Genomic DNA, 555,555 nt, shown 5'->3' on the forward strand with positions numbered 1-555,555 from the left:
ACCAATGAATCTGAACGTATGAATGGCTGATTGTAAGTTTGTGTTACCCGCATAGCAAGGGAATTTGGGAGTGCCTTTTCTTGTGAATTAATAAATAATCTAACAGTAGCTTACAATTGTAATAAACACAATAAAACATACATCTGTTTCTGTATTCTGTAGGGGGAGGGGATGGGAGGGCATATTACAGGGGTGTGTAGGTACAGGGTTTAAATCTAAATAACATACAGGTTTGGTATGTTAGACTTACAGTAATCCGTTACAGTGCTAAACAATAACATTTAAAGTACATTTAATTATCATTATGAACCAAATTTTCTCCTTCATATTGTGTGAAATGCTTCAGATGTCACATGCTGAGTGTTTAGACAAACAGAGCAGCGACAAGAACACACTGGTCTTCACCATGAGAGTGGATAACAACATTTTAGGCTGTCATAAATACTATACACATTGTACATGTGTGTGCCAACACAGTCACAAGTACAATGTGTGTAACATATCCCAAAAGGCAACATAACAGGCATGGGATATCACACGTACTGCAACATTACTGTTACACCATAAAGTACATGTTGGTGTATGAAGCACCTTTCTACCCCACAACTATAATCCTCTCATATCCCCCACTGCTAAATACCTGTTACTGTGTTATCCAGTGAGGCTCACAAGGGTGGGGGGAAGGGGTGACCCAGCAAAATACACATACATGTTTTAGAGAACAGGCATGTATGCATGATGTCTGCATATAGAGTTAGATAGAAAGTTACTTTGCTTCTCAAATACTGTGCATAAAACGTGTGCAATATAACTTGGCTTATTACGCATTGTACCTGTCAAATGGCAATAAAATGTTCTGTTAAACAGACTACATGTAACCATTGACACATATGTATATATACACATACACAAACATGACATTTGTTCAACCTACATACAAATACTCACCAGAATTGCATCTCTAATATTCTTTTTGATATCATCTATTTTCTGTCTTTTTTCACTGCAAAGAGAGAAAAAGATAATTATTCAACAGTTTCAAGATCTAATTTTACTTAAGTTGCATACATACATGGAGATCAACACGTTAGTAAAGCACGGAGGGCATTTCAGAGGTCTTGGGAGTTCAGGCACATTTAGGCAAGGTGGGGGCTCTCACAAACTACTGTGGCTAGAAGACATGATGTTCTGTTAGATGCCAACGGCATCATTCAGTTGACAGAATAATGTATATTCAATCTAGCAACTACTGCAAAATCACTCGCTTTACCTAGGTTAGTTCGCAATAGCCCCCACCACTTGTCTCCCATATCTGCATGGGACCTGGACCTGCCGACTACCCTTATTCACCATGGTCAAGCCAACTACAGAAATCAACATGTCGTACATGTATCTGCAGTAGTTTGGAGATCAAAACCTATGCATTTGCAGTGGTCAAGCCCAAAAGAAGGTGACCATGCGGGCTTTCGCAGTGGTCAAACCAGATACAAAGATGCCCATGTAGGTATTAGCAATAGTCAAGGCAGCTACTGCGATCAATATGTAGATCTTCACAGTGGTAAAATCAACCACTGACATCATCACGTAAGTATTTCCACTGACCACACCAACTAATTTAGGCAATCTAGACATCATAACTTTGACATTGCCAAACTTTTAATTACCAGAAATGATACACTTTCAACAGGTCAGCAGCATTTTGGAATCCTAATAATATAGATACAGACCACAAATATTCAGATTACACTTTCTGGCTTCTTATGCTCAATAATATGGTGTGTGTAACTTTTCATGTGCATTAATTCATTTGCAGAGCACACAGTCGGTTCATGGGATAGCAGATAGTCTACTACAGACAAGACCTGGTGTGCTTTGGTTCTAACATTCTACACATACAATTACCATACACAGTGCAGCCCTAAAGAGGAAGTTAGTGGAGAGTTAACTCACTCAGGACCGAAGCCATTGACGTGTAATATTCTCATCTGTTTAACAATCGTCGACTTGCCCGACTCTCCGGCCCCTAAAACAAGAAATTACACATAAATATGCATGCATAAAACAACACATGTATTAGATAAACTATAACAAACTAATTACAGTAAAATAATGCCCCACATGAAACGATGCAAAATATTTCCTGATCCTGACTCAAAGTAACCATATTAAGATGACAGTTATTCCCTGGTATGGACATAAATCGCTGACATCAGTACAGATCCTAATGGGTTATGATCGCTTGTCCGCCTTGAAGATATGTTGTTAACAATTTCTCGCAGTATAACCTCTGATGACATCAGGTTGACATGTGCGATCACACGCAATGTACATATATACAAACATGTATGTATACATATATATAGGCCCAGTGATATACATCGACACACAATATAGATATCATGTAGATACAGGCACACATGTAATGAATGACCAGTGCAGTGACCAAAGATTATTATAATTAATGTACATGCTATGTACAGCAGAGTCATTACTAACCCAATAGTAACAACCTATGAGTTGCTCTGTACAATTGTTTGTCTTTTTGCAACTGTTTTTCGATCTTCTTATTTGCCTCTTTTTTCGCCTTATCATCTTCGTCCTCACGGCTCGTTCCCCAACACCCCATGGCACCGTCCGGCCGCTCTGTTGAGTCTCCACAAGGCTACCTACTGATCAAACCCTGGTGGCTGCGAGCTTCACACCACCGCCACACCACAAGTCACAACGTTGTACGAGAACACATTCACACCAGCCAAGCCTGTTTCTACCTTTAGGATAGACCTCGGCCTTGACGAAAACAGGCCGACATAACCTAAGTGTATAGGCCAACAAGGTATCTCCAACCCGAACGGCGTTTCTTCCTTAACCACGGCCTATATGTTCACACACACACACGCAAGCCGGTGTTACACTCCCGTATAATCCTCTACCCTCGACATGTACACCGACACCCTGCGAGCGGCACCAGAATTTCAACAATATATCCCCCACACTCGTTAAAATCCTGTCAGATTCAAACTGTAAATCCTTGGTCTTCGAAGGACCGGGGGTTCTTCCGCCGGCATCATAACATCGAGCCCGTGGGAGGCATATAATAGACTAACCCCACATTCAACATGACAGGCCAGACTTTGGGAGGGTTGAAAAGCTGCGAGCATCATGGGAAATGATAATTAGCATATCCGTGTGCACTCGGCCTGCACTCGGCAATTTCCGACCAACTCTGCAAAGTCTGGATGACAACGCACTCATCGCGAGCACACTTCGTGCAGTTCTATGGAAGCGTTATGTGTGTGTTTAATCGACAGAGAAGAAAAAAAATGCTACAAAGATTGTTTTGCAGTATGATGTTGCTGGAGTGGCTAAATACATTACATGTATAAAGAAACTAAATATTATTTTTTTGCAGAAAATTGTAAACTTCATATGTGGTCTAGCCTATAGCTGTACATATAGGCCTATATTAGACTCCGTAGCTGTTATTTTATATAAAGTAAAATAAAATACCATTTAAAAAATCATTTAAAAGTAAATGTAGGAAACAAAACATTTATAGTCATCATTTTCAACATTCTTATATCTGTATATGTGGTGTGGTGTGTGTGTGTTTTCATGTTTCATGTAAACCATCATCCATCGTCGGGTACATTCTCCTGACAAACCTGACAGACAGATTTACAGACATAGGCCTAGTCGAAACAACTACACATGGATTCGAATGCCGAGTCATCGTCTTAACCATGCATCTCCGCCAGACGGGCCAAGATGTAAAATCAAAATTGTTATTTACACTATACTGTGTAGTTACTGACAAAGTATCAATAGTGAGCGTGTTATTACAGGCCCTAGTTCTCACCAATAATTATACAAAGGCACTTTCAGCGTTAGATGCGACTCTCAAGCTGCATGCTGTTTAACACAATATTTGTAAAGATATAATTTTTACTAAAATGACATCAGTCCGGTTTATAAGTGGAGGAAAACGGACTCCATGCATATAAGACATTACATGATCGTGTCTATACTGATATGTTTACGAGTATAAACCTTGTACAAACACGTCATTATATTTACTAGTTATTTCCAAGTTTGTTTATTTATATCAACTAGTAACCGAATCCCAAAGATGACTAAGTTTGGAAAGATACTGTGTATCTGTATAAACAGATACAAGACACCAGGTATTTGTCAACCCCATAAAACTTCCGCTTAGCAAAAAAAAAAAAAAAAAAAAAGAACAGAAATAAGACGCAGCTTTAAGCAGAATAGAAATGACATATTTTCCCCCAGGACAGAATGTTATTTATTTATTAATTTTATTCGAGCTTTTAACCCGTACTAAAGAATATTTCACTGATACACACTGTTAAATTTTCCCGTGAACGCTTTACTGAAAAATGCGCTGTTGAGCTGCACCCGATTCAGTAAGGTTTCATTTCGCATAAAAGTATACGTTTATTTTTGTAATGTAAAGATTAACATTTATCTTGGTAAACTTTTGCTAGTTGGTCAAGAGTAAACATGTGGTGAAACACTTACCCAAGAAGATGCAGCCTAGATCTATAGTCCTCATTTATGCAAGCTGCAAAAGGTCTTTATGCCGATTTGTTTCAGGAAAGTACTGATTTAATACACATAATTTACAAAAACGTAACCGTCTTCCTGACTGTTGCTTACACGGTGTAAAAGATTACTATTTCAAGTAATAATACCTTAGTTCATCTTGTACACATGTGGAATGTTTACTGTAAAAGGTAAACATGCACACAATATGTGTAAAACATATACATTAATCGTTGAACGTTTACTGGAGATACTGTGCAGGACAGCGGTCCGCACTATGGTAAGAGGATACCGGGTATAGAGCCCTGGGGAATCCTACGACCATCTGAAGGTTGATGGAAGACCTGCGAGTATACGTACTGATGTGAATGCTATGAAAGGAGTTCATTATGTTCAGTGGTTTTGGTAAAGAGAATATAGATTTGTAAATATATGCAGTAGTGAATTCTGAACGTTTGTTGTTCCCTCCGCATTTATGAGAAAATGTCTGTTTATGGTCAGATATATAACCTCAACTTGTTTCTCAAAGGGGGGAATTGGTATCTTGATATATATGTATTGTTACTGAAACTGCCGGTATAAAAGTTGATAAAATTATTTACTCTTGGCTAGAAATTACTAAATTACTTATATTGATATGCAAATTGAGTATTTTTGCAGGCAAGAAAAATGAATAATACTAATTACAGCTAATTTTAAGTCATGATACAAATACATGCATATAGATCAAAAAGGAGCGGTGACATGTTGGGTAAGTTCGTCAGTAACGTGCCGTAGCCTGAGGGATAACGACGACCACTCCAGTTGCCTCCATGCATGAATATGGCTGTCGTGAAAAACTCTTGAGTGTAGTATGAAAAAAAACAAACAATGAAAATATATAATAAATAAATAAACAAATAAATGAAAACCTCGAAAGTCTTTTGTTATTGTTAGTAAACAATAGTACATGATTGTCTGGTATACTTTATCACTTTATGGACCAGTGAGGGTTTGTTTTAGCCAGTCTGCCTATATAGATGACCTTTACAACGAGGTGCAATATGGTGGGCTTCATGCAGAGTCAGGACTTACCTTTATAGCTTTATTTCTGTACGTCTGTATTTCTCAACTATGGTATAATATATGAGGCCTTTTTTTTTAGTGTGGAACAAGTTTAGGGCAATGCCAAGGCTTGTCAAAAGAGTAGCTGGTGATGGGTCAGTAGGCCTAAAGGGCACACCATGACCGAAATGTTGGACTTTCAGAGACATTTGTATACCCCTGTACTGATAATGAGTCACGGCATTGGAGGGGATGTATAATTCAGTCGTGAGGTTTTTTTGTTTTTTTTTTGTCCTAGTAAATAAAGCCGCATGCCGCTATGGTTAATTTAGCCGAGTACTTATATGTGCATAAGTACACTATTTATTTACCATTGCCATGGAAACGGAGATAAAAAGTGCTATGTAAATATTGCTTAGTCCATGTCCTTATCGACTGCCAAACAAACACCCCGTTATGGTTACAGCAAACCTGAAACCATGCTCGTTACAGCTGCCAGTTCTACTGCTCCCAAAAGTGTCCTGATTTATTTCACGTATATTGTACATTTATTAATCATAATCAAGTCCTCATCCGCAAACGTAACCCTGACAACAGGCCGACAGGAGTTGTCTACCTTTGACATATTTTCGTGACTTAGTGTTATTTATATAGATTGTCAGTTCTCCGAGGATTGAATTTGCAAGTAAACAGCCACATCAAAGGAGGACGATTTCATAGACATACATGCCTGGAAATTCTGGGTATTATGCACTGTATAGTGCATAACACTATGTTCAAACACTATGTTCAAATAATAACACTATGTTCAAATAATATTGATTGCTACAAATATTTTCGACGTTGGCGTAACTCTGTGCAGAGTTGCTTTAGAGTTATCCCCCCTGGAATGTTATAGCCACCCCCACACTACGGTAACAACGTAAGTAAAACACGTATGCGACAGGCATTTGTGGCTACCAGATTTCACATCAAAAATATATTTAAAAATCAGATAAAATACGTGTGTACAGCGTGACACCATCCCTCCCCTCTCCACGCTTTTCTCACGTGACAAAATTATACTTGCATGGCTATATCAATCCGCTTTTCATTTTGTATATTGACCATTTATATGCAGATATTAAAAAAAAATTGCCAAAATATTTTTAAATAGTAAGACAACATTAGGAAACTACATGCAACATTACGCGGAAATTAAAGACACATGGTATTAGGCAGACAAATAAGTGTTTATATCTTTTTATCCTATTAGGAATAATTTTACAACTCATATTTTCAAGAAACTTTTAAAATCATGGCTTCCATGGCAACATGTCACTCAAAGATATATAGAAAAGTTCTTACTGTTTTACCTATCGATTAAAACATTTTTTAACGCCTGATATTTGAAATTTAAATTAAAGGTCCTGACAGAAAAAAAAATGAAATATTTATTTATTTATTTGATTGTTGCACAAGTGAATATTTCACTTATACAACGGTGGTCAGCATTGTGGTGGGAATTTAATACAACTTGAATGTAATAAGCACTTTAATAGGTCAATATTGTTGTAATATAGCTATATAAAGACAGATTAAAACATATAGATGTATTCCTGCCCCCCCCCCCCCTCACCAATCTCCACACACACACACACCAATGTATAACGTGTATTATTACCCTTGTACTATAAACCTGCTGTCTAAGCCATTCCTGTGATTCGCTCTAAGGGGATTCGTTCTGGTTCGTGCATATATGGGGGTGTAAATAGCGGTCATATATAATGGATGGGATTACAAACACAAGGGTCTGTGCTTCTGTCCTCGTACACAAAAACGTTTTGTGTTATATACCACACATCGACCATACAGGCAGGACTTTATTTCGTCCGTTCACTTTGACATACGGTGCATTTTTATGAGCCGTTGGTGGCCGAGTGATTAAGACGTATGTCAAACCGCGATATATATCCAACACACGGGTTGCAAGTTCAATCCCGTCCTTGGACAGGGCATTTGTAGATTCCTCCGCTCTCAGTTTTCCTGGAGCTTTGATGACAAAGCATTTCACGACGTGTGACAGTTTGTACAGGCTATCGTTCTTTGAAAATCACTTACTTATCTGCCACCAGTATAGTGTATGTGTATCTGTACATCACACATGGGGAAGTTCAGCAGTAACATGTCAAAGGTGGCTGGTACATGGTTAAATTTTTCCTTTGGCATTCCCCTTTCCTTAACTCGTAATTCTAACCACCATCGAATAAAGGAAACATTCTAGAGTACGCTTTTGAACAATAATTTAATGAAAAAACAACCAAAATAAATAGATCAATAAATAAATAGATCAATAAATAAATAAATAAATAATAAACAAATAACGTCTTGCTCGAATACTGTATTGGTCATATCGCGATACAGTGCCTCTTCGTATGAGGCTATTGCCCGTGGCAATATAGCTAAAAAAAAGACATTAGACCAAATGTATATGCAACGATAAAGTAGCCTACATAAAGTTTTAAAATCACACCTTGTCAATTTTGTAATTTGCATAAATGAGACATCACAATTCAGAGTAAGTGACGTAAGTGATTTGTCATATAGCTGTGTAGTGAGATCGTTGGTTTGTCAGATATAGCTCAGTGTAGTAAGATCGGTGGTTTGTCTGATAGCTGTGTAGTGAGATCGTTGGTTTGTCAGATATAGCTCAGTGTAGTGAGATCAGTGATCTGTCATACAGCTGTGTAGTGAGATCGGTGGTTTGTCAGATATAGCTCGGTGTAGTGAGATCAGTGGTTTGTCAGATAGCTGTGTATTAAGGTCAGTGGTTTGTCAGATAACTCAGTGTAGTAAGATCGTTGGTTTGTCAGATATAGCTCGTTGTAGTGGTTTGTCAGATAGCTATGTAGTGAGGTCGGTGGTTTGTCAGATAGCTGTGTAGTGAGATCGGTGGTTTGTCAGACAGCTGTGTAGTGAGGCCGGTGGTTTGTCAGATAGCTGTTTAGTTAGGCCAGTGGTTTGTCAGATAGCTGTGTAGTGAGATCGGTGGTTTGTCGGATAGCTGTGTAGTGAGGTCGATGATGTGTCAGATATAGCTCAGTGTAGTAAGGTCAGTGGTTTGTCAGATAGCTGTGTAGTGAGGCCGGTGGTTTGTCAGATAGCTGTGTAGTGTGATCGGTGGTTTGTCAGATAGCTGTGTAGTGAGGCCGGTGGTTTGTCAGATAGCTGTTTAGTTAGGCCAGTGGTTTGTCAGATAGCTGTGTAGTGAGATCGGTGGTTTGTCGGATAGCTGTGTAGTGAGGTCGATGATGTGTCAGATATAGCTCAGTGTAGTAAGGTCAGTGGTTTGTCAGATAGCTGTGTAGTGAGGCCGGTGGTTTGTCAGATAGCTGTGTAGTGTGATCGGTGGTTTGTCAGATAGCTGTGTAGTGAGGCCGGTGGTTTGTCAGATAGCTGTGTAGTGTGACAGGTGGTTTGTCAGACAGCTGTTTAGTTAGGTCAGTGGTTTGTCAGATAGTTGTAAAGTGAGGTCGGTGGTTTGTCAGATAGCTGTGTAGTGAGGTCGATGATGTGTCAGATATAGCTCAGTGTAGTTAGGTCAGTGGTTTGTCAGATAGCTGTGTAGTGAGGTCGGTGGTTTGTCAGATATAGCTCAGTGTAGTAAGGTCAGTGGCTTGTCAGATATAGCTCTGTGTACTAAGGCCGGTGGTTTGTCAAATTGCTTTGTAGTGAGGTCGGTAGTTTGTCAGTGAGCTGAGTAGTAAGATCGTTGGTTTGTCAGATATAGCTCAATGTAGTGAGATCGTTGATTTCTCTGATATATCTCAGTGTAGTGAGGTCGGTGGTTTGTCAGATAGCTGTGCAGTGAGGTCGGTGGCTAGTCAGATAGCAATGTAGTGAGGTCGGTGGTTTGTCAGATAGCTGTGTAGAAAAATCGGTGATGTATCAGATAGGTGTGTAGTGAGGTTGATGGTTTGTCAGAGAGGTATGTAGTGAGATCGGTGATGTGTCAGATAGCTGTGTAGTTAGGTCAGTGGTTTGTCAGAGAGCTGTGTAGTGAGATCGGAATTGTGTCAGATATAGCTCAGTGTAGTGAGGTCAGTTATTTGTCAGACAGCTGTGCATTGAGATCGTTGGTTTGTCAGATAGCTCAGTGTAGTAGGATCGATGGTTTGTCAGATACCTCAGGTGTCAGGTGCATGGTTAAATTTTTCCTTTGGCATTCCCCTTTCCTTAACTCGTAATTCTAACCACCATCGAATAAAGGAAACATTCTAGAGTACGCTTTTGAACAATAATTTAATGAAAAAACAACCAAAATAAATAGATCAATAAATAAATAGATCAATAAATAAATAAATAAATAATAAACAAATAACGTCTTGCTCGAATACTGTATTGGTCATATCGCGATACAGTGCCTCTTCGTATGAGGCCATTGCCCGTGGCAATATAGCTAAAAAAAAGACATTAGACCAAATGTATATGCAACGATAAAGTAGCCTACATAAAGTTTTAAAATCACACCTTGTCAATTTTGTAATTTGCATAAATGAGACATCACAATTCAGAGTAAGTGACGTAAGTGATTTGTCATATAGCTGTGTAGTGAGATCGTTGGTTTGTCAGATATAGCTCAGTGTAGTAAGATCGGTGGTTTGTCTGATAGCTGTGTAGTGAGATCGTTGGTTTGTCAGATATAGCTCAGTGTAGTGAGATCAGTGATTTGTCATACAGCTGTGTAGTGAGGTCGGTGGTTTGTCAGATATAGCTCGGTGTAGTGAGATCAGTGGTTTGTCAGATAGCTGTGTATTAAGGTCAGTGGTTTGTCAGATAACTCAGTGTAGTAAGATAGCTGTGGTTTGTCAGATAGCTATGTAGTGAGGCCGGTGGTTTGTCAGATAGCTGTGTAGTGTGATAGGTGGTTTGTCAGACAGCTGTTTAGTTAGGTGGTTTGTCAGATACCTGTGTAGTGAGATCGGTGGTTTGTCAGATAACTGTGTAGTGAGGTCGGTGATGTATAAGAAAGCTGTGTAGTGGGGTAGGTAGTTTGTCAGAGAGCTGTGTAGTGAGTTCCGTGGGTTGTCAGAGAGTTGTGTAGTGAGATCGGTGGTTTGTCAGATAGCTGTGTAGTGAGGTTGGTGATGTGTTAGATATCTGTGTAGTGAGGTTGGTGGTTTGTCAGAGAGGTATGCAGTGACTTCGATGATGTGTCAGATAGCTGTGTAGTGAGGTCGGTTGATTGTCAGGTAGCAGTGTAGTGAGATAGGTGTGTCAGATATAGCTCAGTGTTGTGAGGTCAGTTATTTGTCAGACAGCTGTGCATTGAGATCGTTGGTTTGTCAGATAGCTCAGTGTAGTGGGATCGACGGTGGGTCAGATAGCTGTGTAGTGAGATCAGTGGTTTGTCAGATAACTGTGTAGTGAGGTCGGTGATGTGTGAGAAAGCTGTGTAGTGAGGTCGGTGGTTTGTCAGAGAGCTGTGTAGTGAGTTCGGTGGTTTGTCAGAGAGCTGTGTAGTGAGATCGGTGGTTTGTCAGATAGCTGTGTAGTGAGGTCAGTGATGTGTCAGATATAGCTCATTGTGGTAAGGTCGGTGGTTTGTCACATAGCTGTGTAGTGAGGTCGGTAGTTTGTTAGATAGCTGTGTAGTGAGGTCGGTGGTTTGTCAGATATAGCTCAGTGTAGTGAGGTCGGTGGTTTGTCAGATATAGCTCAGTGTAGTGAGGTCGGTGGTTTGTCAGATAGATGTGTAGTGAGGTCGGTGGTTTGTCTGATAGCTGTGTAGTGAGGTCGGTGATGTGTTAGATATAGCTCAGTGTGGTAAGGTCAGTGGTTTGTTAGATAGCTGTGTAGTGAGGTCGGTGATGTGTCAGATATAGCTCAGTGTAGTGAGGTCGGTGGTTTGTCAGATAGCTGTGTAGTGAGGTTGGTGGTTTGTCAGATAGATGTGTAGTAAGGTCGGTGGTTTGTCTGATAGCTGTGTAGTGAGGTCGGTGATGTGTTAGATATAGCTCAGTGTAGTAAGGTCAGTGGTTTGTTAGATAGCTGTGTAGTGAGGTCGGTGATGTGTCAGATATAGCTCAGTGTAGTGAGGTCGGTGGTTTGTCAGATAGCTGTGTAGTGAGGTTGGTGGTTTGTCAGATAGATGTGTAGTAAGGTCGGTGGTTTGTCTGATAGCTGTGTAGTGAGGTCGGTGATGTGTTAGATATAGCTCAGTGTAGTAAGGTCAGTGGTTTGTTAGATAGCTGTGTAGTGAGGTCGGTGATGTGTCAGATATAGCTCAGTGTAGTGAGGTCGGTGGTTTGTCAGATAGCTGTGTAGTGAGGTTGGTGGTTTGTCAGATAGATGTGTAGTAAGGTCGGTGGTTTGTCTGATAGCTGTGTAGTGAGGTCGGTGATGTGTTAGATATAGCTCAGTGTAGTAAGGTCAGTGGTTTGTTAGATAGCTGTGTAGTGAGGTCGGTGATGTGTCAGATATAGCTCATTGTGGTAAAGTCGGTGGTTTGTCAGATAGATGTGTGGTAAGGTCAGTGGTTTGTCAGGCAGTCGTGCAGTGAGGTCGGTAGTTTGTCAGACAATTGTGTAGTGAGGTCAGTGATGTGTCAGATAGCTGTGTAATGATGTCGGTGGTTTGTCAGATAGCTTAGTGTACTGAGATGGGTAGTTTGTCAGATATAGCTCATTGTAGTGAGATCGGTGGTTTATCGGATAGCTGCATGGTGAGGTTCGTGGTTTGTCAGATTGATGGTGATGTCAGTGTTTTGTGAGATAGCTGGTGAGTTCGATGGTTTGTCAGACAACACGTGAGGTCAATTGTTTCTCCCGAGAAATGTTTGTGTCATGAAGTTTGTCAAATGCCTATATATATGTCGGTGATTTGTGAGGTAGTAGCTGAGGTCGGAGGTTTCTCCCGGGGTAATTGTCCGAACCTCATGTCAGAAAGTTTGCCAGATAGCTGCACAGTGAGATCGGTGGTTCGTCAGACAGCTTGTAAAGTCAATGATTTCTCTCGAGCTATCACGCGAAACTTCTGTCAGAAAGTTTATCAAATAGCTGTATATTTACGTAAGTGGTTTGTCAGGTAGCTGGCGAGGTCGGTGTTTTGTCAGGTATGTCATGAGGTCACTGGTTTCTCCCGGGCTATCTCGGGAAATTTGTCAGACGGCGGTAAAGTGAATTCGGTGGTTTGTCAGATAGTTGGTGAGGTGGGTGGTTTGTCTGATAGTTGATGAGGTAGGTGGTTTGTCAGATAGTTGATGAGGTGGGTGGTTTGTCAGATAGTTGATGAGATGGGTGGTTTGTCAGACAGTTGGTGAGGTGGGTGGTTTGTCAGATAGTTGGTGAGGTAGGTGGTTTGTCTGATAGTTGGTGAGGTAGGTGGTTTGTCAGATAGTTGGTGAGGTGGGTGGTTTGTCAGACAGTTGGTGAGGTGGGTGGTTTGTCAGATAGTTGGTGAGGTGGGTGGTTTGTCAGGTAACTGGTGAGATCGGCGGTTTTTCACATAGCTGGTGAGGTCGGAGGTTTGCCAGATAGCTTGTGAGGTCGGTGGTTAGTCAGATAGGTGGTGAGGTCGATTGTTTATCAGATAACTGGTGAGATTGGCGGTTTTTCACATAGCTGTTGAGGTCAGGGGTTTGCCAGATAGCTGGTTAGGTCGGTGGTTAGTCAGATAACTGGTGAGGTCGATTGTTAATCAGATAACTAGTGAGACCAGCGGTTTTTCACATAACTGGTGAGGTGCGAGGTTTGCCAGATACAGTAGCTGGTTAGGTCGGTGGTTAGTCAGATAGGTGGTGAGGTCGATTGCTTATCAGATAACTGGTGAGGTGGGTGGTTTGTCAGATAACTGGTGAGGTGGGTGGTTTGTCGGATAACTGGTGAGGTCGGTTGTTTGTCAGATAACTGGTGAGGTTGATGGTTAGTCAGGTAACTGGTGAGGTCGGTGATTAGTAAGATAGCTGTTGAGGTCGGTGGTTTGTCAGATAACCGGTGAGGTCGGTGGTTAGTCAGATAGCTGGTGAGGTCGGTGGTTTGTCAGATAACTGGTGAGGTCGGTGGTTTGTTAGATAACTGGTGAGGTCGGTGGTTTGTCAGATAACTGGTGAGGTCGGTGGTTTGTCAGATAACTGGTGAGGTCGGTGGTTTGTTAGATAACTGGTGAGGCCGGTGGTTTGTCAGATAACTGGTGAGGCCGGTGGTTTATCAGATAACTGGTGAGGTCGGGTGTTTGTCAGATAACTGGTGAGGTCGGTGGTTTGTCAGATAGCAGGGGAGGTTATTGGGTTATTGGGTTGTTTATCCTGAAATATGACGCGATTTCCATCCGTAATCTGAAACATTCTTATAAGATCGAAAGAAACCCCAATGAAATTCATACCGTCAAGTAATAAATGGAAATATCTCGGAAGACCGCCACACTAGTTGTTGTCTAAAATAAGGAATGTCACAAATGCATCTTCCGTCATGTACAAAAAATGTTACGAGACAGTAAACCGTATAAAGAAATAAGGAATTCCGATCAGACAATTATCGCAGTGTTGTGCCGCGATACCATTGTAGTATGGGCGATGCATGCATGACCCTATCAGGCTTCCATCGCATATCTACACCTACTTTCTAGAGCACATTTGAAGTGATGCTGCTTTAAATCGTCTTACCCAAAATGGAGCAGCCTGTAAGTCTGTTTGTAATTTTCCCGGTCCTTCTCCAGCTGCCTTTCGATCTCCTTAGATTTCTTCTTCTGTGTTGAATCCTCAAGTTTTCCAGATCTGCCGCTAAAGCAACCCATCTCTTCTCAATACACCAGATATAGGTAAAGAGCGCAACAGAATGGAGCAACTTGGGGCGGCTACACAGATTACAAGATGTATAGGTAAGATGGGCGTCTTTTTGTTTTGTGACACCTCTGTAAACGTGCAAGCCTTTGGCTCCGTGCGCCACGATTTTATGGGGCAGATACTTATAAGGTTCACTTTGTTTTAGACGTATTTTATGGAATAGCCCTTGCTATTATGCGCCCACTTTTGTCACAGTGGAAACACGGACTGGCTTTGCTCGGGTAGACAAACTTATAAAGCCTGGACCAGTATGAGAGACAACTAATTACTCGCATTCTACTTGTCCATTTGTGCCCACACACACTACCAACATCATCGACCACGCCTTTGTAATTCTGCCTGCGGTATCTGGGGCAACATCCAGCCAGCAGGCTGTCGGAATTCTCACAGCCCGCCACGCAAGGCAGCAATGGGTCACTGCTTTACGAACAGAGTTCAGATTTATAGCTAATGGCCTTATTACAAAGGTTATAAGCGGCTTAAACCGTGCATTATCCGAAAAGCTTCTAAGAAACACAAGAATAACTTTAAATCCACTAAAAACAATAGATTTTCTGCTCTAGAGCGCGTTTCTCGCGGGCCGCCAGTGCCTCCCGGTACAGTGATGACATCAAAATATGCAGGTTTTAACAAGAGAATTTGTATCTAAGTGATGTCCATTTCGAGATGGATCCTAGCTATAGACAGGCAGACACACTGAAGTATCAGTTTGAATCAGTAGTGGACAGTGTTCCAAGTTGTGACACTGACAGCACTGGCCAGACTTTATGTTCTGAATTTCCATGCGATGAATTTTATATGCTTGTTGAGGCATTTTCAGCCCACTGGCTATACGGACTAGTATAAACTTTGGCTTTGTACTGTGTTATATTTCCTGCGTTTAGCTCAAAATTTAATATTTATTTAATAATTTTTTACCTCTTGACACTTCACGTGCAGTAAATCCCATTCTTTTCACTGACGCTAACTGTTATTTCTGAATTATCTCTTAATCGGGCGGGGGCCGTGGCTCAGTCCGTTAGCACGCTAGCGCAGCGTAATGACCCAGGAGTCTCTTACCAGTTCGGTCGCTGTGCGTTCAAGTCCCGCTCATGCTGCCTTCCTCTCCGGCCGTGCGTGGGAAGGTCTGCCAGCAACCTGTGGATGGTCGTGGTTTCCCCCCGGGCTCTGCCTGGTTTCCTCCCACCTCCCACCATTACGCTGGCCGCCGTTGTATAAGTGAAATATTCTTGAGTACGGCGTAAAACACCAATCAAATAAATAAATAAATCTTAATCGGGCAATGCAGATGTGAGGTGTGTATACACGGAGAGACATGCCTACCAACGCAGGGAGGTACCTTTTCCAGCGCAATGGCGATTCGCGTCCAAGCCGGATCGTGACTGTTGTTCTCTTACCCAAATCTATGTGTTCAAACAGACATTCGTATACCAGCCGTCAACCTATAAGGACGTTCCAGGTCAATAATCGCAAGGCCAAAACGGCGTATAACACAAATAACCAAAGAACTAAGAAAGTATGGAAATAGGACGGAATCATGCAAAGAGAAGCAGTCAACAGTTTTCAGTGATGCTGGAAAGACGCAATTCAATACGATCTAATTCAACACGATGAATATACAGACCCTAGCCGTATACGTTACGTACAATTGCTATGTTACCAGTTTGCCCACAAGTCTCATCGCACAGCAGGCTACACGTCTGGCACGAAATACTTTAGGATGGGGCTGGACTTATATATATATTTATTTAAGTGACTGCTATTTAGCAGTTTAAGAAAACTGGTGTCGTCGGAGTAAGACCTTCGCTAGGTACTTGACAAACCAGAGTGCTTGGAGGAAACCGCTAACATTTACTGCAATCCTGACAAACCAGAGTGCTTGGAGGAAACCGCTAACATTTACTGCAATCCTGACAAACCAGAGTGCTTGGAGGAAACCACTTACCTTCATTACATACCTGACAAACTAGAGTTCTCGGAGTAAATTACCGACCTTCGCTACGTACTTGACAAACCAGAGTGCTTGGAGGAAACCATTAACCTGTACTGCAATTCTGACAAACCAGAGTGCTTGGAGGAAACCACTAACCTTTACTGCATACCTAACAAACCAGAGTTCTCAGAGTAAATCACCGACCTTCGCGAGGTACATGACAACCTCCTGATTTACGGCCGCACCGAAACAGCAAAGGGTGGGATTTAAGCATTCGACCCTACTGGTCAAGAGCCTAGTTTTACTCCTTACAGCACATGCGCCGCTGATAAGCGCTACAAGGCGTATGGGGTCTTATTGCAGCGTGCTAGCCAGGCCATCCGAAAAATCATCTGATGCATCAAATGGGTGTCATTGTTAGGTTCAGTTTAAAACTTTTTATTTTGAAAGTTAAAATATATCACAATAACCCTTAAATAAACTTGCCAGCGAGTTGCTGTAAATCTAGTAGAGATTATAGGACGACATCGCCACATCATCGCGTCTTCAACAATATTCAGTCGAGAATCTGGTGCAAGTCTCGCCCCCTTGTCTAAATCTGAGACAATCTCATGTGTTCGTTCAAATCTTGCGTCCTCGCTAAATTCTTGACCCACTCTCCTCTGAATTTCGACTAAATCTTGCTTCAGAATGTCTCCTGATTTCTTAATCTCGTCATAATGTTGTCATCAGACGACATATGGCTCAGGATTGTTGCCTTCTGGACAATTAAATTTCTACTTACTTTTCATTGTTAAGATGCCGCGACAGCCCTGACACGGCCAGGTGGGATTCGGATGAAGGATTCTAGCTTGACGTCTTTGTTTATAGACTCTAGTCAAAGACATGGGATCAAACCCGGGCAGGGTCATACCAAAGGCTGTAAATATGGTACTTCAAACGGAGACAACTTAACAGGTTAATACATGTACATCAAAGTGGTCAGCTTTATGTAGGCAGGAAACTTAATAGAACCGTGAGGAAACCGAATAGAGTCGAAAGGAAACCAAACAGAGCCTCAAGGAAACCGAACAGTCGCTAGAAAACCAAATCAACCCGCGAGGAAACCGAACAGAGCCGCGAGGAAACACCTGGCCTCACAACACACGTGGTACAGATCTGCACTAACATGAGGTATTACAAAACTCGGCCAGTAAGGCTCAGCACCACAATTACCTTTACATTAGTAGAACCTGAGGTATGTCCAGTCCGGACCTTTGTGAAAAGCCACCGAATGTAAAACCACGTGCAGTCATGGTCACTCACTGCTGTCTCTTCATAATGTGTTTTGCAATAATAATTGTTCATAATATACAGACAAGTTGTTTTATTTTAGAAATTAACATGTTTTTATTCCGTGTATACCATGTTTAAACCACGGCTTACACCAACTCAGCACCCAAGAAGCCATAGCAACCACGCGCGTACACAACAACAAAAGTCCAAACCAAACTTGATACAAACCTTTTTTATATTGTGACGGAAATTAGACGAGCGGAACTTCGATCTTGCATGGGGATCTTGTCTGGACATGTGATTAATCCCCGGCTGTGTCTCACGAGTCACATCCCGGTATGTATAAAAACTGGTAGGTACAATACATCTCATTATCGAAATGGTTCACATATCTCCAGTTATTTCTGTTTTCCGAGAAGCCACATGTTTGTATATGCGTACAGTCGTAGTGATTATCAGTCCCGGGGTATAATGTATCGAACCGCCCCTTAGTGAGAGGTATAACATCACATATCCATTACAGCCATAACCTGACCGAAAGAAGAATAGAGAGCACGGACGAGTATCACAACATCGTGTCACTGGGTTGCAATTAATTAACGCAACGGGATTAACGTTATCTATTGTTGATGTTGGATCTAATTAACCGTAAACTTCTATATACAGGTAACACCTAAACATCTTGGATTTTAGCTGGGTGTCATTTACTTGCTGGCATGGGGTTTTTACGTTATTTTCAAAGTTATTTTGGTTGGGTTGTATATCACGAATGAGTCCACTTGTACACGACCCAGTTCTTCAAAAGCCTATTAGCAGTTAAGCCCAGAATTAACTTTAGCCTGGACTAAAATGCGGTCGGTTTTGTATTAAGCCAAGTCAGGTATTACGATTTAAGCCGATTTTACTACACTTTTGAACATCCCGTCCCTGTCTTCTCATGGACCGGAGCGCCGTGTCAAAGACATCAGTCATAACGTCACATCCAATCCCGCCCTGTCAAAGACATCAGTCATAACGTCACATCCAATCCCGCCCTGTCAAAGACATCAGTCATAACGTCACATCCAATCCCGCCCTGTCAAAGACATCAGTCATAAAGTCACATCCAATCCCGCCCTGTCAAAGACATCAGTCATAACGTCACATCCAATCCCGCCCTGTCAAAGACATCAGTCATAACGTCACATCCAATCCCGCCCTGTCAAAGACATCAGTCATAACGTCACATCCAATCCCGCCCTGTCAAAGACATCAGTCATAACGTCACATCCAATCCCGCCCTGTCAAAGACATCAGTCATAACGTCACATCCAATCCCGCCCTGTCAAAGACATCAGTCATAACGTCACATCCAATCCCGCCCTGTCAAAGACATCAGTCATAAAGTCACATCCAATCCCGCCCTGTCAAAGACATCAGTCATAACGTCACATCCAATCCCGCCCTGTCAAAGACATCAGTCATAACGTCACATCCAATCCCACTTCATGCAGGACACACGCCTACCATGCACGTTATGCCAAGCGTCGACAAACCAAAAAAGCTAAGGTATATACATGTTTGAAATCTTGAGTCTGGACATATTGCGAACTGAACCCGGGTGTTCAGCTTATAAGGTGAATGCACTAGAAAACACCATGAAACATAATCCTAAGAAAGCCTATAGATCAAACAAGTTGATGAAGTTAGGTAAAAATTAACTGAAAAGTTATCAATATAGATCAATCAGCATTTTAGAACAAAAACACTCTACATATCAAATGTAACTCGCATTTGGCTGAGAAATGAAAAGTGCCCCTCTGTCCTACTCTTCATTGTGTCAGTGACATCATTGCAGATTTCCTTTCGTCACAAGTCACGACCCAACAATATGTGTTAGTGTTACGTACCTCGTTGTCTCCAGTCTTCGCAGCTGTCAGAGTTAGCAGACATTGCCTTCATTCGTGATTCTGTAAAAGATCCAGTATTTAACTTTCTGACATTCTGCTGATGGCATATCAAATCTTACAGATGTACATTCAACTGACTGACATTTATAGTTCCATACTTGAAATGTCTTGGGGGAGCGTTTAACGAAAATTGATTTACCCAAAACTAAGAACAAAGATTAACCTTCTTTACAGTCAATGCACATGACCCTCTCTTGTTAGTGTTTTTGAAAACGGGAAAGACACACTGAACTGCCCATACTGTCACGATAAACCTTGTAGATGTATTCCCCAGTCTCACTGCTTGTGTGACCTTCATGTACACTGTTGACCATAAAGTTGGAATAAAATATTTTAGCCACAATCCCAGAAGTTTAATATTATTTTTCGCCTCAAAAATAATATAAGCCGACACGAATTGATGCATAATCTCTGTCTACTATGTGTACAAAAATGTTTTATTCTATGCTAATATGAGAATTACATAAGAGGCTCTGATGGTAGTGATAAAAAACCCTGTGCCTGGTGCTTCTCCAGTGATCTTCATTCAGAGAGAGGTCAAATTACCTCGCGCATAACGGAGTTCTCGGTTTCGCATGGAACAAAAAGTGTAGCGGGGATTCCGGCTATGCCTCGTGCTACTCCAATGCCAATACGCCGGAGAGTGATTGCCCTCCATCAAGAAGGCTACAAACAGTCCGATGTTGCCGATTTTGTAGGCATATCGCAAAGTACAGTCAGCAAAATCATCAGACGTCATCGAGACGTGGGTCATTTGCGGCCACGTCAAACTCCAGGACGACCACGACTGACTACGAGACGGGATGACCGCCGACTGCTCAATCTCTCTCGCACAAACCGGAAAATGTCTGCGAACCATCTTCGCCGTTTGTGGCGTAGGCATTACGGAATCAATGTCTCCCGAACAACGGTGAATCGCAGATTACTTCAGCATGGTTATCGAGCAAGACGTATGACCAAATGTCCCCGCCTAACCGCTCAACATAGAGTCCAAAGGTTTCGCTGGGCTAGGGAGCAGACAATTGCAGTTAGGGCATTGGCGACATGTGCTCTTCACGAATGAGAGTCGCTTCTTCCTGAAACCTGTGGACGGAAGGCAAAGGGTTCGTCGTTTGCGAGGAGAAAGCCTTCGAGATAACTGTGTGCAGGAAAACAATCAAGGGGGTGGCGGTTCAGTAATGGTTTGGGCCGGTATTCACTATGGTGGAAAAACGCCGTTGGTGGTGCCCGACGAAAACGTCAACGCCGTCGTGTACATTGATATCCATGAAAACCATTTCCTTCCATACGCACGAAGGGTTTATGGAGACAATTTTCGTTTGCAAGACGACAACGCTACACCACACAGGGCCGCTGCAACACGAGAATTTCTTCGGGCACAAGGGGTGGAGCAGTTACCTTGGCCATCGTGTTCCCCTGATATGAACCCAATAGAACATGCCTGGGACAAGTTAGGGCGAGCCATCAACGCACGTGACAATATTGCTGAAAATCTGCAAGAACTGGCACAGGCTCTGATCAATGAGTGGAACGTTCTGCCCATTGAATTTTAACAATTTTAACATTAACAATCTGGTCGACAGCATGCAACGACGTCTTGACGCATTGATTCGTGTCAGGCGTGGTCATACGAGATATTAATGACTGTTTCTCTTACAAACTGTATTGTCTGTAACTTATAATACGAAGGGAACAAATACGTTTATGTTTGTGATATGGAGACATTGCAGTAAAGCCTTCAATCCTTTCGTCTTGAAATGCCAGTTTTTGTTTTTACGCCGTTCTACAGCCTATAATCGATCCATTAAAGATTACAATAGGCTGATATGTGTAGAAAAGACCAACATTTGGTGTTATGCTGATATCTACGCCATAATCAGGCATTCAATACCGCGTACAATCAGAATAACTCCGAATTCAGTCGTCGAATTAATTTATTCCAACTTTATGGTCAACAGTGTATTTCCCACTCTCACTACTTGTGGGACCTTCATGTATTCCCCAGTCTCACTTCTTGTGGGACCTTCATGTATTCCCCAGTCTCACTTCTTGTGTGACCGTCATGCATTCCCCAGTCTCACTACTTGTGTGACCTTCATATATTCCCCAGTCTCACTACTTGTGTGACCTTCATGTATTTCCCACTCTCACTACTTGTGGGACCTTCATGTATTCCCCAGACTCACTACTTGTGGGACGTTCATGTATGTTCCATTCTCACTGCTTGTGTGACCTTCATATATTCACTACTCTCACTGCTTGTGTGACCTTCATGTATTTCCCACTCTCACAGATTGTGTGACTTTCATGTATTCCCCAGTCTCACTGCTTGTGGGACCTTCATTTATTCCCCAGTCTCACTACTTGTGTGACCTTCATGTATTTCCCACTCTCACTACTTGTGTGACCTTCATGTATTTCCCACTCTCACTACTTGTGGGGCCTTCATGCATTCCCCAGTCTCACTACTTGTGTGACCTTCATGCATTCCCCAGTCTCACTACTTGTGGGACCTTCATGTATGTTCCATTCTCACTGCTTGTGTGACCTTCATGCATTCCCCAGTTTCACTACTTGTGTGACCTTCATGTATGTTCCATTCTCACTGCTTGTGGGACCTTCATGTATTTCCCACTCTCACTACTTGTGTGACCTTCATGTATTTCCCACTCTCACTACTTGTGGGGCCTTCATGCATTCCCCAGTCTCACTACTTGTGTGACCTTCATGCATTCCCCATTCTCACTACTTGTGGGACGTTCATGTATGTTCCATTCTCACTGCTTGTGTGACCTTCATGCATTCCCCAGTCTCACTACTTGTGGGACGTTCATGTATGTTCCATTCTCACTGCTTGTGGGACCTTCATGTATTCCCCAGTCTCACTACTTGTGTGACCTTCATGCATTCCCCAGTCTCACTACTTGTGTGACCTTCATGTATGTTCCATTCTCACAGCTTGTGTGACCTTCATGCATTCCCCAGTCTCACTACTTGTGTGACCTTCATGTATTCCCCAGTCTCACTACTTGTGGGACCTTCATGTATTCCCCATTCTCACTGCTTGTGAGACCTTTATGTATACCTTAGTCTCTCTACTTGTGGGACCTTCATGCATTCCCCAGTCTCACTACTTGTGTGACCTTCATGCATTCCCCAGTCTCACTACTTGTGTGACCTTCATGTATTCCCCAGTCTCACTGCTTGTGGGACCTTCATGTATTCCCCAGTCTCACTACTTGTGTGACCTTCATGTATTCCCCAGTCTCACTGCTTGTGTGACCTTCATGTATTCCCCAGTCTCACTGCTTGTGTGACCTTCATGCATTCCCCAGTCTCACTACTTGTGTGACCTTCATGCATTCCCCAGTCTCACTACTTGTGTGACCTTCATGTATGTTCCATTCTCACTGCTTGTGTGACCTTCATGCATTCCCCAGTCTCACTACTTGTGTGACCTTCATGTATTCCCCAGTCTCACTTCTTGTGAGACCTTTATGTATACCTTAGTCTCTCTACTTGTGGGACCTTCAAGCATTCCCCAGTCTCACTACTTGTGTGACCTTCATGCATTCCCCAGTCTCACTACTTGTGTGACCTTCATGTATGTTCCATTTTCACTGCTTGTGTGACCTTCATGCATTCCCCAGTTTCACTACTTGTGTGACCTTCATGCATTCCCCAGTCTCACTACTTGAGTGACCTTCATGCATTCCCCAGTCTCACTACTTGTGTGACCTTCATGTATTCCCCATTCTCACTGCTTGTGAGACCTTCATGTATTCCTCAGTCTCACTACTTGTGTGACCTTCATGTATGTTCCATTCTCACTGCTTGTGGGACCTTCATGCATTCCCCAGTCTCACTACTTGTGGGACCTTCATGCATTCCCCAGTCTCAGTGCTTGTGTGACCTTCATGCATTCCCGGTCTCACTACTTGTGGGACCTTCATGCATTCCCCAGTCTCAGTGCTTGTGTGACCTTCATGTATTCCCCAGTCTCACTACTTGTGGGACCTCCATGCAGCACTTTCCGCACTCTAACGTTTGCTAAGAGCACTTGTCTTCCACCAATATATAAATAAATAAATAAATATATATATATGTATATGTGTGTGTGCGCGTGTGCGCGTGCATATATGCGTGCTACCTAATACAGAAATATTGAAACGTTACATTCTACGGAGGCCGGGTGGTCTTATAGACTAGTAAGTGGGAAGGTCTATCAGCAACCTGCGGATGGTCGTGGGTTTCCCCCGGGCTGTGCCCGGTTTCCACCCACCATAATGCTGGCCGCCGTCGTATAAGTGAAATATTCTTGAGTACGGCGTAAAACACCAATCAAAAAAAAAAAAAATCTTATAGACTAAGTGACTAAGTGATGTTTTTGTCAACTGAGCGTTGCGTTGCTAAGTATCTACATTTCACGTCCACGTGCAGGCCCTTTGGGTGTAATGTGCCCACTACACATCACTTATGATTCGTACAATAACAATTATGGAGTTATTGCTTTCCATACCAGCTTGAGCCCTGTCAGGACCATGTCTATCTTTGAGTCTACTTACAGCACAAAATCAGTCATAATCATGTGTAAAGTGGATGAAACTACCAAAACTCTAACTTGAACTGAAACCTGTCTCTGAAATGTCATGAACTGCACTTTCGTGAAGCCGCATACCGAGTCTCTACTCCATATGAGAAAGACTATTTTCACCTCGAATTCCAAACTCCTCTGTTCAGTAAAATGAAGCGTTATGGAAAAGGTCCGGAAAGCTCACGGACTGACAAGAGGTAAGCCCATTTTATTTCTGTCCGCGTACCAACAGGGGACTAAACAGAAACAATTCCTATGATATCAATATATTTTAAATGATTGTGTAACTCATTTTGAAATAAACTTAAAAAAATAAAACAAATTATTTTTTGGAACTGTCTTTAATGCCCTATTTGACGTGTACTTTTTGCATTTACCATTCTTTCAATATGGGGTTTCCCCCGGGCTGTGCCCGGTTTCCACCCACCATAATGCTGGCCGCCGTCGTATAAGTGAAATATTCTTGAGTACGGCGTAAAACACCAATCAAAAAAAAAAAATCTTTCAATATGTTGTTCGATGTATATTTCTCATGTAGATTTCCATTAATAATGATAAAGTGGTATTTTCACCCTTGATCAACACTTGGTGCAAGCCTTCTTCGGGCATGTATCAATCTTGGAAAGTTAAATACCTTGGGGTTTGTTAGGAAATGTCATCAATCTTGCATGTCATTAATTCCTGTCAGGCATGTACGTTAAGAAGTATATTCACTTCTTCGATGACATGTGAATTAAGTACACGTCGATATGACCCATACACTAAATGCCAAATAAACCATGCGCATGTCCTATAAAAGTGGCCAGTAAAATAGACACACACAAGAACGCAAACAGCTTCAGTTAAGTTGCATGCGTATACTCTCTCCACGACAGACCATCAGAATAATCCAACAATTCGATATTCCGTCCAAAGACAACAAAAAACAATGGGATTAGTGTCCTATACCATACTTTATTTCTGTTTTGCGAAGTGTCCAAGATATTTCATTTATACGAGGAGGCGATCTATCAGGGCTCACTGAACTGGAATGCTTTATTATTCACCAGATGTGCAGGTTCAATCCCAGCCAAGAACAGGACATTTGTATAAATCAGCCCCCCCCCCTTCCCCCGCTGTCACTGTTCCCCTCTTTGAAAATTTCGGTCAAATAATTAAATGAATACGCACACGCTTAAACTACAACTGTTGTGACGAAAAGAAGTAAAGTATAGTAATAAACTTAAAGAAAAGAAGAAAAGAAAAACAACCCCAGCAATCGTGCATATGGTTCCTGATTTTGAAACATACCTCAGCCTTTCAGCTCTTATGAGAGTAGGTTACTGAGCGACACACCTGTGGAATATTGTCTGGGCTATTGTTCTATGAAAACGTTTTTCACCCAATTGGAAACCTAAGAAAAAGTTACAAAAGAAAAAGGGAAAATGTCGTATATGGGTATACACCGTATAAACCTGCGCCACTACTATAAATACAGAAAATTTCCCTACCTATGAAAATTCATATTTGTCAGCGGTGTAGACTCCAAATCACCACCACATTCTAGATGAACTTGCCCTTAATGTACAGCCCAATACGAACCGTATTTCCCCTAAAGTTGCTCAGAGGGTTAGATATAGACAAGTATAAAGGCTGGCAAAAACATGGATTTGTTGGGGGGTTAATAAACCATATATAGTTAGAATATGTGCTTACCACAGGGGTACAGACTACACATGCCATCTTCTGCACAAACCTTGTAGTCATCGGGACATTTCTCACATAAACTCACTTTGTACACGAGATGTACCGATTGCTGGTAAACACTTGAGGACAACACTTGAGGACAAAACCTTATGATCTTTGGAAGTTTTTTTTATGATGTCGGTCAAATTTTATTTCTTCCAGCAATAAACCTGATTGCATGCAGTTGTACATGTAAATATATACATGTGTTCATTCAAGTGAACCAGTCTGCAGTATACGGCGAAACATCACATAAACAAATGAACGTACTTGGACATTCGTTAACTTAATCTTATACGGCTATCGGTTTCCTCCAGGGGCATCTATTTCAAACCTGAAAGCCTTTTCATGCATCTGAAACTAATTTTAAGATATTATCAAGAACAAATTTTTGCTCCACATCATATTAGGAAAAGCAGACCGCCATCCCCCCCAGAAATATTGAAATGATTTCAAGATATGTGGAAATGTATATATATATATATATATATATATATATATATATATATATATATATATATATATATATATATATATATATAATGTAATGTAGGCCGCCGTTGTTTAAGTGAAATATTTTTGGTAAGTCGTAGAACACAAATCAAATAAATAAAAAATAAATAATTCAGTATATAGTATATAAAACATCACTTTTGCTCAGGGATATACGGTGGCCCCATAAACGCCATTTTCCTTTCTTCTTCGTTTTATAACTTTTTGTCTTAGCTTTCACCCAGGGGAAACCGTTTTCCAGGGGAAAATGGAAGATGAAATCATTTTGACTACAGATAAAATTTTGGGGACTCTATGGGGAGGTCATGTGGAATTCCATATGACTTGCCTCATCCACGCCTTTCTCCGTTATGCTGAAGTTCTTACATGTTGTAATTCATCATCATTCTGTCCACGGAAACGAGAACAAGGCCTCTTGCATCATGTGATTTTCCACCTGGGTGCAAAGGTTCTCACCTGGGTGAAAACGTTTCCACTTGGGTGTTTTCACCCAGGTGAGAAAGTTTTCACCCAAACGGAAACCTAAGAAAAGGTTACAAAAGGTAAGAAAAAAGGAAAATGTCGCATAAGGGCCACCGTAGCGATCGGTTCTACAACACGGCACAGTCTATGCTGCGCTATCTTATCTATATGTTAACCGAGAATGTTTTCGAGATATTCTGTGTTAAGAATTAGAAGAATTTCAGATGTGGCAAAATGATCTGCACATACAAGTAAATCCATTTGTCAATAAAAATCTGCTATATTCGATATATGAAAACCATTTGAAGATATCCGGAAATGTGTTCTGGATGTAGGAATGTTTTCGCAATATATATCCAGACAAAGCTGGAGCTCATCAATATGGGCCAAAACGGCTTGCCATAAGAACAGGTGGCTTCCTCTGTCAGTAACTCGCGGGCAGTCGTGGGTTCCCCCAGCCTATATCTGGTTTACTTCGATATAAGTGAAAATTCTTCAGTAGGGCGGTAAAAACAATCAAATCAGTCAAATATAAGAATTTTTTTCCCGAGAATACAAAGCAATAACAATTTACCTTGGCCGATGACATTATCAAGAGATCCGATCAGAGAATCAGCATACACACTGAATAGAATCAAAATTAAAAATAATGCCTCATGTTTTGGTAGAACTGAGCCCCGCCAGTAGTATTACTACAAATGGTAGACCAACGTGACTGTCAGCTTGTGGGAGCAAACTCACTAGACGAACTCGGCCGGCCAGAGTTCATGCAGTATCATACAGCAAAACTATATAAAAATTACTAACACTGGACTACTACTTCCTGTGTGACAGCAAACCCAGTGATATTCGAACCTTTCTCATCGCCATCGACTGCATGCCACGGTTACACAAGCTGATAGGTACTGCTATCAGTTTTGTAGACCTACACCATGTGCTTGTTCGGTGTTTATTGCTTACAATGCAAGCTAAGAAAATACATTTCATTTTTTTATGGAAATGGACATGTTTTTATTGTCGTGTTTCAAACAAGAGGACATGTGCACAACATTTGACCGACCCAAAATATTGAATGTCAAGTTGTAAAATCTCGAGCCTCACTGGCCCTACGCGGGGATTGAACCTGAGTCCCCAGTTAACAGGGGCATACGCTTCAAAAACACCGTGAACGTAAACCAGAAGAGAGTCCTTGCCTCAAATAAGATTGTGAACTTCAGTAAACAGTAAGCCAATGTATATGTAGCAATAACTACGCAGGCGTAGTTATTTATAAGATAAGCACATTGTTTGCCTTGCGTAATAAATCAAATGTACATGTAGCTCGAAAAGGGCTTTCAATTAAGGTGACGCATGTGCCTCAGGTCTGGTTCCCTAACGTATTCTGCGTGATTCGATATAGTACAACTAAAGGTATTAGCGCCACCAGACGTCAAGGGGAGAGAACCAGCCAGTTGGTTAATGTCCTACTCTTCAATTAGCCTGGAACCCCTCTCCGCTGACGTCACAAGCCACGATCCACGAATCTGTATCTGTGTGACGTAGCTCGTGGTCTCCAGACTATGTAGCGCTGTTGGGGTTAGCCTCGTAGCTCGATGTCTCTGTTTCGCAGACTTTTCCTCATTCGTCTCGCCGTCATCTGCAATACCACAGAGGATCAAATATTCAACTGTTTTTCAAGCTGACCTTTCCGAACTGTCAGTCAAGAATGGGCACTTGACCAATCATATTCGATATTGCTGCAAAAGAGAAAATGAGCGTGCCACATTCTGGTTCAATCTTTATGCGACTTTATCTAGAATGAAATGAAAAGAATAACGGTGGTGGGACAATGGGCGTGTAGTGATCATCCATTCAACAAAGATCAAATGCTATACTTGTAAGCATACGACCTATATATATTTATTGTCCTTATATTTATTGACATTTAGCGTTTGAAAATTGAAACCGTTTGAGTCTTCAAAATCTGATGTTTGTTCGAATAAGATCTTGCCATTAATAAATGTTAGGCTCTTTGGTTAAGGATTAAATTCAATTCTTCAATGGCGTCTGAATTAAGTACATGGTTATACTGCTTGTCGCTAAGACCCACCATTCGCCCACCGGTGAATAGTCCCACGCTTAAAACCCGACCTCCATCCATGGATTGGTAAACCAATTCAGTCACAGTGAGCAGCAGCAAGGTGCGGTCTACAATGTTCGGCCATTAGCACTGGCCATTCTGAAAGCTGTTGATCAGCCATCTGTATCAGATTTGTGTGGTCTATCAGCAGAGGTAGCACACGGAAAGATATAGACCTCTGCATGCAATACGCAATAACTTTCACATCTACAAGCATATCCGGTTTCGCAATCGTGAAGAATCAATTAACGAAACTTTACCTATAGACCCAGATCGGGATTACCACCAAAATGTAATTTATTTATTTATTTATTTATTTGATTGGTGTTTTACGCCGTACTCAAGAATATTTCACTTATACGACGGCGGCCAGCATTATGGTGGGTGGAAACCCATCCGCAGGTTCCAAAATGTAATTGATTAGTAAATAAAAGACTCAACGTACATTGCACCAAATTTCATCCAAATCAATTCATAAATCTTCTTTAAAATTGGTGTAGGTAACAAACAGACAAATAAACGCCGACAAAAAACATAGCCTTTGGCGGAGGTAATGAATACCACAACTCTAAAATCGCTTTCAAGAAGAGAGAATATAGGCCTAGGTCCATGTTCTAAAGTGCAAGGTGTCTCTCGCCAGGATACCATCTGCATCGTGATGATGACAGAAAATAGGTAATGAGACCAGACTGCATGCTGGGCAAGTGGTTCCCGATATATCGACTCGGTTCCCATGCAGGCAAACATTCATGGCCGAAAATAGCTTTCTACATTTTTAATTACATCCGTGTATTTGCATCTCTTACCAGACTGCTGTTTCGCCTGCCTTATTCTGTGAATGGCATTAGTGACGATGAAGATGACGAAACACAGAAACACAGCTGATATGATCACCGCCATCTCAATGTTGACACGAGTCGGTTCGCTCCTTGGATCTACACAACAACAACAATCATAGACTGTCAAGTGTTTTGTACCCCGCCCAGCTCAAAGCTACTCACGTCGCACCCAACTTTGAAGTGATATCGTCGTATTTAACAATTTTCATATGACGACGAGCAGTCATTAGGTGTTTGTACACCAGTGCTGAAGACACCTGCCATGACACTCACCCAGTCATATTTGTCCAGTCTCCTTCCTCTAACCTTTCAGTGCTGAGCACCAAGAGAGGGCAGCAGCAAGTAGAATTTTTAAAGTCTTTTATATGACTAATTCTGGCTATAATCTCGGGTCTCCCAACTTCGAGGCGGACGTATTAGCCATTAGGCCACCGGAGTAGGCCATTGTTCAGTCATCGGTTAATATGATGCAGAAAATAGGTTGTCAGCCAGAGACACCTCAGTGACAAGTGCCTTGGCGTGTCCAATTACCCTACTACCTATAGCATATCATCCGTATAGCATGCATGTGGATGATGAGCAGTGCCTTCAGTGGATATAACCATATCAATGTCTAACCGAATTGCATGCCGTTCGAACTGATAATTCATAACGACAGGAAATAAAATGCTCCCTTATGCCATCCATTATATTTCACGCACATATACGTGTAGATGGCAAGTAATGGCAGCTTTCTGGACAAAGTTTGAGAACTGTGCCGTATTGATTCACGAACATGTCTGACATTCCTTTGCAGGCGTTTTCTCATTTATGTGATAGCTTCAATGATATAAACTAAAAGCAATTGGCAAATGAAGGCGTTCTTGAGTTATTGTCCGGAAAAAGACAAGCAAAACAAAGATAGTCGTGGAGGCCATAACGCTCGAGGCGCATTACTCAGAACCAGTCACAGTTTGCGCGATAGAATAGGCACATCCGGGAGTTTTCAGTACAGGGTTGGGTTACAAGTAAAATCCTGTTTGTTGTAATTACCTGTTTCAGTGGTGTAAAGAAGAACATAATGAAACTTACTTCAACCCGGATGTCTTAAATTTCCATCTTTACACACAGGCTCGCTATCGCATGCCAGTGACACGGGTCATATATAATCGCCACCCCAGCATATGGAGGTAGGCGTGTCATACTTTCATGCAACATGTAAATCACAACAACAAAATATGCACAAGTACATTACTTATCGTATATAAAACGAAAAAAACTTTATTCATTTCTGTTCTTTGTCGCTAGCGTTCATGTTCACTGGCCACTTAGCTTACTTTTCACTTTTTTAATGAGATTCAATCAGAAACTGTGGTGACAGACGACGTCAAATGAGTATTACATGCATCTTCCAAATAACACAATTAGTCTGTTCCACGATCTATATTTATTTGTCTATGACTCTGAAGAAGTTCACCACCATTCACTATATGTATAGGCCTAAACTGCACGTTTCATTTAAGAACAGTGCAGTGCAGGAAACAGGTGCAGGGGAACCCTAGGTTCACACAGGATCTCCCTGAGCAAAAAGTCCGTCGGAAGGAATGCATCTCATGAAAAATATTTGACAAAAAAGGAGCAGTTGAACCAATGGAGTATTGCTTGAAACAAGCGATCTCTTTGGTCAAAATCTGGGGGGGAGCGGGGGGGGGGGGGGGGGGGGGTGGGGGGGGGGGGGGAATCCACCCTATCTGGTCAACATCCGAGGGAATCCACCCTATCTGGTCAAATATCAAGTGTAACTTAACTTAATGAAGAAGTCGCCGAGACCTGGTGCCGGACACACGAGCTCACTGGCTACAGTCGTTTTCTGTGTTAAGCAATTACATGTATTAAGCCATTGTTAAGAGTACTTACCACACGGCGCTACGTACAGTCTACACGTGCTATCATTCTGACAAAACTTGTAGTCCTCGGGATAGTTCTCACATAAACTCATGTTGTACACCTGATCCGCCGGAAGCTGGTAAAACGAATGAGGGAATTCATTAGAACATAGCTTTATTAGTCAAATTTTCTATATTTCAGTTTATCAAACTTTTCTTAAACTTGGACAGGTTGCATGCATAGCTTTAAAAATCAGAAGGTTTGTACTTGAAGAAGAGTCGTGTTTTACTTAAGTTTCCTCACTCATACGACTGACTCCGATTGGATGCATTCTTGAGTAGGATGTTAAACAACATTCAAATGAATAAATAAAGATATAAGCAAGCTTTAAAATACCTTTCTAAAATCAACAGAACTCTGAAAATCAGCAAAATTGGGCCACTAGTCATGGACAATTTTGGGTCATTTAGGGTATTTCCACAAAAAAGAGTTATAATTGTTTACCTTGATCGACGACATATTTAAAAGATGTGAACCGGAGCCTCAGGAAGTCAATATACAAAGTGAACAGAACTACAGATAATGTCTCCAGCTGGTGAAAAATGATTTTCGCACTGACAGTGGCAGGTTTGTGTGGACAAAAGCCACGTTCCGAAGACCATGTTAGTTACACGGCAGACAGTGTCGTCTATCCCGCATGGCTATGGTTCAAATCCAACTCTAGTCCTTGCGCCAAGGACACAATGCAGTAATTATTTTTAAAATGTAGGTTCTTCAAGGCCCTGAGTTATGAGGTATACTAGTATGCGTGAGTCTGTGTGCATACGCTGCTCGTACACTCGAATATAGACACCGTTTAAATACTATTTTTCACAGATAGTACACAGTCCCTATATCGGAAGAGAAACTCCAGCCAGATCGCCTGAGACAGCTATAACATGGAATTCAGGATCATAAATGTCTAAAATGTGCATGCTTCTACAAGTGGTCTCTTCAAATTCGAAACGGGTAGCAAACTACATCTGCTGATATATAATATATTTTCATAAACATTGGCCTGAGCCCGCGTAAACATTAAGCAAATACACATGTCCTCAAATAAATGAGTCTTCTGATAATGGTGTGGTGTGTAATTTTCATCTGTAAAAAGACTACACTTATCTCTTTGAGTTTTCAACGTTTGAATTACGCCGTCTAAAATTAGCTCGCCAAAGTACAGAAAGATCCTTGTCTGAATTCACAGTTTCCTTCACAACCGTAAACTAACTAACATTCATATATGTATACTTCTGTTCGTCACCGTCAGATGGCGTTACACGCGCTCTTATCTTACCGGTTTGTATTTCATCTTTTACTGACGAAAACACCGCTGTATGTTTATAGTTCATGTGTCTGGCCGTCGGATTACTCACCTCAGCATATCTTACCCTCAGCCAGTAAAGGAATGTTTTACTGTGCAGCGAAAAATTTTAATACACCGCCACTGAGAATTTTGGCCAATCTATACAGATATTCTAAGAAAAAAAATCCATTAGTTTTAGCAGAAAGTCTGTTGTCTGAGTGATATGTCTGAGAATGTATGCTGTCACTGTAGCATGATATCGTATCATATTCAATACGTAATATCCTGTAATTCTACAGTACAACCTTTGTGTTAAATTAAAGAAACCTGTGGACTGTATTTAAAGACAAAGGAAACACCACAATGAAGTATTTATCAGATGAAAGACCATTATAGACTGTTTGATTTATTGTTTTAGAAATTTTCTAACCGAGTAATATGTATATAAAACATAGGATTCTATGTTGGTCTGTTGGGGCCCTGAGGGTATCACTGACGTCATAACAATGGTTTTGGCTTGAAATAATTCGTTTGAAGGTCCATTTGTTGAATACATTTAAGCTCTAAATGTAGATGCATTTTGAATTTCTTTTCTAGTTCCGATGGTTCATAGCCCTATCATCTATAAGCCAACAAATCAAGTTCGTGGTTTTATTTCCTTGAAGAAACAGGAATTCTTAACGATACAACTGAATGTAACTTTATACGAATCTCGAAAAGGGCGGTTGTTGGAGAACGCAGGGAAAAACCCTAAACTCCGAATAAAAAGGATAATGTTTCGAAATTGCTTTGAAATCATGGGTTCCTTTAATATCTACCTGCTGTGATTTGGTGTGTCTTTGCACACAAGGTCAAATTCCAAGTGTCCAGTGACCCATTGGTGCCATTATCAGAAAATTCAGAAGACCAGGAAGTCAAATCTCGAATTACCTGCGACTTACCGTCTGTACAAATGTATGACAAATAGTCTATGCCTGTACCAAAGAGTACAGTGGTTTAGCCAACTGGTGATTTCAGTTGAATGATCACTTTGTCACGAGGGAAATGAGGACATTGGTTAACTTTTCTTGCAGCCAACAAAACATGCCATGTTTTGAGTTGATATTTCTGTTTACTATTATTCCGTTTACTTTCCCGTCGATAAACGAGTATTAGGTCACTTTTAGGAAGGCTTTCGTAGATATGACTGTTACCGATTGTGCTCATAGACAGACTAGTAGTCGTGTGCATGCATGATATACGTGCATGACGTACCCTGTATGCCTTGCGTAAAGTATCGTGCACTGGAGCAACACAATATAGATGCCTTGTATGGAATTTCAATCCTTTTTCTTTGTGGAATACAACTGAATAAAACGTAACGTGCTGTTTCGTGTAGACCTTTCAGTAGAGTGTCTGACGTAACATAAATTCAATTCTAAAAATAAGTGTCCTGTAATATAAATATTGTGAACACGGGCAGATTGGCGCGGATCAGGGTAAACCTAACTACAAGCCTCACCTGGCATGAGGACGGTGTAAAACTTCAAAATGGCCGTTTTCCTGCACATTATACGGTTACTTTTTTGTTTTCTCATATTTCCCTCGTTCGGTAAGTTTTTGTTTTCTCATATTCTCCTCATTCGGAAAGTTTTTGTTTTCTCATATTTCCCTTATTCGGAAAGTTTTTGTTTTCTCATATTCCCCCCATTCGATAAGTATTTTTCCTACACGTTTTCTCCATTTATTATCACAAGCAACAAAATCTTTTGTTTTCTGAAAATGCCGCTTTTGTTGAATTCTAGTTACGGAAGTATTGTACATTGGCGAAGTAAATGAAAATCAAAAGTGAAAATAAAAACTTGATTGTGACCGTGTATTTAGGTGTGTATTCCATTTATGGCATTGTTATAACTCTTATTTAAATAAATTACACTTTAAAACCGCCACACTGTAACTCCTAATTAAATAATTATTTCAATAAGCGCTACAATGACAAGCCTTTTTGAAATGTTACACTTACAATTATTGAAATATTATTACTATGATTATGTAAACAATTACCTACATTAAATCATTCCATGATGTCATAACAAACAGTGTCACGAAAGGCATAACTTAATCAGTTTTTGCATGCATAACTTTCACTTGATTTCACTTTCCCTGAATGTATTGATTGGATGTATTTGTGAGTGTGTCGCTGAATGTATTGATGTATTTTTTTTATTACCCTGCGCTTTATTTATTAGCCCCAAACCGGTACCTGGGAGATTATATGTTTGTTAAAAATGTCTCATCGTGCTGAACTTAAATTTTGTTCCTGACATGTCACCGTGACATGTTATAGATCAAGTTCGAGTTTTTCGGACCACAGTGACTATGCAGTTTTGGGAAACATAATGGCCGTTATTGCCCACTCCCTACTGCGTCCAATTTGAACGGCGTTATGTTGTCATTTTGTCCAAACAGTTTTCCCGACGATGCATTAAACTGAATTTGACTGGATTGCAACTTGCATGACATTACCATAAGGAGTTCAAGTTTTCCTGTCCTATCCTAATGTTGGACAAGATTATAATTGCTTTGGTTCAATTGGTTTTCCTAATCGGCTTTAAAAATGGGTTATCGTAACGAATTCAAACAAGATATGACGTTTCAACATATCTAGTTTCAACTCATTTTCGAGTTTCGGACCCCTTCGTCCAAGTTGAACGCAGTTATGGCCGTTTTTGTCCAAACACTTTACGGGACATGTTTTTCAAAACGATTCATCCTATTGCTGTCTTTGATCGTATAAGTTACCAATGGTTTCAGGTTAGGCAGGTTTGAGTAACAGGGAGAATTCAGTATTATGTCAAACGTGAAAGACAAGAGATAAGGATAAAGGAAGCTGGAATAAACTTCAAAGTCATAAGAATGAACAACCGAGCTACAGTCTCCGCCTCCCGCACCTACCTCACCCAAGTTAACCACCCACCTATCTGAACATCCCATCCAGTCAACCAAATAACCCACACATGAACATTACCCCCGACCCACACATCCCTTCGCTCCGTTAATTAATATAAAAAAAAGTTGCTAAGATTAGAAATTACATCCGCGGGTATTTCAATAAGCCATTTTATGTGTCATGCCAGAATTTATTGATTGGCCTTATTGAAATGGATGTTTCAGTTAGCGACGCAAATGTAGCCTAACCCATACTGATATATTAGCTCTGTAAGAGTTACCCTTACAACGCTTATTGGAATAATTGTTTCATTATGGGCTACAATGCAACGCTAAATGAAATAGTTGTTTGATAATTGAGGAATATTTTATATTTCTTAATAACCCCTTAAATGACATATTTTCCTTGAATGGTCGGAAATATCCGGAAATGACGTCATGGGTAAACATACTATAGGAACGCGGGACCAGCTTGACGTCTCCAGTTGAGGCTCATCCCCCGACAAACCGTTGAGGTCATCATAGCAGGCTACTTAATTTCCGGACTGACCAGAGCCTTAGGAAAACAGTACACGATAGCTATCTTTTTTATGCCCCAAGAAGAAATCCGAGAAGCTCATTTGTACTTTTATGTATTAGGCCACATCATATACTCCGAACAGGGAAAAAGAAAACCCGTGCGTTCCAAGTATGTTTTAATGGGCATATACAACCGACAGTAGACTAGAAATAGACGGAACGAAAAATGTTGATATACCACATATGTTGAGTTTCAATGCACCTGAAATTAAAAGGATGATATTGCTAGGTGGATGTGGCCGGCTTGATCCTCCGCTTATTACAGGCATACTGACGGTATATGAGTCGAGGCTATGTTTTCAAACAGAAAAGGCAGAAATAACATGTCAAGAATTCCAGGCCAATATAAATGTGAGAAGCCCAAAAACTTCACGGTAACATACATGTAACATTGTTTAACAGGACAGAACTTTTACGCCCCTCAAAGAGACGTACGAAAATTCGGTTTTATATTTTTTGCGCAGAATTAAAAGCCTTCATAACGCTAAATTATAAAATCGGTTGTAAGCATCACACTGAGAATTATGGTAACCATGACACCACGAGCTTTTCTTCCCAGATCTAAATCATATGTGTATATATATACATATAAGTGACACAGTTACAGGATGCCCGCTTATAGCATTTAAAAGTCTTTATATTTAGGCATTTTTGTACACATATATGTAAAGGCCCCTTCTGCCCTCTCTTGCATTGTACAAGCATATGGTATAATAGACGAATGCTGATCAAGTTTACGTATAGTCAGGGCATATAAATACCACATAAATACCGTTTGTACACGGTGAAGTGGAGCTCGGTGTTTAATATATAGCCTCACGTCCGACGATGAATTTAATTCTCACACCTGACACTGAATTGAGGTCTCACACCCGGCAATGAATTTAAGTTGCACACTCGACAATTAATTTAAGACTAATATGTGACAGTTCATTTAAGCCTCACAGCTAACAATGAATTTAGGTCTTACGCCCGACAAATGAATTTAATCCTTACACCCGACGATGAATTTGAGAATCACACCCGACAATGAATTTAAGCCTTACACCTGACACTGATTCTAAAACTCACACTCGACTTTGACTCTAAGAGCCACACCGGACAATGAATTTAAGCCTTACACCCGACACTAAATATAAGCTTCACACCCGACAACGAATTTAAGCCTTACACCCGACACTAAATGTAAGCCTCGCATCCGAAACTGAATACAAGCCTCACATCCGACAATGAATTTCAGCCTCACAACCGACAATGAATGTAAGTCTTACACCCAACATTGAATTTAAGCCTAACACACGATATGTTAAGGCTCACTCCCGACATTGAATTTAAACCTCACATCCGACATCGAATTTAAGTCTCAAACCCAACAATGAATTTAACCCCCACAGACGACATTAAATTTAAGCCTAACATCAAACAACGAATTTAAACCTCCCACCTGACAATAAATTTAAGCCTTACACCCGAAATTGAATTTAAGACCCACATCTGAGAGATGATTTAAGCATCACACCTGACTGTGAATTTAAGCCTCACATCCGACAATAAATTTAAGCCTCACATCCGACAATAAATTTACGCCTTACACCAGACAGTGACTCTAAGTTTCACACCCGACTCTGACTGTAAGTCTGACATCCGACAGTGAATACAAGCTTGACACCCTACACTGAATACAAGTCTGACGTCCGACACTGAATACAAGTCTGACATCCGACACTGAATACAAGTCTGACATCTGATACTGAATACAAGCCTGACATCCGACACTGAATACAAGTCTGACATCCGACACTGAATACAAGTCTGACATCTGACACTGAATACAAGTCTGACATCCGACACTGAATACAAGTCTGACATCCGACACTGAACACAAGCATGATATCCGACACTGAATACAAGTCTGACATCCGACACTGAACACAAGCATGATATCCGACACTGAATACAAGTGTAACATCTGACACTGAATACAAGTCTGACATCCGACACTGAACACAAGCATGATATCCGACACTGAATACAAGTGTAACATCTGACACTGAATACAAGTCTGACATCCGACACTGAACACAAGCATGATATCCGACACTGAATACAAGTGTAACATCTGACACTGAATACAAGTGTAACATCTGACACTGAATACAAGTGTAACATCTGACACTGAATACAAGTCTGACATCCGACAGTGAATACAAGCATGATATCCGACACTGAATACAAGTGTAACATCTGACACTGAATACAAGTCTGACATCCAACACTGAACACAAGCATGATATCCGACACTGAATACAAGTGTAACATCTGACACTGATTACAAGTCTGACATCCGACACTGAATACAAGTGTAACATCTGACACTGAATACAAGTCTGATATCCGACACTGAATACAAGTGTAACATCTGACACTGAATACAAGTGTAACATCTGACACTGAATACAAGTGTAACATCTGACACTGAATACAAGTGTGGCGAAGACCATACGGATTTTTATGTTATATATTTCGATTAAACCGATCACTCCTTTGTGTAACTTTTTGTGGATAGATTTAACGCTAAAAGCAGGAGATATTATTTCTGGTTAGGCTCATTCATATTATGGTCAGATATTATGTTTGCCGAAGCTCTTACTTGTGTTGATGAATTTTAGAATCAAATGAGGTTAAGGCCTATAGCAGAGGTAAGGGTCTGCGGTTGCATACATGTCGCTGTTAACATCATCTATATGTGGCGGAATTAGGCACCAAGTTTAAATACATCTGATGGTTCCTCGCGTAGTATTTTATGCTTTCTTACACTTCAATACTTTTTAAAGCTATCAAACGCTTCAAATCTCTTAATTTTTCATAGCGATGGTCCGTTTTGACTGTGTTAATGTGATTGTATGTTAAATGTCATGACAACACATTATTCCGAGTAATTTTAGACCTGTAACGTCTAATAAATTGCAATTAACATCACTGCATTTTTTTTTATCTAATTCTGCTTAAGCCATGGTGCTAGGGGACGTGTAAAAGGTTACAGTTTACATGAACAGTCAGATTATAACCCGAACTGAGGTAAATTGACAAGAGGCCGTCTTTTTCACCGGTAATATGTGATAATTTGCCAGCTATCACACCGGTATCACACTGTCGTCGCTGCTCAGGTTTTACCTTAAGCACTGTAAGTCTTTAATTATATTTACAGGAACATCTAGCGACCTTTACCGTTGTCCAAATATCAGTGGGGGAATAATGAGGGCGTTTAATGAGAAGTGCTACCGATTTGTTTCCAACGGCAAGACCTGGGATGAAGCCCAATGCGATTGTCAAAGAACGGGAGGTAATCTCGTCCACATCAAGGACCGTGCAACACAGAACTTCATTTATAACAGTATCAAAAACGACCTCGGCTGGAGGGTGAACGGGATGTGGATTGGTGCGCATGACCGGACCATGTCAAATAGTTATGAGTGGGTTAATGGTAAGTGCATGCGTGTTTCCGAACACCTTAGCCTTTGTAGGCAGCGAGAAACTTACAGATTCACTGGACCTGTGTTACTCGTGTGGCTTACAACAACCACTTGAGTTTAGTTATCATTCGGCTGACAAAATTTTTCAATCCTGAAATCCGTTTACCGCTGATTAAGATGCATCTTGACGTCAGGGAGTTTGTCAGGTATACCATGCACGTGTCAATTTCATACATTCGGTCACTAATGTCCGTTGGCATTTGCTTCCGTATGTGGCGTCATTTAATGTCCTCGAATGAAATCCCTATAGAAATTGAATCCCCATGGGATGACCCGTGGCCTAGAGGCCTTTGCCTTTCAATCGCCAAGGTGCATGAGGTATGAGCGGTAGATCCAGGATCAATCCTGGATCAAGTCACAACTAAGACGCTTGGTGTTCAGCATGAAGGGGATAGCGCAACGACTGGTTGTCCCGCATCGGTATAATTGCTCGGACAGTGCGGCTTACTTGTCTTGGTAAGGCGCCTCAGTGAAGCAGCTCTAGATAAAAGAGCGGTGGAAATCCGCCCTGCAACAAGAAGGCACATTACATGTACTCTAAGGATTCCTTCGTCGTCATATGACAGAAAAATTGGTGAGTACAACGTTAAACCCCAAGCACTCCCTCACTCACTCACTCACTCACTCACTCAAGCCATGCCGAATGTTTGCTAATAGGGTGTGCATATCTGTCTGTCACACGTGGGAAAGTTTGCCCTTTGCGCGGTTTCCCCGACTACTCATTGTACAAGTGAAAAAGTCTTGAGTATAGCGTTACCGAGCCATCAAAAAATGGAGAAAAATAAATAAGAATTTTTCATTAATATGACGGTCAAATTTGTATGTATAAGAAGCCCGGCTGCACGGTAAACCACGTTTTCCTCCCCACCAGGTATCTGGTATCGGTTGACCGAGAACTGGATTACAACACCTGACCTCATTGTTAAAGGGCAAGTCAGTCGCCGCGAACCAGCACTTTCAACCACCAGGGCCGACGATTGATCTTGTGTTCCATGTATATAAAATATGAAAGCTAGGAGATAGTATATGTTTAATTGTTTGCCGAAATAAGCTCTGTGTAGAGTCTTGGGACATAAAAGAAGCTGCAGGCCCTTCGTGGTTTCCTTCCACCAAAATGCTAACCCCCATCGTTCAAGTGAAATATTCTTTAGTACGGCGTGAACCACGAATCAAATAAGTAAATAAATTTCTGAGCCAAGTAAATTTCAAACGTCTTACTATTTACCCAGGTGACCGACAAAGTCGAGGGACTCCCGTGACGTGGAACTATTGGGCCCCCGGTCAGCCATCATGTGGGCTTTGGTTTTGTAGCGAGTTTTGCAGCCAAATGCGATTAGACGACGGAGGACGGTGGCACGATTACCGCTGTGGACTATGGTTTACGACTTACTATTACTGCTGCATGTACGGTAAGTATAACTTGGCAAGATGGGAGCCTGTAAAGCAAAGATGCTTTCAATCTTTTCACTCCCTGGCCGAAAGTAGCCTGAGGGTATCGGAATAACGTCCGATGTTAATCTGTCAATTTCTTTGTGAAAACAAAACTATCTCTTGGGAGGGTGTTCACCACGTTCACCAAACTTATACCACACATGCGCTATGGCATTGGGAAGTTCATTCATTCTCGGTGGACAATTTGTTCATGTATTTTGTAGCGGTTGTTAGATCCTGTTTGTGTCACTCAACGCCACTAGTTACTACTACAAAAACGAGTATGTCTAAGTGATTCCATCAAACACCTTCACCATATAAGCTTCTGAAGTTTTACTATAACAATGAGTGTTATTCTCTTGTCAGTAAATATAGATAGAGTGAAGGCCTACCGGGTCTCCGGCAGTCCAAGCACTTCATAACTGTGCGTAACTCCGCTTAGCCAGGGGCCAGGTTCTGTATATTCATTGCGCTGAATTAAATAGGCACGTTGGATACATGAACAGTTGCAATCCAAGCGCAACTGAGAGACACATACTTTGATTATGGACACCTAATAAACTGGCATGGTGCACGATATGGATACTGATTTAATTCATTGGCGTTTCCATCATCTTTGAAAACTGTTGACTGCTTCTCCTTTCATGAGTCCCAATTCCGTACATTATATACTTTCTTAGCTCTTTGGTGGTTTGTTTTGAACGCTGGTTTGGAAATTGTTCTTTCCATTTTTTATCCGGGACGTCCAGTTTAGTTGACAGATGATATATGAATGTCTGCTTCGACGCCTAGGTTTTGCAAACCAACTTTATTATGCACATATCTTTCAGATATGCTTCCTAGGGCAACAAAACCAACAACAACAGCAGTGACAACAACAACAACAAAACCAACAACTACAACGACAACAAGAACAACAACATCAATGACAACGAAAACAACAATGAAGACAACAGGAAGGACAAAAGCGATGACAACAGTAAATTCCGGTAAATCCACTTTCTCGTACTTCAGGGGTATAATTAAGATGAGGTAAACCGGGGAAAAGTTACTGAGATATCATCATATTGGGGACATGTACAAAGCGTGTCGCTTTGTATTCGGTGGCATGCATAGTTAGTCAGTTTTGATGCGGCCACCATGTTAGAATGTGACATTTATTATGTAGTGTGTGTAAGCAACAGCGTCACTCATCTGTACATTTGAACAGCTGTGAAAGATGGCAAAACACCTTCAGGAAAATTTTATATTCAGATTATTCACGGCCAAAATCTGTACGTCGTTTTATACACCTACATGTGTATATGCAAATGAGTTTGCAAAAGCAAACGCTTCCAAACTCTCAGTTGTATTTAAGGATTCACTTTCTTTTCTTCCATCACAGAAACAACGGTAAGTGACCTTTACCGTTGTCCAAATATCAGCGGGGGAATAATGATGGCATTTAGAAATAAGTGCTACCGATTTGTTTCCAACGGCAAGACCTGGGATGAAGCCCAATACGATTGTCAAAGAAGGGGAGGTAATCTTGTCCACATCAAGAACCTGGCAACGCAAAACTTCATTTATAACAGTATCAAACACGACCTCGGCTGGAGGGTGAACGGGATGTGGATTGGTGCGCATAACCGGACGGAGTCCAAACGTTACGAGTGGGTTAATGGTGGGTATAAGTCTGCTTGAGAAACTCCCAGAGTCAATGGGTCTGGGTTCATGAGGTTTACAAGAACCACTTGAGATGTCCACGGTGAAATGTTCGAATGGCACACTTATAATTCCGCTGAAGCAGACACAATTTTTTAATCCTGAAATCTGTTTACCAATGATTGGGATGTTCTGGATGACGGACATGTCGTCCGAGAATGTATCGGGTATACCACGCAGGTTTCCGTTGCTTCCACTCAGTAATTAATATCCGTTGTACATTTCCCATTTTCTTCTGTATTTGGCGTAAATTGAAAGTGCACCAATGAAATCCCTAAAGAACTTGAACTCACGTGCCACCAGTTGGGATGACCCTCTTCGCCATGAGAGCTTTAGGTACGGTACAAGCGTGACAGTTTCATTGACTTCAAGCAGAAGTGTTGAAACTGTTTTCCAACTGAACTTCGCATATTCATCACAAATGCTGCTTGTACCCAAGCATGCATGTATAGTTGAATTTGATGAGTGTCTGTAAACAAGACTATATTATCAGGTTTGTGTGCCAAGGAAGCATCTACCGCTCTCTCTTTCTGTTATCTGACAAACCTCTTGCCCTAACATTTTAGCCGGGCACTCCGGCTTCCTTCTCTCTGAAAGCTAATCTTCATCATCTAAGTGAAAAAGCCTTGAGCGTGGCGATACAGAACAATCAAATAAATAAAGAAACCGGAACAAGAATTTTTCACTCCTAAGACTAGGGTCAGGTTTATGTATATTAGAAGCCAAAGTGCTCGAAGTAAACCACGTACTCCTCTCCGCCTGGTAACTTTCGACATAGACTCTTGCCCGAAGGAGCGCAAACTGGATCCGAACACACTTCATTGGTCAAGCATCTGTCAGTGGCAGCGAACAAGCACTAATGCCTCTTTGCAGAGAAACAAGAAATTAACAAGCCAGGCTGTCCATGAGGTGATATCCCTTTCACCAGAATCTGCTCCTTACCTTTATTTTCAAAGAGGGTTTGAGGGATTTAATTTGACAACACTTAATTGATTTGTCTGGCATTTTGAACTGAATAAGATGTCAATTTGACATGAAGATTTAATGAATATTGTGTGAAATTTTGAATACGTTAATTGTGGTTAAGGGAAGTTTGGACAATAGTAGCCTTAGTCAGTGGAACAGCACTGAATTCAGTAAATTTCTAACGTCTGGCTATTTACCAGGTGACCGACAAACTAGTGGGGCACGGGTGAGGTGGAACTATTGGGCCTCCGGTCAGCCATCTTGTAGTCCCGGGAATTGTCATGAACTTTGCGGCCAAATGCGTTTATTTGAAGGAGGACAGTGGCACAATTATCGTTGTGGGCCAGGTTGCAGTATTTACCACTATTGCTGCATGTATGGTAAGTATAATGTGGCATGATGGGATCATTCAAAGCAAAACATGTGGATTTGGCTCTTCATTTTCATGTTTTTTAACCCTTTCCTCATGTAAACATATCATCGTGATATCGTAATTTTTGGTGGTGGTGGGTGGAGGGGGGTGTAGTTGGAATGGAGGGGAGAGGGAGTATTTTCAGGGACTGAATTCTGGGATGAACTTTTTGGATCATACTGATGATTTTTGATACTATAGCCATTCTAAACGAGTGTTTTTTTTTACTTGTATTTTAACCTTTGGATGAAATTGCTGTCATGTTTACTATAGTATGCTGCTTGTGCACAAAAAAGAACTTCTTCAACATGAAATCAGGTATTTCGGATGAATGACAAATGTGTGGTATCATTTACACCCAAAGTTTAAACCTCCAACCTACATTTGTCTGCAACTTCCCGTAAAACAACTCAATGATGCAAATAACTTCCAGATATGAGTCCTTAGACAACAAAACCGACATTCGCAACAACACAGCCGTCAACAAGAAGGGCGGAGGCAACAACAAGGGTGAAGAAAATGACAAGGATGAAGAAAACAACAAGAATGGAGGCAACGACAATGAATTCCATCAAGCTCACTCCCTCCCTCTACACTAGGGAACACCTAGTAACATGGCTTGAGAGAAAAAATTGTTTTATTTACAACAAATTTATGCATTATATGCTCTATACAATTATATTGCACTTTGCTTATTCACATGATATGCATTTTCATTTACAAATAACAAAATATTTGTTTTAAGATAACCTTGTTTACTAACATTTTATTATTAAAGCTGGTGATAAATGGTAATAAATGTGTATTGATGTATGGCTGACAAAAACATTCATACCTGTCTAAAATTTGAACAAAATGCCACTCTGGTAAAAATATGTGAATTACAAATTTGCACAAGTTGAATTGTTGTATTATTATAATTTCTGCATTATCCTTAGGAGACCAGAATGAATCCTGAACACCGATTTTTTGAATAGGAAGTCTTCATTTTGAATTTTTCATTATTTGCTCAAGTCTCTTTTAGGATTAATTCTCCACCATGGACAACTTACTAAAGGTCGTAGACATGCGAAACGTTCCTGAAATCATGTTATTTGCACATTTCTTAGTGGTTTAAGAATGTTTTCCTTGAAATATAAACTAAGTAATAACTACCTAGTAAAGCGTTGGTGTTATGATCATGGTATATGCCTTTAAAGTTTTTCGGTGTTGAGATATCATATCGTCATGTGTAGATGACTTGCCGTTTATGTCACGGTGTCACTTTGCATTTTGGGTAGTCGGGTTTTACGTGACCTCCCGGTGAATTGGAAGGTCACAATGCGTGCGACCATTCCACATTTCCCGTCAATGCTCATTTATTTATTTGATTGGTGTTTTACGCCGTACTCAATAATATTTCAATTATACGACGTCGGACAGCATTATGGTGGGAAAAGACCGGGCAGAGCCCGGGCAAAAACCACGACCGTCCGCAGATTGCTGAAAGACCTTCCCACTTACGGCCAGAGACGCATGAGCTGGACTTGAATAGCTATCACATGCATGGGTCATTTCGTCGCGCCGCACCGTGCTCAATCCCCTGGGCCAGAAATGCACCCTTTTTATCCCCGTCAGTATAAGCCGGTTCCAGATTGTGCCAAAACACACCATTCCATGCTGTTGCGTTGGCGTGCTAGTGAACCGTCTCTTTGCATAATATAAGTAGGCCTATAAAGATTTACTGAAATCAAGAAAGGAGAGTCGAAGAGTTGAGGACCTTATATGAGACGGGGTTTGGACCAGGAAGCCAAATGCTGCCTAAATCTGGGCTAAATGAAATATGCAACGTCTCTAGGTTATACTTTAGCATGTAGGATAGAACGTCAATGAAAGAATTTTCTTTGAGTCAGTCTGGTTTGACAGAGAATCCATACAAATAAACGGAATCTAAGAATACGCGCGCGGGGTTGTAAGGAACTGTCAAATGAACATACAAAAAGAAACAAAACACAGTAATTCAAAAGTAATTTATCGGCATGATAACGATTTTGATATATGCACGCGCCTGTCGTCGTGCTGTGTCATAATTACTTCCGTAGTTAAAGGTGGAGAAAACATAAAAATGACATACAGTTCAGATGAAAGAGTGCGAAAAGTTATTCCTGAATATGGTCTTCAATATTTTTTCCGATTTTTCCTTAAGGAGAAAAAAAGACACTTGAAAATAATTTTTGTATGGTGGGTATTTAGGGCAAACTTTTGGTATTTATAATGTTTGTTTAATAATGCCATAAATGAGGAAGTAACACAGGTTTAATAAATATTTTTTCACTAGAATTTGTTCTTTTCAGCTTCGTGACACAAACAGGCCCCTTCGCCGAATGAAACATCACACTATTGCAAATATATTTTTTCGGTAAACTAAACATGATAAACTGCAATTTTCCCAGTGCACATTATTATTAATATAGGGCCTACATGTTTTTCCCGTCCTTGGACCTACATATTTAGATATGTTTATGAGTTAGCTCCCTTTGATGGGACTTGTCAGTCGATTGAAATGGAGCAGCCTGACAAACTTCGTCGAGTTCAACCCTAAAAAATCGAACCACCTGGACATTTTTCATGGAGTTTGACATATAGTTCATTTTATTGTTTTCCTTTCTTTTTATAAGAGTTACTTAGCGTAGGCGGTTTTTAAAGTACAAAACTTCATGCAACATGTACTATAATAACGTCCTTTTTTTATTAACAATTTTTCTGCAAGCATGGCTGCAACTGTCGTAAGGTTGTGAATTTTGATTATTTCTCAAAGATTTTGCTTTTCCAGATCACATGATATAGTGTCACGAAGTTATATATACCTGTTTTTCCAAACTGATAATGTGCCAAAATTACATTGGTTTATGTAGGTTTGCTTGTTTTAACGTTCAGTACACATAGAAGTAGCAATTCTCCCATGGAAGGAGAAATCATCTACAGTGTAATCTGACCAAAAAATGGACTCATTTGTCTCCAAGAACAATCTTTTTTTTTTTAATTTAGTGATTGCGTTTCAATGCGATGACGTTGCAGTTCTATCCAGCCCAAAAAGCAGAATAATTAATATATTTGTACAATATATGCACTCATCGGTGTTGAGTTATTTATTTCATTATGGTTGGTCATCATTCCAAGATCATTTCACTTAGGACGGGTTGCAAGATTCATCAGTGAAGGAAAGATAAGTAACCATTGTGACCACCGATTTTGGCGCGTTACTAACAATTGCCCTAAATCAGAGGCGCGCCCTTTTTCTGAGCCAAAGGCCTGATCAAAAAGTGTATGTATACATGTGAATGATATTGATTTCAGTCGAAAGCAAGCCAGCGCGAATAGACCGGCAAGTTTACCAACAAGGCCCAGTAAAAACATAGATATTTCTTTCCACCGATTCTCTTCCATACGAGTTAAATGCTTGTATTAGTCAATCTACACCAACCTTTCTCCGACATGCATAAATTTAATGTTGATATTTGGGAAAATTGTTACAATGTTCTTTATTGACCCGTGGTTCTCCGGGCAAAAGCGTGAACAATTGAGCTAAAGTCTGTTTCAATTTTTTCAGGCAGGCTTAAATAGTCAATAACACTTCAATTGGCATATCTAAGATACGGCAAATCGTCTCTAAGGCGATATAAATATAGGACCCTCGCCTCTTTTGCTGCCCCCTCCGCCTCCATCCCAAAAACCACTTTGAAATTGCTTCCTACGCCCCTGTAAATAGTAAGGAAATGAATGCGCTCGTGTAAACCTACAGGCCCTACATTTGAAACCGGTAACTTGTTGCTAACAGGGGAGGCTACTCTGGCATGACACAGCACTTTCAACTGGGTTGAAAATCTGGGTTAACACTGGCATTCCCCAGATTATCTAACATCATTTGGCGGCTTAGGCCGCAGATGACAGTCACAACTTGTCTTCGGAAATGTAGCTTATCCAAGCACCTGAAAGAGACAGAAACTATGGCCATGCCGACAGAGAAATCGTTTGCGAAAGGTAGAGTTAAATGTTTTGTGTTACGGTACGTAGATGAAATAACCTAGTTTTCGCGTCAGCTTCAAAACTACTCACACTGGCCAGGTCTACACGGCAGTAACCCTGTGATAACCGTACGCCATGTTTATGCTATGTACGCTTAAAGTCTTTTTCAATCGCTATAACAACAATAGGGCTGTGGTTATTTAAACACCTGCATGGTGCACTAAAATTTAAAAAGTAATCTGAAGTAATCAACTGAATACCAATTACGGTGTAGAGTTGCTCCCACTCTCACACGGTGTTGTACAAACCGTGTTTTAGTTCTATAAGCGTTTGAGAAATTTTGACCAGAGATTAATTTCAAATTTAATGACCAGTCTACGAAGCTATTTCATCCTGTTTTCAAAATCACGGCGAGGTCCAGACGTCGATGAATGGAGGCGCCGTTTCGAAACCAGTTGTACTATAATGGTTTTTTTATAGATGACCATCGCCGTACCACCGGTGAATGTAACTACAGTCATATAAGGGTACAATGTGATGTGATAAAAGATGTATATTAGTTTATTTATTTGTTTGATTGGTGTTTTACGCCGTACTCAAGAATATTTCACTTATACGACAGCGGCCAGCATTATGGTGGGTGGAAACCGGGCACAGCCCGGGGGAAACCCACAACCATCCGCAGGTTGCTGACAAACCTTCCCACGTATGGCCGGAGAGGAAGCCAGCATGAGCTGGACTTGAACTCACAGCGACTGCATTGGTGAGAGGCTCCTGGGTCATTATGCTGCGCTAGCGCGCTAACCGACTGAGCCACGGAGGCCCCTGTATATTAGGGAGTATACAGTTAAAATACCAGTCAAATAAATAATTAGGCTAAGTGTAACAAAAAGTATTGTGTTGATAAAGTATGTTGATATGCATATCATTAGCTTAAAAACCTACTTCCCTCTTCTCACAGGTACTAAGTTCCCGCCACTCAAACCGGGCTCTTTACGACTATACAGCATGCGGTTCTGTCCTTTTGCCCAAAGAACTCGTTTATTATTGGAGCACAAAAATATCCCGTAAGTTAATACGTGGAATGCTCAGGTCAAGCTTGCAGATATTTCACTAAGTGATTTCAGCAGTGGCTTTATGCTGTTTTGAGGATATATATTTGAAGAAAGACGGTACACATTCATCAAGTTAACGGAAGTGGTTCATCCGTGAGGCAGTTTCAGTTATAATTGGGGGCTTCCCTGGCCGAGGTGGTTAGCATGCCAGCGCGGCGCTATAACTCAGAGCCTCTTACCAGTACGATCGCTGCGAGTTCATGGTGGATCATGGTGGCTTCCTCACCGGCCGTACGTGACAGCAGCCTGTGCATGGTCGTGGGTTTCCTTCGGGCTCTGCCCGGTTTCATCCCACCATAAAGCTGGCCGCCATCGTAATAAGATAAGTCAAATATTCTTGAGTGCGACATAAAAGACCAATCAAATAAATAAATTAATCGGAAATGGCATTTCCGTAGATCATAAATATCATACTTACAGACATGTTGTGTGGTCCCGTTAGACGGTATGGCATGAACGGAAAACGTTGCCCGTCATATTACACACAGACGTGTTGTGTGGTCCCGTTAGACGGTATGTCCTGAACGGAAAACGTTGCCCGCTATATTACACACAGATATGTTGTGTGGTCCCGTTAGACGGTATGTCCTGAATGGAAAACGTTTCCCGTCATATTACACACAGACATGTTGTGTGGTCCCGTCAGACGGTATGTCCTGAACGGAAAACGTTTCCCGTCATATTACACACAGACATGTTGTGTGGTCCCGTCAGACGGTATGTCCTGAATGGAAAACGTTGCCCGTCATATTACACACAGACATGTTGTGTGGCCCCGTTAGACGGTATGTCCTGAACGGAAAACGTTTCCCGTCATATTACACACAGACATGTTGTGTGGTCCCGTCAGATGGTATGTCCTGAATGGAAAACGTTGCCCGTCATATTACACTCAGACATGTTGTGTGGCCCCGTTAGACGGTATGTCCTGAACGGAAAACGTTTCCCGTCATATTACACACAGACATGTTGTGTGGTCCCGTCAGACGGTATGTCCTGAATGGAAAACGTTGCCCGTCATATTACACACAGACATGTTGTGTGGCCCCGTTAGACGGTATGTCCTGAACGGAAAACGTTTCCCGTCATATTACACACAGACATGTTGTGTGGTCCCGTCAGACGGTATGTCCTGAATGGAAAACGTTGCCCGTCATATTACACACAGACATGTTGTGTGGCCCTGTTAGACGGTATGTCCTGAACGGAAAACGTTGCCCGCTATATTACACACAGACATGTTGTGTGGCCCCGTTAGACGGTATGTCCTGAATGGAAAACGTTGCCCGTCATATTACACACAGACATGTTGTGTGGCCCCGTTAGACGGTATGTCCTGAACGGAAAACGTTGCCCGCTATATTACACACAGATATTTTGTGTGGTCCCGTTAGACGGTATGTCCTGAATGAAAAACGTTGCCCGTCACATTACACACAGACATGTTGTGTGGCCCCGTTAGACTGTATGTCCTGAACGGAAAACGTTGCCCGCTATATTACACACAGACATGTTGTGTGGCCCCGTTAGACGGTATGTCCTGAACGGAAAACGTTGCCCGTCATATTACACACAGACATGTTGTGTGGCCCCGTTAGACGGTATGTCCTGAACGGAAAACGTTGCCCGCTATATTACACACAGATATGTTGTGTGGTCCCGTTAGACGGTATGTCCTGAATGGAAAACGTTGCCCGTCATATTACACACAGACATGTTGTGTGGCCCCGTTAGACGGTATGTCCTGAACGGAAAACGTTGCCCGCTATATTGCACACAGACATGTTGTGTGGTCCCGTTAGACAGTATGTCCTGAAAGGAAAACGTTGCCCGCTATATTGCACACAGACATGTTGTGTGGTCCCGTTAGACGGTATGTCCTGAACGGAAAACGTTTCCCGTCGTATTACACACAGATATGTTGTGTGGTCCCGTTAGACGGTATGTCCTGAATGGAAAACGTTGCCCGTCATATTACACACAGACATGTTGTGTGGCCCCGTTAGACGGTATGTCCTGAACGGAAAACGTTGCCCGCTATATTACACACAGACATGTTGTGTGGTCCCGTTAGACGGTATGTCCTGAATGGAAAACGTTTCCCGTCATATTACACACAGACATGTTGTGTGGCCCCGTTAGACGGTATGTCCTGAACGGAAAACGTTGCCCGCTATATTACACACAGACATGTTGTGTGGCCCCGTTAGACTGTATGTCCTGAACGGAAAATGTTGCCCGCTATATTACACACAGACATGTTGTGTGGTCCCGTTAGACGGTATGTCCTGAACGGAAAACGTTTCCCGTCATATTACACACAGACATGTTGTGTGGCCCCGTTAGACTGTATGTCCTGAACGGAAAACGTTGCCCGCTATATTACACACAGACATGTTGTGTGGTCCCGTCAGACGGTATGTCCTGAATGAAAAACGTTTCATTCATATTACACACAGACATGTTGTGTGGCCCCGTTAGAGGGTATGTCCTAAACGGAAAACATTCCCCATCATATTACACACAGACATGTTGTGTGGTCCCGTTAGACGGTATGTGCTGAAAGGAAAACGTTCCCGGCCATATTACACACAGACATGTTGCATGGTTCCGTCAGACGGTATGTGCTGAAAGGAAAACGTTCCCGGCCATATTACACACAGACATGTTGTGTGGTCCCTTTAGACCGTATGTCCTAAACGGAAAACGTTGCCTGCCATATTACACACAGACATGTTGTGTGGTCCCGTCAGACGGTATGTGCTGAAAGGAAAACGTTCCCCGTCATATTACACTCAGACATGTTGTGTGGTTCCGTTAGTCGGTATGTCCTGAATGAAAAATGTTGCCTGCCATATGACACACAGACATGTTGTGTGGTCCCGTTAGACCGTATGTCCTGAATGGAAAACGTTGCCTGCAATATTACACACAGACATGTTGTGTGGTCCCGTCAGACGGTATGTGCTGAAAGGAAAACGTTGCCCGCTATATTACACTCAGACATGTTGTGTGGTCCCGTTAGTCGGTATGTCCTGAATGAAAAACGTTGCTCGTCATATTACACTCAGGCATGTTGTGTGGTCCTGTTAGTCAGTATGTCCTGAATGAAAAACGTTGCCCGCCATATTACACACAGACATATTGTGTGGTCCCGTCAGACGGTATGTGGTGAAAGGAAAACGTTGCCCGTCATATTACACTCAGACATCTTTTGTGGTCCCGTTAGACGGTATGTCCTGAACGGAAAACGTTGCCTGCCATATTACACTCAGACATGTTGTGTGGTCCCGTTAGTCGGTATGTCCTGAATGAAAAACGTTGCCTGCCATATTACACACAGACATGTTGTGTGGTCCCGTTAGTCGGTATGTCCTGAATGAAAAACGTTGCCTGCCATATTACACACAAACATATTGTGTGGTCCCGTCAGACGGTATGTCCTGAATGAAAAACGTTCCCCGTCATATTACACACAGACATGTTGTGTGGTCCCGTTAGAGAGTATGTCCTGAATGAAAAACGTTGCCTGCCATATTGCACACAGACATGTTGAGTGGTCCCGTTAGTCGGTATGTCCTGAATGAAAAACGTTCCCCGTCATATTACACACAGACATGTTGTGTGGTCCCGTTAGACAGTATGGCATGAATGGAAAACGTTCATCGTAACATTACACACAGAAATGTTGTGTGGTCCCGTTAGACGGTATGTCCTGAACGGAAAACGTTGCCCGCCATATTACACACAGACATGTTGTGTGGTCCCGTTAGACGGTATATGCTGAATGGAAAACGGTTCCCGCCATATAACACACAGACTTCTTGTGTGGTCCCGTCAGACGGTATGTTCTGAAGGGAAAATGTTCTACGCCATGTTACACAGACTTAATTTGTTAATGGTCTTCCATTGTCAATGTCTTTAAAGGAAGATGTTCCGCATTGGGAATACTGCATTTTTGTGAAATTTGCTCCTGTCATGTAGAAACAGGATAATGACGGTTTCACTTGTGTAATTAACCTACAGGTACGAAACAGTGAACATCAACCTGAAACAGAAACCAGACTGGTTTCTTCAGCGCAACCCACTGGGCTTAGTTCCAGTCCTCGAGCATGATGAGAAGGTAGTTTACGAGTCTTTGGTGTGCAACGAATACTTGGAGGACATTTACCCCAAGTTCAGATGCTCTCCGAGGGATCCGTACCTGCTCGCCTTGGACAGAATGGTTGTCGAACGATCTAACTGGGTGAGCTTACAAGAACATGTACTGGTATATTTCATCAGTATTATATATCTGTTACACGATTTTTTGTTGTCTCTAGATAGTTAACAAGCATGTTCTTGCTATATTTTCTTATTGCGCATAAATCAGATCGCACATCCATACTGACACATTAGCCAAATGATATTTCCTGACGTAAGCGAACTGATCTAGGTGTAGATCAGTTTGAGTCGTAGAATACATGCATTGGATTTATTTTTGACATTACTTCATGAAAGCTGTTCACTGCTTGTCTTTCACGTCGACGTTCAGATGGCACTCAATTGAATAAATGAAACTGCGAGAGTTTTACAAAATTGACCCAATTAAAAATTGACCCGAATTTTAATGGCTGACGCTCTGAATAATTGTAGGAGAACTTCGTATATAAAGTTGTCCTGTTTACGGCACAATACTTTTTTATATGGTGCCTCCTTAATTCTTGCAGTTCATATCACGATTCTACAAAGTGTTGTTAAAAGACCAACAAAAAAACGAGACTCTGGACCAGTTGGAGAAAGCGTTAGACGTATTAGAGAAAGACCTATCTGGCAGGGGGAAGTTTTTAGCAGGTAAGTGAAAACATAGCCCTTTATGTCGTATAATATGCTTCATGTGGTGAAGTTTGCAAAATCACTTTGGATTCTTCTCTGAAAGCGGTTTTCTCATTGCCCTTATGAATGAGGTTACAGATTCGAATCCATCTCTCTCTGGTCAGGCTTCGGAAAGTTTGTTAGGTACCTGGAGAAAGGTGGTAGTTTATTCAAGTCAGCATTTAATCAAAATCATATTATACATCTCTGAAGGTTTCTTTCAGTACCCGATTGCTCTTAGAACAATGAAGTCGATGCTTCGGATTTAGCTTTCTAGTAGTCAAAATGAGCGGTGGTCAATTCCGGGAATTACCGTTTTCTCTGTGCCATTCACATGACTGCCGTCGTATGGTTGAAAATTAGTCGATGTTAAATCATCAGTTAACTAAGTAAATAAATGAATAAATAAAATCGTTCTCGAGACCGCCAGAATAGCTATAAAAGAACAACGTTTTTACATTTCACAACATAAAAAAATCACTGGGTTGATAAGTTAAGTATAACGGGCATTTCTCTCAAATTCCTGTGATCTTGTCATGCGCGGTTTGTCACGACGCCCATGGAGATCCAGAGCTTAACAGACACAACTTCACGAGTGGCCGTAATCGTCTTCCATACATATTGCGTACATTGCGTCCTTTTTTTGCCTTGCAGGCAATGCGGTTGGCAATCTGGACTTCCTGCTTTGGCCTTGGTTTGAGCGACTCTGTGTTGTGGAGGTCATCAGTGGGTTCAAGTTCACCGAAGAGAGGTTCCCGAAGCTTTTCTCCTGGATGAAGAACATGAACAACTTACCAGCGGTCCAGAAAACCGCCTTTGATGTAGCATCTCACTTGGTCTTCGTCAAATCGCTGAAGGACAGAAATCCTAACTACGATTATGGACTTCCGGTCTCCTCAAAGTTATGAGGCGTTTTGTATGAAAGTTTCTGAGGTTCGCATGTGACGTCGTGATCCCAGAAGACCAATGAACTGACAGCCATATTAGAGCATTATTAAAATGAAATGGCGGAAGAGCATACGTTACAATACAAAAGCATTAAGTACGAAATGCAAACCCTCTATATATTACCAGTGATAAATTGTGATTTGACATGATATCGAACTGATGTACGAATAACCACAAATCACTGAGATGGCGAGTATCCAGATATATTTGACTTATTTCTCTTGCCAGGCTTAACATGGTGTACTTCCAACAATATTCAGTATTAAAAGATAAAATATTTCGAATAATTCGAATTAAATAATAATTTACACACACACACACATATATATATCTATCTATCTATATATATATATATATATATATATATATATATAAATGTTCTAAATATTTCACGGCTACATGCCTTAAATTGAAAAATCTTTATCTCTCACACTTCATAACCGGTGTTAACAATATAGCAATTCATCATAATATCAAATCAAAAATAGTGTCGATAAAAATTTATATGTAACACTTTTAAAAAGGCATGCCAAAATTAAAAACGATGTGCACTAAACTGCTGAGGATTTCTTCAAGAGCACTTTCAATATTTCTTGAATACTACAGCGAAAATATGTGACCAGCCATATGAACATGTTTTATTTTTATTTATTTATTCATTTGGGAGTAATATTAAATATTAATCAGTAAGTCAGTAATATTAAATCGGTGGTCAATTTTAGAGTGGAGAAAACTGTAGTGACCGGAGTAAACCACAAGCTTGTATGGCAAGTAACTGACGAACTCTACCACATGTAGTGCACAGAGATTTACTGGCCTGCAGAGCAAGTGTATGTGTCATATGGGTGTATGGGTGGAATGCCACTTAGATGACGAGCTTAATATAATATGTATGTATGTACGCTTGGGGTTTAACGTCGTACTTAACAATTTTTCAGTCATATGACGACGAGGAGTCATTAGGTGTGTGTACATATACTATGTCTTCTAGTGGCAGGGTGATTCCACGCCGCCAAAGTGTCACGCCGAAGACACAAGACATGTCATACTGACATCATGACAAACAGTCCTGTTTCCTTGCTCTAGCCTCTCAGTGCTGGACGCCAAACGAGGTAACAACAAGTGCCATTACTGAAGTCTTTGTTATAACCCGACCCGGGTTTGATCCGGGATCACCCGACTTCAAGACGCACGCTTTAACCATTAGGCCACCGAAGCTGTCATGGGTGGGGGTGGGGGTGGGGGGGGGGAGGATAGATTATATAATGCAACCTTAATTATGACATACTTATAACAAAATATACCAATAAAACCAGGACATATTTTCGCATCACCTCGACACAAGTTTACAATCTAACAGTAACAGGCGAAAATGCAGATAGCACAATCACTTATTCAATGCACCATTACGTTTAAACTATATATGAATAATGCCAGTGTGACCAGCACGAAGCAAGCACCCATCAATAATAAGACGTAAAGCACTATTGAGGACCATTCTTCTATTAAATATAGTCCAGCTAGGAACAGAATTCCTATTTGCCCTGATGAAAATTATTTCTGCGATAGCGATTTATTTGCGTCTTTTTCCATGACCCATTTGGACTCTGGTTCCGCCTCGGATTTTAGAATATAGGTACCCCGTGCTTTCATTTCTGGACACATTTCCAGTATTCGTTCTATAAGGTCCTTAGGAAGTACACAATACACCAGCAATGTCCTTAGATTTCGGCATTCCTTGGCTACAAATTCTAGAGCTGTGTAAAATTTCTGATTGGCCATTGGATGGAGAATCAAGGTCTCCACGGTTTCCTTGTAATACACGGGAATGTAAAACATGCTGTCTTCCACGGGTGCGTACACGGCCAGCTTTATTCTGTACACGGGGATTTCAGGTTTGAGAACAAGGGCGATGACGTCCATGGGGCACGTGGAGTCGAACCCCAAAGACACACGGAGTCCCGGTAAATGAGCTCGAACAACGGACCAGCACTCTGAGGAAATGGGCACCGCGAATTTTTGCTCACGGCGCACCATGAGGGACAAGTGTTGCAATTGTCCCCTGCCGTCTTCCGTGAACAGTTTGAAGACGTCTTCTGTGAGACTACAAGATATGAGCCTGACGTCTCTGAGATTCCGGCAGCGCTGAATCGTGCGCTTCATACAGTCTGGGCTAACTTTACATATCAAGGCATCGCACTGGATGTTCAGTTTTTCTATGCCCGGGTTATTTTCCGCTATGATGTTCATAACGTCTTCGTTAATGGAAAACTTGACATTGCTTAGATCCAAGGATACGAATTGTGGACGATCGCCGACAACGAAGAGCTCTTTAAAACATTCCACAAACTCTGCCCCCGAATAAAACATGGGATTGACCCCAATAAATGTCATGGTGAACGAGTTCAGCCGTCTTTGCCTCAGTTTGCTCAGGCATCGTAGCACTTTGCAGGCGGCCTCGCGGTTTTGCGAGTCAAACTGATCTACGTCTACGGAAAGATGTTTAATGAGATGACCCCACCGGGTGACATATTCCGTCAGCCTCTCATCTTGAGGTTCCCTGAAAGTTAGCAGCGTTCTCTCCCAGACGCTTGGCGAGAGGAAACTCTCGTACCATCTAATGCAGACTGTGGACGCCTTACATCGCTCTGAGAAGGACAAGAAAGAGAAAATCCTGATCACCCCAGGTTCCGGCAAATTCGACCAATCCATTAAACGTGTAAGGCATCTGAAAATATCAAAACAGTGTATGTTTTATAATCTTACTGAGGAGGTCTTCCAGTAGGCATATATCCACGTCATCAGAAAAGTTCGGGACTGCATGAAAATCATTTATTAATATATTTATTTACACCTTACCATATATCCATACAAATTGACATTCACGTGGAGAAAAATACCACATCCACATTGATTACAATACATGCTTTTCAGCAATCAACAATCAAAGTGTTCAATCAATGTGCGAAAATGAAAAATGTCCTTGTCTTGTAATGATTAAAATTGTGGTAGAGATGGCATTAAGTAACCAGGTATAGGTATCAGTATAATAAGACTACAGCACAGGGAGCAAAACCTGAGCAGCCACGACAGTGTTATAGCTGCCGAATAGTCGCACACACATAACCTTTGAGGCGCTCGCGCTGACCTCTAAACTGTAACATCGGAGGAAACTTAATGGCATATAGCTTATGAAAGGCCCTGTTACAAAACCTGATGTCCTTGGCTTAATGCACCGTCTAATTCATGCCTCGTAAGTAAGACATTGAATGACGTTTGGTTCGAACGATCGAGGTTCGAATCCAGCTGTGTGCAGAAAAGCGGCGTTTCTGAGGTAGGCCTGCGCGACCTGGTGTGTCGCTTTCCTCCGGGCTGTGCTAGGTTTCCTCCAGGCTCTTTTGCTACGTTATCCTTCTCTCGGGGAAGGCCTAAGGCGAGTAACAGACGAATTTCCCACGTGCGACGAACAGCTAACGGGAAAATTAACAAATATCCCTGCTTACGACCGGGTTTGAAGTCACTCTCCATGTGTCCTAGCACCTTTAAGAGCCTCCCACACAAACCTCACCCCATCAAAATCCCTCCATTGTAACCAAATGATTAGGCCTACCAACAGGTGTTGCCCCACTGCGTCTTTGATAAATACATGTGGCTCGCCTCGGGCAGTTAACATGAGGCTGAAAGACTGTTTGTCTTAAACGCTTATCTAAGGAAGCAATTTAAACTGACATGTATACCTCATATAACAATTCAAAACTATTAAATACAGTCAACTATAGGCAAACATGCAGGATCGTGCCCCCTGAGTTTATGATGCGAGCCCACAACGTCGTGTAGTTCCGAAAACCGTATAGGCTGTCGGCCAATTTTTGCGAGACACGCAGTGCGCATAGGCGCTATCTATTATTAGCTCGGGACTTGCATCTTGATCAAACCCTGAGCCTACTACCGTTCACATACATGCAGTAAGCATACACACGCTGTGGAAGGGGAAACGTGGGGAGAATAAGTCCCTCTCGGCTTGGTGGGGCGTTTTACGGACTGTCACAGGAGCGTAAGTGTACATATGTGTTAAATCCACGGTTACTCACCTGCAGTGAATAGGCCCACGCCTATTGACCACAGTATCCTCGCACAGAAAGACGCTGCGGAAACTGTCCCACCGGCATAAGGTGGTATGCACCTTTAGCCCCTCACGGCCACCTTAAAACGTTACCCTGACTGAGTGGAGAACTGTCAAGTTGACCACACCAGCTGCTGTCTTTAAAAAGGCTTATGTTTTCCCTCCGTTGTTTAGGTTTAGATTGCCTGTTGTCATTGTGGCGGGGTGCTCGCAGATTCTTTTTTGAGGCTCTGGTGGGACCATTGTGTGAGTCAGCGCTCTGCAGTCTGTCTGTATGAGCCATTGATTTCTTCGAATCGCAACATCCCTATAAGGACATGAGAGGAGGGTTGTGTCCCTTTATGCGTGTATCATAGCTATACCTGGCCATGTATGGTTGAACAACTTGAAGATATATATTTAAGATCGGCTTAGTGGGGTGTTATTGCAACTATATTATATGTTAGCCACAGGCAGATTGTATGCACTGGATGTCAGTACTGACCGTATATAGACCGTCTCAGTTCAGGTAAGACTATCAAAAAAATCTGCATGTACAGTCACTTCTGTGATGTATGTCAAACTGTAACACTTACTAAATGTGGAACAGTATAGTACTTACTCGGATTAACCTAATACCGCACATACAGCAGGTACCTATTGATGGACAGTGGTTTACTCAGGTGGTTTTGTCAGGTATCTATTGATGGACAATGGTTTAGAGGTGGTTTTGTCAGGTATCCTATTGATGGGCAGTGGTTTACCACCTGGTTTACTCAGGTGGTTTTGTCAGGTATCTATTGATGGACAGTGGTTTACACAGGTGGTTTTGTCAGGTATCTATTGATGGACAGTGGTTTACTCAGGTGGTTTTGTCAGGTATCTATTGATGGACAGTGGTTTACTCAGGTGGTTTTGTCAGGTATCTGTTGATGGACAGTGGTTTACACAGGTGGTTTTGTCAGGTATCTATTGATGGGCAGTGGTTTACTCAGGTGGTTTGTCAGGTATCTATTGATGGGCAGTGGTTTACTCAGGTGGTTTGTCAGGTATCTATTGATGGGCAGTGGTTTACACAGGTGGTTTTGTCAGGTACCTATTGATGGACAGTGGTTTACACAGGTGGTTTTGTCAGGTACCTATTGATGGACAGTGGTTTACTCAGGTGGTTTTGTCAGGTATCTATTGATGGACAATGGTTTAGTGGTGGTTTTGTCAGGTATCCTATTGATGGGCAGTGGTTTACTCAGGTGGTTTTGTCAGGTATCTATTGATGGACAGTGGTTTACACAGGTGGTTTTGTCAGGTATCTATTGATGGACAGTGGTTTACTCAGGTGGTTTTGTCAGGTATCTGTTGATGGACAGTGGTTTACACAGGTGGTTTTGTCAGGTATCTATTGATGGGCAGTGTTTTACTCAGGTGGTTTGTCAGGTATCTATTGATGGGCAGTGGTTTACTCAGGTATCTATTGATGGACAGTGGTTTACACAGGTGGTTTTGTCAGGTATCTATTGATGGACAGTGGTTTACACTGATGGTTTTGTCAGGTATCTATTGATGGGCAGTGGTTTACTCAGGTGGTTTGTCAGGTATCTATTGATGGTCAGTGGTTTACTCAGGTGGTTTGTCAGGTATCTATTGATGGACAGTGGTTCACTCAGGTGGTTTATCAGGTATCTGTTGATGGACAGTGGTTTACTCAGGTGGTTTTGTCAGGTATCTATTGATGGACAGTGGTTTACTCAGGTGGTTTGTCAGGTACCTATTGATGGACAGTGGATTGTCCAGTAACTCCAATTTCTTCCACCCATGCAAATATTATGTTGGAACTTTATAAAGTGTTTCTTCTGAAATCTTTTCACGCGCACTTTCGTTATTTATTGCTCATTTGTTTCTTTTTTTTATTACATTCAGATGGCGACGGAAACGAAATGCTGGAGCTCCCTGCCGGAGCACATCATTGTGCATATCTTCTCCTACTTGCCACTGTCAGCCAAGTACAAGGCTTCCATGGTATGTTCCTTCTGGAACCAGTGCTTTAAATCCCAATACTTATGGCAAAGATTTTGTTTCCAGTTTTTCGTTCCTGCAGATACAAGGTATCTTCATTGCGTGAAGCGTTTCGGTCAGTACTTACGTCACGTGTCCATCGACCTTGACCAATCGGATGAGGAGAACAGAGAGAACGCATGCGCGGTGATACACTGTCTGGCACGAGAAACTGACAAGCGTCGCGTAAATTCTATCCGGGTTAGGTTTAGGGGAGAAAACCCTCTGTTTTACGCCGGAGCCGAGTTCATAGCCAACTTGAAAATTTTGTTTGGTCCTCCTCCTGAAACCGTCCAACCGCTGTCTCAAATCAGGTGCGTTGACCTCAGTGGGCTAATGGCGGCCCTCAGCGAAGAGGTGCTAGATTTACTGTCAACACACAACCCGGAATTAGAACGGCTGAACATACAAAATAAGACGCTGGTCTGTAACATATTTCCTGAGTGTATGGTACGCGTGACAAGAAGATGCCAGGGTCTCAAAGATTTAAGACTTTATCATTTTAGTTGCTCGGAAGAAGTTCTGCTGTCTTTCACCGAGGAAGGCAGGACGCCTTTGGAACACTTAGCAATAACATGTCGAAGAGAAGAGAAATACGGCAAAGACTTATCCTCTGCAGCGTGGTCGAGCCTGGTGAAAAAGCTGCCTGACTTACGTGTTACACTAGGGTTTGACCCAACTTGCCCTCTGCATAAAGTGTCCACCATTATGAAACCGGAAATCCCTGTTTCTGTAATGCTTTTAGAGACTTATACTCGGATTTTTGACGAGGTGAATCTAGTGACGGATTATTACCAGGACAAACTTGAGAAAATCGTCATCAACACGCGAACATCTCCGGAATTTGAAGCTGCCCTAGTGAAGATGAGCAGACTTTGTACAAACCTTCACATAATGAAAGTATATAACTGCGTCCTTCCAGTGAAAGTGGTAGAGGAAATACTGCGAAACCGTTCTGAAATGTGCGCACGGGGAAGTTACAGCTTTCAGTCTGACAGCATGCCAGACTGGGCGGTGGTGGGTGTGGAAAGTGGTGACTGACGCGCGTCTCGAGAAACGTCAAACAAGTAAAGCATTACGCGTATATAAGTATACTATTTAGGAATAACATTTGGATTCTTGCCGTTCAAAAATTCCTTACTCAGACGACCACATTTAAAGTGACAGTCGTTGGTTATTACAATAACAAGGTCAACTGCATATATATGCAATTGATGTGTATAGACCACAAAACGATGACCGCTTTAACGGTTAATTCTAGGGAGACCCAGAATCAAAGACTTTAAAATGGTACTTGTCGCTGCCTCGCTTGGTCCTCAGCAGTGACAGGATAGAACAAGGAAACAGGAGTGGATGGCCGGGTGTCAGTATAAAATAACAGGGTTGTGTGTCATATCAGGTGACATACATGCATACACGCATACACGCACACACACAGACACACAGACACACGCAGACACAGACACACACACACACACACAAACACACACGTCTCACCCGATGCCTTACGTTAGGCCAGTCATATTAGTTCCCCAGTTTTCAACTATGCTGAGCATAAAATTAAGTGTTCAATATACTTTTACTTTACTGTTGTAATATAACCATGCAGAGATGACCCCTTGTCTGTAACTCACTCAATATCGTGGCTACCCCCATAACTTCACACGACTTGGGATTTCGTTAACGAGCATGATACTTATATTTTAGGCACAAAAACTGATATGGAGAACTATGAGAATGGAAGTTGATTGAGGTTAATCCAATTTGGTAGCATATCGAATACCTTCTGGCGTCACTATGGCATTTGAAATTAAACCCTTTAAGCTGGATGATTTTGGAAAACTCCCAGTGGTGCCATATTGTGATATTGGACTGTTGTTGGCTCCTTGAAACTTTAAAGAAAATATTACGTTTGGAAGCATAGAGTATATGTGCCCAAACATTGTTAATGGTGGTTCTTAACTACCAAATCAAAGTTCTTTGTGAAGACATACGATCTTTATTGACATGTTTTTTTCTACATTGTGTTTTGAGATTAATTCTTACATGGTTATAAGTGATTATCCGCTGTGCTTGGCGGTTGGTCTGTGAGCGACGCTCGTCGCACATGGTAAAGCTCGGACATTTAAATCTTTCCAGCTGCTTTTGCAATTCATTTGTTCTCTCAAAACAGCTTCCTACCTCACAGCATGCAGTATAATTGTGTAAGGTTTCATGAATGAACACGGGTATATATAGCCCTATATATGCACACATACATGTAGATTATTTGCTTCATATATACGACCTTGCATTTGTATGTTTCGGATTTTGCAAAACATATAACTCATTGCAATAATTAAGATATTGTCCTTAATTTCATACTTATGGAATTCTTAGTTGTACATATATTTACATATGCACGCTATAATATAATTTAGCGATTAGTTAAAATTTATGCATTCATTTGTCTCGAAAAGAATTACGAGCTTGCTTTATTGAATGCGCAGTTCTTACTAATAAACCCTTTTTATATTTTCTATAAAATACGGAGATTTCGTTTAGTTGTTGGTATATTCCATAGGTACCCTGCAGGCAGGTCAGTATTCAATTATAGCATCTATAACAAAATGACACGACCAATCCTACAATCGTTCAAAATGTCACATAATGAATGAACAGTTCTGGAGTATGTAGTGGCGGGCGGACGATATATGCAGAATAAAGTTGTATTTTGGCTTGCGAACGGTGCATGGACCTTGAGGTGCTGTACTATTGCGATTTGTCCAGTCGACTAGTCGAATTCGACACTGCATGAGTGGAATGGAAATAGTAGCAGTTTATTCTGTACGCGCCGCACTATTTCAGACGACGGGAAGTGCCGAATACTACAATTGCATGAGACAGGACATGTCTATATTTCCTGTAGGCTATAGACGTATTCGACGGGTCGATTGGATATTCGCTCCTTGTGAACGCGGCTTTGTAAGAATGAGTGTATACAGAGTGTGGACATTGAGTGAGTGCTTGGGGTTTAACGTCGTACTCAACAAGTTTTCAGTCATATGACGATGAAGGAATCCTTAGGGTGTATATAATGTGCCTCCTTATCGCAGGGCGGATTTCCATCGCTCTTTTATCTAGTGCTGGTATTCTGAGACGACTTACCAAAGGCAAGTAAGCGCCCCCGCCCGAGCCATTGTACTGATACGGATCAACCAGTCATTGCACTATCTCCTTCATGCTGAACGTCAAGCGAGGAAGTTACAATTTCCACTTTTAAAGTCTTAGGTGTGACTCGACCCAGGATTGATCCTGGATCTACCGCTCCCGAAGCGGACGGAGGACATTGAGGTCCGTCATATAATTCAGTCAGGTTATATATTGTCGTGCTATGGTAAATGAGCTAAAATTTCGCCCTAGAAAGTGCATTTTTAGACAAATACTTTTGATGATGTTCTTTACGGATAATATTCTATACCTTCCAAAAGAACCTCAAAACCCCCTTTTTAAGATCTACTGTTTGAAGATATATCATGGATCTGTTTCCACAGAACCAGATTTGATTGCATGAGGTCATAATGTAAAATGTGATGTATAGTTTTATTTTTGCATCCCAGGAGTTAAAATTGAGAACATTGTGTGTTACGTTACGATATATGTACCACAATTTGATCTCATTATAAGAGGCCGTGAATTATGAAGCATATTGTGGCCTCCGTAGTTCAGCTGGTTAGCGTGCTAGCGCAGCACACTAACCCAGGAGCATCTCACCAATGCGGTGACTTTGAGTTCAAATCCAGCTCATGCTGGCTTCCTCTCCGGCCGTAAGTGGGATGGTCTTCCAGCAACCTGCGGATGGTCATGGGTTTCCCCCGGGCTCTGCTCGATTTCCTCCCACCATAATGCTGGCCGCCGTCTTATAAGTAAAATATTCTTGAGTACGGCGAAAAACACCAATCAAATAAATAAATAAAAGAAGTATGTTGGACTTTAAAATTCCAATTTAAGTCAGAAAATGCTTCATGGGATCAGCCCCATCAGGTGCTCATGCATAGTCAGTGCAATCCCCTCTGACGTGCAAGTACATAGCTTTGTATTTGTGAGGACTACATCTGTATACAGCTCTGCTGGATTAAATATCAGTTTTCCAAAACCTAATTTTTAAATTGTGAAAGGACTAACGCGCCGATAGCTGGTGTCTCTCTTTGATTCCGTGCCCGCAACATTGCCCCCATAGTTTCTGATGGCAATACGATTTATTTATTTATTTGTTTAGCACTCAAGAATATTTTACTTATATTGAGCCTGGGGGAAACCCACGACCATCCGCAGGTTGCTGGTAGATCTTTCCATGTACTGCCGGAGAGGAAGCCAGCATTAGCCGACTTGAGCTTACAGTGACCTCATTGGTGAGAGGCTGGCGCGCTAACTCTTCGGCCATGGGGGCCTCCTCATGGCAGTAGGATGACTTTATACTGCAAACACCTCGCTCGACCGATTTAAACATTCTGTCACCATCATGTCTGTGTATCATCTTTCTTTTGTTTTTAGTGCCGAAACGCATGGAAACGACAAATAATATATATGGTCTTGAGGGCTTTTGGCGAATGTATACCTTTTCCTGCGCGGTGACCACCCCAGTCTATACAGATTATTCTTTCAAGAGTAAACGTTACCAGTTTAGCAGTCACCAAAACACAAAGGCAAGAATGATCAATATTCACGAGACAGCTTGGACAAGAATTGGTTTGGCGAGAAACGTTATCCATTGAACCCTATATCGCATGTATTCATCTGTAAGCCACCCGTGTACAATGTATTTTTTGATTGGTGTTGATTTATTTATTTATTTATGTTATTGGTGTTTTACGCCATACTCAAGAATGTTTCACTCATACAATAACGACCTACATTATGATGGGAGGAAACGGGGAAAGGACTTCAGGAAACCCACGACCTTATGGAGGTTGCTTAGATAAACTTCCAATACGGCGAAGCAACGAGAGCGAACTCAGTCGAATGGCATAATTCAAGGGTCTGTCACAGGGAATCCGCCTGAGCAAGCGATATATATGAACTGCTTGTTGTAGAATTACGATCGAACTGTACACACTTCAAACGGATTGTACGGATTAAAGCCATGCTCACAAAACTGTACCGGGCGGGTGTGTCCAAGAACACTGTTGGGCATGCGTTGAGCAAAAACCACCAGTTTTTGGCAAGCAACTAGCGATTTTTCCAACTGACGCAGAAATTTCCGCGCTCACAGCAAGTGTATGCCATTAAAGGGTGGAAGACAAGTGGTCTTCAATGATCCTCAGTTAAGATGACCTGAACACGGGTACCATAAATAATAGCGGCGTTGCCGACTGCATTTAGTCATCAAGACCTTGGGAGAACACAGGCTGGGTTGAAACCCGTACTTCGCGTGTCTTACAATCCAAAGGCAATCACCTTAACCGCTCGGCCATGCTCTAATCGATCCTGTTGGCCAGTTCTAAACATGGAGATGACTTTTACATCCTTGTGATCCATTGGAAAGTCAAATGCACTCCATCCAAATTTTATTAAGCTGTCTACATCCAGGAATGACCGATTGAGTGAAATGACTGATTTTGTTTCACACTTGGGCGATTTGACCTGTATCCCATCACACAATCAAGTGGCTCAGGTAAGGTTTTTTTTTCACACTTGGGCGATTTGACCTGTATCCCATCACACAATCAAGTGGCTCAGGTAAGGTTTTTTTTTCACAGCTGCCATATCAAAATGAAAAATGCTTGTGTAGGCATATTACATTGAAAAATAGCCACATCATAAATACAATACAAACTAAAACTGTTCAAGCGCTCCCATTCCTGGCCATCGCAGTCTATATCACCTCCTCCATGAGAAAACTGTCCCTTTAGCCGTTTTAGGCCATGGACTTCGTGTTCGAATTCGAATCCTTAGCGTCGTAGCATAACTGAATGATATTTTCCCATAAAATGTAAAAAGAACAACCAAATAAATACATACAATAAACACAAGCAAGTTGATCACAGCTGAATATATCAGTATACTATTTATTTGTTCATTCGCTTGTTATTTAACTCCCTAAGCTATACTCGGCACGAATTTTCGATCGAATAATATGGAGATATACTTTGTCGTAGCTAAAAATCAGTTTAGCTACTTCTGATTTTACTTCTGCTCTTTTGAAACAAACATATAAAAATATCCACTCTTTGTGTTACATGCATATTGTATATATATATATGTAATGCGAAACACAACTGTTAAAAACACCAATTTCTAATTTTGAAATGTGTTCATTTTCCACCACCTCCAGCACCACTGTCAACATTTTATTGAAGTTATGTACACATGTAACATTAAGACAATTAAAACATCAAGAGAATTAAATCAGTCTTTCTTAAATCCTCTCTGCTATTTTAAAAAGACTTATTTTATCTAGGGCGGAACTGGTGGGTGGACACTCGAGTCAGTTATGTGTTGTACACTCAAAATATACACTTGGGTGAATAAACGATGTTTACAAGTTTCATGGTAACCGACACCCTCTTGTTGACCCTCTTCTTGTTTTGATCCGTAGTAAGCCTGCGCAGTAGCAATACCCGGCAGCATGGCTGGACTCCGAAACCGAACAACGTAGATTGGAAACTTTGTGCAGGTACAGTGATCAGATCACGATAGTGAAAACGATTAAGTCTTTTTGAATGGTAGTGGGTTTATAATTATGTGTATGTTTTGAGCTGTCGGATTTAAAACCAGAAGAGCTGTCAACATTTCAAATAGTTTCGCCACCTGTGTTGTGCACAGCGGTACGCCGGTAGGGTAGGCTTATGACAGTAAGCGTCAAGTCTATGTTGACTAAGTAATCCGAGCACAAGACTGAGCAGGAGGATGAGAAATACAGGGTAGGCCTGCTCAGCATCTGGGCACAGACCTCAAAACTTACATAAATGACGGAAAACAAAAGCTGAACTGAACTGAAAGAAATCTGGACATCTGGACAAAATGACTTTGGCCCAACCCGGTGTCAACTTTGGCCCAACCCGGTGTCAACTTTGGCCTAACCCGGTGTCAACTTTGGCCCCTTAATAGCTCTTTTTTTCGCCCGCACATGCAACAACCCAGGTATATTCCATTCAGTGAGGATACACGAGACCCAAATTCACCACCTCACAGTCATCGCTAAGGCAGCAGCCATTTTGCCTTCACCACAGTTACAGGTCTTGGAAAAGTTATTGTTCCTAGATGTCGCATGCGCGTTAAATTTGAAGTGACGAGCATAATGGATACCTTGTTTAGAAATGTTCTGCCATGTCAGGGCTGGTGTGCCATTACCGAATGGAATATACCTGGGATATGGCGTGAGCGGGCAATCTGAGAGGTAAGACCCAAAGCTGACACCAGTTTTGGGCCGCAGACATTGTTTAAATAGCACTTATCGGACATGACGTGAATCGGTGAATGATTTGCCATTGGTTACCCCTGTAACTACGATACCCGTCAGCCCAGTAAAAGGTGAGGAGTTGAAGTTGCCACCTGGGGCTACTTTTGGTCTGTACATAACCACTAATAAAAGACAAATATGATTAAAATATTTACTGCAGACTGGTATACATGTAACTTTCAACGCTCAAACATTCATTTACACATGCAGACTGATCTAACGCTATTAAACATTGCAAGTATCAAAGCAGAGCCTTGTTATAATCACAAAGATTTTTCATTGTGAACTTCATCCGCTGTAGATGACTGATTGGCTGTTAATCCTTCATTCATTCAAATCTTTAACTTGACGTTTTCCTCCACCCAATGACTTTGTTTGACATTTTTCTACTCTGGGAAAAACATTGAATTCTACCCCCACCACACCAGCAACAAATGTCAACTGTTGATTCTATACCATACTGGACTGTAGCAATCGGAATTTTATGGAAGATCATGATGGACTGTGAAACTCGCTACTGTCATGTGGACTGTAGCAATCGGAATTCTATGGAAGATCATGATGGACTGTGAAACTCGCTACTGTCATGTGGACTGTAGCAATCGGAATTCTATGGAAGATCTCGATGGACTGTGAAACTTGCTACTGTCACGTGGACTGTAGTAATCGGAATTTTATGGAAGATCATGATGGACTGTGAAACTCGCTACTGTCATGTGGACTGTAGCAATCGGAATTCTATGGAAGATCACAATGGACTGTGAAACTCGCTACTGTCATGTGGGCTGTAGCGATCGGAATTCTATGGAAGATCATGATGGACTGTGAAACTCGCTGCTATTAGTTATGCCATCTGTTTGAGACTTTTGTTCTAGGGCATAGGATTCAGAGTTTTCCTGTAGCAGATTTAACATTGCTTTCAACATTATTTCAGTCATATCGTGGCGGTGTAACCTTGTAACAGGCATGGGGCCTGAGTTGGCCTCGGACCCCCATTAATTTTCCATAAGCGACAATGTTAACGTCTAGCGCTGTAGCTCAGTCCCAAACATTCCGTGGCCATTAAGCTTTGGTGCATACCTGGCCCAGCCTGTGAGAAAGAAGCCATAAAAATCTTGACATAGGTTGACCGTCAAAAGCTGGACCTTTCCATGCCGGCAGCTGGGAGGCGTGCCTAGCAACGCCAAGGGGACGTCACTCGTAGCCTCATCACTACCTCACACCTTGTGTCCTCTCGCCCATAATTTCAAACTTTCATCAATAAAGCTCATACCTCCTCAAAGTTTAGACAGTTTCCAGCATTTTAATACCAAGCATGCACCTGTGCACAAAAAATGGACGCCTGGGAGCAAAAAAGACTTTATACCCTAAAATTCACAGAACTACAATCGTCCCTACCGAAAAACGGAAGTTGTAATGGGGGTCTGTGTCCAGTTGGCAAGCTTGCCAGCACAGCACGATGACCCAGGTGTCCCTGTGGCCAAGGTGGCAAGCGTGCCTGACTGGGCACATTGACCCAGGTGCCTATGTGGCTGAGGAGGTAAGCGAGCGTGCCTGGACACAATGACCCAGGTGCCCGTGTGGCCGAGGAGGTAAGCGTGCCTGGCTGGGCACAATGACCCAGGAGCCTCTGTACCTAGGTGTTAAGCCTGCCTGTCTGGGCACAATGACCCAGATGCCTCTGTGACCGAGGTGTTCAGCCTGCCTGTCTGGGCACAATGACCCAGGTGCCTCTGTGGTTAAGGAGGTAAGCGTGCCTGGCTGGGCACAATGACTCAGGTGCCTCTGTGGCCGAGGTGGTTAAGCGTGTCTGCCTGGGTACAATGACCCAGGTGCCTCTGTGACCGAGGTGGCAATCCTGCCTGGCTGGGCACAATGACCCAAATGCGTCTGTGGCTGAGGTTGTAAGCCTGCCTGTCTGGGCACAATGACCCAGATGCCTCTGTGACCGAGTTGGTTAGCCTGCCTGGCTGGGCACAATGACCCAGGTGCCTCTGTGGTTGAGGAGGTAAGCGTGCCTAGCTGGGCACAATGACCCAGGTGCCTCTTTGGCCGAGGTGGTAAGCATGTCTGCCTGGGCACAATGACCCAGGTGCCTCTGTGGCCGAGGTGGCAAGCCTGCCTGCCTGGGCACATTGACCCAGGTGCCTATGTGGCTGAGGAGGTAAGCATGATTGCTTGGGCACAATGACCCAGGTGCCTCTGTGGCCAAGGAGGTAAGCGTGCCTGTCTGGGCACAATGACCCAGGGGCTCAGTGACCGAGTTGGTTAGCCTGCCTGTCTGGGCATAATGACCCAGGGGCTCAGTGGCTGAGTTGGTTAGCCTGCCAGTGCGGCTTAGTGAACCAGGAGCATCTCATCAGTGCAGTCACTGTGAGTTCAAGCCATGCTCAAACTGGCTTCCTGTCTGGCCATACGTGGGAAGGTCTGTCAGTAGCTTGCGAATGGGCATGGGTTTCCTACTGGGCTCTGCCCAGTTTCCTCCCCCAATATAATGTTGGCCGCAAAACACAAATCAGATAATAAATAAATTGTGGCAGGCAGGGCCAAATGTCAAAATATTTATAGATATCCTCTTAGATATAAGGTTTTGAACTACTGACTGGTGTTTGTGTCAGACAAAGGAACAAGAGTTTTTATGATTTTAAACTCCAAATTCTTCACTCAGCGTTTATATATTTATATATATATATTTATATATTCACATCCAACTTTCTGCAGTATTGGATGCAATAAGTAAATACATGTGTTAAAAAGTTGCGATATTATTAACAGATGTATGGGCACATTTGTTTTCAATTCTATTAACAAGTGAAATAAAAGTTCAACCAATGGGAAGTAACTTTTGAGCTAGAAACGGAGGGAATGTCTTGAGTCTGATTATCTCCCTTGGTTTAGACTCTCAGCTTTGTACAATAGACAGAAGCATATGTTCAGTGAATGTATAATAAATCTTTGAATATAAGAAAATTAGAGGAAGATTTTCGTGAAGGTTTAACCAGGTTGCTCAGGTTAATCTACTGATCCATATACCACGCATCCACATACAAGAGGAAAAGGAAAATAATAAAAATAATTAAGAACGCAATTTTATTATATAATTGAGTAAACAATAGCACGAGGTCAGAAGTAACGAAAACTATTTTTGATGTTTTTCAAAAGGTTTAATAAACTATGTAAAACATTTTTGTTTATGGCCAATATAATTAACCTAACAATCATGTGTTTAGGCCTACAGTGTACGTTGACTTGCCGTCAGTTTTCCTCCGGATTCTGCCCAGTTTCCTCCCACCATAATGTGGCTATACACCGTGGAGTATACCTTATGGGTTGCTCTATTTTCTGTTGTGTGAAATAAGGAACAAACTGTTCCTGGTTTCCACATACTAGTAATTGTTTTTTTTTTGTGCTTCTATTCTTCAGCAGGGTACCTGATTTGTGAAGACTTGTGACAATGGTTGTGGCTATAGGGTTTGAAGGCAGTGCCAACAAACTGGGGATAGGCATAGTGAAGGATGGTGTGGTATTATCTAACCCTCGTCACACCTACATTACCCCACCTGGGGAAGGTGAGTGACAATGGTTATGACTGTAGGGTGTGAGGGTAGTGCCAAGAAGCTGGGGATAGGCATAGTAAAGGATGGTGTGGTATTATCTAACCCTCGTCACACCTACATTACCCCACGTGGGGAAGGTGAGTGACAATGGTTGAGACTGTAGGGTGTGAGGGTAGAACCAACAAGCCGGGGATAGGCATAGTGAAGGATGGTGTGGTATTATCTAACCCTCGTCACACCTACATTACCCCACCTGGGGAAGGTAAGTGACAATGGTTGTGACTGTAGGGTGTGAGGGTAGTGCCAACAAGCTGGGGATAGGCATAGTAAAGGATGGTGTGGTATTATCTAACCCTCGTCACACCTACATTACCCCACGTGGGGAAGGTGAGTGACAATGGTTGAGACTGTAGGGGTGTAAGGGTAGTGCCAACAAGCTGGTGATAGCATAGTGAAGGATGTGTGGTATTATCTAACCCTTGTCACACCTACATTACTCCACCTGGGGAAGGTGAGTGACAATGGTTATGACTGTAGGGTGTGAGGGTAGTGCCAACAAACTGGTGATAGGCATAGTGAAGGATGGTGTGGTATTATCTAACCCTCGTCACACCTACATTACCCCACGTGGGGAAGGTGAGTGACAATGGTTGTGACTGTAGGGTGTGAGGGTAGTGCCAACAAACTGGTGATAGGCATAGTGAAGGATGGTGTGGTATTATCTAACCCTCGTCACACCTACATTACCCCACGTGGGGAAGGTGAGTGACAATGGTTGTGACTGTAGGGTGTGAGGGTAGAACCAACAAGCTGGTGATAGGCATAGTGAAGGATGGTGTGGTATTATCTAACCCTCGTCACACCTACATTACCCCACGTGGGGAGGGTGAGTGACAATGGTTGAGACTGTAGGGTGTGAGGGTAGTGCCAAGAAGCTGGGGATAGGCATAGTGAAGGATGGTGTGGTATTATCTAACCCTCGTCACACCTACATTACCCCACGTGGGGAGGGTGAGTGACAATGGTTGAGACTGTAGAGTGTGAGGGTAGTGCCAACAAGCTGGTGATAGGCATAGTGAAGGATGGTGTGGTATTATCTAACCCTCGTCACACCTACATTACCCCACCTGTGATAGGTGAGTGACAATGGTTATGACTGTAGGGTGTGAGGGTAGTGCCAACAAACTGGTGATGGGCATAGTGAAGGATGGTGTGGTATTATCTAACCCTCGTCACACCTACATTACCCCACCTGGGGAAGGTGAGTGACAATGGTTGTTGACTGTAGGGTGTGAGGGTAGTGCCAACAAAACTGGTGATAGGCATAGTGAAGGATGGTGTGGTATTATCTAACCCTCGTCACACCTACATTACCCCACCTGTGATAGGTGAGTGACACTGGTTATGACTACAGGGTGTGAGGGTAGTGCGAACAAGCTGGGGATAGGCATAGTGAAGGATGGTGTGGTATTATCTAACCCTCGTCACACCTACATTACCCCACCTGGGGAAGGTGAGTGACAATGGTTGTGACTGTAGGGTGTGAGGGTAGTGCCAACAAGCCGGGGATAGGCATAATGAAGGATGGTGTGTTATTATCTAACCCTCGTCACACCTACATTACCCCACCTGGGGAAGGTGAGTGACAATGGTTGTGACTGTAGGGTGTGAGGGTAGTGCCAACAAGCTGGGGATAGGCATAGTAAAGGATGGTGTGGTATTATCTAACCCTCGTCACACCTACATTACCCGACCTGTGATAGGTGAGTGACAATGGTTATGACTACAGGGTGTGAGGGTAGTGCCAACAAGCTGGGGACAGGCATAGTGAAGGATGGTGTGGTATTATCTAACCCTCGTCACACCTACATTACCCGACCTGTGATAGGTGAGTGACAATGGTTGTGACTATAGGGTGTGAGGGTAGTGCCAAGAAGCTGGGGATAGCAATATTGAAGGATGGTGTGGTATTATCTAACCCTCGTCACACCTACATTACTCCACCTGGGGAAGGTGAGTGACAGTGGTTGAGACTGTAGGGCGTGAGGGTAGTGCCAACAAGCTGGGGATAGGCATAGTGAAGGATGGTGTGGTATTATCTAACCCTCGTCACACCTACATTACTCCACCTGTGATAGGTGAGTGACAATGGTTATGACTGTAGGGTGTGAGGGTAGTGCCAACAAGCTGAGTATTCACCAGCACCTCCATGTAGAACTGCTGTGAACGAGGAATCTGCTGGAGTTACCAGCTTTGCGAGTGAATTCTGAAGGAGTGAATTCTTTAGGTGCTAGTAAATGATGAGTGGGGCTAAGAGTATCGGGGCATCTTGATGTTATTGTAAAACAGCAGTGGGAAACTTTTATGTACAAACTGGTAGCGTATAACTGATTGAAGAGAACATACATCAGTTCAGCTTGAACCCGAGGCACCATTACATCATTGGGATGCGGGCCTTAGCCATGGAAGTTTGCCAATGATTTCTCAAGGGTTTCAGATTTAATCTAACCATTCCTGTTGAAAATTGGTATAAATGAAAAATCTCAAATGTATACATAGAACATCTATAAAATAAGTAAATAAACAGAGTGAGTGAAGAATTTGAGGCATATGGATGATTTGTTTGCATAGGCTTTTTGCCCCGTGACACAGCCAACCATCACCGTCAGCATGCCCTGAGCATCCTGAGACAGGCGCTAACCGAGGCCAACATTACCCCACAGGACATAGATGTGGTTTGTTACACTAAAGGTAGGAACACGTATATGTAGTTTTGTTACACTAAAGGTAGGAACACTTATACTTAGTTTTGTAACACTAAATGTAGGAACACTTACACTTAGCATCCTGAGACAGGTGCTAACTGAGGCCAACATTACCCCACAGGACATAGATGTGGTTTGTAACACTAAATGTAGGAACACTTACACTTAGTTTTGTTACACAACAGGTAGGAACATTTATCCCTTCTTTTTGTTTGAGCCCATTAAGTCTGTGTGTCCCAAATATTTCATCTTTTATATAAAAATCTTGTCTGTTGCCACCATCAGAATCTTGTCTTTTGCCGTCATCAAAATCTTGTCTGTTGCCACCATCAGAATCTTGTCTGTTGCCATCATCAAATCTTGTCTGTTGCCATCATCAAAATCTTGTCTGTTGCCACCATCAAAATCTTGTCTGTTGCCATCATCACAATCTTGTTTGTTGCCATCATCACATTCTTGTCTGTTGCCATCATCGAAATCTTGTTCATGTTGCTAGGTTGTCAGTTCTAGTTGTGAGAAATTTGTTTTCTCAAGAGTCTGAGGAAAACAATGTTTGCTTAGAGACAATGCACAATTTGAATAAAAATGATAGCCATGTTCATCAGCCTTGTGACTTATACCCTGTAGCTCTTTGAGAATTTATATGCACTTGAGGCCTGTTCATTGATTGAAAGTTTGGGATGAAAATGTTTTTGACAGCTAAACACAGTTATCAAAGTCTATCCATTCAGTATATTGCAAAATTTCACCTACATGTAAGTAACAGCTGACATGCAATTGATCAGCAATATAAAATGTAAACTAAAAGCAGCATTTAGAATACATTTACTTGTATGTATGTATGTATGCACCACTGGATTTGTTAAAAAATATTTGATTGTATTTTGAGAATCCCTTCATATATAATTAACTCGATAAGTGATATTGTCTGAAGTTGTAAATGTTAATGGTTTTGAAGGCCCAGGGATGGGGGCGCCACTTGTGTCAACTGCCATTGTGGCCAGGACTGTGGCTCAGCTGTGGAGCAAACCTATGGTAGCTGTCAACCATTGCATTGGACATATCCTTTCTTGTAAAATATTACTTTGTAAGTTTGCTTTCAACCATCACATTGTTCATATCCATCTTGTAAAATATAAGCGTATCATTTGAATTTGCCTCTCAGTCATTGCAGTGAAGGGTCATTTAATCATTGCATAAGACACATCATATTAAGTAACATATTAGAGCCTTGTGTTAAATTGGTTCTCAAAAAGTGCATTGGACATATCCTTTGTTGTAAAATATCACTGAAAGCCTTGTGTGGAACTGGATCCCAACCATTGCATTGTTCATATCCATCTTGTGAAATATTGGTGTGTCACTTTAATTTGACTGTCAGAACCTTGTGTTAAATTGGTTCTCAACCAATGCATTGGACATATCCTTTGTTGTAAAATATCACTGAAAGCCTTGTGTGGAACTGGATCCCAACCATTGCATTGTTCATATCCATCTTGTGAAATATTGGTGTGTCACTTTAATTTGACTGTCAGAACCTTGTGTTAAATTGGTTCTCAACCAATGCATTGGACATATCCTTTGTTGTAAAATATCACTGAAAGCCTTGTGTGGAACTGGATCCCAACCATTGCATTGTTCATATCCATCTTGTGAAATATTGGTGTGTCACTTTAATTTGACTGTCAGAACCTTGTGTTAAATTGGTTCTCAACCAATGCATTGGACATATCCTTTGTTGTAAAATATTGAGTGTATTTTTTGAATTTAGCATTGGACATCACATCAAATTTTTTGTAAAATATTACAGCATTGTGTATGTTTAGCTCTCAGCCATCATCTTGTTCATATCCTTTTCTGTAAAATATTAGTTATATGGTTTGAATGCGTCTGTCAGCCAGTGTATTGGACATATCTTTTTATGCAAAATATTGAGAACATTGTGTGAATTTGACACTGGACCTACACAAGTACTTGTAGTGTTCACCCACATGGTTTCCTCCCAACATGATGCTGGCTGCCGTCATATAAGTGAAATCTTCTTCAGTACGGCGTAAAACACCAATCATGGCTGCCGTCATATAAGTGAAATCTTCTTCAGTATGGCGTAAAACACCAATCATGGCTGCCGTCATATAAGTGAAATCTTCTTCAGTGCGGCGTAAAACACCAATCATGGCTGCCATCATATAAGTGAAATTTTCTTCAGTGCGGCGTAAAACATCAATCATGGCCGCCATCATATAAGTGAAATTTTCTTCAGTATGGCGTAAAACACCAATCATGGCTGCCGTCATATAAGTGAAATCTTCTTCAGTACGGCGTAAAACACCAATCATGGCTGCCGCCATATAAGTGAAATCTTCTTCAGTATGGCATAAAACACCAATCATGGCTGCCGTCATATAAGTGAAATCTTCTTCAGTACGGCGTAAAACACCAATCATGGCTGCCGTCATATAAGTGAAATCTTCTTCAGTACGGCATAAAACACCAATCATGGCTGCCGTCATAGAAGTGAAATCTTCTTCAGTATGGCGTAAAACACCAGTCATGGCATGCCGTCATATAAGTGAAATCTTCTTCAGTACGGCATAAAACACCAATCATGGCTGCCATCATATAAGTGAAATCTTTTTCAGTATGGCGTAAAACACCAATCATGGCTGCCGTCATAGAAGTGAAATCTTCTTCAGTACGGCGTAAAACACCAATCATGGCTGCCGTCATAGAAGTGAAATATTCTTCTTCAGTATGGCGTAAAACATCAGTCATGGCTGCCATCATATAAGTGAAATCTTCTTCAGTATGGCGTAGAACACCAGTCATGGCTGCCGTCATATAATTGAAATTTTCTTCAGTATGGCGTAAAACATCAATCATGGCTGCCGTCATATAAGTGAAATCTTCTTCAGTACGGCGTAAAAAAACCAATCATGGCTGCCGTCATATAAGTGAAATCTTCTTCAGTATGGCATAAAACACCAATCATGGCCGCCGTCATATAAGTGAAAACTTCTTCAGTACGGCATAAAACACCAATCATGGCTGCCGTCATATAAGTGAAATCTTCTTCAGTATGGCATAAAACACCAATCATGGCCGCCGTCATATAAGTGTTCTCTGATTGATATATGGTCATCGTGTACATTTATTGCTTTGTACATCTTCTTTCTTTTCAGGTTTGATGTTAGGTTTTAATTTCTTTTGGGGAAATATGTTCTGATTGCGCTGTATAGTGTTTGACATCATTCACCAGCCAGCGACTTGACCTTGTCCTTACAATATTTCCAGAACTAAAGTGTGGATCTATTCAGCCAATTTATCTTGAAGCTTCCTGACAGGGGCCTTGAGAATTGAATAACTTTTTGTTTGTTCGCCTCCTAGCTCATCCCTTCATTAATACTTTTGAGATTTTGTCAGGCACTGTTAACCCTTGTCCTTGCCATTTCTCCTGAGTTAATGAGGCAATTTAATCAAGGGCCTTGCCTTGTCAATTGTCAGTTATTTGTGGATTGTCCGTTCACTTGATCACCATTTTCATGAGTATTTTTGACATTATTGAAACTTGATTCTAACTTTGTCCTTGCTGTATCTCCAGAACTGATGGGCCAGTATTTTGACATTGTGGCAAGCAATAACCTTGTCAGTTTGATATCTCAAGTGGAGGTGGGACAGATTGAATTAATATTGGATTGAAGCTTAATAATGAGATAATTAGACCCCTACATCACAAGGTAAGAACTGATCACGTTTAGGAACATGTCTTCATACTTGATTTCTTCAATAGTCTGATTGTCCGTTACGGCCTTTATAATAAGAACAACTTTTGGAAGCAGGGAGACATACACATAGGTTTTGGCTCCAAAACTTTTTTCTAGTTCATTCTTTCACTTTGTTGTGAAATCGATGACATCGCATGTTTTTGGTTATGGTATCTGCTACTGCTTTGACATGCTAGAAACCTTTAAAATGCTCATTGTAAAACTGACAATGTCTGTCTTAACACATTGTATTAGACTTAACCTTGAACACACATAGAGATGGGACGCTTGATCACAGGGGCAAAGAATCCAACAGTTCTGTATGTGAGTGGAGGTAACACCCAGGTAAGCACAGGTACCCTGTTCCTTACCATCTGCTACTGTGCCTTAAGGATACCCAACTGGAACAAATCCCGTAAACCTTTTTTGGCTAAAGTCATGATGTGCAAAATGACTTTGACCTTTAGTTTGGGATCCTACAAGTTAATAGTGATAAATTCCTCTGAAATGTTTTACAGTCAGACAAATTTGTCACAGTTTGAACCTCTCTAATTATGAACTGTATGTTATAATGTATTAGATTTTACTTGTTCAAATTTAGCTATTTCTGTTCCTTTATACCTACATTTATTTTTTTTAGAAAGGTTTTACCTCATTTGACCAGTTACGAACCTAATGATGTAATACGGCAGCTGAAATAGCAGATCTGGATTTGAACTCTCAACCCCCTGTTTGAGAGTCTATTGTCTGCTATTAAAACAACACCTTTTTACACGACAGGATACAGTTGATAGAAGCATTAATCATTGGTATAATTCGTACAAGTTGATTTCATGGCAGATTTTCCACAGGTAATAGCCTACCTGGAGAGACGGTATCGAATATTTGGGGAGACGATTGATATTGCTGTGGGTAACTGTCTTGATAGATTTGCCCGAGTCCTCAAGGTAAAGTAAGCTTATGTTAGTACACGTTGCATGGACACAGGTGTGTATGGTGACCATTTGTTGGCTGTGAAAGAGACATGGTGTTCTTTATATGATATTCAAAATGTTCAAAACCAGAAGGAAATGAATGCAAGTAAAATTTTCAGGTCAGAAAGGTAAATGGCAGTGTATTTTATTGATATTTCTTGCTGATTGAATATTATTATTCCTAAATGATATAAACATAAATCAGAGACAAAATTGATTGAAAAACCAGTGTATGCCATGATGGTGTCATTTTGAATGAAATAGATTCAAAAGTGATTGAAAAACATAAATGTTATGTGACACTGTAGGAAATTTGAATAAAGAGGTGTGAATTGCGAGTACAAACTATGGAATCATGTTGCTTTTCCAGCTGTCTAATGATCCCAGCCCTGGATACAACATTGAACAACTGGCCAAAAAGTGAGTCAGGTTCAACGGAATATTATTCAGTTTTGTTTGCTGGCAAAATATATTTCAGCCATTATTTTAGCAATTTTAGTTCCATGCTTCTTTGGCGATACTCTTTTATCATTTGAAACTAGATGCTAATGCTCCCCTGTGATTTACTAGATGGTATATGTCGTGTATAGATATATTCACAGAGGGTAGTTGTGTATTTTAAAGGTAAATGATGTAAAATGTCCTCTTTGACTAAAAATATTTTTTGTTGATGCTGAGAGTTTTTAGAAAGGTGTTTTGAGGTTTCTTTGGAAAGTAACTTAATATTGTACTAAAAGTGTTGAGGATTAATATTGCATAGACGCTGTATAAAAATTTCCCAAAATGAGCCTGGATTGGCCCAAATCTGTCAAAGTATCAGCTTCTATTCGTACACCTCTCACTGACGGCGTTATGAGGTGTGCTAATCTTTAATCGAAGTAGCCTGGAAACTCTTTAAAGCTATTGTACTTGTAGTCCTGTAGCAGAACTTACTGGTCTGCCAGAAGGCAGCATTAGCCTTATTTGACCCACATAGATTTTAATGAAAGCAATGTTAAACCCCAAGTATAAATAAGCAAACTTGAATTTTCCAGGGGAGAGAAGCTGGTTGAGCTGCCATATGTGGTAAAGGGGATGGATGTGTCATTCTCTGGACTACTTTCCTACATCGAGGTAGGTTGATTTTCTAAGCTATTGCAGATTATTTGGACTACATCTTGTATTCATACACCATTGTACAGTTATGTATTTGTTGAATTCTGTAACGTTCCACAACAAGTGAGGTTGTGTAAGCAGGCCTGTAGGGATTGTGTAAACAAGCCTGTAGGGATTGTGTTAACAGGCCAGTAGGGGTTGTGTAAACAGGCCAGTAGGGATTATGTAAACAGGCCTGTGGGGATTGTGTACACAGACCTGTAGGGATTGTGTAAACAGGCCTGTAGGGATTGTGTGAACAGGCCGGTAGGGATCGTGTGAACAGGCCTGTAAGGACTGTGTAAAGTGGTCTGTAGTGATTGTGTAAACAGGCCTGTAGAGATTGTGTAAACAGGCCAGTAGGGATCGTGTGAACAGGCCTGTGGGGATTGTGTACACAGACCTGTAGGGATTGTGTAAACAGGCCTGTAGGGATTGTGTAAACAGGCCAGTAGGGATCGTGTGAACAGTCCTGTAGGAATCATGTAAACAGGCCTGTAAGGATTGTGTAAAGTGGCCTGTAGTGATTGTGTAAACAGGCCTGTAGAGATTGTGTAAACAGGCCTGTAGGGATCGTGTGAACAGGCCTGTAGGGATCATGTAAACAGGCCTGTAAGGATTGTGTAAAATGGTCTGTAGTGATTGTGTAAACAGGCCTGTAAGGATTGTGTAAACAGGCCTGTAGAGATTGTGTAAACAGACCTGTAGAGATTGTGAAAACAGGCCTGTAGGGATTGTGTAAACAGGCCTGTAGAGATTGTGTAAACAGGCCTGTAAGGATTGTGTAAACAAGCCTGTAGGGATTGTGTAAACAGGCCTGTAGGGATTGTGTAAACAGGCCTGTAGAGACTGTGTAAACAGGCCTGTAAAGCCTCATAGTTTAGATTCACTGTAAAAAGCAATCCTGCCTGTGGGCAGCTCAAAACAGTGGATTATTCTGTGTGCTTATTTTATTTTTGCCACCCTTAGTTAATATGTTGGTGATTTGTACCCAGAACTTAGCAGACTTCACAGGGCATTCCTGACAAAAACTACCATGGTTAAATATGTCATTCAATTAATTAATTAACTTTGCAGGCTTCATTGCATGGTTTTGTGGAGAACTCGGTCAGAATTTGGCTTCCATGTTGAGACAGACAATTTTTGGTTGAATAGTTACGCGGTATTTTGTTTTACTCTGTGAGACAATTGCATCCTGAACTTAGCAGACTTCACGTTGCCATTTCAGAAAATAAAAAGCACCTCAAATTTTCTTAACATCACTTTATAATCTGTGACAAATTATTGCTGCTATTGGCCAAAGTTTTAAACCCAGAGATTTTACAATGAACTTTCCATAAATTTCAGTTATATAAAATTGTGAATATTTATGTACATCATTATAGTGAACAAAACGACCTTGTAAGTGGTGTTTAGCTTTGGTTCAGCACTATGGCTGAGCGTACCACAAACTCACTGTTGATTTTTTTTTTCAAATCAGTTCCTGACAAATGTGATCCAAATTTCCCATTTCTGCCCTTGACACAGTAAATTTTTTTGTCACTATAATCAGACAAGCATGATCTGATTTGCACAGCTCTCTGAGGAAGGTCAGATATAAAACAATTTGATGGTAATCTTGACAGCAATGGCTTTGGCCATTCCCTGGTTGGACTCTTTCCACGCCCTCTGGTGAAGGCTGCAATTGTATATGTCCCATGGCATGGTGAGAGGAGGGGAAAGCACTGTTCATGTCTGTGTGCCAGGAAAACAACGTGTCAATGTAGTGTAACTGGCAAGCTTTCCGAAACTAAAAGTAACCTTGACTAGCTGCATTACTAGACATACAGCACCATATTTTGTAAGTTTCACAGGAAAACTAAAGGTTTCAAAGCTTTTCATATCATTTCAGGTAAACTGCCTTACTTATGTAATATCTGTCAGAATTAATGTCTGTCTTGGAATATACTTACCTCATCAGGCAAATTGAACAGAAACTGACAAAGATTGTATGTCATGTACATTGAATAATGTTATTCATTAATTCTAAACCTCCAGTCATGCACATTGAATAGTGTTATTCATTAATTCTAAACCTCCAGTCATGCACATTGAATAGTGTTATTCATTAATTCTAAACCTCCAATCATGCACATTGAATAGCGTTATTCATTAATTCTAAACCTCCAGTCATGCACATTGAATAGTGTTATTCATTAATTCTAAACCTCCAGTCATGCACATTGAATAGTGTTATTCATTAATTCTAAACCTCCAGTCATGCACATTGAATAGTGTTATTCACTGATGATATAGCTCCAGCCATGCACATTGAATCGTGTTATTCATTGATGATATACCTCCAGTCGTGCACATTGAATCGTGTTATTCATTGATGATATAGCTCCAGTCATGCACATTGAATAGTGTTGTTTATTGATGATATACCTCCAGTCATGCACATTGAATAGTGTTGTTTATTGATGATATACCTTTAGTCATGCACATTGAATAGTGTTATTCATCGATGATATACCTCCAGTCATGCACATTGAATAGTGTTGTTTATTGATTATATACCTCCAGTCATGCACATTGAATAGTGTTGTTTATTGATTATATACCTTCAGTCATGCACATTGAATAGTGTTGTTTATTGATTATATACCTTCAGTCATGAACATTGAATAGTGTTGTTTATTGATGATATACCTTCATTCATGCACATTGAATAGTGTTATTCATTGATTGCTCTTTGCCCTTTGCTTTCATTGCTAGGTTTCAGCCTAGTCTCTCTTAGATAAGGATTAACTTTTTGTTAGCAAGCAGACAGTTTAATGTTCCCATCAGTTGTTTCTAGAAACTTTAGGATTTGCTGGCAGTAACTGTAATTTTGACTAGCCTGAAGACTCCATCATTGACAAAATCTGTAATTTTGACTAGTCTGAAGACTCCATCATTGACAAAATCTGTAATTTTGGCTAGTCTGAAGACTCCATCATTGACAAAATCTGTAATTTTGACTAGTCTGAAGACTCCATCATTGACAAAATCTGTAATTTTGGCTAGTCTGAAGACTCCATCATTGACAAAATCTGTAATTTTGACTAGTCTGAAGACTCCATCATTGACAAAATGCATGCAAAGAGAGCAAGCCGAATGTGTGGTAATAATTTGAAGGGGTCATTCCTTGGGGGATCGGGGGTTATTTCTGGTCAGTTTCTGCCCTAATATCTTTCACCTTTAGCATGGGTTAGGGTTGGCTAGTATTCCTAACCCTGCTGTTTTCCCACAGCCGCTGCTGTAAACAAGCACCTGTTGAGGCACATTATTATTTTACTGCCCAGAAATGCTGATTGAGTCACCCGCCATCTGATTATAAACTGAATCATAACCCCCATGATTTCATCATGTGGCCAGAGAAAAAGAGTCTTTAGGCTTAAAGCTGCCAGTTTTGGTTTTCATTGTTTTTATAATGACACTCAGTTCATTGACGAACGTGGTCATTTTTTTTATAAAGGATACCAAATTTATAACTTTAAAGATAATGTCATGCCTGATGTTTGAATATTGATTTCCATTTCAGATTTTTTTTCCAGGTTGGGTGCTTTGGTGAACAAAATAAAATGAAATTAGCACAAAATATGTAAATATCTTAACTTTGTGGATAGTATTAGGTATTTATTAAAAAAAGACATGCTGGAAACTAACATGTGTATTGTTTAACTTGACTGAGATATGTAAGCCTACATCAGAAGAGCCTTAGGCATGGACAATGACATGATAAAGATAAAAATGTAAAACCATGATTAAAACAGATTAACCATATTTTGTACCCTCAAAACCAGAAAAAGGACAAAAAGAAAAAGAAATATGTTCCCTGGGGCATTTCCCAAGAATCTGATCATTATTATTGAGGCAAATGACACTGTAATTACTCTCAGATACAATGATAAGATGAGCTTCCTGTTAAATAAATGACTACTTGACATTTTGTTTGAGGAAATTAACTGTGTTTTCATGGTTTCCAGCTGTTCTCAAGGTGATATGAAGGCAGTGTAGGCCATGACCTAGTTCTCAGCACATTCTCATTCGATATCTCCAGTTAGCAAGAAGCCTCAAGAAATTGGATGAGTACATTCATCATCACTTGTCAAGATTGAAAACCAGATCACTGTTGTGGATAATTTGATATTCTTCTGGTTTCTCTTGTTATGACATTAAGCAATCAGGCAGAAGATATCCAAAGACTGGCCTTGTAAAATAATACTAAATATTAAAAAGTCAACATAAAACTCATGTTTTCAAAAACCTGCGTTTTTTGGGGGGTGTACAAACAGAAGAAAAGAACAAGATTACAATGTTACAGGGGAGGGAAAGTGTTCAGTATGTTTCTGAATAGCTGTCATCTTATTGTAAAAAAACCACCATAATGTGTATTAATCTGTATGAAATGTTTTTTGTACACTGCTTCAGCATGACAGGAGAATCACGCACACATTTCAGACCACATGTGTACACAGTATTTATACATGTATTTGTATAACGAGAAAAACGAGGAAAAAAAAGATGTCATTTAAAATTTTAGTTTGAGTTTTCATGCGTTCTTTACATGTGGGAAGGCCTTGCAGCAACCTAGTGATGGTCATGGGTTCCCAGTACTCTACTTCCCCCCACTATAATGCTGGCCGCCATCCTGTGAGTGAAATACTCTGATCAAATAAATAAGTAAAATACCAAGACAGTGCAGCACTTAATATAAAGGAGTGCTGCTTCGTAAAAAACGTAGAAAGCCAGCTGGCCTCTGCGTCTGCATCATCCCTCTCATAGCAGTGGTAAACCAAAGTCAAAATGCAACGGACAGAGCAATTTCACTGAAACACCATAAACTATCATATTTTGGTAAAAAGCCAAAATTAAACATGCGTATTCAAAAGGCTTATTACCTGAGCGAAGACTTCTCAGAACACGCTGATATACGTTGTTATGAATGACGAGGCTCTGACCATCACTGATGTTTGTTCAGTACTTCAGCATTCACATTGGTGAGTTTATGCATTGCTTTTACTCATGCTGCTTAGTTCAGGAGAAATTTCTATGATAACACATCCTGAAAATGAAGTTGCCATGGTAGTGGTGGTTGCGGTGATTTTAGTTTTCACTAAAAAGGCCCCTTTTTGTTTACCTTTTTAGGACATTGCCCCTAAACTGATTGCCTCAGGAGATTACACACCAGAAGACTTGTGCTTTTCTCTCCAGGAGACTGTGTTTGCCATGTTGGTGGAGACAACTGGTAGGCTTAATTTTACCAGGAGTATACATACATGAGTGTGTCTTCAGATGACAACTGCGTGTTTGCTTGTGGCTAATCAAGACAAAAAAAGAAATTGCCTTTCTCAAATATCAGCATCTTCTGTGCACGTTCCGAAAATTGGGAAAGTGGGTTGCATGATAAGCTTTCAAACTTTAGAATCATTTTAACACCATAAATATTACAGGTACGACTATGATGTTGACTGAAAGGCAATCATATGAGCTATTCTGGGTCACCACAGGACATTTTTTGATGAACTGACCTTAATATACTTTGTCAAGCTAGGTTGACTGGCTTTTAACTCTTGTGGCGATAACTGAATCAGTGCTCTGTGTCAGGTGAGTGCCTTTTTGTGATGATAACTGAATCATTGCTCTGTGACATTTGACTGGTATTTAACTCTTGTGGTGATGATAACTGAATCATTGCTCTGTGTCAGGTGAGTGCCTTTTGGCATTGATAACTGAATCAGTGCTCTGTGTCAGGAGAGTGCCTTTTGGCAGTGATAACTGAATCAGTGCTCTGTGTCAGGTGAGTGCCTTTTGGCAATGATAACTGAATCAGTGCTCTGTGAGTGCCTTTTGGCAATGATAACTGAATCAGTGCTCTGTGTCAGGTGAGTACCTTTTTGTGATGATTACTGAATCAGTGCTCTGTGACATTTGACTGGTATTTAACTCTTGTGGCGATGATAACTGAATCAGTGCTCTGTGTCAGGTGAGTGCCTTTTGGCATTGATAACTGAATCAGTGCTCTGTGTCAGGTGAGTGCATTTTGGCGATGATAACTGAATCATTGCTCTGTGTCAGATGAGTGCCTTTTGGCGATGACCAAATGGGTTATGTTTACAGCAGTATAAGATTTCATTGTTGATGGGGATTTTTTGTGAAAAAAATTAACAGTAGATTAAACTGTACAATTTCTTATTTCTGTGTAATACCAAAACCGATTTTACGTTCCAGAGCGAGCTATGGCCCATTGTGGCTCTGATGAGGTGCTAATTGTAGGTGGAGTGGGATGTAAGTTCTAATTTCTCATTTGTGTTTTCTGTTTAACAATGGAATACGTGCAGTGCATTATGAGCTCTATTACTTGCCATGCTTTATCACAAACATGAGAAAACTTGGTAATTCAGTGACTTTTTTGTGTTTTATTAACGTGAATATAATTAATAGATATAAATATAAACAGAGGTAAGCAGTTTTGTGTTTTTATGTTGTCCTCTCAAAGGTAATAAAAGATTACAGGAAATGATGGCAATAATGGCAAAGGAAAGGAGAGCAACTCTTTATGCTACTGATGAGAGGTAAATGTTTATTTATTTTTTTTATTTAATTGTTGCTTTACGCCGTACTCAAGAATATTTCACTTATACCATGGCGGGGACCAGCATTAGAGTGGGAGGAAACCAGGCAGAGCCCAGGGAAACCCACAACCATCCGCAGGTTGCTGACAGACCTTCCCGCTTACGGCCGGAGAGAGAGGTAAATGTTGATTTTTAAACGGTGTAAACATATTTTTTCATTTTATTATGGTAAGGCATACTTATGCAGGCGTCGATGACAAAATGCTTCTGTATTTTCTGCAATAGATATGACCATGTTTGGACTAAAGTGTTTCCGTTGTCATTACGTGATAGCATATTTTATTACACTGGTCTCACCTTAACCATCCATCAGTCTGTTTTTCCCTCTTTCGCCCCATTGTTCACTTCAGTTTTTGTTTCGGTACATTAATGCATTCTTCATGCATATGATCTTAGTTTGGTATGCGATTGAGTTATGTAACTGTTCCTTCTCCTGATTGTCCATTTGCTTTCTGGTCAGTTTGGTTCATTCCTCTACGTGTATGGACTGCGGATTCCTGCGTTTGATCTCAGGTTTGGTTGCGGTATTCTTTGTCATGAGACCTTGTCTGGGATGATGTTCTGAGAAAAAGGATACCCAAAGCTTATAAGGGGGTGTACACGCACGCCATAGGGTATTAGAGTATAGAGGTATCTTACCAGCATACTTGTATGCAATCTTCATTTCTGAAAAAACGTTAAATACCTGGCGCTATGCTCCAGTTAATTTAATACATGTAACAACAGTCATGAAAACAGTGAACAGGAGATTGAAGTAGCTCTCTTGTCTGATATCAGACTGATAGGTCTGTTTGTCTTGAGCTGACATATCATTGCAGATCACGCAATGTTGCACTAATTTTTGTATTTATATTTATTTTTATGTTATTAGCGATCATTGTTTTTCAAGGTTTTGCATTGATAATGGTGCGATGATTGCACAGGCCGGCTGGGAGATGTTCAGGTCAGGTCAGGTGACAGCGCTTAACCAGACAACCTGTACACAAAGGTGGGTCAAATGTTCACTTAGCGGTTTGATAAGACATGAATGTGACCAGAATACTACTACATATACTTACATGGACACTCAATGAAAGGATACGGAAGTATCCCATCAGTATAGTACAGGAGGTCAATGTATCGACAAATCACATCAGTGGAATGCTCTGCTGAAGCTTCAAGTTGAATGGTTTGTCAGGTGCTTGCTGACAGATGGTGGGTTTTTTTTCCTGAGCTCTACCCAGTGTTTGTCTGACATTCTTTGTTACTCAGTTATAGGATACGCAAATATATATAAGCGTATAAAAATATACAGGCCGACGTCCAGCCCAATATGAAGATTATTCATACCATATAGTTGCGTATTTAACGTATTTAACCATTTAACGAATTTATCTTGCAAAGACCCATCAATTCAATGCAGAAGACCGATGTATAGATGAATCGCTACAGCGATGTGACCATTGTATTCACAACCCAACGAAGGCAGATGACCGACTCATTTGACGTCGTCTGAGGAATTTGAAAATATATTTGTACCCCCACGTGATCGTTGTTGTCCAATGAAAAGCGAAGTATTTTGTCTGAGGCGGGATAAAAACCTGATTTCCACAATATATAAGTGAAACCTCGTTGAATACGGCCTTAACCACAATACGACCTTGACCACAATCAATTACACTTGTCAGAATATGTGTAAACACATATGCCTTTTGCTTCTTTTCCTAAGATTTCGTACCGATGAAGTTGAAGTCACTTGGAGAGGATGACTCCCATAGTCAAGGTCATACAGTCCATGGAACCATTGTTCTGTATTCATTAACATCAGTTGATCATAATCAGCTCATCAATAAAATATTTAAAATTTTTCTATCAAGATGATTGTCTTGGGGACATTGTTTCCAGCCTTCTGTCAAGTGTGTTCACATTATAAAATATCAAATATACTAATACATCTGGCCTTTAGGTCAACATTTCCAGTGAATGACTCGTTCATTCTTTGACATTTATTGGGAAATCACCCAAAAGGGTTCCGCAGAGAACAGTGAGGTGGGATATTTAAACACATGATGTATGTGCGCCCCCCAAATTAAGAAGGGTTAAAAACATGTTTATTTTGAAGATTTTAAGATTACTTCTTAAGATTACTCCTTGTTAAGTCGCTTATGTATCATTTGTTACCCACTGTGCTTACCTTTGAGTAAGATCTAGGTATCGCTAAACTGTGCAGATTGTTCACAAAGTTTTGGGTGGTAGGAACTTTCGAGCCCGTAAACCTGTACACGTAGATTTCTTTGGACATGTGAGCCGCAAATTTGTAAAAATTTGAGCATGCTTTGATAGGAGAGAAATCTAGAATAAATACAAAACTAGAGCGCCCATTGCATTGCGTGGTCCCCAACTGACCAATGAATTGCAGGATCGTGCCAGAGCATTGAGTATTTGACTTAACTGATCACCTGGATTCCTTATACGAATAAGTAAGACCAAGGTTTTAGGATCGCCGTCTCAAGTAACGCTATTTTAGGATGCCGGCGAACTTCACTCCAAAGTGAAAGAATCCTGGAAACAGAAGTTGTATTTTGCTGACGATGGTGACAAATTAAGAGTATATGATGGATGCAAAACGCCTGGAGGTAGGGTCTGCCAGTTATGGGCCACCGAAGAGCGGGTTTATATTACAGGTGGTGCCAGACATCGCTCCAGCCCTATTCTCGCACAGGAAATCTTCTGTGGCCTGTTACACATGCAGTTTTAGGTTGAAGTTCAAAACTTAATCTTCTTTTCATAACACTTTATTTGGAGCTATACATCCTCAAACTTTTGCTCAAAATTTTACTACCACAACATAGAAGCAGTGGTAAATTTTTTTTTACTAATTTCAGTCATATATTTAACACTTAAATTTGGCTTAAACGTTGTAGGGTAAAGTTCGCTCGCCTGTCGATATGGCCCCTTACTCGCATTCTTATCCGGGCCTTGGTGGCAGTAAGTGACCGATCCTGCTTTCTTGTGTTGTCTTGCATAGAGTTTTCAGGAAGCCACGCGCCTCCAATAAGAGCCTGTAGGGCATGGGTCACACTGCTGATTTACTCCGGGCACTCCGCGCACTCCGCTTTCCTACATCCATGAAAATGACCGCCATAATAGAGGTGAAAAATACGTAAGCAATCAAATCAAAAAAATGTCACCCGTATGGAGAAATATATATGCGTTAAGGCCGTGGCTTGACTGACGTTAAAATTACGCCGGGTGATGTTGATTTTGCGAAGTGTAGCCGCAAATGGCGCCTGTGATAGTTTCCATGACACATGTACATGTAGTGAAAGATACGTCACCATGGTAAATGCGTTTAACCTGGTATTAACTCTATCTTAACTTAGTGCTGCGATAGCTTTATAAAATGGGCCCCATGTCCTGAGCTTTTCAGCTGCATGTTGAAGACTTGTTTAATACGTGCTTCCTATAGATAACTAAAGCTAGGATGTCCTCCCAATAGTTACTTTATCTGTGGACTGTGTGATGTTTGTGATCAGGATATAGTTTTCACAAGTGAAATAGTCGATCTTAATCGAGTGAAACCGCAATGGAATAAATGGAAAAGATGCCTGTTACCGCATGTCAACCGATAGCTACAAAGAGTCAGCAGGGGTAAATAAGCCTCAGATACTGACCTTGTACGAGAAATAGCCATCTCTTCCGGTTATACAGCCAATCTCTTCCGATTATACAGCCACATGGGACATTATGCATGTCTGGGCTGTTAAATGGACGGGCGTCATTTATCAGGCCGTACAGCCTTGGCGGGTGGTGCTACATTACGCTCTTTATGACAGATGCACACCGTATTATTCTGTCGTGAGTGTCGGGTTTAATTAGACCCAAACCAAAGGTAGACATGAATTATAGGTGTGGTAATGATATGTACAAGTTTGAGCAACGCGGAAATTGCTGGAATCTACTCGAGTCCAAAAAGGTACAAAGGTATATATAGTCACTTGGCCCGAAGACCCCAACGCGATGAGGACGTAGTGGAGATGTAACGTGCTGACTTGGGCTAATTTTCCACCGGACTGAGATTCCCCGGTGTGGTTACGAATGCCGAGAAGGCCACTCTCGGAGCAGAGTCCTTTTCACTTCTTTCGATCGATTTGCGAGGAGATCAGATCTCAAGCAGGAACCCTAGCTGACCCTTGAAATTAATCCATTTTAGTACGGCGAGATGTTCTCCGATCGCCACACCTTGAGTTGTCGACCTAAAGGGCATATTTGAGGCCACTCGTTACCATAGCTATTGATCGCTTCTGTCATCCGTGCCCATATTAACCCCTTGCATCTGAATGACTTTAACATGAAACGTCCCAAGTATATTTGCCATCAGATATGATTGTCGGAGAATTAGGCATCTGGTTCTTGCGCTCTAAGTGAATCTGGGTTCATAGCAGACATTCGTATACCAGCCGTTCACCAAACTAGATTGATACTGATCAACCTTCATTTGATTGAATGGTTTTATTTCATTAAACTGAAACGCTGCCATTGTTCTAAATAGGACGCAATGTTGTGTGCTCGAACCAATCACTCCCTGGTTGGGCGGTGGCTTTAATTCAGGAAGTCTATCCGGTACACCTGTGGACATTTACCCATGCGTTACTGATTGTCCAATGGCGATAGTTTACTTCGAGCACTCCCAATTCCTAAAGTCATAAGTGAAATAGTCCTGAGTATGGTGTTCACCTCCAATCGTATGAAGCTTGCTATATTCCTGTCAAGGATCATATTTCCTCGGGGTGCGTGTCCCAGACAGGCGTCTGTTTTTCATTAAGTAGGAATCGTATTTAGTGCATATAGGCCTACAAATTGATCGTTTCTTACATTCCCAGTGGTGTTCATTCAACTAATTTTTGACTCCTTGCATTTTCTTACACTACTTTGTGTGTTCTCGTTTGAAACCTTCATACTTCCCATGTAGCCTCATGCGCAGAAACAGTACGCCGAAGACACCGGGCAGAACACTCCATCCAATCACGATTCTGGCACCAGTGAGGTGTATGTGTTATTCTCTTTTTCATGAGTTATCACACAATCTACAGCTGGACACATAATACATATTTCCTGTCTAGTGTTTTATTCAGAAACAGAGAGAAATATATTATCATGCAGCCTTTTGCATCGTGAAAATTCAGTCTTTTCTCTGAATTTTGTCTCCACCTTAGAAGGTGTACTACCTACACATGTCGCCCCCTGTTTGTGTCCTCATCGGCCATTCTGCGTTGCTCAGGCTGATGAGTCAGACGACTAAACCAGGGCTATTCCGCAGAGAGCCTGTGAAAAACGGAGACAGAAAGAAAATTAGACATTTAATCTATTTGCTGGTCTTTAAATTTACAGTCAACGGCCGGGCGCTTCTTTTCCATTTTAGCAATTATCCCCAAGAGAGGTTAAAGAGAGTGGAACGTCTCAAACACACTTTGAGCGAAAATACTTCAAAACACGGCAAACCCCATAGTAGCTGCTGTTGAAGTTTAGCTGGCAGTGTGCTCTGACCAATCTGCTGTTCACCTACATAATACATGGTGTGTGTGTGTATTATTATTGTGTGAAAGCAGTATATTAACATCGGTTTCTATGAACAGGTATACATGTATGTATTAGAATTCAATGAAACGGCGATAGTTTTTTTCTTTTCAATGTTTTTGCTTAAACGGTTAAACACTTAATAAGGTTGAAACCCAATAAATGCGCACGTGCCATATTGATATCATATCTTCAGGTGGTTTAATAGAATACGTGCAGGTGTGTACAAGCAATTTGTTATGGTATTCACATGTATATCTTCAAGGTTATTTAGGGACATCTCCGGCCTGAAATCTTATTGCACGCCCTTTTAGGTCCCCATCAGCACATTACGAAAAGGGTCCATGTTCTCGTTCTACATGGCTGACTTGGCGTTTACCATTATGATGGGTCACTTTGCTGATAGCAATCGCGATTCCATTCTCCTGGACACAACAATAACTTAAGGAAATAAGGTCTCTGCTCACATTGGACGACACGAGAGCTGCCAGAAACCACTCTCACCGTCGGACACTTCGCATCACTTTTATAGTTCACTACATTTCTTCTGTCAACTTTTCCACTTCCAAGCACAGCGTGGCTGCAGACACATCTGTTGTACAGACGAATTCCCACCAATACCCACTTCTCTGGTCCTTGTCGATATTAGTCCGAAATTTAGCTCCTCCGACCGAAAGTGGTGCGTTTCTAATTGCTGCTCTTTCATACCGAACGTATTCCAGCATTGGTCAGACGTCTGGAAGCTAGGTCCCCTCCATCACTATTCAGTGCACTGAGGTCATCCGTTTTACTCGGTACATTCGTCGAGGCCGTGATTTTGTTAGGACCCTGACTTGAGCGTAGTATGTGTGACCCCTTAGTACCACGGATATACACCCAATTTATCCTCGCTTACGATGGACTCCCGAGGGGTAAACTAGCAAATAGAAGTAGGGGGAAAGTGAAGAGCTGAGGTACAGAGGCGGAAACACGATCCCGGAGTGTGAAGAGGAATGATCTTATTATTAGCTCAGCATATTACAGGCCTAGACTACTACATGAAGTGTAAAACCTGGGGAGCGACGAGGTGTGAAAACTGGTAACTGATCACATGTAAAAGGAGAAATCTGGCCTCTTGTTAATTTACCTTGGTTAGGGTTTTATTCTAACTTCATGTAAATGCTTATATACTAGATACTTAAACCTCCCCCCACCCATCCCCATATCTCGACCCACGCAGAATTAGGTAAAAGGAATGCAATGATGTAAATGGGGAGGTCGCATAAATTTTAGTTCCGTAAGATGATGGCGTCAAGCCAACCTCAAGAAACAATGCAGTGCTGGAAGGGAGATTTTACTTATTATGGCAGTAAAGCTTGTGTATATTTCTGCTTCTTAAAAAAAGACCCTTGTGATTTAATATCCGGGATAGTATGAGAACACCCCTATATAGCCGGATACCTATATACAGAAGGGTCCTGTGTACACATCTCACCTTGTAACATTTGTTAGATCCGGTGTGTTATGTGTCGATTTCAGTCAACGTCACAAGTTATTACTGCAAAGATTTGTCCATACTCATCGTGTTGAATTAGCTCGCCACGTTGGATATATGAACAGTTGGAATCAAAGCGCAACTGGGATACATATCTGGTTTATCGACAACAAATATGCTAGCATGGTGCACGATTTAAATACTGATTTCACTCATTCGCCTAAAGAATTCCATGCGTCTTTCCAACATCACTGAGAACTGTTGACTGCTTCTGTTTGCACGCTTCTGTTTGCACGATTCCACCCTAATTTCATACTTTACATACTTTCTTAGTTTTTTGGTGGTTTGTGCTGAACCTTGTTTCGGAAATGGCCATGCGATTATTGACCTGGAACGTCCATTTCGGTTGTCCTCTGGTATACGAATGGCTGTTTCGACACATAGATAGTTAACAAGAACTCCTGCATTGTCATCATATATTTGACAGCTCACTCTGTTCTAGTTCCTGGATAAGGCTAAGTATATAATGCATTCAATGATTTGTAGATTCGGTTCACACACATTTTTTGTTTGGCATAAGTGGATTAGAAGGTCAGCTATAAATGAATTACGCCTATAGATATACCTGTGGTGAGAATGGAGAAATGACATTTTCTGTCTGATCTGGTATTTAAAATAGAAAAACGTGTCAATTCTTATAAACGTCCATTGGTAAGCCTAACAGTACTCTTCGTGGAGGCCTGTGACTGACTCACGTAGTTCAGTGCGATTCCCTGAAGACATTTCCTGACGCCTCGACTGTTTGATAACCCCACACCATCTCATGAAGACCCGAAGGGCGTTTCTCCGCTCGCCGTTCTTTGAAGTTGCAAATGTCGGAGGCTATACGTGTTGTCCCGGACCGGAAATGCAACACATTGACTGCGAACTGGCTGTGGGGTTACATGTCGTTTAATCGAAGCCTGCTGAACTTTTCCGTAAGGCACTCTGCCACAAGTATCGTTGTACTATATAAGGCATTTGTCAGTCGAGATGTAGCTCTTTTTCGAAGCTGTCACTCCAGGGCAGTTTGTCAGCTGTGTATTTTATCTCTAAACACCGAATGATACAAGGGTATCATACCACGTAACGCCATCTTGACTTTATTTCCGCCATGATATCAATGTCTATGGTTCCTGATTTTTTTGTCTAAAAAGAAAAAAAAACGACGCACAAAGGAAAGCTGAGCGCTTCACAGTCAGTTTTGACTAGTATGAAAACAATATAACCAAACGCAGACACGTGATATTCCTAGTTAAAGATATCTTTATATTAATTCAATACGCTTTGAAATTCTTTGAAATATTCTCGTTGCTGTGGCTACGAACATGCAGGACACAGTGAGAATGTCTTTCAGGGCACCTTTGTGATAATACTCCCGACCGGAAGGCACAATCAATATGATCGAGGTTCAGGGTTAACCAATAAAATTGTCGAAAACGTTACTTTATCTGACAGCTATTCGGAGTAGATATTAGTTTCTTCGTCAGACAATGGCCAAAAGGTGTGCGTTGGAATCTTCAGTTAAGAAAATAAATTGGACAAAATAGTGAAATGAGAGCTGACTTCATTTCTAGTGATGGGAAGTGACCCCACCCCCAAATTCTCCTTTTCTCACCCCATTCTGTTCTCTACCGGTTCCTCCCATCGGAAACCAGATAGGTCAAATAAATCTTTACCGTAAGGAATCTTTGATGAATGCGTGAGGTCACAGACCGATATCTACCACATTATGCTGACCAATTTATTGTTATTTAAGTGAAGTAGTCGACCGCGAAATTCCGATTATGGATCATATATGACAGGCGTTAAGCCGATCACCGCCATGTTAGCTAAGCACTCTCCGCGTCGACTGCCGGAGATGCAATTTGCCGATAAGCTAAGCATTATTAAGAAGAGACACAGAACCTGTGTCTATCGGACCTGACCACGTACCCTCTTCAAGACAAACCAACACAGATGCTATACACAAACAATGTAGATATATCTCTTCACAGAGGTCGTTTTCTTGGGCAAAGCTGGTCTAAAGGCAAAATTTCTTGACATCTTCATTGTTAATTGAAGTTAAATAGGGAAGTATTAATTATTCAGTATATTCAGGAAAAAATTCTTTGTATTAAGACTCAGCTGTAGCAGTAAGTGTCGAGGTTATTCTGAAGGACAAACCAATCCCTCCAAGACAATCCCGTCAGCTGAGATTTCCCATCGATCATAAATTTTAACTGAGAACAGATTTGTTTTTAACCGGGTGGACAGATGTTTCACGGCGTGCAACGGTTTATCATCGCCATAATCCTTGTGGTGCTGGCTGGGTGATTGACCACTTCGAATGTTATTACACTGACCAAGTTATGGGAATGGCCCTATAGGTGCATTCATATATTGTCATTAAGTACAAGGTGGTAGTCTGATCAGTTCAAGAACCCCCGCTCCTCCTTATCGAGAACTGCTGCTCCCATGTTACAGGATCAGTATGTCAGCGTTCACCGGAGGGAAAATCTCTGCTGATTTAAGAATCTATAAAAAAAACGGTCTTGTCATGATGTGTGACTAAGAATCACCTTGCTGGAAGGCTTGGACCTATCGTTGTCGTGGCGCTCTCTTTCTGCAGCATTTTTCATTGTCCACACAGCAGATGTCACCTGCGCCCTAAACCATTTCGTGTTACATGCTGTCAACTATCGTCACACTCCTCCGCTGTCCCCGGGATAACTTGGAAGAAAGCATCTCCTCGCTTTATGCAAAGTTTACGTAACATCGAATGGTGCCCAAGAACACGTGTTCGGAAGTTGTCGAGTTTTCCATTTAAGGTGAGTCTATGCTTTACTTTCATTCGGTTGGTACTTTTGAGACGTGGATCCTTTTATTTGCTCTTGGGGTTCTTCTACACAAATTTATTCAATTAGGATGTTATATAAGAGTGGTTAGAGAATTGGTAAAGAGAATTGGTAGAGAATTGGTAAAGATGTCCCATAAGAATATATATGAATGGCATACAAGTTTTCAAAAGTGCAGTGAAAGAAAGCATTACAAATATTCCTATATGTGCATTATTTCCATGTTATGGTTATTAAATGGAATGGCAAAGCAGCATTCTGAGTTATGCTAGACCAGTGACGTCTACTGGATTGCTGTGAACATCACTACATTTTTTACCTACTTCTAGCTGCTTGTAAACTGTGGTCTTTGTGAGCATTTAAGTGGCTGCTAAATCTAAACATTCGCATGAACAGTTATAGAATGAAACCGAAGACAGAGTGACAATAGGCTAAATTTCACACGATTGCATGGGCGCATATAATCCTTCCACGATTGCACAGGCGTATATATAAGCCTCCAACGATTGCACCGGGGTATAAGCCTCCCACGATGACAGACGTAGGCTCAGGGAGGGGCCAAAGTCACATTTTATCGTGGAAATAAACCTATTGTACAATACAGGGAGTCCATTTAAAGAAAACACAGTATACTTGTGTTCAGCAAGTTTTAATTTTCATCAGATAATGACCTTTTTTTTCTTTTTTCGTATTTGGTATTTGGCATTGTATATCGGTGATTTCCATTTTCCCATTGATGTATTACCTATACAAATTGCGCCCTCATTACCGTTTCTGCTCTGTAACGTTATCCTCTTTTTGTCTCATTAGCTGTTATACTCCCACCCAAATGTACAGAGAATTTGTAAATTGAGTCTGCAAATGTCACAGTTAAAGTTGATTTCTTCCACATGGATGTGGCAATGGCGACCTCGTAAACAACTTAAAGCGGGGAACTTTCGCGTGGGAAGGACATTCCCTACTGAAGGTCCTCTTTGCAGTTATGTTTACGTTTCTGTCAAAAGCCCAGTATATTAATGGAGATAGGGAATTCATAACAGGTTACTGCTGTACTAAATATTTTTTACGGTATTTATTATTTTTATGGTGGTTGATGGCGGCCGTCTAGATCGCGACCTTCCGCGACCTTCGTCTCTTTCATTCAGATAACCAAAGACCCCAAACTACTTACCCATTCACTATCAGATGTTATGTACACCACGCACAGCATCAAAATTAGAAGACTGTCGTAAAATCAACTTTGTCTACACTTCACACGACATCCAAAAATATGGCGGAAATACGGCCGATGTGTCTTTAAGCAATAAACATTTATCATTCAAAAAAAGAAGAATATTGTAAAATCAGGGGATTTGAAGCACATTAACTGACTTAACAAAGAAATTGTGTCTGAAAGGTTTACATTTTCACAAGGTGCATGCAATTTTATTCGCATCAGTACAATCCCAATCAAGATCAAGGTTTGTTAATTCACACACAACATCCAAGGCCGGCAATGGGCAAATCTGATCCATTTATGCAGATCAAGAATATTTGACTAACAAGTCGGCGGTCCTGGCATCAGTTTGATGTATATTATATCTGTATATAAATATCTTTCTTTGATGGAGACGGGCTCGATCAGAAATACATGTATGGGGCTTAATCCTTTAAGCAACGTCAGAAAACAGCATAAATGGGCACAACTGCAGACGGTGTTGATGTGCATTTATCGCCACCAACCAGCAGTGGAGAACGCAACCCTGCAATACCAGAGATAGGGATAGTGAAACAATTCGGTCAACCAACACCTGCTATTGTTAACGGTCTTATCTGTAATTTCCGTCATACTTATTTTGCTTTAAAATTACTGTCCTCAGATACTCTTTTTAATAAATCAATGAGTCACTAACACTTTTTCCACATCTACTGAGCATTTATTCCACATGCCGCATACTTGTCACTACCCACACTTTCCGACACCATTTTCTGAACTCCTACCAGTACCAGTAACAAAACTGAAAATGGAGCCTTATGGGACTCTGCCTCATGCATATTTATGAACCAAAGTTCTTAATGAACACATCCGAACTCTCGTGAATAAATGAAGATGATGATCTCCTTGGCAGACACAAAGTATTAATATCGACCAATTCTTTCTCTTCCACCCTTATAACTTCTATAACGCAACAAAAAGGAGAAAAGGTGTTTGCGTTTGCACATAATTTCGAAATTAACTGCCTCTATATCTTACATAATCACACAGAACCCCAGAAGCATGTTTATGGAAAAATTTGTCATCAGCAGGACAATACTGTCATTAGTGTGTAGACGTCCTGACACCCTACATTAAAGTATGGGGAACATTTCCATAAGTGCCCTAAAATGACCCCATGCAGGCCGGGTTCCAGGGATCCGGAATCTTGAATATAGACAGTATAGTATAAAATGTTTTCGGCGTAGACAGTCCTGACATGTATATAGCCGTTGATGAAATATTTATGGAGGCTCTCCATTATCATGAAAAGGACGGGTAACCTGCTGAATCAGCAATTTGTGCAGCTATACATCGCTTGGGAATTCACAAGCGCGCTGATCGACACGATGCCGACTTTACCAACATGTTATGTATAAGATATAAGATCGTGTAGAAACTCGACTGTAACCTTACTTAGCTCAATGAGCGTCAAGTAATTCAGTTCAAGCATTGCCAATTGCAATGTCATCACTTAGTTCGGGATCGAACCCAAGTTTTCTGGTGTAAGGTAAGCGCTTTATAACTTGATCGCCTCCCACTTGTGCTTGTGCACATGATGTATGAGTTTCCGCAATATACCTTTTAGTTCGTTCGAAATTCTACAGGTCGTTTCAGAAGTGTTCATGTGTCAGTGGAATGGTCCTTTATTCATCCTTACTCTGTTGTAATTATGAGAATGAATAAATGAATGCTTGCATTTTAACGTCGCACTTGACAATTTTTCAGTCATATGACGACGAGGAGTCATCAGGTGTATGGACATTTACTGTGTCTCCTTACCATGCCGAGTCCAAGCCACAGAAGTGCTGCCGCCACTGGACTATCATGCCAAAAACACCAGACATAACACCCCACCCAGTCACATAACACCCCAGCCAGTCGCGTAACACTGACACGGGGCAAACCAGTCCTGTTTTAATCCCTCAGTTCTGAGGGCCAAGCAAGGCAGCAACAAGTGCCATTTTTAAAGTCTTTGGTGTGATCCGACCCGGGTTTGATCCCGGATCTCCCGACTTCGAGGCGGACATTAGGCCAACGAAGTGGTCGTTCAGGTAAAGATAACCTAAACTAATAACTGATATTTTTATGACAAGCTCTTGGCAAGTTTTACGAGTCTATTTTTCACGAACAATTTGGTTGATACTAGAAGCGTCCGAAACACGCGTTGTATAGACAGAGGAGAAAACTTACGTTGAAATTAAATTTCATGACGGCTTAGAGAGTGTATACTTAAAGACCCTAAATCTCCCGTGCTGATGAATACGTTCTGTGTAGGGATTTACATATATCGATTAGACAAAAGACATATTGTCAGAAAGTGGTTAAATTGTATGCAGGACGTGTTGACACAGTCATACCTATGCTTTTCTTTTTTCCATTGGTGCGAGTCTTAAATACATAAAAAGTGAGGATGTCTGTATATATATGCAACAAGAATATGCGATAATCCGTTTGAGATCGCTCTTACTGGCATGCACGCGATGCAGGTTTGTCTCACGGTTGATAGAACAACCGCTCAACACGTAAAATTGGTTCAGCTACCAGATGCAGATTGTTTTGGCTGTTTTACTGAAGATACTTCCTCGTACTAGAAATCTACTCTGAAAGGTAAAGGGAAAGTCAAAAAATTGAGAATGGAAACAAAACTGGTCCCAACTTTACAATTTATGACACATCCAGCATATATTCTGAAATCGTATATAAGGCCTGTAAAAATTGATTTTCTCTCTTTATCACCATCTTGAATTACCTGATTGGACTGCGCATATTCTTGGGAGGATTAATGGAGGAATGTTTCTGGCATTACGGCAATATTGCAGCCGTAACGTGGAAGCTCTGAGGAGGAAGTAAAATAGAACAGTTTTCCGGTTATACTATCCCAACAGCTTTCTTCTGTTCCCTATCCGTCATTCATCAACGTTTATTATTGGGGAATATTTCACTTTTACGACGACGGTGAGTGTAACGGCAGGAAGAAACTGATGCACTTGCAGGCTACTAAAAGCAGTTAAACACATTGTTTCGATTATAGTATCCTGCCGATTCCTGTGGCGACATATTTGTAGTTTTGCTTCACCGCTCCGAAAACACCAGCCCTGAGGCCTATTCCATAGAATACTGACACTCGGCCAACTCCTCGGAGCGCCATGCGAAGACGTGCCAGCGCTGCAAATTTTAAAGTCTTAGCCATTTCTCAACTCGAAAGTGAACTCGGGATGTTCCTTTATTAATTATTGCTCCTCTGTAAAGATGAAAGGACGTAAAATTGTAATTTCATATTTTGTGTATTCTCTAGCAAATTGGCTTTTACTGACATGACCATTGAAATCTTGGATTATAATGGATTTGGCAACAATATAAAAAGTGTTGGTCATGAATAATTTTATTATTTGCTGGACAAAAGACTAGAAAATTGTATGTTGATGTATCAGAACTTGGAATTGTTTGAATAAGTTTGAAAGAAAAGGGTTTTGGTGTCACTTAACGGGTGTTCTAAAAGTGCGGAAGACCCAATTCCATGCCCGACTGGGAGTTTCCAACTTAAATATAATCACGCTCTGACCGCTGTCGTTTTCCATCAGTCGATATCACGTGACAGTGAAATTGCATTTCGTCCGCCCATTTGTAATGGCGACAGTCAATTTACTACAGCATTGTCCATGAATGATATTACCATTGTCCACCTTGACCGCCGGAAATGCCCTACGGCAGCGATCGACGGAGAAGGGTCACCATCTGGTTCCTTAAATGCCAACAGCTTTTTCTTCCATTTGCTTCATCCTTTCGCCATTTCCCACGGCCTAAATTGGGTAAATGTCGATTTTCAACAGCCATAAAGAATCCTTCTATAGAAAGTGCTTTTGTGACCTTGACACTTCCAAGCCACTAATCAGCCAATTCCAGCAATTAATTTGCCAAAATAGTAAACACGTACTTGAGACCCCCGTCGAGGACCCATTACTTGGGCACTGTACCGATGTCACGTATTAAACAATCAGCTGAAGTGATTAGCGGGTGGAGTAACGCTATCTCCGACCATTACAGTCTGGTAAATCGTCTGAAACTCTCCTAATATTCAGCAAAAGATAGCCGATAAAACCACCACTGGACCTTTTTATATGAAAAGTGATTTAGAGCGGCTTTTTTGGATTGTGGCTGTCTGGACCAATATATTTCCTGTAATTTAGGGCCACAAGTTTCAAATAAATTCGTTTCCAGCTTATTCGATCCCAGCAGATTAATGATTATTCCGTCATATAATGATCCATAAAATACGACATTTTTGCTAATCTGATTCCAGAATACTGATATGTTGTGTTGTGTTTGGGTTTTAAGACATTTCTGGAACCACTTTTTGTTTAGCAACACTTTCGTCCCTAAATGATAGGAATGTAAGAAACGTCAGAATAGTTTCGTAAAAGTTGTCTCTGGACTGTATACTCGAAACTCCGCGTGCAGGTGAATATATTCCGTGTTGGACAAAATCATTGCTCTGATGGAATTTACATGTATCGATTAGCCAGTGGCTACATTTACATGAGCAGTCAGAAAGTAGTTAGTCGATACCATAGAAATTACTCTACCTGCTACAGCTCAGACTCGTCAAACCATGTGCTGGGATTCTCTCCCTGTCGCTTTCTATTCCATTATGAACTTGCTTGCTTTTTTCACGGCGCAAGTCAAGAGATATATTCCCATGTGTCAAGTGTGACCACTATAATTCAGCCAAACAACTTTCTGGTAAACGTATGGCGCGAAGTCTCAACTGACCCCGATCTACATTGAAGAACGCGACTGTTCGACTTTTAAAATCATGGCATTAGTTGAGAAACTGTTCTGTGTGCAAATGTCTCTACACGTTTCAAAGTATTCATTACTTTCCACTTTCCGTAAATGACGGTCAGTTTTAAAAGTGGAGAAAAGCCGAGTATTCTGGTTTACAACCGACCTTTGGGAAGTCTCTGGGGAACTTTTCCACTCACGACGTCAAACCTGCACGCCATATTGGTGGAAGAGGGGCGATCTTAGCAAACGTAAGCCCTGCTAAAGCCACCAACCGTTTACTGTCTCTAAGCTTCATTTAGGCGGTTGCTTTAACTCTGTGGTGATAATGTTTATAACTCATGATTATCAAAATGTTATTTGAAATCAGTTATGTCATGCAGCTAATTCACATTCTGATTAAAAAAGAACCGGGCGCTAAATTTGTTTAAATGTTGATAGCCCGTTGCGCCGTGCAGACTGAAGGGTGCTTCAAATGAATTACACATGATGAACAGAGCTGCCTGGAGCGGTATTTATAGCTCTGATGCAGTGGAAATGACAAGATTTATATACAACTTCATCTATGACCAAATTAATGCGGCGGATGATGATTTCCACAGCTCTTCCCCTTGAGCAATCTGTTCCCATTAGTACTGGAGTATATCGGGAATTTCTTCGCTCCATATAATAGGGAGGAGAATTATAAATTAGATGGCAATGGAAATTCTCCCATTACATATACGCCGGCTGTTGATTAGAAAGCCAATCTCCGTTCAACAACTGTCGACGCTGCCACAGGCCGCTCAATTGCCAACGTGGTTATCTTACTTTTGTCACATACACGTAAGAGTCTGGTGTATTAAGTGTCAGAGGAACTCTGTAGTAATTAGTACATTGCGTACCTACCAGTAAACCCAGCCGCAAGTTTTGTGTGGAAGCGCCGCCAGGTGGCCGTATACTAGCTCAAGTGATTTAAACTGCACGAGGGTTTCAGAGGAGAGAAGAGCATAATTAGCCTTGGGATGTTAGAGACTGTCAAACGTCCATTTATTTAACACCCATGAAAATGAGCAGGTAGCCGTATGCCAAGAGGATTTATGCAAAACATTGTCTTCTGTCAAAAGTACTTTTGTCTCACAAGGAAACCTCAAAGACAATTAATCCTAACTCAAACTATCAATACGTAGGCCGTACGTTTGATCTGACAAATGTCTGAATTGAATTGTTATAAAAATACTTTTTTCCTGTATTGTAAAAAGATAAGATTTAAAACAGGAGTCTGGCAACAGTGCTGTTCTAGTGGTCCAAAAGATAGCATAACACTTTACGCTGTACGAAGGGCAAAAGCTGTGAAGTGGAAAACGTGTTTAAGATCAACAAATATGTTAATGCCTATTTTCGGGAAGAGTTTTTTTTTTTACGACCAATCAGTACATTATACATGCATTCACTTAAAACATGTATTATCAGCGCATGAGATGCATTTATCCACGTCCTTTATAACTATTAGATCTTAACATCATTTTCGGTAATTTAAGGCCAGTACATGTCGCCTTGCAGTTGAGCCATGGTGTCAGTTCTGCCTCGATTCAGAACTCGATTCAGTTCTGCTCGTGATCAACGTGGTCACATGATCGAATGTCACTTCCTTTGGGTTGTATGCAGTCTTACGTCACGAGGTTTAGTAAAAGAAATGCGACGGTTTCCTCCATGGGCTCTGTGTGGAATCTTCCACAGTTAAACCACAGTTGTGACGTCACGCTATTGTCTGTGCAGTTGATTAGTTTTCAAGTATCCACTCCTGCGAGTTTGTGGTGTGCGTGGTGATGAGATGAGCGATAACTTGTACTACCTGAGTGCGCATTTGATTGGTATATGGTAGATTGGGATTCGAGCTCACGAACACAAGGCTTTAAACACATCCCAATATCCAACTGAGCTATCCGGGAAAACCATACAACCTTTTCCTTTTAGACGACTTTAAACTTCTGTTGTGACGTCAATCCTTTGACATAAGAATGTTATTTATGAGCGTCGAATCCTCCATGGCACTCTGGTGGCGTGAAAATCGGTTTTGTGTTTGAAAAATATCATCATCCTTTGAGCTCGCAATGTTTCGAATGAAGTGTCTAAACTCATTCGCTGGGCTTATATACAGCGTTGCCTTCTTCGCACAGCCATGCATTATCCCAGCACTTCAAGTGAATGGAGGTCGGTATTTCTGCAGATGTTCTTTATATGAAGCGACACGAACTAAGTGTTCCCTTGTAGCATCGAGGTGAGTCCAAGTATTGCCAGGGTTAGAAAGTGAATGAATTTTTGACCGGTAAATCGTTCCAGAGGACAAAAGAACAATAGCTGTTGATTCATGAAAAATAGTCCACAGCTGTGACTGTGGTTTAAGTTGGATAAAGCACGAGGCAAAGAATCCACTGCTTCTCATGCTTTATCCACTACATAAAGAATTGTACGTGGCTGTAGATAAAACGCCAGACAATTGAAGTCATAAATTACCAATGCAGCCATGTGTATTTTGCTGTGTTAGTGGATAACCGTGAGTGGATGCACCCATGACATACTAACCTGTCGTGACGCCTTGCGCTCAGTCAGTGTTGGGGCCTCCGTGGCTCCGTTGGTTAGCGCGCTAGCGCAGCGTAATGACCCAGGAGACTCTCACCAATGCGGTCGCTGTGAGTTCAAGTCCAGCTCATGCTGGCTTTCTCTCCGGCCGTACGTGGGAAGGTCTTGCAGCAACCTGCGGATGGTCGTGGGTTTCCCCGGGTTCTGCCCGCTTTCCTCCCACCATAATGCTGGCCGACGTCGCATAAGTAAAATATTCTTGAGTACGGCGTAAAACACCAATCAAATAAATAAATATTTAAATCAGTCAGTGTATTTATCTTTATTTATTTACTTGATTGGTGTTTTACGCCGTACTCAAGAATATTTCTCTTATGCGACGGCGGCCAGCATTATGGTGGGAGGAACCGGGCAGAGCCTGGGTGAAAGACTGTCAGACCTTCCCACTTACGGCCGCAGAGGGAGCCAGCATGAGCTGGACTTGAGCTCACAGCGACCGCAGTGTATTTATAATGCTACCACCCGGCTGTTTACCACAACTTACGACCTTATAATGAATTACGTAAGATCCAGAAGTACTAAGATTGCCAGTTGTTGTGATTCAATCTGAGTCAAGGTGGACCCTGAAACATAGAACTGCAGTCTCAAGCAAATAAGCGATTAATCAAAAACAGACTGTACAAAAATCAGCATATTTTGTACACGGCTACGTACGAACACATGGAACATTCACTCTGACAAGGAACTGGGTCACAAGGTCACAAAACTCAAATGAGCGGACAATCAAATAGGCGAACAGACACCCTGCAAAAGCCGACGCGAGAATTTGCATCAACTGTCAACTTATCTGAGGAAAAAGAAGAGAAAGAAATGATGAACATGCATCAAAATCTAAACTCACTGAATCGATGGTCAAGCATGTAAATAATAAAAACAAGTTTAAACTTGATTACCGAGCAGCCAGGCAATGGAATGGCAAAGATTCCACACTAGCCATATTAACAATACAGTCCAACAAATTCGCCCAATATTTTACTTGCAGCCTATATACTAAGGCAAGCCCGTTACAAACAAATAAGCGTAAAAAGTGATTTATCAGTACCATTTGAGATAAAAACTTAAGCAGCCTTGCAATTAAGAACCCCAGTTAGCATGTAAGCACAAAAGTCAGATAATACAACAGAGAAATAATATGAACCACTAACATCGGGCAAGGCCAATTATCTTATCCATTTATGGTATTATCTGACAGAGGTGTTTTTATTTGCCGGAGTGAAATCGATGCACGTACTTATTATATAGACGTTGGCATAATTGAACAACTGCAAGGCGTTTTGCAAGGCATTGATCGAGCTCTTTGGACATGGCTTATCTACAAGCTTAGATCCCCTTGTGAATAATATATAGCTAGCCCTTCCTCTTAGTGCCATTCCCATTTGTCCAGACTGCTAGTGCCATTCCCATTTGTCCAGACTGCTGGTGCCATTCCCATTTGTCCAGACTGCTTGTAATGGGTTAATTTTCAAACTTTGGGAGGGGTGAATTAATTATATATGATGAGAACATGCCAAGGTAGAGAAGTGGGCGAAAGATTAGAGAATTTGGATCGGCAAAACGTTAGTGATCTATTAAAGATGATGAAAAGAAATAGATACTTGAAGTTTAACGTCGAAAAACAAACAGAACTTACTGTCTATTTTTAATTGAGTAGAGTAAATAATTCTCAAACCAAGGGAAGCATTCGGGGCCACCAAAGTGCACATTAATTAGAAGGACTTTGAATGACCCAAATGCATGGTAAATAGTGGCTATTAAGGAATAGATCTATATTTAGGAGCCTGAGTGCCCAATGGGCCCCGTTTACTGATCACCACTCCTATTAGAGTCATATACGACCGTGTATCTAGAGGGTTTGATAGGTTCCTTGTCAGGTGAAGTCATTTCATCCTGGCTCTCTCCAGCTAGCTCGTTTTTACCATACACTGATTCCATACAAAACCAGTGTTATATGTTCAGCATATACCATTTATAACAAACGTATGAACATTGTACTTGTACCCATCATGGTCTTTTTTTCCGATTACCAAAAAAAAAAAAAAAATCAAAAGAACATTAATTCCTCCCCTGTCACTTTCAGTATAAACCACAAGAGCTAAGTTTCTCTTCGGGCTTGGTAACCAAGTTCGTTGAATATTTGCGCTATATAAGGCTGGTGCCTACCGAGACCGTTTCTGTATTGCCAGTCATTAATTATGGCACTGCGTATTCAGTGTTAATGTCAGTACAGCATATTTGCGGTCCCCTCAAAGACGTTTGTACTGTATGGTACTGATAAACCAAAGAGAATCACTCTGCACAGAGCTGCGTGGAACAGATGTCCTTGGAGATCAGATGCTGAAGATTATTAGATTTACATGATCAGCTAAACACAGATTCCATAAAGACCTTTAATGCCATTGCCATTATAGAAGGTAAAGTGATGCCAATTCGACATGAAATCCAAAGCTCTCCGCTGCATGTTCTACTACAGAGAAACCCTGGAGACAACAACCTTTAACGCGCTCCAAAAAAGGCTCACTAAAATTTTGAATAAATCATGAAGGTATGAACAGTAACGTAACCATAAAGGCCCACCAACATCTCAATGTTCCTCTTCGCTTTCAGTCAGATTCTGGCTGCGGACGTGGGAATGGACAACAAAAACAACTATCGCAGCAGTCAACATGACAAGTTGGATCCTGGGTATTATTTTTTCCTCCAATGATCCCATCAAAAACCACTTCGTTCGCGTATTGCACAGCAGATTGGCAGCTCAGAAGAATATCATTCCTTCTAATCTATCAATGTTATACCCTTTCCCTGTCCAAGTCTCACTTTCAGCCGTATGCACAGATATAAATATGCCATCCATTCTCCTAAAAAAACCCAGCTCCTGTAACATCCTTTGACTGGTACTGGAGAGATTGAGTGACAATCGTCCTCTCCGGCCTTTTTGATCTGACAGTTTCTCACGAAAAATATCTGACAACGGCAGTAAAACGGAAGGATCTTGAGATGGTGGACATGAAGAGGTAACGATGTTTTATTCTTAAGGAAGCCATTTATTCCATTAACTCATCCCTGGCAAATGACTTTGAAGTCAGAGAAATCAAATAGCCCCTACGTCGTTTTGTATGCTCTGGTCAAGTAGATTGCTGTGGCTGAGAGCTTAGAACGTTCGCGCATAAGCGAGAGACCCGGAGTATATTGTGAGTGGCAATGGCCTAAAATTCAAAACTGACAGTCGTGAAAATCATAAGGAGATAAGCAAGTGTTGGACGGTGCAGTGTCTGGCACATCATTTCTTGGGCATGGCAGTCCATTAAGGCAGGATTGTAAATGTGTTGGCTTTGGGACTGACCCGCTTTGTTGGGATACCTTCTTGATCCAAATGATGTTGAAATTGACCTTTAACTCCAAAACAAGACACAAATCTTTTACGATCGTCATATTTTCCATACTGTTGCTTTTCAATTGTAAACCGGCACAAACCAGGATTATTCTGGTGCACCATTAGTCCTCAAGGCCTGGTCCCTTGCTATTGTTTTCGTGCAAATGTCTATTAATATGATGACGACACAGAATTTTGAGTAATCCTAGACCAGCGATGTCTCATAAATTGCCTTTAACATCACTGCATGTTTTTTTTTACATAATTCATGATGTTATTGGGGAGTGTAAGTTTCTTCTTTGTGAGCAATTATATGAACGGTTAGCATATAACCCTAACTCTAGTAAATTAATAGAGGGCCGGGTTTCGCCGTGACACTGTTGTCGGTTATCTAGTTTTACTCTCCAAGCTGATGCTATTCTATCGGTAAGGAAGATGCGGCATTTTGTTCATGTCTTATAATTACGCTCAAGTTAAGCTGGCGTTAATTTAAGCATCATTAAAAACAGTCAAAATGGCAGTCTGATCACATAAGGTAAAAAAGCTGCGTTGCCATGATGCCGTGGTTGCTTGGATTTGGCTTCCTTTGATATGGATTTAATTTGACCTGATTTTATTAAACTTGCTTATTTGGTTGCTTCATGTGATTGCTTTTGATATGGATATACTTTGAGCCGTTTTTTGTTTAACATGCTTGGACATGATTTTTGCGTTGATTTGGCTTACTTTGGTTTGACCGGCTTTGGTTATTTATTTAATTGTTGTTTCATATGTTTTTTTATGGCCGTATTTACGAATGTATCACTAACACGGCAGTTTCCAACTCCGTAGGTCGAGGAAACCGGACTTACTGCAGTAAAGCACGAACAAATAATTAACATATTTTCCCACATTTGACGTACAGATGTATATTGGGGACTACGTGAGACCAGGTAAACGCTCAAATCTTCAATGATTCCCTGACCGAAACTGAGCTGTAATCGACACCTTCGTTCTAGCTTACAAAAACCAGGCAGCTTAACCACTGGACAGTGGCCCTCTTTCCGACTTAGGTTAGTTTACTACGTTGTTCATGCTCAGCATATGGCGCCGTGTTAAATTATGAGATATGAGAAATACTTTTCTTTCATTCGTTTTTTATTTGTTGTTTAACATCATATACTCAAGATTTTTTTCACATTTGACCTTCTCTGTATTCATTTATTTAAGGCAATCGGCCTCCAGCATACTTCACATAAGGTCACACAAGAGAACACTGTCGACCGCTGCTTGCCACCAAATCAAAGTCCCGAGATCAATGGATTCGGAGGAACGTTGAAAATTTCCAGTCTAAGAATGGACCTGAACCAACTTCTCGGTGACCCATAGCAGTCAGAAAGAAGGTATCGTATTTTAGATAAGCGGTCATGGGATCCTTAACCACGGTTCTTGTTCCTTTTGCATTTGAGTATTTACAGACTAGTGAAAATGTCGACAAGAAGACCACTAACTGAGGTAAATAGACAATAGGCCGGATTTCACAGCTTATCTGTATAGGCAATTGACGGCTAATGCACTGTCGCCGCTGCTCTGGTTTTACTCTCCATGCTGTAGTCTTGTATATTGCATAGATGCTTTAAATACTGGATTGAAAGTTCTGGCTTCTCATCCAAACGAGGAGCTTCCGCGTTGCATATATGAACAGTTACAATCAAACAGCAACATATGAAATACATATTTAGATTAACGACAACTTCTAAGCCATAGTTTGGTACACAACTTGGATACTGGTTTAAATTCGCCTAAAACATCGATGGCGTCTTTCCGTCATCATTTAAACCCGAACGAAAGCTTCCCTTTGTACGAATCTGTCCTAATTTCTTACTTAATAATCTTTTGGGTCTTTGGTGGTTTGTGTTGAAGATTGTTTTGGAAATTGTTCATGTGATTAAATAATTTAGTCGAGTTTCAACTCCAGTCAAACAATAAACAAACAAACAAGCGAAGCGTTTTAATCTTGCAGTTTAGTAAGGCGTGATCTGCTTTGAAATGCTACGTTTTCATTACCATTCCACATATGCAGCATTTGGTGAGAATGCCGTTATTCTTCTTCGCACAATGGCATCATATGGCATGACTGTCACAAGACTTGCGTCGGCATTGCGGTTTTGGTCCTATATAGATTATATATACATTTGCAATTTTTCTTCTTCTTACCATAGTGACTACCTTTGGGAAGATTAAAACTTGGCTTACATGGGCATTACTCTTGTGTTCGTGTATCGGTCTATACACAGCTTTTGTTCTTTACACAATATGTATTTTTTCTTCTTCGCGCTGCCATCTACCGGCAGATGGTCGAGGGTTTCCCCAGGGCTCTCTCCGGTTTCACCCCACCATAATGCTGGTCACCATCGCGTATGTTAAATATTCTTGAGTATAAGGCGTAAGGCACAAATGAAATAATAAATAAAAAAAATCTTCTTCACATGCACAGTGGCAACGCAAGGCAAGATTGTCACTAGACCTAAATTACGGTGTACAGATCGATGCATATTGACATTGCAGTGTGTAGACCTAAATATGAGTACATATGTGGAGCTATTCTTTATTCTGCGCACATTGGCAGCATTTGGCAACTATTAACATATACACACACACACACACACACACATACACACACACACACACACACACACACACACACATATATATATATATATATATATATATATATATATATATATATATATATATATATATATATATATATTCGTTAGGAATATATTGCTAACGGTTGTCTATTCGTCTACAGTTCTTGTCCTCAGTCATATAACCTGTCAAGCGCGTGTTATTAGCCATTTGTTTACATGCCGGTAAAGTTAATGAAGTGCAAAGGCCGTAAATATCGAGACGATGAGCACATAAATGTATATACGGTGCCTTCCGTTCTGTGGGTATAACGTCTACCCAAGTCACCTATCGCACTGCATAATTCCTCCCTCCTTTCAGTATTATGTAACAAATCAATACAATACTCTCCATTTACACGTTTTCCAGAGAAAGCCGAGTTCATGCAAACAGACAAGTGACCGATTAGGAATTCCATTAACCAGGCGTCGTCCCCTCACTTAGAGCCGTTGGGGGGATTCGCTTTGTTCTCCCTTTGTACTCGCGTCCTACATCTTCTAGCAACATATTCTTGTGAGGGCTGGCTCTGTGTGGCTCTATGTTGGCTCGTTTTTATACAGACTGTGTATATTCGTTGTTTAATAGGCATTATTTCGAGCCTTTAGATCATACGTAAAATGTGTTTGTTTCACAAGTCATTGATTTATAAAAAAAAGACACTAATGTGTCATGGATATGCCGACAAACACATTTACTGTAAGTTTCTAAATTTTACAATAAGTATAACTCTCATGTTGGACGGAGCATTCAGGATTTCTGACGATCTGTTGTCAGAATTGTGTAAAATTCCGTATAACACAAATCCACAGGGGCAGCACGTGAGTATCCACATGATGCCACATGAACAGTTGTAATCAAAGCACGACTGAAACACCTAGAATTTCTTTGGACCTTTTGAAATGGATTTCATGCTTAGTAAATCGACTGTCTTGCTTGCATCATCGAAACCAGATGGCTACTTCTCTCTTACGTCTTACCAGCTTTATTTACTGTTTATGTATTATTTCTTACACATACCTTTGGGAACTGGTGATATATACTTTTTGAAATGGTTCTTATCGGAGATCATCAGTTTGGAACGCCCCTTTATGGTTTACTAATGGTATACGAGCCATTACAAACAAACCTCAACTGAGAAGCCTGTACTTGTAGTCCACTGCGGGTTTCCATTAGCATGTCATACCTGGAAATATAAGCTCTTCTCTGCACCATTGAAAACTGAAGACTGCTTGCCACTTACATGTGCTTTTATTATTAGTATTTAGTATTTATGTAATCATTTGTCACATATTCCTTCAGGAAATGGTCTTTTGGGTTGGTTTGGAAAAGGTTGAAGAGTTGTATATGAATGTCGGCGGTTAGATTTTATAACCAATCACAGCAGACGGGCAATCTCACTGGAAAATGGTATGAGAAAGCCATACATACAGACATACAGGGGGACGCTACCAGGCTCAGTCGTACTTGCATAAAGCTTGTTGAATAAGCAGGTCACATGTTTTGTAAGTTTGGATGTGCTTACAAGTAGGCCGCTACTGATGTCCTAGACAAATGGATAAACCGGCTCAAACTATGTTTCCATGCACGACTCTATTCCGGTTGCTGTCAATTTTATTTCCTTTTCTTCATCAATGAAATGTATTTATGGGAGAAACACCTCACAAAAATTGCTTTACAACAAATCGTTACCATTTTAAGCTCACCACGTTCGATGCATGTCGATTCTTTTTCGGGGCAAAATATTCAAGCAGCGTTGTGGAGATATGAATTACCGTAAAGAAGTTCAGGAAGGGCTTGGGGATAAATCAACAAATCTCTGACAAGGATGTAAAGCAAATGGAATATCCGGATCTAGCACGCTGGACAGGACGTTCTCTGCGCGGAAATAACGCTCCATTTCCATGCGCCAGCACGGATAATGGAAGCAGAACAGAATAAGGCAACACCTTCTCCTGGACCAGTACATGGGGGCGAAGGTGGTTTCCGTTGTTATTAAAGAACACCTGCTCGACATAATACTGCGGTGTTCTCAATAGAACATTCTTGGCTATATTGATTCACTGGTAACACAGAAACTCAAATTTCGACATCGATATATGGTGTGTATACCATATAAAATACGGCCTATGTTCCTCAGAGATAGTACAGAGATACAGTTAATCCTTGTCCTTGGATATTTAACATTATACCGGAGTTATTTTGGTTTTTGGGGGGTTTCTTTGTTGGGAGATACGCTTGTGCAATAACGTGACTTTCTGGAACCGAAGTGCTTTCCTCTGGGCTTTACAAGTTTCCTTTGACCCATAGATTTAGCCAGAATTTGAAATCAGGTTGTCGCTTTTCCAAATATTCCTATTATTTTCCGTATGCTAATTTTGCCAGAATAGGACATGTACTCCACAACCCTCTTGGCTAAACCTAGGCTTTTAGCTAACAGGCCTCAAACACCTACATTTGTACAGGCATCAAACACCTACATTTGTACAGGCATCAAACACCTAAATTCTATATGGAAAGACTGTCCAGAATCTCTGGCACTCTGCTTCACAAACATTATTTATTTGTTTGGTGTTTACGCCTTAACTCAAGAATATCTGAATTATACAACGGCGGTCATCGTTGAGGTGATAGGAAACCAGGCGGAATCTGTTTTTCGAAATATACCACCCGTCAACTAAGATGGACGCTCCAGGCCAATAATCGAAACGCCAATTTCCAAACGACGTTTAACACAAAGTACCAAAGAACTAAGAAAGTATATAGAATAAGAAAATAGGCGGAAGAAAGCCGCGGCCATTCACAGGTTGCTGAAAGGCCTGCCCACGTGTACTACTACTTTATCTCCTTCAGTACTACTGAACTTGTTGTTCTTATACAGCTTAGTTTGTTTCACGCATTTAGTAAAATAATTAAAGTTCGCTGCAGTTGTCTCTACCAACCTATTAGAAAATGTTATTTCCGTGCAGTTCCAAGAAATAACCAAATACTTAAAATGGCGTTATTGGTTTTTTATTGGCCCCAAATGTGAGAACAGTATTTGCATGAGCTACAGGCTTCCCATTTGTCAGGACAGTATTTGAACGAGCTACAGGCGTCCCATTTGTCAGGACAGTATTTGCATGAGCTACAGGCTTCCCATTTGTCAGGACAGTATTTGCATGGGCTACAGGCTTCCCATTTGTCAGGACAGTATTTACACGAGCAACAGGGGCCCCATTTTTCAGGACAGTATTTGCATGAGCTACAGGCTTCCCAATTGTCAGGACAGTATTTGCATGAGCTACAGGCTTCCCATTTGTCAGGACAGTATTTGCACGAGCAACAGGCGCCCCATTTTTCAGGACAGTATTTGCACGTACTGAAAGTTGTTCATATAGTGTAATCTCTATAGTACCAACCCATACCCTACACTTTCATTCTTGCAAATAGTTTAAGCATTATCACTTAGGCTATGTGTCGAGCTCATGAATCAAGCCAGTAATTAACATTTAAATGAATACATAACCTATATATATATATATATATATATATATATATATATATATATATATATAATCACAAGAAATTGGTGCAAGGAATCTATCGATTCATGCCGAAAAGCAGCAAGAAATCCAACAAAATATTTCAAGACATGCACTGGCTCATTTGTGCCCTTCGGTCTATAATCCCGTTATTTCTAAATGATGTTTTATAAACGCATGGCAATCTTCCAGATCTATGATTAAGTTACTGGTGCTTTATCCGTGGCATACATGTGCGCTTCATGAATTCTGAACGGCTTTTTGTCAGATGAATGACCTAAGACAGACAGAATCCATTATATATAAAAAAAAGGAGAAAATAAAAGGCACACAAAAAGGGGAAAGAAATAAATGCCATTTCACTTTATTGTATGTGTACATTACACCATTGTCCACTGGACATTAGGGGACATTGTCGTCTTTTTGTTCATCGGAATTACCATGTTTTGCCGTGTATAATGCGTATAGTTGTGATTATCAAAGACAATGTCAATCCATTAAAAGGTAGGAATCACAGAAAGGGGTAGTCACAAAAAGGGGGAAAAGAGTATCCCTTTTAAAGACAGTGCATTAAATCACAGTCCACTGGACATTAGGGGACACTGCCTTCTCTTTGTTTATTGTCTTGTCATGCTTTGTACTGATTAAAGTACTGATTATCGTTCTTTAAAAAAATCGTTCTTATCGTTCTTTAAAAAAAAAAGGGAACCTGTTATGCAAGAGTAATATATGGTCCACATGAATGTATATTCCAGAGCTTAGATATTCAATCATATCTTGCGCCCAGTTCTGAAAGAAACAAATTGGAATATTAAACTGATTTGAAAGAGTTTCGTACATTATTTAAACGGATTTGCGATGAGTACCCGTAAAATTATTTAATCTCTGTCACCGGAGAGTCCTCAAAAGCAAAATCTTCGCAGTTGTAAAATTTGCCAGATGTGATCTAGCTGATCACATGGCGGGAAAGATGAAAGCCAGTGCGCGCGAGGTTATTTACGAGGGTAGGCCTACATCAGACTTTACATCAGCGGCCAAAATTCAGGCATTTTTTTTCTTCTTTTACAATTAAGGACTATCTTGAGGACGATCCTAAGCCTGCTTTCATGACGCACATCGAGATTTTGGCTTTGGCCAGTTCTCGTGCGTAGGGGTATATATCGGTATCCAAACAAATCTTTAAGTTGGCACCGGTATATTACATTAGCTGGTGTCAACTAAAATAAAATTTTTATAAAGATTTGCAAAGTACCATTACATATAAGCATATGTACTTAAACGCTGTCCATTTTGAATTTCGAGAAATAATAACCGTGGCGTGTGGGCCCACCGGTAGGCCTAACTTAATTATTTGCTCGTACGACAGAAATCTATTTGAAAGTCGTGCATGTCATGGACATTGGTCAACCCGGTACCCGTAATTGAAAACATTCTGATAATGCGATTGGTATGTATTCATGATGCTAATTAAGTGCATTACAGGGTTTGGTTCAGATTACTATATGTTTGATACGCTTCAGCTTGATCCGGCCAGTAAACGAGTCAAAACAAGCTCGCTCACCTGTGTCACATGACAGGCGGAACACAGCCCGCCAGCGCCCCCTGGCGTAAGAACACTTGTGCGGTGCAAAGTCGTGTTCGCAGGAATTCAGCACAGGTAAATCAAAACACCACTTATCACTTCGCGATTCTAGCATTGTTGTCTGATACTTAACATTGTGTTTACCGCCGAAAATATCTTGTGAGGTCTTGCTGATTGTCAGTTTTGTTGGATTTCTCGATCATCCTAAACTCTATGAAGTACAGTGATGTCACTTGTCCCACAAGTGCAGTGTAGCACATCACGACTCGATTTTAGTTCCTCCCTGCTCGATGTTTTCTGTAGTACCGGTACGCCAATGGGCGGGCCAGACAGGCAAGACTGCCTTCACATCTGTGTGAATCGTGTGACTACCTTTGCTAGTATTGGCGTGAGGCCCAGTGAAGACAGGGAAATACTGGAGAATGCCTGTCGTAACTTTTTCGTTTAAGCATTAGGCTAACTCATTAAGAAAAGTTGTTTCAGGCTGCTCATCCTACACTGTTCGTCATCATAACGGAATTTTCATACTAAAGGTAACTAGTCAAATCGTCTAACTGCCAAATTCGTCAGATCCTCAGTACCTAGGTCGAATCGTCCAAAGTTTGATTCAGGTCTTCCAATGTTCCCAAGAAACTACATGTGGAGTACTGCCTCCATATTATTAATGATTGGTGGAATTTAGGCAGGTTTGATAAGAAATTTGAAAAGAATTTTGCAGGGCTCTGCAAATGATTAACATGTCACGTATACGCCAAGTTGTCTTCCTAAAGTATTGCATGATCCTGCAAGTTTCTTTGAGAAAAACATTACCCGGTATATAAACTTGTGTTCACACTCTTATCATAACTTCTTACTACCTATTGTGAAACTATAGTCCATATAGGCCTATTTATTGGCACTACTCCGTTCATCACAGATATTGAAATTTTACTTCCATACCAACAGTCTACTCGAAGCCTATGATATCACTTTATTCACCATGTGCCAATCTACCATTTGAAGAAAGTCTGACCTCTCAGGGTTGATTTAGATACTGAAGGAAATGGCCTGTTGAATACAAAAAGCCTTGACCTTGGATTTACACTCTAATAGAGATCGCCAAACTTATTTTTACGAAATATGAAGTCAAATTTAGTGGCAAATTCTGACGACTTACTGGGAGCAGCCAGAAATCCATATAGGCCTACATATATTCTTGGGCTCTCTGACTCCGACATTAGAGTGAGTGAGTGCTTGGGGTTTAACGTCGTACCCGACATTAGAGGATTTCAACTAATGTATTAGACGATTTTACTTGGACGACTGGGCTGTTAGACGATATGACCTGTATTTGTATAGTTTGACCCATAGACTAACTAACAATACAGTATGCATGATCAATGAAGCCTCCCTGCCTCCACTCCCACCCTCTTTCTAAAGGACTAAAAAAGTTGTAGACCAACAAAACGTCTTTAGTATATTACATTTTATTTCTTTTTTGTTCATTTACCCCGGTAGAAGAAGATGTAGGCTGCATATATGCATGTATAGGAAGAGACAATTTTCAGCTAAGTTTCAGCATTTTTATTGAAAGATGTTTTAGGCACTGGTACCTACTTATTGGGTGAATAGTTAATATGACTGTCCACCTGATGCCTACTTGCCTAGATCAAATATTGTCACGTCATTCAGTCAGCATAAGTAAAGCACGTTTTGACATCATGGAAACATCAGGGTTGGTGAAGTGAATGTTCCGATTATTCATGCAGTCAGTCATTTAGGCTGACGTTCTTTCCCTCTACAAACCACTGAGCTTAATAATAGCAATGCAACCCGGGTCAGTGATGTGAAAGGGATCAAATAATTTCTGGTTCGAAGTGCCTTTCCACTTGACGGCAGTTACTTTTGTCCAACTGTGGCAGCTTTTACAAAGTTGTTACGCTAAATCCACTGCTCAGCAGGGTGCCAGTGTTGATTGTTTATAGCTGAGTTTTTTTTTCAAGTAAATTGAAAGAAACTATTACGTGCCAGACAATTATCTAATTAAAGCAAACTTTTACAGCATGATATGCTCATGGAATGGTAGAGCTTTATTTTGTGTTCGCGTTTGATTGTGCATTTGGTGGGGGTGGAGTGGGGTGTGTGGGGGTCAGGGATAGAACAAAATATGGTGTACATGCATAAACGTGTATCTTACGATGTTGTTGCAATTAATCTGAAAATGTTTGGACCAGTTTATTTATACCTCTATCAAATAACCAGAACATGTATAAAGTGTACAAATACAGTTGTTTTTATTGTACTGTGGTACTGTATGTGGGTTTTGTTTCATCAGTAGAGTTAAATCAAATTTAAATTCTGGTAGCATTGTAATAAAGATTGCTAATGTCGCAAATTTGTAATACATGTAGCTGCGAACCTGCAAGAAGAAGATGTCCTGTTTTCGTGCCTCTTTAAATGATTGATCCATATTAAAAGATGAGATGTCAACATGTTGACAAGCCGGCAGACAGGGAGACAGACAGGACAACTTGTTACATCCGAAAACCATTGGCCCATTTTATGTGGCTGCACGGATTTTACTAGAAAGGGACAGATTAGCTCCTGAAAATCAAGAGTTATGACTTATTCACTGAAGCATGTCAGGTATGAGAATTCTATGAAAAGTTGTTTGCCAACAGAGTAAAATGGGAAAGTTTCCTTTGTTTATCTGAGTTTGGATTGCACCTCAGTACAAGTGTACTATTTTAATGGTCTGACATGAACCGGTGTCATACGTATCTCTTACTGAAAACACTTATAAGCTACCAGGACTATGAAAAGCTAACTTAGTGCATTAAAACCAACTTTCTCTAGGCAGAAAAGGATTTCAGATGCTGTGTGAATATTTTATGTTAGCTTTGTTCTGTTACCATTGAAACATTCATGGAGAGACAAGTACATTTATGATTATGTGGTATTACCTGTGTAGAGCTGTATACGTGAGTCCCTGTAGCAATAAAAGGTGATAAAACACGGCAGGTGCCCACATACAGGTATTGCTGCCTTTCAGCTTTTTCTCAGTGTCAAGTGGATGTACCTCTTGAAGGCAGAGAGAATGTCAGGTAACTTTTATTATTCTATACTGCACACACTCAGTAAGAGATGGTATGGAAAACAGATTAAAAATTCCAAGCATATACAATGACACTGAATTGTTTTGCTCAGCCATCCTACGTCCTGGAACATGCAATTTTGGCAACTTAGTTGGAGGATAATTTGTATTTTTGAATTATGTTTTTGGTATTTCATGATAACACTACATGTATAAGTAATGCAGCATATTTTATCTGAAAAAATATGTTGATATTTAGGACTAATACATTGTATATACTTGTAGATATTTATTTCATGTAACTATAGACTTACCTGACATATAGGTGTGTAAGTTGTATAGTAGTTGTTTCTATCTGAGTGTTGTATTTAATTTCACATACTTTTTGGTGTCTATTTTTGGCAGCTGTTTAAGGTAAATAAAATTACCAACACAAACAATGCTTTAAGATAAGTAGGAAAATGTAAATATTCAGAAAAATGTTTGTACGTGTACACAGTGGTCTGTAGTGCTAATAATAGCACAGTAGTCAGCCAATGATGGCTGTGATTAGACTACATTTTCTTTTCTGGGTAAGCATGTGAATTTCTTTCTGTTGCCTGGGACAGGTAAAATGTTTGTAGTTGTTGTCAAAATCTGCTATGTATAATGAAGTGGGAAGTACTTGTATCAAAACTACTTGTATCAAAACTGATAAAAATGGTGGAATGTGGATGTCTTTTGGTCTTGATGTTTATTTTGCCGTCACTCATGAGAAAAATTGAACGGGTTGCATTTACTTTTAGTATATGAATAGATTTCTGTGGAAGATTTCAACAGCAAAGCTGGGCACTTCCTTTATTCAACTGGTCGTTGAATTATTAGAGTGTAACGGTTGTTGCATACTTCATGTTATAAATATGAAAATGTCCAGAAATAAGAAATAATGATAAGTACAAGCCATATTGCTAGGCTTTGGTGCCTGCTCTCTCAAACACATTTCACCATACAAGATAGGTAATTAACATACATACAACTGTCAGCCTGTAGGTGCACAGGTGACAAACCTTGTTAATAGTGGTATGGGCTGAGTAAGGACAGTCTGTGTGGGTATAGGTGATATAATGTGAGCAGAAATGTTACTAAGAATGAATTAGCGGTAAGGCAAAGCAGCCCTCGTGCTGGCTGGGATAGTATGTCACCATGAATCAAGGCCACCTGGTCTCTTTCTCGTGGATTTATGAGTCTGGAGCAACATGCAGATGGTCGTATATTCAGATCCAGTTACATGCACTTTCATACATCAGAGTCTAAAACATCATCTGGAACGTGTGTTTGGTTAAAATGGTAGCTGTTCATACGTGTGTTACTTAAGTGAACATGTGTAATTTAAACATATAGATACATGTATCCCATATTTATTTAGGTTTTTTGCACGCATGTGAATATTTGACATGTTGATCGAGATCTTTGGCAGTTTCAGTAAATTGATAATGAATTGAATATTATAAAATCTGGTGTTAAGTTTTCAATTCACTTAGACATTTGTCAACATGTGTATTCTCATCACGTCTGGGTGATGGCAGCACTTTGTGGGGATGGACTTGCCGTGCCACAAGAAGTATGATGTAAAACCCCACTTATGGTTGCTTCCAAATCAACCATTGCTCTTGGGTTTGCTGATTGTCATTGTCACTGGTTACTAGATGTGTTGAGTGTTACACGACTATGCTGGGAATCTGTCTAGTCAGGTGTACATGTATGTAATCAGGCTGCCGTATTTGATTTAGAATTTAGTCCATAAGCCACTTCTGTTGCTGAGTTCTGTTGATATTAAAAAAGCGTTTTGGGGTTTGTTTGCAAGGTAGACTGATATTCTAACCAAAAGTAGCCATTATTTGCCTGTAAAACTCACTTATTTGTGGGAATTTTTAGGGCACATAAAGTACCTGTAGTTGCCTTTGATTGACGACTATGGCTGCTGTCTCCTTTGTCTGCTATCTGTTCCTTGAGATTTACCTTCTGCCCGGAACTCACCTTCACGAGATGTACCAGAGTACTGTATCCTTGTTCCATTCTAAGCTCATCTGACTTCCATGACGGAGTCTGTTTGGCAATCACTGGAAAGCAAGAGATGAGAACAGAATCCAGCTCCCATGTATTGATCCCTTTCCCCTAATTAGCCCTTCTCACAGCTCCTTATCTCCACCGTTCCTTACTGGGAATTCCACTTAGATCTGTTACCTCATCCATCGGCAGAGTATGTGTTTGCTGAGAGTGGCTGCAAACTTTTTCGCTGCCGAACCACAATATGTAAAATTAACATCAACTCAAGTGGTTGTTGTCCTCTGATCGTCTCCAGAGTTGTATTGTTGTCACGAAATCAATTGCTGTGTCAGAAAAGGGGAACAGCCATGTAATCCCTTGAGAGGTATCTAAGTTCTCTGTGCCTTCCGAGCTTCATGGCATTGGTGCTCAGTGGCATCAGGCCAATTGCTTAATCCAGAGAGACAGATGAACACAAGCACTAATTACCTGAAAAGTGATGATGAGTACGTCTCGCACAATTCTTTATGTAGCGTGGCTCACTTTGCAGTGTCCCATTTTGCCAAGGTTTAGGTGAGCTCAGCTCAGTTCCTATTAGAACATGTGTAAAGGTTCAAGATAAAGTCGTCAGTTCATTTCTTCATAAGAGTTCAGTTGTGTTTTTTGCAGAGCAAAGTAGTAATGTTACTGTTCAACGAAGCTCTGTAGGATTTAGTTCTAATTAGGTCTAATTCCCCACCTATATGCACTTATAGTCATTTACTAGGGCATGCAGATATGTACCTGTATAAATGTCTAATGGAGAGGAAATTGTTTTTGGCTCAACAAGAATTGACAAAAGATTATTGGATAGTAGAGATACTAGTAGGTTGCCAGCTCCATTTTGAGATGGTCAGTCAGTAGTGAAAACCGTGGATGGCTCTTCAGGATTGGTCTGACGGCAAGAAAATGCCTTTTTGACTTGGGTTATTGGTCTGAGAACGACCATGATTCATTAGACTGAACCAACCAAACGAGGAGAGAATGAGGAGTTATTTGTCGCAAATAAATTGCTGGCTCTATTAGAGGCCTCTGAGGTGTAGAACTATTTCCGCTTGAGCTTTGCTGCCAAGGAAGACGTCTAAACAAATTATCTGAAATGTTTCCGTTCTGGGTGTAATAGTACAGCTTGATAGGAGTAGGAGCACGACAAGGACCCTAGGTTTGTGCTCATACTCTGTATTAGATTTGGACCACTTCGTGGGGATGAGGATGAAGTGTGTATTGTAATCAAGGATTGGACTCTCTGGGCTCTTCATGGACTAACGGTTACTATGATGGGGTCTGTGATGTGATATTGGATGCATCTTCATTGCCAGTGTCTGCGGCTCTTACTACAAAATGTAAGTTTCTCAATTTTTTGGCAGCTTACGATGTGTAGTCATTGCCTCCTTAGTAATATACAGTTTATAGTCAAATGCCCAGGTCTTAATATTTAAAACGTTTTAATATGGATATTCTTGTTTCATGAATGAAGCTACACATGGCAAAGGCTTTGGAAGCTCTAATCATTGTAAGCTAATTTTGTAGTAAATGGTTTGTAACCATTTTTTACGTTGAGCCTATATAAAGAGATGCTAACTGTAAGCTCTTTCTTTTAAACACATATTACTTTACATGCTTTGTATATATTTTCATATGCATACACCTTTTACGCTTTTTAAAAATTAAAAGTGTCCTCCATGCCAAAATTTTGAGCCAAACTGTCCTGTCAAATTTTAAATTCTTTTTAATGTGAATGATTAGGGCTTCACACCACATAGTCGGAATTTTAGCCAGTGGTGGTGACTTCTTTTGAATGTGGGGGGTAGATTTCATAAGATTTGAATTTAATCAGGCTGTCTGTTTTTATGGTTGGTTTCCTGTTGGATTTCTTGCTGTAACTGATGCACACTTGTATTCAACTGCACTTAGCTCAAGTCTACCAGGAATTGATCGAAATTTCTTCACAGCAAGGGAGCTGTAAACTTGTCAGTAGTTGTGGGAAAGCTTTATTAAGCAATCAATTCTAAGGCGACTTTTTTTGCTCAGGAGTTACAGATCTGATAAAAGCTTTCTTTTGGGTTGTAACAAGAAATGTTGCTGTGGAAATGGCCATTGCTCGCTCTGTAAACGTTGTACCAGCCGGTGAGAGGGTTTTGGTACTATGAGTTCATTATCTATTGTGATATGGAATAGTACACCCTCCCTCATTACATCACACTTCATCACAAGATGTAATTCAATGCGGTCATGTACAAATGCATGTGTTCTTGAAAATTTTGTCAGAGCTGTTGTTGCGCATATAAATACATAGATCTATTTTCTAAAATTTCAGTGAAGAAAATGTTCAAAATTTATATCTTCTTTCAGTTTGAGTCAAGAGGATTGGCTTTTTTCACAGCTGTTCAAAAAATAATACATGTACATGTATGTTGATTTTGTCTGGTGTGTAGTATCCACAATCACAATGTGTTCAACCCTCTATCACAGGCTATAAATGGCTATAAAGAACTTCATACCTATCTTACACAATAGCGTAACGAGCGATAGTGGTGGTACAATAAACTTTAAAATAAGGAAGTCTTCAACATCCACCATTCTCGGTGCCATAGTAGAGTTTGCTCTGTGGTTGAATTTCTGCTCATCACTTGTGGAAAGTTTCCTCAGTTCCTTTGCCAAAGTAGGTGGATTATTCTGAATATGGTGAATTTTCAACCTTTTCAGCCACTAAAGCTTTTTTTTCACTAGAATTTAAGTCTACAATTTTTATCAAAATTATGCTTGAAGTGATTCATTTGTGTCGCTAAAGACGTAAGATTCATAAAACTTGTTTAAATGAATTCTCTACACCCCATAGCTCTCTCGGGATGTTTCAGAATATTGGTTAGTGAGGCGGTTGAAATCATTGAAGAATAAAGTACTTCCTGGTTTACCGATAGGAGTGCTGAAATATATTTTAAGGTATCGTTCTTTACTAATTCTTTGTACCTTCTAAATGCTGCTGTCTAAACAGTATCCTTTGACCTCTGGCCTACGGGTACATGTAAGCCAAGTTCACACAGTCTGAGGTAGCGCCATTCTCTCTTCTCCTTATACATGTACATGCCATGGGTAATAGGTTTCATTTCTGTCTTTTTTTTTATTCCCCTCATTTAGGTGTTGTAGCAGGGCTGTAGCTGACTGTGTATGTACCTGTTTTCACCATGGTTTAGGAAAATGCAGGTGTTAATTACAGGTATGAAATCTCACGGCATACCTGTGGTGGAGTTAAGTGCTGAGCTTGTGATCTGTCTCTCTTGCTCATATTAACCCTCTAAATCTACCTCACCAGGCCACGCTAACTCTTTTTTTATCCTTTGTAAAACTAACCAGGAAAAATCTATTTTTGTGCTTTCATTAAACAAGCGAGATAGAGGATGTTTTTTTAAGCGTCTGTGTGATCCAGGGTAAGGTTTACCTTGTGCAGCTTCAATCAGTGGCAGGTAAGCTTGGTCAGACAGGGCCGGGTTATGCCTTACCTTGACCTAATTACACCATTACCTCTTCAGGTGAACCAGCCACTAGAGTCACTGTTTCATTTCCAGAAATTTTGTTTTTATTAATGTAAAAATATATCATTAGCCGGTAGTCTGTTGAATGAATGATGAATTGTATGCTTTATTAAAATGTCACATTGGCAATATTGCTACCACACCTGTATCTTGGTGAGTATGCTTTATGGTACATGTAGCTACAGTTTTACTAATGCTAGCAGTGTTTATCTGGACTGATTCAGGTGCTTGGTGTAGATTACCCTAATCTTTACAGTGTAAAAAGACCTACATGTAAAATTTCGCCCCATAAAGATATCGTTTTTGGAGGCGAATGTTAGAAGATATTACTTTTGGTGCTGGATCTTACATTTTTCCAGCCGTACAATCCAAACAAACCTCAAAAAGCTTTATATGATCAGTAAAACACTCATAATGAGGCAAAACTAGAAAGTTAGCCATAGATGAAGTTTTAGGTCAAAATTCCCTCATGTATATATGTGTACAAGAAATAAAGTTTAATGGGTTATCTTATGGCACTTCAAATTTTCAAAGTTGAAAGCAAAGTTTAAAATGTTTTTTTTCCTGACAACAAGAGCCAGCTCAAAGCTGTGTAAAAACACACCTTTATCTGCTGTTATGGTATTTTTCATGCAAAGTTTAATACACAAGCATGTAAATGATGAGAACTAAAAGAGATCTTGTATTAATGGATGGGCTTCAGCGTACATGTAGACTAGTATTTATGTGCTTGTATATGACATGTAGTTTGAAATACGTGTATGTATATGCTGTCAACAAGGTACAGCAGCATTTTCACCCAAGATTTCAGCAAGATTTCACCCATAGTGGGCTTTCATCTGTTCATTTTACAAATGGTTTGTCTGTCTGCCTGCCTCTCTGCCTCTCTGTTTGCCTGTCTGTCTGCCTCTCTGCCTTCCTGTCTGTCTTCCTCTCTGCCTGCCTGTCTGTCTGCCTCTCTGTCTGTCCACCTCTCTGTCTGCCTTTCTGCCTGTCTGTCTGTCTGCCTCTCTGCCCAACTATTGCCTTTTGTGGGATTTAACTGTTGCTAAGCTGTTTCTGCATGTATATGGTTGTGGTGAAATTTTAATAGCTGAAGTATAAATCAGTGTTTATTCTCCTACAGAGTTTATACCTAGATCTATATATGTGTAGTAGCAATTTTTTTCATATTGTCTGTTACATTGGAGTGTTTATGTAGGTCATCTGAGATGGAATATAAGCTAGTGTATACATACATGTATCTGGGTTGGTGTGTGTGTGCCTGCTAAACATATGTACACACAATATCATTCTTACAGAAGTGTGTATGTACTGTGTATCTTGTACTGACATACACTCTACAAGTGAACACTGTCAAGCTGTTGTTGTACAAAACCTGTAGTATTCATACATGTGCAGATCCTATTACTTTTTACCTGTACTTTAATACCACTAGCCATCATATGTTATACATGTAGGTTGTATATTAATGAAAAATATCAACGTATTGTGTTAAAACCTCAGTCCAATAAATATATTCCACTAGTTACAATGTATGTATGTAAGAAAGCCTTCATGGAATTTAACTGTAAATCCCCCACCCCTCCCCCATACCCCTCTAAACTTGTTCTTTCCATTTCGTTGGTATTAAAGTTATAGGTCATGAAACCGATTGCTACACTTGCTATTACATGGATAATAAGAATAGGTGATAACAAAAGTTTTTAGATTAGGCTGTTGATCTACATGTACAGAAGCATGTGTGCAAGCATGTGCACGTGTTGTTGTTGTCAGGGTACAGCCATCTTTTATGTGTACAATACTAAGGTGTGTGCATTTACCTGTACACGGTATATCCCGACGTCACCTATATAGGTGGTGTGCTGACTGTGAAGATGCTGTGCTCCAGTATGTGTGAGTGTGAATTGTTACAGTGGTTGTCTTAGTTATGTCCATACTGGTGAGTAACTACTTGACACTGTCACGAATATTTAACACGGGGAATCCAGACACAGATGTTATAGATAGTCATGTAGATATACACTGTATCAGAGGACAAGTCTCTGTATATAAGGCCTGTATGTGTCTCTCATTAAGCTTGTCTCGGCAGTCCTATTTAATCTTCTTATAAAGCTAGTGCAAGTGGCTCAGTCTACTACAGTGGAAAGGGAAAGTTGACAAGAGGGTGCCTCTGCCCCCTGCAGTGTTTTATTAGACTATAGACTAGTGTACCCTACATGTACAGTGTATGCATAGATCAGCACCTCTATAAAGCCTGCACTGGTTGAGCAGTGTGACCAGTCAGCTGTGAAGGGCCGTCAACCCTTCACCACACAAGGCCTGGCTTGGGGCCTCTTTGGGCATGGAAGACTCTTACTGTCTCTTGCCATCCATGACGTGCTCTGAACCTGACCTGAATCACACGGGCCAATTATGAAGGTGTAAAGGCAGCTAGTTTTGCATATGGAATTGTCATTTGGTAGATAGCATACCATGCAGCTATGAAGGCTGAATAGCACATGCCGGCATGAGAGTCTATAGGCTGGCCGATGCAGCCGGTGAGACACTTCCTAGTGGAGCACAGTGTACTTGTATATAGTCCTGGTTAGTTTTGTGTGTAACCTTCACATAGGCCTGCGCTTGTGGGGCAGCACTACATACCTGTTTACATTGGGAGAAGCATTACTAGTCTGGTTGTGTTGTTACCTGGTTGGATAGGTACTACCTGAGCTCAGGTGTGCAGTTAAGGTGTGAACATGGGAAACTACATCAACATTCCTCTACAGATCTAGGGATGTGGAATTTTCTTTACTTATCAGATGATCACAGTTTTGTTTTGCTGATCTCGGGTACTAACGGATATTTCTTAACGGCTCTAGGGGTCCGTTGGACTGCGTGTGTTGACTGTTAGGGAGACATACCTGGAGGTATTAACACTCAAGTCCAATATTGATCAGCACTGCTATGTATATGGGTATTGTTTGATGGATTACACCTACAAGTATATCCATCTATAGGCGGCCAGACTTGTGACAACTCAGGGTAAGTTCTTCTGGTGTTGATATGATTTATGGTGGCACTTCCAAACTGTAGCAAATCAAGGCACATTTATCATACGTTCAAGGTCTTTACAATTGTATTTAAAGCAATACGCACTTGTATGTAGGCTTTACATTTATACTTGTTACTATTTAAAACAGTACGTACTTGTATGTAGTCTTTTCATTTATACTTTGTTACTATTTAAAACAGTACGTACTTGTATGTAGTCTTTTCATTTATACTTTGTTACTATTTAAAACAGTACGTACTTGTATGTAGTCTTTTCATTTATACTTGTTACTATTTAAAACAGTACGTACTTGTATGTAGTCTTTTCATTTATACTTTGTTACCTGTTACTGTATGTTTGTGTGAAAGTCGAACAGTTCCTTACCAAAACCCAGTGGTTTATTCTGGGTATCTCAGGTTTCCATTGGCAGTATACTGACTAAGGTGAAATATTCAATGCTTTTTATATATTTACAGAAATACAAGATACAATAATATATCGATATAAATCATTAGTGGAGTTGGACTTTAATGTAATTAAATTAATTGCACGTACTTACAACAGGGTCCATCCCTCGGGGCTCACTCCCATTCCTGTCAGGTTAATAATGGTTTCAGAATCTGGTGTTATTAGTTTGTGTTCGGATGGGGATGTCATTATTGTCTGATGTCTTCCTCTTGTCACTTAGTTGTTCATGTAGTACTTGGTGCTGCATTCACTGCTTTGACTATGTTCTTGCCACAGTATGGCTGGAATATTGCCGAGGTGATGTGAAGCCATAATCCTATATTCATTTTATACATACATGTATACATAAATAAAGCAGCACTCTGTGCATGTACATGTCTGTTCTAGGGCAGCACCAGGACTCAGGAGCCTCACGCTAGTGTGGCTGTTGTGAGTTCAAATCAGGCTCATGCTGACTTCCCCTCTTGTTGAACATGGGAAGGTCTGCCAGTAATCTGGTAATGGTCATGGGTTTTCCCTGCTCGAATTAATCCCACCATATTGCTGCCGTCTTTGAGTGAAATATTCTTGTGTACATACGTAAATGGAATGAAATAGGTAACTTAATCTCTAGAGTGTAAGTCTCGAAGCATTGGGACTGCATCCTCTTGCATGCAGACCTTGTTTTGATATGACTGAAATGATTTTCAGTCATAAAATGACGAGCCATAATGAAATGATGAGCCATAATCCTATATTCATTTTATACATACATGTATACATAAATAAAGCAGCACTCTGTGCATGTACATGTCTGTTCTAGGGCAGCACCAGGACTCAGGAGCCTCACGCTAGTGTGGCTGTTGTGAGTTCAAATCAGGCTCATGCTGACTTCCCCTCTTGTTGAACATGGGAAGGTCTGCCAGTAATCTGGTAATGGTCATGGGTTTTCCCTGCTCGAATTAATCCCACCATATTGCTGCCGTCTTTGAGTGAAATATTCTTGTGTACATACGTAAATGGAATGAAATAGGTAACTTAATCTCTAGAGTGTAAGTCTCGAAGCATTGGGACTGCATCCTCTTGCATGCAGACCTTGTTTTGATATGACTGAAATGATTTTAAATTAAAAACTATAAAAACTGCTCCTTACCAAGAAAATAAAGCAAGCCGATTTTTCATAGCATCTCTGTTTTATACATGTTGAGTATATGTCCATGTGCTGGCAGACATTGGCACTCATCTCTATATATAAACAAATGTATATATGTTTAGTGGTGAGTTTTTGGTGCATACAGTTGACTGGTGTGGACAGACATATAATGTGTTAATAACATGCAATAACCTGCTGCCTCAGTAGGCTTGGCATTGTATGTGTACGATAGGCGGGAGGAAGTAGGGTATCGTTGGACATTATCGAATCGGGAATGGGTAATTTGAAGGTTAATTAATGAGTCACGGATACACCGCTGTTATCTTTATAGCCAAGTTATACCCGGGATTATGACTCTGGATTCGATGTTTGTCATCATCCATTTGCTAAACAGGGTTTACATTTCAGTATTTATTGGCAGTGTATACCTTATTGTCTCTTTAGGGATCTATGACATTAAATTCTGTAAGGTTTTACTTCGCCATTTGTCCTCCTTCTAGACTTGTACATGTGAGCTCAGCACCCAGATTGGATGTTGTTGGTTTATGAAGTACATATGTGAGGCACTGTCACTTTGCTGACATTACCTTTTTTATAGTCGCCCTCTATAAGCAGTGATTACTCTGTGAAACCCGACAATGTTTTGCGAGCAGATATAAACATCAGTGCACATTTCACGTAATGAGTAGTTGCTTGTGGATGGAGCTAACTTTGATCTTCTATAGGTGATTCCTGGTACACACTCTACATTGGGTATGAAGGAGAGAGAATCATGGGGTGCACATTGGGATGGTGGTGGTGGTGGAACACAGAGTGATACTCTGGGATGCGGAGAGAAAGCAAAAAAGGAAGAAAGGCAAAAAAATGTGTTTCATTTCAGTTGAAATACTTGACGAGCTGAAATGGCTTGGCGCTGTGTAAGATTTTCACTTTTTACCGTTATCCCTGGTTGTGACCTATTTGTGTTTGTCGGTGTGTGTGAAATCGATAGGTTTGTTGTTTGTTTCCACGGAAACATGCTCTTCACTGGCTCCATGTAATCGCTTCCTGTGATCAGTTTGATATTTGACAATGGTGAAATAATCATTATTCAGTACTTTTATGGATGGCTTGCCTCTGTAAATGTACACATCTCTCACACTTACAAAGCCATTTGTTCAAGCGTCAGTAATTCTTAGATAATCAAGTAGGAACAGGATTTCTTGGGGTGGGGTGGGGTGGGAGGGGGTAGAGTAGGAGATGATTTTACAAGGAAAAGCTAAACCCGAAGGGCCATTAGTCTTGCGGATTTTTGTCAGTAACGCGAGATCTCGCAGAAAATGGGTGACAATATGATGCCATTTGGTACATGTAAATCCCAAAGGTGAGAGCAAGCAGCAACAACTTTTTGGGGTTTGGAAAAATTTTGAACCAGGTGATGAATTGCTGTGAAGGCATTTTATTTGAATGTTAAGGGATGTAAGCTTGAATAGCACTGAAGACCAGAGAGCATGAAAATGAAAATCAATTGGCAGTATCTGTCTGCCATTCATGTCCTCCTCCTGTCGTTAATGTTTTTGTCGCCGGTTTTCATCATTACTAGATGCTTCAGGTCATTTTGGTTCTTATATGTATAACGGACTGTTGTCATATTTTTCACTGATGAATGCTCCACTGCTTAATAATTATAAACACAACATGTTCCTGTAATTTAGTGGCATGTGTAAACCTGTTAATTATGACTGTTCGAACCTGGCCTTGAACATAGAATGTCTAGATACCCCAGTTCTCCTTGTTTGTGTCGCCAAAGTTGACAATTGACAATGAGCCAGTGTGTCCAGTAAGCCAGTGATGGTCCATTTTGTTTTATTACGTTATCTAGCATACATTTGTGCCCTGAGTTGTCTGATGAAAATATGTGTTTTCCTTGTCCAAAGCTTTCATCAGAGTAGACCATAATATATTGCTACCAGCAGGTCACAATGTGTTTCCTATAAAGAGGCCATCTTGCATACATGTATGTCTCCAGTTTACTGCAGAGTGCCCCAAAGCTCCATATTTGGACCCCTACTGTTTTTAGTCTATATAAATGACACAATCAATTCCTTATCTCTTCTCAACTTCATTCTTTTGGCCAATGACACCAGCCTTCATTTTTCTGGTTATTATATTCAGGAAATTATTGATATTATGACAGGTGAGCTGGAGTCATTTCAACACTGGTTCCATGCTGGCAAGCTTGTACTAAATATTAATAAAACCAAATGAATGATAATTAAACCATACAAGAAATTACTCCCTCCAAATATCCCGAAAATAAAACTAGGTAGCTATGAAATAGAATTTGTTGATGATTTCAAGTTTCTTGGCATTGTTTTCAGCGCAAACCTGTCATGAACATCACATATTACATATATTTCAAATAAAATTTCACGCAACATAGGAATTATAAAACATGTAACGAAATTAATTAACAAAAGACGTTTCCGATACTGTAAAATCTCAATGGTTTGAAATCATTTCTTGGATTAAAGTTGGATCAAAGTCAGTATTAGAGTATTAGGAGTACATTCCCAGATAAAGCTGGTTTAAGAATATTTAAGAATAATTTTGGGACAGAAATTGGTTGCATTGAAAGTAGAATATTATATTTCTTTACCAGCCTTTTGGAAAAGTAAAGATATGAGTACATTGTTCATTAGATGGTCTAACTATGCGAGAAAAAAGAAACTAGGATTACATATACAAATGCTAAAACGAGCAGACCAGGTGTTCCAAAAATTAGAAGAAAAATAGGGTAGGAACATTCAGAGGATTTATAGACATTGATCCAAGAAAACCTTCCTCTTTATTGAGAACTGCTGCAGTGTGCTGACATGGGTCTGCAGGAACAGTGTGTAACTGGCACAGCTTTTTTTTGTTTTCTTTTCCAAGTCCTAGATCACCAAAGTGTCGGTTATTAGTATAGTATACGTACCTGTATACTATGTCATTCCTTATCCATTCTGGTTTTAGTTAAAATTAATCAGGCTATTTTGTATGATTATGGAACAGAATTAGCGAGGCGATTCTAGGTTAAGCTGGACATAGAGTGTGGACATGTACATTAGGTACACCGGGTTACAGGGCCATTCAGGTCAGAGCTGGAATTTCAGGCCCTAGATGGGTCAAGTGGTCATCTTCCACCACCCCCCACCCAAGCCCCAACACCCACCAACCCCACCCCCACCACCACCATGCCTTGCAATGAAATTCTAAAGGGCTGAATATATGAATATGTTTGTAACCTGGGGCTTTAGTCTGTGGCATAGTTCAGAGATGTGGTGAATGGTGATCTGACGACTCTACAGACAGACCACAGCTGCTTGTCTGATGCTCATCCCTCGGGATCTGCTTGGACACCTACATATGTATGTGTGAGTTTGTGGACAAATGGGAGGGTCATAGAGGTGAGAATGCAGGCAATGATCAAGGCTGTCAGGGTATTTTGGGCACATCCTGAAGAGTCTTCTTCAAAATGTGCTGTATGATACGACGCCATACATACATGACTGCTTAGGCTGAACTTTTTAAATGTTATAAACTTTGGATGTTCAGTCACCTGTCATTCAGGTTGTTAGATCATTCTCTTCTGCAGGTAGAGTACTGGTAATTAACAGGTGTTTTCTGGTTATGGGTTAATAGCTAAAACAGGGATTATTTATAGGCTTCAAATAACATGACTCCTTATTTTCAGCCTTACTTAGCTTTTATTGGATGGATGCTGATGTGCCTTTAAAGGCATATGATATGTTAAAAATGATGTCTTCTTTGAGCAGTAATACATGGCTGGGAGGTAACCTTGTTTGTGATCTATTGTACAACATTTATAAGAGATACATGTACATGTAAACTGATATTGTCATTCTTTAGCAGGTGTCATAGTTCATTGTGTCACCAGAGGAAATGACTGTTATGTTTTGCAATAGCAAGCTCTTGAACACAGGTGTGTCCAAGTTAAAGGTGCACTGTATGCTTATGTGAGGGTGGAGTGGGTGGAAACTTTTGAGCGCATAAACATATGTCAATAGGTTTACTTTATAGCTGATTTTCATTTGTTAACCGTCATGACTGCAGGGAAAATAGAAGACGTCTAAAAACTTTCACGTTTATGACAAGTGATGCACAGATTGATACAGATTTTTTCTTCTGTTTAGAGGCTTCACCGACATGTAAAAGACAGATTTGTTAAAAATTTTCTATTTCTTCCTCTTTTACACTGTATTGGAAGTATCATTTATGTTTATACAATGACATACTTGTATATTTACAGTATCAAGGATATACATGTATACAAAAAATTAACTTTAATAAAATACAATCTAGCCATTTAATTGGTAATTAGTATCCTACACTAGTTTATACACTTACATGTAGCTTTAATTTGGGTAGTCTCTACTGAACAGTGCATGCAGTTAAAATCAGCAAAATATAAATCATGATGTAGATATTTGAATATAGGCTGAAGATTAACAGTATAAAGTCTGACTGCTGTTTCTTCGCTATTCTTAACTTCCAGACTGTTTATCATCAGGTTCTAGTGATCTGTAGTGAGAAGAATGTCAGCATGGTGTGTGATGTACACATCATCATATCATAAAAAAAAACACTCCAAAAATTGGTAAGCCGGTTTTCTACAGATGATAGTTTAACAGGTATTATTATTTGTGGTGTAAGCCTGCTGATCATCTGTGTGACTGCTGATCATCTGTGTGACCGCTGATCATCTGTGTGACTGCTCATCCTCTGTGTGAATGCTCATAACCTGTGTGACTGCTGATCACCTGTGTGACTGCTGTGTGTCTGCTGATCATCTGTGTGACGGCTCATCCTCTGTGTGACTGCTGATCATCTGTGTGACTGCTGATCACCTGTGTGACTGCTAATCACCTGTGTGACTGCTGATCACCTGTGTGACTGCTGATCACCTGTGTCACCGCTCATCCTCTGTGTGACTGCTGATCATCTGTGTGACTGCTGATCACCTGTGTGACTGCTGATCATCTGTGTGACTGCTGATCACCTGTGTGACAGCTGATCATCAGTGTGACTGCTGATCATCTTTGTGACTGCTGATCATCTTTGTGACCGCTTATCACCTGTGTGACCGCTCATCACCTGTGCAACTGCTGATCATCTGTGTGACTGCTGATCATCTGTGTGACCGCTGATCATCTGTGTGACTGCTCATCCTCTGTGTGAATGCTCATAACCTGTGTGACTGCTGATCACCTGTGTGACTGCTGTGTGTCTGCTGATCATCTGTGTGACGGCTCATCCTCTGTGTGACTGCTGATCATCTGTGTGACTGCTGATCACCTGTGTGACTGCTAATCACCTGTGTGACTGCTGATCACCTGTGTGACTGCTGATCACCTGTGTCACCGCTCATCCTCTGTGTGACTGCTGATCATCTGTGTGACTACTGATCATCGGTGTGACTGCTGATCATCTGTGTGACTCCTGATCATCTGTGTGACCACTGATTATCTGTGTGACTACTGATCATCTGTGTGACTGCTGATCATCTGTGTGACTGCTCATTGCCTGTGTGACTGATCATCACCTGTGTGACTGCTCATCCTCTGTGTGACTGCTGATCACCTGTGTGACTGCTCATTGCCTGTGTGACTGATCACTATAATCTGAACCTATTAAGTGTAGAAGGGTGTGTTTATAGATGTTATATATGCATGGCAAATGACCCAAAATTTTTTACATTTTTACATTTTGCCTGATTCTATGAGTTCAGTTGATCTCATAAAGGCGTTTTGAGGTTTGTTTGATATGTGTGATAATGTCCTGGAATATTGTACATGTAAGTTTCAGCAAGAAAAGCACATGTAATATTTATGACATTTGTTTGTCTGAAAAGTTGTTTAAGCAAATTTACTGTCGTTGCTGTAGTTAAGGATTAGCGTGATGCCTGCGTGACTGCTATCATTAAGCGGCATTAGGTGACCTGTGATGACCTGTATTTGACAGTATAAGAATCCTCAGTGGTAGGTGTCTGCTCTAATCTGCCAGAACACTGGATCAGCCATCCCATAAATCTTCGGGGATCTGCATGGACAGCGTACAACATAGCATACAAATAACACCTACATGTACATGTGTATGTACTGGCAATTTAGCTTGACACTTCTGCTGTTAATTTGGCATTAGTCCAGCAGCAAATACATGAAGCTGTGTTGTCAGCTCTGACCATGTAGATTCACAACTGAGTCTGATTCAGCTGGTGAAGTCATTCTCCTGAAAATCATGGCCATTTCAATCACATTTTACAAGCCATTTATAAATACCAGTTACTGCGGACACCTGAGCTTTCTCCACACATAAATGGGGCTACTGTCCTGTATTTTGTGGTAAAACCTTCTTCAGTATGGTGTTAATGGGGCTACTGTCCTATAAAACCTTCTTCAGGATGGCATTAAACACCAGTCCAAATCTGTAGTAAATGCTCTCGGCTGTTTGTGTACAATCAAAGTGTTGCAGCATGTAAACTTTCAAGAGTTTGGACATGGAAATGTTCTCACTGGATGACTGACGTTGAGGCATTCATGGGTTGGCGTACGCAGCAGTTCACCAGTAAACATGATTATTTCATCAGAAAGCCTTAAAATAAACAATCTGACAGTCTTCAGAATATTGAGAAGATAGAGGTGTGAATGGTATTAGCACCCTTTTACTCTACATTAAGTACATGTATGTTTATGTACGGTGTCACTGGCAGCATTTGCTGTGTTCATCTTCTCATTTATTAAGTGTTTTCCAAACCACAGTCGTCATATGAAAGAAAAATTGTTAAGTTCGACGTTAAACCCCAAGCACCCACTCACTCACTCACTCACTCTCTCACACCACAGCATACAGAAGTCATGTGCGGCATTATTACAGGCATTAAACGCAAATAACATTTGAAGTGTGGGAAGATTTGTTAAGTTCGTTGTCAAGGTATGGTACATGTAGCTAGTTCAGAGTCAGGCTATGGTACATGTAGTTAGTTAAGTGTCAAGGTATGGTACATGTAGCTAGATAAGTGTCAAGGTATGGTACATGTAGCTAGTTCAGTGTCAAGGTATAGTACATGTAGCTAGTTAAGTGTCAAGGTATAGTACATGTAGCTAGTTCAGTGTCAAGGTATGGTACGTGTAGCTAGTTCAGTGTCAAGGTATGGTATATGTAGCTAGTTCAGTGTCAAGGTATGGTACATGTAGATAGTTCAGTGTCAAGTTATGGTACATGTAGCTGGTTCATTGTCGAGGTATGGCACATGTAGCTAGTTCAGTGTCAAGGTATGTTATGTGTAGCTAGTTAAGTGTCAAGGTATGGCACATGTAGCTAGTTCAGTGTCAAGGTATGGTACATGTAGATAGTTCAGTGTCAAGGTATGGTACATGTAGATAGTTCAGTGTCAAGGTATGGCACATGTAGCTAGTTCAGTGTCAAGGTATGGTACATGTAGATATTTCATTGTCAAGGTATGGCACATGTAGATAGTTCATTGTCAAGGTATGGTACATGTAGCTAGTTCATTGTCAAGGTATGGAACATGTAGATAGTTCATTGTCAGGGTATGGTATGTGTAGCTAGTTAAGTGTCAAGGTATGGTACATGTAGCTAGTTCAGTGTCAAGGTATGGTACATGTAGATAGTTCAGTGTCAAGTTATGGTACATGTAGCTGGTTCATTGTCGAGGTATGGCACATGTAGCTAGTTCAGTGTCAAGGTATGTTACGTGTAGCTAGTTAAGTGTCAAGGTGTGGTACATGTAGCTAGTTCATTGTCAAGGTATGTTACATGTAGCTAGTTAAGTGTCAACGTATGGCACATGTAGCTAGTTAAGTGTCAAGGTATGGCACATGTAGCTAGTTCATTGTCAAGGTATGGCACATGTAGCTAGTTCAGTGTCAAGGTATGTTACGTGTAGCTAGTTAAGTGTCAAGGTATGGCACATGTAGCTAGTAGTTAAGTGTCAAGGTATGGCACATGTAGCTAGTTCATTGTCGAGGTATGGTACATGTAGCTAGTTCAGTGTCAAGGTATGGTATCTTGAACCTTGTTTGATTTCAAGGTATGCTTAGTTTCCACCCTGCTCAAATTTCCTTATATTACATATTGTATCAAGTCATTCACCCAGGGTACTTGCCTTACAAGTGATATTTACACATGCTACCATAAAGGTGCCCGTATTATATCAACCTGTGGCCCAACTGTGTTTAGTTCCCAGGTGTGGCCACACTAGCCAGGCGTATAATGTATGATCTCTACATCTGACCAAAAGGCCTATGTCAGATAGGTCACCTGTTATCCATATATGATAGAGAAGTCGCCTCCTCCCTGCTTGCTCTATATTTAACCCACTTGTAGTCTTTCATATTAAATATAGTCAGGGATGAGCTTACATAGTATGCTGACCCCTCAGGTAGTTTCTATTAGTACTAACAGCATAGACTTTCTGAACATGGAGATGTGCCAATGGGATTCATGGATCTGCATAATAGTGTTGTTACATTTATTAATGCTGGCTTTAGCTGATGTACTGAAGTTCTGCATACATACATGTACAGGTAATGTATGAAGGTGGAGTTCATGTGCTATGTAGGTTAGAAGCTCTAGGATCCCACGTGCATCAAACTTGACAATATCAGTGTGTAAATATCAGATCCCAATAAATCCCTTGGTACTGTTTGATCTTGGTCTTCTATTTGAGCACACAACAACAGACATACCCCATGTGACTTCATTGTTGACGAAGAACGCCTGGAATTCAGCACCAGGTATAAGTTTGAGACTGTAGTCCTTGTACACTGGCTTCCGTATCCTGTAGTCAGAGATAGTAACGAGGACCAACTCTCAGAGAAGATGCGCATACCTGCAGGTTCAAGACATTTAAATGTTTAATTACACACTGTGGCAGCTTGTTACCTGCCAGATTAGATCAGAGGACGTGTGAGCTGTGCAGTCTAACGGACATGAGCTGTAAGCAGGTGTATGTCGTAATCTCGTCTGCTACACAGGGTCGTTGCGTACAGGTCTGTTGTTAGCAGCAGACAGAGGACATGGGTACCTCAGTCAGCCATCCATCTACCTACCTGTGACATTTACCTGTCTGAGGTCCCTCCAGTCCGTATTGTTTTTAACATGCACTTACACATGTACATGCTGTTAACTCCTCAGGGCAGGCAGGCTGTGTTCTAGGAGGCCTGGTGTGTAAGTTCAAACCTGGCCTTTTAATATGAATGTGTATCATCAGTGGCTGAGGTGGTTAGCATATCAGCACAGCACAAAGACCCAGGAGCCTTTCACCAATGTGGTCACTATGAGTTCATGTCCAACTCATGCTGATTTCCTCTCCATTCGTACATGGGAAAGTCTGTTGGCAACCTGTGGATGGTCGTGGGTTCCCCCCGGGGCTCTACCCGGTTTCCTCTGACCATAATGCTGGCCGTCGTTGTATAAGTGAAATATTCTACTGCATAAAACATCAATCAAATAAATAAATAAATATGGGAAAGTTTGTCACTAGGTGGGTGTTTGAGCCAGTCACTCTGGTTTCATCGCCCACAAAATTGACCGTCTTTATAAGTGAGAATTCTTGAGTATGCCATTAGTTAGATAGATCTAAATATTTACAGTATATCCCAGTCCATGTGAAATGCTTTAATAGCTATACGGAAATGCTTTGACAGTGTATAGCCGATAAATAATCAGTGGAACTGAAAGGTGTTAATTAAAGGTAACCAGGAGTATCAGTGGACAAATCACGGGAGAATATTTCCCTGACCAGCATATGTCTTTGCCACTTACAAATGTTATGTTTGTTTTTTTTTTGTTGCTTCAATTCTGTAAAAATTTCACGGACTTCTATGTTATCTGTTTTCAAGGTGTGTCAGTATACAAGTACATGTATGTGTAATTTGTACAGTATGTGTAAGATCTACTGTGTTTTTTACATTTCTCTTGCATGTCTTTTTCTTAATCAGTATAACTTGTGATAAAGGTTACAGTATCCTCAGATTACCTGTTGTGTTTATTAGCGTTCACATGTATGTATTCAGAGAGGACTCGTTCTCAGAAGAGCTGCAGGTCAAGGTTTGTGTGCTGTATGTGACAGGGATTAGGTCCTGAGATGGTCACAACCAATTGTGTGGCTGCGGACAAATGCTCCAATTAGGCACACCTATTACATTCTGATGTCCACAGTATTCCTCGTGGGATGGATGTGGCAAACTTGATTTAACAGGGGAAATTGAGCCTGACAATTCAGTTGATGGTCTACATACCCTGAAGGGTAATGGCCAATTCCATCAAGTTGGAACATCGATTTTCAGCAGAACTGAGACCCTTTGTTCATGACCTGTCTCCTATGTACCTTTGTAAGTAATTGTAATTACAGGTGTGTACAGGTACAGCTGTATAATGAGGCTGTACATGTCTGTAAACTGTCACCTACAGCTGTATGCTGGAAGATCCTGTCACTGTTTGATGCTGTCGCACATCCATGATTTAAGTTCCATGATATTATCAGTGTCTGAGACACTCTGTGTCACGTGCACATATAGATCAGGCTAATTGTACATGCAAAATTTATTATTTGTATTGATTTTTGCTAGGGGGATCAATTTTTTCTATGCTCTCATACCTGTATTTGGGTATAAAAATTTAAACTTGTAACACTTGGTTTAATATTTCAAGTAGGCAAGTCAGATTATTATTAAACGCCATTAAAGGTATTTGAATGCGTTAATTCAATGAAAAAGTTTTTAACTCAGTAGGTGGGAACACTCTATTAAGTGTCACATAATTGTACATGGGCAAAATGTGCATCATGTCAACCAAGGATATAGATTTTCAGGATGTGCAGTTTATACATCCATATACATATAAGCATTGATCACCTCCACTGACTGGGCACTGACTGTATTACATGTAAGCGTTGATCACCTCCACTGACTGGGCACTGACTGTATTACAAGTAAGCGTTGATCACCTCCACTGACTGGGCACTGACTGTATTACATGTAAGCGTTGATCACCTCCACTGACTGGGCACTGACTGTATTACATGTAAGCATTGATCACCTCCACTGACTGGGCACTGACTGTATTACAAGTAAGCGTTGATCACCTCCACTGACTGGGCACTGACTATTACATGTAAGCGTTGATCACCTCCACTGACTGGGCACTGACTGTATTACATGTAAGCGTTGATCACCTCCACTGACTGGGCACTGACTGTATTACAAGTAAGCGTTGATCACCTCCACTGACTGGGCACTGACTGTATTACATGTAAGCGTTGATCACCTCCACTGACTGGGCACTGACTGTATTACAAGTAAGCGTTGATCACCTCCACTGACTGGGCACTGACTGTATTACATGTAAGCGTTGATCACCTCCACTGACTGGGCACTGACTGTATTACATGTAAGCGTTGATCACCTCCACTGACTGGGCACTGACTGTATTACATGTAAGCGTTGATCACCTCCACTGACTGGGCACTGACTGTATTACAAGTAAGCGTTGATCACCTCCACTGACTGGGCACTGACTGTATTACAAGTAAGCGTTGATCACCTCCACTGACTGGGCACTGACTATTACATGTAAGCGTTGATCACCTCCACTGACTGGGCACTGACTGTATTACATGTAAGCGTTGATCACCTCCACTGACTGGGCACTGACTGTATTACAAGTAAGCGTTGATCACCTCCACTGACTGGGCACTGACTGTATTACATGTAAGCGTTGATCACCTCCACTGACTGGGCACTGACTGTATTACATGTAAGCGTTGATCACCTCCACTGACTGGGCACTGACTGTATTACATGTAAGCGTTGATCACCTCCACTGACTGGGCACTGACTATTACATGTAAGCGTTGATCACCTCCACTGACTGGGCATTGACTGTATTACATGTAAGCGTTGATCACCTCCACTGACTGGGCACTGACTATTACATGCATGCACATGTAAGCATTCCCTGCCTTATTCAGATGCACTGGCAGCATATCTAGTGTAACGTGAACTAGATTTGTTTTTGAAATATGCATGTACGTACGAATGTTAAATTTAGAAAAGCAAGTGGCTATATGTTAATGAAGGAATTTCGAGATTCAACATTACAACATCTTGATGATGTCCCTTTATGCCATGACATCAGAATCATTTCATTTGCAACTGTCCTAAAATGTACGGCATGCATGTACATGTAGGATGTGCGTGTACATGTAGGATGTGCGTGTACATGTAGGATGTGCGTGTACATGTAGGATGTGTGTGTACATGTAGGATGTGCGTGTACATGTAGGATGTGCGTGTACATGCAGACATGAATAGGGAATTGGGGTACTGTATACATTGTATGGTTAGTATATATAATGTGCTGTCTGTCTGTCTGCCTGCCTGCCTGCCTGCCTGCCTGCCTGCCTGCCTGCCTGCCTCCTTGTGTCATCTGCTCTGTGTTGCAGCCCTCATGGTAAACAGTTCTAAGTTAGAGTTTGTTTTAGTCTAGACTGTAACCTTTCTCTCTACCTGTTCCATGTTTACAGTGCTACTCTTTATTTTGCCTATGAGGATTGGGGTAAGCATCTGTGTTGTAAAGCAGCTCAGGGTGTGTTTGTATTAATACCAGTATGCACTAGCCTAGATGTATCCTGTCTGCTAGGCTAGAATATACAGCTAAACCCAAACACTCTCAGCATATACCGTAATGTAATTCCTGAGTTTACCAAAGTGACAAGATGCAATTACCTGCGGAGGTGTACTTCAAAAGGCTTGACCTGTCAGTAATCACATTATAGGTGTTATCATGCCTGGGGCTTTAATTGCCAGATAAGTACCTCAACTCAGCCCATGTGTGCCCCTTTTGAGGCCCCACTTAGCCGTGGTCAGTAGAGCTATACACAGAGGTTCTCAAGAGGAGCTTTGCCTTTTGAGTCCAAGGCTTGCTATTTTCGACCTGCCAAGATTGTCTGTCTATATATGTTCTTCATACTTCCTACACTTCACTCATTCCTAGACTTCAAACACTGTCAGGGAAGATAGTCCATCTCATTTCCTCCTGGAGAGACTTAACAGTCTTTTGTTGAATAATGAATGCCCTCTTTCAGGCTGAGGTATTGGAATTTAATATCAATACGTTTGCTCTTATTAACAGCCATTCTTGACTATCCACAGGTGGGAAACTGTTCACCATTTATCACTTTGGTTTATGATTTTCATAATTTACAGATCTGCTGTGCAAAATCATGGACAGATGTGCATGGTAGAGTTATGTTCTCTAGTGCTTGCGCTCCAGGGCAAATACGATACAAATAATATATGTGTGGTACAAAATCGTGGACAGTTATGCATGGTAGATTTATATTCTCTGGTGCTTGTGCAGACCAAGGCGCTCTACGCTCAAGGGCAAATACGATACAAATAATATATGTGTGGTACAAAATCGTGGACAGTTGTGCATGGTAGATTTATATTCTCTGGTGCTTGTGCAGACCAAGGCTCTCTACGCTCAAGGACAAATAGGATACAAATAATATATGTGTGGTACAAAATCGTGGACAGTTGTGCATGGTAGATTTATATTCTCTGGTGCTTGTGCAGACCAAGGCTCTCTACGCTCAAGGACAAATAGGATACAAATAATATATGTGTGGTACAATAACGTGGACAGTTGTGCATGGTAGATTGATGATCTCTGGTGCTTGTGCAGACCAAGGCTCTCTACGCTCAAGGACAAATACGATCGTGTGTATTGTGCAAAATCGTGGATAATGAAGTTTGGATTTATGACGTCTGTGCTCAAGGGAAAGTACAGTCAGGTGTATGATGCTACAGAATGGGGCTTGATGTTACAGTCAGGTGTATGATTCTACACAATGGCACTTGGTGTTACGGTCAGGTGTATGATGCTACAGAATGGGGCTTGATGTTACAGTCAGGTGTATGATGCTACAGAATGGGGCTTGGTGTTACGGTCAGGTGTATGATGTTACAGTCAGGTGTATGATGTTACAGTCAGGTGTATGATGCTACAGTCAGGTGTATGATGCTACAGTCAGAAGTATGATGTTACAGTCCGGTGTATGATGTTACAGTCAGGTGTATGATGCTGCAGTCAGGTGTATGATGTTACAGTCAGGTGTATGATGCTACACAATGGCGCTTGATGTTACGGTCAGGTGTATGATGTTACAGTCAGGTGTATGATGTTACAGAGTGGTGCACGATGCTACAGAATGGTGCATAGTGAACTGAAGTATTGAAGATTTGTAATGTTTTGATGCTTGTAGAGAGGTTCTTCACTTTTCTGTGGGGTTTGAGTACATGTATGTATGTTGTACGTCTGTGTTTACATAGAATTTCAATACTGATCAAATTTTTCACTGATCAGTGAGGCTAATGAATGTGGTTTCTCCTGCTAGTTGCATCCAACCGTACAATACTTCTGGGTAAAAATACAGTATGTACATGTATCCATAAAGGACTCTCAAATCGGCATACTTGCATTGAGACCATATATACATACAATCCATGGCCAAGCTCTTGCTATAAAAGTGTTATTTAAAGCCTGCCCACTTTTGAACTTTTGATACATGTTCATGCATGCACGGAGAACTATACTTAATGGTTACTGTGGCTTCTTGGGATAAGCAGTTAATAGCAAAACATCACATTTCCTGGGAGATAAGCCAGAAATTGATGAGCATTTAACCCCTGAAATGCCTTTAAGCCCTGTTTGATCACTGAATGTACCCATTTAATTGTATGTATGATGCCATATCATGATTATGTCTCACACAGCACTCAGGGGAAAATATAAGCGAAGCTCTGCTGTAGCCAGGGATGCATGGCCTCAATTGATTACTGGTGCCAGATGATTTCTAGATAATCTGTCAACACAGAGCTCATGTATGTGATTTATAGATTATGGTAAATAAGATAACATATTGACACACTGAACGGAGCAATTATGAGTAATGGATGCCAACAGGGTACAGACATGTAGGTTGACTAAGGCATACTTGTTTACATAGCACATTATAACGCATGTACAGGGTGTCTGTAGGCAGGATTATGCAGTAGGCCCAAAATTATGAGGGTGCATGTGTATAGTGTGTTTTTACAGACCATGTCTAAATGACATATGCAAGCAGGAAGTTTGTTACATTCAGTTGTTTCTCTTCCGTACCATATGAGCTCATCTGAAAACAAATTTGTGCCCTTTAACTTTAGATACATGTAAGTGACCTTTTATGTTAGTAAGGCTGTTGATGACTTGACATTGTGTTTACATATACATGTATACACATGTGTATATACCAGTGCTGTACACACGCTGGGTGTAGGTACATGTAAATGCAGACATGTATTTGTCACATGCTTACTCTTCAGCAGCTTTTGCAATTGTCACATCTACAATTGTCACATCTACAGTTGTCACATCTACAATTGTCACATCTACATGTACGTGGAGAAGCTAGGGTATGATTACGTGTGGGTCTATGTTAACCCAATTTAATAACTGCTAATATAACTGGAGACTTGTAAAGCAGTTCTATTTAAGACTAATGTAGTAATGATGCGTAGATGTATGTTATGTCACATGTGCCAGAGATTATCATAATTGTGCATGTAACAGTACTATACATGTATGTAGCTGTCATATATGTGAATGTATCGGGATTTGACCTACTTTTCACTTTATTTGTGGCTGCACTACTTGTATATTATGTATACATGTATATCCAAATAGAGGATGAATCAGTTTTGGAGCTTGAGCACAGGTGTCAGATTTCCTACTTGTGAACTATCTGGTTTTCCACCTGTGTTTACCTGTGATTGCCAGGAACTACCTGGTCACTGCTTACCTGTAAACCCGTTTGTTGTGACAGTACCTGAGCATACCTGTGGTCATCCTCTCTAACCACCTCTCTTCTCTCTCTCTTTACAGGCTCTACCTGATGGATCTTCGTTAAGACAATGGGTTGTGGTGGAGGTGTTACAGGTGCTCTGGCTGGACTAGCCCCTCCATCGCCGTCTTGACCCAATGCTTGGAATAGCAGCTCCCTGCCTCTGAACCAGCCTCTATCTACTGTACATGTATATCCCTAGGCTTAAGTCTGGGCAACGAGCAGAGGATAGCCTGGATGATATTTTAACTTTCATAGCTGATAAATACTGGGTTTTTTTATAAGGTTGACCAGAGCACCAGTGCTGTACCTGTCAGCCTGCGTCATTATCTCACCTGTACAGTATAGGTGTAACTGTGTTTGGTGGAGTATTTACATGTGCACCATCAGTTGGCTGGAAGGATCCTTACGAGTTTTACCTGTGCTCGCCTGGCTGCTCCGTCAGGTGGAGAACTTAGCATGACCATGTCGGAGCACACAGAGCTGGTGGCAGAGATTGCCTATGTGGAAAAACTGACACCTCAAGAGAGGCTGAAACACGCGAAAAAACGACGCCAACAGCAGCTGAAAAAATTTGGCCAGTATGAAAAACATTTATTGAAAGAGCAAGCAAAAAAGCAGAAGGCAGGATTAGCAGTTTCACCTCAGCCGAAGTCATCTCGATCAGTGGAGTTTGTCAGTCATGTGGTACTTTTGGAGGCGGCCAGTAGGAATGACTTGGAGGAAGGTAAGAGTTTGGGGTACACAGGGTTAACGCAGTTGACAGCATTAGTGATATTAGATATTGCATGTAGATGTGTACTAAGGCAAGGGGGCATATAAGTGAAATATTCTTGAGTGTGGCATAAAACATGAACGGAATAAATAAAATAAATGAATCATCAAGTGTATGCTTTTTTAGGTTATTTAAAGGTTTGCATGTATTTCAAATGAAACAACTTTGCATTGGACATGAAATAGCTAATTTCGCATATGTATATTATTGAAGTTATATATGTAAAATGAGAGTAATTGTCAGTGAAAATGTGAGGGCATAATTTACATGTAGAAGAGTGCAGCTTGCATAAACATTTGTACTTAAGGTACATGTAAGGTCCTAGTCTCACAATCCAGATTACTATAGAATGATCTTGTGTAAATTAACTGTTGATTTACATCTGTGGACATCCTGGTGTGATCTACAACACAATCTGACCAGTATCCCAGGGCTCATTGTCACCAAGCTTTGTGGACACCAGAAGCTCTGTACTGTAAAGCTCTGCATGGCGTCTTGTTAAATGACAGTTGGAACAGAATAGTGCAGTAGCATGTGTGTGTGCACAGGGAAATGAGAACGGGGTTACCATTATCTCACAGTGTTTGTTCTTCTGATTGCATTAATATCAGCATGTGGCCAAGAGGCTTCTGTAAGTCTGTTATACTGTAAGATTTCCTCACTAGAAACCATTTGTATTGAGCAAATATTCTAGAAGATTTGGTTTTTATTTACAAGCCATTTAAGTCTTACTTAGTGTCACAAGTCCCAGTTATAGTAGAACTTTTTTCAAGAAAATGGAATCTGCAGTCATGGATAACCCCAAGATTAAGACAGATTAATGGATTAACGGATTAATGGGGAGTAAAATACGCTGCAAAACACGATAATGAGATGAGGATGCAATTAAATCTGCTAGATGGTGTGACAAGAATGCCACTGTGCCTATAAAATACGTTTTATATTGTACTGAAGGACTGTTATAGTATACATGTGGGAAATGTCCACGGTCCATCCAGAGGACCAGTGTTATCTCTGAGCCCTGAATATGGTAGACTTTGTACAGCATCATTAATAAATCAATGTACATGGATCATTAATTCACTGTGAGTAAAGCAGGCACACACTCCAGCAATCTAACAAGACTTCTTTGTTTGATGTCTGTACAAATGTAGGTGTTTGATGCCTGTACAAATGTTGGTGTTTGATGCCTGTACAAATGTAGGTGTTTGATGCCTGTACAAATGTAGGTGTTTGATGCCTGTACAAATGTTGGTGTTTGATGTCTGTACAAATGTAGGTGTTTGATGCCTGTACAAATGTAGGTGTTTGAGGCCTGTTAGCTAAAAGCCTAGGTTTAGCCAAGAGGGTTGTGGAGTACATGTCCTATTCTGGCAAAATTAGCGTAGGGAAAATAATAGGAATATTTGGAAAAGAGACAACCTGATTTCAAATTCTGGCTAAATCTATGTGTCAAAGGAAACTTGTAAAGCCCAGAGGAAGCACTTTGGTTCCAGAAATTAACACCTAAAAGTTGATGAGCGTAAAGCATTGGATTAATGGAATGATTTTAGCAGCATTAGGCCATTAAGCAGCTCTAACAGCAGTTGTTATGATTAGAATGCTTTCATCTGAGGAGCCAGATAAAAGAGCTATGTACACTTTGTTCAGGTTATACACTGATTGCATTATGCTACACTTACCTGCACATGTACACTGTATGTTGTTTTTATCGAGCCTTCCATTAACCTTTAAACATCTAAATATACATGTATCATCTAATGTACTTGATTGTTTATGTAATATCCTCTCTGTAGCTGAACTGATATTTTTTCCGTGACTTGTACATGTACATGTGTATTGCTTCCTCCGTGACTTGTACATGTACATGTGTATTACTTCCTCCATGACTTGTACATGTACATGTGTATTACTTCCTCCGTGACTTGTACATGTACATGTGTATTACTTCCTCCGTGACTTGTACATGTACATGTGTATTACACAGTTTACCTGATTCTGATATTCTTCTAGAAATCTCTGTAAGTTATATATATATATATATATATATATACACATGATATTTCAGCACCTGGGGCCTCTGTGGCTCAGTCGGTTAGCGCGCTAGCGCAGCGTAATGACCCAGAAGCCTCTCACCAATGCGGTCGCTGTGAGTTCAAGTCCAGCTCATGCTGGCTTTCTCGCCGGCCGTACGTGGGAAGGTCTGCCAGCAACCTGCGGATGGTCGTGGGTTTCCCCCAGGCTGTGCCTGGTTTCCACCCACCATAATGCTGGCCGCCGTCGTATAAGTGAAATATTCTTGAGAACGGCATAAAACACCAATCAAAAAAAAAAAAAAAAAAAAAAAAATATTTCAGCACCTTAGAGCGCGGTAGGCTTTTTACACGTACCAGTAACTTAAACTGATGAAAAATAGCTTAAAATCAAGCCTGACAGTCATCATCTGATGAAGTGAAAAATTCTTGAGTGATACCTTAAAAAACTGCAAATGACACATTCTACTCCCAGAAACTTTTAGAGGCATTACTTAGACCTCACCTGTATTTATTTAATTTTTTACTTTTATCAGCTAGGAGTATGTGTACATGTACATTATTTGACCTCACCTGTATTTGTGTTGCAGTGAAGATGCTGTTACAGCAGAATGTGAGCCCTGATGTCACTAACGAGGATGGACTCACAGCTCTGCATCAGGTAAGAATAAACCAGCAGAGCTTGTCTAACAAAGCTGATTCCGACCTTCCCCTTGTCCCCTGAATCTGTCATTTTAGGTCTGTGGTAAATTCACACTCTCTAAGTACATGTAGGCTTTGTGCATTTACGTGACAAGTTTACAAAGAGGATACCAGGCCAGCCCAGTGATCAGAGAGTTGGTATGTGGGTGGCTGGGCTGTAATCTTATGTTTGGTTTTACATGTACCTGGAACATCTTATTGGTTCCATTGTGGATGTGTGCAATATGAGGATAGACCAAGCATTGAGTGACCTTGTATGTGTGAATATACAGGGTTATTTTCAGCATGGTATTTAAGTGAAGCAGCGGTGTGAATATTTAGCATTTGAGACCTGGGGTCAATTCCACAAAGCCAGTCCTGACTTCATTCAATATTTGAAACACAATTTTACAACATATTTTTGAACACTGAAATCTTAAATTTTGCCCAAATTTTGTCTAAAAATTTTTACTTCCAGTACCAAAAACTAAATTTACTTTAGTCAGAACATAGCATTCTGTATTTCCAGCAAGTGAATCTGCAAGGTTGAAATGCATTTCAGAATTTGCATTCAAAATTAGCAGTTTCCATACATTTGAAAATTAAGACGTAAAATTTACTCACATAACATTTTCTTGATTCGATATCTTGGTGTTGTTTGATAAGTTGTCTTATCACCCCCCCCCCCCACTCCGATCACCCCCCGATCACCCCTGACCCCTAACTTTATTACAAACCACTCCATGGATTAGCTCAGTTTGTGCTTATTTCTGTTGATATATAATATGACTTAACTACAAGATCTGGCCAAGGCAGATTGGATAGTTTTTTTTTTATGTTGGCATTAATGTTGATTGTTGTCTCTGTTTTCAGTGTTGTATTGACAACAGTGAGGAGATGCTACAAGTGCTGCTGCAGTATGGGGCTAATGTTAATGCCAGAGACACAGAGTTATGGACCCCATTACACGCTGCTGCCACCTGCGGACATATCAACCTATGCAAATACTTGATTGATGCGTAAGTCGGCTTGTTAGTAAACCCTATGGATGGAAGGAAAACCTTTTCTACTCATTTTGATATGGACATTAAGTGGTGGTTACATAACAAAATGTCAAGATACAATTTCATAAGGTTTTAACTCACTGCTTAGACGTTAAATGAGTTTTCTAACTTTCTCAAAGTTTTCAGTTTGAATCAGAGTATTTTAAGATACACAGAATTTTCAAATAAGAAAGAATTTAGTGAAAAAAATATTGTTAAGATTATTTATTAAATAGGTTATACTGCAAGTGGTGTGTTGAATTCTACAAACTTGCGTAAATAGATACCTGGGGTAGTAAACTAGAGTTCATGTGATATTTAGGTGTTTGTATTAGTTCGGATGTTCTGGTCCAGGGAACCAGGAAGAAGTGATGCATCATGGGAGGGTTTTGTTAGGGACAAACACTTATTATCAGCCTAGGACATGTGTAGAAGCTTGGCATTGTGTAGGGGCATGCGTGAGAGGACAGGGAGGTAAATTAAGGGGCATGGAGAGGCTAACAAAATGTCTACACTTAACCCCTGAGGATATGATTCATTCCAAAATAATGTGTAGTATAGGAAAGTGTGTGTGTGGGGTGGGGGGGGGGGGGAGGGGAGGGGGGTGGTGGTCCTGATATACTGAAACCCTGTGGCAATGGGAATGCCCTATCAATAGTACTGTTCAATTGTTTGTTCAAGCAAATAATCCACAAAAAAACAATTCAGTCCATTTTGTGCAGTGCCGGTGAACTCGTCCATGTCATGGTTGAGCGACTTTCTTGTAAAAAAATGGGCATGTCTGCGTCACAGTGAGTCAGTCTTTGGGAACAGGGGAATCAGCCACAGTAAATGTCAGGTAAACTTGTGAAAAGTCCCCAGAATGTGTGAAGTAATATATGAGGTTTATAATGGAGAGGAACTTGGATGTGCAGAATGATTCAATAACAGATGTTTTAATTGCATTACCTGTCATAGTTACGGCTCTGAGCATGCTCTGACAGTATTATTCTCCGTGTTTGTCAAAGCTAGTAAAAAAAAACAGAAATCGTGAAAAGAAACCTAAAGAAAAAAACCGACATAAAATAGGAATCTGTGATGAAAACACAACTTTTTGTGGAGAAATTTTGGCCATTTATTGTAACTTATTTCTCTGGGCAGTTGCTCCGAAAGTACAATAGATGTGAAGGATATTAACACTACGCTCAATAACCAAAATATGAGCCCTTGTGATAAATCGGAGTCTAATGACCATCTGCTCTGTGTAGAATGAGGTCGTGTCTGGGGACGGACAAGTTTCAGATGGGGTGGTATCACTTGGCAAGTATTATGATGAACCAAGACTGATGTGAACTGCTCAATAATTTGCTTGGAATGGACACAAGAGTAGCATCTACGTCAATACGGGCATTATTTTGTCTATTAATCATCGATGAGTGGAAGGTTTTCACCAAATTGACCCATCCAATGAATCCGAACAGAGTCTTGAATGTACCTGACAGTCTACGAACATTTTAATAAACTGGTAGGATATTATTACAGTATAGTAAACTATACCGATGGGAGCCGTAGCCTCCGCTTGAACCGTATCATGATTACAAAGCGTTTGTTGATGATATTGCCAAGTGTTTCCCCATATTTCCTGGTATTGACTAGCCATGACACCTGGTTATTATTGTCACATTCATCATGTATGGACCACATCAAGATTACTTCTGCTCAAACTGTCCTCCAGTGGCGTAGACTGACCTGCCCTTAGCCAGATCACTCGTCTTTACCTGACTGTTGTTCACTCAGTTTGGCCCAGCTAAAACCCATGGTAGCCACAGGGCAGATTAGGAAGCGGTATCCCTGTTCTGAAATCTCTAATGGCATTTGTATTCTGGGTCCTATCACAGAGGTCTGTCAGTTGTTTCTATATGGCCTAAAATTTTGCCCAGAAAAGTGCAAAAGGCAAGTGTCAGGAAATATTATTTTTGGAGCTGAAACTTATAATTTTCCAGAAGAATACCATCCCATGTTCCAAGCAAACCTCCAAACATCTTTCTAAAATCAGTAGAACTCTCAAAATCAGGAGAATGGGCAAGTTAGTCATGGACGAAGTTTCTGGTCATGTAAGGTGTGTGTATAAACATGGCTACTTATGTGTGGATTTCTAGGGACACTGTCACGAAACTTTTTAAAATCCCTTTCCTGGTAACTGTTTTCAGAAAGGAGGTTTAGACTTTAGAGCCAAATTTAAACCTGGTAATTTATGGGCTTCAGAAAGTCATGAAAAATCTATGTACAAAATTAATAAAAAAAATGTGTAATTTGAATTTTTTTCCTCGGTCTCAAGATGTGTTTTAACGTTAAAGTGAAAGACAGCACCTGACTAATGTTTATGTCCTCTGAAAGACTACCATTAAAGTATCTTGAACCGGCATTAAATATTTTTAAACATTTTTTTTCAACCCAGTAAAAGTTTAGTGAAACTTGACACAGCTTCAGCGCGTCTCCGGTATCAAGAACAAGGTGACCTCATGTTTAGTCTAGCTGTCTAACGTCTAAGGTACTTTGCGTATAATAATCTAAGCAGTAGCCTATCGCAGATAAAAGCTATGGACTTTGCTGATGATGGCCCAAGCTCAGAGAAAAAAATTCAAAAGATTTAATTAATTTTAAGAGTTGTCTGGTGAGATGTGGTCTTCTCATTTCCAAAAACCTTGGGCATCTCTAATGAACTTTGCACTGACTAAATGCAAAAATGAATGACAAAAAATTTATTCAGGGCAATGAATGCTGTTTGGGCTGAGATGGTACGCTACTGCCTAACATTATTTGTGATAGCGTCGTTGAGTATTACACGGCTTGTAAATGAACTGATTTTATGTTGGTGGTGGTCCGTAAATGATGCAGACCTGCCCCACAACAGATTGTAAAATGGGCCTTCGGCAGCAGGTAACTAAATCATTGTAAACGATCTCAAAATGATGTCTTATGCAGTAGTTCTGTGTTGTTATGTCACTTCATGGAGTAGATGGGTAAAGGCTACATCACAGCTTAGGCCGCACAATATGAAAGCAAGGTGTTTGATTAAATAAAACTCATAAAATGGCCTCGACTCACACCAGCAGGTTGTTTCATATTGTTATTGGTGAAATCTTATTGAAATAGTAAGGTATGATACTTTTTAGACAGCTTTAGTATCCTGCTTTTGATGGAAATGTGTTTTAGCTATCTGCTGCCTTGTCCTTTAAGAGGAAACAGTTTTATTTTGATCTTAGTTGGATTTGAAGCTGTGCAGGAACTACAAGTAGATTTGAATGTATAGGTATTTACATACCCTATTATAAAGAAAGAGTGAAAAATTACTGCATTGAACTATGGAAGATTTGTGTATCATATGAAAAGGTTGAAGAGATACAATAGTACATACATGTCTTAACTTGTTTGTCTGTACCACAAAATATGACAGCAAACCGTGTTTTTTTTTCAAAAGCATAAGGCAGTAATTAAATTCAGATCAACCTCTGTGGTGTGACCTTGCATATTATTATGGCTCAGGGTGTCCTGTGTGTTGTGAAGCTCCTGACATAACAAGTTTCTTATATTTTATAAAACAAAATCCACCACATTCCTGTGAAAGTCTCCATCTGCAGCCCCATAGTATACGGTTAGTTGTGTGCATTCAATTTACAAAAAAAGCTATTTTTGCTTGAATGGGACAGCTTTTTTATGCGTGGCTGAATTCATGCTGCCCAAGTTTTTTCTCGTGTGTAATTCATACAATTTTAATCTCTGTTTATTTGTGCCGTGACAGCCAGGGTGTGGGAAAATGTGAGTGGTTGGACTGGTTTACAGTCAGCCCCATGTTACCTTTGCAGTTTGCGGAGACTGTGGACTTTGATGTCACACCGAGTCATAATCAGTCGTCATATTAGTGCATAAACGCTCGGCGTCTGTAAATGTCTACATATCCAAGCTGTTAAGCAAGGCTTGGGGTGTTAAGTAAACGCTGTTTAGCCCATCGTTTATTCCACATAACCGTTTGCTTAACAGAAATTTGATTATGCTATTGAATCTTCATTGAGAAAGTAGGAAATGTTGGCATTAAATGTGCAGTGTGATAGCCGTGTGGATAGAAGGTCTACATGCACCCCATAGTCAGTACTTCGGATGTTAGCACACATGTACTTTGATAAAGCAGTATTGATGCCTATGTTCCAGTTAGGCAGGGATACAAACAGTTCATTCTGAAATAGTGTTTCATACAGTAATTACTTGATATTTGTACATATAGGTGTGGAAGTCCAGTATATGGTGTTACATGGAGATTTCATACCTGTGAAATGGTGGATGACATTAGTTTATAATAATTTGATATTGAGCAAACTAAAAAAGTATAAAAATCCGGAATACATCATACTTGTTCGGAAGTTTCTGTTTATTTGAGCTATTCATGCAGTGTCCTGAAGTCCAGTGAACAAAACTTAGTAGCTATATCCTTGTGATCATACTCCTCTGCCTTCATAACATTGCATACAGATGAAGGCCTTTTGAGCTATTAACTGTGCAACAACAGCAGAGAGATCAAGACTGATGTTGCATACTGCACACATCAGCTAATTGGATACATTTACCGTTTTAATGCACACAACTTGACATTTTGACAAGTCACATCATGTGAACTGACCGTCACCTGATCTGTTGTCTGACTCTGAGGATCTGTTGGCCTGCACATTTGCATTTTGTTGGGCTTGTCTGTTGTCATGTCTTAATTGGTGGATATTGTATGCATAATGGACATTTGAAATTTAGTTTGATGACACCCTTTGCCACTATGTAGCTAAAGTGCTGCCAATTTGGCGTCAAACCCCAATCATCCGTTCTTATCACACATACTTACGTTCGACATGCTTAGATTTTGATAAATGATAAAGTTCTAAGCTCATAATTCAGCTATTTGCTGACTGGTTGAAACCTGAAGTTTGAGTTTTATTGGACATTTGCATAGTTATTGGCTTGTTTTACTTGCAGAGGAGCAGAACTGCTGGCGGTGAATGCCGATGGGAACATGCCCTACGACATCTGTGAAGATGAGGTCACTCTCGATTACATAGAGACAGAGATGGCAAAGAAAGGTATGCACTCAGTGTGACATGTATCTTAACTCTTGCGCTCATATTATATCTGGAAGGAAAAAAAAAGAGAACTATCAAGATGCAGTTTGCGAGGATGATTATGGGGCCTAATGGTACCTGACATGACTGAGCAGTCTTGGCTACATCTGTTCAGACCATTGCAGCGAGGAATGAGGTCATGTCTCCAGTCCCAGCATATGCTGACTCCCTTGTGACCTCACCTAACAGTTGTAAGGTACCTAGTAATAGACGTGTTTCCTGCTGATGGCTAGTTTCCTACAACCATAAAACGGCATCCAAAATTAACACATTAAATATGTTTCAGGGAAGTGTAAAACACCAACATAATGAATAAATGTTCAAGATTGACACAGATCGAGGATAATTGCCATTTTATAAAGTTAATATGCATTTGCTTGTTATTGTTCACTAGGGAATAGGGATTAAGTCAGGTGTAAGTGCATGTCACGTGCATTTGTTTACCACTCATGTCACGCTGCGAGATACTGAATAACGCTCCTCTGGCATGTGATAAACCCTTAACCTTGTTGGACACCTGCTGGAGCTCGCAGGATTATCATTGGAAGGTGTGAATATAGTTCCGTCTACAGATTTATCCTAGTTTGCAAGTCAAAGTGTCAATTTAGTTTTGTAAATCACTGAGTTGCAGATAATTTTTCACTGGCAAATGACTTCCATAACAAGGAAAACCTTCTATGGAAGAAACAAAAGGTATTTGCCCATCTTTTAGCTTGTTATGGGAGATGAAGAATGAGCTAGGTATAGCAGTCGTGGTGATCCATTACAAACCTTGCATGGACTCGCTCGAAAATCACTACCTAAAAGAAGATTGCTACTTTGCGATCAAAAACACACACATCAGATATTTTACTTCATTTTCATGTATTGTTTTGTCTTTCAAAAATCTTTTTAAATCATTCTAACAAAGAACTATATTTTCGGGCATGAACTTCCTAGAGCCGGCACGTAGGCCTACCAGTGCTTAGCCACATGTGTGTGATCAGTCACAGTGGATGGATCACTGGCTCTGCAGGTGCCTGTCTGTCTACAAGCTCTCTACAAACTCTTTACAAAACTCTCCACAACACCACTAGGATCATGCTAATCTGCCGCCTGGGTTTGACTTTTAGCCTGAACTGTACTGTACATCTACTGTTAGTGTCAAGAAAGAAAAAATGAAAGTCTTGTAATAGGAAGTAGTTTTGTAATTTATAATTGCTGTCAAGTGTTTATTTCCTGTTACAGCACATCACAATTTTCAGCTTTCTTCCTCTCTGGAACCTATGTGAACAATTATCTCTTAATCATATGATGTATGTGTTAGGTGCATTTAAGCTAATCGTTGAAAGATGGTGCCCCAAAGGGTGTCAACCAATAGCTGTAATAAGCAAAAACTATTAATGTAGTAAGATAATAGTGACGGCCACATAATGTGTACATGTATTGTGCAAAATGATTTTTAAAGATAGATTATACATGCGTACATTTGGTAAAATGTTATAATGTGATATTTTGCACTGCTATGATACATGTAAGTCAATACCAGATTTACAGATCTAATAACAATCTTCAGAATATAGTAATGGTAATTCTGCTATCTTGGGCAAGACTTTCTGATTTACCCCTGTTGAAAAAGCTCCAATGTATTCACACCATGCATTTTGTGATTATAGTAAGATTACATCGTAAGCATTACAGTAATCATTTGACTGTGTGGGATATTTGAAACAGAAGTCTTAGAAGATGCAAGATATAATTAAGTTTAATGAAAATAAACTTCAGCTCACTAGCTGAATAGGTCTCAAGTGGCTCTGTGTATCAGTTTTGCAAGTTTCCTGTAAGGCTTTGGAGTAAATTATAGTCAATGCTGTTATTTCAAAACAATTATCCTGATCTGTAGATATTAAAACTGTCTAATATCTTTCTTCTCTGCAAATTTTGGAGGTCATGTGAAGTGGAGAGGAAACTTGTGTAATGTTGCACTGTTTTGATAACTGGTGTAAAATTAACGGGAATGATGGCGGACAAACTGGCTAACTTCCAGTAACTCAGAGATAACACCCGCTGTGGATACACCAGATGTCTGGTGAATGTTAAGTTAATGTACAGCTGCATCCAAACTGCCAGACTGTTACAAGCCATTATCTGGCATGCGGGAGGATAAATGATGCCTTGTGAGATATAGAATGTCAGCTTCCCTGTGGAAAATTGCTCTCATGATCTAACCTTTTGAACTGGGAATGCTTTGTAAAACCTTTGAGTTATCCAGCAAGACCTGATTTGGAGACATTGGTCACCGTTGTAGATGTGCATTTGTCGTTTGCTTTGCTAATGGAGAAAATTGTTAGTCTGTGAGATTATAGGAGCAAACATTGAATTATTTGTTCTCTACTGAATTATAACTTGTTGTCAGTGAAACATACAAGTGTTTATTTCTTGGCTTTTTAAGGAATGGAATATTGCTGCCAACATTACATTATTATTTTGGCAGATATTCAGAATTGTGTTGTGCATGTATCGTTGTAACTTTGTGAAGAACAAATTGACTGTGTGCTAGTTTATACTGAGTTACGTTCAGAAAAGCTCCAAACTTAATTGGCACTAGATATATTACCCAGAATTCATATTGCATGGATCTGCTCAGCTGCTACATGTGGCCCCCAGAACATTGCTGTTGTGTCTAGTGTACCCGGGTCTCCCACACTTGTTGCCACTAAAAAACATCAGCTCAAACATATAACTCCAGAACAAATTCTCACAGCATCACCAATCTGGTGTAAACAGGAAGGAGCCTAGGGAATAGGGAGAAGTCTTGTCGAAGTGAGATTTTTCTCTGATTGTAATTTTGCAGAGGCCCTGTTCAACATTGGCAGATTATGTACAGTTTTGTGGACCAGTGTTTACAGAATTGTTTTGTCCCAGTCATTTGCGACACGGCTTTATGCTTATAGTAATGTCATAGGAAATTAGAAAAAATCACTGTCGGCTTTGAGAAAGCATGGACAAATTAACTAAGAAGTTCAAGAGAATATAAATAACCAGTTGCTCCTCCAAGACTGTGTTAAATGGGCTTGAATTTCTATTTCTGAAAGAGTCTGATGTCATTTAAACACTTTCAGCACAAAAACTATTAATTATAATTCAAATTTGTGCTCAGAAAGTGCATACCTTGAGCTACACATTGTAGCTCTCATTATTTTAGATTAACAGGCCATTGAAATTACAAAATTTGGTAACCCCAAAAATGAGTTTGACCAGTTTGGCTGATTGGCTGGCTGGTTTCCTCCACTCACATATGGACACCTCCTCACCTTGTGTCATTTAAGTGGGGGGAAAAAACATGTTCATTAATGCTCAAATTAAAAAAGCAGATAGATCACGATAAAATGATGAAGAGTCAGTCCAGGACATGCATTACATTGGTGATATGTCTGAGATAAATGCACACCTGAATTTAGAACAGAATTTCGTCACATTTAATTTCGAAATGATTGAATGTTTATTTTGCTTTTTCCTCCGCCACGGTGTTCAGGAGTGACCCAGGAGGAGATTGATGAGACTAGGATAAGCACAGAGAAGCAGATGTTAAGAGATTTGAAAGAGCTCTTCGCTCAAGGTGGAAATCTTGAGTTCACTGACAGAAGTAATGCCACTCCAGTGAGTACTAGACGTTCATCATTATTTACGAAATTCGAGAAATCCCTGGCAAGAAGCTGTCAACAAGAAGTAATGTTGGTTGGCATCGGAAGCGGGGTAATGGGGGGTTTGGAAATCCACACATGTCAGATCTGGTTCTTAAATCTTGCTGTTTCTGCCAACTACTGATTGGCAAAACTAATGAGGTAATTTTAGTCCGTGGTTAAAAGGAGAAAAACAAAATTCGATACCTTTGACCGGCTGATAATTATTAAGCCTGCCCTGGCTGAGATTGTATAAATTTGATTTTAGATGTCATACATCATAAAAAAATTCTTTCAGAAAAGTGTTATCTTCATTTGTAAAGGAAGTAACTGTAGCCATTTTCAATTATTGTTTGTAATGAAAATTAGTTTCCTCGTCAGTGCACGTTTATGATTTATTGTTTTGGCTTTTATTAGGTTTTTTTATTTCACATTTCACTGGTAGCTAGTAAATTGAATTGTGCTTTCTGAGTGACATAGCTAATAGGTTTTCTTCCGTAACAAGTGATCATTAATGTGAATTTGTTGACACATTAATGTTGTCAGTGATGTACATGTATGAATTGCTGAGAGATGTTGGGTAACAGATGTTAATAGATCGTCAGTGAAGTATATTGTTTGGGTTGTTTTGATGGCAGTTACATATAGCAGCAGCCAATGGTTACATAGACGTAGCAGAGTTTCTTGTGGAGAACCATGTGGCCCTGGATGCCCGAGATGAGGATTCCTGGCAACCCATCCATGCCGCAGCTTGCTGGTGTCAGGTAAATCAACACACCGCTTATCGCTTTCAGAGGTTCACATAGAGTGTAATTTTATCAGTCTACACAGGCTGATCCCTTCAGAATATGCTTAAATGAACACTTTGCAAACATGGACGAGGTTGACAGGTAGCTAGTGGCCGCCTGGGGTTTCCAGGTAGCTAGTGGCCGCCTGGGGTTTCCAGGTGGTTTCCAGGTAGCTAGTGGCCACCTGGGGTTTCCAGGTGGTTTCCAGGTAGCTAGTGGCCGCCTGGGGTTTCCAGGTGGTTTCCAGGTAGCTAGTGGCCGCCTGGGGTTTCCAGGTGGTTTCCAGGTAGCTAGTGGCCGCCTGGGGTTTCCAGGTGGTTTCCAGGTAGCTAGTGGCTGCCTAGTTGTACCCATATGCGTGGAATATTGTTGCATACTATGTAAAACCTAAATCAAGTAAAAAAAATAAATATACTGGTACCTCACTATATATGTATTATATTTCACTTTTATGCGAAGCATATAAGATATTTTGTATTTGTTAATATCTGAATGATTAATTCTTAAAGCTATGATGATTGGAACCCATGTCTGTGAATATCAGTTAAACAATATATTTATTTAATCAATTTTTTTTATTTAACCAATAAAAAGAGAAAAGATATCCTAGTGTTCATTGTCAGTTGTTGACCAAGAGTTTTAGTCAACTGTTGTCTTTCGCCAGCCTGAAATTCTGGAGCTGCTAGTTCATCATGGTGCTGACATTGATGCAAAAACCAAAAATGGGGAAACACCATTTGGTATGTATGGTTTTTACAACTCAACTCATTAGGGCTATTGAATATTGTCATGACCCTGTTTGTATGTCTTTGTATTCTTTCTCATCCTTGTGACGGTCATATCAGTGGAGTTATTCAGGTTTAGAGGCCTGTCCTATCCTGTCCTATCCTGTCCTGCCCTAAATGGTGTCACTTACACCAGCTGCCGTGTTATCAGTGTCATTGAAGCTTTTTCTATAAGCCGAGAATATAGCTGTTTCTGCTGACATCACAAGAACAATGCTAGCCAGATGTGCCGGGGGTACCAATGATGCCAGGTTGTGTTTTTGGTTGATCTGACAAGGTACATGTTAAGGCTTTGGAATAATTCAGGACTAGTTACCAAGTTGGTCAGAAAAAAATGGCTGTGGCCATGTAAGGTGTGTTTCTTCCACAACAACTACCTAGACTTTGTACATGTGTCTTTCCTGTACAGTACAAGTTGTAGTAAGCCATAATGAGAGTTAAGAGCCAGGAAAACAGGAGGCCAGCTTTGTTATGTGAAGCATCTCCTGAACTTATAATCTTCATGTATACATATCACATTTGCTCTAAACAACAGTAATTTGGGTGTATTTTTGTACCAGGAGGACTTGTGGTCAACCTGTGGCTGCTTTGACTGGGGGGTAAGGGAGAGAGGAGAGGAATTGTAGAGCAGGTGGTGTAATGTGGGGTATGGGAGAGAATGACTACTTTCTCCACTAATATCACTACCCAGCTTGAACCACTCAGCCCACTAGTCAGTCATTATGAAGAGAAAATGTGAAATTACCACTGAGGCTGGCTGTCAGCACAGGGAGAGAGAGAGAGAGAGAGAGAGAGAGAGAGAGAGATGAAGTTCACAGCTGAGCTGAGTGTAGCCTTCCATATATCCCTGGTCTGATTTACATTAAATCCTCTCTGTATGGGTCCAATATTACTGTGATCTAGCTGTGGGAGCTGTCAGGATGTGGTGTTAAGGGTGACACGCTCTTACTGTAATCCTTAATGATGCTTGCCTCTCAGGTGCATGTCTTTGCCCACAAGAAGCTAGGCGGTGGCTGTGGGAGGTGGCTGTAGGAGGATGATTATGTGGTACACTCTGACAATTTTTACATCACTTACAGGTTTTACACTCAAAATGTTCCTCCTTCTCTCCCCATGGCACTGAGGGGATGTCAATTAAAGCTGTTAAAATGACAGTCTCATGGTCATGTTGGAGTAATAAGACAGTATTTTCAGACCATGGTCGCTCTTTTGAAGATGTGCTGACATTTACAGGACTACATTGAACACACACACACATTAGAGGATAATTTAGCAAGCAATTGACCAAAAGTGTAAGAAAAATAAAGCTGTGCCATGCCTGTGTACCTTAGGGTGTTGTGGTTTCATGAAATGTGGGAAATAGTCACTTTATCTATTAGATTCTATGATTTTAGGTTTACCTCGTCTCTCAGTCTGTTATGAAATGCTGTCCAATTTTGACAAGACTATAGCATACATACATTAGGTTTTAGAGATTCTTGTTTTTTTGTTTTTGCTGCTTTTTAGGGATCCTGTTCTTCCCGAACGGGATCCCTATTGTAATCGTTCTGTTTTTCTTATTATTATTATTATTTTTTTTTTCACCGACTTTGTTAGTAAGGAAACTCCTACAGCGTTCAACATAGGTCAACAAAACCAATTGTTTTCAAATTTGACATGCAGCTAGGTCACGAGTTACAAAAAGGTTGCAAAAATGGTTCACTTCCGGTCAAAACTCTGGAAGCTCGCCATTGGTCGAAGTTGTGACATCACAAAAAGTTCTGAAATGTCATTTGTTCTCAACGTATTCTGATGTATCTTGAGCTGCTGATTCCGAATCTGCTTTTGTTTTTTTGCATATCTGTGTAACTTTTTGAGATGTAAGCAAAAAACTAAAAAAAGTTACGTAATTTCAATGACCTGTAACTCGAGAACTATGGGAGATAGAAATGTGCAACCTGCACCAAATTGTAGCCCAAGACATGCTCTTTCAGGCACTCGCCAACGGATTTGAGCTACGATCAATAGTTTTCTAGCTAGAAATGTTTAAATGACAACACCGTTTTTTGTTCAGAAAAAGATGGGAATCCTATTGCTTTAACATGGAGTTAGATGGAGACAGGACTGGGTTTATAGTATTTGACCTGATACTTTCGGCTACACTGTCCGTGATCTCCCGAAACGGTTGTAGGATGACATTCAGCTATACAGTACTCCATTAGATGGCGTAGAATTCTAACTACAACAGCAAACGACGTGGACCTGTAAAAGTTAGCTTTGTTTTGCGCAGGCCTTGTCTTCTTTACTATACACTAACCAAGCCAGTGTGCCGTGGTCCAGGTGTTGACTTTCTAACGATGGCCGAGATATCAGTAGAGCAGTGAGTCTTTTCATGGCAGGTTGTGGATTGAGACATGAAAGTACAAACTTTGATTTTTCTTCTTTCTTTCTGACGCCTGTCATTCATGTCAGAGTTCGATCCCAGCTTAACCAATTTGTCAGGCGATAAAAATGTTGTGAATTTCAAGGTTTTAAGTAGGCTGCTAGGCGTAGTTGGATGTTCTGATGACGAATCTGGTGGTTTTTTTCCGTTCTCCGACGCACGGTTTTGTCGCCAATTGCTATGAAAGTGCGAAAAAGTGCAATTTTCGCCCATATTTGGAGGTCACGTGACACAAAATTGCTGCAGCTGTGGAGCTGAAAATGACTGAGTACAAAGGGCTATATGGGTACTGTAGGCGTGCGGAAAATCATGGAAGTGTGTCAATAAATGTGGGTGTTGCAGTGCTTCAAATATTGCCCAAAGGCCGATTTGCTGTATTTGGCACTTTGACGTCCCCATGTTATGTGATGCATTTTAAATGCATTTGCGACTAGGATGAAGGCACGAACATTGTAAGCATGCTACCCGACATAGTTTGACGTCCTGATCCTAAATCTAGACTTATTTCTTTCCGGCGACGTATAGTTTTGCCGCAAATTGCTATCAAAACACGAAAAAGCGCTAATCCCACCATATTTGGAGGTCTGGTGAGAGAAAACGGTTACAGCTGTAAAGCTGAACATCACTGAGTGGAAAGCGCTACACACGTACTCTATGTGTGCTGAAAGTCTTCGATCTGTGTCAACATCCACAGGACATGAAGGGGAAAACGTCATCTATCTGATCCGGGATCCCGGCCTAGGATCTGCTGTTCGCAGATCCATTCTAGTTGTTACTGTTTTTGGCCTGGAAATACATGTCAAAGTGCATGTATTCAGCCCTTGATGTTTATCTGCATTTTACTGTTTGCAGAGGTTTTCTTTCCAAGTGGCATGTTTTATACGCGTACGTGTGTGAAGGAAGAAAATGCCTGCCTCTGTTGATATCTGTATCCTTATTTTTATCTTGGATCTTTGTTACAGATATATGCGAAGATCCTGATCTTAAACAGCGGATCCTTGACATGAAGGATGAGCTAGAGACGAAAGCGGCAAACAAACAACGAGAACATGATCAAATGCGGCGACGATCGCGTAACCGCAGGAGGTAAGCTGCTGATCTTACAATGCTTACCAAACTGTTATTATACGGCAGCTTCTGCGCGAGGAACAAATCCACTTATAGAGATGGATTATCTGTTGTTTAAATAAGTGAAATTCAGATTTAAAGGATGTGTACACAAAATGTAAAATTATTCTATTTGTCTAAATTAAATAAAATGATATGGTGAACATGTAGTTGCTTCTCGGAGCTTTTTTTCTCTGTATTATTGCACACCTGTAGATTCCCCCCCCCAAATAACCGATGGACTGATTGACCTCGTAATCACCTGTGCGGTAGATACAGCAGCTTGTTCAGTGCATCTCTAAAGGCCTGTTGATAACACACCTATCTAGAGACACTGGAATATAACAAAAGCCTACGTATATCATATGATCCTGCTTTTAATTTTTGTAAATATTTTAAAACACCTCAGCTTGTAAAGATGCTTATCTGTTTCCTTTTGTTATTTGTTTTCGTTCCCATGGGATCTGTGCTGACATTTTCTTGATTTTTATTTCAGGTTTTAATTTTTGATTTGACCTTTTCTTATATCCTATCGTTCAGTTTCTTGTTTCATGGTCCAGCAGCTGTCATTATTGTTATTATCATTACCTGTCATTTGTTTTACTTGTGGGGAGGTGGGGAACCTTAATACTATGTTTGGTCTTCATTTCATGTGAGTATGTGGGCACCCTCAGGGTAATATTAAAGCAGTTGTTTTGATTTGCCTTCTCTTTGAAGGGAAGAGAGAAGGAGGGAGTGAGGGAGAAATAACTGTATTGGGTTGATCAAGTTTACCTTGATTGTGCCACACTTTGACAAAACAATAACTGAACTACATGCAGATCTCTCCAGCAGTTTATGTTTGCACAATTATTAAATGGGTTTCAAGATAATGCTTATATTTGAGAATTACATACTAAAAAACGATGGCGTGCCATGAAACTCACCTGGTGTCACATTGTTGCCTGCATTGGGGAAAGTTTATCAGTTAATTGCCCATGGCTAATGGTTTCCTCCACCCATGAAGATTTCCTACACAGTCAAATGTTTGGCTGTGAACACCATTCAGATAAAGTAAGATAAAACTCATTTTCCCCATGCATGAAGCTCAGCTCACCAGGAAGGTGATGTGCATGTGCAGATAAAAAAAATGTTCTCAGAATCATCAATCTTCAAGAAAATGTCCTGACCTGTGTCTGCGCCTTGTCTTTGATGTAGGTTTGAGCACATATTTGGATTTCCTAATGGCTATTTGTACAGGTAATGTTAAGTGGGTGATGTTTCACAACAATTCTGGCCTCCCTGTAATTGCATTCCCCCAGATCAGTTCTGTTTACTAGGTTGATGTCGTTAAACTATTCCTCACAGGTGTGGTGATCCCCTCTTATTGGTAGCCATGATGTCTTCCTTTTAATGCTGGACTGCTGTACACTGTGTGTTGTCAGGTTTTGTTGTTGTGGCACACGATTCTGTAGTTGCTGGGACCAGGCAAATATGTGCATCACTTTTCAGAGGCATTGGGAAAAGTCACTGGCCATCTAGGGAATGATGGTAATTTGACCTTAGATAGCAGTGGGGTAAATTGGGTATGGTGGAAACAGAATTTTCTTGATTTATGTTTGAAAATTGGCCTGATTGGCCCGAAAACAAATGCTTTCGGCTTTTGTGATATTATTCAATCAAAAGTGCATTGCTGGAGCAATACGCTTTTGAGTCACGGAACATTTTTTTTTTTTATTGCACAACGAAAGTTCAACTGCAAACATGGTGCTGTGTAGTTGAGTATGCCGTACTTGTGGTACTGCAAAGCATCTTTACAGTAACGGTGTGGTACAAAGTGCTCACACAGGACTGATGGAAGTGCTCGCACAGGACTGATGGAAGTGCTTACACAGGACTGATGCAAGTGCTCACACAGGACTGATGGAAGTGCTCACAAAGGACTGATGGAAGTGCTTACACAGGACTGATGCAAGTGTTCACACAGGACTGATGAAAGTGCTCACACAAAACTGATGGAAGTGCTCACACAGGACTGATGGAAGTGTTCACACAGGACTGATGGAAGTGCTCACACAAGACTGATGGAAGTGCTTACACAGGACTGATGGAAGTGTTCACACAGGACTGATGGAAGTGCTCACACAGGACTGATGGAAGTGCTCACACAGGACTGATGGAAGTGCTTACACAGGACTGATGGAAGTGCTCACACAGGGCTGATGGAAGTGCTCACACAGGACTGATGGAAGTGTTCACACAGGACTGTGGTACTGCATAACATCTTCACAGTAACAGTGTGGTACAAAGTGTTCACACAGGACTGATGGGAGTGTTCACACAGGACTGATGCAAGTGCTCACACAAAACTGATGGAAGTGCTCACACAGGACTGATGGAAGTGTTCACACAGGACTGATGGAAGTGCTCACACAAGACTGATGGAAGTGCTTACACAGGACTGATGGAAGTGTTCACACAGGACTGATGGAAGTGCTCACACAGGACTGATGGAAGTGCTCACACAAGACTGATGGAAGTGCTTACACAGGACTGATGCAAGTATTCACACAGGAGTGATAGAAGTGTTCACACAGGACTGATGCAAGTGCTCACACAAGACTGATGGAAGTGCTTACACAGGACTGATGCAAGTATTCACACAGGACTGATGGAAGTGTTCACACAGGACTGATGGAAGTGCTTACACAGGACTGATGCAAGTGTTCACACAGGACTGATGCAAGTGCTCACACAAGACTGATGGAAGTGCTTACACAGGACTGATGGAAGTGTTCGCACAGGACTGATGGAAGTGCTCACACAGGACTGATGGAAGTGCTCACACAGGACTGATGGAAGCGCTTTTACAGGACTGATGAAAGTGCTTACACAGGACTGATGCAAGTGTTCACACAGGACTGATGAAAGTGCTCACACAAGACTGATGGAAGTGCTCACATAGGACTGATGCAAGTGCTCACACAAGACTGATGCAAGTGCTCACACAGGACTGATGCAAGTGTTCACACAGGACTGATGGCAGTGTTCACACAGGGCTGATGGAAGTGCTCACACAGGACTGATGGAAGTGTTCACACAGGACTGTGGTACTGCATAACATCTTCACAGTAACAGTGTGGTACAAAGTGTTCACACAGGACTGATGGGAGTGTTCACACAGGACTGATGCAAGTGCTCACACAGGACTGATGCAAGTGCTTACACAGGACTGATGGAAGTGCTCACACAGGACTGATGCAAGTGCTCACACAAGACTGATGCAAGTGCTCACACAGGACTGATGCAAGTGTTCACACAGGACTGATGGAAGTGCTTACACAGGACTGATGCAAGTGTTCACACAGAACTGATGGAAGTGTTCACACAGGACTGATGGAAGTGCTCACACAAGACTGATGGAAGTGCTCACACAAGACTGATGGAAGTGCTTACACAGGACTGATGCAAGTATTCACACAGGAGTGATAGAAGTGTTCACACAGGACTGATGCAAGTGCTCACACAAGACTGATGGAAGAGCTCACACAGGACTGATGGAAGTGCTTACACAGGACTGATGCAAGTGTTCACACAGAACTGATGGAAGTGTTCACACAGGACTGATGGAAGAGCTCACACAGGACTGATGCAAGTGTTCACACAGGACTGATGCAAGTGCTCACACAAGACTGATGGATGTGCTTACACAGGACTGATGGAAGTGTTCACACAGGACTGATGGAAGTGTTCACACAGGACTGATGGAAGTGCTCACACAGGACTGATGCAAGTGCTCACAAAGGACTGATGGGAAGTGCTTAAACAGGACTGATGAAAGTGCTCACACAAGACTGATGCAAGTGCTCACATAGGACTGATGCAAGTGCTCACAAAAGACTGATGCAAGTGCTCACACAGGACTGATGCAAGTGCTCACACAGGACTGATGGAAGTGTTCACACAGGACTGATGGAAGTGCTCACACAGGACTGATGGAAGTGCTCACACAGGACTGATGCAAGTGTTCACACAGGACTGTGGTACTGCATAACATCTTCACGGTAACAGTGTGGTACAAAGTGTTCACACAGGACTGATGGGAGTGTTCACACAGGACTGATGCAAGTGCTCACACAGGACTGATGGAAGTGCTCACACAGGACTGATGCAAGTGCTCACACAGGACTGTGGTACTGCATAACATCTTCACAGTAACAGTGTGGTACAAAGTGTTCACACAGGACTGATGGGAGTGTTCACACAGGACTGATGGAAGTGCTCACACAGGACTGATGCAAGTGCTTACACAGGACTGATGCAAGTGCTCAAACAGGACTGATGGAAGTGCTCACACAGGACTGATGCAAGTGTTCACACAGGACTGATGGAAGTGCTCGCACAGGACTGGTGCAAGTGCTCACACAGGACTGATGCAAGTGCTCACACAGGACTGATGGAAGTGTTCACACAGGACTGATGGAAGTGCTTACACAGGACTGATGCAAGTGCTCACACAGGACTGATGCAAGTGTTCACACAGGACTGATGCAAGTGCTCACACAGGACTGATGCAAGTGCTTACACAGGACTGATGTAAGTGCTCACACAGGACTGATGGAAGTGCTTACACAGGACTGATGCAAGTGCTCACACAAGACTGATGCAAGTGCTCACACAGGACTGATAGAAGTGCTCACACAGGACTGATGGAAGTGCTTACACAGGACTGATGCAAGTGTTCACACAGGACTGATGCAAGTGCTCACACAAGACTGATGAAAGTGCTTACACAGGACTGATGCAAGTGCTCACACAGGACTGGACTGATGCAAGTGCTCACACAGGACTGATGAAAGTGCTTACACAGGACTGATGCAAGTGCTCACACAGGACTGGACTGATGCAAGTGCTCACACAGGACTAATGCAAGTGCTCACACAGGACTGATGCAAATGTTCACACAGGACTGATGCAAGTGTTCACACAGGACTGATGCAAGTGTTCACACAGGACTGATGCAAGTGCTCACACAGGACTGATACAAGTGCTTACACAGGACTGATGGAAGTGCTCATTTTTGTTTGGTACATTTCAGTTTGTTGCTTTTGATACAACATTTTCTTCGGTTTCCAAGAACAGCACAAGGATGTTAGGTTCATATAGATAGGATAATTGCGGATATTTATTTATATATTTGGGTCTTTTTTTTTTTCTTTTGTTTGGCACAAAGCACAATCTGCACTTGGTGTAGGGGTATTTGACATGTTATTGGTTGGTATTGGCATTTCACAGTTTTTACAGTGTGTTGAGGCTTACTTTGTACCTTGTACCAGTTTAATGTTCGGATTTAAAATGGAGAAATCATTAATATAAGTGTGCATGATGTACACTTTTGTCTGAAAAAAATGCATCACTTGGTTTGCCATGATTTATGTCTGTGCGAAAACTCATGATTTGGTTTGACATGATTCATGTCTGTGTGAAACCCATGATTTGGTTTGTCATGATTCATGTCTGTAGGAAATCCGTGATTTGGTTTGTCATGATTCATGTCTGTAGGAAACCCGTGATTTGGTTTGTCATGATTCATGTCTGTGGGGAAACCCGTGATTTGGTTTGTCATGATTCATGTCTGTAGGAAACCCGTGATTTGGTTTGTCATGATTCATGTCTGTGGGATACCCATAACTTGGTCTACCAGGATGACATACATGTATGTTGGCTTACATATCATTTTGATTGAAGGGAATCAATAGATTGTTCTTTGCAGGATGAAATTTATGATGCATGGTCTACTTTTGGAAAGAAATGTCTTGTGTGATAAAAAATCTCTGGTTTGTGCTGTTTAACAAGAGATCTCTCTGTATAATAAAGTGGAGCAAAAGATCCCTGGGTGATGCAACTGAACCAAATCTGAACGAAGGGTGCAGTTGGTCAAGAGGCCTCTTTGGGTGGCGAAGGTCTCCCACACCCACCCCCGAATCTCCCTAGTCTGACAGCTGAGATCTGTACAATTTGTTCATTCATGGAATGTATCTTCAGATCCATCTGCCTGGGTGGTTTAGTTTGCCAAGAATAGTTCGTTTGATTTTGTGAGAAAGTCCGTACATAATTTGTTTGAAAGACTTTCTGGGCACCTGGGAAGTCAATGCGCAATCACAATGTGGAATTTCAGGTGGAATCCTGGGTACTACTTTTCTCCCAGTAAAGCATACCTTGTGACTTCCATCCAGCTGTTGTTAACATTAGATTTTACTTTGCCTCTCTATTTTCAGTTGGGGCAGTACAACAGGTTCTCTGTATAGCTCAAACACCTCTCTAGGGGATAAACACCCTCTCAGGTTAGATGGAAACTCGCATACCCTGACTTACATGTATACTCAGTTGTCTGCCCTCTGCTAAACTCATTCCTAGCCATCCTACAGTTATCTCCCCTTAGATCTCCCTCGCTGCCTTGCATCGGGAGCAGTATATATTATATACATATGCATTTATATGAATGAATGTCTATGGACTAACTGTGTCATGTCCAGTCTGCTTTGCAAATTATCTATCAGTGTAATAGTTGTTCAGATCTAACCACTAAGCAGTGCCAGCCTACTTATTATTGTCCATCTAGTGTAATCTAGTGGACAGTAACGTACTTGTGTAATTAGTATGTGTCTTGACATGTAGAAGCAAATGTAGTGTTTTCTTATACATGTAACTTCAATATTAGACAATCACAGATGTATGTTGATGTTCTTTATTTTGGTATAAAAACTTTATCTCACATCATTTATTGCAGCCACACATGCACTTCTGTTTAATTCATTCACTGTTTTTGAATAGGTAAAAATCATGTTGTAAAAATCAAGACTGCTCATTTAAAAAGAAATCATTTCAAATTAGCACACTCTTTAGCCAAAAAAATTAAACATTTGCAACTAAATATATGAACTCATTGTCCTACAAATGGTTGACCTTCACTATATATCGAGTTATCCTCCCAGATCAGACCCATACATGTACGGTATATCTACCTGTCAGATTAGTTACCGTTATCTAGTCTGTTATCATGCCTTTCATATGTACAGCATTATTGAATCACATATATGTCATTATTCCATATATTTCCTCTAATCTGATATTAGTGATATGCTCAAAACATCCATGTACATTTCCACTGCTATGCCATCTAATCTGCTTCTAATGACTTCTAACCATGTACTGATGCCCTCTAATTTCAACATGCTTTGAGCCATGTGTTAAACCTTGCCCTGTAACCATTACATATCCCATTGCTTCTATGTTACACTATTAATGGGAAGGTGGGGTTATTTTTTACATGAGATAGTTTTATTTGTAACCATGTATGTTGATGGGGATGGGTTACATTGAAGAGCTTTCTGTGTTGAGGCTCACGGTCATTGAGGAGAACAACCACAACCATATTACTGTGAACCACAACCATATTACTGTGAACCACAACCATATTACTGTGAACCACAATCATATTACTGTGAACCACAACCAGATTAATGTGCACCACAACCATATTACTGTGAACCACAACCATATTACTGTGAACCACAATCATATTACTGTGAACCACAACCAGATTAATGTGCACCACAACCATATTACTGTGAACCACAACCATATTACTGTGAACCACAATCATATTACTGTGAACCACAACCAGATTAATGTGCACCACAACCATATTACTGTGAACCACAACCATATTACTGTGAACCACAACCATATTACTGTGAACCACAATCATATTACTGTGAACTACAACCATATTACTGTGAACCACAACCAGATTAATGTGCACCACAATCATATTACTGTGAACCACAACCAGATTAATGTGCACCACAACCATATTAGTGAACCACAACCAGATTACTGTGCACCACAACCAGATTACTGTGAACCACAAACAGATTACTGTGAACCACAACCAGATTACTGTGAACCATATTACTGTGCACCACAACCAGATTACTGTGAACCACAATCAGATTACTGTGAACCACAACCACATTTGAGGAGGTTACATTTCATTTGGTATAGTTCCGGTGGATAAGAGGAAATGTCATCTGGTGCTACATGTTATTGTACTGCAGCACAGATGAGGCTCTATTCAGAATGTCAATGTGGTTGCAGTTTCCAGTGATTATTGTGGATGTTGTGCTCAGTAGATATTGGATTTTACCAACAAAAGGATTTTACCAACAAACATATATACATGTAATGGGACTAGTGTTTTTTTTTTTATCCAAAACACTCATATATCTTCCTCATACACCATATAGACATTTTAAAAATGTTGTTCACTGACTGAGATGATGACTGGAAGTGATATAGTTCAGTGTAAAAAAATGAATTAATCTCTTTGGCTGATTTGGCTAGAGGGTGACTCGGGCTGGCTGATTCGGCTAGAGGGTGACTCAGGCTGGCTGATTCGGCTAGAGGGTGACTCGGGCTGGCTGATTCGGCTAGAGGGTGACACGGGCTGGCTGATTCGGCTAGAGGGTGACTCAGGCTGGCTGATTCGGCTAGAGGGTGACTCGCTCGTTGATTCGGCAGAGAGTGTCACTATTACTGCCTAATTCTGCTAGAAAGTCACTTTGGTTGACTGATTTGGCTGGAGAGTCATTTTGGCTGGAGAGTCATTTTGGCTGACTGATTCGGCTGGAGAGTCACTTTGGCTGACTGATTCAGCTAGAGAGTCATTTTGGCTGACTGATTCAGCTGGAGAGTCACTTTGGCTGACTGATTCAGCTAGAGAGTCATTTTGGCTGACTGATTCAGCTAGAGAGTCACTTAAGTTGACGGATTTGGCTAAAGGGTCACATTAGCTTCTGACTTAGCTAGAGGATTACTCTTGCTGCAGCCCGTCAGCCTCTGATAAATGGGAATCCAGGTCTCACGAGTTTAAAAGCAACTGTAAGTCCAAAAATTTACTCTAGGTAGAGAGGTTTCAGCACACTGGACAAACAAATCTGCCATCATATTTGTGCAAAGTTATTTAATCCAGTCTGAAGACACTATAATCAAATACATATAAATTATCAGGGCAAAACAGTTCAGTTGTGATATTTGAAAAATGATTAGTACAAATGCATTATTTGGGTAAATTTCATAGACAAAATTAGATCTGTACATATTTTAATGTCAGTCTAGAATATTTTCACTCCCAGTTTCGTATTCTCGTTTCTCAAAAGTGAGTATCTGAAACTGAGAGAAAATATTAAATAGTTTTATGACCATTTCTGGTCATATCAGATGTCTAAGTCATATGCTCACAGTTTTGCTATCAGTTAACAAGAATTACCCCCTAATTCGTCAACCTTTTCCACCTGTGCAACCAATATTTTTAAACTTTCTGTGAGAGAACTATGGAGTGTAGGGATTTTTTTGCATTGTTTTATCAAGCCTGCATGTTTAGTGACACAACTGAATCCATTTAGCATCATTTTGATAATAAATGCATACTTAAATTCCACTGGAGAAAAGGTGCTTCAGTGGTTGAAACGGTCAAAGATTTACACTAAAGTACCAGTTTTACATCCATTTTTCACAGTGTCGCAGTAGACTGAGGGCTAATGTAGGCTTCTTGTTATGAAGAATGTATTTTACATATGTATGTTGTGTAACATGTGGTACACTCAAGGTGGGGGTGATGTACACTCAAGGTGGGGATGATGTACACTCAAGGTGGGGGTGATGTACACAAGGTTGGGGTGATGTACACTCATGGTGGGGGTGATGTACACTCAAGGTGGGGATGATGTACACTCAAGGTGGGGATGATGTACACTCAAGGTGGGGGTGATGTACACTCAAGGTGGGGGTGATGTACACTCAAGGTGGGGATGATGTACACTCAAGGTGGGGGTGATGTACACAAGGTTGGGGTGATGTACACTCATGGTGGGGGTGATGTACACTCAAGGTGGGGGTGATGTACACAAGGTTGGGGTGATGTACACTCAAGGTGGGGGTGATGTACACTCAAGGTGGGGGTGATGTACACTAAAGGTGGGGGTGATGTACACTCAAGGTCTATGTATATATAACACAACTGGTTATGGCTATACGCATTAACCCTGGAGGTAGAGGATCTCTGTAGCCTATTGCTGGGGAATATCTGACTAACATACAAACAGATCACCTGTCCCACAAACATTATTTAATGCAAATATTTTTTTACATATTTTGTACATGTTTTTTATGTAATATTTGGCATATTCATTTTTTTCTATTGACTTTCTTAACTTTGATGTAATGATTATGATTTTATAGTTGTTAATATACTGCTATGTTAAATTCATATACATGTATTGTATTTTATCTAACTGCATTTCTGTATGAGTATGTACTATATTGAGTTTGTGGAGATCCATCATCCAAGTGTAGTGAGCCTTGATATAAGCCCCCTCATGTCCGCATATATGTGATATACACTTGTAATAATCTCTTTGATGTACTACTGACCTGAGTGGCTGTTTAGACATGGAAAGTTCTCACAAAGTAGTCAGCTTTTTTTTTTTTTGTCAAATTTCCTTATAAATGTAAATTAAATGTGAGATAACCATATACATACATGTATAAGTATCTGTCTGCATGAGATTATTAGGCAGATTTCACAGGTCGATTTCTGTAATGTTACTTACATGTAACTATAACCAACATTGGGGTATCATATTATGAAGGAGGTTTTTGGGAGTAAAAGTCAAAAATATTCACAACGTAGTGGTGAAAAGTTTCATTGTGAAAATTCCAGAACAATGGCTAAAGTTGGATATGTGTACCTAAATATTTGTACAATTTTAAGCACTCTGTAGCTTTTTAAAACTTGTGCAATGAAAGACAGCATGCCCTGTTTAGTGTGCATACTTTGCTAGGCTTTGCTTGTTATATGTTTTCTCTGTGTGTTTGAGCAGTGCATCAATTAGACGTACAAGCATGAGAGAGAAGACAATGTTGTCACTGAAGGAGGCTCGAGAAGAGGCCGCCCATTTTGGGTTTGTGTCACAACCAGATGAGGATGAAAATACCCAGGACAGAACGGTCAATGTAAGCAACCACAGCAGCTTTTTCATTGTGACATTTTTGTGACATTTTGAATGGAAAATCTTGTACAGCAAGTTTAGGTTTCTTAGCGACATGCCACTAGCATTTATAGCAGTACATATAACTTTGATGTGCTGAGGGCATAGGTTGTACATACAAGTTGGGCTCACTACTGGCAGACTAGTGGCATGCTACTGGCGTGCTAACAGAGAGTTTTAATCATAACTCGCACCACACTTACCAAGTAAAGCATATAATGGTACATGTACTTTTTTGTGAGTCATGTGACCTAGAATAAAGCTGACAATCTTCAAATGACTTCTGCCATGTAATCAAACATTTCTTCATTATATTTGATATAAAATGCTATCTAATAAGTCAAGATAATGTGTACATTGGATAGATTGAGTGAAATATTACTTACAAGTCCTGACTAATACCCTCAAGTCAAAAAATGTGACCAATAAATTTGGAAAATATGTCTGAAATTTTTTTTTTTTTTGCTGAACCAATTTCTGTTGCAGTAGTTTGTGTTTGATGCAGTTGCAGATAAGGTGATTATAAGGGCAGGGTTGCCAGTTGGCAGTCAGTTGTTCATAGGCCAGAGTTGTAGAACAAAATATCAAATAGAAAAAGTTAGAGATGTTGCTCACCAATTGTATAAAGTACATTGTATGTTACTTGTTTGTAAAGCTAATTGCTTTCACTGGATTTCTAAACATATAACACACCATCAGCCCATACAGTAGAGTGCAGGGTAATCTAAGAATCTTGAACAAAACTTCATTAGTTGGATTGGGCAATTTCAGGGCTCACAAAACGTATAATATTATCAGTCTACAGTGAAAATGCCTCAGAATATTGTTGCAAATATGGGAAAGGGTTGAGGAATTACTCTAATCCATTGAGAACAAGAGTTTTATGGCCTGGATGTTTGTATAAGTTTGCACTCATAGGCTCTATAAGAACCATTGTGCTCCATTGCCTTGGTTTCTTTCTCTTTTAAAGATCAAAGCTTAAAGTTCTGCTAAGTTTATTAAAAGACATCTGTGATAGGATGAAAGCTAGCAAATGTTTGAGAGAGTGACATGAAGCTTACAGTCAGATGGATAAGAGTGCATTGAACATAATAGCTGCTTGGATGCAAGAGGAGCCACACATGCATTAAAATTTGTAAAATGATTTTGTAATTATTCTGTGGCACTGCGGTCTCCTCCATGCATAAAACTCACTGCCATCATGAAAAGTAAAAAATTCTTGTGTATGAAGTTGTGTGACAGGGGCCTGATACGTTTCAAGAAGCGGTTTAATTAATTGGGCTTTCAGTTTCACTAATATTGAAGTGATCAGCTCATGTTGTTGTTGTTGTTTTCAGGGTGATGATGAGAAGTCTGTACCTAACTCAAACATAGACGACATTGTGGTTACCATTGGTGAAGACGACAAACCAGAGCCAATCACCGATACCCGTGCCTCTTTGCACAATGGGGAGTCCGAATACATGAGTGAAGAGTCCCGCCATGTGCCACAGGACTCCCTGTACAGGAATGGGACACCCCAACGCAGACATCAGGATGTTGTTGTGACTAATGATGATATTGCTCCCAGTCTCCCAGCCAAACAACCGCGGCAGTCACAGGTCATAAATGATGCACGGCAATCCCTTCCTAGAGATCCCCAGCGCAAACCCCCGCCACCGAATCCCAAACCTTCCTACTTGAACGGAGATGCAGATTCTCTCAGTGACACTCACTCCTTAAATCGTCGCAGCCAGATTCACAACCCGCCGAATAATGTGCACGAATCAGACTTTAATCACCCAGGTAATGTGAATCGGCCTGGAGCGGCCACTGTGCGATATCCATCTGGGGTTCCCATGGGAACACTGGCCGATCTGAAGAAGTACCGCGCGGAGAAGAGTGGGACGTTGAGGCTGCGGGACAGTGCTAATCTGGACACTCAGGTGCAAAACATGTTTTTACAAACCGTGTCTTATTCCGAACATCCTCGGGACGGTTACTCTGCCTCACCCAAAACAAAGCCGGACAACCGTAACGGTCATAACAACAGTCCGTCGTCACGTTCTTCTATAACAGACAGACCCCTGCGGCGCTTCACTGCGCCAGGAAACGCGCAGATTATAGGTGGTGATGATGAACGGAAACAGAGATGTTGCATCATTATGTGAACAGTTTATACACTTCATGGCTACCATGACTGCATCATAGACTTGACAGGGTTGTCTGCCCCTTCCTGAGGAACACCATAGTTTGTTTGCTCAACTCCTTAATGCTACACTTGATAAGGCTTCCAGATTATGTTTGATGCCTTTAACCCGGTCAGAGGCGTTTTAATATACAGGGGACTGATTCTCTGGGGTATTGGGCCCTCGTTGGCAAATCAGATCTGTACATACAAAGGAATATATATATATATATATATACACATATATGACAGCATGTGAATAATTCATGTATATATATATATGTGTGTGTGTGTATGTAGATATATATATATATATATATATATATATGGGATAGCATGTTTGTTAAATTTTTACATTTTGTTAATGTTTCATAGCCTAACCTATCCACATTCCATTTTCGCCAAGTCTTGTGACCGTGCTTACAGAATAGACTTCTGGGATCAGACAAAAACTAATGCAAGGTCACATAAAAATGTAGATTCAGGAGTTTTAGAAAATAATGCAAAATGTGTGGCTGCAAATGTTCTTTTGATGACTTAAATTGTGTGACAGAATTAAAAATCGGAGCTGTTAAAAACTTCTAGGAAGTGTGTGTTTAGATGCCTCAGAATCTGAAGATGTTTCAGTGTATGAAGTTTAGCTGTTAGAGCGGACAGGTTTGCCAGTGAGCTCAGATTAATACTCAGGTTGAAATCTGACAGTGATCAAGTTCTACAGGAGAAGTGAAGGAAGGAAAGAAAAGACAAGACAAATTAATGACAATTTTTTTTCCAGTTATGTGTAAAATGATGTCTTCATCAAAACATTGTTCACTGAAGAAGTTTACATAATGCTTTCACTGACTTCCATGCAAGACTCATGATCATTAAAACTATTACTACATATAGTCCACATCGTAGGCCACTTCGCACCAGTAGGGTATTTCAGTTTGCTAGAAATCGCTGTCAAACCAGTAAACCATGTTTTAAATGTCACTTTCTTAACTTTTCTTAACTTTCACATTCAATTTTTGCCACAAATGATTGAGTGATGAATATTTTTAAAAAAATATTTAGCATACCATAAGTGAACTTAGTGGATAGAAATTTTGAATGAAGCTAAGCTCAGGTATTAGTGCAGGAAAAAGTGACTAGGCTTTGTGCACTTTTCCTTTTGTTAATTCACAGGGCATACATTCTCTTTGATTCACATTATTAACATAAATAGCTCTATTTCAGCAGACACATAAACGTTTTCAGTTAACATTGAACAAGATAACACACAATTAGAAACCAACCAAGACCCTTTGACCAGTTCAAAGATCAACCATCTATATACAGTATGGCAGTGCCTAAATCTAGTCTTGGAAGTAAAGCTTTCACGATCAAGAGACAAATGACTCATTGATGCTGATACCTGAAATGTTGTTGTGAAAAGTTGAAATCTTTCCGACGCAGTGTCTGTTCAAAACAGCTTTCATCCATCACATTTACTTCTGACATGTTAATTTTGATTGGATTCACCCTGCAATGACTAATGTACAACTCTAATTTTGCCACTGTACCTGGAAGCATGAGAAGCATTTTATGTGAACTTTTTCAAAGTTTTTTTTCTTATTACATTGATATAAGGTGTTGAATTTCAACTGTTTTTTATTTTATTTTATGGCATAACGCAATTGAAAAACATTTGAAATCTTTTAGACCAGAATGAACTGTTTTTGCTCATTTTATTGTTCTTTTTTTTTTTTTTTTGCTATTTTTTGCTGTTTTTGTGCTTCTTGTTCCAAGCAGTTACGTGTATGTTTCTTGCACTGTTTCTGCCGCAACATTGACCTCCACTTAAATTTTATATTCGTATTTAGACTGATTTTTTTTGTGTGCTTATTTTTTTTTTTTTACCTTTATTAAACCCAACATTCCACATTTTAGTCAGGCCTCATTGAATTTCTCTTCACCCTTGTATCTTGTTTTTGTAGCAGATTTAGGAATTTATGAATGCAAATGTCTCCTAGTAACATATTATTACTTTATTGAATCAAGACTAAAGTACACTCATACAGTCACCAGGAAGTGCGTGGTGGGCATCCAACTGCAGGGTTCATACAGGCCATGAAATCAAGAAGAGCCTGAAGTTCAAAGTGACTTTTTTCAGGCCTTGAAAACCCTGGATAAAGTTTTTGTGGAAATTCAAAGTGACTTTTTCAGGCCTTGAAACCATGGATAAAGTTTTTGTGGTTGGGTGTGGAAAAACCCTGGAATTAAGGATCAGCAGGGCGTACATCCTGTGGGCTGGTCTGTAGACAGACCACACAACCAACCTGGACTTACAATGTATATACATGTAATATGCTGGCTTTCTCTATGAGAAATTTGTTTTCCAGCATCTATGAAATTTCTTGATGCAGTATTGTGTCTGTAACAAAAAGCTCAACTAGTAACACCATTTTACATCACTTGAAGCTTGTAGAACTAATAGAATATTTATTTCAAGCAGCCTGGAAAATATAAACTTGTGGCCTGGAAAAGGGTGGAAAATCATAAAGGTGTAGGAATCCTGCAGCTGGTACCCTATTCTCCTGGATTGATCACCTGTGTGAGATATTTGTACAGGTGCTCCAGGTTACTGACTGCCTGTGGACATCCCCCCCCCCCCCCCGACTCTCACCTTCAGCTTGTTATTATATGTAGGTGCTGTTTCTAGTAACCTTGTATGTATATTTATGCTGTCAGTTTGGCTTTAACAACGAGACAAAAGATGATCAGTTCATAATGACTAAACCTTATTAAACCAGATTCATCCAGATTTCATGAGAACAGACTGGCATGGTGTGGCATTGTCCACCAGTACATATTAAGTATAATGTCACGTTTTTTTTCCAACCTCAGAAATGAGTTTCCTCCCTTGGATTTTCAGTCTGTGACATGTGATGTACAACTGGTTGTACTGTACATTCTGCATGTATTACCAGACCACTAATGTTTGTCCTTAATTTGCTGCAATTCTTTAACACTGAATTTGTTTTTAGAATAGTGCTGGTATAAACAGATATGTTTTATTCACTGTTAAATTTTAAGAGATGTATGTAACAGGATTGTTCGTCTTCCTACATATTGTAAAGTTGGCACAGAGTATATTTTTCCCTAGTGCCTGATAAACTGTTGAGTATTGTTAATGTAATGTGATACAAATTTAACCAGATCTTGATGAAAAAGAACCTCACCCCTGATCAGTTTAGAGTGATTGTTATAAAATGATGTGATATGACGTTATATAATGTATAGTTTTTACTTGAAAAGCACTATTGCTCGTGTGGAAAATATAATTTTTAATTGCAAACTTGCATGTTAAGATAGCAAATATGACTTCATCAGAGAAAGTTTTAATGTTGTGGAACAAACTATGTGTAGTGTCAAGCTTTTGCACATGTTAAGGACAACATGGTTTCTAAATTCCACTCATGCATTAATATGAACTATGATACATTATTAAACCAATGTGTGGAAAAGCTAGTATTCATGCATGTAACTTAGTATTCAACCAGAAAAAGAGGTAGGAGCTTGGAAAATGGCTGCATCAGATGTACCCCCAAAACTTCTGTAATTAATTATGCCTTGGATGTTATGTTCATGTAGGCCTATAGCTGGTCTGCTCTTTAATGGGCACAGTCCTTTTCTAATCACGAAGAAAAAAAACAAGCATGCCAAATTCCTGATATTACAGAATTATTTTCAAATACTGTCTTAGTTGAAGATTTGACCTTTACTCCTGTATGCTACATGTACAAGCCATTCCAACCACATGGTTACTTGTAGCTACACTGCTCCAAATCTGAACAAATAGCTGTCACACATTGCAGTCAATGTTTTGATCCTAGCTTCAGATAGTCTGATTTGCTCAATCTGAAGATAAACTATGAATTCTGCTATTATAGCTGTGAAATAGGGTTGATTAATATATCATATTTGTACTTGGTCTGCTTACGGTTGCATTTCTGTGAACACCAACATTTCTGTACAAAGTTCATTATCATCTGCTTACATATATAGTAAGCATTCAGCTGGCACCAGAATAATCGGTTGATCAGACTAATGGTACCAGTGTAAATTATTACGATGGGGCCTACTTTCTGCCTGGTTCACAAGGCCCCAGTTATGTTGTAAGAGGCCTTTTTGCTGCAAAAGCCTTAAGGCTTTTTACTTCTCGTCTCAGAGAATTCTTGCTGGCAGGAAATATGATATTTTAATCAGTTTGACATATGCTACTTCTGTATAATTTGTTTTTGAGGTTGAAGTCTGAGAGTGTTTGTAGGCAAACAGTGCCTGCCCAACAGGTTGAGGCAACGTTTGAGTGTATATAAAGACAGGAGCTGTTAGCGAGTGTTGATGAAGTACTTGAGCCACGGACTGTCATTTTACCCTTCATACTTGACAAATTGGAAAGGTTTGCGACAAGATTATATTTTGTGACTTTACTGTTCATTGTTGATGTATTTATCATGTCATTGTACTTAATACAAAGTGTATTCATTTTAATAAAGAATTTTGTACAAAGAGTTCAGACTTTTCCAATGCTATCACACCTGTTACTTGTAACTGTAATCTGCCTGAGGGTGGGGCTGGGGATTAACCCATGACCTATTAAATCAATTTTGCTCTCATGGATTGGTCTTCGGTTTGTATTGCATAAGGGAAGGGTTCTTGGAGGAGTGAGTGAGTGAGTGCTTGGGGTTTAACGTCATACTCAACAATTTTTCAGTCATATGACGACGAAGGAATCATTAGGGTGCATGTACGTGTGATGTGCCTCCTTGTAGCAGGACGGATTTCCACCGCTCTTTTATTTAGTGCTGCTTCACTGAGACGACTTACCGAAGGCAAGTAAGCCGCCCCGCCTGAGCCATTATACTGATACGGGCCAACCAGTCGTTGCACTATCCCCTTCATGCTGAACGCCAAGGTTCTTGGAGGAAGTCTGCTAGTGACCTGTGGTTGGACGAGTTTCCTCAGGGCTCTGCCTGGATTCCTCCACCATAATGCTGGGTGCTGTTGTATGAAATAAAGAAATAAGATATTCCATGAGTTTTCCAAGTTAAAGGCACTAATCTTCCAATCATTAGGATGCACAAGGTGTGGGTTCAAACCTGACCATGGCACTTATTTCCTCCACCTGTAAAACTGACTGCAACATCATATAAGTGAAATATTGTGAAGTATCACATTAAAATAACAAAAAAATGAAGATTCTGGAGGTGTGGCACCTTGTAGGTTCCTGTTTACTCTAGGCTCCTGGGACCATGAAGCTGTCTAATAGCCTTGATTTCAAAACAACCCTTAGCACTAAGGGCAAGACTTCGCCTAGTAAAGGAACATTCATTAGTCACCTAACAGTACAGGAAGTGAGTATTGGTTTCAAGGATGTTGGGGCATTTTTGTTGTGATATTGAACTTTTTGCCAAACTTTTTCAAAACAGGTTGGTTGTTCGGAATTGAAACTTGGTACAAAGTCACAGATCAAGTTTGAATTTGAGCCAATTCGTCCCTTAATCTTCTGTGCATTTTATTTTACTGTGGACTTTGATGGACCAAATCAGTAGAAGATATTTATTTATTTGATTGGTGTTTGACACCATACCCAAGAATATTTCACTTATACAACAGCGGCCAGCATTATGTTGGGGTTAACCGAGCAGAGCCTGGGGGAAACCCACGACTATCTGCAGGTTGCTGACAGACCTTCCCACATATGGCCAGGGAGGAAGCCAGCATGAGTTGGACTTGAACTCAAATCGACCGCATTGGTGAGAGAGGCTCCTGTGTCATTACGCTGCATTAGCGCCCTAACCAACTGAGCCTGAGTCCCAGTAGATGGTAATGTTGCTACTTCCAGCGTACTAGTTTTAATACTAAGAGATACAGTTTATAGTTTTTCATGACAAACTGAACACCAAATCTGCATGTAAGTTCATGAAAAATTATTGAGCCTAGCATTTAACATCAATCAGATAAATGAATGTAATCTTCAGTGGGCCCTTGCTGGCATCACTCTTAGATCTCGTCCTCCATTTGTTATTCAGAAAACTCCTAAGTACTGCTCACATGGTCAGTACTAGTCTACTGTAGTGTTTCTTTGCGTTGCTCACAAGGCCAGTACTACTGGAGAGTTTCTTTGCGTTGCTCACATGGCCAATACTACTGTAGAGTTTCTTTGCGTTGCTCACATGGTCAGTACTAGTCTACTGTAGTGTTTCTTTGCATTGCTCACATGGCCAGTACTAGTCTACTGTAGTGTTTCTTTGCGTTGCTCACCTGGCCAGTACTACTGTAGAGTTTCTTTGCGTTGCTCACATGGCCAGTACTAGTCTACTCTAGTGTTTCTTTGCGTTGCTCACATGGCCAGTACTACTGTAGAGTTTCTTTGCGTTGCTCACATGGTCAGTACTAGTCTACTGTAGTGTTTCTTTGCATTGCTCACATGGCCAGTACTAGTTTACAGTAGTGTTTCTTTGCGTTGCTCACCTGGCCAGTACTACTGTAGAGTTTCTTTGCGTTGCTCACATGGCCAGTACTAGTCTACTCTAGTGTTTCTTTGCGTTGCTCACATGGCCAGTACTACTGTAGAGTTTCTTTGCGTTGCTCACATGGTCAGTACTAGTCTACTCTAGTGTTTCTTTGTGTTGCTCACATGGCCAGTACTACTGGAGAGTTTCTTTGCGTTGCTTACATGGCCAGTACTACTGTAGTGTTTCTTTGTGTTGCTCACATGGCCAGTACTACTGTAGAGTTTCTTTGCGTTGCTCGCATGGTCAGTACTAGTCTACTGTAGTGTTTCTTTGCGTTGCTCATATGGCCAGTACTACTGTAGAGTTTCTTTATATTGCTCACATGGTCAGTACTAGTCTACTGTAGTGTTTCTTTGCATTCCTCACATGGCCAGTACTAGTCTACTCTATTGTTTCTTTGCGTTGCTTACATGGCCAGTACTGCTGGAGAGTTTCTTTGCGTTGCTCACATGGCCAGAACTACTGTAGTGTTTCTTTGCATTGTTCCCATGGCCAGTACTAGTCTACTCTAGTGTTTCTTTGCGTTGCTCACATGGCCAGTACTACTGGAGAGTTTCTTTGCGTTGCTCACATGGCCAGTACTACTGGAGAGTTTCTTTGCGTTGCTCACATGGTCAGTACTAGTATACTGTAGTGTTTCTTTGCGTTGCTCACCTGGCCAGTACTGGTCTACTCTAGTGTTTCTTTGCGTTGCTCACCTGGCCAGTACTAGTCTACTGTAGTGTTTCTTTGCGTTTCTCACATGGCCAGTACTACTGGAGAGTTTTTTTGGCATTGCTCACATGGTCAGTACTAGTCTACTGTAGTGTTTCTTTGCGTTGCTCACATGGTCAGTACTAGTCTACTGTAGTGTTTCTTTGCGTTGCTCACATGGCCAGTACTAGTCTACAGTAGTGTTTCTTTGTGTTGCTCACATGGTCAGTACTAGTCTACTGTAGTGTTTCTTTGTGTTGCTCACATGGTCAGTACTAGTCTACTGTAGTGTTTTTTTGCGTTGCTCACATGGCCAGCACTACTGTAGAGTTTCTTTGCGTTGCTCACATGGCCAGTACTAGTCTACTCTAGTGTTTCTTTGCGTTGCTCACATGGCCAGTACTGCTGTAGAGTTTCTTTGCGCTGCTCCACATGGCCAGTACTAGTCTACTCTAGTGTTTGTTTGTGTTGCTCACATGGCCAGTACTAGTCTACTGTAGTGTTTCTTTGCGTTGCTCACATGGCCAGTATTAGTTTACTCTAGTGTTTCTTTGCGTTGCTCACATGGCCAGTACTGCTGGAGAGTTTCTTTGTGTTGCTCACGTGGCCAGTACTACTGTACTGTTTCTTTGCATTTCAGTATAATGATATTCAGTTATGTAATCTACAATTTTAAAGACATAGAATAGGTAGCAAGGCTAATAAAGAGCTTACGCCTGTATGAGACACATGAATGCAAAACTTCAGCTAAATGCATGAAGAGCTGAAATCGTGACTGTGGTAACTTACAGAATTAATATGCTCACAGAGCATCAACTTCTGGTCAATACATACAATACTTTTTAAAATACCAATTCTCTCAGGCCGTAAGTGGGAAGGTCTGCCAGCAACCTGCGGATGGCCTTGGGTTTCCACCGGGCTGTGCCCGGTTTCCACCCACCATAATGCTGGCAGCCATTGTATAAGTGAAATATTCTTGAGTACGGCGTAAAACACCAATCAAAAAAATAAATAAATAAATAAATAAAATACCAACTCCAAAAATTTGTTTAACATTGATTCTAACAGATAATGCACTAAGTCAGGAATTCAGTAATTTATGGTACAGGTACTTAATACATACACACGGAATCAACAAATCAACGTACACACGGAATATCCCCCAGCGTTATCCTGCTTTACATGTGTGCAGTACTTTTTGAGAAACCACCCCTAACACTTTGTTGAACATTGATTCTTATGCACAATCCTGAGCTCAATACCTGCAGTCCATTTTAAGATACCTCCCATAACGTTTTGTTGAACATTGATTCTTATGCACAGTCCTGAGCTCAGTACCTGCAGTCCATTTTAAGATACCATACCTAAAACTTTATTGAACATTGCTTCTTATGCACAATCCTGAGCTCAGTACCTGCAGTCCATTTTAAGATACCATCCCTAACACTTTGTTGAACATTGATTCTTATGTACAATCCTGAGCTCAATACCTGCAGTCCATTTTAAGATACCACCCCTAACACTTTGTTGAACATTGATTCTTATGCACAATCCTGAGCTCAATACCTGCAGTCCATTTTAAGATACCATCCCTAACGCTTTGTTGAACATTGATTCTTATGCACAATCCTGAGCTCAGTACCTGCAGTCCATTTTAAGATACCATCCCTAACACTTTGTTGAACATTGATTCTTATGTACAATCCTGAGCTCAATACCTGCAGTCCATTTTAAGATACCACCCATAACACTTTGTTGAACATTGATTCTTATGCACAATCCTGAGCTCAGTACCTGCAGTCCATTTTAAGATACCATCCCTAACACTTTGTTGAACATTGCTTCTTATGCACAATCCTGAGCTCAGTACCTGCAGTCCATTTTAAGATACCATCCCTAACACTTTGTTGAACATTGCTTCTTATGCACAATCCTGAGCTCAGTACCTGCAGTCCATTTTAAGATACCATCCCTAACACTTTGTTGAACATTGATTCTTATGTACAATCCTGAGCTCAATACCTGCAGTCCATTTTAAGATACCACCCATAACACTTTGTTGAACATTGATTCTTATGCACAATCCTGAGCTCAGTACCTGCAGTCCATTTTAAGATACCATCCCTAACACTTTGTTGAACATTGCTTCTTATGCACAATCCTGAGCTCAGTACCTGCAGTCCATTTTAAGATACCATCCCTAACACTTTGTTGAACATTGCTTCTTATGCACAATCCTGAGCTCAGTACCTGCAGTCCATTTTAAGATACCATCCCTAACACTTTGTTGAACATTGATTGTTATGCACAATCCTGAGCTCAGTACCTGCAGTCCATTTTAAGATACCATCCCTAACACTTTGTTGAACAATGATTCTTATGCACAATCCTGAGCTCAATACCTGCAGTCCATTTTAAGATACCACCCCTAACGCTTTGTTGAACATTGATTCTTATGCACAATCCTGAGCTCAGTACCTGCAGTCCAATTTAAGATACCATCCCTAACATTTGTTGAACATTGATTCTTATGCACAATCCTGAGCTCAATACCTGCAGCCCATTTTAAGATACCACCCATAACGCTTTGTTGAACATTGATTGTTATGCACAATCCTGAGCTCAGTACCTGCAGTCCATTTTAAGATACCACCCCTAAAGCTTTGTTGAACATTGATTCTTATGCACAATCCTGAGCTCAATACCTGCAGTCCATTTTAAGATACCACCCCTAATGCTTTGTTGAACATTGATTCTTATGCACAATCCTGAGTTCAATACCTGCAGCCCATTTTAAGATACCATCCCTAACGCTTTGTTGAACATTGATTCTTATGCACAATCCTGAGCTCAGTACCTGCAGTCCATTTTAAGATACCATCCCTAACACTTTGTTGAACATTGATTCTTATGCACAGTCCTGAGCTCAGTACCTGCAGTCCATTTTAAGATACCACCCGTAACACTTTGTTGAACATTGATTCTTATGCACAGTCCTGAGCTCAATACCTGCAGTCCATTTTAAGATACCACCCCTAACACTTTGTTGAACATTGATTCTTATGCACAGTCCTGAGCTCAGTACCTGCAGTCCATTTTAAGATACCACCCCTAACACTTTGTTGAACATTGATTGTTATGCACAATCCTGAGCTCAGTACCTGCAGTCCATTTTAAGATACCACCCCTAACACTTTGTTGAACATTGATTGTTATGCACAATCCTGAGCTCAATACCTGCAGTCCATTTTAAGATACCATCCCTAACACTTTGTTGAACATTGATTCTTATGCACAGTCCTGAGCTCAGTACCTGCAGTCCATTTTAAGATACCACCCGTAACACTTTGTTGAACATTGATTCTTATGCACAATCCTGAGCTCAGTACCTGCAGTCCATTTTAAGATACCACCCCTAACACTTTGTTGAACATTGATTCTTATGCACAGTCCTGAGCTCAGTACATGCAGTCCATTTTAAGATACCACCCCTAACACTTTGTTGAACATTGATTCTTATGCACAATCCTAAGCTCAGTACCTGCAGTCCATTTTAAGATACCATCCCTAACATTTTGTTGAACATTGATTCTTATGCACAATCCTAAGCTCAATACCTGCAGTCCATTTTAAGATACCATCCCTAACACTTTGTTGAACATTGATTCTTATGCACAATCCTGAGCTCAATACCTGCAGTCCATTTTAAGATACCATCCCTAACGCTTTGTTGAACATTGATTCTTATGCACAATCCTGAGCTCAATACCTGCAGTCCATTTTAAGGTACCACCCTTAACGCTTTGTTGATCATTGATTCTTATGTACAATCCTGAGCTCAATACCTGCAGTCCATTTTAAGATACCATCCCTAACACTTTGTTGAACATTGATTGTTATGCACAATCCTGAGCTCAATACCTGCAGCCCATTTTAAGATACCATCCCTAAAGCTTTGTTGAACATTGATTCTTATGCACAATCCTGAGCTCAATACCTGCAGCCCATTTTAAGATACCACCCATAACGCTTTGTTGAACATTGATTCTTATGTACAATCCTGAGCTCAGTACCTGCAGTCCATTTTAAGATACCATCCCTAACGCTTTGTTGAAAATTGATTTTTATGCACAATCCTGAGCTCAGTACCTGCAGTCCATTTTAAGATACCATCCCTAACGCTTTGTTGAACATTGATTCTTATGCACAATCCTGAGCTCAGTACCTGCAGTCCATTTTAAGATACCACCCCTAACACTTTGTTGAACATTGATTCTTATGCACTGTCCTGAGCTCAGTACCTGCAGTCCATTTTAAGATACCACCCATAACACTTTGTTGAACATTGATTCTTATGCACAATCCTGAGTTCAATACCTGCAGTCCATTTTAAGATACCATCCCTAATACTTTGTTGAACATTAATTGTTATGCACAATCCTGAGCTCAATACCTGCAGTCCATTTTAAGATACCATCCCTAACGGTTTGTTGAACAATGATTCTTATGGACAATCCTGAGCTCAGTACCTGCAGTCCATTTTAAGATACCACCCCTAACGCTTTGTTGAACATTGCTTCTTATGCACAGTCCTGAGCTCAGTACTGCAGTCCATTTTAAAATACCACCCGTAACACTTTGTTGAACATTGATTTTTATGCACAATCCTGAGCTCAATACCTGCAGTCCATTTTAAGATACCACCCTTAACGCTTTGTTGAACATTGATTCTTATGCACAATCCTGAGCTCAATACCTGCAGTCCATTTTAAGATACCACCCTTAACACTTTGTTGAACATTGATTCTTATGCACAATCCTGAGCTCAGTACCTGCAGTCCATTTTAAGATACCATCCCTAACACTTTGTTGAACATTGATTCTTATGCACAATCCTGAGCTCAATGCCTGCAGCCCATTTTTAAGATACCACCCCTAACGCTTTGTTGAACATTGATTCTTATGCACAATCCTGAGTTCAGTACCTGCAGTCCATTTTAAGATACCACCCCTAACACTTTGTTGAACATTGATTCTTATGTACAATCCTGAGCTCAGTACCTGCAGTCCATTTTAAGATACCATCCCTAATGCTTTGTTGAACATTGATTCTTATGCACAATCCTGAGCTCAATACCTGCAGTCCATTTTAAGATACCATCCCTAACACTTTGTTGAACATTGATTCTTATGCACAATCCTGAGCTCAATACCTGCAGTCCATTTTAAGATACCATCCCTAACACTTTGTTGAACATTGATTCTTATGCACAATCCTGAGCTCAATACCTGCAGTCCATTTTAAGATACCACCCCTAACATTTTGTTGAACATTGATTCTTATGCACAATCCTGAGCTCAGTACCTGCAGTCCATTTTAAGATACCATCCCTAACACTTTGTTGAACATTGATTCTTATGCACAATCCTGAGCTCAATACCTGCAGTCCATTTTAAGATACCATCCCTAACGCTTTGTTGAACATTGATTCTTATGCACAATCCTGAGCTCAGTACCTGCAGTCCATTTTAAGATACCATCCCTAACGCTTTGTTGAACATTGATTCTTATGCACAATCCTGAGCTCAGTACCTGCAGTCCATTTTAAGATACCACCCCTAATGCTTTGTTGAACATTGATTGTTATGCACAATCCTGAGCTCAGTACCTGCAGCCCATTTTAAGATACCATCCCTAACATTTTGTTGAACATTGATTCTTATGCACAGTCCTGAGCTCAGTACCTGCAGTCCATTTTAAGATACCACCCATAACGCTTTGTTGAAAATTGATTTTTATGCACAATCCTGAGCTCAATACCTGCAGTCCATTTTAAGATACCACCCTTAACGCTTTGTTGAACATTGATTCTTATGCACAATCCTGAGCTCAATACCTGCAGTCCATTTTAAGATACCACCCTTAACACTTTGTTGAACATTGATTCTTATGCACAATCCTGAGCTCAGTACCTGCAGTCCATTTTAAGATACCATCCCTAACACTTTGTTGAACATTGATTCTTATGCACAATCCTGAGCTCAATGCCTGCAGTCCATTTTTAAGATACCACCCCTAACGCTTTGTTGAACATTGATTCTTATGCACAATCCTGAGTTCAGTACCTGCAGTCCATTTTAAGATACCACCCCTAACACTTTGTTGAACATTGATTGTTATGCACAATCCTGAGCTCAGTACCTGCAGTCCATTTTAAGATACCATCCCTAATGCTTTGTTGAACATTGATTCTTATGCACAATCCTGAGCTCAATACCTGCAGTCCATTTTAAGATACCATCCCTAACGCTTTGTTGAACATTGATTCTTATGCACAATCCTGAGCTCAGTACCTGCAGTCCATTTTAAGATACCATCCCTAATGCTTTGTTGAACATTGCTTCTTATGCACAATCCTGAGCTCAATACCTGCAGTCCATTTTAAGATACCATCCCTAACACTTTGTTGAACATTGATTCTTATGCACAATCCTGAGCTCAATACCTGCAGTCCATTTTAAGATACCACCCCTAACATTTTGTTGAACATTGATTCTTATGCACAATCCTGAGCTCAGTACCTGCAGTCCATTTTAAGATACCATCCCTAACACTTTGTTGAACATTGATTCTTATGCACAATCCTGAGCTCAATACCTGCAGTCCATTTTAAGATACCATCCCTAACGCTTTGTTGAACATTGATTCTTATGCACAATCCTGAGCTCAGTACCTGCAGTCCATTTTAAGATACCATCCCTAACGCTTTGTTGAACATTGATTCTTATGCACAATCCTGAGCTCAGTACCTGCAGTCCATTTTAAGATACCATCCCTAACACTTTGTTGAACATTGATTGTTATGCACAATCCTGAGCTCAGTACCTGCAGTCCATTTTAAGATACCATCCCTAACGCTTTGTTGAACATTGATTCTTATGCACAATCCTGAGCTCAGTACCTGCAGTCCATTTTAAGATACCACCCCTAATGCTTTGTTGAACATTGATTCTTATGCACAATCCTGAGCTCAGTACCTGCAGTCCATTTTAAGATACCATCCCTAACACTTTGTTGAACATTGATTCTTATGTACAATCCTGAGCTCAATACCTGCAGTCCATTTTAAGATACCACCCCTAACATTTTATCAACATTACTTTCTGTATTATTGGATGTTGATGGTAACGCCCAGGGTTACGACATAAGCCAGGCCTGTATTATATACAGGTGAGCTAAAAAGGGCTTTGTTCTTCTCTGCCTTGATGTGCCTTCCATTTACCTTATTAAATTCACCCTGGATCTTGACTTCATCACGTTTATACAGTTTACTTCTTTAGGTTGAGAGCTCCATGCCACACGTTTAAATAAACAAGTCAGAATGACATATTGTGAAACACAAACAATGCATTTATTCATTATCAGAATCACAATATTGCGGGTGCTTTGGAAGAAAAAATAAGTATGATAATCATGAGGGTTGTGAATAAAAATCAAAATTTTTATCAAATGAAATCTGATGAAAATAAAAATCCTGCACTATTCTTAGTTGCAATTCTCTACACAATGCTTTAACAATATTAAACAAAACCTTTCTCATTTTCAATACTTTACATCAGTTTTCAACAAAGGAACTAATCCCAGACATGACAATCCTCTCTGGTCATTAAAAACAATAAAGATATTGTTTAACAACAATTACAAAAACACAATAAACCATGTTGACTTTTGGCATTAAAACAGACTCTTGAATACCAATGATCAACCATAATGGGTACTCTGGGTGTCATCAATATAATGTGATTGAAATACTGCCGATGTGACATTATTTGTTCATTTCAAAGGAGTTATATATATTTACAGAACACCGAGATTAATTCATGTGCACGTAGGTATATATGATTGGATTGATGTAGGTGTTGTTGGCACATGTCCTTGACCCTTTGTTGTTTCATATACATGTATGTAGCCCTGACTATAGTCCATACCTCAACAGAAATTGGACTACATTAGTTCATTTCTTCATGAGCACACATATTTGTGAATCCTTCACCAGATTTCTTGTTTAAAGAAATAATGTTTATGCTATAACACCATATTTAGGAGATGTGATTTATCAATACTCAAATGATATAGATTATATATGAAAATTTATAATGTAGACCCCGATCTCTGAGATAATTAACAGATTTTCTCTGTTTATTTATTTAATCGTTGTTTAAGGTCATACTCAATGAATTTTAAAAGAAATGGTTGGTGTCCACAATAAACCACTCACCTTCAGGCAAGACTGTGACAAACTTTCCCATGTGTGACATACAGATAAGCACACCATATTGGCGCAAGACAAGTGAAGTTATCAATGTGATAGACTTACAGCATAGGGCATAAAACAAAAACGACAAAGACAGTGTGATAGACGTACAGCACAGAGAGTAAGGCCAGAGCAGCGACAACAGTGTGATAGACGTACAGCACAGAGAGTAATGCCAGAGCAGCGACGACAGTGTGAAAAAAGGTACAGCACAGAGAGTAAGACCAGTGCAGCGACGACAGTGTGATAAACGTACAGCATAGAGAGTAACACCGGAGCAGCGATGACAATGTAATAGACGTACAGCATAGAGATTAAGGCCAGAATGACAACGACAGGGTGACAGACGTACAGCACAGACAGTAAAAGCGGTCAAGCGAAGACAGTGTGATAGATGTAGAGCATAGGGGATAAAACCAGAGCAGTGACAACAGTGTGATAGACGCACAGCGTTGAGAGTAAAACCAGAGCCATGACAACAGTGTGATAGACATACAGCATAGAGGGTAAAACCAGAACAACAACGACAGTGTGATAGACATACAGCATAGGGATTAAGGCCAGAGCAGTGACGACTGTGCTGGATGTACAGCATTGAGAGTATTATCAGAACGACAACAGTGTGATAGATGTACAGCATAGAAAGTAAGACCAGAACAGTGACGACAGTGTGATAGACGTACAGACTTGAGAGTAAGACCAGAACAGTGACGACAGTGTGACAGACGTACAGCATAGAAAGTAAGACCAGAACAGTGACGACAGTGTGATAGACGTACAGACTTGAGAGTAAGACCAGAACAGTGACGACAGTGTGACAGACGTACAGCGTAGAAGGTAAGACCAGAACAGTGACGACAGTGTGATAGACGTACAGCACAGAAGGTAAGACAAGAACAGTGACGACTGTGTGATAGACGTACAGCGTAGAAGGTAAGACCAGAACAGTGACGACAGTGTGATAGATGTACTGCACAGAAGGTAAGACCAGAACAGTGATGACAGTGTGACAGACGTACAGCACAGAAGGTAAGACCAGAACAGTGACGACAGTGTGACAGACGTACAGCGTAGAAGGTAAGACCAGAACAGTGATGACAGTGTGATAGACGTACAGCACAGAGGAATGACCAGAACAGTGACAACTGGTGAATCAGGTCTTGACCTTGTCAATTTACCTCACTGGGGGTTTTATAGTATCAACTTAAATGCCCCTAGCATCATGAATTAAGCAGAATGATTACATTAAAACAGATGCAGTGATGTTAATTGCAATTTACTGACTTCACTCGCCTAGAATTATTCAAATCTATACCGATATGTGAAGATACAACTACACTGGGTAATGTTTTCTCCTCCTAGCTGTGTTGTCATCACAATAACTGAACAATAAGATGAAAACAATGCAAAGGGACCAGGCCTCTAGCTCACGCATCAGCAACATTCACACCACTAAACAACAGTCAACAAAAAAACAATTCTTCCTCTAGGCCACACACTATGGGCGACATAGTCGTTCTGGTAAATGCAGATGAAGTGTGAGGCCAAGTATTATCATACAGATAGTCAGGATTTCATACACAAAAATAGTCCCTCAATACAAATACAGTTTTCCCCCATGGGTTCTCCATGGGGAAAAAAACGTAGGGGAGAAATGACGTTTACCCTAGAGTTTCTCTCCCCCAGAGAACAGAATGAATCCTTCTAAATTATATTTTACACTTATTACTGTTCATTTGAGCCTGTTTCATATGTCCTTGAGTGTTTTTTTATTTTTTCAAATATTTTACTGATTTTTAGCAGGTTTTAAAAATGATTTGTTTCCTTTTTGTTGTTATTTTGAATGTTACCAATTTCATGTTGACAGCCATGACTAATTGCTCATTCTATATGCACATGTTCTCGCCACAATATGGCTACAATACAGCCACAATATGGCTACAATACAGCCACAATATGGCTGCAATACAGCCACAATATGGCTACAATACAGCCATACAGCCATAATATGGCTGCAATACAGCCACAATATGGCTGCAATACGGCTACAATACAGCCACAATATGGCTGCAATACAGCCACAAAATGGCTGCAATACGGCTACAATACAGCCACAATATGGCTGCAATATGGCTACAATACAGCCATAATATCGCTGCAATACAGCCACAATACGGCTGCAATACGGCTACAATACAGCCACAATATGGCTGCAATATGGCTACAATACAGCCACAATATGGCTACAATATGGCTGAAATACCGCCAATGTGGCATTAAACCCATCATTCATTCATTAAAATACAGTTGCAACAAACTATACTACTACCATAATTCTTAATCTTTTCAACTGCCTCTGCAAACAATATTTTCAAACATTCTGAGAGAACTATGGGGTGCATCTTAATGACACTAAGAAAAAAGGGGTTGAGTGGCTGAAAAAACTCTACAGCACTAAGCACTTGATCACTTGCTGCTATCACAAAACAGCTCTACAGGACTAAAAACTCTTGATCACCTGCTGCTATCAGAAAACAGCTCTACAGCAGTAAACACTCTTGATCACTTGCTGCTATCAAGCCCACACTCTCTGAGGAAGGTAAGAAATTCCCAGCTGAGGCTGAACAAACACCATGTGTGTCTGAGTTGTTGACAGACAAGATTCTTATCCAGTTTCTTTTACAGAATTCACAATTTTAACAATTGTTCAAACACTGCAAGATATAAAAAGTTATCAACAAATTCATGTTTACCAAATACAATACTCAATACAACCATGCTTACATGTCAATGAAAAACAAAAATCTTCAGAACAAAAAATCTGTCTTTAAATCTAAAACATCAATTGTTTTTTAGCGATCTTTCACTTTCAAACTGAAACATTACAACACGCTTAGGAGCTCAGAACTGGATAATCAAAAACTAATGGGAAATCATTTGAAATGTGACATCTTTTGTCATGAACGGAAAGAAATAAAGCAGTTTCTTATCATGCTAGCTGCATATAATTTTGAAACAGAAATGAAAGATAAAATGCTCAAAATCTCATCATTTAAGTCATTATAACGCTTCATGGAAAGAAAAACACTTAAAACAAGTCCATAACTCAGGCAGTCACCATTATGTACATGAAAATAAACCATGTGGCTAAGTTCCAGTTTCATTAAGACCAAGAATGAGGTTCACATTTTCAAATCCAGCTCCCAACTCACTTTTTATTCACATTTTACATGATCATTCCCATAGATTTTGCCAATAATGGCTCCCTCCAGGCACTGCTCAAAGTTTGTGAAAAATTTCCAAGTTTGGCATTAAAAGATACCAACTGGACAAAAGAAGTAAAAACAAACTGCATAATTATGGATGGATCCATCACTTCTATGGATCCAACACTTTCACGGTTCCACCACCCCTTCTGTTGACAACGTTACTTTTCATTCCATTCCTGGTGAAAGCAATTGTGACGTGATGTCATGAAGGTTTGAACATTTGTAACAAAAAATGTGGGACATTCGGATGACCTATTGGCAACACTACTACTTATGATTGGTCAATTATGTATTCTTGATTGACAGTTTGGGAAGGTCTATTCTGTTTGACAACAAACTATGAACACTGTAGGTAAGAAACAATCCAACCATATGCTTTCACGTTTTTATATAACATGACAAAATGACATGAATCTCAAACCCTCTTCAAACATAAAGGGCACAATAATGACAGCACATGTTCCATCTAAATCATTTCATAGGAGACTAATTCATATTGGACAGGCTGCTCATATTGGACAGGCTGCTCATATTGGACAGGCCGATCATATTGGACAGGCGGCTCATATTGGACAGGCTGCTCATATTGGACAGGCTGCTCATATTGGACAGGCTGCTCATATTGGACAGGCCGATCATATTGGACAGGCGGCTCATATTGGACAGGCTGCTCATATTGGACAGGCTGCTCATATTGGACAGGCCGATCATATTGGACAGGCCGCTCATATTGGACAGGCTGATCATATTGGACAGGCTGATCATATTGGACAGGCCGATCATATTGGACAGGCGGCTCATATTGGACAGGCTGATCATATTGGACAGGCTGATCATATTGGACAGGCCGATCATATTGGACAGGCGGCTCATATTGGACAGGCTGCTCATATTGGACAGGCTGCTCATATTGGACAGGCCGATCATATTGGACAGGCGGCTCATATTGGACAGGCTGCTCATATTGGACAGGCTGCTCATATTGGACAGGCCGATCATATTGGACAGGCCGATCATATTGGACAGGCCGATCATATTGGACAGGCGGCTCATATTGGACAGGCTGCTCATATTGGACAGGCTGCTCATATTGGACAGGCTGATCATATTGGACAGGCGGCTCATATTGGACAGGCTGCTCATATTGGACAGGCTGCTCATATTGGACAGGCTGCTCATATTGGACAGGCCGATCATATTGGACAGGCCGATCATATTGGACAGGCGGCTCATATTGGACAGGCTGATCATATTGGACAGGCTGCTCATATTAGACAGGCCGATCATATTGGACAGGCGGCTCATATTGGACAGGCTGCTCATATTGGACAGGCTGCTCATATTGGACAGGCTGCTCATATTGGACAGGCGGCTCATATTGGACAAACTGCTCATATTGGACAGGCTGCTCATATTGGACAGGCGGCTCATATTGGACAGGCGGCTCATATTGGACAGGCTGATCATATTGGACAGGCTGCTCATATTGGACAGGCTGCTCATATTGGACAGGCTGATCATATTGGACAGGCTGCTCATATTGGACAGGCTGCTCATATTGGACAGGCCGATCATATTGGACAGGCTGCTCATATTGGACAGGCTGATCATATTGGACAGGCTGCTCATCTTTTAACAAGGTCTTAACTGAACAAAAAATTTTTATAGCTTTGGACCAAGGTAGACAATGAAATATGTCAATAATACTACCGTGTGAACATGTAAAAAGTTAAATTTGAGTACCTTCTGAAAGAAAATTCTAAATGATTCATCCCGATATAGAAACAGGCCAGAGTGTAACATGTTTGCTCACTTGGTCAGTACATGTGTGTGAATTTAACACACATATCCACAGATGCAAAAACAAACACCGAGAGAATGGTTTTGTTTACATCAAGATTTGCATAGATTTCAACATTATTTTCGTGATATTAGAACAGTCTCCTTCTACACTCCTGTCCAAATGCCCACATATTTATAGTGCTGCTCTACTTGACCACATGGTTAAGATATCCACCATGATATCCTACTGATCAGGGTGTATTAAAAGCAATCAAGACATAGTAAAGATCAAAGTGTTAGGCCACCTGCTGAAATGTTAGGTGGTCTCCTATGCTATGCTGATGGACAGAGACCTACATGTGCTGGGCAAATTAAGGTAATAAAATTGGATGGCTAACTTGGTTGCTTAAGACCTGGATCCTGGATTAAACATTACAGAGAAAAACCAGAAAGCCTACCTTTCACTAACATTGCCTGCTTTCAATTTATTCAAGAATATTTCACTTATACGACGGCAGCCAGCATTGTGGTGGGAGGAAACCGGGCAAAGCCCAGGGTAAACCCACAACGATCTGCAGGTTGCTGCCAGACCCTCCCACCAAGAACCGGAAAGGAAGGCAACATGCCGTTACTTGAACTCATAGTAACCGTATGAGTGAGAGGCTCCAGAGTTATTGTGGCATGCTGGCACACTAACCACTCCGTAACTGAGCCCCCTTCCTCCCTCCCACCAACATGCTTTTAAAAAAAAAAAAAAAAACATGCCCAGTGCTGCCTTTCTTGCTAAGATTTATGCTCCATGCCAGGCACTGTCACGCCAACTCCAAGTCTGCCTCCGTATTGCCTCGTATCTACTGTAACAGATTCAGAGTTGAATTCTCTTAACAGTATGTGGTTCCATGTTTATAATGCTGAATGTGTTATATAGGTCAAAATAGGCTGATAAAACCTTTCCTGGCGTCAAACAAGTATGAAATAAATAAATATAAAACCCTATTGGCCAGCAGGAACTGGAGTTGAACTCTGAACTTCACAGAACACAAGGACCAGGTTGGTGCCAAAATCCAACGATGATATAAGGTCACGGTATCATGTAACTACATGTATCATCAAACTTGACAAAGACATCTCTCTCAGCTTTTAAATATGCATCTTGTTAAAACGGTGACATTAAAAAATGTGGGTACATGCATACATCTAAAAACAACCATTTCTTACAAATTCCAGGAAAGTAATTCACAATATTGCCACAACACACAAAAAATACTGTTAAAGCATAAGACAGCACTTGGTTAGAGTTTATTTCAAGGGGAAGACTACTATTGAAAGTAGCTTAAACTGGAACTAAATATTTTGGAGGACTTTTTTTATTGGGATTTTTAACCCAATAAAAGATTATAGTGAAAGGGCAGGACAGTCTCGGTAGCCTAATGGTTAAAGCATCCACCTTTAAGCCTGTTGATCCCAGATCAATCCCAGCTCTGGTTATACCTACGACTTTAAAATTTTACTTCTTGCTGCCTCGCTTGGCGCTCATCACTGAGAGGTTAAAGCAAAGGAAACATGACTGGCTGGCCCGGTGTCAATTTAATGTGACTGAGTATGGGTGTCATGTCTGGTGTCTTCGGCATGATACTTCAGTGGCGGCAGAACGTCAGCACAACAAGAGTATATGTACACACACCTAATGATTCATCGTCATATAAGTGATGAACTGTTAAGTACAACCAAAAAGCCCATGCATACACATGTACATACATCCCTGCATACAAATCTGCAGATTTCACGATTGTAATTTACAGTACTTAGAATATAAGACCACAGCAGCAAGGTTCTGCTAGTCAGCTCCCCCAGTGACCCAGTTCACATGCACAGGACTGAGACTCCGGAGCGTGCCTCCGTGGCCAAGTGGTCAACATGCCAGCATGGTGCAGAAACCTCTCACCAATGTGGTCACGGTCATTTCTAGTCCAGCTCATGCTGGCTTCTTTTCCAGCCCCAATTGGGAAGGTCTTCTGGCAACCTGCGGATGATCATGGGTTTCCCCTAGCCTCTGTTTTGTTCTTATTGCAAGCAGTAGCTTTCCAACAGTGCAATGAAATCAGTGATAGAGTTGGTGGCTGGGCAAATTTGGTCATTCACGGTAATTAATATGTTCACAGAGCATGAGCAATGGAATGTCCCCCTTGTGTCATTACATGTCAGGAATTCAGTAACTTCTGGTATTTAACATGCACACACCCAATCAACGATGGAATATCCTGCTCCTGCTATTGTGCTCTACATGTGAGCAAACCCGGAGCTCAACACATGCAGTGCTCTACATGCGAGCAAACCCGGAGCTCAACACATGCAGTGCTCTACATGTGAGCAAACCCGGAGCTCAACACATGCAGTGCTCTACATGCGAGCAAACCCGGAGCTCAACGCATGCAGTACTTCTTGAGACACCACCCCCACATTCTGTTTAACATTGATTCTAATACGTGTAATACACATCAGGAATTTGGTAATTCCAGTACTTAATATTTACATATCGAATCGACGACAGAATATCCCCCTCATGTTATTTTCCTCTACATGTGAGCAAACCCGGAGCTCAACACATGCAGTACTTCTTGAGACACCCCCCCCCCAACATTCTGTTTAACATTGATTCTAATACGTGTAATACACATCAGGAATTTGGTAATTCCAGTACTTAATATTTACATATTGAATCGACGACAGAATATCCCCCTCATGTTATTTTCCTCTACATGTGAGCAAACCCGGAGCTCAATACCTGCAGTCCATTTTAAGATAACACCCCCATTTTGTTTAACCTTGCTCTCTCTATTATTGGATGCCAATACCCCTGCTCAGGGTACGACGATAGCTTCGCCTGCACTTTATATAGGCGAGCTTAAAATACAACCAAGGTCTGCACAAAAAAGGCACATGAGTCAAATTAAAATTCTTTACCTAGGATAAAATGAGAAAATTGTTTTGAATATTTTTAAAATTTTATATCACACGATAAAGGCGAAATTTGGTTTTATTGAATTCTTAATACTAGTATTCAGTTCAAGAAGTGTTCTGAAAATTTTCAACAAGTGAAGGAGTATGCACATAAAAATTTTATTTTTGGCGTAACTTTCTTGGTTTCCCTCAAAACCATAATCTTTGTTTCAGGGTTTCTTTTCTTGCATACCTTAATTTTTGTGTGTTTTAAGTGCTGTCTTCTTTGACATAAGGGGCCTCCATGGCTCAGTTGGTTAGCGCGCAGGCGTAGAAGCCTCTCACCAATGCGGTCGATGTGAGTTCAAGTCCAGCTCATGCTGGCTTCCTCTCCGGCCATATGTGGGAAGGTCTGCCAGCAACCTGCGGATGGTTGTGGGTTTCCTCCGGGCTTTGCCCAGTTTCCTCCCACCATAATGCTGGCCACTGTCGCATAAGTGAAATATTCTTGAGTACGGCGTAAAACATGAATCAAATAAATAAATAAATCATTCACATAAACCTTCAGCCTTCCCAAGGGATTTTTCACTGGCTTACACATTTGTTATTTATGAACTACTTGTGGTACACTTTAAATGAATAACAACATTTATATTTGTGTGTATTCTGAACAGCATGACTAAGTAGAGCCTATATTGAGCAGAATACAGTTCGGGCCAAGACATCATGCTACAGTCCAACAGGATTAGTGACATTGTCACTGAATGTTACACCGCTCATAAATTAACTGCTTTTGCATCTGTGGTAGAAATGGCCTCTCCATTACACACGACTAAACGAAGTGAAAATGATCTGGAATTGACATCTGACAGCAACATGTTTGATTGGCTAAAATGGGTACCTCTATACACAACAGCCAATGGCTCAGCATTGTTGTTTCATTTTACATCGGACTAGGTGAATTCACATCAAAACAAAGAAATTTGATACTTTTTAGAGATTTTGAACATCCTGCTTTCACCTGAAATATGTCTTAACCAGGTGCTGTCTCATCCTTCATATGTTACAGTATGAAAATGTGATTATCAACTCCATTTAATCCCAGGTAGAAAGATGACAAAATTATGGTGTGGAAAGATGGCACAAGAATGCATCACTACTCAAACACAGAAGATGACCACCTTTTATGTGCTTTTATGACCACCATGGTTTCATGATTACATACAAAATAAAAACACTTTCTTCTCATTTAAAGCACAATGAGTAATGTAAATATCTTAAAACATATGGGTATTTTTATTGTATTTTAACTGAGTACAAAACATACATGTGACACTTTGGCATATAACACATAAAATATATTTTGTATGTGTTACTTTCACTCATTACATGATGAATACTCTGCAAAAACTGTCCATTATCTGACTGGTTAAACAGTCAATAGTTTTAAAGTTCAAATCTAAAATGCAGTCACAAAACATTAAAAAAATCTATTCACCTGTTACATTTTAACATACATGTATCATTATGCATTTTTACAATAAATACATACTGATAAAAGATATTAAACAAACTGCCTTTATAAGCATGTACAGGTATTAACAGATTTTGCAATAATGGAGGAGATCTAGATATCGAAGAAATCAAACTCATCACCGTCGTAATTCTGATTGCCCAAGCTGTCATCAGAGTCAGAACTAGCTGATGTGTTTAAACCAGGATTTTCTTCGACACTCTTTGCCGTGGCACTTCTCGTGGAACTTTTCCGCGGTAATGGTTTTCCTCTTGTAGCTGTAGTTATAAAACCAAGTAATAGGGAGTCCAATATATGACCTAGGACAATTAGTTTTTTTTACAGAACATGAAATGCAACATAGTTTTACAACACGTAACACTTTTACATCATTTAAAGAGACACCCATGTACATTTACAAATACGTAACATGTATGCAAACATGCCTACTAACAGAAGCATACATTGCAGTAGGTCTGATAATATGTTTATTTTCAACATATTTTCTCCTTAGTTATTTTTTTAACTAGCTGAACAGACCTCTCACGGCTGAACACTTTTTTCATCAAATATGTGAACACTATGATTAATATTTGCTACAGTTTTTTCCACAATGTGTTGTTTCTCCATTAACTGGATAAAAATATTTCCATTTTATCAAGCATTCACAAACTTGCTATTTATATATCTATTTTGCTGCAAAAAGTATAATGAAATTTATTAAATATTCATGTCAGCCCCAAACTGATATTATTTTTGAGACTTTTTACACAGTCCTACAGCATTTTCTACTCAATTTCGCAAAAAAATAAATAGGCCCTCCATGGTTTTTATTTGCCAATAACTAAAGTTCTCTCTTCTATTTGTAAAACACACAAGTTCGGCACAAAGGCAAAGATGCAGATATGGTGTAGCTTGTAAATTTCTCAGTTTCGATTCTATGGTACAAGAGTGAATACTCCTGTTAAAACGATCTAGGATATTTTATTTGAACTATCTTTTTCCACTCACTTACACACTGTAATTGTTCAGTTACCCTTTGTCTTGTAAAATATTTCAAAAATATAGCCAAAATTCTTTTTTCTTGATTTATATGCATTCTTTTCTTGCCACTATATTAAGGGCAATATAGTTCAGAAATAATACCAGAAGATAATCTAGGACAAGTATAGCTGATAATAAAGCTGTAGGCACACACCAGCAAATGGAAACACAAATCCCTAGGACAAGTACAGCTTATAATACAGCTGTACGCACATGCCAGCAAAAGGAAACACAAATCCCTAGGACAAGTACAGCTGATAACAAAGCTGTAGGTACACACCAGCAAAAGGAAATACAAATCCTAAGACAAGTATAGCTGATAACAAAGCTGTACACACACGCCAGCAAAACGAAATAGAAATCCCTAGGACAAGTGCAGCTGATAATGAAGCTGTAGGCACACGCCAGTAAATGGAAATACAAATCCCTAGGACAATTACAGCTTATAATACAGCTGTAGGCACACACCAGCAAAAGGAAACACAAATCCCTTGGACAAGTACAGCTGATAATAAAGCTGTAGGCACATGCCAGCAAAAGGAAACACATATCCCTAGGACAAGTATGCTGATAATAAAACTGTAGGCACACGCCAGCAAATGGAAACACAAATCCCTAGGACAAGTACAGCTGATGATAAAGCTGTAGGCACACACCAGCAAATGGAAACACAAATCCCTAGGACAAGTACAGCTGATGATAAAGCTGTAGGCACACACCAGCAAAAGGAAACACAAATCCCTAGGACAAGTATGCTGATAATAAAGCTGTAGGCACAAGCCAGCAAATGGAAACACAAATCCCTTGGACAAGTACAGCTGATAATAAAGCTGTAGGCACACACCAGCAAAAGGAAACACAAATCCCTTGGACAAGTATAGCTGATAATAAAACTGTACGCACACACCAGCAAAAGGAAAAGCAAATCCCTAGAACAAGTACAGCTAATTATAAAGCTGTAGGCACACTCCAGCAAAAGGAAACACAAATCCCTAGGACAAGTACAGCTGATAATAAAGCTGTAGGCACAAGCCAGTAAATGGAAACACAAATCCCTAGGACAAGTAAGCTGCTGATAAAGCTGTAGGCACACACCAGCAAAAGGAAACACAAATCCCTAGGACAAGTATAGCTGATAATAAAACTGTAGGCACACACCAGCAAATGGAAATACAAATCCCTTGGACAAGTACAGCTTATAATAAAGCTGTAGGCACACGCCAGCAAATGGAAACACAAATCCCTAGGACAACTACAGCTGATAACAAAGCTGTAGGCACATGCCAGCAAATGGAAATACAAATCCCTAGGGCAAGTACAGCTTATAATACAGCTGTAGGCACACACCAGCAAAAAACACACAAATCCCTAGGACAAGTATAGCTGATAATAAAACTGTAGGCACACACCAGCAAATGGAAATACAAATCCCTTGGACAAGAACAGCTTATAATAAAGCTGTAGGCACAGGCCAGCAAATGGAAACACAAATCCCTAGGACAACTACAGCTGATAACAAAGCTGTAGGCACATGCCAGCAAATGGAAACACAAATCCCTAGGACAAGTACAGCTGATAATAAATCTGTAGGCACACACCAGCAAAAGGAAACACAAATCCCTAGGACAAGTATGCTGATAATAAAACTGTAGGCACATGCCAGCAAATGGAAACACAAATCCCTAGGACAAGTACAGCTTATAATACAGCTGTACGCACACACCAGCAAAAGGAAAAGCAAATCCCTAGAACAAGTACAGCTAATTATAAAGCTGTAGGCACACGCCAGCAAAAGGAAACACAAATCCCTAGGACAAGTACAGCTGATAATAAAGCTGTAGGCACAAGCCAGCAAATGGAAACACAAATCCCTAGGACAAGTAAGCTGCTGATAAAGCTGTAGGCACACACCAGCAAAAGGAAACACAAATCCCTAGGACAAGTATAGCTGATAATAAAACTGTAGGTACACACCAGCAAATGGAAATACAAATCCCTTGGACAAGTACAGCTTATAATAAAGCTGTAGGCACACGCCAGCAAATGGAAACACAAATCCCTAGGGCAAGTACAGCTTATAATACAGCTGTAGGCACACACCAGCAAAAAAAAACACAAATCCCTAGGACAAGTATAGCTGATAATAAAACTGTAGGCACACACCAGCAAATGGAAATACAAATCCCTTGGACAAGTACAGCTTATAATAAAGCTGTAGGCACAGGCCAGCAAATGGAAACACAAATCCCTAGGACAACTACAGCTGATAACAAAGCTGTAGGCACATGCCAGCAAATGGAAACACAAATCCCTAGGACAAGTACAGCTGATAATAAATCTGTAGGCACACACCAGCAAAAGGAAACACAAATCCCTAGGACAAGTATGCTGATAATAAAACTGTAGGCACACGCCAGCAAATGGAGACAAATCCCTAGGACAAGTACAGCTGATAACAAAGCTGTAGGCACATGCCAGCAAATGGAAACACAAATCCCTAGGACAAGTACAGCTTATAATACAGCTGTATGCACACACCAGCAAAAGGAAAAGCAAATCCCTAGAACAAGTACAGCTAATTATAAAGCTGTAGGCACACGCCAGCAAAAGGAAACACAAATCCCTAGGACAAGTACAGCTGATAATAAAGCTGTAGGCACAAGCCAGCAAATGGAAATACAAATCCCTAGGACAAGTAAGCTGCTGATAAAGCTGTAGGCACACACCAGCAAAAGGAAACACAAATCCCTAGGACAAGTATAGCTGATAATAAAACTTTAGGCACACACCAGCAAATGGAAATACAAATCCCTTGGACAAGTACAGCTTATAATAAAGCTGTAGGCACGCCCCAGCAAATGGAAACACAAATCCCTAGGACAACTACAGCTGATAACAAAGCTGTAGGCACATGCCAGCAAATGGAAATACAAATCCCTAGGGCAAGTACAGCTTATAATACAGCTGTAGGCACACACCAGCAAAAAAAAACACAAATCCCTAGGACAAGTATAGCTGATAATAAAACTGTAGGCACACACCAGCAAATGGAAATACAAATCCCTTGGACAAGTACAGCTTATAATAAAGCTGTAGGCACAGGCCAGCAAATGGAAACACAAATCCCTAGGACAACTACAGCTGATAACAAAGCTGTAGGCACATGCCAGCAAATGGAAACACAAATCCCTAGGACAAGTACAGCTGATAATAAATCTGTAGGCACACACCTGCAAAAGGAAACACATATCCCTAGGACAAGTATGCTGATAATAAAACTGTAGGCACACGCCAGCAAATGGAGACAAATCCCTAGGACAAGCACAGCTGATGATAAAGCTGTAGGCACACACCAGCAAAAGGAAACACAAATCCCTTGGACAAGTATAGCTGATAATAAAACTGTAGGCACACACCAGTAAATGAAAAGACAAATCCCTAGGACAAGTACAGCTTATAATAAAGCTGTAGGCACACGCCAGCAAAAGGAAACACAAATCCCTAGGACAAGTACAGCTGATAATAAAGCTGTAGGCACAAGCAGCAAATAGAAATCCCTATGACAAGTATAGCTGATAATAAAGCTGTAGGCACACGCCAGCAAATGGAAATACAAGTCCCTAGGACAAGTACAGTTGATAACAAAGCTGTAGGCACATGCCAGCAAAAGGAAACACAAATTCCTAGGGCAAGTACAGCTAATAATAAAGCTGTAGGCACACACCAGCAAAAAAAACACAAATCCCTCAGACAAATATAGCTGATAATAAAACTGTAGGCACACCCCAGCAAGTGGAAATACAAATCCCTTGGACAAATACAGCTTATAATACAGCTGTAGGCACACGCCAGCAAATGGAAATACAAATCCCTAGGACAACTACAGCTGATAACAAGGCTGTAGGCACATGCCAGCAAATGGAAACACAAATCCCTAGGACAAGTACAGCTGATAACAAGGCTGTAGGCACACACCAGCAAAAGGAAACACAAATCCCTAGGACAAGTACAGCTGATAATAAAGCTGTAGGCACACACCAGCAAATGGAAAGATAAATTCCTAAAACAACTACAGCTGATAACAAAGCTGTAGGCACATGCCAGCAAATGGAAACACAAATCCCTAGGACAAGTACAGTTGATAACAAAGCTGTAGGCACATGCCAGCAAAAGGAAACACAAATCCCTAGGACAAGTATAGCTGATAATAAAACTGTAGGCACGCGCCAGCAAATGGAGAGACAAATCCCTAGGACAAGCACAGCTTATAATAAAGCTCTAGGCACACGCCAGCAAATGGAAACACAAATCCCTAGGACAAGTACAGCTGATAATAAAGCTGTAGGCACACACCAGCAAACGGAGATAAAAACCCAGTTTTCTTGACCTGGGACTCACATGCCATATTTAAAAGGTATTCAGAATGTACAAGCTAAGACCACATGTGACAAAACAAAGTCGGGAGAAATATTCAAAGTAGCAGCTATGTGATCAGGGCAGGGGTGATTCGAAATTTGAGAAAATATAGGACGGCCCATAAAACAGAGCATACAGGTGCCACAGTGCAAGCCCTCGAAATGGCATTTTCAAATCTACAGTTCTGAACAACTGCATACAGTGGCTATTAGCAAATACTGGAGTGGAGTGCCATAAGCTCTGACAACATTAGCACACTTTTACCACACTAGTAATCTACTAGTCCACTAAGGTGAAAAGGCCTTGTCAGATTGTAGTGATCTGCCAGATATGGTGACCACCCGATATTAACTTTCAGCAACCAGTCCACAAGCTCACCTTTGGCCGACTTGTCATATCTCACTATCACCCCTCATTTTCACCTGCATGGTTGATGGTGTCACAGTCACCTGTTACTGCTTGGTCTTTGGATATGGTGTCCACCCAATCTTAACTTTCTACAATGTGTCCTCAACCAGTTAATAAACTCACCTTTAGCAGTCTCACTAGTATTCCACTATCACACCTCATCTTCACCTGCATGGCTGATGGTGTCACAGTCACCTGTTACTGCTTGATCTGTGGATATGGTGTCCACCCAATCTTACCTTTCTACAATGTGTCCTCAACCAGTTAATAAACTCACCTTTAGCAGTCTCTCTAGTATTCCACTATCACACCTCATTTTCACCTACATGGTCGATGGTCCCACAGTCAAATGCTACTGCTAGGTTTCTGAGTAGAGTGAAAATCCAATTTTAACTTTCTATACATAGACCATAAGCTCACCTTTAGCAGGCTTCTCACTATGACACCTCATCTTCACCTGCATACTACCAATGTATACTTACAGTGCTTAACGATGAAGAGGTTATCGTCGGAATCTTCCCCATCAGAATCTGAACTGTCTCGAATCCTCTCAAAGTCAATGGAAAGGAAGCTTGGCTGAAGAGGACAAAGAGAAGAGTGAGTTACACAGACACTTCACTGAGTGGCAGGAATTTTACCAGAAATCTGTAACGATGGTGAATCAATGATGTTCTAGTATTGTCATTACTTGGTTTACTTACTACTGACCAACAAAAAGACTGTAGCTGTAATGAGCAGCTCTCCTGGAGGACAATAGTGTTCTTGTTGTTGTTGTTGGAGAGAGTGTTCATCTTGCTTTCTGCTTGTTCTGTTAGTTCTTATGCTATGATCAAGATTACATCACTTAGACACGGTATTCAAGATTACATCACTTAGACACGGTATTCAAGATTACATCACTCAGACACGGTATTTAAGATTACATCACTTAGACACCGTATTCAAGATTACATCACTTAGACACAGTGTCCAAGATAACATCACTTAGACACAGTGTCCAAGATTACATCACTTAGACACAGTGTCCAAGATTACCTCAATTAGACAGAGGCCATCTGGTTTTAAGGTTCCAACCAAGCGAACACAGTCTGGCTACACTAGTAGCACAAATGCCTACCTTAACACTCCACATTGAGCACGAGCACAGTAAGGAGAAATTAATCTACATGTACACTTAAAAAAAGATGTAGAAGTAATCCCAGGCATCATAGGTCAGAATAGGTGGGGAGAGTTAGACAGCAGGTAGTGACCAGGCATCATAGGTCAGAATAGGTGGGGAGAGTTAGACAGCAGGTAGTGACCAGGCATCATAGGTCAGAATAGGTGGGGAGAGTTAGATAGCAGGTAGTGACCAGGCATCATAGGTCAGAATAGGTGGGGAGAGTTAGATAGCAGGTAGTGACCAGGCAACATAGGCCAGAATAGATGGGGAGAGTTAGATAGCAGGTAGTGACCAGGCATCATAGGTCAGAATAGGTGGGGAGAGTTAGATAGCAGGTAGTGACCAGGCATCATAGGTCAGAATAGGTGGGGAGAGTTAGATAGCAAGTAGTGACCAGGCATCATAGGTCAGAATAGGTGGGGAGAGTTAGATAGCAGGTAGTGACCAGGCATCATAGGCCAGAATAGATGGGTAGAGTTAGATAGTAGGTAGTGACCAGGCAACATAGACCAGAATAGATGGGGAGAGTTAGATAGCAGGTAGTGACCAGGCAACACAGACCAGAATAGATGGGGAGAGTTAGATAGCAGGTAGTGACCAGGCAACATAGGTCAGAATAGATGGGGAGAGTTAGATATCAGGTAGTGACCAGGCATCATAGGCCAGAATAGATGGGGAGAGTTAGATAGCAGGTAGTGACCAGGCAACATAGGCCAGAATAGATGGGGAGAGTTAGATAGCAGGTAGTGACCAGGCAACATAGGCCAGAATAGATGGGGAGAGTTAGATAGCAGGTAGTGACCAGGCAACATAGACCAGAATAGATGGGAAGAGTTAGATAGCAGGTAGTGACCAGGCATCATAGGCCAGAATAGATGGGGAGAGTTAGATAGCAGGTAGTGACCAGGCAACATAGGCCAGAATAGATGGGGAGAGTTAGATAGCAGGTAGTGACCAGGCAACATAGACCAGAATAGATGGGAAGAGTTAGATAGCAGGTAGTGACCAGGCATCATAGGCCAGAATAGATGGGGAGAGTTAGATAGCAGGTAGTGACCAGGCAACATAGGCCAGAATAGATGGGGAGAGATAGATAGCAGGTAATGACCAGGCATCATAGGCCAGAATAGATGAGGAGAGTTAGATAGCAGGTAGTGACCAGGCAAAATAGGCCAGAATAGATGGGGAGAGTTAGATATCAGGTAGTGACCAGGCATCATAGGTCAGAATAGATGGGTAGAGTTAGATAGCAGGTAGTGACCAGGCAACATAGGCCAGAATAGATGGGGAAAGTTAGATAGCAGGTAGTGACCAGGCAACATAGGCCAGAATTGATGAGGAGAGTTAGGTAGCAGGTAGTGACCAGATACCCTCTCAATTCTCACCTTTTCCTTATCTCTCAGTAGTCTCTTCCAGCGACCTTTCTGTTCCTTCTTTAGGCTTATTAACACTTCCTTCAGCCTGACCTCCTCATGAGATTTGGCTGGAATGATCTTATCACAGAGACTGAACTCAAACTCGTACAGTTTCCCATCACACACAGCTCTGTAACACACAAACACCGCATGTACATACAGTACAGGGCACTGACAGGAAATGATCTTATCACAGAGACAGAACTCAAACTTGTACAGTTTCCCATCACACACAGCTCCGTAACACACAAACACCGCATGTACATACAGTACAGGGCACTGCTAGGAAATGATCTTATCACAAAGACTGAACTCAAACTTGTACAGTTTCCCGTGCAGTAAACATACACAACACAATGGAATAACCCAGTTTTTCAAAGCTCAGATCAACAGATCAGAAATGTGTTCCTTACAACTGTTATCCAAAAAAAGGTGAAAATATTGACAGACTTTGACCAAGCCAAGCGAGCAAGATGGTACATCACCCATAAGTATGAGTGAGTGAGGGAGTGCTTGGGGTTTAACGTCGTACTTAACAATTTTTCAGTCATATGACGACAAAGGAATCCTTAGAGTGCATGTAATGTGCCTCCCTGTTGCAGGACGGATTTCCACCACTCTTTTTATCTAGTGCTGCTTCACTGAGACGCCTTCCCGAAGGCAACCAGTTGTTGCATTTTCCCCTTCATCCTGAATGCCAAATGAGGAAGTTACAACTTCCTCTTTTAAGGTTTTGGGTGTGACTACCCGGGATCTACCGCTCCTGAAGTGGACGTTCTATCAACTGTGCTATCGGGGCCGGTCCCATATGTGAGACAAATGATCGAAAGAATAATAGAAATGAGTTTATGCGATGGTAGGCCTACATGTATACATCACCTGAGAGTATATGGCCTCAAACTACTTTTGTTAATGAAATTCTCACTTTCCATCCATCAAACATGTATGAACCAGTGGCTTTCTGTCTCATCTTACAATCGCAGACCTGATAGAAAGCATCATAGGCTCCTTCTCGTACTTACATTGCACTGGTATAATTTGACTATTAATTTCACGGCATTGTATCAAAATACAATACATACAATGCAACACTGATGTGCAGAAAAGAGCACTGAGCAAAAGTAAAATTCCTCACATCTTTAAACAAATAGAGAAAAAATGTACTACTATCAGAAGAATCAAACTTCTTTTTTCTACAGCCATTTCTTCCTACGAATGCCAAGTAGCACTGGGGGACTCCTTAGTGCCCTGTCTGTACAAATACTGTCTGAGATGAAATGTACGTTACAATAAAGTGTTCTGGTCACAGCTGGTATACTATAGACCAAGCCTAGTGTAAGTCCTAGTTTAAGTCCAAGTGCAAGTCCCATATTGGCCATCAAATGGCCAATAAAACAAATTTTCCTCAGAGCACACTTTTTCTTCACACAGTCAATGACTGATAAGCCCAGATATAGCCAGGGTCTTTGAGACACCCTATTCCAACAAAATTAACACTGGAGAGATAGTGATAAAAAGAGAAAACTTGGAAACCAGATGCCCTGATTTCACACTCATTTCTCAAAATATCTTCTCCTGAAAGACAATCCTTTGATGTAAACGAATATCACAGGTTTTATGTTATTTTATGTCCTATCCAAGCAGAGCTGCGCAAAATGCCATAAGTGTTAGAAGCGTATGCTCTAGTTACCATGTGAAGAGCTGTACAAGTTGTGTTTTCATTCTACTGGTCGAATTTGACAATTGCACCATGTGAACACGGCTTTAGGCACAAAGAACTTCCAGCGGGAATGATTCCTGATTGTAGGCAGAATTACTTACTACCACCATCATCCATACACAGGCATGTTGTTTTCCGATTCTTCTCCATGAAATCCAATTTCTTCCAGAAACATATCTTGATTTCATTATCTCAATTGATTCCCCCATCCCCCCACTCTTACTTAAGTTAACTATTTAAATCCTCCACGACCTACTTGCACCGTAATCATGATAATGTTCAATTTTATCAATGTCATCTACTTACCTGAAGTGTACAGAGTTTTCATTGTACATCACAGACTTCTTTGTAACACGAGTCAGCTTGACGCTAAGCACAACACGGAAACTGTTCTGATACCAGCTGACATGAGGAGAAATGCTACAAAACCAAATTACAGTCACTCATCTATATATTTTATATACTTTTTATTTACACAACAATTTATTTTTTAATTGACGTTTAACACCATACTCAAGAATTTTTAACCTGAACAATGGCGAACTGGTTTATGGGTGGAGGATACTGCAGAGCCTGGCATAAACCACAGGCCTTTGGTAAGTTTGTGACGAACATTCCTATGGCTGATATACAGATATGCACACTATACTGATGGAAAACAAGCGGTATTTAATGAACATCACACTGTGCAAACAGACATAAAGACATCATCTATCCTTGATCCAAAGCCACCTGACCCACCTTATGCCCAGATTTCTCTGGGTGTTCATGGGCAGTTGTTCGTGTACCACCATGGACATGTCACCTGATAGGTGTTCACGCGGTGCCTTCACATCTAACGAGGTCAGCAGGTGATTCCACTGGCTGGACAGCTCAAGTGTTAACTCAGGGAATCTCTGGGGCAATCTGGAGAAGAAACAGTTCTGTTAACATTAGTTGATTTACTTACTTATCTTTACTTATTTTTCAGTTTACATGAACACAGTTTTGTTAATGAGCAGGGGAAACTGGAGTGCTTCCTTATTTTTCAGTATACATGAACACAGTTTTGTTAATGAGCAAGGGAAACTAGAGTGCTCCCTTATTTTTCAGTATACATGAACAGTGTTGTTGATGAGCAGGGGAAACTAGAGTGCTCCCTTATTTTTCAGTATACATGAACACAGTTTTGTTAATGAGCAGGGGAAACTGGAGTGCTCCCTCATTCTTCAGTATACATGAACACAGTTTTGTTAATGAACAGGGGAAACTGGAGTGCTCCCTTATTTTTCAGTATACATGAACACAGTTTTGTTAATGAGCAGGGGAAACTGGAGTGCTCCCTTTTTTTTCAGTATACATGAACACAGTTTTGTTAATGAGCAGGGGAAACTGGAGTGCTCCCTTATTTTTCATTATACATGAACACAGTTTTGTTAATGAGCAGGGGAAACTGGAGTGCTCCCTTATTTTTCATTATACATGAACACAGTTTTGTTAATGAGCAGGGGAAACTGGAGTGCTTCCTTATTTTTCAGTATACATGAACACAGTTTTGTTAATGAGCAGGGGAAACTGGAGTGCTCCCTTATTTTTTCAGTATACATGAACAGAGTTTTGTTAATGAGCAGGGGAAACTGGAGTGCTCCCTTATTTTTCAGTATACATGAACACAGTTTTGTTAATGAGCAGGGGAAACTGGAGTGCTCCCTTATTTTTCAGTATACATGAACACAGTTTTGTTAATGAGCAGGGCAAACTGGAGTGCTCCCTCATTCTTCAGTGTACATGAACAGAGTTTTGTTAATGAGCAGGGGAAACTGGAGTGCTCCCTCATTCTTCAGTATACAGGAACAGAGTCTTGTTAATGAGCAGGGGAAACTGGAGTGCTCCCTCATTCTTCAGTGTACATGAACAGAGTTTTGTTAATGAGCAGGGGAAACTGGAGTGCTCCCTCATTCTTCAGTATACAGGAACAGAGTCTTGTTAATGAGCAGGGGAAACTGGAGTGCTCCCTCATTCTTCAGTATACATGAACAGAGCTTTGTTAATGAGCAGGGGAAACTGGAGTGCTCCCTTATTTTTCAGTATACATGAACTTTTGTACCAGCCTCTGTAACCATGGTAATCAGTATACATTAACTTTTGTACCAGCCTCTGTAACCATGGTAAATAACCCAGAACTCCACCGTGGCTAAGAAGTAAATTTTGCAGGACTCTGATAATTTGACTAATCTCAGAAGGGTGTTTTTGGGTTTGTTTGGAAGATGGGGTGATATCATACTTGAAAACTGAACACTTCAGCAGCACAAGTAATATTTTAGGACACTTAATTGCCTCTAAAAATGCAATTTTGGAGCAACATGTTAGATAATTTATTGTGATGGTAACACTTTTCAGCCACCTTTTAGCTGGCACCATGTGCTTCAAGATACCCACCCCTTTAGGACAGGCACATATTCAGCTTCTAACATCAGCGTTTTGTTTCGTCTACTTCTCTCTGAGAGACGGTGCATTAACTGAGTGGTCCAGCGAATGACCTGGTGATTGTTAGTGTCACGGATTAACTGCACCACTAACTTGAGGAGGCCATCTTTGCTGAAGTCTGTATAATACCTGAAACATGTACATTGCAATGGCAGTTATACTCAATATGAGTAAGGAGTACATGTAGCAATGGCAGTTATACTCAATGTGAGTAACGAGTACATGTAGCAATGGCAGTTATAATCAATATAAGTAATGGGTACATGTAGCAATGGCAGTTAGAGGGCCTACTCAATGTGAGTAATGAGTACATGTAGCAATGGCAGTTATAATCAATATAAGTAATGGGTACATGTAGCAATGGCAGTTAGAGGGCCTACTCAATGTGAGCAATGAGTACATGTAGCAATGGCAGTTATGATCAATATGAGTAAGGAGTACATGTAGCAATGGCAGTTATACTCAATATGAGTAAGGAGTACATGTAGCAATGGCAGTTATACTCAATGTGAGTAATGAGTACATGTAGCAATGGCAGTTATACTCAATGTGAGTAATGAGTACATGTAGCAATGGCAGTTATAATCAATATAAGTAATGGGTACATGTAGCAATGGCAGTTAGAGGGCCTACTCAATGTGAGTAATGAGTACATGTAGCAATGGCAGTTATAATCAATATAAGTAATGGGTACATGTAGCAATGGCAGTTAGAGGGCCTACTCAATGTGAGTAATGAGTACACGTAGCAATGGCAGTTATAATCAATATGAGTAATGAGTGTCAAAATTACTAACTAATGTTTTCCTCCAATCAAGAAGTAATGGAATCCTAAAGAGTGACATAAAATCCAACCACTAGACGGTTTACGACGACCATGTGAAAACAAAAACAACTGAATTTGTAAGAAGATCTATTGAGAGTGATCGTGAAGAAACTTTGAATAATGGTGCCATTCTGGACAATATTTTAAATTTCCAATTTCAAACCATTACAGACATGAGTTCACTAATTGTACAAACTACTTATATATGCACAGTGATCCGTGTTAGCAAAACAGCATGGCAATATCCACGTTCAAATGGATTTTAGACACACTGCTGTTAACAAAGCTGTTTAGTTCTCCACATTCTAAATGACATTTCTAAAATGCATTTGACACAAGACGTTTTCTTGGATCCTCAAAGTCTTCTCCTGAATTGTTATCCCCTAGGTGCATTATTCAACTCTCAAATACTGCAAGCTACACCTCTTACAATAACAGTACACCTACTAGATCTGAAAAGCAGTACACTTGCTACATACATTCATACACCCGCTACACAGAAAGTTAGAAATGTTCATATCAACCATTAGTCGCATTTCACACAGGTACAAAATAGCATTTCACTTCTTTTGTCAAATATTGACCAACAATTTTTACAATTTAACTCATGAGGCAATTTTCCATCCTGCATACTGCTCCCACATAACTTTCCAGAGATCTGGAACCATATATATATACGTGTGAGTAACACACAATGTCACTAAGCTTCAGGTGAATGACCAGAAGTACACAGAATCGTCCTATGTCAAACTTTGTAAAGCACCTTTTCAAATAGTGTGGCCTTCGAGAAGCAAGACATTACAAAATGAGGCATACCTCTGTCAATATTGAATCAATCTGACACGATTTCAATCGGTTTCCATGGCGAACGTTACAACTTACTCTTCCTTTTGGTGATCCCCTAAGACGCAGCAAAAATGGCAGAAGGCTTCAGCAAACTCAGAGTCATCCTTATGGAGTGAAACTTGTTTTAACACCACATCAATTCCTTTCTCAGCCTTGACATTAGCCATTGTCCTGGCACTAAACGAACAAAAACACATGTAACACTCACAACCTGATGTTTGATATTCCAATTTTGTAATCTGCAGGGTGTTGGGAAGGTGGGGGGTGAAATATAGGCAAGGTTGATTTTGATTTGATTTAATTGGTGTCTTACTCAAAAATATTCACTTATATGACAGCAGCCAGCATTATGGTGGGAGAACAGGCAAGTTAGAGCATTGCCTTATACTGCTGACATACCAAAATATAATGTGTATCGATGCCCAGTGCATAAGCTTAATTACAAATTCAATTTGATTTATTTATTTATTTGATTGGTATTTTATGCCATACTCAAGAATATTTCACTTATAAGACGGCGGCCAGCGTTGTGGTGGGCGGAAACCGGGCAGAGCCCGGGGGGAAACCCATGACCACCCGCAGGTTGCTGGCAGACGTTCCCACGTACGGCCGGAGAGGAAGCCAGTATGAGCTGGACTTGAACTCACAGCGACCGCATTGGTGAGAGACACCTGGGTCATTATGCTCTGCAAGCGCGCTAACCAACTGAGCCACGGCTTTCAATTCACATGCATACATGTATGTGGTTTGAGAAATTCAATTTGATTGTGTTGGATTATGCAAAATGTCCTAGGGATAACAGTTCTGTTCCGTTAATTCAATTTTGATTATGACTGTGTACATATGCAAGACGCTGCTTTCCCATGTCAAACCAGAAGTGTTGTGACATCATTAAAATGATCTTCTAAATAGCAATTCTAATGGATCTCTTACATTTTCTTCTTTTTTTGGGGAATTTTAATTTTTGATTTATAATGTATAGCAAAACTATAGTCCCATTTATCCAAAGTTTGTGAAAAGAATTCTTGCTTCTGTATTTTGAGAAATGGAGTCAGCTGTTCATTTTACCTCAAGCATTTGCCTTTTAATAAAATGAACCTGATAGGTAGGCTTTAACACTTCAATCAAAAGAGAGATCACCTGATCAGCTGGAAACAGGTTCATTATCAGACCTAATAAGCGACCACTTGACGTAGATTTCAGTGAGACTGGTACAAGACGTACCTATGTAACGCTGTACACATCCTCGCTAACAGTTCTGTAGTCAGTGTCTTCACCTGTAACCCATCCGTCAGTTCATCAGTCCTCAATCATGTACCACATAACCAGAAACTTTTGTGACAGTCAAGACACATCACACACAAATATCTCTTTTCTTTAAGACATTAAGTCAGAATAATTTTTTGCATTAAAAAAAATTCACAATGGTCTACAAGTTAAAAAAACAAACAAACTATAAAGTAAATTAATTTTCCTTGAAGCAGGCATGCATGCAATACATTTTTCACCTGGTATAACAGTCCTAGTTAATCACCTTTATTGATTCGGATTGCTTCACTGTAGTGAGCAGTGCCTCTATGTTCTCCAACTTAGCCAGTGAAACGTTAACCCTGTGCACAAGAACACAACATTAATCATTTGGAAATCAATGGACCCATCATAAAGTACAGAGTGAACCATCATAAGGTACACAGGGAGCCATCATAAGGTACAGAGGGAGCCATCATAAGGTACAGAGGGAGTCATCATAAGGTACAGAGGGAGCCATCAAAATGTACAGAGGGAGCCATCATAAAGTACAGTGTGCGCCATCATAAGGTACAGAGGGAGCCATCATAAAGTACAGTGTCAGCCATCATAAGGTACACAGGGAGCCATCATAAGGTACAGAGGGAGCCATCATAAAGTACAGGATGAGCCATCATAAGGTACAGAGTGAGAAATCATAAGGTACAGAGGGAGCCATCAAAATGTACAGAGGGAGCCATCATAAAGTACAGTGTGAGCCATCATAAGGTACACAGGGAGCCATCATAAGGTACAGAGGGAGCCATCATAAAGTACAGGATGAGCCATCATAAGGTACAGAGTGAGAAATCATAAGGTACAGAGGGAGCCATCATAAGCTATAGAGTGAGCTATCATAAGATAAAGAGGGAGCCATCATAAGTTATAGAGTGAGCCATCATAAGCTACAGAGTGAGAAATCATAAGGTACAATATGAGCCATCGTAAGGTACAGAGTGAGCCATCATAAGTACAGAGGGAGCCATCATAAAGTACAGTGTAAGCCATCATAAGGTACAGAGGGAGCCATCATAAAGTACAGAGTGAGCCATCATAAAGTACAGAGGAAGCCATCATAAGCTATAGAGTGAGCCATCATAAGGTACAGAGGGAGAAATCATAAGGTACAGAGGGAGAAATCATAAGGTACAGAGGGAGCCATCATAACGTACAGAGAGAGCCATCATAAGGTACAGAGCGAACCATCATAAGGTACAGAGTGAACCATCAAAAGGTACAGAGGGAGCCATCATAAGCTACAGAGTGAGAAATCATAAGGTACAATATGAGCCATCGTAAGGTACAGAGTGAGCCATCATAAGTACAGAGGGAGCCATCATAAAGTACAGTGTAAGCCATCATAAGGTACAGAGGGAGCCATCATAAAGTACAGAGTGAGCCATCATAAAGTACAGAGGGAGCCATCATAAGCTACAGACGAAGCCATAATAAGGTACAGAGTGAGAAATCATAACATACAGAGGGAGCCATCATAAGCTATAGCGTGAGCCATCATAAGGTACAGAGTGAGAAATCATAAGGTACAGAGGGCGCCATCATAAGGTACAGAGTGAGAAATCATAAGGTACAATATGAGCCATCGTAAGGTACAGAGTGAGCCATCATAAAGTACAGTGTAAGCCATCATAAGGTACAGAGTGAACCATCATAAGGTACAGAGGGAGCCATCATAAGGTACATAGGGAGCCATCATAAGGTACATAGGGAGCCATCATAAGGTACATAGGGAGCCATCATAAGGTACAGAGTGAGCCATCATAAGTACAGAGTGAGCCATCATAAGTACAGAGGGAGCCATCATAAGGTACATAGGGAGCCATCATAAGGTACATAGGGAGCCATCATAAGGTACATAGGGAGCCATCATAAGGTACAGAGGGAGCCATCATAAGGTACAGAGTGAGCCATCATAAGTACAGAGGGAGCCATCATAAGTACAGAGGGAGCCATGATAAGGTACATAGGGAGCCATCATAAGGTACATAGGGAGCCATCATAAGGTACAGAGTGAGCCATCATAAGTACAGAGGGAGCCATCATAAAGTACAGTGTAAGCCATCATAAGCTACAGAGGGAGCCATCATAAGGTACATAGGGAGCCATCATAAGGTACATAGGGAGCCATCATAAGGTACACAGGGAGCCATCATAAGGTACACAGGGAGCCATCATAAGGTACATAGGGAGCCATCATAAGGTACATAGGGAGCCATCATAAGGTACAGAGTGAGCCATCATAAGTACAGAGGGAGCCATCATAAAGTACAGTGTAAGCCATCATAAGCTACAGAGGGAGCCATCATAAGGTACATAGGGAGCCATCATAAGGTACATAGGGAGCCATCATAAGGTACATAGGGAGCCATCATAAAGTACAGTGTGAGCCATCATAAGGTACAGAGGGAGCCATCATAAGGTACATAGGGAGCCATCATAAGGTACAGAGGGAGCCATTGTAAGGTACAGAGTGAGCCATCATAAGGTACAGAGTGAGCCATCATAAGCTACAGAGGGAGCCATCATAAGGTACAGAGGGAGCCATCATAAGGTTCAGAGGGAGCAACAACCTTATTTACAGCAGATTTACCTTGAGCCTTCAAAAAAGGTCACCAACAGCCAAGCTTCAAAGTGTAGTACAGAGGGAGCTAATCATATTGCTAAGTCCGGCTAAAGCTATATGTAATTCGTAAGTTTATTGTAATGCCACAGTATTTTAACAAAAAAAATAAAGTACAGTGTAAGCCATCATAAGCTACAGAGGGAGCCATCATAAGGTACATAGGGAGCCATCATAAGGTACATAGGGAGCCATCATAAGGTACATAGGGAGCCATCATAAAGTACAGTGTGAGCCATCATAAGGTACAGAGGGAGCCATCATAAGGTACATAGGGAGCCATCATAAGGTACAGAGGGAGCCATTGTAAGGTACAGAGTGAGCCATCATAAGGTACAGAGTGAGCCATCATAAGCTACAGAGGGAGCCATCATAAGGTACAGAGGGAGCCATCATAAGGTTCAGAGGGAGCAACAACCTTATTTACAGCAGATTTACCTTGAGCCTTCAAAAAAGGTCACCAACAGCCAAGCTTCAAAGTGTAGTACAGAGGGAGCTAATCATATTGCTAAGTCCGGCTAAAGCTATATGTAATTCGTAAGTTTATTGTAATGCCACAGTATTTTAACAAAAAAAATAAAGTACAGTGTAAGCCATCATAAGCTACAGAGGGAGCCATCATAAGGTACATAGGGAGCCATCATAAGGTACATAGGGAGCCATCATAAGGTACATAGGGAGCCATCATAAAGTACAGTGTGAGCCATCATAAGGTACAGAGGGAGCCATCATAAGGTACATAGGGAGCCATCATAAGGTACAGAGGGAGCCATTGTAAGGTACAGAGTGAGCCATCATAAGGTACAGAGTGAGCCATCATAAGCTACAGAGTGAGCCATCATAAGGTACAGAGGGAGCCATCATAAGGTTCAGAGGGAGCAACAACCTTATTTACAGCAGATTTACCTTGAGCCTTCAAAAAGGTCACCAACAGCCAAGCTTCAAAGTGTAGTACAGAGGGAGCTAATCATATTGCTAAGTCCGGCTAAAGCTATATGTAATTCGTAAGTTTATTGTAATGCTACAGTATTTTAACACCAAAAATTCTCCTTCAAGCTCATCAAACTTCTCTGGGCTGGAAATCCCATTTTTCAAAGAATTTTTAATATTTGACATTTATAGCTTCATAGTACTCACATTTCTTCATGACACAAGATCAGTAGACTTCTCAAACAGGACAGTTTCACATCAGATGACTTACTCTGAAGAAACAAGGACCAGATGAACGGCTTTATCAACAACCTAATGCTCAGTACAGCATTATTTTTTCTTTTCTTTATCATAGAAGCCAAACTCTGAAAAACTAGACTTCATGTCAACTAACACACATTTATATTGATTTACATATTAACTTAAACGCAAAGTCAGCAGCCAGGGGTTAAAATAAGTGTTATACTTTACAGACAACTCTACCATAAATCTGAACTTTTGGGGGCACAAAAAGTTTACTGTAAAAATGTTTCGTTCAACATTTGATTAATTTTCATGATGGCATTTATGATTCCATTTTGTCCTTGGGTTGTTATAAGATATGTGCAAGATGGTGAGCAAGATGGTTCTGATTGGAGTACTACGCCATACTCAGACTATTTCACTTATATGACGGCAGCCAGTGTCATGGTTGGAAAAAACTGGGTTCAAGAGCCCCATGAGCATCCACAAGGTTGCTGCCAGACCTCCTTACATACAACCACGGAGAAAGCCAACCAAGACAGTTTTATATAAATTGTGTGCTAGATGATATTTCACCCTCTGGACACCTTCACCCTCAGGTTTACGAGTATTAAGGAGCCCAGAAGACGAAATTCACAATTTTCTTAAGTAAATATTTTACCAGTAACAGGAAATATACAATGGCAAACCAATATGATATCTTCTGACAAGGGAACACTTCTTACCCTGCATATCTGCCAGCAAAGATGGGTCACAAAGCGACTCTCCAACACACTGGACAGCAGGCTGTAATACAATGTCACACTAGTTATAAATTCAACATACAGGTATTGACAACCCACCCACACACTTTTTAAGGATTTCTAGAATACATAGATTTTCAAGAAGAAAAAAACACAAAAAAACTAGTGGTTTCATTATAATCTAAAGCAAACTGTGTCGGTTTGTGTTAACTGGTAAACATAGGTGAAAACTTGATTAGAAAGTGGGTTTCATTCTTGGTGCATCACGGGACATAACTCAGTAGTGCTAGGTGCATCAAGGGCAATAACTCCCATAACCGTGATCAGTTTTAAGTTAACAACTGTTTTCAGTCTTGTATCGTGCACGAATCTCTACAGTTCAACATGGATATTTCTGTACTGACCTTTGACACTGACGAATTGATTGTGTAAGAAGTGGCAATAGGGTGGTGACGACTGTTGCATGCTGGGAGTATCGGATCAGCTTCCACAGATTACTGATAACCTCTTTCTTCACTTCATCCTCCACAGATACACTGACAATACAAACATGTGTCCTCCATCAACAGAATAGTGTGCATAAAATAATCTCAATGCACAATAAAATAAAATCATTCTTAATTTGATAAAGAACAGTTATACAGTTGTGAATATAATATCTCAAAGACTGTGCCTCCAAACCCTGCTTTTGATAATAATAGAACATATCACTCATGTGCATGTATACTCAAGTCTATTCTGTGGGAATTATACACAACATTAAATGTGAAACAGGCCAAGATATGCACAAACCGACAACGAAAAGCGTCTCACATACTCCATATAACCTTCGAGTTTCAGGACTATCAGATCCTATTACTGATATTAAGCAGTTATTATAAGTTAACCAACAGTCCATTGGAATCAAAGGAATTATTAAATATACAAAATAATTTCCACTAGAACCAAGGTTACACAAAATGGAACTTAAACACACTACTTAACCTTTCATAATGAGCAATGGCTTGTTTATGATCTCTTTCTTACCCTTTATACACTTCTTTTTTCAATTAAGCCAGACACTGTGTATAGCATTACTAGGCCTAGATTACATTAATTCAAGCACACCAGAGCCACTTTAATTTGGGGACCGGATGATGAACTTGAGAGAGGGTTTCACCTTTGTAACTACTTATGTTAACAAATGTATTACTATAAATTATTAAAAATGAAAGAGAAAGTTTTACGCTTTTCTTTGTATATAATCATTATAAGCAGCTTGAGTAAAACACAGAACATATTTAGTATATGCATGGGAACGGATGTATATGTATGTATGTATGTATATGTATGTATGTGTATATTTGTGAAGGCTTAACCATAATCCTATGCGTAAAACTTGACACTGACATTTTTATCTGGTGGCTGACCTGGGTGAACTTTTATGTACAGGCCACATTTCCTTTGATGAACAAACTAAACAATAAAATAAAACAGTTGTGTTCCTCTGGATCCACAGCAAGCTCTTGGCACATTGTTATTGTTGTTGTTGAGTAGGTTGTTTTCATGAATTTCGTTGTTTTCTGTCAATTGGGCCCGGCTCACAAGATGACTGCTTGTCATTCCCATTTTTTAATTTTTTCATTTTTTATTGAACACTTTCCTATTGCTGACCATTTAGCTAGGCTGATCTGAGTTGGGTTTTAAGCTTCAGTGTATGCCAAGCCTTACACATGGCAGGGGAAACTAGAGTAAATCGTAAGAAGATTTGGGCTTCATGCCTAAATGTGACAACAAACTGTTGGTTTTGTTCCTGCTCAAAGGAGGGCGTGGAAAGTGCTTGTGTTAGCAGATTTTATACCTGCAACTGGTTCTGTGCGCAGATAAAATATGCATGTTGATGTTTCATCTTTGCTGTCAATCATTAGGGAAACTACTATTTCATTGGATACTGTAAATAAATTAATATTTATCAACCATCGAGTCAGTTAGATCAGTTCGTCCTGCCCGTTGGATGAAGGCAGGAAACATAGCTATAAAGGAAGTGTCTGACTTGATAAAATGAAGTGTTCATACTGGGACCAGATACAGTGTACATGTGCTTCCTCTGGAGTACCTACTTGCTCACATAGATTCCCTATAATCGGGTAAGAAGTACTTACTCCTCCACAATACTCTTCAGCATGTTCCCCAACTGCAGGGTCATGGTGCGTAATACCAGAGGGTTCTGGAACATAATCATCATTCATACCCTTAACAAAAAAAGACAATACTAAATCAAACGTATATATGTAACCAAAGAGTAACCAGTCCAAAGTTTCTAAGACATACGTTTTAATATTTGTGATTTCTTTTATTTTTGTAAATTCTTCAACCTTTTCAACCACCACTGCAGCCAATATTTTGAAACATTCTGAGAGAACTATGGGGTAGTGAGAAATAATTTGCATATTTAATGACACAACATAACCATTTTCAGAGTCCTGTTCATAATAACTGTATGCATGACTTCCACTGATAAAACTGCTTCAGTGGTTGACAAGGTTGAAGATTTACAGTACCGGTAACCAAAATATCTCCATTCAAAGTACAAAAATAGCTCCATTCAAAGTACGAAAATAGCTCAATTCGAGAAAATCAAGAAAATCATCAATAAATTTAATCAGTCATACAAAAGCTTTCCTATAACCACAAAACAGACCTGTTTCTGCTGTGACACAAAGCGATCCCTGTTTTGATTTTTGCCCTATTGTCATAAACTAACTAGCTGTAGCCGTTTAAGTATGTTTACACCTCTTGTCTGTTTTAATTTAACTTAATTCTTTATTTATTTTATTGGCCCACAGCCAACTGATACAAAAGGGATACAATTTGGCAAGTACAACAATGACCATGCAAACATGCACATATAAATATATACATATAGGTAAACATTACATTACCGTAGACATAGACATTAAATAATCAAAATTCCAAGAAAACAACTAAATGGATTAACTACTTATTATTAAATAAATTAAAAGATAGAAAATAAATTTAATCAAAGGTTGGAGAAACGTCGAGTGTCTGCCATGTACTGATGTACAATCAAGTTGTCAGCAATACGGAAATCCGAAGGCCCATTTAATAATAGTATGTACAACGTGTACTTCTGACAAAGATCATCGAGTATAGAGAAGTGTGTACCAGGACAAGGGACACGGGCCAGTAAGATGAGCATCTTCTTCCTTAGGGCGGCAAAAGCAGGACAGGTGAACAGATAGTGTTCAGCATTTTCATAATCCACACTCTGGGCAGCCCCACTCCACTAATACCCTGGTAGCCTCACCCCACTAATACCCTGGTAGCCCCACCCCACTAATACCCTGGTAGCCCCACCCCACTAAAACCCTGGTAGCCCCACCCCACTAAAACCCTGGTAGCCCCACCCCACTAATACCTTGGTAGCCCCACCCCACTAATACCCTGGTAACCTCACCCCACGAATACCCTGGTATCCCCACCCCACTAAAACCCTGGTAGCCCCACCCCACTAATACCCTGGTAGCCCCACCCCACTAATACCCTGGTAGCCCCACCCCACTAATACCCTGGTAGCCTCACCTCTTCATCTGAAATCCCTACATCAAGCCATGTTTCACTTACTCCAATCACATCGCAATCATATTTCATACACAGTAAGGTGTTAATTTCGTCCCGTTTAGAGAGGGTAGAAAAGTCATCCTCCATTCTGGCTACAATGCTTCGTGCATTAATGTGGCAGAATTTTATCGCTCGCGTGCTTGACAGTCCTGGGTTAGAATGTACGTCACCGCACATTAACAAACGGAGCATAGATACTATTCTGAAGTAATGTTGATTAAGAACGCAACAAAGTAAACACAGGATAGTGAGATTCTCAACAGTGTCAGTAGATATAAAAGTACAGATATAGTCGTACAATACATCTCTTAGGCATCTGATCAGTAAATATACTTTATAACTGATATGATTATGTCATAATCCGATTGCCGCTCTGTACTGGTTTATGTGACCCATGAGAAATAGATAATATTACCAGAAGGAAGCACAGACTCGGCCAGTAAAGAAAGGAACTCGATTTCCAACAGCTGCAGAAAGCAATTTAAACAAGATGTTATGGCTTTCATGTTATAAAAGACAAGTGGGAACAACAAACAAGACTGCAAAGAAGCATACAAAATAAATATATATGAAAGTGATTAATGACTACTACTCTTTATATCCATAATGTAATGATGGGTATTTATAGTACCTTTGTAATAGCTCTATACCCAGTACCGGAGAATGTTACATTATACTATATACAGAAGCCAGTAACAGCATGATTTGCCAACATCAAACAATCACAAAACAGACTGGCACGGACATACAAAATGCCACAAGTATCCCGTGCAAGAAAGCGGCCAGGGTTTAGATCACAATTACACAATAACCTGATCCTTTTATGTCCAAGACAGAAAGATGGCACTTCCATAGAAATGTGTGGAAAATAAATCAGATTGCCTTTCTCGCAGAGAATATGACATGTGAAAGTAGTTAGTAAACTGGTTACGAGAAGTAGAGGGCCAGGTCTGAAAGGGGTGACTTTTCAGACAAAGTCAAAAAATATCATCGTCATGGACAATAAGGTGCCGCTCCCACTGTTCTGATTTTTGACCAATATATCACTGTCCATAGACCAGACTGAGAAAATGTCCCCTTTTTTTTCGTAGGTCAAGTAGTTTTTTTATTAGTTTAGAACAATAAAGGGTAAGGTCCTCGTATGAACACAGAAGAAAACTCTTCAGATTGCCTCAACTTCTTCCTGGCTGAAATTAACTCCCTTTGTTTTCTGTACGATACAAATTTGATAATAATCTGTTAATTATTTCTGCCAACATAGTGTGATCTAGAAATATCACACTGAGACATTTCAACTCCTATTTTCTTTGCTGGTCTACACTCTGCAAGGTCAGTGGTTTCACCGTCTTCCAGTTTTAGTCCACTTATTTGAAGCCCATTTCGATGACTGTACTGCTCCGATTTATCGTGTAGGAGATTGTTTTGTTTTTTCAACACAGCCATCATACTTTTAGATTCCATAATTTCAGATTTTAATTGGCTTATTTCAGCTGACATCAGTTATTTTAGTTTCACAGTTTTTAATGGTTTCGTCCCTGGCTCAAAGGTGGTCAACAACTTTCTTGAGCTCGGCAGCCAAGTCATTTATCTTACTTTGGTTTACCTGGATAATATCCAGTAGGGGTTTCAGTGAAAATAAAATGGCCTTCTTGACCTGTATGGAAATCTGGTCAATCAAGGAGTGATGTACTGGGCGAAGACGACATCAGATAAGGTAAGTTTCCTATAGAATTCGCCCTCTTTACCGTGGGGATTGTTATCTCTGCAGACCTACGCTTTCCAGGACCTTTGGTTTGACCCTCTGTACTGGATTCATGACTATGCGCCAGTAAAGGATTTGTAAAGGATAACTGACTCAGTTACTTCAGGAAATGAAGATGGTTTGAAAACTTGCATAATTCCATTAAGAAGGGCACCACATAGATCAATAAGTAGCTTTCCACACTTCCCTCATCAGTAGAATTGATGAGCTGGCTTTCCGCACTTTCTTCAGGAGTAGAATTGAAGAGCTGCCTATGTAACTAACTATCACATGTTCGACTAGGTACAAAGACAGACACGGAGCTACGCAGGTCCAACTTTACTCGCTTCCATATTGTTCAGTGTTATGACTATTGTTAAATTATTTGTTGTTAAAGGATAACATAGCACCTCTACTGCTTGTTAAAGGATAACAAAGCACCTCTACTGCTTGTTAAAGGATAATAAAGCACCTCTGCTTCTTGTTAAAGAATAACAAAGCACCTCTACTTCCTGTTAAAGGTGTAAATGTAAACCATATCAGGTTTCACTTTTTATATTTCAGAGAATATCAATTTTTGGCCATTACATTCAGTTTATCATTTCAGTTAGCTTATGGTTTTATTTTATAAATTAAAAGACAATCACCTGTGTCAGGTGGTAAAACCAGGTTATCAATCAAACACCTGGTTTCAGGCTAAGCAGATCAAAAGGAAATTGATCGCCTAACACCAAATTCAGGGGATCGACTTCTTGTTAACACTGAAGTAAGCTAAAGAGGTCTGTAACATATTTCCTTGGGAGAAGAAATCCCTTACTGGCACAGAGGGCTGTCTAATTTCTTGCCTTAATTTTATCTGTCAAATTGTTGTATTCACCAAATGGGTCACAGTATAAGTCACGGCATATTGTGGTCCCAAAGATTACAAAATAATGACTATATAAAAAAATATAACTGCATGTACTGACTTACCTGGGTGTTGTAGATAGACCTACACAGGTCTACTGGCCTCTGGGGAAGTTTGTCTGCACCTGAACTCTCTGCCCCACACACAGACAGAGGAAACAGTGGCTGCAAATACAGAACAACCTGTATTTTTGGATTTTTTTTTTAATTTTCAGTTTTCCATGAAATTTGATGTATTTCAAGGGACTGATTGTTTCTTTGAGACTGGAGAAGGTAAGTATCCACCTCATTTCAGCCATGGTAGGCCCATCACAATCACCAATATTTTACTATACTGACTGCTTCAATCACATAATATTTAATCAACCTCCATTGTGCAATACACAGACATCATTATATCAGGTCAGTGTAAAGTGTTAAAGCGTAAAGTGTTAACTATTCGATTATTGTAAAGTGTTTTGTACTATAAGTCCACCTTGTGTTGTAAATCTGTGGCGCGGATTTCCAACACAACACAGACAAGTACAGTGTCACTCCATAATGAACAAAACACGTCACAATGACCTATTTATTATACAGCTGAACCTGGTTGAGGACTTAAACCTCACGCAAAAATAACTAGCGAAGATACAAATACACATTCACCCGGCCTGGAGAAGTTCTTTTGACCTACCTGTTCTCAGTGGGCAATGCACTCTGTATCCAGTGCTTGTACATTTCTAAGCCACTTTTGATCTTCACTTTAGTTTTTTGTGGAATTTGAAAATCAACAAATAATGAAATTTTTTCCCTCGTCCACATTTCCTCATCAGTGTTTACAGAAATGCAGCAGCAGCGCCTCACGCCCAATGATTTTAACATATAAAGTTACCTCCTTTTGCTACCGTACAATACAAAAAAAATATGGCTCTCCGGGATCAAGTATCACTCCAAGTACAGGACGGTCACGTGGTACGATCCAACGGATTTCATTGGACCACATTTATAGCTACTTAATAATGTATCATAATCTCTGTATCTGAGCACGTGGTGACATTTTTAGCTGTAAATCTACACAAGTGATGACATTTTTAGCTACTTAATAATGTATCATAATTTCTGTATCTGAGCAAGTGGTGACATTTTTAGCTGTAAATCTACACAAGTGATGACATTTTTAGCTGTAAATCCACACAAGTGATGGCATTTTAGCTGTAAATCTGCACAAGTGATGACATTTTTAGCTGAAAATCTGCACAAGTGATGACATTTTTAGCTGTAAATCTGCACAAGTGATGACATTTTTAGCTGTAAATCTACATAGATTTGTACATACGTGTGTAGAATGATGCCAAATATAAGCCATTGCAGGATTTCGTGCCTTACTGATGTATGATGTAGAATGTAAAAAGTTTACTACACATGTATTATGACGCCATCCCGCTGAGATCAGAGAGGAAGACAATGAATACAACAGGATGTTTCTTTTTCGACATCATGACATGTGGGTCTGAAATAACTAAAGTGACATTTGTGTGAAATAACACTATCATCAGTGAAAGATATCCTGATATTTTAACTACAGGTATACGGAAGTAGGAAAATGTGATATTAAACTTCCAAGTGAAGAAAGAACAAACTACATGTGATGCTACACTGTAAATTTACTTTGCCTTTAAACCACCTGGTTAACCATACCTGTATGGAGGTGCTGTCAACCTGACAATGTTTATGATAAACCATCTCCTGCAGGACATTCACCTCCTCATCACAACTCTTGTACACCAGGTCCACCAGATGGCGATGAGCGCCGATACACTGTGCTATTCGCCTCCCTTTTACCTACAAACGTGACATGTGACAGCAATGAGGTGCACCTAATCACGCAAACGTACATTTTTTGATTAACTCAATCATTAAAAGTTATGGTTTGTACTAGTAGTTGGGGTGGTTGCATACAATCTGTGAATATGATATATTAATAGTTTTGAGAAATTCCATTTGTGTCTGTGTAGTTCAACAAAAATTGTTTCAATAAATTCAATTTGATTATGATGGTGTGCAAGTTATGGATTTCCATGTTTTACCAGAAGCATGATGTATCATGACCTCATCAGAAAGGAATTCCAAGTCTTACCAAAAGTATGATGTATTATGACCTCATCAGGAAGGATTTCCCAAGTTTTACCAAAAGTATGATGTATTATGGCCTCATCAGGAAGGATTTCCCAAGTTTTACCAAAAGTATGATGTATTATGACCTCATCAGGAAGGAATTCCCAAGTTTCACCAAAAGTATGATGTATTATGGCCTCATCAGGAAGCAATTCCCAAGTTATACCAAAAGTATGATGTATTATGACCTCATCCGGAAGGAATTCCCAAGTCTTACCAAAAGTATAATGTATTATGACCTCATCAGGAAGGATTTCCCAAGTTTTACCAAAAGTATGATGTATTATGGCCATCAGGAAGCAATTCCCAAGTTATACCAAAAGTATGATGTATTATGGCCTCATCAGGAAGCAATTCCCAAGTTATACCAAAAGTATGATGTATTATGGCCTCATCAGGAAGCAATTCCCAAGTTTTATCAAAAGTATGATGTATTATGACCTCATCAGGAAGGATTTCCCAAGTTTTACCAAACGTATGATGTATTATGACCTCATCAGGAAGGATTTCCCAAGTTTTACCAAACGTATGATGTATTATGACCTCATCAGGAAGGAATTCCCAAGTGTTACCAAAAGTATGATGTATTATGGCCTCATCAGGAAGCAATTCCCAAGTTTTACCAAAAGTATGATGTATTATGACCTCATCAGGAAGCAATTCCCAAGTTTTATCAAAAGTGTGATGTATTATGGCCTCATCAGGAAGGATTTCCCAAGTTTTATCAAAAATGTGATGTATTATGGCCTCATCAGGAAGCAATTCCCAAGTTATACCAAAAGTATGATGTATTATGACCTCATCAGGAAGTAATTCCCAAGTTTTACCAAAAGTATGATGTATTAAGGCCTCATCAGGAAGCAATTCCCAAGTTTTACCAACAGTATGATGTATTATGACCTCATCAGGAAGGATTTCCCAAGTTTTACCAAAAGTATGATGTATTATGACCTCATCAGGAAGGATTTCCCAAGTTTTACCAAAAGTATGATGTATTATGACCTCATCAGGAAGGATTTCCCAAGTTTTACCAAAAGTATGATGTATTATGGCCTCATCAGGAAGGAATTCCCAAGTTTTACCAAACGTATGATGTATTATGGCCTCATCAGGAAGCAATTCCCAAGTTTTACCAAACGTATGATGTATTATGACCTCATAAGGAAGCAATTCCCAAGTCTTACCAAACATATGATGTATTATGGCCTCATCAGGAAGGATTTCCCAAGTTTTACCAAAAGTATGATGTATTATGACCTCATCAGGAAGCAATTCCCAAGTTATACCAAAAGTATGATGTATTATGGCCTTATCAGGAAGCAATTCCCAAGTTTTACCAAAAGTATGATGTATTATGGCCTCATCAGGAAGGATTTCCCAAGTTATGCCAAAAGTATGATGTATTAAGGCCTCATCAGGAAGCAATTCCCAAGTTATACCAAAAGTATGATGTATTATGGCCTCATCAGGAAGCAATTCCCAAGTTTTACCAAAAGTATGATGTATTATGGCCTCATCAGGAAGGATTTCCCAAGTTTTATCAAAAGTATGATGTATTATGGCCTCATCAGGAAGCAATTCCCAAGTTTTATCAAAAGTATGATGTATTATGACCTCATCAGGAAGCAATTCCCAAGTGTTACCAAAAGTATGATGTATTATGGCCTTATCAGGAAGCAATTCCCAAGTTTTACCAAAAGTATGATGTATTATGGCCTCATCAGGAAGGAATTCCCAAGTTATGCCAAAAGTATGATGTATTAAGGCCTCATCAGGAAGGAATTCCCAAGTTATACCAAAAGTATGATGTATTATGGCCTCATCAGGAAGCAATTCCCAAGTTTTACCAAAAGTATGATGTATTATGGCCTCGTCAGGAAGGATTTCCCAAGTTTTATCAAAAGTATGATGTATTATGGCCTCATCAGGAAGCAATTCCCAAGTTTTATCAAAAGTATGATGTATTATGACCTCATCAGGAAGGATTTCCCAAGTTTTACCAAAAGTGTGATGTATTATGGCCTCATCAGGAAGGATTTCCCAAGTTATACCAAAAGTATGATGTATTATGACCTCATCAGGAAGCAATTCCCAAGTGTTACCAAAAGTATGATGTATTATGGCCTCATCAGGAAGCAATTCCCAAGTTTTACCAAAAGTATGATGTATTATGACCTCATCAAGAAGGAATTCCCAAGTTTTATCAAAAGTGTGATGTATTATGGCCTCATCAGGAAGGATTTCCCAAGTTTTATCAAAAGTGTGATGTATTATGACTTCATCAGGAAGCAATTCCCAAGTTTTATCAAAAGTATGATGTATTATGGCCTCATCAGGAAGCAATTCCCAAGTTTTATCAAAAGTGTGATGTATTATGACTTCATCAGGAAGCAATTCCCAAGTTTTATCAAAAGTATGATGTATTATGGCCTCATCAGGAAGCAATTCCCAAGTTATACCAAAAGTATGATGTATTATGACCTCATCAGGAAGCAATTCCCAAGTTTTATCAAAAGTATGATGTATTATGACCTCATCCGGAAGGATTTCCCAAGTTTTACCAAAAGTGTGATGTATTATGGCCTCATCAGGAAGGATTTCCCAAGTTATACCAAAAGTATGATGTATTATGACCTCATCAGGAAGCAATTCCCAAGTTTTATCAAAAGTGTGATGTATTATGACTTCATCAGGAAGTAATTCCCAAGTTTTATCAAAAGTATGATGTATTATGGCCTCATCAGGAAGCAATTCCCAAGTTATACCAAAAGTATGATGTATTATGACCTCATCAGGAAGCAATTCCCAAGTTTTACCAAAAGTATGATGTATTATGACCTCATCAGGAAGCAATTCCCAAGTTTTATCAAAAGTATGATGTATTATGACCTCATCAGGAAGGATTTCCCAAGTTTTATCAAAAGTGTGATGTATTATGGCCTCATCAGGAAGCAATTCCCAAGTTATACCAAAAGTCTGATGTATTATGACCTCGTCAGGAAGGATTTTCCAAGTCTTACCAAAAGTATGATGTATTATGGCCTCATCAGGAAGCAATTCCCAAGTTATACCAAAAGTATGATGTATTATGACCTCATCAGGAAGCAATTCCCAAGTTTTACCAAAAGTATGATGTATTATGACCTCATCAGGAAGCAATTCCCAAGTTTTATCAAAAGTATGATGTATTATGACCTCATCCGGAAGGATTTCCCAAGTTTTATCAAAAGTATGATGTATTATGACCTCATCAGGAAGCAATTCCCAAGTTTTATCAAAAGTGTGATGTATTATGACTTCATCAGGAAGCAATTCCCAAGTTTTATCAAAAGTATGATGTATTATGGCCTCATCAGGAAGCAATTCCCAAGTTTTACCAAAAGTATGATGTATTATGGCCTCATCAGGAAGGATTTCCCAAGTTATACCAAAAGTATGATGTATTATGACCTCATCAGGAAGCAATTCCCAAGTTTTATCAAAAGTGTGATGTATTATGACTTCATCAGGAAGCAATTCCCAAGTTTTATCAAAAGTATGATGTATTATGGCCTCATCAGGAAGCAATTCCCAAGTTTTACCAAAAGTATGATGTATTATGGCCTCATCAGGAAGCAATTCCCAAGTTTTACCAAAAGCATGATGTATTATGACTAATTCCCACTAGGCAGCACTTCAGCAATCCAATGTGTCCACATTTACATATACTGGGTGGCATGTGTGAACGTAAATTCATTCCAATTGAAAACGAATTACAAAAATACATATTTGGTCGGTAAGGGGGATATCACTGATTTTTCCACAGGCTCTTGGAGTCACATCTTCCTCACCTTGGCCTGCAGCTCTCTGAAATCCCCATTATGATGGCAAACCATCTCCCACAATGCATCACCATCATCTTCCTGCCATGAGCTTCCTGCAGATGAATTAATAGTGACAGGGCAAGTTCACTATCTGTGCACAAACAATACTGGCTCTCACAAAATGACAAATGACAACTACAAAGACACAACACAATATCCGAAAAATCGGATACTGAACACTGAGGACAATTTTGTTATAAAAATAAATGAAACTGAAATATATCACACACATGAAAAGTTGACCATGTTAATCACATCTCAACCCTCCCAACTCCCTGCCTGTACGAGAGAGCACAGCCTGTGAATGTTCCCTTTCACACCAGTACAGATTAATCCCTCCCTCGCACTGTATGAGAGATCATAGCCTGCAAATGTTCTCTTTATAACAGTACAGATGTTCTTGTTTATAGCGGTACAGATTATTCCTGTTTGTAAGGGATTATAGCCTGAGACTTGTTTATGGAGGTACAGATTATCCCCCTTTGTAAGAGATTATAGCCCGAGACTTATTTATAGAGGTACAGATTAAGTCCCTTTGTAAAAGATTATAGCCTGCGACTTTTTTATAGAGGTACAGATTATTCGTCTTTGTAAGAGATTATAGCCCGAGATTTGTTTATAGAGGTACAGATTAAGCCCCTTCGTAAGAGATTATAGCCCGAGACTTGTTTAAAGAGGTACAGATTATCCCCCTTTGTAAGGGATTATAGCCTGAGACTTGTTTATGGAGGTACAGATTATCCCCCTTTGTAAGAGATTATAGTCAGAGACTTGTTTATAGAGGTACAGATTATTCCTCTTTGTAAGAGATTATAGCCTGAGACTTGTTTATGGAGGTACAGATTAACCCCCTTTGTAACAGATCATAGCCAGAGACTTGTATATAGAGGCACAGATTATTCCTCTTTGTAAGAGATTATAGCCAGAGACTTGTTTATAGGGGTACAGATTATTCCTCTTTGTAAGAGATTATAGCCCGAGACTTGTTTATGGAGGTACAGATTATCCCCCTTTGTAAGAGATCATAGCCAGAGACTTGTTTATGGAGGTACAGATTATCCCCCTTTGTAAGAGATTATAGCCTGAGACTTGTTTATGGAGGTACAGATTATCCCCCTTTGTAAGAGATTATAGTCAGAGACTTGTTTATAGAGGTACAGATTAACCCTCTTTGTAAGAGATTATAGCCTGAGATTTGTTCATGGAGGTACAGATTATCCCCCTTTGTAAGAGATTATAGCCTGAGACTAGTTTATAGAGGTACAGATTAACCCTCTTTGTAAGAGATTATAGCCAGAGACTTGTTTATAGAGGTACAGATTATTCCTCTTTATAAGAGATTATAGCCAGAGACTTGTTTATGGAGGTACAGATTATTCCTCTTTGTAAGAGATTATAGCCTGAGACTTGTTTATGGAGGTACAGATTATCCCCCTTTGTAAGAGATTATAGCCACAGACTTGTTTATGGAGGTACAGATTATCCCCCTTTGTAAGAGATTATAGCCTGAGACTTGTTTATAGAGGTACAGATCATTCCTCTTTGTAAGAGACTATAGCCTGAGACTTGTTTATAGAGGTACAGATTATCCCCCTTTGTAAGAGATTATAGCCAGACTTGTTTATAGAGGTACAGATTAACCCCCTTTGTAAGAGATTATAGCCTGAGACTTGTTTATAGAAGTACAGATTACCCCCCTTTGTAAGAGATTATAGCCCGAGACTTGTTTATAGAGGTACAGATTATCCCCCTTTGTAAGAGATTATAGCCTGAGACTTGTTTATAGAGGTACAGATTATCCCCCTTTGTAAGAGATTATAGCCAGAGACTTGTTTATAGGGGTACAGATTATTCCCCTTTGTAAGAGATTATAGCCTGAGACTTGTTTATGGAGGTACAGATTATCCCCCTTTGTAAGAGATTATAGTCAGAGACTTGTTTATAGAGGTACAGATTATTCCTCTTTGTAAGAGATTATAGCCAGACTTGTTTATGGAGGTACAGATTATCCCCCTTTGTAAGAGATTATAGCCTGAGACTTGTTTATGGAGGTACAGATTATCCCCCCTTTGTAAGAGATTATAGCCAGAGACTTGTTTATAGGGGTACAGATTATTCCTCTTTGTAAGAGATTATAGCCAGAGACTTGTTTATGGAGGTACAGATTATCCCCCTTTGTAAGAGATTATAGTCAGAGACTTGTTTATAGGAGTACAGATTATCCCCCTTTGTAAGAGATTATAGCCTGAGACTTGTTTATAGAGGTACAGATTATCCCCCTTTGTAAGAGATTATAGCCTGAGACTTGTTTATGGAGGTACAGATTATCCCCCTTTGTAAGAGATTATAGCCTGATACTCATTTACAGCAGTACAGATTAGTCAGACCGAGTATACTCACCCACAGGTGCTACATCAGGTAACCCACACTCCATGGCTTGGAATGGCAGCCTAAGGTACTTCTCTGGAATCTCCCTAATATCCTGTACACTCATCGTCTCTGTATCCCCGTAATCCACGAAAAGCACATCTACCTTATCGTCATTTCCCACGGATACAATCTTAGCACGATACCAACTAGAAAATGATTCATTAACATATTCATCTATTTATACAAATGTCAGATACCTGGTTAGGTGTCAAGACTGAACCATTAAAATGGCAAAAGAAAAAAGACAAAAAAAACAAGAATAAAAGAAATACAAATAAAATAAATAATTTATTTATCTATTTGTCCTGCATCGAAAAGTTAGGGCTGCAGGTTTTACATGAATGTTATGCATGTGTTCAATGAAATTACTGACGTATTTTTACTGGGAATGTTTGCTGTACACCTACTTGTCATCAATGTAGAAATTGGCTAGACACAAAGTGCCTGCCTTGATCTTCTTCTCATCCAGAACAACTTTCTGCTGACTAGAGTCTTTGTTCATTCTGCTCATCAGCTCCTCCCGGCTGAAAATTCAAACAGAGGAATATATCTGGTGTCACTTAAGCTTCAACTGAACATGTAATAGTAAATAAAATCCAAAATCATCAGATTATCTCCACGATGAGGGCAATATGTGTATTAAATTTGGAAGCCCTATCTCAAACTGTTTTTGGAAATCATGTAAACAAAAAACGCAGCTGATTACTTACTCTTGGTTTCTCTCAGCAAGCCTCAGGTAAAAGCATTCAGGTGTGCCACATGCAGAAATGAAGACAGGTGTGGTCGTATCTGAGCTCTCTTCACCTGAGACGTCCTCTAATGCCACAGGTAAACTCTCCACCTCAGGTTCCACATCCAGTACACTGCGACTACAACAGCAAACGTGTGCAGGTGTCGGATGATCTGGCACACAAGTGGGGGAAAATATTACGATATGCCGGAGCTTCCCACAGGTCAGCTATCAGCAAAAGTGTGCAGGTGTCAGATGATCTGGCACACAAGTGGGGGGAAATATTACGATATGCCGGAGCTTCCCACAGGTCAGCTATCAGCAAAAGTGTGCAGGTGTCAGATGATCTGGCACACAAGTGGGGGGAAATATTACGATATGCCGGAGCTTCCCACAGGTCAGCTATCAGCAAAAGTGTGCAGGTGTCAGATGATCTGGCACACAAGTGGGGGGAAATATTACGATATGCCGGAGCTTCCCACAGGTCAGCTATCAGCAAAAGTGTGCAGGTGTCAGATGATCTGGCACACAAGTGGGGGGAAATATTACGATATGCCGGAGCTTCCCACAGGTCAGCTATCAGCAAAAGTGTGCAGGTGTCAGATGATCTGGCACACAAGTGGGGGGAAATATTACGATATGCCGGAGCTTCCCACAGGTCAGCTATCAGCAAAAGTGTGCAGGTGTCAGATGATCTGGCACACAAGTGGGGGGAAATATTACGATATGCCGGAGCTTCCCACAGGTCAGCTATCAGCAAAAGTGTGCAGGTGTCAGATGATCTGGCACACAAGTGGGGGGAAATATTACGATATGCCGGAGCTTCCCACAGGTCAGCTATCAGCAAAAGTGTGCAGGTGTCAGATGATCTGGCACACAAGTGGGGGGAAATATTACGATATGCCGGAGCTTCCCACAGGTCAGCTATCAGCCTGATAAAAAATACAAGGACAAAACATATGAACATTTTGACTGTTTGCAAGGTTGCGCCATCTTTGTGCTTTACTTGATTACTTTCTACATCACCATATTAAGTACTTTAAATCAAAAGAGCAAAACATACAGGGTACTGGTAACATTTCATACACCTACCTGTAATCTGGCAGTTCCATTTTATCTTTGCATGCTTCGTACAACAACTCCAGGTGCTGGCAAAAAAATATTATTGACCTTTTTATATATTGCATCTGAAAGAAATTCACTTTTACAAGCCACTCATCAAAAGACAATCTTCAAGAGTTCAACTCACAATTACAAGATGTGTTGAAGTCATATCAATGGTATTGGTTTATTTATTTGATTGGTGTTTTACACAGTGGTCAAGAATATTTGACTTATACAACGACAGCCAGCATTATGGTGGGAGGAAACTGGGCTCGGGAGAAACCAGCAACCACCCACAGGTGTCCAGGGTGCTGTCTACTCTCCTTAAAAGTACCTGTGTGTTTAGCTCTATGGTACTCTCCTTACCTGTGGATTTACAATGGCGTAGCCTCTGCGTATGAGTAAGGTCTGGATCTGTGTGTTGGTGGTGGTCACTTTACATGTACCTGCGTGTTTAGCTCTACGGTACTCTCCTTACCTGTGGATTTTCAATGGCGTAGCCTCTGCGTATGAGTAAGGTTTGGATCTGTGTGTTGGTGGTGGTCACCTTACATGTACCTGAGTGTTTAGCTCTATGGTACTCTCCTTACCTGTGGATTTTCAATGGTGTAGCCTCTGCGTATGAGTAAGGTCTGGATCTGTGTGTTGGTGGTGGTCACCTTACATGTACCTGTGTGTTTAGCTCTACGGTACTCTCCTTACCTGTTGATTTTCAATGGCGTAGCCTCTGCGTATGAGTAAGGTTCGGATCTGTGTGTTGGTGGTGGTCACTTTACATGTACCTGCGTGTTTACCTCTACGGTACTCTCCTTACCTGTGGATTTACAATGGCGTAGCCTCTGCGCATGAGTAAGGTCTGGATCTGTGTGTTGGTGGTGGTCACCTTACATGTACCTGCGTGTTTAGCTCTACGGTACTCTCCTTACCTGTGGATTTACAATGGCGTAGCCTCTGCGTATGAGTAAGGTCTGGATCTGTGTGTTGGTGGTGGTCACCTTACATGTACCTGCGTGTTTAGCTCTATGGTACTCTAATTACTTGTGGATTTTCAATGGCGTAGCCTCTGCGTATGAGTAAGGTTCGGATCTGTGTGTTGGTGGTGGTCACCTTACATGTACCTGCGTGTTTAGCTCTACGGTAGTCTAATTACCTGTGGATTTACAATGGCGTAGCCTCTGCGTATGAGTAAGGTCTGGATCTGTGTGTTGGTGGCGGTCACCTTACATGTACCTGTGTGTTTAGCTCTATGGTACTCTAATTACCTGTGGATTTTCAATGGCGTAGCCTCTGCGTATGAGTAAGGTCTGGATCTGTGTGTTGGTGGTGGTCACCTTACATGTACCTGTGTGTTTAGCTCTACGGTACTCTAATTACCTGTGGATTTTCAATGGCGTAGCCTCTGCGTATGAGTAAGGTTCGGATCTGTGTGTTGGTGGTGGTCACCTTGATGGTCTCATGATAAACTCTCTCCACAAAGGGGTCTAACCAAAGAGTACCCCCCAAGCTGAAAAACACAAAACTGTCCATATCTTAATGCTGTCCAGAATGAGCCAAACCCAGGACAACTGACAGAAATCATGTGTCTCGGACAGAACAGTATGTGAGGAAGTTTTCTATTGTGTAATAATTTCCAACATTTATTCAACATGCACATAGAGGAACATTTTAAGTTATTTGAAAATAGGATGTGTAATATGTGATCCATTCAATCAAGTAAAGGTAAAGGTCACACCAGTTAAGACTACCCATGACCTCTATGATTCACAGTGATCTTTTCATTGAGGTCAAATGTGCCCAACATATCCCACTTGAAACCCAAGATCCTGTTTGCCACCACACTTAAACTGAACCTACAAACCTTGTCGGAATCCTACTTACAATCCGACCCTTCAAACTTTGTCGGAATCCTGCTTACAATATGACCCTTCAAAACTTGTCGGAATCTCGTCGGAATCCTGATTATAATCTGACCCTTCAAACCGTGTCGGAATCCTACTTACAATCTGACCCTTCAAACCTTGTCAGAATCTTGTCGGAATCCTCCTTACAATCTGACCCTTCAAAACTTGTCGGAATCATGTCGGAACCCTGCTTACAATCTGACCCTTCAAACCTTGTCGGAATCTTACTTACAACCTGACCCTTCATACCTTGTCGGAATCCTACTTACAATCTGACCCTTCAAACCTTGTCGGAATCTTACTTACAACCTGACCCTTCAAACCGTGTTGGAATTATGCTTATAATCTGACCCTTCAAACCTTGTCGGAATCCTACTTACAATCTGACCCTTCAAACCTTGTCGGAATCCTACTTACAATCTGACCCTTCAAACCTTGTCAGAATCTTACTTACAACCTGACCCTTCATACCTTGTCGGAATCCTACTTACAATCTGACCCTTCAAAACCTGTTGGAATTATACTTACAATCTGACCCTTCAAACCTTTTCGGAATCCTACTTACAATCTGACCCTACAAACCTTGTCAGAATACTACTTACAATCTGAACCTTTATACCTTGTCGGAATCCTGCTTATAATCTGACCCTTCAAACCTTGTCGGAATCTTACTTACAACCTGACCCTTCATACCTTGTCGGAATCCTACTTACAATCTGACCCTTCAAACCTTGTCGGAATCCTACTTACAATCTGACCCTTCAAACCTTGTCTGAATCCTACTTACAATCTGACCCTTCAAAACCTGTTGGAATTATACTTACAATCTGACCCTTCAAACCTTGTCAAAATCCTGCTTACAATCTGACCCTTCAAACCTTGTCGGAATACTGCTTACGATCTGACCCTTCAAACCTTGTCGGAATCCTACTTAAAATCTTACCCTACAAACCGTGTTGGAATCATGCTTCTAATCTGACCTTTCAAACCTTGTCGGAATACTGCTTACAATCTGACCCTTCAAACCGTGTTGGAATCCTGCTTATAATCTGACCCTTCAAACCTTGTCGGAATCCTACTTACAATCTGACTCTACAAACCTTGTCGGAATCCTACTTACAATCTGACCCTTCAAACCTTGTCGGAATCCTCCTTACAATCTGACCCTTCAAACGTTGTCGAAATACTGCTTACAATCTGACCCTTCAAACCTTGTCGGAATACTGCTTACAATCTGACCCTTCAAACCTTTTCGGAATCCTACTTACAATCTGACCCTACAAACCTTGTCAGAATACTACTTACAATCTGAACCTTCATACCTTGTCGGAATCCTGCTTATAATCTGACCCTTCAAACCTTGTCGGAATCCTACTTACAATCTGACCCTACAAACCTTGTCGGAATCCTGCTTACAATCTGACCCTTCACACCTTGTCGGAATCCTACTTATAATCTGACCCTTCAAACCTTGTCAGAATCCAACTTACAATCTGACCATACAAACCTTGTCGGAATCCTGCTTACAATCTGACATTTCAAACCTTGTCGAAATCCTACTTACAATCTGACCCTTCAAACCTTGTCAGAATACTATTTACAATCAGACCTTTCATACCTTGTCGAAATCCTGCTTATAATCTGACCCTTCAAACCTTGTCGGAATCCTCCTTACAATCTGACCCTACAAACCTTGTCGGAATCCTGCTTACAATCTGACCCTTCAAAGCTTGTCCGAATCCTACTTATAATCTGACCCTTCAAACCTTGTCGGAATACTGCTTACAATCTGACCCTTCAAACCTTGTCAGAATACTACTTACAATCTGACCCTTCAAACCTTGTCGGAATACTGCTTACAATCTGACCCTTCAAACCTTGTCGGAATCCTCCTTACAATCTGACCCTACAAACCGTGTTGGAATCCTCCTTCTAATCTGACCCTTCAAACCTTGTCAGAATACTACTTACAATCTGACCCTTCAAACCTTGTCGGAATCCTACTTATAATCTGACCCTTCAAACCTTGTCAGAATACTGCTTACGATCTGACCTTTCAAACCTTGTCAGAATACTACTTACAATCTGACCCTTCAAACCTTGTCGGAATACTGCTTACAATCTGACCCTTCAAACCTTGTGGGAATCCTCCTTACAATCTGACCCTTCAAACCGTGTTGGAATCCTGCTTACAATCTGACCCTTCAAACCTTGTCAGAATCCTACTTATATTCTGACCCTTCAAACCTTGTCGGAATCCTACTTACAATCTGACCCTTCAAACCGTGTCGAAATCCTACTTATAATCTGACACTTCAAACCTTGTCGGAATATCGCTTACAATCTGACCCTTCAAACCTTGTCAGAATACTGCTTACGATCTGACCCTTCAAACCTTGTCAGAATACTACTTACAATCTGACCCTTCAAACCGTGTTGGAATCCTGCTTATAATCTGACCCTTCAAACCTTGTCGGAATACTGCTTACAATCTGACCCTTCAAACCTTGTCAGAATACTACTTACAATCTGACCCTTCAAACCTTGTCGGAATCCTCCTTACAATCTGACCCTACAAACCTTGTCGGAATACTGCTTACGATCTGACCCTTCAAACCTTGTCGGAATCCTACTTAAAATCTGACCCTACAAACCGTGTTGGAATCCTGCTTCTAATCTGACCCTTCAAACCTTGTCGGAATCCTACTTATAATCTGACCCTTCAAACCTTGTCGGAATACTGCTTACAATCTGACCCTTCAAACCTTGTCTGCATCCTACTTATAATCTGACCCTTCAAACCTTGTCAGAATACTGCTTACGATCTGACCCTTCAAACCTTGTCAGAATACTACTTACAATCTGACCCTTCAAACCTTGTCGGAATACTGCTTACAATCTGACATTTCAAACCTTGTCGGAATCCTACTTACAATCTGACCCTTCAAACCTTGTCAGAATCCTACTTACAATCTGAACCTTCATACCTTGTCGGAATCCTGCTTATAATCTGACCCTTCAAACCTTGTCGGAATCCTACTTACAATCTGACCCTACAAACCTTGTCGGAATCCTGCTTACAATCTGACCCTTCACACCTTGTCAGAATCCTGCTTATAATCTGACCCTACAAACCTTGTCAGAATACTACTTACAATCTGACCCTTCAAACCTTGTCGGAATACTGCTTACAATCTGACATTTCAAACCTTGTCAGAATCCTCCTGACAATCTGACCCTACAAATCGTGATGGAATCCTGCTTATAATCTGACATTTCAAACCTTGTCGGAAAACTGCTTACAATCTGACACTTCATACCTTGTCAGAATCCTACTTACAATCTGACCCTTCAAACATTGTTGGAATCCTACTTACAATCTGACCCTACAAACCTTGTCGGAATCCTACTTACAATCTGACCCTTCAAACCTTGTCAGAATACTGCTTACAATCTGACCCTTCAAACCTTGTCCGAATCCTACTTTTAATCTGACCCTTCAAACCTTGTCAAAATCCAACTTACAATCTGACCCTACAAACCTTGTTGGAATCCTGCTTATAATCTGACCCTTCAAACCTTGTCAGAAACTATTTACAATCAGACCCTTCATACCTTGTCGAAATCCTGCTTATAATCTGACCCTTCAAACCTTGTCGGAATCCTCCTTACAATCTGACCCTACAAACCTTGTCGGAATCCTGCTTACAATCTGACCCTTCAAACCGTGTCGGAATCCTACTTATAATCTGACCCTTCAAACCTTGTCGGAATACTGCTTACAATCTGACCCTTCAAACCTTGTCCGAATACTACTTACAATCTGACCCTTCAAACCTTGTCGGAATACTGCTTACAATCTGACCCTTCAAACCTTGTCGGAATCCTCCTTACAATCTGACCCTACAAACCATGTTGGAATCCTACTTATAATCTGACCCTTCAAACCTTGTCAGAATACTGCTTACGATCTGACCCTTCAAACCTTGTCAGAATACTACTTACAATCTGACCCTTCAAACCTTGTCGGAATACTGCTTACAATCTGACCCTTCAAACATTGTCGGAATCCTCCTTACAATCTGACCCTTCAAACCGTGTTGGAATCCTGCTTACAATCTGACCCTTCAAACCTTGTCAGAATCCTACTTATATTCTGACCCTTCAAACCTTGTCAGAATCCTACTTACAATCTGACACTTCAAACCGTGTCGAAATCCTACTTATAATCTGACCCTTCAAACCTTGTCGGAATACCGCTTACAATCTGACCCTTCAAACCTTGTCAGAATACTGCTTACGATATGACCCTTCAAGCCTTGTCAGAATACTACTTACAATCTGACCCTTCAAACCGTGTTGGAATCCTGCTTATAATCTGACCCTTCACACCTTGTCGGAATACTGCTTACAATCTGACCCTTCAAACCTTGTCAGAATACTACTTACAATCTGACCCTTCAAACCTTGTCGGAATCCTCCTTACAATCTGACCCTACAAACCTTGTCGGAATACTGCTTACGATCTGACCCTTCAAACCTTGTCGGAATCCTACTTAAAATCTGACCCTACAAACCGTGTTGGAATCCTGCTTCTAATCTGACCCTTCAAACCTTGTCGGAATCCTACTTATAATCTGACCCTTCAAACCTTGTCGGAATACTGCTTACAATCTAACCCTTCAAACCTTGTCGGAATACTGCTTACAATCTGATATTTCAAACCTTGTCGGAATCCTCCTGACAATCTGACACTACAAACCGTGATGGAATCCTGCTTATAATCTGACCTTTCAAACCTTGTCGGAATACTGCTTACAATCTGACACTTCATACCTTGTCGGAATCCTACTTACAATCTGACACTTCATACCTTGTCGGAATCCTACTTACAATCTGACCGTACAAACCTTGTCGGAATCCTACTTACAATCTGACCCTTCAAACCTTGTCGGAATCCTACTTACAATCTGACCCTTCAAACCTTGTCGGAATCCTACTTACAATCTGACCCTTCAAACCTTGTCGGAATCCTACTTATAATCTGACCCTACAAACCTTGTCGGAATACTGCTTACAATCTGACCCTTCAAACCTTGTCGGAATACTGCTTACAATCTGACACTTCACACCTTGTCAGAATCCTGCTTATAACCTGACCCTTCAAACCTTGTCGGAATCCTACTTACAATCTGACCCTACAAACCTTGTCGGAATCCTGCTTACAATCTGACCCTTCAAACCGTGTCGGAACCCTACTTACAATCTGACCCTTCAAACCTTGTCGGAATACTGCTTACAATCTGACCCTTCAAACCTTGTCAGAATCCAACTTACAATCTGACCCTACAAACCGTGTTGGAATCCTGCTAATAATCTGACCCTACAAACCTTGTAGGAATACTCCTTACAATCTGACACTTCATACCTTGTCAGAATCCTGCTTATAATCTGACCCTTCAAACCTTGTCGGAATCCTACTTACAATCTGACCCTACAAACCTTGTCTGAATCCTCCTTACAATCTGACATTTCAAACCTTGATGGAATCCTATTTACAATCTGACCCTTCAAACCTTGGCGCAATCCTGCTTACAATCTGACCCTTCAAACCTTGTCGGAATCCTACTTACAATCTGACACTTCAAACCTTGTCAGAATCCTACTTACAATCTGACCCTTCAAACCTTGTCGGAATACTGCTTACAATCTGACACTTCACACCTTGTCAGAATCCTGCTTATAACCTGACCCTTCAAACCTTGTCGGAATCCTACTTACAATCTGACCCTTCAAACCTTGTCGGAATCCTGCTTACAATCTGACCCTTCAAACCTTGTCGGAACCCTACTTACAATCTGACCCTTCAAACCTTGTCGGAATACTGCTTACAATCTGACCCTTCAAACCTTGTCGGAATCCTACTTATATTCTGACCCTTCAAACCTTGTCGGAATCCTACTTACAATCTGACCCTTCAAACCGTGTCGAAATCCTACTTATAATCTGACCCTTCAAACCTTGTCGGAATACTGCTTACAATCTGACCCTTCAAACCTTGTCAGAATACTGCTTACGATCTGACCCTTCAAACCTTGTCAGAATACTACTTACAATCTGACCCTTCAAACCGTGTTGGAATCCTGCTTATAATCTGACCCTTCAAACCTTGTCGGAATACTGCTTACAATCTGACCCTTCAAACCTTGTCAGAATACTACTTACAATCTGACCCTTCAAACCTTGTCGGAATCCTCCTTACAATCTGACCCTACAAACCTTGTCGGAATACTGCTTACGATCTGACCCTTCAAACCTTGTCGGAATCCTACTTAAAATCTGACCCTACAAACCGTGTTGTAATCCTGCTTCTAATCTGACCCTTCAAACCTTGTCGGAATCCTACTTATAATCTGACCCTTCAAACCTTGTCGGAATACTGCTTACAATCTAACCCTTCAAACCTTGTCAGAATACTGCTTACAATCTGACATTTCAAACCTTGTCGGAATCCTCCTTACAATCTGACCCTTCAAACCTTGTCGGAATCCTACTTACAATCTGACACTTCAAACCTTGTCGGAATCCTGCTTACAATCCGACCCTTCAAACCGTGTCGGAATCCTACTTACAATCTGACCCTACAAACCTTGTCGGTATCCTGCTTATAATCAGACCCTTCAAACCTTGTCTGCATCCTACTTACAACCTGACATTTCAAACCTTGTCGGAATCCTCCTTACAATCTGACCCTTCAAACCTTGTCAGAATACTATTTACAATCAGGCCCTTCATACCTTGTCGAAATCCTGCTTATAATCTGACCCTTCAAACCTTGTTGGAATCCTCCTTACAATCTGACCCTTCAAACCTTGTCGGAATCCTGCTTACAATCTGACCCTTCAAAGCTTGTCCGAATCCTACTTATAATCTGACCCTTCAAACCTTGTCGGAATACTGCTTACAATCTGACCCTTCAAACCTTGTCAGAATCCAACTTACAATCTGACCCTACAAACCGTGTTGGAATCCTGCTAATAATCTGACCCTACAAACCTTGTAGGAATACTGCTTACAATCTGACACTTCATACCTTGTCAGAATCATGCTTATAATCTGACCCTTCAAACCTTGTCGGAATCCTACTTACAATCTGACCCTACAAACCTTGTCTGAATCCTCCTTACAATCTGACATTTCAAACCTTGATGGAATCCTATTTACAATCTGACCCTTCAAACCTTGGCGCAATCCTGCTTACAATCTGACCCTTCAAACCTTGTCGGAATCCTACTTACAATCTGACACTTCAAACCTTGTCAGAATCCTACTTACAATCTGACCCTTCAAACCTTGTCGGAATACTGCTTACAATCTGACACTTCACACCTTGTCAGAATCCTGCTTATAACCTGACCCTTCAAACCTTGTCGGAATCCTACTTACAATCTGACCCTACAAACCTTGTCGGAATCCTGCTTACAATCTGACCCTTCAAACCTTGTCGGAACCCTACTTACAATCTGACCCTACAAACCTTGTCGGAATACTGCTTACAATCTGACCCTTCAAACCTTGTCGGAATCCTCCTTACAATCTGACCCTTCAAACCGTGTTGGAATCCTGCTTACAATCTGACCCTTCAAACCTTGTCGGAATCCTACTTATATTCTGACCCTTCAAACCTTGTCGGAATCCTACTTACAATCTGACCCTTCAAACCGTGTCGAAATCCTACTTATAATCTGATCCTTCAAACCTTGTCGGAATACTGCTTACAATCTGACCCTTCAAACCTTGTCAGAATACTGCTTACGATCTGACCCTTCAAACCTTGTCAGAATACTACTTACAATCTGACCCTTCAAACCGTGTTGGAATCCTGCTTATAATCTGACCCTTCAAACCTTGTCGGAATACTGCTTACAATCTGACCCTTCAAACCTTGTCAGAATACTACTTACAATCTGACCCTTCAAACCTTGTCGGAATCCTCCTTACAATCTGACCCTACAAACCTTGTCGGAATACTGCTTACGATCTGACCCTTCAAACCTTGTCGGAATCCTACTTAAAATCTGACCCTACAAACCGTGTTGTAATCCTGCTTCTAATCTGACCCTTCAAACCTTGTCGGAATCCTACTTATAATCTGACCCTTCAAACCTTGTCGGAATACTGCTTACAATCTAACCCTTCAAACCTTGTCAAAATACTGCTTACAATCTGACATTTCAAACCTTGTCGGAATCCTCCTTACAATCTGACACTTCAAACCTTGTCGGAATCCTACTTACAATCTGACACTTCAAACCTTGTCGGAATCCTGCTTACAATCCGACCCTTCAAACCGTGTCGGAATCCTACTTACAATCTGACCCTACAAACCTTGTCGGTATCCTGCTTATAATCAGACCCTTCAAACCTTGTCTGCATCCTACTTACAACCTGACATTTCAAACCTTGTCGGAATCCTCCTTACAATCTGACCCTTCAAACCTTGTCAGAATACTATTTACAATCAGGCCCTTCATACCTTGTCGAAATCCTGCTTATAATCTGACCCTTCAAACCTTGTTGGAATCCTCCTTACAATCTGACCCTTCAAACCTTGTCGGAATCCTGCTTACAATCTCACCCTTCAAAGCTTGTCCGAATCCTACTTATAATCTGACCCTTCAAACCTTGTCGGAATACTGCTTACAATCTGACCCTTCAAAGCTTGTCAGAATACTACTTACAATCTGACCCTTCAAACCTTGTCGGAATACTGCTTACAATCTGACCCTTCAAACCTTGTCGGAATCCTCCTTACAATCTGACCCTACAAACCGTGTTGGAATCCTGCTTCTAATCTGACCCTTCAAACCTTGTCAGAATACTACTTACAATCTGACCCTTCAAACCTTGTCGGAATCCTACTTATAATCTGACCCTTCAAACCTTGTCAGAATACTGCTTACGATCTGACCCTTCAAACCTTGTCAGAATACTACTTACAATCTGACCCTTCAAACCTTGTCGGAATACTGCTTACAATCTGACCCTTCAAACCGTGTTGGAATCCTGCTTACGATCTGACCCTTCAAACCTTGTCAGAATACTACTTACAATCTGACCCTTCAAACCTTGTCGGAATCCTCCTTACAATCTGACCCTTCAAACCGTGTTGGAATCCTGCTTACAATCTGACCCTTCAAACCTTGTCGGAATCCTACTTATATTCTGACCCTTCAAACCTTGTCGGAATCCTACTTACAATCTGACTCTTCAAACCGTGTCGAAATCCTACTTATAATCTGACCCTTCAAACCGTGTTGGAATCCTACTTACAATCTGACCCTTCAAACCGTGTTGGAATCCTGCTTATAATCTGACCCTTCAAACCTTGTCGGAATACTGCTTACAATCTGACCCTTCAAACCTTGTCAGAATACTACTTACAATCTGACCCTTCAAACCTTGTCGGAATCCTCCTTACAATCTGACCCTACAAACCTTGTCGGAATACTGCTTACGATCTGACCCTTCAAACCTTGTCGGAATCCTACTTAAAATCTGACCCTACAAACCGTGTTGGAATCCTGCTTCTAATCTGACCCTTCAAACCTTGTCGGAATCCTACTTATAATCTGACCCTTCAAACCTTGTCGGAATACTGCTTACAATCTGACATTTCAAACCTTGTCGGAATCCTCCTGACAATCTGACCCTACAAACCGTGATGGAATCCTGCTTATAATCTGACCTTTCAAACCTTGTCGGAATACTGCTTACAATCTGACACTTCATACCTTGTCGGAATCCTACTTACAATCTGACCCTACAAACCTTGTCGGAATCCTACTTACAATCTGACACTTCAAACCTTGTCGGAATACTGCTTACAATCTGACCCTTCAAACCTTGTCGGAATACTGCTTACAATCTGACCCTTCAAACCTTGTCGGAATACTGCTTACAATCTGACACTTCATACCTTGTCAGAATCCTGCTTATAATCTGACCCTTCAAACCTTGTCGGAATCCTACTTACAATCTGACCCTACAAACCTTGTCGGAATCCTGCTTACAATCTGACCCTTCAAACCTTGTCGGAATACTACTTACAATCTGACCCTTCAAACCTTGTCGGAATACTGCTTACAATCTGACCCTTCAAACCTTGTCGGAATCTTCCTTACAATCTGACCCTACAAACCGTGTTGGAATCCTGCTTATAATCTGACCCTACAAACCTTGTCGGAATACTGCTTACAATCTGACACTTCATACCTTGTCAGAATCATGCTTATAATCTGACCCTTCAAACCTTGTCGGAATCCTACTTACAATCTGACCCTACAAACCTTGTCGGAATCCTGCTTACAATCTGACACTTCAAACCTTGTCGGAATCCTCCTTACAATCTGACCCTTCAAACCGTGTCGAAATCCTACTTATAATCTGACCCTTCAAACCTTGTCGGAATACCGCTTACAATCTGACCCTTCAACTGCTTACGATCTGACCTATCAAACCTTGTCAGAATACTACTTACAATCTGACCCTTCAAACCGTGTTGGAATCCTGCTTATAATCTGACCCTTCAAACCTTGTCGGAATACTGCTTACAATCTGACCCTTCAAACCTTGTCGGAATACTGCTTACAATCTGACACTTCATACCTTGTCAGAATCCTGCTTATAACCTGACCCTTCAAACCTTGTCGGAATCCTACTTACAATCTGACCCTACAAACCTTGTCGGAATCCTGCTTACAATCTGACCCTTCAAACCTTGTCGGAACCCTACTTACAGTCTGACCCTTCAAACCTTGTCGAAATACTGCTTACGATCTGACCCTTCAAACCTTGTCGGAATCTTCCTTACAATCTGACCCTACAAACCGTGTTGGAATCCTGCTTATAATCTGACCCTACAAACCTTGTAGGAATACTGCTTACAATCTGACACTTCATACCTTGTCAGAATCATGCTTATAATCTGACCCTTCAAACCTTGTCGGAATCCTACTTACAATCTGACGCTACAAACCTTGTGGGAATCCTGCTTACAATCTGACACTTCAAACCTTGTCGGAATCCTACTTACAATCTGACACTTCAAACCTTGTCGGAATCCTGCTTACAATCCGACCCTTTAAACCGTGTCGGAATCCTCCTTACAATCTGACCCTACAAACCGTGTTGGAATCCTGCTTATAATCTGACCTTTCAAACCTTGTCGGAATACTGCTTACAATCTGACACTTCATACCTTGTCAGAATCCTGCTTATAATCTGACCCTTCAAACCTTGTCGGAATCCTACTTATAATCTGACCCTACAAACCTTGTCGGAATCCTGCTTACAATCTGACCCTTCAAACCTTGTCGGAATCCTGCTTATAATCTGACCTTTCAAACCTTGTTGGAATACTGCTTACAATCTGACACTTCAAACCTTGTCGGAATCCTGCTTATAATCTGACACTTCATACCTTGTCAGAATCCTGCTTATAATCTGACCCTTCAAACCTTGTCAGAATACTACTTACAATCTGACCCTAGAAACCTTGTCGGAATCCTGCTTACAATCTGACCCTTCAAACCTTGTCAGAATCCTACTTACAATCTGACTCTACAAACCTTGTCGGAATACTACTTACAATCTGACACTTCAAACCTTGTCGGAATCCTACTTACAATCTGACCCTTCAAACCTTGTCAGAATACTGTTTACAATCTGACCCTACAAACAATGTGGGAATCCTACTTACAATCTGACCCTACAAACCTCGTCGCAATCCTACTTATAATCTGACCCTACAAACCGTGTTGGAATTCTGCTTATAATCTGACCCTACAAACCATGTGGGAATACTGCTTATAATCTGACCCTTCAAACCTCGTCGGAATCCTACTTAAAATCTGACCCTACAAACCGTGTTGGAATTCTGCTTATAATCTGACCCTTCAAACCTTGTCGGAATCCTACTTACGATCTGACACTTCAAACCTTGTCGGAATCCAACTTATAATCTGACCCTTCAAACCTTGTCGGAATACTGCTTACAATCTGACCCTTCAAACCTTGTCAGAATACTGCTTACGATCTGACCCTTCAAACCTTGTCAGAATACTACTTACAATCTGACCCTTCAAACCGTGTTGGAATCCTGCTTATAATCTGACCCTTCAAACCTTGTCGGAATACTGCTTACAATCTGACCCTTCAAACCTTGTCAGAATACTACTTTCAATCTGACCCTTCAAACCTTGTCGGAATCCTCCTTACAATCTGACCCTACAAACCTTGTCGGAATACTGCTTACGATCTGACCCTTCAAACCTTGTCGGAATCCTACTTAAAATCTGACCCTACAAACCGTGTTGGAATCCTGCTTCTAATCTGACCCTTCAAACCTTGTCGGAATCCTACTTATAATCTGACCCTTCAAACCTTGTCAGAATACTGCTTACGATCTGACCCTTCAAACATTGTCAGAATACTACTTACAATCTGACCCTTCAAACCTTGTCGGAATACTGCTTACAATCTGACATTTCAAACCTTGTCGGAATCCTACTTACAATCTGACCCTTCAAACCTTGTCAGAATCCTACTTACAATCTGAACCTTCATACCTTGTCGGAATCCTGCTTATAATCTGACCCTTCAAACCTTGTCGGAATCCTACTTACAATCTGACCCTACAAACCTTGTCAGAATCCTGCTTACAATCTGACCCTTCACACCTTGTCAGAATCCTGCTTATAATCTGACCCTACAAACCTTGTCAGAATACTACTTACAATCTGACCCTTCAAACCTTGTCGGAATACTGCTTACAATCTGACCCTTCAAACCTTGTCGGAATCCTCCTTACAATCTGACCCTACAAACTGTGTTGGAATCCTGCTTATAATCTGACCTTTCAAACCTTGTCGGAATACTGCTTACAATCTGACACTTCATACCTTGTCAGAATCCTGCTTATAATCTGACACTTCAAACCTTGACGGAATCCTACTTACAATCTGACCCTACAAACCTTGTCGAAATCCTACTTACAATCTGACCCTTCAAACCTTGTCAGAATACTGCTTACAATCTGACCCTTCAAACATTGTCGGAATACTGCTTACAATCTGACACTTCATACCTTGTCGGAATCCTGCTTATAATCTGACCCTTCAAACCTTGTCGGAATCCTACTTACAATCTGACCCTGCAAACCTTGTCGGAATCCTGCTTACAATCTGACCCTTCAAACCTTGTCGGAATACTACTTACAATCTGACCCTTCAAACCTTGTCGGAATACTGCTTACAATCTGACCCTTCAAACCTTGTCGGAATCCTCCTTACAATCTGACCCTACAAACCGTGTTGGAATCCTGCTTATAATCTGACCTTTCAAACCTTGTCGGAATACTGCTTACAATCTGACACTTCATACCTTGTCAGAATCCTGCTTATAATCTGACCCTTCAAACCTTGTCGGAATCCTACTTACAATCTGACCCTACAAACCTTGTCGGAATCCTGCTTACCATCTGACGCTTCAAACCTTGTCGGAATCCTACTTACAATCTGACACTTCAAACCTTGTCAGAATACTGCTTATAATCTGACCCTTCAAACCTTGTCGGAATCCTCCTTACAATCTGACCCTACAAACCGTGTTGGAATCCTGCTTATAATCTGACCTTTCAAACCTTGTCGGAATCCTACTTACAATCTGACCCTTCAAACCTTGTCGGAATCCTCCTTACAATCTGACACTTCATACCTTGTCAGAATCCTGCTTATAATCTGACCCTTCAAAACTTGTCGGAATCCTACTTACAATCTGACCCTACAAACCTTGTCGGAATCCTGCTTACAATCTGACCCTTCAACCCTTGTCGGAATCCTACTTACAATCTGACACTTCAAACCTTGTCGGAATCCTACTTACAATCTGACACTTCAAACCTTGTCGGAATCCTGCTTACAATCCGACCCTTCAAACCGTGTCGGAATCTTCCTTACAATCTGACCCTACAATCCTTGTCGGTATCCTACTTACAATCTGACCCTTCAAACCTTGTCAGAATACTACTTACAATCTGACCCTACAAACCATGTCGGAATCCTGCTTATAATCAGACCCTTCAAACAGTGTCGGAATCCTACTTACAATCTGACCCTTCAAACCTTGTGGGAATCCTGCTTATAATCTGACCCTTCAAACCTTGTCGGAATCCTGCTTATAATCTGACCCTTCAAACCTTGTCAGAATCCTACTTACAATCTGACCCTTCAAACCTTGTCGGAATCCTGCTTATAATCAGACCCTTCAAACTGTGTCGGAATCCTATTTACAATATGACCCTTCAAATCTTGTCGGAATCCTACTTACAATCTGACCCTTCAAACCTTGTCGGAATCCTGCTTATAATCAGACCCTTCAGACTGTGTCGGAATGCTACTTACAATCTGACCCTTCAAACCTTGTCGGAATCCTGCTTATAATCTGACCCTTCAAACCTTGTCGGAATCCTGCTTATAATCTGACCCTTCAAACCTTGTCAGAATCCTGCTTACAATCTGACCTTACAAACCTTGTCAGAATCCTGCTTATAATCTGACCCTACAAATCGTGTCGGAATCCTACTTACAATCTGACCCTTCAAACCTTGTCGGAATCCTACTTACAATCTGACCCTTCAAACCTTGTCGGAATCCTACTTACAATCTGACCCTTCAAACCGTGTCGGAATCCTACTTACAATCTGACCCTTCAAACCTTGTCGGAATCTTGCTTATAATCTGACCCTACAAACTGTGTCGGAATCCTACTTACAATCTGACCCTTCAAACCGTGTCAGAATCCTACTTACAATCTGACCCTTTAAACCTTGTCGGAATCCTGCCTACAATCTGACCCTACAAACCTTGTCAGAATCCTGCTTATAATCTGACCCTTCAAACCTTGTCGGAATCCTACTTATAATCTGACCCTTCAAACCTTGTCGGAATACTACTTACAATCTGTCCCTTCAAACCTTGTCGGAATACTACTTACAATCTCACCCTACAAACCGTGTTGGAATTCTGCTTACAATCTGACCCTTCAAACCTTGTCGGAATACTGCTTACAATCTGACCCTTCAAACCTTGTCGGAATACTGCTTACAATCTGAACCTACAAACCTTGTCAGAATCCTGCTTATAATCTGACCCTTCAAACCGTGTGGGAATACTACTTACAATCTGACCCTTCAAACCTTGTCGGAATACTGCTTATAATCTGACCCTACAAACCTTGTCAGAATCCTGCTTATAATCTGACACTTTAAACCTTGTCGGAATCATACTTACAATCTGACCCTTCAAACCTTGTCAGAATCCTACTTACAATCTGACTCTACAAACCTTGTCGGAATACTACTTACAATCTGACACTTCAAACCTTGTCGGAATCCTACTTACAACCTGACCCTTCAAACCTTGTCAGAATACTGCTTACAATCTGACCCTACAAACAATGTGGGAATCCTACTTACAATCTGACCCTACAAACCTCGTCGCAATCCTACTTATAATCTGACCCTACAAACCGTGTTGGAATTATGCTTATAATCTGACCCTTCAAGCCTTGTCGGAATCCTACTTACAATCTGACCCTTCAAACCTTGTCGGAATACTGCTTATAATCTGACCCTTCAAACCTTGTCAGAATCCTACTTACAATCTGACCCTACAAACCGTGTCGGAATCCTACTTACAATCTGACCCTACAAACCTTGTCGGTATCCTGCTTATAATCAGACCCTTCAAACCGTGTCGGAATACTACTTACAATCTGACCCTTCAAACCTTGTCGTAATCCTACTTACAATCTGACCCTTCAAACCATGTGGGAATACTGCTGATAATCAGTCCCTTCAAACCTTGTCGGAATCCTACTTACAATCTGACCCTTCAAACCTTGTCGAAATCCTGCTTACAATCTGACACTTCAAACCTTGTCAGAATCCTACTTACAATCTGACCCTACAAACCTTGTCTGAATCCTCCTTACAATCTGACATTTCAAACCTTGTTGGAATCCTATTTACAATCTGACCCTTCAAACCTTGGCGCAATCCTACTTACAATCTGACCCTTCAAACCTTGTCGGAATCCTACTTACAATCTGACCCTTCAAACCTTGTCAGAATCCTACTTACAATCTGATCCTTCAAACCTTGTCGGAATCCTACTTACAATCTGACCCTTCAAACCTTGTCGGAATCCTCCTTACAATCTGACCTTTCAAACCTTTTCGGAATCCTACTTACAATCTGACCCTTCAAACCTTGTCGGAATCCTACTTACAATCTGACACTTCAAACCTTGTCGGAATCCTGCTTACAATCTGACCTTTCAAACCTTGTCGGAATCCTACTTACAATCTGACCCTTCAAACCTTGTCGGAATCCTCCTTACAATCTCATCTTTCAAACCTTGTCGGAATTCTGCTTACAATCTGACCCTTCAAACCGTGTTGGAATCCTACTTACAATCTGACCCTTCAAACCTTGTCGGAATCCTACTTACAATCTGACCCTTCAAACCTTGTCGGAATACTACTTACAATCTGACACTTCAAACCTTGTCGGAATCCTACTTACAACCTGACCCTTCAAACCTTGTCAGAATACTGCTTACAATCTGACCCTACAAACAATGTGGGAATCCTACTTACAATCTGACCCTACAAACCTCGTCGCAATCCTACTTATAATCTGACCCTACAAACCGTGTTGGAATTATGCTTATAATCTGACCCTTCAAGCCTTGTCGGAATCCTACTTACAATCTGACCCTTCAAACCTTGTCGGAATACTGCTTATAATCTGACCCTTCAAACCTTGTCAGAATCCTACTTACAATCTGACCCTACAAACCGTGTCGGAATCCTACTTACAATCTGACCCTACAAACCTTGTCGGTATCCTGCTTATAATCAGACCCTTCAAACCGTGTCGGAATCCTACTTACAATCTGACCCTTCAAACCTTGTCGTAATCCTACTTACAATCTGACCCTTCAAACCATGTGGGAATACTGCTGATAATCAGACCCTTCAAACCTCGTCGGAATCCTACTTACAATCTGACCCTTCAAACCTTGTCGAAATCCTGCTTACAATCTGACACTTCAAACCTTGTCTGAATCCTCCTTACAATCTGACATTTCAAACCTTGTTGGAATCGTATTTACAATCTGACCCTTCAAACCTTGGCGCAATCCTACTTACAATCTGACCCTTCAAACCTTGTCGGAATCCTACTTACAATCTGACCCTTCAAACCTTGTCAGAATCCTACTTACAATCTGACCCTTCAAACCTTGTCGGAATCCTACTTACAATCTGACCCTTCAAACCTTGTCGGAATCCTCCTTACAATCTGACCTTTCAAAACTTTTCGGAATCCTACTTACAATCTGACCCTTCAAACCTTGTCGGAATCCTACTTACAATCTGACACTTCAAACCTTGTCGGAATCCTGCTTACAATCTGACCTTTCAAACCTTGTCGGAATCCTACTTACAATCTGACCCTTCAAACCTTGTCGGAATCCTCCTTACAATCTGACCGTTCAAACCTTGTCGGAATCCTGCTTACAATCTGACCCTTCAAACCGTGTTGGAATCCTACTTACAATCTGACCCTTCAAACCTTGTCGGAATCCTGTTTATAATCAGACCCTTCAAACCTTGTGGGAATCCTGCTTACAATCTGACCCTACAGACCGTGTCGGAATCCTGCTTACAATCTGACCCTTCAAACCTTGTCGGAATCCTACTTACAATCTGACCCTTCAAACCTTGTCGGAATCCTGCTTATAATCTGACCCTTCAAACCGTGTCGGAATCCTACTTACAATCTGACCCTACAAACCTTGTCAGAATCCTGCTTATAATCTGACCCTACAAACCTTGTCGGAATCCTACTTACAATCTGACCCTACAAGCCGTGTTGGAATCATGCTTACAATCTGACCTTTCAAACCGTGTTGGAATCCTGCTTACAATCTGACCCTTCAAACCTTGTCGGAATCCTGCTTATAATCAGACCCTTCCAACCGTGTTGGAATCCTGCTTACAATCTGACCCTTCGAATCTTGTCGAAATCCTATTTACAATCTGACCCTTCAAACCTTGTCGGAATACTGCTTACAATCTGACCCTACAAACCGTGTAGGTATCCTGCTTATAATCAGACCCTTCAAACCTCGTCGGAATCCTACTTACAATCTGACCCTTCAAACCTTGTCGGAATCCTGCTTACAATCTGACACTTCAAACCTTATCAGAATCCTACTTACAATCTGACCCTTCAAACCTTGTCGGAATCCTGCTTACAATCTGACACTTCAAACCTTGTCGGAATCCTACTTACAATATGACCCTTCAAACCTTGTCGTAATCCTACTTACAATCTGACCCTTGAAACCTTGTCGGAATCCTCCTTACAATCTGACATTTCAAACCTTGTCGGAATCCTACTTACAATCTGACCGTTCAAACCTTGTCAGAATCCTACTTACAATCTGACCCTTCAAACCTTGTCGGGATCCTCCTTACAATCTGACCTTTCAAACCGTGTCGGAATCCTACTTACAATATGACCCTTCAAACCTTGTCGGAATCCTACTTACAATCTGACCCTTCAAACCTTGTCGGAATCCTGCTTATAATCTGACCCTTCAAAACTTGTCGGAATCCTACTTACAATCTGACCCTTCCAACCTTGTCGGAATCCTACTTATAATCTGACCCTTCAAACCTTGTCGGAATCCTACTTACAATCTGACACTTCAAACCTTGTCGGAATCCTTCTTACAATCTGACCTTTCAAACCGTGTCGGAATCCTACTTACAATCTGACCCTTCAAACCTTGTCAGAATCCTACTTACAATCTGACCCTTCAAACCTTGTCGAGATCCTCCTTACAATCCGACCTTTCAAACCGTGTCAGAAGGGTCGGAATCCTATTTACAATCTGACCCTTCAAACCGTGTCGGAATCCTACTTACAATCTGACCCTACAATCCTTGTCTGAATTCTACTTACAATCTGACCCTTCAAACCTTGTCGGAATACTACTTACAATCTGACCCTTCAAACCTTGTCGGAATACTGCTTACAATCTGACCCTTCAAACCATGTCGGAATCCTGCTTATAATCTGACCCTTCAAACCTTGTCGGAATCCTACTTACAACCTGACTTCAAACCGTGTCAGAATACTCCTTACAATCTGACCCTTCAAACCTTGTCGGAATCCTGCTTACAATAGTAAATTGTAATCACGAAATCAGCTGCGCTCACTGGCAAAAATGTGCATATAATTCATGCAGATTATTTGCGATGCTGCTACACAGCTTGCACTAAGCTCAACCAATTTGTCAAGATCATCCAAGATTCACAAAGATTATAATTTCTTTAGTCTTAACTAGTTATAGGTGTAGGTGTGACCAGGTCATAAAGAATAGAAATACCCTTGCAAGTTGTCAGTCACAAAAGTGGTGAATTTGTTCCATTGAGAGGGAAGCGACCAATGTCACTCCTACCAAACTTAGTCTAAAGAAATAGACATTCAGATGCATAGCTTCATTTGAGCTGCTTGTTACATGAAAGGTAGTTAATATGCACACAGTCTGCAGAATTTCTGATATCCTCCCTATTTGCATGTTACATGAGCTGTTCAAAACCTTTGCAATACTTAATCCAGTACATTAGAGTGAAAGAACTTATTATAAATGTGTTACAATTGGACAAGCTCATTTAAGTAATAAATAGCTGACAAACCTGATGAATCGGCAATATTCCCCTACTTACATACAAGTATATAGTATATATACTGTGGCTCAGCTGAGAATAATTCTACCAGTAGTTCACAATAAAAATATCTGTAACAAAATCCCTTGCTTGGTTGTTACATGTATGTGTTGACTGTGCACAAATTTTAATAATATTAATGATTTTTTACATTTACATCCTCAATTTTAATCAAGATTCCATGAAAGTACAGTTATTTTCACACATTTACTTTTCCGAAAACACCGTTAAGCTTAGCTATCACCACGCCCGCGGGAACCAGCTGTCCTTCAACACCTCGATGAGAACTATGCTAAACCTAGTTATCACCAAGCCTGCAGGAGCTAGCTGTCCTTCAGCATCTAGATCAGAACTAGGCTAAGCTTAGTTATCATCAAGTCTGTGGGATCCGGCTGTCCTTCAGCACCTGGATGAGAACTAGGCTAAACTTAGTTATCACCAAGCCTGCCGGAGCCGGCTGTTCTTCAGCATCTAGATCAGAACTAGGCTAAGCTTAGTTATCATCAAGTCTGTGGGAGCCGGCTGTCATTCAGCACCTCGATGAGAATTAGGCTAAACTTAGTTATCACCAAGCCTGCCGGAGCCGGATGTTCTTCAGCACCTGAATGAGAACATGGCTAAACTTAGTTATCACCAAGCCTGCCGGAGCTGGCTGTTCTTCAGCATCTAGATCAGAACTAGGCTAAGCTTAGTTATCATCAAGTCTGTGGGAGCCGGCTGTCATTCAGCACCTCGATGAGAACTAGGCTAAACTTAGTTATCACCAAGCCTGCCGGAGCCGGCTGTCTTTCAGCATCTGGATGAGAACTAGGCTAAGCTTAGTTATCCCCAAGCCCACGGGAGCCAGCTGTCCTTCAGCACCTGGATGAGAACTAGGCTAAGCTTAGTTATCACCAAGCCTGCAGGAGCCAGCTGTCCTTCAGCATCTGGATCAGAACTAGGCTAAGCTTAGTTATCACTAAGTCTGCGGGGGCCGGCTGTCCTTCAGCATCTGGATCAGAACTAGGCTAAGCTTAGTTATCATCAAGTCTGTGGGGAGGGGGGGGGGGGGAGGTGTCCTTCAGCACCTCGATGAGAACTAGGCTAAGCTTAGTTATCACCAAGCCTGCAGGAGCCTGCTGTCCTTCAGCATCTGGATGAGAACTAGGCTAAGCTTAGTTATCACCAAGTCTGCAGGAGCCTGCTGTCCTTCAGCATCTGGATGAGAACTAGGCTAAGCTTAGTTATCACCAAGCATGCGGGAGCCAGCTGTCCTTCAGCACCTGGATGAGTACTAAGGTAAGCTTAGTTATAACCAAGACTGTGAGAGCCAGCTGTCCTTCAACACCTGGATGAGAACTAGGCTCAGCTTACTTATCACCAAGCCTGCAGAAGCTGGTTGTCCTACAGCACCTTGATGAAAACATGGTTAAGCTAGCTTATCACCAAGCCTGCAAGAACCGGCTGTCCTTCAACACCTGGATGGGAACTAGGCTAAGCTTAGTTATCACCAAGCCTGCCAGAGCCTGCTGTCCTTCAGCACCTAGATGAGAACATGGTTAAGCTCAGTTATCACCAAGCCCGCGGGAGCCTGCTGTCCTTCAACACCTCAATGAGAACACGGTTAAGCTTAGTTATCCCCAAGCCCACGGGAGCCAGCTGTCCTTCAGCACCTGGATGAGAACTAGGCTAAGCTTAGTTATCACCAAGTCTGCGGGGGCCGGCTGTCCTTCAACACCTCGATGAGAACACGGCTAAGCTTAGTTATCACCAAGCCCGCGGGAGCCGGCTGTCCTTCAGCACCTGGATGAGAATTAGGCTAAGCTTAGTTATCACCAAGTTTGCAGGAGCCAGCTGTCCTTCAGCACCTCAATGAGAACATGGTTAAGCTTAGTAATCACTAAGCCTGCAGGAGCCGGCTGTCCTTTAGCACATCGATGAGGACACGGTTAAGCTCAGTTATCACCAAGCCCGCGGGAGCCGGCTGTCCTTCAGCACCTGGATGAGAATTAGGCTAAGCTTAGTTATCACCAAGTTTGCAGGAGCCAGCTGTCCTTCAGCACCTCAATGAGAACATGGTTAAGCTTAGTAATCACTAAGCCTGCAGGAGCCGGCTGTCCTTTAGCACATCGATGAGGACACGGTTAAGCTCAGTTATCACCAAGCCCGCGGGAGCCGGCTGTCCTTCAGCACCTGGATGAGAACTAGGCTAAGCTTAGTTATCACCAAGCCTGCCGGAGCCTGCTGTCCTTCAGCATCTGGATGAGAACTAGGCTAAGCTTAGTTATCACCAAGTCTGTGGGAGCCGGCTGTCCTTCAGCATCTGGATGAGAACTAGGCTAAGCTTAGTTATCACCAAGTTTGCAGGAGCCAGCTGTCCTTCAGCACCTCAATGAGAACATGGTTAAGCTTAGTAATCACTAAGCCTGCAGGAGCCGGCCGTCCTTCAACACCTGGATGAGAACACGGTTAAGCTTAGTTATCACCAAGTCTGTGGGAGCCGGCTGTCATTCAGCACCTCGATGAGAACTAGGCTAAACTTAGTTATCACCAAGCCTGCCGGAGCCGGCTGTTCTTCAGCCCCTGGATGAGAACTAGGCTAAGCTTAGTTATCACCAAGCCTGACGGAGCCGGCTGTTCTTCAGCCCCTCGATGAGAACTAGGCTAAGCTTAGTTATCACCAAGCCTGAGGGAGCCGGATGTTCTTCAGCACCTGAATGAGAACTAGGCTAAGCTTAGTTATCACCAAGCCTGAGGGAGCCGGCTGTTCTTCAACACCTCGATGAGAACATGGTTAAGCTTAGTTATCACCAAGTCTGTGGGAGCCGGCTGTCCTTCAGCACCTCGATGAGAACTAGGCTAAACTTAGTTATCACCAAGCCTGCCGGAGCCGGCTGTTCTTCAGCCCCTGGATGAGAACTAGGCTAAGCTTAGTTATCACCAAGCCTGAGGGAGCCGGCTGTCCTTCAGAACATGGATGAGAACTAGGTTTTAGTCCACAATGTTAGATTTATTTCACAGATTACAGGAAAGCCCAAGCACTTGTTGTTTACACATACCTCAGCACTATTTTACCCCAGAGTTCTATATCCCTCACTTGAGAGCACATGAAGGCATCAGCCTGGAAGAGAAGACAAAGTACACGTAAACAATTAACTGTATCCCATAGTTATACATGTACCTGCACAATGTAGTTTGATATCTTGGTTACCCTCAGGGTTTTACCGTATCCCATAGTTATACCTGCACAATGTAGTTTGATATCTTGGTTACCCTCAGGGTTTTACCGTATCCCATAGTTATACCTGCACAATGTAGTTTGATATCTTGGTTACCCTCAGGGTTTTACCGTATCCCATAGTTATACCTGCACAATGTAGTTTGATATCTTGGTTACTCTAAGGGTTTTACCGTATCCCATAGCTATACCTGCACAATGTAGTTTGATATCTTGGTTACCCTCAGGGTTTTACCGTATCCCATAGTTATACCTGCACAATGTAGTTTGATATCTTGGTTACTCTCAGGGTTTTACAGTTCTACTTGGAATTACTGACTTTTGTCAGTATCAAAGCAATAATAATTTCATCTCAAGTCAAATCAACACAGGCATCCCATCAATGATGCATTAATTTTTTAAAAAGAAAAACCTTTGCACGGCTGGAAAAAATAATTACGTAGAAAAATAGACAATACCACTTAAAAAATGAAAACTTCAGATGTTCCTACCAATTATTAATGGTCCATTCGCATGTATTTCACATAGGTATTTATTGCCAGGTTAATGGATAGATGACTACTGGCCCTGATCGACCATACCTGCACATTTCCGAGGGGCCTGCGTGGCTGAGTGGTTAGCATGTTAGCGCAGAACAATAACTCATGAGCTTCCCATAAATATGGTCGGCGTGAACTCAAGGCCAGTTAATGCTCACTCACTTGTGTACATACTGTGTGTAGGGGGTTGCAGGCAGCAGGGGGGCAGGAAGGGTTCAGTAATGGGCCGTCTCCCATTGACTTACTCTGTTCTCTGTACGTGTGTGTAGGGGGCTCCAGCCAGAAGTGGGGGTAGGAAGGGTTCGGTAGTGGGCTGTCACCCACTGGCTTACTTTGTTCTTTGTACATGTGTGTAGGGGGTTCCAGCCAGAAGTGGGGGTAGGAAGGGTTCGGTAGTGGGCTGTCACCCACTGACTTACTTTGTTCTCTGTACATGTGTGTAGGGGGTTCCAGCCAGAAGTGGGGGGTAGGAAGGGTTCGGTAGTGGGCTGTCACCCACTGACTTACTTCGTTCTCTGTACATATGTGTAGGGGGTTCCAGCCAGAAGTGGGGGTAGGAAGGGTTCGGTAGTGGGCTGTCACCCACTGGCTTACTTTGTTCTTTGTACATGTGTGTAGGGGGTTCCAGCCAGAAGTGGGGGTAGGAAGGGTTCGTAAGTGGGCTGTTGCCCACTGACTTACTTTGTTCTTTATACATGTGTGTAGAGGGTTCCAGTCAGAAGCGGGGACAGGAAGCAATCAGTGATAGGCCGTCTCTCGCTCACTTGGTTTGTTCTCTGTACATGTGTGTAGGGGTTCCAGCCAGAAGGGGGCAAGAAGGGGCCGGTAATGGGCCATCTCCCACTACTCTAACTCTCCTGCTGGTTGGGACAGTTGCAGGGACAGCACTATTTATTTATTTATTTGATTGGTGTTTTACACCGTACTCAAGAATATTTCACTTATACGACGGTGGCCAGTTATGTTGTTGCTTTTGTATGTATGAATGTATGTAGCTTCACTCTTCAAATTACATGATGTTTTATCTTATCTTACATATATGGTGTATTTTTTGAATGGACTCTGAAGTACATGTTTCCTATATATTGTTTTCTCTGTGAAGGAATTGGTGAATGACACTTTCATAATAAATCGATGACCTACCTTTGATAAATAAAGATATTATTATACATGTAAATGAAATATTCTTGGGTACAGGGTAAAATATCAAATAACCGAATAAATAAATATATGCTATTAATTAGGCCACATCAAGTTTAAATGCTGTTTTACGGGCAACCTTTCTTCGATGTCTGAAGAGGGTTCAAAGATAAAAATAAAAATTTGAAAATCATTTATTTTGTAGAAAATGTGAATTACCCTGGCAATATTTCCTGTTGAAGACATTTTTACATAATCGGAAAGCCTAGAAAACATGTGAATCATAAACACATCGGACAAAATAAAAAGGTGCATTTTAACTTTTATTTCATTTTTTTACAACCCGTAAAACACGGCATAAAATTGGTGTCACCTCACTTTTCTGTGGAGAACTGTTCATGCACGTGTACACATAACTGTGATTATCCATCGCAGTGTTTCCTAACCTTTCTGTGGAGAACTATTCATGCACCTGTACACATAACTGTGATTATCCATCGCAGTGTTTCCTAACCTTTCTGTGGAGAGCTGTTCATGCACGTGTACACATAACTGTGATTATTCATCGCAGTGTTTCCTAACCTTTCTGTGGAGAGCTATTCATGCACCTGTACACATAACTGTGATTATCCATCGCAGTGTTTCCTAACCTTTCTGTGGAGAACTGTTCATGCACGTGTACACATAACTGTGATTATCCATCGCAGTGTTTCCTAACCTTTCTGTGGAGAACTATTCATGCACCTGTACACATAACTGTGATTATCCATCGCAGTGTTTCCTAACCTTTCTGTGGAGAGCTGTTCATGCACGTGTACACATAACTGTGATTATTCATCGCAGTGTTTCCTAACCTTTCTGTGGAGAGCTATTCATGCACCTGTACACATAACTGTGATTATCCATCGCAGTGTTTCCTAACCTTTCTGTGGAGAACTGTTCATGCACGTGTACACATAACTGTGATTATCCATCGCAGTGTTTCCTAACCTTTCTGTGGAGAACTGTTCATGCACGTGTACACATAACTGTGATTATCCATCGCAGTGTTTCCTAACCTTTCTGTGGAGAGCTATTCATGCACGTGTACACATAACTGCGATTATCCATCGCAGTGTTTCCTAACCTTTCTGTGGAGAACTGTTCATGCACGTGTACACATAACTGCGATTATCCATCGCAGTGTTTCCTAACCTTTCTGTGGAGAACTGTTCATGCATGTGTACACATAACTGTGATTATCCATCGCAGTGTTTCCTAACCTTTCTGTGGAGAGCTGTTCATGCACGTGTACACATAACTGTGATTATCCATCGCAGTGTTTCCTAACCTTTCTGTGGAGAACTGTTCATGCACGTGTACACATAACTGTGATTATCCATCGCAGTGTTTCCTAACCTTTCTGTGGAGAACTGTTCATGCACGTGTACACATAACTGTGATTATCCATCGCAGTGTTTCCTAACCTTTCTGTGGAGAGCTGTTCATGCACGTGTACACATAACTGTGATTATCCATCGCAGTGTTTCCTAACCTTTCTGTGGAGAACTATTCATGCACCTGTACACATAACTGTGATTATCCATCGCAGTGTTTCCTAACCTTTCTGTGGAGAACTGTTCATGCACGTGTACACATAACTGTGATTATCCATCGCAGTGTTTCCTAACCTTTCTGTGGAGAGCTATTCATGCACCTGTACACATAACTGTGATTATCCATCCCAGTGTTTCCTAACCTTTCTGCGGAGAACTATTCATGCACGTGTATATATAGCTGTGATTATCCATCACAGTGTTTCCTAACCTTTCTGCGGAGAACTATTCATGCACCTGTACACATAACTGTGATTATCCATCGCAGTGTTTCCTAACCTTTCTGTGGAGAACTGTTCATGCACGTGTACACATAATAACTGTGATTATCCATCGCAGTGTTTCCTAACCTTTCTGTGGAGAACTGTTCATGCACGTGTACACATAACTGTGATTATCCATCGCAGTGTTTCCTAACCTTTCTGTGGAGAGCTATTCATGCACGTGTACACATAACTGCGATTATCCATCGCAGTGTTTCCTAACCTTTCTGTGGAGAACTGTTCATGCACGTGTACACATAACTGCGATTATCCATCGCAGTGTTTCCTAACCTTTCTGTGGAGAACTGTTCATGCACGTGTACACATAACTGTGATTATCCATCGCAGTGTTTCCTAACCTTTCTGTGGAGAGCTATTCATGCACGTGTACACATAACTGCGATTATCCATCGCAGTGTTTCCTAACCTTTCTGTGGAGAACTGTTCATGCACGTGTACACATAACTGCGATTATCCATCGCAGTGTTTCCTAACCTTTCTGTGGAGAGCTATTCATGCACGTGTACACATAACTGTGATTATCCATCGCAGTGTTTCCTAACCTTTCTGTGGAGAACTATTCATGCATGTGTACACATAACTGTGATTATCCATCGCAGTGTTTCCTAACCTTTCTGTGGAGAGCTATTCATGCACCTGTACACATAACTGTGATTATCCATCGCAGTGTTTCCTAACCTTTCTGTGGAGAACTGTTCATGCATGTGTACACATAACTGTGATTATCCATCGCAGTGTTTCCTAACCTTTCTGTGGAGAGCTGTTCATGCACGTGTACACATAACTGTGATTATCCATCGCAGTGTTTCCTAACCTTTCTGTGGAGAACTGTTCATGCACGTGTACACATAACTGTGATTATCCATCGCAGTGTTTCCTAACCTTTCTGTGGAGAACTGTTCATGCACGTGTACACATAACTGTGATTATCCATCGCAGTGTTTCCTAACCTTTCTGTGGAGAGCTGTTCATGCACGTGTACACATAACTGTGATTATCCATCGCAGTGTTTCCTAACCTTTCTGTGGAGAACTATTCATGCACCTGTACACATAACTGTGATTATCCATCGCAGTGTTTCCTAACCTTTCTGTGGAGAACTGTTCATGCACGTGTACACATAACTGTGATTATCCATCGCAGTGTTTCCTAACCTTTCTGTGGAGAGCTATTCATGCACGTGTACACATAACTGTGATTATGCATCGCAGTGTTTCCTAACCTTTCTGTGGAGAACTGTTCATGCACGTGTACACATAACTGTGATTATCCATCGCAGTGTTTCCTAACCTTTCTGTGGAGAACTGTTCATGCACGTGTACACATAACTGTGATTATCCATCGCAGTGTTTCCTAACCTTTCTGTGGAGAGCTGTTCATGCACGTGTACACATAACTGTGATTATCCATCGCAGTGTTTCCTAACCTTTCTGTGGAGAACTGTTCATGCACGTGTACACATAACTGTGATTATTCATCGCAGTGTTTCCTAACCTTTCTGTGGAGAACTATTCATGCACGTGTATACATAACTGTGATTATCCATCACAGTGTTTCCTACACATAACAAGTGTATGTACAATGCAGGTCTTTGTGAGCTTACCTTGGGCACCCAGTCTGTATCACTGTCCACAGGTGAGATACGACACAGGTAAGCTTCTACAGCCTTGTCAATACAAACAAATCAGCATTATATTTTCAAATTTATAACACTTATGACTTTTTCTCCATTTTAATTTCTTGAAGACTAAAATCTTTCTTGAATTCTAAGCAATACACAATGGCTGGCTTTGAAAACACTCATGCTTCATTGACAAGTTTTTACCACCATTGTGTACCTGAAGAACAGTAATGATTTTATTTTATAACACATTACCATGTGATATTAAGCCAAATAAAATTGTATACCTTCAAAACAATTATTAGCTAATAACAAAATACACATTCTTACACTTTTGAATATCAAAGAAATGAGGACAATGTTTGTTTATGTTACACTCAATGTTAAGCTCATTAGTTTGAACATCTTCTTGGGTACATACCTTTAGCCATGAATGAAACCAGTACTGTATACATTGAGAGCCCAATTACCATCATTTTTATACTACATCACTACATAATAATACCTAACCAGCACATCACAAATATTAAAGGAGGTCTTTACTAATTATTAAAGTCAAACTGGCTAGTGGTTTAGTTACCTGGAATGGAATTCCTTTGAAGTTATCAGGTAACTTCAACAAGGAAGAGGCGGTGACTTTATCCGTTCTGCCTTCATCCACATAGAAAATCTGAATCAAAACATAAGAAAAAGCTGATTTGGTACTAAACCAAACTGCTGAGCTCAAAAAACATGTCATCACATCACAATGCTCCCAACAGATTGGGATATACTATTCCCCAGTACATACATATATTTTAATTTTTATGAGATATTGTTTTCATGAGGGCTAAAAGAGCTAAATATGAACATACATGTATGCCATGAAAAGTCAGGGTAAGGTTATTTGGGCCGAACAATACCTAATAAGGAATACGTGACCTATACTGTACTGGTAAATCCATGTAAGAAGTACCATTCTATCTGACTCAGTAGTTATGATTCAATAAGTGGTTTAATATGAACTTTTACATTGTAGATTGAAGATGACATGCGCTGACAAAAGCATAAACCAGGCACACACCACAGAATTTCACCAACCAGATTTTGGTTCCAGTTTGGAGATAAATGTATACATGTAATGCAAAACATCAACTTTCATAACTGGTGTGATTGTGTTCCACGTTTACAGTACGACAACTGTTGTGACTGTGTTCTACGTTTACAGTTTGACAACTGGTGTGATTGTGTTCCACGTTCACAGTATGACAACTGGTGTGACTGTGTTCCACGTCTACAGTTTGACAACTGGTGTGACTGTGTTCCACGTTTACAGTTTAACTACTGGTGTGATTGTGTTCCACGTTTACAGTATGACAACTGGTGTCACTGTGTTCCACATTTACAGTTTGACAACTGGTGTGACTGTGTTCCACGTTTACAGTTTAACTACTGGTGTGATTGTGTTCCATGTTTACAGTATGACAACTGGTGTGATTGTGTTCCACGTTTACTGTTGGACAACTGGTGTGACTGTGTTCCACGTTTACAGTTTGACAACTGGTGTGACTGTATTTCACGTTTACAGTTTGACAACTGGTGTGACTGTGTTCCACGTTTACAGTATGACAACTGGTGTGCATGTGTTCCACATTTACTATTTGACAACTCGTGTGACTATGTTCCATGTTTACAGTATGACAACTGGTGTGATTGTGTTCCACGTTTACAGTATGACAACTGGTGTGATTGTGTTCCACGATTACAGTATGACAACTGGTGTGATTGTGTTCCAAGTTTACAGTTTAACTACTGGCGTGATGGCTTTCCACATTTACAGTTTGACAACTGGTGTGACTGTGTTCCACGTTTACAGTTTGACAACTGGTGTGACTGTGTTCCACGTTTACAGTTTAACTACTGATGTGACTATGTTCCATGTTTACAGTTTGACAACTGGTGTGACTGTGTTCCACGTTTACTGTTTGACAACTGGTGTGATTGTGTTCCACGTCTACAGTTTGAAAACTGGTGGGACTGTGTTCCACGTTTACAGTATGACAACTCGTGTGAATGTGTTCCATATTTACAGTTTGACTACTGGAGTGATTGTGTTCCACGTTTACAGTACGACAACTGGTGTGACTGTGTTCCACGTTTACAGTATGACAATTGGTGTGACTGTGTTCCACGTTTACTGTTTGACAACTGGTGTGACTGTGTTCCATGTCTACAGTTTGAAAACTGGTGTGATTGTGTTCCATGTTTACAGTTTGACAACTGGTGTGATTGTGTTCCACGTTTACTGTTTGACAACTCGTGTTACTGTGTTCCACGTTTACTGTTTGACAACTGGTGTGACTGTGTTCCATGTTTACTGTTTGACAACTGGTGTGATTGTGTTCCACGTTTACTGTTTGACAACTCGTGTCACTGTGTTCCACATTTACAGTTTGACAACTGGTGTGATTGTGTTCCATGTTTACAGTTTGACAACTGGTGTGATTGTGTTCCATGTTTACAGTTTGACAACTGTTGTGAATGTGTTCCACGTTTACAGTTTGACAACTGGTGTGATTGTGCTCCAGGTTTACATACTTTCTGAATGTAACAGTTTTAACCCAATTTGCAAAGGAAAATTTTTAATATCCTATACCTTGACGGATTTGTGTCTCTGTGTGGCATAGTGTTCCACGTTCCCCTCATCTTGTATCTGAACCCTGACAAAAGTGACAACATGATTTAAAATAACATCATTGTGACATCTCGGTGATGAAATTCATGTCATTTTGCACCCAGGACTTAGCTATATGCATGGCCAATGATACAAGATACGATTTCAAAACTTTGATCAGCCAACCCACTGATCAATCCACAGACCATGTGACATACTGACCTGAGCTGGGCTCGTATTTATCCAGCATTTTAAGACTTAAGTCATAAATTACAAGAGCTTAAAAAGCCAAACTCAGAACAGGAAGGAGCTCAATTTGTGGTTAGTACAGTACTGTATAGAAAACAATCAGTGAAGAAATTTTAAACCAAGAGCAAAACATTTTAATGGTAGCCATGTTTGAAGTTTGACTTACAACATTTGTTAAATATGGGCCCATAAAAGTGATAAAAGAACTGAATCTCTTCCATTTTACTGTCCAATACATGTTCTTCTACCCATACAATCATGTTTTCTTTGTAGTTTGCTTCACAACAGTGTGTAAGTCAGGTCATCACTCCTACAGTGTAGTTGCAAACAGGTCACAAATTAACTGTGCAGTAGTTACCCAGTGGACTTAGTTACAGAGCTAATTTAATGGAACGCCAGCACCACAGTAAACTGACCGTTTCCCACCATCGCTTGGCCAATCCAAGTGACAATGTATGAAAACTGACTATCTGAAATAGAAGAGCCACAACTCAGGATTGAACCCTGGTCTCCCAGCTCTAAGTAGGTGGCAGATGTAACCATTTAAACTCATAATGCAGACAGTTGATCCAATTCAGCACGCGTGAGTCAAAGATTAGGGCTGGCTGATAAGTGGGAGAAAAAGACTAGAAATGAACAAACAAAAACTGCCTCCTGTGGTAAAGAATGTAAGGGATAAGTTCATGAGAGACTTACCTACAATAACGCTCCTCTTCTGGGTAACAGCATAGGTCTCCATACAGTACAGGGCCTGCAGGACACAACACAGAGGCCAGAAGATAGACATGCAGAAGATAGAAGATACAACTTACACCTACACTGTATTTATAGTTCATTGATGTTCAATACAATTAAACCCAAGAATATTTTTGTCTGTTTTTTTTTTTTTTTTTGTCAGATTGAGAAAATCACACAGAGCTAGAGACCATTAGTGTTCCACCAATATGGTGTAGGGATCTGTATGTCAGATGTGGGAAGGCTTGTCAGTAACTTGCCAAAGGTTGGTAGCACTTTGGTCTCCACCTGTAAAACTGACTGCCGTATAAATGAACAAGGCATTCCGAGAATATTGGTAGTTCACAGTAAAACTGCACTATGATCAAGTCATTCAAATACTGAGCTACAAACCCCAAAAAGCAGAGTGATTAACACCCTCATAAACAGATATTATCCTCGGATTATATAGTGATATGATCTCACCATTAAATCAACAAGAAAAGCCAAACTTATTTTACTGTCACAACTAAGACTGTTTATTCTATGTGTAGGGATTAGAGAGAAGTGTCATCATATGTTATGGAGTTGTACATTATTGTGGTGGTAGAAGACACTGTTGGGAGCTGGGACACAACTTTACCACAAGGGTCTTTCATATGCACATCGTTACCGATGATTGACTATCTGAGTACTTTGAGTGGCCACTGCGACCCTATGATTGACCACTGCGACCCTATGATTGACCACTTTGACCCTATGATTGACCACTGCAACCCTATGACTGACCACTGCAACCCTATGATTGACCACTGCAACCCTATGATTGACCACTATGACCCTATGACAGGCCACTGCAACCCTATGATTGACCCTTGCGACCCTATGACAGGCCACCGCGACCCTATGACAGGCCACTGCAACCCTATGATTGACCATTGCGACCCTATGACAGGCCACTGCAACCCTATGATTGACCACTGCAACCCTATGATTGACCACTGCAACCCTATGATTGACCACTGTGACCCTATGATTGACCACTGTGACCCTATGACAGGCCACTGCAACCCTATGACAGGCCACTGCAACCCTATGATTGACCACTTTGACCCTATGATTGACCACTTTGACCCTATGACAGGCCACTGCAACCCTATGACAGGCCACTGCAACCCTATGATTGACCACTGTGACCCTATGACAGGCCACTGCAACCCTATGACTGGCCACTGCAACCCTATGACTGGCCACTGAAACCCCATGGTTGGCCAAAATGAACACCGACATCGCCACAGACACCATCTAATCCCCCTCTCATAATACCTCTCCTTACTTTGCTAGGCGACCTAAAAGCTCATGAGGTGGCATTAAACAACAACTAAATAAATAAATAAATAAATAAATAAATAAAGCTGATCCAGAGAAAACAATGTTCTCTTTAATTTTCCTGAGTGTGAACCTACATTAAAGCAGAACCCTGAAAGGTTCCCGGGATTCACACACATCAAATTTAGACCTCGATATTCGGTGGTAAAATCCAGTCAAAAACTGATAATTGGGGTAAAAAAAACTCAATTCTGTTTTTTTCTAGTACAAATACTCAAATTTCTGGATAAAACCTGAATTGCATTGAAAATATGAGTAACGATGAGTGGTCAACTTCAATCACTAATACGAGTCCATTCATATTTAATTTGATCAATCTGCAGTATGCCAGGAAAATGAAAGAAAAGTAGATAAAACATGTGCTGGCTTCCAATGAATGACGCTTTGATACATGCTATCCCATTGGCTGTGAGTCTCCTGTGGACCAATCAGTCAGCTTCTAACAAATTATTACCTGTATACATCAATGCAATGGTCATTTGACAACTACGAGATATTAACGGTTTCTGACTGGCTACAGAGGACGATTAAAACCAAAAAGAATCCAAAACTAATAGTGTTGCTTAACTGTGTGACTGACTGGCTCTGATAATGGTGAATTTAAATGTTTCACTGTTGATCTGCAACGCTCAAAAGGTGACCAGTAACCTTGCCAGTTGATTAAAAGTTTGATTAAAAGTAGGTCTACATGTATTCGCTCACAGGTCAAAGGTCGGTGCATGAACAAGTGTCACCTCTTGGGCCCTTTGAATACTGCTCACAGTAGGTGCAAATGTCATCTTCTTACATAGTGACAATCCATCCTCCAATGCTTTAATCTATGATCCAGTTTATGAGGATTAACGACACTGCAGGAAACAAGAGAGGACATTATAGCCACTCTTGATAATAGTAGTATGACGTGCTTGAGTAATTTCGACCACATAACTCGGAAAATTAAACAGTTTTAAGATTTTTATTCCAGTATTTCCTTGATGCCTTGAACCTATCTACTATACTGACTTTACAGCATATACTTCTGATCAGAAGACACTTTGTCTTATGTGTTCACAGTTCTAGTTTATTCTTGATGCCTTGAACCTATCTACTATACTGACTTTACAGCATATACTTCTGATCAGAAGACGCTTTGTCTTTTGTGTTCACAGTTCCAGTTTATTCTTGATGCCTTGAACCTATCTACTATACTGACTTTACAGCATATACTTCTGATCAGAAGACGCTTTGTCTTTTGTGTTCACAGTTCCAGTTTATTCTTGATGCCTTGAACCCATCTACTATACTGACTTTACAGCATATACTTCTGATCAGAAGATGCTTTGTCTTTTGTGTTCACAGTTCCAGTATTTCCTTGATGCCTTGAACCCATCTACTACATTGGCTTCTATCCTGCCTGTGTTGACTGTACAGATGACGGACAGACAAACGAAAGGAGGGACAGATGTAATTCCTTCACCAGAACACACCTTATTAAAATGTATGTACAGAATTACAAATTCCGGATTACCGAGGATTATGATAAACCCTGGTTACCTCACTGATTAGAGTTGTCAGGAAATGATAAAATATGATGAACAAAGGAATTTAACTGGCCAGTAGATGAACAAAAGAGCATGACCAAGCACACTATAATAAAGTGCCACCATACACTGTACATGTAAACTCAAGCCTACGTTCACATTGTAAAACTAAGGTTTTACAGCAAATACTAACTGGAACCAGACACATATATTCCTTACATACTCAACATATAAATGTTGTTCTTTGTAAACTCAAGTCACAGTTTAACAGCTACCAAATTTCTTCTGTCAGAAGTTAAGGCTAAGTACCTATCCAGAAATTTCTTGATATCCATTCATGAAACAACACACAGAGAAAACAATGCACAATAATGACTTACCATTTTCAAATCTGTTCTCTGAGATAGAAAACCAGGCCTGGAGAGCGTCATTTAGTCTGTTGTACACAGTGTCCATTTGTTGAATCGTTCCATCCAGGACACGGTGTTGAAGAATACGCACATAATAACAACTAGCGTTTTCCACATAGCTGACAAGAACCTGGTATCACCAAAACAGACAAGGTGCCAGAATATTTATTTATTTATTAACAAGAACCTGGTATCACCAAAACAGACAAGGTGCCAGAATATTTATTTATTTACAAGAACCTGGTATCACCAAAACAGACAAGGTGCCAGAATATTTATTTATTTACAAGAACCTGGTATCACCAAAACAGACAAGGTGCGAGAATATTTATTTATTTACAAGAACCTGGTATCACCAAAACAGACAAGGTGCCAGAATATTTATTTATTTATTTACAAGAACCTGGTATCACCAAAACAGACAAGGTGCGAGAATATTTATTTATTTATTTACAAGAACCTGGTATCACCAAAACAGACAAGGTGCGAGAATATTTATTTATTTATTTACAAGAACCTGGTATCACCAAAACAGACAAGGTGCCAGAGTATTTATTTATTTGGCTGTTGTTTAACACAATGCGCTAGAATTGTTATCGTACGCAATGGTCAGTTTTACAGGTGAAGGAGGCCTACGCAAAGCACTGACCCTTGACAAGAAAGTGAAGAATTTTCCCACGGTGACATAACGATATTGGAGGAAAATAAGCAGTCTTCAGCAAACTTTAGACTGTAGACATGTAAATGGCCACGTGAGCATTGTGAATCACTTATTGTAAAGAAGGCTCACTGGCCGTGAGAGCTTGTCCTAGGCCAGGGTTGAACCCGGACCTTGTATGTCCTAGTTACAGGAAGAGTACGCTTTTTATCCTTGATGTGATTAACTGACCTTCACTTCACCTTGACTTGGGAGCAGGGATGACATGGTCAACTGTCGACGCTTATCCAGCTCTGGTCGGATTACATGCCTCTTTAAGCAGTGGCTTCTTAGTCTAAAGTTGAACAAATAGGTAGAATTAATTCACTTTTCTTTTCACTTAAATTTTTTTTACATAACAGTTTATAATAAAAAATTAGCATTGAAAATTCTAAGCCAATCAGGTGAATTGACAAGCTTTCCACTTTTACAACTATTAACAGTCTCGCAGGTAAAATAAGCATGGTGACAAAAAAGGTCCCATATTAAAACAACCCCAAACCACTAAGGACCTCCAGAGCCTGTTCTCACGATGCCATTTGTAGTACCAACTTAAAGCATTCGACTTGTAGGGTTCGGCAAACATCGCATGTAACATGGACACATGTGAGTAGTCTCGGATATCTCAATTTTTCTTATTCAGTTCCGTTGCTAATGTCTGGCGTTTCTGTTAGCACGTTTGTCATGATCAGTTGTTTACTGAAATTTACACAATGAGTAATTTCATAGTAGATCTTGACAGATATATTTCACAATAAATTGCTCGGTTTCAATGAGCGGCACACCAGTCTGCTTTTCTCGGTACAGGCAATTGGTTGTTAATAGGCTCTGATTGTAAACACAAAGGGGTCTAATTTATAATGGAAAAAACTGAAGCTATTTGATTGGCCAGCGCCTGCGACTTGTAGCATGAAAACAGAGCTCTCTTCCTTTCTTTCGACGAGCTCAGAACTTGTTGAAAGTAACAAATGTCAAAAAGATTCAGGTATTCCGATGGTCCGACTCAGACATATGCTACAAGTGGGTTCTACACATTGCACCATGAGAACGGGCCTTAAGCTTACGTTGTAATATGAAGCTAGACTTTGGTCAAGGAATTATCTGAGCTCAGTTATTTTTTCATTTTCAACCAAACTCACTTGCAGGTTCCAAACGCTTTCAAATAATAACACAAAGGCCTGGGGTTATCTCTTTCTTTGCCCTGTGACAAAAAAAAAAGCAAGGGTATTAACACATTTTGTCACTGGCACACAGATAAGCTTGCACAACATTGAACAGACCATTTCAAGTACATGTTAACTTAAGGGTATATTCATAGTTGTTTTCTTTTTTTGTTTTATATTAGCTGCAATCCAACCTGCATTAAAAACTGTAACCGTTTATAATAAAACTGTAAAAGTTTATTACAAACCTGACAGACAAACAATTACATCTTTTCACTCTAACAAATATTCATTCATTTTCAAATATTACCACCTTACTGTTACAACATGTGTATAAATTTCTCATAACTTACAAACCCTCTGGGGATGTGAAGCCTTTAACATGCCCTGGACCATTTCCCTCAGCTCTTTGGGAATGTGACACTTGGTGTCTTACCTCTAACATGCCCTGGACCTTTGCCTTTAGCTCTTTGGGAATGTGACACTTGGTGTCTTACCTCTAACATGCTCTTGACCTTTGCCTTTAGCTCTTTGGGAATGTGACACTTGGTGTCTTACCTCTAACATGCCCTGGACCTTTGCCTTTAGCTCTTTGGGAATGTGACACTTGGTGTCTTACCTCTAACATGCCCTGGACCTTTGCCTTTAGCTCTTTGGGAATGTGACACTTGGTGTCTTACCTCTAACATGCCCTGGACCTTTGCCTTTAGCTCTTTGGGAATGTGACACTTGGTGTCTTACCTCTAACATGCCCTGGACCTTTGCCTTTAGCTCTTTGGGAATGTGACACTTGGTGTCTTACCTCTAACATGCCCTGGACCTTTGCCTTTAGCTCTTTGGGAATGTGACACTTGGTGTCTTACCTCTAACATGCCCTGGACCATTGCCCTTAACTCTTTGGGAATGTGGCACTTTGTTCGCTCCAGAAGATCCACCAAGGACATAACCATTGGCCCACAGTTCTCAGTCACAAATATGTAGCTCTTTGGGCAGTTGGTTTTCTGAAAATCACAGCATTAAACCAGTAAAACCTACACAGCTGCTATCATACTTAAGAACCAAAATTACAACTTCATCAAAATCTAACGTTCTACATTACAGTACCTGGTCACCAGCAACTATCATACATATATATACCCATAACACTGATTTCTTTATATTTTCACTGTGACCTACAGCAAGTTGATAGGCCTATTTGACATTGCAAAATTTCACTTTCAAAAGACTTATTCCAAAATAAACTCTTTTTCAGTGACTAAATGTCTTGAAAATCCCCATAATTCTAATCATTTCAAGAACCAACTGGACCCAGCTTTATGCCCTTAGGCTTCAGTTGGAGGAACTAAGAATGCCAAGTTGTAAGGTCTTCCACATGAGATGATTATGAGTTAAATCTGCTACAAATCCTCATTGGCATGTTTGTGTGCTGTTCTTTCAAGCATATTTTGAAAGCATCATTCTGTGTTGACTGTTAAAATCCTACTTTTCGTTAAACTCTGAAACTGGCCTATCCAACCAACATTGTTTGATCAAATTAAAAATGTACATAAATTGCTTGGAAAGTTGCTCTTTCACATGCGAAAAGGTTGATGAATTTGGGTAGATCTCCAGTGATGCTGTACCTAAACCTGTAGGTCAACGTGTATGCACTAGAGATGAGATAAGTTTACCTAAACCTGTAGGTCAACGTGTCTGCACTAAAGATGAGATAAGTTTACCTAAACCTGTAGGTCAACGTGTCTGCACTAAAGATGAGATAAGTTTACCTAAACCTGTAGGTCAACGTGTCTGCACTAAAGATGAGATAAGTTTACCTAAACCTGTAGGTCAACGTGTCTGCACTAAAGATGAGACAAGTTTACCTAAACCTGTAGGTCAACATGTCTGCACTAAAGATGAGACAAGTTTACCTAAACCTGTAGGTCAACGTGTCTGCACTAAAGATGAGATAAGTTTACTCACATCTTTCAGGCTGGCAGAATTACGGTAGTTATCTTGGGCACAACTCAGTCGATTCCCAAATCTTGTCTTTGAGCTAGCCATTCCGTAGTGCATCACAACATCTGCATCTGTTATGCCGAGATCAAACACTACAGCATCCGTGCACACTGCAATCAGTTACATAAACAAAACAGATTTGTTATGCTGAGACCAAACACCACAGCATCCATGCACACTGCAATCAGTTACATAAACAAAACAGATTTGTTATGCTGAGACCAACACCACAGCATCCGTGCACACTGCAATCAGTTACATAAACAAAACAGACTTGTTATGCTGAGACCAAACATCACAGCATCCGTGCACACTGCAATCAGTTACATAAACAAAACAGATTTGTTATGCTGAGACCAAACACCATAGCATCCGTGCACACTGCAATCAGTTACATAAACCAAATAGATTTGTTATGCTGAGACCAAACACCACAGCATCCGTGCACACTGCAATCAGTTACATAAACCAAATAGATTTGTTATGCTGAGATCAAACACCACAGCATCCGTGCACACTGCAATCAGTTACATAAACAAAACAGATTTGTTATGCTGAGATCAAACACCACAGCATCCGTGCACACTGCAATCAGTTACATAAACTAAACAGATTTGTTATGCTGAGACCAAACACCACAGCATCCGTGCACACTGCAATCAGTTACATAAACCAAATAGATTTGTTATGCTGAGACCAAACACCACAGCATCCGTGCACACTGCAATCAGTTACATAAACCAAATAGATTTGTTATGCTGAGACCAAACACCACAGCATCCGTGCACACTGCAATCAGTTACATAAACAAAACAGACTTGTTATGCTGAGACCAAACACCACAGCATCCGTGCACACTGCAATCAGTTACATAAACAAAACAGATTTGTTATGCTGAGACCAAACACCACAGCATCCATGCATACTGCAATCAGTTACATAAACCAAATAGATTTGTTATGCTGAGACCAGACACCACAGCATCCGTGCACACTGCCATCAGTTACATAAACAAAACAGACTTGTTAAGCTGAGACCAAACACCACAGCATCCGTGCACACTGCAATCAGTTACATAAACAAAACAGATTTGTTATGCTGAGATCAAACACCACAGCATCCCTGCACACTGCAATCAGTTACATAAACCAAATAGATTTGTTATGCTGAGACCAAACACCACAGCATCCGTGCACACTGCAATCAGTTACAAAAACCAAATAGATTTGTTATGCTGAGACCAAACACCACAGCATCCGTGCACACTGCAATCAGTTACATAAACAAAACAGACTTGTTATGCTGAGACCAAACACCACAGCATCCGTGCACACTGCAATCAGTTACATAAACAAAACAGATTTGTTATGCTGAGATCAAACACCACAGCATCCATGCACACTGCAATCAGTTACATAAACCAAATAGATTTGTTATGCTGAGACCAAACACCACAGCATCCGTGCACACTGCAATCAGTTACATAAACAAAACAGACTTGTTAAGCTGAGACCAAACACCACAGCATCCGTGCACACTGCAATCAGTTACATAAACAAAACAGACTTGTTATGCTGAGATCAAACACCACAGCATCCGTGCACACTGCAATCAGTTACATAAACAAAACAGATTTGTTATGCTGAGACCAAACACCACAGCATCCGTGCAAACTGCAATCAGTTACATAAACAAAACAGATTTGTTATGCTGAGACCAAACACCACAGCATCCGTGCACACTGCAATCAATTACATAAACAAAACAGATTTGTTATGCTGAGACCAAACACCACAGCATCCGTGCACACTGCAATCAGTTACATAAACAAAACAGATTTGTTATGCTGAGATCAAACACCACAGCATCCGTGCACACTGCAATCAGTTACATAAACCAAATAGATTTGTTATGCCGAGATCAAACACCACAGCATCCGTGCACACTGCAATCAGTTACATAAACAAAACAGATTTGTTATGCTGAGACCAAACACCACAGCATCCGTGCACACTGCAATCAGTTACATAAACAAAACAGATTTGTTATGCTGAGACCAAAACACCACAGCATCTGTGCATACTGCAATCAGTTACATAAACCAAATAGATTTGTTATGCTGAGACCAAACACCACAGCATCCGTGCACACTGCAATCAGTTACATAAACAAAACAGGTTTGTTATGCTGAGACCAAACACCACAGCATCCGTGCACACTGCAATCAGTTACATAAACAAAACAGATTTGTTATGCTGAGACCAAACACCACAGCATCCGTGCACACTGCAATCAGTTACATAAACAAAACAGATTTGTTATGCTGAGACCAAACACCACAGCATCCGTGCACACTACAATCAGTTACATAAACAAAACAGATTTGTTATGCTGAGACCAAACACCACAGCATCCGTGCACACTGTAATCAGTTACATAAGCAAAACAGGTCTGCTATGTCAACATGAACATCACAGCATTTGTGCACACTATGATGTGATGGACCTGATTAGCGAGTTAAGGTTAGTTTAATATGCGTCAAAATTGCTGAATTTACAACATTTCACTCCTTGGAAGCTGTGCTTTGTCCATACTAAACTTGACAACGATTTGACATGTACTGGTGTAAAATTGGACATTACCAAAAAAAAAAAAAAAACATGGAAAGACAGAAAAGAGATTATATCACATGTAACAACTACAGGTATATGTATATTGACAAAGGAAAAATGAACAGACTTATGTTTTTAAAGGAAAATGAACAGACTTAAATTGTCTGAGGTAACCACAACATATCCACTTAATCCCCACCCTACATGAGAGATTTATTTCAAAAAAATCAGCATTTACTTTTTGAAATTTCCTCTTACATTTTTTGCTTCACAGGTTTCCACATTTGGGATATTAGTCGACAAATCCTATATATAAATCTTGTTATGTATGACTATTTAACGTCTTCATGTACTGTTAGTCTGCGGACCTTTGTGTTATATGTTATAAGCATAACAGGCCCTGTTATACATGTACAGCGCGGACCTGGCCGAAAGCACCTTGTTCAAGGCTCTGTTTATTTAACTGGCTGTTCATTGGCTGTTAAACTCTGTGTTTAAAAATAGTTGAATCCACCTGGCACGTATATAAGCAGTGTTTTCTGTGCAGAGGGGAGGTATTTTTGCTGCATCCACAGGGAGCCAGGAGAGTGTGCGACGCTCTCGTATCGAGTCCATTATATTTATATGAGCTGGTGATGCCAGTTTCATTTGGGAGGACAGATTTTTATGCCGGCACCGTTTGTGTACCACAGTAGTACTGATGTCTGGTTTATGTGAATTTCTGTGGAAGTCACGTTTATTGGTGTTCGGATCTTTATTATGATTATACAGTGTTGACTGTGTAATTTGTTTAACACGCTGACCTCACCTGACCGACAAGGTCGTCAAGGACTCTAAACTGAAGTTTTCAGTTTTGTAAAGGACGTTCGTTCTGCCACAAGGTGACATTACTCTACGTCTCTGAACGGCTCGTTTGTGAGTTTCTGCGGGAAACTGTTCTAAAGTGGATTATACCTCCATGCCTGTATTTACCCTGTGCTGTGCTCTGCGGGTGTGACGTCATTCAAAGGCTTGACTGTTCCAGTTCTGTGTAACCTGTGTACTGTGTTCGTGTTCGCTAACCTGGCGAAGTACCTGTCTAGGACAATTTGTGACTTGTGTGAATTGTGTGTTTATCCCATGGTCTTTACGTTGGATTTCCTGGAATACATTCCTTGGGATGCAAAGGTGAACTGGAAACTTGTAAAGACCGGTAATACTGATGTGTATGTTGTTGTTGTTGTTGAACTGTCTGTAAAACTGTCCGTCTCATTTTATATATAAAGCATTGTTTACATTGTAATATTGAGTCACTGAGTCTGTTTTCTGTTGCCGTTTTCAATACCGTAACAGAAATTGGGGGCTTGTCCGGGAACCGATTGTTTCCCTTTTGTTTTGCACCGGATATTTGAAGTTAAACACAAGTGAGAAGCGATTGCTTAATTTTAACGGTGAATGATTCAGTGGCTAAATATTTACAATGGGAGATTTTGATCCTAAACAGTTTGTTAATGTGCCCGATCAGGATGTTTCTGAGAGTTTAAAGAAGGAAGACTTGGTTAAGTTAGGGACATTTTTAGGTTTGTCCATAAAGTCTTCATGGAGGAAAAGAGATATGCAGCATACTTTGTTGAAACATTTAGTGGAGATAGGCAAGTTTGATAGTTCTGCAATATCTGATTATGAGTTCGAGGGTCAGTCTGATGCTGAGCTTAAGTTTAAGCAGTTTGAGTTAAAGTTGAGATTGGAGAAAGAGGAAAGAGAGAAAGAGAAAGAGAGGGAACATGAGATACAGTTAGAAAAGTTGAAAATGCAGAAAGAGGAAAGAGAGAGGGAAGTGCAGAGAGAGGAAAGAGAGAGGGAAGTGCAGAGAGAGGAAAGAGAGAGGGAAGTGCAAGTGCAGAGAGAGGAAAGAGAGAGGGAAGTGCAGAGAGAGGAGAGAGAGAGGCAAGAAAGAGAGAGGGAAAGAGAATTGGAGTTCCAAATGAAAAAGTTAGAGATAGAGAGAGATGAGAAACCGGGTCCTTCCGGTAGACAGGGTACAGGATTTGATGTGACCAAATACATTCGGTTAGTTCCATCCTTTCAGGAAAAAGAGGTGGATAAATATTTTCTGCATTTTGAGAAAATTGCAAATAGTTTAAAGTGGCCTAAAGAGTTCTGGACTATGTTATTACAGAGTGTGCTAATTGGAAAGGCCAGGGAAATTTACACTCAGTTAAGTGTAGAGAGTGCTTCCAATTATGAATATGTGAAAGAGGTAATTTTGAAGGGTTATGAATTGGTGCCTGAAGCTTACCGCCAGAAATTTCGTAACTGTGAAAAAGGTAGAGATCAGACATACGTTGAGTTTGGTCGAGCTAAGGAGCAGTTGTTTGATTGCTGGTGTACAGCCAAGAAAATAGGCAAGGATTTTGAAAGTTTGCGTCAGCTTGTGCTGGTAGAAGAGTTCAAGCGTTGTATTCATAATGATGTAAAGGTGTTCGTTGATGAGCAGAAGGCGAGTACACTTGAAGAGGCAGCCAGTTTAGCTGATGATTATTCCTTGACACATAAGGTTACATACACGGGTAAGCCATTTAATTCATTTACACGTAGAAATACCCAGTCACATGCAACAGGTAGAGGTAGCTCTACACAGAAGAGTTCCACACCAGGCTCCAATGGTTCTACAGCTCATGGTTCACGTAGTTCAGATTGGAATGGTAGTCCTCGAAATAGGGTCACTTGTAATTTTTGCAAGCGGGTAGGTCACGTGATGAGTGAATGTTACAAGTTGAAAAGGAGACGGGAAGCTGAGAATGAGTCTAAGCCCACAGGTCTTTGTGTTGCAATGCACAAAACATTGCCGGAAGTTACATCAGCAGTTAAAAGCAGATCTGAGTTAGCTGACATGGGATTGGATAAGCTTCCCAAATGCTCTATGGATAGCTTCGCTCCGTTTATCAATTCTGGTTCAGTGTCGCTTAGAAGCGACATGTCTTGTGCTACCCCTATAAAGATATCGAGGGATACTGGGGCATCTCAGTCTCTGTTGTTGATGAATACTCTGCCCTTTTCTGAAGAGTCATACTCTGGGGTTCGTGCCCTTATTAGAGGTGTAGAGTCTAGTGACTTTGTCAGTGTTCCCCTTCATGATATTTATTTGTCATCAGATTTGATATCTGGACCTGTCAGGGTAGGCATTAAGCCTTCATTACCTTTTGAGGGTATTCATTTGTTGTTGGGAAATGACTTAGCACATGGTAAAGTTACTGTTGATCCCTTAATGGTTGATAAGCCTTCTCTGAATTCAGTCACAGAGCCAGTTGAAAGCGAGATAGCGGGTTTATATCCTTCCTGTGTTGTTACAAGAGCTATGTCTAGAAAAGTCAGTACAGACCAGGGTAGTACTGTTGATTTGAGTGAGACTTTTCTCAACAACATGTTGGATGGAGATTCTTCCAAAGTAGACAGCCAGCAGGAAGTAGATACTAATTTTGTTAGTGGTGATCAGCCATTTTGTAGGACTGAGTTGATTGCTGAACAACACAGTGATCCAAGTATTTCTTGCTTGTTTAATGATGCAGCTAAAGATGGTGAATCTTTACCTGACCCATGCTACTACTATGTCAAGTCTGGCATATTGATGCGGCAGTGGAGGCCTCCCGATGTTTCGTTGGAGGATGAATGGGCAATTAAGCATCAGGTAGTTGTGCCCAAGTCTTATCGTAAAGACATACTGACCATAGCGCATGAAACGCTGTTAGCAGGTCATTTAGGTGTTAATAAGACCTATCATAAGGTTCTCAGTCATTTTTATTGGCCAGGAATAAGGAAAGATGTTACTGAATTTTGCAGGTCTTGTCATGCATGTCAGTTAGTGGGGAAACCTAACCAGACAATCCCCAAGGCAGCCTTGAGGCCTATTCCTGCAATTGGTGAGCCCTTCAGTAGAATCTTAATAGATTGTGTTGGTCCGCTACCTAAGACAAAGTCTGGAAATCAGTATATGTTAACCATAATGTGTACTTCAACTCGTTTCCCTGAGGCAATTCCATTAAGGAATATTACCGCCAAGACTGTAATTAAGGCTTTAGTTAAGTTCTTCACCATGTTTGGTCTGCCTAAGTCAGTACAGTCAGACCAGGGTTCAAATTTCATGTCTGGTGTGTTCCAACAAGTTATGCATGAGCTAGGTATTAGCCAGTATAAATCCTCAGCTTATCACCCACAAAGTCAAGGAGCACTAGAGAGATTCCATCAGACACTGAAAAGTGTGATAAGAACTTACTGCTTTGAGACAGGGAGAGATTGGGACGAGGGTGTACCTTTGTTAATGTTTGCTGTAAGAGAGTCTGTACAAGAGTCACTTAGATTTAGTCCATTTGAGCTAGTGTTTGGCCATACTGTGCGTGGTCCACTACAGTTGTTCAAGGAAAAGTTTGTGTCTGGTGATAGTGACAATGTTAACCTATTACAGTATGTGTCAAGATTTCGTACTAAGCTCAACAGAGTATGTGAGTTAGCCAGAGAGAATCTTACAGCTTCTCAGAAGAGTATGAAAACTAAGTATGACAAAGAGACAGTAAGACGCAGATTTGAAGTTGGTCAGAAGGTACTGGCCTTACTTCCAGTTAGTGGTAAGCCACTTGAAGCTCGTTATTTTGGACCTTATGTAGTAGACAAGAGGCTAAGTGATCTTAATTATATTATTTTCACTCCTGATCGGCGCAAATCTAGACAACTTTGTCACATTAACATGTTAAAGCCATATGTAGACAGAGATAGCACTGATCTCAATATTGTACATCCTAGTGGAGTTGCTATCTCTTGTTTTCCAGTGCCAAGTTGTAAGAGAGAGTTAAAGCGTTTTTTGGGCATGGCAGGTTATTATCGTAAGTTCTGTAGGAACTTTTCATTTGTTAGTGAGCCACAAACTCAGCTGTTAAGGAAAGGTGCTAAATTCTTGTGGTCCATTGAGTGTCAGACATCTTTTGATAGATTAAAGGCCATGCTAAGCAGCGGCCCCATACTTGTAGCACCTGATTTTAATTTACCATTTAAGCTAGCTGTTGATGCTAGTGATATATCTGCTGGGGCAGTTTTGTTACAAGAAAATGAAACAGATCACGTTGATCACCCTGTATGTTTTTTCTCTCGCAAATTTGACAAGTGCCAGAGAAATTATTCGACAATAGAAAAGGAATGTCTGTCCTTGATTCTAGCATTACAGCATTTTGAAGTATATGTGACTTCGTCAAGTTACCCCATTGTTGTGTATACAGATCACAATCCCTTAACCTTCTTGCACAAACTAAAAGGTAAAAACCGAAGATTGTTACGGTGGAGTTTGCTTTTGCAAGAATTTAATCTAGAGATTAGACACATAAAAGGGAAAGATAATGTGATTGCTGATTGTTTGTCACGTGTCTAGTTGGTTTTCTGCAGCTTTGTTTTTAAAGATTGTGGCAAACGTTATTATTATTCATAATTATGAATATGTTAAAGGAAGTTTTATGCAAAACTTTCTTTCCCTGAAGGGTGGGGGTGTTATGTATGACTATTTAACGTCTTCATGTACTGTTAGTCTGCGGACCTTTGTGTTATATGTTATAAGCATAACAGGCCCTGTTATATATGTACAGCGCGGACCTGGCCGAAAGCACCTTGTTCAAGGCTCTGTTTATTTAACTGGCTGTTCATTGGCTGTTAAACTCTGTGTTTAAAAATAGTTGAATCCACCTGGCACGTATATAAGCAGTGTTTTCTGTGCAGAGGGGAGGTATATTTGCTGCATCCACAGGGAGCCAGGAGAGTGTGCGACGCTCTCGTATCGAGTCCATTATATTTATATGAGCTGGTGATGCCAGTTTCATTTGGGAGGACAGATTTTTATGCCGGCACCGTTTGTGTACCACAGTAGTACTGATGTCTGGTTTATGTGAATTTCTGCGGAAGTCACGTTTATTGGTGTTCGGATCTTTATTATGATTATACAGTGTTGACTGTGTAATTTGTTTAACACGCTGACCTCACCTGACCGACAAGGTCGTCAAGGACTCTAAACTGAAGTTTTCAGTTTTGTAAAGGACGTTCGTTCTGCCACAAGGTGACATTACTCTACGTCTCTGAACGGCTCGTTTGTGAGTTTCTGCGGGAAACTGTTCTAAAGTGGATTATACCTCCATGCCTGTATTTACCCTGTGCTGTGCTCTGCGGGTGTGACGTCATTCAAAGGCTTGACTGTTCCAGTTCTGTGTAACCTGTGTACTGTGTTCGTGTTCGCTAACCTGGCGAAGTACCTGTCTAGGACAATTTGTGACTTGTGTGAATTGTGTGTTTATCCCATGGTCTTTACGTTGGATTTCCTGGGATACATTCCTTGGGATGCAAAGGTGAACTGGACACTTGTAAAGACCGGTAATACTGATGTGTATGTTGTTGTTGTTGTTGAACTGTCTGTAAAACTGTCCGTCTCATTTTATATATAAAGCATTGTTTACATTGTAATATTGAGTCACTGAGTCTGTTTTCTGTTGCCGTTTTCAATACCGTAACAATCTGTATTACTCAACGTGAATACTTGTCTGAAGTAATGATGGCCTTCGTCATATTGGTTCATCAAATCTTATATATAAATCTGTATTACTCAACGTGAATACTTGCCTGAAGTAATGATGGTCTTCGTCATATTGGTTCATCAAATCCTATATATAAATCTGTATTACTCAACATGAATACTTGCCTGAAGTAATGATGGCCTTCGTCATATTGGTTCATCAAATCTTATATATAAATCTGTATTACTCAACGTGAATACTTGCCTGAAGTAATGATGGCCTTCGTCATATTGGTTCATCAAATCCTATATATAAATCTGTATTACTCAACGTGAATACTTGTCTGAAGTAATGATGGCCTTCGTCATATTGGTTCATCAAATCCTATATATAAATCTGTATTACTCAAAGTGAATACTTGCCTGAAGTAATGATGGCCTTCGTCATATTGGTTCATCAAATCCTATATATAAATCTGTATTACTCAAAGTGAAAACTTGTCTGAAGTAATGATGGCCATCGTCATATTGGTTCATCAAATCCTATATATAAATCTGTATTACTCAACGTGAATACTTGTCTGAAGTAATGATGGCCTTCGTCATATTGGTTCATCAAATCCTATATATAAATCTGCCTGAAGTAATGATGGCTTTCGTCATATTGGTTCATCAAATCTTATATATAAATCTGTATTACTCAACATGAATACTTGTCTGAAGTAATGATGGCCTTCGTCATATTGGTGAAATATTCTTGAGTACGGCGTAAAACACCAATCAAATATATAAATAATCTGAAGATTAAATCAGGTCTTAATGGGTAATCTTCAGAATAACTTTTACATATAATATCCACTGAATCCCAGGACCATTCTTCAAAAAGTATATTAAAATTATATTAAAATTAACTGACCTTTCTACTCAAAGTTCACAAATAGAGCGTGTAACAACAAACAGCATCTTAATTTTGGTCTTACCCAATACAGGACAAGAGGTGCCTTTGTGAGGAAGATGCCACTCTCTGAGGACCAGGGTGAAATCTGCCCCTACTGTGGCCAAAAGTACATAACAACTGTTTGCACTCAGAGTCTGTAACAGAGATTATCAACAACATTTTTACTAAGCAATGAATAAACACAATATTTTACGTTTTGTCAATAAAAGCTTTTGATTTAATTTCCAATCTTTGTACCATTGTTCTGATTACTGAATAATAAACCAAATAAGCAAAATCACAATAAATCAAAGAAGCACCATCACAATAAATCAAAGAAGCACCATCACCATAAAGCATTGTTATCATCACAATTTATCAGTCCACAGCTTACACCCATCTCTCGCTGGAGTCAGAAATTTGTTAGATACCTGGCAAAGGCTAACAAGGTAATGGTACTAAGGGCACCCTTTTTTCATCTACCCATGAACTTTATTGTACAAATGTACCCTAAATTTCATCCAAAACTAACCTGCCCATTTTTCCTGATTCTGAAAGTTCTATTGATTTTGGAAAGGTATTCTGAAGTTTGTTTGGACCACTGGATATGTTCTACTCAAAAATTGTAGGTTTCAGCTCCAAGAATAATATTTAGTGATATTTATTTGCTTCTAATACTTCACTTTTGCGAATGAAATGTAAGGACATTTAGGGTAAGTAAAGATATCATTTTGGAAACGGTTTTAACACCAAGGAAATATTTATTTTTATTTATTGGAATGGTTTTTAACCCCATACTCAAGAATTTGTTGTTTTTTTCTATGACAATATGCAGGTTTATGGGCGAGGGAAGCCAGAGTACCAGGAGAACACCACGCAGTGTCAGGTATCAGATAAACCACATGTAGCTGAACCACCAAACCACCAACAACTGAAGTCTATCACATGACCTCATTGGTCATATGACCTCATTGGTCAAGGGCCTGACAGTGGCTTAGACCCAGTGCTGTAATCATCTAAGTAGGCAAGGGCCTGACAGTTGCTTAGACCCAGTGCTGTAATCATCTGAGTAGGCAAGGGCCTGACAGTGGCTTAGACCCAGTGCTGTAATCATCTGAGTAGGCAAGGGCCTGACAGTCGCTTAGACCCAGTGCTGTAATCATCTGAGTAGGCAAGGGCCTGACAGTGGCTTAGACCCAGTGCTGTAATCATCTAAGTAGGCAAGGGCCTGACAGTGGCTTAGACCCAGTGCTGTAATCATCTGAGTAGGCAAGGGCCTGACAGTCGCTTAGACCCAGTGCTGTAATCATCTGAGTAGGCAAGGGCCTGACAGTGGCTTAGACCCAGTGCTGTAATCATCTGAGTAGGCAAGGGCCTGACAGTGGCTTAGACCCAGTGCTGTAATCATCTGAGTAGGCAAGGGTCTGACAGTGGCTTAGACCCAGTGCTGTAATCATCTGAGTAGGCAAGGGCCTGACAGTCGATTAGACCCAGTGCTGTAATCATCTGAGTAGGCAAGGGCCTGGCAGTCGCTTAGACCCAGTGCTGTAATCATCTGAGTAAGCAAGGGCCTGACAGTCGCTTAGACCCAGTGCTGTAATCATCTGAGTAGGCAAGGGTCTGACAGTGGCTTAGACCCAGTGCTGTAATCATCTGAGTAGGCAAGGGCCTGACAGTGGCTTAGACCCAGTAATCATCTGAGTAGGCAAGGGCCTGACAGTGGCTTAGACCCAGTGCTGTAATCATCTAAGTAGGCAAGGGCCTGACAGTTGCTTAGACCCAGTGCTGTAATCATCTGAGTAGGCAAGGGCCTGACAGTGGCTTAGACCCAGTGCTGTAATCATCTGAGTAGGCAAGGGCCTGACAGTGGCTTAGACCCAGTGCTGTAATCATCTGAGTAGGCAAGGGTCTGACAGTGGCTTAGACCCAGTGCTGTAATCATCTTAGTAGGCAAGGGCCTGACAGTCGCTTAGACCCAGTGCTGTAATCATCTGAGTAGGCAAGGGCCTGACAGTGGCTTAGACCCAGTGCTGTAATCATCTGAGTAGGCAAGGGCCTGACAGTGGCTTAGACCCAGTGCTGTAATCATCTGAGTAAGCAAGGGCCTGACAGTCGCTTAGACCCAGTAATCATCTGAGTAGGCAAGGCTTAGACCCAGTGCTGTAATCATCTGAGTAAGCAAGGGTCTGACAGTGGCTTAGACCCAGTAATCATCTGATGAAGCAAGGGCCTGACAGTGGCTTAGACCCAGTGCTGTAATCATCTGAGTAGGCAAGGGCCTGACAGTGGCTTAGACGCAGTGCTGTAATCAACTGAGTAGGCAAGGGCCTGACAGTTGCTTAGACCCAGTACTGTAATCATCTGAGTAGGCAAGGGCCTGACAGTCGCTTAGACCCAGTGATCATCTGAGTAGGCAAGGGCCTGACAGTCGCTTAGACCCAGTGATCATCTGAGTAGGCAAGGGCCTGACAGTCGCTTAGACCCAGTAAGCATCTGAGTAGGCAAGGGCCTGACAGTGGCTTAGACCCAGTGCTGTAATCATCTAAGTAGGCAAGGGCCTGACAGTGGCTTAGACCCAGTGCTGTAATCATCTGAGTAAGCAAGGGCCTGACAGTTGCTTAGACCCAGTGCTGTAATCATCTGAGTAGGCAAGGGCCTGACAGTGGCTTAGACCCAGTGCTGTAATCATCTGAGTAGGCAAGGGCCTGACAGTGGCTTAGACCCAGTGCTGTAAGCATCTGAGTAAGCAAGGGTCTGACAGTGGCTTAGACCCTGTGCTGTAATCAACTGAGTAGGCAAGGGCCTGACAGTTGCTTAGACCCAGTCATCATCTCAGTAGGCAAGGGCCTGACAGTGGCTTAGACCGAGTACTGTAATCATCTGAGTAGGCAAGGGCCTGACAGTGGCTTAGACCCAGTCATCATCTGAGTAGGCAAGGGCCTGACAGTCACTTAGACCCAGTGATCATCTGAGTAGGCAAGGGCCTGACAGTCGCTTAGACCCAGTAAGCATCTGAGTAAGCAAGGGTCTGACAGTGGCTTAGACCCTGTGCTGTAATCAACTGAGTAGGCAAGGGCCTGACAGTTGCTTAGACCCAGTCATCATCTGAGTAGGCAAGGGCCTGACAGTGGCTTAGACCCAGTGCTGTAATCATCTGAGTAGGCAAGGGTCTGACAGTGGCTTAGACCCTGTGCTGTAATCATCTGAGTAGGCAAGGGCCCGACAGTCGCTTAGACCCAGTCATCATCTCAGTAGGCAAGGGCCTGACAGTCGCTTAGACCCAGTGATCATCTGAGTAGGCAAGGGCCTGACAGTCGCTTAGACCCAGTAATCATCTGAGTAGGCAAGGGCCTGACAGTCGCTTAGACCCAGTGCTGTAATCATCTGAGTAGGCAAGGGCCTGACAGTCGCTTAGACCCAGTAATCATCTGAGTAGGCAAGGGACTGACAGTCGATTAGACCCAGTGCTGTAATCATCTGAGTAGGCAAGGGCCTGACAGTTGCTTAGACCCAGTCATCATCTGAGTAGGCAAGGGACTGACAGTCGCTTAGACCCAGTGCTGTAATCATCTGAGTAAGCAAGGGCCTGACAGTGGCTTAGACCCTGTGCTGTAATCATCTGAGTAGGCAAGGGCCTGACAGTTCCTTAGACCCAGTCATCATCTCAGTAGGCAAGGGCCTGACAGTGGCTTAGACCCAGTGCTGTAATCATCTGAGTAGGCAAGGGCCTGACAGTCGCTTAGACCCAGTGCCGTAATCATCTAAGTAGGCAAGGGCCTGACAGTCACTTAGACCCAGTGCTGTAATCATCTGAGTAAGCAAGGGCCTGACAGTCGCTTAGACCCAGTGCTGTAATCATCTGAGTAGGCAAGGGCCTGACAGTTGCTTAGACCCAGTCATCATCTCAGTAGGCAAGGGCCTGACAGTCGCTTAGACCCAGTAAGCATCTGAGTAGGCAAGGGACTGACAGTCGCTTAGACCCAGTACTGTAATCATCTGAGTAAGCAAGGGCCCCAATCAAATAAAACGATAAAAAAAAGCCCTAAACAACATAACGGAAATGTACATGTAGCAAACTCACACGATACACTGTAGTCGCTTCTTCCTCATTGTCCGTGAACACGATCATCTTCTTGTTCATCTCCATGACACTGCCGACAAGATCCACAAGCCTGGCCAAACGCTCGCCTGCTCTGATCATGGTGACAAAATGCTTGGCCCCTCCAAACACAGCCGCCTCGTACTGAGAGGTGATGACCAGTACAGGCTCCACCATATAAGCCTCCCAGAATGACTCCAGTTTACTGGTCCAGTGACTCCCAAACACCAGAAGCTGGCGAGGTAAAGAGCTCTGCCTTCCCCGCTGTATTAACACATCTTTGAAAGATTTCATTACCTCAACGACCTATAAGGCAAGCAGTAAAGTCAGCAAGAGTTACTTACACCAGTAACGTTCACCAGTAAAACATTGTACAGTTTAACCTTGTCTGAACATTGCGCTCAGCAGACAGTCTGGTGCTAAGAAAATGGTTCAAAATATTAGACATGTAACTCAGGACGGGAAAATGTTGTGTTCATCTGGTCAGGCTATGTTTATATGCTGTAACAGCACTGGGCGTTTTAACTTCTTACAGGAAGAAGAACAATCGTTTCAACTTTGCCTGAACTGAATAGTAAAACATGGGAGAAATTTTTAGGTTGTTTCTTTCAAAACAGTGTCCTGCATGTTATTTTGATATCGTTTTAAGCTAATCACAAAAGCTAAGCTGTCTGAATGTTCATGAAAAATGCATGACATATAAAAGATCACTTAGCAAATTACCTGTGCCTTGAAATTCTCCATCACAATTTCAGCCTCGTCAATCACCTGGATCACATATAGAATACATATATATACATATATACATCTGACTTCATCAACAGATGGCTTAATGACATATTTTTTTCCCATAAAGGCACATCTGAGGCAGAAATTTTTGATGTCGAACGATTATGGCTGTATACAAGTGGGGCTGGCCTGTAATCATCAATATGATAAGAAAGAAATGTAAAGGCATCAAGAAAACTATATTTAGAACCTGCATGAAATGGCCTTCCACAGTAGGCATACTATATTAAAAAACTACGTTTTCCATTAAAATGAGCGAGTGGCTAGCCAGTGGTATGCTAAAGAAAGCCTTTAGCCTGGTTGGTACTTTTTATTGTGTCCATGAATCGATGTTCCCCCGCCTCACCCACTCCCATGCCCACCCAACTCACCAGATGTCCTAGCCGCCTCAGGCTGACGTATTTGTCCAGTTTTCTGGTCAGGCAATGTGGAGTAGCAATCAAGATCTCACAACCATTGATCAGCGGAATCTGTTCAGAGCAAAAGCATCAATATTTATGAGTGACAGAAGAAACTAACTGAAAACTTTAAAGCTGGCATTCTGGATATACTTGTCCGCTTTATCACCTGAAACTCAGCACAAGAGACTAGGCTAAGTACTTGTCACCCAAGTACTAGTATACCATGACTAGGCTAAGTACTTGTCACCCCAGTACTAGTATACCATGATTAGGTGGGGCTTGTCACCCCAGTACTAGTATACTGTGACTAGGTGGGGCTTGTCACCCCAGGACTAGTATACCATGATTAGGTGGGGCCTGTCACCCCAGTACTAGTATACCATGACTAGGCTAAGTACTTGTCACCCGAGGACTAGTATACCGTGACTAGGTGGGGCTTGTCATGCCAGGACTAGTATACTGTGACTAGGTGGGGCTTGTCACCCCAGTACTAGTATACTGTGACTAGGTGGGGCTTGTCACGCCAGGACTAGTATACCGTGACTAGGTGGGGCTTGTCATGCCAGGACTAGTATACCATGATTAGGTGGGGCTTGTCAACCCAGTACTAGTACACCGTGACTACGCGGGTCTTGTCACCCCAGTACTAGTACACCGTGACTAGGTGGGGCTTGTCACCCCAGGACTAGTATACCATGATTAGGTGGGGCCTGTCACCCAAGTACTAGTATACCATGATTAGGCTAAGTACTTGTCACTCCAGTACTGGTATACCATGACTAGGTGGGGCTTGTCACCCCAGGACTAGTATACAGTGACTAGGATGGGCTTGTCACCCCAGTACTAGTATACAGTGACTAGGATGGGCTTGTCACCCCAGTGCTAGTATACAGTGACTAGGTCGGGCTTGTTACCCCAGTACTGGTATACCGTGACTACGTCGGGCTTGTCACCCTAGTACTAGTATACCATGCTTAGGTGGGGCTTGCCACCCGAGAACTAGTATACAGTGACTAGGGCGGGCTTGTCACCCTAGTACTAGTATAGCGTGACTACGTCGGGCTTGTCACCAGAGTACTAGTATACCGTGATTAGGTGGGGCTTGTCACCCCGTTACTAATATACCATGACTAGGTGGGGGTCATCATCCCAGTACTAGTATACCGTGACTAGGTGGGGCCTGTCACGCCAGGACTAGTACACCGTGACTAGGCGGGTATTGTCACGCCAGTACTGGCATACCGTGACAAGGTGGGGATTGTCACCCCAGTACCAGTATACCGTGACTAGGTGGGGCTTGTCACGCCAGGACTAGTACACCGTGACTAGGCGGGTCTTGTCACGCCAGTACTAGTATACCGTGGCTAGGTGGGGCTTGTCACCCCAGTACTAGTATACTGGGTTGGGCATTATATCTGTCTGGCCGATTACAGTCACCAGAAAATGATAGCATCAGGGCTAGCTTGTTCAAAAGTGTATTAGCAAATACCAACATTTCCAGTAAGTCACTGGCCCAGATACCACAGCTGGTAGAGCGTCCGCTTCGGGAGCGGTAGATTAAAGATCAATCCTAGGTCGAGTCACACCCTAGACTTTAAAAGAGGAAGTTGTAACTTTCTCACTTGGCGTTCAGCATGAAAGGGATAGCAAACGACTGGTTGACTCGTATCAGTATAATGGCTCGGGGCTTACTTGCCTTCGGTGAGTTGTCTCAGTGCAGCAGCACTAGATAAAAGAGCGGTGGTAATCTGTCCTGCGACAAGAAGGCACATTACATACACCCTCAGGATTCCTTCGTCGTCATATGACTGAAAAATTGTTGAGTACGACATTAAACCCCAAGCACTCACTCACTCACTCACTCACTCCGGTAAGTCATATTACATGTATACAGGTGTCTACTTACAATTTAAACAAAATCCAGCAGCCAACGCAGATGTACAGAGACGAAACGGAACAGCAGCGCATTCATATTTAATATGCTGTTACAAGATTGTTTTGTTCCACACACAAAGCTGAAGACTTGGCTTAAAGTTAAATATACTTATACTTGGTATATGTCTTAAAACAGTTTTAAACAACTAAAATAAATAAAGATGTTTAACGAGCTATTTTACAAAGCAGATGAACCAAAAAAGTGTAACCCAGTATAGCTGCAAATATAGCTCTGACCTTGACCACAACAAACTTGGGTAGATGCCAACATACAGGTCCAGATAAATCAACAAGTACCTACATTGCACAAACCCAGCACAATCTTAACCAAAAAAAGTCTAACTCGACACACTTGCAGACACTTTCCCCAAATCATACAACAAATGGTCTTCCTTTACAAGGCTGAACAAAGATGAGCTTGGAGCTGGCTTACATTGTACACTTCCTCCCTTCCTCCCCCGAATATGGTCATGACCCGTGGAAATGTCAGCTCCCCGAGGATCGTCTCGCATTTACACTGAATCTCCTGAGCTCTTCTCCACGAAGAACAGAGGATCAAAACCAGTGGCTGTGGATACAAAAATGGAATCTTTTCGCAAGACATTCAATATAATTTTTAACACAAAGAAAGCATTAACATAAAGTACCCTGAGCCCTCTACAAAATGTTATGAGCTTTCGTTCAAATACTGCATCGAAAGTTAAACTTTATCAGTCAAATAAGTTAAGATTTATGGTATATGTCAGATAAAATACCAATAAACACTGTATAGCAAAATAGCTTGAACTATTATTTGAGACCTTTTTTTTAACAGAGAGAAATTCATTTAAATCATTCCACAATGCTTTTTCTGTAACCAATGGCAACCTATCACATTTTTGTCACTTAACAAACACCCACACTGCTAGATTTCTGCATTCACAATGCCTGTGTATATAGGGCTATGAAAGTATTTGCCAATGGATCTTCAAACAAACTATTTTGAGTTAAAGTTACTGATGTCACGTCAATGAAACCAGATGGGTTCCAACAGACCCAACATCGAATTTGATGATTTTAAAACATTTCATTCACATTTTAAACTATTAACTGGATATATCTGGATACGTAGTGCAAACGTGATTTCTTGTTTCTCATCACCACATCTACTTCATTCCACTACTCTTCTCCAACAATCAGAGCTCCTTATTTCATTTTTTTGCCAGAAATTGTCACAAATGATGAGATTACCATAAACTCTAGAAAGAGGTCATGATAATGAAAAGAGAACATCGTGCCGTAGAGCGCACAAATTGTCCAATAAATATCAACAAGGTGTCATCATGTGAGCAGGATAAGACTATACAACACTGACCCCTCCTCCTTCAGGGTAGAGCTTGTTCTCAATAAGCTGTGTCAGTAAGGGAGCTAAATACGCTAGGATCTGGCCTTTGTTCCGGGGTGCGATACCGATGACATCTCTGCCACGCAGGACTGGCGGCCAGCAGTACGACTGGATCAACAGAGGCGAGTCCAGCTTCTTACTCCTCAGTACCTGCAAACAAACATGTCTCATCTGGTCTGGTCATGCACAAAACAAGCTGCAAAAAATAATTGCAACTGTCCTTGTATTAAAAGTTTTATGGCACAAGTTGAACACAATGCTTACAACCTGAACCAGGAAAATTTCACATTAAAATGAGTTTGTAAAGAGGTTTCTAGGGGGAATTAGGTGCCAACTTGAGCCCTACGTGCCAACAAAATATTATCCAAATAAGCATAGTCTACATGATTACAGAGTATTCTTAAACCAACACGCTGTTCATTCAATTGTTTCAGGTCATAATAAAACATCCAGAAGGATTTGAGCACCTTTATAACCCGGTCATCAAATGGCACCCCATCCAGTGTCTCCACAGGTCGCAGTTTGATGTCTGCAGCAACGTACACTCCATCAGGGGGTCTGTAAAAACTGCCGTATTTCTCAGGCTCCTAAGAACACAAGATGTCAGAGGTCAAGTAAGCTTCACATAGCATCCTGGACATGCTGGGCTTGTAGATAGACAACAAACACAGAAACATTCTCACTACATGAACAACAAAAAGAAACATTCTCACTACATGCACAACAAAAAGAAACATTCTCACTACATGAACAACAAAAAGAAACATTCTCACTACATGAACAACACAAAGAAACATTCACACTACATGCACAACACAAAGAAACATTCACACTACATGCACAAGACAAAGAAACATTCACACTACATGTAAAACACAAAGAAACATTCACACTACATGTACAACACAAAGAAACATTCTCACTACATGAACAACACAAAGAAACATTCACACTACATGTACAACACAAAGAAACATTCACACTACATGAACAACAAAAAAAAACATTCTCACTACATGAACAACAAAAAGAAACATTCTCACTACATGAACAACAAAAAGAAACATTCTCACTACATGAACAACAAAAAGAAACATTCTCACTACATGCACACATGCACAAGACAAAGAAACATTCACACTACATGTACAACACAAAGAAACATTCACACTACATGTACAACACAAAGAAACATTCTCACTACAAGAACAACACAAAGAAACATTCACACTACATGTACAACACAAAGAAACATTCACACTACATGAACAACAAAAAGAAACATTCTCACTACATGAACAACAAAAAGAAACATTCTCACTACATGAACAACACAAAGAAACATTCTCACTACATGCACACATGCACAAGACAAAGAAACATTCTCACTACATGCACAACACAAAGAAACATTCACACTACATGCACAGCACAAAGAAACATTCTCACTACATGCACAAGACAAAGAAACATTCTCACTACATACACAACACAAAGAAACATTCACACTACATGCACAGCACAAAGAAACATTCTCACTACATGTACAACAAAAAGAAGCATTCTCACTACAAGCACAGCACAAAGAAACATTCTCACAACATGAACAACACAAAGAAACATTCACACTACATGCACACATGCACAAGACAAAGAAACATTCTCACTACATGCACAACACAAAGAAACATTCTCACTACATGAAAAACACAAAGAAACATTCTCACTACATGCACAACAAAAAGAAACATTCTCACTACATGCACACATGCACAAGACAAAGAAACATTCTCACTACATACACAACACAAAGAAACATTCACACTACATGCACAGCACAAAGAAACATTCTCACTACATGAACAACAAAAAAAACATTCTCACTACATGAACAACAAAAAGAAACATTCTCACTACATGAACAACAAAAAGAAACATTCTCACTACATGAACAAGACAAAGAAACATTCACACTACATGCACACATGCACAAGACAAAGAAACATTCACACTACATGTACAACACAAAGAAACATTCACACTACATGTACAAGACAAAGAAACATTCTCACTACAAGAACAACACAAAGAAACATTCACACTACATGTACAACACAAAGAAACATTCACACTACATGAACAACAAAAAGAAACATTCTCACTACATGAACAACAAAAAGAAACATTCTCACTACATGAACAACAAAAAGAAACATTCACACTACATGCACAACACAAAGAAACATTCTCACTACATGAACAACAAAAAGAAACATTCTCACTACATGCACACATGCACAAGACAAAGAAACATTCTCACTACATGCACACATGCACAAGACAAAGAAACATTCTCACTACATGCACAACACAAAGAAACATTCACACTACATGTACAACACAAAGAAATATTCACACTACATGTACAACACTAAGAAACATTCTCACTACATGAACAAGACAAAGAAATATTCACACTACATGTACAACACAAAGAAACATTCTCACTACATGAACAACAAAAAGAAACATTCACACTACATGTACAACACAAAGAAACATTCACACTACATGTACAACACAAAGAAACATTCTCACTACATGAACAACACAAAGAAACATTCTCACTACATGAACAACAAAAAGAAACATTCTCACTTCATGAACAGCACAAAGAAACATTCTCACTACATGAACAACAAAAAGAAACATTCTCACTACATGCACACATGCACAAGACAAAGAAACATTCTCACTACATGCACAACACAAAGAAACATTCACACTACATGTACAACACAAAGAAACATTCACACTACATGTACAACACTAAGAAACATTCTCACTACATGAACAAGACAAAGAAACATTCACACTACATGTACAACACAAAGAAACATTCTCACTACATGAACAACACAAAGAAACATTCTCACTACATGTACAACAAAAAGAAACATTCTCACTACATGCACAACACAAAGAAACATTCTCACTACATGCACAACACAAAGAAACATTCACACTACATGCACAGCCCAAAGAAACATTCTCACTACATGTACAACACAAAGAAACATTCACACTACATGTACACCACAAAGAAACATTCTCACTACATGAACAACACAAAGAAACATTCTCACTACATGTACAACAAAAAGAAACATTCTCACTACAAGAACAACAAAAAGAAACATTCTCACTACATGAACAACAAAAAGAAACATTCTCACTACATGCACACATGCACAAGACAAAGAAACATTCTCACTACATGCACAACACAAACAAACATTCACACTACATGTACAACACAAAGAAACATTCTCACTACATGAACAACACAAAGAAACATTCACACTACATGTACAACACAAAGAAACATTCACACTACATGTACAACACAAAGAAACATTCTCACTACATGAACAACACAAAGAAACATTCTCACTACATGTACAACAAAAAGAAACATTCTCACTACATGAACAACAAAAAGAAACATTCTCACTACATGAACAACAAAAAGAAACATTCACACTACATGCACAACACAAAGAAACATTCTCACTACATGAACAACAAAAAGAAACATTCTCACTACATGCACACATGCACAAGACAAAGAAACATTCTCACTACATGCACAACACAAAGAAACATTCACACTACATGTACAATACAAAGAAACATTCACACTACATGTACAACACAAAGAAACATTCTCACTACATGAACAACACCAAGAAACATTCACACTTCATGAACAACACAAAGAAACATTCTCACTACATGAACAACAAAACGAAACATTCTCACTACATGAACAACAAAAAGAAACATTCTCACTACATGAACAACACAAAGAAATATTCACACTACATGTACAACACAAAGAAACATTCTCACTACATGAACAACACAAAGAAACATTCTCACTACATGTACAACACAAAGAAACATTCACACTACATGTACAACACAAAGAAACATTCTCACTACATGAACAACAAAAAGAAACATTCTCACTACATGAACAACAAAAAGAAACATTCTCACTTCATGAACAACACAAAGAAACATTCTCACTACATGAACAACACAAAGAAACATTCTCACTACATGCACACATGCACAAGACAAAGAAACATTCTCACTACATGCACAACACAAAGAAACATTCACACTACATGTACAACACAAAGAAACATTCTCACTACATGAACAACACAAAGAAACATTCTCACTACATGTACAACAAAAAGAAGCATTCTCACTACATGAACAACAAAAAGAAACATTCTCACTACATGAACAACAAAAAGAAACATTCTCACTACATGCACAACACAAAGAAATATTCACACTACATGCACAGCACAAAGAAACATTCTCACTACATGTACAACACAAAGAAACATTCACACTACATGTACAACACAAAGAAACATTGTCACTACATCAACAACACAAAGAAACATTCACACTACATGTACAACACACAGAAACATTCACACTACATGTACAACACAAAGAAACATTCTCACTACATGAACAACACAAAGAAACATTCTCACTACATGTACAACAAAAAGAAACATTCTCACTACATGAACAACAAAAAGAAACATTCTCACTACATGAACAACAAAAAGAAACATTCACACTACATGCACAACACAAAGAAACATTCACACTACATGCACAAGACAAAGAAACATTCACACTACATGTACAACACAAAGAAACATTCTCACTACATGAACAACACAAAGAAACATTCACACTACATGTACAACACAAAGAAACATTCACACTACATAAACAACAAAAAAAAAACATTCTCACTACATGAACAACAAAAAGAAACATTCTCACTACATGAACAACAAAAAGAAACATTCTCACTACATGAACAAGACAAAGAAACATTCTCACTACATGAACAACAAAAAGAAACATTCTCACTACATGCACACATGCACAAGACAAAGAAACATTCTCACTACATGCACAACACAAAGAAACATTCACACTACATGCACAGCACAAAGAAACATTCTCACTACATGCACAAGACAAAGAAACATTCTCACTACATACACAACACAAAGAAACATTCACACTACATGCACAGCACAAAGAAACATTCTCACTACATGAACAACACAAAGAAACATTCTCACTACAAGCACAGCACAAAGAAACATTCTCACAACATGAACAACACAAAGAAACATTCACACTACATGCACACATGCACAAGACAAAAAAACATTCTCACTACATGCACAAGACAAAGAAACATTCTCACTACATGCACAACAAAAAAAAACATTCTCACTACATGAACATCAAAAAGAAACATTTTCACTACATGAACAACAAAAAGAAACATTCTCACTACATGAACAACACAAAGAAACATTCACACTACATGCACACATGCACAAGACAAAGAAACATTCTCACTACATGCACAACACAAAGAAACATTCACACTACATGCACAGCACAAAGAAACATTCTCACTACATGTACAACACAAAGAAACATTCACACTACATGTACAACACAAAGAAACATTCTCACTACATGAACAACACAAAGAAACATTCTCACTACATGTACAACAAAAAGAAGCATTCTCACTACATGAACAAAAAGAAACATTCTCACTACATGAACAACAAAAAGAAACATTCTCACTACATGCACAACACAAAGAAATATTCACACTACATGCACAGCACAAAGAAACATTCTCACTACATGTACAACACAAAGAAACATTCACACTACATGTACAACACAAAGAAACATTCTCACTACATGAACAACACAAAGAAACATTCTCACTACATGTACAACAAAAAGAAGCATTCTCACTACATGTACAACAAAAAGAAGCATTCTCACTACATGAACAACAAAAAGAAACATTCTCACTACATGCACACATGCACAAGACAAAGAAACATTCTCACTACATGCACAACACAAACAAACATTCACACTACATGTACAACACAAAGAAACATTCTCACTACATGAACAACACAAAGAAACATTCACACTACATGTACAACACAAAGAAACATTCACACTACATGTACAACACAAAGAAACATTCTCACTACATGAACAACACAAAGAAACATTCTCACTACATGTACAACAAAAAGAAACATTCTCACTACATGAACAACAAAAAGAAACATTCTCACTACATGAACAACAAAAAGAAACATTCACACTACATGCACAACACAAAGAAACATTCTCACTACATGAACAACAAAAAGAAACATTCTCACTACATGCACACATGCACAAGACAAAGAAACATTCTCACTACATGCACACATGCACAAGACAAAGAAACATTCTCACTACATACACAACACAAAGAAACATTCACACTACATGCACAGCACAAAGAAACATTCTCACTACATGAACAACACAAAGAAACATTCTCACTACAAGCACAGCACAAAGAAACATTCTCACAACATGAACAACACAAAGAAACATTCACACTACATGCACACATGCACAAGACAAAAAAACATTCTCACTACATGCACAAGACAAAGAAACATTCTCACTACATGAACAACACAAAGAAACATTCACACTACATGTACAACACAAAGAAACATTCACACTACATGTACAACACAAATAAACATTCTCACTACATGAACAACACAAAGAAACATTCTCACTACATGTACAACAAAAAGAAACATTCTCACTACATGAACAACAAAAAGAAACATTCTCACTACATGAACAACAAAAAGAAACATTCACACTACATGCACAACACAAAGAAACATTCTCACTACATGAACAACAAAAAGAAACATTCTCACTACATGCACACATGCACAAGACAAAGAAACATTCTCACTACATGCACACATGCACAACACAAAGAAACATTCTCACTACATGCACAACACAAAGAAACATTCACACTACATGTACAACACAAAGAAACATTCACACTACATGTACAACACTAAGAAACATTCTCACTACATGAACAAGACAAAGAAATATTCACACTACATGTACAACACAAAGAAACATTCTCACTACATGAACAACACAAAGAAACATTCACACTACATGCACAACACAAAGAAACATTCACACTACATGCACAAGACAAAGAAACATTCACACTACATGTACAACACAAAGAAACATTCACACTACATGTACAACACAAAGAAACATTCTCACTACATGAACAACACAAAGAAACATTCACACTACATGTACAACACAAAGAAACATTCACACTACATGAACAACAAAAAAAAAACATTCTCACTACATGAACAACAAAAAGAAACATTCTCACTACATGAACAACAAAAAGAAACATTCTCACTACATGAACAAGACAAAGAAACATTCACACTACATGCACACATGCACAAGACAAAGAAACATTCACACTACATGTACAACACAAAGAAACATTCACACTACATGTACAACACAAAGAAACATTCTCACTACAAGAACAACACAAAGAAACATTCACACTACATGTACAACACAAAGAAACATTCACACTACATGAACAACAAAAAAAAACATTCTCACTACATGAACAACAAAAAGAAACATTCTCACTACATGAACAACACAAAGAAACATTCACACTACATGCACACATGCACAAGACAAAGAAACATTCTCACTACATGCACAAGACAAAGAAACATTCACACTACATGTACAACACAAAGAAACATTCTCACTACATGAACAACACAAAGAAACATTCACACTACATGTACAACACAAAGAAACATTCACACTACATGTACAACACAAAGAAACATTCTCACTACATGAACAACACAAAGAAACATTCTCACTACATGTACAACAAAAAGAAACATTCTCACTACATGAACAAGACAAAGAAACATTCTCACTACATGAACAACAAAAAGAAACATTCTCACTACATGCACACATGCACAAGACAAAGAAACATTCTCACTACATGCACAAGACAAAGAAACATTCACACTACATGCACAGCACAAAGAAACATTCTCACTACATGCACAAGACAAAGAAACATTCTCACTACATACACAACACAAAGAAACATTCACACTACATGCACAGCACAAAGAAACATTCTCACTACATGAACAACACAAAGAAACATTCTCACTACAAGCACAGCACAAAGAAACATTCTCACAACATGAACAACACAAAGAAACATTCACACTACATGCACATATGCACAAGACAAAAAAACATTCTCACTACATGCACAAGACAAAGAAACATTCTCACTACATGCACAACAAAAAAAAACATTCTCACTACATGAACATCAAAAAGAAACATTTTCACTACATGAACAACAAAAAGAAACATTCTCACTACATGAACAACACAAAGAAACATTCACACTACATGCACACATGCACAAGACAAAGAAACATTCTCACTACATGCACAACACAAAGAAACATTCACACTACATGCACAGCACAAAGAAACATTCTCACTACATGCACAAGACAAAGAAACATTCTCACTACATACACAACACAAAGAAACATTCTCACTACATGCACAACAAAAAGAAACATTCTCACTACATGTACAACAAAAAGAAACATTCTCACTACATGAACAACAAAAAGAAACATTCACACTACATGTACAGCACAAAGAAACATTCACACTACATAAACAACAAAAAAAAACATTCTCACTACATGAACAACAAAAAGAAACATTCTCACTACATGAACAACAAAAAGAAACATTCTCACTACATGAACAAGACAAAGAAACATTCTCACTACATGAACAACAAAAAGAAACATTCTCACTACATGCACACATGCACAAGACAAAGAAACATTCTCACTACATGCACAACACAAAGAAACATTCACACTACATGCACAGCACAAAGAAACATTCTCACTACATGCACAAGACAAAGAAACATTCTCACTACATACACAACACAAAGAAACATTCACACTACATGCACAGCACAAAGAAACATTCTCACTACATGAACAACACAAAGAAACATTCTCACTACAAGCACAGCACAAAGAAACATTCTCACAACATGAACAACACAAAGAAACATTCTCACTACAAGCACAGCACAAAGAAACATTCTCACAACATGAACAACACAAAGAAACATTCGCACTACATGCACACATGCACAAGACAAAAAAACATTCTCACTACATGCACAAGACAAAGAAACTTTCTCACTACATGCACAACAAAAAAAAACATTCTCACTACATGAACATCAAAAAGAAACATTTTCACTACATGAACAACAAAAAGAAACATTCTCACTACATGAACAACACAAAGAAACATTCACACTACATGCACACATGCACAAGACAAAGAAACATTCTCACTACATGCACAACACAAAGAAACATTCACACTACATGCACAGCACAAAGAAACATTCTCACTACATGTACAACACAAAGAAACATTCACACTACATGTACAACACAAAGAAACATTCTCACTACATGAACAACACAAAGAAACATTCTCACTACATGTACAACAAAAAAAAGCATTCTCACTACATGAACAACAAAAAGAAACATTCTCACTACATGAACAACAAAAAGAAACATTCTCACTACATGCACAACACAAAGAAATATTCACACTACATGCACAGCACAAAGAAACATTCTCACTACATGTACAACACAAAGAAACATTCACACTACATGTACAACACAAAGAAACATTCTCACTACATGAACAACACAAAGAAACATTCTCACTACATGTACAACAAAAAGAAGCATTCTCACTACATGAACAACAAAAAGAAACATTCTCACTACATGAACAACAAAAAGAAACATTCTCACTACATGCACACATGCACAAGACAAAGAAACATTCTCACTACATGCACAACACAAACAAACATTCACACTACATGTACAACACAAAGAAACATTCTCACTACATGAACAACACAAAGAAACATTCACACTACATGTACAACACAAAGAAACATTCACACTACATGTACAACACAAAGAAACATTCACACTACATGCACATATGCACAAGACAAAAAAACATTCTCACTACATGCACAAGACAAAGAAACATTCTCACTACATGCACAACAAAAAAAAACATTCTCACTACATGAACATCAAAAAGAAACATTTTCACTACATGAACAACAAAAAGAAACATTCTCACTACATGAACAACACAAAGAAACATTCACACTACATGCACACATGCACAAGACAAAGAAACATTCTCACTACATGCACAAGACAAAGAAACATTCACACTACATGCACAGCACAAAGAAACATTCTCACTACATGCACAAGACAAAGAAACATTCTCACTACATACACAACACAAAGAAACATTCACACTACATGCACAGCACAAAGAAACATTCTCACTACATGAACAACACAAAGAAACATTCTCACTACAAGCACAGCACAAAGAAACATTCTCACAACATGAACAACACAAAGAAACATTCACACTACATGCACATATGCACAAGACAAAAAAACATTCTCACTACATGCACAAGACAAAGAAACATTCTCACTACATGCACAACAAAAAAAAACATTCTCACTACATGAACATCAAAAAGAAACATTTTCACTACATGAACAACAAAAAGAAACATTCTCACTACATGAACAACACAAAGAAACATTCACACTACATGCACACATGCACAAGACAAAGAAACATTCTCACTACATGCACAACACAAAGAAACATTCACACTACATGCACAGCACAAAGAAACATTCTCACTACATGCACAAGACAAAGAAACATTCTCACTACATACACAACACAAAGAAACATTCTCACTACATGCACAACAAAAAGAAACATTCTCACTACATGTACAACAAAAAGAAACATTCTCACTACATGAACAACAAAAAGAAACATTCACACTACATGTACAACACAAAGAAACATTCACACTACATAAACAACAAAAAAAAACATTCTCACTACATGAACAACAAAAAGAAACATTCTCACTACATGAACAACAAAAAGAAACATTCTCACTACATGAACAAGACAAAGAAACATTCTCACTACATGAACAACAAAAAGAAACATTCTCACTACATGCACACATGCACAAGACAAAGAAACATTCTCACTACATGCACAACACAAAGAAACATTCACACTACATGCACAGCACAAAGAAACATTCTCACTACATGCACAAGACAAAGAAACATTCTCACTACATACACAACACAAAGAAACATTCACACTACATGCACAGCACAAAGAAACATTCTCACTACATGAACAACACAAAGAAACATTCTCACTACAAGCACAGCACAAAGAAACATTCTCACAACATGAACAACACAAAGAAACATTCTCACTACAAGCACAGCACAAAGAAACATTCTCACAACATGAACAACACAAAGAAACATTCGCACTACATGCACACATGCACAAGACAAAAAAACATTCTCACTACATGCACAAGACAAAGAAACTTTCTCACTACATGCACAACAAAAAAAAAACATTCTCACTACATGAACATCAAAAAGAAACATTTTCACTACATGAACAACAAAAAGAAACATTCTCACTACATGAACAACACAAAGAAACATTCACACTACATGCACACATGCACAAGACAAAGAAACATTCTCACTACATGCACAACACAAAGAAACATTCACACTACATGCACAGCACAAAGAAACATTCTCACTACATGTACAACACAAAGAAACATTCACACTACATGTACAACACAAAGAAACATTCTCACTACATGAACAACACAAAGAAACATTCTCACTACATGTACAACAAAAAAAAGCATTCTCACTACATGAACAACAAAAAGAAACATTCTCACTACATGAACAACAAAAAGAAACATTCTCACTACATGCACAACACAAAGAAATATTCACACTACATGCACAGCACAAAGAAACATTCTCACTACATGTACAACACAAAGAAACATTCACACTACATGTACAACACAAAGAAACATTCTCACTACATGAACAACACAAAGAAACATTCTCACTACATGTACAACAAAAAGAAGCATTCTCACTACATGAACAACAAAAAGAAACATTCTCACTACATGAACAACAAAAAGAAACATTCTCACTACATGCACACATGCACAAGACAAAGAAACATTCTCACTACATGCACAACACAAACAAACATTCACACTACATGTACAACACAAAGAAACATTCTCACTACATGAACAACACAAAGAAACATTCACACTACATGTACAACACAAAGAAACATTCACACTACATGTACAACACAAAGAAACATTCTCACTACATGAACAACACAAAGAAACATTCTCACTACATGTACAACAAAAAGAAACATTCTCACTACATGAACAAGACAAAGAAACATTCTCACTACATGAACAACAAAAAGAAACATTCACACTACATGCACAACACAAAGAAACATTCTCACTACATGAACAACAAAAAGAAACATTCTCACTACATGCACACATGCACAAGACAAAGAAACATTCTCACTACATGCACACATGCACAACACAAAGAAACATTCTCACTACATGCACAACACAAAGAAACATTCACACTACATGTACAACACAAAGAAACATTCACACTACATGTACAACACTAAGAAACATTCTCACTACATGAACAAGACAAAGAAATATTCACACTACATGTACAACACAAAGAAACATTCTCACTACATGAACAACACAAAGAAACATTCACACTACATGCACAACACAAAGAAACATTCACACTACATGCACAAGTCAAAGAAACATTCACACTACATGTACAACACAAAGAAACATTCACACTACATGTACAACACAAAGAAACATTCTCACTACATGAACAACACAAAGAAACATTCACACTACATGTACAACACAAAGAAACATTCACACTACATGAACAACAAAAAAAAACATTCTCACTACATGAACAACAAAAAGAAACATTCTCACTACATGAACAACAAAAAGAAACATTCTCACTACATGAACAAGACAAAGAAACATTCACACTACATGCACACATGCACAAGACAAAGAAACATTCACACTACATGTACAACACAAAGAAACATTCACACTACATGTACAACACAAAGAAACATTCTCACTACAAGAACAACACAAAGAAACATTCACACTACATGTACAACACAAAGAAACATTCACACTACATGAACAACAAAAAAAAACATTCTCACTACATGAACAACAAAAAGAAACATTCTCACTACATGAACAACACAAAGAAACATTCACACTACATGCACACATGCACAAGACAAAGAAACATTCTCACTACATGCACAAGACAAAGAAACATTCACACTACATGTACAACACAAAGAAACATTCTCACTACATGAACAACACAAAGAAACATTCACACTACATGTACAACACAAAGAAACATTCACACTACATGTACAACACAAAGAAACATTCTCACTACATGAACAACACAAAGAAACATTCTCACTACATGTACAACAAAAAGAAACATTCTCACTACATGAACAACAAAAAGAAACATTCTCACTACATGAACAACAAAAAGAAACATTCTCACTACATGCACACATGCACAAGACAAAGAAACATTCTCACTACATGCACAACACAAAGAAACATTCACACTACATGTACAACACAAAGAAACATTCACACTACATGTACAACACAAAGAAACATTCTCACTACATGAACAACACAAAGAAACATTCTCACTACATGTACAACACAAAGAAACATTCTCACTACATGAACAACACAAAGAAACATTCTCACTACATGTACAACAAAAAGAAACATTCTCACTACATGAACAACAAAAAGAAACATTCTCACTACATGCACAACACAAAGAAACATTCACACTACATGTACAACACAAAGAAACATTCTCACTACATGAACAACACAAAGAAACATTCACACTACATGTACAACACAAAGAAACATTCACACTACATGTACAACACAAAGAAACATTCTCACTACATGAACAACAAAAAGAAACATTCTCACTACATGTACAACAAAAAGAAACATTCTCACTTCATGAACAACACAAAGAAACATTCTCACTACATGAACAACAAAAAGAAACATTCTCACTACATGCACACATGCACAAGACAAAGAAACATTCTCACTACATGCACAACACAAAGAAACATTCACACTACATGTACAACACAAAGAAACATTCACACTACATGTACAACACAAAGAAACATTCTCACTACATGAACAACACAAAGAAACATTCACACTACATGTACAACACAAAGAAACATTCTCACTACATGAACAACACAAAGAAACATTCTCACTACATGTACAACAAAAAGAAACATTCTCACTACATGAACAACAAAAAGAAACATTCTCACTACATGAACAACACAAACAAACATTCACACTACATGCACAACACAAAGAAACATTCACACTACATGCACAACACAAAGAAACATTCTCACTACATGAAGAACAAAAAGAAACATTCTCACTACATGCACACATGCACAAGACAAAGAAACATTCTCACTACATGAACAACACAAAGAAACATTCTCACTACATGCACAACAAAAAGAAACATTCTCACTACATGCACACATGCACAAGACAAAGAAACATTCTCACTACATACACAACACAAAGAAACATTCACACTATATGCACAGCACAAAGAAACATTCTCACTACATGAACAACACAAAGAAACATTCTCACTACAAGCACAGCACAAAGAAACATTCTCACAACATGAACAACACAAAGAAACATTCACACTACATGCACACATGCACAAGACAAAGAAACATTCTCACTACATGCACAAGACAAAGAAACATTCTCACTACATGCACAACCAAAAAAACATTCTCACTACATGAACATCAAAAAGAAACATTTTCACTATATGAACATCAAAAAGAAACATTCTCACTACAAGCACAGCACAAAGAAACATTCTCACTACATGAACATCACAAAGAAACATTCACACTACATGCACACATGCACAAGACAAAGAAACATTCTCACTACATGAACAACACAAAGAAACATTCTCACTACATGAACAACACAAAGAAACATTCTCACTACAAGCACAGCACAAAGAAACATTATCACTACATGAACAACAAAAAGAAACATTCTCACTACATGCACAACACAAAGAAACATTCTCACTACATGCACAACACAAAGAAATACTCTCACTAGAGACAGAATGGAAAGTTCTCACTAAAGAAAAAAACAAAGAAAAAATTTCACTACAAGCGCATGTCAGAATCGTTCTAATAATAAATGCAAAAGAAGTGCTTTCTTATTCCACATTATGTGCACCAATCTCTATAGAGCATTTAAAGTTCACATCTGTGCAACAGAAGTAACTAACTTGGACTACCTCAGTCTTCAAGTCCAAGGTTTGTGAACACTTTGTCTGTCCAGCCAACTGTGTCAATAGTCTAGAAATGGAAAGGAAAGTTATAATACATGTAGACGTATTAACACCTCTTACAAATAACATTTACCTTATAAACATCACCTGTCACTGGACGCTGACACTAACAATGAAGCTTCAGGTATAACATAAGCTCACACTGCACAGGCGAGTTAAAAATGATTATATAAAACTTGTAACACAACCTGTGGATGTAACACAACCTGACGGTATAACACAATCTGTGAATGTACTACAATCTGTGGACACAACACTATCTGTGGATGTAACACTATCTGTGGATGTAACACTATCTGTGGATGTAACACTATCTGTGGATATAACACTATCTGTGGATGTAACACTATCTGTGGATGTAACACTTTCTGTGGATGTAACATAATCTGTGGATATAACTGACCTGTTAGCCAGGATTCTGCTACATATCTAAGTTTAAAATAGATCTGTTAGCCTTGATTCTTTTATATATCTAAGTGTAAAACTGACCTGTTTGCCAGGATTCTGTGGCATATCTAAAAGTAAAACTGACCTGTTAGCCAGGATTCTGTTACCCAGCTGAGTTTTCCTCAACACGGGATTCTCCTGATCTGACTGGGAAGAGTCAATAGATGACCTGAAATTCAGTTTAAGTCCGATATTTAACCGGGTTTTAAACCACACTTAAGAACACTTCACATCTACCACAAAGAAAAAAAACCCTAGAAAGAATCACATCATTTTGCCCAGTAGATCCTATTGATTAACATCTTAACACAAAGCTGCAGCCAAATCATGAAATGTAATCAGTCAAGGCCATTTTATCTGCTTTGAGAGAAACACATTAAATCACTGGGCCAACTGGATCAAAAACAAATGTGTAACAGAGCATATGACAAAAGAAATAAGCAGAAAAGGACATGGTATGCCTGTTTCTTTCATACAGGTCTTAAATGGTCATTTCATGCAAAACATCACATGTTGACTTCTTACATAACAACAACAACACATCATTATGTGACCTATTCTGGGTGTTGGCCTACTGACATCTGATTGCACCTATTCTGGGTGTTGACATACTGACATCTGATTGCACCTATTCTGGGTGTTGGCATACTGACATCTGATTGCACCTGTTCTGGGTGTTGGCATACTGACATCTGATTGCAACTGTTCTGGGTGTTGGCATACTGACATCTGATTGCACCTATTCTGGGTGTTGGCATACTGACATCTGATTGCACCTATTCTGGGTGTTGGCATACTGACATCTGATTGTACCTATTCTGGGTGGGTTCACCTGGTCAGATTTACACTAAATCAGTAACACCACCACCACCATCAGCCTCTACCGAGGCATGTCTACATGGCTATCCAGCAACCATTTACAAGCCCTCAAAATGTCACTAACAGGAACAAATAAACCAGACTATATGCCCCCACCTTGTATTCACATGGGCGACGCCAAACCCGTCTAAAATAGTGTAAGATTTAAACCAGCTTAACTTTGCCCTTGTCAATGGAGTATTAAAGACTATCAGAAAGAGGCTATGATACTAAACCTGTCTGTAATGTCCTCGGCAGATGCAAATGTGACAGGTGAGTGGGGCTGCTCTTGTTTAGGGCGTGGCTCCTCAGGGAGCATGGACGAGTAATTCTTCAGAATAGACTTAAGGGCAATGTTTTTCTTGTTGATTATCGGGGGCGTCTTGGGAGATTTCACCACTTTCTTCTCTGTCCTGGTGAAAAACAAACTGTGTTACACATGTAACAAAAAAACAAAAAAAAAACAAGCAGGTTTGCAGATTTCATGAGTTTTTCTTCACTTTCTAGGAAGACGAGACACAATGCTCCACTTACATGTAGAACCTCATGTGATCTCTCCCAAAGAGGTTATCTTTTTTACTTCTTGAGAGTATTTTTTGTCTGTTGGCACTTTTACGGGAAAAGTTAGAGGTAGATTTGGATGAAAAATTGTGCACAGCCAAACACTAATCCATTAAATAATGGTGGTAATCTGGATTGCGATCAGGGTGTTTTTTAAATCATCTTTCATCATTATGGGACAGATATGCTGATTACTTCCCTTCATCTGTAGTGGACAAATGTGTACATTCAGCTGTGGAAGAGATCTGCGCTGTTCATGTGCCTTGTAATTTGGGAAGTGTCATTCTTTTATTTATTACAAACCTATGATAAATTTTGTAAATGACTAACTTGCCCACTTTTCCCGATTCTGCGAGTTCTATTGATTTTAGAAGGGTGTTTTGACATTTGCTTGGAACATGGGATGATATTCCAAAGGGGAAATTTTAAGTTTTAGCAACAAAAGTTCCAAAATAATATTTTGTATACGTGCCTTTTCTTTACGTGCCTCTAAAAATTGTGTACGAAACTAACGTCGTTTAGGTTACGTGGACACCTTTTCAATCATATGCTTACCTGGAAGTTCCATGGATCTGTTCATCATCAGAAAAACAAACACGACCAGAAGGAGATTTGACTTTCCCACCTCTTCCCATTCTTCCCTTTAGCCCTTCAGAGCCATTCAGAGGCAGCTTTGGGCGGCGTGTCTTGAGGCCAGGGGCAGAGGGATCGAGGGACAAAAGACCAGATAGAACATGGTCCACAGAGAGGTCAAGGACGTGAGGGTCTGGGGTAGAGAGAGAATGGTCACCTTCAACAGGGGTGGTCTTGGATAGTGGAGACAACATTTGGCTATCCCCCATTCTGTTGCCTGCTGTGATGATTTGCTCCTGATTTATCTCAACCTCAGATACATCCCCTGACCTCAGACTGTGGCTTGTGCTGAGATTTCTGTCACCTGTCTTCTTCTCAAAATCAACAAGTGAACCAGAAAAAGCTGACACAGGTATCCCAGACACATTTGAGGGGATGGTGCTGTGGGCGGAGCCAGCTGAGGTGGGCCTCTGGGAGGGGTCAGAACTGTTGGATGGGCCAGGGCTGTGGGAGGTTCCAGCAAATGGGCCTGGGGATGGTGACTTGGAGGCCAGTTTGTTTTCGAGGTTGTGTACAACCTCCAGTAGTGACCTACTTGAATGATCTTCGTACCTCATCAAGCTAGGGTCAGAGCTCACAGACAAGTCACTGTCACTGCAGCAGACTGCATCCCCTTTGGACAACTTTGACAGCTCCTCTGGGATAAGTTTCAGATTTCTGTTTATGCTGGTTTCACTGCTACTGCTGTCCTCGCTGTCAGATGGGATGAGAGATTTGGGTACCACATGTGAAAAATGGTTCTGCACCACAGGATGCGATCCACAATTCTCAGAGGAAAATGCTCCAGGAAGATTTGTTCGCAAAATATCCCCTGGTTCTCGAACTGAAGATACCTGAGCATGTACTCTGTCCATGGCTATTGGTGAACTTGATGGCAGGGTGGCGCCTTGACCTGTACCTGAGGCTAACTGCTCTTGAGTATCTGATGTCAGAGAGGGGCAGAGAGTTGAAGAACTACGTGAATGTGGCTGTTGTTGTTCTGTTGTGATCTGTCTCTCTGTCTGTATCAACACAACACGTTCCTGTGCTTCTAATGTAGAATAATTTTCTGCTCGAACTTTGACCTCATTAGTCAGGCCTATTTCTGTAAGCAGCTCGGCGTGAATGTTCCTCGAGGCAAACTCGTTTCTTGTTTTCTTCCTGTGTTCTCTCCTTTGTGTAACTTCATCTGAACTGTTGATAGACCGCATTCCATCTGACAGAGAGCTAGACACGCTATCTGAAATACTGCCTTCTGAATCTGTCAAGAGACCAGAAAGACAATCATAGTCTGCAATGAAGCAGTTAAAAAACAAAAGAACATGAACCCACCACCTTGAATACTACGCATTTATGGCTCACTTTCCATCCAGGCCAATTTTCTCACACAAATACATGTAATTCAAAAACCCTTCACCTAATGGCGATACATTTTTAATCCACAAAAACTCAGTATCAACGGGTTGGGCATAAAAGCTCAGTATCAACAGGTTGGGCATAAAAGCTCAGTATCAACAGGTTGGGCATAAAAACTCAGTATCAACAGGTTGGGCATAAAAGCTCAGTATCAATGGGTTGGGCATAAAAGCTCAGTATCAACAGGTTGGGCATAAAAACTCAGTATCAATGGGTTGGGCATAAAAACTCAGTATCAACAGGTTGGGCATAAAAGCTCAGTATCAACAGGTTGGGCATAAAAGCTCAGTATCAACGGGTTGGGCATAAAAACTCAGTATCAACAGGTTGGGCATAAAAACTCAGTATCAACAGGTTGGGCATAAAAACTCAGTATCAACGGGTTGGGCATAAAAACTCAGTATCAACGGGTTGGGCATAAAAACTCAGTATCAACAGGTTGGGCATAAAAACTCAGTATCAACATGTTGGGCATAAAAACTCAGTATCAACAGGTTGGGCATAAAAACTCAGTATCAACAGGTTGGGCATAAAAACTCAGTATCAACGGGTTGGGCATAAAAGCTCAGTATCAACAGGTTGGGCATAAAAACTCAGTATCAACGGGTTGGGCATAAAAACTCAGTATCAACATGTTGGGCATAAAAACTCAGTATCAACAGGTTGGGCATAAAAACTCAGTATCAACGGGTTGGGCATAAAAACTCAGTATCAACGGGTTGGGCGTAAAAACTCAGTATCAACAGGTTGGGCATAAAAACTTAGTATCAATGGGTTGGGCATAAAAACTCAGTATCAACAGCTTGGGCATAAAAACTCAGTATCAACGGGTTGGGCATAAAAACTCAGTATCAACGTGTTGGGCATAAAAACTCAGTATCAACAGGTTGGGCATAAAAACTTAGTATCAACGGGTTGGGCATAAAAACTCAGTATCAACAGCTTGGGCATAAAAACTCAGTATCAACGGGTTGGGCATAAAAACTCAGTATCAACGTGTTGGGCATAAAAACTCTGTATCAACGGGTTGGGCATAAAACTCAGTATCAACGCTTGGGCATAAGACCACTCAGTATCAACAGGTTGGGCATAAAAACTCAGTATCAACGGGTTGGGCATAAAAACTCAGTATCAACAGGTTGGGCATAAAAACTCAGTATCAACGGGTTGGGCATGTAGAGGCTTCCACTTTTCAAACTTGAATGAAAAGTTTAACACACTATAAATTGACAAATTCGTTGATATTAATTTTCCACTGCGTATTAGTAGTGCCCCTTGTACATGAAAGCAATGCAAATGTATTGCTGTCTCATAAAGCTACAAAGTCATCCGTGAGTGGAAAATGGGAATTGCCCATTTGGTAACAGAACTTGATTTAAAAGGATATAATTTAAAAAAACAATTTGGATTTATTGCCTAAAACTTGTTGATCAGACATGAGTATCTTGTATTCTGCTCTTAAAATTTCACAAAAATTAGCTCGTTGATTGAGAGGCTTTGGGTCATTTCACACGGCCCTCTGATAAACAACGATCTGGAATTTCTACATATCTAATGATCCCCCTGCTACCTGAAAAGCTTGGATTACGTTATCTGACCTGAGTATTCCCTAGGGTCTGCCACACAGTACTCCTCCTGTATAAGCCTGTCATTGAGGCAGAACTGATCGTCTGATGTCTGTAGGTACAACTTCACCTGGTGCACTCCCTTGGGGGTAACCTTCATCACTTGGGCCTTACGGACCACAGACCCTAGGGGAATAGCAAGGTATACATACATGTACTCATGCACAGGTAGTAACCTCAATACAAGTGAGCCTCAAAGTTCCCAAATTGAAGAATAATACATGTACTGCTGTAGTCATCTGAATTCTCTTATAGGCAGTCAAGGCTGGAGGAATTGCTAAACTCTTTCCATCAATTTTCTCATTTCAATCCATGTATGTGAAGTTATTTTCCTCAAAACAGTACATTCAGCCCATTTTTATATAACACTAAATATTTGCAATGTTACTGTAAACTTAAGTGTCACGAGATGTCAGAACTTATCAATGCTCTGATTGACAAACTTTCATTCTCCACATTGGGCTCACCCGGCTACACAGTAAGAACCACTATGACAAGCTCAGTGTCAAGATGTACTAATTATTGTCATTTTACTACATCATCTTTAATATGTAATATGAGATGTGAAGATGCTTCTTAAAAATTAATGGTTTACTTTGTTCTGTTTAATTCCACCTGGGCAGCAGTGAATGACTCACCTTCAATCAACTTGTTCATCCTCTGTACTGCAGAGTTGTCCCAAACATCACACACACTGAAAACATTCATTCGTTAAACACACTAACTATAACTGTACATGTATCATTTCAAGTTATTAGTGACCTAATTCCTATGCAAATATACATATATTACCTGTGTTATCTCCCCTAGGTTTAAGATGATGCCATTTACTGAGGAAAACCTCCACTCAGGTTATTGTGAAATCAGCCCAGGTACATGTATATGGTGAAGACAAGACCAAAGACTATAATTGAACAGCCCAGGTATATGATGAAGACAAGACCAAAGACTATAATTGAACAGCCCAGGTATATGGTGAAGACAAGACCAAAGACTATAATCAAACAGCCCAGGTATATGGTGAAGACAAGACCAAAGACTATAATCGAACAGCCCAGGTATATGGTGAAGACAAGACCAAAGACTATAATCGAACAGCCCAGGTATATGATGAAGACAAGACCAAAGACTATAATCGAACAGCCCAGGTATATGATGAAGACAAGACCAAAGACTATAATTGAACAGCCCAGGTATATGGTGAAGACAAGACCAAAGACTATAATCGAACAGCCCAGATACATGGTGAACACAAGACCAGGTATATGGTGAAGACAAGACCAGGTATACAGTGAAGACATGGCCAGATATATGGTGAAGACAAGACCAGCTATATTGTAAAGACAAGACCAGGTATATAGTGAAGACAAGACCAGGTATATGGTGAAGACAAGACCAGGTGTGTAGTGAAGACATGGCCAGGTACATGGTGAAGACAAGACCATGTATATGGAACGACCGGGTATATGGTGAAGACAAGGCCAGGTATATGGCAAAGACAAGGCCAGGTATATACTGAAGACAAGACCAGGTATATGGTGAAGACAAGACCAGGTATATGGTGAAGACAAGGCCATGTATATGGTGAAGACAAGACCAGGTACATGTTGAAGACGACGGGATATATGGTGAAGACAAAGCCAGGTATATGGTGAAGAAAAGACCAGGTATATGGTGAAGACAAGACCAGGTATATGGTGAAGACAAGACCAGGTGTATGGTGAAGACGACTGGGTATATGGTGAAGACCAGGTATATTGTAAAGACAAGGCCAGGTATATAGTGAAGACAAGACCAGGTACATGGTGAAGACAAGACCAGGTGTGTAGTGAAGACATGGCCAGGTACATGGTGAAGACAAGACCAGGTATATGGTGAGAACGACCGGGAATATGGTGAAGACAAGGTCAGGTATACGGTGAAGGCAAGACCAGGTATATGGTGAAAACAAGACCATGTATATGGTGAGGACAAGGCCAGGTATATGGTGAGAACGACCGGGTATATGGTGGTCACCTAGTCAGGTATATTGTAAAGACAAGGCCAGGTATATAGTAAAGACAAGACCAGGTATATGGTGAGGACAAGGCCAGGTATATGGTGAGGACAAGACCAGGTATATGGTGAGGACAAGACCAGGTATATGGTGAAGACAAAGTCAGGTATATGGTGAAGACAAGGCCAGGTATATGGTGAAAACAAGACCAGGTATATGGTGAGGACAAGGCCAGGTATATGGTGAAGACAAGACCAGGTATATGGTGGTCACCTAGTCAGGTATATGGTGAAGGCAAGGTCAGGTATATGGTGAAGACCAGGTCAAGTATATGGTGAAGACAAAGTCAGGTATATGGTGAAGACAAAGTCAGGTATATGGTGAAGACAAGGTCAGGTATATGGTGAAGACAAAGTCAGGTATATGGTGAAGACAAGACCAGGTATATGGTGAAGACAAAGTCAGGTATATGGTGAAGACAAGGTATATGATGAAGGCAAGGTCAGGTATATGGTGAAGACAAGACCAGGTATATGGTGAAGGACAAGACCAGGTATATGGTGAAGACAAAGTCAGGTATATGGTGAAGACAAGGTCAGGTATATGGTGAAGACAGAGTCAGGTATATGGTGGACGACAGAGTCAGGTATATGGTGAAGACAAAGTCAGGTATATGGTGAAGACAAGACCAGGTATATGGTGAAGACAAGGTCAGGTATATGGTGAAGACAAAGTCAGGTATATGGTGAAGACAAAGTCAGGTATATGGTGAAGACAAGGTCAGGTATATGGTGAAGACAAGACCAGGTATATGGTGAAGACAAAGTCAGGTATATGGTGAAGACAAAGTCAGGTATATGGTGAAGACAAGGTCAGGTAAATGGTGAAGACAAGGTCAGGTATATGGGGTATATGGTGAAGACAAAGTCAGGTAATGGTGAAGACAAGGTCAGGTATATGGTGAAGACAAGACCAGGTATATGGTGAAGACAAAGTCAGGTATATGGTGAAGACAAAGTCAGGTATATGGTGAAGATAAGACCAAACACTATAATCTAACTCACATTATTTTTACTGTAAAGTATTTATTAAGATACATGTTAGTGATAGAGGTTTATGGTTGGCTGAAACCAGAATGGCCTGTAGGAACCTTAACACTTCAGGTGCCTGACAAATCTCCACACACAAAGATGGGGCAGAGGAAACCACCCACTTGTGCACATATGTAAGTGATAGAGGTTTATGGTTGACAGAAACCAGAATGGCCTGTAGGAACCTTAACACTTCAGGTGCCTGACAAACCTCCACACACAAAGATGGGGCAGAGGAAACCACCCACTTGTGCACGTATGTAAGTGATAGAGGTTTATGGTTGACAGAAACCAGAATGGCCTGTAGGAACCTTAAACACTTCAGGTGCCTGACAAACCTCCACACACAAAGATGAGGCAGAGGAAACCACCCACTTGTGCACATATGTAAGTGACAGAGGTTTATGGTTGACAGAAACCAGAATGGCCTGTAGGAACCTTAACACTTCAGGTGCCTGACAAACCTCCACACACAAAGATGGGGCAGAGGAAACCACCCACTTGTGCACATATGTAAGTGATAGAGGTTTATGGTTGACAGAAACAGAATGGCCTGTAGGAACCCTAACACTTCAGGTGCCTGACAAACCTCCACACACAAAGATGAGGCAGAGGAAACCACCCACTTGTGCACATATGTAAGTGACAGAGGTTTATGTTGACAGAAACAGAATGGCCTGTAGGAACCTTAACACTTCAGGTGCCTGACAAACCTCCACACACAAAGATGGGGCAGAGGAAGCCACCCACGTGTGCACATATGCAGCACATACATATGTACACATGCATGTGGTTTTACTTGTCAACAGAATGTGCACAGCTTAAGCAGGCTACGCCATTTTTGTCAGGTAGCAGCAGACTTTTATGCGCCTTAGAACAGAAGAAGTCAATGATAAGACGACCACATGGGCTTACCTGTATACAGGGGTCGCAGCAGGGGACAGGCTCAAGGTCAGAGGTCGGACACCATAAAGAGAACAACGCTTGATTTGATAGGGAACTCTGGTATGTTGTAGGTGTGAAGGAATCATGCGCAGGCTACAAAAGATGCACAGTGTATCTTTACAAACAACATTCTATTTGCTAAGTTTTGAAAATACAGTGGCCTCGATATGACTATTTTACTTCATAACATCAGAATGTTATGCAAATTAAGCTGATTAATACGTAATGATCCTAATTATCATCTCAGCTAAAGCACAGGAATTTTTTCTGGATATGTTCCGAGATGAACGGAAACACAGACAAACAGACAGATGGACACGCACACACAGGGATAGAAACGCAAAGGGACAGACAGATAGATGAATAGACAGACAGAAGGACGAACAGAAAAAGAGGGGGACAGACAGACAGAGGGACAGACAGACAGATGAACAAGCACACAGAAGAACAGACAGGATGAACCGGAAAACACAGACAAACAAACAGATCAACGTAAACACAGACAAACACATGAACAGAAACACAGACAGACAGACAGATGAACACGCACAGAGGGATAGAAACACAGAGAAACAGACAGGCAGAGGGACAGACAAATAGATGAATAGACGGACAGAAGGACGAACAAAGAGGGGGACAGACAGACAGAGGGACAGACAGATGAACAAGGACACAGAAGAACAGACAGACGAACAGTCACACAGACGGAGAAAGACAGACAGATGGGCTAGCACACAGACGAAGACTGACAGGATGGACTAGCACACAGAGGAACAAAACAAATGAACAGACACACAGACAGAGACAGACAGACAGATTGAACTAGCACACAGAGGGACAGACAGACAGAAGAAAAAACAGACAGATAAACAGACTGGACAAAAGAGACAGACAGACGAACAGAAACAGAGGGGCAGACAGACAGATGAACAGACACAGATGGACAGACAGATAGATGAACAGACAGGACAGACGCAGACACCCAGAGGGAAAGACAAGATGGACAAGCAGACAGAGGGAAAGACACACAACGGGACAGACAGACACACAGAGGGACAGACAGATAGACAGACACACAGAGGGACAGGCAGACAGATAAGACGGACACATAGAGGGACAGGCACACAGAGGGACAGACAGACAAACATACACACAGAGGGACAGACAGACAAACATACACATGACAAAAGGACAGATGAGCAGGCAGAGGGAGAGACACACAGAGGGACTGACAGAAAGATGAACGGCCACACCGAGGGACAGAGGGACAGACAAACCGACATATGAACAGACACAAAGAGGGACAGATGAACACACAGAGGGAGAGACATACAGACGGACAGATGAATAGACACACAATGTAACAGACAGACAGGGACAGACAGACACAAGCACAGACACACAGAGGGACAGACAGGCACATGCACAGACAGACAGATGAACTGGCACAGAGGGAGGAGACAGACAGAGGGACAGACAAACAGACAGAGGGAGAGACACACAGAGGGACAGACACAGAGACAGACAGATGAACCAACACACAGACAGACAGAAGACAGATGAACCAACACACAGAGGAACAGAAAGACAGACAGATAAAGCGAAACAGTTCCCCAAAAATCAAACGGCTTTTTTAATGAGATCCGGTCCATATTTTCTCAAACTGTGACATTTTTAGGCCATGCATGTAACTTTGCAGTATCCTGCCTTATGTTATTGGAGTCACAAGCCACACTTTGACATCAAATAATCTTGAAATTAGCTGTGAAAGTATTGCATTGTATTTATTCACCATAAGTATATTTACAGTAAACATGTTTACAGAAAATAAAGCATGGGGGGAATAAAGTCACAAGGGGCTGGGTCTATCCTGAGGAATTAAAGTATAACAGATGGTGCTGGTTTTAGGTGAATTATAAGTAAATAATAACAGAGTAAACGTTTTACATATTTAAGAAAAACACAAAGCAGTGTCACGTGCCAAAAGAAATGCTGTGGTGCATGGCTAGGAGACATTTATATGTTTGAAAATAAGTCAGAATTGTGTCATCGGATTGATGATTGTCTCCTGTTCTGTTTGTTGTAGACATAGCAAAGCCTCAGATGTCTGCTGCCAATGTACAGCCATGATGTCACAGGGTCAACAGTGGCTCAATCGTAGTGGGAGTAGATTTTAGTGATGTTCACTAAATTCTGTCCTCTTTCTTTCCACTTTTGACGATTCGGAATAGATTCAGGGGACATCAAACTATCTATCTGCAGTTAGGGAGGTGCAGCACTGGGAGTGTACTTTACCAATGAGAAAGCTTTCTTTCCTGGACTGGGATTTAGGTGTACTGAAGAAATTTCCACTTGGAAGAGAGCAGTCCAGTTTATAAGAGAAGGAAACCCCAAGATGAAACCACAGATCTCCGTAGGTACCTCACTTATCTCCAGTGATAAAGCAGCAGTGCCATGGCAAAAGCCAGTCTGGCCAACTCAATGAATACACACGCAGGAAATACATATATGTAGGTTTACTTGGGGTTTTACTCGTACTGAACAATTTTTGCAGCCAAATGATTTATTTATTTATTTTTTTTTTGATTGGTGTTTCACACCTGTCTTCAGTCATAGAGCGATGAGGGGGTCGTTACATGTAGGTGTGTGTACAAACATGTCGTCTTGTGGTAAGGCAAGTCCGTGCTGCCAAATTGCTACCACCACTGAAGTTTCATGCTGAAGACACCAGACATGACACCTCCAACCTCACATTATACTGTGAGGTTGAGGTCCAACCAGACCTGTTTTCTGGCTCTAACGTCTCAGTGATGAGTGCCAAGCCAGGCTGCAACATGAACCATTTTATTGAAAGTCTTTGGTATGACCTGACCCAGGTTTCACCCCAGGTCTCCGGACTACAAGGTGGACACTTTAACCATTAGGCCGACCAAAGTGGTTGAATATAGGAAGAGAAAGAGCTTACAGTGCATGAAACAAATCTGAAATAGATCACTACTTCCCCGCCAAAAAAAAAATTTCATCATTTCAGATCACTCTGGGTAAAGGATTTTTTACTCTTGTAAGAGCACTGTATAAATGAATAAATGAATGCTTAGGGGTTATAATTACAATTTTTCAGTCATATGACGATGACGGGTAATTACATGCGTATACATATACTGCGTCTTCTTGTGTAAGGGTGAATCCATGCCGCCAAAGTGCTGACGCCACTGAAGTGTCATGCAGAAGACACTAGACACGACAGTCACACTATACTGACTATACTGGTCGATCAGTCATTTTTCCTTGCTCTATACTCTCATTGCTGAGAGCCAAGCGAGGCAGCAATATGTACCATTTCTGAAGTCTTTGGTATGACCCACCCAGGTTTGATCCTGGGGTCTGTCAGACTTTCAATGCAGATGCTCTAGCCATTAGGCCACTGAAGTAGTTGCACCGGCATGTGACAAAAAACAAAATTATTTAGACGTCACATTTAGATGACACATGTAAGTCAATAAAATGTATCTTATTTTCTGAACTCACTAAATGTACTGTAACTCTGACCTGCAGCACTGTGACAGGGAGCCTACACATCAGTGTGACAGGCAGCCTACACATCAGTGTGACAGGGAGCCTACACATCAGTGTGACAGGGAGCCTACACATCCTGTGACAGGGAGCCTACACATCACTGTGACAGGGAGCCTACACATCACTGTGACAGGGAGCCTACACATCACTGTGACAAGGAGCTCTAATCAGTGTCAGTGGTAAGACTTACCTTTGTATAGGATTATTGTTTCTATTTTTCCATCATCCAGAAGAAAACAACTGCAAAGACAGTAATAAATATAGGATGAATATCACAACATTGTCTGATATTCCAGTTATTTATTTTTCTATCTATAATGCCAATTTAAACAAATTTATCACTTCCACATACATGTATGACACCATTAAGTCATTAACTTTGTTTATTTTTTAATTTTTTTTTGGGGGGGGGGGGGGTGGTGACGGAAAATGGAGTGCCAGAGTAAACCATCAGTCTCTGCAAAGTACATGCATGTGACCAAGTACATGTATATGCAACTAGTAAACTATGCCCCATGTGACAAAGTACAGGTATATGCAAATGGCAAACTTTGCCCAGTGTGACAAAGTACAGGTATATGCAAATTGGCAAACTTTGCCCAATGTGACAAAGTACAGGTATATGCAACTTTGCCCAATGTGACAAAATACAGGTATATGCAACTGGCAAACTTCGCCAATGTGACAAAGTACACGTATATGCAACTAGCAAAATCTGCCCCATGTGACAAAGTACAGATATATGCAACTGGCAAACTTTGCCCCATGTGACAAAGTACAGGTATGTGCAATTGGCAAACTTTTCCCCATGTGACGAAGTACATGTATATGCAACTGGCAAACTTTTACCCATGTTACAAATACAGGTATATGCAATTGGCAAACTTTGCCCATGTGACAAAGTACAGGTATATGCAACTCGAAACTTTGCCCCATGTTACAAAGTACATGTATATGCAATTGGCAAACTTTGCCCCATGTGACAAAATACAGGTATATGCAATTGGCAAACTTTGCCCAATGTGACAAAGTACAGGTATATGCAATTGGCAAACTTTGCCCCATGTGACAAAGTACAGGTATATGCAATTGGCAAACTTTGCCCCATGTGACAAAGTACAGGTATGTGCAATTGGCAAACTTTTCCCCATGTGACAAAGTACAGTATATGCAATTGGCAAACTTTTGTCCAATGTGACAAAGTACAGGTATGTGCAATTGGCAAACTTTTCCCCATGTGACAAAGTACAGGTATGTGCAATTGGCAAACTTTTCCCCATGTGACAAAGTACAGGGTATGTGCAATTGGCAAACTTTTCCCCATGTGACAAAGTACAGGTATATGCAACTGGCAAAAACATTGCCCCATTTGACAAAGTACAGGTATATGCAACTGGCAAACTTTGCCCCCATGTTACAAAGTACATGTATATGCAACTGGAACACTTTGCCCCATGTGACAAAATACAGGTATATGCAATTGCAAACTTTGCCTCATGTGACAAAGTACAGGTATATGCAATTGGCAAACTTTTCCCCATGTGACAAAGTACAGGTATGTGCAATTTGGCAAACTTTTTCCCATGTGACAAAGTACAGGTATATGCAAATTGGCAAACTTTGGCCCATGTGACAAAGTACAGGTATATGCAATTGGCAAACTTTGCCCCATGTGACAAAGTACAGGTATATGCAATTGGCAAACTTTTCCCCATGTGACAAAGTACAGGTATATGCAATTGGCAAACTTTTCCCCATGTGACAAAGTACAGGTATGTGCAATTGGCAAACTTTTCCCCATGTGACAAAGTACAGGTATGTGCAATTGGCAAACTTTGCCCAATGTGACAAAGTACAGGTATATGCAATTGGCAAACTTTTCCCCATGTGACAAAGTACAGGTATGTGCAATTGGCAAACTTTGCCCAATGTGACAAAGTACAGGTATATGCAATTGGCAAACTTTTCCCCATGTGACAAAGTACAGGTATATGCAATTGGCAAACTTTTCCCCATGTGACAAAGTACAGGTATGTGCAATTGGCAAACTTTTCCCCATGTGACAAAGTACAGGTATGTGCAATTGGCAAACTTTGCCCAATGTGACAAAGTACAGGTATATGCAATTGGCAAACTTTTCCCCATGTGACAAAGTACAGGTATGTGCAATTGGCAAACTTTGCCCCATGTGACAAAGTACAGGTATATGCAATTGGCAAACTTTTCCCCATGTGACAAAGTACAGGTATATGCAACTGGCAAACTTTGCCCCATGTGACTCCCATATGTGTACGTCATATAATATGGTTGAAAGGTACTTTTGTAAATGATGCTCATAAAAAATTCAATCATTTTGCACATTGGAACTACGTCTATTCAAGCATATTCTGAGGGCAATATTCTGTGTAGACTCATAAAAATTATACTTTTATTGTCCCGAAGTTGGCCAACCCTACCAATGTAGTTTTACCTCCAAACTCAAATCAAATTCATAAACAGTCACCTGATATGATAACTGACACAGAGATGTGGCGCAGCCACGAAAGGCATACTTATGCTCAAAACTGTCAACGAGTACAGTGTAAAACACCAATCAAATAAATAAATACAACAAATCAAAACTTAAAAAACATGTCAATAGCTCATTATTGAGCTCTCTATTAATCTGTATGCCAATTTTCTCTCCGTCACAGAATAACAGCCATCATCAGATGTAATAGCAGACACTAGATACATCAAAACGGATGACTGTGACTTTCACAGAGAAAAAAATATAAAAGTTTTCAAAAATTTTAGGCATGCTACCATAGTTCAACTACTTCCCAGCTTGTTCCGCAATTTGCCAAAGTGTTTTTTGTTTTCCCAAAAGTACATATAGAATGTATCCTTAAGCCCTGATATCCAAGTCAATTTGCATTCTGTTCCTAAAGTATTGCTAATGATACATGTATGTCAGACTGCAAACAAGACAATAGCCACAAAAGCAAACAGCACGTGTATAAACAGCTGTCCATAAATAATAATAACTTGTTCAAACTTTGGCTAGTTTACATGTACCTGGCATGAAGACCACTGCGTCTATCAAGATACGTTTCCACTCTAACCCTGTACCAATTAGTATCCTGTGGTCTTCTACCAGCATACACCTGGAGAAACAAAGAATGCATATCTTCAATGATTTATTTATTATTTCGTTGGGGTATTACAACGACCTCAAGAAATGTTCAGTTATACAAGCACGAAGTACAGAATTCTGTTTCATGGGCAGAAGAAACCACAAAATCTGTAAAACCACATTGCCTGGGGTAAACCACAGCCCTTGGCAAGAAAGTGACAAACTTTCACACACCTGACATACAGATTAACATCCACGTACATATATATGCATATGGTAGTATAATTTCCTTTTTAGCTGCAAAAACCTGTTCCGTGTAACTTGCCTTTATACACTGTACAGGAAAGCTACCCTTACATACTCCTTAATTTACAGCATCTGTACACATGGAATGTAATGTGTTATGTTTTGTATACATAGCACAGTTATGTATACATAGATACCCGTGCTCTGTCAGTGCGACTTCTGAATGGACCCGTGTAACTGGTCTGCAGCCACATATACAGGTCAAGCACTGTGTTTGCTGCTCTGAACTGTTACACAGGCCTAGGGCTTTCAGTCAAAACCAACTCATTTTTTGCATTGTGCTGAACCAACTCAAAAATTCTAAATTATTTTGAGCAATGTATTATTTAAACACATTAGCAGATACTCTTTTAATAATTAGGGTGTGAGTAAGGAATACTTCTGAAGATTAATGTATGTCACTGATTCAAAACGCTACATGTAGGATGCATACGTAATCATAATTTCAAATTGGGTTTTGTGGTTCAAGTTCAGGAAAATTATGGAAAATGAGTGGCGACATTATCAACGTCAAAAGGCAATCAACATTTTAATTAAAATAGAGCAAAATAAATCAAATTGTATGATAATTAAACACTACTATCAGATTTATTTGATTATTTGATTGGTGCTAAATGCCGTGTTCAAATGTTCCTATATATATTTCACTTATATAATGGTGCATTATGGTGGGAGGAAATGGGGCTTGGAAAACCCATCACAATCTGCACTTTGTGGACAGATCTTCCCACATATGACCACAGGGAAAGCCAGCATGAGCTGCACTTGAGCTCACAGTGACTGCATTGCTGAGAGGCTCCTGATTCAATGTGCAGCACTACACGCTAACCAACTCAGCCACAGAGGGCCCCCTCTAAAACAGTGGTACCGCTGAACAGAAATATATGTATACTATGTAAAAAAAACAGTAATGAATCAAACACATAAGTAGTACAGAACAAGATAAAGTCTAACTCACCTGTCCTTTCTGAGGAGTAAAAGCTTGTTTGATGATTTGATCATTCTCAAAGTACTTGTTAAGCTCTTCAATAAGCCTATGGAAACCCTTGGCCTCATCTGACATTCCAAGGGACGCCACCTCTCTTATAAGGAAGTCCGATGGTGATTTCACCTGAATAAAATTATTTATTTATTAAGCTTCAGGTTAATACTTTTGTGACTGATAGGATTATATATTGGAAGACATGAAAGAAAGCCAATTTAAACCATTTACATTATTTCTTTGATTTGTGCAGTAAGAATAACCTTAAGAATATTCTCCCGAGTATAAAAAAAGAAAAAAAAAAAAAAGAGTCCTGCAGCATACCAATGTCAGTGCCTAACCCCACAAAGAGACAATATGATAACACTTAATGTTAATTTAATTAATGCTTCAATTATTTCCTAAAAGCGGACTGTAACAAAGCGGACTGCCACATAGCGGACTGTAACAAAGCGGACTGCCACAGAGCAGACTGTAACAAAGCGGACTGCCACATAGCGGACTGTAACAAAGCGGACTGCCACACAGCAGACTGTAACAAAGCGGACTGCCACAGAGCAGACTGTAACAAAGCGGATTGCCACAACCAAACTTAACCAGGGGTTCCCTTTATGTGAGTACATACTCTGTAACACAAATGGCTAAGGTTGCTGTGTTTGTATCAGCATGTGTATGCATACTGATAGCCTGGTATTAAGGCATATCAGTTCATTGGAAAGACAACAGTTACAGAATTATTAACCCCATTCTGATATTCCCATGCAGATTTCTTCTTTGATAATTAACATCTAGCTGTACATGTAGCTGTTTACATGGTAGACTTGAAGTTGCATGAAGGACACATTCTGAGTGTATAAAGGATTCAAAGGACACGAGAGTTAAAAACTGCAGAACAGTCAGAATAAATAACAAGCTGTTCAATGTTGACACAGCATAAATCCCCTGTATAAATGTTTGGTACTCTGGAAAGCAACAGGGAGTGTCTTAGTTAGCATACATGTACCTTGATGACACATATATCTATGCAGTCCTCCATCTTCTGAGCTTTCCGCAAACCTCAGTCAACCATGGTAACTACAAACAGGACATAACGATAAGCTAACCTGCAGCATTAAACATCAACATGAGTTGTCAAGACTAGTGTAATATTTATGTGTTGATTTCCACATGCATTCTGAAGTCATTTTTTCCCAGGGTCACATACTTTTATTGAATTTTCATAGGTTAAAATTGAAAGGGGAGATGTTCAATTTGCATACAAAGAAAAAAAAAACAGCGGAAATAAGATGTTTATCACTCTGGCATGTATCACTGTAATTTATGAGATTTCTGAGCTGTATTAATCGTGATTCATTACCCTAGTCTTTACAACTTCCATATTAACATTAGGCATTTAACAGCTGTGGTGAAGTGATTTTCTGCAGTGATTACTTTCACTTTTACTTTCGATTTACAATGAACAGATATTCAACATTTAATTCACAAAACTCATGAACATTTTAATCTAGCAATATTCAAGATAAACTTACATGTATGTTCAAAATGTAATTATATTAAAACAAACACAAATAAATCAAAATAAATGCAGTAAAAATCCATTATTGCTAGCAAAGGTTGTTGTTGTTTCCACAGCTGTTCAACCTAGGCAATTATCAAAAAGTTCTCTTGCTGAGATTCATATCTATTGCATTTTGTTAAAGTTACTAACTGCTAACCATACAGGTAACTGAAACAATAAGTTAGTCCAAGTGAACATTATGCTTGCAGACTTACAACATGATAAAAAAAAGTTTGACTTCACTGTCATCGAAGCTCCCGCAACATGCCGCGGAAGTGGAATTCTTCTGCGTGCACGTGGAGTTTCTGGAAAAGTGTTGGAGATGATCGGACGATAATTTTCTTGTATGTTTTCGAAAGTCCTTGTCATTTAGTCCGAAGACATGGCAGACAGTAACGTGGAGGACAAGTCCCGCTTGTCGAAAAATCTTTTACAGATGAAGGTATGCAGGGACGGTTTCTTTTATAAAAGTTTGTCGTCTGTAATTGTAACAACAACAACAACAAAACAAAACTGGCTTCTCATCAGTTTACTTGGGAGTTGTAATCACTAGGGTAATATTTATGTGTTGATATCCATGTGTAGTCTGACGTCATTTTTCCCCACGGTCTCATGCTTTAACTGATTTTTTCATTGGGGCAGTTGTAAAGACTAGGGTGACCCTATTGTTAGTCAATGAGTTCCTTCTGTGATGTTCAGGAGCAGTAGATCTAGGGTCAACCCTGGGTCAAGTCAGACCTAAGACTTTAAAAGAGGAAGTTGTAACTTTCTCGCTTGGCATTCAGCATGAAGGTGATAGTGCAATGACCGGTTGACCTGCATCAGTATAACGGCTTGGGCCGGGCGGCTTACTTGCCTTAAGTAAGTTGTCTCAGTGAGGCAGCGCTAGATAAAAGAGTGGTTGAAATCTGCTCTGCAACAAGGAGGTACATTACATACACCCTAAGGATTCCTTCGTTGTCATATGACTGAAAAATTGTTGAGCACGACGTTAAACCTCAAGCACTCACTCCTTCTGTGATGTGCATTATGAAAAGCTGCTTCTGAAATGAATTGACGTCACTTTACCATTTAACACCACCCTCAAGTTTAAAATTCCCGTGAGTTGTAAAGACAAGAGTAATATATATAAGTTGATTCTATGTGCATTCTGATGTCATTTTTTTCCCATGGTCACATGCATTAACTGATTTTTCATTTGTTAAAATTGCATGGGGAGATGTTGCATCCAAACTTGCATCTAAAGAAAAACAAGAAAAATAAAACGTTTATCATTTTAGAAACTGTCACGTGTCTCCGTTACATATGAAATTTCTCCATTGTATTATGTACTGTTCATACGTGTTTGAAAGGATTTCCATCGTTTGTTGTGAAACTTCCATCAGACAGCCTGTCGGTTCCATAACCGGTTGCTTAAACCTCTACACCAATCAAGTTAAGGTGCTAGGACATGATTTTTAGACCTCATTAAGACAGATGAACACAGTAAGGGATGATTGCGTATGTGCGTGTGTCACATGCTTTTGTCACGTGGACTACATCTGGAAAGGGTCTCCTCCATACTTGGCCAGCCTCATTCAGAAAACATGAATGAATTGATGTAAGTATTGACATAGAAAGTTACACATAGATATCACTCTATTCTTTATAATTTCCCTTTACCTTTATCTGATGAGCTCTAATGTACATGTATATCATATTTTCATTTTTCAGTTTATGAGAAGAAGTGTAATTCGTATTGAGAAAGAACAGAATGAAGAGGAACAGAGACGGGTCATTGATGATGAACATTGGGTTTTAGATATTCCCGAGCTTCAAGAAAAAGAGTGAGAAATAGCCCACAATGTCTATGCTATAGCTGATGTACAGTCAGTATCAACTTAAAATAAGTTTGGAGATCAGGGGTTTAAAGATTTATCCTATTTGCTGTAGCCACAGCTTAAAAGCTTGCTACTTATTCATTTATTTATTTGATTGGTGTTTTACGCCTTACTCAAGAATATTTCACTTATACAACAGCGACCAGCATTATGGTGGTAGGAAACCGGGCAGAGCCTGGGGGAAACCCACAACCTTCCGCAGGTTGCTGGAAAACCAAGCTTGCTACTGTTACCTTCACGTAAGGCATTAGAAATATGTTTATCTGTGAAGACACTGGTACAGTCTTCTATGCAACATTTGAAAAGCGTTGAGCAGTGTATATATTTTGTGGACTTGTCTCTGTATCAGCTGTCAGGAGGTTTGTCAGTACCTGTCAAAGGGTAAGTGGCCCTTGTTCATGATTCAGCCTAGTGCGCTCCACCCGTAAACCTGACTGCGGCATTAGGAGTGAAGAGTTTAGTGTACATGGCATTTAACACCAGTCAAATATAAACTAAACAAACATATAACTCTGTATTCACATCCTGAGCACCTTCCAGCATCTCTTCAGAGGCAGACCCCTATTTAGCAGTTTATCACGTGGCACAGCACCTTGCCTATCAATGTCAATCCTATCTCTTGCTCTCACTTGTAATATAGGGCTATGCATGTGTGGTTAGTCCAAAGGGCCATAACCCTGAGTGTGGGAAGCTGGCCAGTAGAGGGCTCAGGGGAAGAGAGGAGCATGGGAGAGGGAGAGGATGACCAGCAGTTTTTATGTGTGTATGGTGGTGGCCACATGTGTTTTTTAGTGTCTTGTAAAGGAAGTCTTTTGTGGTGAATACAAGGATTACATGTACCCGTACTGGATGTGTTGTTGACTCTTTTCATGGTAGCAGAGCGTGGTTGAGGATTCCGGAAGAAAGAAAAAGTGGAGGACATGTGGTAATAAAAAAAAAAAAAAAAAAAAAACTGTTGTCGTTGCTGGAGCATAGGCTAGTTTTATCCAGCTGAACACCCCACCCTAGTGATGGCAGGTGGCAATTACAAAATACCACCCTTGTTTGCTCAAAGTAAACCCTACAGTAGATGGGTGGATGAAGTGAAGGTGTGGCAAACAGTAACTGAACTTGATCCAAAAAAGCAGGGTCCAGCCATAGCATTATCCCTGCAGTTTTTATGTGCGTATGGTGGTGGCCACATGTGTTTTGTAGTGTCTTGTAAAGGAAGTCTTTTGTGGTGAATACAAGGATTACATGTACCCGTACTGGATGTGTTTTTGACTCTTCAATCAAGAGGTCTGCCGTGCCTCTGTGAGGTCACAATGCAGTGTCCCCTGCCTCTGAAAAAAACACTGTATTAGATTTGCTGCCCTTTTCTGCAAAACAGTACTGTAAACACTTTCATGGGCTTGTATCGTATTCACTGAACAACTCCTTCAATTGCAGGACTACATTTTTCCCTCCAGATCTCGAAGAGTAACTACAAAATTAGACACCTTTTGTTGGCCTCATAATTCTTACCCCAGAGATTTCCGAGATTCTACCATTCAGCCAACTGCACATATATGATGTGTAACCTCACATCAACAAGTTTGCGCAAAAATTAAACTTTAGACCATTGCCAACAGCGTACCCAGTTGGGGTCAGCTGGCGAGGAAGCATCAGTCCACCCACAAAAGTGTAGATGCACAGAACAAGTCTATTTTATCTTTTTTTACAAACCGGACGACCCAACTTTCAAATCAACAACAACAGCAATGTGCAGCTTTATCTCATCCTATAAGAATCAATCTTATAGGATGAGAAAATCAGCATGCAAAGTGTTCCTCAAGTAGACCAGTCAAAACTATTCAACAAAATGAATTTTACTTTTTTGTTCTTTGAAAAAAAAAACCTTTGATTCTAATGGTGTGAATTTTACAAGTAACTTAACTGATTGACTTAAGTGATGTCAGTCACAGGACACAGAACCCTGTTTTGTTTCAAATGCCTTACCCAGTACTGTTGTAATTCCTGAACAAATAACATTCAGTCCCATGGCATTGTTTGTATTTTATGTAGTTGAAATCACAAAAATAAAATAAATCCAAAAGATACATAAAATAAACATAAATAAAAAATCTTATTAGTGAATGGACTGTCTGCCAAGGGGTACTTTAAAAAAAGTTCTTTCCCTTTAAGAAATAAATTTAATGTAATAATTATCCGGTATCAACAGGCAAGGCTTATATGTATGTGAAAATATCCTTGTTTTATTATCAGTGGAGGAGCACCATGAGTGACATGGTATTAATATGGACATATAGTTAAACTATGACTTAAAGTAGATCTAAACTGGTCTAGAATCGCAACACGGCCATCTCCAGCGAGGGACAAGTTCTTGGCGGCCAGGGGAATGGCGAACAACCAGCTATTATGGCTAGGACACTCGTCCCCATGCCTTTCATAAATACTGGCTAGGGATCTGCAGGGTGAATCATTTTGACATTGTCATATTTCATTACTTCAACACTTAAATGATATTTACATAGAGTTGTAAATTTAACATATACAAGTATCTATGTCCTACATATTTACATTAGTTTTATTTCCCCTTATCTTGCAGGAGCCGATATCAACTAGAACCCAGTTATGCCCCGTGTGAAAACCTGGTATTTGGAAGAATGTCTTTCAAAGGGTTGAATCCTGAAATTGAGGTACTTTTTTCTCTGTGCATCACATTTACGTATATTATCAATTAAATGAATCCTTGAGAAACCATAAGAAAAGCTGATAATCAGGGATTGCTCACATATCCATGTTTGACTAATTCTAACTGGAATAAAGGTAACTTTTGCATGGCTATCAAGATGCAAACACCAGATAGTGACTGAGTGGTAGGTATTAGTTTCTTCATTGCCTTGCATGCAAGGTCTTTAATGAGCAGTACTTTCCCTGTCTTGTATATGGTTTAAAGATAAATGTTGAAAGTAAGAATTGGCTGATGGATACCATGTACATCAGGGATAGAATTTAGAAGTAAAGCCAGCAGGACAGATGTCCAGAAATATACCTAAAAGTTACCAGACATTTTTTCAACTCACAGGACAAAATTTCTCCACACTGAACTGTTGGAAATTGTATGATTAAATGCACTTATACTTATAGCACTTATATGCAGTTGTAGTTATAGTTTTGACATGTCTTTATTGAAATATCATTGCGTACAGACGTTTACAGACGTTTTCGTTGGATTAACTTCATCACTTGGATTGGTAATTGATCCATTAGTGGATGACTTGGTAAACCCGAATTAAGTGGGCCAGTCATTTTGAGCGATCAATATTTTTCATTTTGCTGCCAACGACTACCATATTCCTAGAGTTTTACTTCTGTCCCTGTGAACGTCGAGATATGCGCATCTCTTTGCTCATTGAAAAGCCACAGGAACAGGTAATCCGTTTTCGCAACAAGGAAAGTCTTGTACAGGAATTCTTGTACAGGAATTCTTGTACATTTTATGTAAATACGATTTTCCGACGAAGCGATGTTTTGAAGAAGAAGCGATGTTTTGAAGAAGAAGCGATGTTTTGAAGTAATTTGACATTTTCTACAAATAAAAGGTGCCACTATGAAGCCATTCGACCACCAGTTCGGTAAATTGATCAAAGTAGCTAAATTTTGAATCCACTCGAACACCAGTCGGTAAATTGATCAAAGTAGCTAAATTTTGAATCCACTCGAACACCAGTCGGTAAATTGATCAAAGTAGCTAAATTTTGAATCCACTCGAACACCAGTCGGTAAATTGATCAAAGTAGCTAAATTTTGAATCCACTCGAACACCAGTCGGTAAATTGATCAAAGTAGCTAAATTTCATGTATGTGCAAATTTTAATCGCTAAATATTCAAATGGACAATTGTCCGTGCTGCACATAAATTTTGCCAGACGACCATATTATTGCCGGACATTTCTAACAAGTCAGTGGTAATTTCAAACCCTGTACATGAACCACGATGCACTGATAATATGAAAGTTCATTCTACTGGACCCAAGTCCATAAAACTTTCTATTGATTGTAACTAAAACCAAAATGCATGCTACCGGCCTGGATAGCACAGTTGGTAGAGCGTTCGCTTTGGGACCGGTAGATCCAGGATCAATCCTTGATCGAGTCACACCTAAGACTTTAAAAGAGGAAGTTGTAACTTCCTCGGTTGGCGTTCAGCATAAAGGGGATAGTGCAACGACTGGTTGACCCGTATCAGTATAATGGCTCGGGCGGGGCGGCTTGCTTGCCTTCGGTAAGTCGTCTCAGTGAAGCAGCACTAAATAAAAGAGCGGTGGAAATCCGTCCTGCAACAAGGAGGCACATTACACGTACATGCACCCTAATGATTCCTTCGTTGTCATATGACTGAAAAATTGTTGAGTACGACGTTAAACCCCAAGCACTCACTCACTCACTCAAAATGCATGCTGGCTTCCTCTCCGGCCATGCATGGGAAGGTCTTCCAGCAACCTGCGGATGGTTGTGGGTTTCCCCGAGGCTCTGCCTGGTTTCCACCCACCATAATGCTGGCTAACACTTATATTTCATATAAGTGAAATATTCTTAAGTATGGTAAAAAACACCAATCAAATAAATAAATAAAACCACAATGACAACATACATGTCTGTATGCCTTTTCCATGTGTTGCCATGTGTTGCCATGGTAGTAACAATCAGCTTCGTCTATGATACATGTAACGTCATGGAGGCAGGCCCTGGTCTAAGGTTTGGAACTTGATTTTAGTTTCCTGGATAAGATCAATTATTATAAGTTTCACAAATGAATGACACAAGGCCCTTGACATGGGTAGGTTAACATTAGTGCGTATCTGTTTTATTGTAGACACTTTTAGGATTTTTGTGTGCCCGTGCTGTGTATGTGTGTGGTTATATTTCTGTACTATGTAGTACATATTTCTCTGTACACAGATAATTTAAATATACATGTATTTGATATTCCCAGAAACTGATGACTGTCCAAGAAGTAGAAGAAAGTTTAAAAATATCAGAAGCAAAGGAGAAAGAGCTTATGGTTGATGAGGATGAGATGACTAAAAGGTAGGCTTTTCTGTCTCATACAAGATAATCAAATGTGTTTTAAAGTGATGTCAAGTTTCAGGAAAAAGAGAACAAAAGAAAAAAGTCATCAGCAGTATTACCACTGAAAACAGTATCTAAACAAAAAACAACAACTTTACATTTCAAATTTTCTTGTTTAGAATTAAAAGGATTTAAATATTTCATTTTCAAGGTGGGCTTTATTTACCATGTTTATCACTGGCTATTTCATTTTTTTTTTTTTGAAAATGCACAAATTTAAGAATTCTCCTTACTGTCAGTTTGTTTGACATATGAAGAAAGAAAAGCTTGTGATGTTAATCGCCCCGAACACTACCAATAAGGTCGAATAGGTACACCTTAGACATCAAGTGTTTCAATGTACTTAATTCTGCAGGTATTTTGGGTACATTTTTCAGAAATGTGTCTGATGACAGGTCATCATAGTTGTTGTCATTTCCTTTTTTATTACCAGCCTTATCTTATCACACAAAGAATGTAGCTGCTGTAAAGACAGTTTCTTAAAAAGTACAGCATGAGCACAATAACACGAGGGGAATATTCCAGCGTTGATTCCGTGCGTACATACTGAGATCAAGGTCGGCACACGTATAGAGCACAGTAACATGAGGGGAATATTCCAGTGTTGATTCCTTGTGTACATACTGAGATCAGGGTTGGCACACATATAGAGCACAGTAACATGGGGGGGATATTCCATCATTGATTCCGTGTGTACATCCTGAGATCAGGGTTGGCGCACATATAGAGCACAGTAACACGAGGGGAATATTACAACGTTGATTCCTTGTGTACATACTGAGATCAGGGTTGGCGCACATATAGAGCACAGTAACATGGGGGGGATATTCCATCATTGATTCCGTGTGTACATACTGAGATCAGGGTTGGCACACATATAGAGCACAATAACATGAGGGGAATATTCCAGCGTTGATTCCGTCTGTACATATGAAGTACCATTAATTATTGAATTCCTGACTTCGTGTATTGTGTATAAGAATAAAATGTTTAAAAAAAATGTTAAAATGTTAAACAAAATGTCAGGGTTGGTATCTTAAAAGTATTGTATGTATTGACCTGAAGGATTACATGCATATAAAGCACAGTGACACAAGGAGATGCTCCTGCGCTGATGGTCTGCGAGCATCTTAATTTCTGTAAATTCCCATATTCACGATTTCAGTTCCTTATGCATTGAGCTAAAGTTTTGCATTCATTTGTCTTATACAGGAGATCTCTTAGCCTTGCTATTAGTTCGAAGTTTGTTTTTATTGTGTATTGTTTGATAAGTGCTCTGACTGTATTACAGATATGAAACACTTATTGGAACCATCGCCAAGAAGTTTGCAAAGAAGCGTCATCGATCAGCTGTGAATAGTGAGGTGAGTGAGGGCAGTAGCAACCCCAAAAAAGCCAAGAGAGAATTCCTCAAACCAGGAGACTGACTCTACAAAACTTAAGCTGCAAGACAATAACCTTTGGCTTTCTGCCAGTGGGAAAAATACAGGCCCTATCAACAAGGTGGTTGACATGCCAGATTAATTGAGGAAAATGACAGCAGAGGTTTGGAAAGAGAGGTCTCTAAATCTGCGGGCTGATACTTCTAAGCTGCAAGACAGAACATGTTGGCTTTCTACAAAGGCGTGAAATGCAGTTGTACAAAGTCTTAGGTGACGAAATGGCAGCTGTAGCTCCTTCTGACAGAACAACCCCAAATGGTTGGTACACATACATGTAAGAACAACAGTTTCATAATCATAGGCTTCCTCTCAGATGGAAAGCATTTTCACTGTTGAGGAGAAAAAAATTGTAATTAAGAATATCTGGAAGGTTAACTTATAAAATAAACATCTACATTGTTCATAGAAAAAATAAGTGTTTATGAATTTAGTTTTTGGAAAATCTGGAAATCGAGAAGTACTGTGAGGACAGTTGAAGGCAGGAAAGCTTTTAACATTTTGAAATAAGGAAATACATTTTGTGAAAATCAGAAGTGAAAGCATGATCTATTATGCCCTATACTCCATAGTTATGTATATTTATAAGTATAACTGCCCAAAATGGTACATGTACTTGTGTGTAGTGCTCAGTAAAGCTTTCCATGTATTAATGACTTGTCTGGTTTATCAATCTGACCTGTCAAGATGGTTATTGTGTTGTCTTGGCAGACATTTAAACATGTTATGTTATGTGCTGAACGGCTTTCAGAGGCACATGAAGGCCTTCGAATAATAGATCATACTTTTGATGCCAGCACTTAGCTTTCTCTGATGAGTAGTTAATCTTTACCAGAACTTTAAAGTGGCTCTGTGAAGCCCATAATCTTTCACAATCGAGCAAAATGTGTTGCTTGGAATATGCTAATCTTGAGGTGAAATCCCGTGGTATAATTCCAGAAAATGACGTCACACAACTCTCGTATCATACAAGTAAAACTTGTCAGGTTTTGATTTGCATTTTAACTGCAATGAATCCAGAATGAAAATTTAAATTATATTTCAAATGTTGACAAAACCTGTCTGGTGGAATGAGATGCTCTTCAGATAATGTAGAACCTATCTTACCTTGGTGTACTACAAGGGTGTATCGGGTGGACATTTCCTTGCTTCATACATGGCAGTGTTAATAATCTGGTCATAATTGCGAAAAGACATGGGTTTTGACCAAGTGACCATGATTCTGTGATTTTATCATTCTCACTTTTCATGGGGAATGTGAATATAGAATTCTGTAACTTTCATTGCTGTCACTGTTTATGGGGACTGTGAACATAGAATTCTGTGACATTCATCGCTCTCACTGATCATGGGAACTGTAAACATAGAATTCTGTAACTTCCATTGCTCCCACTGTTCATGGAAACTGAACTTAGAATTCTGTGACATTCATCGCTCTCACTGTTCATGGGGAAGGTGAACATAGAATTCTGTGACTTTCCATGCTCTCACTGTTCATGGGGACTGTGAACATAGAATTCTGTGATTTTATCACTCTCACTTTTCATGGGGAATGGGAACATAGAATTCTGTGACTTCATCACTCATTGTTCATGGGGAATGTGAACATAGAATTCTGTGACTTTCATCGCTCTCACTGTTCATGGGGACTGTGAACATAGAATTCTGTGACATTCATCATCTCACTGTTCATGGGGAATGTGAACATAGAATTCTGTGAGTTTCCACGCTCTCACTGTTCATGGGGACTGTGAACATAGAATTCTGTGATTTTATCACTCTCACTTTTCATGGGGAATGTGAACATAGAATTCTGTGATTTTATCACTCTCACTTTTCATGGGGAATGGGAACATAGAATTCTGTGACTTTCATCACTCATTGTTCATGGGGAATGTGAACATAGAATTCTGTGAGTTTCCACGCTCTCAGTGTTCATGGGGACTGTGAACATAGAATTCTGTGACATTCATCATCTCACTGTTCATGGGGACTGTGAACATAGAATTCTGTGATTTTATCACTCTCACTTTTCATGGGGAATGTGAACATAGAATTCTGTGAGTTTCCACGCTCTCACTGTTCATGGGGACTGTGAACATAGAATTCTGTGACTTTCCACGCTCTCACTGTTCATTGGGACTGTGAACATAGAATTCTGTGATTTTTCATCGCTCTCACTGTTCATGGGGAATGTGAACGTAGAATTCTGTGATTTTCCACACTCTCACTTTTCATGGCGACTGTGAACATAGAATTCTGTGACTTTCATCGCTCTCACTGTTCATGGGGACTGTGTAACATTAAACAGTCGGTGAAGCTCAGGTCTAAAATTGAATGTTTGTTGAAGACCACATGTCTTCCAGCTGTATTTGCCACGATATGGCTGCAGTATTCATAATGTGAGGTCACGTCAAGACAAAATCATTCATTCTTCATCCAACATGATGTGCATATCTATACATTAACTGTGAGAAAGTTTGTCAGTAACTAGCCAGAGGTGAATGGCTTACCCAAGGCACTCCAGTTTCCTCCACACATCTAAATAACTGCCATCAATAAAAGTGAAAAATGATTGAGTATGGTCTTAAGTAGATGTCAAATAAATACATTGCTCAATCCTGTAACATTAGGTGCTTGATAATATGGATTCTGACGTATCTTTAATGATTTGCTATCTATACAATCAAGTTGTGTAAAATTTTACAATTATGTAAAAGATAATTATCCATTTAAAAGGAAATGAAATGACATTGTTAATTTGATAGTTAATATGCAAGAGTGGTTCGATTTGTGTTTTTTCTTGTTATCTCTGAATGATATTTGATTGTTTAAGTGAAAGTTATTAAGACAAAGCAAATACAAATTTCTTTCATTTTCATTTCATATCGGTGTGTATTACATTTAGCTTATGCATGTTCATTGAAATATTGATATTGATGGATTTATCATTCATCTTGCACGTAAATTTGTTGTGATTGCTTTCCATAGACCAGCAAGATCAAATCTTTTTCTCTCAAAAAGGAAATTTCTAGAAACTTCATTGAAGTTTCAGTGGGAAGCTGAATTTTTCCTGAATAAAATCCTGCTGTTTAAGGACACTTCCTTCCTTAAGTCTTTCAACGCACTGTTTGTTAAACCTAAACAGATGGCTGTATCATTTGAGGAGATTTTTTCCCTTTGAAGTGTGAAATGAAAAGTGTGTGATGTTTAACCTGGATTTCAGAATGTTGTAGCTGTAAAAAAAAATTAACCTATTTTACCTGCTCATAAAAGTGTGAATCAACAGGTTGTAAGTTTGAAAGAGGAATTTCACACCTGTCAGGCCAGTTGGATCAAAGTTAATGTTAAAAATATAATGGGGCAAATGATATTTAACGATTGTCTTAAGTATGGCGTGGAATTGGCATTGTTCTGTGCACAGTCCAGGAAGATTTGTTACAATATGTGACGTGCGGTTTGTAAATAAAGACCTTGAAAAATACGCTATGTTAAAAACGAGTAGCAGTGTCGAGTCTTCATGTAAGGTGACATCAAGTTTCGTGCTTTACTTTGCAAGGAGCATCAAGATGATGAGCGGCTTATCTCCATGCGCTAAGGGTTCGACCAGAAACATGGCCGCCGTCATACAAGAGAAACATTCTTGAGTAGAGCTTTGAACACCAATCTGTCAATGAAGATCATTATTTCTCTTGACCAGCCAAAGGATTGCCAGCCAGATCCTTCCACACTTTCAGGGGAATCACAGTAGATATCTTGAAGTCATTTCAGTTTAAATGTAAGGTAGGCCCTCTAGGCGAATGATTCTTTGCTTCCTGGTCACTATTTAGACGGTAATGCAAGCACTGGTTTCGTGGGTGCCAGTTTATCATACGGCAAATACCTTAAATCTCGCCCCTGACGAAGGTCTTCATGTGGCCTAATTATGAGGTTTCCTCTGGTCTTCGAAAGGTTGTTTAGAAGTTTGTTTAGGAGATCGGATGCTATCTTACACGAAAAATGTATGTTACACCACCAAAAGTAGTATTCTATGATATATTTGCTTCTCTAAGTACAACTGTTAGTCGAAATTTTAAGGCATTTACCGTACATGTAATTCAAATGTGTAGGGTGTTCAGCATTCTGTATTCAACATAATACCGTCAGTGAAGCATCACAAAATGCAAACCTGAGCCACTATCCAGGCCCTTGCCGAGTGGTGCAAAATGATCCCTGTATTTCGAAGTTGTTGGCCTCCTTGGGCGAGGTTTTCAGTACGCCACCGCGGCGCAACGACCCAGAAGCCTCTCACTTATGTGGTCGCCGTGAGCTCCGGCCGCACGTCGGAAGGTCTGCCATCAACGTGGTCGTGGATTTCCCCCAGGGTTATGCCCTCTTTCCTCCCACCATAATGCTGGCCGCCATCGTATAAGTGAAATATAAATGAGTATTTCGTAAACATAAATCAAGTAAATAAATAAATATTTGGATCGTAAAATCACAGGAGGCGTTAGTTCAATCCCAAATATCGAGTGATTTATTCAAGGGATCTGTCGTATACCAGCCGTCAACCAAAATGGACGTCCCAGGTCAATAATCACATGGTCAGTTTCTAAAGCAACGCTCAACACAAACGCTCAAAGAACTCAGAAAGTATAGAAAGTACCGGGCCAAATTCAGACGGATTGAAACAAAGCGAAGAAGACAACATTTCTCATTGATGATGCAAAGACATAAGAAATGTTTTTGGTGAATGAATGAATAAATGAATGATAACGGTATCCAACATCAGTCTAAAACAAGAAAAGTAATAATGAAGTCTATTATGGGCACAGACAAACTACTGAACACGGATGGGACCGTAACTATGATGGAAAGCCATAATCACATTTAAAGGTGGAGAAAACCTTAAAATGACAAAGTTCAGATGAAAGAGTGCGAAAACTTATTCCTTTAATATTTTTTCCGATTTTTCCTAAAGGAGAAAAATCACTTGAAAATAACATATTTGCGCTAGAATTTGTTCTTTTCAGCTAACAAATGTATTAAACCTCAACTAGGATCATATTTATATTTTTAATATGTTATATAATATTATCATAAATTAGGTTAAATGCATATGTTTTGATATGAACAACAAATTTACATTCAAATAAATTTGCTAAATTAGATAACCATCACATCCTTATTTAGAACATTATTATGTAACAACAGTAAATACCTAAAGTTGGTCCCAAATACCCACTATACAAAAATATTCTCAAACACCCTTTTCTCTTGAAAACAAAATCCAAAAAATATTAAAGATCATATTTGCAAATAAGTTTGACGCTCTTTCGTCTGATTTTGGCATCATTTCTATGTTTTCTTCTCCTTTACTGAGAGCCTGCGTGTAAGGTGAAGATGTGATGGATGAAGGAAAAGATCTTTCCTTGAACTAAAAACAATAATCTAAAATTTTACAGAAAGTCTCTTATCTGAGTGATGTTAGAATGTATTCTGTTATCGCAGTAGATTATTCTGTTAAATATCACAAATATTCTATATTTTCATCATAACCATTCTGTTAGACTAACATAATTTTATGTTGAATGTGACACAATATTGTGTTGTAATAACAGAATACACTCCAGCATTACTCAAACAACAAACTTTCTGTTAAATTTAACAATTTAATTTTTCGGTCTAGATGGACAATAATGAAAGCAGTGCTTGAGGTGTTTGTTTTTGTTTTCTACCTCATGGGACAGAGATACCGGTGGGTATAATGCTATCACATGCCATTTTTTCCACGCATCTCCTCATAGAGTTCCGCGGAGATTTCGATGGAAATTTGCCTACATCTTCCTTCAAGTATGATCTAAACTCGTCCATGCATGTGAATTGGTAATGTGGAGTTTTTCCGCAATGATTACATTAAGTATTGGATCAGGAAGCTGTCTTATAGACAGACCAAGTCTTAACAATTTACCGAGCTAAAATTTTGAGTCAGTGTAATGATTTTTATTTTAGTATCGAGAGTTGTCATGACTTCCATAAAAATTAGCGTTTAATTTCACATTCAAGTCCTGGGAATTTCGTAAGAGGTACATAACATATATTTGAAATTTTATGCAGATTGTAAATATGAATATGCTGAAATGTGGTGATGTAACAAATTATTTCTTGGATTTCTTTCGATGGGGGTGGGGTTGGAGGGGGAGGAGTACTAGACAGTTATATTTTCACATCAGCGCGGATGTAGATGTACTACTACTTCAGTATTGATGTTGACTGCTGAAATATGTGTCTTATAGTATCTCCTTTTAAGCATGGTACCAGTGTGTATTGGACCCGGGTGTACACCTGACTTGAGGTACTGAACCAATCTTTGAACTTTTTGCTGTATCCTATGACATGCATTTCTGTGGTAGCCTATAATAATCTCCATTATAAACAAGGAAAGCCTCTGAAACTCACATATTTTGTGACACACACTTTCAGGATGTGCCCAGTGTGTTAAATGTGTATCCCAAATAATGTGTTATCAGCAATATATATACATGTACTACATGCATTTCATTCCCTGTGAACCCATGTCCCGTTGACGAGGGAACCAGGTCCTCTGCATGCTTGTTTATAAAGCACCGTAGCACCCATCTCAAACAACTTCCCAGGCCTTTCACTTTACTGGAGATGTAGATAATTGGTGAAATCAAATGGTGTGGCTGTGAATGAAGAGTATCTTATCACAATCGTCAACGACTTACATGACTCGTTGCCAGACTCGTATATCAAACACAAAGATATGCATACCGCTACATTAGTAATAATCATCCGAGTGAAACGGGCATTCTCGAAGATAAAAAGAAAATTACATGTACTATAAGATGTAACAAAAATTGTTTTGCCTCCATAGTTGTTTTAACCAGCTTAACTCTAACTACTTTTTTCTCGCTGAAAAAGAGATATATGCATAACATTGCAACGTGAACAAAGTGACAAAAATATAGATCCATCTGGTCAAGCTTATTCGAAAATTTAAGCATAATCCCACGCACTGGAACTTGCACCCGGATGGACCGCGCTAGCACGAGAGACGGAGAGAGACGTTAAGAGACGGATCCTAACGGGAGACAGCGTACATATACAAGAACATAACAGTATCCATTTGAACAGGACATCGTGATAAATGGGTCATCAGTAAGCGAAAAAGGTCAAAACCTCTCAAATACTTAACACATCTGTCACTCTAATCTATTGCGCAAGATCTTTTGCTCTGAACAAACTCAGTTATATCTACATGTATGTTGGCCTAACCCTGCGGATTTGGAAAGGTCATACAAACTTCCTCAACTCAACTCCCATTGGTTGAGATTACTGGGTCTAATCTACTCCATTATTCCCTTATGTCTACCTAACCAAATGCTTGGGTAAAGGTCGGGCTTCATATATATGAACATCTCCATACCACAGTACACAGCACACAGTGCTAAGAGGACAGCAAGGATTGAAATAATAGCTACAATTCTGTAACACAGGATGACTATCGTGAGTGAATTCCTACTTTATACTTTGTCATTTTGCGGGTGCAATATGCACCGTTAGGATTAGTAAAAATTGTCGCTCTGTGGCTCTGAGGTTGGCCTAACCTTGAAAAATAGCGAAATCATACGTGAAATCCTGGTTGCGAGCAAATATGGTCCTCTAGCTATCATTAACATTAGCATGTTATGCATAGAGGAGGTAAGCCTATAAGGCTGAGTGTTACGTTTGTTGTACATTTATTTAATTGACAAACCCATTTGTCAGCGAATGCAAGCATTTTGCAACTGATAGTTGGCAAACAATATAATTCAGGGTCAGTGGAGGCGGGGTGGTTGTCGGGGAGTGTGTGTGTTGTGGAGGCGGGGTGGTTGTCGGGGAGTGCGTGTGTGTGGTGTGGAGGCGGGGTGGTTGTCGGGGAGTGTGTGTGTGTGTGTTGTGGAGGCGGGGTGGTTGTCATGGAGTGTGTGCGTGTGTGTGTTGTGGAAGCGGGGTGGTTGTCGGGGAGTGTGTGTGTGTATTGTGGAGGCGGGGTGGTTGTCGGGGAGTGCGTGTGTGTGGTGTGGAGGCGGGGTGGTTGTCGGGGAGTGTGTGCGTGTGTGTGTTGTGGAGGCGGGGTGGTTGTCAGGGAGAGTGTGTGTGTGTGTTGTGGAGGCGGGGTGGTTGTCGGGGAGTGCGTGTGTGTGTTGTGGAGGCGGGGTGGTTGTCGGGGAGTGTGTGTGTGTGTGTGTGTGTGTGTGTGTGTGTGTGTGTGTGTGTGTGTGTGTGTGTGTGTGTTTGTGTGCGTGCGTGCGTGCGTGCGTGCGTGCGTGCGTGCGTGCGTGCGTGCGTGCGGAGGCGGGGTGGTTGTCGGAGAGTTTGTCAACTGATAGTGCTATGATATAATTATAACGGAACATATGTGATATAAAAAGGTTTAATTTATTACGTTAGAACAAAGAAATGAGAAGTACGATTTGTGCGTACTTGGCGTATGCACGTTGCTCTAATTCACCTGGACTAGTTATGTGTAAAAGCAGGATGGTCATGTATGTAAATGTTAGAGCTACTGCCGTCACCCAGAAAAATTAAACGGTAAGGTCGATTCTATTTTAAGATTGTCAGATCAGCAGTGAACGTTGCTAACTGTTTCTATGTAGTTCAGGCACGAGTTCGTGGAGATTTCTGTGTGCAACTCTTACCATAATATGGAGGTATAAACATTTCTAGATTTATACAAATATTTGAAGAACTGAGAAAATTAGTTAAGCATTAAGTGCAGTACATGTATATTCTGCGAATCCAGTTCTCGTTTATGGTTGTTTATAAACGTCATAAAGAGTAGGTCTACAGAAGTAAGCCTACTTGTAACGGGTAATAGTGACTTAGGTAGGCGAATACAAGCTAACCGAAAGTACCAGCAAATGGCTGAAGGTCAAGGTCAGATAATCTGTGTTTCATGGTAAAACTGATCTGAGTTTCTCCGATTACAGTGAAAGCTGATCCAAACCGGTACAGGCTGCAGAGCTGGATGGCTGATTAGCAACTTTGATATAGGAAGCGTTTGAATGGCTATTTCCGCAGAAACGACTGAGGGAGGAGAGGCTGTGAGTGAAATGGAGACGTACCATCGGTCTGCAAGAGAGATGGGCCCACAACTAAGGCCATAGCCCTACTGGTGACACCCAGTTCCAGCTGGATGTTATCTGGTTGCACACAGGATGCACGTGTGGATTTAAACGCCAATGACTTGGAGCAGGACACGCAGGTTAGTATTTCTTTACCCATCTTCATCCACATGTGCATTTTTTAGCAGTATACAAGACTGTGAGATCGATATTTTTTATACCACTAAGTACATTCAAAGTCGGTGCAAATTACTACTTTTTCATGAACTGGGGATTCCGTTGGTTTCATTGTGTAAATTTGCTGAATTGTTTGTTTCGACACCGTCATAGGCCTAACGCCTATCAATGAGATGGTTTGTTTCGCACCGGCATAGGCCTAACGCCTATCAGTGAGATGGTTTATTATAAAAAGGCAACCTGTTATTACAATTTACATTCAGACCGTTTAACTTTTACTCTATTTTTTATTTATGTATTATATTATCTTGTTGATATGGTTATCAGCTCCGAAGTTGGGCCTAATGAGCCTGATGAGAATGAAGTCAATGAAATAAAGTCAAAATAATTAAATATCTAGGCGTTAAATCAGACATTCGTACATCAGCCGTCAGCAAAAAATAGACCCGAACCTAAACCAACGTTCCATTCACCTCCCCCCCCCCCCACCAGAGAAATGAGAAAGTATATGAAGTATATGGTATTAAGGCAAATTCATGCAAAGAGGATGAAAGATTCTAGCCCTTGTTCCCATTCATGAAAAAGAGAATATATAAGTATGCCCTTACAATTTGGTGCACAACACCATAGCTTGTATTTACACCATAGTTTGTATTTACACCATAGCTTGTATTTACACCATAGCTTGTATTTACACCATAGCTTGTGTTAAAACCATTGCTTGTATCAACACCATAACTTGTTTTCGATACATGTTGTTTTTGTGCTTCATTGAGGTGAATTAAAGAGAAGGAGACTAATTTAAGGAAAGAGATCGTATCCAGTAAGGTGCATGAGGCAGCTACATACCAGCTTGGCAGTATTGGCTTACTTTGCTTTTCCTGAAATTGCATTACATTACATTGAATTACATCTTAAAAATTGTATTTGTACGATAGAATTATGTATATAATATGTCTACGTGGAGTGGTACATTCGCAACTGACAAGACACAAGGCTTCAATATAATATCATATATTTTGTAAGGAAAGGACTCACTGATAGGGAAAAACCATCCGCCGAAATCAGTTCAGCCAAATGCAAAATGTGTTTAGTCCATCTAGACCCTGCTTACTAATCCACTAATTATATCCCCCTCAACGAAGTATACTCATTGTTAACCAGCACTTAGCTAAGGGCACTCCACATACTTACAACATACGTTGTCATGGTAGTTAAGGCCTTAGGTCTGTACTTCTCATTCTCCGGGGGCGAGAGCAGATACACTGGCGTATTTATTTTAGGAAACGGCTTAAAAGGCGGCGAATAGGACTTTCCAGTTTGCCACAGAGGCTGCCCCTCGACCCCCACCTGTAGGCCTGTGATACTAGCAGCTGGGTTTTCGGTTATGTTTTCAATATCTTTTTAAAAATTTTCAGTAAATACAAATGTTCGGGAAGACAAAGGCAATTCTAGTCACTACCGAGGAATGGTGTGGAATGCGCATGTTTGACATTATTTTATATACAGTTGTGTGATGTCATAACCAGGAATTTTTCATCCTAATTACTATGGCGGCCATTCTACTGACCAATGCGGTCATCGTACTTACTATGGCGGCCTTCCTAATTACTATGGCGGCCATTCTACTGACCATTGCGGTCATCGTACTTACTGTGGCGGCCATCCTACTTACTATGGCGGCCATCCTACTTACTATGGGGGTCATCGTACTTACTATGGCGGCCATTCTACTTACCATTGCGGTCATCGTACTTACTGTGGCGGCCATCCTACTTACCATTGCGGTCATCGTACTTACTATGGCGGCCTTCCTAATTACTATGGCGGCCATTCTACTTACCATTGCGGTCATCGTACTTACTGTTGTCGGCCATCCTACTTACTATGGCGGCCATCCTACTTACTATGGCGGCCATCCTACTTACTATGGCGGTCATCGTACTTACTATGGCGGCCATTCTACTTACCATTGCGGTCATCGTACTTACTATGGCGGTCATCGTACTTACTATGGCGGCCATCCTAATTACTATGGCGGTCATCGTACTTACTATGGCGGCCATTCTACTTACCATTGCGGTCATCGTACTTACTGTGGCGGCCATCCTACTTACTGCGGCGGCCATCCTTCTTACTACGGCGACCTTAAATCATGAGGGAAAAAAAGCCCCACACAAAGGAGCCAATACAACGTGGTTTACTGTACCTGTTTCTGTTTCAGCTGGCCTGAGATTAGACTACCTTACCTATTGAGGAAATATATTATAGGGCATACGTGGAAAAATCTCGACTGCCATCGATTCTCAAGAGAGGAAGGAATAAAAGGGGGCGTACCGACGATGAGACGATTAGGTGTTTTCGGGTATGAACTACCTAACCAAACAAAGGCTTTTAGACGCTTTTTAAAAATATTTTATTTGTTTTATTGATTTGTGTTTTACGCCGTACTCAAGAATATTTCACTTATACCACGGCGGCCAGCATTATGGTGGAGGAAACGAGGCAGAGCCCGGGGGATTTAAAAACATTTTATAGTCATTGAGCGTTTGATTAATGTTTAGGCCCACATTTTGCTCAAGAATATTTCACTTGTGCCTATGACTTCAGTTAGGTTTATGGCTGAACAGAAAACCAGACAGAACGATGGAGACACCTCCTCACTTCGACAAGTTCCCAGCAAATCTCCTAACTTAAACCCTCAACCATGTTAATAAGCGTTAGATTTGACCCAACCTTATTTGCTCATGGGCTATAGGGGACCCCCGGCAAAGACCATTGGTTTGAACGGCAAGCGCGAACATGTTCATGAACTCTGTCTTCTATCATTGTCAAAGGAGATAATATATTGTCAGCATATATGTGTCATCAGAGAACAAGCATTAGGACAATTATGCTACTAAGGGAAATGTCTTTTGCTGTTTTTTTTTTCTCTTTTTGAAACCACAACAACGCTTTAAGCGTGCCGTCCATTTGAACCCTTGAAATGCATTCTGATTGGATACATCTCGAGGAGACACTGACATTTATGGGGAAAAGGTTTGTCCATACACTCAAACATATATGAGATGATTATATCGTTGTTACATCAATATACTAAACAGATGTACATTTCTCTCACTATTTGCTCGCATTTCATTTCAGATATGGCAGACTCCCAATCAGTATGAGCAAACAAGAAAAGAGGGCAAAGATGAAGAACATCGTTTTTTCTCGCGTATTCGCGTGTCTCCGCGTGTCTCCGCGATCGCAAATGGCAGGGCGCGCGCACCCCACTTCCCCTTTTCCTGTATAACACTGCACGTTTCCACAACTGCATTCATTCATCAAACAAGGCAATCTTTTATTTTCTTCATTTTCATGATAAAAATTGCTTGACCTGTTTACATTGTCAAATCAGTTCTTAATGTTTGATACTAAATGAACTTGAGATAAATGTAGAGTTCACTGAGATACGATCTTAAACTGCATTAATTCCATGCTTACTAATCTACAACTTGCTTTTCGGTTCAGTTTAAATCCTGGAATTATGCTTCTTTATTGTTTCTAACATAAAGCACGTCTTTCATTTTGTCCCCGTGAAGCCGCCTCTCCGACTCCGGCAACTCGGTCAGACGTTATATGTGGGCAAGAAGGCATCCGGGTAGAGATTCCACTGAGCCAGTTAGAAGGGGATGACTTCACATTACAGGACCCCAAATGTAGTCTTACTGTCAGCGATGGCAAGCTTGTGGCAGACTTCGGCTTTTCAGACTGTGGCACTATGGCGGATTTCACCGATGACGCTATCATCTTCAAGAACTTCATCACGCCGCTGCGGGTAGGAGACTCCGTGCCGATCATTTGTAAGTATCCGCGCCATAAAAATGTCACCCTGCCCTATAAGATTGCCCAACGCAGCGTCCGCTTCTACGAGAAGGGCCTGGGGTCTCTGGAAATGGTAATGCGACAGTTCAGCTCGTCAGGATATCAGACTGAGATTCAAGCCAGCAGCTACCCAATCTTCATCAACTCCGAGGAGCCTGTGTACCTGGAAGTCAGAGTTACAGGCAGCATGTCTGACGGACTGGCCGTTTTCCCAACGAAGTGTCTGGCCTCGGCGTCCGCCTCACCTACCAACGACACCAATGCTCGGGAAATCATCAAGGACGGGTGAGGAAATACAACAACATAAAAGACTACAGCACAGAGACAAAAACCAGCAACGATAGTTGATGACTGGTCCCATGAACCGGTGAAATCCGGCCCCTTGTCCATTTCCCTCTGTTAGAGTTTTACTATGTTCATGTAAATGCTTAAAAGGTAGCCACATACAGGCCGCCTTGACACTTGTCACTGTGTGCCTATACCAAGTGAAAGTGGAGAAAACAGAAAACGCCATTTCTGACGTTATTTATACGGTTCTCTTCACCCAATATTCCACATCCGTAATCTTCACCGATACTAAACAACAATCAAATAGGCCTATATCAAATCAAATCTTCACCCGAAATTCGTTAACCACACGTCGTATATATATATATATATATATATATATATATATATATATATATATATATATATATGATACCCGTACACCTCCTCACGCGACATTCGTATATGCCACTCGTCACACGCACTAGCATACAACTTTTCGCCAGGCCTTATATATCAATCTCTACCCGACATAGGTATACCATTATTTACCCGATATTCGTATATATCACTCTTTACCCGACATTCGTATACCATTCTTTATCGACATTCGAATATGCCACTATTTACCCGACATTAGTATACCACTCTTCACCAGACATTCGCGTATATCAATTTCTAACTGATATTGCTACGCCATTATTTATCCAACATTCCTATATACTGCCGATATTATTATACCACTCTTCAACCGATATTGGTATACCATGATTTACCTGACATTCGTATATACCACTCTTTACCCGACATTCGTACGCAATCTTCACCCGGCACTAGCATACCACTCTTTACCCGACTTTCGTATACCACCCTTTAGCCGACAGTCGTATTACCATGCATTCTGTAAACGACACAGCTGCACCATTATTTAACCAACATTAGCAATCCTATATACCATTCTTCACCCGATATTAGTATACCACTCTTTACCCGACATTAGTATACGGCCCTTTACCGACATTCGTATACCACTCTTTACCCGACATTCGTATGCAATCTTCACCCGGCACTAGCATACCACTCTTTACCCGACTTTCGTATACCACCCTTTAACCGACAGTCGTATACCATGCATTCTGTAAACGACCTAGCTGCACCATTATTTAACCAACATTAGCAGTCCTATATACCATTCTTCACCCGATATTAGTACACCACTCTTCACCCGACATTCGTATAGCACCCTTCACCAGAAATTCGAAAACAACTCTCTAACCTACAGTCCAAATACAACGATTTACCCGACATTCGTATGCCATAAATTCTTTATCTGACATTCGTATACCATTCTTCATGCGACTTCGTACATAATACAATTCTTCACCCGACTTTCACATGCTATTCTTCGTTCAACATTCCTTTACCACTCTTCATCCAACAATCGTTTACTGCTGTTCATGCACCCAACATTTGTAGGTACAACATTTGTACACCGGCCGCCCTTAATGATCCAACAGTTGTAATTTAAGGTTTAATAGGTACTACCAATATATATATATACATTTATTTATTGTATTGAGGGACTGACAGTTACCTACACGAATTTGGTATATAGCATAGAACCTAATATTCATGTGCATGTTAATGAAACGCAATTTGACTGGAACGAACCACAAGTAAATATCGTAAGTCCGTCGTTGCACGGTCTAAAACGCCGATGCAGCGATTTCTGTTGGTATTCCATTGATTGCATCCCTGAAAGACCTCAATTTAAATATATTTCCTTTTATTACATGTGTGTAAAGATGTATATATGTAACTTTTTTGTATATTTATAGGATATCCCTAAGTGGCCGCAGGCTATGGGGATTTCTCCCATTGTAAATTAAAATGAAATTAATTAAAACCAGCCCATCATCTTCCTTCCAGATGTAAGACAGATACCAGCGTTGTCATCTACCCCTCTTCGGCTGGTAAGCTTCGGTTCCGGTTCAACGCCTTCAGTTTAACTCCAAAAAGCAGTGTTACCTACGTCCACTGTGAAATGTTGGTATGCAGTGTACTAGACAGATCCTCGAAGTGCCACAACGACTGCTCCGGTTCAGGCGATACAATGAGGGCTAAGCGGTCTCTGCAGGCAACAGCCGAACACAACGGACACTTCGTCTCCAGTGGTCCCCTCTTCCTAGACAACAACCAATCAGGCACAGGTAAACAGATATGAAATTTATATTAACAAGGACGGTCGTGTTTCAAAGAATAGACAACAAATAATATTATCTGACTTGTTTAGGAAAGGGGGTGAAAACAGACATAATATGCTTGGTAACCGTATAAAACAACTTCTAACAAGGAATTCTTATGAGGTCATGGGATGCGCCATATTTGTGCACCCGGGAACACGAGGTCATGGGATGCGCCATATTTGAGCACCCGGGAACACGATCTCATGGGATGCGCCATATTTGAGCACCCGGGAACACGAGGTCATGGGATGCGCCATATTTGAACATCCGGGAACTCGAGGTCATGGGATGCGCCATATTTGAGCACCCGGGAACACAACGTCGCGTGACTTGTACCAAAAGCATGCCAGTGGTTTATTCCCGACAGTTTCCTCCAGTTGCCCAATAAACTTCATAACCCGAGGCTGCTAGGGTAGAAGTCAAAAAATCAGTGGCGTTATACAACAGTTAATGAATAAATCAGTACTGGTGCATAAATACAGTAAGATGTTTTGGGACATTATTAAAAAGCCAGCCATCGGATTTGGTGGCCTATCTGGCAGAGGTGGTTAGCCTGTCACTAATACGGTCGTCGTGAGTTAAAAGTCCAGCTTATGCTGGCTTTCTCTCCGGGAAGGTCTGTCAGCAGTCTGCGGATGGTCGTGGATTTTCTGCCACCATAATCCTGGCCGCCGTTGTATAAGTGAGATATTGTTCACTATACAAAAAAAACAAGACTGAAATAAATTTTGGTCATAGAGTTGCAGTAGACACTCATAGTACAGAGACCCAGCCAACCATCGGTAGCTATTTGAATATCAAAGACCAAGGAAATCTTACCTCATAGCTCAACATTTTGCTCTGCTGTTCACGGGGCTGCCATTTCCTCCCATACTACATAGATTGCCAAATGCAGTTCGCGATTTGCATATCAAAAACCTTTGTGGTAAAGTTGTGTCCAACTCCCCACAGTGTCTTTTGCTACAATGATTTACAACTCTATTACATATGAAGTCACTGCTCTGCAATTCTTACTCATACGATGAACAATGATATTTGTGACATTATAATAGTTTGGGTCTTTCTTGTTGATTTAGTGGCAAGATCAAGGTACTTTATAATGAGAGGATAAAATCTGTGTATGACAGTGTCAATCATTCTACTTTTTGGTTGTTTAGAGGTAAAAATTTGAATGTATCTCATGACTTGAACATTATGCAGTTTTACAAACTCCTCAGTCAAGCGTACTACCCGTATTCTTTGAATGCTTTGTTATAATTGTTTTATAATTATTTTTCTTGTTGAAAGTAACACACTTTCTGTGCATTGGACTATCACATGTATGTTGACATCGCATGCCTCTCACCTGAGATATAGTATATCCCAGCTCTCACAACACGTTCGTTTGACCTATAGGTAAGCGAAAGCGGGTAATGGCCAAGTGCTGAGGGCGATTACCTTTCTATCGCTAACACACGAGGTACGGGTTCAACCTTAGCCTTGATCGGGCAATCTGTAGGCTCCTGTCCTCTCAAGATTTGTGCGGCCTTAATGGCTATTAACTGACCGTCCATCTCATGTCGCCGTTAGCGCAGTCTAAATCGTTCGCTGAACACTAATTGCTTCACGAACTTGGTGTCTATCTACGTCACAAGTAGCAAAGTTCGTCAGTAAATTGCCGAAGGTTGATGGTTTACACCATCTGGTTCCTCCTCCCCTTGTGATAAAACTGGCCACCGTCATATAGGTGAAAAATTCTTAAGGAAAGGAGTAAACGCCAGTCAAGTAAACAAATATACGTAAACCGAGCACAGAAGCTATAAGCGAAATTCGATTTGAAGAGGTGTAAAAGATTATTTCTTTCGCACTAAAATTTGTTGATAAACCTTTAATGTATTATTCCCTTCTTATTTTTAATATGGATTTATAGGCATATATTCTGACCATTTCATCATCTTTGAGCTGTAAACAGGTGTTCGTTTGTTTTGTGTGAGTTGTAGGTTCCAGTCTCGTGGCCGTATTTGGTGTGGTGGCTGTAGTCAGCATGGTTGTTTCCGTGGTTGCAGTTGCTGTTGCCACGGTTACCGAGAGAAGGCGGAGAACCAAATCCAGGGACATTAACTAAAGTCACCAACGGATTTATCTACATATATATGCAACACATAACCTTAATTAATCAGATAGCAAGATGTTCTTATTTCAGCTTTTGTTTGATTACGTTCAAAACTGAATGTATGAATGTATGAATATGCAAGGAATTTATATAGATAGTAACTCGTGATTCATGTATGTAAATGATAAATATCTGCTTTTTGATGTGTAAATGTAGGCGGATAATATGCATAAAATGCAATGAATTATATAATAGTAAACTCACACACACTAAACAAATTTTTATCTTTGCCTCTGAAATTTTCGTGATTCTCATATTAGCTCTGTTGCTACACTTAATTCATTAAAACAGTTTGCCTCGAAAGCATAATGTGCTATCATGTTTTCCCGCGTTTGCATGAGTGACGAAGTTTGATTTCCTTTTTCTTGTGTATTTCCCCGTATGAGATGTATAATAAAACCCGCTTTTGCATCACGTCTGTGATTTGTAGACATTTTTTAACCGTAAGAGGCCCAAATACGTCACGTGTTCAAATCCACCTCCAACTGGTTTGGCGCCTTAAGCTGAATAAATGTAACAAAAGGGCAGCTGTTAAATAAATGAATGCTTTATCGTTAGAAACGTTGCGGACGTATACGTAGGGGGCCTATACACGTAGTGTACAGCAGCCATTTTGTTTTGCTCTGACTTGAATGTCTCTTGCCACACTATTGGTGTATCGGAATATCAAATGACTAGTGAGTGGAATATGAGAAGCAAAGATTTGGTGCTCTCGATACTTGATTACTTGTCTGAAGATGTCATGTGTTACAACGCTATATATATGAAAGTATCTGATGACGACTGTCTCTAGATCAACACACACGGCGATTTACCGTCCGCCAGTTGTCATCTGTCAAATACGGATTTTATCCGTTCATGATGGCACGGATCATATAACGTTTAAGGAATATGATATCATCAACAACAGTTTATGTGGGCATATATACATATATATAAACATATATACAGAGCAGAGACCTGTTTTTGGTCGCATGGCTACAGTGTCCCGGTCTCACGCCAACATACGCATCTGCTGCCTCACTGGAAGGCCACGCCGAAGATACTGGACATGAGTCCTCACGAACACCAGGCATGAGTCCCCACGGACACCAGGCATAAGTGCCCACGGACACCAGGTATGAGGCCCCACGGACACCAGGCTTGAGGCCCCACGGGCACCAGGCACACCAGTATATACAATAACCAGAAGAGAATTCTTAATCATTGAATGGTTAAAGACATCAGAAAAGATACTGAAGGTATAAAAACCGGAAATTTCATAAGAATCAATTGTTCAGATGTGTACTGAAATTTAAATCAGGCTTAAAACATGATACCAGTCTCATCCTTTCATTAAAAAACAGAAATAATGGCATTTTAGTTTTGAGTAGGCCTACATACAAAAAACACTTGTGTTGAAATCTAACATAACAACTTGTGTTGTTTTCATTCAACACGGATGTGTTATCCTAACACAAACGTGTAAAATAAATGTGAAGTACAGTGTTTGTGATACAAAATAATAAAACACAAAAGATCAATGGCGGTCATATATGAGCAAAGTTCATACATGCGTTTATTTCTGAGGTAAAGGCCATACTCAGGAATATTTCACTTATATGACAGTGGGCAGGAAGAGAAAAACTGTTATCTAAACATATCAAGGAAAGGTCGAAAGAGCTATTTTTGTGTTGAAAGACTCTTTAATTACAAGATTTACAGTTATATTTCTACAAACTACAGGCTATATCTCTCGAACTTAAAGCGAACTGTTACTTGTAGGTCCACATAGTGACCGATCGAACCTGCATGGCGGCCTCATCACCTTTCCATGTGGGTTCCCAATGTGTCTGGCCGCCCAGAACTTTTGCATGGATTTTGATTGCCCCTCACTGTTTACCCAGGGCTTGGGGTAAGGACTGTTTTTAGCCCCATCCTGGAACCAGCCTTTGGTACCACCCACAGCGACATTTAGGATGATGTAAAACTGAAAGCATATATATATATTATTTATTTATCTGTTTCTTTAATGTTTAAAGCCTATCTTTCACGATTCCTACTGTGGTCAGGATTGCGGTTCGTTATGGGTGGATAAATATTTCAGAGGAAGTCACCGCCCTTTGCCACACTGGACAAATACCTTGACATTCGGCGACAGGTGGATTTGAACCTACGATTTCATTTGTCAAGGGCCGATCATCTGCAGTGAGAACAAGGCTTTATGACAGTACTAGCGATAGGCCCCAGCTGAATATATATAAAATATTTTAAAATATTTTTTTATTTATTATATATTTAAATTATTTATTTCATTTATTTTATTTTATTTACGCCGTATAATATTATACGATGGTGACTAGCATAATGGTAGGAGAAACTGGGCAGAGCCCGTGGGAAACCCAGTACTATCTGCAGGTTGCTGGTAGACTTTCACACGTACGGCAGGAGAGGAAGCCAGTATGATCGCTGAAAAACAGATTGACTGAAAAATTAGCTGATTCCCCATATCATCACAGCTTTCATTAACGCTCGTCAAGGTGAGCAGCTCTCTGTTGTTATATTCATCAGGCAATCACCAAACTGTTTTTCTACTCTGACGAAATATATAAGTAAGATCACCTCTGTGTCATTATTTCATGTGCTTTATCTTTTTTCATTTATTTTTTTTCATATACGTGGTGGTCATTTAAAATTGTTTTTAGTAACCCTATTCACACCATTTAGCATTACATTTCCTAGGAATTGCAAAGATGCTGTAGTACTACAACACAGGTCACTAGACTTTTCGAACCAGGTACATCCGATTTTCTCAGTATGTTTAAAGTGTCTTAATATCTTAATAATATATCTTAATAACTTATAATATGCTTTAGGTACATTAGCGTTGACAATTCCATCGTTATTGACATTATCATTATAAATGATAACAACGTCATAATGTGGGAAATACATTTCTAGGATCATTGACATACTTCTCTGTCAAACGGAGCATCTTTTCCTCCACTACTGTAGATGTTGGTTTCCTTGGAGATAATGGTGGAAATAGCCGTCAGATGGTGTGGTGGAGTTCAGTATCATGACGTCATCAACAGAAATGCTGTAAAATTACCGTATACCATGCAGGGTCCTATATACAGTTGTTCAGCAGCATACGTGAATACGCAAAACACAGGAATTCTAACCTCACTATATGTCTCAATCGCTTCCATCGAAAGCCATAAAATTAGGACTGTGTTTCTCAATACAAGTATTTAATAGCCAGTCACGTTTATCCTCGTTATAACATCATTTTGCATATAGCCTACGGTCCATAGATAGATTTTATATACTTACATCTCAAAATACGCCCTCGCAGGTGACTTACCGGATATGTGAGGCGGTCCAGTCCATGACATATTTGTGAAACCCCTCAGCGTACGAATGGCCATTCCAACTGAAATTCGTTCAATAAACATGTGATAGAAGTTCGAATTTCATGATCTCCAACAAGCATATTTCACATGAGTATCGCAAATGGTAAAGGTTACTCTCATGTCGAGTTTGAAAGATGGCCTAAACATGTGAAAAGTTGAACACTTAACAGCTACTTCATTCCCAAAAATGCCTTTACCACTGAAAGTCTGAGAATGGCCCATGACCTTAGCTGTACATAGAAAAATCTTCTGACAATACAACAGCCAAGTTTTAGTAAAAATTACTGATCAATGGTAAATGATTGCAAATAAAGTCTCAAAATGGTGTACTATTTTAAGTTTCAATTCGATACGTAGTCAAATACGTAGTCTAGTACAGTCAAATAAAAAAGCCATGATAAAAAGACATGATACTTGAGCTTGATCAAAATAATCTGAAGCTCAACCTGATCTCTCAATCAGCACAGTTATTTATTTTCCTTACTTGTAGCGAATCATTCTATTCAGTTAGCTATTTATTTTGCACCAGAAACCAGAAAAAAGTATGAGCATGAGGCCAGGTGTCTAATATGTTTCATAAAGTAAGACCTGATCACAGACTATGGAACACGCGACCTCATTTGCCAAGAGTCAGTTGACAACTTCACGCAGCTTAAGTTCGCCTAAGGCGCCAGAAAAGAGAGTAAACACCTCAAAACGGTCATCATGGTTAAAACAAAGTTTCAAAGCAGTGCCTTTCGTCATACCAAAATACGTGGAAGGACGGACAGAAGTATGGCAGGCATACCCAAAGAAAGATGCGACAAAGGCTTTATGTTGCGCAGACTCGAGGACATCAAGCCTTTCATGCACGCGAGTCCAAAATGGACTTAAGTATCAGATTACGTTAAGTCTTGGGTATATTCACACTGTCAAAAACTTACTGTGTCTTTGAGATCGACCTGTGACCATGATTCCAATCCGTACCAAAATGGATGGTCGAGGACACTTGATTTGGGGTTCCCCCTGTGTTATGCAGGTTACCTGGTCGTAAAAGAGATAAGATGATGATCCCTGCAAGGCCTGGATGAATGGTAATAATAGACCATCATTTTTGCGAAATTTAATCCTGGTACATAGACTTGTTTTGAAAGTATCCATATTTCATTGGTATTTATGAAATTCAAACATTTAAGATACGCCACTTGTAAAGTTTTAATAATAAGTTGAGTCACACGTTGACGCACCTCTAAGTTCTGCCATGTCTATCTCCCCAGACCGTGGCCAAGTTCCGTATTTGCTGTCCTTTGGCATAAGCCAGATGGCTGAACAAAAAGAGAAATGCTAGTAAAATATGAGGAATATTTCATACAAAATGCAATGACGACGGCTATGCAAAACTGTCATTTCAAGGATACATGCATAAAAAGGTATTATAAAACGAAGGGTATGGTTTCCATGAAAATGGAGAAAGATATGGAAACAAAAATTTAAAATTGAAAAAAGAAATTGAAAAGCTTACCTGGCCAGAGCCAATCCCCCTTGGGCATCTTAGCCCAGATCTCCACCCTCCCGTAACGGATGGTCCCCGTGCTCTTCAGTTTACAGGACATGGCGGGTGGAATGATCCCGTCCTTGCTGGCATCGTGGTAACAACCATGGTTATTAGAGTTCGTGCACGTGCCATAAGTTTCTGCAAACACATATGGTCCATCGATAATGGAGGTTGGTTTGAACTAAGAAAGTGGATCAAGTGACGTGTTTTATGTTTATAGTGCGAGATGTCCACGTGCCATTGTTTTCAACGATTCTATAGGGCACCAATCAGTTACATAAATTTTCTCCTTTTAAAAATTCTCGAAAGGTTCAGTTATTGGTGTTGTGTTTGGTTTTAGAAAAAAAATATCCCTGAAATGATTTATTTATTTATTTGATTTATGTTTTACGCCGTACTTAAGAATATTTCATTTATACAACGGCGACCTGCATTATGGTGGGAGGACACCGAGCAGAGCCAAAGGGAAACCCACGACCATCCGCAGGATGGTGGAAGACCTTCCCACGTATAGCCGGAGAGGAAGCCATCATGACCCTCTCACAGTGACCGCACTGGTGAGAGTCTCCTTAGTCATGCGCCGCGCTGACATGCCGACCATCTCGACCAAAGAGGCCCCTACATGAAATGACAAGGAGATAAATGAAAGTTATAATGAATCACAATCATAAATAACGTTTAAATCTTCCCCAAAGTTTCTAGGTCTATACTTTTTAAAAAAAAAAAAAAACCTCAATGACTTGAATAAAGGTTACGATGGATATATAAAAGAGAACTGTGGTGCATTTTTTGCTTTTGCTGTGTGGCCGATCAGACTACTGGCTCTGCTTCATCCAGCATGAGCCATTGATTAATGCGGCCATGGTGTGAGTAGAAACTTCCACTGGGTTGACAGCTTTACGTCGGGTGTTCTGGCGAAGATCGGTAGTCTACTAAAAGATTCACTACCAAGAAACCTCATAATTCTCATAAAAAAGGAAATGGTTTTGAGTCCCCACCAATCCAATAAATAAAGGAATAAATTCTTAATTCTAGGTTTCGTTTTGAACGCTAAATCTTCAGCCATCGATAAAAAAGTTTTTAGATCCTGGAAAATGCCATTTAAATACGGAAAAAGAACAGGAGGGAAACCAAAGAAAACAACCGTTGAATTTTTTATGTTTTGAGTTTTAAACTTGGAAAGTTTCCATTGAGAGATTTGTTAGTACCTATACAATCTCCAAATCGACCTAGAAGTAAAATACTTACTGTGAATATCAAGAATTCCATGTGTAAGAAAGTTCTCTCCAAATCTGTCCACTGTTAGGGTCTTTGATACAAAAAATTTAAAGGCTCTTTAAGAAATATCAACATATCTTACATAAATATCTAAGTTTAAAAATATCGCTGTTTAAGACTGCACCAACGCTTGAAAAGTTTGTAGAATCCATAAGCGCTTGATTCACATTAATAGGGCAACGGCGTTACGGAAATTGCTTGGAAACGGATAAAACAAGAAGCAACAACACTTAAAATAGTATTTTTTTTGTGGTCAAATGAAATTGACCTTCCAGCTGTATATTCATTCCTTTATATAACTCATCCATTCCGATATAGCGATGATTTCACCGTATCATAAAGGATGCGAATTCAAATCCAGCCCTCGCCTGCCGTTTTAAATCATCATGTTTTCAGGTACCTGGTGAAGGGAAGTTCTTCCTACCGGACATTCCAGTTTCTACCGCCAATAAACCTCAGTGCCGTTGTTTATTCAGTAAAAAATTCTTAAGTGCGAATACATATTTTAAATAACTTTATCCGTTTTTGCCAAATTGAGAAGGTTTTTTGTGGTTTTTTTCTTTTTCTTTATATAACTTCCCTTATTCTTGAACATATGAAGTAAAGTGATTTGAAATGCCTACTGCGATTTACCGGTTTGAGGTGGAGAATTCCGTTCTTCACGAAACAATTCCTGCTCTCTGGGCTGTAGATCTGGAACTCGCCATTCTGCATAGGGAGGGATGGAAGTTATACAAGCCTTGAAGTGTTACGTTTAATACATTGTTGAACTGTACAGGAAACCGGCCAAAATACCAATAATAAACACAGATTTGCCCATATTTTCTTCGCTGAACAAAGGGTTTCGTTGTCAGTTGTTAGGAAATCCATGTTTCTTTCAAAAGCAAAGTTGTACTATTTTCTACGCATGTCAAATAAAAAAAATGTGAAGGTTCACAAAAATGTGAATGCAAGGTTGTAACAATCTGCACAGACATGCAAATTAATATGTACGTGTGTTTGTACACAGCTGCAAACACATGCTATACTGCACATGCTACAGTGCAGACAGGTGGCATAATTACTGGCAAAAAGACAAAAAAAAATAATGATACGCATATATTCCGGAGTGAGGGCGAATTCCAACTGGCTGACCGAAATTTGATTTAACCGAACCAGTTTTGATTGTGAAATGGATCTTTTGATTTCAATTGTAAACACTTGAATAGGCTCATATTAAAAGTAATGCGTCATAGTTTGTTCTTTCTTATATCATAAAACTAGCCAATAAAATTTACATTTTCAGTTTTTGCTTATACATCGAAAATTGCTTCGTGAAATCGACGCCACATAATTCCTATATTATACAAATATTTCTATGCAGTGGTATTTTTTAGTTTAGCAATACTTCTATGCAGTGTATTTTTTAAAAGCACAAAGACTCCTATGACCACACAAATACTTATGTAGTGTATCAGATGTCTATTAGTTTCTGACACAAGTACTTCCATAATATACAGATATTCTGCAGTCCCAGTTATACCTACCCCAAAGCCGCTGGCCGCCACTTCATTGGTCCATTTGCTGTGATCAAAGTGACTGAAATCATCATGGAACACCTGGTGAAAGTCCCGCACGTGGCTCTATACACAAAACACCAACGACAAGCTGGCGGCATTAACGTGTACAAAGGAAACCTCTGCGCCTGCATTATGAGCATTTTAACAACCAAACAAAAGCAATTTTCAGTAAAGAATAAAATGTATAGCTGACAGAACTTCCACTGTGATAAATGTACACACAGCGTATATCGTAAGACGGTCCAAGCCGTTTTGCATCTTGCACTTACAATAAAAGTAAAATCATTTCACCAAGGAAGTGATTTAAAGTTATCCATTCATCCCAGCCATGTGCTTCAGCGAAATGACGACTTATAAACTGAATTATTACTTCAGATACGGCTTCAGCCCTAAAAAGAAAACATTTGGTAAATATTATATTTGCACGTAAATAAATCACGTACCGACATCAGAATAAGCTTGGCCTATAGCCAGAGCTATTGTCACCAACGTATGTAGTACAAACATTTTGTCCCTTCCACAGGCGGATTTTGGGACTTTCTGCACGCTTTCGAGGCCTTGTGTCCACACTAATGGCAGCTCGTCACGAGAGAGGCGAGATTCCACATATGTAATTCTGATGTCGTCAGCTGTTCATTTTCCCAGACATCACCCACACAGTGGAATGCTAAGATAACGCCGTGATAACGCACTGGAATCAGATTGTACTTGAGACATTTAGTTAATTAAGCTACATTTTGTTCTCCTATCTACATACTATTTTCCGTTACGTATTTGCCCTTGACACACCGACCTCAAAACTGTTTTCAGATCCTCATTTTAAAATGTCAGTTGGAGAGACAGCAAAATTCCTCTATCTACATGTGCAAATCTTGAATATTTGTGTAAGTTTTCGTTCCTTAAAATAAACATCAAGTCTTTTTTGTTCTTTGTCATTCCACACGATTTCCCTGTTGATAGTGATCGGGGGATACAATGTGGATCATGACCGCAGGGGATACATAAGTACCTATTATAAGGATAACATATACCTAATATGAGGATAACATTTCAAATAAGTAAATTCTTTGAAAAAAACAGTAAATAAACAAAAAACACAGAAAAAAGTTAATGAATCCTCTTTTATTGTATAATCACGGGATACGCATGTTTCCGTAATTTCTCTGCAAACTGATAAATCGTGTAGATCGAGTTTCAGGGAGAGATTACTTGTAGGTCCACATTGTCACAGACTTCACCTTGCATGGCCGCCTCGTCTCCTTCCACGTCGGGTACCACTGCTCCTTCGCCGCCCAGAACTTCTCCATGGCTTTTTGTTTGTCCGTCACTGTTTAGCCAGGCTTGGGATAAGGTGTGTTTCTGGCTTTGTCTTGGAACCAGCCTTTGGTACTACCCACAGCCACGTTTAGAATCATGTAAAACTGAAAAATGTAGATGGACTGAGAGAATATAGTGTAGATCGGACAAGTGGTAACAAAAGCTATCCTAGGGCTTAGAAACTTATTTCTGTCAAATATCAATTTGCACGTTTGCATACAACAGAAAAAAATAAACAGTTATGTGTTCAGCTATGGGCTCGGTGTTTTCTTTTCACAGAATTGTCATAACAGGTGAAAATGACAGAATGACACAATGTATTTTACAGACTATAGAACTGTTGGCATTTTCCTTGGGTTGAGAAGCTACCTTTAGAACAAGCTCAAATTTACGATAGGCTGCAACATGCTGTGTAAAAGGGTCGATGTTGCCTTGAACTTGGGTACCTCTTCAGCAATAGCCCATGTGAAAGGTCAGGATGTCAGCAAATTCGACCAGCGGTCCAACAGACAGGCAGGGAGAGTGACTTACAACGGTCCATGTGAAAGGTCAGGATGTCAGCAATTCGGCCAGTGCACCAGCAAACAGGCAGGGAGAGTGACTTACAACAGCCCATGTGAAAGGTCAGGATGTCAGCAATTCGACAAGTGGACCAGCAAACAGGCAGGGAGAGTGACTTACAACAGCTCATGTGAAAGGTCAGGATGTCAGCAATTCCACCAGTGGACAAGCAGACAGGCAGAGAGGGTGACTTACAACAGCCCATTTGAAAGGTCAGAATGTCAGCAATTCGACAAGTGGACCAGCAGATAGGCAGGGAGAGTGACTTACAACAGCCCATGTGAAAGGTCAGATGCCAGCAATTCCACCAGTGCACCAGCAGACAGGCAGAGAGGGTGACTTACAATAGCCTAAGTGAAAGGATAGGATGTCAAAATAACAAGGAAATAAACATCTAACCAATTCATTTAAACCAGCAAAAAAGATCTCCAAAACTTTATACTATATAAACGAAAGCTACACAGCAAAAATTAAAATTTTCTTAATTCGATAATTTTCGACTGGTGGATGATTATCGTGGATTACTTGTTTGTCGAATGGAGCGTCCTTCCCGCCATGAGTGTAGATGCTGTTCCCTTGGAGATAATGGTGGAAATATCCGTCAGGTGGCGTAGTGGCGTTCAGTATCATGCGATCATCAATAGAAATACTGAAATATTAAGGTATAACAGTAAGTGCTGCATAGAATTGAACACAATTACACAGTTTTCCACCGAATCCTTTACTATAAACATTTTTCACAGGCCTAAGTTAGCGTGCCTATTAGGTGTATGTTTGTGGGCGTGGGGACGGCTCTATGGAGCACTCTCTGACACGTTTTATATGTGAGTGGAATGAGTCGGACTCCGTTATAACGGCGGGAATTTAGAGGAGAGACAACCCGTAAACATGATTAATTTCTTCTTTCAAAACTTTTGTTGGTAATAGAAGCTAACTGCATCTTGCGGTAAACTGTAAATTAGCATTATTTCTAAGTAAATTAAGAGAGTTCATCTGACTCAGTGAAAGGATTTAAATTTATACTCAAATGTACATCAAACTGAGGATGTTTGTGGGTTTCCTTCCGGCTCTGCGTGGCAATTTTCTCCACCACCACCACCCCCCCCCCCCCCTTCCTCCTTCCACCAATACCGACCTTCATATAAATGAATATCTTTGAGCACGGTGTTAACACCGATGAAACAAATAAATAAATCACAGATATTTCTGTTACCTACTAGATGTGAGAAGCGGTCCAGTCCATGACAAATTTGTGGAAGTCTCTGGCATAGGAGTGGCCATTCCAGCTAACACAGTAAAATGAACACGTGACAGAGGTTAGCAACTCTTGATCATTAACATGTAGCCTACAACTTTACATAAGTGTGGTATATGGTAATCACTTCTGTCTTGTTCAGCTAGAAGGAACGACCGAACTAAAATGGCTACCTGAACGTATGAGAAATGATGTGAACGCTTCCTGGCTTTTCCAGATGTACAGATAAAAAGGAGAAGAGACCATTTTGTAAACATTACAAGACTAAAGATATATGACATTAGACAGGAATTTCTGAAAATCTCGCCAGTAAAAACATCTGACAAAACAGAAAAACTCCAAACTTTACGGTAATGGCATATGACAAAATAGAAGACATTCTGAATAAGAGTTGTAAATGCATTTAATAGAGAGCGCATAAAAACTTAGATTCCCAGTTGTAAGTACACAGAGTCACGCAACTGATCAATTTTTGACAACAATGGCTGTGTGTTTGTGACCTGACCACGATGGCTGTGTGTTCTGACGACAATGACTGTGTGTTCTGTGATCTGACGACAATGACTGTTTGTTCTGTGATCTGACAACAACGGCTATGTCTTCTGTGATCCGACGATAATGGCTGTGTGTTCTGTGATCTGAAGACAATGGCAACGTGTTCTGTGATCTGACGACAATGGCAATCGTGTTCTGTGATCTGACGACAATGGGTATGTGTTCTGTGATCCGACGATAATGGCTATATATTCTGCGATCTGACGACAACGGCTATGTGTTCTGTGATCCGACGACAATGGCTGTGTGTTCTGTGATCTGAAGACAATGGCAACGTGTTCTGTGATCTGACGACAATGGGTATGTGTTCTGTGATCCGACGATAATGGCTGTGTGTTCTGTGATCCGACGACAATGGTTGTGTGTTCTGTGATGTAACGACAATGGCTATGTCTTCTGTGATCTGACGACAACGGCTATGTGTTCTGTGATCTGACGACAATGCCTATGTATTCTGTGATCTGACGACAACGGCTATGTATTCTGTGATCTGACGACAATGGTTGTATGTTCTGTGATCTGACAACAATGGTTGTGTGTTCTGTGATGTAACGACAATGGCTATGTCTTCTGTGATCTGACGACAACGGCTATGTGTTCTGTGATCTGACGACAATGGCTATATATTCTGCGATCTGACGACAATGGCTGTGTTCTGTGACTTACTGTGTGTGTGAGATCTGCCGATGACCATGTTGCCAGTCCGTGCCAAAATGGATGGTGGATGTGACTTGATTAGGGGTTCCTCCTGAATTATGCAGGTTTCCTGACCATAAAAGAGACAAACGTATACCTATATGTGCAGCTGCAGTCGAAGATGGACTCGAGGCTGCAACCTTACAGGTGTTGATCAGCCAGATCATCACTTTAGGGTCAAGTGACCCATGTGGGCCTATAGGCCTATTGTTTTTGCACATCTGGTAGCGAATTACAATCCCCTTTGCATGTCCTCGTCTCTGCTAGTGAGGGTTGCCATGGTTTTTTTTTTTTAAATAACACATGTAGTCAAAAACCTTAATTTATCTGAATTTAGGCATTGTTCCAGAATGTTGATTCTCCCGCTCTCACCGCATGTGGGTCCCTGGTGACAATAAGCGATCATGTGGCCATTTGCCACATGAAGATCACTTGCCAAACACCAACATGATGTGCATATCTGTACGTCATATATGGGAAAGATCATCGGTAACTTGCTAAAGGTCGATGGTTTACCAAGAGTACTCGGGTTTTCTCCACTCACGAAAATGACCGCCATCGTATAAGTAACAAACAATCTTGAGGATTAAACAAAATGAAAATGACAATAAATAAAGAAATAAATATTCCATGCAGAATGTACAATTAAGTGCTTAAGAAATAGATCTGAGAGTCTGCAAAAGTAGGGCATACCCATTTACCCCGACACACCGTTCTGGTTGGTTGGGGTCTGCTGGTTGCTGCTTTTCCGTCACATGTAATGCTCAATCTCTGACGTTTGCGAACATAACGTATACCCACCTCTAAGTTCTGCTATATCAATCTCCCCAGAACGAGGCCAGACTCCGTACGCTTTGTCTCTAGGGACCAACCAGATGGCTTTGTAGGTACAAAATAGAAAACAAGAAACGAACGGTTTAACAAAGTGTTAGTTGAAAAAAGACACGCATTAAACACGCAATTTATCCTGCATTCAACCTTATTGTCTTTCTTGTTACGTCTCATTCTCTGTATCCTTTCCTTACAAGAAAAGGCAGCGCAAAACTGAAGCAAGCATTGCTAACAAGGATGCTGAAAACTATGTCTATAAGAGTCCTTTTACTCATGTTTTCAAACTTTTTTCAAATTTGAGGGAAATTCATTCAATTGTTTGCATTCAGAGAAGAGCTCAGTACAATGACGTAGCATCACATTCTATACTACTCACACTGATGCAACTGCAGGTTAATTTTTGTGAACATCATTTAAATAATTTAAATAACTCTTATAATAAGAGTCATTCCAACACTGAAAGGTGTACATAGAAAAAAGTATGTACGTAAAATTCTTAAAACCTACCAACTAGTATATTCTTCATGAAGCCTACCACAGAGTTAAACATTTGAATGCCTTCAAACTTTCTTTAAAAACAAGTGATTTTGTAGAATTTAATCGTATAACTCTTGGGGCACTGGGCAGAAAGGTTCGCTCACAGTGCCATACGGTTTTAAGCTTTTCCGTACTAAATGGACTTTTAGAACTGGCCTATATTTGTTGTTGTTCACCTGTGTGAATTACAGTGGCATAAAACTTGGATATTTCACCTACAAGGTTAGAAGTCATTAACTGGTGGCTACAAGTTAACTGATTTGTTTTATACTAACAAGCTGATTAGCAGAATAATAACCTTAGAAAAACCTTGAACATGTATAGTAACTCAATTAAACCAACGCTCACCTGGCCAGAGCCAATCCCCCTTGGGCATCTTAGCCCAGACCTCCACTCTCCCGTATCGGACTGACCCTGTGCTCTTCAGTTTACAGGACATGGCCGGTTGGATGATCCCGTCCTTGCTGGCGTCGTGGTAACACCCGTGGCTACTCGTGCAGTTGCCATACGTCTCTGAAACACGTTCCATGCATCAGACCTTGGAACCTTTTTGTGTAAGCCATTTAAACCAACATGAAAGAAAGGCAGGTGAGATCTAGCCAGATCACGAGAACCAGGAATTAAACATTTTATAGACCTGCGTCAAACCTAATCTATTTTTTATTTTTGTTACGAAAATCCCGATCGAATTTGAGGGATATTAATGCGGCTTACTGAACAGCTGAAATGCCTGTGCATGTAGGAACAAAATGCACTGAAATCATTCTAAAAACCAGATGCATGTCAAGTTACTTCATAGGCCTATACTACACATCTCTGACAAACATCCGGTACATCAGTCTGTGAAACTTGCAAATGTTGAGTTGTATTGAAAAAAAAACTCCTAGTCAAATGAAATTTGGTATCCATATAAGTCAATGAAACACGTGCACATGTGAATATTAATGACAGATGTTGTGTTGTATTGAGGAAGGAAAGAATGTACACACAGAGGGACAGCAATCAAACCCAATTAAAACACAGTGACCCAGGTGCATACGTACTAAGTCTGTGAAATATGTTGGACTGAGCAGAATAATTATAGATGGTCATTCTTTAAATTAAAAAAGTGAATTGTATATACGGAAATCTATGCTTCAGCCATTAATTAATGTTTTGCATCTCACAATTGGTTTATTTCAATACTTCAGAATTCTTCACTATCATCGAGGGCATAGAGGTTCCACTATTACTTACTTACTATATCCAGAATTCCATGTTCAAGAAAGTCTTTTCCGAATCTGTCCACTGTCAGGGTCTGCATTGATACCATTTGAACAGCAGTCAAAATATAGCGTATTTCCCGTAACTATATTGTAAGTAAATTGTCACGTTAAAGATGTCACATAACAAACTTTGTCGTAAATCTTCAACGACTGTTACTGTATACGTAAATGGTAAGAACTTCGCTCAATCTTCAAGGAAACAAGGCCACACATTGTTGTGGATATATAACTACTTTTGTTTAAACATACTTTACTCCACTGAGTGCATCCGTGCGCCCATGACATTTCAGGCACTACGGTCGTTCTTGTCTTCAGCCTGACACGGAACAAGACTCTTGTATATCGAGATTTTGCAAAGTTACAATGTTTCCGTTGGAACTCACCGGTTTTAAGTACAAAATTCCATCCTTCACAAAGCAGTTCCTGCTCTCAGGGCTGTAGATCTGGAACTCGCCATTCTGAAAGAATATAGGGGGACGTCATCTGTCTTCTACAAACATAGACCCGAGTAGCATGTATGTGGTAATCGTCATTATAGCTGGTGCCCTCACACTGCACTACCATTACATCCACTGTTGTATGCCTACAGCGAATGTCGATTTCACGTACATAGCCATTTCTGTCCTGCGCGAAAATGTTAAACAGAATTTTAGAGGTTATTTTTGACCCTAGAAATAAAAACTTTCATCCCGTCATAAATGTTATCTTAAGATAAAACTGTCAAAACTTCAGTTTTGAGTACCCCGTGTCAACAAAATGAGCATTATGAGGAGGTTTTGAAGTTGGACCTGTCCTAACGGTTTCCTCGAATACAATCTGAAAAAAAACTTTGCGTATCGCTATTCCTATATCCAGCTGAGTGTATTCAGGCTGCGTGGAATAGGCTCCCAAGGCGCTAAAGAAGGGTGACACATAAGGTATACATAAAATATTATGTGTGTGTATACATTTCTCTGCTTAAAACTGTTTGTGTTTGACTACAGTCTCCAAGATGCTGTCCAAGATTTCTACATATATATATTTCTACTCTGGTGATGGACATTTTGTACCTACACCAACAGTCACAGTAAACCCATGTGGACGACAAAAGGCAATTTGCATGTACGGAAGTCCATATTTTCCACATATTAATGTACGTATATGCGTCTGCTGTGGGCTTTACGTCTTACCGGTACTTCAATGGGTGTGTGTACGTGTATAATAGTGGGGGTGTCTTCTTGGGGCAGCGCCTGTCCATGCCGCTGAAGTGCCGCAACAGTACACTAAAGCATCACGCCTTAGACACCAGACATGACAACCCATCCTGTCACATTTTACCGACACCTTTGCTCTAGCCGGTCATTGCTGAGCGCAAAACAGGACAGCAACAAGTACTATTTATTAAAGTTTTTGGTATGAACCGACCCTGGTTTGATCCCGGGTACCCTATCTTCCAGGCGGACGCTCTAACCATTATGGGCCATTGAAGTGGTTCCAGCATGTCATTTATTTATTCGATTGGTGTTTTACGCAGTACTCAAGAATATTTGCCTTACACGACCACGGCCAGCATTATGGTGGGGAGGAAACCGGGCAGAACCCCATGGCCATCCGCAGGTTGCTGGAAGACCTTAATACTTATGCCAACATATTAAGTCTACAAATATACTTTTATAGTTTACAATAACTATTTGTACATAAATTCGCCAATAATACACAAACACTGTAATTAGTATAAAAAAAGCTTCTACCGTCCCAAATATACGTACCCCAAACCCACTGGCAGCAATTTCATTCGTCCATTTGCTATGATCCAGCCCTCCGCTGAAGTCATCGTGAAACACCTGTACCAGTCCTGCGCGAGTTTCTGTACACAAAACTTTGAATTTTTTTTTGATTCATGTTTTAGGCCGTGCCCAAGAATATTTCACTTGTAAGCAATGCCCCCAGAAGTATGGTGAGGGGGAACTGGACAGAGCCAGAGAGAAACCCTCGATCATCAGCAAGATGCCTGACATTTTCGGATACATAGCAGCTAAAATTAAAAAAATTAAATAATTTTTATTTATTGGATTTGTGTTTTTACACCGCACTCAAGAATCGCAGGTTGCTGCTAGATCTTCCAACGTACGGCCGGAGAGGAAGCCAACATGAGCTGGATTTGAAGTCACATCAACTGTAATGGTGAGAGGCTCCTGGGTCATTACGCTAAATAAATATTACAAAATTCATTTCGTATAGAGACAGCCTATTTCATGAATACACTGCAAACAAATCCGCAATACCGTTCCTTTGTATAATACATTAACCATAATATGCCTATTATATACATGCTGTAAGATATTTTATTTTTTTTTCACATTAATGATATAAATGTACAGTACCTGAACTATTGAAATTGCTTAAAAATAACATACCGACGTCAGAATAAGCTGGAATTATCAACAGTGAAATTAAGACCAGGACCTGCAGTACAAACATTTTGCCTTTTCCATAGACAGAATGCTTAATTTTCAGGGCACTGGGTGCTTTTTATCCGCACTAATGGGGCGATCACGTGTGCTGGCGAGCTGTTTACTGGGGATTCCTCATACGTGTGCTATGTTATCACCACCTGTTCCCTTCAAAGCCGTCTCAGACTTGAACTTTTGATAGCAGCCAACAAATGTCAAGGACACGGCATAAGCACGTGCGACATATATATACATATTACGCACTTAAACACGAGCTTCCGGACACTGTGTGTTTGGTTGGTTAACTCATTGCTTATTTCAGTACAGATATTGCTATTATGACTTTCTGACGCTGCACTTTGATGTCAGGGAAGTGTAAAAATTTATTGATTTATTGCTGGATTTAAATCTGCAATCTCAATGATCATGGGCTAGAGAAGGTCTGGTAGTGGCTATTTATTTGCTTTGCCACCGATGACCATAACGATTGAATGATTGATTGATGTTTTACGCCATACTCAAGACTATTTCATTTACATGACTGTAGCCAGGCAGGAAACCCATGACAACACAGAACACTGGTGTAAGTCCATAGGATATAGGTAGCCATAAAGAACAATGATCCGAACTAACTTTCCAGATACTCGCTCTGTAGTTAGTTCTACCTTTAACTTTAAATACCGTAAATGTATTAAAGTGAAAATCCTGAATTACAGTAAATCTCCTTGAATTTCATGGATTTTTTCACCAACGAATTACCATGCTGTTCAAATTCTGGGGAAAAATTTTATGTGATTCACAGCAAATCACATACCTGTACCTATCATCAGCTGGTCACCCTTTTTAACTGCAGTTTGTCTAAGTAGAGCAATTAGTTGCCGGAAAACTCAGTGAAATTATAGATGATTTTACTGTAAAAGTAGGGCCTACATAAAACCAAGTTCAATGCCATACACTGGTTAAAAAAAATATTGACAAAATTATCTCTCACTTCACTTTCAAATTATTTGAAAAGCACCAAGACATTAGCACATTCTTCAGAAATACATTTATTGTCATTTGACCTGTACAGCAATGCATCGGGTATACACCACATAGTAAAGAAACAGGACATGGAAAGATCCATTTTTCCGAACGCTTCCAACAACTTGTTTACATTTCTCTATTAGTCACAGTGTAATGTGCTCAAGAAAACATTTCTACTAACAAGGGTCACTTCCTAAACTTCCTCTTCTTTTTAGCAAACTGTTTATGTGATTTTTGTTGTTGTTGCTGCTGCCATTTTCCGTTAGGCCTGTTCCTATTCCCACTGGCCTTGTTCCACTTTCCTCCCGAATTCTTGTCATCCAGTTTCTTGGTCTTCACTGTGAACTTATCACCGATATCAAACGCAGAATCTTCTTCATACTTGAAATAAATAACATGAATTATCATTAAACAAGATAACTTTCAACTAAACTCTGCCCTTTCACTATTCCATGTTGCTAGGCAACTCAAAGACTAAAGGTCAAAAGTTATGTTCTTCCACAATTGAAATGGTCCACTTTCAGGAAATGTTGAAAATCAGTTTTTCATAAAAAGAAATGAGAAATTTAATGTATGAAGTAAGCCTTGAAATCAACCCTAGCATTCATTCAACTCATCCAAAAAGTCTCCTACAGGCTTTATTATCTGTGGTGACAGTAAATGATGCAATTCCACATTAAGCCAGAAGCACTAAAACAGAATAAATCAAACCCTTAGATTTGATTGATTTATTTATTTCATTGGTGTTTTACGCCAAACTCAAGAATATCTGAGAGATGATGGAGCACTGTGGAGGGAGGAGACCAGACAGAGCCCAAGGGAAGTCCACAGCCATCTTCCTATTATCTTTGTACAACAATGTAAAGCTGATTCAACCATCACGATAATTACTGTTAATTAGTAAATCCTGTTAAAAAACTTTTTTCTGTATGGTGAGTTTTATGCTGCCAGTTCAACACATACCCTTATTCATTTCATGGGGATCTAATTTCAGTAGACTGCATATTTCAGTCAATGTATAGGATCTAAATGCTGTCCAGGACTAAATGTAAGTTATTCATGTTGTTTAATTCCAAGAGTTCCATTGCTCTTAGAAAGCCACTGATTTGAATGGTGATTTGGAAGGCTGCATTTTATTCTATGGGGAAAATGTAACTTTTAGCACCTAATTCATTATTTTCTGTTCTTTATTTCCTTTTATTTAAAAACAACCTTTTAGGACAAGTACACTAATCAATGTCGATCCACTTTATTGTTGGAGGAGACCATGATTAGAAAACAGTGCCCTTTGTCAGTTACAAACCTCCTGACTCACAAATCACAGCTAAGCCAGAAGGAGCTAGATACCAGCATACAGCCTCACCGGTCAAGGGCAGATATCTGCTATAGGAGCAATGCTTTAGTCTAGCTTGCCATCAACTGCAATATATCTCACTCTTTGATCAAGACACCATAAAATATCTTAAGTGTCCTTTGTTTGCAGCAAAGAAGTAAATGTTAGCCTCTAAGTAGCTGCAATGCAGAGTCCAAATTGCTTTATCTCAACCCATACCTGGTCAGTGACCCTCAGTGATGTACTTCCACTTCCTTTTTCTTTCTGGTGTTTTTTGGGGCCAGGGCCTGAAAAAACCAAAAATATTTCATAATATTTTTTTTTCTCTGTCCAATGTCTAACCTAATAATAAAAAAAGTCTCAACTAAACAAGAACACATTTAAGTTCCTAAGGACAACTGAACAATTTTACACACAAAAAACATTTTCTCTCCAATCAGGCATTTGTTTGTAAATGACAGAAATCTTGTGATTTTTACTTTTTAGACTAAGACCATTATCCTTTCTATATTCACAAACACGTACGAGATTCTTGCAACAGGTCTTCAAACATTTTGCGTTTTTTTTATCTTTGCTCCTTGAAGTTCTCGCCAATCCTTCCGTCTATGAATGAAATGATAAATGGCAAAGTTCCGATGCATGAATCTGCCAAACTGGTCGCCTTGCAACTTGGACTCGTGTTTCGAGAGTTCTTCTGCCAGGCCAGTCTTCTGTTTCAGAGATGAGCAGTCCCATATCGTCTGTAATGCCCGACTGCCATTCTTACTGCACGCCAACTCCAGGTAACAGCCCTGCGTAAATAAGACCATCATGTTGACAGAAACTTGAAAGTACATTTCAAAATGTCTGTGAAATAAAACTATAATCTTTTCACATGATATGCAGGCTGTATGACATGCTGGTCAAAGACATACTGTATTATCCACATCACAAACAAAACAGAAAACATACCTTCAGCCTCTGTATCACCTGTGTTATTTAGATCTTACCTAGCCGCACATCAAACATAAACCGGAAAACGTACCTTCAGCCTCTGTATAACCTGTGTTATTCAGATCTTACCTAGCCGCACATCAAACATAAACCGGAAAACGTACCTTCAGCCTCTGTATCATCTGTGTTATCCAGATCTTACCTAGCCGCACATCAAACATAAACTGGAAAACGTACCTTCAGCCTCTGTATCACCTGTGTTATCCAGATCTTACCTAGCCGCACATCAAACATAAACCGGAAAACATACCTTCAGCCTCTGTATAACCTGTGTTATCCAGATCTTACCTAGCCGCACATTAAACATAAACCGGAAAACATACCTTCAGCCTCTGTATAACCTGTGTTATCCAGATCTTACCTAGCCGCACATTAAACATAAACCGGAAAACGTACCTTCAGCCTCTGTATAACCTGTGTTATTCAGATCTTACCTAGCCGCACATCAAACACAAACTGGAAAACGTACCTTCAGCCTCTGTATAACCTGTGTTATTCAGATCTTACCTAGCCGCACATCAAACACAAACTGGAAAACGTACCTTCAGCCTCTGTATCATCTGTGTTATCCAGATCTTACCTAGCCGCACATCACAAACAAAACAGAAAACGTACCTTCAGCCTCTGTATAACCTGTGTTATTCAGATCTTACCTAGCCGCACATCAAACACAAACTGGAAAACATACCTTCAGCCTCTGTATAACCTGTGTTATTCAGATCTTACCTAGCCGCACATCAAACACAAACTGGAAAACGTACCTTCAGCCTCTGTATAACCTGTGTTATTCAGATCTTACCTAGCCGCACATCAAACACAAACTGGAAAACGTACCTTCAGCCTCTGTATCATCTGTGTTATCCAGATCTTACCTAGCCGCACATCAAACATAAACCGGAAAACGTACCTTCAGCCTCTGTATCACCTGTGTTATCCAGATCTTACCTAGCCGCACATCAAACATAAACCGGAAAACGTATCTTCAGCCTCTGTATAATCTGTGTTATCCAGATCTTACCTAGCCGCACATCAAACATAAACCGGAAAACGTACCTTCAGCCTCTGTATCATCTGTGTTATCCAGATCTTACCTAGCCGCACATCAAACATAAACTGGAAAACGTACCTTCAGCCTCTGTATCATCTGTGTTATTCAGATCTTACCTAGCCGCACATCACAAACAAAACAGAAAGCATACCTTCAGTCTCTGTATCATCTGCTCTTTGCAATTGCCAGAGACACTGGAGCTCTTGTAGAAAGTGTCCACAATGTGGCTGCCGCAGGGGTTACAGGCCAGCTGTACTAACTGTACAGGGTCTAAACTTAGCAGGCTGTCCACTGCGGGACTGGGGTCCTCGAACCGTAACATATGTTGGAGGATCACTGAGCCGTGCAAGTTCACCTGGCTCAGGGGTGGCTTCAACGGTGCTGGCTGAATAGAAAATCCAACAATTACATCAAAGCTCAGACACACACATCTGTACTGTACTAACAGCTCAATTTATTTATTTATTTAAGTCAAGAGTTTTTTCCCTTTATTTCAAACCTAAAGGCGTTCAGTTGCAGGGTGGATGAAACTGACCGGGTAACCAACTCATCTATGTCAAGTTACTGAGCATACTCGTGGAAGGCAAGTGGTTCTCAACAAACCTTAGCCTGTACAGACTCGACAAACAGCCACTATCACCTTTGTCTGCCCACTGTCACACATGGTGACAGAAAGGCCACAGACTGAGTGCGGGCAGCGGAATCTACAAATTCCCTGGCAGTGGGTCCATCACCTCAATAATGGCAGTAGCATAGCTGCACACCACTTCATAGCCACATAGCAGTACACTCTTCTGAACTAAAACCTCAAAATGAATTCAAAACCCATCTATTCAACTGCCACTTGGACACAATTTATTTGATTGAATGCTTAATGACATATCACATACTTTAACTTTTACAACAGAAATACACTGATCCCTCGAAATTACGCGGATTGATTTACGGTGAAATCATAATTTACAGGATAGTGTGGAGTCCCTCGTTTTTTCTTTTTTCTGTTCCAGTATCAAAATATTCACAGGAAAAAGGGCAAAATTGTTGTGACAAGTACGTCTTTAGGCATCACTTTTGGCCAGATTTGAGTGTATATGGAGTTTTTATTAATGTAAATTCGTATTACCATAAATAAAGACTGCGCTGATAATCGTAATCCTATTGTACGTAGGTAAACAAAGAAACATGCTCGAGCCAGAGTCGATGAACAAACGTGATTTCAGCTGACACGCTTCCCTTGACCCCAAGTTGTTTATTTTTATTTTCTAAAGCTGGAAGATCCATTGATGAAATCTAACATGTTGCCCATGTCTTTGGTAATCTGGTGGCTCGACATTCTGCGAAAAATTAAGTATTCTCTTGGTATGTGGCACTCTCCGTTTGGTGTATTTAGCGTACAGTATATTTGCTGAACACTGAATGGTGGAGAGTTAGTCAGCGCAGACAAAAACTGTGAATCTCTTTATAGTTTAGGTTTCTTTCAAATTGCCATGACTCTCACCTGCCTGAGCAGTGGGAATTTGAATGAAGGACGTTATCAATCTGTTCAACTGCTACGTAAATAAATATGGAAATATATGTATTTTGCAGTAACCTTTGCTCGACCTACAATGACTTGACAAAAGTCCGCCTTTGTGTTTATTTTGACTGACTGATTTGTTGTCACCAGTCCAGTGATATAACAATGTGTCGCCACCATCTTTGATTTCTTACACATTGTCAAGGCAGATAAATTTCTGTTCTCTTAAAAATACATTATTCCATAAAAAACCCCAAAGAATTCTTGATATACCCTTGTCATGCAGGTGTAAAGTTCACCTTTCTTGAAGATAACAGGCCTGGATCTCGATTCATGGATAAAGCAATCAATTCAGTAATGTTAGGCTCGGTAAATCAGTTTAGGCCTACAAGTACTGGTGACAATGTTCCATTATTTCAAGACTTTATAGTGAGACATGCAATAGTTTTTATAATTGGTACTGTTTTATTACATCGGGTATGGTAAATGGCCTAAAGTTTCGCACCTGAGTTACTGTCGTTTACTTTCGCACAATTTCAGTTGAAGGCAAGATAACAAAAGAGAGTGACCAGTTGCCCGCTAAGAGCCCTCATCATGCGATGAATAAGTCTACAAATGTATATTAGCTAAAAACGAATTTCACCAAGAAATATCTGTCATCAGCTTCCTGTGCCCATGTCAATCTACTCGCACATTTTGTTTCTCTACAGTTGGAACTGTCCTCCTATTGCAGGCGATTCCTTTCCCATGTTTTTATATCAGGAACCTCCATCAAACACAGGAAACGTACCCCAAGAGAGGTTTCCGCCAGTGACACATAAGATCACTGTCCTGCCTTTCAAAATCACGTGATTGATGGGCAGACACGTGGAAATTTTGAGTTCTTTTGATTGTAAGTGACTTGTATCTACATGTAGATAAAACCAATCCGTATAATTAAAATTTCATCTGAGAGGACTCAATTAAAAATTACGTAAATTAAGTATTCTTGATTATGAATGATGGGCGGTAGTTGACAGTCTTTCAAATTAACAACGAATAAGAAATGTTTAGTTGCAGCAGTGCAAATCCACGTGTGCAGGTGTCGCTTTGATCGCAATTTGACATCTTCATCTCATCTGCTGGTAGGGCTAGTTAGCAAGTATGGATTTGCAGTATGCTAAATTCTGCTACAGCTTTGTATACAGAGAGCCCTGCAGTTTAAAAACAGATATTTGACAAGACACTCCATATGTGTAAAGGTAATGGGTAGATACACTAAATCTCTACAAAATTTTGGAGATTTTTCTCCCAAATTCCCATTTATCTCACCATAGCAATAATAAAACAATCAACCTGTTGCGAAATGCATGTACTAAAATCATTATGATTAAAACTGAGGAAAACATGAACTGTTGTTGGTAGGAGCATAGACTAACTGCTCAGTGAAACGTGAACTGTTGTTGGTAGGAGCATAGACTAACTGCTCAGTGAAGCATGAACTGTTGTTGGTAGGAGCATAGACTAACTGCTCAGTGAAACGTGAAATGTAGTTTGTAGGAGCACAGACTAATTGCTCAGTGAAGTGTGAGCTGTTGATGGTAGGAGCATAGACTAACTGCTCAGTGACACCTGAACTGCTGTTGGTAGGAGCATAGACTAACTGCTCAGTGAAGCATGAACTGTTGTTGGTAGGAGCATAGACTAACTGCTCAGTGAAGCGTGAGCTGTTGATGGTAGGAGCATAGACTAACTGCTCAGTGATACGTGAACTGTTGTTGGTAGGAGCATAGACTAACTGCTCAGTGACACCTGAACTGCTGTTGGTAGGAGTATAGACTAACTGTTCAGTGAAGCATGAACTGTTGTTGGTAGGAGCATAGACTAACTGCTCAGTGAAGCGTGAGCTGTTGATGGTAGGAGCATAGACTAACTGCTCAGTGAAGCATGAACTGTTGGTGGTAGGAGCATAAACTAACTGTTCAGTGAAGCATGAACTGTTGTTGGTAGGAGCATAGCCTAACTGCTCAGTGAAGCGTGAACTGTTGATGGTATGAGCATAGACTAACTGCTCAGTGAAGCGTGAACTGTTAATGGTAGGAGCATAGACTAACTGCTCAGTGAAGTGGAAGCTTGTTTATTACATTTTTGAACTGTCAGTATAATCCCCAGAACAACCCTGATGCTATCCTGCGGCACTCAGTAACAACCACAAACAACACAATGAATCCTGGGATACACTTTCTGAGTTCCACGGCAAAACATTTAGGACATTTACCATAACTCAATCAACACAAGTACCTCAAATTCTTGTCAGTAACATTTCGATTTCTGCTTATTCCAGCCATTACAAATTATCTCCCTTGTCAGGATTTAATTTTGCGTGGACTGGATTATAACATGGTATGAATCTTTTGCGTCCAAATGAGTGGGATATTTCCACGAAACAGTGTATGTCTAATTGAAAACAATGACACACCTTTAAAATATCTGATACTACGCCTGGTGGGATTTTTTATGGTAAGTGACCACGTGTGTTTCTTCACCTTACCTTTTCAATACTGGATTCTGACATTTTCCCACCTTTTGGGCTGTCTGTATTATAAAGCACTTCATATGTGGAGAGTGAGGAGAGAAGAGGTACAATTGATTTTCGCCTTTCCTCTGGTTTATAACAATGAAAAGCTTTCTGAAGGTGCTGTCAAAATACAAAAGAGTAAAATACACACAAACATTTCTCTTTGTGAATGCAAAACGAAGAAATTTTAATTATTTATTTGATTGAAAAATACTTCACTTATACAACTGCTGCCAGCATTATGGCAGGAGGAAACCAAAGCTAAGAAATATTTACTATGATTAAATAACTGGACTGTTAATGAACTGAATGTTTAAACTTGAATCAGGACTAAACTGTAACCATGGAAATACAATGAACTGAACAGTGTTCAAGACAGAAGTCAAGATTTTTTCGTTTTTTTGACACCCAGGTTCTCGATAAATTTATTTATTTACTTGATTTGTGTTTTACGCCAAAATCAAGAATATTTCATTAATATTAATGGCAGACATTGCCATGTTCAGACAGTAAGCCAAGAGCTGGACTCAAACTCACAGTGACCACATTGGTGAGAGGCTCTTGCGTCAGTATGCTGCAGTAGCAAACAGTTGAAGCTCCTCGCTCTGAACAAATTAAATGTACATGTAATTCAATAGTGGAACCTAACGCGCATGTGTGTCTCTGAACTTTGGATCATTGACTCCCTTCTCATTTCCTACAAGTATGGCAGGCGAAGTAATGAGAACTGATGCTCTGTCTCATGGGTCACTGCTGTTTAGTATAGCTCAATGAATCTTTACTAAAACATCATCAAGATTTTTTCTTTCCTGTGAAATACATTTTTACCTTCACAAATTTGTCCTGACAACACGCCAATCGTTGGCAAGTTTCTGCCACTTTGCTAATCACCCCCAAATGATGAATAGCTAAGATGTCTTCAATATGATGAGACAATTCCTTGAATAAAACCTTAAACTGAAACAAAGAAAACATGTTTGCGCATTCTCTACACAACTTCAAACAAGGCCATTATAAAGTAAACAAAAAATACAGAAAAATTTAATAACGTTTCACTTAAACAGTTCTCTGTGTGCGAATGAGATGAAAAAACAAATCAACCAGATTTTTCTGTTTCACAAAAACTGAAGATACTGTAATGCTGCAATCTGAGTATAATGGAATCTAGTTCCAAATCAAAGCAACATTTTCTCACTTGATTCAATCCAAATTTGGATGACATTCCAAATGCACTTAGTGTAAATGTTTTTGATGAACTTAAGAACAGTCCACAGTACAAAGTAGATGTGATCAGCATAATCTCTCATATATCAGCTGACAGCATATCAAATTTTCATTAGAAATCCCCTTTTATCATTAACATGTAAAATTCTAAATCAGACACAGGTCACAGTACTGTTTGGCTTAATCCATATAACATAAATCCTACAATGCACGGAAATGGCTGGTAAACATTATCAAAATATTTACTACTGTGATCATGTATCTTTCTGAAGTAATGAAGAAAAAATGTTTTTTAGACTGAAAAAAAAAAAACAAAAAGAAAAAACAAAACAGAACAAGATCTGCTACCTGATTGGAATCCTTAATAGTGGTAAAGACTTTCTGAAGAACAAAGTTGGCCTGTGGGTCAACGGCAAAGAGAAGAGCTTTGCCCTGAAACAGCTTTGTCATCATCTCCTGGTGAACTGTTTCAGAACTAAGAGCAAGTAACTGCTCCATCAAGTATGAGCCGGAGACATTCTGAACCAAAGGAGGCAGCCTGTAAAAATTCAAATATTATTAACATTAAGTTAATGGATTCAGAAACCATCTGCAATTTTTGCCTAAATACACGAAAATCAAATATTATGCAAAGTACCTGAAGCGGTAACATAGTAAATACTGAAAATTAAGAACCAAGTTTAGGCCTAGAAAAGATGCAAAGAAAAATTAAGAAATCTTTGCTGTACATTTGGAGGTATTGCATGGACAAAATCACATCTTTAACTCATGTTCCTCAACCGGGGTGAATTGTAAATATCCATGTGAACTGCATGAATACTGACCATGTGTAAATTTATATCATGGTTAAGATGCATGCAGATGTTGAGGGAATCTGTCCAATACTTCACAGACAGACAGTCCATTTGTGATGTATTGCTGGCACTGTGGAGAGTTGAACTTTCCACTAAGTATAGCATCAACTTAGCTTAGAATGTATCAAAATCAGGATATCCACGCTAGCTTACCCAGAATCCTCTGTATCTTCAGCAGATGTATCAGACAGCAGGCTGGACACCTGCAGGATTTTCTGACAGTGCTCCTGACACAGCTGTGGATTTCTTCTGTGTAACACCAGCAATAATGTCTGGATCACAGTTGTGGACAAGGTCTCTGTAAGGCAGCCTGCAAAAAAAAACAAAAAAGAAAAGTTGGAAAAAAACACTCGTTTCTATATAACTTGATTGATTGATTTATTGATTGGCTGGGGTTCCAACACTAGCCGTATTAGTATGACAAGTAATAAATGACTGAAAAGGTCAGAGGTCAAATGGATTGGAATTGAATCCTTTTTAAGAGCTTGAAATAAAAAAGTTGACCTCGTTTTAAACCCAAGTCATCATATAGAGATCTTTATATATTTATTTATTTCACACAAATAAATAATTGTATTAAAATGACATGAACAAAATCTTATACATTAACTTTGTCATGTTACAGGGTTTAAACACATTTATATTTGAAAAGTAGTGATACTGTACTGCAAAAAGACACTGCCAATTCTTAAAATAACTTTACATGTAAAAACAAAGCCTATTTCTTACCTTCCAAATTATTAAGGCTCATGATATTATCTGTCAGGGTGGATAACTTCTCTTTGACTGGTTCAGGCATGTCACAGGGTTTAAACATCTCCTTTTGCTCTACAGAGAAACAGTAGTCCAGGATACTTTCAATTAGAACTTTATAAATAAATAAATAAGAGATCTTACCCAGGTGTTGGCTGACTTCAGATTACATTGATTTCATACCAGTATTTAGGATATTAATGTTATGTTATGTTACCAACCTTCACACCTTATTTAAAATTGCACTTGTAAGGTGATTTTTTTACTTGTATTTACCATTTCAACACTGGAGGTGACTATTACAGCAGGAAAAACGTAAAAGTTGTCATCACAGCCATAATTTTACACTGAATTACTACATGTAACTAAAATTTCACAGGTTAATGAAATAAACAAACCTTTATTTTGACCTCTGGATAGTTTACTGCGCACTAATTTCTCCTCCACACTGACTCCGCCCACCACTTCTAACAAAACCCTGACAATGTGACTAGCATACATGTGGCTCACAAACTGTTCTATGTGTTCTTCAACAAAATCACACAACAACAGAAGCAATTGTTCGAGAGTCTTCTCATCTTTGTTGTTGTCTTTGTCTCTCAGAGTGCTCTCCCCTGATTTTGAGAGGTACCCTGGTAATGTCATCAGTAGTTTCTGCAACACATGGCTGGCAAATCTGTCTGTACAGACAGTGTACCAGTCTTGGCTAAAGGCTGTAATCAGGCATCGGACTTGGTCCTTGTCACACAGAGTGATAAGATCTTCTATAATTCTGCTGGCTGTCTGGTTCTGAGCGACACTGATGGCCTCCTCATTTAACTGTGATACAACATTGTTGACAAATAAATCTGAAAGACAAATGGCCCACTAGGGTGAATTGGGGTGTGAATTAGGGCATGAATCATAATGTTTATTTATTTACTTCTGTTTTACACCATACTCAAGAATATTTCAATTTCGGCGGCCCAGCAGTATGGTTGGAGGAAGCCCGTTGGAGGAAACCGGGCACAGCCATGGGAAACATATGGACGGAGGACCTGACCTCACAGCACCCGCATCAGTGAAAGGCCCCTGAGTCATTCCTGACACGCTAACATCCTCAGCCACAGAGGGACCTAATAATAATAAAACAATCAATTAAATGGAAATTTACTGAGGTCTGGAAATCATTACATATTTTGTACACACTGTTAAATTGGCTTGTTAAATCTATTTCTTAGCTGCATCTAAGCAGTTCTGTCAGTGTCTTTAAGTTGTTTCTGTGGGTCTGTAGATTGGTCAAATTTTTGATATCCTATCACTTTAAAATGGTGTCAGAGTGTAAGATGACAGGAAACACTACTTTTGTTTAAGCAAGGCAATGAATAGAATGGGCTTGCAGACACAACGATTATTAATCAAGTAATACCTCAGGTGTATGAAAAGATAACACACAAAAGTGACAGGTGGGAGGAGAGGGCCAAGTTTGTGTTCATTTGCTGTTTATTACAATAATTGACAAAGTTAAACAGTATCTTGCTCAGCCCATATTTTAGTGACTTTTTACAGAATGAACCACAGTCACTGTATCTTACAACAATTACATGTTCAACTTAAAGCTGCAGCCAAAGCAGTGAGAGCTAAACACTGTATAACAGACTAGGCCTACTAAAAGCCCAGCAATAACAACACACACCTGTATACCACAATTGGGTAAATATCCACAATTGGGTAAATATCCACAATTGGGTAACTATCCACAATTGGGTAAATGCCAATATCCCATTTCATATGCCTTACACTTTACAATTTTGCAAATATATATGAAGACAATGCTTCCTTGTAGCAGGCTAACAACAAATCTATTGTGCTGCCTCACTGGACCATGCAAAAGATACCAGACAGGACACCAGACAAGACATCCCACCCTGTACTTTGTCTACCGCCCTTATACTGAGCGTCAAGTGACAAAGTGCAAACTGTCAGTTTTAAAGCAATTTGTATGACATGAGCCAGCTTGTATTCCGCAAAGACTATGATCATTTGACCCTCTGGCAGTTGTAAAGACTAGGCTGATGCTTTTGTTAGCCAAAGAGCCCTACTCGGAAGTTAAAAAAGAAAAGCTGGTTAATCAACGATAATCACACAGCAGCCTACACTTAAAACTCCCCGACCATCTTAGTGCATTCCTGGATGTAAAAGCCCCAGAAACGCACATGTCACACAATATTAAGAAGTTTGAGTGGCAAATATATTATCAAGAGCAGAGTGTTGACGGATGCTGTAAATCACATGGATTACGGAGAACAGTTCGTAGCTGACATGTATAAGGGAAACTGATGAGTTCGAGGCCATTAAATTATGCTTCAAGATAAAGCAGGTAAATATAATTTTCTTTCATTCACTAGAAAGGTGAACTGTAAGTTATCTCCCAAACCAAGGTTCTCACTTTTATCTTCCTCGTTATCAAAGCCGCCATCAAGTGACTGCGAAACACGTCGATAATAATTTAAAGTTTCTTCCTTCAGAACTCCAATTTTCACTTTAGGCTCTGTGTCAGTGGAGGAATTCTGTTTGAATTTGCCCATGATGATCATCTTATCTCGGGCAAAACATTTCATCTCAAATCACGTGTACTGAGAAAATAATTTTGTGGTGTTGCTAGCCGCGTTTCGTAGCCGGCATGGACCCTTCTGAATATCCAATTGATAGATTCGAAAGTGGACTTCCAGTGTATTTCATATTCATTCAATAATTTTTAATTACTGGTTCTGCAAGAAAAAATTTTAATTTATTTAATGTTAATAACATGTACAATTAATTATTTGGCCACAAATAATAGGCGAACACAATTGGTCCATGAACAACTATGTTTTTCTTGAACAGGTTAGTTATTTTGAATATTAGGTAATATTTTATTACTTTTATTTATCGAATAGGAAATAAAATAAATACTTTACAACGATGTTTAACTGGCATGGCAATTATAATAAAACAGCTCAAGTGCAATTTTCGAGGGGTACCAAAATACGAATATTCGTCTGTAGGCTAAAAGACAGTAGCTCCATGTTTTTAGCGAAGGTCGTCGTTCACCTTCGATCTGCGATGTTTTCGTAATAAGTTGTCAAAATCTGCTACATAACTCATTCTGGGTCTGCGGTGGTAAAAAAAAACCATGGCGCACAGGTACATCAACCTAGCCCGAAAGAGTGAGAGACTTCTGCAGAAAGCGGTTAGATCACAGTGTGCCTGTTCAGAGGTAAAGTTGTAAAATTAAAAAAACAGCATGTTTTTTTTTCATATTCTCTCATGGTGTTGTTGTTGTAGAGATACCTGTACATGTAGGCCTATGTCTGTTAGCGCTTCAGAATTTCCTGCTGTGTCACTCATGTCACGTCCACAAGGAAGATTACATCATGTTATCCATACTCTGTTTAAGCCTGTTTAACCTGAGGGTGAAGTCAAGAAACATACGGAAATGCCAACACCAACGCAAAGATCGGTGGTATGAACAGTGATCGATAAATGATGGACTGCATGATTAATTGATCTTTTTGTTTCCTCTGTTGACTCTTAATTAGGTTAGTAATTTAAAAATTGTCTAATTGAAGGAAATTAAGTGACACAGGTGGACTACGGGAGGAAATTCCATGACACGTTTTTAAGTTTGTTAAGTGTTGCATAACATACTGAAGCTGGGCTTGAACTCACACCCTCACCAATGCTATTATATAGGGCCTATGAGAGTTAAAGCCCTGGCGGTACATTGCCTGCGTGCATGAGCGTTGGGCGAATGGAGTGTATTCTAACCCCAACTTCCGGCATATGAGCAAGCGCCCCCCACACAGAACTCAGGTGAACTCGCGTCTCTCATAGGCTCTATAGCTTTCTTTGTCTTGAAAACATGAAACTTCTTGAAAAATTATTACGTATGTGTGCATCTGTTAAATCATATTCTACTGTTCATGTCAACACAATGAAATTTGAAAAGAAATTGAGTAGAAAAATTAATTCTTAGTTTAGTAATGTCTCAACTGCTTAGAGCCAATCATTGGCACACCCTTTAGCCATATACACATATACCCATGAATGAAATTCAGCACCCATACAAAAACCATGAGATATTGCAACCTAAAAAGAAAAAAAAATTGCAGCCATCTAAAATGGGAATGTGGCTATCGCTTATATAAAATTGAATGATTTTTTTTAAAAATAGGGTTGGGGAGTAGGGGAGGGCTAAATTAATAAAGCTGGACACCAGGTAATGACATGTATTGTTCTTTCAGATTCAGCGAGGTATTCATTTCCTTTCGCGTTTTGCTCAGTCAGAGAGGTTTACCCCGCTGTGGAGAGATCTGGCAGTGTTGAGGCAAAATGTACCCAAAGGATTTGAGAAGTTTTTCCCAGGTCAGGCAAAGAAAGCACCACCAAAGTCTGGCGGCTCAAAATCACCTCCAAAAGGTAAACATGCTAGAAGTATTCTAATGTTAATGCTAGTAATGTTCTCTACCAGACTGAACCATCAGAATAATAGCTACATCAAAGTCCACAACAGAACAAAAATGGCCATGATACTGTTGAAAATGAACAAAAGTGCTGAACAGTTAAACTTGATCTGTAACTTGTTTTGGTGAAGCTATGTATGAGTTTCAATTTAACATTAAACAACCATTTGAAAAAAAAATTTTTTCGACCAACATGGTTGAAATAGCCAGAAACTGGAATCTGATTTGTAAGTCATGATGGTTTAGCCATGTACCAAGTTCCAAATGTAGGGATCCATTAACCATTAACTCGATCTATAACTTTATATAGTGAAGCCATGTACCTAGTCTCAATCTAGTACAATGAACTGTTTTTGAAAAAACTCTATTATTGTCTAAAATGGCCATTAATATTGTCCACACTGGACTTGGGGTTCCAAAACTCAAACTTGCTATGGTAAAGCCATGTACCAATTTCCAGTTTAATATGATGAGCCTTCTTGAAAAAGAAGTTTGGAAACTGGTCATGTGGAATTTGGACAAAGACAGCCATGACTTTCAAATTGAACATAGGGGCCTGAAACTGTATTCCAATTCAATACGATGAACTGTTTTGTAAACAGCCCTAAAAACTATCCAAATTGGACAAAAACGTTCATATTTTGGTCCAAAATGGACGTAGAAACCCATAACTGTAACTTGGTGTGTAATTTTTATGGTGAAGCCATGTATGATGTTCAAACTCAGTTTTATGAACCGTCTTGAAAAAAATCTGAAAAACCATGTGCCTGAACTTAATATTGAGACTTCATTTGTATGAAAAAGTCAGGTATGTTAATAAGTCCCCTCTGTGGCTTGAGAGTTAAAGCACTGGCTAGCTGGAATTGACAGGCCCTTGACCAGTCCAAAATACCACTGAATGTGGATCTAGCTTCTTCATCCGTAGCTTTACTTTAGGCAGTCTGTGTTCCTGAACCTCTGAACTTGACTGCTGACTAAAGTGTGAAACTCTTTAGAATGGGTTAAAAACCAATCAAATAAATACTAAAAAATGTACACACTTGCTTGTAATGTATTTCAGAAGCTCCGAAAGACCCCCCTCCTCCTTCAAAGTCTGCCAGTGAACAGAAACCCTTTGATAAAAAATTTGAACTCACCTTTAACTTTGGAAAGTAAGTATGATATATCCATGTGTTGAATCTTTCTCTGTATTTTTCATTCTAAATTCAGCAGGATGCTCTTCTTGCGTTATGTCTTTCGTGTTATAATGCAAAAAGTTTAGCTTGGTGTATATTTGTACTTTCTTTACTAATTTTTTATTTTTCAGAAATCGAACTTCATTTGGTGATCCGGGAGATCCAAACAGCAAACTTTTAATTGGTGTGCTGACAGGCATTGGTATAGTAGGACTGATCGGGCTTTACCAAACACAATATCGAGAAATCACATGGAAGGAATTTGTCTCCAATTATCTCACCAAAGGCATTGTAAGTCAAACCTACATATAAAGTATAACCACGCATAATCATGCATTTTTAATCTGATTAAAACCTGTTTGTGTGTATTTATATAATAATATCTTTTCTTCTCTGTCAGATGAAAAACCCATCAGCCCATCATTAAAGTAGTGCAAGGAATTATTAGTGAAATCTACATAAGTTATTGTGCTCTTTCAAACCTAGACCATGTTCAGACCATGACTTATTTGCTCATTTTACCTGATTTTCATGGCTGACTTCATCTTAGAAAGATGATTTAGGGGTTTGTTTCTGAGATAGTATCCTCCTGGCAAATAGGAGTTTCAGCGTCATGAGTGATATTTTACGACCTATATCTGCCTCCAAAACTTCCATTTCAGAGGCAAATTTTTAGGGGAAATGCAGTGACCACATTTGACTCTATATGCATATTGTATAATTTGGGTATCCATAAAGCTGTATACTGTAAATGCCTTCTTATTTGTGGGCATAAACTTTCAGATTTGTTCAGATGACACATTCACGGATCTTAACAGAATTTTTGGACAACTGATAAACGAAAATCAAACTTGAATACAGAAATGTCAAGTAATAAAAAAACTCAAGCATTCAAGTAACAGTGTTATCAGTTAAACTTGTTTGTACCTGTAAGATACAATATATATATATATATATATGTGTGTCTATACAATACATTAACTTGATCAGACAAAAGAAGTTAATCCTCCTAAGCTTTTAATCTTTTGAAGACTGTTAATCTTTATAAAACGAAGCTCTTACCTGCTGCGTGAGCAAATATTTATGTCGCTCACTCCGGAAGACGACGAAAGAGTAAATGTGATATAAATAAATCCCACTGTTTAATTTTCATGCATCAGCAGTGTGAGTGAAACTTTGAGTGAACTGTGACAAATTTGAGTAAATTTCTAAGAAATCTTCATTATGAAAAGGAAGTTTGAAGAGAAGAAACCCTCGAGCGATGTATCGGGGGCGTCTGAAAGGTGATCTGACTGGAAGGCGTGTACAGTCGATAAAAAAAAAAGCCTCTCTCATCGTATGTATATCTTATCACGTTCACAAGCCCAGTACAAATTATCGTTTTGTATGTCTCGGCAATAAATCAACAAGGTCGTCGCAATGTGGCGATACTTAGACGGAGCTACAGTGTGTAATCCTCCTTAAAAGAAAGCAAGATTAACTGATGACCAATTAATGTGGATTCGTGAAAGTCGGAATACATACTGATTAGGTATGTCTAATTAACTTATTTGAAAAAGTATTAAAACTGTAGTGTTTGTTAATGAATTTATAACTGTAATGCATGCTACATTAATGCTACATTAATAAATTACTTACATGGGTTTTATACGTCTATACATATATTTCCCAGGCGAAAATGTGTTTGCCGCAAAATCCGCGAATGTTAGTACCACGCAAATAAAAAGGCATTTACAGTATGTTCATTATTTTCAAAATGGTGTAGATTTTATAGATAATCAGCTGGTTCCTGAGATTGATGTGTTAACACAGCATGTATTCACCTCAGTCTCAGATGAAAAACAGTGTATTAATGGTCATCAGGAATTAACTCATTCATCAAGTAATGTTGTAATTGTTTCTCCCTAAGGAAGGTATTTTGTTTTTTCTTATTTTGATTATGTTTTTAAACTATGCCTTGTGTTTCAGGTGGATAAACTTGAGGTGGTCAATAAGAAGTGGGTGCGAATCCACCTTGTGACAGGAACCCAGATAGATGGCTCAGTGAGTGGCTAGATATTACTGTTTGATGGAAGAGAACAGGGCTAATGATACATTTGTGTGACTGTTTTTTGTGAAAGTGTGAATTACAGTCTTCTGACTGGCAACACTGTTAATGTATGGCCGTTGAGTATAATTTACTTTTGACCCACAAGACAGCATGATGTAACACAGAAAACTATGGTCCATTTATTTTCAAGACTTTGACTTGTATTACTTTTATCTCAGTTGTGAAATGCATGTACTTATGATTGTTTACATCATCCCTGCCGTGGAGGTTTTTCTATAGGCATAGTTGTTGTGATTGTTTTCTTTTCCATTTAATGTTTCAGAGTGTTATATGGTTTAACATTGGAAGTGTGGAGGCATTTGAAAGGAACCTGGAGAATGCCCAGCTGGAGATGAATATAGAACCGTCCAACTTTATTAATGTGGTCTATAAAACTGAGACAGAACTGTGAGTATATGTTTATGAAATCTTCTATAGATGTACATGTAAGCAAGGGTTTGGGAGTCGATCTTATTTGAAAGATGGTAATGACTGATATACATGAAGCTCATGCTGGCTTCTTCTCCTTCTGAACGTGGGAAGATCTGCCAGCAACCGTCTGATGGTTGTGGGTTTCCCCTGGAATTTGCCCGGTTTTCGTGCCACCTTATTGCTGGTTGCTATCGTATCACTGAAATATTCTTTGGTATGCATAAAGCACAAATAAATTAAAATAGATGAGAATCAAATAATTAAATAACTATACATGTAGCTAATACCCACGTTCAGTTGTTAACGTGTAAACTGTACTATTGGAAACCGCACTGGCACGCCTGGCTCAAAGGGTTAAAGCCCTGACTCACTGTGACTGTCAGTCCCTTGACTTATGACGTTAACTTCTCCCCCCCCCCCCCCATATCTCAAATCTCAAATCTCAAAATCTTTATTTAACGTCGGTTACAACAAGTTAACATTAGCCAAAGGCTACTTATGCCGACAGGACAAACAATGTCTAGTAAGATAAAAAACAAGTGTGTAAATGACATCCACAATTACGTTTATGAGTCCATTGTTGAGAATTGCTAGAGGTCCATTCTAGAGGCATGAAAAAGTGTGAAGAAATTGCGACAAGTAGTTTCCTAAGTAGGACGTGCCAGTGCGCTTAACGAAATAAATCGTGTGTTATGGTCCCATCGCCATGTCTTCAGCTTGATACTCCAGTAGCGGCAGCACTTGGGCAGGCATGGACTCGCCTTGCCCCAAGAACACACAGTGTATATACACATGCCAAATGTTGATGTCATATACCTGAAAAATTAAAGTATGATGTAAAACCCCCCAGAATACATACATATATACAGCTGACCACAATTGAAGTTAGTTCAGCCGGGGAGCCCGGTTTCCTCCCACCACAATGCTGGCTACAGTCGTATAAGTGAAATATTCTTGATTACAGCGTCGAACACTAATCAAATAGATAATGAAATTCAGCACTCAGTAAATCAATCAATCCATCTGTCTGTCTGTTTCAGCGCTGCTGTGGCATTCTCAGCCCTGAACATTATCCTGCCCATAGCAATCTTAATATGGCTGATTCGACGATCCACGAACATGTTTCAGGTATGGCTTTCTATGATTTGTACGTTGTCTTGATGCTCTCCCAAATTCTTCTTATCAGAGGTAAACATGTAGTTATAACTATGCAATTTGGCCGATGCTCATATCAACATGATTAAACAGCATTCACAGAGTAAAAAATATGTGTGTGCTCAAGGGAACTTCGTCAGTTTACAATGAATCTTTTTTTTCTCAAGGACTTCACACACAAACAGCAAGATATAATAAAGAAACTACATGTACTCCAGTGTCATTTCAAAAAATACAGCAAATATAATGCAACTCTAAAAACATCGTCATATGCTTTTTAAGTTTGGAAGGTAAAGATAGATAGATTGTTTTGACATTCGGATCATTGATTCTTCTGGTGCAGATGTTTCACCATGTTTAATACAAGGCAAACAAAAGACCCTGTTGATGATAATGTTTACCTCTGGTTTCAGGGAGGTCGGCCTGGAGCAGGCAGAGGGGGAGGAGGAATCTTCGGGTTCGGCCAGACCACAGCTAAAGTCATGAAAGATGACATTGGTGTCAAATTCAGGTTAGTTTCGCTCTTACACATGTGTTCCAGTGAGGAACTCATAAAAATTCACATCTCCCATAACAAAGTGGTCCAAATCTCGAACAGTGAACAGTTCTATCCATTATTACATAACAATAATCGGTATATGTGTGCTCATCAAACAGATATGAAGTACACAAGCACTACAACGTCACAGAAGAAATGACGTGTTCTAATGCGATTAAGACCTTCTGTGCAGCTCGTCCTCGAGTCTCCCATTGTTGTTGGTATATAAGGAAAAGATAAAATTCTTTGATGCGGCAATTAAGAGTGTTATAGTGGAGGCCATTAAGCTGTGACCAATGAGATTGTATGCTTTATTCCATTTCTCATTGGATTGTTTATAGCCTTGCCTCAAAAGGTTTGCCCTCTACTTGGCCTGTTGCAGTCACGTATGGAGGTCCAAAGTCAGCAAAATGTCAATTACTACATACATAAGGAACTGTAATGCGTATAGCAGAGTACAATGGAGAATCAATTCAGTTCCCTGCAGTAATTTCTGATATGGATCCATCTCACTTAAGTGACCTGAGTGTTGATTTTACAAGTTTTAGGTAATGCTGTGGTTAGAGTGCTGGTGCAGTTGTTGATGTTGTAACCTTTGCCATATTTTTATAGCATTGAGTAGGAGATTTTGAGTGTTGATTTTTACAAGTTTTAGGTAATGCTGTGGTTAGAGTGCTGGTGTAGTTGTTGATGTTGTTACGTTTGCCATGTTTTTATAGCAGTGAGTAGGAGATTTTGAGTGTTGATTTTTACAAGTTTTAGGTAATGCTGTGGTTAGAGTGCTGGTGTAGTTGTTGATGTTGTAACGTTTGCCATGTTTTTATAGCAGTGAGTAGGAGATTTTGAGTGTTGATTTTACAAGTTTTAGGTAATGCTGTGGTTAGAGTGCTGGTGTAGTTGTTGATGTTGTAACATTTGCCATGTTTTTATAGCAGTGAGTAGGAGATTTTGAGTGTTGATTTTACAAGTTTTAGGTAATGCTATGGTTAGAGTGCTGGTGTAGTTGTTGATGTTGTAACATTTGCCATGTTTTTATAGCAGTGAGTAGGAGATTTTGAGTGTTGATTTTACAAGTTTTAGGTAATGCTGTGGTTAGAGTGCTGGTGTAGTTGTTGATGTAACATTTGCCATGTTTTTATAGCAGTGAGTAGGAGATTTTGAGTGTTGATTTTACAAGTTTTAGGTAATGCTGTGGTTAGAGTGCTGGTGTAGTTGTTGATGTTGTAACCTTTGCCATGTTTTTATAGCAGTGAGTAGGAGATTTTGAGTGTTGATTTTACAAGTTTTAGGTAATGCGGTGGTTAGAGTGCTGGTGTAGTTGTTGATGTTGTAACCTTTGCCATGTTTTTATAGCAGTAAGTAGGAGACACAAATTTCATCAACTTTCAGCACAACAATCCTTATTTGCAACTGTTACAAACATCCCTATGCCACTTTCACAAGGATTAATTTGTTGTATCAAGTCTTCAAATCCAACTAGTCAGATGAAAATTTAACAAAAACTAATTGATAAGTCTACCAATAGTGTGAAATAATGTTTGTCTTGTTTATGATTGACTCCTTGGAGTTGACAAGTCGAAACAAACTGCGCCATGCAGACGGGGGCGGTCTGTCCCTAAACTGATCTATACTCAAGCAGAAGCTGTAAAGAGACATTTATATAGGTTCAGCCTATTTGTCAACCCTGTTCATTTGTTTTAATAAAATATTGTTTGCAAAAAAGAGAAGCTATAATCATTCACGGGGAGTGCTTGGCGGCAGTGAAACTCTAACAAACAGCTTTAGTTTAGTTTAATTTTGAATCTTTTCATGGCAGCACCCAAAACCATTTAATGTCTCTTGGTTTAAACATGTTCCCGATATGTCTGAAATTTAGCCAAATTGGCCATAAGCCGTAATCATTCATTCATTTATTCATTAACCTATGACCAAAAAACAAAATATTCAAATCGTCAGAGATTTTAGAGGAACAAAAAACATATTGCCAAACATATTGCCCAAATTTTTACATTCAGAGTTCAGATGCAAATTATGAAATAGTTGATACTCTGCAGTAGACAAGGTGAATAGAAGTCGATTAACAAAGTCTGAAGCAGAACATCTTGGGGGACAAATAATTTATCAGCAATTAACAAATTGCTTGAAAAATATGAAAAAAATGAAAAATTCAGGAATGGACGTATTTCCTGTCGAGTTTTATAGATGTTTCGGAAGATATAGGAAAATTTTTGGTCAGAGCTGCAAATGAGGTTTTCAGAGATGGAGAAATGTCATGCGCCCAAAAACGGAGAATAATAATGTGTCTTCCATAGCCTAATAAACTGTGTGATGTTTTAAAAACTGGCGGCCAATTACAAACTAGTTCCTGTATCGCTTATAGATTAATACTAGCATTACAAAAGATTACCCACAAGGACCAGGAAGGGTTGATATCAGGTAGATGTATAGGTGAAAATATTTGCCTAATTTACAATATCATGTTTCAAACAATGAAGAGTGAAATCCCAGGGATTCTGTCCATTGACATTGGAAAAGTATTTCACTCCATATCATGGAGGTTTGTTAAACATGTACTGGCAACAATGCGGTGTGGTGATGACATTAAAAGATGAATACAGGTTTTTCAAACACATTTTATGTTCTTTTATGTGTAGACAAGGAGATCCGATTTGGCTGTACATTTTTCTGTTGTTCGCTGAGGTTCTCGGTAGTGTGGTCAGAAACCGTGAAAACTAAGGAGTATAGCATACATGGGACTGAACATAGGCTAAGTCAGTATGCTGACGACATTCAGCTGATTCCGAATGGATCCCAGAACACTTTAGTAGAAACAATGAACTGTCTAAATTTACATTACAAATACTCAGGGCTAAAAATTAGTATAGAAAAAAAGAAAAGCAGGGTGGATAGGCTCTTTGTGTGGGTGCAATCTAAAACTATATCAGGGCGTAAAGCTGGACTGGGGGAATGAACTAAACATGCTAGGCATTCAGTTCTCAACTGCGAATTTCAACAGCGTATGGAGAATTAACTATATTGGAAGAATAGAGGAATTAAAACTAGAATTACAAAAATGGAGATTTAAGAAACCTGATCCTCCTGGGTAAAATAACGGTTATTAAATCTTCGGCACATTTTAAAATGATTCATCTTTCTTATCACTACCTTGCCCTCTGTTGTATGATTTAAAAGAAATTAACAGTTTACTGTATAAATTTCTTTGGGATGACTGGCCAGATAGAATAAAGAGGTCAACCATGACACAAGATTATGCCTGTGAAGCTCTAAGGATGAGTAATAGGATGCTTTTGTGGAGGTCTAACGATTAATAGGATGATTTTGTGGAGGTCTAAGGATTAATAGGATGCTTTTGTGGAGGTCTAAGGATGATTAATAGGATGCTTTTGTGGAGGTCTAAGGATGATTAATAGGATGCTTTTATCCAATCTTTAAAATTAACATGGGTGAAACAGCTTAGTTTTGAAGAAAATAACTGGCAGATAATTTTGATGACACATGTACACTCGGATAAGTCGAAGACGGTAGTTACGTCAATGATTATGATACAGACAATAAAAACTTCTTTTGGATTGAAACACTCGAAACTTGGGAAGTTGTTTGTAGGAAAATTCAAAACAGAAAAACGAGGAACAGATGAACAGTCATGGTACAACCCAAATTTTAAAAGCTCATTGTACTTCTTTCAGAATTGGTATGAAAGTAAGATATCATATATTAAGGACATTATATATATATTAATGGTGATATTGCAAATTTTAAAAACATTAAGGACAAATTTGGAATAAAAAGTACATTTTTAGGCCGCAATAAATTAGTAAAAAGTATAGCAAAGGAGTGGCTAATTGATATAAAACTGACTACAGACGTGTTTTCAGCTGCCTGTCTTGTGTACTAGAACTTTCTATTTAAGCAGAAGCGAGGTGCACATGTTTTTTATGATATATTCGAACAATGGTGAGTGTGACGCACAAATACTAACTAAATGGGAGCATATCTTACAGCTAAATCATATTAATGTAAGAAGTGTTATCTTATCTTTCTTCGAAAGTACAAGGGATATAAAATTAAGAGATTTTCAATATAAAATTTTGCACCGAATATGTCCTACAAAATCTTACCTGTTCAAAATTGACAGAAAAGACGATGGCGTCTGTGATCTGTAACAAAGAAAAGGAAACCATTGAACATTTATTTACCCAGTGTGAAGTAGTTGTAATGTTTTGGCCAAGATTTGAAAGGTGATTAAAACAGGGGTGCAACTTTAGGCTTATTCAACAAAAGACAATTATAAACACTTTTCTTACAATAGCAAAACAATGGATTGTTGAGGCAGAAAAAATGAAAAGACCATTACATATAGAAAATGTACTTAATAATGTGAAGTTAATTTTAGAATGGAAGAATATATTGCCAAAATGATGGTGAGTAGTCAGCTATAATGTATTTAAAGTACAAATGAAAATATAAAACTGCGAGTGGAGCTGAGAGTGAAATTGTTCATTGGATTGTTAATAATTTTACATCAAAAGGTTTGCGATCTACCTGACAAGGTACACCAATGTATGGAGGTCAATAGTTAACCTGTCTAACCTGATGATAAAACACGAATTAGTATTGAAAACCAAGATGGTTAAGTGAGAACTGCTTTTGCCTTAATCTAAGCCAAGAACCTATATGTCTGTCTGTCTGTCTCTGTGCTCTGTATTATCCATGAAGCGGCCTGCCAAACTCTACCAAATGAAACCCCCAAAACATTCAGGTTAATTGATGGTACCCTAGATACAGGTGTATACAATGTCAAGATTTTACAGCTTTTAAATTTGTGATTTTACAGAGACGTGGCTGGGTGTGAAGAGGCTAAGATAGAAATCATGGAGTTTGTGAACTTCCTGAAAAACCCTAACCAGTACATAGAGCTGGGTGCCAAGATACCTAAGGGAGCCATCCTGACTGGTCCCCCTGGTACTGGAAAGACCTTACTGGCCAAAGCCACAGCTGGAGAGGCTAATGTACCCTTCATCACAGTGTCAGGGTCGGAGTTTCTGGAAATGTTTGTGGGAGTTGGCCCCTCCAGGGTGAGGCACTTTAGAAGTTGAGCTTTGTTGTGAGTCATTGTGGGGAAAAAATGAAAACATTTCTATATGTGTAGAATATTTTGGAATTTAATAACCTGTCCATGTATTTTCAAAGTTTCTGCTAACCGTAAATGATTTGAAATTTTGTCCACGACTTAAATTGCACATTTTTTCATATTTTGAAAGTTGATCTTAGAATGGAGTTTTGAGATTTGCTTGGAAGATTCCTGCAGGATGATATCTGGCAAAATTCAAGTACATGTAGAGCAAAACAAGAGAGAAGAATTTGAAACCAACTTAAGCAAACTGATTTCTATCACAGATGCAGTACTATTAATTAAATTCATTAAACATTACAACACACAGGATGAATTAAGCATATAACTGTGCAACAAACTTTTATTCTTCTCCCACTCATGCCTATGGTAAAGGACTACATGTGTTAAGTTTCCTTCCCTTCCAAACCTGCAGAGGGAGTAAAATAGAAGATCTTATTTACCTATGACCAGACAACTTGATCTAAATACTATTTAGTGAGACTTTAATCTTGCAACAAGATTAGAAGTGCATGCAGTTTTCTATTCATTAGAGCTTGATGGTTTATCCCACACAGCTTTAGGTTACCATTCAGTAGAGCTTCATGCTTTATCCCACACAGCCCTAGATTACCATTCATTAGAGTTTGATGCTTTATCCCACACAGCTTTAGGTTACCATTCAGTAGAGCTTCATGCTTTGTCCCACACAGCTTTAGGTTACCATTCATTAGAGCTTGATGCTTTATCCCACACAGCTTTAGGTTACCATTCAGTAGAGCTTCATGCTTTGTCCCACACAGCTTTAGGTTACCATTCATTAGAGCTTGATGCTTAATCCCACACAGCTTTAGGTTACCATTCAGTAGAGCTTCATGCTTTGTCCCACACAGCTTTAGGTTACCATTCATTAGAGCTTGATGCTTTATCCCACACAGCTTTAGGTTACCATTCAGTAGAGCTTCATGCTTTGTCCCACACAGCTTTAGGTTACCATTCATTAGAGCTTGATGCTTTATCCCACACAGCTTTAGGTTACCATTCAGTAGAGCTTCATGCTTTGTCCCACACAGCTTTAGGTTACCATTCATTAGAGCTTGATGCTTAATCCCACACAGCTTTAGGTTACCATTCAGTAGAGCTTCATGCTTTGTCCCACACAGCTTTAGGTTACCATTCATTAGAGCTTGATGCTTTATCCCACACAGCTTTAGGTTACCATTCAGTAGAGCTTCATGCTTTGTCCCACACAGCTTTATGTTACCATTCATTAGAGCTTGATGCTTTATCCCACACAGCTTTAGGTTACCATTCAGTAGAGGTTCATGCTTTATCCCACACAGCCTTATGTTACCATTCAGTAGAGCTTCATGCTTTATGCCACACAGCTTTAGGTTACCATTCAGTAGAGGTTGATGTTTTATGGCACACAGCTTTAGGTTACCATTCATTAGAGCTTGATGCTTTATCCCACACAGCTTTAGGTTACCATTCAGTAGAGCTTCATGCTTTGTCCCACACAGCTTTAGGTTACCATTCATTAGAGCTTCATGCTTTATCCCACACAGCCTTATGTTACCATTCAGTAGAGCTTCATGCTTTATGGCACACAGCTTTAGGTTACCATTCAGTAGAGGTTGATGTTTTATGGCACACAGCTTTAGGTTACCATTCATTAGAGCTTGATGCTTTATGGCACACAGCCTTAGGTTACCATTCATTAGAGCCTCATGCTTTATCCCACACAGCTTTATGTTACCATTCATTAGAGCTTGATGCTTTATGGCACACAGCCTTAGGTTACCATTCAGTAGAGCTTGATGCTTTATCGCACACAGCTTTAGTTTACCATTCATTAGAGCTTGATGCTTTATCCCACACAGCTTTATGTTACCATTCATTAGAGCTTGATGCTTTATCCTACACAGCCTTAGGTTACCATTCAGTAGAGCTTCATGCTTTATCGCACACAGCTTTAGGTTACCATTCAGTAGAGCTTCATGCTTTATCCCACACAGCTTTAGGTTACCATTCAGTAGAGGTTGATGCTTTATCCTACACAGCCTTAGGTTACCATTCAGTAGAGCTTGATGCTTTATGGCACACAGCCTTAGGTTACCATTCATTAGAGCTTGATGCTTTATCCCACACAGCCTTAGGTTACCATTCATTAGAGCTTGATGCTTTATCCCACACAGCTTTAGGTTACCATTCATTAGAGCTTGATGCTTTATCCCACACAGCTTTATGTTACCATTCATTAGAGCTTGATGGTTTATCCCACACAGCCTTAGGTTACCATTCATTAGAGCTTGATGGTTTATCCCACACAGCTTTAGGTTACCATTCAGTAGAGCTTGATGGTTTATCCCACACAGCCTTAGGTTACCATTCATTAGAGCTTGATGCTTTATCCCACACAGCTTTAGGTTACCATTCAGTAGCGCTTCATGCTTTATCGCACACAGCTTTAGGTTACCATTCAGTAGAGCTTCATGCTTTATCCCACACAGCGTTAGGTTACCATTCTGTAGAGCTTGATGCTTTATGGCACACAGCTTTATGGTACCATTCAGTAGAGCTTGATGGTTTATCCCACACAGCCTTAGGTTACCATTCATTAGAGCTTCATGCTTTATCCCACCTAGCCTTAGGTTACCATTCATTAGAGCTTGATGCTTTATTCCACACAGCTTTAGGTTACCATTCAGTAGAGCTTGATGCTTTATCCCACACAGCTTTAGGTTACCATTCAGTAGAGCTTCATGCTTTATCCCACCTAGCCTTAGGTTACCATTCATTAGAGCTTGATGCTTTATTCCACACAGCTTTATGTTACCATTCATTAGAGCTTGATGCTTTATCCCACACAGCTTTAGGTTACCATTCATTAGAGCTTGATGCTTTATGGCACACAGCCTTAGGTTACCATTCAGTAGAGCTTCATGCTTTATTCCACACAGCCTTAGGTTACCATTCATTAGAGCTTGATGCTTTTCCCACACAGCTTTAGGTTACCATTCATTAGAGCTTGATGCTTTATGGCACACAGCTTTAGGTTACCATTCAGTAGAGCTTGATGCTTTTCCCACACAGCCTTAGGTTACCATTCATTAGAGCTTGATGCTTTATGGCACACAGCTTTAGGTTACCATTCAGTAGAGCTTGATGCTTTTCCCACACAGCCTTAGGTTACCATTCATTAGAGCTTGATGCTTTATGGCACACAGCTTTAGGTTACCATTCAGTAGAGCTTGATGCTTTATCGCACACAGCTTTAGGTTACCATTCAGTAGAGCTTCATGCTTTATTCCACACAGCTTTACGTTACCATTCATTAGAGCCTCATGCTTTATCCCACACAGCCTTAGGTTACCATTCAGTAGAGCTTGATGCTTTATTCCACACAGCTTTTGTTACCATTCATTAGAGCTTCATGCTTTATTCCACACAGCTTTATGCTACCATTCATTAGAACTTGATGCTTTATCCCACACAGCTTTAGGTTACCATTCATTAGAGCTTGATGCTTTATGGCACACAGCTTTAGGTTACCATTCAGTAGAACTTCATGCTTTATCGCACACAGCTTTGTTACCATTCATTAGAGCTTGATGCTTTATCCCACACAGCTTTAGGTTACCATTCATTAGATCATCATGCTTTATTCCACATAGCCTTAGGTTACCATTCATTAGAACTTGATGCTTTATTCCACACAGCTTTAGTTTACCATACTTCTGCAGTAAAACTTCACTTTATCTTCCTTATTAATATCAAGTTATAATGGTAACCACAATATGGCAGCAAGGAAGTTCATTCATAAAGGCTGTAAAGCAGATACAGATTACCTACTGACTGATTACCTGTAATTACAAATGTCTCTTTCACCTGACAGGTAAGAGACATGTTTGCTCTGGCCAGGAAGAACGCCCCCTGTATACTGTTTGTTGATGAGATAGACGCTGTGGGCAGGAAGAGGGGAGGCAAGAGTTTTGGAGGTCACAGTGAACAGGAGAACACGCTGAACCAGTTGCTGGTAGAAATGGATGGTATGTAGCACAATCTCAGACAGGGTGGGATGGGGACAGGGTTGTGGCCTCTTGCTTATGATGCCCGTCCTGTAGGTGCTGGGGCTGTAACATAATCTCAGACAGGGTGGGTTGGGGACCTCTTGCTTATGATGCCCCTCCTGTAAGTGCTGGGGCTGTAACACAGTCTCAGACAGGGTGGGTTGGGGGACGGTGTTGTGGCCTCGTGCTTATGATGCCCCTCCTGTAGGTGCTGGGGCTGTAACACAGTCTCAGACAAGGTGGGATGAGGAGTGGGTTGTGGCCTCTTGCTTATGATGCCCCTCCTGTAGGTGCTGGGGCTGTAACACAGTCAGACAAGGTGGGATGAGGAGTGGGTTGTGGCCTTGTGCTTACGATGCCTGTCCTGTAGGTGCTGGGGCTGTGGCCTTGTGCTTATGATGCCCGTCGTGTAGGTGCTGGGGCTGTGACACAATCTCAGATAGGGTGGAATGGGGAGGGGGCTGTGGCCTCGTGCTTATGATGCCCATCGTATAGGTGCTGGTGCTGTGACACAATCTCAGACAAGGTGGAATGGGGATGGGGAGGGGGTTATGGGCCATGTTTGTGATGTGTGCCTATAGGTGCTGGGGCACAAGAGGTATGGATACAATCTTATCCGTGGACAGAGAAGTTAGGGATTTCCTGGTCTCGCTGTTGAGGAGGTTTGGCCTGAGTGACAATAAGCGGTCGACGAACAGTTTTATGTTTGTTGAAGACCTCTGGTAAGTGCTAACTGTACATTAAAAACTGTGGGAAAGTTTGCACAAGTGTCTCTTTAAGTGGTGTCAGGCCTTTATGGAGGAATCTGTATTTGTACCACACTCCATAAGCCTGCAGGTTTTGTTTTTTGAGTGAGTGCTTGAGGTTTAACGTCGTTCTTAACAATTTTTCAGTCATATGACGACGAAGGAATCATTAGGGTGCATGTAATGTGCCTCCTCGTTGCAGGACGGATTTCCACCGCTCTTATATCTAGTGTTGCTTCACTGAGACGCCGTACCGAAGCTAGTAATCCCCCCTGCCCAAGCCATTATTCTGATACGGGTCAACAAGTCCTCGCATTATATTGAACGCCAAGTGAGGAAGTTACAACTTCATCTTTTAAGGTCTTAGGCATGACCTACCCAGGATTGACCCTGGATCTACCGCTCCAGAAGCGGAGGCTCTAGCAACTGTGCTGTCGGGGCCAGCGTTCTGTTTGGGGATCTTGAGTCTCTGCATACTTTCGGCTCTATTACACAGGACGGTATACAGGTTTGGATCATCAGAGGTCATCGAATGGCAGTTGCCAGCTTCACTTGATATCCAGACCCCTGTTTTTTGATATTGGGAAAAACCATTCCAAATTTCTCTACTGAATACTGTATTTCACCTAAAGTTTGGACGGTGAAAGTAAACTTTCAAAAGCATAGAAAGGCCTAATAGTGATACTGTTGATACCAAAATTAACAATTAAACTTTTGTGATAAGAAATTAATCAAACTAAACAAAAAACTTAAGTTGGCCCTATAGGGTGGATGCATCAGTGAAAATCAAACAAAAAATATCTGTTAAAGAAAAGCTAAAATTTCGGTGAAATACAGTAGTTGTGTTTTGATTGCAATCATTTCGGCTGTTAATAAGACGTGTGTTTTCTCCTCCAGGGTTTAACACACAAAGTGGTGTTGTGATTTTAGCAGCCACAAACAGAGTTGACATTTTAGACCCTGCCTTACTAAGACCTGGACGTTTTGACAGGCAGATTTATGTCCCCGCACCAGATATCAAGGGAAGGTAGGTATATTTTATCAGGTGATGACATGTAAGTTGACCCATTGGTTTTATTGTAACTAGTTGTATAACTAAGTTTGCATGAAAAAGCGTAAAATAGAAATCATACCTCCAGTATTTATTACTTTGAATACACTTCTGTCTTTTGCCCTCATAGAGGCATTGAAAATCCATAGCTGTATTATTGTGAGGAAAATTCAGGTAAATGTTTCCTGCTTTATTCTGTTTCAGGGCTTCCATATTTAAGGTACATTTAAAAGCAATAAAGACTGACATGGATAAAGATGAAGTGTCCAGGAAAATGGCTGCCCTTACGCCAGGCTTCTCAGGTTGGTGTTTAAACAAGCATAAGGGCATTTCAATAACAGTGCTGACTTTGAGCAGAAGGCACATAGCTTTATTGTAAATACACTGTGTATTAATATTGTAATGTTTGCCAGAATGTATTCTCAATTTACAAACAAAAGAGAGTTACTTCCTTGGTCTTTTATATGTACAGTCATGGAAAAAATTATTAGACCACCCTTGCTTTCTCCCATTTCTTGTTCATTTTAAAACCTTGCACAACTGAAGGAACATTTGTTTGGGCAAAGAAAGTGATGAAAACAGAAATAGTTCATAAGGGTTTTATTTAAGAGGTGATATCTATCAGTTCTCTGTGACTTTCTTGACAATGACCAAAATCACTTAAGTTCATACATCTGTAGATGTGGCAACTGTATTCTCAAAAACATTTTGGCATTTCATTTTTTCTCCTGTCTCCTAGTCACGTAATCACATGACTCTCATTTTCACACGGGAGTTAGTACTTGATTGCATGCCCATTGTTTTTGATGACTGCAGCCATGCGCCTTTGCATGCTCTCCACCAGTTTGTTACATTGCCCTGCAGTCACAGCAGCCCATTCCTGTTGCAAAAATTTGAACAAATTTGCTTTGTTTTTGGGCTTGTGGTTCTCCATTTTGAACTTGATAATATTCCACAGGTTTTCAATTGGATTCAGATCAGGTGACTGAGCAGGCCAATTCATGGTTCGAATGTTCCGGTTCTCTATCCAGGTTTTAACTGACCTTGCCGTGTGGCAAGGGGCATTGTCTTGTCTTTAAAATCCAGTCATTCGAGCCAGGAAAGAGTTTAGCAGCTGATGGAAGAAGACTGTTTTCAAGAGTAGCTCTGTATGTGACTTGGTTCATTCTCCCTTCACACAACTGCATCTGTCCTGTTCCACCCATACTGAAACAACCCCAGATCATCACTGATCCACCCCCATGCTTTACAGTAGGAGCAAGGCAGTCTGGTTTGTAGGCTTCCCCAGGCTTCCTCCTAACCAGTAAGTTGGCTGGAGTAGGCATCAACTCAAAATTGGATTCATCACTGAAGAGAACATTAGCCCAATCATCAACAGTCCAATTCTTCTGATCCCTCGCAAAACGCAAGCGGGCCTTCCACTGCCTCTCGTTGATGAAGGGCTTCTTCCGTGCCCTGTGCGACTTTAGACCAGCTTCAAGAAGTCGATTTCGAACTGTTCTTGCTGAACAAGTCACATTTGTTGACAATGCCCACTCATTTCTAAGGTCTCTGGAGGTCTGACGACGATTCTTGATACAGGACCGGATGAGTGCTCGGTCATCTCGTGGGGTAGAAAGACGTTTCCTGCCTCGACCAGCTAGCAGTTTTGTAGTACCATGTTCGGCTTGCTTTTTCTTGGTGTAATGAACTGCTGTCTTAGAGATCTTCAGTTTTTTGGCCACTTGTCGCTCGCTCAATCCAGTATCCAGCTGTGCCAAGATGGCTGCCTTTCTGGCTCCACATAATTCTTTCGTTTTAGGCATTATGAGAGCTGACAACTACCGAGTTGTGCTGCGTCTTAATATATAAACAAGAGACCCCTATTTATGTAAGCCTACATGTAAACAGGAAACCACTCTTTATGTAAGTTTGCATGTAAATGGAAAGCATGAAATTGCCTCGCATACACCCTAGGAATACAACTGACCTTAAAGCATATCAAATACGACAAAGTATTATGGAATCAGCTGGATTTTTGTCGTATTCATTGTAATCTTCGGTTAATACACCTTTAGGGTTGCCAGGCATTAAAATGAACAAGAAACCAAAGAAAATATGAGTGGTCTAATAATTTTTTACGTGACTGTATATACTTATGAATGATTGAAGAAGGATTATTACTGAATGCCACTTTGGCAATATTGTAGACCTATCGTGGCTGTTTGTCTGTTCCATGTACAGGTATTTATTACCAAAATATGTAAATTGGGCACAAATTGTCCAACTTTGTATTTTGTTTTATTGTTCATGAAAGATATAAATAGGTCAGATGTGACATGATTTCAGGTGCTGATATTGCTAATGTGTGCAATGAGGCTGCCCTGATAGCTGCTAGAGATCTGAACAAGTCTGTAGAGTGGAAGCACTTTGAGCAGGCCACAGAACGAGTTATAGCAGGTAGGTGTGTAGTGGAAGCATTTTGAGCAGGCCACAGAACGAGCTATAGCAGGTAGGTGTGTAGTGGAAGCATTTTGAGCAGGCCACAGAATGAGCTATAGCAGGTAGGTTTGTAGTGGAAGCATTTTGAGCATGCCACAGAACGAGCTATGGCAGGTAGGTGTGTAGTGGAAGCACTATGAGCAAGCCACAGAACGAGTTATAGCAGGTAGGTGTTTAGTGGAAGCACTTTGAGCATGCCACAGAACGAGTTATAGCAGGTAGGTGTGTAGTGGAAGTATCAAAGGCATTCCCATCGTGTAACATCTGGTTACACAGCTACATGTACATGTACCTAACATGGGTTTACCTCACTGTGCTCAGTGGTTTTTGATGACCTGCATTGTTGTCAGAGTTGAAGGTACTATGTTCTCACGTTATGTTCTCAATGTTTGGCTTTTAGAAGCTGGTAGTTGTAAGAGTAACACATTGCTTATGGATAACAACTTCTGGATTTATTAGTTTGCAATGTTTGGAGTTCAATCTGAAAGCCTGCCCTGCTAACAACCTTAACTGATAATATGAAAATGTTATCATTTGGGATCCCAAACTTCTGATTCAGGGCAGAAATTTTTAACTTCCTGGATGAAAGCATTTTATAAGTAGCTTGAATATTTGAGAGAAGTCTTAAGACGTTTGATTAATAAAGGCCCTGCATAGTAAAGATGTTCTCTGTTTGTCTGCTCTCTCTGCTTGTGGGCCATTGGTAACTGTAAGTGGTCAGTGATGCTCATGGGCCATTGGTGAAAGTAAGTGGTTCATGATGCTTTTGGGCCATTGGTGACAATAAGTGGTCGACTATGCTTGTGGGCCATTGGTGACCATAGCTGATCGATGATGCTTGTGGGGCATTGGTGACAATAAGTGGTCAACCGTGTTTGTGGGCCATTGGTGACCATAGCTGATCGACGATGCTTGTGGGTCATTGTTGACAGCAATTGGTCGATGGTGCGTGTGGTCCATTGGTGACAATAAGTGTTCGACGATGCTTGTGGTCCATTGGTGACAAAAAATCAATGATGCTTGTGGGCCATTGGTGACCATAGCTGATCGATGATGCTTGTGGGCCATTGGTGACAATAAGTGGTCAACCGTGTTTGTGGGCCATTGGTGACCATAGCTGATCGACGATGCTTGTGGGTCATTGTTGACAGCAATTGGTCGATGGTGCGTGTGGTCCATTGGTGACAATAAGTGTTCGACGATGCTTGTGGTCCATTGGTGACAAAAAACCAATGATGCTTGTGGGCCATTGGTGACCATAGCTGATTGATGATGCTTGTGGGCCATTGGTGACTATAGCTGATCGATGATGCTTGTGGGCCATTGGTGACAATAATTGGTCGATGGTGCTTGTGAGCCATTGGTGACCATAGTTGATCGATGATGCTTGTGGTCCATTGGTGACAAAAAATCAATGATGCTTGTGGGCCATTGGTGACCATAGCTGATCGATGATGCTTGTGGGCCATTAGTGACAAAGAGTGGTCGATGGTGCTTGTGGGCCATTGGTGACCATAGTTGATCGATGATGCTTGTAGGCCATTGGTGATAAGAAGTGGTTGACGATGCTTGTAGGCTTTTGGTGACCATAACTGATCAACGATGCTTGTGGGCCATTGGTGACAATAAGTGGTCGATGATGCTTCTGGGCCATTGGTGACAACAAGTGGTCGACAGTGCATGTGGGCCATGGGTGACAATAAGTGGTCAACTATGCTTGTGGGCCATTGGTGACCATAGCGGATCGATGATGCTTGTAGGCCATTGGTAACAATAGCTGATTGAAACGACACTCATGTGGCCATTGGTGACAGTAAGTGGTCGATGATGCTCATGTGCTCATCTGTGTGTGTTGACAGGGTTGGAGAAAAAGACTCAGGTGTTACAGCCTGAGGAGAAGAAAACTGTGGCTTACCACGAGGCGGGACATGCCGTGTCAGGCTGGTACCTGGAGCATGCTGATCCACTGCTTAAGGTAAACAATTTTTTGGTCAGATTAAACACCATAATGTCCCCCCTTCTCCAGATTGGGGCCAAATTATTTTATGCACAAATTTGGATTTTCTGTATAACCTTGTGCAAGGCAGGTGTGGTCTGATATGGAAGTGTTATGTATCAGGGGCCTCTTCTCAGATGGGGGTAGGGGAGTGGGAAAGGTCATGCTCATTTATATCTTAACATGGTTTTATGTAACCAAACAGACATTAAAACCATACGCCTACACCATCCATGTTGGTATAGTTAGTGACAAGCAGAACGTTACTTCAGTTTGTGTTTTTCTCCCAGGTTTCCATCATTCCAAGAGGTAAAGGGCTAGGTTATGCTCAGTATCTCCCTAAGGAACAGTTCCTGTATACCAAAGAACAGGTAAGACATTTTCTCACTCTCCTGTCCTCAAAACACCTGGAGGAAAGAATGGCAAAAAAAGAATAATATATGGGTGAAATGAGCCACTGTGTCAAACTTAAAATTTGTCTTTTCATACTTTTGTATGAACAAGTGAAAGATTTTTGATGCTATGCTGTATTAGCAATACTTAAGCTACATTGTGTATCATGGCAAGAACTCAAAATTGCAAGGAATCTTGTAATAAATTATAATAACTTGAATGAAGTCCCTCATTGAAAGTTATGCCCTGACATAAGTCATCAACATTTTACTGTGGTATACATGTGACAGCATCACCTTCAGGATTGTCCGATAATGGGAGCAGGAAGGCTGGTGTATGAAACCTGTGTCTTATATCTGAAAAGACCACTACAGTAAACAAGTGTGACATTGTTCCTGATTCTGAGTTATGAGTTATGTTGATGTTTTGAGGTTGGTTTGGCGATGGACATACACTGCAAGAAAAATGTATGTTTCCAAAAGCAATACCTTTGCCTGTAATAATGCACTTTTTGAGAGGACAATTTCAGGTGATGGTAGTTTTGATAGACAGAGGCTGAGTGCCTCCTCTCCATGTGCTGCATTACCAGGCTCTTTATTCACCTGTTATGTTGTTGTACATGTGTATCATGTTGTTCTCTGTGGCACAGCTGTTAGACCGAATGTGCATGACCCTTGGTGGGAGAGTGTCAGAGCAGATCTTCTTCAGTCGGATCACAACAGGTGCTCAGGATGACCTGAAGAAGGTCACACAAAATGCTTATGCACAGGTGAGATATTCATGGGGTGAATATGAGGGTTAGTGATTCTTTTTGATTCATTTTGATATCAAAATTATTTTGATAATGAAGTTAAACTTTCCCTCTCATGTGTATATCTATATATATATATATGTATATAGATCGGTATATCATATATACTTTCATGTTCACAAAATTGTGGAATTGAACTCAATACCTGATTATAGTTGGCGTTCGAAATATAAATAAACTCAATCTGGACCAGAAAATAACTCAATTTTGAGTTCCCAGATGTAAAAATTTGGACTTCTATGAATCCCTTTTGTTCACATGTATAGATGTTACAACCTTCCCCTTAACTGAATGGTGTGATGAGACCTGAGAGCCTTCCCCTTAATGGAATGTTGTAATGAGACCTGAGAGCCTTCCCCTTAACTGAATGGTGTGATGAGACCTGAGAGCCTTCCCCTTAATGAAATGGTGTAATGGGACCTGAGAGCGTTCCCCTTAATGGAATGGTGTAATGGGACCTGAGAGCTTTCCCCTTAATGGAATGGTGTGATGAGACCTGAGAGCCTTCCCCTTAATGGAATGGTGTGATGAGACCCCAGAGCCTTCCTCTTAATGAAATGTTGTAATGGGACCTGAGAGCCTTCCCCTTAATGGAATGTTGTAATGAGACCTGAGAGCCTTCCCCTTGATGGAATGGTGTGATGAGACCTGAGAGCCTCCCCCTTAATGGAATGGTGTAATGAGACCTGAAAGCTTTCCCCTTAATGAAATGGTGTAATGGGACTTGAGAGCCTTCCCCCTAATGGAATGGTGTGATGAGACCTGAGAGCCTTCCCCTTAATGGAATGGTGTAATGGGACCTGAGAGCCTTCCCCTTAATGAAACGGTGTAATGGGACCTGAGAGCCTTCCCCTTAATGAAATGGTGCAATGGGACCTGAGAGCCTTCCCCTTAATGGAATGGTGTAATGAGACCTGAGAGCCTTCCCCTTAATGAAATGGTGTAATGGGACCTGAGAGCCTTCCCCTTAACTGAATGTTGTAATGGGACCTGAGAGCCCCCCCCCCCCATCCTGAGTGGAATGGTGTAATGGCCTCACCATGACAAGTTAAAGAAGTTTCTTCAGTTTTTGGCCATTTTGCTTCTGTTGTGATCTTCAACACTTCAACGTGTATCTTTCTAACAGCTCAAAGCAGTAGGGGACAGAAGTTTCTTTATTCTTTTGAATTGCTTGTTTCTCTACCCATAAACCTATAGGGAATTAAATAGTCTTTAGGTTGGTGTAAAACTCTGATCACATACATCTTATTCCTCAACCTTTTTGCAAATCAAAGAGCAACTTTCAGTCAAGTTTATGAACATTTTTAATATTTCGGAGACAAAACTACCTACTACACTACAAAACTACCTACTACACTACCTACTACACTACAAAACTACGTACTACACTACAAGACTACCTACTCCACTACAAAACTACCTACTACACGACAAAACTACCTACTACACTACAAAACTACCTACTACCCTACACCCTAGAAAACTACCTACTACACCACAAAAGTACATACTCCACTACAAAACTACCTACTGCACCACAAAACTACCTACTACACTACAAAACTACCTATTACACTGCACTACAAAACTGTCTACTACACTACAAAACTACCTACTACACTACAAAACTACAAGAATTAGGGTTTTACGTATTAACATGTAATCATGCCCTCATTATCTTTCTTTTTCACAGGTGGTACACTTTGGTATGAATGAGAAGGTGGGACAGCTGTCATTTGACATGCCTCAGCCGGGGGAGATGGTATTTGATAAGCCATACAGCGAGGAGACAGCTCGCATGATAGACGAGGAGGTGCGCATGATTGTGCAGAGGGCATACGACCGCACCATGGAGCTGCTCACCAAACACAAGGAGGATGTGGAGAAGGTGAGACAACCTTGGGCACTCCACACCCTGATTTGCATTAGCAATTAGAGATGAAGATGTATTTGTTCTTACCTTAGTCCCTCTTTAAGGGTGAATTTTGATTTGAATTTTGCCCTTTACATGAGGGGGACCACTGCTGGCTTTATTTATGTATTTATTTATTTGATTGTTGTTTTACGCCATACTAAAGAATATTTCACTTATACAACGGCGGCCAGCATTATGGTGAGAGGAAACAGGGCAGAGCCCGTTGGAAACCTACGACCATCTGCAGGTTGCTGGCAGACCTTCCCATGTACGGCCGCAGAGGAAGACAGCATGAGCTGGACTTACACTCGCAGTGACCACAGTGGTGAGAGGATCCTGGGTCATTGTGCTGCGCTAGCGTGCTAACCAACTGAGCCACAGAGTCTCCCACTGCTAGCTTTAGCAGTTGGTTTTTTCCTTACCATTGACCATTGAGGTTGCAGATTGGCACCCAGTGTTTACTAATGTGACTACAGCATGTTTGTCAGGGACATACAAGGATGCTTCTCAGGTACATACCAGCATGTTTGTCAGATACATATACATACCAGAATGTTTGTCAGGTACATGGCAAGGGGCAGTGGTTTATTCCATGCACACAGGTTTATTCCAGGCACGCCGCTTCCGGTTTATTACAGACACTCTGAATTGCATTTTCCTCAGAATCGGTGTTCGTCGTTGTTGTACATGTATCTATTGCTCAGTGTTTGTTAACAGGTGGCGCTGAGACTATTAGAGAGGGAGAAATTAGACAAAGAGGACTTGGTGGAGATGTTAGGACCACGCCCATTTGCTGAGAAATCAACATATGAAGAGTTTGTGGAAGGAACAGGTAAATCTTCAGACAGGACACATGAAAATGAACTCTAAAATGAACATTATAGTTTTATAGAGGAATATTTTTGTCGAAAACATGTTTTTGTTCAAAAATAACACAGGATAGCCATGAATATTAGTGACCCGGTTTTTTGTTGTATGCCAAATTAGAGGTTAAAATTAGAGTGCAAAATTAGTGTTTAAAGAAAGTTCAGGTCTGCTCCCATTCAAATGATGGCCTAGATGATCAGTCGCTCCGTGCCAGTGTTTAGTGGGCGTCCCATGCCAGAGTTATGTGGGCACCCCATGACAGTGTTTAGTGGGCATCCTGTGCCAGAGTTATGTGGGCACCTCTTGCCAGTGTTAAGCGAGCGCCCCATGCCAGTGTTATGTGGCCCCCAATGCCAGTGTTATGTGGGCACCCCATGCCAGTGTTATGTGGGCGCCCCATGCCAGCGTTATGTGGGCGCCCCATGCCAGCGTTAAGTGGGCGCCCCATGCCAGTGTTATGTGGGCGCCCCATGCCAGTGTTATGTGGGCGCCCCATGCCAGTGTTATGTGAGCGCCCCATGCCAGTGTTTAGTGGGCGTCCCATGCCAGAGTTATGTGGGCACCCCATGCCAGTGTTTAGTGGGCGTCCTATGCCAGTGTTATGTGGGCGCCCCATGCCAGTGTTATGTGGGCGCCCCATGCCAGCGTTATGTGGGCGCCCCATGCCAGTGTTATGTGGGCGCCCCATGCCAGTGTTATGTGGGCGCCCCATGCCAGTGTTATGTGGGCGCCCCATGCCAGTGTTTAGTGGGTGTCCCATGCCAGAGTTATGTGGGCACCCCATGCCAGTGTTTAGTGGGCGTCCTATGCCAGTGTTATGTGGGCGCCCCATGCCAGTGTTATGTGGGTATCTTCATTTCCTGAAGCAATATGCAATTGTTACATCCTCACTAGACACTCAGCGTTATTCTGTGTTTCTTCACCCTTTTTGCATTTTCCCCTGGCGGTGTTTAAAGCATGTATTGAAGGAATTTCTTTGCCTAGACTGGAACAAATCCATGCGAGATAAATTACCAGCATTATCAAAATATTAAGGTGGATAAATTGCTTTCAAAGTGGCCACATTTGAAAAGGTTGGACAAATAGGGTAGGCCAAGTGTTGGTCAGCCCAGTGTTGAGACACTGTTGGTTGTGGTTTTTATTGGTGGGTTTTGAGATCAAATACTGTTGTCGCTAAAGGTTAAAAAAAAAAAAAGGCCCTGCTGTATCATACTGTGACATTTCTGTGTACAATCGGACACTTTATTAACTGTAACAATACAAGAGTTTGAAATGTCTTCTCACTTTCTTATGGTTTATATATTTCAGTAGTATTTGTTACTCTCATTATAATGGGTTTTTATTCTATTCCCCAGGGTCAGTGGAAGAAGACACAACTTTACCTAAAGGCTTGGAGAGTTGGAACAAAGAAAAAGAGCCGGAGACCCCACCACCCCCAACAGAAGGGCAGAAAGTGCCTCTTGATCTATCTGTAGCTTTAGTTTATACCACAACTGGGTTCATATTCCTGGAGTCCCCTGACTTGTACTGGCATTACACAGGAAGTCCATTAGATTGATACAAAATTGTTTTATGTTTTTTTTTTCTTAGTTGTTACATTTGACCCAGGGTACAGAATCCCTGAACATACACATTCTAATTTAAATGACTGACCTTGAGGCAATTTCCTGCCAAATAGATGCTGAATATTTTAACTACAGTAGTAGAACAGATGAAAGCAACAAAGCAACACGTTTAGTAATTTGCCATGCCAGAGCCTCAGCATTGTAAGACTCTATGCTTGTTTCTACAACTAGACTGAACTAAATTATTGAATCTTCTGTAATGTACAGGGTTTTGTGATTTCTTAATTGATGGTAATGTGGACTTGTGTCAAAACCTGTGCCCATACTGTCCTCTTTTTCCCCGTTAACATCAGATTTGATGATGATAATGTGGACTTGATAAATCTGAGTTGTCATGTGTCAGACCTGTGGCCACACTGTCCTCTTTCCTGTTAACATCAGATTTGATGATGATAATGTGGACTTGATAAATCTGACTTGTCATGTGTCAAACCTGTGGCCACTGTTCTCTTTCCCATTAACATCAGACTTGATGATGATAATGTGGACTTGATAAATCTGACTCGTCATGTGTCAGACCTGTGGCCACACTGTCCTCTTTCCTGTTAACATCAGATTTTGATGATGATAATGTGGACTTGATAAATCTGACTCATGTGTCAGACCTGTGGCCACACTGTCCCCTTTCCTGTTAACATCAGATTTGATGATGATAATGTGAACTGATAAATCTGACTTGTCATGTGTCAGACCTGTGGCCACACTGTCCTCTTTCCTGTTAACATCAGATTTGATGATGATAATGTGGACTTGATAAATCTGACTTGTCATGTGTCAAACCTGTGGCCACACTGTCCTCTTTCGTGTTAACATCAGATTTGATGCATTTGTATCTCGTGAGGACAGGACGCAGATGGGATTAATCGTGTGTGTCCGTGCTTGTAATTGGATCATTCGTTCACTTATGACATTCTCTTTACACAGGTGTGTGTATTTGTAACTAGTCTTTTAAAGCTAGTGATGCATTGCTTTTATCCAATGAAAACAGTTATGATTTATCATCAGCTCTAGTTGACTGATTTACATGTAGCTATTAATGTAATGTGCCTTACTGATAAGAATTTCAAATTGGTTTATGATTGGTAAATGAAAGCTGCATTGACACCATCCTCTGGTTTCGTTCATACAGATTTTATTAATGATTTATCAGGAGCAAATTAGACAGTTCCATTCTCATCATACTCAGATTGGTGAGTTTCAGACTAGTGATCAACAGCTGAAAGTATAAATGCATTTGTTCCACATACTGAGCAGAAATGATGTTTTGTCAGATTTCTCTGCTGTACCAATATCATCATGTGTTTGCCAATTTTTGCATTGAATCATTTATTGCAAACGACATTGCAGAGATTATAGATGTACACATATTATGTGGGAATGTTTAGGTGACTTCCTTTGTACATAGTCTCTCATCGCCATCCTCCATTGTTTCGTGGGATTGCTGTACAGGCCTTGTGACTGTTTTATTGCTGTTTATAAAAGATGTGATATATGCCTGAATGTGACAGTTTCTGTTGTCAGATTGTGTTTGATAAGCATGTATGAAAAAAAAAAATAAACTACTAAAGAAACCTATCATTGTCTTCTATTCAGTTCTTTTCTACTTATATGGTTAAACAATCAAATAATCATTTTTTTTATTTTATGCTCAAGAATATATTACTTACATGGCTACAGCAGGGACGGGAGTCAGTGGAAGAATGGCCCCCACATAACCTTATATGGTATGGTTGTTGTCAAGCTGGTAGGAGCAGGATGTGAACACACCCACTTATGGCCGAGTGCCTACAGTCACAAGGAAAACATCACTAGGCTAGCAATGGTGTGTCTGCTACAGGATAACTTATACATTCTTCAACACCAATAAAATCAACACTGACACATGCACAGCCTGGAGAAAAACCACCACCAGCCAGCCAGCTGAAAAATACCCTGACTTTAAAGCTATGAAATAAAATAATTTGTAACTAATAAATAAGTGAATAAAATGTAACTGGTAGTATTTATAATATATTTCTCCATACTCGAGAAGTTTTTTGCTTATAAGCAGACAGTCATTTTTATGGGTTGAATCAACCAGTGCCCAAAGTAAATCATTGACCTTTGAGAGATTCAGGCTGGCACGCCATATTGGACAAATGGACCAACAAACTCCATCAGCTCATACTGGAGTACCTTTCCTGCCCTACAGTGACTCTGCTCCTAGCTGACTTGACCATTGTTCCTGTCATAAATGAGTACTACATTACCAATGTAAAAATGTTTTTGCAAAAGCAAAAGAGGAGAACAGTCCACAGAGCTTAGGCCCGAGTTACTTGAGGTGGGAAAGGTTACCTAGTGACACCAACGATTTGTGCACAAGGAGAGAAATGGAATCCAGAAATTCCTTGGTCCAGAGCCACGGTTGAATCTGCACCTCACGTGCCAGCAGTCAAGAGAAGCACACTTTAGTACATGCTGCCTCCAGCCATGTTTTAAGGCTCAACCAAATAAAAAAGTTCTTACAGGTTTATTTTAGAAACAATGACCTGAATTACCACTGGATCTTCAGTATGGTTTCATCATGTCTTCGTTAACAGAACACACTGGTGACATCAAAGTAATATTGCAGACAAGGTATATCACAAAGAATTGTAATCAGCACATGATAAACTGTGAAATTACTTCCACATAGGGAGGTCCATGTATGTTTCATGCTTAAATGAAGATGGTGATGTGAAACAGGTTATAAACACCATTACCCATTCCACACAGATAAAAATTCCAGAATTGTTGAGAAAGTAAATGGAAAAGCTTCAAGAATTAGACAACGTGCAGATGTAGGCCCCGTAACATGAATACTTCACACAGGATATTTCATCAACCAACAATTTCAATTTGAAGTTGATTAGTTACTTGCTGCTTTCATCCGTTTATCGCTCCCATTCAAGATCTAATCAACAAGTACATTTAGTTTAATGCAGACCAGAAAATAACATATATGAACAGTGGAATATGTGTGGAATTTAAACAAATACCACTGCATGCAGTGCAACTTACATCAATGAAAATATTTTGTGATTAACTTTTTTTGTATTTGACAGTGATTAAGGAGACAAAATAAAATCAGAGACATATTAAAGGTCAACTAATCGATGAAAGAGAAGTTGAATTCAGTTTCGCTGTCAGGAAGAGGCTTCCTTTCTTCTGTGGTGCCACTGCTGCAGAATACTGCTTTCTTTAAGCTGTACAGTAAAAGTGTGTCAAAACATCTCTACTGGTACACTTCATAAGTAAATACTACATAACTGAAAGCAAAGTGTACACACAAATACCAATTCACCATGAGTGATACAATTAAATATTCCACACCCTCCACTCCTTTTACATTTGTCAAGTTACAGCTGTATACATTCTGAAGGTTAAACTAAAACTTAAAAAAAAAAAAAAAAAAAAAAATGGATTTGAAACCCAGCAAAAATACATATTTATGATCCAGTTTCCTCTGGTTTTCTTCAGGCACAAACTTGATCATACAAGTAATAAATACAGCAATTTAATAACAATCAAATAAATACATCAATTTAAGTCAGAGAAAAGTTTAAAGGCATACCACCTCACTGGACCAAAACATGGAACAAAACATAAAGGTATGTGGATATTAGAACGGCAAAAGGATCTTGAAGACACAGCTGTTTACCCAGAAGAGACTGTATGTAGGGCGTATCAGTCATATAAGGCGAAATCATGCTTCAGAATGACATTTACAGGCTATCGGATAGACTCTTTGTTCACTTGTTAGTACTATCTTATTGAATTAAATACATGTTGAGAAGCTGGATTTCGCGTTACACAAAGTCAATATCATGCATCTAGGACTACTGCAGCATCACAGATAACTGCTTCAGGGGCAGGGGCTCCTGAGCCCTTCCCTAAGGTTCACTTAGTTCCTGCATGGTGAACCCAGCTTTATAACGAATTAGGAATTTTACACACAGTTTCAACTGACGATTTCTTTGTATGGTTATATGATTGAAGAAGCTGTTTGATAATAAAAATGTCCTTAAAGGTCTCAGTGACAGCTACATGTACATGGCATGTAACAATCTCCTGTTACCTGACCTGCTGGGTACACCTGTTGTAATCTGCAGAATATTCCACACAGACAAAGCCTATGTAACTGTCTCTTATAACAGAGCCTTTCATTCCTGGGTTCTATTGTCTGTACCTGTACATGGCATGTAACAATCTCCTGTCCCCTGACCTGCTGGGTACACCTGTTGTAATCTGCAGAATATTCCACACAGACAAAGCCTATGTAACTGTCTCTTATAACAGAGCCTTTCATTCCTGGGTTCTATTGTCTGTACCTGTACATGGCATGTAACAATCTCCTGTCCCCTGACCTGCTGGGTACACCTGTTGTAATCTGCAGAATATTCCACACAGACAAAGCCTATGTAACTGTCTCTTATAACAGAGCCTTTCATTCCTGGGTTCTATTGTCTGTACCTGTACATGGCATGTAACAATCTCCTGTTACCTGACCTGCTGGGTACACCTGTTGTAATCTGCAGAATATTCCACACAGACAAAGCCTATGTAACTGTCTCTTATAACAGAGCATTTCATTCCTGGGTTCTATTGTCTGTACCTGTACATGGCATGTAACAATCTCCTGTTACCTGACCTGCTGGGTACACCTGTTGTAATCTGCAGAATATTCCACACAGACAAAGCCTATGTAACTGTCTCTTATAACAGAGCATTTCATTCCTGGGTTCTATTGTCTGTACCTGTACATGGCATGTAACAATCTCCTGTTACCTGACCTGCTGGGTACACCTGTTGTAATCTGCAGAATATTCCACACAGACAAAGCCTTTGTAACTGTCTCTTATAACAGAGCATTTCATTCCTGGGTTCTATTGTCTGTACCTGTACATGGCATGTAACAATCTCCTGTTACCTGACCTGCTGGGTACACCTGTTGTAATCTGCAGAATATTCCACACAGACAAAGCCTATGTAACTGTCTCTTATAACAGAGCCTTTCATTCCTGGGTTCTATTGTCTGTACCTGTACATGGCATGTAACAATCTCCTGTTACCTGACCTGCTGGGTACACCTGTTGTAATCTGCAGAATATTCCACACAGACAAAGCCTATGTAACTGTCTCTTATAACAGAGCATTTCATTCCTGGGTTCTATTGTCTGTACCTGTACATGGCATGTAACAATCTCCTGTTACCTGACCTGCTGGGTACACCTGTTGTAATCTGCAGAATATTCCACACAGACAAAGCCTTTGTAACTGTCTCTTATAACAGAGCATTTCATTCCTGAATTCTATTGTCTGTACCTGTACATGGCATGTAACAATCTGTTACCTGACCTGCTGGGTACACCTGTTGTAATCTGCAGAATATTCCACACAGACAAAGCCTTTGTAACTGTCTCTTATAACAGAGCATTTCATTCCTGAATTCTATTGTCTGTACCTGTACATGGCATGTAACAATCTGTTACCTGACCTGCTGGGTACACCTGTTGTAATCTGCAGAATATTCCACACAGACAAAGCCTATGTAACTGTCTCTTATAACAGAGCATTTCATTCCTGTATTCTATTGTCTGTACCTGCACATAACATGGATCTGTACAACATACAAATTCGGTTTCTCTCACAGTAATCAGCTCTCAGATTTTCAGGTACTGTCAGTCCCAGTCCTGAGGTTCATCATGCTGCTCTCCGTCTTCACCCTGGTGGTTCTCTACAGGGGGGTCCACAGGACGAATGTTATTGAGCAAGTCCCTCATGGCATCCATCAGGGCCCCTACACCCTGCCGCAGGTTGTTACCCTGCTCTCCCCCTGCAGCACCCTCAGGCTCCTGGGCTACTTCCTAACATACAAAGAAACAAAAAACACTGAAGTCAGGCCAAGTAATGACGAACTGAGTGATATATTTACTGATATTGATAATCATAAATATGATTTAGTGTATACATGTATCATGGTCTCACCACAGCTGACCGGACACTGACTCATGTTCTTCATGGTCTCAACACAGCTGACTGGCCATTGACTCATGTGCTTCATGGTCTCACCGCAGCTGACTGGCCACTGACTAACACGCATCATGGTCTCACCACAGCCGACTGCCCAATGACTAACGTGCATCATGGTCTCACCACAGCCATCTCGCCACTGACTAACCTGCATCATGGTCTCACCAAAGCCGACCGCCCACTGACTAACCTGCATCATGGTCTCACCACAGCCGACCGCCCACTGACTAACATGCATCATTGTCTCACCAAAGCCATCTGGCCACTGACTAACCTGCATCATGGTCTCACCACAGCCATCTGGCCACTGACTAACCTGCATCATGGTCTCACCACAGCTGACCGCCCACTGACTAACCTGCATCATGGTCTCACCACAGCCATCTGGCCACTGACTAACGTGCATCATGGTCTCACCACAGCCGACCACCCACTGACTAACCTGCATCATGGTCTCACCACAGCCGACCGCCCACTGACTAACATGCATCATTGTCTCACCAAAGCCGACCGGCCACTGACTAACGTGCATCATGGTCTCACCACAGCTGACCGCCCACTGACTAACCTGCATCATGGTCTCACCAAAGCCGACCGCCCACTGACTAACCTGCATCATGGTCTCAACACAGCCGACCGCCCACTGACTAACCTGCATCATGGTCTCACCACAGCCATCTGGCCACTGACTAACGTGCATCATGGTCTCACCACAGCCATCTGGCCACTGACTAACGTGCATCATGGTCTCACCAAAGCCGACCGCCCACTGACTAACCTGCATCATGGTCTCACCAAAGCCGACCGCCCACTGACTAACATGCATCATTGTCTCACCAAAGCCGACCGGCCAATGACTAACGTGCATCATGGTCTCACCCCAGCCATCTGGCCACTGACTAACGTGCATCATGGTCTCACCACAGCCGACCGCCCACTGACTAACCTGCATCATGGTCTCACCAAAGCCGACCGCCCACTGACTAACACGCATCATGGTCTCACCACAGCCGATCACCCACTGACTAACGTGCATCATGGTCTCACCAAAGCCAACCGGCCACTGACTAACGTGCATCATGGTCTCACCACAGCCATCTCGCCACTGACTAACCTGCATCATGGTCTCACCAAAGCCGACCGCCCACTGACTAACCTGCATCATGGTCTCACCACAGCCGACCGCCCACTGACTAACCTGCATCATGGTCTCACTGCAGCTCACCTGCCACTGACTAACCTGCATCATGGTCTCACCACAGCCGACCACCCACTGACTAACCTGCATCATGGTCTCACTGCAGCTCAACTGCCACTGACTAACCTGCATCATGGTCTCACCACAGCCGACCGCCCACTGACTAACCTGCATCATGGTCTCACTGCAGCTCACCTGCCACTGACTAACCTGCTTCATGGTCTCACCACAGCCATCTGGCCACTGACTAACGTGCATCATGGTCTCACCACAGCCATCTGGCCACTGACTAACGTGCATCATGGTCTCACCACAGCCGACCGCCCACTGACTAACATGCATCATTGTCTCACCAAAGCCGACCGGCCACTGACTAACGTGCATCATGGTCTCACCACAGCTGACCGCCCACTGACTAACCTGCATCATGGTCTCACCAAAGCCGACCGCCCACTGACTAACGTGCATCATGGTCTCACCACAGCCATCTGGCCACTGACTAACGTGCATCATGGTCTCACCACAGCCATCTGGCCACTGACTAACGTGCATCATGGTCTCACCAAAGCCGACCGCCCACTGACTAACCTGCATCATGGTCTCACCAAAGCCGACCGCCCACTGACTAACATGCATCATTGTCTCACTAAAGCCGACCGGCCAATGACTAACGTGCATCATGGTCTCACCCCAGCCATCTGGCCACTGACTAACGTGCATCATGGTCTCACCACAGCCGACCGCCCACTGACTAACCTGCATCATGGTCTCACCAAAGCCGACCGCCCACTGACTAACCTGCATCATGGTCTCACCACAGCCGACCGCCCACTGACTAACGTGCATCATGGTCTCACCAAAGCCAACCGGCCACTGACTAACGTGCATCATGGTCTCACCACAGCCATCTCGCCACTGACTAACCTGCATCATGGTCTCACCAAAGCCGACCGCCCACTGACTAACCTGCATCATGGTCTCACCACAGCCGACCGCCCACTGACTAACCTGCATCATGGTCTCACTGCAGCTCACCTGCCACTGACTAACCTGCATCATGGTCTCACCACAGCCGACCGCCCACTGACTAACCTGCATCATGGTCTCACTGCAGCTCAATTGCCACTGACTAACCTGCATCATGGTCTCACCACAGCCGACCGCCCACTGACTAACCTGCATCATGGTCTCACTGCAGCTCACCTGCCACTGACTAACCTGCTTCATGGTCTCACCACAGCCATCTGGCCACTGACTAACGTGCATCATGGTCTCACCACAGCCATCTGGCCACTGACTAACCTGCATCATGGTCTCACCACAGCCGATCACCCACTGACTAACGTGCATCATGGTCTCACTGCAGCTCACCTGCCACTGACTAACGTGCATCATGGTCTCACCACAGCCATCTCGCCACTGACTAACCTGCATCATGGTTTCACCACAGCCGACCGCCCACTGACTAACCTGCATCATGGTCTCACCAAAGCCAACCGGCCACTGACTAACGTGCATCATGGTCTCACCACAGCCATCTCGCCACTGACTAACCTGCATCATGGTCTCACCAAAGCCGACCGCCCACTGACTAACCTGCATCATGGTCTCACCACAGCCGACCGCCCAATGACTAACCTGCATCATGGTCTCACTGCAGCTCACCTGCCACTGACTAACCTGCATCATGGTCTCACCACAGCCGACCGCCCACTGACTAACCTGCATCATGGTCTCACTGCAGCTCACCTGCCACTGACTAACCTGCATCATGGTCTCACCACAGCCGACCGCTCACTGACTAACCTGCATCATGGTCTCACTGCAGCTCACCTGCCACTGACTAACCTGCTTCATGGTCTCACCACAGCCATCTGGCCACTGACTAACGTGCATCATGGTCTCACCACAGCCATCTGGCCACTGACTAACCTGCATCATGATCTCATTGCAGCTGTAACTTTGCTTTCCTAAACCTGAGTGCAATCATATAGATGTACATGTAAGTGAGAATAGTGTTCAACACCAACTAATGAAGACACACACTGAATCTGTTCAAGATAAAAATTGGTCTTATCCCTTCCCATTCCTGCGTGTGGAAGCCAAGCACATGTTTTGTATGGTTGGCCTAGGGGAAAACTTGCCCATACTTTAAGTTTAGCACCCTCTTAAATCAGCAAACTGAAACCAGGAAAGGACTGCCTGAAGGTTACTTTCTTGTTTATGCTCAGTGGAAACCAGTGGTCAGTCGTTAGCTTCAGCAGAATTAGCTACTAAGCAGTGTATGAGATGGTCATCCCCAGCCTTCGCTGCGCTAATGTAAAATTTAATGTTCTTCCAAATGGAGATCCAAAAGGTTGAGCGAGGAAGAGTCATTGCCTTTTTTGTTTTTTTATGTTTTGGTACATGTATGTGAAATGCAAAGAGACCTAAAATCACATATAACATGTGTCAAGTAATCAGAATACTCTGTACAAATGTACAAAAGTTTCAAAAAATGATTCTCTGCTGTCTCAAGCACTCTCAAGTGGCCCTATAAGGTGGATCAAAATCAGCCAAAATCAAACAAAATGTGTTAAAAAAGCTTAACATTTGGTGAAGTAAGTATACATAAAACATACTCTCTTTTTCCAGCTCAAACCTCGTAATAAAACATATATCATCTTACATCAGGATTGAAGTTTGGTAGAAGAGATCGAAGAAACATGGACAAATAGCCATCCTCCTGGGCTCTGGTTCGCCTGCAGTAAACAGAATAAGAACAAAACAATATGTAAGTAAAGCAAAGCGCAGATTTACCTTGCAACTGGGCGCAACTGGGTATTTAACAACTGAAAACAACACACAGTACCTGTGAGGATCTGATCAGATGCTGCTTTTAGTTGATCTAAACAGGTTTGCAATCAATGACAATTGCCGACTCAGCAGTAGCTCGGAGATGAGCATGTTCTGTAACTCAAGGCATACCATTGTATCCAGTTCTGATGATCTACGCATGACAGTCGCTTACTGTGGCGGGCTTTATAAAACTGTTCAACAAAGCTTTACACGTAGGTCAACTTTGTCTACACTGTAGCTGAACCCACTTGCTTCCAATCGCAAGTCTGACCTATACCTGGCTTAGAACTCCCATGCAGTATACACACACAGGTACAGCTGTACCTTGATAAGCAAATGGAATGCAAAATATGTTTGTAGCTCTCAAGAGTATTGAGTTATATGCCCAAATAATGTTACTGACTACAGAGGAGCGTTCTTAAGATCAACTGACATTTGCTTGAAACAAAAATGTGCCAACACATTAGTGATAAACCCAAACTGAAATTAGAGCAAAGGCTGAATACATTGTAGATGTTGATAAAATACATCTGAAGAAACAATAATTCTGCTAGGTTAAATGTACTACCTACATAGCTTATATTTCAGACATTCAGAAAAATGTCAGAACGCTAAATAAGGAGGGAGATCATTTAGCTCGCTTAATTAAAGAATCAAATGCCACCACAAGTCAATGTGCCTATACCTTCAGCTTGACTTGCTAAGAGTGCCTTTTTTCACCCAATCAGACAGCCACATGACATGTACCTTCACATCAGATTAAGGCAACTGCTAAGATAGACACACAGATACTGAGTGGAGTTTGACAACAATACAAAAATCAGCTGATGAATTAAGCCTCACCTTGCTGGCCTCTCGTAACTGGCTATAGAGTCTAATGGCGGCAGAGGGTCGTAACTGAATACAGCTCCACTGTTTACCTCCTGCAACAACCACAACGGAACATGAATCATGCACAAAATGTAGCCACATGTAGTATGTACATTTACACAGCTGACAGAGCGACAGTTGTACATGTCATTTCCGGATATAACCAGACCCATACATGTATATATCTACTTAATTTATACTGAGGACCATTAATGGCACAGCTGTCCATGGAGTCACTGTAATGGCAGATCAAGGTAAGTGTTGGCATGACGGCTTCATGTCATTAGGCGTGTCTGGTTCCTCGTTAGATCTGAGATTACAAGATCTGAGAGGTAGATGTGAAGGAGTGTATATCAAGCTGTACTGATGGAACACTACATGTTGTTTGAATGGAAATGCCATATTATCATACAAACTGCACGGCTCTGAATTACCTCCCTTGTCACATGAAACCCCGCTATGACATAATCAAAATGTGCGAATAGCTTTTCAGAATGTAGAAAAAACATTCGCAGAAATGTCAAGAGATTATAGAGGAAGTAGAAGTTTTTCAGCTGAGATAGAATATCTGTGGCATGTTGTACCTATACAAGTATTTCATTAGGGAATTTTAAAATTTTTTTGGCTTAAAAATTATATAAAGTTTAGCATGAGCTATCCAGATCAGTTTACACAATTGAACTGTCAGAAAGGAATGTCCTCATAAAGCATATGATGCTTTAACTTTGAATCTTGGCCTTAGCCATTTTCAGAGGTCCCACCCCATGATGGCGTGCCCCTAAAAAGGTGCAACCTCAAGGGAGGTCAGGTACGGCCCTATTCACTGCAAGCCGTTTAGTTTTTAAGTATCAATAGATTTCTTCACCTTGAGAAATTGGAGCAAATGAAAGTACAAACCATTGGGAGGACGGATAAAGCCTCCTTTATCTCTGAGATTAAAACGTGACGATAAATATTCCTGGGTGTGCCACAATATCTTGTCTTCCTCCTGAAAACAACAGTGATTGTGACAGTGATTGTTTTTGTCATTATTTATTTATATGACTGTGGTAAGCGCCACACTCAAAACTTTCTCACTTATATTATGGAAGTCAATTTTATGGGTAGAGGAAGTAGGACACTCACAGCAATCGTATTAGTGGGTCATTGTACACTGTACTGCGCTAGAGCAGTATTAGGCCATTAACTATTAACCACTGGACTTACCTGGTATTGTACTGCTCCACCCTGGGCTCTCCATTCTCCACCTTGTCTAACAGACACCTGACAGTCTGCTCTAACCATGCCACTACCTCAGGCTCCTTCCAACATGGCCAGCACCTCCCTACATACAGCGCAAGTAACTGCTTGAGGGCATCAGGGCTGACTGTCACAACAACGAACAACAGATGCATAAGGATGAGAAAACAAAGATCAACAACAAAAGGTGCATAAAGATGAGAAAACAAAGATCAACACATAAAAAAAAGATAATTAAGTTTCATGGATTTAAGACACATTAACAAGAATAATTCTACATTTTCTATTTAAAGACAGAAAAGGTGTACCAAGGATTTGGCACTTCAGATGTATTTTAAGCGATACATGGTTTTAACAAAAATAAGAAAGATATGCACCCCCCCCCCACCAAAAAAAACGAGAAGAACATTTTCATGAGACATATTTTATATTTGTTTTGTAACCCTCTATTTTATGCACATTTTTCATCCATGCTAGGGAATATTTGAAACAAAGTCATGGATGAACATACTGGGAACAAGAGACCAGCTTAGCACCCCCAATTTGCACTCTCCCTTCAACAAATTTGTTTTCACAGCTATGGTCGTTCACATCACCATTCCAGGCTACTTAATTTCTGCACTGAACACTGGGGTTTTAGGAGAATTGCAGTATTGGTAGCTTAAAGCCATTTTTTTGCACCCCAAGAAAAAAGCTGAGAAGCTTTTTAGCACTTGTATACGTTAGGCCACATTCAAATCTCCATATTAAGAAATAAAAATAGTGTGCAATGCACTTAAAACTACTCAGCCTTGAGCACATGTACAATGTAACGAATAGATCCAACTTCACGGTGGCTTGTAATAATATGTAGATCATTTCCAGTGGCATTTAGAAAGTTTTCAAACATAAAGCAGGAGAATACCTTTTAAGGATAACAACTTTTTTATTTATTTCAGACTGTCGTTGCAGCCTCTTATATAAAATTTGACTTAAATGACCCCTATGACCTTGAAGAAAGAGGTCAAGGTCACTGAAAATCAATAGTGTTCTTCCTCATGCCAAGGTGTAAGTATGGTGTAAGTTTGGAGAACTTGCTAAATAGTTCTATAGATAGCATGTCTACAAGCCTTTCATAAAATTCAACTTGCATGACCCCAGTGACCTAAAAGAAAAAGGTTAAGGTCGCTGATAATCAATAATGTTCTTCCTCATGCCAGGGTATGTAAGTATGGTGTAAGTTTGATGAATTTGGGCTAAACAGTTCTAGAGATAGAGTGTTTAAAAGGATATGGAGGGCCTCCGTGGCCAAGATGGTTAGCACGCCAGTGCAGCACATTGACCCAAGAGCCTCTCACCAGTTTGGTCACTAAGAGTTCAAGTCAAGCTCATGCTGGCTTCCTCTCCAGCAGTGCGTGGGAAGGTCTGTCAGCAACCTGTTGATGGTCGTGGGTTTCTTCTGGGCTCTGATTATTTTCCTTCCACTACAATGCTGGCCCCAGTCGAATAAATGAAATATTCTTGAGTATGGCGTAAAACACCAAACAAATAATCCAATCAAAACAAGGATAAGGACAGAGGGACGAATACTGGCCACGGGGTAAATATCAAGCATTTCATGTATCCTTTACCCTCATCCAAGTTATAAAATGCCAGAAAGTTGCTTTTCAACCAGCTTTTTTGAGCACGACATTATTTCCAGCCAACGTTCTCATAGCAATTATTTATCATCATAGTGTTGAAAATCTCAGATCTCATATCCATCTGCCTCAGTACACCAGGCACAGGATACAGTACAAATCTCAGATCTCATGCCCATCTGCCTCAGTACACCAGGCACAGGATACAGTACAAATCTCAGATCTTATGCCCATCTGCCTCAGTCCACCATGCACAGGATAGAGTACAAATCTCAGATCTCATGCCCATCTGCCTCAGTCCACCAGGCACAGGATAGAGTACAAATCTCAGATCTCATACCCATCTGCTTCAGTCCACCAGGCACAGGATACAGTACAAATCTCAGATCTCATGCCCATCTGCCTCAGTACACCAGGCACAGGATAGAGTACAAATCTCAGATCTCATACCCATCTGCCTCAGTACACCATGCAGAGGACAGAGTACAAATCTCAGATCTCATGCCCATCTGCTTCAGTCCACCAGGCACAGGATAGAGTACAAATCTCAGATCTCATGCCCATCTGCCTCAGTCCACCAGGCACAGGATGGAGTACAAATCTCAGATCTCATACCCATCTGCCTCAGTACACCAGGCACAGGATAGAGTACAAATCTCAGGTCTCATGCCCATCTGCCTCAGTACACCAGACACAGGATGGAGTACAAATCTCAGATCTCATGCCCATCTGCCTCAGTACACCAGGCACAGGATAGAGTACAAATCTCAGATCTCATGCCCATCTGCCTCAGTCCACCAGGCACAGGATGGAGTACAAATCTCAGATCTCATGCCCATCTGCCTCAGTACACCAGGCACAGGATGGAGTACAAATCTCAGATCTCATGCCCATCTGCCTCAGTACACCATGCACAGGATAGAGTACAAATCTCACATTACCTGTATTGTGATGTTTGCCCAAACAAGGCACTGTTGGTGACCCCCGAGTCCGGGCTGACTCCACACTTCTCCAGCAGAGGTAACAGCACTCCTGGGAACATTAGCACACTGTCTTCCAGCTGATGGCAGGAAAATAAACCATCTTAATATGATTAACATATGATCACCAAAGTTGTGTAATGCAGACAACTTCAGCCTCGAAAACTGGAAAAAAATTTATCTGATTTGTTTGCTTGAATGTCATATATATTATACTATTATGTATTTATATTATTCTACATTTTACGACCTTTATAACAGATTCTGAATGGTAGCACTTGCACAGAGGAGGCTGATAGTTAGTGAAAGGTAAGTATTTGGGATGCTTGTAACAACAAAACTTTGACTGAATTAGACCCATTGATTATTGGCCCTAAATCACTTGTATAGCCTCTTAGGTATCAATATCCCTACCCTGAATAATTCTTGGACACTTCGTGCAATATCAACCTTAAAGGATTAACCTCAGAATTATGGCAGAGTTTACCATTTCTGTAGCTTTAGCAATATCCTGCCCATTCTGACCGGCCAGCTGGAACATGGCCAAGGGAACGGACAAGGCAAAGTTAGGCAGCTGGGACAGATTACGATGAGCCTGGTAATGAAAAGGAAATATCTCTCAGGTAATTATTCTTATTTAATACAGATTAACTCAAAGTCACATGAACCTAGATTTAATAATTTTTGAAATTACTGAAAGGCTATAAATAATTTACCAGTGAAACCAAACGATGTGCTGGGGGCCCCTAAGGAACGGAATAAATTATGAGCAAAATTTTGCAGAGAAATTCTGTAAATGAACAGATGTTTGTTAGAAAACAACTTACCTCCCATTCTTCAAACATGCGGACTAAAAAAGTGAATTGTTGAGATTTTAAGGCGTAGAAATCAATCATGAGTAAGACACACAGGGGATCTCCTTCAGGATCCAAACTGGAAGTGAGAAAACTGAATATAGTCGAAACAAATAAATATCTTCACATGAAAGATTTCATTTTGGAGACACCAACTTGATTTTGTTTTATGAGTGAGCCAACAGTGAAAAATCCAAATATATTTTTTTAGGATTTTCCTGTTTTTTAAGGCTTTCCAATCTCATATAAAATATGTCTTTAACAGGAACAATTGCTGGCAATTGACAAAGATAGTGTAGAGACCGGATCCATTCATTTTTTTTTCTAGCATTGGCGATTAACCTGTACTTAGGAAATATTTCACTTTTCAGATCGCTGTGAACTATAATAGTTTCAGGAACCTATGAAGAGCTCAGTGAAAGTTTTCCGGCTGTGCTCTACAAACTATACTATCCGCTATACTATGATTGCCGTTTAATCATTCAATTAACAATACTGCCTTACATATGTGGATAAAACACCTGTGGCAATGAAGCACCAGTGCCTGACTTGTAAGCAGACTTTCCATTTATTACTGACCACGTCACAGCTAGTATCAATGAGGAAGGGGAGGAGTGGGGGGGGGAGGGCCACAAAGTTTTGAGGTTACCTCAAAAGAGATAGTTTGTAACATATTACCAGGGGTATTTCAAGAAGAAGATAGAGGTGTATGTACATTCAGGTATAGATGTCATTAAATTAGATAAACAGGGCTTTGTATAACACTTTTAAATGTCTTCATTCAAAGCTTTCTGGTTACGTACCAGATGACCATGAGAGAATATCAAACTCTGAAGAGTACATATTGCTGTGAAAGGCATCGCTAATTTGACAGAAAGTGCATAAAGAATGTTCACTCAGAAAACAAAGTTTAAGTGGTTAGTTCCAACTGAAGAAAAGAAGGGCCTGATTTCTCAGTTCCCGGAAGAGACTATAAACCATGTTGATTTCATCTTTCACCTGCAGGTCTGGGACATGCAACGGCCTGGAATCATTTCCAGACACAAGAGTAAATATATATGTCTTGTGTCCTAATAAATGTCTAAAGTAAAGAGAAGAACTACCAAACTGTCATGTGTATTTACTTACCAATCAGTCTAAAGGTAAGCTCTAAAGTTACGAATGATGCAGTGTATGACATGGTATAAGTAATACATGAACAACTACTTCAACACCTGTCCCTTAGAAACCTCGTTCAGTTCATTGCGACTGCATTTAAACTGAAGCATCTTGACAAACTCTTCAGCTGAACATTAGTGAGACAAAATATGCAAAGTGTATATAGGTATATGGACTGCAAAAATCAAGACTGCATGCAGAACAACTGCTACACAGGTACTGACTTTAGATATTATTACTAAATAATAAACTTACAACAAAAAAGCTGATCAAAGTTATTATGGAAATTCACAGCTTGTATGTGCTCAGTTGATAATATATTTTTATGCAGCTTTCCCAAATTCAACCTTTAAAAACCTGGCAGTCAGTCTCGTCTCTCCCTGTCTTGCCGAGCTGGTGAGGCTCACTGAGGTGTGACGGAGTGGTGGACACCTGTGACTGATTGACTCCTAATCTTCTATTCCCCACGGTGAGTGTACAACTAATGATAAGCCCTCATAATTCATCATAGTATACATATTCTGAAAATACATCTAAAATTATTGAGAAGATACAGAATAAAGATGTAAAATTACTAACCTTAGCAAAAGCTTACAGAACTCCAGAGCTGTTCGGTAACATCCCTTCTGGCCCACAAAACACAAGTGTCTAAATAATGCTATGTAGAATGCCCTGAAACAGATGGAAAGGTTGACCAATTTTACACTGAAATGCTTGTATGTGAAACACAGCAATATTGTTACAGTGCCATAATAAGTGCTGCCACGTCTAACAATTAAACCGAACAAGCCCAAGCATAGACTAAAAATGTAAGCTAGCCAGCCAGCCAGCCATCCAGCCAGCAACAAATCACTGTGACTACCATTCTCCCTTCAGTTAAATAGGTGTGTATTAAATCTACATAAATCAATATATAAGAAACTAAATTCTCAGTTACTTGAATTAATCACACTGGTAGTTTTCCGAAGTTCGTACCTGTTTTCTGGTCGTCTGTAGCTTAGACGACAGGTTCCCTGGGTTAGGCTAAACAATGGATGAAATGCGACCTCAAAACTATACAAAGCTCGTTCTGTGGAAACATAAAAACAATGGATGAAATGCGATCTCAAAACTATACAAAGCTCGTTCTGTGGAAACATAAAAACAATGGATGAAATGCGATCTCAAAACTATACAAAGCTCGTTCTGTGGAAACATAAAAACAATACATGAAATGCGACCTCAAAACTATACAAAGCTCGTTCTGTGGAAACATTAAAACAATGGATGAAATGCGATCTCAAAACTATACAAAGCTCGTTCTGTGGAAACATAAAAACAATACATGAAATGCGACCTCAAAACTATACAAAGCTCGTTCTGTGGAAACACAAAAACAATGGATGAAATGCGATCTCAAAACTATACAAAGCTCGTTCTGTGGAAACATAAAAACAATGGATGAAATGCGACCTCAAAACTATACAAAGCTCGTTCTGTGGAAACATAAAAACAATGGATGAAATGCGACCTCAAAACTATACAAAGCTCGTTCTGTGGAAACATAAAAACAATGGATGAAATGCGATCTCAAAACTATACAAAGCTCGTTCTGTGGAAACATAAAAACAATGGATGAAATGTGATCTCAAAACTATACAAAGCTCGTTCTGTGGAAACATAAAAACAATGGATAAAATGCGCCCTCAAAACTATTCAAAGTTCGCTCTATGGAATCACAAAAACAATTTATTTTTTAAATCTGAATCAGGTTTAACACCACACTCAATTTTATTCCACTTGTACATCTGTAATCCAATTTATGAGCAGGGGGAATTATACTGCCTGGAAGAAACCATCAGATTTTGGTCAAGAGCTGACAAACTTTCCTACATGTAATGCACACTATTATCCACTTGCTGGAAGGCAAGTGATTTCCAACAAACTTCACATACAGACACTTTATACATTGCTTGTTAACAAAAAAAATAATCCCTTGCCCTACCTGCACTCTATTTATGAAGGATTATATCCTAGGGGAGAAATGTAAGTTTTAACACGAAAAGTTCCTGCTATGTTTGGTGCTCAAATTCACCACACTGTATTAAAACTAACAAGTAAATGATTGAGCCAAAATATGATGGTTTACCAATAAAAAAGTTACAAATTTCATTCATTCACAGGCTTAGACCCTCCAGAAACGATCATTTTGATTTGTATTTTATAAAATTTCTTTATGCACGGTCACATTGTTACCTTTAAAGTTTCAGATCAGACACTCACCGACAAGCTCTGTGGACATTTGGAGGTCTTCTGACATTCTACACACTTCACTCAGTTGTAACAGGGAATCTATGTGATATGGTTGCAGCTGTAAAATATTCTGAAATGCAAAATATCAACTTCAGCGATCCATGTACTACATATTGATGGATTTCCACAATTTATGGTCTGATATACAGAAGCCTCATTAGCACTCATTAATTTGTCTATCAAATGACACCAGCCCAGTGTTTTATACAGGGCCATGCTGTGTACATCAAAAATCAAATGTGTTAAAATTACAAGGAAAGAAATAAAATTTTACCTCTCAACATCAAGTTTTCATTGCTTTCCATTCAAGAATCCACTGACAGATAAATTTCACTTTTTCTAATTTGAAATCAGTGCAATACTGTCTATAGAATATACTTTTTTCTAATTTTGATGTTTTTTGCTGGAAAAAATCAAAAAAAATCTTCACTTACATGTATTTCTCTAAATTATTTGCTTCTTCCTTTTGCTTGGGTTTTAAAAGTTACTACCATCTTTACCATGTACCATGGACACCAGACATGAGACCGTAATCATTCAATGTACTGGTATCCTATTTTTAAATGTTTCAGCTTTTATGCCCTTATTTGTGCAACATTTTCAAACCAAAAGAACTGCTCTTTTAGCATGTCTTTGTTCAGGTCTTTGTTTCCTTTCACGCTCATATGTTTGCTTTTAGTAATATATATAAAGTCGTTATTTATTAAGTTTTGCAATTACAATCTGTCAGTTTTTCCTTTATGGTCTTAAATATCTATTATCATTCAATTGGTTATCCTCTCTGTATATGTACCTTGCTGTCTGTAGGCGAATGAATAAATAAACTACAGTACGCAAAAAAACAAGTGTATGGTTGATATGTTGGAATACCAATTTTCCCACCATTAAGATGACGCTTCAAAAGCACAACCAGGATTAGTCAAGCTCCAGGCTTACTCTAAGTTTGGAAGAATGACAAACCCATGATGAGTCAGCATAAAACAGTCAGACTTTGATATAATTACCACAATGTTCTGATGGTTGAGGGAGTCCACTGCCTCCCAAAACTGACGCTGTATCTGTTGGTACTGGGTGCTGTGCTCAAAGTTGAAGTAAAGATTGCCATGATGGGACTCTTGATGTGACATGCTTAAACCTACAAACAGAAAGGTATTTGAACTTTTTTAACGGTTTATTTATTTATTGATTCAATTTGTGTTTTAGGCTATACCTAGTCTTCTGGCTCAGCTGTATGTTGCTTTATGCAATACACTGGAGAAGAAATTACTTTTTTTTTTCACAACAATGATGTGACAAGAAGGACGCACCTGTTTTTCCCATTGGGGGCCAGGAATCTTTGGGTGTGGCCAGCCAGGAGGATCTATGGGCGGGTCTATTACGATTTCTCCGACGATTTCTAAAGACCAATCAAATGAGACAAATTACATGATGTCAGTGAAGTCAAATGGGTAGAGGAATTACAATAATCCACATCATATTACATACACAGTGTATGCACCCAGCCCAGGGTTAACAAAAATGTCTAACCAGGCACAATACTTTGCTCAGTTTCAACTAGCGAATTAAAATGAGCATCAGGGCCTCGGTGGCCTCGGGGTTAGCATGCCAACGCTGCATAATGACTCAGGAGCCTCCCACTAATGTGTCAACTGTGAGTTCAAGTCCAGCTCAAGTTGGCTTCCTCTCTGGCTGAACGTGGGAAGATTTGTCACCAACCTGCAGATGGTCGAGGGTTTCCCCTGGGCTCTGCCCGGTTTTCTCCCACCATAATGCTGGCTGCCGTCATATAAGCGCACATAAGCGAAATTTTCGTGAATACAGCTGTATCAACTAAATAAAACAATCAAATAAACTGAAGGCTACATACACCTGTTCTGCCTGTACTACTCTGGAACCAAATATTCTTCTCATCTCATTGTCCGGAATCAAATTTCTACAATTAAGAAGAAGTCATTACAAGATGGAAACACGGAAAAACCTTTGAATAAAACAGAAGCTGCTCTTGAAAAAGTTGGACAGATTGGTGACAATATATTTCTTATCTTCCTTGTTCACGTTCTTGCTTGTTTGCTACATTGGTGCTTTATATATTAACATGATTTTGTTTAACAACCTGCTTTAAGAAAACCAGAATGTCTTGTCAGGTGCAACATGCCTGAAAATTTTATAACTAGGATTTTTTGTTTAAAAAATTTTATAACAAAACTACTGTAAGTACACCTAGGTGTAACCATTAAATACCAAGCAAAGCCAGCAATCATACTTGTGTTCCACACTCAGCAGAGATCTCATGTCAGACGTTATGAGTGACTGTTCAGAGCTGTCTTCTTCTTGTGAACGGGTCCCTAAATCTCCCAGAAGTCTGTTTACCTCACGGATACTTGCATCAATTTCGTCCTCCTCAAAAATGCAACGTTACTTAACATAATTCAACTTTTTCATTGATGGTTTTCACAATATGTGACTATGTACTGACATTATGATTCAATGTACAAATTCTTGTTGGTTTTACGACTGAGCAGAAAACTTTGCAACAGAATTGCTCAATCATTATTTTTAAGAATGAACACTTCTTTCTCTTGTACTGTAAGATGCCAACATAAACATGCAGGTGCAAACACATATTTCAAAATTGAAGCATGACTATTATTACCACAAAACAAATAAACAGACTTTGACACTACCTCCACAGTTTGTGACATTTCCTTTCCTGCGGCTGCTGATTTCCCTTTCTTTTTCCTCCTCTTTTTCTTTTTCTGCAGATTTTGATTGGCCCCTTGACTATCCTCCTGATTTGCACTCTCCGCTGTCTCTTCAGTAAGATCACTGTTATTTGAGGCATTCTGAGCTCCTGGGCTGTCTTCTCCAACACTGTCATTCAGCTGTCACAAAAAGAAACACACACAAGAGAATTTCACTATTTCAATTTACAACAATATGGTTGGGTTGAGTGTACTGGTTTCTCAACATGAAGAAAAGAGTGCCAAGGCACATGTGACTTAAGGATCTGAGTTCTATTTCACCCTTCCCACATTAGTTTTCAGAAATACAGTTAATGAGAAAACTAAGCTGGGAACATGGCCACCTGAGCCCAGAGTTAAAGATAAACTGTGCGAAATGGTAAGCTGCTTGTCACATTCCTTGTGAGCATGTGCTGAAATGACTGTCAAAGTCTGTGTGCTTAATCTGTGACTTTACTTCCACATAAGGAATCCAAGATGTTTTTGTATCCATATTTAATAAAGTTCAATTTCTCCGCTCACTGCCTGGAGGTCAGTAATCTATTGTCTTTAAAAATTTTACTAAGGATCTTAAAGGGGTGAATGGGAGCAAGCTATGCAGCTTTGTGAGCCCTACTGCAAACATAACAACACAAACAGTCATCCAGGGCAACCTCAACCTGTTGTTTCAGCAGCATCCACGGTTTCCTCTGCTTTTTTTTATTTGGCGGGCAGGCTGAAAGTTACGCCGCTTTGTTTCTAAGGAAGTGTTCTTGGCTACGATGACAGGTCTAAATAGTCATATAGCAATGATGAGTCATTAGGTCTGTGTACATATACTGTGTCTTTCAGCGGCAGGGCACATCCATGCCACCATAGTGCTGCCACCACAGAAATATCATGCCAAGGACATCATACCTGACACCGCAAACAGTCACATTATACTGACACCAGGCCAACCAGTGTTTACTGTTCTAGCCTCCCAGTGCTGAGCACCAAGTCAGGCAGTGTATTTATTTATTTATTTGATTGGTGTTTTACACTGTACTAAAGAATATTTCACTCAAATGACGGCGGCAAGCATTATGGCAGAAGGAAATTGGGCAGAGCCCGAGAGTAACCCATTACCATCCGCAAGTTGTTGGCAGACGTTCCCACATACTACTGGAGAGGAAGCCATGGCCTGGACGTGAACTCACCGAGACCCCACTGAGAGAGGCTCCTGAGTCATTGCGCCGCGCTTGCATGCCACACAGGCCCCTGAGGCATTATCAAGTACCATTAACCTTAGGAATAATCCCATCAGTGAGGTCACCTCACAAAATAATAACATTTTAACAAAAGTAATAAACTGTAAAATGTAAACAATTGAATGCAACCTGTGGATGGTTTAAAGTTTCTGTCTAAACCTTGCGGCAGATACTGTGATAAACCTGACAGCATGCTACAATTCTAGTCAGAAGTCACTACATTTAGAATGATTAAGAGTTTCCAAACAATGTTGCTAACACTTAATTACCCACCTTATCCTCTTGTTTCACCTACATCCAAGCACTAAGAATTACAGTCATTCTCACCTTGTCCACAATTAGTTTTTTGTCTGGTTAGTTTATTCTGAACCATCTTTTGACGAACAAAATCTTTGACGCCTCTTCCACATTCATGCTTTCGCTTGTACCTGCCATTGTGTGTGCATGGACTGCTTACATCACATGTGTCATGCACTGAAACTCTTGACGATTCTACATGGAGCAACTTTGGCCTAGAACTGCAGCATGTCGTCAGGCTTATCACAGTATCGGCTGCAAATTCTAGTGATACTACGGATGGTCCTTAGTTTCCCAGGGGCTCTGCCCGGTTTATTCCCACCATAATGCTGGCTGTCGTCGCATAAGCGAAATATTCTTGAGTGCGGCGTAAAACACCAGTCAAATAAATAAACAGCTCAACATTATCAATCTGAATTTACCAGTTCGAATGGGTTGGTGACCAAATTTCGTGACTTGGATTTCTTGGACGATGACTTGGCAGCTGGGTCAGGGGCATTTTCCTCCGAACTATCATCTTTGAGCTCTGGAATGAATATGTCTGACTTCCCCTGTAGTTTCCTCAAGGCTCTGTTTGACATGTTTCTGTAGTTTTCTTCGTCTCAACCGCGATTTCCTTCACTTGTCATCGCTTCCGCCGTCTGCTTGTGCAATAGGAAGTGTGAATGCGCAGGCGTGGGAGAGAAAACGTGTGCTTTTGAAAGACTCCGAGTCAGAGGAACTTCTGTCGATCGTGATAATATGAAATTTAGGTAAATTAAGTTCACTCAGTCGCATGTTCACCCATGAGTGTTCTATGTACATGAAACTCGACATCTAGTTGTTAGCTTAAATGCATGTCAGCTCATCTGATTGAAGGATTGAGCAGTTATGTTCACTTTCGACTGACTGACTGACTGACTGACACTCATCATTTCTGCATCTAGTCAAGGATTTCTGCTGTGATCTTTTAATATGGGGCTGGGCGTAGATCACAAGGGTGGGCAGCTTTCCGTGTATCAGTATATATAAGCCACTCTTAAACCCAGGTCTCGGGCTTTTCTCCATCTTCCTGCCAGTAGGGTTGATCCTTTGCTAAAGACTTTGTAACATGTACATGATGTTGATGGACATTTGCTGACATGATTAAAATGATAATGCAGCTTTTGGCAGGCCACCATTTATATGTACTTTCGTATAACAAATAAGGTGTGCATTTGTTTCGTAAAAGATACATAGAATACTTGCTTTTTATTTCTGAATATTCATCGTATATGGGTCCCTCGGTGGCCGAGCGGTCTAAGGCGCTCGCCTGGCGATCACTGTAACCTCTCACCATTGAGATCACAATGAGGTCGCTTGCCGAGGCTCGTGGGTTTCCTCTAGGCTTTTCCACCCACCATAATATACTGGCGGCCGTCCTATGACCGAAATATTGTTAAGTACGGGGTAAAACAACCAATCAAAAAAAAAAAAAAATCATAGTATATGATGTGATTACAGCTCTCTTATTGCAGTAAAACTAGTTTAAACTACAGTTTTCGCAAGTCCCAACAGGAGGTATCAAAAGAACTTTGAGCCCGAATAGGCAGTGCTAATTAAGCCCGAATAGGCAGTGTAAATTAAGCCCGAATAGGCAGTGCTAATTAAGCCAGTCATAATTTCCAAATATTTTCGACCATTGATTGAAAGTATGCACAAAAAAAGAGGGGTTTTTATTGTGAAAATTTTTTTCATTTTCTTTCTTGTTCCTGTGTTCTTCGTTACTTCAAGAAGCTTTTCTTGAACAGCATCAGAGAAGTTTCAAGTCAACATCCTCAAGAGAGGCTATGTGCTGTAAGCTCAGGCATACATGTAATATGTGATATTGTTGATGCCAAGGCTTTGTATACACCTTGCCACTCGTATAGATCCCTTGACTATTATTTGACAGGTACTGGGTATAGGTATTTGTTGATTGAATCATGTCTTTCTCACAATTTATGTTCACATTAATTTTCAGTGATCATCTCCTCTGAAAATGTTTTCTCTTTGCGCGAGGGTGTGGCTATGTAACCATGGCAACATGCTATGGATACAGACATTTCCAGTGTTGACCACATCCCAACAAGCAATCAGTCTGTCAACATCCAGAGCACTTGGTGCGAAAGTGAAGATGACAAGAATGCTACAAAAGATGATGGATAAAGGAAACAAGTAGGTTGTATTTAAATGTGAAATGTGCCCTTCTCTTCTTACATTACATTCTTGATAAAAATTTGATAAAAATGTTGAACTGTCTTCTGAAGATTTCCCCTAAGGATAGAAGTTCACATTTTTAGATTAATAATTAAAAATATGTTAAAACTAATACAGGATTTTAAGCAGAAATTTGTTATTTGACTTATTAATGTTTATCTGCTTGACATTTCAGAAGAAAATGGCAAGGACTAACAGCGGTGAGTAATATTCTGTGTTTATTCTCACTAAGAGGGTTAAATGTTTATAGCTGCATAAAGCGTAAACATTTTAGAGAGCTTAAATAAAATACGTCATATTTATACACATAATACAACAAATTAATTTGCTGGATTCTGTACAGTTTGACTTAAATGTAGCCTTCCGTAAAATTCCTATGTGTGTGATCTGTTTGTCCGTCAATCAAATCATCCTACCATTGAACAGTACTCCACAGTACTCAGTAGTACTTCACAGTACTCCACAGTACCTCACAGTACTTCTTCAGTACTTCACAGTACTCCATAGTACTCCCCAGTACTTCTCCGTACTTCCTCAGTACTTCACAGTACTCCCTTAGTACTTCCTCAGTACTCCACAGTACTTCACAGTACTCCACAGTACTTCCTCAGGACTTCCCAGTACTTCCTCAGTACTCCACAGTACTTCACAGTACTTCCTCAGTACTCAACAGTACTTCCTGAGGACTCCCCAGTACTTCCTCAGGACTTCCCAGTACTTCCTCAGGACTCCCCAGTACTTCCTCAGGACTCCCCAGTACTTCCTCAGGACCTCCCACTACTTCATCGACTCGGAAATGCAGATCAGGAAAGTGGAGACTCTGACTCACAATGTATGTACATCAAATATTCTTGAGTATGACATCAAGCGTCAATCAGTGAGTCAGTTTGACACCCACTGCTCCTATTTTCAGAACATCATGGCAAATAATCAAGACACAGATGGGCAGAGGAAGAGCAAGATCACTGAGGGGCAAAGACGTCGAGCCGTTCAGGTGGGAAAGGTGCTCCATGATTATGTCACAAGCATGATGAATTCCGGAGAGCTTCACCCAAAACTGGTTGAGTGTTCTGTGGAGGTGTCTAAGGTATGTTCTCACCTGTACAGGACAGGTGTTGTATGATTACATCATCAGTATTATCAACTCTGGATAGTTTCACTCAAAACTGGTTGAGTGTTCTGTGGAGGTGTCTAAGGTACGTTCTCACCTGTAGAGGACAGGTGTTGTATGATTACATCATCAGTATTATTAACTCTGGAGAGTTTCACTCATAACTGGTTGAGTGTTCTGTGGAGGTGTCTAAGGTACGTTCTCACCTGTACAGGACAGGTGTTGTATGATTACATCATCAGTATTATTAACTCTGGAGAGTTTCACTCAAAACTGGCTGAGTGTTCTGTGGAGGTGTCTAAGGTACGTTCTCACCTGTACAGGACAGGTGTTGTATGATTACATCATCAGTATTATCAACTCTGGAGAGTTTCACTCAAAACTGGTTGAGTGTTCTGTGGAGGTGTCTAAGGTACATTCTCACCTGTACAGGACAGGTGTTGTATGATTACATCATCAGTATTATCAACTGTGGAGAGTTTCACTCAAAACTGGTTGAGTGTTCTGTGGAGGTGTCTAAGGTATGTTCTCACCTGTACAGGACAGGTGTTGTATGATTACATCATCAGTATTATCAACTGTGGAGAGTTTCACCCAAAACTGGTTGAGTGTTCTGTGGAGGTGTCTAAGGTACATTCTCACCTGTACAGGACAGGTGTTGTATGATTACATCATCAGTATTATCAACTCTGGAGAGTTTCACTCAAAACTGGTTGAGTGTTCTGTGGAGGTGTCTAAGGTACGTTCTCACCTGTAGAGGACAGGTGTTGTATGATTACATCATCAGTATTATCAACTCTGGATAGTTTCACTCAAAACTGGTTGAGTGTTCTGTGGAGGTGTCTAAGGTACGTTCTCACCTGTAGAGGACAGGTGTTGTATGATTACATCATCAGTATTATTAACTCTGGAGAGTTTCACTCATAACTGGTTGAGTGTTCTGTGGAGGTGTCTAAGGTACGTTCTCACCTGTACAGGACAGGTGTTGTATGATTACATCATCAGTATTATTAACTCTGGATAGTTTCACTCAGAACTGGCTGAGTGTTCTGTGGAGGTGTCTAAGGTACATTCTCACCTGTACAGGACAGGTGTTGTATGATTGCATCATCAGTATAATTAACTCTGGATAGTTTCACTCAGAACTGGCTGAGTGTTCTGTGGAGGTGTCTAAGGTACATTCTCACCTGTAGAGGACAGATGTTGTATGATTACATCATCGGTATTATTAACTCTGGATAGTTTCACTCAGAACTGGCTGAGTGTTCTGTGGAGGTGTCTAAGGTACATTCTCACCTGTACAGGAGAGATGTTGTATGATTACATCATCAGTATTATTAACTCTGGATAGTTTCACTCAGAACTGGCTGAGTGTTCTGTGGAGGTGTCTAAGGTACGTTCTCACCTGTAGAGGACAGGTGTTGTATGATTACATCATCAGTATTATCAACTGTGGAGAGTTTCACTCAAAACTGGTTGAGTGTTCTGTGGAGGTGTCTAAGGTACGTTCTCACCTGTACAGGACAGGTGTTGTATGATTACATCATCAGTATTATTAACTCTGGATAGTTTCACTCAAAACTGGTTGAGTGTTCTGTGGAGGTGTCTAAGGTACGTTCTCACCTGTAGAGGACAGGTGTTGTATGATTACATCATCAGTATTATCAACTCTGGATAGTTTCACTCAAAACTGGTTGAGTGTTCTGTGGAGGTGTCTAAGGTACGTTCTCACCTGTAGAGGACAGGTGTTGTATGATTACATCATCAGTATTATTAACTCTGGAGAGTTTCACTCAAAACTGGTTGAGTGTTCTGTGGAGGTGTCTAAGGTACGTTCTCACCTGTAGAGGACAGGTGTTGTATGATTACATCATCAGTATTATTAACTCTGGATAGTTTCACTCAGAACTGGCTGAGTGTTCTGTGGAGGTGTCTAAGGTATATTCTCACCTGTAGAGGACAGATGTTGTATGATTACATCATCAGTATTATTAACTCTGGATAGTTTCACTCAGAACTGGCTGAGTGTTCTGTGGAGGTGTCTAAGGTACATTCTCACCTGTAGAGGACAGATGTTGTATGATTACATCATCAGTATTATTAACTCTGGATAGTTTCACTCAGAACTGGCTGAGTGTTCTGTGGAGGTGTCTAAGGGACATGTCTTGTTCTATTACATCATCAGCATGATGAACCCAGTGTTTGTGTCTGAAAGCTTATCCCTACTCCCTCAATTTTCAGGTCGAGGTGGTGGCAGATTTTAGTGCTCTCAATGTATTCTGGTTAGCCTCAGGAACAAAGACAGATGTGGAAACACAGAACCTACTTGACAGCAATTCTGGCAAACTCAGGTACAGTTGTGTTTAATTTGGTGATTTTGGGTTTAAAACTTCAGACATATTGTATGATATGGAGATAAAAACTTGTGTAAAATATTCAAAATGACCTACAAGTGATGTTCTGAAAGAGGTGTTAATTGTCGTCTGTATTGTAAGACCCAGGATCATTGATATGAAATGATAATGATTTTGATTTGATTCAGCTGAACATATCTGACTTGGAGGATTAAGATTACAGAAACCAAAAGCCCTTTGTGGTTTAAAAGTGTTGACTTGCAATTTTTCCCAAGGCTAGCAGACAGAATTGTAATTACAACAGTCATGTGTATATGAAAAATGGTGAGAAATTGTTGTATGTTGTATTTTTCTTAAATAACACTTAATGTTAACACTTAATTACATACACAGGCCCCTGTTTGTCTTTTGTTTTATAGAACTATGTTGATCAGCTTTAGAGCAATTGGTCGTGTCCCAAAGGTTAACTTTGTGAAGGACATGTCAGAAGCTAGGTCTAAACAGGTGGAGGAAATGCTTAAAATAGCAGACATGGGTCCAGAAGAGGACAGAAATGAGGAGGACCAAGTGTTTACCAATAGCAACGTAACTATGCATCATGTGACAAGATCCACCCAATCAAGACTGAAGGCTGATTTCCATCGTCTGTCAGAGTTTTCAAATACTCAAGGCATATGGCTGGAATCTGGAGCTGCCCATCTACAGAATCCACCATTAGGAGAAGTCATAATCTCTGAGGGTGGGGATAAGGGCCAAAATGTTGACTCCATATTGTCAGACAGTAATAAAAAGTATTCAGCAGAGAATAAGCCAGCTGAACATTTGGATGAACCCACGAGGTACCATCCATCACCTGGAACTGCTCACTTCAGGAGCGATATTTATGGCCTGAAACGAGAAGAATTGGTGAGCAAAATTATTATGTTGAAAAGGAAGGCAAAGGATAGAAGTCTGAACATTGTAATAACTGATGAGGGTAAGACTGCAGGAATTCCTCCTATTCCAACGCTTCTTGGTAGCAGTAAAGCCCACAAAGCTGGAAAAAGAGTGCTAAAACAGAAAGATTTTTACACACTCGTGGACGCGGCAAAGGATGATGAAAGGTGGTTACAGGACATATGTGGGGATGGTGATTTCGAGAACTTTGAAGAAATGCAGGAAGATTCTTTCTCAGACAAAGACGACCACAAATAGATGTGCTTGTTACCTGTTATGCCATTTCCTGTGATTGAGTACGAGTTGTATTTTTAAGGTTTGTTTTTCATAAATGGTTTACAGTGTTAATTAATGAGATTGAAATTAAGTGCAGTTGTATATAATTCAAATGTTTTTGAATCTGTTATTATTTATAGAACTGCTCATGGAAATGGATAAATAATAGCTAAGGCTTTGACTTAAGTCGAATTGCAGTAATGTAGCAATTTATTGGAAGCCGCCATCCTATAAGTCAAATATTTTTGAATACTACATAAAACGCCGATGAAATAAATAAATAGAAGCCAATGGTTGAAAATTACCCAGGATGTTGTCATGGCATGACACTTAATAAAAGTAATGTCCACCTGATGTCTCTCAGTTAACTTGATAGGGTTACAGCACAATGACCCAGGGGCCCCCCATCCATGCGGTTGCTGTGAGTTTAAGTCCAGCTTATGCTCGCCTCATCTCCGGTCCTACGTGGGAGGGTCTGTTGGAAACCTGAGGATGGTCGTGGATTTCTTAGGGGCTCTGCTTGGTCTCCTCCAACCATGATGCTGGCCGCAGTCCTATAAGTAAAATACTAAATTTTTTGGCCTCCACGATGGATCTAGGCATGAAGACAGTATTTTGTATCCATGTTTTCTCGCCAAATTAAAACAACCTCGATCATCACAATGTTTCTGTGTTTTGTGCTATAATGTTCCACATCTATGCGTGTACAATTTGAAAAATTGTTCATTATATATATTTCACGCAAAAATATACATCTACATACTAAGTTTCTTGTGCGTTTCAGTATTTACGGATATCCGCCAGCATATAGGCCTAATTGTTTTGTGTAGGTCGACCTACACACGAGTGGTGTCGGATTGGAATTACGCCGGTCAAAGTGAGTACATCACACTACCGACGTACTATACACATACATGTGGGCCCAATATAAAGTGGAGTGTAATCGATATGTGTGTCCCATGTAGCCCTGTGACGTACTGTGTATATACAGTACACTGCAAGAGGATTGCTATTGTAGCGCTCATACGCACAGCTAATAGTTCAAAGCAGGAATGCGCTTGTGTTGTGGTCAAACGGAAGTATCAGTGACAGATATTTTAGGTTTGTTGAAGTTGCATCGTTTTTGTACATGCGTTACAATTAAAGTCCTTGGCTCTGGGCGACCAGCATTATACATAGTGGTATTCGACTGTGTGTGGTGAAACCTTTAGTGGTAGGAAAGGCATCAATAATTTGGCAAAACAAATGGTAACATCATTATGTTTGCGGACATGGCTTAACCACCATCACTGTTTTAGCAAAAATTGTATGTCCATTCTTGGGAAAGTTGTGAATGTAAAATCATCACCATTGTGAGAAAAGTCCTGGATATATAAGCAATGTTTGAATGTATGGGCGGCACTATTTTAGCGAAAGTTGTCGATGTAGAAGTGTCACTATTCTGGGGAAATCTGTAGACGTAAAAGAATCAGCATTTGTGCGAAGTTTTGGATGTATAAGCATCTCTTTTCTGGGGAATGTTTGAATGTATGGGCGGCACTATTTTAGCGAAAATTGTGGATGTATAAGCGGCACTATTCTGGGGAAATCTGTAGACGTAAAAGAATCAGCATTTGTGCGAAGTTTTGGATGTATAAGCATCTCTATTCTGGGGAATGTTTGAATGTATGGGCGGCACTATTTTAGCGAAAATTGTGGATGTATAAGCGGCACTATTCTGGGGAAATCTAGACGTAAAAGAATCAGTATTTGTGCGAAGTTTTGGATGTATAAGCATCTCTATTCTGGGGAATGTTTGAATGTATGGGCGGCACTATTTTAGCGAAAATTGTGGATGTATAAGCGGCACTATTCTGGGGAAAGCTGTAGACGTAAAAGAATCAATATTTGTGCGAAATTTTGGATGTATAAGCGTCTCTATTTTGGGGACGGTGTTGATATATAAGCATCTCTATTCTGGGGAAGTTGTGAAAGTATAGACATCGCTATTTTAGGCAAAGTTGTGGATGTATAAGCGTCACTATTTTGGAGAAAGGTGTGGATATATAAGCATCTCTATTTTGGAGAAAGGTGTGGATATATAAGCATCTCTATTTTGGGAAAGGTGTGGATATATAAGCATCTCTATTTTGGAGAAAGGTGTGGATATATAAGCATCTCTATTTTGGGGAAAGGTGTGGATATATAAGTGTATCTATTCTGGGGAAAGTTGTGGTTGTACAAGTGTCACTTATTGGTGAAACCAATGGTTTTATAAGCAACACGTTTACAAAAACTATGAATGTACATGGATCACTACTAACTTTATATTCTTCTAGAGATGCTTATATTTACACTGGTAACCCTGGATAGTGGCGCACTCGGAAATGTTGACTTCGTAGAGGGAATATATATTTCCCGGATTCACTGAAACCCGTTGGCCGCATATTCTCATATACACGTCACAAGGCACGAGTATTACGTAAATTTATTAATTTCAATTTACCTCAGTCAGGGTTTTATTCTGTTCATGTAAATGCACAAATAGCAGCAATTTACACCCCCAAACATCATGTCTTAAGCAGAATTAGGTAAACAAAATGCCGTGATGTTAATTGGAATTTATTACACGTCACTGGTCCAGAATTACTCAACATGCTGTGTTGTCATCACATTTAACAGACAATCATATTAAAACAATGCAAAGGGACGACCAAGATGTAAGACCAAGTTCATGCACACACACATGGTGCGGAGATGGTGGGGAATACTGCGCAATCATCTCTATCTCCATGTACGAACATTTACCCTTGTTACAGAACACAAACCCTTGTTTCCATTGTTCAACAAACCCAGCTCGAAACCTCCTGCGAGAATTGAACGCTGGATCTTAAAGCTTCAAGGATACTCGTACAACGTAACATGACAATCCAGCTGATTTTCTGTCCAGACACCCTGTTCAGTCACCAGACGCTCCAAGCTGTGAAGAAAAGATGGCTGAGGAACACATAAACTTTCTAACGCAACATGCAGTTTCGAAAGCCCTAACACTCGCAGAAATTCAAGACGTCACGCAGGCCGATCCACTATTGTGAACTGTAATGGACTTAGTTAAAGGCAGCAAATGGAAATCTGCCTACAAACCAAATGTTAACGCAAAGCTTGACAGCTCTACAGCAAGACAGCTTCAGTCTTTTGCTACAGTGCACACTGAGTTATCAGTAAGCTCTGACGGAAATATTCTCCTGTTTGGTTCCCGCATTGTGATACCAGCCTGCCTTCAACAGCGAGTGTGCGGCCTCGCCCACGTTGGACATCAAGGTATTGTCAAAACGAAGAAACTGCTTCGTCAAAAGGTTTGGTTCCCTGGTATCGATAAACTCGTAGAGACAACCATTCATAACTGTATCCCGGGCCAGGCCGTTAACCCCTGAAAACTCTTCCCGTCGAGAACCGCTCAAGATGACTGCGCTCCCGCAAGCACCATGGGAAAACGTCTGTGCAGATTTCGTTGGACCATTACCCTCTGGAGACTACTTACTGATTGTCTATGACGAATACTCCCGTCACCCTGAAGTAGAAAAGGTGTCTTGCACCTCTGCGCGATCCACCATTCCCGCCTTTGACAAGATATTTGCCACACATGGTATACCATCAGTTTTGAAAACTATCAAAAACGATAATGTAAGGATCTCGTTATCTCAGGGGTATAAGGCCAGATTCAAGCACACAAACTTGGTGCGGAGATGTGTATGAGGATTTGCGATCTAATGATCTCGTTAACTCAGTGGTATAAGGCCAGATTCAAGCACACACACACGGTGCGGAGATGTGTATGAGGATTTGCGATCTAAGGATCTCGTTATCTCAGCGGTATAAGGCCAGATTCAAGCACACACACATGTTGCTGAGGTGTGTATGAGGATTTGCGATCTAATGATCTCGTTATCTCAGTGGTATAAGGCCAGATTCAAGCACACACATGTTGCGGAGATGTGTAAGAGGATTGGCGATGTAAAGATCTCGTTAGCTCAGCAGTAAAAGGCCAGATTCAAGCACATACATGTTGCGGAGATGTGTAAGAGGATTCGCGATGTAAGGATCTTGTTCGCTCAGCGGTATTAGGCCAGATTCAAACACACACACACGGTGCTGAGATGTGTATGAGGATTTGCGATCTAATGATCTCGTTAGCTCAGCGGTATATGGCCAGATTCAAGCACACACACACGGTGCTGAGATGTGTATGAGGATTTGCGATCTAATGATCTCGTTAGCTCAGCGGTATATGGCCAGATTCAAGCACATACATGGCGCTGAGATGTGTATGAGGATTCGCGATGTAAAGATCTCGTTGGCTCAGCGGTATAAGGCCAGATTCAAGCACACACACACGGTGCTGAGATGTGTTTGAGGATTTGCGATCTAATGATCTCGTTAGCTCAGCGGTATAAGGCCAGATTCAAGCACATACATGTTGTGGAGATGTGTATGAGGATTCACGATGTAAAGATCACGTTAGCTCAGCGGTGTATGGCCAGATTCAAGCACACATACACGGTGTGGATATGTGTATGAGGATTTGGGATGTGAGGATATCGGCGGTATAAGGTCAAGCTCGCGCGTTGACCAAGCCTTAAGTCCAACATGCGAATCTGTCAGTGACTTCATGTCAGGCGATATGCCAAACTTGATGTAGTTTGGTACATATTTTCCTCCGGGTATTTTAGACTTTGAAATCGTTAAGTATGACTATACGATGTGGCTTCATGCCGTAATATGCATGATATAGGCCCATCAAGTAGGCCTCTGAATATTTCTCATTCAAATGTGTAAATCAATTTGGTCACAAACGTCTACGATATATCTCTAAATATTAAAATAAAAGGCTCTACGGGAACTATAAAGAGTTTTGAAGTTAAGTCTGACTTAAGGCTAAGACGGCTTCGTATTTTTCAAGCAACTTAAGACTTAAGTTTTATATTGCACGTACATATATATATATATATATATATATATATATATATATATATATATATATATATATATGTACATTGTCTCTAGATTGTTGTGACAGCTCGAGGTATATGTTGTTATTGTCTTTACCAGCTCTGTCTAATTTTTCATACGTTTTTAGTAGTAAGATATCTGAGCTCTTAAACATGCCTTCAAGCTAATTTCTGTTGAGTCATACGCCACAGATTCACAAAAACAAATTCTAAGACACTGTAATATGCCAGAGTTTGTAACTAAAATTATACAACCTACACAACCGATTTCCTTACATATTCTGTTCTTATATACGATTGAACTTGTTTATGATGAAAGATAAAGGTATATGTTGTGTGAATATAAAGGACGAGAGTGTGGCGTACCTGAAAGGGACAGTGACGTGTGGAAAAAAACAAGACTAACCATAAGAAACTTTAGGAAATGGTCGATTAGGATGGTCGATTGTATTATAGGAGTATACGTCAAACTTGGTTTGCTCTATCTTTTGGATTCGGGTGTAATCATTTTCCCTGTTCGACGTATATAGCGTTTTCACGTTGACTTTGGGCTAAATATCTGTTTTACTGTTGCCTAAGGGTTTATGTGTGGAATATAGCAGGATGTGTGCATAACCTCCTTCGGAATAAACCCACCTAGATATTCCTGTTGGACATTCAACCCGACATGAGCCAAATGACGTGGTTGTTTGTTCATTGAGCTATGATTATTATCAGAAACAGGCCTATCTTCGATATTCGTATAAACAGGTGGCGACATGTTCGATGAAACCTGCATGGCTGAGTTTGGCAAATGATCGTATATATTTGTTGCATGTGTTTTCATTTTTATATATACTAATAACACTAACAGTAACACGGCGAACACCCGTTTACCGGCTTTCACTGCATGTCTTAGACCCGACAAAAATCACGCGGTCATCATGCAGTGGAAGCACGTAAACGAGTGGTCGCGGTTGGCAGAGATAAGTGTTACTTCCAGTCAGGAAATGTTAACCCTTACATTTCTGCTGGTATGAGAGGACCCGTGGGGTCAGCAGTCACGTTAGGTAGATCCAACACGTCCTGATGATGTGACCAGGTAGAGTGGACGTGCCGCAGGTTGCCTCGCTCCCACCCCTGACCAGTGCCGGACGGCAGGATTCAGGTGGGCAGTTTTGCGGTGTGACCTGCTCAGCAGCCCCACGGAATTTGACATTGTGGGTTCAAGTCACCACAAGCGGGTCATCAGATAGCCGTTACGAAATCACCACATGTCTGTTAGTTTCAATTCTTTATCCATCTGTGGCTTTCTTCTTTTCCTTTTCTTTTTTCTTGATGTACTTTTTGTGTTGATAGGCTAACTTTTTGTTTGGTACTTGTTTGTCCTTTCTTGCCTCTGAATTCTGTCTCACGGCTGTAATGAACGTGTAACACTCAGTGTCATCATAAATGTTTATGCTCACGCTGCCGATATTTATACATATGTATGTGTACAATACCGCTTATATGGATGTTGACCCGTATAAAAGCTCGTCCAAGATAAGCCATTGGCATATACAGCATAGCTAGCGGTGCATCCGATGTGCCCCCACCCCCTTCTCCCGCTCACCCCACAGCAATATCACAGGTATGCCGGTCAGGTATGTGGGTAATACAGCATAGATGGGCACGTTCCGCAGTCCATATTGACAGGTGCCCTATCTCTTTGTTTAGACTAACCTGTCTTTGCCGATTTTGATTGGGACTTTCCAAACATGTTCTTATAGATCTGAAGAGGATAGGATGTTACATAGCCGAGAACGCAGACTTGAGAGAGAGCTACATTGATTGAGATGACATCACATTGTGTGTGGCGGCTGGAGGATATACATACCTGTCGTGTATTTCCTGTCTATGAATTGATGTGAACAGACTCCGACAACGCGAGGCTAACAACCACGTTTTTACCAGGATACGATCCTCTACCCGATGAATGCGTCATTTCTTAATACAAGATTAATTAACGGAAGTTTATTTATTCATGGGATAAACAAATCACTATAAACCTTACCATACACCTGGAATTCGAAGACTATTTCTCTTCTTGAATTTGTTACCTATACCAAAGTTGTGAAGGTAAGTAAAATTTTACCTGTTTGTATGTGATGTAAAGCTGTATACAATACATACAGTTTCGGGTATATTTCCCCCTCCTATTTTGACTGGTAATAGACGAGCTGGAATATGTTACCAGTTGTAAAACTGGACAATGCGTGGTAATCATTCTTCGATAGACAATCAAGACATACAGAACGTAACATACGAGGCTGATTTGTCACTGCAATATAGATAGTAGAGAAGCAAAACTACCAATGAAGGTTTGAAGTCGTTGTGCCGTATTATTGTTCGTGCAAAGAACATACGAGAGAAGACAAACTACGAATAACCCAAGCAGTTGTTATTTACGCATAGTGGTCCGTGGTGCGCTTCCTGCGGTGAATTATACATAGTGCCCAACCATGCTATGTGTGTTGAACTGTGTATATAAGATGTAAAACTAGAGGCAGAATAAATAAATATGTAAGTAGAGAAATATTGTGACCGTATTTGTGGTATTTTGGAATCTGTCATAATCTGTCAACATCAGAAATTAAATGCCAATGTATTTCCGCCACCATTAGCTGTACAACACGAACATTCACATTCTGTTTTGTATATGAAATATATAAAAATACATGCATTTAGATGAAACAGTTGGCAGCATTTTTAGAATATATAAAAAAAGATTAATACATTCTAGACAGTAAAACCAGAGCAACGACGACAATGTGATAATTATGAAATGGCCACTCGTGACTGGTGAAATGCGACCTAATCTCAGTGAGGATTTTATTCTAAATGTTCATGTAAATGCGTAAATAGTAGCTAATAACGCGCCCCTTAGCGCCATGGCTTCGATGGAATGAGGTACAGCAAAAATGCAAAGAAATATTGAAAATGCTGTGTCCATATGGGACAAAAAATAACATTAAAACCATGCAAAGGGGCCAAACCTCGTGGATGCTTAGTCCACCAGCAAACTCCAGGTTATGTAGATATAATACACGATTTAACAGAGTCAAGAGAATAAAACTAGAGCAGGCGGCGACAGCGTGATAGTGGGCAAATAGTCACACGTAACCGGTGAAATACAGCCTGTCAATTTACCTCAGTTAGGGTTTCAGTTTAGGTGTTTATTAATCTTGAATTGACTACACAAGCCATGAACTGTGTGTAAAAGACGAATGTGGTATAAATCTTGTCACAACATCTTGAAGAACCGTTTTTATTTATTTATTTTTTTATTTATTTATTTATTTTGATGCTCAAAGCACTTAGCTATTGCAGTGCGAAATGATGTCCACACCTCAGGCTGGTACCTGTAAATGATGAATCCAGGTGTCCTGTAACCCACGCCTGTAGACATGTCGCCAACCACAAGGAACGTTCAAGGGTCAATAATCTCGAACCGAATTTTCAAACCAACGTTTAACGTAAATAACCAAATAACTCTAAAGTAAGAAACATAGGACAAAGTCTTGTACAGAGAAGTAGGCAGTTCTAAATGATGCCGCAAAGGACGCAAGGAATTTAATCATTTTCCGATTATATACCATACAGTTTATAAGTTGTTACAAACCCCCAAAAATTATTTCTACTATGGTATGATTGCTTTACAACTGTTCATACCGTATACCCAAATGTGATATCCAACCATAGAGGCTTCGCTTTAGTCAGAAAAAAACTTTGATTTAATGACACTGAGCTCTGCTTCAAACATTTCTGCCTGTATCCGCTGTCATGTTACTCACAAACCACTTTACGGCATACAATGATATATACATTAGCAGTCATTCACATGTCGTAATCAAAGGTAAACACGACAACATGGTAGTGATTTTATTCAACAGGATGCGTACAAATCCCCTGACTGTGGACTATAAGCCGAATTAGAAACAAGTATGAAGCAGGACGTCATGCAGAGATGGCGGACATTCCGTACATATTTACTCACAAGAGGATTGTGAAATTATAACCTATATGGTTAGAGTTAAGGCGTTTGGTGGAATATCATTGACATAGTAATTTTTGTAGTTTTATAACTTGTTACATTAATTGGAATCATTTTCACAACAAACATACAAAATCTATCAAATGATGCAAGGCGAGATGTAAAGAGTGAATTTGTCATTTTTACCTTGGAGCCTTTCCATTCCTTATAGATCATCTCCTGTGGTCTAGAATCAAATGGAAAAGAAAATGAAATTCTGTGCGTTTTAACGAGTTTACTAAAGCGCAAAACTCAAATTGAAAAAAAGAGTAAAATAATATAAATGTTTAAAGTTTTCAAACTTTCTTTCATGTAAATGGCTGAAAATTGGCCGGGATTCATGTCAAAATCGATTATCTAAATAGGATTAAAGTCGTCATATAAGCAGTGTAAATCTGGACAGAACACAGAGCAGGGGCACTGTGTGGGCTGAACACACAGCGGGGGCACTGTGTGGACAGAACAAAATAAAACACATGTGAAGAGCAGGGATCCCATATACGAACGCCAGACACATTCGCATTAATGCCATATGAGGGAAGAAAATGTCTGAATCCAGGCCGCCGAAAATAACATGTTCTTTATGACTAGATATATCATTAGGCCTTGCTGCATATAAGATCTTCCTTCTAAAATCAACCAGTTGGCTGACACACTGAAAGGTGCGAAAACACTTTACAAATTCCGTTTATCGATTGCTCCAGGTTGAAGATCAACAATAAGCTATCTGTACGTTGGAGTTTGACGTCTAATACACTGCAATGCACGCTGATCACTCATTTATTACCTGATTCTGATTAATCTGTGGAGGTGGGGGTTGTGACTTTAAAGTATTTACATTAACAGGTAGACACATTTAAAGCATTTACATGAACAGGTAGAATAAAAACTTTGAGGTGAATTGACAAACTGCAGGATTTCTCCTGTTAGAGGCTTGACCTGTGCTCAAATTGTCGTCACTGCTCTAGTTTTACTGTCCACGCTGTTGTCTTTTGTTGCCGCTGTCCCATGTAATCAAGGGAGAGAACTGATGCGTGCTCCTTCTCGTGTCATTTATTCAGAACCATAGCTTCACAGAGTGATGACTGTCGTTGACAAACTCAGAAACGGACAACAGACTACAAATGTAGCTTAGCTTGGAATGACTTGCCATGCTCTCAGCCTGCAATGTGTTTAACTCTGTAGTTTTCTCCAAATCGCCTTCCTTTGTGCTGTCTGGAACAATCGTTTGCAAAACTTCATTATTCTCATAAAAAGCTTTTGAAAAACAGTGCTTATCAGTAGACAGATTCGTCAAGCACCAGATTACGGGCTGCAATTGGTTGATGTACACCTTATCAGAGTATCATTTGGCCTATTGAATTCAATCTGCTGTACGTATTCGCGCGCTTTGTAGATACCTGGTACAGCACCACAGTGTTGACACACTGTATTTATAACGCGCGTTGTGCAAATCCGGTGTTTATACCTGGCACTGCACCACAGTGTTAACACACTGTATTTATAACGCGCGTTGAGCAAATCCGGTTTTTATACCTGGCACTGCACCACAGTGTTGACACACTGTATTTATAACGCGGGTTGAGCAAATCCGGTGTTTATACCTGGCACTGTACCACAGTGTTGACACAGTGTATTTACAACGCGGGTTGAGCAAATCCGGTTTTTATACCTGGCACTGCACCACAGTGTTAACACACTGTATGTATAACGCGCGTTGAGCAGATCCGGTATTTATACCTGGCACTGCACCACAGTGTTGACACAGTGTATTTATAACACGGGTTGAGCAAATCCGGTGTTTATACCTGGCACTGCACCACAGTGTTAACACACTATATTTATAACGCGAGTTGAGCAAATCCGATGTTTATACCTGGCACTGTACCACAGTGTTGACACACTGTATTTATAACACGGGTTGAGCAAATCCGGTTTTTATACCTGCACTGCACCACAGTGTTGACACACTTTATTTATAACGCGAGTTGAGCAAATCCAGTTTTTATACCTGGCACTGCACCACAGTGTTGACACACTGTATGTATAACGCGCGTTGAGCAAATCCGGTTTTTATACCTGGCACTGCACCACAGTGTTAACACAGTGTATTTATAACGCGCGTTGAGCAAATCCGGTTTTTATAACTGGCACTGCACCATAGTGTTGACACAGTGTATTTATATTGCGAGTTGAGCAGATCCAATGTTTGTACCTGGCACTGCACCACAGTGTTGACACACTGTATGTATAACGCACGTTGAGCAAATCCGGTGTTTATACCTGGCACTGCACCACAGTGTTGACACAGTGTATTTATAACGCGAGTTGAGCAAATCCGGTGTCTATATTTGGCACCGCACCACAGTGTTGACACACTGTATTTATAACGTGCGTTGTGCAAATCCGGTGTTTATACCTGGTAATGCACCACAGTGTTGACACAGTGTATTTATAACACGGGTTGAGCAGATCCGGTGTTTATACCTGGCACCACACCACGGTGTTGTCACAGTGTATTTACAACGCGGGTTGAGCAAATCCGGTGTGTATACCTGGCACTGTACCACAGTGTTGACACAGTGTATTTATAACGCGAGTTGAGCAGATCCGGTGTTTATACCTGGCACTGCACCACAGTGTTGACACACTGTATTTATAAAGCGCGTTGAGCAGATCCGGTGTTTATACCTGGCACTGCACCACAGTGTTAACACACTGTATGTATAACGCGCGTTGAGCAAATCCGGTGTTTATACCTGGCACTGCACCACAGTGTTGACACAGTGTATTTATAACGCGGGTTGAGCAGATCCGGTGTCTATACCTGGCACTGCACCACAGTGTTGACACACTGTATTTATAACGCGGGTTGAGCAAATCCGGTGTCTTCATAGAGTAAAGAATTAAATGGAAAACCATACACACGCATTCATCACTACTCATGTCAACATTTCCGTCAGTTTTACCAGACAAGAATGATATTTCATTCTCATTGATACCCCATTTTGTCAATCATTTATTTCGCCTTTGACATCCCTCTTAATTGTGATGTAATTGTTTCGTCAGCGTTCAAATTATGAATATTGGGTGAAGGGAAAGCAGGTAGAATTGTGCCCTTTGCCAGCTACAAACATCTAACAAACATTCTTATACCGATCATCAACCATAAAGGATGTTTCAAGTCAATTTTAGGAAGACCAGGATAAAAGGCTACAACACAGAGAGTAAAATCAGAGCAGCGAGGACATTTTGACAGTGGTCACACGTAATAAGTTAAGTAGGGCCTCCTGTTCATGCTGAACGATTCAATAGCAGCAATATCACGCCTCATCCCCTGTAGCACCATGGCTTGAGCAGGATTAGGTGACAAAAAATGCAGCGCGTTATGGTACACATTTCAAGCTTGTATTTTCTCAAGCCTGGTGCCTTTGCATTGGTTTCATGATACGCTTTATTCTTTTAATGTGTTGTCAAGACAGCCTTTTGAGTAATTCTAGACCAGTGACGTCTAATATATTTTATAATATACTGTTTAAGTCATGTCTGCTTGGGGGTATATAAGTTGCTACTATTTGCTTGAACAGTTAAAATAAAACCCTATAATTGAGGTGAAATAGCACACTCTCGCAGCCATATCATTTTACACGTAAAGAAGCTTTTGACTTTTGCTAGGAAAACCAACACAGGCACTGTGCAGATAACACTGAAAATAAGAGGTTTCCGTATATACTGACTGTAAAATAATTAATGAGAAACGCTGGTTTGTAGTCGTGGGTAGTTTTCGTGGCAACATGGCGTGTGTGCTTATATATTAAGTGCCTTTATAATTCCTGACATGCAGGATGATGGTATATCCCCACAGGGAGACTGAATCTGGATCATACGTAACACCTTAACATCGGTAATCTTGACACCATCTCGCTTGGCGCTCATTATAACAGGAATCGACTAAGTACTGATAGGCCAAGTGTCGGTATGTTGTGACCGAGTGTATAGCGCCGTGACTGGCGTCGTGGCAGTGAGGCTGTTCGATAAATACGTTCACATTGGGGCCGGACTACTACATGGAGATTGCGTCGTGATCTGACTGAAATTATGTTGACAGCGACGTTAAACCCCAAACAAACATGTTGAGAATTTATCGCCACCTCTCATTTGCTCATTTTTAACAATGTCCGGTTGATAAAAGGACGAATCGGTGTATTTATCAAAATTATGGAGACTGAAGTATTTCAGTGTAAGTCTCAAGCGCAGTTAAGTAGTTAGAAAGGGCAGTAGGAGACATGTGATTAAGCTTCTCTTAGAAGTTAACCATACAGAATTCTGTGAAGTATACATAATGACACGCCAAGGGTTTTTTCCCACTTTTGTGTGTATTTTACCTTGGTTTAAAATTCTTGTGATTTGCTGTTTCTAATTTAGATGAGAGGTGAACATGTGGCCTCACATAACGCCTTGAAGCCTGTTTCAACTGAGATATCGATTCTGTTCATCTCTCTTTTAAAAAATCTGAAAAAAATTTAATTAATCGACTAATGAGGAGACATGTAAACTGCATAGTGGCAGTTTGAGTAGCAGAGTAGTCGTCATTTAAACGATAAGGCACAAGCTAGCATGAAATAGTTCCGGTCAGAGTTCTGAATGGTAAACCATAATTCTGTAAGGCCCCAATATATTTTTACACTATTTAAGACAACATATAATACAGAGTGTTAATTGACCCATGTGGATGAAGTTATGTAAACTGTCAACAAGCCACCTGACGTTTTAATATTCTATAAGTATGTCGTCGAGCATGTGTCATGTCTAGATCAGGATTAGGTTAAGAACAATTAGCCAATCATATATCTGAAAATAACTCAGAGTTGTCTTTGGTGTAAAAATATGCTTAGGTTTGCAGTCGAAATCAGGATAGAATAACAAAACTGTATGTTAAAGGTTCTTCTCTCCTGGTCATTTTATCCAAGGACTTATAGCCTAACGTGTACGTAATTATTCCATGAATGATAACCTGGTTACACGAATTGTAACATTATTACCAGCATGAATCTACCTACAATCAGCACCTAGTTACACGAAACAGTGATAATGTAATTACGAGCGCGTAACTACTATGCGTTAAGACCTGCAGGTAATTATACGAGGCAGGGATAGCGTAATTACCTATACGTAACTGCCATACATTAAGATCAGCGGCTAGTTACACGAAACACTGTTTATTGTAACGTTTAAGTAGCTGTCGTGGATGGTGACCAGGGGCTGGTTGATAGTGAATACCATAGCTACAAGTATTTATTTATTTAAAAATTGATTGATTGATTGATTGACGCCATGCCAAAGAAATCTTCACTTATACTATGTCGGTCAGTTTTAAGGGTGGACGAAACCGTAGTGCGCAGAGCAAACCCATCGACCCGGTTGGCAAGCTATCAGTAAACCATTCACTGTGGGTTGTACATAATTATATATATACTATATTAGTGGGCATGACATATCACGGAGAGAGAGGATACACAACGTCCAGTACTCCACCTCGCATTTCGTGGAATAACGCTACAAGTAAGCCTACGCAGTCTTCGTGAAACGAGATCCCGATCACCCGCGAGGACACAAGAGCAGCTTTTGAATTCATGGGCGAGGGATATATTTAATGCAGCTGAAATGTAACAGTACCGCCTTAGCAAACCTAGTCTTGAAACCTATGTGTGTTTTGTTCGCTTTGTATTCAGTGTATGTATTCGTAATCATGAGTCCAGAAAAGGTGGTAAATGTACATGGTTTACCCAAAACAAATTCTGACCGTTGTACTGATTTTCCATGGCATACACTAGCTTTTGTTGGTCCGCTTTACGAGGTAGAATTAGTTAATCAGGTGAAAAACAAACACACCAGTTTGAAATGACGGTACATACGTTTATATCAAGGCTCAAATACCTCTCCCGGATTACTTAAATATTGTTCATTTACCGTTTGTTTACAATCTAAAAGAAGCCCTTTCAGCATGTCCCACCGAGTCCTACTCCCGGGCGAGTTTTCCATTCGTACGTAGTTACCACAGATTGAACCATGACAACAAGGTCATATGCGATCCGCATACAAGTGTACTAGGCAATAAACTGGAGTATGTCAACTTGCTATAATCAGATATACATAAAGTAGGTTAACAGACAATGAGTGAAACAGGAATATCAGTGCATAATACCCGAGTAACAGTGTGTTATACCTGAGTACCAGTGTGTTATACCCGAGTACCAGTGTGTTATACCCGAGTACCTGTGCGTTATATCTGAGTACTAGTGTGTTATAGCTGAGTATTGGCGTATTATAACTGAGCAACAGTGTGTTATACCTGAGTATTAGCGTGTTGTACCTAAGTACCAGTGTGCTACTGAGTACCAGTGTGTTATACCTAAGTACCAATGTGTTATTTCTGAGTATTGGTGTGTTATAACTAAGCATCAGTGTGTTATACCTGAGTATTAGCGTGTTATACCTGAGTACCAGTGTGTTATACCCGAGTACCCCTGCGTTATACCTGAGCAACATTTTGTTATACCTGACTATTAACGTGTTATAACCGAATACCAGTGTGTTATACCTGAGTACCAGTGTTTTATACTTGAGTGCGAGTGCGTTATATCCGAGTGCCAGTGTGTTATACCCGAGTACCAGTGTGTTATACCTGCGTATCAGTGTAATATCCCAGAGTGCCAGTGTTTTATGTCTGAGTATTAGCGTCTTATACCTGAATACCAGTGTGTTATACCCGAGTACCCCTGCGTTATACCTGAGCAACATTTTGTTATACCTGACTATTAACGTGTTATAACCGAGTACCAGTGTGTTATACCTGAGTACCAGTGTGTTATACCTGAGTGCCAGTAGGTTATATCCGAGTGCCAGTGTGTTATACCCGAGTACCAGTGTGTTATACCTGAGTATCAGTGTAATATCCCAGAGTGCCAGTGTTTTATGTCTGAGTATTAGCGTCTTATACCTGAACAACAGTGTGTTATACCAGAATACTAGTGCGTTATACCTAAGTACCTATGTGTTATAACCGAGTACCAGTGCGTTATACCTGAGTACCAGTGTGCTATACCTGAGTACCAGTGTGTTATACCCGAGTAGCAGTCTGTTATACCTAAATGCTAGTGTATTACAGCTGAGTATTAGCATGTTACACCTGAGTATCAGTGTGTAATACGCGAGTGCCATTGCCTTATGCCCAAGTACCATTGCCTTATACCCGAGTACTAGGGCGTTATACCTTAGTAACAGTGTGTTGTACTTGTGTACCAGTGTGTTATACCTGAGTACTAGTGCGTTATACCTAAGTACTGGTATGCTATACCTGAGTATTGACGTGTTATACCTAAGCAACCGTGTATTATGCCTGAGTATTAGCGTGTTATAACCGAGTACCAGTGTGTCATACCTAAGTACCAGTGTGTTTTTCCGGAGTACCAGTGTGTTATACCCGAATACCAGTTTGTTACACCTGAATACCCGTATGATATACCGTAGTACCTGTTTGTTATAGCTGAATACAAGTGCTGTATAGCCGAGTATTAGCTGCTTATACCTGACCACCAATGGTTTATATCCGAGTACCACGAGTTATACCTGAGTACCAGTGTTATAACCGAGTACCTGAGTATTAGCGTGTTTTAATTGAGTATCAGTGTGTTATACCCGAGTACCAATGTGTTATACCCGGGTACCTGTGCGTTATACCTGAATACCAGTGTGTTATACCCGAGTACCGATGCGTTATACCTGAGTACCAGTGAGTTATACCCGAGTACCAGTGTGTTATACCTGAGTACTACTGCGTTGTACCTGAGTACCAGTTTGTTATACCTGATTACCAGTGTCTTATACCCGAGTACCTGTGCGTTATATCTGAGTACTAGTGTGTTATACCTGAGTATTGGCGTGTTATAACTGAGCAACAGTTTGTTGAGTATTAGCGTGTTATACCTAAGTACCAATGTGGTACTGAGTACCAGTATGTTATACCTAAGTGCCAGTGTGTTATACCTGAGTATTGGTGTGTTATAACTGAGCACCAGTGTGTTATACCTGAGTATTAGCGTGTTATACCTGAGTACCAGTGTGTTATACCCGAGTACCGCTTCTTTATACCTGAGCAACATTTTGTTATACCCGACTATTAGCGTGTTATAACCGAGTACCAGTGTGTTATACCTGAGTACCAATGTGTTATACCTGAGTGCCTGTACTTTATATCCGAGTGCCAGTGTGTTATACCCGAGTACCAGTGTGTTATACCTGAGTATCAGTGTAATATCCCAGAGTGCCAGTGTTTTATGCCTGAGTATTAGCGTCTTATACCTGAGTACCAGTGTGTTTTACCCGAGTACCAGTGCGTTATACCTGAACAACAGTGTGTTATACCAGAATACTAGTGCGTTATACCTGAGTACCGATGCGTTATAACCAAGTACCAGTGCGTTATACCTGGGTATCAGTGAGCTATACCTGAGTACCAGTGTATTATACCCGAGTACCAGTGTGTTATACCTAAATACTAGTGTGTTATAACTGAGTATTAGCATGTTAACACCTGAGTATCGGTGTGTAATACGCGAGTGCCATTGCCTTATACCCAAGTACCATTGCCTTATACCCGAGTACTAGGGCGTTATACCTTAATAACAGTGTGTTATACCCAGGTACCAGTGCGTTATACCTGAGTACAAATGTGTTATACCCGAGTACCAGCGTGTTATACTTGAGTACCAGTGTGTTATACCTGAGTACTTTGCGTTATACCTGAGTATTAGTATGCTATACCTGAGTATTGGCGTGTTATACCTAAGCAGCCGTGTGTTATGCCTGAGTATTAGCGTGTTATACCCGAGTACTAGTGTGTTATACCCGAGTACCAGTGTGTTATACCCGAGTACCAGTGTGTTATACCTGAGTATCTATGTGTTATACCTGAGTATTAGTGGGTTATACCTGAGCACAAGTGGGTTATACCTGAGCATCATCGTGCTATACCTGAGTATCACTGTGTTATACCCGAGTACTAGTGTGTTATACTTAAGCAATAATATGTTATACCTGAGTATTGGCGTGTTATACCTGAGCAAGAGTGTGCTATACCTGAGTACCAGTGTGTTATACCTGATTACCTGTGTGTTATACCCGAGTATTAGCGTGTTATACTGGAGTATTAGCGTGTTATAAGTGAGTACCAGCGTGTTATACCCGAGTATTAGCGTGTTATACCTCAGCATCAGTGTATTTTACCTGAGCCCCAGTGTATTACACGTGAGCTCCAGTGTGTTATACCCGGGTATTAGGGTGTTATACCTGATCATCAGTGTGCTATACCTGAACACCTAGCACCAGTGTGTTATACCTATGTACAAATGTGTGATACCTGAGTATCAGTGTGTTACATTTGAGATACCTGATCCATCATGTAGCGTCACGGATGGTTTCGAGGAAAGTACAGTTAGCTGAAGAGAGCAAACATAGCCAGCATGTGCTCAGCATTATCGCATAGGTTTGTCACATCGCCCTGTATACGCCGTCGTCATTTAGTGGCGGTTGCATGCGAAAATGAAAGGGATGCAAGATTTGAAGACGGAATACATGAAGTGAGTCATTTCCATGATGTAATGTACTGGTATGACCCACGGTTGAAATGGATTTATATTAAAACACCTATTTAAATGTTGTTAATAGTACTTTCATATCACTTTTAACTGGCACTCAACAAAGGATACTGATGAGGTTTTCGAACCTCTTAGGATCATCTAAACAGAAAACAGTACTCAGTACTGATAGGTAAGAGCGAGGAAAGATCAAAAGAAGATACAATACATGTACACACACCTAATGACACTTCGTCGTCATATGACTGAAAAATTGCCAAGTACCACGTAAAACATAGAATGGAGGTTAGGTAAGGGCACCTATTACCATCAACACAGTACACAGGGCCCATCTTTAGGATTCAAATATTTAAACACACCTAATTTCATTCAGGAAAGTTCGATCTGTTTTTAGACAGTTTCCATTGCATGGTTAATCTGACCATTTCCGAGAAGCTTTCTATAAGAGGTGGCATCGTCGCCCAAAGCATTTTGGAATCATGGAATGGGTAACTGGTTTCGTTTCAGGCCGTGCATATATTGTATGAGTTTGTTGATATATTCACATGTATGTTGTCAGCCGAGAGATTCCAACATCATTTAGTTGAGAAATCCAAAAACATTGCCCCAAAATCAAAATTGTTAAAAGTTTTATGGATATAACAAATGTATATAATTAAGTGGTCGATTAATATTGTACTGCCGTGCATATTGATTTTTATCTTTATGATGGAGCTCGGGTTTTTGGACGGAGGGTTGCCGAGTGAACCTCCGCCCTCCTGACAAACATCTAGAGTGAAAAACGAAGCCGAAACAGCGAGAACTGGATTTGAACACGCGGACTCTTTGATTAAGGGCCTGATAATGGCAGCCAGCCATCGTTTAACCATCTGAGCCAGCGAGGCCCCGAAGTATATATAAAATATAAACATACTCGTCAACGTCATTCACACTGTACACAGGGCAGTCAGTCCTGACCCCTATCTTTCGAAAAAGAGACGGAACGGATTTCACATTCTGGTCTCGTTCTAACCATGGTTTAGGTCGAGCATGCTTGTTTTCTGTAGTGTCAGGGCTTAATTCCAAGGAATGTTTTTGAAGGTCAGGCTACCGTGGCAGAACTGGGTCTAAACTTTCCTAAGCCAATCGGAGAAGTAGTCCGCCTCTGTGACATAGCCTGAACGTTTGTTTATTGGGAGGCAACGAGATAATTTATTTCACTAACCAGTTGTATGTACCGTTACAGACGCATACATGCTATTTCTCATTAGTAAAGGAGCAATGCGGAAGAAGCATTGCACTCATGCTCAAAAATAACCGGTTCCATCAATAAGCGGCGAAATGTTGGAAAGAGCGGACAACAATGCATGAGTCGTCTAGTATGGATGTAGCTCAAAAGCAGGTTCCCATACACATGGATAAATAGAAATACCTGATTTCCAACTGTGTAAATTTCTTCGAAACTAGCTTCAGTGATAGGTAAAATTTAAACCCACAAAACTGGAATGAAATAAGTTAATTGTTGGCTAGTAAATATAGGTTCTTGAAAAGATGATCACATCAGAAAGGAAAGAAATTCTGAATTTGCAACGTGCCAAGTAAACATTGTTCATATTCGCCAAACTATGTTATTTTTAAATCTTGAAGCTCCAGAATAATACCCAGGCAAATTATATATGCTTCTTAGTCATATTGTAATTGCTACAGTGTTCACAGAAACACCCTATTGATGTGGTATGAGAGATGCCTATACGACCACCTCGCCCCTTATCTGCAGGCCAGGGGCCTCCGTGGCCGAGGGGATTAGGATGCAATCACGACGCAGGAGCCCCGCTGTGAGTTCGTCCAGCTCATGCTGACTTCCACTCCGGCCATAGTACAAAATTTTTGTACTATTTACTGATTTACATGGACAATTAGAATAAAACCCAAACTCAAGTGAATTGACAACAGGATTTCACCGGGTACACAGGCATGTGACCATTTTACAACTATCGATGCCGTGGCTACTCTGGCTTTGCTCTCATGTTATAGCCTATTATATTTGATTTGATTTATTTATTTATTTATTTATTTAATGGGTGTTTTGCGCCATACTCAAGAATATTTCACTTATACAACGGCGACCAGCTTTATGATGGCAGAAACCGGGCAGAGCCCAGAGGAAACCCACGACAGTTGTCAATTTGCTGACAGAACAATCGGAGGGGAATCCAGCATGAGCTGGACTTGAACTCACAGCGACCGCATGGCTGAAAGGCTCTTGGCTCATTGCGCCGCGGTGGCTCGCCAACTACCTCGGCGACGGAGGCTCCTGTTATATTTTATACCTTGGTCTTACATAAGAATCTTGGATTTCATCATAAACGAATATTCGCATCTGCGTGTGCACTTACGCATGTCAATGTACAGACCACATGCACCTTTTTTCAACATCAAGTGCACCTCACATGCCTTCGTGTAAGAAAGATAATTTTATATGAATATTTATAAGTTGCCTTTCAAGAGCTTTATGCATTGTCAGCTTGTGAAAAGAAGCGCACTTTGTTACCCCAAACGCTGACACATTTTGTGACATTTTTTACAGATATTTATAGAAGATATAGATCAGTTCTTTACATCCAATTGAGATGAACTTAAAAACTTGCTGTAAGTGCACATTTTTGCTACGGTCCGTTGAGTGAAGTCGCTTGTAATATTTAAAATTTTTTGGAACTGCTCAAACTTTATTTTGTTCATTTGTTTTTGAAGAAGTTTTTCTTCGGCGTATGTATGTATAGTGGATTAGCCCAACCTTTTTCTGAAAGAACATCTGAAAAGCAAATGATTGGTTACTTTGTCATTACGTCCAGCACGAGTAGGTTTACTTTACTACAGTGCAATAACTCACTCAATGTGATCTTCGAGGGCTCGACTGCAGAAGGCTGTCTTTGTCGGAGGCGCCATCTACAAGTATCTTATACCTGGTAAATATACTGTCGGTATGCATATGTATTTGCTTCTATAAGTATGGAGGGCAAGGCCCACATGCAGAGATAAATCAGAGCTGTTTTGAGAAAAATACCTGTCTAGTTTCGTATTTGTTGACCCACGCACCTGCCAGGGGGCTTTTCACACGCAAATCTAGTATACAGTCGGTACTATGTCGGTATTTCGGAGGCTGTCAGTGTGTGTTGGACGCATGTCGCTCGACCCTCACCAACGTAAGCCTTGTCACCTGTCTACTGTCTACCGCCCCTCCCCCTTCTCCTGTCCTCCTCTTCCAGCCCCAGCCACCTTCCCTACCACCATTACCAGAAAGTATAGCGATAGATATCAGACACAAAACTTGGCAACTGTTGGCCGATGGTGGATTAATTGAGATTTACTGTGCACCTACTGTGGACCTTTATCGTACCATACCTGCACTGGTGGAGAACCTGTAATTCACCATTATAGGCCTGCCTGCTGATCCAGTTTCACTTACAGGTAAGCTTACTGAACAGATAAAGTATGTATGTATATACCGGTACCTGTGTTGCTTGTATTCCCTATCGTGTACAGGCCTTTGTAACAAACAGGCTTTAAATTCAATATCAGAATAGAAACGCAGAAGGTGGTCTAAGAATAAACTTGCAGGCGAAAAACTGTTTTTTTTATAACAGTGACATGCCATGGTCTATATTTAGTATTAGACAACTACTAATGTCGATTTGTATCCAACATTCAACTTCCCATTTATTTCTAATTCAGCACTTTTTGTATATTTTCACTGAGAATCATGCATATATTCCAGCTTCCTTTGAGCTTTAGAAGTCTTGAACAGTCCCTTAACTCTTGTGACTTCTGATTTACTATGTTTACAACCTTCGTAGGTCACCATCCACAGCCTATATTGACTATGATCCACAAATAATGTGATTTACACACCTTCTGATTTATTATGTTTACAACCTTCGTAGATCATGCTCCGCAGCCAATGTTGACTATGATCCACAAATAATGTGCTTTACAAACCTTCCGATTTACTATCTATACAACCTTCGTAGATACGATCCACAGCCTATGTTGACTATGATCCATAAATAATGTGATTTACAAACCTTCCGAGTTACTATCTATCCTACCTTCGTCGATCACGATCCACAGCCCACGATGACTACGATCCACGAACTGTAAGTTTCATAAAACACAGACTGTGTTGTTCAAGAGCTACAAATTGTGTTGTGCACGATCCACAGGCTGTAAGTTTCATAAACCACAAATTGTGTTGTGAAATCATTACAAACAAAGGTGCTTTGATGCCATGTTTTATGGGCGGAGAAAACGGAGGGTTCGGTAGAAACCACCGACCTTAGGCAAATTGCGGACTAACTTTCCCATGCGCGACTTACAGATATGAACACCATATTGGTGAAAAGCATGGAATTGTTTGATGTTGATAGCTGTCCCGTGGGTTTAGTGTACCACTTCCTGTTGTCTTTGCCTCACAAACTGTAAGGGCGGGTAAGTCTACAATTCCCCGTCCAACGAACAGCTTGAACCCTCGCCTCGTGTGTCCTTGCGATTTTGTCACGAATTTGATCTTTCACTTCATAACGATGTCCGGACCTGCACAAAAACCGTCGTGCGCAATAAACCCAGATATTATCTGTATGAGATCAGTGTTGCTTCCTGTCAGCTCTATATAGTTCATAAATGCACTGCACACTAAACCGACGTGCTGTCTGCGAGAAGTCTGCAGTAACCATTTACACCACCACTGCACGGCTCCACAACGGCGTATGTATGTTACTTTTCTGTGATGTGTGGATGAAGGTTGTGGAGTTGCATTCAGTGCCTTAATTGCGTTTATTATATAGGACTTCTTCCCCAGCTACATGTATATGTGACTGTTGTATCATCTACTGTTGCACAACCGATTGTTGTACTACCGTGAGTTGTACCACTGACTCTTGTACCACCGACTTTTGTACCATCAGCTGTTGCACAACCGATTGTTGTACTACCGTGAGTTGTACCTCTGACTCTTGTACCACCGACTTTTGTACCATCAGCTGTTGCACAACCGATTGTTGTACTACCGTGAGTTGTACCACTGACTCTTGTACCACCGACTTTTGTACCATCAGCTGTTGCACAACCGATTGTTGTACTACCGTGAGTTGTACCTCTGACTCTTGTACCACCGACTTTTGTACCATCAGCTGTTGCACAACCGATTGTTGTACTACCGTGAGTTGTACCTCTGACTCTTGTACCACCGACTTTTGTACCATCAGCTGTTGCACAACCGATTGTTGTACTACCGTGAGTTGTACCTCTGACTCTTGTACCACCGACTTTTGTACCATCAGCTGTTGCACAACCGATTGTTGTACTACCGTGAGTTGTACCTCTGACTCTTGTACCACCGACTTTTGTACCATCAGCTGTTGCACAACCGATTGTTGTACTACCGTGAGTTGTACCTCTGACTCTTGTACCACCGACTTTTGTACCATCAGCTGTTGCACAACCGATTGTTGTACTACCGTGAGTTGTACCTCTGACTCTTGTACCACCGACTTTTGTACCATCAGCTGTTGCACAACCGATTGTTGTACTACCGTGAGTTGTACCTCTGACTCTTGTACCACCGACTTTTGTACCATCAGCTGTTGCACTGCCGACTGTTATACCATCCACTGTTGTACCGTCGACTAACTACCGTTGTACCACCGACTGATGCACCATCGACTGTTGTACCACCTACTGTTGTACCACCGGCTGTGGTACTACCGACTGTTGAACCCCCGAGCGTTGTACCATCGACTCTTGCACCACCGACTTTTGCACTATCGATTGTTTTACTACCGACTCTTGTACCATCAACTGTTGCCAAACCGACTCTTGTACCATCCACTGTTGTACCGTCGACTAACTACCGTTGTACCACCGACTGATGCACCATCGACTGTTGTACCACCTACTGTTGTACCACCTACTGTTGTACTACCGGCTGTTGAACCCCCGAGCGTTGTACCATCGACTCTTGCACCACCGACTTTTGCACTATCGATTGTTTTACTACCGACTCTTGTACCATCAACTGTTGCCAAACCGACTCTTGTACCATCGACTGTTGCACCATCGATCACCGACCGTTGTACTATTGTACCTCCGAGCGTTGTACCATAGAGAAGTGTCCCACCGACTGTTTGTTGTACCATCACCTACCGAGCGTTGTACCGTCGACCCATGCACCATCGACTGTTGTGCCACTGAGTGTTGTACGACCGACTGTTGTACCACCGAGTGTTTTACCACCGGCTGTTGCACCATTGACTCTTATACCCCCGACTCTTGATCCTCCTGTCTATAAATATGTTATATTTGTGTTTCCTTGCACGATATTTAACGCAGTGTCCAATATTATTTCTGTCAGATAACGCAGGAAGATGGCAATTCCGTTATATTATGGTGCTTCCTGACTAAAATCCCATGTCAAGCCACCAGTCATGTATCCACACCTAAATATTGTCGTGACTTGACGGAAGCAATGTCGAAAGTGACGTTCAGTTTACACGAAAACAAACACGATTCGGAGAACTATGGTCCAGACTTCTCTGTGTGGATGACATCCACTTCATGTTAGGCTTCATTTTGTTTGAAAATTATATGTGGGAGAAAACGGGGTTATCTGGATTAACACATACTGTGTTATCTAGGTAACAACTGCTGGTTATCAGGTTGCTGAGTATTAGAACAATGTATTAGCTAGGTTATAACCTGATGTTACCTGCCTTGTTACTGAAAGTCAAATCAGTGTGTTAACTACATTAAAACTAAGTGTTATCTGACTTGTAACTGAAAGTCAAATCAGTGTGTTAACTACATTAAAACTAAGTGTTATCTGACTTGTAACTGAAAGTCAAATCAGTGTGTTAACTGGGTTAAGACTCAGTGTTACCTGGCTTGTACCTGAAAGTCAAATCAGTGTGTTAACCAGGTTAAGTCTCACTGTTACCTGGCTTGTACCTGAAAGTTAAATCAGTGTGTTAACTAGGTTAGAACTAAGTGTTATCTGACTTGTAAATCAAAGTCAAATCAGTGTGTTAACTGGGTTAAGTCTCACTGTTACCTGGCTTGTACCTGAAAGGCAAATCAGTGTGTTAATTGGGTTAAAACTAAATTTTACCTGGCTGGTAAATGAAAGTCAAATCAGTGTGTTATAGCTGGGTGTCATTGGGCTGAAAACTGGGAGTTAGAACAGCATGTTGTTTTCAGTATTAACTGGGTGTTATCTGGCTGATAACTGACTGTTAAAACAGCGTGTTTTTAGTTATACCTGGGTGTTATCTAGATTAAAACTGGGAAATTATCTGGTAAATTAGTTTATATCTCGTTTAAAACAGTCGTCGGTCGCTGTGAGTCCAGCTCATACTGTAATACTGTATTAATCAATGATTAATAAAAGTGAGAAATGAAGCGGAAAGACTCGCGAAAACGTCCTGGCGAATAGCCGTAAACAACCAAGAGAAAGTTTGACTTTTAGAGGTAATATCGTGACAAATTGCTCAACTAAAGCTGTTGTTGCCTTAGGGCTGTTTTCAACATTATCAATAATATAAAAGCTGATAATAAAAAAACGGTCATTAGTTTGTATTAATTAGTCATTTTTATTTCTTGAAATTCCCGAGCAAGACATAATTTTTCAAAATTTTTGGGACATCTTTTCTTACGCTTATCATTGCTTACAGCATTTGACCTAAAAATATGACTTATTTGTTGCACGAGTCCTCTGAACAGTTGTACAATATCAGTGTCAAATTAGTTCCGGCTGAAAACTCTCTCTTAAAAAATATAAAAACAAACGGAGAATGTTGAAAAATACGGTGATGCCCGGGATAGCGTGACACCGAAAAGAAGGGTAAAAAAAATTCCTACTTGTTAAATTAAGCCACATCCGTTCATGCCCCGGGGCCGAATGCCAAACAAATGTGTATTTTCGCCGTCACTGAAGCTGGGAATAAATGAAAAGGTTATTTGTCCTAATCGTTCATAGGTTAGTGAGTGTTCTGGTATAACACCGGTAATATAAGGTATTGCTCATGCTTCGTGGAACATAGCTGCGGTATAGCCTGCTAGATATAACTCACGTGATTAATCAACACGAGTTAGAGCCAAGCACACAATGGGCTGACAAGGTGTAAATCTGTAGTACACGCTTCAAGTTACTTCAACCTCATGTGTATATAGAGCGACAGGTAGTATGTGTTTGTAATGTCTTTCTCTTTAAATTTTTATTGCCCGATACTACAAACACAAAATGAATAGAATACTATTTTATAACAGTCATGTTGATTTTCGCCAGCCATGTCTAACTTGACCGAAATCTCTCAGGCAAGTTGAGCATTGATACACCTCATACGAATAGGAAACCACGGCATCGTTAAACTCTCCGTATTTTAAGCCTCTGATGATTCATTCTTACTTGAACAGAGCCCATTTACGATGTATATAATTACATTACAATACGCAAAATTATTAAAATCGTGTCGTATTTATATCAACGCACATAGGCGATTTGATTTTAATTCTATTGATGTAATACGTACACTGCAGATCTTGTATGGGCCTACCCCTTGTGACAAAAAAAACGAACATAAGTCATTCAGGTATAGTTTTCTGTGAGGTCTGTGAATCTTTTTACTAGTTCACATTGCAAGCTCACAGATGAGGAAAAACAGGTTTATTCTGGTGAGGTGCGATGGTTTATCCAACTCTCAAATTCCACGTGCAAAACTGAAACATTTTTGAGTAAAACATAAAATGACTTTGGTAAAATAAGGGCTTCAGGCTTTATGGACTGTGTAAAGCAGTCCAAAAATCGTCGGATACTGAGAAATGGATAATCTTTCCCCTTGACAAATATTTAGACCTAAATCCGGAGTCAGACCAGTGAGGGCTGGATTCTAACCTGTGACCTCATTTGTCATCAGACCACCCCAAGAGCGAGGGTTTGTTATATGAATGACGAAGGCCTGTTCAATTATTATACAGATTGAGCATTCTGTTGGATGGGATATCAGGAACTGTCACTTCGAGAGAGGTGATATTTAATTTGTCGTGTACTGATCAATGGAAACCTAGAGTCACTGTGTGAGGTATAATAAAACTGTTGGTTATTCGTGAGTGGATTTAGTGCTGTATAAAACTGTTGGTTATACGTGAATGGTATAGTGCTGTATAAAACTGTGGGTTGTTCGTGAGTAGGTATAGTGCTGTATAAAACTGTGGGTTATTCGTGAGTGGATTTAGTGCTGTATAAAACTGTTGGTTATTCGTGAATGGTATAGCGCTGTATAAAACTGTGGGTTATTCGTGAGTGGATATAGTGCTGTATAAAACTGTGGGTTATTCGTGAGTGGGTATAGTGCTGTATAAAACTGTGGGTTAATCGTGAGTGGGTATAGTGTTGTATAAAACTGTTGGTTATTCGTGAGTGGGTATAGTGCTGTATAAAACTGTGGGTTATTCGTGAGTGGGTATAGTGCTGTATAAAACTGTTGGTTAATCGTGAGTGGGTATAGTGCTGTGTAAAACTGTGGGTTAATCGTGAGTGTGTATAGTGCTGTATAAAACTGTGGGTTATTCGTGAGTGGGTATAGTGCTGTATAAAACTGTGGGTTGTTCGTGAGTGGGTATAGTGCTGTATGAAACTGTGGGTTAATCGTGAGTGGGTATAGTGCTGTATAAAACTGTGGGTTAATCGTGAGAGGGTATAGTACTGTATAAAACTGTGGGTTAATCGTGAGTGGGTATAGTACTGTATAAAACTGTGGGTTAATCGTGAGTGGGTATAGTACTGTATAAAACTGTGGGTTAATCGTGAGTGGGTATAGTGCTGTATAAAACTGTGGGTTAATCGTGAGTGGATATAGTGCTGTATAAAACTGTGGGTTAATCGTGAGTGGGTATAGTACTGTATAAAACTGTGGGTTAATCGTGAGTGGGTATAGTGCTAAAAAAACTGTGGGTTAATCGTGAGTGGGTATAGTACTGTATAAAACTGTGGGTTAATCGTGAGTCGGTATAACGTTGTTCATAGCATAAGTCGCTGCATGGGCCCACGGTTGTATTCTGTAGCTCGCAGCCAATGACTTACATGTAGGTTACCACGCAGGCAAAGGTCATTTTAGTACTCACTGCATGGGTAGCCTCCCTGTCAGCATCGCCATAATCAGCTACCTGGCGTCCGGGAATTTCATTAAGCGAGGTATAATAGGCCGACCACTCTCAAGTCGCTGGGTTCAGGGACCGACGTAAACACCTTACTTACTGTTGACTAAGTTCAGTACAAGTGTTCTATCCAAATATTTCCTCACGTCTACCGTACTTTCCAGTTGACCCTGGGGTACATCTGACTCTACGTCCCTCCCGGTGTGCACACACATTGTATCTGATAAATCTGATATATCTGGCAGTTTTCCAGGTTTCTCCTGACACTGTGCCTAACGTCATCGATTGTAAAGCTGTAAAACAGGTATGACATGTCATTAAAATCACACAACACACAAATCGGTCAGTGACTCCCGTTTGTTCTTCTCTGTGTTAAAAGTAAAATACTTAAAAGCTTATCCTTTGAGGGCCTTATATTTAAGTCAGTATATTATGGCCATACTTATCCTTAAGAAAGCGTTTGTGGATTTTCATTGTAATCTATACCACAATTATTAATTGTTTTATACGTGCTTTGCGTATAGATTTAAAAGTAATTCGTAACAAAGTGATGATGTTGTTGTTTTTCTTTTTTTTTTTCATTTTTTATGAAAATACTCATCCGTAAATGGATTTCATACCCCCATAATGAAACTCATTGTCTCATATTGTCAGGCTACGGTGGCCACAGAGATTTAAGTGGCCCGGCCAATCCGCCATTTCCTCATACAGTTGAGCAAACGATATCCGGAGAATAACTCAATGACTTCTTGACCAATTGCTTTCAGTTTTGGAAAGTGATGTGACAGGAATGAGAGGATAGCTATGATTGGTTTCCAGACGTGCTGAACAATATTCCTGTCGCCGCCTTCTTTGTTTTCAGTTCTTTCTGTTCTGTGTGTGGACAATAACTTGGAAACACTTAGACCGATACTGTTCTAACTCGGACAGTGGTATGACAGCACTGAGAGGACACCCACATGCGACTGGATGTCAGACACCTTTGTAAAACAATATTGCGGCGTCTGCCATCTTTGTTTTCTACTCGGTTAGCTTTCTCTGGACAATAACTGGAGAATATTTTGAATGATTGCTTTCAAACTTGGTAAGTGGTATGACATCGACGAGAAGGCGGATGGGATTGGTTGTCAGACATGTGCGAAAAGCAATATGATCACAAGAACCGCCATCTTTGTTCCAAACTGTTTTAAATCTGTCCGGGTATTCTTTGCGAAAGCTTGGACTGGTTCCTTCAAACTTGGACCGAGGTCTAGAATCTCCAATTGGATTTAGGTGGTAGGGGTTTGGAAACCTACATAAGAACGGTCAGCCCCTGAATATTTCATAGCGATGAATTAGTAGGAACTCGTTGACTGGCGTACGCCTTTGCAGACGCGGACCTGTCTAAGCCAAATCGGCAAACCTGTTCACTTATTGTCAATAAATGTTCAGAACTGTATTCCCTGTGTTTCTGGCTTCTTGGCGGGTGCCTGGCAAACCGTGAGCCAAGGCCCGGTCTCACAACACCCTATCCCTGGAAGTTTATTGTGTTCAAGAATCCGTAACAGTACAACAATAGTGACAGGGTGATTGCAGGCTTATTTGAGTGGTTCTTCACTATGTACGTAAAATGATTTATCTACTACATCTGATAAATATCATTTGTATATAAATCTGAGCACTTTCAACGGATTGTATTCAAACATGGACTTGTACGCTTCGCTCTGACTGCAAAGGACAGGCGGCAACCAACAAGCTTTGGTTTCCTCTCACCAGGGGCGTTGGTTTTCCTTACCCTCCTCACCATGTACATTGCTGTACATGGGCCAATCAAGCCATCGTACCGCTACCTGAACAGTGTTATCCCGTTATGAGTGTGCACAGTTACCTGCCCACACATGCCGCTGTTGCTTCCTGCTTCAAACATCCATGTTTATCTTATCTCTACATGTAGTGTATTTGGCTGTTGACTTTGAACTGATCTAGTCGAATGGTTGTAGATTTTGCCACGGGTTAAGAATAGGGCTAAGATATGTCATAGTTGCTTAATAAGGCCTAGACAGGTCCTAAGTCAACATACTTGCACGACATAACCCGTATACACAGCTATGGTGTTTGCCATAGTGCTGCCCAAGAAGGCGCATGTTCTTTAAGCATCAAGTACAAAAGTGTAGTTAAGTACGAATAGCCTGAATAACATGATGAAAGACCAGAGTAAGAAGCACATGTAAACCTGTACCCACCAGCTGCAATTATCATGGATTCTTCATTCTACTGCTTGTATTCTCTCCCATGAAGGAGAGAACACAAATCACAAAAATCCACGCAAAATCTTGGATAAAATTGCTGTTTTTTATTTCACAAATTCGATATGTACAATTAAACCTGATCACTGTGGCACCACAGTTTTCCTATACCGATTTTTTCTATTGTTAGAAACCACACTGCGCATATGTTGCGACTCATCTCTAACTTCACTTCACTTCACTACACTAGGTGTTTTCACTCATGCGATAAGATGAGGCTATGATGCTTTAGAACTATGAAGAAACGAATGATGTTTGCCACAGTGGCAAAATGTCATCACAGAATCAAACATAAATCCATCTTTCTTTGAATGGCCTTGAGGGTTAAACATAAATAGTCTTATTTTCCAGCTGTAAGTGGGTTCAAAGGTCTGCTGCAATTCAATGACGAATAGTGAATAGTGTCTTTGCGTTCGCGTGCATGTAAGTTTTGGTGTTAGTTTACCATTTAAGGTGGTGTATTGCTCCCTGTCGCTTCTACGTCATTATTTCGACCATGTTACCAAAAAGAGTAGATGTTAATCGGCCCTATGAGTTAGCAGGTCTTGTTTTCTGGCTCAGGTTAAAGGGAAGAATTCACGCCACAACAATGTCTGCAAGGGTCATAGTTACAAGTTAAAATTCAGTCATGATCATCCGTTGCTAAGCGAGTATCTCTCGTGGCAACATGTCATGTCAGTTCAGTAACGTGTCACATGTTACTGAGCGAGTGTCTAGGGTGGCAACAAAGCACATCATGTCACTTCAGTAATGCGTCATGTTGCTGAGCGAGTATCTCGGGTGGCAACAAAGAATGTCATGTCAATTCACTAATAAGTCATGTTGCTCAGCGAGTATCTCGGGTGGCAACAAAGCATGTCATGGCAATTCAATAATGCATCATATGTTGCTAAATGGGTATCTCGGGTGGCAACAAAGCACGTCATGTCGTGTTAAGGTTATACATGTAAGCAAGAATTCAGTAATGCGCCATCTTTTGCCAAGAGTAACTCCTGTGGCAGCAACGGATGTCAATATTATAGTTATAAGCAAGGTTCAGTAGTGCACCTCGTGTGGCAATGTGCTTTGTTGCCACACGAGTTGGGTTCTGACTTGTCGTTTAAGACCTTATCATTCATTTCATCGTTTCAGACTAGACACGAAGCACAATGACGGAGAAAAGCAAAGACGGTGCGGAGATCGGCAATGAGAAATTGGAGATGGAGAGAGTGGAGTACAAGATGTCTAGACTGAAGATCCTGAAGAACGTGGCTGTTGTCAGTTTCGCGTTCATGTTTCTGTTCACGGCCTTCCAGTCGATGAGCAACCTTCAGAGTAGCCTGAACAAAGAGGCGAACCTAGGAACGGGCGGACTGAGCATCCTCTACGGCGCCCTCGTCATTTCCTGTATGTTCGTTCCCACTTGGCTCATCTCCGTGCTCGGATGTAAGTGGACGATTGCCGCCTCTATGGTTTGCTACATCCTGTACATGGCCGCTCAGTTCTACGCCACATGGGGTCTCATCGCCCCTGCCTCTATCATAATTGGTCTGGGTGCTGCCCCACTCTGGTCCGCTAAGTGCACCTACCTCACCCAGACTGGAGACTGGTACGCCCAGATGACCAAGAGCGACAAGGACGACATCATCAACAGATTCTTCGGAGTTTTCTTCATGCTTTTCCAGACAAGTAAGGTTCCGGGGGTTTGTCAAATCCAACAGTTACGTAAACTCAATCAGTGAAATCTTTTGTGTGTCTGTTTGCCTTTTTTGTTACATTGCTTGTCAATTTACGACTGCGTCCTTAAATGAGATCAGAACATGAAATCCCGCTGTATATTTGGGGTAGACTGGAGAAATTTTAAAAATTAATAGGTCTGGGAGACGAAACATATGTAATATAAAAAGACTTGCAGCAAAGATAGCAAAACCAAAGCAGGGGTGACAGTATTATAGTATTATCGTCTGGGCTTAGGTTGTGTTTGTTTTGCAGGTCAAATCTGGGGTAACTTGATTTCGTCTACGGTTCTGGCCACAAAGCCAGACGAAAACCTGACGGTGGAGTACGAGAAATGCGGAGCTAATTATTGTCCACGGACAGAACAAGGCAACAGCACCCAGCTACAGGAGCCCGACTTTAAGAAGGTGACGACCAGCAACATCATACATCCCCAATCCCAATTACAATTCCCTCAGGAGTGTACAAGTTGTTTTCCAATCCAATTACAGTACCCTTGGGGGTGTACGGATTGTTTCCCAATCCCAATTACAACTCCCTCAGGGGTGTAAAGGTGTTTTCGAATACCAGTTACAACTCCCACAGGAGTGTACAAGTTGTTTCCCAATCCCAATTACAACTCCCTCAGCGGTGTAAAGGTGTTTCCCATTCCCAATTACAACTTCTTGAGGATATACAAGTTGTTTCCCAATCCCAATTACAACTACCTCAGGGGTGTACAAGTTGTTTCACAATCTCAAATACAACTCCTTCAGCTGAGTACAAATTGTTTCACAATCTCAATTACAACTTCATCCCGAGTGTACAAATTGTTTTCCAGTCCCAATCACAACTTCCTCAGGAGTGTACAAGTTGTTTGACAATCTCAATTACAACTTCATCAGGAGTGTACAATTTTCAGTTAATTCAACCAATGGCCTGAGAAGTGACTTTTACGCCTTGGGCCTTCCACTCTGTTTACTCTTATATGCTTTGCTGTTCTTTCGGGATAATATACTTATCTGCCATTTCGTATTATAGATTTACACGATGCTGGGCATCTATCTGGCTTCAGCCGTAATTGCCTTCTTTGTCATTGTTATCTTTTTGGATAACATTCAACTGGACAAACACGATGAGAAGCGAGAGAAATTCTCACCCAAACTCCTAATCGAGACTTTCCGCCATTTCTGGAGGTCCCCCGCACAGAAGCTCCTGGTCCCCTTGACTATTTACAGCGGCATAGAACAGGCCTTTGTCGGAGCAGACTACACCAAGGTACACTATGAATCCTGCTGACTCTTTATTGTCAGTATTGTATTTACAGAGAAGACATTAGGACGATTCGTGCTTGAATGTGATCATAAGTATTAAGATACGGCAGAATAAAAAGATAACCTGTGCTGTGTTGTTGGTGTTCACGTCATGATCAAATAACTGGCTATCGTAGATACTATTATATCTGTCCTAATTTTTATAATGTTTTTGAGGCATCTTGAAGATACTAAGTCTTCTTGACAAAAATCTCATGATTTCTCTTGTTTCAGTCCTTCATCACGTGCCCGTTAGGCGTATGGAATGTGGGTTACGTGATGATCTGTTACGGAGTGGCAGACGCCATCTGCTCTCTCCTATTTGGTCGTCTCGTCCAGTACTTTGGCCACATCACCTTTTTTATTCTTGGTAAGGTGGAAATTGACCATGACAGGCAAAAGTCTTAATTCTCAAAAAGCGACGTTAAACCCCAAGCACTCACTCACTCGAAAAGCGTTTCGTTATGCATGCACCATGTCAGAATATTCCATTTCCAAACACCTAATATCACATTTATCTCGAAAATGAGACTAAGTGTCCTTAAAATACATACAACCAAGGAATATTCATTCGATCGTTTCATAAGTCACATTGGAAATCTGTAGCCCTTCTCATAAATGTTCTTCATTGTGTAATTTTTCAGCTGCCCTGATCCACTTAGGGGTCCAGATCACTCTACTGCTATGGATCCCAGACCCAAACATGATGTTTGTCTTCTACCTGCTCGCCGCACTCTGGGGCATGGGAGACGCTGTCTGGCAGACTCAGATCAACGGTAAGTAGGCAGACTCAGGTCAACTTTATATAGGCAGAGTCAGATCAGCGGTAAAAAGGCAGTCTCAGGTCAACATTAGGTAGGAAGAGTCAGATCAGCGGTAAATAGGCAGTCTCAGGTCCATGGTAGGCAGGCAGTCAGATCAATGGTAAGTAGTCACACTCAGATCAACTATAAGTAGTCACATTCAAATCACTGGTGGGTAGGCACTCTCAGGTCAACGATAAGTTGTCACACTCAAATCAGTGGTAGGTAGGCACTCTCAGTTCAATGGTAGGTAGGCAGTCTCAGGTCAACGGTAGGTAGGTAGGCATACTCAGATCAACGGTAGGTAGGCACTCTCATGTCAGCGGTAGGTAGGCAGTCACAGGTCCAAGGTAGGTAGGCAGACTCAGATCAACGGTAAGTAGGCAGATTCAAATCAACGTTATATAGGCAGAGTCAGATCAGCGGTAAATAGGTAGTCTCAGGTCAACGGTAGGAAGGCAGACAGATCAATGGTAAGTAGGCACTCTCAGGTCAACGATAAGTAGTCACACTTAAATCAATGGTAGGTAGGCACTCTCAGGTCAACGGTAGGTAGGCACTCACAGGTCAACGATAAGTAATCACACTCAAATCAGTGGTAGGTAGGCACTCTCAGGTCAACAATAAGTAATCACACTCAAATCAATGGTAGGTGGGCAGTCTCGGGTCAACAGTAGGTAGGCAGTCTCAGGTCAACGGCAGGTAGGCACTCTCAGGTCAGCGGTAGGTAGCAAGTTACAGGCTAACGGTAGGTAGGCAGACTCAGATCAACGGTAAGTAGGCAGTCTCAAATCAACGGTAAGTATGCAAATTCAGATCAACGGAAAGTAAGCACACACGTAAATCAACGGTAAATAGTCAGGCTCAGATCAACGCTAGGTAGGCAGAGTCAGATCAGCGGTAAATAAGCAGTCACAGGTCAACGGAAGGTAGTCAGACTCAGAACATCGATTAATAGGCAGACTCAGGTCAACGGTAAGTAAACAAACTCAAATCAACGATAAGAAGACACACTCAGATCAACGCTAGGTAGGCAGAGTCAGATCAGCGGTATGTAGTCACACTCAGATCAACGGTATGTAGTCACACTCAGATCAACGGTATGTAGTCACACTCAGATCAACGGTATGTAGTCACACTCAGATCAACGGTAAGAAAGCACACTCAGATCAACGGTAAGAAAGCACACTCAGATTAACGGTAAGAAGCCAGGCTCAGATCAACTGTAGGTAGGCAGTCTCAGGTCAACGGTCAGTAGGCAGACTCAAATCAACGTTATATAGGCAGAGTCAGATCAGCGGTAAATAGGTAGTCTCAGGTCAACGGTAGGCAGGCAGTCAGATCAATGGTAAGTAGTCACACTCAGATCAACTATAAGTAGTCACACTCAAATCAATTGTAGGTAGGCGGTCGCTCTGAGCTTAAATCCATGCAGCGTATGCTGACTTCCTTTCGGGTCGTACGTGGTAAGGTCTTCCAGCAACCTGTGGATGATCGTGGGTTTCCCGTTGGCTTTGTCCGGTTTCCTACCACCATAGCACTGGCCACCGTCGGATATGTGAAATATTCTTGCTTTGGTGAAACAGTTTGAATCCTTAAAATGCTTTGTATGCTTGGCTCGGGTTTAGTGTTGTTTTCGCCATTATATTCACAGAAGCGAAAGGCTCAGGAGCCCCACCCAGCCACAATATACTGACGACGGCTTAGTAATGCCTCTCACGAGAAAGATTTCTGGCTTTGACGTCCTTTGTCCAACCCACGTTCCACATAAGATGTGTACTTCTTAATCATTCCTGAAATTCTGATTCAGCGATATCTGTGTTAACATTGAACATCATCAAAGGAAATGGGGGGAGATTCATAGATATCTGTGTTAACACTGAACATCATCAAAGGAAATGGGGGAAGATTCAGAGATATCTGTGTTAACACTGAACATCATCAAAGGAAATGGGGGAGATTCAGAGATATCTGTGTTAACATTGAACATCATCAAAGGAAATGGGGGGAGATTCAGAGATATCTGTGTTAACATTGAACATCATCAAAGGAAATGGGGGGAGATTCAGAGATATCTGTGTTAACATTGAACACCATCAAAGGAAATGAAGGGAAAGGGAAATAAGCACAAGCCTATATTTTTTCATGTCTATTTACCCTTCAATGCATTGATTTCCTTACACTTTCAGCCCTGTACGGCTACCTGTTTAGCAGTAGCAGCGAAGCGGCCTTCTCTAACTACCGCCTCTGGGAGTCCATCGGTTTCATCGTGGCGTTTGCCTATGCCGGGTTTCTCTGCACGCGGGTCAAGATTTTCATCTGCATGGGTGTTCTCGTCACTGGCATGCTTGGATACTTTGCCGTAGAAATTTACGAGCACAGAGGGAAGTCACATGATCTTAAACACGAGAAATCGTGAGATGTAGACACGATGCTATCTTTGGAGAAGGTGGGGGGGGGGGGCATTTACCAGAAGGTTCTTTAAAGCCATTTGACATTCAAACATTTGACCTTCACGACAAGAATGCAGCCTGTTTAAAACTTCCATTACTGGACCCTTACCAAAAAACATTTGCAAATTATATAAACATACGCGTTTAACTGGTGCATGTATAATAAACAATTCGATCTATCTGACATTCATAAGATTTATTTCGAATATGTGTTAATGATAATGGACATTGTGCGTGCATTGATGTGGTCATCGGCGACATCTGACTCAGACAATGATACCGGTAGTTTAAATAAAGATAGTCGAATGTTAATGATTTGGTTTATCTCGTATAATCATAATGTGACATGTTAATCCGAAGGTTGATATATCTTTTCCTCTAATGATCAGGTATGACATGGTTGGTCAGTTGTGATACCCCTTATCACCTATATGTACTGGTTGATCACGCATGGCATGTGTGCGCTGGTTATACATGTTTGTACTGGTTGATCAGGCGTGGCATGTGTACTGGTTATACATGTATGTGCTGGTTGATCAGGCATGGCATGTGTGTGCTGGATATACATGTATGTGCTGGTTGATCAGTCATGGCATGTGTGTGCTGGTTATACATGTATGTGCTGGTTGATCAGGCATGGCATGTGTGTGCTGGATATACATGTATTGCTGGTTGATCAGGCATGGCATGTGTTTGCTGGTTATACTGGTATGTGCTGGTTGATCAGTTACGGCATGTGTGTACTGGTTATACATGTATGTGCTGGTTGATCAGGCATGGCATGTGTGTGCTGGATATACATGTATTGCTGGTTGATCAGGCATGGCATGTGTTTGCTAGTTATACTGGTATGTGCTGGTTGATCAGTTACGGCATGTATGTACTGGTTATACATGTATGTGCTGGTTGATCAGGCATGGCATGTGTGTGCTGGATATACATGTATTGCTGGTTGATCAGGCATGGGATTTGTGTGCTGGTTATACATGTATGTGCTGGTTGATCAGGCATGGCATGTGTGTGCTGATTGTACAAGTACGTGCTGGTTGATCAGGTATGGCATGTGTACTGATTATACAAGTATGTGCTGGCTGATCAGGCATGGCATGTGTGTGCTGGTTATACATGTATGTGCTGGTTGATCAGGCATGGCATGTATGTGCTGGTTATACATGTATGTGCTGGCTGATCAGGCATGGGATTTGTGTGCTGCTTGTACAAGTACGTGCTGGTTGACCAGGCATGGCATGTGTAGTGGTTATACATGTATGTGCTGGCTGATCAGGCGTGGCATGTGTGTCCTGGTTATACATGTATGTGCTGATTGATGAGGCATGGCATGTATGTGCTGGTTACATATGTATGTGCTGGTTGATCAGGCATGGCATGTGTGTGCTGGATATACATGTATTGCTGGTTGATCAGGCATGGCATGTGTTTGCTAGTTATACTGGTATGTGCTGGTTGATCAGTTACGGCATGTATGTACTGGTTATACATGTATGTGCTGGTTGATCAGGCATGGCATGTGTGTGCTGGATATACATGTATTGCTGGTTGATCAGGCATGGGATTTGTGTGCTGGTTATACATGTATGTGCTGGTTGATCAGGCATGGCATGTGTGTGCTGATTGTACAAGTACGTGCTGGTTGATCAGGTATGGCATGTGTACTGATTATACAAGTATGTGCTGGCTGATCAGGCATGGCATGTGTGTGCTGGTTATACATGTATGTGCTGGTTGATCAGGCATGGCATGTATGTGCTGGTTATACATGTATGTGCTGGCTGATCAGGCATGGGATTTGTGTGCTGCTTGTACAAGTACGTGCTGGTTGACCAGGCATGGCATGTGTAGTGGTTATACATGTATGTGCTGGCTGATCAGGCGTGGCATGTGTGTCCTGGTTATACATGTATGTGCTGATTGATGAGGCATGGCATGTATGTGCTGGTTACATATGTATGTGCTGGTTGATCAGGCATGGCATGTATGTGCTGGTTATACTTTATTTTCTGGTTGATCAGGCATGGCATGTGTTTGCTGGTTATACTGGTATGTGCTGGTTGATCAGTTACGGCATGTGTGTACTGGTTATACATGTATGTGACTCCGAATGGCTGATCAGTCATGACACATTTATTGTTTTTTGCTTGTTGATCAGGTATGGCACAAGTCATACAGTGTGATATGTCATGTATCTACGTACTTGTACGGCGTGATCAAACGACAAACACATCGTATGCTTTCCTTCTTCTCGGCGTATGGCATGGCTGGAGGGCATCCAAGACCATGTACGGTGTCACAAACATTCACAATGAAATATAATACGATCACGAGAACACGGATACTTACATGCACAGGTATAAACAGAATAGATTCATCAGAGAAAATCATCTTCTTATCTGCTATCTTTGTAAAAACCAAGATTCTCCAACAGGTTTTAATAAAAGCAATAATATTAATATGAGGAGGAAAATGAAATAAACATTTCATTCATTATGGTGTTCCATGTATTGTCTTCTCTTTGTACACTGTCGTGCATTCACACTGTATATACGTTATTTGTGATTTACGCAGTTACGGTTAGAAAATGAGACATCGTTACAGTGCAATGGCGACTCTGCTCCAAGCTGGATTGCCCAGTATGTTCTTGCAGTGCATAGGTAATACGTTACGAGCTTTCAAACAACACGTCACAACACGAGAAGTCGGAAAAGAACAACATACTACACAGTACAGACCCGAATGACTTTGGCTGGGAAAGGCTCATTGTTATGGTGGTCAGTGGCTTTGGAATTGATGATCGATAATTAATCTCTTCTATATAATAGAGGTTGCTGAATCCATACAAAATACGTAATCCAATGGAGGATATAAAGGGGCAAAGACGAGGAAATAAGTGTTGATTTTGGGGTGTTGAATTGAATTTCGTATCACGAAATTGCCTTCAAGACATCATTAAAAATGAACGAGTGAGTTAAGAAACAAAACTGCCATCATTTTTCACTAAATGCTGTGGATGTATATAATGACACAGTCACGGAGTTAAAGTGGATGAGGTGAAGGCGGCGGTGTATTCCACCGACTTTTTGCCATTCGCTATGTGAAAACGCTCGCTACTAGATGGTCAGGCTGACAAATGAGAAGCCCGCAAACAAGACTGAATGTTATTGTATGCTTTGTTTCTTTTAGATCAAACACGTTCATTCGGGCAGTTCCGGAACTTTCTATTTTTTTTACACATAATCCTTCCCATATGAATGTACATGATTTTGTCTGTAGCATGCACGGTTGCAGACAGAAACAGGTGTGGTACATCTCAGGCATGTTTTTGATACATTGAATTTGTTATTAACGGACAAAGGTCCCCATGTAAACACTGACAGTATTCACTGTAAGAGTCTGTACCAGTGAGCCGACATCCGGGAGCTCTTAGGGTGGGATAACCACATCATTCTTCACACAATGGGAGTGTTCTTCCAGGAACTCGGGCCCGGGTGGCAAATATAACCTTACTTGGCAGCTCAGCAGGGGGATGTCTCGGAATGTACTGACGTCTGTTAGCGTACTTGAGCTCAGAGGTTGACACGCCAGACAAACACAACTACAAAACTTCTAGACAGGTACTACGTCATCGTTTGTTCATTAATCAAGCGGTTTTACAGGCATTTTTAAAACCCATGCATGAAACGAATGGGCCAGCACATGGTCTTCATGGCACAAATGTTTGTGTTACCATTATATCTTATAAGAGAGAACGAAAGTGACAGGGTATGCATTGATGGAGTCACGTTTTGAATGTGTGGTGTTGGTTTAGCAGAGGACTGAATCGGCAATGTTTTTCTCCCGACATTTTCCGACAAAAAAATTGAGTTAGCTACTCGCTAATGTTATCCGCAACCAAGATTTATTTAAACAACAGCTTGGCCGCATCACAGGAAGTGAGACCATTTTGTATCATGCAGCTAAAGACTGCAAACATACAACACTAAACTTCATTGTAAAAAAAAAAGACATAATTTGACCTGTATTTTATGAAGTAAGTATTGTGCTTCACAATAGCGATGCTCTAGGCGGGTTTACAAACCCCAATAGAAGTAAACCTCAATGAGATGCTAAAGCACACTGCGTCAGCACTGTATAAAACTGGAACTATTTTGGTAAATCGGTAACAATTGCCAACACCTCAAAAATGCCGTCATAGAACTCCGTCCACTTCGCTTCCCGACCCCAAAAAGATTTCATATAATAAACGATTAGTTTTACATGTATAAATACTTGTACATCAGATCATGTAATTTTAAGTAAAAACGGTGCGACTGAACATTATTCTCATTTCAAGCGATGCCAGAATCGAAGGTTTATGCACGTTGCCATACAACCCATGCATTCTCCGCTTTTTTTGTTCATATTCCATAACTTGAGGGATAATTGCATAGTGTATAATTGCATGGCCCCCTGAAAAGGAATTCTTTATTTGTTGATGATTTCTGACTTTTTTATTTTGATTTAACTTAAGAATATTTCAAACGGCAGTCAGGTTTATAGGTGGAGTACACATGGGTGCATGCCGAGTACACATGCAGCCGACCTTTATATAGCAAGTACTTGTAAATGACGACATTTCAAACACGTGCCACCCAAACTACTACACTGATGGAAGGCACTCATCTCCAAAAAAACCATGTTATTGTCCACTTATTAACTATCATACAAGCGCTGTACATATCGACCAACGGCCGGAGAACAGTACAGAAAGCGGGTCAATGGGATGAAACCCGGTCCGGAAGGTTTCCTGTAGATGAGTCGGATTTGGAAGCTCAGGTATCGCGTAGCTTTAAATATAAACTTTCTACATTTTAGCTCAGGGTAAGCTGATTTTTTGATGAAATCAATCTGCTTTTTTTTTCTCTCCAGCATAAAGAGAGTATAACTAGTCTTACAAATGAGTCTGAGGACCACCCGACTTTGGGATCAAGTGACTTTTGCAAACCGCTCTACCCTGATATACTTACACAAATCGGTCTGAAGAGCACAGGAACTGGAGAAAATCAAAATAAATAAACCTAGTTACTTAGGAGAGCAAAGGATCAAAGAGCTACTATCAATTGGAAAATCTATTTCCCCTACAGATGCCTTGGTACTGGGCTTTGGAAGCACCTGGCTGACACTTCATCCGGATTTACCTACATGAGTGGGCTTTGGCAAACTCAAGGAAACCACTTTACCCATGCAGGAGCGTGTACATATTTTTAGCTGGTAAATCTCCACTACTCGGCTTTGGGAACAAGACATTAGAGAAAGCACCTGGACGTGGTAAACCTGCACAACTGGGCTTTAGGGACACGTGAACACAGGACACCGAGGAAAGCACCTTATCTAGATATATCTACACAACTCGGCTTCCCAACGCGTTGTTATTTTGGGAGGAACTTCCACGAAACCAAGCTGACCTAGACATATGACGACGCCACAATGTGCCGAGATCAAAAACCTTAAGGAAACCATATTCGCCGCGAGCTTCCAGGATGGAGACAGCACTTTGTGGGGTGCAGAAATATTTATTATCGCACCTTATAAGCTGCAGAGGGTGCACGAGCCAAATTATACACAAGATGTCCATCAGCGTTATCTCCCCTTGCACCAGGTTTGTCGCTGAAATCCTTAGCTTTCCATTTAGGATGGCAGATCTCGACGAGCTAAACTCTTATTTTGCATTGATCATCAATTCATATCGTGGATAACGACGAGTAACGTTTAAGAAATACCATTCTTTACAGTACGGTGTTGTAAGGCATATTAACTCAACAGATAAACGTGTGGACACTAGTTCGAGAAAACCCGAGCCTGGCCTTCACCTTGGCGACGCTTTCCTCCTTCATGTAAAACTTTGTCGTCTTCTAATAGCAAAAGGCAGCCTTGTACACACAGGTGGTCACTGTAGCACACAAACTGTATTTCACTTTCCTAAATTAGTTATCCACAACCTCCCTATTTATTAATCTCACTCTTTCAGACCCCTTAAACAAATTCCAACTATGTGAATTGAAGAAAAAAAGAAAAAATAAGCTACAGAGTACCTGGTATTCTGATTTTATTTCTGTAATAAGTGTGGTCTCAAATACTGGATTCTTTAGATTCACAACATGTAGTTATACATCGGCGACAAGCCTTCAACGGAGAACTATTTCATCGGAATAAGCATCGCCCAATTCTGCTGTACATTTCCGACCTGTCTGAACCTACGGGGAGTATACGCAGTATTGAGCGATGTGATTGTGGTTTGCGTACATGGTCACTGCGCTCAACCCAAGTAAGTATTACCACAATGGCTTCATCAGGTGACATTCCAATGACATTACCCGTGGTTTGAATAGACGTAAAATTTAGCCAGGTCAGATTTCATAGACGGTAGCATTTAGACTGCACCTTTGCTAGTTCTCATAACGGATGTAGCATGGCAGCAATTCGCCTATTCAAAAAAGGCATCTTTATATACAAGAATTTCTATATAGCAGCTTCTAAATCAGCCTAACTCTCTAGGGTCGCTATATTCACCTACTCTAACGGTGCAACTGTTCGTGGGTCATTAGGTACATTGTTACGATATTTTTTCTAACTTATGCATAGTGCAATAAAAAAACCATACAATCGATACTAAAGTATCCCACCAGCTACTAGAAATATGTTTTCTCAGAATTGTTTTGTAAAATTTTCATGACTCAGCTTCAGCAGATCCTGGAAATCTGCCTACCTGCTAAGGCTGCATGTTAGCGCAAACTGGAACTACCATAACAGATCTGTCACATTAGTCCCAGGTGAAATACAGATGTAGCACTATCCTGCGTAGCATGCGTATCCTGGCACTGACAACATAACGTATCAGTTGAAGTCTTCTCAGTAAGTGTATAACGTAAGATCACTCAATATCCCTGCTCCAGTGTTCAGACATTTGTCCACGATATCCGTACACATGTACATGGTCTTGTATACCACGGTTTAATATGCACCAAAGTCTTCACAAAAAAAAGACATTAACATCACATAGCACATATTACATGCCGGTTTTGATGGTACAGCCGCTCTCTCTTTCATTGTTCATGTTTGGTATAATTCTTAGGTATCCCTATGTGGGTTTGGAGAGAGACTTGCCTCCTAAGAAATAAATAATACGCAAGTGATGAAATTGTAAAAAGGACAGGGAAAATGTGACAATGCTAACCAAATGGAAAATTTTTTCTATTCACACACATTGATAGTTTTCAATAATCAGTAAACTAACATGACATTATTACAAACAAGAGCACTAGCAGCAAAAGAAAATGGTTAAATAGTTTAATTCAGCATGAAGTGCTGGTACTGTGAGAGAAACTCATTCGGTATACAGGTGCAGTCATATTTTTGCTGATTTTCACACAAAACTAACCCTGAAATGGTACTACTTTTATACTGTAACAAAGAGTAAACATGCTAAATACCCCATTCAATGATCTTTCTCAAATGTATTAGTAAAGACGACATCATGTTAATACTTGACCCTACAGCTGACAAGACAATATCCAGCCATACTAAAACATCTCTCTGTACTTTCACAACACACAAGTACAGTGATGAAATACTGAGACTGTAAATTATGCCTAGTCCAAAACATAATTGTTATATTTCAACTACAAACTACTACCTACATTAACAAGACAAATCACGATAACATACGTGGACAATCACAAGATGGAACATTGACTGAGCAGTTTCTGGTGTACCAGTTCTAACTCGGGGTTTCTCAACTTATCACTACCCATCTTAATCAGTCAGCAACTTTCAACCCTGCACAAACTCATCCATTGACTGTTCATAAATTCAATTTCAGTATGATCATTCTGGCTCCGTACAGTGTAGCCAACTCCACCAACAGCTGCCATTTTGTAAGTAGCAGTATCTAAGAGTGCTTTCCACAAATACATGTATTATACACATCCCAGGTGTAATACCTGCCATGGGCACCGTTTGAACAAAACCTTCTACAACTGTGTAGGCGGTAATAATGAGATTGCCTCACGATTTTGTAACCAGGCATGTATACATGCTTTGCCAAACATTACAATATAAATACATACATACATACAAAACCACAGCTGTTTTGTAAAACTCCACTCACTCTACTTCATAAAAAATGCGAAATTTGCTAACAGCCAACATCTGATTTTATGTGGAGTCAAAAGTTGCGTATGATTTACAAAGGCTGATAATGCAATATCTGAAGTCAACACTGATTAAGTTATTTTTATTTCATCTTTCAGGAATCTTGTGATTCCAGTCGTTTGTTTTCACTTTTCAAGGTCCTTATAACATGAGCTAAAATCTGGTCTCAGACATTAAATGACCTCGACAATCAGTGTGGCATCAACGTGTCAAGTGTCAGATGGCTTTGAATTTTACATTTTATTGATCCTCTCCTCCTGTTTGCTCAGTTCCTCTGCAATGACCTTGGGAAGATCGCAGCCAACCTGATCACGGAAGAATGCCTTACTCTCATGGATGTCATCCAGCCAGTAATCTTTGGGCACACTGAAGAGAGTGTCCCAGTCAACTGGCTTCTCCAATCCATCTAGCTTCATTGAACCTTAAACAAGAGGAGTGTACACTAATTCTCACTGATCAGTACATAGCAAGAGAAGCATAAACAGTGGGGTTAACGAAGTATCAGTACGTTTCTTAAATGTCTAGATTACTGTAAAACATTACAAAAGAAAGGAAAAACAAATATTACCCCACATATTTTACTAAATAGTTTTTCCAACCTCAAAACAAAACATATATATATCTAAAGACCATAGACATCACAACCATAAAAGGAATAGCTACAATATATGTATGTTACTAAGTATTGCCAAAGCACATTTTTACACGGTGTACATGTATATCCATTCCTATAAAAGACAAATGACAACCGCAAAGTAGTTTTGGCCGGGGTCCACCTCGTTCGTTGTAATATAGTTATAGCTACATTATCAAAGAGGTGACAGTATAGCTACATGTATATCTAAGCGCACAACCTCTTTGGGATACCCATCAAGTCAACAGATCATATATATGTTGCGAAACTGTTAACTCAAAGTTAATGAGCATTTTGAAAAAAAGGATGTGTCATTTAAACACTTCTAGCAAGAAAACTATGAATTGTAGCTCAAATACGTTACAGAAACGGGTGTCTTGGGCTACAATTTAGTGAAAGTTTCTGATTTCTAGCTACCAAAGTTCTCGAGTTACATGTACAGTCCACTGAACTTACAGGCTAAATTTAGCTTTTTGATTGTATCTCAAAAAGTTACAAAGATAGACACAAAATAAAACCAGATTCAGATTCAGCATACCCAAAATACACCAGAGTACTTTAAAAAATTTAAAAACTAGTATTGACGTCAAAATTTAGACGAATGGCGAACTTTCACAATTTTTACCTAACGTCAGCGATTTTGTCAAACATCAACAGTCTACCTGCATATCAAATTTCAGAACAATCTGTTCAGTGGTTCTTGAGAAGAAGATGTTTAAATGATCTCATAAAATGCAACAAACCACATGACCTAGAAAAAAATCGGGCTCCATGGTGCACAGCATCAGGTATCAGGGGGAATAATACGGTAAAATTTCAAGCCAATCCGTCAAGTGGTCTAGGCTGCAGGTGGCAGACAAAATCCAATATGATTTAAATGATTTCAACAGGTGTCTCGCAGAACTACCTGTGTGGATCCCTAATAATAATGATCCAAATGATTTCAACAGGTGTCTCTCAGGACTACCTGTGTGGGTCCCTAATAATAATGTTCCAAATGATTTCAACAGGTGTCTCTCAGGACTTCCTGAGTGGATCCCTAATAATAATGATCCAAATGATTTCAACAGGTGTCTCTCAGGACTACCTGTGTGGATCCCTAATAAAAAACATCCAAACGATTTCAACAGGTGTCTCTCAGGACTACCTGTGTGGATCCCTAATAAAAAACATCCAAACGATTTCAACAGGTGTCTCTCAGGACTACCTGTGTGGATCCCTAGTAATAATGATCCAAACAATTTCAACAGGTGTCTCTCAGGATTACCTGTGTGGGTCCCTAATAATAATGATCCAAATGATTTTAACAGGTGTCTCTCAGGACTACCTGAGTGGATCCCTAATAATAATGATCCAAATGATGTCAATAGATGTCTCTCAGGACTACCTGTGTGGATCGCTAATAATGATGATCGAAACGATTTCAACGGGTGTCCCGCAGGACTACCTGTGTGGATCCCTAATAATAATGATCCAAACAATTTCAACAGGTGTCTCTCAGGACTACCTGTGTGGATCCCTAATAATAATGATCCAAACGATTTCAACGGGTGTCTCTCAGGACTACCTACGTGGATCCCTAATAATAATGATTGAAACGATTTCAACAGGTGTCTCTCAGGACTACCTGTGTGGATCCCTAATAATAATGATTCAGATGATTTCAACAGGTGTCTCTCAGGACTATCAGAGTAGATCCCTAAAAATAATGATCCAAATGATTTCAACAGGTGTCTCTCAGGACTAGCTGTGTGGATCCCTAATAATAATGATCCAAATGATTTCAATACGTGTCTCTCAGGACTACCTGTGTGGATCCCTAATAAAAAACATCCAAACGATTTCAACAGGTGTCTCTCAGGACTAGCTGTGTGGATCCCTAATAATAATGATCCAAATGATTTCAACAGGTGTCTCTCAGGACTACCTGAGTGGATCCCTAATAAAAAACATCCGAACGATTTCAACAGGTGTCTCTCAGGACTACCTGTGTGGATCCCTAATAATAATGATCCAAATGATTTCAACAGGTGTCTCTCAGGACTACCTGTGTGGATCCCTAATAATAATGATGCAAATGATGTCAATAGATGTCTCTCAGGACTACCTACGTGGATCCCTAACAATAATGATCCAAATGATTTCAACAGGTGTCTCTCAGGACTACCTGTGTGGATCCCTAATAATAATGATCCAAACGATTTCAACAGGTGTCTCTCAGGACTACCTGTGTGGATCCCTAGTAATAATGATCCAAACAATTTCAACAGGTGTCTCTCAGGACTACCTGTGTGGATCCCTAATAATAATGATCCAAACGATTTCAACAGGTGTCTCTCAGGACTACCTGTGTGGATCCCTAATAATAATGATCCAAACAATTTCAACAGGTGTCTCTCAGGACTACCTACGTGGATCCCTAATAATAATGATCCAAATGATTTCAACAGGTGTCTCTCAGGACTACCTGTGTGGATCCCTAATAATAATGATCCAAATGATTTCAACAGGTGTCTCTCAGGACTACCTGTGTGGATCCCTAATAAAAAACATCCAAACGATTTCAACAGGTGTCTCTCAGGACTACCTACGTGGATCCCTAATAATAATGATCCAAACAATTTCAACAGGTGTCTCTCAGGACTACCTGTGTGGATCCCTAATAATAATGATCCAAACGATTTCAACAGGTGTTTCTCAGGACTACCTGTGTGGATCCCTAATAATAATGATCCAAACAATTTCAACAGGTGTCTCTCAGGACTACCTGTGTGGATCCCTAATAATAATGATCAAAACGATTTCAACAGGTGTCTCTCAGGACTATCAGAGTGGATCCCTAATAATAATGATCCAAATGATTTCAACACGTGTCTCTCAGGACTACCTGAGTGGATCCCTAATAATAATGATCCAAATGATTTCAACAGATGTCTCTCAGGACTACCTGTGTGGATCCCTAATAATGATGATCGAAACGATTTCAACGGGTGTCCCGCAGGACTACCTGTGTGGATCCCTAATAATAATGATCCAAACAATTTCAACAGGTGTCTCTCAGGACTACCTGTGCGGATCCCTAATAATAATGATTCAGATGATTTCAACAGGTGTCTCTCAGGACTATCAGAGTGGATCCCTAAAAATAATGATCCAAATGATTTCAACAGGTGTCTCTCAGGACTAGCTGTGTGGATCCCTAATAATAATGATCCAAATGATTTCAACACGTGTCTCTCAGGACTACCTGAGTGGATCCCTAATAAAAAACACCCAAACGATTTCAACAGGTGTCTCTCAGGACTACCTGTGTGGATCCCTAATAATAATGATCCAAATGATTTCAATACGTGTCTCTCAGGACTTATTGAGTGGATCCCTAATAAAAAACATCCAAACGATTTCAACAGGTGTCTCTCAGGACTACCAGAGTGGATCCCTCATAATAGTGATCCAAACGATTTCAACAGGTGTCTCGCACGACTACCTGTGCGGATCCCCAATAATAATAATCCAAACGATTTCAACGGGTGTCCCGCAGGACTACATGTACCTGCGTAGATCCCTAATTATAAATGTCTGACCACACAATGTACAACTGACTGTAATACAGCGAGCATCAACATGGCGCACTACTGACTGCAGAGCAGCCATAGATTTAACATTTAACATAAAAACTTCCACAGACTTCTCCACACAGGCCAGCTATAGGATCACCCAATGATCTTACCCTTCTTAGGCAGGAGGCCTATGGGAGAAGGGACAGCGATGTCCTCGCCGTCACAGCGCCGCAGGATCCAGTCCAGCACACGGATGTTCTCACCAAATCCAGGCCACAAGAACTGACCATCCTCGTCAAGGCGGAACCAGTTAACATGGAAGATCTTTGGCATCTGAGGAAGGCAAAACCAAAATCTTTAGTCCTTGTATACAACGGTAATTTTTTCGTTTTCATTGTATAGCTTTAGAATGAATTGCTTGATGTCAAATCTACAGTACAACAGACAAAACCTGGCATATTTGCATTTAGACAACCAGGATATCAATTCAGGCAGGAAAGAAGTCAGAAATTATTAAACTGGATTTAAATTTGGCTCTATTGTTGCTAAATGCTGTACAAGAAATGTTTGCTATGGTGGTAATTTTATTGGTTCAGGAAATCTGAGTGCCCGCAGTAAAAACCAACTTTTGGCAAGTTGATGAGGAGTTCTACCCTTTGTACAAGCTTGCATGCCATACTGGTGAAAGACAAGTAGTCTTTAACTCATTCACTCTCGGGAGCGGCTTTAGCCGCAGCCTAGCCATACCCTTGGTCCTCGCGAGCGGTACTTCATTTCCCCTCAAGCGGCTTGAGACGCATAAAAAAACTCTGACTGGTCAATTTTTGCAGGGAAAATGGGATTTTTTGGGAGCTAAACCAGTCAAATACTGCCTCATTAGACCCTATGGATGCCACACGAACCTTGTTTGTAGATTTTCAATGGTTGTAAGCGATAAAAAGGCGCGAAAAAATGTGGAGAAAATTCGACGACTTTCGTTCAGGCGTTTGCCGAAATGGCGGCCTCAAGTACAGCCGACGATTTCCAGGGCTTTATAAATAAAGACATTTGAGACGATTTCGATTCGGATATTTCGGTTTCACATGTTAGCAGCGACATGGAAGAGTCTTCTGACAAAGAGGAATTAATTTTAGGTCAACTGCGCTCCAGAATTAACAAGAGACGCGAACTTGAACTATCGGAAACTGTACCGGTAACAACAACAACGCGAACTATGGAAACGCAATTTTTACTCAAATCGAGTGATACATTGTTCTAATAAAGTGATTAATTTTATGTTTACACGCTTCACAGAGCAAAAAAACCAACTGCCACCGAATATCTGATGGTGGAATTATCCAAAAATCATAAAACAAAAACTTCTAATTTTTTTAGTGCAAAATTGTATTTCTGCTGTGGCCTGCTGGGGACCAAGCGGTGAACAGGGTTGCAGTAGTGAGGGCTGTATGACGTTGTGGTAGCAAATGAGATAAATGGTCTAATATACAGTGTAAGCACAATATTGTTGTAGTCATAGTTAATGAACATAACACTGTGCAAACGAGGAGCTAGATTTGAACAACTGATCCATTGTCTCATTACCGACTAACTGTTCCTTGTGACAATGCTGAGACTGTAAGTGGAGTGTTCTTCAGCTGATGTCTGCCAAGTTTCACTGTACAGGATGTGACAGAGACAATTACAAGCGACAACTTCCAATCTTGCTAACTGCATCAAACACGCAGGAGAAGATATGTAGCTATCAAGAGCAGTGTAATGCCACACACAGGTGCCTGTGGATTACCTTGTGAGGAGGTCTGTTCAGGCCCAGCCAGTGATCCAGGTACTTGCCAAAGTTGTAACCCATGAAAGGTCTCATGGCCATAGGATCATGCATGATCTTTTTCCCTGCAATGACAATACAAGATATTCATCACTACATTCCGCACAAACAGACTGATGCATTACACATTAAAATTTTCAGGAGCTTTTGGTCCACAAGGCTTAAACAATGAATATCCATTAAATATTAGGTTACGAAGCAATAATATAAAACAATATAACTCTTAAATTAGGACTCCAGCCAATAACGCCTTTTGTGAAATTGTCCCAAGATCAAAATAATTTTTCTGTACACCACTTTATCATCTTGATTTCAAAGGATTCTGTTCAACTCTACACTCCAATCTCATGGATATTTAATACATCGAGGAAGTGAGAAGAGACGCTTACTCCAGTCTCACTAATGTAGGCATGGGAAAAGTGGAAGGAGAAACCACCTTCAGTTTTATGGGTAAGGAAGTGGGAATGGAAAAAAAAAAACACTTCCTGCTCCACCATGCCAACATTTTAATATTACTCCAGCCAATCAAGTGAGAGATTATTTTCCCAGGCACTGGTGGTTTTCAATAATAACCCTTCAAACCACACATTTAAAACAAATTGCGACCTACTTGAATCAAATGCTTACAGCCAGCATTAAAAGACAGATGGACAGGTGTACAGCTACACAGCAACTCTATACTGTAGGGTTGAGACACAACCTTCTCACCTTTGAACTCTGCTGCAGCTGTTGCCTCAGACTTGACACAGGCTCCCAGCATCACTCCATGCTCCCAGCTGTTAGATTCTATCACCAGTGGCACACCTGAGGAAAATGAACAGTAGGTGAGATACAAGCACATCAAAGGCTCAAGGAATGACAGGGAATATTTTTGAGTACTGCACCAAAAAAACCTGGTCTAATAAAAAACCACTGATGGCAGTAAGTAAATCTACACTGAAGTCATCTTTTCTGTCACAGGCAGAGAAATCGACAGATCAGCGGCCATGTTCACAAGTTATGCCTATAAGGGAACATGATAAAATAGTTTAGTCAGGTTACCTATAAGGGAAGATGATAAAATAGTTTAGTCAGGTTTGTGAGTTTGTATGCTCAGCAACCCATAAAACAGCTCTCTGCAGTGGGAGATTTCCTTGAGACAAACCGTCGCTCCTGTGAGGCCTGTAACACCAATATTTCTGATGCTCGGTTTCCCGATTGCTTTGCCGGTGGAGTTTCATTTAACCTACATAAGTAAACAACTGGGCTGGCATCCTGATCACTTGCATCACCTCTACAGTGTGAAAGGGACAAGAAGAGACAACCACTCACTGGTTTGTTTACACCAAAGTAGATATCAGATCTACAAATAATCTTGTAGATTCCAAATTAAGACTGCTGAATGTGAATCATGCTGCTGTATCTGTCCTTCACAGAACCCTGACAATAGCACTGTTAACAGATGTATGACAAATGTTAATTAGGTCATATGGGATATGTCAACTGTCTGCTGTTGATCGGTCAATGGGCAGAGATGTACAAATAATATCAGGTTTGAGAGAAAAATGGCACAATGAGCATCTGGAAAATTTTAAAACTCTCATAAACCATTTTTTTTTTAATCTGGGAAACAGTAAGTAGACAATTTTGAATGTTTCAAGTGTTGAACTAGCATTGAAAATCTAGGCAGAAAATACATGTCATGTTCTCTTCACCTGTTGGTCGACGCCCACCAAAAATGATGGCACTGATTGGCACCCCTTTAGGATCCTCCCACTTGGGGTGAATGATGGGGCATTGACTAGCTGGGGCACAAAATCGAGAGTTGGGGTGGGCTGCCAATCCTGGGTCCCCAATTCTCCACTTTTCACCAAGCCATGTTGTGATGCTAATATGCTGCACAAGAGAACAAGAATTAGCCAAAAATTACAACAGAAATACACAAGCCCCCACAACACCTTGTACTGGATGGTATTTCAAGAAATGATCTTACAATGACTAGCATGTCTAGAATTTGTTACCTATTTTGCATTCACCACTATGGCAAACTTTCCAAGCTTAAACAATACATGAAAAGGATTTATAAAAGAAAGACTACGTCTGTATGCCAAATGAAGAAAATTATCCCCTGGAATTATTGTTAAAAAGATTTCACTTTGACTTATCCCACTGCTGCCACTGCCTCAGGCCTGTTCCCCTGAGTTATATATACGGGGATGTGCTGCATGGCTACATAGCTCACTTTGTCCACTTCATCTTCCATCCCTTCCCAGAAGAAGCCACCATCAGCTGTCTCAGCCACATTAGTGAAGATGGAGTTGCTCTGGAATGTCTTCATGGCATTGGGGTTGGTCTTATAGTTAGTGCCTGGTGCCACGCCAAAGAAACCTGCTTCTGGGTTGATGCCATGGAGGACGCCATTCTCATCAAACTTCATCCAGGCTATATCATCACCTACACAAAGGCCACAACAATGGGCACATCTTATAGGTCAACTTACTTGTTCTACACCAAACTCGAGAGTCTAGATCAAGTAAATGGAGGAAGAATTACGTGATCCTATGAAATCCTGTGACATTTCATCCATCATGTAACTTACTTTTAAACAATTTATTTTTCAACAATATCTTTACCTTGTTTATTGTAATATCACTTTAAACAATATTTAGCTCACATAATGACAGTATCTTCCTTGCACCAGACCAATCCAAATACAGACATATTTACTGGGCACTATGACTAAAATGATATGCAGACAACACCACATGACACCACAACGGGTGCCACTTGCAGTAAATGACCCCCAAACTTTTCCCGTGACTAAGACGCACATGAATAATTTTTCATGGTTGATTATTATCCTACTGGGAAAATGTAAGTTTTATTACCAAAAGTAATATTTTGTTACATTTATTTGACTTTAACAAATGCACTTTTTTGTGAAGTATTTGAGATCATTTGCATGTAAACATATGTTTAATCATTAATTTCTACTGCTGGTGTTGTACCATGTACTCAGGACTGACTGTCTTACAGGACAGTAGGCAGATTTATGGGTGGAGGAAACCAAGTTAAGGCCTAAGAAAACCAGATTAAGACTGATGGAAACCACGATAATAAAGCCTAAGGAAACCAGGTTAATAAAAGCCTCAGGAAACCAGGTTAATAAAAGCCTAATAAACCTGGTTAAGGCCTAAGGACACCAGGTAAATAAAGGCCTAAGGACACCAGGTTAAGGCCTAAGGAAACCAGGTTACAGCCTATGAAGACCAGGTTAAAAAATACCTGAAGAAAGCAGGTTAAGGCCTAACGAAACCAAGTCGATGCCTACATGTACATGTGCTGACAGGTATAATCAGACTCACCCACACAGCGGACCTGATACTCGGGTAAGGTGGCTTGGATCATTGCTAGGTTGGTCTTGCCACAGGCGCTGGGAAATGCAGCAGCAACAAACTTCTCTTCCCCTTTCTTATTTGTGATGCCCATAATCTGTAATGGCCAAAAGCAATTCAATTTTTGTATGTTAGTTACAACTTTGGGTACACACAAATAAATAAAATATAAACTAAAAAAATCTATATATTATTCCCCCCTCCCCACCCCCCGATAAAGCAACTTTGAAAGCATTTAAGGTAATGAAATTATTTTATATCACAAATGTTTTTTCTGGCAATTCAAGCTCTACAACATCTCTTAATTATCTTCAACTTTCTGTAAGAAGAATGCATCAAAATGACAACCTATACACAAGTAACGTGTGTAGGATGACAACCTGCAAAGACCATTCCTACCTTTGACTGTAATTTTTCAGCCAAAATCAATATTTCACTTACACGATGGAGGTCATGCTCATGGCTGGAGGAACCTCCATGCCCTGGAGGAACCTTGGCTCCTCATGCAGATTTAGGTCACTATTAACATTCTTTGACATACTAAGGCTTTTTTATTGTTTTTTTTTTTAAGCTACTCTGCCCAGTGGTTTCTTGCACTAGTGGAAGCCTTCTTGTACTAACCAACATGTGTTCTGCCATCCAGCCTTCATCTCTGGCAATTGCACTGGCAATTCGTAGAGCAAAGCACTTTTTTCCGAGCAGGGAATTCCCACCATACCCGCTACCATAAGAGGCAACCTTTCGCTCTTCTGGAAATGTGCAATCAAGATCTTCTCCGGATTACATGGCCAATGGTTTACTACTTTGACTTCAAGGAAAAAAACAATTCAATGGTTAATAAGGCAGCAAATATTAAAGCATCAGAAATTTATATCCATACTTTGCAAAAAATATTTACAGATTTCAAAAATCTGCAAAATGTATAAAGGGACATTCACATTCAAATGGACCTTCCAATGACAGGCATTTCAGAAATTTGAGCGCACCATGCATAACATTTCAACATGCATTTTTAAAACATTATTAGATAATTATCCTTTCTGTGGGCATTGTACTGTTACATGGTAATGCCAATTTGTTTTTGTGTAACTCTTCTGTCTGGCTCGCTACATTTCTCAGCCAGCCACTCAAGATTAGCTGGTTTCGCCACAAATCCCTAAAACTTTTCCCTACATAATCCCCTGTGAAAGATGCGCCATGAACAGTGTAAGTTCACTGCATATATAAGGTGTAAAATTTGTGTTTTTTATGCATGTACTTCTTCCTGCACAATTTTCATTCTTTATAATGTAAATGACTCGTAGGTCTGCATACTGTAACTCAGCGCTGCAACAGCTATGCAATGTTATCCTTGATTTAAATGCACGGATACGTAAGCTGTAATAACGGCACTGTCACTGTTCTCTGACTTGTTTTGATTCTTACTGTTGTTAAATGAGATAGTTTGTTTAAGTTTTATGCTCCTTTATTGCCAGTACATTTATAGATTTTCGGCCGTGTAAAATGCATGTTGTCTCTGTTCAAAATTAGTAGTGTAGCCCGTATACTTTGTGACACATTGGACATTTCTACTCAGATTCCTCTACCTTTTCTTTTTCTCTCACCTTTCATACAAATGGTATAATGGTTCTTTTCTTTTCTTTGACCTGTAGGTTTTTACCCTAATTACACTCTTTGGAACAGTGGAGGGTCTTCACCCAGATAAATAAAGTTTTGTCACTCATCCAGTGTGCTGATAGAAAAGGAAGGCCCGGGGTTAACTAAACTGCTACATTACTCCAGAGTTGATGCAGTACAGACATATAAGCACTGAGTACTGATAATCTGTACGGTCATATGAACAACAACTGTGGCTGCATGTTTTGGTACAGCATTACAAGTCAACACAGATCCTCTCTGTGGACACAACATATAAGCACTGAGTACTGATAATCTGTACGGTCATATGAACAATAACTGTGGCTGCATGTTTTGGTACAGCATTACAAGTCAACACAGATCTTCTCTGTGGACACAACATATAAGCACTGAGTACTGATAATCTGTACGGTCATATGAACAATAACTGTGGCTGCATGTTTTGGTACAGCATTACAAGTCAACACAGATCCTCTCTGTGGACACAACATATAAGCACTGAGTACTGATAATCTGTACGATCATATGAACAATAACTGTGGCTGCATGTTTTGGTACAGCATTACAAGTCAACACAGATCTTCTCTGTGGACACAACATACAAGCACTGAGTACTGATAATCTGTATGGTCATATGAACAACAACTGTGGCTGCATGTTTTGGTACAGCATTACAAGTCAACACAGATCTTCTCTGTGGACACAAAATATAAACACTGAGTACTGATAATCTGTACGGTCATATGAACAATAACTGTGGCTGCATGTTTTGGTACAGCATTACAAGTCAACACAGATCTTCTCTGTGAACACAACATATAAGCACCGAGTACTGATAATCTGTATGGTCATATGAACAATAACTGTGGCTGCATGTTTTGGTACAGCATTACAAGTCAACACAGATCCTCTCTGTGGACACAACATACAAGCACTGAGTACTGATAATCTGTATGGTCATACGAACAATAACTGTGGCTGCATGTTTTGGTACAGCATTACAAGTCAACACAGATCTTCTCTGTGGACACAACATATAAGCACCGAGTACTGATAATCTGTACGGTCATATGAACAATAACTGGGGCTGCATGTTTTGGTACAGCATTACAAGTCAACACAGATCTTCTCTGTGGACACAACATATAAGCACCGAGTACTGATAATCTGTACGGTCATATGAACAATAACTGTGACTGCATGTTTTGGTACAGCATTACAAGTCAACACAGATCTTCTCTGTGGACACAACATATAAGCACTGAGTACTGATAATCTGTATGGTCATATGAACAATAACTGGGGCTGCATGTTTTGGTACAGCATTACAAGTCAACACAGATCCTCTCTGTGGACACAACATATAAGCACCGAGTACTGATAATCTGTACGGTCATATGAACAATAACTGTGGCTGCATGTTTTGGTACAGCATTACAAGTCAACACAGATCTTCTCTGTGGACACAACATATAAGCACCGAGTACTGATAATCTGTACGGTCATGTGAACAACAACTGTGGCTGCATGTTTTGGTACAGCATTATAAGTCAACACAGATCTTCTCTGTGGACACAACATATAAGCACTGAGTACTGATAATCTGTACGGTCATATGAACAATAACTGTGGCTGCATGTTTTGGTACAGCATTACAAGTCAACACAGATCTTCTCTGTGGACACAACATATAAGCACTGAGTACTGATAATCTGTATGGTCATATGAACAATAACTGTGGCTGCATGTTTTGGTACAGCATTACAAGTCAACACAGATCTTCTCTGTGGACACAACATATAAGCACTGAGTACTGATAATCTGTATGGTCATATGAACAATAACTGTGGCTGCATGTTTTGGTACAGCATTACAAGTCAACACAGATCCTCTCTGTGGACACAACATATAAGCACTGAGTACTGATAATCTGTACGGTCATATGAACAATAACTGTGGCGGCATGTTTTGGTAGAGCATTACAAGTCAACACAGATCTTCTCTGTGGACACAACATATAAGCACTGAGTACTGATAATCTGTACGGTCATATGAACAATAACTGTGGCTGCATGTTTTGGTACAGCATTACAAGTCAACACAGATCTTCTCTGTGGACACAACATATAAGCACTGAGTACTGATAATCTGTATGGTCATATGAACAATAACTGTGGCTGCATGTTTTGGTACAGCATTACAAGTCAACACAGATCTTCTCTGTGGACACAACATGTAAGCACTGAGTACTGATAATCTGTATGGTCATATGAACAATAACTGTGGCTGCATGTTTTGGTACAGCATTACAAGTCAACACAGATCCTCTCTGTGGACACAACATATAAGCACTGAGTACTGATAATCTGTACGGTCATATGAACAATAACTGTGGCGGCATGTTTTGGTAGAGCATTACAAATCAACACAGATCTTCTCTGTGGACACAACATATAAGCACTGAGTACTGATAATCTGTACGGTCATATGAACAATAACTGTGGCTGCATGTTTTGGTACAGCATTACAAGTCAACACAGATCTTCTCTGTGGACACAACATATAAGCACTGAGTACTGATAATCTGTATGGTCATATGAACAACAACTGAACACAACATATAAGCACCGAGTACTGATAATCTGTACGGTCATATGAACAATAACTGTGGCTGCATGTTTTGGTACAGCATTACAAGTCAACACAGATCTTCTCTGTGGACACAACATATAAGCACTGAGTACTGATAATCTGTATGGTCATACGAACAATAACTGTGGCTGCATGTTTTGGTACAGCATTACAAGTCAACACAGATCCTCTCTGTGGACACAACATATAAGCACTGAGTACTGATAATCTGTATGGTCATATGAACAACAACTGTGGCTGCATGTTTTGGTACAGCATTACAAGTCAACACAGATCCTCTCTGTGGACACAACATATAAGCACTGAGTACTGATAATCTGTACGGTCATATGAACAATAACTGTGACTGCATGTTTTGGTACAGCATTACAAGTCAACACAGATCCTCTCTGTGGACACAACATATAAGCACCGAGTACTGATAATCTGTACGGTCATATGAACAATAACTGTGGCTGCATGTTTTGGTACAGCATTACAAGTCAACACAGATCTTCTCTGTGGACACAACATATAAGCACCGAGTACTGATAATCTGTACGGTCATATGAACAACAACTGTGGCTGCATGTTTTGGTACAGCATTATAAGTCAACACAGATCTTCTCTGTGGACACAACATATAAGCACTGAGTACTGACAATCTGTACGGTCATATGAACAATAACTGTGGCTGCATGTTTTGGTACAGCATTACAAGTCAACACAGATCTTCTCTGTGGACACAACATATAAGCACTGAGTACTGATAATCTGTATGGTCATATGAACAATAACTGTGGCTGCATGTTTTGGTACAGCATTACAAGTCAACACAGATCTTCTCTGTGGACACAACATATAAGCACTGAGTACTGATAATCTGTATGGTCATATGAACAATAACTGTGGCTGCATGTTTTGGTACAGCATTACAAGTCAACACAGATCCTCTCTGTGGACACAACATATAAGCACCGAGTACTGATAATCTGTACGGTCATATGAACAACAACTGTGGCTGCATGTTTTGGTACAGCATTACAAGTCAACACAGATCTTCTCTGTGGACACAACATATAAGCACCGAGTACTGATAATCTGTACGGTCATATGAACAATAACTGTGGCTGCATGTTTTGGTACAGCATTACAAGTCAACACAGATCTTCTCTGTGGACACAACATATAAGCACTGAGTACTGATAATCTGTATGGTCATACGAACAATAACTGTGGCTGCATGTTTTGGTACAGCATTACAAGTCAACACAGATCCTCTCTGTGGACACAACATATAAGCACTGAGTACTGATAATCTGTATGGTCATATGAACAACAACTGTGGCTGCATGTTTTGGTACAGCATTACAAGTCAACACAGATCCTCTCTGTGGACACAACATATAAGCACTGAGTACTGATAATCTGTATGGTCATATGAACAATAACTGTGGCTGCATGTTTCAGTGAAGCATTACAAGTCAACACAGATCTTCTCTGTGAACACAACATATAAGCACCGAGTACTGATAATCTGTACGGTCATATGAACAACAACTGTGGCTGCATGTTTTGGTACAGCATTACAAGTCAACACAGATCTTCTCTGTGGACACAACATATAAGCACTGAGTACTGATAATCTGAACGATCATACGAACAATAACTGTGGCTGCATGTTTTGGTACAGCATTACAAGTCAACACAGATCTTCTCTGTGGACACAACATATAAGCACTGAGTACTGATAATCTGTATGGTCATACGAACAATAACTGTGGCTGCATGTTTTGGTACAGCATTACAAGTCAACACAGATCCTCTCTGTGGACACAACATATAAGCACTGAGTACTGATAATCTGTACGGTCATATGAACAACAACTGTGGCTGCATGTTTTGGTACAGCATTACAAGTCAACACAGATCTTCTCTGTGGACACAACATATAAGCACTGAGTACTGATAATCTGTATGGTCATATGAACAATAACTGTGGCTGCATGTTTTGGTACAGCATTACAAGTCAACACAGATCCTCTCTGTGGACACAACATATAAGCACTGAGTACTGATAATCTGTATGGTCATATGAACAACAACTGTGGCTGCATGTTTTGGTACAGCATTACAAGTCAACACAGATCCTCTCTGTGGACACAACATACAAGCACTGAGTACTGATAATCTGTACGGTCATATGAACAATAACTGTGGCTGCATGTTTCAGTGAAGCATTACAAGTCAACACAGATCTTCTCTGTGAACACAACATATAAGCACCGAGTACTGATAATCTGTACGGTCATATGAACAACAACTGTGGCTGCATGTTTTGGTACAGCATTACAAGTCAACACAGATCTTCTCTGTGGACACAACATATAAGCACTGAGTACTGATAATCTGTACGGTCATATGAACAATAACTGTGGCTGCATGTTTTGGTACAGCATTACAAGTCAACACAGATCTTCTCTGTGGACACAACATATAAGCACTGAGTACTGATAATCTGTATGGTCATACGAACAATAACTGTGGCTGCATGTTTTGGTACAGCATTACAAGTCAACACAGATCTTCTCTGTGGACACAACATACAAGCACTGAGTACTGATAATCTGTATGGTCATATGAACAACAACTGTGGCTGCATGTTTTGGTACAGCATTACAAGTCAACACAGATCTTCTCTGTGGACACAACATATAAGCACCGAGTACTGATAATCTGTACCGTCATATGAACAATAACTGTGGCTGCATGTTTCAGTGAAGCATTACAGGTCAACACAGACATTATTTTCAGTCTTTTCTTCCTGCTTGAAGGCCATACAGGTAAGATGGATGTGAGTCACTTACACTGATGAGGTCTGGGGCATCCCATGGAATGAAGACACTGGACGAACTCCCCGTTACCGAGCGCCTCCCACACATGAAGTGACACACGGGTCATTATCCTCATGCACAGCAGCACGTAGTTAGAGTCCGTCAGCTGGACGCCGATTTTACTGAGAGGAGAGCCTATGGGGCCCATGCTGAATGGGATGACATACATCATACGACCTGGTCAGAAAAAACAAACAACTAAAGCACCTGCCATAAATAAGTTGTTATGCTGGTTTCACTTTTCGCACTTGCATACCATCCATATTTTATTGCTCTATTCAACAACTTATTTATTTATTTGATTGGTGTTTTATGCCGCACTCAAGAATATTTCGCTTATACGACGGCGGCCAGCATTATGGTGGGTGGAAACCGGGCAGAGCCCGGAGGAAACCCACAGAGAGGAAGCCAGCAAGAGCTGGACTTGAACTCACAGTGACCGCATTGGTGAGACTCCTGAGTCATTACGCTGCGCTAGCGCGCTAACCAACTGAGCCACGGAGGCCCCCACTCTAGTCAACAAACTTTCACTTACCACTATACCATCACTTTGAAGCAGTGTGTGTTGTCTTTCAACTGAAACAGATCTGCTTCCAGTTCCCCTGACAGTAATAGATTTTATGAGATTTATTTTCTGACCTTAAGAAAAATAGCTTCTGAAAAAAAAGGTATAAAATCAGGACTGTCCAGCAAACACCAGTCTCACCTACGATACAGGATCAGGGCTGTCCAGCTAACACAGGTCTCATCTGTGATAAAGAATTAGGACTGTCCAGCCAACATTGGTCTTACCTCCCATACAGTCGGGACTGTCCAGCTAACAACAGTCTCACCTGCCACACATGGTCAGGACTGTCTAGCTAACATTGGTCTCACCTGCCACACATGGTCAGGGCTGTCCAGCTAACAACAGTCCCCCCTGCAACACAGTCAGTACTGTCCCCCTAACAACAGTCTCACCTGCCACATATGGTCAGGACTGTCCAGCTAACATTGGTCTCACCTGTGATACATAGTCTGGACTGTTCAGCTAACAACAGTCTCACCTGCCACATATGGGCAGGACTGTCCCGCTAACATTGGTCTCACCTGCCACACATGGTCAGGGCTGTCCAGCTAACAACAGTCCCCCCTGCGACACAGTCAGGACTGCCCAGCTAACAACTGTCTCACCTGCCACACATGGTCAGGACTGTCCAGCTAACATTGGTCTCACTTGCCACACATGGTCTGGACTGTCCAGCTAACAACAGTCTCACCTGCCACACATGGTCAGGGCTGTCGCGCTAACAACACTCTCCTCCCTGCAACACAGTCAGGACTGTCCAGCTAACAACAGTCCTCCCTGCGACACAGTCAGGACTGTCCAGCTAACAACAGTCCCCCCTGCGACACATGGTCAGGACTGTCCAGCTAACAACAGTCTCACTTGCCACACATGGTCAGGGCTATCCAGCTAACAACTGTCTCACCTGCCACACATGGTCAGGGCTGTCCAGCTAACAACAGTCCCCCCTGCGACACAGTCAGGACTGCCCAGCCAACAACAGTCTCACCTGCCACACATGGTCAGGACTGTCCCCCTAACAACAGTCTCACTTGCCACACATGGTCAGGACTGTCCCCCTAACAACAGTCTCACTTGCCACACATGGTCAGGACTATCCCGCTAGCAACAGTCTCACTTGCCACACATGGTCAGGACTGTCCCCCTAACAACAGTCTCACCTGCCACACATGGTCAGGACTGTCCTGCTAACAACAGTCCCCCCTGCGACACAGTCAGGACTGTCCAGCTAACAACAGTCTCACTTGCCACACATGGTCAGGACTGTCCCCCTAACAACAGTCTCACCTGCCATACATGGTCAGGACTGTTCCGCTAACATTGGTCTCACCTGTGATATATAGTCTGGACTGTCCAGCTAACAACTGTCTCACTTGCCACACATGGTCAGGACTGTCTAGCTAACAACAGTCTCACCTGCAACACATGGTCAGGACTGTCCAGCTAACAACTGTCTCACCTGCCACACATGGTCAGTACTGTCCAGCTAACAACAGTCTCCCTTGCCACACATGGTCAGGACTGTCCCGCTAACACTGGTCTCACCTGCCACACGGTGAGGACTGTCCCACTAACACTGGTCTCACCTGCCACACATGGTCAGGATTGTCCCGCTTACACTGATCTCACCTGTGATATAGGATCAGGACTGTCCCGCTAACAACAGTCTCACCTACCACACAGTCAGGACTGTCCAGCTAACACTCACCTGCCATACAGCCAGGGAACCGCTTGTCCATCTCTTTGGCCATGTCTTCAGGAGACATCCACTGGCCCATGATTCCCTTCACTCCTTCCTTCACATGAGGGACAGTGTCGTATTTCTCTTTGGTGGTAATCCAGGTCTTTGACTCCACCCTGGCCACATCTGCTGGATCAGTGCGGCAGATATAACTGAAAGAAAAAAAAAAAGAGTCTTCACGCCTTGGAATTAAGCGACTGGCTCATAAAATTACCCCCATACAGCTGTCCATACACTGCATAGAACATACTGATGTTCAACACAAGAATAAATGATTAAGTCTTAACACCAATTTCCATCTTATCATGGAGACAGAAACAAAGACTAGCACACAGGTGACTTAAACCCAGTTAGTGCTAGGAGATGCCCATCATTTGTGATAGGAGTAACTATTGAACATGTGATAAGAGGAACTATTGAACATGTGATAAGAGGAACTACTGAACATGTGATAGGAGTAACTACTGAGCTTGTGATAGGAAAGACTACTGAGCTTGTGATAGGCGTGACTACTGAGCTTGTCATAGGCGTAACTACTGAACTTGCCATAGGCATAACTACTGAGCTTGTGATAGGAAAGACTACTGAGCTTGTGATAGGCGTGACTACTGAGCTTGTCATAGGCGTAACTACTGAACTTGTGATAGGCGTGACTACTGAGCTTGTGATAGGCGTGACTACTGAGCTTGTGATAGGCTTGACTACTGAGCTTGTCATAGGCGTAACCACTGAGCTTGTGATAAGCATAACTACTGAACTTGCGATAGGCATAACTACTGAACTTGTCATAGGCGTGACTACTGAGCTTGTGATAGGAGTCTACTGAGATTGTGATAAACATGACTACTGAGCTTGTGATAGGTGTGACTACTGAGCTTGTGATAGGCATGACTAGTGAGCTTGTGATAGGCGTGACTACTGAGCTTGTGATAGGAGTAACTACTGAGCTTGTGATAGGCATGATTACTGAGCTTGTGATAGGTGTGACTACTGAGCTTGTGATAGGAGTAACTACTGAGCTTGTGATAGGCGTGACTACTGAGCTTGTGATAGGAGAGACTTCTAAGATTGTGATAAACGTGACTAATGAGCTTGTGATAGGTGTGAATACTGAGCTTGTGATAGGCATAACAACTGAACTTGTGATAGGAATAATCTGCCCCCAATTGCTGTTGATGTGCAAGACATCCAATTACAGCACATTTCAATATGGACCAGACCTAGCTGCATTTATTGTCTTGACCTAGGCGCATTTATGTGCAGGCCTTGTGCCATTTATAGTCCAGGCCTTGTGCTATTTATGGCCCTAGCCCAGCTACATTAACTGCCCTGGCCTAGTTGCAGTCATGTTCCTGAATTTGGTGCTGACCAAGCTGTATTTATGGTCCTGACCAAGCTGTATCTATGGTCCTGACCAAGCTGTATTTATGGTCCTGACCCAGTTGCATTTATGGTCCTGACCTAGCTATATTTATGTTCCCGACCAAGCTGTATTTATGGTCCCAACCCAATTGCATTTATGATCCTGACCCAGTTGTATTTATGGTCCTGACCCAGTTGCATTTATGGTCCTGACCAAGCTGTATCTATGGTCCTGACCAAGCTGTATTTATGGTCTTGACCCAGTTGCATTTATGGTCCTGACCAAGCTGTATTTATGTTCCCGACCAAGCTGTATTTATGGTCCTGACCCAGTTGCATTTATGGTCCTAACCAAGCTGTATTTGTGGTCCTGACCTAGCTGTACTTATGGTTCGGACATAGCTGCATTGATGGTAATGAACCCAGTTGCACAGAGCTAGTTGTATTTATGGTCCTAACCTAGCCGTATTTATGGTCTTGACCTAGGCGCATTTATGGTCCTGACCCAGTTGCATTTTTGGTCCTGACCTAGCTGTACTTATGGTCCTGACCAAGCTGTATTTATGGTCCTAACCAAGCTGCATTTATGTTCCTGACCAAGCTGTATTTATGTTCCTGACCTAGCTGTATTTATGGTCCTGACCTAGCTGTATTTATGGTCCTGACCAAGCTGTATTTATGTTCCTGACCTAGATGCATTTTTGGTCCTGACCTAGCTATGTACGCAGACATAATTGCATTGATGGTAATGAACCCAATTTCACAAAGCGGGGTAACACATTTCTTTATTGTACATTGGTCGCATGAAATTTTGTACGTCACTATTACCGAACCATTGTCCTATATGTGCAATTATCAACATGACATCTTTGTGAAACTGGGTCTTGACCTAGCTGCAATTATGGTCCTGGCCTAGCAAGATTTATGAAGATTCCTAGTAGCCTCCAGTCATATAAAGACATGCATAAATACACTGCCTTTTTTCAGACTTCTCAAACAAAATGTTTAAGCGGCAAACAAACACATCTCCATGCATATCACTGACCGATCCAAACAACATACATGTATTAAGCACTACGGAATTTCATAGGCCTTAGATGTCACTGATGTGCTGAAATAAGTATTCTTGAAAAAAAAAAAAGCAAAAAAAACATTTAGGGTCTTAATGAATTCAGGAACTTGGAATTCACTGCTCAGAAAGGCACTGGTTCAAATCCTCCACACGTAGTCCTCTCACTGTCACCGCTCAGAAAGGCACTGGTTCAAATCCTCCACACGTACTCCTCTCACTGTTACCCAGTCAACCACTGTACCACTAAAATGACTAACTCTTTTGAAAAGCGTTAAAGAGTAGCATTTACAATGGCACCCTTTCAAGATGATATTAGTCAGAATCTGTCAAACAAGTATTTTATGTGAAATCATTGAAAACTTAAACACTGCTTTCCTACGCATAACTGACCAGTTATTGTACTTGGTTAGCCGACTCAGTGTTCCTCTCTCCAGCAACTTGTGGATGACTTCCTCTGCCTCCTCGTGCGACCCATCACAGATATAAATACCACGGGGCCGACACAGCTTCACCTGCAATCAAAAATACAGGTGTGAATAACAGGTAAATCAAGCATCACCTGAAACCAAACTTAAACACATGAACAAGTAACTCAATTGTCACCTCGGTCAAGTGCAGGACAAACTTCACCAAATGATACTATAGTTGTGCTATAGGGTGCTGGGTCAAAATGTCATGTACTAGTTATTATAATAATTAAATAACAGCCTTAATTCCTCATCCTTCAGTGCAACTTAAGAGAATTTTTAACTTGATTACATTTGATTTCTTTGGAATTTCAAGGCTTCACAAAAAGAATAGTTTCACCAGTCAGAGTTTTACCAGTGATTTTTTTTTTTTTTTTTTTTTTTTTTTGATTGGTGTTTTACGCCGTACTCAAGAATATTTCACTTATACGACGGCGGCCAGCATTATGGTGGGTGGAAACCGGGCACAGCCCGGGGGAAACCCATGACCATCCGCAGGTTGCTGGCAGACCTTCCCACTTACGGCCGGAGAGGAAGCCAGCATGAGCTGGACTTGAACTCACAGCGACCGCATTGGTGAGAGGCTCCTGGGTCATTACGCTGCGCTAGCGCGCTAACCGACTGAGCCACGGAGGCCCCCCAGTGATTTTCAAACCCTTTGCAGATATGCAAAAGGTAAATGCAGCACTATTCTTTGTATATCAGACATGATTGTGGTGAACCAAGAAAATAGCTGAAATTTACTATCATAGCCCAAAAAGGCCGGGGTCCAGGGGCCGCCTAGGCCCCGGAAGCTAGAAAAATCTGCGTGGCTGAAAATGGATTTTGGGACGTTTTTGGCTATTAAAATCAAACTAGAATCCTGTAAAATATGAAGAAAACCAACACTGTTTTCCGACTTACAGATTTTCCCATCTGCTTTGTCCCCACAGAACTCTAATCTTCTGGACAGAGAGAAGAATGCATTTTTGTACCAAAGCCAAAATTTAATACATGTAACAGATTTTTTCTGGTTCAGACATTGTTAGTTGTGTACAGGTCATTTTCAGTCAAATGTTTAGATTGGCATGTTATGGCACAGAATACAACTGTCCAGTTTTTCATTCAATGGCACCATGGTGTTCCACTCTGGCTTTCTTGGCTGCCTTTTGACACAACTCCTTGGCTTTCCTTTTCGTCAAAGTGCTCTGTGCCCTAATGTCCAGCTGTTTCTGTTTTTCTGTGGCAACTGATTTCTTCTCTTCAAGAATGGCCTTATACTGGCTGAATGATCGTTTGACATTCCTCACAAGAGTGTGATCAACCTTATCATGGAGATGGTCCCTCTTCTTGAAATACTCCACAGCAGATTTACCAGAAGCTTTCAAACTATATTTTATGTTTTGTATGGCTTGGTAGGTTTCAATGTTGAGTCTCCCAGATTTGGCATCAAAATCTTTATCTGATCGATCCACGATACTCCGAGATGTTGCCGCCATTTTTGACCGGGCTGGCTCTGCTCCTGCCTTCGAATAATGGTATCTTGTTCCCGATTGGTTGAAACAGTTCGGCTTAACGAAACACACGATCTGACTGGACAATAGACTCCATTCAGATAACATTATAACCTCCGGCAATGCCAGATTTCGGTAGCCATGCATCGGCAAATTGACAGAATCTTCGACTTAATTTTGAGGAAATAAATCGGAACTTTACAAAATGTTACTACACAGAAAAAAAACGGAAAACAGGTAAATTAATCGAAACTGAACAAAGAAAAAGCGGAATTCCGCTAAAAAGCGGAAAAAAATCATGTCTGGTATATTCAGACAGAAGGTTCTAAATTAATCTTTTATGCAAACAATTTTACATACTGCTAAGATTACAAAGTATAGTGTTTTTTTTTTTTTCACTTACGGACTGAGCAATGAACCTCTGCACTTTTATTGGTAATCGCTGGAAGTCTCCTTTTGCAATGGGCACCGATCCCAAATGTTTGATCCGTACCTCGTGGATCTCGAAGAAATCTTGATCTTCATCAACCTCCATTCTGAAAGTACACGTACAAATTTAAACTAACAGGGGACAGGTTAGACATTAGACATCTAAATACAGCTAAATAGCTCCATGGATCAAATATGTAAGAAACTTTTCCTCACTTCCAAAAAAAGAGCCAAAACATAATTCTGCATCAGTATTGAACCATATAAATGTACTTTGGGAAGTCGACTGGGGTGAGGGGGTGAGGGGGTAAGGGGGTGAGGCAGGTAAGAGTTGGTTACACCAGTACAATGCTTACAGATATGTACAGGGGATTACTTTTAAGAAAAACACTTCAAAACCAAGAAGTGACTTCAAAAGCACAAATCTCGGTCACGGCTACATGTAAATGCGCAAATTCCTGCACAACATGTATAAAGCGAAAATAATTTACATTTCTTACATATCTGTCAGAACTAACAGTTACTTCTCAAAAAACATTTTATTGCTATTGCAAGAGAGGTATGAAATGAAGGTAATCAACATGCTAGGTGGAGTCCAGTACACAACTGGCTGGTCAAAGTGCATTTCATACCTGATGTGGAGTAGGTCGATGTGGAGTAGGTCGATGTGAAGTTGGACGATGTGGAGATGGACGATGTGGAGATGGACGATGTGGAGCAGGATAATGTGGAGATGGACGATGTGGAGTAGGACGATGTGGAGATGGACGATGTGGAGTTGGACGATGTGGAGTAGGTCGATGTGGAGTTGGACGATGTGGAGTAGGTCGATGTGGAGTAGGTCGATGTGGAGTAGGACGATGTGGAGTAGGTCGATGTGGAGTAGGTCGATGTGGAGTAGGACGATGTGGAGTAGGACGATGTGGAGATGGACGATGTGGAGTAGGACGATGTGGAGATGGACAATGTGGAGTAGGACGATGTGGAGTAGGACAATGTGGAGTAGGTCAATGTGGAGTAGGACAATGTGGAGTAGGTCAATGTGGAGTAGGACGATGTGGAGATGGACAATGTGGAGATGGACAATGTGGAGATGGACAATGTGGAGTAAGACGATGTGGAGTAGGACAATATGGAGTAGGACAATGTGGAGTAGGTCAATGTGGAGTAGGACAATGTGGAGATGGACAATGTGGAGTAGGTCGATGTGGAGTAGGACGATGTGGAGTAGGTCAATGTGGAGTTAGACGACGTGGAGTAGGACGACGTGGAGTAGGACGACGTGGAGTAGGTCGACGTGGAGTAGGACGACGTGGAGTAGGTCGACGTGGAGTAGGTCGACGTGGAGTAGGACGACGTGGAGTAGGACGACGTGGAGATGGACGACGTGGAGATGGACGACGTGGAGATGGACGATGTGGATTTGGACGATGTGGAGTAGGTCAATGTGGAGTTGGTCGCTGTGGAGTTGGATGATGTGGAGTTGGACAATGTGGAGTAGGACAATGTGAAGTTGGAGGATGTGGAGTAGGACAATGTGGAGTAGGTCGATGTGGAGTAGGTCGATGTGGAGTAGGTCGATGTGGAGTTGGACGATGTGGAGTAGGTCGATGTGGAGTAGGTCGATGTGGAGTAATGTGGAGTAGGTCGATGTGGAGTAGGACGATGTGGAGTAGGTCGATGTGGAGTTGGACGATGTGGAGTAGGACGATGTGGAGTAGGACGATGTGGAGTAGGTCGATGTGGAGTAGGTCGATGTGGAGTTGGACGATGTGGAGTAGGTCGATGTGGAGTAGGACGATGTGGAGTAGGACGATGTGGAGTAGGTCGATGTGGAGTAGGTCGATGTGGAGTTGGACGATGTGGAGTAGGTCGATGTGGAGTAGGACGATGTGGAGTAGGATGATGTGGAGTTGGACGATGTGGGGTAGGACGATGTGGAGTAGGTCGATGTGGAGTTGGATGATGTGGAGTTGGACGATGTGGAGTTGGACGATGTGGAGATGGACAATGTGGAGTAGGACGATGTGGAGTAGGATGATGTGGAGTTGGACAATGTGAAGTTGGACAATGTGAAGTTGGACAAGTGGAGTAGGACAGTGTGTACAGTACACTATGGTATTGTTCATTAGATGGATTAGAGCACTTGCAATGGAGAAAACAATTGCCCCTTAAGCAAAAAAAAAATTCATTCTGATGCTAAGTCATGGCTCCAGAATCTGTATATTATCAGGGTCTGCGGGAATTAGGCTCCTGTCCACACTCAGGTCACCTTACATGTATGTACTTGCTCAGAAAATGTTGAACTAATACCTAATGAATCTTGAAAAAGGAACTTGTGAGAGGTGGCGGTAAAAATTTAAGATCGCTGATGTAGTACTCATTTTGCAGCCACGCTATTTAACACAAACCAAAAAACAATGTCCAGTTTTGCTGAAATACCTAGTTACCATTGGAAGGAGCACAGAATTCATAATGCAACTAATAGAATAACATAGTGAGCTCACAGGGGTGACAAAAAAAAGGTGCAACACACACGGTTGAAGCCCATTTTTGTTATAAATCAGCCAATAACTGAAAGGCATTATTACTTCCAGTAAAAGATTTGATGCATATCGGTCATGAAAATTGAAGGACTTAATTTAGTTGTTCCTCTCTAAAATTGTCAAAATTTGAATTCCAAGCGCCTCAAATACTCACAACATGAATGGTGTTTACTGGTACTTGTATATGAGCTATGTATAGCTTCATGCAAAGTCTTGGTTCTTAACTTGCAATAAACTATTGTTTTATTAGTAAATATTTGTGCTGATGTACTTAGGCTGTAGGGAGCTGTTCAGCTTGCCTACTCACCTGTTCTCATGAGGTGGTCTACATAAACACAGGTCACCAGATTCTGCACTGGAAACTAGGGGGTTTTTTTTATTCTTCTGACCGTCTAATTATGTAAACCATTATCTCCTATTACACTTCCTCCAATTCATACTCACATTATTATAAGTAGGGTATCATGGTCTTACAACTCAGCAAAATACTTCATCAATTTTCTTCGGTTGTTTTTATTTTTTTAACACACACATGTTTAGAGTCTGCAAATGTGGTGTGTTTTCACTTCATTTTGGCCTTTCCATACCATGATAGGGATCTACCCACCATAATACCACAGTGCTGAAGACTCTTCTGTTAGTCGATAACCACAGGTGAGTAAGGTGCTAGTGTCAGTAGCATACCTGTACATGGCCTCATGGTAGGCTACGGACACAGACAAGTTAGCTCACTAAACCAGACAGTCCTGAAGACAATGATTATGCGCTGAATATTTCCACCTGGATAGGCTTACAACCATGCAGGTGTGCATATGAATACACACAAATCTGTAAATGATCTGAACCATGATCCACACTAGAGTACACCCAAATCTGCAGTGGAATGAGGACAGGGGGTCACTCTGACTTCCACATCTGGAAGGCACACTGACCTGTCAAATCTCAGCGCACTGGCCTAAACATAGACTGACTCCTGCATGAGCTGGTTCACAGGACAATCCAATGGAGGTGAAAAGACTGAACTGTGATGTATTAACTGAACAATTCTGATCCAAACTTCCTAAATCACTTGATACTGTTTGAAATTCACAACCAGAATCCTAGAATGACGCTTGTCATTATGTTTCCTACATAAAAAAAATTGGGCTGTAGGGAGCTGTTCAGCTTGCCTACTCACCTGTTCTCAATTTTTGTACATTCAAAAATTGACAAAAAGTGGAGGTATGAAACTGACATACGAAAGAGAGTATTTCAAAATAAATGGTTGGAGGAGTTTGCTTGGCTGCAATTTGACGGAGAAAAAATGCCATGTCGTGTGTGCACAGCATCACCCATCATGGCAGACTCGAAAAGATTTCCAATGGATAGTTGATATGCAGAAACAAAACGGGCTGAATTTAGGGAACAATTATTTGCACAGCAATGGCTGTAAAATGTCTGTTGGCCAGATTTCACAGACGTATGGCAATGACAGCATTAGTGAATTGATACAGCATTATGAATCTGTGTTGTCAGCTGACTGCCAAGCTGCTTGTGTGCAAGAGTGGCCACAGCTAAAAATGATGCTTACAGAACACAGAAATGATCAGTCTTTTCGCTTGTACACTGGCCTTATACTCCAGCAATCTCAAGCCAATGACAAGGCAAAAAATCATGTGATGTTGGCAAAAATCAGGTTGACTGTCAGCCCCAGTACAGCAGGTTGTGAAAGACGATTTTCAACTCTTAATCAGATAAAGACAAATCTCCGATGTAGTCTGTCCCCAGGAAAGCTTGAGACAGCTTGTTCTTGTCAGCACTAAGCAGCTTGACGAAGATGAACAGAAAGCTGTGGTGGAGGAGTCTGTGAAAAGGTGGCTGTCTTTTGGCCCCAAACATGTCAAAGGACACAAGTTACCTGGCCCACGCCAAAAACCTACTCAGCCTGATCCAGAGCCAAACCTTATGATGATTGAACAGGAGGAAGCTTTAGACAACACAGTACAGTCTGTGGGCCATGAAACCATTTGTGATTCACCAAGCTCTGACCATGATCTTCAGAACACTGACAGCAGCGACTCTGTTCAGTGGTAAATTGTTTAAGATGATGTGGATTATGACAGTTGATCTGAACTGTTAAAAACTCTGGCGAGCAAATTTCATGTAACAGTGTTTACATACCAGTTGGTATTAATATTAAACATACTATCATAAAATAAATACATACTCGGTATTTATTTTAATTATTTATTATTTATTTCAGGGGGGGTGGGTGGGGCAACCTAACAGCTTGGGAGCAACCTTGTTTTTGATCCTAGGTTGCCCCCACAGGCAAGTTAAAAAATCAGTAATTTTCAGGACCTGAACTGGACATGAATAGACACCTGACTGTGATAAAGCACGATTACATTGATATTACAACTGTTCAGACCCTCAACCACTGAAACAAAGGACAAAAACATTGGTAGTAGCTGAACAATTACCTGACTGAGGTTTACAACCTAGCTCAGTCATTTATGTGACTGTGGTGAAGTTTATGAGTCCAAGAGTCCAAGGAGCGTATCACAGCAACAACAAATCCTCAGCCTTAAAGCTGCAGCCAAATCTAAGCTTGAACGTAGCTCTTTGGACAGTACCCGACATGTTAGCTCATTGTTATGGATATGTTCATATAAACACTCATATACCTCACATCCTATGCTGTCAAATTCTGCATGGTGGTGGGTCAATGTGCACAATTTCAGGCTTCAATAAAGTCGTGCCGACAGTTTTACGCCTGACCATTTTGAAAGGCTGTTTATATTCCGGCTTGCTAACCAGCAGCAGCTTAGCTTGAGTGACTCGTCATAATGTGCAAGATGTGGACAATCCATTCCAGACAGCCATGATAGCTAGCAATGGTTCAGGCAAGAATGAGAGGTGAATGTATTCTCCTTTTTACCTATGGCAAATGACTACCACTTTGTGTAGTTCACCTGGCAGGAGCTGGGTAGATCAATAGAGAGAGAAACTGCCAAAAGTGTCTCGGATTTGGATATTCTTTAAAACCATGTCTATTTTGAGAAACAATCTTGATGAACTTTCACATGCTATTTTGAGACGCTGTGCATCTCCCAACACAATCTGCTAACTGAACAAACTGCACTGTCAACCTCATTTGATGCAGAAGGTTCTTATTATGTGTATTAGAACAATGGAGGATGCTTACCAGCACTCATTTATTTGATAAGCTTTTATTTGTTTATTATTTATTTGACTTGTCTTTCATGCTGCACTCAAAAATATTATATTTATAAGACAGTGGCCAGCATTATGCTGGGAGAAAACCAGGCAGAACCTGGGAGGAATGCCTGACCATCAGTAGGTAGGTGCCATGCCTTCCCACACTGTTGAGGCTCCAGAGTCAATTTGCTGCACTAGCACGCAAACCACTAGGCCATGAAGGCTGATCAGGTTTTATGCAATAATTAAAAATAATTGACCTACATGCTTATACAGCAGGTCAATTTTCCCCTGGAGGAAACTGCAATTTGGAGTAAAATATTGAAAAATTGTCTTTTTTCAAAAAAGTCTTTGACCTCGCAAAGTACAGTTACTCCATGCAATTTATAACAGTTCATGCACCATTGCAGAACAGTCTTTTTCCTTTCGTACAGTAGCTTCCATTGTCTTAGTGCAAGTACCTACCTAGAACTGCTGTACTATATCATTCGATGTTTTGGATAGTTCTTTCATTTCTTTGTAAAGCCCCAAATCCAAATACAAGGAGCTCTGACAAGAACCAGCCAAGCCGTTAGACATCAGAGCCAGTGTAAATTAACAAAAAGGGGCCAAAGAAAAATAAATGTGATTAGGCGAGACTCAAAATTTGGATGCCCAGAAGCAGTGAATGTAGTGAAGGTTTAGCAATGATTTTTTTGTACTGTTTTAATGATGTACCGATATAAAGGCCTGCATTGTATGCAGAAATAGACCCAGGATTAGAAACTGGCACACTATTTTGGCGGATAGCATCAATATACTGCCATGGCTACCCATCAGATGCATCTCCACGGCCTGAAGTTTGCAAACACTTGTACTTCTGATCTTCCCGTCTGTCGACGCATCACAAGCAAAACTCGATTGATTATTTCCTAATCCTAAGATTCTGTGATGATGCCTTAAGCGAACAGGTATACGAATACCCTCAAAATATTTAACAGGGTCAGGTAACTGCATCGGGCTTTTAAATGGAGTGCACGGACGTTGGTTTAGGGCCATCCTTGGCGAAACGTTATGTGTAAGCAATCTCAGACTAAATGTAGGTCTAAGGCTGCAGAATGTAACTCTAAAATTGACCAAAACGAGGTGTTGAGAGAGTTTCAGGGAATGAGTGCTTCTAATGCAGGGATCAACGGTAAGCCACATTTACTGCATCTTCACGTCACATGATCAATGTGAGCGCAGACAAAAATATGGCTGTTCAAGGGAGATAATACTTATGGCAATCATTACAGTAACACCAGGCAAGTCTCGTCATCCATTTGGCTGGTCCACTCCCCATAGTCAGCTTCAGTCTCGCAGGTGATCAAAATGGTTACACAGCTTGCGGCAACATTGGGTGTAGTGTCTGAAACTATTTATTTTGTGAATCTGTGTGGTTGTCATGGGTCCTTCTTGGTTCGGCGAGACTGAACAGGTTAGTTGATTATAAAGAGCATCGGTTTGCTAAGAAAGCTTAATGCGCGTGTGAAGATGCAGTGAAGATGCAGTGAATGTGGCTTACCGTCCATACGACACATTAGAAGCAGTTACTCCCCCAACACTTTGTGTTGTTTGATTTCACAGTTACGTTCCGCAAGTAGTACGTGTACTGTTTTCGTATATTCACTCTGGACTCTCAGTACAGCTTTCGCTTTGCAGCACTGCCTATTTTGGAAGATATTTACCGATATGTGTTCTAAATCAGATAGTAGACTTTTTAAGAAGGCTTTCGCATTGTAACTCTCATGGCTGCGCCGCTCGACAGGCTGATGACAATACCATATAAATTTTTCTACCATTCTTCAAACAGAAATAACATCGATGAGCATCGGGAATCTAAGCGTAATGGAGTATTTCACTGGCACACTTATGGCCAACAAAACGAAAGTAAAAACATGCCAGTCGGTAAAATAGACAGTGACAATCCCCGAATATGCTACAAAAAGACTGCTTCACCACTCACAACATGGCACCGTACACACTGATGAAGAGAGAACGCTAACTCAGTCCTATTTACCGAACTCACCTGCCTAATGCTGCTTCTCCCGGCGAGTGTCGCTGCAGTCTGGCGTCCTTGTTCAGCTGCGCTTTAACGAGGTATAACCTTGACAGACACCGCACTCGCACATTTCCCGCTCTTTTATAGCGGTATAACAGGAGGAAATGAACGAGTTGGCCTACGTGATGCGGTGACCTCTACAGTGGTTGACCGGTCGTGACCGCTTTGCATTTGACCCCCGAGGTTTGTTTACAAGGCAGAACCGCACGTGTGCCAGTGTTTTGTTTACACCGCGAAACTAGACTGATCTAGAAGATGTTCATTATTCTGTGCATTCTTGGCAAATCCAGTTGAATGGTGTTTTGGGCAGATCTTCGTCACTGTACCATGAATGACAACAATCTGGGAGTAATATGACTCAGAGCAACAGTTCATAGTAATTGTGAATGACATCACATGTGGCGTGTATAGCACGAATTACTCCCATTGCAGGGACCTCATATTATCAGTTACATGGTTACTCTCTGATTGATACGCAGATATATGGTGTAAATAATCCTCATGTTTGGCGAGGCATCAGCCGAGCTCAGTATGAGGATATATGGTCTCAATAGTCCTATTCATCCGAGTAAAATATGAGAATTGTTGATACCATATATTTGCATATCCTATCACTGAGTAACCTTGTAATGAAGTTATACTGCAAAGACTCATCAATTCAGTGAAGAAGACTGACGTAAAGGTGAATCGCTACAGCAATTTTCACAACCAAACAAAAGTAAATGCATTGTGGCCTACTCAGGAGACAAATTGACGTCGACTGCAGGATTCGAGAACATATCTGTACCCACGTGACCGTTGTTGCGCAATGAAAAGCGGAGTATTTTGTCTGATGCGGGATAAATAACGTTACGTTTAAACTTTAGACAATTCCGTGAAAGATATGTAAGGTCTCGAAAGCCCAGACATTTCAAAATAAATACTGAACAAATGTCAAACAATTTGATTCCTTCTGCAGACAGCAGATTGATTTGTAAATTATTTCAGATACTTGATCACAAAGCAGTTCAAGCAAATATAGTTGTACGTACAACGTCATGAATGTAAGCCTGTGTACTTCTCCGAAACGGAAATAAATGCCAGCAAAATTTTAGGTAATGAATTTCTGATTCTAATCTTGGAAAAGGAGGGTCAGTTGATATTTTGCAAAAGTACGAAGATTAATGGCAATTAGACCACGATTATACAGCGCCTGTCTGGAAACTAATAGCTAACATTGCCTTTTTCATGATCATAACTATCATATAACTTGCAAGAGACGATAACTTCAAAATCTTGCTATGTAAATAAGCCCTATTGAAAAAAACAAATTAACTTTCCATGCGGTGGACTATTTTTTGGATGATGGAAATCTTTTACATCATTTAAACTTATTCAAGATTGGTGACGAGCTGAATTGATATCAATCTATTCATTCAGTTGCGGCTACCAATAAAAACACTACACGCCCCAGAACCAGCCTTATACATCTGCTGGATTCCACTATATCGGTGCATAGGGTGAAGTTCTGTTTCCTCAGGTCCCACCAACATTTGACAAGTTACTGAAAAACTTTCCCATCTGTAGGGTACTGACAAACATCATTTTGGTGATAGGCCACTGCTAGGATTGAACCCTGATTTTTACTGTACTGCAGGTTTCGTAATCAAGCAACTTATCAAGCCACATCAGGCTCCTGAAAACAACATCTTAACTGAAACACTAGTTGAACACAAGTTGCAGGAGGTATGACTGATAATAGTAATTTATTCTGCATAGATATATAAGTTTGAATTATCAACATTTTTGGTACTTTAACATCACAGGTGGCACAATTGTTTATTTTATGAATTTGTCAGGGATCTTCTTTTTTTCTTTTCTTAAATGACAAAACAAAAAAACCATTTTATCCCCCACAACTGTCTCCATACATCAAATTTCAGACAGTTACAACCTATATAAAGAAAATGAGCAATAACAATATTGATGGTGGTACCAGACCTAGGACCTCTCCCATATACTGTTGACCACAAAACAGATACACATACACAAGTAGAGAGCATGTAAACATTTTTGCAAAAATAAAACTCCAAAAAGGTATGAGACAAGAAACTTTCTTTGAACAACTTTTTTGTGATGTTCACATTCATAAATACAAGCATTTTTTGTTCATACCACAAAATGTTAAAGCTGTCGGAATATGACAGAAATATGCCATGCATAGCAAATATTTCATTTGTGTTTTTCACTAAGTAATTCCTCTGATGCTGTGTTATCAAATAATAACCAAAAAAAGAAAAAAAAAAACTAAAGGAAAAAATTACACAGGTAATGTTTTTCAACAAGTAGTTTTGCCTACAAATTTTTTTTCAATTGCTTTAACATTTATTAGTAACATTATACATATATATATATACAGGTTTTTTTTTTAATGCATCTGTTAACGGTTAGGATGAAGTAGATAGTTCCTACAGCCTTGACAGCAGTGTTTAAATTGGAGTACAACACTTGGATAGGTGAATGATTACGACAAGTGCATATGTAAGTATTAAGAATGCCTTAAAAATCAATTTGAATATAAAAATATATTAACACTAATAAAAAAATTTGCATATATATAGTACTAAGATTATGAGCCATCTTTGTTGGATCTAATGCAAATTTTTAGAATTTATAATTTGTAGATGTCTGAGCGAGAAGTATGTTTCGTTGTTAAACATGAAGGGTGTGATGACAAATGGATTTCACAAAACTGTTAAGAACGACATTTCATGACATATCCACATAGTTAAAAATTTCATTAGGCTTTCCACTGACCCATTATATATAAATAGTGAAAGATCTGTACACATACATGGAATACAGATTTGACTATAGCAAAATATATAATTAATCCTTTGTAAAAAGTGACCAGAGTTACAAAAATGTTGGAAAGAGTATGTTTTTCAAACAAACCCAAAGATGCCAAAGCTTGGGATATAAGATAAATGGCAAGTAATTTTTAGCATAAATTGCATGAATTTATCATACGTGTGGATGATTTTATGTGTGGATGATTTTATGTGTAGTAACTTAGACAAAGATTACAACAGTTGCATTGGTCCACACACAGGCACTACATGCACAAAGCTTCCCTCCCATGCATCAGCACGCTGTTCACAGCTGATATCCAGTAGTCCAGTCTCCTATCTGAAAAGTCCCTTATGCATTTACTTACACAATGAAGCACCCAGACCCCTAAAACAGCGCATGTAATTATATAAGCACCAGCTTAGATTCAAGTCACTGGAAGTCAAGGCACAAAGACATTTCAACAACTGAAGTTCACTTAAATAGAAACATCTACAGCTGGACTGTGCTACAATTTCTCTGACTCCACACGCGTGTGCAACTTCTCCAACTCCTCCCAGATCTCATCTGGGACGTCTTCATTCACCTGTTCCTCAAGATATTTCCTGATGTCCTTGACTTCCCGTTCCCAGAACTCTTTGGGCAGATCAAAGAGGGCTTGCATGTCGACACTTCCTTCCAAGCCCTCCATGAGAAGGGAGTTTGGTTTGGGCACATAACCGATCATGCTCTTCTCGGCAATGTCCTCCCCGTCAACTCTGCGACAAATCCAGTCCAACACACGAGCATTCTCCCCAAAACCTGGCCAAATGAACTTCCCCTGATCATTCTTGCGGAACCAGTTAACATGAAAGATTTTTGGCATGGTCGCATTAGGCCGTTTCTTCAAACACAGCCAGTGCTTCATATAATGGCCAAAATTGTAACCGAAGAAAGGCCTCATGGCAAACGGGTCGTGCATGATGACTTTACCTAAAATTTCAAGACAGAAAAATATTTATTTTTTCAGTGGCATTGAAAAAACAGTGCTGAAGAATTTTTCACTCCTATGACCGCAGTGGTTTATGGGTGGAGGAAACTGAAGTGGATGTCACCAGGTACATGACAAACTTCTGACAAATGATTTGAACACACCACCTCATTGGTCAAGAGCCTGACTGTTGCAGCAAGCCAGAGCTTTAAACCTCTAGGCCTCTAGACCTTGTGGTCTTTACGAATCAAATAGCTCAGAACAGCTTAGTTGTTAAGACTTGGCTGTTAAAAAGTTGATTGAGAACCCCAAAATGACAATCGTAGCTCAAACCTACAATCAACACCATTCTTGCACTAACGAGTTACAATCACAACAGAACATTTAGTTGATTAAAATACCTTCAGATCGCATTGCTTAGTGCAAGTTTGTGGTCGGTCATTAAATTCTGCCTCACCTTTGTGTTCGGCAGCAGCCGTGGCCTCTGATCTCATACTGGCCCCCACAAATACACCATGATTCCAGTCAAATGACTCGTACACCAAAGGTACACCTGCAACAGTAAAACGTACAGCTATCAGAAGTCAACCAACAATCTGGGTTTATTTTGTCCACAAAATTAAGCCTGCATTGAACATCTAAATATATACACAAATTGTAAGAACGTTGTATTGAATTGTAAATTAATAAACAGCTGTCGAACATTGGGAAGTTGAACAAAATACGCTTCTCTGCTTTATGGCACACACTGAGAAACATGCCGAAGTGTTATTCCCATAGCTCAGACTAGTGCGGTCGTTATATTGTGGCTTTTGTGTTTAAATGCCATCCCTGATCACAGAGAAATTTACTCTACTGAACTTCCTCACACTAACAGTGACTTACATAATGTAGAACTATTAAAAACATTTGCAATGTGCCCTTTAAAATTCAACTTTTTCATGGACAAATATTTTAAATTTTGCATCCAAACCTGATTCTGCCTCAGACAATATCATTAAACCAGTATTACTGTAACAAGGTTTTAGGATTTGGGTTTGATCTCTGCCAAAGGGGTGTTTGTTGTGTAACCTGATACTACTGAACCTTGTTTCATACCAAGTTACACAGCAGGCACAACGACAAAGATTTTAAAATTCTGCCCCCCTAAAATGAAGGGAAAGTGGAAAGAATGGCAAATTTCCCATGGCTATATTCTTTCACTCCCACTGCAGAGCTCATGAATCTATAGAGACCAATCTATGGCAAGCTGAGCACTTGAGCCAGATATTTCAAAGCTGCATTAGAAGAAAACACCTTTCTCAATGAAGCAAATCCCGATATTTCCCCTACATATAAATCAAAAAACAAATCAAAAACTGTTTGAAAGTTTCGTCTCTATTTTGTAAATTTGTACATGGCCCATACCTGACAGCAGAGTATGAATTAATGATATTCAATCAATGTCTCAGCCTTAATACTGATCACTTAAAAATCTGAAAAAATAGAATGTAGAATGTATACCTTCAGGTCTCCTGCCTCCAAAAATGATGGCTGAGATTGGCACTCCAGCAGGGTCCTCCCAGTGATCATCCATGATTGGACACTGACTAGCAGGGGTACAGAATCTGGGCAGGCAAAAACACAGACATCATATTTTATTGCTGTTTACATCATGCTCATGACAACATTAATATGATAGATTAATATAGCTATAACAGAATAATACAGAACAGTACAAAGACAATATGCCTGTACAAGCCATCACGCTTATGACAGCGCTGAACAAGCTCTTTCACCCAATGCAAGGGCTAATTCAGTACAAGGTAAGGCATCGTTACAAGTCTTCAGTAGCTCAACTGGTTGGTGAAGTGAGTGAAACAGGTCTGTTACAGCCAACATAAAACTTGTTTTATGTACATAACCACATGAAGACTTGCACAAACAATTTAATACTTACCAAACCAAATATTTTTAATTTCACATCTCGTTATTATAATTTGTATTACCACTCCTTCTTTGGGCACCCAAGCCGTGGATGCCCAAACCCTATAATGGGCTTCAAAATCGGCTTGGATCAAATCCAGTTGTGTCACATAAGTTTTATCTGAACAATTACTTTGGCCACCAGCACTTCCATCAAATAAGACAGTTCAAAATGGCCAACGTGTCCTCACTTACCTGGAGTTGGGATGAGCTGAATTTTTCTTGCTCTCAGGTGACCAGTCACTGACCCCCAGCCAGGACTTGATGGAGACAAATTTGGGGATTTCTTCTTCTAATCCCTCCCAGAAGAACCCACCATCACTGGTCTCAGCCACATTTGTGAATATTGTGTTCTTCTTGATTGTTTCCATTGCATTTGGATTTGTTTTAGCAGATGTGCCTGGAATGAATCATTGTTCATTGCTTAAGAAAGACAAGACAATCATGTACAGTGTACAGCACAGACACTTCATTACCAAATTTAAAGGAAAGGATCTCTAAAAATTGAAGTAGGCATCACTAAATAGATCACTTAAAACTATGCATAAATATACTTTCATTTTTTTTACATTTTTGTGAAAAGAGTTCTAGGCACTCAAACATCTGAATCCTAAGGTGGGCTTTATGGACCATACTATCAGAGGTTAGGAGTTTATCCAACTGTAATCAGGACACTGAATGTTGGAATAACTCTTTACCCATGAGAAAAAGATAACTGAAATAACTTTCCCCAAATATTCCTTCTTTCTAGTGAAGTTCAGGAAAAAAAAAAGGTTGTGTGACGTCAGAGTTCCTAGATACCGCCAGTATGGCCCAAAAACTCTACCACTGTATTCAAATATTTGAATGCCTTTGAACACTCTTAAAAACAATCTAAAAAAATTAATGGTGTTTTTATGCACAGTTTTCAGTATGATGAACCCTACTACATAGTTTGGCTTTCTATTACTTTAAGAAACAACAATTGTGGAGGCCAAGTTTAAGCATAAGGATTCCACTTGTAATACCATGACAGCTAATCTAACTTATGTGAAGTTCAGAGAAGGGATTCATTTTCAATGCTCCTAAGCCATAATTAACAGTATACCAGCCCCCCCCCCCCCCCAAAAAAAAAAATGCTCTACTCCAAGTTATGGCCAACAAAGAGCTTTGGAGTATGGCCCAGTATGTTGAATTTGTCCTTACAATCTTTAATTAACAAATATATGAAGTACACAACATCTGGAGAATTTAACATCAGAGTAGACCTACCTGGAGCGACTCCAAAGAAGCCAGCTTCTGGATTGATGGCTCTCAACTGTCCGTGCTCGTCAAACCTCATCCAGGCAATGTCATCTCCCACACAGGTGATCTTGTAGCCTGGCAGCGACGGATTCATCATGGCCAGGTTCGTTTTCCCACAGGCACTGGGAAAGGCTGCTGCCACATACTTCTTCTCTCCTTTAGGATTCTCTATACCTAAAATCTGCACATGTAAATGAGTTGGTACGTTAAAAACCTTGCCTGGGTAGTTTTCTGTTTCTGCTGTAGGAATATTTGGAATGGAAAAGGAGACAAAACTGTCAGCTGTGAAAAAACTGTCAGCTGCAAAAAAAAACTGTCACCTGTGAAAGTGTGAACTAGCTGAGCACATTTCCTACAAACAAATGATGCAGTAAATGGGCCATGTGGTCCAATGGATTACATGAGTTGTCTCCCTTCGAAAAGGACCATGGCGTAAACCCTGTCATATTATTATCTCTGTTTACATATGGAGTATAGGCATTGAACCCACCAGCATGTGTTCTGCCAACCATCCCTCATGCTTTGCCATAATGGACCCTAAGCGCAGTGAGAAACATTTCTTGCCCAAGAGTGAGTTTCCTCCGTAACCGCTGCCGTACGAGCAGATCTCATTGGTCTCTGGAATGTGAGCGATGATGGTTCTTTTGGGGTTACATGGCCAGTTGTTCACAAGGCCCTCTGAAACAGGCATACACAGCGACATTTTAAGGTTGTATTGACAAGGCCTTATGCAGGCATTTCTTTTCCTCATGCCATCCTTAGCCTGCTTCTGTACAAACTACACACAACCACTTGATATTGCTTTTAATAGTTTTCATGGAGAATAATGTTTGAAGTAGTAGTAACTTAATACATAGGAATCAAACACTTATACTTAAACTACTAAGAGCAAATATTTCACAAAATATAATAAAATATATAATTTCTTCGGAAAGAGCAATTTGAAATGCATGGACCAAAATGTTCTCGAGTCATCTGTAAGGCATATCATGGGATATAAGCCGGCAAATCAAGACCTATCTTCAAGCCCATAAAATCTGAACAATGGATGTATATTGCAGAAGATTTTAAAAGGGGTAAAAAGGAAATAGTAATGTAATATGCTGAAGCACTTAATTTTTAATATAAAATCAAGATAGTACAATCAAAACAAATTTCACTATTTGTTAAAAGACAATGATGGGCAAGATTGTGTGCATTTGTACAGGCTTTTCCAACACTAGTGGAGTCTATTTTGTACCTATTTTGATCTTGTTCCTTATTCTTATAGTTGGCCCATTTCAATTATTTTTTTCTTCTTTTGCTTGCTGGCTAGTGTTATGGTGAACAATTTCGCAGCCATGTCACAGCCAAATATATATTAACACACACATAAAGATAGGCCAAAAGTCTGTTAACATATACTATGTATGTGTCCATACATTAACAAAGACAACAGTCAGCATCGGCAGAAACCAACGTTTGGGTCATCATTCGACTGGGCATACGACACAATGAGCACATGTGAAACCAAACATGGATTTGAAGTGTTTTAGTACATACAACATTCACAGAAAAAAACACATGATAATATTTCGATATCACACAATTCAATATTCATGGTCTGCAATAAGTGCTAGGGTCCACAGGTTCCTGCACCAAGTATTTCACCAAGTTTATTTTACCAGAACCAAACACCATCACTATACAAAACATGCCTTATTTAAAATGTGAACTACATGTAGGTGAGTGAATTTACTACACAGGGTTTGGACAGATAGACAACACATTTATCCCCCCTCTACCTACTGTTTGGGGAACGTGATCTGGATGATTTTACTATAGAGCGGGAAAACAAATAAAAAACATGAACTGAGGAAGTCAAAAAACAAATGTAGCGAAAAAGGAAGTTGTAAGATATAAAAGAAAATGCAAAACAAAAAAAATCAACAAAACTCAAATTTTAATTACAGTAATTCGCTGACTATTTCGACCAGCAGGTGTCAAGCCACATCTGTGTGCCAATCCATGAAATTTGCCACTTTTAGATCGAATGATCGAAACTTAAAACAGTGCCGCAATGGTTGGGTGGGTTATTTTCTCGCCTCAATCAATGGCTAGACAAACAATGACACGGGAGTGTGCTGCTCATAATATGCGAGATGAAAGTAGTCCGATGGATATACTCTTGAAAAATTCCACAAGACCTTTATTTTTATCCAAGAATTAAAATGAAGAAAGTAGCCACAGTTGTTTACAAACCTGTAAATTCTGAACCTGTTGCACAGCATGTTCTTGTCAAACTGGCAAGCTAAGTAACGACTGCTTCTCCAGCTGTCAACTACACTGCATCGGTGAATGTGTTATACAGGGAACAGCATGAAAATGCATTTCAGCGATAAAGACGTGACTGACAAGTATCTGCCCTTAAGCTCCGGTAAAACACAGGAGGGAAGTTTTGCAAGCCTTGCGCATGTGGTGTATCATCATTCCATCTTAGAAGCGATCTAGGTTTCTGCCATTTCATTTCGAAAACTGTCAGTTATACATGTAAACATGGGGCGAAGTTTCCTAATCTAACACATGTTCAAACCTCGTTCTCGCATGATTATAAGCCGACTGCCATGTCTGTACATAAGTAAATTTGTAATCTCCAGACATTCCCGATGTCACAAAATGGCGATCACAAACTCAACATGCACAGATTAAACACTGTGTGTGCATGTGTGGATATGGATGCCCACTACCCACTTCATATTACAACAATTGTAAACACTGTGTTAATGCAAGGCTAAATCTATTCCTACTCATATTTTCTGGAAACTCAGTCACTGCATAAGTTTCACATGTAGCTAACCGACAGCTTACAGAATTGGCTATATGAAAATTTACCACGGCCTGAATTCCAAACAATTACCGAAACAGGTGGTTGGATTGGGTCCCTGCTATGATGGACAGGCCCTACAAACAATGTCGGAACTTCAAAGGCTATACCCAGAGCTGGGCGAAGTAGCCATTTGGATATCAATATAACTTGGCTGTTTATATTTGAATACACTGTCAGTTTTAGACTGACCCTTCCTCCCCCAAATTTACTCACAAATATATCGTAAGATATGAAAGCCTCCATTGGTAAGGTGTGAAGACTTACGTATGTTTTTATGCAAACAAAGTGGGTGAAAATAGATTTTCTTACAAGAAAAACATGAGTCAGACTGATTATAGCGGGTGGATAAGGTTACCCGCAACAGTCAAATAATTTCACCTAACATTGTATCGGCTGACATGTTATTGAGAATGACCCCCGTCTGAGTAGAAATTCAGTGTCTCACCGACCAGCTAACATATGTTCCCTTTACTCGCCCATGTATTGTTGGTTTGCTTTTCAAACACTTACAGATGAACTTATATAATATATTAAGTTGTGTAATAGGCTATTGAACATCTTGGCAGTCCGTCATTGCCCGTAGTGAACAAATGATAGTACACAAAAGACGATGTGGCTTGGGAAATCACCAATACATTTTTGGCCTGCATTTTTGCCTTGTGTGTTAACTCAGACTGACCGCCCAAAGCATACGTTGCCCCTTCACTGGCGAGAGTGTATCCATGCAAACCGCCCACCAGTTGACACAAGCAGACTTTCTATATTGTCTATAGTTATATGGGTGAGAATCATCAAGGGGAAAGGCGAGCTATTCAACTTTTCTGATCAGACTCCCCTTCAGCCCCTGACCCTGTTTTGTCAACTTTCTCTCAAGCATTCCGACCATGAGTGCTGCTCAGCTGGTCGAAAAGGTCAACGAATTACGGCATCTATGTTCATGACAAATCTGTTCTGAATAGAATTCCAGTGATTTTGTCAACTCAAGTAAGCACTGTAATGTCTGCAGGAAACCAATAACTAAATATATTCACTTTATTCAATGAAGTTCAATTTTTTCAATCAAAATACCACAGTGTATATACCACAAAATATGACAATGACAGTAGTTCATGCTCAAATTAAACCAAAGCAAGCTGATCAAATTGTATATTTTTTCAGGTCTGTAATAAGGTGGAAAACTTTTAAAATAAAAAGAGTATGTGGTGGAGATCATCTAACTGCACTTACTGCTAGTGGGTAACGGCACCCCAACAGAATGAAGACATTTGACAAAGTCGCTATCTCCAAGGGCATCCAGTACTTGTGCACCCATCCTGGTCATCACCCTCATGCTGACCACTACATAGGCTGAGTCTGTCAGTTGAACACCAATCTTGGATAAGGGGGACCCCACAGGGCCCATACTGAATGGTATCACGAACATTGTGCGTCCTGTAAAACAATGTAGTCTACAGATACACTGTGTTCACAAATATATCTTCATTCATGTTCATCCAACTTGAATATTTTGTCATTTCGTAATGAGATACAAAGAATTTATTTACTTCAAATATTTTGGTCCATCGTCATTCAGAGTGTCATGATACATTTATGTTGTTAATTTATCTATTTGATTGGTGTTTTACACCGTTCAAGAATATTTTACTTCTACAGCGACGGCCAGCATTATGGTGGGGGAGCCCGGGGGAATCCCACGACCAATTTATAATGATATAGATCATCTACAAACGCATCATGTGAATAAGACACTATTCTGAGTGTATTTCTTCCAAATAACCTGCCTTTATTTGATCACCACTTCGTTTTAAATGTCATTCTATATCACACAATTCCTTATTTACATGAATAACATCTTAAAATTCAAGTTTCAAAAATAAAACAACTGCATAAGCCAAAACTGAATTTTACATTGATTAAATGTCCAGTTCATACCAACCTTAGTTAAAAATTTGCAGGAAAAAAAGGAAGAATGGGCATAAACTAGCAACAGCAGTAAGCAAAATGTTACCTCTCATACAGCCTGGGAACCTCATATTGAGCTCGGAGTCCAGGTCATCAGGGGCAATCCAGTTCCCAAGCTGCCCCTGCACACCTGTTTTGGGGATAGGAATGGAGTCTCTCTGGTAATATGTGGACATGAATGTTTTACTCTCCACACGGGCAACATCAGATGGGTCAGTCCGTGCAAGCCAGCTGAAATCACACCAAAACTGCTGATTCACTTGTTAAATTCTACCTGTTATCCCAGTATGTTTAATAAAATCTTCCACTTTTTTATTTACATCTACTCACATCAGGGTCAGGCACCAGTTGATTTATTGATAAATTTTCTGAAGTCCACCGTCTCAAGGTTTGGTGGGAACAACCATTAAACTGAACAAACCTACATGTGATCGTGTTACTTTTTCCATACAATGCAAATTTCAACCGGTTTTATCCAATTTTGCTATTCCTAAAAGTCAAAAACAAGGATAATGGAAATGGAATGTTGTCGGGACAAAACTTTCAAAACTTTGTTCTACATGTTCATGATGACAATCTTCAACACTGAGGCAGAGATCAAATCCACTGTTAAAAATCTATTTCTCGTACCAGTTTTCATATTTCCGTAGCCGTTTGATGAGCCCATCCCTCTGCAGCAAGTATAGCAACATTTCATTCTCCTTTTCAGAGCCATCACAGACATGAATATTTTCAGGCTGGCACAGCTTGGCATTCTCCTCCACATAATGTCGCACGTCTGGGGTCAATTTGTTCAGGTCCCCATATATCATGTTGAAAGCTCGACTCTGAGCAGTGCAGTATAGGGGAATCTTGGAGCCATTCTGGAGAAGTCGGCATGACCTGAAAATGTGCACAATACTTTTAGTATTTATTTGATTTGTGTTTAACACTGTACTTCAGACTTCTTCACTACAATCACATGATCAATTTTATGGGTGGGGAGAACTGGAGCCTAGAGCCTGAAGTAAACCACCACTCTTTACATTACAGGTACCTAAAAAACCTCATGGTGAAGTGAACAAGTCAGAGTTAGATTAAACCGCATTACCACATTGGTCAAAAGCCGGAGCACTGTTGCTGACCAGAGGGGGGACATTTATTATAAATGAATCCACTGTCAAACAAAACAATGACGTATTCCACAGTTTGACTGTAATACTCGTACAGTGCAACAGCAATGAGCTTTCTGGACCATTTAATTGATCACTGATTTTAAAGAATAATTCAGGCTGTAAGTGTGACATAGTTCAATAATTCTTACTTAGGCAACTATATGTTCCATACAAGATATAAGGCAAAAACATTGCACAGCCAAAAACAAATCAACTCTGTAGGACTTGCTCTGATTCTCCATCATGTTCATGTTTTGTCTACAACGCAACAATAAAATACCTAACGCAGCCATAAAATACCTTGTTTTGCAGAAAACTGGAAATTGCTTTTTTCACAAGCTATAGAATTAGATATTTGTTGCTGAATTGCTGAATGTTGAAAGTGTGTATAATTTACAATTATATCTTCACCACTGACTTTAAAAAGGTATTTTGAGGTTTGCTTGGAAGATGGGACAATTTTCAAGAAATGTTTATTTCAGCACCAAAAGCAATATTTTGACATTTCTTTGCCACCAAAAAATCACTTATTTCGGCGAACTTTTAGGGCACTTATTTACTGTAATTACATAAGTAGATACATCAGTATCAGCCACAAAGCCACAGGATGCTTCCCTTTCCCCAACCAATGCAACCACATAAGCTTCTCTCCATTCTCCATAATCTTATTAAGTTGCAAATTCAGTGCAACTCCTGTCCACAGAAATATTTTTAAGATCCTACAAATGAGACAGAAAGGATCAAACTGGATTATGTAATATATTTAAGCACACACCAGGTCTGAAAACACCAGGTCTGAAAACACCAGGTAGCCTGCTAGCCAATCTACAAACCAGATATTAGCTAACATAGCCAAAAAACAATTCTGGCAAAGATCCTCTTTAAAACTGGACTCACAGAAGATATGCGCAGTATAAAGTAAAACTACATGTAACACAGAGTTTACATTGGTTTACAAAGCTCAATTTGCACTAAAGAATTTAATGTGTGGTGGAGATATCTTGCATACACATGAAGCTATTTATAATGCATTATCATATTATTTATATACATGACTTTTCTCAGTGATTAACCCATGTATAATTCCCGCAGAGCTGCATGATAGCAGTCTTAGCCAGAGGGTGTCTTTCCCTCCTGGAGACGTTCTATTTTGATGAATTTTACATGGACACACGGAGAGGGTATTTGTGTAAAAAGTATAGTCCCATTTCTGATTTTGGGAACTTCACAGATCTTCAGTCCAAATAACATGCAATATGAAATATAATCTCTTATCTTAAACTTGTGCAAGGGTTTGTAGCAGAACAGTTACATGAATGTCAAACTCTGAACGAACTCATTTCAAGCAGAGACCCTAAACATTCTCGCTGTCTTGCATGAATATTTCCACGAAGACAACATCTCTGTAATATATTGCTATGTATTACTATGTCAGGACAACCTTTCACATCCTCCAAAATAAAATAGCCCCATAAAGCAGTCAGAAGAAACACATGAACAATGGTATTCAAGCAAGACTTGGAAAGTCAACGCACCTTAGAAGCCTGGTGCAGATGTTAAAGCTTTAACCTTTTCAACAACTAAAGGACTTTTTTCAGTGAAAGTTATGCATACAATTATTACCAAAATAACGCTAAAAAATATTTGTTTGTGTTAACTCATTAAAGATATAAGCTTCATAAAACTATGTAAATTATTTCTCTGCACCCCATAGTTCTCTCAGAATGTTTCATAGCGCTGGTTACAGAGGTGGTTAACACGGTTAGAAAATTAGGGTACCATCTGTAGGAATCTGCTTCATTATTACAGTGAATTGTATTTACTACATAAGAATTTATTTTTCAGAAAAGACAGTACACACATACATAAGTTCCCTTCCCATAGAATGTCCAGGGTCAGAGAAACTGTATTGTGAAATTTTCCATCACATTTAATGATGCAGATACACACTGATTTCAAAGTTCTCACACCCACTCAGACTTTTGCAGTTAACCAGTATAAAATACTGCCATGCTATCAAATGCTATATACACAAATTACACATGATATATACATGTATTTTGAGTTACAATGTACATGGTAGTAACAATGTACATGGTAGTAAAGAATCAAAGACATCTGTACAAAACATCAAATTTCAGGAAAACTTTCCAAAACCTTTAATAACTTGATCAGTACATTTCCACTACAATGACCTCAGATAAGAAACTCTGATATCACAAAGGCATTAGAGATAAGTTAACCTTCCAGAGATGTGCAAGGTGGCAAGAGTGCGGGGGAAAGGAGCAAAAAATAGTGACTTGTACATAGATCTTAACCTGAACACCCTCAATCCAACAGTTCAGATTTCATTCTTCACCTCTTGCACAGGTGTCTTAATGACCGATATTCTGGTCTCACATATGTACACTGTGTTGGTATGATACACCAATCAAGCCAAATGTCAGGTTCCAATGCTCTTTCCATGATCCTGACAACTTCACTTGGCATTTTACTTGACCCAACTAAAAGGAAGTAAATAAAAAAGGGTGGCAGATAGAAGTCGAGATGGATGGTGATGGGAAACAAGCAATTTTCTTACCCCAAATTTACAAAGTATAAAATTTAAGGACTACTGGGTCCAGTGGTAAAGAATGACCATTTATACAGAGCTAAAAAGTCTGGGACGAGTAAAACGCCTTATTTATTCAAACTTGTCATATGATTTAACCATGTCTTGTCACATACACAGGCTGCCTCCATGTCAAGCCAGTGCACCTGACAGAAGGCCACCAAGCCTTGTGCAAACAGAGACCCTGGTAAACTTGAATCAGTGGATGCTATCCCAGGTTGAGCATTTCCCTCTCCAGATCTGACATGCAGTCTGTTGGGACTAACTGGGTCACCCACTCTATCTGTAAACTTCTGTGTGTGTCACCAGGTTAAAAGGCTGTGGAAAGCCTTGTCTGCATTTTTTGATACTTATCTTTATGGAGTAACCTTTACAATGCCCATGTACTGGTTAACACGAATCCCAGCGGGTTAAACTATAATTAGATTCAGGTTACATGTGAACTTATACCTACACGTCTACCTTTATCGAGTGTAAAGTGTCCAAATGAGGGAGTACAAATAATCACCAGATCAATAATCTACTAACAGCTGGAAATGTAAAGTAGGAGTGTAGTACAGAGAACTTTGAAGGACATTCTTCAACAAAAGATGTCATCTGATGACCTTTCCCTACCTTAACAGAGTTCATATTAATTTGAATTTTAATATTAACATGAACTAAGAGTCCATCAGCACTCACCAATCATAACGACAGTTTTGGAACGACAGTCATGCAGGTTTTGTTTCACTACACCAGTAATATTAGGCATAGCAATGGTGTCCTCAATTGTGTAATCCAGTCTTCATTTTCTCCACAACTAGGAGAAAGAATAGTTTTGCGGCATACTACTGATGTAATTCTTTGATGTGTTTCATTCTTTCTTAGGTCAATACAGCAAATGGGCAATATAATGATCCTGGTCGTGACTGCATGGTTAAGTCACTTGTCTTTCATTATTGCTATAAACGCAAGATGCCAGTTCAATACTGGCCTTGGTCTGGGAATATGTGTACATGTATTTCCTTGCTCTTTCAGTTCACAGGGCCTTGCTGACATGAATAAGCATTACATGCTTGTGCGATCTAATATTAATTTCCGAACACTTGTCTTTCCCACTATTGTTAGTATATCTGTGAGTCAAACATGAATAAGTTCATCAGTAACATGCCAAAGGTCGTTAGTTTATCCAGGGCACCCAGGTCTCCTCCATCCATGAAGCTGACTGCCGCTGTGAAAGTGACATATTCTTGAGTAAGGCGATTGAAAAATATAAAGAAATTTGCTACAACCGACACATTACAATTAAACTTAGCCCCGAAAGATTCCAGCTCTTTTGCTTACTCTGGTTTAGCGTCGTTGGAGTCGACGTTTACAGTGTACGCTCCTCAGCAACTGCCGCCACATTGAGCAGCTATACGCATCTCCTGCTTCATAGTGGAGGATATACCGTGCAGGCCTTTATGGCCATAAATTATAATAAATCTGTTATAAATCGAGTAGGGACGTACAGTTGCAGCACAATGTATTTCACTTTTCGTGAGACTTGTTCCATAACAAAGACAACTGGCCTGGAACTTCTTTGAGTACGAAATTAATACATTTTGTAAGCATCAAGACTCCGACGCCGCTAGGCCAGTATAAGAAAAGAAGTTCGAGTCTTTCAGGCCTAAATTAAATTTAAAATCTGCCAATTTTATCACTTCATTCCTAACCATTTTTTCTTTACGCTCTGTTTTTTTTCAAGTGGAAGTAATAATTAATGAACAAAAATTTTAAAGTTGAGGTTTCTGTCAGGTGGTGACTTCAATTAATGGATGAACCAGGTTTTCACAGTAAACATCTGATTAGGGGCTAACTAAAGGATAAACCTCGTCTTTACAGCTGCCTCATGCATTTAATACGGTTGTGCAAATGCACACTGTCACACAACCGAACGGTAATGGCAGACCAAGCTATTCGATCCTTTCCACAAATCATATCATACTTAACTACTATATGTGAATAGAATTTAACGTAATACACAGTATGTTCATACAACATGTAAACAACAACTACAACATGTCACTCACAATGAAAAATACACTCAAAGCCAGAGAAGAAAAGTTATATTAAAAAAAAAAAAAATAGGGCAATGGTAGTGAAATTGATCAGTTGACTTTCGCCCGTTTTGGATTGGACATGGGAAGATTAAGCAATACCAAAGACTTTGAAAAATTTATGTAGGCCTATGTCAGGCGAGAATAAAATCGACGAAGTTAGTTTTCGATGACTGAAAAACAACATGGCCAGGATATTCGCACGTTAATGTTTGTCCGGGACAAAATTTCACCAGTTTCCGTGTCTCTCCACGTACGACTCCTGCAGTCTAAGGTCATGCGCGTGTGCCGAGGTCTGCTCATATGCCGGTATGTTGAAATTAAGGTAAAACTCAGGAAATACAAAACGACCCCACCCAATATTTACAGTGAAAAGAAGATCACCGGTAAACTTTTGAACTCACCGTAAAATTTTTAGTCCTAGACTGGCCATTTTGCCAAAGCTGCTCGAGCGTGTTTAATTCCTTAGCGATCAGCTGTTGACTTCCATTCGAGCGCCGCGCTAAATAAGCAGGGGATCCGCGTATTAGCGCGGAGTAATATCTAGAAACGTCACAACACGTCAAACACCACCAAAGTCAATAGAACGTCCGTTTCTGGTTTTACTATACATCAAAACCAAATGCTCTTCTGAACACAATATTGACAAAGGCATGAGAGCAAGCTTTTATCATGTTGGAACTATATTAAGGAGCACCGGGATACAACCAAAGCGACCAAAATCCCATGCCGGGGGTGTGTCACAAATGGCTTCCGCTGGTTGGTCAAAATTGAGAACAGCGGGTCGCCGTCAGAACAGGATTTGGAAATCGATTCGGGTTGAAGACGTGTCATAAACTGAGTTGATCTATTTTTAGCCAAATGGGTAACCTTGAATTGTAATCAAATCCACTATATACGCAGGTCTACCTTTGAAATTATTTTGTGACAACGCAATTTATAAATCCGGTAGCTAGATGCATCCAGACAACCCATCTTATAGGACCTATACCTAGCTACCTCTGCGTTATTTATTTATCTAGGGCTATATATTTATTAGATCGCTAGGTTACATGCGATGTTCTTATAGAACTTTTTTTTTAGTATATTAACTGCATACAAACATTCTCAAAGCAAGATTCTATAATTGGCTTTTTTCAGACACAAGAGGTAAAGATGCACGAAATATTATTCTCTTTCTTTGCGTGTAAGCCTATAAATGTATTTAGAACAGAAACACATAGCTCGCCACGATATGGCAGAGATATTGCCCATGTGGCGTTAAGCCACATTCATTCATTCATTCATTCATTCATATTATAGACATGTCCTTGCATGTCAGCTTAGTTAATTGTGACGAAGGCCTAATTAGGCCCATAGGCACCGACAACACCAACATTAACAGCACCAACACCTAATTAATAATCGGCTTAAAACTACCGGCACGTCTTATTCTGCAAAATGGGTACATCCATATACAATTAAAACTTGAAATACTGAAATTTTGATAAAATTTGTTGAAATAAATATCGAGGATCACAATATTAATATGTGAATACTGAGTATAACTTCATTTTCTATTAAGTATTCAGGCATCCAAAGGAAACTTTTGCTGTTTTTATCCTCCTCAAAACTCAATTAAAAGTACTAAAATCACATCAGTCTGTACTCATGCAGATGTAATTACAATTTATTAACACATGTAGACTCTATATGGCATGTATACAACCACTGAATGCACTGACAACTACAACCACTTTCTATAAACTCCCGTGATATCCAACCATGTGCAGTCTATATATACATATATGTTTAAGCACTCACCATTCTTTCTTTTCTTTTGTTTCCTCAACAACGGTGTCTTGTTGAGGCATGATAAATCCCGGCCTACACTATTCTCTCAATATCTGTATATCAGGCAACTCGGTTGTAGTTCACAGAAAAGGTTATCTGTAAAACCTAGAGTAGAAACTAGCTCTGCTCTCAACTCCTTAAATCATAAACATATAAAGAGTCGATCCAGTGATCACCACTTCTGCTGCTGTGTGTGTGGAAATCCGTTTCGAGAATTGCGCTATTTATGAAGATTGGACAGTGCACCTTTTGGACATTGGGAGAAGACGATTGGTTGATGCGGTGTATATATATTTATACCTATAGTATACTCTCACGTCACAGTGGTCTATGTCGAAACTTGCGCTGAAATGGTTTCACAGAAAGAAAACAAAAACTTAACCTTGACTTTGGTCGTAAAGGTTGACCCTGCTTTGTGGAATTATGTGCGTTTGGTGTTCGAATATCCGGTAACTGAGTCACCTAGTATATATAATTAAACACTGTCTGTTGTCTAAGAAGCCATTTAGCCACTCCCCAGCATAGAGGTTGTAGGCCTACATTAGAATATATATTTAGTGAGGCTGCCTGGATATCCCTTGTTTGTGTACAGTGTAAATGCGCAGATATGTTTTTCAGCCCGTATCATTTGTCTTCTGTGATTTATAAGGCTTTGGTATAACCCATATATATGAATGATTCCGAATATTCTAGCTAATGCGAATATATATGCTGAATGACGAACTTAGAGGCGATAAAAACATCTGCCACAATGCCGACTATGACGTAATATGTACATCATTTGATTTATTTATTTATTTGATTGGTGTTTTACGCCGTACTCAAGAATATTTCACTTATACGACGGCGGCCAGCACTATGGTGGGACAGACACAGGGCAGAGCCCGGGGGAACCCACGACCATCCGCAGGTTGACCTACGGAAGGTCTTGGGTTTCCCCGGGGCTCTGCCCGGCCTCCACCCACCATAGTGCTGGCCGCCCTCGTATAAGTGAAATATGCTTGAGTACGGCGTTAAACACCAATCAAAGAAATGAATAAATAAATAAACAGCTGACGCCGTGGTTCTCACACTAATAAGCCCAGCACTAGCGTATAAACAGCGGGCACCTTGGTTCTCATACTGGTGTGTCCAGCACTAACGTATAAACAGCTGACACCGTGGTTCTCACACTGATGTATCCAGCACTAGCGTATAAACAGCTGACACCATGGTTCTCACACTGATGTGTCCAGCACAGCACCGACGCATATACAGTTAACGGCAAGATTCTCTTACTGATGTATCTTGCACTGGCTAGTAAAGAGCTGAATTCTGTGATGGGTTTAGGAATGGTATACTGGCAGGATATCCTGAAGAATTCACCTGTACACAATCTTTGTGAATATTAATCGTTAATCATTTCCATCATAAAATTAAAACATTTCAATGAATGTAACTTTCTAAAATAAAAATAATAAAAATAACTGAAAGTTAACATAAGTATACATATAGATTCGTTAAGTGATATGAGTTAGAAATACGTTAGCGCGCATACCGGTACTCTTGTTCTGTCCTGAATTCTGCAAGCACTCATAAAGGATATGAACGAAACGTTTCGTTTTCATTTTATAATATGCACTTTGGGATGTGCGATAACATATTATAAAACAGTGCAGCCTTCCTCCTGGTGGGTGAGGGGGATGTTTTTGGTCAATCTGGAAATTGAGTACCCTGCAGTGATGACGTCAACGATAGCCGCTCTCACTGAAACAACTCCGCGGGGAAGACAGAATGGGTGTGTTAAGCTGTCTGCTGAATCACATCTTCCAGCGGTTTCGGACTTTACATTGGTCTATGTCCAGTGTAAGCAAGCTGTCAGGTGCTCAGACACTGCATGACTCGAGGGGGCACCTGATGCCGTCGGATACCCCAACAGAGTTGTTTTCACAGCTGTATTGTCCTCAAAGTCATCACTGCAGGCTACGTAGACTGCACTTTTAGGCCATTTCAGCACCAGAACCCAAAGATGCCGGGGGGGGGGGGGTGTATCTTTGTTTCTGTTATATGTTAAACGAAGCGTTTTATGTTTCCTTTAAAGCAATTACAGAAGGTTCAGAAGAATACCACAGCTTTGGGCTGTATAGGAGATATGTTGATTTTTGCAGATTTCTTAAGCTTAAAGAACTACAGGGCAATGAAACTGTCATATTTGAAAGTTAGGCACATTCTGATTACTTTTCCAGAAAAAAAATTCTTACCTAAGAGCTATTTTTCATTATTCATGTTAAAACCCTATTTAAGGCCTATCTCATGTGAGTTAAACTCGGTTTGGATTCACCCCCAGCACTTTAGTCACAGGACTAAAGAGTGTGCTGATGACTGCCTCAGTGAAGCTATGACATCTCTTCAAAACTATGAATTAATATACCTGCGAGAACAGTGTAAAATATTTTAAATTCATTTTTTCATATTTGGTAAGAAGATGTATATGTTACAGCGTAGGCATCATTTCCGTGCACACTGGACTCAATTTACTTTAGTTTTTTTTTAATTTAGCCTTTTGAAATCGTTTAAAATCCTTGTCTTTAGAAATCATTTAAGATGTTGGTATATAGCAATGACGTCTGTGTATTCAGGTTCATGCCAGCAACAAACAATCAGTAGCAGTGTCAGCACCTTGACCTTTGTACCTCACGCGGAATAGGACAAATGCATGTCTGACCGAATTAAAATGCTTGTGCCCCGGATGTTTACAACGCAAAGGAGGTTCTCATAATTCGTTCAGTTCCACCAGAAGCTTGACCTTTCCGGGGATCACGTAGACATGCATACACCGTCTTTTTCTTTCTACACTCCATCGTATATCGTTTAATATATGCAGACCCATTCATATTTATGAATGCAGAAAAGGAACTTTCTTTTACATCTTTTACACTAGTATCTTAATACATACACAGGACACGTAGCTAAACGTTTCAATGACGTCACTCAAGCCACAACTGAAACATAATTCCTTGTTTTCAAAGTTCATTATGGATGTGTAAATTTGTACACGCTTCTTTATAGAGGGTATGTACTGGTCATTATGATAAAGAACCAGTGATGCATATGAATATATCCTTTGTGGGTGGAGAAACGGCATCGGCACAGATATATAATGTTCGAGCCACAGAAATATATACATATATGCAATAAGCAGTGCTGTGAACGGTGATCGATGTGCTGTTATTAAAAATCATCAGGCAGTGGAAAGTCCCGGTGCTATCAGACAATATTGGTGAGCGAAAGGGGCCGAAAAACGGATCGATATTGCCTATGTTGTTGTTTCGCCATTAATTGCTATCGAGCATATTTTACCCCCAAATCACCGTACCCCCGATAACCCTTAACACGACGATGTGCAGGGAGATATTTTTTTACACTAGCACTTCTACGTCTAACGTGAAATAAATTTACTACATACACCGCATAATTCTCACTTCAGCTACATCCCATTCTGTAAGCCAGATCGGAAACTAGAGACCACGTGATCTCCTTAGTAACAAACGGCGTGGCGGAAGGAAACGGTCCTCCCAACGTTATTGCAATGGGATGTTTTTCAGCGATCTTGCATCCGTTGGATTTGTATAATTTTCAGCTTTCCAGATAGTCTGAGTATTTTTGCATATGTTTCATGACGTTACTTTGCTCAACTATAGCCTTATGGTCACTAGCGAAGTAGCAAAAAGTGACCTTTTCCACAATGCTTTAACACTGGGCGGCCATTTTGTTTTAGACACGAAAGGGAAACTTCTGACCCGTCTTACAGAATGTTGTTTAGAACTCCTGTCATTGTCCATAACTAAGGTGGAATCGGATTTTACCATGGATCATGCATATTTATGAAGGACAGCTTAGGGCTTTGGAGAGTTAATATGGCTAAGTAAATCAAGGTAGGCCTAGATGATGTCGGAATCGGTGGCTTAATTAAACGAAGATGGAAGGATGCAGGAAAAATATTATATCAACAGGAGTATCAGTATCATATATATCGAAGTACACGCAGTTCAGTAAACGCTATACTAATGTTCCTCCTCAGTTGAACTGAATGAAAGGGGGCAGACTAGAAACATCACGTTATCGATATATTTACTGCAGAACTGGCGTGCTTCTGACGTCAGATGAAAAATATTGACCGTGAACCTCATGTGAACAATGCACGCAGGTACAAACGCGGGTCGAGGGCCACGGCACGAGAACGGTACTATTCGTGCGCGATTTGCTCCGCCTCGTGCCGCGGGCCGCGACCCGCGGGCCGAGATGTGCTCATCAGGCTTCCATACATAAGTATATATAAGTGCAACTGAAATAATAACATCTCAATGATCTTTTTACTCCAGTATTTCTACATGAGGAGATCGACGATGCTGTGAATGATTATGACGATATGGCATTTTCATACATTACACTGTCATCAGTATATTTTCGCTTATTTCTGTCAAAAGAATGTTGTCGGTTTAGGGAACAGTATACCATAGGTATACTGACACGATCACTAAAGAGTTACAGTATATATATGAGAGTCCTGTAACGTTAAGGACCGCGTTTTGAGTTCATATACCTGCATGGTGTGATGCAAAATTCTTTATGTGTGTCTTCCCAGAAATGTTCCAGTAAAGTTATTGCTACACGACGATTAGTCTCTATCATTTCTAGAAATGTGGAATCTAACATTTCCTTATATATTTACAATGGTTTCAGATTGATATCAGGTCGTTTTTGTGATTCTCGTTGCCCATTTCGCACCTTTGGCATTCTGCTCAAATGAGGCTCTATCGCAAATATTTCCGACATTCATGTTCTTCAAAAGGTGCTTGCCCTTCTCATCTCTTTTGGTTATTATTTGACAAAGAATGCACGAGTTCCTCCATTAAATCAATCACGAATCAAGACAAACGCTTTCAAAAAATAGCCACAAAAAATTGCACAAAACATATCCCTCATCGAGGATAGACTGTGTATTAAACTAGAGAGCCCAGGCAGGCAACGAGGCGCCTTGTTAAAAAGGCGCTTCTTCGAGACGAGAGAGTAAAAGAATAAAATCATTACGACAGGTAGTTGTAACAAGCAGTTAATATGGACATGTGGGTCCTATTCATCACATCACAAAAACTTTGACAGAGCTATATATAAGATTATTTATTTATTTATTTATTTTATATTTCATTGGTGTTTTACGCCTTACTCAAAAATATTTCACTCTTACTCATGGCGTTATGATGGGAGGAAACGGGGGCAAACCTACGACCATCCACAGACTGCTGACAGACCTTCCGACGGAAGGGTACCAATAATCCTCATTGGTGAAGAGTTTGGATCAGGTGGACCCAGCCCGGGGGTAATCTTTGTAATACAGCCCTTTTCCTCCGGCCAGTAAGGCGGCCTACCAGCCGAACGAACAGTCATAATGGTGTGAATTGTATAGACAGGACAGCTAGATCCACCTCGTGCGGGTTGCCAGCACCTAGATAAAACACATCATCTCCCATTAAATTCCTCCAGCACCAGGCCACATCATTGGATGCTACAATTAATACGGAGTGACGAGGCCTTTGTATGTCGGAAGTACGCCATGGACCTGGCTAAATGGACCTCCCTACTGACCGCCACGTACCCATAGCCCATTAGGTCATGTTTCCCCAACCTGGACACAGATCAAACTTAGTCTTCTTGGAATTTTTCCCGAATTTCTTAGTTAAATGGTATAATAGGTTCCTGGCTCTTCTCAACACGACCTGATGAAACGCAAACTGCTGGCGAAGATCTTTGTCTACATTGCCGAAGTAACGCCATGACTGGAAGTAACCATTCAGAATAACATCGGAATTTCCAAGTTTGGTTACCTTGAGAGTCCAACGAGCATCCTCTCTCCTCCTTGTATGTATGCTACGGCGCCCAGCCACGACTGGAAAGGGATGAGCTGGCCCAAGGATGAAAGATTTTGTTGATGTTGCTATCGGTCTCTGTATATCTCAGGTGTGAAATTGTTCCCTTGTGCTATACCAACGAGAGAGACGTATGGGAACATAAGGTTCCCCCAACGACTTTGGAATACAACACTAATCCTGTGCGCCATGCCTGTAAAGCGTCTTGATTCAGTGGTGGAGGTGTGGTTTCACCCATGAACTGGGTGGACGTGATAGGTGCATGGTGTAAGTAAAAGTGACGACCAAGAACTGGGCGGCATTTGATTTACAAACAGCTCCACGACGATCATATCCGAACACTAAAGACAAACCCACAACCAAATGTTCCACAAATCTGGCTGAAATCTGAAAATCATAAATCACAGAATTATGTTTGGCTATTTTTTGGTATTAAAATGTCTGCAAATGGCTTGCACTGGCAACTGTGTCGAATGAACATTCCTTCTTTGACTCGGGCAAAATTATTCCAATGTTTGCATATAGTTTAAATGGCCTATTTATGACGATAAACGATAAGTATTAGATTTGTTTTGGCAGAATCAGGGATCAGTAAATATTGCAAAACCTGCTATTCACAACAAATATCGAAAGTGTAAAACACTTTCAGTTTGTCATTCACGACAAAATGATGTCATAAAGTACTGACATTTCAAACTTAGCAAAAAAACATGCTTATCTTTTTTAATAGCTCTTTTACTTGGTATAATTGTTCAGATATAAGAGGGTGGGCCAGCTAGCTGTTGTGTGGGTGAAACATTTGCTTAAAACTCTTGAAATAACTTCCTTTATATCCATTGTAAAATATCAAAATCTTCATTTCCTACATAACTGGTTTATAGTTTGAGAATAGTATTCCGGAAATTCGCTTACAGGAAACGTTCGAATTTCAGTGTCACGTACTATGGAAACCGGATTTAGCCATCATGATACCATATACCATGGTTCCATCACCCGGCGCTATGCGATGGTGGCCTTATTCGGCTTCCATAACGTAGTCCCCTAAGAAACTTTCCTTTCAAGTTAACGAGTATTCCCGAGAGATTCCGAGTACGTAAGAGTTTGTAGCAATACGCACCTTTGGACCAGCTTCGGGGAAATCTCTTGCACGTACTCATGTCTAGGGAAATATCATCTCCACATAGTGGGCACAATGTGTTTCTGGCATTTTTCTTCAGCATTTTCTCCTTTTCAAATAGCAACATGTGCTGATGTAGAATGTGAATGGCAAAGCTTGGGTTCTTGAAACAAAATGATATATGCAATATTTATAATGCATGCTGCATCATTTCAGCATATTGCAGGAAACACAGGCTTTGACCAGGTAACTTAGCTCTACACAGGTCGCTCACATCACACTTAGCCATAGTACTGTCTACATGCCATCCTGTTTGCTGTCCATGTTGTCTCCCTGGAGCATTATTGCCATAAGTCATTGGTACTTGCTGCTTGCTCGTCAACAGTATCGACACGTACCGCGCTATAGATATGGCAAAACTGTCCAAATGCCACCGTGTTTATAGCCCATGCTGCCTCACTGAAACATCACATAGCTTGCACTGGACCTTGCTCCACCAAAGAACACTGACACCACGCATCTTGACAAATGGTATATTGTCACCTTATATATTACACAGGTTGCCTATTTATAGTTTTCGTACGTGAGAAGGTCTTCCAGCAGGTCGTGGGTTTCTCCAGCGTTTTGCAATGATGTCATAGCCACTCTGAGCCAATCATCATCACAGTTTGGTCTAAAATATAGGTTATAAAACAAACAAGAAAAAAAATCATCTGAATACATCTATACTTCAACAATGACAGTTTCACTGCCCTGTAGTCCTTTACAGGACTCAAAGATCAGCATTTAGCCCACTTAGCTCCATGTTATTTTCCTTTCGAGGAAGCCAGATTCTCGACACTATGAATACTGAAGCATCTTGCCGAGGGCACAGGGCATGAGAAATCATGTACTCAGCCACAACACGACAGGACTTTCACAATGACATCGTGAAATTGTGAAATCGTGAAATTCATTTGCCAAAACATTAACCGGTTTAACATTCTCATTTTCATAAATAATATCTCTTAGCCTACAAGAGTGAGTGAGTGCTTGGGGTTTAACGTCGTACTTTTTTCAGTCATATGACGACGAAGGAATCCTTAGAATGTTTGTAATGTGCCTTCTTGTTGCAGGACGGATTTCCACCCCTC

General features: G+C 40.5%; 24 protein-coding genes across 35 annotated transcripts in view; 10 read left to right on the forward strand and 14 right to left on the reverse strand.

Moving 5' to 3' along the window:
* Window positions 1-3,122, reverse strand: part of LOC135475944 (guanine nucleotide-binding protein G(s) subunit alpha) — a 69,438-nt gene extending 66,316 nt beyond the window's left edge. Inside the window, exons 1-3 of the mRNA XM_064755915.1 lie at window positions 2,497-3,122; window positions 1,951-2,023; window positions 949-1,003 (exon numbers count right to left, since the gene is read on the reverse strand). Coding sequence (XP_064611985.1) covers window positions 949-1,003; window positions 1,951-2,023; window positions 2,497-2,626 — 258 coding nt within the window. The 5' untranslated portion in view covers window positions 2,627-3,122. The remainder of the gene's footprint in view (window positions 1-948; window positions 1,004-1,950; window positions 2,024-2,496) is intronic.
* A 24,112-nt stretch (window positions 3,123-27,234) lies between these two features.
* LOC135475838 (uncharacterized) lies at window positions 27,235-32,599 on the reverse strand. 3 transcript variants are annotated; one of them, XM_064755779.1, is made up of 4 exons: window positions 32,208-32,599; window positions 31,734-31,839; window positions 29,805-29,933; window positions 27,235-28,615 (listed from the first exon to the last, which is right to left on the reverse strand). In XM_064755779.1, the coding sequence occupies exons 1-4, from the start codon at window positions 32,220-32,222 to the stop codon at window positions 28,575-28,577; spliced, it is 291 nt and encodes a 96-aa protein (XP_064611849.1). In that variant the 5' UTR covers window positions 32,223-32,599; the 3' UTR covers window positions 27,235-28,574. The 3 variants fall into 3 exon arrangements, 2 of the variants coding, with proteins under 2 accessions (XP_064611849.1, XP_064611848.1); XM_064755778.1 differs by having other exon boundaries at window positions 27,250-28,515; XR_010445070.1 differs by lacking the exons at window positions 31,734-31,839; window positions 32,208-32,599 and adding an exon at window positions 30,111-30,505 and having other exon boundaries at window positions 27,251-28,515.
* A 1,853-nt stretch (window positions 32,600-34,452) lies between these two features.
* LOC135475010 (C-type mannose receptor 2-like) lies at window positions 34,453-47,692 on the forward strand. Its single transcript, XM_064754739.1, has 7 exons — window positions 34,453-34,636; window positions 39,761-40,036; window positions 41,315-41,494; window positions 42,347-42,505; window positions 42,901-43,179; window positions 44,387-44,566; window positions 45,032-47,692. The coding sequence occupies exons 1-7, from the start codon at window positions 34,576-34,578 to the stop codon at window positions 45,043-45,045; spliced, it is 1,149 nt and encodes a 382-aa protein (XP_064610809.1). The 5' UTR covers window positions 34,453-34,575; the 3' UTR covers window positions 45,046-47,692.
* A 735-nt stretch (window positions 47,693-48,427) lies between these two features.
* On the forward strand, window positions 48,428-55,825 carry LOC135475458 (glutathione S-transferase omega-1-like). The gene is made up of 5 exons (XM_064755367.1): window positions 48,428-48,618; window positions 49,565-49,670; window positions 53,745-53,964; window positions 54,428-54,551; window positions 55,227-55,825. The coding sequence occupies exons 1-5, from the start codon at window positions 48,522-48,524 to the stop codon at window positions 55,478-55,480; spliced, it is 801 nt and encodes a 266-aa protein (XP_064611437.1). The 5' UTR covers window positions 48,428-48,521; the 3' UTR covers window positions 55,481-55,825.
* Window positions 55,826-56,786: 961 nt separating this feature from the next.
* On the reverse strand, window positions 56,787-59,760 carry LOC135475449 (F-box/LRR-repeat protein 8-like). Its single transcript, XM_064755352.1, has 2 exons — window positions 59,612-59,760; window positions 56,787-58,248 (listed from the first exon to the last, which is right to left on the reverse strand). Exon 2 carries the CDS (start codon window positions 58,230-58,232, stop codon window positions 57,075-57,077), a length of 1,158 nt encoding a protein of 385 aa, XP_064611422.1. The 5' UTR covers window positions 58,233-58,248; window positions 59,612-59,760; the 3' UTR covers window positions 56,787-57,074.
* LOC135475448 (F-box/LRR-repeat protein 8-like) lies at window positions 59,493-63,052 on the forward strand. The gene is made up of 2 exons (XM_064755351.1): window positions 59,493-59,574; window positions 61,540-63,052. The coding sequence occupies exon 2, from the start codon at window positions 61,540-61,542 to the stop codon at window positions 62,713-62,715; it is 1,176 nt and encodes a 391-aa protein (XP_064611421.1). The 5' UTR covers window positions 59,493-59,574; the 3' UTR covers window positions 62,716-63,052.
* Window positions 63,053-68,268: 5,216 nt separating this feature from the next.
* LOC135474868 (probable tRNA N6-adenosine threonylcarbamoyltransferase) lies at window positions 68,269-89,823 on the forward strand. Of its 3 annotated transcripts, none has more exons than XM_064754505.1 (13): window positions 68,269-68,329; window positions 72,539-72,684; window positions 75,304-75,423; window positions 76,396-76,495; window positions 79,471-79,546; window positions 80,053-80,148; window positions 80,546-80,595; window positions 81,210-81,288; window positions 86,482-86,581; window positions 87,565-87,621; window positions 87,833-87,908; window positions 88,858-88,956; window positions 89,677-89,823. In XM_064754505.1, the coding sequence occupies exons 2-13, from the start codon at window positions 72,570-72,572 to the stop codon at window positions 89,714-89,716; spliced, it is 1,008 nt and encodes a 335-aa protein (XP_064610575.1). In that variant the 5' UTR covers window positions 68,269-68,329; window positions 72,539-72,569; the 3' UTR covers window positions 89,717-89,823. The 3 variants fall into 3 exon arrangements, with proteins under 3 accessions (XP_064610575.1, XP_064610577.1, XP_064610576.1); XM_064754507.1 differs by having other exon boundaries at window positions 88,892-88,956; XM_064754506.1 differs by lacking the exons at window positions 68,269-68,329; window positions 72,539-72,684 and adding an exon at window positions 74,216-74,310.
* A 27,864-nt stretch (window positions 89,824-117,687) lies between these two features.
* On the forward strand, window positions 117,688-178,818 carry LOC135475287 (protein phosphatase 1 regulatory subunit 16A-like). Of its 3 annotated transcripts, none has more exons than XM_064755126.1 (12): window positions 117,688-117,733; window positions 146,956-147,641; window positions 150,313-150,383; window positions 151,277-151,422; window positions 156,445-156,548; window positions 160,102-160,226; window positions 160,888-161,013; window positions 161,702-161,777; window positions 165,207-165,330; window positions 171,609-171,674; window positions 176,274-176,406; window positions 177,779-178,818. In XM_064755126.1, the coding sequence occupies exons 2-12, from the start codon at window positions 147,374-147,376 to the stop codon at window positions 178,589-178,591; spliced, it is 2,052 nt and encodes a 683-aa protein (XP_064611196.1). In that variant the 5' UTR covers window positions 117,688-117,733; window positions 146,956-147,373; the 3' UTR covers window positions 178,592-178,818. The 3 variants fall into 3 exon arrangements, with proteins under 3 accessions (XP_064611196.1, XP_064611198.1, XP_064611197.1); XM_064755127.1 differs by lacking the exon at window positions 117,688-117,733 and adding an exon at window positions 128,625-129,352; XM_064755128.1 differs by lacking the exon at window positions 171,609-171,674.
* On the reverse strand, window positions 171,771-173,381 carry LOC135474912 (uncharacterized; the record flags this gene model as incomplete). Its single annotated transcript, XM_064754597.1, is given in 2 exon segments — window positions 171,771-173,213; window positions 173,215-173,381. Coding segments are annotated over 2 exon segments (756 nt in total), but the record flags the coding sequence as incomplete, so codon positions are not given.
* A 19,095-nt stretch (window positions 178,819-197,913) lies between the features above and the next one.
* On the reverse strand, window positions 197,914-199,056 carry LOC135475002 (internalin A-like). Its single transcript, XM_064754726.1, has one exon. It carries the CDS (start codon window positions 199,054-199,056, stop codon window positions 197,914-197,916), a length of 1,143 nt encoding a protein of 380 aa, XP_064610796.1.
* A 3,269-nt stretch (window positions 199,057-202,325) lies between these two features.
* LOC135475004 (putative ATP-dependent RNA helicase TDRD12) lies at window positions 202,326-296,238 on the reverse strand. Its single transcript, XM_064754727.1, has 34 exons — window positions 296,199-296,238; window positions 295,458-295,781; window positions 291,420-291,531; window positions 281,272-281,417; window positions 280,173-280,310; window positions 279,286-279,347; window positions 278,339-278,441; window positions 277,420-277,579; window positions 274,113-274,167; window positions 273,150-273,213; window positions 271,095-271,184; window positions 270,497-270,559; window positions 265,157-265,218; window positions 241,729-241,858; window positions 240,343-240,398; window positions 239,231-239,389; window positions 238,928-239,044; window positions 238,491-238,666; window positions 236,058-236,143; window positions 231,751-231,894; window positions 230,140-230,238; window positions 225,947-226,011; window positions 224,210-224,341; window positions 223,788-223,848; window positions 223,027-223,091; window positions 219,499-219,574; window positions 219,189-219,241; window positions 218,001-218,141; window positions 216,246-216,422; window positions 214,569-214,733; window positions 214,134-214,247; window positions 212,078-212,237; window positions 210,013-210,106; window positions 202,326-203,940 (listed from the first exon to the last, which is right to left on the reverse strand). Exons 1-34 carry the CDS (start codon window positions 296,217-296,219, stop codon window positions 203,777-203,779), a joined length of 3,834 nt encoding a protein of 1,277 aa, XP_064610797.1. The 5' UTR covers window positions 296,220-296,238; the 3' UTR covers window positions 202,326-203,776.
* Window positions 296,239-296,530: 292 nt separating this feature from the next.
* Window positions 296,531-325,385, reverse strand: LOC135475845 (uncharacterized). The gene is made up of 11 exons (XM_064755786.1): window positions 325,144-325,385; window positions 321,780-321,835; window positions 321,115-321,267; window positions 318,044-319,361; window positions 317,164-317,340; window positions 316,155-316,238; window positions 315,569-315,629; window positions 300,452-300,571; window positions 299,955-300,134; window positions 299,034-299,168; window positions 296,531-296,734 (listed from the first exon to the last, which is right to left on the reverse strand). Exons 1-11 carry the CDS (start codon window positions 325,257-325,259, stop codon window positions 296,543-296,545), a joined length of 2,592 nt encoding a protein of 863 aa, XP_064611856.1. The 5' UTR covers window positions 325,260-325,385; the 3' UTR covers window positions 296,531-296,542.
* A 2,592-nt stretch (window positions 325,386-327,977) lies between these two features.
* Window positions 327,978-334,948, reverse strand: LOC135475005 (uncharacterized). The gene is made up of 6 exons (XM_064754728.1): window positions 334,926-334,948; window positions 334,156-334,226; window positions 333,129-333,281; window positions 331,807-331,895; window positions 328,940-328,989; window positions 327,978-328,000 (listed from the first exon to the last, which is right to left on the reverse strand). Exons 2-6 carry the CDS (start codon window positions 334,186-334,188, stop codon window positions 327,978-327,980), a joined length of 348 nt encoding a protein of 115 aa, XP_064610798.1. The 5' UTR covers window positions 334,189-334,226; window positions 334,926-334,948.
* A 63-nt stretch (window positions 334,949-335,011) lies between these two features.
* Window positions 335,012-344,985, forward strand: LOC135474983 (M-phase phosphoprotein 6-like). The gene is made up of 5 exons (XM_064754700.1): window positions 335,012-335,152; window positions 336,424-336,536; window positions 339,178-339,268; window positions 341,569-341,663; window positions 342,997-344,985. The coding sequence occupies exons 1-5, from the start codon at window positions 335,093-335,095 to the stop codon at window positions 343,130-343,132; spliced, it is 495 nt and encodes a 164-aa protein (XP_064610770.1). The 5' UTR covers window positions 335,012-335,092; the 3' UTR covers window positions 343,133-344,985.
* Window positions 344,986-350,430: 5,445 nt separating this feature from the next.
* On the forward strand, window positions 350,431-361,377 carry LOC135475151 (ZP domain-containing protein-like). Of its 2 annotated transcripts, none has more exons than XM_064754920.1 (6): window positions 350,431-350,653; window positions 352,120-352,394; window positions 354,656-354,796; window positions 355,576-356,583; window positions 358,495-358,775; window positions 360,791-361,377. In XM_064754920.1, exons 4-6 carry the CDS (start codon window positions 356,195-356,197, stop codon window positions 360,913-360,915), a joined length of 795 nt encoding a protein of 264 aa, XP_064610990.1. In that variant the 5' UTR covers window positions 350,431-350,653; window positions 352,120-352,394; window positions 354,656-354,796; window positions 355,576-356,194; the 3' UTR covers window positions 360,916-361,377. The 2 variants fall into 2 exon arrangements, with proteins under 2 accessions (XP_064610990.1, XP_064610991.1); XM_064754921.1 differs by having other exon boundaries at window positions 352,211-352,394.
* Window positions 361,378-362,498: 1,121 nt separating this feature from the next.
* Window positions 362,499-369,332, reverse strand: LOC135475542 (beta-1,3-glucan-binding protein-like). The gene is given in 11 exon segments (XM_064755465.1): window positions 362,499-362,932; window positions 363,918-363,966; window positions 363,968-364,042; window positions 364,310-364,378; window positions 365,282-365,381; window positions 365,585-365,662; window positions 365,860-366,030; window positions 367,141-367,201; window positions 367,804-367,878; window positions 368,697-368,792; window positions 369,173-369,332. Coding segments are annotated over 11 exon segments (1,008 nt in total). The 5' UTR covers window positions 369,179-369,332; the 3' UTR covers window positions 362,499-362,704.
* A 517-nt stretch (window positions 369,333-369,849) lies between these two features.
* Window positions 369,850-378,272, reverse strand: LOC135475549 (beta-1,3-glucan-binding protein-like). Its single transcript, XM_064755473.1, has 10 exons — window positions 378,143-378,272; window positions 377,495-377,592; window positions 376,130-376,204; window positions 375,718-375,778; window positions 374,830-374,994; window positions 373,915-373,992; window positions 373,084-373,183; window positions 371,825-371,893; window positions 371,133-371,256; window positions 369,850-370,150 (listed from the first exon to the last, which is right to left on the reverse strand). The coding sequence occupies exons 1-10, from the start codon at window positions 378,204-378,206 to the stop codon at window positions 370,061-370,063; spliced, it is 924 nt and encodes a 307-aa protein (XP_064611543.1). The 5' UTR covers window positions 378,207-378,272; the 3' UTR covers window positions 369,850-370,060.
* A 946-nt stretch (window positions 378,273-379,218) lies between these two features.
* Window positions 379,219-392,073, reverse strand: LOC135475125 (nucleolar protein 9-like). The gene is made up of 11 exons (XM_064754880.1): window positions 391,911-392,073; window positions 389,881-390,330; window positions 389,459-389,557; window positions 388,883-389,039; window positions 388,224-388,413; window positions 387,480-387,608; window positions 386,625-386,771; window positions 382,730-382,963; window positions 381,063-381,328; window positions 380,757-380,824; window positions 379,219-379,585 (listed from the first exon to the last, which is right to left on the reverse strand). Exons 1-9 carry the CDS (start codon window positions 392,056-392,058, stop codon window positions 381,083-381,085), a joined length of 1,800 nt encoding a protein of 599 aa, XP_064610950.1. The 5' UTR covers window positions 392,059-392,073; the 3' UTR covers window positions 379,219-379,585; window positions 380,757-380,824; window positions 381,063-381,082.
* Window positions 392,074-392,548: 475 nt separating this feature from the next.
* On the forward strand, window positions 392,549-420,385 carry LOC135475961 (AFG3-like protein 2). The gene is made up of 19 exons (XM_064755938.1): window positions 392,549-392,720; window positions 393,748-393,922; window positions 395,027-395,117; window positions 395,273-395,432; window positions 397,110-397,184; window positions 397,514-397,638; window positions 398,703-398,790; window positions 399,231-399,328; window positions 404,211-404,451; window positions 408,385-408,538; window positions 410,203-410,332; window positions 410,561-410,658; window positions 412,685-412,795; window positions 414,697-414,812; window positions 415,124-415,204; window positions 415,876-415,995; window positions 417,731-417,925; window positions 418,670-418,784; window positions 420,175-420,385. The coding sequence occupies exons 1-19, from the start codon at window positions 392,637-392,639 to the stop codon at window positions 420,375-420,377; spliced, it is 2,460 nt and encodes an 819-aa protein (XP_064612008.1). The 5' UTR covers window positions 392,549-392,636; the 3' UTR covers window positions 420,378-420,385.
* Window positions 420,386-425,875: 5,490 nt separating this feature from the next.
* Window positions 425,876-444,424, reverse strand: LOC135474903 (ribosome quality control complex subunit TCF25-like). The gene is made up of 17 exons (XM_064754575.1): window positions 444,233-444,424; window positions 442,228-442,425; window positions 441,807-441,943; window positions 441,411-441,476; window positions 440,851-440,939; window positions 440,548-440,678; window positions 439,514-439,613; window positions 438,227-438,320; window positions 437,831-437,923; window positions 436,067-436,172; window positions 435,727-435,834; window positions 435,201-435,319; window positions 432,608-432,763; window positions 432,299-432,389; window positions 431,375-431,454; window positions 430,362-430,434; window positions 425,876-426,329 (listed from the first exon to the last, which is right to left on the reverse strand). Exons 1-17 carry the CDS (start codon window positions 444,389-444,391, stop codon window positions 426,144-426,146), a joined length of 1,986 nt encoding a protein of 661 aa, XP_064610645.1. The 5' UTR covers window positions 444,392-444,424; the 3' UTR covers window positions 425,876-426,143.
* A 42-nt stretch (window positions 444,425-444,466) lies between these two features.
* LOC135474902 (uncharacterized) lies at window positions 444,467-451,388 on the forward strand. Its single transcript, XM_064754573.1, has 6 exons — window positions 444,467-444,562; window positions 445,792-445,985; window positions 446,203-446,227; window positions 446,941-447,114; window positions 449,380-449,489; window positions 449,912-451,388. The coding sequence occupies exons 2-6, from the start codon at window positions 445,810-445,812 to the stop codon at window positions 450,684-450,686; spliced, it is 1,260 nt and encodes a 419-aa protein (XP_064610643.1). The 5' UTR covers window positions 444,467-444,562; window positions 445,792-445,809; the 3' UTR covers window positions 450,687-451,388.
* Window positions 451,389-457,347: 5,959 nt separating this feature from the next.
* Window positions 457,348-489,454, forward strand: LOC135475977 (protein unc-93 homolog A-like). 5 transcript variants are annotated; one of them, XM_064755954.1, is made up of 7 exons: window positions 457,348-457,789; window positions 482,998-483,534; window positions 483,838-483,989; window positions 484,603-484,839; window positions 485,109-485,244; window positions 485,519-485,650; window positions 487,867-489,454. In XM_064755954.1, the coding sequence occupies exons 2-7, from the start codon at window positions 483,015-483,017 to the stop codon at window positions 488,094-488,096; spliced, it is 1,407 nt and encodes a 468-aa protein (XP_064612024.1). In that variant the 5' UTR covers window positions 457,348-457,789; window positions 482,998-483,014; the 3' UTR covers window positions 488,097-489,454. The 5 variants fall into 5 exon arrangements, with proteins under 5 accessions (XP_064612024.1, XP_064612025.1, XP_064612023.1 ...); XM_064755955.1 differs by lacking the exon at window positions 457,348-457,789 and adding an exon at window positions 471,521-472,344; XM_064755953.1 differs by lacking the exon at window positions 457,348-457,789 and adding an exon at window positions 472,390-472,846.
* Window positions 489,455-495,114: 5,660 nt separating this feature from the next.
* Window positions 495,115-527,954, reverse strand: LOC135475180 (phosphoenolpyruvate carboxykinase [GTP]-like). The gene is given in 14 exon segments (XM_064754969.1): window positions 495,115-496,756; window positions 500,700-500,862; window positions 502,313-502,416; window positions 503,060-503,155; window positions 504,046-504,226; window positions 504,573-504,784; window positions 505,696-505,822; window positions 506,347-506,480; window positions 506,483-506,533; window positions 512,862-513,065; window positions 515,165-515,349; window positions 518,022-518,143; window positions 519,995-520,127; window positions 527,815-527,954. Coding segments are annotated over 13 exon segments (1,899 nt in total). The 5' UTR covers window position 520,127; window positions 527,815-527,954; the 3' UTR covers window positions 495,115-496,568.
* Window positions 527,955-530,212: 2,258 nt separating this feature from the next.
* Window positions 530,213-546,190, reverse strand: LOC135475179 (phosphoenolpyruvate carboxykinase, cytosolic [GTP]-like). The gene is made up of 10 exons (XM_064754968.1): window positions 545,971-546,190; window positions 540,354-540,605; window positions 539,770-539,954; window positions 538,989-539,192; window positions 535,386-535,573; window positions 534,863-535,076; window positions 533,807-534,011; window positions 533,150-533,253; window positions 532,104-532,199; window positions 530,213-531,648 (listed from the first exon to the last, which is right to left on the reverse strand). The coding sequence occupies exons 1-10, from the start codon at window positions 545,997-545,999 to the stop codon at window positions 531,185-531,187; spliced, it is 1,941 nt and encodes a 646-aa protein (XP_064611038.1). The 5' UTR covers window positions 546,000-546,190; the 3' UTR covers window positions 530,213-531,184.
* Window positions 546,191-555,555: the final 9,365 nt, after the last annotated feature.

Source organism: Liolophura sinensis, chromosome 9 (assembly GCF_032854445.1).
Source record: "Liolophura sinensis isolate JHLJ2023 chromosome 9, CUHK_Ljap_v2, whole genome shotgun sequence".
Taxonomy (NCBI): Eukaryota; Metazoa; Mollusca; class Polyplacophora; order Chitonida; family Chitonidae; genus Liolophura; species Liolophura sinensis.

Excerpts from the sequence above, each read along its gene's own strand:
- LOC135475838 (XM_064755778.1), bottom strand. Across the intron at positions 29,934-31,733 it reads ACTGTACGTAGCGCCGTGTG|ATCCAAGGAGCGAACCGACT; the intron begins GTAAGTACTCTT and ends GTTGTTGTGTAG. Across the intron at positions 28,516-29,804 it reads GCAGGCGAAACAGCAGTCTG|ATGACGGCGAGACGAATGAG; the intron begins GTAAGAGATGCA and ends GTGGTATTGCAG.
- LOC135475010 (XM_064754739.1), top strand. The coding sequence starts at position 34,576 with ATGGCCGTTTTCCTGCACATTATACGGTTACTTTTTTGTTTTCTCATA. Across the intron at positions 34,637-39,760 it reads TCTCATATTTCCCTCGTTCG|GAACATCTAGCGACCTTTAC; the intron begins GTAAGTTTTTGT and ends TTATATTTACAG. Across the intron at positions 43,180-44,386 it reads ACGTTACGAGTGGGTTAATG|GTGACCGACAAACTAGTGGG; the intron begins GTGGGTATAAGT and ends GCTATTTACCAG.
- LOC135475458 (XM_064755367.1), top strand. The coding sequence starts at position 48,522 with ATGACAGTCACAACTTGTCTTCGGAAATGTAGCTTATCCAAGCACCTG. Across the intron at positions 53,965-54,427 it reads TTGTCGAACGATCTAACTGG|TTCATATCACGATTCTACAA; the intron begins GTGAGCTTACAA and ends TAATTCTTGCAG. Across the intron at positions 54,552-55,226 it reads CAGGGGGAAGTTTTTAGCAG|GCAATGCGGTTGGCAATCTG; the intron begins GTAAGTGAAAAC and ends TTTGCCTTGCAG.
- LOC135475449 (XM_064755352.1), bottom strand. The coding sequence starts at position 58,232 with ATGGATTGGTCGAATTTGCCGGAACCTGGGGTGATCAGGATTTTCTCT.
- LOC135475448 (XM_064755351.1), top strand. The coding sequence starts at position 61,540 with ATGGCGACGGAAACGAAATGCTGGAGCTCCCTGCCGGAGCACATCATT.
- LOC135474868 (XM_064754505.1), top strand. The coding sequence starts at position 72,570 with ATGGTTGTGGCTATAGGGTTTGAAGGCAGTGCCAACAAACTGGGGATA. Across the intron at positions 79,547-80,052 it reads TGAGTGGAGGTAACACCCAG|GTAATAGCCTACCTGGAGAG; the intron begins GTAAGCACAGGT and ends GATTTTCCACAG. Across the intron at positions 86,582-87,564 it reads CATGTTGGTGGAGACAACTG|AGCGAGCTATGGCCCATTGT; the intron begins GTAGGCTTAATT and ends TTTACGTTCCAG.
- LOC135475287 (XM_064755126.1), top strand. The coding sequence starts at position 147,374 with ATGACCATGTCGGAGCACACAGAGCTGGTGGCAGAGATTGCCTATGTG. Across the intron at positions 160,227-160,887 it reads ACAGAAGTAATGCCACTCCA|TTACATATAGCAGCAGCCAA; the intron begins GTGAGTACTAGA and ends TTTTGATGGCAG. Across the intron at positions 171,675-176,273 it reads GGGGATAAACACCCTCTCAG|TGCATCAATTAGACGTACAA; the intron begins GTTAGATGGAAA and ends GTGTTTGAGCAG.
- LOC135475002 (XM_064754726.1), bottom strand. The coding sequence starts at position 199,056 with ATGAGCAGCCTGTCCAATATGATCAGCCTGTCCAATATGAGCAGCCTG.
- LOC135475004 (XM_064754727.1), bottom strand. The coding sequence starts at position 296,219 with ATGGAGAATTTCAAGGCACAG. Across the intron at positions 240,399-241,728 it reads ACGCCATTGAAAATCCACAG|CACCTGGAGTTGTTGTACGA; the intron begins GTAATTAGAGTA and ends TTTTTTTGCCAG. Across the intron at positions 226,012-230,139 it reads GGTCTATCTACAACACCCAG|AACCCTCTGGTATTACGCAC; the intron begins GTAAGTCAGTAC and ends ATTATGTTCCAG.
- LOC135475845 (XM_064755786.1), bottom strand. The coding sequence starts at position 325,259 with ATGATTCCTTCACACCTACAACATACCAGAGTTCCCTATCAAATCAAG. Across the intron at positions 321,836-325,143 it reads GCTGCGACCCCTGTATACAG|TGTGTGTGATGTTTGGGACA; the intron begins GTAAGCCCATGT and ends GAATGTTTTCAG. Across the intron at positions 296,735-299,033 it reads GAAGGGAGGAAGTGTACAAT|ATTCCGCTGATCAATGGTTG; the intron begins GTAAGCCAGCTC and ends TGCTCTGAACAG.
- LOC135475005 (XM_064754728.1), bottom strand. The coding sequence starts at position 334,188 with ATGGAGGACTGCATAGATATATGTGTCATCAAG. Across the intron at positions 331,896-333,128 it reads TTACTCCTCAGAAAGGACAG|GTGTATGCTGGTAGAAGACC; the intron begins GTGAGTTAGACT and ends TTGTTTCTCCAG. Across the intron at positions 328,990-331,806 it reads CGCAGTGGTCTTCATGCCAG|TTGTTTTCTTCTGGATGATG; the intron begins GTACATGTAAAC and ends CTGTCTTTGCAG.
- LOC135474983 (XM_064754700.1), top strand. The coding sequence starts at position 335,093 with ATGGCAGACAGTAACGTGGAGGACAAGTCCCGCTTGTCGAAAAATCTT. Across the intron at positions 335,153-336,423 it reads AAAATCTTTTACAGATGAAG|TTTATGAGAAGAAGTGTAAT; the intron begins GTATGCAGGGAC and ends TTCATTTTTCAG. Across the intron at positions 339,269-341,568 it reads GGTTGAATCCTGAAATTGAG|AAACTGATGACTGTCCAAGA; the intron begins GTACTTTTTTCT and ends TGATATTCCCAG.
- LOC135475151 (XM_064754920.1), top strand. The coding sequence starts at position 356,195 with ATGGCGGATTTCACCGATGACGCTATCATCTTCAAGAACTTCATCACG. Across the intron at positions 356,584-358,494 it reads CGGGAAATCATCAAGGACGG|ATGTAAGACAGATACCAGCG; the intron begins GTGAGGAAATAC and ends TCTTCCTTCCAG. Across the intron at positions 358,776-360,790 it reads CAACAACCAATCAGGCACAG|GTTCCAGTCTCGTGGCCGTA; the intron begins GTAAACAGATAT and ends TGTGAGTTGTAG.
- LOC135475549 (XM_064755473.1), bottom strand. The coding sequence starts at position 378,206 with ATGTTTGTACTGCAGGTCCTGGTCTTAATTTCACTGTTGATAATTCCA. Across the intron at positions 373,184-373,914 it reads TGATATAGCAGAACTTAGAG|GAAACCTGCATAATTCAGGA; the intron begins GTGGGTATACGT and ends TTTTATGGTCAG. Across the intron at positions 371,257-371,824 it reads TGGACCGCTTCTCACATCTA|TATTTCTATTGATGATCGCA; the intron begins GTAGGTAACAGA and ends TTAATATTTCAG.
- LOC135475125 (XM_064754880.1), bottom strand. The coding sequence starts at position 392,058 with ATGATCATCATGGGCAAATTCAAACAGAATTCCTCCACTGACACAGAG. Across the intron at positions 390,331-391,910 it reads TGATAACGAGGAAGATAAAA|ATTTATTTGTCAACAATGTT; the intron begins GTGAGAACCTTG and ends TTTGTCTTTCAG. Across the intron at positions 389,040-389,458 it reads GAGCCTTAATAATTTGGAAG|GCTGCCTTACAGAGACCTTG; the intron begins GTAAGAAATAGG and ends TTTTTTTTGCAG.
- LOC135475961 (XM_064755938.1), top strand. The coding sequence starts at position 392,637 with ATGGCGCACAGGTACATCAACCTAGCCCGAAAGAGTGAGAGACTTCTG. Across the intron at positions 410,333-410,560 it reads GCACCAGATATCAAGGGAAG|GGCTTCCATATTTAAGGTAC; the intron begins GTAGGTATATTT and ends ATTCTGTTTCAG. Across the intron at positions 410,659-412,684 it reads CCTTACGCCAGGCTTCTCAG|GTGCTGATATTGCTAATGTG; the intron begins GTTGGTGTTTAA and ends ACATGATTTCAG.
- LOC135474903 (XM_064754575.1), bottom strand. The coding sequence starts at position 444,391 with ATGTCAAACAGAGCCTTGAGGAAACTACAGGGGAAGTCAGACATATTC. Across the intron at positions 441,477-441,806 it reads CTGCTGAGTGTGGAACACAA|AAATTTGATTCCGGACAATG; the intron begins GTATGATTGCTG and ends TCTTAATTGTAG. Across the intron at positions 440,940-441,410 it reads GTAGTACAGGCAGAACAGGT|AAATCGTCGGAGAAATCGTA; the intron begins GTATGTAGCCTT and ends ATTGGTCTTTAG.
- LOC135474902 (XM_064754573.1), top strand. The coding sequence starts at position 445,810 with ATGTTTTCTCTTTGCGCGAGGGTGTGGCTATGTAACCATGGCAACATG. Across the intron at positions 445,986-446,202 it reads ATGATGGATAAAGGAAACAA|AAGAAAATGGCAAGGACTAA; the intron begins GTAGGTTGTATT and ends TTGACATTTCAG. Across the intron at positions 446,228-446,940 it reads AATGGCAAGGACTAACAGCG|AACATCATGGCAAATAATCA; the intron begins GTGAGTAATATT and ends TCCTATTTTCAG.
- LOC135475977 (XM_064755954.1), top strand. The coding sequence starts at position 483,015 with ATGACGGAGAAAAGCAAAGACGGTGCGGAGATCGGCAATGAGAAATTG. Across the intron at positions 483,990-484,602 it reads AGGAGCCCGACTTTAAGAAG|ATTTACACGATGCTGGGCAT; the intron begins GTGACGACCAGC and ends TTCGTATTATAG. Across the intron at positions 485,651-487,866 it reads CTGGCAGACTCAGATCAACG|CCCTGTACGGCTACCTGTTT; the intron begins GTAAGTAGGCAG and ends TTACACTTTCAG.
- LOC135475179 (XM_064754968.1), bottom strand. The coding sequence starts at position 545,999 with ATGGCCAGTCTAGGACTAAAAATTTTACG. Across the intron at positions 539,955-540,353 it reads CTACGGAAATATGAAAACTG|CTGGCTTGCACGGACTGACC; the intron begins GTACGAGAAATA and ends GTGTGATTTCAG. Across the intron at positions 539,193-539,769 it reads GTTCCCAGGCTGTATGAGAG|GACGCACAATGTTCGTGATA; the intron begins GTAACATTTTGC and ends ATTGTTTTACAG.